We start from the raw sequence: 544,564 nt of genomic DNA on the forward strand, positions 1-544,564 counted from the left end.
AACAGAGATTAACCTGTTCATGCTCACAGCTTAGAAGTAGAATAAATCCCACAAAAGTTCAGACACAAAAGCAAGCCCATGAGTCACCCCTACTACTCAAAGTCAAAAGCTGGTAGAGGGATTTCTTGATATTCCAAATGAATATGACTCAAGATCTTTATGAGTTCCCAGAACCTTGAACACAGAAATATTTAAAAGTTTCCTTGCTTCCTTCTCTTCACCTATCCCACCCCATGCAGAAGATTAAGAATTAGACTTCCTCTCTTCTTCCAGTGTCCACTTGTTTTATTTAAGTGCACTGGTAGGAAGCTGGAAGTAATTTCTTCTTACTTTTGTGCTGAGGCTAAGGTAGATTCCCTCATATTGTCTTGTTTTTTTATTAATTGGTCCTTTTTAGTTATGTGTGACATTAGAATCCATCTTGATATAATTATACAAGCATGGACTATATCTTATTCGAGTTAGGACCCCATTCTTGTGAGTGTCCATGATGGTGGGATTCACCGTAATGTTTTTATATATGTCCTTAGGAAAATTATGTCAGGTTGATTCCACTTTTTTTCCTTTTTCTATTCCCCATCCCTTCCCTCAATTCTGCTGAACTTCTCTTTCCCACCCCCTTATTGTGGTTAGCTTCCACATATCAGGGAAAACATTTGACATTTTGCTTTGATTACCACCGAATCCAACTATCTTTTCTTTTTTTTTTTTAAGGAAAAACTTTTATTTTTTGAATCTTTTTTAAAATTTTGATTTGTTATATATGATAACAGAATGCATTACAATTCTTATTACACATATAGAGCACAATTTTTTTATATCTCTGGTTGTACACAAAGTAGAGTCACATCCTTTGTGTCTTTTTACATGTACTTAGGGTAAGGATGACCATCACATTCTACCATCTTTTCTACCCTCATGCCCCCTCTCTTCCTCTCCCTCCCCTTTTCCCTTTACCCTATCTAGAGTTCACTTAATCCCCCCACCCACAGCACTTTTCAGAAGAGGATATACAATCAATCAACAAATATATGAAAAAAAAATGTTCAATATCTCTAGCCATTAGAGAAATGCAAATCAAAACTACTGTAAGATTTCATCTCACTCTAGTCAGAAACAATAAGTGTTGGTGAGGATGTGGGGGAAAGTAACACTCATACATTGCTGGTGTGACTGCACATTGATGTAGCCAATATAGAAAGCAGTATGGAGAATTCTTGGAAAACTGGGAACAGAACCACCATTGACTCTGCTATCCCTCTCCTCGGTCTATACCCAAAAGACTTAAAAACAGCATACTACAGGGACACAGTGACATCAATGTTTATAGCAGCACAATTCACAATAGCTAAACTGTGGAACCAACCTAGATGAATGGTTAAAGAAAATGTGGTATATATACACAATGGAATATTACTCAGCAATAAAAGCAAATAACATTGTGGCATTTGCAGGTATATGGATGAAGCTGGAGAACATAATGCTAAGTGAAATTAGCCAATTCCAAAAAATCAAATGCCGAATGATTTTCTCTGAATCCAACTTTCTATTGTTAGTTCATCCCAAACTTCAGTTTTTTGTTTTGTTTTGTTTTTTTAACAACCATCACCTTTCCCCTGCTTCATTTCTTTTATTGGCACTTTTTTTTTAGGACCACCAGATCTTTTCTTTCTTCCTTTTCTTATCAACTCATGAAACTGAGAAACAGAGGAGGGCCAACTCTCAGTGGACTGTTGGTTGTGGGACAGCTGGGGAAACCTGTTCACTGAGCTCCTATCTCTGCTCTTCCAGCTTCAATGTGTACCAGGCCAGGGGGTGTGTTTTGCCAGCCATTTGCAGAGACTGAGTAGAGTCACAGGGTCAAACTAAGGAACCCAAAGCCATAGTCTGGACTCTGTTCCTCTAGAAATAATAAGTCCTCCCAGAATTGAGGGGGCACCCTGGCCCATGACTTTCCTAATACAACTTCCCCAAACACAACATTTCCACTTCTGATACACCTCTCAGTATAAGTAGAACATCCCTAATACAATATTCCAAAATCCAACATGCTCCAAAACCAGGAATATTTTGAGTGCCAATATGACACCAGAAGTGGAAAGTTCTATACCTGATTTCATGTGATGGGCCACAGGTACATTAAAATAGTGTATACAATTACTTTCAAACCATAAAAATATTATATATGAATAATAAATGATTTTCATGTTTAGGCAGAATCCATTCCCAAGATATCTCAACATATATATATATATATATATATATATATATATATATATATATATATATTCATATTACAAACACAAATTCTCCTGGTTTTAAGCATTTCAAATAAGGGAAACTCAACCTGTACAGTGTCAAAAGTATTGAAAATTGTTTTCAAGTGTATGAACTATGTCCAGAGCTTTGAAAGATTCTTCCTACCTTTTCCTTTCACCATAAAACACACAGAAAAGGAACTGTTTTTAGCACACAAAGGGATATCTTCAGACCATTGAGTGAGAGAGTGAGGAAGAGCTCCTTGGAGGACCAGAAACAGGTTAGACCTGGATGATCTTATGTCCCTTTGTTATGACCTTCCTTTGGGGGCAGCCCAGTGTGTTCTAGAAGTGCAGTTCCAAGTGTAGACCGGTTCTTCCTCCTCTAACCAGGTCTTCCTCCTATCTGAAGGCAGACCCTACCTTTCATCTACACATTGATTCAGAGAGACTCAGACACTCGTCCTCCTGCTGCCTCCTTAATTTCAAAGTATGTACCCCACGGAAGGACAGCAGTCACTCCTTAAAATGATGTTCAAAAAAAAAAAAAAACCTGCACCAGTAAAATGTCTACCCATCATGAAGCTCTTGAAGTCACTTACAATTAAAAGACGTTGTAATAATCTAAATCTTGAAATGGTAAAGTTTCTAAGCTGCAAAGCCTGAGTTAAAATGTAAAGGACCAGGCATTGTAAACCTGCTTCTAAACTGCAAAGCCTGGGTTAATTTCCTGAGGCAGTTAAGACAATGCCCTACTGGCCATTTGGTTGTTTAATAACTTAGGACTCTGTGTAGCCCAGCACGTAGGCATCCAGGCCCCAAAACCAATCAGTTTGAATGTGTACCCCACTTAGAAGTGACCAATCACCCCTGCCCAGCCTGTTCCCGCCAATGAATGTACTAATCATGTCTAAGAGTTGTTGTTTGATTTTCCCACGCCTCATGATGATTTGTCCCGATGTATGCAAAGCTTCCGCCCTCCCCAAAAAGTGTACTTAAGCACTGCTCAACTCCTGCCTGGGGCTCTGGGCTGCTCTCCTTTCTTGAGTGGGCACGGAGCCCCAGCATTCTGGTTCAATAAATCCCAATTGCATGAGTGGTCTCTTGGTGGTCTCTTTCTCCGACGCTTCGTCGGACCCTTACAATCTAACCTACCCATGTAGCAGAGTCAATCCTCATTATTGATGGATTCCACATTTATGAATTTGCCTACTCACTAAAATTTATTTGTCACCTCCAAAATCAATATTTGTGGTACTGTCATGATCATTTGCAGATGCTTGTAGGGTGGTAAAAAATCTGAGTTGTCTGGTACACACATTCCCAGCTGAGGTGGAGCGAAATGGCTCTGCCTTCTTGTTGGTCTAGCTTTACTGTAAGGTGTGGTTCTTTTCATGGCCTGTTTAGTGCCACATTTTTTTGCATTTTTGTGCTTTTCCTTGGTGATTTGCTGTTTAAAAGTCCTTTGAGCGTGATGCTGAAGTGCTCTGTAGTGTTCCTAAGCACAAGACTCTGATATGCCTTAGGGGAAAAAAGTCCATGTGTCAGAGAAGCGTTGCTTAGGTGTGAGTTATAGAGTTGTTGGCCATGAGTTCAAAGTTATGAATTGACAATATATATTAAATGAGGTGTCTTTCAACAGAAACACATATAAAACAAGGTTCTGTATTGATCTGTTGATGACAATGTTGTGACAAGAGTCTGGCAGGAGACTGATTCTGTATTTCCCCCTGGAGAATTGTCAGTGGCGACTTCATAGACCATAAGTACCATGAACAACAAGAATTGACTGCATTTTACAATAGTAATGCATTTTAATGGTGCTTAGCAATGAACGCTCTATAAATACCAGATAATCTCATAAAATAAGCTCTGAGCTCCTGCCTTGAGCCCAAAGAATGAATTCTTAATGACTAACTTTTAGCTTACACAGCCATGGTTGTGTGAGGAGGGCTGGTTCTTGGGCCTCCTGTACTTGATTCACTTGCTCTGCCTGGACTTAGTAAGGATTTGGTCATACATCCAGAGAAATAAAAAGTTGTGCTCCATTTGTGTAAAAAAATAAATAAATAAGTAGATAAATAAATAAATAAATATTTTAAAAATGAGAGTCTCTGCACTGACATAGCCATGAGCACTCACAGGATATGCCAGTTCGTGGTGCATTGAGTCCTCTCTGCACCCAGAGGGGGTGCTCTCAAAAGTGCAGAAGACTTAGAAACTTAAATTCTTCCCCCAAGGCCCCTCTAATCCTACTAGTAAGGAATTTACAGCCAAGGGCAAAACTGGCTCATCCTGAAGGGACTTTTTGTTTTGTCCTGGGTTGACTCAAAGCAAATCCTTTACAAATTCTTTATGGTAACATTGACATTATTCATTGGTGATACAATTGGCTTGTTTTTTATTTCTTTAGGGGTCATATTGGTTTCCAAGGGATACTGTAACAAATTACCACAAGCTTGGTAGCTTAGACAACAGAAGTTTCTTCTTTCACAGTTCTGGAGGCCAGCACCTTGAATTAAGAGTCAAGATGGTCATGTTGCTTTCTTCTGTTTTTCTCGCCAACTTCTGAGAGTTCTTCATGTTTCTTGGCTCCCTTGGCTACATCTCTGCCTCCATGTGCCTCTTCCTCTTCTATTGTATTGTCTATTATGAGAACACTTGCTTTTGACTCTAGAGCCACCTTATTGATCCAGGATGCTCTTATCTCAAGATCCTTAATTATATTGTAAGGGTCCGGCGGAGGAAGAGACCACACAAGAGACTGACTTCATGCACTTGGCATAGGGGATTTATTAATTCAGCATGCTGAGGTTCCAGGCTCACTCAGGAAGATAGAGCAGCCCAGAGCCCCGAGCAGAGGTCAAACAGAGCTTAAGTACACTTTTTGGAGAGGGCAGGGGGCTTTGCATACATCAGAACAAATCATCATGAGGCGCGGGAAAATTGAACAACAACTCTGAGACGTGATTAGTACATTCATTGGCGGGAACAGTCTGGGCAGGGGTGATTGGTCACTCCTAAGCGGGGTACACATTCAAACTGATGATTGGTTTTGGGGCCTGGATACCTACGTGCCGAGCTACTTAGAGCCCTTAGCTATTAAACAACCAGGGAATCAGTGGAAATATTTACTGGGCAGTTCCAGTATTGTCCTAACAGCTACAGAGATTACAGGTTCTGGGGGTAGCAGAGGAATTTTAACAATACCTAGTCTTTTATTTTTAGCCCAGGCCTTGCAATTTAGAAACTTTACAATGTCCGGTCTTTTACACTTTAACTCAGACTTTGCAGCTTAGAATCAGCTTAGAAATTTTACCTTTACAATATCTGCAAACACCTTTTTTTCCATATAAGGTCACAATCACAGGTTTAGAGAATATATCAGTCTGTTTTTTGGAGCTGGGCATGGAGACCTGTAATCCCAGTGGTTCAGGAGGCTGGGGAAGAAGGATCACAAGTTCAAAGCCAGCCTTGGCAACTTGAGATCCTGTCTCTAAATAAAATACAAAAAGGAGGGGGGGCTGGGGATGTGGTTCAATGGTTAAGTTCCCCTGAGTAGTTTAATCCCCAATACCCCCCAAAATAAAATTTTGTATATATAATTAGTCTGGTTTTTTTATTGCTATAATAAGAGGTTTATTCAGCTAATATTTATGGAGATTCAAAGTCCAAGATCAGGTGGCCCCATTGATTTGGCCTCTGGTGGAGGCCTAACTGCAGAAGACATCACAATGCCAAAAGCATACGTGGGAGGAAGAGATCACTTCTCCATCCTGGAAGCCAGAGAGAATGGCTTCCACAATCCCTTCCAAGGCCATACCCTCTATGGGAACTTCGGACCTCCCACTGGGCTCTATCCCAAGTCGCGCCCCCACCCCGCACATTTCTACACTGCCAAACTAGGGTCAAGCTCCCGATACAGGAATTCTTGTAGAAAGCCCACATTCAGACCACAGCAGGGGCTCAGGATGTGTATGTATGTTCTGCAGTGGTCCAAGGGAGCCCATGCCTCCCTGGTGCCCACATCTTGGGAGAAGGATATGCTCTCATGGTATCATTTCAAAGCTTAGGCCCAACCCTCATATAAACAACTTGTTGATCCATACCCTTCCTGGTCCTGGCAAGAGTGAGAGATGACAGTTTGAGAGAGGGGACTTAGGGAGGACATAGGGGAGGGGATAGTAATGTGACTTGAGTTACTAGAGGAACTTCATGGAGAAAGGAAGAATGTGTGTGCAAGAGAGACAGACAGACAGACAGACAGATATAGAGTCAGAGAGACAGAAAAAGCAAACCAATGACCACAGTCTATACCACTGGTCTTTAAGTCAAGTTTTTGGAAGACCTAACATGCAACATTTTAGGGGAATGAATTTCCAGATCCTCTGCACACAGGTTTTTTTTTTTTTCCTAAAATGGATCTTCTTTAAAACACTATAATGAAGATGCTGATTTCCTTTACTCATTGCTCACTTCATTAAGGAAAGGCATGACTCTCACTCATCCTGAATTACCCTCTTTCTTATCTCCAGGGAGGTTTAAAACTATCCAGGACACCATATTGATGCAGGTGTACAAAATGTAAGGGACTACGATGGTTCCACGAGTCAGATGATCCCAATTCTTTGTTTATGATAAAATTGATGGAGTCCTAATTGAGTTATCAACTGAAAGATTATCAAAAATAACTTGATGACAGATTTCTATGCCACTTTCAGGAACTCCCAACAATCAGAGGGGCTATGGATCAAGCAAGAGACCCTGAGGCTTAATCTTCCTTTCTTTCATGGATAATCCTCATTTGTGGTCATTAATAAATAAATATGAAATCAAGAGTTTTTATAGATAGAGATGGTCACAGAGTTTTTTAAAGTTGCATTTAAATGTATTTACATTTTATTTGCAGCACTTATGATAAGGTTAATATAAAAGATTTTGAATCATAAAATGTATTTCAACTGGGATAAAAATTCTATGGAGAAAATACCATGGAAATAAAATTTGAAGGTAAGTAAAATATGTATAATTTCTGACAGGAAAAGAGCTTAATCATGTATGTTTTAATGAATGGTGAATACCAAATAACCAAATTACTTAAAATCACTGGCTTCATTTAAAATGGGATATAATGTTTACTTTTAAATAACAGTGTACTGGAAATGATACTCATGTGAATATTAAACTCAAAATTTTTAGATGTCAATTTTAAAACATACCAGTAATCTGTGAATTTACAAAATTCCTTCTCAGTACACAAGAAAACAATAAAAAGGTAAAGAATGGAATAACATTGCCTTAGAAAAGCAGAACAGAGAGATGCATGACACCTATATAATGTTCTGGAGATCTTGAACTCAAACTGTTTCATCCAACCTGTTCTTCCCAGTGGATCCCAGAACACAAGAGATGACTTCAGACAGTTCTGCTGAAGCTTTGGCATGGGATTCTCACCTGGATAACTTAGACTGGGAAAAAGGAACCTCTGGGGGGAAAAGGAATGAGTCACTGAGGGTGAGGTCAGATTGCCTGAGAAGGGTACATAAAGATGGATAGCCAAGGTTAGGTCAAACATGGTCTGGTCTTGCAGAGGAGAAGGGACCCGTAACCAGTGAAGTAAAGAGCAGACCTGGGGACATTCTGAGACATGTTGTCCTTAGTTCCCAAGAAAAATCTCATTTGGCATACAGGTTAGCCTTTCCTTTCATCACCCCATCTCAGTGGTCTGGGCTGCAGTGTGCCGTGGTACTGAAACACATGGAAGAGGAGTGTGGCAGCCTTGCAGCTTTGCCTCCTCTGGCCTCAGAGGGAGGCTGGGTTTTATCTGGAAAACCGTACCCAGGGTTGCTGGTCATTACTGGTGAGAAGTGAAGGGGAGCTCCCCAGGGTTGGGAGTGCAAGGAAGAACAAGCCCAGTGAAGGAATGTGCTATGGGCTTAGAAGACACAGATATGAACTCCAACCCCAAGCCCACTCCTAACTGCCTGGGCAACCCAGGCAATTGCTTAAATGTTTTAAATTTATGAACCTTTTTAATAGTTAACCCTCAAAAGCCCATAAGCATAGAGTGAAAACTAAATGGCACTGTATACAACAAGCATTCAACATACAGTGGCTATCAGTAATATTATTATTCCCTGAAGAAAAAAATGGAAAAACAAAAAGAGACAAGCTTAAATCAACCATACTCCTTCATTTGAAGACAATCACTGAAATTACTTTAGAACAGCTATTTCTATGTCTATTAGCTAGTTAATTTTGCATTGAGTTGGCTTTTTAATTGAAAGAAAAATACTGGGAATGCATACGTGTATGAGATATATATATAGGACCCAACTCAGTTTCCCTTGATAAAAAAGGAAAAAAAAAAAAAACGTTGCTAGTTACCAAGGCATGTGGGTTTCAGGTTTTACTTAGTTTTGTTTTTGTTGTTCTGTTATTTATTTATGGCTTGTGATTTATATTGTACTCATGCCCAGAGGCACACTGGCATGTTTTGTAAATCTACCAAATAAATAAACAGCAGCTATATTTCCAGATCTGTTTGTATGGAGATGAAAGCAAGCGTAAAAAAACAGAATGAGGAAATCAGGCTGGAAAATTGAGAAGAAGAATGGAGGTTGGGAGGGACATTTTGGAAAACAAATGTGATGATTACAATCTTGCCAATCCACGTGCAAATCCAGAGTGAGACCCCATGTGATAGATAAAGACATCATGTCCTTGATTATCAGCCAAGAGTCCTTCCCAGAGAGGTGATGTGTTTGTAAGAGATCTATGCATGATTTCTCACAAGGCTTTTTTCTTAATCTCCAAGCAGGAATTATAAGACAGACAAGGCAAATTTGTGATCTGCCTCTTATTCTCTCAGCAACTGATCATAAACTAAAATATCTTTGATTATTTGATTTATTAGAGAACATAGGAGAAAAAGAAAATGGATACAAAAAATGCATCAGCATATACTTCACTACATTATCCATATCCTTTTCAATTTCTTCATACAGAAAAGGAAGTTGCTATATCAATTCATCTTAATGTTTCCTTCTAGTGCAAATATTCTATGTATGTAGAATAATAGCTAATATTTATTCATTGCTCTGCATGCATCATCTCATTTTTAAGTATCATATAATTGCAGATTTACCTTTAGGCCAGCATTAACACTAATCCAATGCTGGTTAAAATTTATCATGTTTAAGAATCACCAGGAGAGATTTTTTAAATGCAGATGGCTGGGCCCTGCCCCCAGCAATTCTGATTTAGCAGGCCTGGTACATTGTTCAAGAACTTTTCTTTCTAATTCTATTCCTTACAGGATCTCAGCTGCTGCTGGGGCTGCTGTTCTGATGCCTGTGCACCACAGTGAAAGCAACTCTGTTCTAAACTTGGAAGTAAAGGCATCAAAGCCAGACTGCACTTGAAGCCTTGAAGCAGACAGTTGGAAACTGAAGAACTGCATATGGATCATGGAGCATTAACTGCTATGGTTTGAATGTTTGTGATTCCCCCCACCCTACCCCCAGATGATGGAATTAGAAGGTGATTCTTTAGGAGATGATCAGGTCACCAAGCCCTTATGAGTGAGATTAGCACCCTATAATAGAGGCCTCAAAGAGTTAGTTTTCCTGCCCCTTCCCACAAGTGGGGGTGCAGCAAGAAGGTTCAGTTTCTGTGAATTATGAAACAGGCTCTCATCAGGCGTTGAATCCACTAGCAACTTAATCTGGAACTTCCAGTCTCCAGAACTGTGAGAAAGAAATATCTATTGTTTATAACCCACTGAACTTTTGGCATTTTATTATATCCGCCCAAACAGACTAAGACAAATGTCACTCAAACACAAATGTGTAATATTTATGAGCATAATAACTGCTTTATTTGCTTATCTTTTTAGGGGAAGGTTAACACAAGTATAATAGGGGCAAGTGAAAACTAGGGTTATCTTAAAAAGCCCTAACTCCATGCTTATTAACCAACCATTTGGTACTTCCCTTTCACTTATAGTTAATTGTTACCTGAACATCCAAGGTGTAGTACAAAAAGCACCTCCGCAGCACCTGTGTCAAAGACTTGCCATGAAGGTCAAGTGAACAAGGCATCCAACAGCAGCAACATTGCCCAGGGAAATCATCCCTGAGCTGCCCCATCCTGCTGATCCTCATGCTCCCAGGGCCCCTCATTCTTTTCCTTCAGAGCACTCATCATAGAGTGTAACTGTATATTTGTGGAGGCACTGATGATTTAATTAATATTTCTCTCCTCCACATTATTGTGAACACTCTGACTATTTTGGTCACTGTTGAATCCATAACACTTAACCCAGTTCCTGGTTTACAACAATCAAAAATATTTATGAGTAAATGACAATATTTGTCTCATGGTAGAAACTCAGCAAATGTCCACTTAAAAATGAATATATATATGGGCTAGGAATGTGGCTCAAGCAGTAGTGCGCTCGCCTGGTGTGCTTGGGACGCTGGGTTCGATCCTCAGCACCACATAAAAATAAAATAAAGATGTTGTGTTCACTGAAAACTTAAAAAATAAATATTAAAAAATTCTCTCTTTCTAAATTCTCTCTCTCTCTCTCAAAAATTAATGAATATATAACCAGGTGCAGTGGTGCACACCTATAATACTAGCAACTCGGGAGGCTGAGGCAGGAGAATTATAAGTTTGAGAGCAGCCACAGCAACTTAGTGAGGCCCTAAGTAACTTAGGGAGACCCTGTGTCAAAATAAAAAGTAAAAAGGGCTGGGGATGTGGCTCAGTGGGTTAAACAGCCCTGGGTTTAATTCCAACTACCAAAAAACAAACAAACAAACAAACACACACACACAATAATAATAAGTGAAATTAAAATGGAAAATTAACAACAGGAAGATATTCTTAATCATTAAGAACCAGGATACAGGGTACTACACGAGAACTGGCTGCAAAACCAATAGAGCATTGGTGAAGACCTTCTATGGTTTCTAGCTTTATGCAGCTGTAAAGCAAAAACTGGCAACTGTTGTGTTTCTAAATTGGATCATTACCTGTAAGAAAAAATAGACTGAGCCACAGACCTCTTTAGTCATTCTTTTTTTTTTCCCTTTTTTTCCTTTTTTTTTTTTTTGGTTAAGAATCTATTTTGTCTCTGATTTTTCCCAAATGTATTGCCTGTATTTTTTTTCCCTTGGGTTCCCCTGCTTGCTAGAAAATTTTAATCAGCAATCAACAGAATGTTAGATGTCATAAGCACAATGCAAATTTACAGTGCAATGACTTCTATAGATCTTCCAAATTTATCAAATTTATGAAGATGGTCTAAAGGAAAAATGCTCAATTAGATTGCCAAGAACACTGTCACACACTGTGCACATAAATTTTTACCTTCCAACACACAAAATTAATTTTTGGTATGAGGACATTATTAAGATAACAGTTTTACTGCCCCAGTTAAAAATAGGACTCATATAATGGGCATTGAGCTCTTAGTCCAGGCACATGAAATGTGTGTTTTCTTGGAAGAAGGAGAAATAAATAGCTCAGTTCCCGAGGCAGAAGTTGCACAAGGAGATGACATACATATACAAGCTAATTGCAGACAATAAAAATAAATCTTAAAGCAAATTTTCTATACACCTAAATGCAAAACTGTCCATTTTAGACAGTTTTCCTGAGCTTTGCAACCAGAACTGAACCTGTTGTGTTTTGTGCTGTTTGTCAAATACAGCATCCATTTGGCAAGCTTTAAAAATAAAAACTATATCTTCTGTAGTTTTGCACTAAGGGTTGAGTCTATGCTCCTTCTTTTGCCACTGATTTTTATTCTTGGGAAACATCACCCATCTGCAAAAAAGATTCCTGGTACATGCTGAAAAGATAATTTTAAAAATATTTACATACATAATTTTCCATTATTACAGTACAAAGAGACAGGATTCCAAGTCAGTAAAATGTGTTGCCGTCTTACTTCATAAGCTGATACTAACCCCTCTGGGCTTCAAGTGTCCCCACTTTATAAAAGTGGAGTGACAATAAAGCTAACCTCACATGATAATGGTCAAGGATTGTCGTCTTCCTTTTTGTCTACCTGTGCTAATTGAAAGTTAGTCGGCAGTCCCCAAACCAGGGTAGTTCTATTACCTAAATGAAGAGAACAGTAATAATTTTTTTAAAAAGCAACCATGATACCATGAACTACACAAAGAATTTTATTAATGTTATTTTATGTACTTTCCCAAATACGGAAGGAATAGAACAGCGCCCGGCCTTTGGTAGAAACAGCCCCAAATGGTCACTTGAGAGCTCAACCTCCTGCAGGTTTCCTGAGCCCAGGACTTATCAAGTCTTTCAGAATGGTCAATGCTCAGTGCTTCGCATCGACCTTCAGTGGTACCTGCCAATTATCTTCCCCAGGTACCTGCTAAGAGGGGCTGTACTCTAGAACAGCTGCAATCTCTGCTTTTTTAAAATAGAAAACCACTTTAACTTACGTAGTCTTAACACAAGTGGGGGCAGAGAGCACCTCAACCTTTATACTATCAAAGGTTTTCTTTTTTCTATCTTAAAACAGGCTAGAGTTTTTCTTCAAATAAGAACAAACTGCTTTTCTGAAAACTTTAAATGAATCGGTCAAATAGTTCATTTATTGGTAAACCAATTATAATAAAAAATGGATTACTGCAATTTTTTCCAGTTTCTTCATGTATTTTACTACAATTGAGAGGAATAATCATTCTTGAAGATGATTTTTAAAAATCATTTAGTCTATAACCAATTCACACAAAAAAGAAAGACAAATTTATACATGTAGACACACATAAGTCAGATATTCAAGCCTATTTGACTGGGAAAATGAAACAAAATCTAAAGAAAATCTTTTTTCATTTTGTAGAATTATCAAAGATTTTTAAAGTTGTATTAGTTAAGGGGCAGATGAGTATCATACTCACTGATTATGAACAAGTAAACTGGTCAATGTATCTGGAGGATAATAGCTATCAAATTCCAAAATGCTCATGTCTTTTTACCCAGCAATTTCACTTCTAAAAGTGGACTACGCAGGGAGTAGAGGAAAGCACAATATACCTTAGAGAGTAATGATGTAATCCACGTGTAAGAAATATATAAATGTGTGGAAACAAATGTGCAGAATTTAACAGTATTCCTAGTGTCAGAGAATGATGACTGTTGCACAATAACAGATGAGAAGACCAAGGTGAATTTATTGAATGTTGTAGTAAAGGGAGGTTATGAGGCTGAGGTACCTTCTCTTTCAGAGAACAGACTGCTGACCTTAAATGCGGTTTTTGAAGTATGCAGTTCAAGATTGGCTGATTTTCAGAGGCACTGACATCATCTGGGAAGTCTGGTAACTGGACTGAGACTATGGGCTGGTTGGGACCCAGAGGGGTTATTGGAATGATCCTCGTCTCTGATTGGCTGACCTTCAGGAAGGTGGGGTTGGCATCAGTTGGTTTGTTTGTAAAATCATGCTTTGTTTTTGATTCACCAGCTTATAAGTTTCCTTATAAACTGTTATTAGTTTATAATGTTCCTTATAAATTAATAGTTCTGGTGTCTCCTCATCTTCATGGCTATAGAACAAACTATCTTTTCCTAAATTTGTGTCAATATTTTTTTTCTCATTAGTTGAGCTCACCCGAATGTCTTTTGATGCAACTCCTTAAACACACATGCGAAGGTAATGTACAGACAAAGAAATTCACTGTCTAGAGAGAACTGCAAACAATTTAAACAAGAGGATTAAATAGATCTGATCCATGCACACTTTGGAATACACTGTAATTTATAAACAAGCAAGACTAGATGTGCTGACAAGGAAAGATCTCTATGGTGTGGTGGTAAGAAAAGCAGAGTGTAGAACCAAGCTCTTATCTACACATAGACCTCTCTGGGAGGATAACAAGAAATTGCTAAGTATTTATCTTTAAAGAGAGGAACTGAGAGTCTGGACCAGGAGATGGGAGGAGCCCTAATTTTTCTTTTATTAACTGAAAAAAAAACTTAAAAATTGTGTATATTTGTATTTACAGAGTGTCATGTGATGTCTTGTATAATGTTTAAATCATGTTTAGTAATTTTTCCAATATTGACCATGTCTTTATGGTAAAAATCTTTCAAGATGTTTTCTTCTAGCTTGGCAGACTACGTACTACATTATATTACAGGTCACCTTGCAAGTGCAAAAGCACACCAGAACTTCTTGCTCCCATCTAACCATAGGTTAGTACCCGTTACTTTTCACCATAGACTTGTTTTCTCATTTCTAGGCCAAGTGCCCTATTATCATTTTACCACACCAGCAGGTTTTGATCCTGGCTGCAAGTTGGAATCACCTGAAAAAATTAAACCCATGCTTAGTCCACACCGTAGGTGGGCCCCAAGGAATGCATTCTCTACAGCTGTCAGGAACTATGTGTGAGCAGAGCATTTAGCCCAAATGGAAGCAGGCGCAGCCAACTGCATGGAGCTAGGCGAGGCTGGTAGAGGGCCTTGTCGCTTCTCCCTCAGCACCTCCCTTTAAACAATCTGCACGTCCTGGGAATCAAAATAGTGTTCCTTAAAATCCAAAGGTCCTGGGCATGCATATGCATTATCTAATTTGATTTTCACAATTATTCAGAGGAGCTGTTTCCCTGTCTTTCAAAAGAGGGGAAACTAAGGCTCATAGGAGAATACTAGCAAGCCAGAAGTCAACAGAAAGTCATTGTTCACAAACCAGACATCTTGGACACCAAATTCCCTTTTCTTTACACACTACCTACTAAACTCCTGAGTTCTATGTGAATTTTTTTTCCGGTAAATTTCTACACTGCTTTGCTAAACAGCACCCCAAAAAGGTCTTTTTTTCCAAACTCAACATCACATCATCAACCTAAATCCCCCTCAACTTATTTAATATCCCCCATGAGTTTTGCTGAGCGTTTTCTCAAGGATTGGCAATTCTGAGTAAACCTCCTCTTAATTCTTAGGCAGAATTTTCCTACCCAGAAATCTCTGCACCATGCTTTCCACCCCATCCCCCACTCTGTACCTCCCAAGGGGTTTCACTTACCCTTTGGAATGCTCCTGGTGTTTATATTCTTCATAAACCGGAAGCCTGTTTTCCCCACATTCCCTGTTTAGTCAGTGCAGAGTTGACATATTCACGAGCTTGTCTTTCAACCGCCTCCTAAATCAGTGCCTCCAGGGCCCCTGAAGTACTTTCAGCAATCTTCTCTCAAATCTGTCCAGACTCTTGCATGCAATTGAGAGGCTCTGAACTAAACACAGCCAGCCAGGTGTGGTCTCCAGAGAGCTCTGTAGTAATTATTAGAACAGTGAGAAGAGAACTCATTAATTCAAAATAAAGTGGAGCAAGAACAAAATCTTGTCAGAATGATTGAAATTTCTGGGGCTGCTTGAGTCAAGACTTGGTGAGGGGTGGTTGGGAGAGTGAGAAGAGGATACAAGAGTCAGCAGAACTCAATACTGAGGTGACACGGGACCCGTGCTCAGACTGCTAAAGGTGCTGCTGCAGGAACAAAATATTCACACAGATTGCATGACTTTTCTCTTGGGTGAGGGAGAGGAATGGATTAAGCAGGTGGATTTGGTCATTTTTGTTTAGCTTTGAACAATTGCTGAAGAACTCCAGAGGCACTGTGAAAAAGTAGAAGCTACATAATAAAATAAAACAAAGCAAATAAATGTCAGAATTCATGCACCTAAGTACAGTTGTTGTCACCATTTTTCATGCCTATCATCCACATTTTTTTCTTCCTATCTATACTATTTAAAAATATTTTAAATCCTCTTTCAACTTTGATACTATGTAATGAACACCAAATATGTCTTCATAACTTTGTACTTAATAATAGTGAGGTACAACTCTGTCATTGTATGGGTTTCACCTCATGTTGGGCAACTGCTTCACACCACAGTAATTAGCAACCCCTTAGTTTCCTTCTTACCCTCCTTTCCTGTGGGTGCCTGGATTTGGGGGATTTTGTTGGTCTTGTTTTTCCTGGAAGGAGGAGTCCACCATTTGAAAAAGTTGCTAGCAAGTCTGTGCTCCTGAAAGTGGTTTGTGATTACTTTTGGAAGAGAGACCTTTTGTTTTGTTTTGTAAATATTATCAAGATTGGCAATTTCAAACAAGAAGTCATTAATGTTTTTGTACTGAAATCAGAAGTTGCCTTCAGTTCTGAGTGTAGATGCTGTGGACTTCAGAACTGGAATCTGGTTAGGCATTGTTCATTTCATGGTAGCTTTAGCTGAGCTGTTCTAGTGAGGCAAAATGTTTCCTACTAAATATGACTTTAGCCTGAATGGTAGGTGTATTATAACAAAATGTCCATAGACTAAATGGTTAGGCAACAACAAAAATTATTTTCTTGAAGTTCTGGAGACTAGAAGTACAAGGTCAATGTTCCAGTCAAACTCCTTCATGCTAATGTTTAATTTTTAAATCATTTTGAAAAAAATAATTTTGTGAGAGAATCTGAAAGGACAGGAGAAAAGTAGTCAAGCTGTAATATTAAATGAAAAAGGCAGGTGAAAAAGTCTTTATTATATGTTCCCATTACAATAAATGTAGCAAAGATGTATAATAATAGAATAAGCAACAGTACTAAGAATTCATTATGTACACATTCTTAATGTGTGCATGTTGTGCGTATGTGTATTGTATGCACATAATGTATAAATGCACATAATATTTTTTAATGGTGCTCTCTCAATAGTAGCAATCTGAATGGTGTTTTGCTCTCTTTTTGGATTGTCCCATATTTTTCAGATTTCTGGAAAATGAACATACATCATTTTGTATGTTTGCAATTTCAAAGTGATTTAAAACATTACATTTCTGCACTAAAGGAAATTCAGAAGGATTTAATTCAGGTGGAAGGACAATGAGACAAAAGACATGGGTGTTGTGTTGGTGAGTTGAAAACAGACCTTGGCTGTACAAACAATAACATCAAATGCATGTGCATAGAAACACACTAGAACTAAAATACTGGGCCACAGCTGCATTTAACTTGGAGGAGTTATCAGAGTTGTCACATAACATTGATGGTACTGTTCTCAAAGTAGAGGGAGTCCCCAGACATGAAAAGAGAAACATTCAAGTTTGCTTTAAGTTCTTCTTTTACACCATGAAAATTAAGATCAGCTTCAGACTACATTAAGATCACAAAACAGAATTTGTATTTTAAGAGGGTAAGATAGACAGTACATCTTTGAGAATGGACTTATTTCTTAGGATCTTATCAGGAAAACAAAAAATGTTTTGTTTTCCTGATAAGATCCTAAGATGTTTAGCATCAGGCTATTCCATTTTAACAAATCTAGCTAACTAATCTCTGTAGTTCACAAGGTATTCACTAATTCTCCAAACAAAAGGAACTTATTGTATAGAACATGAGCAAAAAGAAAGTTCTGTGAAATTGTTTCATACTGTCCCTATAATTTACTATGATCTGTTTCTTATGGGGAACTTGTATTTCTAATTTCATATTGTTTTCTCTTTCCATGCTAGATATGAATCTATACATCTTGGTTCCATTCTCCATCACTTCCTAGTACCTAAATTAGGGTGAATGAAGCTAACAAAAATTTCCAGTTTTGTTTATTTGTTCACATGCTAAATATCCAGGGACATGGAAGGAAAAGGAGCATGCACTTGGATAAGACAAACCTGTGGGTTCCATAGATTTAAAAAGCACCCTCAGAAGTCTTTTATATTTTATGTTTATTGGGGGAATAAACATTATTATTGAGCAAGTAAATGTATATGCAAATGATTATGCAAATGATGAAGCAAACTACCAGATCACACTCCTTTGGGTTTTGCCTCTCCTTTGTCAGCGGTCCCGAGCACCTACAAAGGTATTCCATGCAGGACTGATTTCCAAGTTGGCCTCAGAAGTTAGGGGAACACCAGCCTAGGTTTTGTCCAGTACCCAGCCCACCTGCTATTCCCTAAGAGCAAGTGCTACTGGCTAATGGCACCTGGAATCCCAGCAACGGGCTGCCCTATGACAAGACCTGGGCTCCCATTCAGTCACAGACCTGTGCAGCTGACCTATGGCCTTATTTCTCAGAAGCCAAGTGACAATTCCTGATAGTTTCCACCTGACTGTCTAAATCAGTGCAGCTGGTCACCCCTGCATCTGGTAGTAGAGAAGTTTGTCAAAAGGTGAAATGCAAGACAGAGGAGAAAAGCGGGGAGGCCATATTTTCAAAAAGAGGTTAAAAAAATGGTTTTCAAGAAAAAAGGGAGAGAATGCCCCTCTCACTGCTTTAGGTTTAGGTTAGAGTTCTAGTTTTCATGATCTACAGTGGGAAAGAGCAATTCTGGTTTTCATGACTTGCTTTGGGCCAGATTGAGGGGACAGAGACAGGAAGGCAGGAGAAAATCAGGGTAGCTTCTGAGCCTTTCAGTCTCCTCAGTTCAAAGTACACAGCATGTCAAAACCCTGGGCTTTGGGGAGTCATGTTCTGTGTCCCACCATCAAAAACCTTCAATTATGACACACTAAAATGTCTCTGGATGTTGCCAAACATCTCCTAGGGGGTAAACACATCCCTAGTTGGAAACCCTTGCACAGAAACCCATTGAATTTACCAGCACAGTCCTTGGAACCTATTGCCTAGGGCCAGAGTCTGGTTTTATTACTCAGCATCTTAAGTCAGCTAGTTTTCATATCCACAAATTAAGAATTAATAATAGAAACTATCTCATAGGGTTGTTGGGATAATTAAGTTAATATGTAAGTCTTTGTTCCTATATCTGGCAAGTATTCTAAAATCAAAAATTATTAGCTAATCAGTCAAAAAGGAGCAACTGGGACCCCAGAAAATTATCATTGCCCCTTAACATAACCATGGCAATGAGCAATCAAGTCCTCACCTCTGACATTACCAGGACATGGGTGAGGGCTGCAATCCTCCTACAAGTGGCCTTAGGCTCCCTTACAGTTCATTGGGTCATTATGGGAGGAATAGATGAATTCTACATAGGGAAGAGGGTGGGAGGGAAAGAGAGGGGGCAGGGGATTACCAAGGATGGTGGAATGTGATAGGCATCATTATCCAAAGTACATGTATGAAGACATGAATTGATGTGAACATACTTTATATATAAACAGAGATATGAAAAATTGTTCTATATGTGTAATAAGAATTGTGATGCATTCCACTGTCATGTATTTAAAAAATAAAACCAAATTTAAAAAGGCTAATATTGCAGGAGGCTGAGGCAGGAGGATGGTGAGTTCAAAGCCAGCCTCAACAAAAGTGAGGCACTAAGCAACTCAGTGAGATCCTATCTCTAAATAAAACACAAAATAGGGTGGGGTTGTGGCTCTTTAGTCTGCTACCCCTGAGTTCAATCCCTGGTACCCTCCAAAAAAAGTTCATAGGAGAGATCCTTGTTAGAAACCTAGGATTTTAGGGAAATAGCTTTCAATTTATTACTGTTGTTTTAAATTTGCTATAAACATTATGGATTCTAATTTTCAAATTTACATGTTATTTTCTAATACCTTAATGATAGTTTTGAATCAAGAATAGATATTAAATTTTATCAAATATGAGATGTTTATATTTTCCTCTTATGTAGTCTTTGAAAATTACATTGATTCCACAGTTAAAATTATCATTGCCCCTTAACATAACCTTGATATCTGGATAAAAATCAACATGGAGTGATCATCATTTTTTAAATATGTGGATGGATTCAACTTGATAATATTTCATTTAGAATTTTATGTTTTAAAAAAGTTGATTCATCTAGAATTTTTCTTTCTTGTAATTCTTGCATCATATTTTGGTATAGAAATTATGCTGGTCTAATAAAACAAGTTGATAAATGCTCCCTTATCTTCAGAAAAATAAATAAATAAATCCTCAAACTATCCTTTTATTGTGGTACTGTTATTATCCCAATTTTACAGATGATGAAACTGAATTTCATGGCTACATAGTTAGCAGGTAGCATAGGAATGGAGGACAGACTTTGGACTAGAAAAGTCAGACCCTTTACTTGTTCTCCATAATTATATCATTGGTGGTACCACTGAGTCTCCCTGAGAGATCAGTCAGAAAGGCTTGATTTCCACAATATTCTCTTTCCTTGGCACAGATAAACCACTAAAGGCTATTTCAAAGAAGCATATGGAGCCAGGACTTGATCTTTGGGTAGCAATTTCCAGAATGAAGTCCATGCCACCATGCCACCTCAGGCAGTAAGCAGTTACCCACATCAGGGGCTTAAAATAGCATTTGACAGATACTATGTCCCTCCAAAATAGGGATTACTAATAGAAACCATCCCATAGAGTTGCTGGATAATTAAATGAGTTAATATATGCCTTTTATATCACCCACCAGGAAGCAAGAAGTCAGAAGGCACCCTCACAGAACACATTTACTCTTCCATCATGGCCAACCAAGCCCTAGTTCTTCTTCTTTTTTTTTTCAGTTCAGATCTTTTTGTTTTTAATGACAAGAATTGCACAGTTTATCATTTTGAGACAATTGTTGCAGACATAAATATTTAAAATTTTCTAAGCAAGGTGCTTTAATAATAATAAAAAATTTAAGTTGGAAAGAGCCAATAACTTGGATTAAAGCTCACACAGAATTCCCAATTAACCTGGACTCCATTATCTCCCTATACTTTGCAAACAATGCTTAACAACACTTTTTATAACACTAAAGGAGACAGCAAGCTCAAACTTTTTTCAAAGCACACAAGAAATGGTGTCATCACATTACTTAAAGAAGGTGCTAAAGGGGCAGGAAAGGAAGTGAAGAATCCTTTTACTATTTCCCGCTACAGAATAGCCACTAACAGACTTAAAATTTAAAAAAAAAGAAAAAAAGAAAATCACTTCCCCAGTTTATAAAATAGTTCCAGTTTGACAAGATCTATAACTTTTAACAGAGAGCACCAGTTGGGCAATAGAATGAGCATTTCATACTGCATAAAAATTAGTGAGGTGGTTAAGAACCATCAACTAACTCAGGCATTACTACATGGTTTTTCCAAAAATTTTTTAATATACATGCAAGGCACATTGATATAAAAATAGATCTCTTAAAAACACCTACAAATGTTTATTTTTCCAGTTCAGTTTTAACTTTCACTGTATATCTTAAGTTGTAGTCTATATAGACCAACAAATTAACTTGAGGTAAATTACATAGCTTTCTATATACCCTTTTTTTCCCTCAGGTGCTAACAAACAAAGGCTCCAAAAATGGATACTGCTTTAGTAACATCTGCTTTATTAAAATGCATTATTTCTTTTACTAGATCTAGTGTAAAGATTTGGTGTTAACAAAAAAGTTTTAATATGTAAATATGAATGATTGCCTTTAGTTTGCCCTAGTTCTTCTTGTGAATGTTTCATCAGCTCAACTCTAATTGCATTTCATTCAGTTGAACAAATACAAACAGGAAGAATACCCAGATATCATGACTTTTGTGGTGTTTTTAGAGAAGAAATATCAAAGAAGGAGTGTTAGTGATTGAACAAGTCAATTCAGTACCAAGCACACAACTTACTTGGCTTCCTCGTAAATTAACATCCCTTTTAGAATAACTTTCCCCTGTATACACATAACACTTGCTCCTCTACAGCTGTACTAGGGTTACTACTTCAATGTTTCAGAATTTTGTTATATGAATCAGTCCAAAGGGTATTACACTGAGTCTAAGGAATCATGGGTCATACACATTTCCTATTATTTTTACCTTTGCTTGGTAGAATGTTGGGGGAGTAGTGTTAAAATAGATCTTGGTCTACTAGAACATTTGTATTGAAATCCATTTTTAGGTTGAATGAAAAAAAAATCCATAGAGTCAAATTTAAAAAGCAAGCTTGGCTACCACTAAGCAGTTGCTCCCAATAAAGCAGACAGAAGCCCCTTTTCAGGCAATTGAGATGACAGGAATCTGGTGGCCATTTTCCCACCTATGCTTCCTATTGGTCATTCTTTCAATCTCAGCAAGGAGACCACAGGGCCAGCACCCCAGCTCCTGCTTGTCTTGATGCCATAAACAAAATTATTTAATTTGTTCAGGCATCCTCATAAATCTAACATCCAAATGGTGAGTAAACGGGAACTTGTGAAATGTGCTGAATTTCAAAGAGAAAGGTCTGACTTTTACAGGACTATTGGGTCATTGCTTCAACCCCAAAATTTTAGTGTAGTGGATACAAGTTTCACAGCCCATAAACTGAACTCAGTTATAAAAGCAACTTCAAAGAATGATTTTTCTCTTTTCTTCTTAAGTCAAGAACTTTTACTTTCTCCCTGAAAGATACTTTACAGCAACTCTTTGACATATTCAAATTTCCAGCATCACTACTCTCAGGCTTTGGGCCCATTATTAAATAAAATAAGGGTTACTTGAACACCAGCACAGAGACACCACAACAGTGGTTCTGATTACTGAGACAGCTGTCAAGTGATGAAAAGGAGAGTAGAATTTGCAGCGAGGACATGCTGCACAAGGGATAATCCATATCTTGGACAGGGGAGAAGGACAGCTCAAGATTCCATCATGATGCTCATAATGGATCACAGTTAAACACTTCTGGAAGGTTTATTTCTGGATTTACCATTCAATAATTTCAGACTGAAGTTGACCTTGAGAACTTTTCAGACTGAAGTTGACCTTGAGAACTAAAACCTAGGAAATGAGAATTGCAGACAATGGAAGCCTACTGGATTAGAGTCTTAGGATGGCTACAATGAATTTCTATAAACTATTACCTTAGAATAACAGAAATTTACTGTCCTACAGTTCTGGAGCCAAGAGATGCATAATCCAAGTGTCAGCAGGGTCACGCTCCTCTAAAGCTGTGCAGAACTCTCTGGATCTGTTCCTGACCTCTGATGATGGCTGAGGATGCTTGGTCCCCCTTGGCTGGCAGCTGCACTGCAGCCCCTACTGTCATCCCATTGTATTTTCCTCGTGTCTGTGGGTGTGTGTACACACTTGTGTGCTAAACAGCCTTCTTCTTAAAAGAACACCCTTTTATACTGGATAAGGGATCCCTGTAATTAACTCATCTTCACTTGATTATACTTACTTGCAAACATCCTATTTCCATGTTAGGTCACATTTGCAGGTACCAGGGGTTAGAACCTCAACATATTTTGGAGGGAACACAATTTAGCTCCTAATATATATATATATATATATATATATATATATATATATATATATTATTTTTACCTATCAAATTGAGAAAACCTCTAAAATTTTGGCAAAGTGTGGGAAATATGTATTATATAATAAAAATAAGAAAATAAAATGATAAAGTAATGGATCAAAAGTAAAACTTATATACCATATTACATAGAAATCTCACGGTGAGCTCTTTCTCCTCCTGTGCAGCAGGTATAAGATGTTTTTACATTTTTTTTTCAGTTGTTAGACTTCTAGTGAGTTGAAAGAATTATAAGTTGGTTCAAGCTTTCATAGTAGAGTTAGCAATAAGTTCCAAAGTCTTGAAATTATGCAATGAATTGGCCCCAAAATTTAACTTCTATAATCTTACGTGGAGAATAGATGTGTATGAAAGAAATAATATAAATACACAGATAAATGTTCAAGAAGAGTTACTAAAATTATTTGTAGTAGCAGAAACAAACTTACATTGTACAAATGCTAGGTATAATCATAAGAGAATTGATGCCTTAATCCATTCAACAAATATTTATTGATTAAATTCATATTAAACATTGTGTTACACATTGGGAATTCTATAGTGTTTAAGATAAAGAGGTCCCTGGGATTATGAAGTTTGGAATTACAAAGGGATAGAGATCAGATAAATATCACTCAAATATCTATTTAATGTTAAAAGTTGTTAAGTGCTAAGCACATAAACTTCAACAACAAACAACTTAAGTTTTGAGAGCTTTTTCTCTCTTTTGAATAAAAGTTCTTTATCAGATATATTACAGTTGTGTACTGCTTAATGATGGAACATGTTCTGAGAAACACATCCTCAGGCAATTTTGACCCTGGGAGAATATTATTGAGTGGGTGTACTTGCAAAAAGAGAGAGGCTGCAACATCACTAGGCAATATAATTTTGTCTTTTAAGATATAAAATATATTTTTATTACAGTATCATAATTACAGTAATTAGGTTCATTTTGACAAAAATCATACATGCAAAGAATTTGATTTCAATTCCCACTCCCCCCTTTTCTTCCCCCCCTCCCCCTATTCTACTTCCTCTACTTTCTTAAACTTCCTTCCTTCTACATATATATGAAAGTGAAATTTTCTTTGGTCTCTTTATATGTACTATAAAGTGATTTTGTTAAATTCATTCCATGTATCTTCCCCTTTCCCTTTCTTCCTCCCTCTCATTTTCCTTCTGCTCCACAGATCTTCTCCATATCTTCATGATATCCAATGCCCTCCCCTTCTGCCTTCTTTGCCTTACTTTGCTGTAGCTTCCATATAGGAGAGAAAACATTCCACCTTTGATTTTCTCAGTCTGGCTTATTTCATTTAGCATCGTATTCTTCATTTCCACCCATTTACTGGCAAAGGCCATTATTTCGTTCTTATTGATGGCTGAGTAATAATCCATTGTGTATATATACCATATTTTCCTAATACATTCATCTATTGATGGGCATCTAGGTCGATTTGATAATTTAGCTGTTGTGCATTGTGCTGCTATAAACATTGATGTGGCTGTGTCACTATTGTATGCTGCTATTGGATCTTTTAGATGAATAACAAGAAGTGGGATAACTGGGTCATAAGGTGCTTCCATTCTTAGTTTTTTTTTGGGGGGGGAGGGGGTGGCGGGGGAACCTCCACACTGCTTTCCAGAGTGGTGCTACTAACTTGAGGGCACACCAACAATGTAAGAGTATGCATTTTTCTCCACACCCTCACCAGAATTTATTATTATTTGTATTCTTGATAATGGCCATTCTGACTAGAGTGAGATGAAATCTTAGTGTAGTACTGATTAGCATTTTTCCAAGTGCTAGAGATGTTGACTATGTCAAGATCATTGTATTGTCATGAGCAACTAATAAAAAAATAAATAAAATATATTTCTTGCTAATTTGTATTTCTGCTTTTGAGAAGTTTTAGTTTAGTTCCTTGCCCATTTATTGATTGGGTTATTTGAGGGATTTTTGACACTGAGTTTTATGGTGTCTTTATATATTTTTGGATATTAATCCCCTATCAGAGGATTAGCTGGCAAAGATTTTATCCCCTAGGCCCAGTCATGAATGAGGTCCTTTCCAATCTCAGGGCTAGCAATTAGCAGATAAAAAAATAGGCCTCATCAGCACAGGGAAACTACTGTGTTGGAAGTCCTTCAGTCTAAATCCTCTTACCCTCATAGGTGAGCAACCAATGCCATTGGGTAATGAAGATAAATCTCATGAATTATATGTTGCAGGCTGGGGATGTGGCTCAAGCGGTAGCGCACTTGCCTGGCATGCGTGCACCCTGGGTTCGATCCTCAGCACCACATACCAACAAAGATGTTGTGTCCGCAGAGAACTAAAGAAAAAACTAAATATTAAAAATTCTCTCTCTCTCTCTCTCTCTCTCTCTAAAAAAAATTATATGTTGCACAGTGAACAATTCAACAGCCAAATACAGTAGTTTACAGAACAGTCTTGGGTCAGTACCTGGTACATGACACCCAATATTGGACTTTCTCTTCAGGGATGATGTTCCATAAAATTCAAACACAGTTCAGTTTTTAACTCCTGGGGAGAATCAGGGACCAACTGTTAAACCACGCAGGCCAGGAATAGCAGCATCACAACGAACAGGTGATAGGATAAATACAATTCTTTCTTCTGCCTTGAGCTTTCCAGATTTCTAAGAAATTTTCTTTTCTGAAAGTTCTTCATGGCAGTCTCCTGTTCATTATCCTAGTGCCTTGAATATTTTTTCCTGAACTTTGTCAACTTTGTTATGCAGCATCCCGTTCCACTAGACAAGACATAAGATTTTTGAAAATGGCAATCCTATTTGTAAGAAATTAAGCATGCTAATTTGACACCTCCTTTACATCTTTTCCACAAAACAGAAGGACAATGTCTCAGTGGGTTCTGTCTGAAATATTTTTTACCAGATGTCTTTAGGCTTTGTGTGAAAAGACTCAATTAAAAAAATCCAACAATAATCATGAGATAGTAGTCCTTGCTTAGAGATCTTTGTTTCCATGTGTAAACTCTTGCTATAGTCTTGTCTTATCCTCTATCTTTTATAATACTAATATGATATCTTATTAAAGATACACCCTGCTTTTTAGGGATTGGCTAGCTTCACTTAGCATAATCTTCTCTAATGCCATCCATTTCCCTCCAAATTCTATGATTTTGTCATTTTTTAATGCAGAGTAATACTCCATTGTGTATAAATGCCACATTTTTTTTTTATCCATTCGTCTATTGAAGGGCATTTAGGTTGCTTCCATAGTCTTGCTATTGTGAATTGTGCTGCTATGAACATCAATGTAGCAGTGTCCCTGTAGCATGCTCTTTTTAGGTTTTTAGGGAATAGACCGAGAAGGGGAAGAGCTGGGTCAAATGGTGGTTCCATTCCCAGCTTTCCAAGAAATCTCCATACTGCTTTCCAAATTGGCTGCACCAATTTGCAGTCCCACCAACAATGTACAAGAATACCCTTTTCCCCACATCCTCGCCAGCACTTGTTGTTGTTTGACTTCATAATGGCTGCCAATCTTACTGGAGTGAGATGGTATCTTAGGGTGGTTTTGATTTGCATTTCTCTGACTGCTAGAGATGGTGAGCATTTTTTCATGTACTTGTTGATTGATTGTATGTCCTCCTCTGAGAAGTGTCTGTTCAGGTCCTTGGCTCATTTGTTGATTGGGTTATTTGTTTTCTTATTGTCTAATTTTTTGAGTTCTTTGTATACTCTGGATATTAGGGCTCTATCTGAAGTGTGAGGAGTAAAGATTTGTTCCCATGATGTAGGCTCCCTATTTACCTCTCTTATTGTTTCTTTTGCTGAAAAAAAACCTTTTTATGTCTTCTTTTATATAAGGAGAGTAACTAAGAACAGAGTAGGGAAGAAGAGCATGAGAAGAAGATTAACATTAAACAGGGATGAGAGGTGGGAGGGAAAGAGAGAGAGAAGGGAAATTGCATGGAAATGGAAGGAGACCCTCAGGGTTATACAAAATTACATACAAGAGGAAGTGAGGGGAAAGGGAAAAATAATACAAGGGGGAGTAATGAATTACAGTAGAGGGGGTAGAGAGAGAAGAGGGGAGGGGATGGGAGGGGAGGGGAGGGGAGGGGGGATAGTAGAGGATAGGAAAGGCAGCAGAATACAACAGACACGAGTATGGCAATATGTAAATCAATGGAAGTGTAACTGATGTGATTCTGCAATCTGTATACGGGGTAAAAATGGGAGTTCATAGCCCACTTGAATCAAAGTGTGAAATATGATATATCAAGAACTATGTAATGTTTTGAACAACCAACAATAAAAAAAAAGATACACCCTGCTTTCTTGTTTTAAGGAAGCATCAATAAGGCATTACGTAGGTGCCAAGAGGTAGATTGGTATTCTCCCTTTCCTCATATCACATAAGTAACTAAAGAAACAAAAGTTGTAGATTGATTGCCAGATTTACATATATATAAATTTATATGCAATATTTATGTGCATATATATATAAATGTATATATGTGTGTATATAAAACTATAGCAAAGTCAAATTACCAGCAAACATTTGTCAATCACCACACTGCAGCAGTAATGGGCTCTGTGGAATAGGAAGAATGTAAAGAGATGAGAAGTAAGGTCTAATTTGTTCCAGACAAATTCCCCGAAGGCTGTTGTCCCTCTGCAGAACAGAGTTTACTAGGATATTGGGAAAGCCATACCTACAAACTCTTCCATTCCTGCCTTAAGGTAGTCCATCCTGGGAAGTGAAGAAAATAAGGCTCAAGGGCATTGATTTTATATGTCGCTAACTGAAGCTTAGAACTCAGATCCAGGGAGAGGATGGTGCTCTCCTGACCAACAAAAGTTGAAGTGGCAAAATAAGACCACTTTTTCAACAGCTCATACTGCAGCTGGATGCAAGCACCTGAGTGCTCTAGGGAGGGGCTGGTGCTTCCTCTAATTTTGCAGCTTAAAGTTCACAACTCAGAGGCTGGGGTTCTTCTCTTCCCATGATGCCAGTATGGCAGATGCCATCTGTTACCTGAGAAGGTGATAGGCACCAGAGAACACACTCTGGCTTCCATTCCCATCTCTGTGCTGCAGGTGAGAACTACTCCTCAGTCCTTGTTCCCTAGATGGATAACAAATTATATCAAAAGTCCCTATGTCAAAAGAATGTCAACTATGAGTTAAAGCTCAAACACCTACAGACTGAGACAAGTAAGAGAGGGGTTCAAAGTAGCAATTAGATTCAACGAGGTGTGGAGGGGCGAACCCATGCTTTCAAACCTGTCCTCTCTGGTTCCAGAATACTGCCACGAGGGCATGTATGTTCAGTGTTGCCAGATCCCTTGGTTTTTCAAAAAAGAAAAATGAAAAAAAATCAGAAAACCAGATTTTTTTTAAAACACATTCACTGTGAGACCTTCCAGTACAGTTATTTATTTTTTTTTTAAATGACAGCAAATTAAAAAAGAAAAAACACAAACACCAAAAAATTCAAAAGTTCTTCATGGTATAACACTACATAAGCTAACCAGGACTCTTCTGGTCCAATGTACAACCTCTAACACAGACAATACATGCTGTAAGATTCAGGAAAGCTGACTGTAAAGGCTAAGCAAGTTTAAAAGACAGCTGAGCTGACTATAAAAATAGTTTACAGAGAGAAGCAAAGACAGTCTATCCCCAAACTGTTGTCGGGGTGTCTGGAATATTTAGAAGAAACTCTGGGAGACTTGGTGGTTATTTTTTGAATGCAGAAAAGAAAGGCTCAGAAGCATCTGTGTATCGAGAGGAAATATTTTTACCTTCTGGGAAGCCCAAAATGGTCAAATGAGAAAGTAAAATTCTTCTTTGTTGAGTTCATCTGAAGATAACTTGTTTTTCTTTTTTTCTTTTTCTTATCAATGATACACTTCGATGGCACAGATTAGTCACAGGTAAATAGTACCCTCCTTAAGTGAACCAGGCTCTACACTAGTGCAATTTCTGCCTAGAATTGGCAAGAAGAGCCCATCTGATAGGATATTAATTGGGGGGTGACAAGGAAGCTCCCACTCTTTTGTTTGGTGAGTAATAGAAGCAGTTTACCCACAATAGTGAGCACTACCGAGAGTTTACCTAATGTGAAGCACCTCCTGAGTAACTAGGAGATACTGTAGAGCCTTATCAGTGTGTACCACTCAACTTAGCCAGGGAGATCACAAAGCTAGTTACTGGTGCAAACCTAGATTTAACTTTTCTAAAACTATGTCTTAATCAACTTTGATATACTGTCTCTTACAGCCACTTCTTAGAAAACATACCTCATTTTCCACTCAGCCATCATTGTATTTGCCTCCAAGCCAGGAAAATGTTAATTACTTTAAGACCCTTTAAATTGCCCCATGAAGCTGGAAACTCAAATAGAAATGCCTTATTCCTCTTTCACTGTTCTTTGGCTTAGCAATTCAAGCTGGGCTCAACTGGAGTTATTTATGTGGCAAATGCTGCCTTCCAGCCCCACTTGGGTGTGGCCTGGGAGGTGAAGAAAACTCCTTTGAGTGAAGTCCTCAGAACTTCATGATTTCCCTCTTTTAGTTCTCCTTACAGAGGAGTGGTGATGACCGATGTGCAGATTAAAATTTATTCACAATAGTGTGGCTAGTGACTGGTCAGGAATTTGAAGGAAACATGACTGTAAGATTGTGACAAGGGGATGTGATGGGCTGTGTGGTCAGATCTCTCAGAAGGGACCCCCAAATGTAGATATTTGTATCCCATGTCAGTGCTCACCAGAAAGTATCCACCGCAGAAAAGACTCATAACCAGACACAGGGGGCCTGGGGATGATGGTCAGCATCTTTCCTCATCCACTTTCAGGACCCACTTAAAGTGCCCACATACAAAGTGGCCGCGGCAGGAACTCCACAGCAGACTTCCCCTCACCAAGGCTGAGAGGGCAACTGCTATTGCTGAGAGGCTGAGTGTCAGCTTGCCCACACCAGAAACTAATGCTAGGCCTCCCAATGTGACCATTTCCTAGCGGGGGCGCTTTTTATGTTTATGACATAGGATCTTTTTCCACCATAGAAGAGGAAGCACCTCCCTTACTGAAATAACTATTCCAGGTATGGATTTTCCTTCTCCATGATTCCTGTGGGTATGTGTATTTATTCATAAACATGATGCATACAACATTACTTCTGATTAGAGGACAAATTAGATAGTAAAGGGATGTGGGTGGTCACCACAGAACTTAAGGGTCTTGGGGGCCTCATCACACAGAAGCAGGTTACTCTAGAGAATGTGGGCAAACTGCTGAGAGTAGTTGGGAGACTGTAGACATCAGTCAATAGTTGGTGCTGTTTCTCTCACAGCTAGAATTCCTGGGTCCTCAAGGTATAGAGATGGGAATAGCCCTCTATTACACCAAATAAACCACTTAAGAGATTTTTGGTTTTTTTCAGGCCTCAAAAATGGAGCTTAGTGCCTTTGAAAATTTCAGGGTGTAAGGTAAAATGTTTCCATTTGGAAACTAAGTCACAACTTCATTAAATCAGAAGGTTAATCTTATAAAAATTGCTTGGCTATAATGGGCTCCTCATGAGCTTGATCCAACAGGTAGAGAAGGAAGTCACTCCCATGACTGGATGGTTGACTTAGGTTATGAGAAAGAAATTATTACTTTATAAATGGGGCAAGGAGGACTAAGTCTGCTATATGTCCTCTCAAGTTGTCTCAGTTGCACTTCAATGGAAAATCACACTAATCTAATAAAGACAAGATTCTAAGGAATGGAGGGTTGAGTCACCTTATCATGTAAAGAACCTATCAAGGACACCCTGGAAGAGAGGAAGAACATGTAATGGGTAGAGGAACTAGTAAGATGTAGTTACTAATTTAAAGGTGGTGATCAACTTGGGAACTGGGGTCTATAGCAGTTATGTAAGACTGGTAAGACTACTTACCCAGCTTTTCTCTATATTTTATATGAACAGAGCCAGTATTGAATACATATTATCACTGAAGAAAAAAATAATTCCTTTAACCCTCTACACATTCTGATGAATAGCCCATTAAGCTTTCCTCAATTCTTGTAGGAGTGTGCCATCTATTTCTTGTCATGAGTGGATACTGTCCTAAGTGAAGAAATTTGAAATCAATTAAATCTTCAGAAGCTACAACTGCATTTTGCCATCTTGACTTTGATTGGCATTCTTACTAATACATTTCAACCTGAATATCAAAATTGAGAGCAAATGGTTTTAGAATTTTTCAAAGGCCCTACAACAGCTTTTTTTTTAATTCAATAAAGTATAATTTTTTAAGATAAAAATGCTTTGGGTTTATTATTATTATTATTCACTATTGTCAATAAAGAATCAACGTGCTATTAATAATTATTAATATGCTATTTCTAGACTTCCTACTTTATAAACCTAAGTTTAAATTTTAAGAGTAACATTTTAGAACATTCTAGAAAATTTTAGCTTTGGGTTGCACATACATTCAAATATGTGATGAAACATGAAATTCCTTTGCAGAAACAGGGGCATACACATAAATTGCAGTAATGGGTTTAATGATTCCAATTTGAATCCATCTGACAAGCTCCTCCACATTCATCTAAATGTTTACCTTCTTTAAGGTTGTGATTACGATGATGGCACCCATGTGTACAATCATGGTCTTAATAAATACCTTCAACTTGTATTTTCAGAGAAAAAAATCTACATTACTTTTAGACCAAAATGAAGGGAAAATATTTGGTAGATTCAATAGGATCAATTAATAAAAATGTTACATTTCTCTGGTAGCAGGCTATTTTTAAGTATTGCCCTGTGGCAGGAAGAGTATAGTAACCCAGAAGTAAATGCACCAGTTACAAGATACTTGAAAGACTTTACATTTCCCAGAGACACCAAGTTCAAAAATAAAGTGAGAAAGTAGAAACTATTTTTTTGTGTAAAATTTCCAAATATCTCACAAGTGGTCATGGCTACAACATAAAAATGCTCTAATAGAACACCTTCATTTCCTTTCCAGTCTAGTCTTGTCTCTACTAGTCACTATAATTCCATCCATCTTTATTCACTAAGTGCATTATTTGGGTACATTTATAAATTAACTGGGGTTAAATATCCAAATACGCTGGAATAAATTTGGACATTCACAGCTAAGATGTCCATGTTTTAGTTTTACAGATAATTTTAAAATATAATGTCAAAGTACCATGTTGGAAGACCCCCAAAGGGTATTTTTCTGCCTTGTATTTCTTTCTTCTACAGAAACTCCCTGAATTTGCTAGTCTATATTCTCTACGTTATTATCTGAAAAAAGTTATATATATATGCACATTAAAAAGTTAATTTTAAATTTGATTGTGGTGATGGTTATAATATTCACAGGAATGTACACCAAAGAGTGAATTTTCCTGTATATATTTTAAAAAGAAAGGAAAAAAAATGGGCAGGTTATCTTAAGTGTATTAAAGCAAATTTGAATAAGTTATTTCAACTTAAGCAAGGAATTTGGGTGCCAAATATCAATGTGAAATGACATAAAACAAACATGAACATCCAAAAATATGGAACTACAATGGAGATGCTGACAGCTTCTGAAATTAAACAGCACTCAATCACTAATCTTCTTTGAGGGTAAGATTTATACCCTGCTGGGCTTATAATTTTGTTTTTACTTTTTGTGCTGTTCATGTGTAAATATTGCCAATTTCATTTGACACAAAAAAGGAAAACAACTTAATTTTGTTTCAAGCTAATGAATGACATAGATCCTACCCTTCAGATGAGATAGTGTAGCAGAAGCTTCCTGGCAATTGATTGAGGGGGAAAAAGAATCAAGCCATTTCAAGTGGGTTTGTAACAAGGAAACAAATTTATTGATTTTAAAAGACAAGACACCATTTCGTTTTGAAAAACACAAGAAAGCTAGCCTGAGTTCAAGTCTGAAATATTCAGAAAAATCCTACTAATATCTTTAGTATGTTCCAGTCATTTGTTTAAACAACACACTAAAAGTTAATATATATTTTTATAATTATAAAAGTTCCCCAGTTATTGTACAGTACACAATACAAATCGCCCACAAACTATTATTTAGCTCCTGCCAATTTTGAGAGGACATGATATACTAAAAGATTTAGCATTTCTCACAAAAATCACATCAGGAAATACGTATTTACAAAATCAAATACATTATACAAAAAACCATCACATGTTATTCGGTAAAGATGTTTTTAAATAATTAAAAAGTTTATTCAACTGTAGTCCAAAAACTGGAAAAGAACATTACATTATCTCACACATACAATCTCTACAAAAGTTGCTTACCTCATTTACATAATATATTCAGTCGATTGTAAAATAAATGTTCAAATATATCCTAGTGTTACTATGTTTCTGTGCTTGTGGGACTGAATAATGGAATCTGCCACTTACTAAGTGAAATTTAAATGATGGCACTTAAAAAAAAATACAGTATCTTAAAAAAACACAATGAAAGAAGTTTTACCTAGAAGGTACGAAAGCCCTGAGTGATAGTAGAATTACTGATTGGTAAGCACTACAATTAACCTAATTAAAAGTTTACCACCTCAGGCACAAATTTCCAAGTTTTCTCAAGGCACTCACTTAAAGTTTCTGTAACCAACGCATTGGTCACCACCATAGGTCCAAATTGATGATGGAGATGAATAGAGAAAAAAATTTGCTTTGGTACAAAAGATGCTTTTTAAACGAATAAAATTCAATACCTCCTTTATTGGGTCATTTAAAATTGTGTTTAGCAAGTTTAAACAAGGCAATCATTTGTTCAGAACTACTAATCAATTGAAGGAAAAATTTACTTGGTTATCAGCAGTCAATGAGAGATTTTTTATTTTTTCTTTCCTCTTAGAATCAAAATTCTTCTAACAAAGATTTGTTGCCCTCATTATTGAGCTACATAGACAATTCTTACCAAATATTTCATTACTCAGGGCTTCCAATCCCAACAGTATAATTTATTTTAAAAACAAAGGAAAGAGGGAAAAAAGAGTTAAATATCAGAACCAAATAAAAGAGACAAATCACATTAAAAAAAAAGACATCATTACCAATTACTTTAAACAAAAGGAAAAACATATCCTAGGCAGTCACTTTGTAAGTGGCTTTTACTATTTAATTAAGTAAAATTGGTAAACTAAACTCAGGTCTACTGGCACATAAAATCACTAGCAGCAATGATCAAGGCATGCAAACTGAGAAGCATTTACAGTAAATCATCATGAAGAATTCAAAAGAAGAGAGTTAAATTAAAACCCTTTGAGTATTGCATGTTAACACACGAGTAATTTGCATGGTGTAACTTCCTAAACTGCCTAAAAAGCAACGTTTACGGCATACTTGCACTATGCTATGGATGTCTGTTCACCAGACATCAGAATAGGTTACACTCTTACTTGCGCCCAGCTAGGGCTGCGCAAGCACATCTGCAGACAACACTGCTCTCCTGTTTGATCACACTGGGGACAAAGGGGAGCAAGTGCGTAAAGAGATTCCCTTGAACCAATCAGTAATGATGTAAGCAGACTGATACTTAGATATCAGAAGCAGTAGTCATAGAGTCTTTTGACAGATGAGCTTAAAATTAAGTGCTTTGCTCTCCATTCTATCTCTACATGTTTTTTTTTTTCCTGACAAAGTATTAAAGTTTTGGAGCATGGATAAAATTATGCCCTGTATAAATTCCCAAACAATATTTTATGAGTGATGCAAATCCAAATAGCCTGACTGCCCCCAGAGAGTTCAGAGTTTGTATATTCACTTGAACTCATTTCTTCCTAAGGCTTCACTTACACTTGTATTTTCTAAAGCTAAATAAATGAGATCTTTTGTTTTGGGAAAAAAGAAGAAATGTAACCCTTTCTTTATCATACCTTTTAAAGGCAATCTAGGTACCTTCAATGTGCAGAAATCAGTTATGACATAGGTCTACACAGGCCCATGTATTTGCCCTCCTTTTCTAGAGCGTCATGATGTGATGCTAGAAAAGTTGATTTCTTTTTCTGTAAACAGTACACTTACTTAGATGGCAGTGAATATTTGGGAATAAATATATCAAGCCCTCTTGAAGGAAAATTAGGAGTTGTATATAAAATGCAAGTGTTTCGGCATGGAAACACTTTCTCTTCCTACCCCCCCTTTAAAAAAACAGCATAATTAGACATTTGGATATAGAGTATATTTTACCGGTCTAAGTCTAAATAAATGATCTGAAAGGCTTTTGTCCCCCATTGTATATCTTACAATGCTCAAAGGGTTAATACAAGGCATTACATCAAAGGGGTTTTCTAATACTAGAACTAAGCACTGAATTAATGCTTCTATTCCAGTTTTTAAAAATCACCAAACTTGCAGAAATACTAGGATTCCATTAAATTGATTTGTTCTAACCATACACATGGAGGCTGCTCTGATCTAGTGACAAGCCCCATTTTCAAGAGCACTGCATGCTGATCCTCCTCCCCCATGTTCTGGTACATTCATACAGATCACAAAAGCTTTGACTTCAACTTTTAGATAGTTGTTATTTCTCCAAAGAATTTGGGGAGGGGGAGAGGTTATAACAAAGTCAATTTATCATATATAACCACTGCCTCATATTGAACACAAAGGTGACTTGCCAAGTTTTTAACTTTCTACTTGTGTCCACACAGGGAGGACCAACATCACAGTGACAAACTTTTTTTTTTTTCTCTTACACTAATGTTTCAAGCACAGCATTATTTTAGACATTTCAAATATATTATCTGAATGATTTTTTTTTTAAATTTGAAAATGCATTTAGTATTTCTAGACAGGGTATTCATGTAAAAAGGTCCATGATTACGGCACTGAAACCATATTCATTCCTGAATGACTTATAGCATTCTACAAGAATGTGTTCCTTTTCACTTGTCTACTACAAATCAAAGGCAGTCAATGTTGCACACTACTAATTTTAGGTATGCAGTGATAAAACCATTTTTGAAATTTTACTTTTGTTTTTAAAGTACACCATCTAAAGAGAGGTGCATGAACCGTGCTATACAGTACAAGAAAAAGCACAAAAAGGAAAGCAGGTTTCTGAAAAGGCAGTAAGACTTAAACAGTCAGTCCAAACATAGTTTGGATGAAAATCCTGAAAAGTGATCAGCAAACTCGAAGAAAAAACTGAGAATTGGGCCCTATGTTCCAGTGGTTCACCCATTCCATCCTATTGTTCACTGGTTTTATAAATGTAAATCCTTTGGTGTAATCCTCAAAGTGTATGTCAAGATCACACTATAGCCATGATACTCAATCCTGTCAAATGGAAATATCTTTTCCAAAACTAACATACCTTCCTTATAGTCTTCCTCTTTGAAAGTATAGCACATGGCTTATATATAAGTCATATATCTCATAACTTATGTATGATTACAATGCCAAGAAATACCAATAAGTCCTTAGAATGTGTACTTGTGTCACTTGTTAATAAATTTATTATGAGGGTATTAGTGGCTTATATTATTTAGGAAAGTCACAGTTCCAATGAATGAAAATAACAATTTCAATAATTACAACAAATGTGATTGCTCCAATTGGCTCTAATATATAAATTATAGTTTTAATTTTCTAAAACATTTTAAATTCAACATTAATGAAAATGTGTGAGCATGTGCACATGTTGTACTGTGGACTACAAATAACTGGAAGTAGAGTGAACCATAGGTAGGTGTCTTTTGTGTATTGATCACAACAATCTACACTGGCCACGAAGGATTAATATTTCTAAGTTTTCCTAAAGAGATCAGAACATTTTTATTGAGTCAATTTCAAATACAGTGATATTTATCAATTTCTAATCTGCTCTAATTTAGAACAAACCATGAACAATTGGAAGAAATGTTGAATCCTGGAGGGTCCCCAATCCCCCAAGTCTCATGAATCTAAATTTGTCCATTATTATCAGAATCCTCTAGTGATACAAATATATCCGACATTAAATTAAAAGAACAATGATAATAAATACATTTAAAGTCATTCAATAAACAAGATGAAACCAGTAAATACATTTGGTCCAATACAAATGTAATACCACTCAGGGGATAGTGGGTAGGGACAGGAAACTGAAAAAACTCAGAAAGGAGAGCCAAAATGAAGAGTGTTTTTTCCTTTTTTGATTTTAATTTTATGTGAAAATATCCTAATGCAACAATAAAAGAGATATATAGTTTTTAGAAGCTTATGACTTCTTTTTTCTACTACGCGTATGTGTATGTGTGTGTGTGTGTGTGTGTGTGTTTGTTCAAGTGTGTGTGTGAGATGCATATTCATTGCCTTTTGGGGAGGAAAAAGGGGATGATCATTTGAATGATGTTTAGATGAAGGTGATACTAGGGTGCTAGTGAAGACTTTCAAATATATAATTATCTTGTAAAATACAAAATTTGAATCAATTTAAAAAATTGTATTTAAAACATTGAAAATTTGCTTAAGAAACACAGTTGAACTTAAAATAGTCTGAGGCAATCAAGCAACAACAGCTCAAATACACTGTATGTTACCTGAGAAGCCATTTGGTATGTTTAACTTTATAGACTGGCTCACCCTCTTCTTCCCAACCCCCCCTCTCCCCAATACAATATAGTTTTCATTAGTAATCTTTAAATCATTTTGTGCTTTCCTTTTTCTTTTGGCTTTATTTAATTAGTTATTTATCAGTGTTTGCTGATTAGTATTTTGTAACTATTTAAAATCAAAGGATGTGCCTTTTCTGTTGCTGGTAATAATTTGAGTGCTTAAAAGAACCTTGGCTTTTCATGAAAATTAAAATGGGGATGGGTGCATGCTCTCTAGGAACTCACCTTCTGACTTTGTAGCAGACTCCTGCCCCATGGGCACTCGTGTGCATGTGAACACACAGACACCTAGACACACGGACAAACATTTAGACTGAAAAGATGCACTTCAATAAGTACCTGCTTATTTTGTAACTTTCTAGAATTGTAACTAAATAAGAATGGTCTAAAACATATGATTTTATGTAACAAGTTGGTATTAAAACTAGCCTGCTATTCCATACCCTTAAGCAATCTGATTTGTAATCAAGTAATAGTCAACTCTAAGAATAAAAAATAGGTTCATGGTCACTCAGAGGGAAACTGATTTTTGTCTTTTTGTTTTGCTTCATTTTCTCTAAATTTCCTTTGAAGAACATGTAACCTGTCCTTACTTCAGGAATCTGAAAATGACAGGCACACTTTGTCAAATGGATTGAAGAGTTATTCACATGAACAAAATAAACCTTACTAAACCTTAGCTTCAGTTCTGTTTTAAGGCACCATGTAATAGCCGAGGTACGATGATCCCTGATGTACATTCTTCAATGGCAATGATCCATCCAGCCACCTATCCAAATCCTACAGAATTGGGGATAAGTAACGGTGAGGTGTGCCAGTTACACTGCCTTCAGGTTCTGTTTAAAATTTAAATCCACATACTTTAGAAACCAGGAAGTATTTTTGAAGGAAATAACGATATGCAGGTTGCTACATTCCTTGCATTCTATAAATTTTCTTTTATAATAGCAGCATATTGAACTACTATTAGAAAAAAGACCTGGAATAAAAGAAAGTCATCCAAATGGAATGGTTTCCTGTATGTCCAGCTCAGCATAAGTAGCATGTACACTTAAAAAAAAAAAAAAGTCAAGTCATTTTATCAGCGTCAGTATCTAACTATCACAGCCCCACTTAACAGCAGAACACACTTATGTAGTGGCCCCAAATACAGAATCAGTAGTCTTTAAACAGAGGGACTGGGGTGCAAATAATGGTTAAAATTCAATGTCTCATGGAAACTTGCATTGTTAACATGGTCTAATAATTATGTACATAAATTATGTACATATTAGCATAATCTCTTGCAATTCTGTCATTTACTCTGAACTGATAAATGCACAGCTCAATTTTTCTTCAGAGAAAAATAGATGACCTTCCCAACCCTCTAGCACTATAATAAAAATGCTCTGTATTCTCTTTCTGTACTCCAAAATGTTATCAAAATAGTGTCTTATGGTTCTGTCCAATAAAAAGCACCTTTCAAAAGCAAATTTGATGCATCTGCTGCCAAATGGGCATGCCTCCAGTGTAAATCAAAGAAATTCATTTCTTTTGATATTTCACAGAAGTGCATCTAATTAAAAAACTTACACATGAAATCATACACCAAGACTAACAATCAACAATAAAATATTTAAGCTACAAAAAATGTAAATTACTGTTTAATTATAAGAAAACAAAAACATTGACATTAAGTGTTGTAAAAATCCTTCTTGACACCTGAAACTAAGAGAAAAAAAACCTCTTATTATTAAGAGACAAATAATTTGGTTAAAAAAAAAAAAAGACCTGGCAAAATACATACACCCATTCCATTTCACAACTCCAAAAAGGTAATGTTCAGCACAGAGAGAATTTGACAACAGTCGACCTTCAGGCTTATTAAATTTTCAACTTAAGCCCAATATCAACAGGGTTAATGTAAGCTGGAAAAATACACTTTAATATTCTTTAGACTGCAGTGTAGGTGTTTCCCGTGGCGCTGCACTGCCTGATAGTCTGAGTACTTGTGACGATGTGCTCGCTGTGAATTGGATTCAGGAGGCTTGGTTGCACACTGCTCTCAAGAACAGGCTGCATGCAGCCCACTGGGAACGCCTGGCTCAGCTCTGTTTTCTCTCTTTTGGCTTGAGGCTCTGAAGAGTCATCCAGTTCTTCATCCATTTCACTTTCCACTTCACTGCCTTCATCTGCACAAACAAATAATACCGAGACTACTACCAGAAGACAAATTGGAAAACTGCGATCAACCTGTGCTTTAGAAACACTTGAATATAGTACACCAAGGCAGCAACTTCTTAGCCTTTCTCAGAGGACAAAGCTTGTAGGTTTTCCTTTCATGGGATTTTACTTGTATCAATGCTGTATTAAGGCATCTATAATTCTTTCAAACACAGCACAGATAATTAGTTTTTGGCAATGTGTGAGCAAAACTTTAATAGCTTCTTTAAGAAGAACTTTGGATTTTCATAAAGCTTCTATATTTCAAATAAGGGCATATGATTCATATCATCATTAGGTATACCCTGCTGGCTTTGGGGAAATGTACTGAGTTGAAAATACTAACTAAAAAAAAAAAGATTAAAATTTTTCAGTTTCCTCTAAAAATTCACACTAAATATAAATTTCATGTGTGCAGGCATTAATGTAGGTGAGATTCACAATGTAACTATTGCATGTGTAAGCAGGGGCTGCTGTGTAGACTTTCTGATACACCCTGAAGCCATAGATCTCAGTATTAAATAAATCTTCAATTTTTATTATGAAAAAAGATGAAGAGTGGAACAGAAATGCCAGATTAAAAGAATGCACAATGAGTTCCCATTCCTGGCAACACTGATACTGTTAATAGTTGGTATTCATTTCTGGAAATTAAATGTTAAATAGTCACTGTTACTCCCATATCTTAATACATTTTATGTTAACTAAAGAATCGTTAAAATGGAATATCATTTAATTTTTCCAGCAGGCACTGTTAAAATTCAAAAGTACAGTAGAGAGAAATGATGCTCACATAGTTTTATGACTGTGGAAGTTTCTCCTAAGGAGACTGTAGAGAATATGTCTTCATCAGATCATTGTTAAATAGTAAGAAATATATCCCTGCCTTACAAATATACTTTATTCACCCAACATGTTTTATTGTTTACAGAAAAAAAGGACAAGGATACATATAATCACATTAATACCTCACTTTTAACTAAAACATAATAGGTGTTTGCTTATAGCGGTTTGCATGATCAGAGTCAGTTCTCTGTTCTATCCTATACTATGGTGTACTGCATTCACTGAGTACCTTTTTATCAGGCTAAGTTGAACTCTTTCTAAGCAATGTTGATTCACATTTGGGGGGACACCACAATAAAAATCTCTGCTAACTCAACCAAGATGTATTCTTGGCCTATCTTCTTTAAACATTTTTCCTCTGGAAATAAACTTGATTACATTAAAGTGTGTCAGCATAAGCACATTCAAAGGATTGGGCAACTGCAGGGAGAGAGAGATCTTTGACAGACGTTTGTTTCATGGAGCGGGCATAACAGAAACATTTGTAAGATACTGTTTATTTTGTTGTTTATTCGGTTGATAACATGAACCAAAGATGCTTGGAAGGACCCTCACACAAACTTTTAGTGGTGGTAGTCTCTCAAGGTTGTGACTGTTAAATTTTATTTTCTCTAGTTTCTTTCTTTCTTTTTTTATATTAACATCTATTAGTTGCACATATTAGGGAGATTCAATGGGACCCTCCCATGCATGATCAGTTTGTACTGATCAAATCTAACTTTCTGCACATTTTGAAATTTTTACACAGGGTCAATATTACTTTTATGATAACATCAGGGGGAAAATCCTTATTTTGTAGAAAAGCCCACAAAAACCCTTAAGATTTCATGTTCTCCTTAGCCTTTGAATATGCCAACTTGGCTGTAGTTCAGGAAGCCTCAAGTTTAGAGGTGAATGGGACCAGTCTCACCATGCCAAGAAGCTGAGGATGTATCACACTAATTTTAAGCTTCCTCTCCACAAATAAATAATTGTCAAAATGAAAAAAGAGGCAACACTTAAAAGAAAAAAATATAATTTACAAACAAGTAGGAAAAGTCCTGACATCTACCTTGCTGAGGGTGGAAGTGACAGTGAGATAAGAGGCTGAACAAATTTAAGTGTTCCAAATCAGTTTGACTTAGGTCCATTACTAGATAAAATGGCCCTCTGAACAGGCTATGAAGAATCTGCAAAAGCAAGCCCCTTTTCCAGTTCCTAAGGATAAATCAATGCAATTCTATAGACATCTTATTCTCATATAAATACCCAAAGGCATTTCCTGAGAACCCACTTGAGGTTATGAAAGTTTGGTACACAAAAACAAAAATCAAGTGTACTAGGGTTTACTGAAGACATTGATTCAGCACTGTATTAGAAGGCCACCTGCGATTTGTCATTAATTTATTTCTCTGAGGATTACTTTGTTATTCACAAAGGATTTGTAGCAAAAATGTTTTGGCTATACTTTTCTGAAATTTTTCTGCTCTGCTATTTTGTATTTTACCAAAATGGAATTAAAGTATACACAATTGGTAAACAAACAATTGAAAGGAAAGACTTTCACATGACAATAATGTTGATTCATATGTGACATTCTTCAGCCATATTAATATTTTCCACCCCCAAGAAACAGAAGCTCAACATTGAGTACCTTAGCACAACATGATCTAGAGATCAGGTTGCAGTTCTTTGCAAACTCCTTGAATCCTCTTCCCTCAGTTTCCCCTCTGGCTCTGGCCTGAAAGTTCTAATTGTATCATTGTCCCCAGTCTTTGTGCATTTTGTTCTTGTCTTCAGAAGTCAATAACCATAACAATTCCCTACACTTAAGATATCCACTCACTTTTAAAGAAAGAGCTATATTTTACTGTAGTATTTGCTTATAAGAAAATGTATGTTTTAAAAAATGGTACTGTACTGTTTTTTATCAGAATTATTCTTGTTTGTGTTTGGCTTATAAAGTTGGGTAGGATTTTTGTGTTCTATCTTAACCTAAAATCCCTCTAAGCTTTCCCTGTTCTTTCATGAGTGGTTTTGTTGATTATGAGATTATTCAGGAATCTATGACATTATACACACACACACACACACACACACACACACACACACACACACCAGAGTATACCCTGGAGTAGCAATGTTGCTATAAAATAGCTCCAAGATATTAAAATATACTCTGATATATAGTCTAATGTATACATGTGAGTATGTTACCTTCTTCATCTGTACCACAATGAACTTGTTTTCACATTGCTACCAGAGTCTTTTTTTTTTCCCCACTGAAAAGTTGAACTAATAAGGTAAGTAGGCCAAGGGAATATTTCTTCTTGCTTGATGGGCCTTGAATAAAAATGCCTGGCCAAAATTTATCATTTTTATCTAGGATCCTGGCCATGGTCAGAAATAATTTCCTATTACTTGTTATTAATATAAGTCAAAGAATGTTTAAAAAGAAGTTTGAAACTGCATTTAAATTCCATTTTATGTATATATTATACCTCACATAAGGAAGACATAGGCTGGAGTGAAATGGTGAAATAATGAAGGATTCCAAAAGACATGACTTGTCATGTTCATCTGGGACTTGTATGCTATTTCTACAATTTCAGAGGGCAGTAGACATATATGCTTTCTTCTTTGTGGGTTTTTTACTAGAAAAACAATTACTTAAAAATGTACATTGTTTTCAATTCTTACCTTTATCCAGATTTCCAGGAGATACAGCATTCAAATCACCAAACTGCAAAACAATAGTCATTTGGGCAATAGTTACTATTAGGTAGAATAAAATAATATTCTATCAATCTGTGGTAAAAACACCACTTTATGACTTTTTTATAGCTATAAACTGGTGACCATTTTGATCCCTAACAACTTAGGTCACATAATTTTCCAATCAAACTTGTCAAATTTGAAGTTTAAATTATGTCACAATTTAGCTGTCTTTTATATGCCTCTTTGCAGAAGGATAACAATTTTTTCTGCCTTCCTTGCTCCATCTTATGTTTTATTATTTCAATTCAGTGATGAATAAATGGGGGTTCTGGATGACCTGGATGAAAACGGAATGTGGTGGAATAAAGTTGGAAAAGCCCCAATCAAGCAGGAGATATCAGCTCCACCTCTGATGCATGGCCAATGAGTCTACCTGGAATCTCTACATTAGATCAACGTGTTTGAACTGTATTTTTTAAAGTTTTTATGAGAGAAAATAAAAAAATAATAGGGGCCCCCAAAGTTGATACTATTAAGTTTCATAAAAATTTTAATTTGATACTTCTGTCTTAATTGATGTTCTTATTTACTATGATAACAGGTTCCACTTTGAAAAAAAAGAAAGGCATCTGATCATTACTAATGGAAACTGAAGACTTCACAGCAGTATGGAACAATTAATATCCTTCAGCATATATCTTATTTTCTACTTTGGCTCAATAGCTTGATGATAATTTTACAGTGAGAAAGAACATTGAGAGTCTCAGGGTGAACAGATAGGGATACACTAGATAAAACATTGATAGCAGAGGTAACAAAGCTAATCTGAAAAAGGCGAAGAGCAACTGCAAAGCATCCACTTTCAAAAATGGTAAACATTACTTTTTTAAAAAAAATAGTAAGTCATTATTAGAAATTTAGCTTTATTAATAGGCTTAGAAAGGATGAGACAGAAATTCTACTTACATTCAGAAGTTTGCTTATAAAGAGTTCCATGATAGGAGTATTTTTTTCATCTACAAGGTATGTCTATAAAGTAATAAAACTGATCTTATTTTGCAAACATACACACGTTGATTTTATTTTTCCTACCTAATAAGTATTATTCTTCATAGTAGCTACCTTGGGAGCTTGCACATTGATTTCAAGGTCCAGGGCTCTGTACCTCCTCTGTCTGACAATCCATTTCAACAGTTAGTTCACTTGTTATTCAAGAAAGCCCATCTCATTTTATATCCAACTCTGATTCTAAATTGCATTCATGGCATTTTGTCCTAAGATGACTTCTCACTAAAATCAAATTCATCTTAGCTACCACTCAGGATATTTAAAATAATATGTTATGCTGCTCTTTATGATTTCTCAGCCTTTCCAAGGCAGTTTCACAGACAGGCATGCCATACCACTGATAGGCCACGGTGTCTTTGCTGGAACAAGGTGCAGCTTTCCTAGGTGACTTCTCTGTAGTACTGGGTAGTAACTCTCAGTATGTTTGTTTGAAAGGCTTTGCCATTACTTTATAGTAATATCCTACTGGGCAAAAAATATAAAATCATAAGTTCTGAACTATTTTGGATTGTCTAAATAAAATTCACAGTGTAAATTATGTAGGACTTCTTGAATTACAAAATATAATCTAATAACAGAACCCCAAAGGATTATTTATCCAATTTTTGGTATTATTTAAATATTTTAGAACTGTAAACAGAGACTGTCCATAGATAAAAGATAAAGTTACTTCTAATTGAATACAATATAAGATTTTTATTTATTTAAAATGAAATAGTTGGTAACACATCCAATTCTTGAAAGAAGTTGGCAATGATGATTCTAAACATACCTTTATATTTATTAAACAGTGAATACAGGTTGAGCATCCTTATCTGAAATGCTTAGGACCAGAAGTGTTTCAGATTTCAGATTTTTGAATGCTGAATTAGTTACATCTTGCAGATGGGACCCAAGTGTTAAACAGAAAATCCATTTATGTTTTATACATACCTTATACACATATCCTAGAAAGGTCATCTTATACAATATTTTTAGTGCCCCTGAGTTGACTGTGACCCATCACATGAGCTTGCATTGGGTGGCATTTTCTGTTTGTATTGGTGCTCAAAATATTTCAGATTTTGGAGTATTCTGAATTTTGAAAAAAAATACAGGATATTCAACCTGTATTTCATTTTTTGTTGAAAGAGCTCTAAAAGTTGCTTGTGACTAAATTATTGTTGTCATTAATGACTGAAAGGATCACACAAAGTGGCCAGACTTATATGTACATTTTTTCAAAAGAAATGTTGTTTTAGTTGCTCCTTAACTCTGAAAACACAAGAAGTTCCTTAATACAAATATTTTCCTTAGATATCTGCTATTTAATCTAAATAATATGTTTGATTATTTATGATCCTGAAAATAAAAACCAAAATAACTAGATTCTCAGTGACTGCTACTGTCATTAGTAAAATAATATCCATATTCTAAATACTGGGTGATTATCACTATGCTCTGGACAAGGTACAAAGAACTCAGAAATGCTATCAATGCCTGTAGTTGTCTCTGGGATTAATGACAAAGTTCTACACTTATAGCATATGGAGAGAACAGATTTAGAAATTTAAAAATCTGTGGAAAAAATATTTTAATAACTTAATATGAAAAAAGGTGTTTATAGGCATTAAACATGTGAGAAATAAATTATATATTTCATATATATAATATGTAATAATATAATATATAACAAATTAACTAGGCATGTAGTGCATGTCTATAATTCCAGTGGCTCTGGAGGCTGAGGCAGGAGGATTATGAGTTCAAAGCCATTCTTAGCAACTTACTGAGCACTTAGCAACTCAGTAAGACCCTGTCTTAAAATAAAATATGAAAAAGGGCTAGGGATATGGCTCCATGGTAGTGTACCCCTGGGTTCAATACTTAGTAAAAACAAACACAAACACAAATGCACACATATATAATTATAGGGGGAAAACTATAATCCTATAGATAGACTGGGTAATATTCAGAGAATTAATTCATTTGCTCATTTCTTCTATAAATATTTATTGAGAGCACTATATGCTGGGTACTGTGCCAGAAAATACCATTCAGATTACTTTGGAAATATTCATTCCTCATGGAGGTGACTATCAGAAGATTCTTCTATTATGAAGGATAGATAGGTAAGCAGAAACTAAGGCAGTCTAGGAAACTTCAGGGAAGACTTTGAAGCATGAGTCAAGGCCTTGGAAGTGGAAATCAACTGTGTAGCTATACGATTTAAGAGCATGTCACAACAGCAGAAGCAGGGAAGACTTGAGTAGGCATAACGAAGAGGACCGCTGAGAACAGACAGACAGATGACAATACCTACATTAGGCCAGCACACATGAGAAACAGGAGAGAGGAAATAGTCAGAGATGTGGATGACAAAATGGAAGCTCACAAGAAAGTACAGGGATTATTGTGAAGTTACAGCTCCAGAAATGAAAGGAACTTATTGCATTGTAATTTCCCCTGTTGCATAAGGATTGGAGGGAGCTACTATTCTTTGATGTGACATCTTACCACATAAAATGTATATTCATGGTTCAGTGTATTGTAGGCTTTCTTTCAAATATTATGACCTCAAGTGTCATTTTCTTAATATCACTTTCTTGAAGAAGCTTTCCTAAATTGCCTTCTCTGTTGTTCTCAATCATTGCATCATGCTCACTTCCTTCAAAAAATACATTGAAGGACTTGCAAGAATTCACAACACATACTTTGTTTGCTCATCTACTATTTGTTTTCCCAGCATGTCAGTGCATGGGGGAGGGGGAAACCCTGTTTGTTCTCTTTGTGAATTATTCCAAAACTTAGTATAGTGCTTAATACATATTAGAGACGAAATAATTACCAAATAAACACATTGACTTCCTCATTTTAGCCTCATCAAAAGCAAGATTTTATCTTATAAGCAATGAAAATGATGAGCTGATTTATCTAACATCAGATAGTGAATATGGTGGTGCTACATTTTAGATTAGATAGTCTGACTCCCAGTTAGTGGGGGCGGAGTGCTGTAGGGGTAGGAAAAAGGGAAGAAAATAGGAAAGAAGGTGCAGTGGATGAGGCAGAAGAGAGATACATACTGGATACATACATAGAGGAAAGAACATAAATTAAGGGACTTTAAAAAGTGCTTTGGAGATAGAAAACATGGCATTCAATATATGTAGGAATTAAAATTCTTTCAGCAGGACAGGTAGGCAATATTCTAAAGTAAAAGCTAGAATGGATCATAAATGAAGTATGTCTATTGTTTCCTATCTTAGGAACCATTTACTTGGGTCCTAAATGGGATCATAATAGTGAACACCCTCCTGACAAAGAAAATGCACGGCCAAGGCAGTCACTGGGAGTCTGTCAAACCACAAATTCATGATGAGACTAATGATGGCCATGAAGTGTAAGATGGCAACTAGACAGCAGAGTCATGGCAACTATGGGCAGATCCCTGAGAGTCTCCAAGTGTGACCCTGGCTGTGGCTAGGCAGCTGAGAAGCAATTCATCACAGGACTTTGAAGCCTAATACTTGCCCCTGAGCACAGGCACCAGACAGGAATCTGGCTTACAAGGGTGACAGAGGATACAGGTGCACTCTAGAGACCACTGTACATTAGACTCAGGTTTAGCTGACTTGACACAAAGCAAGGTGAGCCTGGTACTATAGCACTTGGGTAATGAAACAACACAAAGGAAGCCACGAAGCTAGGGAGCTCAGACAGCAAGGAAGGAAGGATCCTTGGGGGACAGAGGAGGGGGTGGAAGTAAAGAGTTCAGGGATCAGATTGAAGACCTCATCCTTAAGAACACCTTCCTTGCTGGAAGAGCTTACCCTACTCAAGGAAGAACAGTCTTTGAGTAATCATAACCCATGCTTATGTTACACAGAATTCTTTGTAAGCATAACCATTGCTTTCTAATTACTTAAACAAATCTGAAACAAGTTCTCTCATTGTTTTTTTTCCCCCAAAAGCCCTCAAAACAAAACAACAAAAACAAGTTTGAAACTTCACATAATACTAGTGGTCACTTAGTAAAGTATCTCTGTTATTACAATAATTATCATCATCTATCAACACCTGTAGACCAGATGTGCAGGGATCAATCTGACCCCACTGACCTGGTACCCTGAAAGGACATCAAAAGAACTGCATCTTACTTAACTTTCCTTTTAAGGACAAGTCATTTTGGGCAACCAGGTGAACATCTCATATACAAGCTACATCTTATAGACAATATCCCTGTTAGTACATTTAGATTATAGATTTAAAAGTAGACAGATAATAATCATTATCTCCATTGCACACATACAAACTCTCCCTCCCTTTCTATTAAGATATTAGCTGTCCAAATGTAAAACCACTATATTAATTAAGCTACCACAAAACCAAACAAAAGCAAAAAAACCAAAAACAAACAAACAAACAAACAAACAAAAAAAAAAAAACAAAAAAACTCCAAACTAGTGGCAAAAACAGGCTGCCAAACATTTTTGTTAAGGGACCAGACAGTAAATGTTTTAGGTTTATGATCCAAAAGAACTACTACTATCAGTCAGTCTGCCACACTATTGCAAAAACCATAGACAATGGGTAAATGAATGAGCATGACTTACTTCTAATAAAATTTTAGTTATAAAAAACAGATGATGGGCTGGATTTGGGCTGTGAGCCTTTGCTGACTCCTGGCCTAAAGAGGAGCTGCTTCAGCAGCTCTGACTAAAAGACCAGCTCCAGCTCCTGAGCCACGAGGGGAAAAGCTTTTACCTTTAAGAGAGGTATAAGGGCTTTTGCCACAATAAAGATATGGAACCAGAGGCTTTAAAAGCAAGAACATCTCGTGCACAGGGGCACTGACTGATGAAGGCCATGGGGTAAGAATCAGAGTCATCTTTTAAAAATGCAAGTCATTTTTATAATAATCTTTCTTCATTCTCTGAATATTGCACATATAGACAGGGTCTTACTACATTGCTCAGCTGGCCTTGAGCTTCTGATCCTCCTGCCTCAGCCTGCTGAGTACCAGTGAGGTTGGTGTTTATTTGTGCAAATTAGTGGAAGAGGGAAAAAGTATATGATGCAAAATTGCAGGGAAGGGTGAAAGATTCAAGAGATGGGTAAAAGACTGTGTGTTAGTAATTCACACAGGGAATGTTTCTTTCCTGTCAGATAGGAAAGCTTTTTCTAATTTGGATGGTAGGTGAAGATGTAAGGATATAATTTCACATAAATATGATTTTCAGGATTGGATCATCAATACACAAGTGATAATGAGATGTATGGCAAGGAGAAGAAGAAGTAAGAAAAAATACTGCACTGGAAGAAATTAGAAGGTAATAACTGAGCAGTATTTATTCAAATCAATGTCACTTTCATACTGTAAGAGCTTCCTGTTGCTGCTGCAACAAACTTACCAATTAGTGGATAAAAGTAAACCAAACTTCATTATCTTATAATTTTAGAGATTAGAACTAAAAAATGAGCCTTCACTAGGCTAAAACAATAATGATGGCAGGGTCTGAGGGCTCTAGAGAAGAATTTTCTTTTTTCCTTTTCCAGTTTCTAGAGGTTGCCCACATTTCCTTGGTTTGCACCCCTTCCCATCTCCAAGACAGCAATATCAAGTCTTTCACATACTGTATCACTCTACACATATTCTTCTGCCATCTCTTTTACTTTTAAGGACCCTATTCATTGGGCCCATTCAGCTAATCCAGGGCAATCTATTTTCAGACCAGTCAATTAGCAACCTCAGTTCCATCTGCAATATAACATATTTACATGTTCCAGAGACTAAGATGTAGACATCTTTGGAGGCCCATTTTACTGCTTACCACATACACCCAAGTTATTTTTAAAAGATTCTCACATTTGCTTGAGTGAAACCATATGACATTGATTTTTTCCCTAGTACTGATAGAAACACACCCAACCAGATTAAGCTATTTAGAACATAGTAATTTTTTCTTAATTCTTTTTGTTCTGTCTTCTTCACTAGGGGTGGAGTAGGGTATGGTAGTATTTAGCAACCAATCAATTTTTTTATGATATATATTTGTCAATTTTTTCATTTACAGACTTTAGATTTTATATACAACATACTATTAATCTGTAAAGTTTTTATAGCATTAGTTTCTATGTGTAGGATTTTTGAAATAATATACACATTTAAGAAGTTTATCAGGATCACAGAGCTGAAAGTTGCAAATGTTACACAAGGAAGCCAATCTGGAGAATGAATTTGAAGTTAAACTGAGGAAACTAAAAGCTATGGGGTAAAAAGACCAGGACACCCTAAAACCCACACCCAAATGAAGTTTAATGAGCAACTCTAACATTAGAGTTATCCATGAGAATAGGATATATCTTGGTCCTGTCAAGAGTTCATGAGGATCAGCTTGTATCATCAGCTGTTCCATGAGGAGCTACAAAGACCTGGGGAAGCTCTCTTGTGCCAGCACTCCCTGATGATTCTGTGAGGATCCATGCTAGGCAAAGGCTGGTAGACAGATGCCAACCTGTTGTCATGTGATTGGACAAAGGAAGGGACCAAAGGCCACATAAGCAGCAGAATCCAAAAGTACACTTTTCCCCTCTACCCTAAGCATTCCTGCTGACCTGGAAATCATCATTAGTACCTGATAGGCCAAATAATTGACAAGAAAAACTTTATCCAAAAAATACTACTCATTTGAGTATATAAGTCACATTAGGAGCAGTCTACACAGATTCAGATTAAAGTGATACTCTGGCCTCAGACTGCAGACCAGAGTTGGCAGCAATAGTAACTCCAAATTCACTTATGTAGAAAGAAAATATGTATACATGTGTATATGGATACATTATGCCAGTTTCTGTCAATGAATCATTTGCTCTAGGAATGAAGATCTTTAAGTTGTCATAGGCACGGAACAGATGAGTATAAAATTCTTTGAAGTGATTTCTATCTTCTAGTTGAAATAACATGTATCTTTGGGACTTAATTTACCTATTAACTTATATAGGTAAACACAATCTCTGTTTTATAAGTACTTATGAAACTTTTCACTCATTCCTACTAGTTAAGATTTGAGTCTAGCGATGATTGCCTAGTTAGACCTAATTATGTTTATGCTTCTTCCTAATGTTGCCATTTTCTTTTCTAATTGACTTATTTCCCCATTCTATTTTGTTGGTTGTGTTTTTCAAAGCATTGAATTAGTTTGCCTCTGATTATCACTTTGGCTATATACCAAAGAATGCTATTGGATTCTTTGTAATTCCATGAATCATTTGACTCAACATTCAGAAACTGTTTCCAGGCTATTTTTCTGTTACAATAAAGTATTATTACAGCCTGCATGTGCTTTATGCTATCTGTTCTATTTATTTTACCTTCTAAGTTCATCTTACAAAGACATGGGCCCAAACACTAATGGTCTAATTGCACATATTATTACTTGAATTTTCAGTGCAGAATCAATTTTTAAAAATCTAATCCAGAATGGAAAGCAATGGAATATAGTCCTGAGTGATACATATATACAAGTACATGTGTAATTTCAATATTTATGTATTTATGGAAAGCAAAAGAAAATGGAACTAATATAAAATATCTATTGTAGGCCCATTGTCTTCCTATCTACCCACCTTCCTAACTAAGGTAATTCTCACAATATCCCTGTGAAGAAATGGTTCTATGATTAGACTGTTTATGGGAAAACTAATACTCAAGCAAAGGTAAGTATGACTTCCATAGGTTGCAAAGACATTAAATGGGAAACATGGAATTTCAATTCATGCGTGGAGTATTGCATGGGAAGAACAACAGAAGATGTGGACCAGCCTAACCCAGGTTTGGGTTACAACTCTACCACTATCAGTGATGTGAGTGATGTGACTCCTGACAAGTTAAACTTTTTGAGCCTTAGATTTCCTTATAAATAAAACAGGGTTAATTTGAGGATTAAATATGCTCATGTTTGCAAAAGATCCTAAAAGAGTGGGTCTACTAAGTCATATTGCCTTCAAAACCTAACTTTCAATACGATTGCTATAAAGCCCTAGAATTCCATTCAATAGTCATAATATGATGATTTCAAAATGAAATACCTCTAATTGAGTGGGGTAAAAGGAAGCACAAAAAGAAAATGAAGAATGGAACTGTATCTTACTCTTGGACTTAAGGTAGTTGACAACATAAATTCAATCTGAACCTGGAGTTGAAAGTCAGTTTATGTACTGATCAAGGCATTTATGATGCAAGCAAATACCATGGGAAGAATCAGCTTGGCATGGATAGGGTGTGTGTGTATATGTGTTGTGTATTCGCTGGCATGATGGAGATCACACAACTGAAAATCACTGATGAATCTGTATGAATATCAATATATAAATGTTAGCCTAATCAACTATTACTCTCTCTGCTCTTCTATAAAATTAATGAAAGAATGAGGCCCTTTAAAGCCTTCCTTACAGAAGGACAAAGACTGTTCATATTCACATTTGGAATTTCCTGTTCCATTACTCTGTTGTTTTGGGGGGTACTGGGGATTGAACTCAGGGGCATTCAACCACTGAGCCATATCCCCAGTCCTATTTTGTATTTTATTTAGAGACAGAGTCTCACTGAGTTGGTTAGCGCCTGGCTTTTGCTGAGGCTGGCTTTGAACTCGTGATCCTGCTGCCTTAGTTTCCTGAGCTGCTGGGATTACAGGCATGTGCCACCATGCCCAGCCCCAGTGTAATACTCTATACTGAATTTGGACTTTGTAACATTCTGAACTTTATAATAATCAGATATAACTGAGCAATAGTCTATAATTTTTGTTATATTAACCTTAGTTAATAGAACTCATCGGAAGGGGGTTAGGTAGTAATAACTATTTTGGATGGTGAAAAGAAATGTTTTGAAATTTAAGTTGTAAGAGGTTCCATAGCATTATTTTCTTTAAATGTCTTTTAAATGAGAACCAAAGTCATAAAAGCATTTTACATTTAGCATTGGCATAGGGTTTCATAACTGAGGATAAAAACTGCTTACTTTCCAATTTTATAATATTTGCAAGGAATACCAGTGTTTCATTTGGCAAAATCTTGGGTACTTATATATATATAATTTCAAATAGTTTCTTAAAAAACTTAAGTCTGCTAAAAAGACCAAGATTTCTGTCACTTGGGTCCATACAAAGGATATTCCACCCTATCATTGCTGTTAGTCCTGCTCATTGGGCTGGGCCAGGTGTCCTGGTGATATGTGCTGGGATCACTCTGCACACAGGGCAACATAACTACATTACAGCTTTAACCATTCCGGCTTTTGTGGCCCATGGGAACCCAGCAATACACGTACTTTTTCTATAATATTGTTTCAAAATCTCCAGGGAACAGTCATGGGAGGATATGCAGGTAGTGAAGTATTTAACTATGCAAAGTACTACTCTGTGTTTCTCAGGGCTGTTCCCCTCAGAGCCAAGTGGATATACCTACTGGAGCCTGTTTTACTTCTACACTGATACCTCTGCCCCTGCGCCTCCACACACACACCATACTCCTGTTTTCTAAGATCCCAGAATCCCCTGCCCCATGGTCCTAAATTCCTTCCTAGGCCTGTGTAGGTCTCTTTTGCAAGTTTACCCTTCTGAGGAAAGAAGGGACAGCCAAGACAACTGTTTGCAAGAGGCAGAGAAAACACTGGGCTGAGAGTCCACAAAAGGGGAGCTGAGAACTACCCATAGTATAAGATGGGGGAATGGTGCATGAGAAGAGAGATGTTTGGGGGCCAGAGGCTGGCTGTGTCTATGTCATCATTCTCTGGCTTGGAATCTGGAGGAGATATAGGATTTTACATTTAAACTCAGCCTTTCCAGTAAAGAAGATATCTCTGTCAAGGTGGGTGGACAGAGAAGATTTTATTTAAGTTTGGCTTACAATTTTAAAAATATTTAGACATATAGTACTTTAGGCCCTATAAATGTTAGGGCTGGGCATTCTAGCATATTCTTTATTCAAATAAAACTATGAACAGAACAGAAAGAGCCCTGTTGCTAACTCAAGACTGGCTTCCCTTGAGGTTATCTGCATTATCTAATAGGAAATGGCATTAGAAAAGTAGGATTGAATTTTGATTATATTACCTCTCCTTTTGAAAATCATTAACCCAGAGACAATATAGTGGGGTGGGGTGGGGTTAGAAATATGTTCTCTTTGTATCAAGGAAACCTTTATAACCAATATTTGAAATGTTGAATTGAATTTGAAGTGTTAGTATTATCATCACACAAGGCCCATTTTCTTTTAGAGAATCTCATTTTTATATTTTAAAACAGTATATTTCACTACAATGATAGTATAAAGAAAATCAGAAAATAATTTCTTTAAATTTAAGATCTTTCCAATATCAAACAAGGGCTATTTATTTATTAGGAATATCACCAATAACCATCTTCACCTGTGACTGAGAATAAAACTTACCAAAAAGTCAATGTCTCCACCAGAACCACTTAGACTAGGCATGGGTAACAACATGTGGCAGAGGCCAGCAGATGGAGCTGTCATGCTTAATCTATGCCAGAGAATCTTTGACACCTATCTTGTTCTTTGGTTCAGGCTGCCCAAGGAGCATCCAGACTCTTTTCTAGACAACCTAGTGGTAGACTTTGCTGAAGGGAACTATTCTGAGAGCTTTCTCCTGATGTCTACAGTGACCATTTTAGTCATTGTAATGTTTTAAGAAATCTTGAACTTCTATTTTTTCTCCTTTTCCCACTTCCAGCTGTCAAGTTGTAAGCATATATAAAAACCTAAAAGCTGCAATTCTTGGTCTAGGAGCTTTATTTTTCTGGTAAAGAAATCCAGTGTATCAATAATGAAACTCAATGAGAATCCTGTAAACTGGTAGTCTGTTCTTAACACTATTCTTTTATACTTCCATGCTTGAATGAATATTTATTTTGTTTTAGTACTTATTGTGGGATTGTGTTTAAGCCAGATCAAAATTCTCTTCATTCCCTGAAGAGGACTACAGAAGAGCAGCTCAGAGCCAGCAGGGAAGGAAAGCAAGGACAGGGAGCTAATGAGTAGGGATCCCACAGGTTGTAGCCCTGGGCTGCTGAGTCAATAGATTCTTTCTTCAAATGCAAGGAGAGAAATGAACAGGATGACAAATCAGGAGAAAAGGGAGGAATGGGACAAAGTTTCTGCAAATCAATTCTCAGGGAATCAGAGGATGAAAATATATAAGAAGGAGCTGTTCCATTTCTCCAGAAGGGGGTCACTTTATAATTGATTTTCAAGTTGTCAGAAATTATGCTAATGTGTAGGAACAGATTTACAGATAAAACCAAACTACAAATTCTAAAAAAAATAATTTCAGTTTAGGTCTGGTCTGTGGGTGGGTATGAAGGAGATGAAGGGTGCAATTTGTTGTTGTTTTCTGGCAGATTTGGCCTTCTAATTGCAATTTGCTTAAACTGATATTCCCTTTAGTTTGCATATTCTAAACATCTACTAACAAAAAGTAAGAGGGGAAGAGTGGCAGAACTATCAAGAGACAAAGTTAAGAAGCCCTGGAACAAAATAATAAAAGCTTATATGCTAAGTACCTGGCTTATCATTGTGGAAGAAAATGAGTCTATGAACATGTATGTGTGTTTGGGGAGTACAGTACAGATAAAAATAACTTAATGAAACAAATAGTCCCTATTCTGAAGGAAATTTATATGGTAAAAATTTTAAATGTGAATTAAGCCCATCTGACTATTTGGAGACATGAAATATGAGACAGTCCTACTTTCTAAAGTTTTTTTTTTTTTTTTTTTTGGTGGTAGTGGGGATAGAACTCAGGGTTGCTTTTCCCACTGACTTACAACCCCAGCCCTTTTTATTTTATTTTATTTTATTTTGAGACAAGGTTTTACTAAGTTGCTGACAGTCTTGCTAAGTTTCTGAGGCTGGTCTTGAACTTGTGATCTTTCTGCCTCAGCCTCCCAAGTCACTGGAATTACACGCATGTGCCTCTGTGTCAGCATGACTTGTTAGTTTTGATTTGGGACAATTTTCAACCTCTGTTTTCATCACAGGTTAAAAGAATACTAACTCATCTTTTGCAAGGTTTTCATAAGTATTAAGTAAAGATGTAAAACAGCATAGTGACTGCCACATGGTCTGACCTCAATTAAAAAAAATAATGATATTAATAATAATATAACACCTTTTCAACATATTTTCTTTCTTTCAGTGCTGGGGATCGAACTCAGGGCCTTGTGCGTGCAAGGCAAGCACTCTACCAACTGAGCTATATCCCTCTACACATTTTTAAGCTGCAACTGTTCAAGACTTTTTTTCTACAAAATATCTCAACTTATAATAGGGTTCATTCCTTTTAAAATACTCTTTATAACAAATCTATTGTTCTATAAGCAATTTTCAGTGTATACCCTAGTTGCACTAGAATAATGCTCATTAAAATTTGTTTTTCTTGGGTTTTATTTTACTTTATGCATTCATGCTTATTTACTGTGGTTGTACTTCTACCAAAACTACTTGTTCACTGAACTTTAATCCCAAAGTTCTGTAAATTATTATTGCTCTTTGCCAATTTAGGTTTTGAAGACTTTATCCCCTTCTACTTTGAGTACATTAACTTGGATGAGTCCATTTATCTTTAGATGGTAAATCTATACGGGTTCTTAATTTTTTTTCCCTAAAAATTTTACTGAAATATTCTTTCAATGTTGATATTTACAGTTGAATAATTGAAGCACCTTTTTGTTTTTCTTCCTATTTCAAAAGATTGGCATAGAGCAAGATGTGGTGGTGCACGCCTATAATCCCAGAAGCTCGGGAGGCTGAGACAGGAGGACTGCATGTTCAAAGCCAGCTTCAGCAAGTTAGCAAGCCTCTAAGCAACTCAGTGAGAACCCGTCTCTTAAATAAAATTTAAAAAAAGGCAAGGGATGTGGCTCAGTGGTTAAGCACCCCTCAGTTCAATACCTAGTACTAAAAAAAGAAAAAAAGATTGGCTATAGAGGTGGTTTAGATATAATATTTAATAAATATAATTATGATAAAAGGAACTTAAATATATTAAATCTATTAAATATTAATTAAAATGCTTACCACAGAAAACTATCTTATGAAGCAATCAAAAGTTTATAGATTCAGTGACTATATTAGTGACCTATGTGCATTTTAAAGAAATTGAGCGTATTTGCCATAAACTTCCAAATAGAAAGTTCTAAACATCCATAAATTTTAAATGAGAGGATTTTTTTGCTCAACTTTTCTTATTGTAGTTATACACAGAATGTCTATGATTTTAAATGTTTTTTTTCATTTAACAGGTATGTAAACAGATATCACTTGCTTATTTTATTTCTACTCTTAAAATTATACCATTGCCAGAAAACCTACTGATATACTTTAAATGTTTAAATAAAAATTTGAACAACTCATAATTCTAGCAGTAAATAAATTGTTTCCTATCATTTAGGCAAAGAAGGAAGGAAGGGAAGGAGGGATGGGTTCTGGAATTGCGTATGCCATAAACAACTCATTAAGAAGAATTAATAAAGTAGTAGATCCACATACAAAAATTTATGAGATGTGATCCCGTTGCAAGTTTGGGGGTCACTTGTTGAAATGAAGTGATAGTGTTACAGTGAATGTAAAAATAATATATTTTTTTAAATCTATTTTTTATTGGTTGTTCAAAACATTACAAAGCTCTTGACATATCATATTTCATACATTAGATTCAAGTGGGTTATGAACTCCCATTTTTACCCCAAATACTTTTATGCTTCCATATTTTGTTTAACATGGTTGCTCTCTTGTTCTTGCTCAAATAGCATAATGTTAGATTTAAAATTCATTTATTAAGTTCATATTAAAAGAGAAGATACTTTAATTGTTCTTAAATTACTTTAAAAGGAAAACCTTTTTTTTCTTTCGGTGAGCATATGTAGCTCTCTGACACCTCTCAGAGCATCAATAAAGACAAAACAAAAGCCCAGCTAAGTCTGTGACTATTTTATAGGTTTGCCCTTTTGACTTCTGAACTGTTTTTGTTCCAATTCTATCCAAGCCTGGAGCATGTAATAAACATGGTAAATTAACAGCAAATACTCTGGTGCCAGACTACGTTTCAGGACCTGATTTTACAGGTTCTGTGTTCTTTCTGGTCTCAGATATGACTTATGTGTGCTTCCCTGTGTCTTCGTGGTCTCAACCCCTTATGTGACTTTGTGTCAGTTATAAAATGACTCTGTGTCTCATTTCATTATAGTAAAATAAGTATAACAGTATCTATTCAACAGGGTTTTTTTTGGGGGGGGGTGCAGTATTAATACCAGGGTTTGAACTCAGGGGCACTTTACCACTGAGCCACATCCCCAGCCCTATTTTGTATTTTACTTAGAGATAAGACATTTAAGTTAGTATTTAGCAATTATTTAAAAGATTCCCCCCAACACACAATGTTAGTGGTTAGAAACATGGGCTTGAAAATTAGATTAAGTGTTTGAAAAAACTGAGTTGCGTAGCACCTCGCGGTTGCTAAGGCTGGCTTTGAACTCTTGATTCTCCTGTCTTAGCTCCCTGAGCAGCTGGGATTATAGGCATGTGCCACTGAGCCTGGCTCAACAGGGTTTTAAGTTATTAAATTAATGTATATATTTGGAATGGTGCTTGGTACACTATGATTACATGGGAGATATCCTAATCCAATTCTTCCTCTTCACTTTTGATTTTCCATGATAATTTCCCATTATAGCTGTGTTCCCTCCCATCTCAGATATGACTTATGTGTACTTCCCTGTGCCTTTGTGGTCTTAACTCTTGCTTCCAGATTCTCTCTAGCTTCACTAGTTATTTCTTTTTGGCCTTTATCATTTCAAACATCATTCCTTGGGAAGGCTTTCCCAAGGAAGACCTTCCCTGGTCCTTCCAAGCTAGAATAATTGTCCCTTTCTTTAATATAGGACCATCTAATATAATTTTGGGGAATTAGGCCTCTCTGAGAAACTGTTATTTAGACATAAAGTAGGAGTTATATTGGCCATGGAGGTGAACAAAGGGTTCTAGGTAGGAGGAACCATTCACATAGTGGTCCACGACAAAATGAGCTTGGTGAATGAGAACAGGGAAGATGCTACTGTGATTGCAAGAGAATGAGTAGGAGTAGGAGGTTGAGGTTAATCAGAGAGGCAGAGCCAGATCACACAAGACCTAGTGTATCAAGGGAAGAATTTTCTTCATTAACAAAAGGAAAACTCACTAAGGAGTTTTAAGTGGGGGATAACATGATCAGTTTTGCATTTTTGACAGATGATAATGATTGCACTGCAAAAGATTTGAGAATGAGAAGACCTAGTAATTGGTTGTAGACATAGGTCCAGATAGAAGGACATGCAAAAGATGCTGTTTAGGAATCTAGCATGTCATCATGTAAATCATGTGCCATTTACGGAGAAAGAACAATTAGAAAACGTTTAATCTAACTAAGTGCATGTGTATAATAAGCTCCATAGTGACAATTATTACTATTGTTATGCTGGTTGTGATTACTAACTATTAAAAATCTTTTGCTGCAATTCAGGATAATGGTAAATTGTATGGATTTCAAAAGATTTGGGCCTGACCTATTGTTCCCACAGGGTATACAAGCACTTCTGGATTTGATGTTTGAAAAAAAAAAAAAGTCATCCTAATGGGAAAATGTAGGATAGACTTGGTGTAACATGTAAAGGGAACATGAGAAAACAGGTTCTTCTTTCTTGAAGTTCTTTCTCCTTTATCCCCCCAAACAAGAAATTTTTGATATAATAATATGACCATAGCCAACAGGTCCATGAAGTATCAGTGTTATATGGAAGAACAAACCTAGAAAATTAGCCTTAATTTGACTGCTGGGCTGAATAATTGATGAACACAGACAGATCAAATATGTTTCTACAAACTGGGTATAGACACAGTAAACAAATAATTCAGGAGATGTATCTAAACCTTTGATATTACAAAGGTACTGTATGTCTTATTTTTTTTTCATTTAGATTTATTCATATATTTTTGCCTTATGTGACAATCTGTCATATTCATTTATATTGTTTACATGTTGCAAAATAAGATGCCTATTAAATAATTAGTTATTAGATTGATCATGCAATCCCTTTGAATTATGGTGCAGTACTTCCTGTACAAGCATATAGGAGTTTGCAAAGCTGTCACTGCCTTTTTACCTAGAGATGCAAGGAAAGCAGAGACCACGAAGTAGGATTATATGGATACATGGCGCTGAAGAGAATTCCTGTTATCACATCCTGCTCATTCTGTTAAAGAAGCCCTGGAGCATATGAAGTGGATGGCCAATGTGTTGAATATACTGAAATGTGGGTCCACTTCAGAAATCTTGAACCTTGAGTCAAGAAATCTTATAGTACTTAATCTACATGCTTATAGGGCATTTGACAACAAGACATCTACACAAAGACTAAAGAAAGAAGCAAGAAGGGAGAGACAAATCTAAGAAAAGTTCAGACTTTTCTTAGATTTCAGACATGAAGTTCTGTCTAATATTTAAAGCTGTAGTGATTCTTGCTTAAATTCACACATATCCATTTGGCATCATGTAAGCACAATCACCACTGGAGAACATCATATAAAGATTTATACATGAGTACACTATGAGGAATTATAGAGAAAAGGAAATGATGAGTATTTTAACTGAGATTATGAACATGTTTGGCATGTATTTTATTCATACTAGAATGCTTATGACGTCCTTGAAGTACTTTGATAATTTTATTTATGCTTTCATTTTATTAAATTAAGAAAAACATCTAATAATATTTACCTTCAACATTTCTTACTTAAATAAACACATTTAAATAGCTTAAAATGAAAATGATTTCATTACTGTTTTGAGTAATTTCTGTCTGGCCTGGTATAATTCATCACAATATAAAGAACCTTTTTCAATGTGATAAAATGAGCCAGCACTGAATCACTTGAGCATTTGCACATATCCCTCATTATACTCTTAAAGTTATATTAGCTTCAGAATTTTACTTTTTGATATTTGTCAAAGATAAGACATTTCAGTTACTATTTAGCAATTATTTAAAAGATTCCCCCCAACACACAATGTTAGTGGTTAGAAACGTGGGCTTGAAAATTAGATTATGTGTTTGAAAAAAACGTCTCTACCATATTTTAGCTATTTTACCATTTAATCTCTTTCTTTGAGCTTTCTGCATAAACTTCAGAAGCTGATCTGAAGAACAGGATAAAGAAGAACCTATCTCAAAAAATTGTTGTAATTGTTAATGTTTTATTACGTGTGAAGAACTTAGAACTATGCCTGGTACATAGTGTCTAAAAAAATGCTAGCTATTATAAGTGTCACCATAATCATCATCACCACCATCATCCTTCCAAAATAGAATTATTCATTTTCTTCTTGAAGAATAGGTAAAATAAAGAGTCTATAAAATATTTAATCTTTCCTTTATATTCCCAGCCCTAGCTTTATCAGAAGCATTAATCTTTCTTATTTCCACTCAATAGATTTTTTTTTTAAGTCCAGTGGGTCTCAAGCTTTCTTTTGCATTGACTCTTACATAAAGTAGCAAAACATTCTATGACCTTTAACATGATTTAATCTACAATTTTAGAATCCTTGGATTAAAAACAAACATGAACAGGGAGATTTAAGGATACTTTGCAATAATTACATAGCCCCTCTAGGGTCTGAGACTCACTTGGTTATGAAACCTTGCTTTAATCAATAATTATCACACTTAGATTTAAATGTAATTCAGATTGTTAAAAAAAAAAAAACACAACAACCCAGTGGGTCATAGTTCTTTTTTCCTCCTTACCTCGCCCATGACTGCTATGGGTGTCTCTCCTGTTGCCTGAGCAACACGATGCTCTACTAAGTAGAACATGTACTCATCGTAGAGTAGACGGATCAGGTGGAAGGAGCCAAAGCTAGCAGCACTGCGCAAAGTTAAATCCCGAATAACCATTGAGCTGTGCCAAGAGAAAAGACATATATGCAGCCAATGTTAGTGATGAGGGTTAGAGTTCAACTTTTTTTTTTTCCTCTTAACAGAAGTTAAGTTGGGAGCCTATGTAGTTGGTATAGCAAGAAACTTGCCAGGAAATAAATTCATTATTGAAAGCATTTGGCTCAACTCATTTAAAATAGAATGGCAAACAATTAACTCTCCCTAAGGTCTGATCCTTATTAGAGTAGACAGATTTTCAGTGGGGAAAACCATTTTACCATTATAGGTCTGTCTACCTGTTTCTTTAAACTCAAGAATGGATCAGAATTGAACAAAAACTTTTTTGAAAAGCTGTTAACTCATCATCAACATAAGAAAAAGCAACTCAAAGTAAAAACCTTATTGATTATGTATTAAGCATTCTGTTATCTCTAAATGATAATGATCTTCAGGATATAATTTTAGAAAAATAAGTATTTGTGCCAGACAAAGGGTACAAAAACACTAAGCAAAGTTCCCAGGTGTAACCATACAAAATGTAGCTAAGTATGTATAGGGTTTCCAGCAAGTGTTGTTAAGAAGGCAAAATCATTTAATGATTCCAGTTTCTTACTGATTTTCATTTAAGGTATTTTTCTAGTAGAATTGGGAGTTACAAAATACTTAACTTTGAAAAATGTGAACATTTAATTTGTATTAATACCCAAGTATGAACAGTATTAATAAAATACTACTAATAAGCTATTCAAAATAGAAATGAGCCCAAAACAAAATCCTGGCCTCCTGAATGATGTACTAATCATTATGATTGTTCATGTACTTTAAACTTCTTTAATATTTGTAACTTAGACCCAGAATGATGTATATATATTTATGCAGGTATAGTTTTCATCACTTTAAGTGGTCTTTAAGATTTTTGACCTATAAATACTAAAAGAGCCATCATAGCCTCAGTAGGAAGAGACAGAATCTCACAAATGTAAGCCTGATATTTCAGGCCTTGTTTTCCAACGAAGAATCATAAAATGCAGGAAAAATGAAAATCATAAGACTATAGTTCAGTTTTCTGCTTCATTTTTAACCTCTTTAAAACAGAGGCTATTAATACCTCAAATTCTAGAGATTTAATTTGACAAATGACAGATCATTATTGTACATCTAAAACTCAAAAGCCCTGAATTCTGATTCTTGCTTTTCATTGACTGCTGACCTCCAGTATATAATTTCCCTGACACTGTCTTTTCCTCTTGGGAGAAAAATGAAAGAAATGCTTTTAGTCTTGTTTAACTCATATGGTTATTTCAAGACAAAATGACCTAAAGAATGTGAAATCAACTTATGAATGAATAGAACATGACTCAAATGTTTAAGTGATTGTAGTTATAATATATAGAATAGGAGGAGCTGAGCTTATTCTCATTTGTTTATGGCAGTAAGAATGGGGATTGCTATATGCCGATGACAGGGGACCTCTCATTTCTGTGGATCTATGTACAAAATAAAATAGAAACCACTCATTTAGAGTTAGATTCAGGTTGCTACTATGTGATCTTGGTTGTGATTACGTAAACTTTTTTTAAGACTCAAAAGTTAGACTGAGAGCAAATTGAGATAAAGTAAAATAGTTATCTTTTATCTGTAGTTTTGATCTCCTTAGCTTCATTACATGTGGTCAACTATAGTCTGAAAATATTAAATGAAAATTCCAGAAATTGTGGATGCTTCTGAGTTGTGTGATGAAATCTCCTGACATCCTGCTCCTTGTTGCCCGGGATGTGACTCATCCTGTTCAGTATATCCACACTGTGTATGCTTCAGCCTGTTAGTTACTTAGTACTTGTCTTATTTATCAGATCTATGACAGTATTACAACACTTGCATGCAAGTAACACTTATCTTTCTTAAGAATGGTCCCAATGAGCTGGTCATTTAGATATGTGAAAGAAGAACGGTAAAGTGATTTATTTAAGTGAAAAGATGAAGATTTTTGACTTAAGGAAGCAAAAATTATATACTAAGACAGCTAATCTATAGTAAGAAGAAATCATCTGTGAAATTGAAAATAAAGAAGAAATTTGGGCTAGATTTGTTGTCATATCTCAAACTGCAAAGGTTAGAGACAGAACCTGGTAAGTAGACAAGGCATTACATTTTATGGTTCGGTACTATATGTGCTTTCAAGCAGCCAGTGGGGATATTGGAATGCATCCCTCATGAATAAGGTAGGAATACTGTACATGGTTACTACATTGTTATATAGATTAGAGTTAATAATATATTCATTATCATAAATAGTAGTTCCAGTACTTGATTCCTTACAGTCAAATACTTAAACAGATTCCTTATGTTTAGAACTCTACTTTAAAGGTAGATAACTTTAAAAAGAATATCTTCATTTATGTACCAAAGAAATATGACAAAATTCTGTTTATAATTCTATTCTTGTCTTTCCTAAAATTCAGTAGTATATCACAAATATGTAAAAATAGTTTACATGAACATAATGACTATTTTAAATGAAAGATCTTTCCCTTTGGAAAAAAAATTAAAGAATCCTCTACATAAAAAACACAGGAAAAAAATAACACAAGAGTAACAATGCATTACATTTTGTCCCTTAACACCAACTTAAAGACAATAATTTTGAAAATGATGCAAGACCAAAACACTCACACTTAACTGCATCTATCCTGCTGAAGAAAAGTAAATTATTAAAATACAGCCCAGAGAAGACAAATGGCTAACAAACATACAAAAATAAGACTAATTTTATTTGAAATTATAGAAAATGAAAATTAAAGCAAGACACTACCCATTACCTATCATACTGAAGGAGATTACAAGACCCAGTGTTACAGAGAGTTTGAGAAAAGAACTCTACTATCTCCACAAGTATAAATCCACAATCTTTTGTAGAGAGGAATTTGTCAAAATTTAAGATGTTAAATCCTTTTATTTAGTGATTCTAATTCTAGATATTTATGCAAATGAGTAAGGTTAGTTTTAATTAAAGCATTAATTGTATTAGTGAGAAAAATTAAATATTCACTAGTAGGATACTGATTAAATAAATTATGGCTCCTTATATCCAGAATTACATACAATAGTTAAAAAAAATAAGAAAGACATAGTTGCTAACATGGGAACATCTATTATATGATATTAGGTTAAAGAATCAACATGTAAAAGCTGACTTACACAAAACACCTTTATATCATTTACAAAATCCTAACCCTAAGTAAATGAGAATATCTAATTATCTTAATACTTTATTAATAGTAAAATTGCACACTTCACTGAATAGCATTAGTCATTTTAAAACATTTATCTTCAGATATATGTATAACTGTATACAAATATAATCAGTAATTTTAAAAAATTCTATCAAAACACTAAAAACCATCAAAATGTTCAAGAAGAAGAAAATAAAGGAATGTTTAAATCATGTATGACACATATATTATGTGGCCATTAAAAATGAAGTGGCCCCTTCTTGCCTATAGTTTTACTTTTCTATGGTTACCCATAGTCAACCTCAATCTTAAAATGCGAAAAGGCAAACTTAGGAAATAAATTAATCATAAGTTTAAATTTTGTGACATTCTGCATATTACAATGAAATCTTATGCTGTCCTACCCAAGATGTGAGTGTTTAATGTATCCACACCACATATGTAACCCACCTGTTACTCACTCATAGCTGTATCATTCATTAGATCAAACTGTTGCAACATCACAGTGTTTGTGCTCAAGTAACCCTTATGATGAAGTAGCCTAACACCATGGTATGTCACAATAGTCCTGTTATTCCTCTCATTTTATCTCTTCATATAGGCTTTGTATCATCTCTCTTCATCATAAGAAGGGTAAATATAATAAGATTATGAGGGAGAGAATCCACACCCACCATACTCGCAAAATTTTCCTTACAGAATAGTGATTCTATTTTTATTAGTGTCATTAAACTCTAATTGTGTCTAATTGCAAGTCAAACTTTATCTTATGTATGTATAAATGTGTAGGAAAAAGCAAAGTGTGTGTGTGTGTGTGTGTGTGTGTAGGGTTTGGTATTGCCCTTGGTTTTAGGCATACACTAAAGGTCTTGGAAAATATCTCCTATAGGAGTATAGTATGTTTCTGGAGGTAATGACAAGAAATTCTCAATGCATAATGTTAAATGACAGATATTCAAGGAAAAATACAGGTAATAATCTTTGGTAAGCAACTGGATCTCAATTTTATTTAATATCAAAGAAAATATTTTACCAGTGTTTTTTATTAGGGGGTGGGCATAGTGAAATTATGGGTAATTTAATTTAATCTTTGTATATACAGTTTTTTTAAAATTTTCCAGATTATCTAATATGAAACATATTAATTTCATAATAAAAATATTTGTTTTACAGCTTACTACAGGGGCACAGCAACATCAATGTTTATAGCAGCACAATTCACAATAGCTAAATTGTAGAACCAAACCAGATGCCCTTTAGTCGATGAATGGATAGGGAAAATGTGGTATATATACACAATGGAATATTACGCAGCATTAAAAGAGAACAAAATCATGGCATTTGCAGGTAAATGGATGGAAATGGAGAATATTATGCTAAGTGAAATAAGCTAAAAAAGGACTATCCCCCAAAAACCAAATGCTGAATGTTTTCTCTAATATGAGGATGCTGACTCACAGTGGGGATGCGGGGTCAGCATGGGGGGATGGAGGACCTTTAGATAGGGCAAAAGGGAGGAAGGGGAAGGGAGGGAGTTTGAGAGTAGGAAATACGGTGGAATGAGATGGACATCATTACCCTAAATACACGTATGAGACACGAATGTTGTAACTCTACTATGTGTACAACATGAAAAATCATGTTGTATATGTGTAATATGAATTGAAAGGCATTTTGCTGTCATATATAACAACTTAAAATAAATAATCTAAAAAATTTTTGTTTTAAAATATAACTTTCATTATATTATAGAAAAATAATTATGACTCAATTGAAGTCCAGAAATTTTGGGAGGGATAAATATCACAAACATAAAATGAATTCTTTGTTTAAATATTTCTAAATTCAAATTTTAGGCCTTTATATTTTTCTTAAAATATAATAATCTTGAAATCAGGTAAATGATTTAAGAAGAATATTAGCAATAATTCTCCAATATCTTTACAGACTTGTAAAGTCAATTAATTTTTTCCAAGAGAATTTACATTTATTCATGCACTAAATATTATGTTCCCACTCTATGTCAGAGTCTTATTTTAAAACAAATGATAAAAATAATTTTAGTTTCAACAATTTACTTTATAGTAGGAGTAAAATTCAATAAAAATACAAGTAGATAAAAAATTTTTTCTGAGGAGATGGGTATCTGAGTGGAAATTGGTCTGAAGTGTCGGAATGAACCACAGGAACACATAGGTGAAGAGTTTCCGTGGCAGAAAGTTTCCCTGACCTCGAGGTAGAACTATGTTTGTTGTGTTTAAAGAAATGCCAGAAGGCACATATGATTGGAGAACAGCAAGCAAAGAAAATAACACATAATTGGGTCTGGAGGTTACCAGTAGCTGGACTGTGTGGATCTTGTGACAAGGCCTTTGGATTTTATTCTAAGTATTTTGGATTTTTTTTTTATTGGTTGTTCACAACATTACAAAGCTCTTGACATATCATATTTCATACATTAGAATCAAGTGGGTTATGAACTCCCATTTTTACCCCAAACACAGATTGTAGAATCGCATCGGTTACACAACCACATTTTTACATACTGCCGTATTAGTGACTGTTGTATTCTGCTACCTTTCCTTTCCTCTACTATTCCCCCTCCCCTCCCCTCCCATCTTCTCTCTCTACCCCATCTATTGTAATTCATTTCCCTCCTTGTGTATTATCCCATTCCCCTCACAACCTCTTTATTTTCTTTTTTTAATTGTTGGTTGTTCAAAACATTACATAGTTCTTGATATATCATATTTCACACTTTGATTCAATGAACTCCCATTTTTACCCTGTATACAGATTGCAGAATCACATCAGTTACACTTCCATTGATTTACATTTGTCATACTCATGTCTATTGTATTCTGCTGCCTTTCCTATCCTCTACTATCCCCCATCCCCTCCCCTCCCCTCCCCTCTTCTCTCTCTACCTCCTCTACTGTAATTCACTTCTCCCCCTTGTATTATTTTTCCCTTACCCCTCACTTCCTCTTGTATGTAATTTTGTATAACCATGAGTGTCTCCTTCCATTTCCATGCAATTTCCCTTTCTCTCCCTTTCCCTCCAACCTCTCATCCCTGTTTAATATTAGTCTTCTTCTCATGCTCTTCTTCCCTACTCTGTTCTTAGTTACTCTCCTTATATCAAAGAAGACATTTGGCATTTGTTTCTTAGGGATTGGCTAGCTTCACTTAGCATAATCTGCTCTAATGCCATCCATTTCCCTGCAAATTCTATGATTTTGTCATTTTTTAATGCAGAGTAATACTCCATTGTGTATAAATGCCATATTTTTTTTTATCCATTCATCTATTGAAGGGCATCTAGGTTGCTTCCACAGTCTTGCTATTGTGAATTGTGCTGCTATGAACATCAATGTAGCAGTGTCCCTGTAGCATGCTCTTTTTAGGTCTTTAGGGAATAGACCGAGAAGGGGAAGAGCTGGGTCAAATGGTGGTTTCATTCCCAGCTTTCCAAGAAATCTCCATACTGCTTTCCAAATTGGCTGCACCAATTTGCAGTCCCACCAACAATGTACAAGTGTACCCTTTTCCCCATATGCTTGCCAGCACTTGTTGTTGTTTGACTTCATAATGGCTGCCAATCTTACTGGAGTGAGATGGTATCTTAGGGTGGTTTTGATTTGCATTTCTCTGACTGCTAGAGATGGTGAGCATTTTTTCATGTACTTGTTGATTGATTGTATGTCCTCCTCTGAGAAGTGTCTGTTCAGGTCCTTGGCTCATTTGTTGATTGGGTTATTTGTTATCTTATTGTCTTAATTTTTTGAGTTCTTTGTATACTTTGGAGATTAGGGCTCTATCTGAAGTGACCCTCACAACTTCTTATATGTAATTTTGTATAACAATGAGGGTCTCCCTCCATAAAAAAAGAACCCCACCAAAAAAAAAAAAAAGATTTTGGAAATTTTTGATCTGTTAAACGGTCACTTTATTTCAACAAAAAATGTACGTCTAATACTCAATTCTGTTGGAAAAATTTTTAAAACTTTGCTGATTTTCAATTATAATACCCGGGGTTTTTTAATATTTATTTTTTAGTTGTATACAATACATTTATTTTGTTTATTTTTATGTGGTGCAGAGGATCGAGCCTAGGGCCTCACATGTGCTAGGCGAGCGCTCTACTGCTGAGCCCCAACCCCAGCCCCCAAGAATTAAAAAAAAAAATCACTAAAGGGCATGTCATGAAATTATTGTCATATGTTTAAAAAAGAATCAGTTGGATTGCATCATCAGATCATCAGTGCTAGGTGTACTTCATTCTCGCTGTGTTGGGCTTCTGCCCTAGTGCCAAATATTAAATGACAGAATTAATAGTTTAATTGGAAAGGTATTATCCAATTCAGGTGTGTTGCAAAATTAACTCCATTAAGTGTCATGCTGCTAGGTTACCATGAATTCAACTCCTTTAAAAAAGCGGAGTTGTAAACATTAATTATTTTATAATAATTGAGAAATACCTTTGTGTATTTATCCTTATAAGTCAATGGTGTAGGAATTGAAACATATACCCTACTATATGATACAATCCCATTTCTGCATATTTGAGGATGCATCACATCCTTTCTAAGGAAAAAGGATATAATAACCTGACTCAATGTGAACTCTAAATTATAAAGTAAAATCAAAAAAGTATTTTTTGGAAGATTTTTATATTGTCCATTTGTAAAGCAAACTAGGTTCCCTGTGTCCTTTTCCAAGACACGGCATGAAAGCTGCACTTCTTTTTTTTTTTTTTTTTTCTGCAGTGCTAGGTTTGGACTCAGGGCCTTGCACACACCAGGCCAATGCCATAGTATTTTTATTCCTTTAAAAATTGGAATATTTGGATGATCTTCAAAGTAACCCTGAGGAATGCTTTCTTCTATCACCCAAAAGACACACAAGCTGAGTAATGGCCCATATAACGTCTCCATTTCTGCCCAAGAAAGGCAGTGGCTCTTTTCCTATCTTCCAGAAAGTCAACATTAGCCATTCAAAGCCAGGTAAGGCAAGGAGAGATTGCATTTGGAGCAGATTGTATTTGCAGCAATAGATCAACTGCTGCTAGCATGATTCACTGCCAGTTCATTTCTATATTTTTGTGCATGTAAATATATATACAGAATTTTAGAAATTAGGAGGTTAAGTATCTGATTTCAGAACATAAAGGGTCTATGAATGTGACTGCCAAATTTACAATGGCATTTACAAATGTACAAATTCTTGGCATTTACAATGCCAAAAACATTTTTATAAATACTCTCATCCTGCTTCCCTGATAGTTTGTGAATGCAGTTTTCATTACTCAATATGTTCTTATGCCTCAGTAAACTACAGTTCAGTTATTAAAGAGTCTTAAGTTTTTAAGCTATTGACTTTGCCTACCAGCAGGAGGTATACATCTGTCTGAATGTGCCTTTCCTCTGTGGCCCTGAACTATATGCCTTCAAGTCCTTTTGAAATGAAAATAATAACCATAATAGTGTCTAATAATAACAAGCCAATTATACCCAACTCAGGGAGGACACAAGGCTAGCAAGTAATGATCTACTGGGTTTGCATATCTACAGAGAACAAGAAATATTTTTTTTCCTCCTTTCAAGATACCTGCAACAGATCTCTGTGGAAACCAAGGCTCCAGGGGTGTGTTTCTAAAATAATATCAGCTAAATACAGGGGGAGAAACCCATAGGAATGAGTAACAGCAAGCCTGACAGTAACAGCATAGAAAGCTAGGAGGAGGAGGAAGAGAATGGGGGGAGGAGGAGGAAGAAGAAGAAGGAGGGAAAAACAACAAAAAAACCACCTCCTTGCTTTTTCTAATGCAGAGGATGGTCTCTGCTTTGATCATTTACATTTTGGAAGAGCCAATCAGTGTTGCTGTTGTTGCATCAATCATTCATGGAACACATATACCATTTATACTATTTTCTGGGAAAAAGACCTGAATAAAATATTGACCCTTGAGCAAATGGGGAAAAATACCTGAAATATTCTCAAGAAGTGTTCCCAAATATGAATACTGAATTCTACCATGACCTCTACTCTTGCTGCATTTACTTTGAGCACACAATGACGATGCTTTCCAAGACTTTCCTGTATACTGAGGAAAAACTAACATTTCTTGTTAACCTAGAAGTGCCTTCACTAAAGCACACCAGTGGGTCATGGATTCAGGCAACATCTTGACATTGTACTCTCAAACTATGTGAGCTAAAGAGATGAAGCAGAACTATGGAATTATATACATTATATATTCCATTGCAGAAACAAAAAACCAAACAATAGCAAAACACTTCCAGACTTTCCTTCACTGCATTTTACCCTAGGCTACACACTAGAAGATAATTTTTAGGAATTAAGGATAAGCAAACTAGATATCCAGTGAATCTGTACCTCTACTTCAGTTTAAGAAGTAAGAATAAAGTTAGTTGAGAAAGAAAAGTCACTTAATGTAAAAAAGCAAGTAACAAAAATTAAAAGACCTCTGAGTTCCATTTTTATAAAGGTGGGTAAAACAAGGTACAAGTTCTAAAAAAGAGTCTGGATTTACTGGTTCACAACTGGTGTTAGTTACTAAATTGTTATTACTTATTTGTATGCTTTCCTTCCTTATCTCTAGCTTTGGACTCACCAATGATGCACAGACAATGACCACAATATACCCACAGTCATAAACATGAGTATGTCCTATGGTTACTATTTTCTGATATGTTCATAGTTGCACAAGATCTAAACTAGAGATAAACCATATCTCTAAGTAGGTATAGCTTTCAGGCTTAAGTCAGTGGGGGCTGTCTTTATTTAAAGAAGTAAAAACACAAGAAAAAATGCCAGGATTAATAATATAAGTTATCTAACTTGTAAAATATAACTTTATCTGTCAATTCCATCCCACATATATTTAGTATAAATGTTAACCAATACAGGTCAAAGATGATGTTTTTAACTCTTTGGTAGAGCTTTTGTCAGCTGCTCATCTCAATTTGATTTGCTATCACACATCCTATAATCAGTAAATCCTTTCTCTTTTGGGGGTACTTCTATTTGTACAGAAACATTAATTTCTATCTGCATTATTTTAGTCAAAAAGTGATTCATCCTATCAGTAAGCTATGTTACTATCTTCCAGATTACTGGCTGTGCATCAGAACAACCAAGATAGCATTCTGGAGGGAAAAAAGAAAAAGGCCCAATCCTGACTATCCCTACTCCTAATCACTACTTCCTGACCACCAAGACTTTGATTTAGTAGGTCTCAGGAGGCACCTATATTTTTTAAAAATTTTATTTTATTGATTCTTTTTAGTTATACATGACAGTACAATCCATTCTGATAAAATTATAGAAGCCTAGGATATATCTTACTCTAAGGGAATTCCTTCTTAGTTATACATGACAGTACAACCCATGCTGATAAAATTATACAAGTCTAGGATATATCTTACTCTAATTAAAACCCCATTTTTGGGGTGGGCATGCTGGTGGGGTTCATTTAAGTAATTTCATATGTATACATAGAACATTATACCAGATTAACTCTACTGTCTTTCCTATTTCTATTCTCTCCCTTCTTTGGTTCCCCTCTGTTTTTTTTTTTAATATTAATTCTGATTTCTGATATGTAGCCAGGTTTGAAAACAGTTATAATTGATTGATTAATTGATTGGTCTGGAGCATGCATCAGAATTATTTGGAAGGTTTCAAAACATGGTTTGTTAGGCCTTACCTCCAAAGATTCTGATTTAGCTAGGCTTGGAGAAGAGACCAAAGATTTGCATTTTTAAATGTTTCCAAGTGATATTGATGCTACAGGCATAGGGATCACAGTTTGAGGATCATTGAACATGAGAGCAAAACAATAATAGTGTTAATGCTCAAGATTAATACATGTTGCATTAAGGGCTGTATATTTTTCTGACTATTGCTGAACCTATCCCAGAATAGAATCTCAGATTATCCCTTCTGAGGTCTTCTAGGGCTTTGAGTCCTAGGATTTCCTCTCCTAGAACACCAAAGTAACTTCCTTAAATCTCCTGCTTCAGTATCATGATGTTGTAATACATGGATTGGGCTGAAGATACTTACAACAGAAAGTTTCCATAAAGTCTACACTCATTTCTTTTGTCTGAAAAGTGAGTGCACACACACACACACACATACACATACACATACACTATGAAGAAAACTTAGGGAAAATTAAGATGATACCTGTAGAAAGACCATTTCAGTAGAAACTGCCTGGCGGCTTTAGGAAAGCTGGGTCTTCCTTCATAGGGTTTCAGGGCTTGCATCATTACATTGTCAAGCCATGCAGCCCACTGCTCCAGTGTGCTCTGCTGCTGAAGAGTCATCTTGAAGTCTGTTTCTAGTCTCTGAACCATGTTGTCATCACACTGGCACACCCAGGAAGCCTGCTCCTGGGACAGTTCACAGAGAGCAAAGGAAAATTTCAACTCAGCATCTTTTCATTGACTGTCAGTACACACAGCAGACACAAGTGGGAAACTACAATAATAGCTTCAAAGAGTTAAACAGATGAAGGAAATTAACTTGTAGATTAAAAAAAAACTTTTATCAGCATGAATGGATTAATACTGTTCTTGCTCATTATGGTATATGAAAAAGTTATGTGACTTAAAAGTTTTATTTGAAAAAAAATAAAAGTACAACTTGGTATTTCCACATTAGTTGTGTGTAAGAGATTAGAATACATGACTACTTAAGAAAAGTAGAATTATGAACCTATGGTATCTAAGTTGTTTTTCATCCTATGCTTTTAATACTGCCTTCAAAATTTCTCATTCCCCATCAGATAAAACTTTAAAAATGATTCATATAAGAGGATTTAAAATAAATCAGATGGATACATAGATTCAATAGTCCAAAAGTGGTCCCTTATGATTAAAATAAAAGTGAACACTGAATGGTACTAGGTAGAAGCATATGCTGTGGGAATTTGGAGATTGGGAACAAAAATCTCAAGGGTTATCAAAGCAAAACTATGAATGCAAATTAGTTCACAGAACTGAAAACAACAACTCCTCTTTTGTGAAAATGTTGACACGCTACCTGCCAAAATAATTTGGATATTGCAATTTTCCTTCTTATTCTGGTCAGGAAGTCTCATGTTTGGCCATAGTAAGGAAAATAAGAACTTTTACAATTACTTTTCAGTACTTGCCTTAAGTTCTATGATGTTTCTAGTGCTGTGTTTTATTTAAAAATTTTTAAAAAGAACTATTCTCTCAAGGCTAAAATATAATTATTTGGTAAAATAATATTTATTTAACTGGTTGAAAAAAACAGATTTTAATATCTCAGTTCTGAATCAACCAAACTGACCTCAAGCAATTAATTTAAATCTTTGTGGGCTTGTTTTTCTAAACATAAAATTAGAAAAACAAATTTAACAAGTATTTTGAAAGTGGGTTTATTATGCCCAGATAACTTTTCCAAGATGAGTTTCTTGAACAGGTGTCTGAAGGTCCTAATTCTAAACATAAGACACTACAAATATGTAATATTTTAAAATTAATTAATTTATTTAATGTAACAATATATGACAGCAGAATGCATTTCAATTCACATTACACATACAGAACACAATTTTTCATTTCTCTGGTTATACACAAAGTAGAGTCACACCATTCATTTCTTCATACATGTAATTAGAATAATGATGTCCATCTCATTCCACCATCTTTCCTACCCCCAAGTTCCCTCCTTCCTCCTCCCTCTCCTTTGCCCTATCCAAACTTCATCCATTTCTCCCATGCTCCTCCTGCCTCCCCTTTATGGATCAGCACTTCACATCAGAGAAAACATTCAGAATTTGTTTTTTGGGATTGGCTTACTTCACTTAGCATAATATTCTCCAACTCCATCCACTTATTTGCAAATGCCATGATTTTATTCTCTTTTAATGCTGAGTAATATTCCATTAAATATGTATTTTTCTAAAAACAGTGTCGATAGCTTTTATTCTATGTTCTTGGAGAATAAATTCATTCAATTTGACAATTTCAACAGAATAAAATTCTAATTTCATTCTTTTAGTTCTAGCATCTCATCTGATCTTATAGACTTTACTTATTCAAGGGTCATTTCAACCTAGAGACATTTCAAATGCAGATTTCCCCAAATTCAATTCATTTTATTTTTCCACAGAAACCTACTACAGAGTTTTCCATGTCTTGACTGATAATATAATGTCCTATCTATCATTCTTTCTTTTCTCTAATTAATTATCAGTTCTTCTGAATATTACCTCCTAAATATTACTTTTAAATATTGTGAATACACTATAATACTATTATAGAAAAATTGAAAATATAAATAAGGAAAAAGGAGCAAAATATTAAGAATACATAAAAAGAAAAGATAGCTATATGTTGATGTATAAACATTTCAAGCTTTAATTGCATATAAATATGTGTCTATGAATATTTCATAATATGTACATATGCTATATTATGTACACATGTATTTATATTTTATTATATTTGTAATATACTTATTCTAAATACTTACACATATTTATGTATATTTTATATTATTTATGCATATGCATATGTATATGCAAATAACTAAAATAAAAGAGGATTATAAGATATCCTACTTAATGATATGTAACTGTCATTCCATGTAGGCAAATATACAGCTATACTTACTGTTGAGTGAATGAATTTTTATATAACCAATCCTATATACTTAGACATTTGTTCGCCCCAAAATTTTACTATTAAATATAAATCTGGAATTAGCAATCTTGTAACTATATTTTTACTTACTTTTTCACTTATTTCTATGACAAATCTACATAATAGGTTGATATATTAATATGCAGTACAAAATGACTTCCAGAAATTTTAATCAATTTAAGAGTCCATAAGATTACCAATGAAAGAATTAAATGCATTGAGAAAAGTTATAGGGAAAGGTTATGTATGGCTTTTCATGAATGTCTAAGCATTTTTTCATTGTGATAAAAACACATAACATTTACCATCTTAATCATTTCTCAGTGTACAGCTTAACAGTATTAATATATGTACTTTGTTGTGCAAGACATCTCTAGAACATTTACATCTTGCAAACTGAAATGCTTACCCTGTAGGGGAGGTTGTTTTTTGACTTGTGTATTGATAAAGGAGAGTAAAGAACTTACTGGTACCATGGAAAAATATCATTTCAGACTCACTATATATGTGGAAATTCGTTTTTGCCAAGAGACGATGATAATCTAATACCTAATTTAGAGAATAAAACCACAGTACAATCATCTGGCTTTTCAAACTATTTTTCTACTATGCTTCATTTTACTACTCCCTAGATTGAATACATGCTAACAATGGATGACACTGTAAATATTTCTTTGTGAAAGAAATTTAGACATTTCCATTTTATAGTTGAAAAAGCTAAGGATGAACACTTAAAGATATTCTTAACTTACATAAAAATTATATCCCAAAAGATAAGTAGTCAGGAACTTCAAAATCAGAATGCTTTTTAAATATAGAAATGCAAGTATATTCAATAGTTAGGTTATCAGTCCACAACATCCAATTCATTTAACACATAATATAGATGAAAAAACTAACAATTTATGCTCAAAAAACCAGAGAACTATACCCCTGTAATACTATCAATTAAGGCAGAAAGAAAACCAATTATACTGCAATAGAAAAATTATCTTGAATGCATGAGGAAAGATGATTTAATTAGAGGAGAATGAAGTAGAGAAAGAGATTTATGGGAATCCAATCCTGAAAGAAACTTTCAAGCTCTTAGTATGTTATAATATTGACTCCTACATTTCAAATTAAAGTCTCCTTATTCCTAGAGCATTACCCTTACATTTGTCAATCTTACTAAGGTTAATCTTAGAATATACAGGAACATATCTCAAATGAATAGGGGATAGTGATAATGATGGAATGGGAAGCAGGGACCCTGGGGAAATCTGGAAAAGCTCAGAACAGAAAAGGAAAAAAGCAGGAGAGTTAAAGACAAAATATGCTTCCTGGAGCAAGAGACCACTCATTAAAATGAAGAGAGCTGAGACAAGTAAAATGTAGGGTGAAATGAAGAGCTCACCATTATATTCACAGTCCTCTGAAGAAAAGAAAATGTTTTGGAGATCAGGTGCTTAATAGATAGGTTTCAGTATGGATGACTGACATAGTGGACTCAAATAAACTTGATAATTTACATCAGAGGAAGAAAAAGGTTAGGGTAGCCTCCAAGTTGCTGGGTGGATGATAAGTAGTAGAGCAGACATATCATTGAGCATTTATATGCAAAGGTGTTCTCAAGATTGGTGTATATAACCAGGAAAGAACTCCTTTGTATCAATACTTTATAAGACTGTAGACATGTACAATTACATATGTGAAAATGATGCTAATAAAACATTTAGCAACATTTTCAGATATTATTAGAAATTATTATTAGAAATATTTTTCTGTTATAGAGCTTAAATTACTTTCTGAAATTAGAAATTGTCTTGCTACTTTAACTTTTCTTAAGGTACTTTTAAACATATTTGAAATAAACATCAGAATACAGATTTTAAGGCGATTTCTGGTAGTCATTCTCAGTAAATCAATTAGTGTAAATCCACTGAAATATGTAAATAATAGATTTGTAAACCCAAGATAGTTTGTTCTTTTAATGTTTATGTGTTTGCATGTGTATATGGATATGTGTATATTTGCATATAGAGATCAATCGACAGATTGAAAAAAAGTTACATACACCAAAAATTTGAACCCAATCCATGAAAGTCACAATGAACATAACTAATTTATTGTACCCTAAAAATGGACCAAGCCCAAACAGTACTTTTAATATATTTTAGGTGATAAAACTAGGCCGAATGTAGAGATGTAGTCATTAATATTTTTTTTTTTGTTAAACACAGTATTTTCAACAGCTTTGTTGAGAAATAATTCACATAACATACAATTCACCCATTTAAATAATACAGTTATAAGTCTTTTTTTAGTATATTCATAGTTTTGCATCCCACTCCACTATCAATTTTAAAACTTTCTCATTTCACCCAGAGGAAATCCCACTTCCCTTGTATCTGTTGCCTCCCAATCTCCTTAAACCCCCAGCCCTAAACAATTACCAATCTACTTTCTGTCTCTATAATATACCTATTCAGAGACTTTTATAGAAATGGAATCAAGCACGTAGTCCTTTGTACTCAGCTTCTTTTACTTCTGTTTTTCAGGTTAATTTATATTGTGGCAGAAAACAGCTTCTTTTCTTTTTATGCCCCAATAATATTCCATTATGTAGACATACAACATTTGCTTATCTTTTTATCAGTTGATGGACGTATGAACTATATGGCTCATATGAATAATGATGTTATGAACACCTAAGTACAGGCTGACTATTTCTAATTTGAAAGTCCAAAATCTGAAATGTTCTAAAATCTGAAAAGTATTCTGTATTCCATGCTTAGAAAGTTTCAGATTCTTTGGGCATTTCAGATTTCAGATTATTGGATTAGGAACACTCAAGTGGTAAAGTCTATTCAAATATTTCAAAATCTGAAAAACTCTCAAATCTGAAATAGTTCTTGTTCCAAGCATTTTGGATAAGGCATACTCAATTTGTATAATTTTTCATATGGATATGTTTTCATTTCTCTTGGTATATACCAAGTAGTAGAATTGCTAAGTCACACAATTACTCTGTTTATCTTTCTGAGGAAATGCCCAAAATTCCAAAGTGGATGCAGCTTTTTGCATTTCTATCAGCAATGTATGAGGTCCCACTAATTTCTCCACATCCTTACCAAAATTGATTAAGGATTTTTTGTTTCTTTTTTTTTCCTATATTTATTCTAGTGTGTGTGAAGTGGTATATCCTTATGTTTTTTGACTTGCATTTCCCTGGTGGCTAATGATGTAAAGCATCTTTTCCTAGGAGGACATTTATATATTTTCTTTAAAGAAATGTCTACTTGAATTTTTGCCATTTTTTAATCAGGTTGAATTTCTATTATTGGGTTGTAATAGTTCTTCAATATTCTACACAAATCCTGTATCAATTCTTTATTTTGTATATGCTACACAAATCCTATATGATTTGCAAAATTTATCTGACATTCTGTGGGTTGTCATTATACTTTCTTGGTGGTATTTTTTGAACTATTTAAATTGATTATATTCAGTTATGAAATTTTTTCCTTTGTTGCTTATGCTTTAGATCAATAATGGTATTATTTTTTATTGGTATATTTTAGTTGTACATCTTCATGGGATTTGTTGTTACATATTTGTATATGCATACAATATAACAATATAATTTGGTCAATGTCAACGATGGTATTATCTTTATGTGGTAACAATTAGCTTTATTATTTTGTATCAGAAATAAAATATCTGTTAGAACTCTATAATAGTATTCTAAACTATCGGTTTTTAAGGTTTGATCATAAGGTTAAAATATTTTTCATTTAAACTATCAAAGAAGCCCTATTTATTGTATGTTATTCTTTTCAAGTGAAGAATACTTCCTAGGCATCTTTAGTAAAGTTTGAAATAGAATTGTTTTTAGTTCTTTCAAGGTGCATTACTGTAATAACAAATATCCTTGTGCTTGACATGGTGCAAATTACTAAATAGGTAAAAAACAATCTAACGTAAATGTTAAGGTGGGAAAACAAAGCCCTGAGTAGTTAAATAACATTCCCAATATCCCAGAGATAATAAATGGAAGATGTTAATTTCTTGTCTAATTTCAGTGACCATGACCTTCATTATCCTTTAACTATTCAGCAAACCCTGGTGATACATTATGCTGCCTTCTAGGACTATTTATCTTAGCAGACTACACCCACAAAACACAGGTGCAATAAAATCAAATAAGGGCAAAACTCCCCTCTTTCAGGACACTATGAATGTAGCTGCTCCTTGTGTATACTTGAGGCTTTAAAGAAAAAATGATGTTCCTAATTTAGAAGAACAAATTGGATATCTTTCTTTTAAACACATGTCATGTAAGAAAATGGAGTACCTGGACATTGGCAAAGTCGACTCGGTTGAGGTCATTGAGCATCTGGTTGATTTGAGAAGTGTTCTGAAGTACTGCACGAGCTGCCTGGGCCAGGTGATTGAGTGACGTGTATCTTCGCAGAGTCTGGGCAAAGGCACTTACAGCGGCAACCTGTAAAGAAACCCCAGTCAGTTGAGAATATTTTTTTCCTTCAGTAAAAGAAGAAACCACTGCAATCTTCAAATCTTTTTTCCCTTGCCAAAATTAAATGTTTCCCTTTGACACTTAGTTCCCATTCATTTGTTGAGAGAGTTTACTTGTAAATTATAGCATTTAAATCTCTTAAACCAAGAATTATTTTGCTTTTGAGAATGTTGAGGTCAAGACTAAAACAAACTCCCACACTCTTCCATAGCATTAATTAAACCAATCTTGCAAGTAACTACTCATCCACAGCAAGAAATGATTTTGTCTATGGAAGAAGAAAAAAAGTTGGTTTTCATTTCTTTTTTCACATTTTTTTGGACAGCCAATTAAAAATAGGCAGGTAAAAACATATATATATATATATATATATATATATTTTAATTTGGAAAACTCAACCAGAGAGTGCAATTTTTAAAATTGGATTAAAAAATACTTTTCAGAATTCTAACAATCAGAATCACTCTTATGGCCTTTATTATAACAACTTGGATGGTTTTAAGGCAAAATGAGGGAACTCATAATTTTTTATTAGTTAAGAAATTCATCAAAGACAAGCAAAAACAACTCTTTCAGAATTTGAATTTCTTTAAAAGGGTTATCCAGGAAATTTCCATTTGCCCCTCAAAATTTGCTTTCCATTCCTCTCCATCCTGCTCTGTGCCCAGAGAAGCAGACATAAATGGACTAAATTAACCTTGTCCTTTGCCCTCTAGCTTCCAGTTGGAAGCACTGTTAGGAGACTGGATGATTGAAGAGTGGTCAGAGTATTTATTCCCACAATCTTTGCTTTCTTCCTGCTTGGACAAAACCTGCTTTCCTTTTCTAAGGCTACTATGGTCCTGTGGGAAGGAGGGGATTTTCTAATGCCATGGCTCTCGCTTCTTACCCTCTTCAGACCTTAGTAATACTTTCCACTTCTGCTATCCTGGAATGCTTAACCATTCCTCCTTTGTTTTCTCATCTCTCATACCTTTGAAAATAAACTCCTAAATTCTCAATAATTCCCCACTTTAGATAAATATACCATTGTTCTTGATGAAACTTGAATTAATCAGTTTATTTTGAAAGACATCAAAGATAATACAGAAGAAAAAAAAAGAACGAAAAAGCAGTCTGGTTAACTAATTCTCATGATTTCATGGAGATTTGTTGCACATACAGTAGATCTAATGATTACCTTTTAAAATATGTTAAAAACTAACATATACAGGAAGATATGGTATTTTATTGTTTATGGACATATAAGGAAGAAGCTATAAAGTCAATTGGCTGAGTGACACGATGGTCACAGGACAAAGAATGCTCTATCTTGATTGTGAGATGTTTTAGGACTGTATGAAACTTACAGTGGTACCCAAATATACTCAAAGAAGAGTCTTCTTCCTTTTTTTTTGGTTTTGTATTTTATATTGAGTACATTTTATGTGTCAGGCACTGGGTTAAAGTGACTCATATACATCACCTTGTTCAACTGTTATAACTATCTTATTAGACACACATTATGATTTAAAGAAGATAAGTAGCTCACTCAAGTTTGCACAGAAATTCCATAAACTCCAATAAACCCAGGCATTTTGATCCCCACAGACAGAGTCATTGGAAAGCTGCTTCTTCAGGGTAAATTATCTTCATTGATAGAACAGCTAAAAAAAGACTGCCTATCAGTGACAGTGGAAGGACAGAGGGTACCCTCCACCATGGAAAATCATCTAAATCAACCTTGGAGGTTAATGAGATGGACAGTGTTGCAGCCAGATTGCTACTACATTCACTCTGATGACACTGGGGGATGAAGTACTTTCACCTTTTGAGGTACTGTTATATATATGACTGATTATGCAAGTTGGAAAGAATTCTTCTGTCATAATCAAATAGCACCTTTCATTTGCGTGTGGCTTGAAGAGAATTTTCTGCCATGATGGAAATGCTCCAGATATGGTAGCCACTAGCTACATGGGGTTATTGAGCACCTGAAATGTAGTTAGTGTGACTATCAAACTTAGTTTTTAATTTCACTTAACTTTAATTTAAAATTCAAATGTAAACATATAAATGTAACTAACTCTACTGTATGATCAGCATAGCTGTAGAGCAATAAATGAAATGTTAGTGGACACCTAAATAAAATGTTGCCTTCTAGATGGAAACTTTTTTATTTTTTATTTTTGACAATGGATATTGAATTCAGGGGTGTTTTCCCACTGAGTCACATCTCCAGCCTTTTGTAAATGTATTTTCTCTAGAGATAGGTCTCCATAAGTTGCTCAGGGCCTCGCTAAATCATTAAGGCTGGCTTTGAAATTGTAATCCTCCTGCCTCAGCCTCCCAAGCTGCTGGGATTATAGGTGTGTGCTACCAGGCCTGAGAGAGATAGAAAGCTTTATTGAAAACCTTAAACCAAAGTAGAAAGAACTAGAAACTACTTCTGTTCCCCAAAAGACTTGTCTGTTATATGAACTTCAGCCTATCAACTTTGTCTCTAAACTGAAAGACTAGATATATTCATTATCAGACTTCAATAATATAATAATGGACTAAAAGCTGCAAATGGGATTTATGGTATCTAAAATAAAGTACAGAATCAGTCCAATCTTCATATGGTGATATATTTACAGGTTAACCTAAACTAATAGAACCAGTAGAAGATTACCTGGAGATGAAAATTCATAATGCAAGCAATGTGAAATATCTCTAGTAAAATATCTTTAGACTAGAATATTCATATCTTAAGCTATGTTTAATATTATACATTCCTGATACATACCAAATCAATTATAACTCTTCACTTAAAGAGAATTTCTCTAAAGACAAAAGAAAAAGCAGATACAAAGTGTACCTTGGTTTGTATCATTCTCTGTGGAATATTGTTCATGGCATTGGAAAGCCAACCTTCAAGGCTTTTTGCAAAATTTCGAATGGCTTGGGTCAAGGCACCTAAATGAAAATAAAGGCAAAATGAAAAAGATACCAAAGACTGTTAGTCTTTATGCTGGAATAAGGGAAAACACAAGTATATAATATCTAATATAGCATAAAATAGAATTTATATTGTCCTTATTGATGAAATTTTAACCTTATTGTGAAATTCTCAAAGTATCCAAGAATTATATTTTGGGCTATTTAATTTCTTTTAAGCTATTTTGTTCCCAATATTAAGATACTTTTTTGGGAAATGAAAACATTCAAACATTTTTGCTTACAGCAACATATACCAGTTGTGAATATATTTATGGTATTTTCTCTCTTAGATAAAACACTTTTTTCATTACTAGTTTTGTACTCAAAGGCTATTTTCTTTATAAATTCCTCATTTTAATTATTTTTGAGTTCTTAATCTATTTTCATTTCTTTATTTAAAAAGAAACAAAGTGCACACCTTTTTCTTTTTCACTGTTTTTCTATACATCTATTTACACTAGAATCTATGAATAATAGTATTTATCTTTCACTTGTTGAAAAGTAAGGTAAAAATTAAAATTGACTCAAAATTTTTGGATAACTATTTTCTACTTCATTTGGTAGGTAGACATCATTGTGATAAAACTGTCACCTAAACCAATAAAAGTTCATTCAATATTTTTCAAATAAAATTTGTTAAAACCTGAAGTTGGGATAGGTCTAAGTGACAGAAACTTTTATGGTGGTAATAAAATGATCAGAAGCTTCTTCATTCATCACTGACAACTGACTATTTTACAAAAAGGAATGTGCTTACTGAAATTCCTCAACAAGTCATTCAGCCAGTAGTACTTTTACCTCCTCTGTGCCCTTAGCTCCACACTATGGGGAGCAGTTTTAGATATTTAATGAATAAATGCTTCAAGAACTCAGAACATAAAATTAATTTCTGCATGTTTCCTACTATATGGTAGATATCAAAATATTATAGTCTACTATCAGAAATTAAGAAGTTACATTTTTGGCCAACTGCTCCCAAGAATATAACATCAATGATAGGATTAAATTATTTGATTTTTCTTTCTGTGCTCTAGTGAGTCTGACATACCTCTCTATTAGCTTTGTAAAAATAGATTTTAAAAATATTTTAACTCACTTAAATTATTTGCAAAGGATATAAAGTTTTCTATTCCAATAAAAAAACAACTAAGTATTTTAAAAAGATCTATTTAATGGTCAAATGACAGAAGAGACTGAAATGACCTAAATTTTGATTAGGAAAACACTTAAGAAGTGTGGACTTTTAACCATGAGAATTGGAAACTCTGAATCAGAAATTTCTTGAGAACTGATCTTTTGGAATCTCAAAAGTTTCCCACATTAGCCAAAAAAGAAAAAAGAAAGAAAAATATCTTTCTTTTGTGTTATGTACTAGAACCATGGAGTGCAGGCATGAATGGAAATGAAAGAGAGTGAAAAAACCTTAACAACCTTTTGAAACTCAGTAAAATTTTGTTCATGATTCAATTTGGCAATTTGCATTTTCCATGTTTCCTACTATTAATATTTAATATTTATTTAATCTAAAAATATGAGAATCTATATATATTATTTTAAAAAATTTATATGGGCCTTGTTTTATCTATACAAACTTTAGGTGAAGAAGATAATAAAATAAAAAGATGTACTCTGTATTTTAAATAAGTTTTTAAATTTTATTTTTTAGTTGTAGGTGAACACAATACCTTTATTTTATTTTTATGTGATGCTGAGGATCGAACCCAGTGCATCATGCATGCCAGGTGAGCTCTCTACCTCTGAGACACAACCCCAGCCCATGTATTTTAAATAATTTTAAGGTTTTACTGTTTTTGTACTAAATGACATTCTAGATCGCCTTTAATTATATTCATAACATTTAAGTGTGGCCAGTTGAGTTCTTATACAATATTTTAGACTTATTTTTTTCATTTTCAGATAAATGTATTTTAGAATACAGTAGCTTCAAGCTGACTTTAAATTAGTGTGATGTGCAGACTTTTTTTTTTTTGGTTAAAAAAAGAAATCCCATCTGGACAGAAAATGGTAGAGTGAAGTACTAGTAGCCAGGAAAATACAATTTTTTAAATATAAAATTAAGTTTGCTTGCTGTATAGGGATTCACGTAAGATCAAAATTGTATAGACTGATTACAACAACTTTTAAAGACTTACAAATGAATATATGGCTTGAAATTTAAAATTTATTCCAAAACTGACTTGTCTCAACCTACTCAAGGTTAGTATTCAAATTCATAATTAGAAGACAGATATTTAAATTGTGTTCAAAGTTTAATTTTGTTAAGCCTCATTGCAGAATGGGAATTAAATTTGGTAGGATGGTACATGAAATACATTTCATAATTTCAGAGAAGTTATTCAGTTTTCTGCTAAGTGTAGAGACCAACTACAGAATAAACTGTTTATCAAATCAAAATTTGCAAGACAAAGGACAATTGTATTGTGTACTTAAAATTCTAAGACTTAAAGTCAACTAAAATTGATACATGACTTAAATTAGAGCACTGTTAAGGTCACAAAGTCTTATGATGCTAGTACAGAAACAAAATATTTCAAAACAATTTAATGAATATTGATGTTGATTTGCCTCAAAAAAGAAAGCACTCACTACCATGCCTTCTTGTATTTCGTGAGGAAAAGTGAATATTAGCAGTAAGATATTATAGGCTAATGCACTACCCTATGCAGCTTCTCTTAAACATCTCTAGAGATAATCACCCAGAGCACAGGGAGCAAGAGAAACAAGGGAATCAGATTCTGGAGCATAAACCAGTAAAGAATTTACATAGTGAAATTTTTTCATGACAATATCACTTTTCATCACTCTTTAGTCAGGAAGCTTGGTGCAGATAATAAGAAACACATTGGCAATTTATAAAAATTGGGGACGATGTCAGTGGATTTCTTTTATTTTCACTTATTACTTCATAAATTTTATGAGGGTGTTCATTGATATTATATGTAAACATATCTAAGCATCTACTTTAAGGTGGTGGGGAATTCATACCTCTTTTTGTTGTCTGTCATATTTGGGGGGAGAAGTATAAACATATAACATCTTTCCCTTTTCTTCTACTACATTTATATGCTTTCTTAAAAAAATTAACAAAAATCATCTGTGAACAGTGTACTTGAAGTGCATACTTAATCGCCAATTTCACAAGCCAAAAGAATGCTTTTACTTTATTAATGTCAGGGAATAGTGGAAACTGTACCATTTCTTTAAAAGTAAAGGATCATCATTATATGCTTATACTGATGCAGGCAAAAAATAGTTTCATGTGCTTCTATCAGTATCTGTAATAGCATTTTTTACTAATCATTGGAGAAAACAGCTTTGTTTGTAACAAGGCAGTTTAAAAAGCACCATCACTTAAAAAGGTAATCTAAGCTATCTATGTAATTCCTACTTGCTTTATAGTGGAAATACAATGCTTGTGTAGTTACATAGATTTTTCTCTTAAAATACCAGTTAACCATTATTGTTAATAGGAACCAAGTCTATAGTTCTTAACATGATGTAGGTGACAAAGAAAATGCTTTTTTAAAGAAATTAAACTTCACAGAAGACCAAGATAAATTCATTTCACATCAACGGTAACTATGTAAGGGACTGATCTGCAATTACAGATTTTAGCAATTTTTTGCTATATGAAGGGGAACTTGTCCTTGAGTAAAATAATTTTTCATGGTTGCCTAAAATGGGAGTGTTCTTACAATTAGTTTATAGGGCTGGCACATCTCTAGGTTGGCTTTTTTAATCAAAAAGAAAGTGAAAGATTGGAAAACAGATAATTTTCCCCCTTTTATTACAGTTTTGCTCTAGGCTACTTTCATGCAATATTCTCTTTTGCATGTTTCCTATTTGACAAATTTAAATAAAATTAGGATCATTCCAGATTGCAATGTCACTTCCCCAAACTTCCTGGGTGGAATGTATCAGAACAAAAGCATCCGTAGTTGTCTGCATTTAACTTACTAGGAATAGGTCTAAGGACGTCGGGGATGAGAATCTCCACCAAAGCCTGGTACATCCCATGGTCACAGTTACACATCCATTTCAGAATAGACTCATGTTTGCACAGAGTTATCAGCTTTGCTTTCGGTAGTCGACTTTCTATTTCACTCAGATTGCTGGTGTGAATAAATGTAGCAAATGAATAGATGGCAAATGAGGATAAAAAAGAAAATGGACTTTAAAAATAGTTTATCAAATATTACTGAGGTTAGAACTATACCACCACTGTACTGGTGCCATATGGCTGGATTTATATTTATATTTATATATATATATATATATAAAATATTCCCCCAGAGTTGCCTATACACATTAAATTTTTCTGATGGTCTGAAAGGCAGATATGATAGCAATTTCATGAGGATGAAATAGCTCTACTGTTGTCCCCCATATCAATAAAAATGGGAGCTATATGTGTGTGTGTATAAATATATATATACACACACACTGAAACCTCAAGAGAGCAGTTTGCGGTTTATTTCTAGGATGGCCAAAGCATTAATCTATTCACTTTATTTTATCAGTAAGGTTCACAACTGGTATACATATCTCTAATTCATTAGCTGTAACACCTACTCAGTCATGAAAATGAACTGGAAAAGCATATTGATTCTGACCTTGATTCGGTAATAGTAGTGCCATCAGTTGGAGTAGAGGGAGAATAGCGCCAGAATGTTTGCCACAATTTTTCTATCAAGCTAAATTGAAGATTCACAACAACATCCAATATTGCCTATAAAACAAAATGGTATCAGTATTACCTCACAATATTACTTACAGGGTGGGTGAAAGAGTCTAATGAGACTTTATATGGTAAATATCTCATTGGGTTCATAAGTTAACAAATAGTGAAAGTGAACTAAATTTTACCAATGGAAGTAAAGGAAACAAAGTGATTAACTAGAAAATAAAAGGAAAAAAACTCTTGTAAAATTAAGCAGGATAACTTGTATTCCTTCTATAATGGCATCATATCCTAGCCTCTCTTTCACCTTTCTTTTCTTCTCCATTTTTATGCTTGTTTTTCTTTTCTCCATTTTCTTCCTTATTTTTCTTGTGTTCCTTTACCTGCTGCTTCCTTCTGCCTCTATCTATTCTCAGACCAGGAACAGTATAGCAAGTGATCAATTCACATTAGTCCTCTTGGGGCTAAGTGACCACTGGTCATCAAATGGGGCACAAGAGTGTAGAGGTGCTTCTCTATGGAAAATGGAGTTAGGGTTGAATTAACTCTTCTAAGGCCACTGACCAGGATGTTCCTAGCCAGAGAGAGGCTTTAACAAAGTATACAGTCATCAGGCCTTCAGAGGATGGCACTTATCTGGGTAGTAAAGGATACAAGAAGCACCCTCCTTTGGTCACACAATGCCTTCCCTTTAACATCAAAGAATCTAACCCATTTCTGCACACTCCCTGTAGAGAGCAGCTTTAAGACTAACCCTTTTTATCCCCAGGGTCCTCACCTTCATTTTCTCCTTAATTTTAGTTTCTACAACCATTTTCCAGATGCATCAAGGAATTTTCCGTTTCTTTATTTTCTTCGTGCTTTTTATTAAATGATGCTAAAATATATTACTTTTCCTATTAACTTTGATGATGACCAGATTTAATCTCAGTCTACCATTACAATTAATTTATAAATTAGCTGTTAGATATGAAGCCAAAAGGACACTTATTTATGAAAAGACACACGATTCTGTGAGTATTTTGAGCCTTTAAAGACAGAAGTAACTTATATGCATGTATAATGTGGAGTCATCAAAAATTGAGAACCAGAATAGGTAAAAGAGCCCCATCAAGATCTTCAAAATTCACGGAAGCAGAGAGAATGGGCCAAGTAGAGTCTGTCTAAATATTTTGGGCAAAAAGAACAATAATTTATACTCTATAATTTAATAATTATAGAATTGTGCTATTTATGTAGAGATAGCCCTATACATGATACACAGAATAGCTGACTTAAAAACCTAAGACTAACTCAAATATTAAAAAAAAATCTGTTTAGAGTTACTCTTTTGGGAATGAGTAGGGAATGTTGCAAGCAGTTTGTTGGACAGTGAAAATGAAGTCAATACATTCCTCAGCAACATTCAAAAATACAAAACTGAGCTTTGAGCAGGGAGTGGCAGCATTTGTCTGTATTCCCAATTACTAAGCAGGCTGAGAAAGGAGAATTGCAAGTTCAAGACCACTCTAGGAAATAGTTCAAGACCACATCTCAAAAAAAAAGTCAGTAAAAATTAAAACAATCCCTAAAAATAAAGGACATACAGATGTCCCTTAGCCCAAACAAAAATAAAAACTTTCTCCAAAAGCAAATTATTACAGTTGGTTTCCAAAAATGCAGTTTAGGCATATCAAGAGATATCTCTAAGTGTGAAACAGCTATTAATATTTTACATACCTCTACTATGAGACTGTTGTAAGAACACTATATGTATATGTTAAAAGAAAAACATATAGCTGGAGCAAATTGTGTAGAAAATTGTACTTGCTCCTTATATAACAAAACTAGTGACATTTATGAAATCTTTGATAAACAAATTATGAGAATTCCAAATAATAAGCAAAGTAGGAATATTAGTCTTTCTTTAAAAATATAAACTGTAGGAAATGTGAAATAAAGTAAGGCAAATAAAGGGGTTCAATGAATGCATCTTATATTCAATATATCCTTGAATTAAATAATCTCAAATAACTCTTTTGAAAAGGACATCAACATCAACCTCATTTGAGGCAGTTTTACAAATGAATGAAACATTTTATTATTTGTCCACCCACTTTAAGATATAAATTAAAATAATATAAGGCATATTCCACTGCCTTAGGGCAAAGGATTATTTACAGGATTGGACATGAGATTTAGGGAGCTGTATTTCAAAAATGTAAAAGTCTGAGAGGAAAAAATAATTAGAGTATTTCTTTTCTATGTACACCACCCACCCCATGAAAAGTGGCACAGACACTTGTGACTTTGAAATGAATAGGGATTATTTTATGGGCCATCATTTTCCACACAGATTAATTATTATACATGTCCTATCTCTTCATGCAGAGTATATTTATTCCTGACAATTGGTATGTTCATGAAAATTTTATAATCCAAAGCATATTTTCATCTTATTGGAGGAGTCTCTTACTTAGAATAATCATACTGCAATTCTTTAGGAAGTAAATAATCTTACTGTATATTTATGCTCAAACTTACATTCTGAATAAATATGAGAAACTTTTTTTAAAAAATTCAAACTATATTTTTACAGGCTGGTTGCTTAAAGCAGGGTTCATCTGAGCACAGAGAAACAAAAACTTGTTTAGAAAAAATCTGTACACAAACTTTCATTGAATTTGATGACAGCTGTAGAAAGAATTTTTCCCCATGTATATAAGGATAATCCAGAAATTTTCTCATCTTGGCGAAAGCACAACAGTCAAAAGTAAATGACACTAAGAAATGTTGGGAACTGGTAGGGAACACTGAAGAACATTTCTGGCACATACTCTGCTAATAAGGAGAGAATTCACCCTGGTTGTCAATAACTTAGCATCCTTGACCAATACTTCGATTCACCCAAGCAATTCTTATTTCTGGAGTGGGAAAAAAAATCTGTGAGTGTTATAAGCTGAAACTTCTTACTGCACATTGCATTGTCAGCAGTCAGGAGGACTATCCCAGATATTCAACAGATAATCTTCAACTTTTAAGCAAATAACAAATACCCTTGGAATATAGCTATTTAAATTCTAAATAGAATCCTCTTTCAAAAGAAGAAGCACTTAAGAAAACTCTGTAATCCATGATGCCTTCCCTACCAGGTGAGCTGCAGATTTATTAATATGCTGGCATGCAGAGAGCTCACCTTCTAAACTACATCATGTGGGAAGGACAATAGGAACAGGGATCAAAAACACCAAGAGAAACTTAATTGACCACAAAAAATGAAACAAAATTAGAGCCTCATGCTCCCTGGAAGGAAAACCTGAAGTGCTTTATTGAACATTTCTAGAAATCATTTTTAATAGAAATATACCATGGTGTAAAATTCAAAAGGATAAAGGACACACTAAAAAAATCAGTCTTCTGATTCCCAGTCACTTGGTTTCCTTTATAAAGACAATCACTATTAACATTCTCCTGTTCTTTCTGGAGAGATGTATATATATGTTCTCTTTCACTTAAAAGAAAATATGCTACATATAGTTTTACACTATAATTTTTCTTTTAACATTAAATCCTGGCACTTGTTCCATTTTAGTATATTTAGGGTTGTCTGTTCTCTGGCTGTACAGTACCAGATTTTTATCTAGTTCCCTATTAGATATAGCCAACCTTTTAAATTAAAAAGAATAATGCAACAAATTCCCTGTACACTTGTCTTGTCACCCATATGTAAGTATTTTTGTAGGATAAATACCTAGAAGTGGAATTGCTGCATCAAAGGATTCAGATTAGGATAGGCTTAAGAAATGGAGAATAAAATGTACTCTCACTTTCCTGCATTCCTCACCTCTCCACTCTGAGACAAGAAAGAAGAAAAATGAATTTATTAGTGCTCAAAGAAATGCTCAAAAGAATTAGTACTAACTTCATGTGTACTCTAGGAATAAGCTTGATTATTTTGCTTTAACAAATTTTCTGGCAAAACTTAGTGCATGTTCATACCACATTTGAAAAGACTTACCTCACAGTGCTCTCGATAAAGACTCTGCAGTGACTTGATATCCTCAAAGGTAGTACCATCTGGCAGAGAAGAGATTTCAACTTCTCCAAACTCTGGAAGTGCTCGAGATGCATCTGTTACCATGACAACATAACAGAAAAAAGCTACTGTGGATGGTGTCAATTACAGATTAATGAGGAAAAATTTCAGAAGACTAAAAAGAAAAAAAAATTTAGAGGTCAGAGGGCCAAAGAACAAGGACTTTTCAAATTAATATTTTGCAAGCAAAACTTAACAACATGATCAGCACAAAATATAAGAATAGAGGGTACACACTGAGGAATTTTTAGAAATCAAATTTTCACTCCAGTTATATCAGAAATCCTACAGCCCAGGCCTCTATTAAAAGAAAATATCTCAAGCTTGCTGGTACCAAATTTAGTTATTTTCATTATCATGCTACTTAACTGCACAAAAAATAAATGTAGCCTTAAATTTATTATGTTCAGATAATATAATCAGAAGCCAAGAGAATTATGAAATACAAAGAAAACCACAAAAATAAAGTTAAATTTAACAACATTAATTTGATGTAATGGATGATACTATTGTCCTATAACTAGATTATCTCTTGTAACATGAACATGGGATCGGCTGTTGTAGTACAGGATTTTTTGCATTTGATAGGCCTATTCTAACATATATTACATGATTGGTACTTTGCCCATTATTCTTCTGCATTCAAATGACTGTGAAACTTGCCTCTACACAGAGAGTAGGGACATGATTTAGCCTTCCCTTGAGAGGAAGGCATAATTTACATAGTCTCTTTCTGTTCTTTTTTTTTTTTTCATTAGCTCTGGACAATTATCGTAAATACACTTTGGTGCTTGCTTTATCATAAACTCAAATATAAATGTGGCAAGTAAAACTGCAGAACTGTATTTAGCTTTAGCTTTTAGGCAAAATTCAGGACATGATTTCATTATTTTTTGACATTATTTGAAATTAATTGAAAGCTCAAGGGTCCACAAGACTATATCTGAGGACTTTAATTTGGGAAATACTGCCACATTTTCAACTTCAGTAATCATTCCAATTTGAGAGTCTCTTCCAGTTGTCTTTGTTGGAAAGTGCACATGGATACATATATACGCATACATAAGCACATACACACACACTCTCTGACTGCATCTATGCAAGTTGATATGTTGTATGAACACTATGCATGCTCATTTCCAGAAGAATTCTGCATTAAATTTAACTGCTACTTTTGTTCTTAGGCTATCGCAGTAATATGTAAAATGTTGTAGTTCTACTTCCTAATTCTTTCAATAACAAGAAACATAGATACTATCTAAAAATTACAAAAATAGAAAGCACTAGGATCAATGTAAAAGAATAAATTACTTTTTGAAAGTTTAATACAATTTTCTTCTAATCTGATACTGTCTGCAAATACAACTTTGTATACAGAAAAATAGAATTCTTTTTGGTCCTTGAAATAACTACTGCAAGTAAACAAAGCATAATTTTAATAACATAAGCCAATTAATATAAATTCTGGAAAATACTTTTATACCCTTTAATGGATTATGCATTTCAAAGTCCTACTTTGCTCAAGACTTTTAAAAATAAAGTTCAAGTGGGAAAGTAGAGATGAACTAAAACTATATGATGTACATAGTTTCAAAACAATCTTTCTATGTAATTAACATTTGTAATGGACATTGTACTGGGAGAAAAGACTTATTGTTCTCTTCAAAATCCCAAGAGCAACTAATAGGCAGTACACCTTAACATACCTAAAAACTGTTGATGATGTTGACTTTGGGCAATTACAGTTTGCTCAACAGATGTGCCTGTCTGCTGACCACTTCCTGTGAAACCATCTGCAACCCCATCCACTTTCTGCATAGGCTTGTACCTAAAAATATTAGATGGAAAAAAAAATTATTCCTTACTTTTTTGTACTATCCCGAACTCCAAGGCATTCAGTTGTAATCTGTCTTCTTTAATGTCTCATGATAGTTGTAGGAATTTTTTTCCCTTAACAATTTCATAAAGTTAGGATGTAGGCAATTTTTTCTCCAATAGTGAAAAGAACAAAGGGGGCAGAATAACAGGAAAAGGAACCATGTTTGAAAATCCAGAAATTTACATAAGAATGAAAGAATTATAAGGTATTTCTATGGATGGCAGCAGCAGATGTCCAAGCTTCTAGTATTAGTATATATTTTGAAAAGTTTTGGAGGCCAATGGATCAAGTTAGAAACATTTTTAAGACACTGAAACTTGAATTTGAACTAAGATCTAGGAGCCTACTGGGACCTAAAAAATGTTGATGAGTGGCTTTCAACTTATTAGTATTTATAAATATAATCAGTCTACAAATCTCATCATACTGTTTTCGTATTTCCTAAAATCTCATATGTATCTCAACACATTCATTTCTCTAGACTCTTATCCACATTTGCAAATACAAAGACTATATGCATCCTTTTGCAGCAAAATACATGCAATAATACATCTACAAACCTAGTTTACCAAAATAAAAGAAGAAAAAAGTCAGCTACAGCAGTGTATTTATCTTTAGATCTTATTTATATGACCTTATGTACTTTTCATATTGCTAAAATAGAAAAAATGTACATCAGCAGCAAGCAGAAAAAGAAAAAAACTTTTTAGAAGAGAAAAATCATATATAAAACATCTCAGGCAAGTCTTCTAGGACAAGTGTACATAAAATAAGTAAGCGGCAGCTCTAATTTCTTCTTTTCTCAGATTGTAAGTATTTTTCTTCATTTTAGAAATGAGAGAAAAGAATTTTTAAATAATCTACAATAAACTTATCACCTAGAAATAGCTTCATTCCCATTATCATGTTAGTCCTTCCTTTATTGCTATTTTTAACTGTGTTTATAAACATAAGAACTAGATATTCTCACCACCTACTTAACCCTTATTTAAACCAAAATTCAACTACATCAATAGTGTGAAGTTATTGTAAATATCAATGCCCTAACTTGTGATTACTATATACTTAGAGATGTCTGTACTCTGACAACAGGTATGAAATGAATGGATCTGGTGAAACATCACCCAAATAATGCTCAGGGTACTTAAGAAATGATTCAGACTTGCATGTTATCAATTATAACTTAGAAAAATAAAACTTTCATGAAAATTTCAAAGTTTCTCATAGTGATATTGACATTTATTTTTTATGTTACAGTATCTTACAAACAACTATGGAAAGCAAAGATAAGTCAAAGGATGAGCTGGGTGAAAATGGTACAACTCATCTCATTCTATGGTTATAACTTTAGTGATGACCTCCTCAACAACAAAATATTAGTTGGTACTTTCTAATATAAATATATAAAAATATACTCTTTTATTTATTGGTTCTTTTAGTTATACATGACAGTAAAATCCATTTTGACATAATTCCACAAATATGGAATTTATCTTGTTCTAACTTAGGAATGCAGTACTTCTCCTTCCCTTTCTCTCTCCCCACCATTTGCTCCCTTTCCTCTATTGATATTTCTGTCAGTTTACCCATAGTTATTTCTTTTAAGTCATTTCTTGTGGATATACATAATGGAGAGATTCACTGTGGTATTTTTTTATATTTACATAAAGAAGTTATGCCAGGCATTTAAACCTACTCTTTCATTGAATAGAAAAATCTTCTGGAAAGCTTCCCCCCCCCCATTCAGGACCATACCAAAAGACAATGGAAGATGTGTTAGAAGTGTAATTTATGAAAAATCTAATGTTTTTTCTGCATTTTTTTTCTTAACACTAACCCTAACCCTAACCCTTTGTGAGGCAAGTACTTTGTGTACTTATATAGGGGAGCAGTTGCTTAATCATTCTGTTCTAGCAGACTTGAATGACTACATCCTTATTTCATTTAGGGAAGTTTCTTATTCTCATTTATTTTTTAATTTGATTTTAGCTCTTTTTTTCAACTATGAAATTTTATATCACTAACAATATATCTGAAAACTGTTTATGTTTCTTAATTTAAGTTAGTGAAGTTTGGAATTCACAGAGTTTAACCAAAGTAGTTAAAGGAATCTGAATCGTTTATCCCGGAGAAGAGGAAATATATTCCCTATAGACTTTAACTTACTAAGTTTAGATGTGAGTTTATAAAGTAATTATGATACTCTGCCCAGCTGTGCTTTATAATGTTCCTTTGCCATATATAGCACCTAGTATTAAAGACATGAAACCAAGGACTAGTGGGGAAAAAAATGTCATATACTCCTCTTAGAATAAGTTTTCAGAGGACAGATGCTATGCCACAATCTACCTGCACACAGTGCTTAGCAAGCCTATAATCTACAAGCAAAATTACCTTCTTCTTTAAGAAGACAGCATTATCATTGTATCATACACAGTGAAAGTGTCTATGAGTAGGAAATATTGTATTTTTAATATGCAGTCAAAAACACAATGAATCACAATTGATGTATGATGATGTTTAATAAGATTGAGTGGGAAGCACTAATTAGAGGTCTACTACATTAAGTGGGAGATGGCAAATACATCAAGGCCAGTTTACAAGGAAAGAAGGAGATAAATTGACAAATCCAGGAGAAAATGTACAGGTCGGTACTTTAGAAAAGCTCTTACATAGTGGGGATGAAGGGAAACACAGAGAAAATACAGTCAGAGCTGGGAAATGAGTGCTTTTATTATAACCATAAGAATAAGGGTAGAAAGATGAATAGTAGATTGAAAGATAGGCACAGATAATACAGTATGGGCATTTCCTTGGTGGAAGTGTTGTATATTGTGACTTATATTGTGACTCATGCTAGACTCCAGGGACAGAATTCAAAGAGCTCTAGGAAGAATGGCACCAGCAAGGGCAGGGGGTTGCATTAGTGTGAGCCTGAAAGTATGGAAGAGCTTCTAGGTAATGTTAACTTTTGCTTTTCCTCTTTGTTAAGTAATGAATCATATACAGTGGCACATTCAAAGTTTACTGCTTGACACTAGATTAGTGCTTGCAAGAAATCCCCAGAAACCAGAAACATTGGGCAGCAAGGGGCTGGATATTCATCTACCTGATTCCATATTTAAGAAAAACATTCTATCTCCTACCAACATCTCAGAGGTTTGGGTCTTCCCAGAAGAGAAGGGAGTTTAACAAGGAGTCAAAAACAACCACATTAAAAATAGGCTAAATAAATACCTATACCTATAAATTAACTTTATAAAATACCTAAAAAATTCAAATACAAAAATTCAAATATCGAGGCTCACTCAAGACCTACCTAATAAAATCTTTGAGAATGGGGCTTAGCAACTGGTATTACATGCTTCTGAGATGTTTTCTAGGCAACATGCACAGTCCTAGTCCATAGGAGCCTCTTGACCAGGTAAGGAGTCCTTCAGACCAATGTTGTAGAAATATACCCATTAACATTAGAGAAGAGCCAATTTTCAAAAAAAAAAAAATTTTATCAGTTTTCTATTTCCCCCATGAACTAAATTTGAAATACATGATAAATATCTTTAAATGGAGAATGAATGAATGATCAAGATAACTTTTCATTTTATCATGCCATCAGTTAATCTTAACATACTTTTAATGAATTTAACAAATATTTATTGAGCATTTACTATACATAGGGCACTATAAGTTCAGGGTTTTGAAAAGGTTCAGTATAAATGATTTTTTTCTAAGTTTTTAAATATTCTATTAACATGATAATTCTACATTATTTAATTCTGGTTGAATTTCAACTAAATTTTTAGCAATGAAACAGAACATATATTTTCCTGCCTCTTTGCACTCTTTACAAATCACCATAAATATTAAATTATAAAAACATTCTTTCTATTGAAAATAAACAAACCCCTCTGTGTTGAATTCTTTAAAACCTGAACTTTCAGTATTTAAAAGTATTACCCTTCCTTTACCCCCATTTATTTTACAAATGTATGCTCTTGAGTTATGGTGTGTTCTTGATAATGACCTGCACTGCATCAAAGGAAGAAACAGTTTTGGATTTCAAAATTAGTAAGAGGCAAACGATCATTTTAACAGCTTGCAACTCCATGGGCAATCAGAACTAAAGTTGTTAATGATTAGGAAAAGAAAGAAACTCTAATGTTTTAATAGCCGAGTATATGCATGAAACCTGCCACTAACACAGAAAACTTAGAAAATTATTAGGAATCTTCCCCCATGGGGTTACCTATAGCTATTATTTAGGACTTGGACATTTGCAACTCTACTGTAATCATAATATTCTGTCAGAATCTCACAACCAAGGATACTGAAACATTTCACTGAAAGACAAAGAGTAGTGTATGTTTACCATCACATTCAATCAACTGTACCAAGTAGAAGAGTTTTCAATAAACTAAATGAAAAAAAAACTAAATTTGGAAAGTCCTTTCAAAGTAGATGAAATATACACATGCAAAATATTAACTCTACAGGCAGAGTAATTATTATGTTCATAATATATGAAAGTACATGATCACTGATTTGCATAAATAAGTAAAAATAATGACCTGACAATCAGGGCAAGAGGCTACAATTTTCTATGACTAGAAGTTTCTTTTAAACCTCTTTTGAAAAATTGCCCCAGAAAGTCTTTAGATTACCTGATGTATAAAATGAACCAAGTGATATAAACATAAATGGATAAGAAAAAAGTACACTGTGTGAAGAGATTCATTCTTTCAAAACAGTAACTGACTCTTTGATGCCACACTAAAATATACATTTATATTTATCTAAATGACTTCTAATATCAACCTTGCTGATTAATGATAGAATTCTCTCTCTTTAATTCTTGTTGGTAACTTTCAGAGTATGTATCTCTCTTCATTAGTTCTAGGTTTATAATTGAGCAAAGAGAAGAGAAATAATTAAATTTAAATGTATTTTCCTAAAAATACTTTTAGTTGTAGATAGACACAATACCTTTATTTTGTTTATTTAGTTTTTTTATGTGGTGCTGGGGATAGAACCCAGTGCCTCATGCTAGGCAAGTGCTCTCTAAGCCACAACCCAAGGCCTTAAATGTATTAACTGCAGAAGGGAAAGGAGATTGAGGCCCAAGGCTAAAATGAAAATGAATGATCCAGAGGAATGGATTATTCATTAAGTCAGTGTATATTTATAGAGCACTGAAATGCAATGTTGGATGAGGCAGACATGATTCCCTGATCTCATGAACTTCTTTATTGTGTCCTTTTATTTAGTACAGGTAATTTACAGTTAAATATCTAGAAGAATATATTCTTACTACAAATATATATGCATGCCACATTTTTTACCTACAGTTGGTTTGTTATGGTTTAGAAGTGTGCCCCCAAATATTCATGTATTAGACAATGCAAAAATGTCAGAAGTGATTATGAGAGTTTACAACTTCATCAGTAGATTTATCCACATGATAGATTAATGATTTGAATAGACTACTAGGTGTCAACTATAGCCTGGTGGGGCATGGCTGGAGAAACTAGCTCACTGGGGGTGTATTCTTGGTGAATTATATCTTGTCCCTGGCTCCTCATGCTTATGTGTTTCCTCTTTCCTCTCCCTCAAACTTTCCCCTCTCCTTTATATTCTCTCTCTCTCTCTCTCTCTCTCTCTCTCTCTCTCTCTCTCTCTCTCTTTCTCTCTCTCTCCCCCCTTCCTCCCCTCCCTACCTCCCTTCTTCATAGTTGCCATGAGGCGAGCAGTTTTCCTATGCCATGTCCTTCCACCATGATGTTCCATCTCATCTCAGTCCAGTATCCTGTGACCTTGGACAGAATCTCTGAAACTGTGAGATCAAAATAAACCTTTAATTCTCTAAGTTGTTTCTGTCAAGTATTTTGGTCATAGCCATGAGAAGCTGAATAACACATGGCTCTTTCTGTTAAACGGATTCCAGAGTGATACCCCTCCCCAACTTCTTTATTTGGAGAATGACAATCTGGCTCTACCTGATGCCAGGATATAGAAATAAATTTAAAAAAAAGAAAAAGGTATCTGAATCTTTATCTAGGAAAAAAATAAATTAGTGAGCTTTTTGCGTGCAGCCCAAATTAAGTGGACCTAGTTTCTTTCTCAGTAAATAGCAATATAATTGCCAAATGAGATCTTACAGATAAAGTGCTTTACTTTGTATGAACTTAAAGAACATTTTAAGTGTTCAATAAATACTTATCAGGAGAATAGGTTAGTGGTGACTGTTACTATTATTAAACTTTACATGAATTACTATAATTTGAAATTACTGAGTTGTGATTATTTACAATTTTCCTGACTTTAATGGAAAATATGGTCATTTCATCATGGAGTACCACAGTGCACACTGAACATTTTTAAATGCCAAGATTTCTTATTTGTCTCCAAAGCCAAATGCACAGGCACCAGATCATCTCACTAAAGATGCCTGCCACCCTCATTGCCTCAGACCAATTTACTTCCGCTAGATGCTTAGCTCTGTGATGATCCCAGGGAACTCAAGGTCTAGAAAATAATTATAAACTATTAACATTAATCAACGTTGAAAACCACAAGCATAGAGGTATAAAGAAACAGAAGCCAAACTTGTCTAATTGCCAGGCTGCATTTTCCTCCAAAGCACCAGAATATTTCTAAAGATTTTTTCTCTAGTACTTATAATAATGATGATGATAATAATAATACTTCCTTTCTCCTTATATATATACAAATATTCATAGACAAAGCAAAAACAGTTTTGCTATAACATCTTTTCACAGGACCTCTCTTGGCTTCCCCTTCAGAGCCACAAAAGTTCTTTCTTTCACAGAATTCAATTCCTGTGAAGAGACCATGCAAATAGGTAGGAGGTAGCACATTTCATAACTTAACTGAAATACACTCATTAAAATGTGTTTTCTCCTTCCATTTTATGAAAAAAATATTATATGTTTCTGAATAGATTATATTACCTCTTTGACAAGAGAATTGGGTTCTTATCTAGGTTGTTATATGATTTCAGATGTTATTTTCCTTTATGGACTTCCATTTTCTTATCAAGAGGATAGATTGAGGATTGAGAATTTTAGCTCAGTGGTTAAGGGCTTGCCTACCATGCAGGAGACTCTGAGTTTGATCCCTGGCACCACAAAAAAAAAAAAAAAAAAAAGAGAGAGAGAGAGAGAGAGTGGGTTGGACTAGGCCATCTCTTCTTTCAGGGTTCTGGCATTTAGAATCCTGTGCCATCTCTTTTAGATGTGATGCACATATTCTAATGCAACTGACAATTGATATATATATATATATATATATATTTGTTGAAGAAATGATAAATGCAGTTTAATATTTTGAGAATGGCTACTGGAATCAAACACAGACAAGCACATTGTCAAAAACACTTGGCTTCATTCCACTACTTTTGCTACTAGGGTTTGGAAGAATAACTAAAATATAGTGCCAACATTCTTTATGTACTTCTTTTAAATATTAAAAAGAAACTGGAGCAAACATTTTTACTTAGTTTGTAGAGCTGAAAATTACTGATCTCATTTTTGTTCTTTGATAATCTGAATTAATGTTGTCTAAATTAGGGAAAGCAAATTTGTCCATTAGTGAATCTCTTTAAGAACTTAAGATTACCTCCTTTAAATGCAAATATTATTTTTATAAGAGATGTTTTCAACAGAAGCTATTAAAATTATACATTCTTTCTCTTCTTGATTACCCATAATGCCATCAATCTGCAAAGCAGTTTTTACATTGTGTCAGACTAGATTGTAGTCTCTAGAATCTTACTCTAAGGGCTTACCGGAGTGCCTGGGTCCATTTGTTCGCCACTGATTATCAACAAACTACTGTAATGAATAACTCAAAAGTAAGCAGAAGACCCTGTCCACTTATACTTCCTTTGCCAGCTGTCATATTCCATGGTTGCCTATGAATCAAGTGGGCCTTAATCTGCACCTTTATTTTAAGTAAATGGTTTGAGGATGGATATTTCTTTTCAAGTACATGAAACTACAGACTCTGTGTGACATCTGCTTTTCAGTCAGAAGCACTTTCCATTTATTTCCAGACTCATGGCTATGTTCCATGATTTGCGGATAAGTGGAAATTTCCTCTATGATCCTATTAATCTTCAAATAAGATTCTGCATATAAAGGAGCTAAAGATAGTATACAACCATATAAAATAATAATAATTACATCTCTAAAAGTACTTTAATACCAAATCCACTAGAAAAATTTACAAATTAAACACCTGAATTTAATTAACAAAATAATAACTGAATATACTTGAATTTTTTCATTATAAGAACACATGAAACGTGATGGAAGACGTGCCCACATGGATATATTCAATAATCATGAAGTCATTTAAACAATTTGAATATTCTGCCATATTAAATACCAGTACCTGCTATGAAATATTTTAAACCTTTCACATATCACTTGCATTTTAATATAATGTGTAAGTTTCTTCTTATACAAATTTTAATACATTCAATAGAATCATTTCACTTTCAGAATCATCAATTTTTAATTGTTTAAGGCATAAAACAAATGATACAATAAGTTCTTTTTCCATCATTTTAAACAAATATGCTTAACTTCACCCTTACATCCAGATGCAAGGAGAGAAACTCTCTTCTATCCAAGTACTTCTACACAATGAAGTAACTGGGTTCAGTTGAGGCCTACGCAGGTTGTCAGTGAAGAGTCTCCTTCAATGAGACAACTGAAGCTTCCTGCTCGTCTCAATAAAGAAATCTGTGCAATTGACAACGCTAATGCAATCATTCATCAAGACAGAATTTCAAGAGCAACCATCTATAATACAAAACTTGCATCATCAAAAACACAAATGAATCAAAAGAGGGTTCAGTACCTAACACTCTTATTTCACAAAAAAAGCATATGATATAAGAAATTCAAGTTGGTAGAATTTATTAATGTTATTGAGAATTTTATATCACTTCCTAAATACATACATATTGCATCTGTTTCTAAAAGCAGTTATGGAGGTGCAGAGGTTTTCATAGCTCCTTAATTTTGATAGCTCTGGAATCTGTTTCATAGGAAACCTTAGAAACTGTAGCTCCTACTTGAGTATTTTAGGCTTTTTATAAAAAATGTTCTATGAAAACCTACATTTTCTTGAAAGCTTGGTAGATTACCTTGTAGTTAAATCATATGAAGAAGTAGGTTTTAACTCTCTTAGGTATAATTTAACAAGGTTTTGCTCATAATTATTTTGAGTATGTTACTTTTGAATCAAGCTTTTTTCTTTTTTTTTTATTTCACTATAGCCACAATGTGTAATGTTGCTATGCATGAGGGTAGAGATCACATCAGCAAGTAAGAGCTGTAGCTGCTGCTACTAGTAAATAAGAGAAAAATTATAATCCAAGACAATAAGTAACAGTTTATTATAACTCATTCAAACCCTGTCTTCAACTATATAAGGTACTACTCTATGATTCATTCTGTTAATTGTTTGGACTCCTTCTTAATATATTTCATTTGCTATATTTCAAAAAATAAGAATCCACAATTAAAAACAAAATTGAGAATTTATGAATTAAAAATCTAAAACTCTTGAGATACTTCTTTATAAAGCAAATCTTGAACTGAGTCTGCAGGCTGGAATACATACACTGCAAATTATCACTGTGTTTAAAACCACTTAACAAGTATCCTTACCTCCAGTCTCTTCCCATTAAATATGTCTTGCCCCAAATCAAAAAGTCATCACTCTAGAAAAAATCAAAGTTCAATTGTTTCGCTTCAAAGCCTTAAAAAGCTTCAAAGCTATGTTCTGTACAAAGAACAAACTTATTAGCTTCATATACAACTATATCCCTTAATATATGATCCAAACTGCTTTCTAAACTGCATCTCCCAGTAAGCTATTCTGTCATCTCTTCAATGTTCCTTTTGCAATACCAAACTCACTAAATCATGGGCCATTTACTAAAGACATCATAGATATTATCCCTAGGTGATTTTGTTTACTTGTTCCTTCTGCCTGAATATTCCTTTTTTTTTTTCTGACTTTTCTTGGTCTCTCTCTACTGAAGAGCACTTCTCTATGAAATTTCCCAATCCTCACTCTCCAGAGTTTCCTGAAAATTACTTTGTAATTTATAGTTTCTTGACCAAAGTTGTATTTTAACATGTCTCAGACTGCTTTTGCCCTCCCGATTTTCCCATACATCTCTACTTTTAATGTTTTAACCTAAGGTAGAAACTGTGTCTTATCCTCTGCATGCAGTGCCTAGCACACAAAAGAGATTCAATGTTTGCTGATTAAATAGATGAAGGACTACTGTGTGATACATTCATTCTTTTTCTACCAGTGTCTTAGAGTTAGTGCTTCTTACTAAACTAGTATGGATGCGGAGAACTAGCCAAGTCAACTAGATTAATGGATTAGGATTTAAGCAGAGACCTCCTTTTTTTCTACTGAATACTATATGTTAGATTGAAATAAAAAATAATAATTACAGGTATGGCTGAGTGATGCTGGTAAAAGGAGGAAGGTTTCTTTTTTCTTTGTTTTTCTAAATTTTGATATTAGGCACATGGGACTGACTAGAAAGTCCTTGGCTAAGAAACAGAATTATAGGCTTGTGCAAATAAATCATTTCTGGGATTCATCTGTAAAGCAGGGTTGCCAATGCTTTGATTGTCAAAAGGTTATGGGACCAGACTAGACTGAGGTATTTTTCACTCCTAAGATATATTATCCTATTATCCATCCAGTCATCCATTCATGAATGCTTCATATCTCTTATGACTCCAATATCTGCAATCCTATATTAATAAAAGTTGGACTCAAAGAAAGTGTTAAAGTCCCAAACATTCTGCAAGACTTCATACTTAGTCAAAAGGAATGATATGCAGAACAGCAAATCAGAAGCTCATGATAATGAAACAAATTCTCCTGCTACTATTTGCTTAGGTGTGCTTCTGTGTTTTAGGTTTCACTTCCCTGTCTGAATAGTTTCGGAGGATTGGATGTTACACTTAACTTAAAAAGGGCCAAAAGGATGAAAGAATAAATATTTTCTTTAAATGTGAAAAACAGGAACATTAAAATTCTAGAACATTTAAAAGTTATCTATAGTGAAAGTTTGTCAACAGCAGTCACATTCATATGCACTTAGGTATTTGTTCTGTTCAGAAAAAAGTGACCTAAGCAACTTAGAAATATATAGCTTTGACATATCAGTGATAACTCCAGAGTCTACCTTTGCTTCTGTTGCATGGGTTGTTGTCTCATAGCCATATACTGCATATCTTCTTGCAGACGATTTAGAGGAGAATCTGGCTTGACACGAATTCCATAGTAATGGTACTTGGAGTTTCCTCTTTATAAAAGAACAACATTGGAAACACAAAGTCAAACCAGTATCAACCACAGAGAATGTCCATTTAATTTCACATTTTGAAAAATCAGGTAAAAGCAGCATACTAATCTTATATATTTTTTATTTATCTTTTCCTGATACCTATTATGTTTTTATAGTAAGAACATCTGAAGAATCAAAATAAGATTCTGAGTCAATCAGTTCAAGACCCTAAGATAAGTATTTTGTTTTCAAATTAATATTTTAAATGTAATTTAATGTGGGAAAACAATTTTGGCCAACAAAAATTCATTAACAGGATAAAGGACTTACATTAAATATGAATTTGTAAGTGGAAAATTGAGAACAAAGAAAAATTCTACAGACTTGGACAAGTTCAACATTTTTCTCTTTATCATAGGAATGATGAAATAAGATAAATTTATTATAGGATGTTGTAGTGAAACATATTAGTATTTTGAAACTTAAAACAAGATGATATTTTTTATTTTGAAACACATTTTATTAGTCTCTGTTTTTATGAATTTATATCAGTTTTGTAGGTTGAATAAGATATATCACAACAGACATGGGAAAATTTTTCTGTGAAAATGGCAAATTCCCACCTGGAATAAAAATGTCACAATTTTCCCATGTTCATGAGAAAGACCATGTTTGCTATTAGAAATGACAAGTTTTGCTCTGAATGGAATTTGCAAATTCTTGCAAAAATAACATTTTAAATATGTAAATTCTTGCAAAGAGAAAATAGTTTTTCACAAGTCTATATATAGCAAGACATCAGTGCTCTTTCCAATTTTTTCTTTCATTTAGAAAAAGAAATGCAAGAGGAATGTGGATTAAATAGTTTTTATAAAAATAGAGTAGAATTTTACTTCCAAGATTAACATATATTATATGAACACTATACATTTGAAGACATTAAAATCATATTACATAAATAATACTGTTAATTTTTTAAAAAGTCATTTGAATATATGTACTCTTTCAGCAAAATAAAAATGAAAATTTAATGCCTACAAAGTCTAATCACTTGCAGAGATTAGATCTTGCTCTCCAAAGTCCAAAGACAGAGCTAAAAATACAAACAAGAAATATCACAAACACAATTTGTAGTGTTTTTCATACAAACTGAAGGATAGCAGATAGTATAGGTAAGGATATAGTATAGGTATGGGTAGAAAGCAAGTAGCATAGGCAGGGGTAAAAGGCATTAATCATGGGGAAAAACTAAAAAGTAAAATGATGTTTCTCTTGAAGTATCTAGTTCTTTTTCAGTTTTCTACATATCATCATTTTGCTTGGGTTGGGAGGGAGTGGAAGTTCTTTTTATTCACTGGAAAGGGTTTGGAGAGTAAAGTATATCCATAGTCAGTTTTGCTCAAATTTGATTTGGAGAAGGGATCTAAAAAACAGTACCTTTTATTCACCTTTATTTAAAAATACAGTGATTTCATTTATTTGTTGTTTACTTAGACCCCCAAACTTAAGAAAAGATGTAGTCTGGTTCTAATAATTTCAACAGATAATACTACTGATACATAACATTCCTGGCATAAAGTTCACTTTTTTTCTTTTTAAAAATATCTGATTTTGGAGCTGGGGTTGTGGCTCAGCGGTAGAACACTTGCCTCTCACATGTGAGACCCTGGGTTCGATCCTCAAGACCACATAAAAATAAATAAACAAAATAAAGATATTGTGCCCATGTATAACTAAAAAAATTTAAAAAAAATATCTGATTTAGTTTGCCTCATGATTTATATTGATTTACTTCTTGGATTAGGAGTAGAAAGTAAATATCATAGTAGAATGAATCTCTGGGACTTTACCTACCACTAATACTGTCAATTTTCCTACATTATAGTTCTCTCTCTTTATAACACCTCATTTGTTTAAGCATAGTATTTATTTTCTCATTCTTCTAGGCTTTGCATTCTAACTCAATTGCAAACACAGAATACAATTTTAAAAGGAACAGGAGACATAATTGTTGGGGATTGGGGGAACATTAGAAGTAAAAGCTGAAATATTGTAAAATGTACTTAGAGAATATGGATTCTACTCATTCACAAACCCAAACAACCCCAATTTTATCCCTTTCTATTATTAAAGATGTTTCAAGGTTTGAATGGAGCCTCAAAATAGGGCCCATTGAAATCCTTTTCAGTAACAAAAGTAGCACAACAATACAGCTATTAGAATGTTGAATAAAGCCCAGAGTTTCAAAATATTGGCACAGTATATGTAACTACTGAGCTATCAGTTCAGAAATAGAGGGTTAGGTCCCCAAATAATGATTTTCCTCATTTTGGTTTAAAAAAAAATACTAAAGAAACAAAAAGCTTTTTTCAAGGGAATGAAAACTGGTTCCTTTAGTCTGAAGAGATAATCATGTTCTGTAGTTTAAAATATACTACTATTTTGAAGTATAGATAGAAGAAAATATATTTATGCGAGAACTGAACCTCCAGCAATCTAAAAGCCATACTATTACTTAAAAGTTGTGTACAATGAATCAAAGAGCTTTCTGCTGTCATGCATAACTGATTAGAACTAATAAAAAATAAATTAAAAAAAACGACATCATGGAATAATTCAGAATTCAAATGCATACAGACCTATAAATATTATAAAACTGACAAAGTGCCAGGGTTCAGGACATACTATCCCAAAATATGTACTTTGGCAGGAGAAAACAGCAGAAACAGGCCATAGAAAGTAGAACGAATTCTCCGTGAAGTGGAACATAAAAACTAGATGACCTTCCCATAGGTCATAAGACCCGCTTTGGTACTAATATATAATGAAGTTAATTACTAAGGTACTTTTTATTTTACTAAACTCTTTATTTTGGTAAATTCTTTACCAAAAAAAAACCTCTGAGGTTATTATTTATAAGTAATTAAAGGTACATCACCTAAAGTTATACAGTGTAGCATCTCTATGTTGAATATTTTTATATAATTTCTATAAGTTTAAAAAGTCAAAAACACCCAAATCCTTCTGCCTAAATATTTGTTTCCATTATGTAGAAATTATGGAAAGACAAAAACAAACTCCACAGTTCTAAGTATTCTTTTCATCATCTTTTATTAGTAAAAATAGTCATTAATTTTCAAATGAAGGAAAACAGAAACTGAAAAGTGCTTCTTTCATTATTGGCTTCTATACAATTGAACTATACCATGTTCTAACTTCTACACATGATAATTTCATGATTAAGAGCAGAGAAAACAAATAAATAAAAGGAAAATAAAAGGTAAAATAGGATCTATGTCATCACAGAGGACTTCAAATGCCTATATTTTGCAAATTTACCAAATGACTTTTAATTGCTCCTAGCTTCATGAAATGAAGTAAAAACCCAGCTTTAATTTTTTCTCTACTCAAATAAGGTTATTATAAAGATAATTAAATATAATTTTGTAAAAATCAGGAGATAGTCTCCTATTTACAATGTCAAACACTAAACCTTCAGTGTTTTTTAAAAAAGTGACACATATTGATTTTTAAAATATCATGTGCAAGTCTTGCATTAACAGTTAATGTTTTTCTTTTTTTCTTTTGGTACCAGGAATGGAACCCAGGGGCACTTAATCACTGAGCTACATTCTCAGCTCATTTAATTTTTTATTTTGAGATAGGGTCTTGCTAAGTTGCTTAGGGCCTCTCTAAATTGCTGAGGCTGGCTTTGTACTTGGTGATCCTCCTACCTCACCCTCCTGAGTCAGTTAATTTCTATGTAGGCTGAAAATCAAATATTCTCAAAGCTTTGCTCACTCAGTGTTTAGGACAGCATATCATTCTGGCTTGGTAGTATTCAGTGACTTTCCTTTTCTTATTCTATATTTTTCCCTTATGTATTCCTGTAATCAAGTACTTTTGCTCAAACAATTCACAAAACTGCTGTAATTTGAAAAGGGGAAGTACTTTATTTTTCAGTACTAACCTAGTGCCCAATCTCCTGGTTCGCAGCCCCATAAAAATTGACCTTATTAGTTTTCCAAAAGAGGCAGCATTAACAGGGTCCAGTTTGTGTTCTTGACAGTGTCGAAGGTAGTGGTTATACAGAGTGCTTCTGGGAAGGCTCACTCCTTCTGCTGTCTCATAATTGTCCAACAGCCACTGGAGCTAGTAGAAATAAGACACAGCAAACAGAGAAGTCATACAGTTTGTAAAATTTCTCCAGTCCACTGCAAACACAATATGCAAAAATACTTGAAAGTTCTTCATTAAATCTAAGAGTAAACTGCTAAAATTCAGAGACTGAAGAGATCCGGCTTTAAAAACCTCCAGAAACAGTGTAAATAGCTGAACATCATTTTTCATCTTAGACAATATCCTTTTCTTCACAGAGTCAAGCACATATAGAGACATAAGTTTTTCCTGTATTACTTGTAATTCTGAAGACAAATATTTCTTCAGAAAATTCAAACAATCTAGTTAATCAGTCATAAATAAAATTTCTAATTGTTATAGAAAAAAACACATTACTAAGTCTGCTAGCATGGTACCTAATGTGTCTTTCATGTAGGTTTCTTATAATACATGAACAGCAAACTGCTTTGTATGAGGTTTTATATTAAGAGTCTATTCACTTTTAGAGAATTATAATTTACTTATCTCAAGGTACCACTGGATAATAAAATAATAACATTGTATAATGGGATGAATTCTGAAAACAGAAAGGACAAAATTCACTCATTCTTTCCCAAAAGGGAAAGAAACTCATGAGACATTGGCAAAGAACTTATATAAAATGAAAGAAAAATTGGTTTTATAATTATGAGTATTTCTATCTCGATGTGTTTTTTCATAATTTTAGAAGGCACATGGCAATGACATGTAGTAAAGCAATATTTTCAACCTATAGTTAACATTTTAAAGTTGCATTATCCTGTATTTTTTGAAAATAACTTTAAAGTATAGAATTTAGAATTAGAATTTTTAGAAAATTTTATCCAGTAACATATTATTGCATTCAACTTCAGCAAAATTAAATTTTTCATTTGTTTATTTACTTTCTTACAAAAGGAGAAGTAAAATAGACTTAAAGAATTTTTCTTAAAGTCATACATTTTCTTGATGCTTGAGCACGGTTTCAAACTCAAGTTTCCTAAATACACTAGAACAACAGTTCCACAAAAGCAGCAAATATTTCATATTACTTGTCTCAAAAAAATTTCCATGACATATATAAGAGGTAAAATAAACAATTAATATTTAGAATGAAATATCATTTAAATTAAAATTATGGAAACAAAATAATTCATTTATTTAGCACCAATGACAACCCAAACAATGTGGTAGGCATCCACTGATAAAAAGATGAATTTAATCTCACTTCTTCTGTAGAAATTAGAGTCAAATGTTATAAATGATGAAATGGACATTTAAATAAGTTAAAGCATTTCTCCATTTTGCTTACATATTTTAAGATCTGTGGTTAAAACGAGAACTTGAACTTTCAGATTTTTAAGAAAAAATTATTTTAAATATTTTCAGTATTGCTTTTAACCATGACAATTAATTGAATTTTTCAGAATCATGTTAATTGCAAATATTGCGCTTATGTAATTAAATGTCATTAAACCCATATTAACTGTTGGCTTAGAAAATGTAGCCACTGAGCTTACAGAGCAGATCACTTTAAAAAATAAAATTTGTATTCTATTCAGAAAGACTTCCAGTTCTTTATGGAACACATATGCATATGAATATGTACACTTAAACATATGTATTAGTTCTGTAATGTATACAACCCTCCAATGTAAAACTCTGAAAAGATTATACAAGATAAATTTTCATGTTTCTATTGACAGAAAAATATTCCAAGTTAAAAAGAATTCTTTTCATATGAATCATCTATAACCATAACATCAACAAATCTTCCAGGGTCATTTAAACATGATTTTTGAGTATTCTAAACAACATATAAAATAGGTTCACTATACGTATTCATTTAGTGTAAAAGATAGGAGGTAATCTGATTAGAAGATTAAAGTTATTAAGGCTTGAACAAAAATTCTGTCTATAAGAGTGGGCTAGCATGCCTCTTGGTTTTTTGTTTGTTTGTTTTTGTTGTTGTTGTTTTGTTTTTTGTTTTTAAGAGTTTGTTAATTATGAACCCAACTGAGGGAGACTACAAAAATGAAGTAATACAAACCTAACTCATATATTTCATCCACATGCTTCATTAAAATGATTAGGACTTGAAAGCATGTTGGTGCTAGAGCAGCCCTACTGAACAATATTGCCTAAAAGTGCTCTAATTTTGTATCCATATACTCCATAGAGCAAGGTGACTGTTTTCTGTTAGTACTCTTAACATATTAAAACATGCAAATATTTTTTGAAAAATAGCAATATTTTTTGAATAAACTAACCAAGTTCCCACATCCAAAAGCATGTAATATACAATCTATGTAAGTTAAAAATGTGAAAATACCTTTTTATGTAATAATGTTGTCAAAGACGCAACAGTACGATTAGGAAAGAGTTAAGAAATCAGAATTCTTTTCCTTGCTAATGAATAGATAGTTGACAAATATGTAACCAATCTTAGTTTGAGAGTTTTTTTCAGAAATAGTTAATTTTACAATATGAATATACTTTTTATAACCAAGTTGTAAAATAACTTAGATTTATAAAAATAGATCTAATGTAAATAATTTTAATTTGATATAAAGTAACAAATTATTTTCTTAAATACAAATAAAAATGTTTCAAACTGCCTTAATTGTATACTAGTCTTCTTGTAACATTTAATTACTTAAAAACAAAGACAAATATCTGAATCAGATCTTATTAATTTCTCATAATTATCATAATTATTTTGCAGATAAAAATTTTTATGAAATTGAAAACAAAATGAATAATAAATTATTTGAAGAGTACTTCCATAAACTGCTTTTTTCCTTTTTTTTTTCCTTTTAGTTGTAGATGGACACAATACCTTTATTTTATTTGTTTTTATTTTTATGTGGTGCCGGGAATCGAACCCAGTGCCTCACGCATGCTAGGCAAGCTCTCTACTACTGAGCCACAACACCAGCCCCATAAATTGCTTTCTATAAAAGAAGAAACTAGTGCAAACATTAAAGTTCAATATAGAAAATTTTGAGTTCAATGTTTGGTTTCTGTGTGTGTGTGTGTGTGTGTGTGTGTGTGTGTGTGTGTGTGTGAGAATATCTGAGTTAATCAGACCAATATTAATCAAATAAAAACTTCTCACAGAGATAGTGAGATAATTATAGCAAAAGTTGGCATAAACTACTTAGAAGCCTAAATTATATTACTCATATCTCAAATGAATGACTCAGAGAAAATGAAGCATTCATTGGATTGGCTATGCAGCATTCTGAAATGTTGAAGCAAGTCAAAATATCTGGGGTATTCTGTAAACTGATTGTTCTTACATACCTTATATTCTTAAAAGTTCTTTTCCTAAACCAGTTTTTAAAATCTGAGTTTGATTTATCTAAGATAATCTAGACTAGCTGGTATGAAAAGTTTCATGTGAATAGGTATTTTGATGACTATAACTCTAATAGTGGCAAAACTACATTTTTTTTCCTAATCCATTTTTTCAAATGGAAGAATTACATTCCTTGCCAGAAACCTAGAGAGCACTTTGAAGAAGCAGAAAGATAAACACTCTGCAAGGATAGAGGTGGTTCTTCTGCAGCCCTGTGGGTTCCAGCTAGAAATCCTGCCAACCACTCTACCAGCTGCTGGGAGAGGAGTAATCTCTTAGAAACTCATTGTGTACACAGAAACTGATTTGGAATTTAACAGATAAGACTTTGATATATAGTTGGGGATTATAATCTGAATTCTATATACCAGTAATTAACTTTCAGGTTTTGAAAGAGTGATGAAATTAAATAACAAACCTTGAGTATAAAATATAGTATTAGAAAGCATCCCAATAATTTTATATATATAATAATTATCCCAATAATTCTTATTATTGGAGAAACTTAGCAGTCAAGTTTTTGTGTAAATTTAAATTTAACCTGAAGGCATGTGCTCCACATGCTACTCATGGGAAGTTAATGCCTTTTATATGATACATTGTTCCTGTAGTTTTCTCTTTAACAAAATGCATTTGGACCTTAGAATTCTGTGCTCTTAAACATTTAGTAATTTAGAACTAAATGGTTACCATTTCTTTTACTCTTTTGTAAAATGTCTTGCAAATGCTTACATTTATGATGTTAAAAGCCCATAAAATATGGAAAATTTTAAACTTTATCTTTAAAATCTGATTATTCTACTAATGAACTAAAATATACTTGTTCTAGGGTAGAAACCAAGAAAGTGGGATCTTTCAGCCCTTGCATTAATTTATTTTGATCAGGGCATCCTAAAGAAGATGAACAGTTCCTATTTATCCTAAAGGGAAATACTGTTTGACAAATAAAAATAAATAAATATTGCATTACCCATTTAACATCTAAATGTAACATTTGGCATTTTATCCCAGATGGATTTTTTATCCCAGATTATCCATTAGGATTTACTTTAGGTTCAATTCAATGATGAAATTCATCGGAAATGACTTATTTCCATAATAATTTATATTTATAATATAGCAAAGTCAAGAGATAATAAGTAAAAAACAATGTTTTGCTTTGAATTGAATGTTTTGGTAGCTAAACCCATCAAACTTGTGAAATAATTATTTGATAGAAAGTGAAAAAATATAAAATAAATGCAGCTTTTAATATGCTTTAAATGAAATTTTTTAAATATATATTTCAGAACATAATGTGAAAGTTAGAAACAATGAATATTTGTGACTTCAAGTTTATAATCTATCCTAAATTGGATGCAATATTTCTATTAAATACTAATTTATATTTATTATAAGTTGGAGTATAAAATAAACTTTAGTCTGCAATTTAAAGAGTTAGATATTCTATTTTTATTTAGTCAAATTATATATCCTTTATTGGTAGCACTTTCACATACAAAAAATTAGAAATTAATTAGAAATAAAAATATTTAAATAAATATTGTACAAAGAGAATTCTATAAAGCCAAATAAAAAGAACCATTCTAAAATATAAGGAGACAAATAATGTCACTATTAACTGCAACATTTTAAAGGTTGGATTATTTAAAGAAAAAAAAGTTGTCTACACTTAAAGACTTCGCATAGAAAAATGATAGAGTGACCACATATTTTTTTTTAGTATATCAGAAGAGGCCACCCTCTATCAACAATGCTCACACATATGCTTACTGAAGAACGCTTAGAAAACAATGCATATGAGTCTCCAAATAAACATAGGACTATCAGTCATTCTAGAACACTAAAGGTAAGATAAGGTCTGTTCCCCTCTATTATTTCTAGTATTCATTCGTTTGGCAAGTATTTAATGAGCATTCATGATGTCTAGTACTGGTCTAGGTGCACAGTCTGTCTTGGTAGACAAAATATACAAAATCCTTAGTCCCTTAGAACTTTCTCTTGCCAACAAACATTTACTGACATTCTATAAAACACCAGTACTGAAATAACTGCCATCATGTTAATATTGTTAGTAGAATAAGTCACTGCACATAGTACAACTGTACTCATCACATTAGTATACAAAATGAATAGGTTATATGTGCGTTTCATCAATGTGATAATAGTATAATATTAAAAACAGATCAGCAGTATAAACACTCAAGAATACGCTAAAAATGGGATATAAAATTTCATGTCCCACCCATCTCCTAATGTGTGGAAAGAAAGGTGAAAAGCAAAGCAAACTATCAGGATTCACTGAATTTGCTCCTACTAAGACTCTTCTAATTACTGTGAATAATCAAATGTATAAAGAAAAAATAGGAAATCCTTTGTACTCCATATCCCGAAATAGAATGAGAAGACTTCTCAGTTCAAGAGTCATGATTCGCACTTTTCTTTAGATACTAGTAAATATGGGATATATATTAGTGATAATTTCCTACAAATTTTTTCTTAATTAATACTTTTTAGAAACTGAGAAATTGAAGACTTCATCATGGTTAAGTTGAACTCATGTCCACCTTAAAGAATCACGCAAACCTCAAATAATTCTATATTATATCCTATTAGTGAAGAATAAAGAACATCATTGGACATTTAATATATTAACAATATTTTAAAATAATTTTCCAATGAAAAAAATTTCTATACAACAGAAAAATCACCAAAAAGTTCACAGAATCTAAAACATTCTTTCCAAGATTAACTAGCATGCAGATTACTTCAGCTGTTTGGATAAATCTAATAAAAATCAGGAGCATGTTAACTTTCCAAGGACAAAAAGACAACAGGATCTTTTTCTATGTTCAGGGAGAAACTAACTGCATTGGTTAACAAAAGCACTGATCCTGTTTCTACTGTTAACAAACCATCTGTAGAATCCATTTGTATCTCTAAAGACTTAATGATAAATATGGTTTTGAATGAACTTCACTATACTTCAGGTGTGATACAAATGAATCAGGCTAGCTAGGCAAAGATTATCATTACATTAGTGACACTTGTGCTGGCTCCTATCTAAATACAGAAATGCCTTGGGCAGTTAAAGTATGGAAGATTTGCCATACTATATAATAAAAAAATATGATGCCATCGATTAATAAATAGTTGTCCACTGTTTATATGGCTTAATTCACACTTATTAACACAAACTATTAGTTCACAGATTCAACAAGATAAAAATAATTTTTGAAAACTACAATATATTTTAAAAGTCCCAAACAAATTAAAAAATAAATAAAAACATCTTTATACCTATATTATTGTTCATTAAAATACTAATTGTGTTAGGTAATTAAAGTTTAGAGTTAAAATTAAGCACATCATATATTTTAATATACTATGTTTCTAATAAAAGCGAAACATTAATTGAATATTAAATAAGCACAACACAACTAGATGTCTAAAAGTTGAAAAAGGAACAACTGGAAACTTCAGGGTTTTTGTTATTTTTTCTAATGTTCTTGGAACATTTCTGACTCAAAGAAACAGTTTCATTTCACTTGCCATTTTCTAAAGACAAATACCAGTTGGTCATCACCCCTCCCCTCATATGCACAGCCTAAAAGAATATAGTTAATTAGCCTTTAACACAACTACACACTCATGATACTATAGCAGGGATATATTTATAAAATACATAAAAGAGCACAAATTTAGAGAAAGGGGAAAATAATACTTTTTAAACTATTTCAGAAACACCAAAATATATGCTATAATTTCCATCAATATTACAGGCATCTTCCAAGTTGGCTAACTTGTTTTTGTTTGCCAGGAAACTTTCCCTTGAAGAAGAAACAAGACAAAATACCCCATCTAAAAACAAATGTGTTAGAATATAAGGAGGTAGTGTTATTTTGGGAATTTAAAATTTACATGTTTCAAAGTTCAAATATTTAAAAAGCATAACGAAAATATTTTCTGTGAACTAAAGGTTTTAGGCTTATTGAAAAAAATATTACTTCATGTAGGTGATCCAGATTTTAAACTTTTCAATCACAGCAACAGAAGGATTAAGAAATCATAATAATTTCATCCCTAAATTTAAGAACACATCATCAATTAGGAAGACAAACTGTAATTCTTATTAAAATGTCACTAATATTAATTTAACAGATTTATTGAAAATAGATTTAAATCACAGTTCTATTCACTTTTTTGATGTATTCAGAAATCACCTTTAACAAAGTAATTTTTTTCATCAGCAATTTCAAATGGTTTCCCAGCTTCAACAACTGATGAAAATTTTTATCATTTCACAAAATTCTCAACATTCTTCTTAACACTTACCAGTATCATAATGATGCTGAATCTGATAATGGTGAAGATTTTTCAAGAATAGCAATGGTAATTCTGTTTCATTATTATTAGCAACTTATGTTTATTATTGTCTTTATTATTATTAGCAACTTTATGGCCCTACTTTTTCTTTTGGCCCATTTTCACTTTTCTTTAATTTTTAGGACCTGAGTCTATCTATGCAGTTGTATTCTATCCACCATAGTTAGTCTTACTGGTAAATGAATCATTTTCAAGATTACCACTGGATTTGTCATTAATAATTTTTTATTCACTGAAGACTTTATTAGTCACACAAGTAGACTTGGCTGTTTCTATATCTCTGACAGAGAACTAGATTGCAAGTATTTGCTTCATACTAAATAAATATCAAACTAGAAAACTTTAAACATTTAAAAATAACTATTAATTGCTTTTCACAAATAAATGACAGCTTGTTGTGAACTTGAAAGTACTGTATCTGCATCCAAACAGTAGAAAAATCTAGTAAAGCTGTCCGCCATGGGCTCTACTTTTTTTGAGCTATTCCACTGTACAAAATAGCCATTTAATAGTTCAAGGATCATAAAGGGCTGAGAAAGGAAGGTTAAGAAGCAAAATAAGTAAATAAACAAAACAAGCATTTAGAAGCAAGCAACACATGCAGAACAAGCAAGAGATTAGTTTACATGAAGAAGAGGCAACTTACATGGCTGTTGAGAAGAGAGCTTCTGTGAGTGGACAGACCGTCAGACTTTTGCAGCGTCTCAATCGCCATTTCAATCTGATAATAGATGTCATTAAAAAAAGGGCTCAAGACAAGATAGTAATAAAAGGCTGACCAGAGATTTTTGATAGATTCTTTTAAAGTTTAATTCCTTCTTCAATGGTGGCTAATGAATAGCTCTCACTAAATGTGTTTTCCCCTTTTCTTCCCCCCACCCCCAGAGAATAAAATAAAAATAGGCACATTAATAATAAGCCCTATCACAAAAGTAAACCTTTTTGAACACTGTGTAATTATAATCAGTATGGAGACCTGAGGAGCAGGAACCCCGGTGGATTTTTCTAGCTATGAGAAAACATTCTTGACTCAAAGTTCAAGATGTGTGATAGTAACCACTCTCTAAATAGTCTCCCGCCTAAAGAGTATTTAATATTTATTCTATTCTGTCATGAAAGAAAAATCATGCAATAGATTCTGAACTTAATATACATTAGCATTTCAATGCAAATGTACAAAAAAATCCTTACTTGATGTTTGAAAGCTATGAAATCCATATATCCCTCTTTTAGTCTTGTTATTAAAATTTGAAAGTGAAGGGTCATACATATGAATGAATATTCATATGTAACTGTGGCCCCTATGCTATATTTTAGGATGTGGTAGTAAGGCAGAAATATTAGAAATGACAGCAGAAATGGAATGTAGAAGAGAAAATAATTCAGAGCCAACAAAGAAAAGGGGCAACTACAGAAAATTTTATTCCATGTAATCTTAGCATATTATGAACAACAACAAAATCTTACTCAATTCGTAATTTTACTTAAGTAGCAGCGCCAATGATAAATGTCACATTCTCATGATAACCTCATATTTAATGGTAGCTTATCTTTCAGCTCCTAGTATTATTATTGCACATTCTGTTAATAAACAGCTTTGAAATGCTCTGTGGTTTTGGGGTTATACTAACAATATTAGCATTGCATTTATGTTTTAAAATTGCATTATGCAATTTAAGAGAAAATATATATTATTACTTTTGAAAATCTGATCACATCATCAATTTAGTAAAAGCAGTTATAGAAATATTTAATGCTTTAATATATAGTTAAATTTCTGACACTTTACTTTGGCTATGGAAATTAATAATGTCTTAAAATTTTAACATACTGCCACTCCCAAAGAAAAAGGATAGAAGATAACTGTTATCTTTTTTAATTTTTTACCAAGTTTCCATTTTCTTTATCATACAACACATTATAGATAGAACATTCAGTATCAATTATATCAACATGAAATCTAATTTTCTTATAAACAACTTGGAAATTAATAGCTTTAATTTTATTTTATATTACTTTCCCAAGTTGTGAGTTCTTCCCTATAATAAAATGTAATATGGAGCAGATTATTATAAGAATTTATAGAAAATATTCTTAAAATGAATATTAAATTAATTCATAAAACTATATAATACATTTTATTCTATTGTTAACTTTTCTTTTTTAGATCACAAAACTATATAGACTGGTGTTAAAACATTCTCTCTTCCAGATAAGAAAATAATAAAGTTTATCATTATACTTGAAAAATAAACAGAAGAAAGTGATATTGCATAAGTGAAAAAAGATGCACTTTAGAGCAATGCAAATGAAATGAGTTAATAAACACTTTGCCAAAATCTTAAACTGAAAAACTAAAGAACTTTGACATGACATTTCTTAGTAGCAATCAATAAGTGCTCTTGCTTTAAAAACATCTGAAAAGATTCATGTGACTAGAAATCACTTCTAAGAAGAACTGAATCAAACTGCAATTTGCTAAAATGCCTACATTTTCTTTAAAGTTTGAGTGTGGAAATTTTGAGATAAGATTTCAGTCTAATAAATAAAAATACAATGATCTGTAGCCTGTGACTTATAGGTTTAAATGAAAGGTAAAAATTATCGGAACTATAATAGCTGAACAACACTCAGAAAGATGTTCATGCTCTGGGTTTGTAAAATAGCAAGTTTAAGTTGGATAAACCATTACTTTCTTATCTTAGAAGATCTGATCACATCTTTTTCTTAGAGGTCTGCTTGTATTTATCATCTACTGTGATGGTCCCAGATTTCTATTTGATTCCCTGGAAGGTGAGGTTGTTAGGAAATAATCCTCTCATTTCTGGCCAGTTTTCATTTTTGTCTTATATGTATTTACTCACTTATGTACTTGGGATTAAACCCAGGGCCTTCCACTGGACTATATCCTCAGCACTTCTAAACAGTTTTTAAAGAGTTTTGAGGTAGGCTGTTAAGGAGTAACTAGAGACATGGGTCAAACTGGATTCCCCAGCAGTGGACTGACTTTCTAGAATGCCTTGGACCTTCAGACTTTTGGTTCTTTTTTGTCCCTTTGAACAATCAGAATATTTTTTCACCTCTACCTGGTAAGAATTTATGAGAAAGGCGCGCGCGCGCACACACACACACACACACACAAAACGTATTTATCATATTCATTTTTTTAAAGTTGAAGAGAAATTTAATCTCATGAAAGAATCATATAGCCTTGACTACATTTTTTAAAGGATGAGATCTATTTATAAGTGATTATGTACCTAACATATATAAAATAGTGTACAGGGGACCAGGATAAAAAAAAAAGTCTCATAATATATAGGATATTACGATGTAGTGAGAGAGATAGGTTAGGTAGTCATATATATGAATAATGCACAACTATGAAAAAACAAAGCTATATATAACAAAAATAAAAGTGTAATTTATAAAGGTAAATGAAAATGAAAACAACATTCTCTAAGTTTTAGTGGGGAAGGGGGCTTTTGGCCTCCTTCTGAGAAAGTGTTAAAAAATATGTAACTTCTCCTTGAAAAAAATGTATTTAAGAACACCTACAAAATTTACTGTCATTTTCTCAATGATTATAGACTCTACAAAGTGAGTACTCATACATAAAAAGATGGAGGTGTTCTAGTTGAAAAGAGTGGGGCAAAGGGTTTTCTAGGGAGAAGAATAGGCTTAGTAAAGTCAAGAGGCAAGAAAGCCCAGGGCATGTATTTGAGAAATGTCAAGGAACCTAGTTTTTAAGGTATGTCTCCCTCTCACACAGAGTAATGGTGTAAGTGAGACTGAAGAAAGAGTTTGGAATTAGCTATTGATATGTAGCAGTCAGAGAAAAAGCAATGTCATTAAGGTTTTGAGGGAAGTATGTGAATATTTGAGAAATGTTGGTTTTCAGATAAAGCCATAAAATAGGTTTTGCTAGGTAAAATGGATTGTGCTGCTAGTAAGAGTGGAAGTGTGTCCTATTTGTGTTTATGGACTAAAAAGAAGTTTTAAGGGACAAAAACATGAGAAGAGATTATTCCCCCATAGGAATACATTATGACAGTAGAGGGAAAGTAAGGGTGAGAGGTTAGAGAAATAATGTAAAAACAGCGAAGAAAAGTAATATTGAGGCAACATTTTTATATTGTTAGCATATGGGGAATTAAATAGCTTTCTTACCACAAATGGATTATGGATGTTATTCCTACCAATTACCCCATAATTTTTTTTGTCATAGATTCATTGGGTAAGATCTATGTATATGGGTGGGAGTTAGAGGAAAAGAGGGATGGAGTACAAATTAACTAAATAAGCTATATTAGTGGATTAGAATAGGTGTCTACCAGACTCATTAAGAATAAAGTTAATTCGTTTATATTTTATTATTGTGGATTAGATATTTGAGCAAATATTTATTCAACTCTTGGGAGTTGACCAATATAAAAAAATAGAGCACACTTCAGTATCTGACACTTAAAATACTGAGTTCAAAGTGAACTGGTGAAGATTATGTACTTTCAATTCTCACTATTCTCATATATTATCTGAGAAAATGTTTCTAATCTTAATGAAAATACTGTATAACTGCTGCTTCATGAAATGAAAATTATTAAATAGCTAGGTTACCAGGTGGCTAGAATTTAAAAGTGTTTCAAATTCAAGGAATTTGTAGGGTTTTTTAAAGTAAAAGAATAAAATTAAATACCAATCCCTCCAGTATAAAACAACTACAGTCCTTGCTACTGATGGTGGGAACTTCATTAAATTATTAAGGTGTCATGTGATTTCATTTCAAGAATCATAAAACCTCACTGCACACAAGGAGCAATGCTAGTATGGTAGCTCTGTGTATGAGTGGTTATATATATATAGAGAGAGGAGAAGAGTGGGAAGAAAGGGGAAAGAGAGGGAGAGATGAATTGAAAGATGCAGATGAGGAGGAAAAGGGCAGGAGGTGTGTGTGTGTGTGTGTGTGTGTGTGTGTGTGTGTGTGTGTGTGTGTGTGTGTAAGGACGGAGTAAAAGACATAGTAGCAAAAATTTTCAAAAAATGCCCTGTTAACTCGAAGCTCAAAATACATCCTGGCTTGAGTAAAAACTGATAGAAGTAACACAATGTGTCAATATACAAGGGACTGCTAATATGTATATACAATAAGCAATCAAAAGCAATCAAAATGAATTAAATAATTATTGCTAGAATATAGAGGAAGACAGGAAAGGAAGGAAGGAAGGAAGGAAGGAAGGAAGGAAGGAAGGAAGGAAGGAAGGAAGGAAGGAAGGAAGGAAGGAAGGAAGGACCACATCTTGTTGGTATAGTTAGTTTTACAGAGAAGGGATAAAGTGGTGGTTGAGTAGAAAGTTGAGAAATAATGCCTGACATTCTGATAGGGGCAGGTTGGTGAAAATTTTAGGTATAGAAAACAAGATCAGATGATACAATGTATGCTTGAGGAAGAGTAAAACAAGATAAGATGATACAATGTATGCTTGAGGAAGAGTAAGACTGACTGGAAGATAACTTCCCATTAGGGATGGATATATTAGGTTAGAGAGACTGCACTGTTTTGACTGGGATCTTGGGTTAAAAAGGATGTGGGCCATGGTTGAAAAGTATTGAGAAAGGGAAGTAATCTGATAAAGAGAGTACTTCATATCATTAATCTAGTATAGGATACCAGAGAATCAGGACAGGAAAACCAATTTGGAAGTATGATAATGTACCAGGAATGATGTGAGAGTGAAGAGGATGAATATAAATATACATTAGAATTAGAGATCTAAAGCTGCACAGTCTGAGGCAAAAAGGATGGTAGTGTCTTATTATTACTTGAAATGAACACAATGGTGTTTATTTCATCAGTGTGTAATTAGAATATTTTAAATATACATATCAAATCCATTGACATGAACAGATTCTAAAATGTTTTCCAGTTAATTTCTCTACCAGATTATCTTCATTCTAAAAATACTGATCATTTGGTTATTGAAATTTCAACTCTAGTACATACAGATTAACAAATATCTTTATGACAATCTGAAAGTCAAGAATAACTCTAGGCCTCAGTGATCTCTCTTCTTGGGCATTACTCTTTTTATCTCTCTGTCTTTTCCTTTCTCTTGGATTCTCATTCAATATTTTTTAAAAAATCTTTGCTTTTTTCAACTTATGGTACACAGCCAAATAATATTTTTATGACTAAAGGATTCTCCCTACTCTCCTTTTTTCAACTAAAAAAACAGACATGGTAAACACTGTTCAATTTTGCCTTAAACTTTAGATTATGAGGATATTTTGCTTTTTTGAAAAAAAAATAATTCTCTGAGCTAAGTTAACAGGGTCCAGTTGCAATGTAATTACATAATCATCTGGGACTGAGTCACCAGTCCTGTTTACATTCTTCCTATGATTGTCTTAGAATACATGGTGTTTAGGAGTTAGGACCCAATTCATGGTGGTGCTGGATTTTGTCTCATAATCAGGTAAATACCTATGGCAATTCCTCTGAGAGCAAATGATAGGTCACTCAATTTGGGATGAGACACTCAGTCTGGAAAGATAAGCTTACAGAGCATTAAGATGAGATGAGGGTGAGACTTCGAAACTCCTCTGTAGACCAGCAGCTAACAAACTGATATTCACTTCAGCCTTATGGACACATAATTATTTGGGGTAATTTAAATTCTTTTCTAGAAAATAAAGAAAGACCTTTGGCAATATACTTCAGTTTCACCATTTAAAACAGGATTTGTAAGAGAATAGAAATCTAATGCTGGTTATTAGCCTAGTCTGGGACCCCTTCAGCCAGTGCTGCTGGAAGCCATAAAACTTCTCAGTAAATGGAGAGGAGGTATTATGGTTTAGATGTGAAGTGTTCACCAAAAGCTCCTGTGTGAAATAATGCAAGAGGGTTTCCAGGTGAAATGATTAGGAACAAAATCAGTGCATTAATCTGCAAATAGGGATTAACTGGGTGGTAAACTAGGCAAGTAGGGTGTGGCTGGAGAAGATGGGTCACTGTGGGCATGTCTTTGGGATTTATATTGTATCTTTGTTGAGCAGAGTTCTCTCTCTCTCTCTCTCTCTCTCTCTCTCTCTCTCTCTCTATCTATCTATCTCTATCTCTCTCTCCTCACCACTACCACTTTCTCTTCCTCTTTCTCCTCTCCTCTCCTGTCTTCTCCTCTCTCTTTCCCTCCATCCCCTTCCTAGTGTCATGTCCTGAGGTGCTTTCCCCAACTCACTCTTATACTATAATGTTCTACCTCTCCTCATGCCCTAAGGAATGGAGTCATCCATATATAGACTTGAGATCTCTGAAATTATGAGCCCCCAAGGAAACTTTTCCTCCCCTAATTGCTCTTATCAGGTCTTTTGGTCAAAGTGGCAAAAAACAAAAAACAAAAAACAAAAAAACAGATTGAAACATGAGGATTTGTGGTGTGTTTTGATAGAACATGGAAATGTTAGAGGGCAGGCCCCTGAGGCAGATAAATGATCAAGATTGATGAAAGATTGCCTGGCCTTAGGAATGGTATGCCATCTCAAAGTCTCAAATGCTGCCCTGAAAGAATGCCTGGCAAAGTAGGAAAAGCTAAAGCTCAGGTACAACTACCTACATTCATAGGCCAGATTTCTGACCACACATTAGCAGGAAACCAAAGACTTCATGACATCATGTCACAAAACAATATGCTACAAAGCATAATTAGAAAAATCAAAACTGGTTAGATCAACTAGCTATGAGTGCAATTTACAATGAAGATAATCCAGAGAAACTAAGACTTCTTTAGAGAGTAGAGGAACTTCCCTGTGCTCGGTCCAATGGGCTTTGCTGTAACTTAATTTGGCTGAAAAGAGAGGAAAGTAACACCAAGGATATAAGAAAATAATTTTAGAACTGAGGCACCAGGTAGGAATGGAAGAATTAAAATAAATACAGATGTGATTCCGCTGTTTCAACTGAACACTGGATTCTCAAAAGACATGATCCCAGGGAATGGTATAACTGGTTTAACCTCAATGGGGCAAAAGGGTCTCCATACCAATTAATTTGCTTCTGTTATAGAAAGTGGCATGGTTACGAATGTGGTAAAACATGAATACACAAATAGACTTTAGTATTTTGGGGGCAAATTCAAGAAAAAAATACTTTGTAAGGCAAAGTATACAATTTGATTACACCAAATATACATATTTTGTGGCAAAGGAAGAGCAAAGGGAGTCTTCCATGATTTCTCAGAAATTAAGGTGACATATTCAGAAGAGGCAAGAGAGATGTAATATTTCACATTCAGAAGAAAAAATAATTAGAATATTGCCTTTACAAAGATAAAGCAACTCCTTTTAGGAAGGACTTGAACAAGACAGTATACTATTACTTGATGAAAGATACTAAGTGTGATAAACATGACTCAAACCATAGGCTGAAAACCCTTTGTGTCATGAAAATACTAATGCTGCCTTGTTAGAATCAAGGGTAGGTAGAAGCTTTCAAATACCCAAGGCCACACTGAGGTCTATGCTATATCCAACCCTGAATTAGTATAGCAAGAGGAACCTTAGAGGGCTAGAGTTGTGGCTCAGTGGTAGAGCACTCGTCTCGTAAGTGCAGGACCCTGAGTTCAATCCTCAGCACTACATAAAAATAAATAAGTGAAATAAAGGTATCGTTTCCAACTACAACTAAAAACTAAAAATTTTTATAAAAAAGGAACCTTAGAAAAATCCCACCTAAACCCTAAAGAAAAGAGGTAGACAGTATGGAGAAAAAGGGTCAAATGAGGTCTAAAGACTCATTAATATTGTGTCTGTATTCTCTTTTCCCAATCTCAAAGAAGAGATTAATAATATTGTCTTATTCCTATAACAGTGCATATTTTTAAAGAGAAAAACTGTAAAAGAAAGTTTCCTTGTTGTCATTACCCAGTGCTACTTATACTTGCCCACTGCCTTCTATCAAAAGAGAATCTTTCTAATATGGATAGGCTCGTGGTTTTTGGAGTTGCTTCTGAATGGTGAGAGATCTACAGGAGACTAAACTGATCTTAGAGCTTAGCTTTGAGAAGATTGATGATGAATGCTCATTGGACAGACTGGAGAGAAGAATGTGAGGTAGTTTTGTGTGACTAAGCTTTGGACAATGTGGTACTAAGCCTTCAGTTCTTTGTCTTACAAAATTTTTAGTAAAATCTATGCTATTCCCAGGTACTTCTGATATAAGTAAGATAGGTTGGAGTACAGAGCTCATTTAGGAACAGTTGATAATGACAAAAAGCTAAATTTCAGTTTGAAATACAAGAAAATGTGAAAAACTGGTGTTTTGTATGACTTACATGGGGAAAAAAAAAAGGCCTCCCTGCACATGTGGTTTATATAGACACGTATGTACATCAATGCAAATAAAATACCATATACACAATTAGGACTCTTTCTTAATGTAAATATTAACCTGTTATTCAACAACATTACTAATAAGACAGAAGGAAAATTGTATCATTCTACTTGTAGTTTTTATAGGTCAAGGCATATTCTCTTGACTTTTAAATGTCTTTTTAAAGTTTTTTAAAGGCCAAAGGTCAAGATTTATATATCCAACTATAATTATATATAAATTAAAATAAAAATGTAATTAAAATTTAGTGTCACACTATATATTTTTTCCATTTTACAACTATTAAAGTGATTTTAAAATAGAATACTAGAATATTTTATGATTTGTAAACCTTTTTACATTAAATCTCATTTGATTTTCAAAACAACCTATAAAAAGTATGGGGAAGGAACATTATCTTCTCTTCCAAGATTAAAAAATTGAGGCTCTCTGGAATTGAAGGATTTTCATGAGATTACAAAGATATTAACTATGAGATCAGAATCTAAGATTTATCACTCTAAATTCAATATCATTTTCATTTTATAACAAATATAAATGAATCTAAATTGAGTGAAAATATCTCATATTATTTTAATGAAAATATCCTATGAGGAGTGGATTATAATATCCTATGAGGAGCAATTATAACTTACTAAGTAATTTATTATTAATAAGATTTACTTTCCAATAGGAAAGGGTTTAAATGTGATTGCTAAGTATTATGAAAATGATTTAAATGTGTTCAACTTCCAAATCAACAAAAAGTTTAACTGCATAGTTAATTTTAATATTAAAAACAATTATCCTAATATATAATACGTATATTTTCTTATTAATACAACTTACTCTGTTAACCACTCAGTGAACACTTTCTCAGAGAAATAACATTTCTGTTTTCCTGTGAAGGAATAGTAAATTCTTTATAGAGAAATTCAGTCATGAGAATACACTTAAGACCAGAAACTTTTTTCTAGGTAATTTATCTTCTGAACTTTAGGGTTTTAAATTTTGTTTGCATCTCAGATAAGGGAAAACCTAAATATTTCTACTTGACGACTTTTGTTTGGAAAATTATCTGTGATAGCTGGCAGGGACATGTAGCCACAACAGTTAACATGAGTTTGAAAAGACAATCTCAAGTTGAGAGTGTGTGTGTGTGTGTGTGTGTGTGTGTGTGTGTGTGTGTGTGAGAGTAGGCTCTAAAAGGAGACTTGAATAAAAAAAGAACATTTGAACTTTATGTCTAGTCTACAAATCACTAAAAACAGAAGTTTTTCAAAATATGGTGTTGAGTTAGTAGTATCAGAATCAACTGGGCACTTGTTAAAGATGCCAGGTAAAAAATATATAAATAAACAAACAACAACAATAAAATTCAATAACAAAAACACCCAAGGTGGGTTCAGTAGTGCAATCTTGTAATATCAGCAACTATGGAAGCTAAGGCAGGAGGATGGCAAGTTTAAGGTCAGCCTTGGCAATTTAGCAACACCTTGTCTTAAAAATAAAAAGGATTTGGAGTGTAGTTCAGTGGTAGACAGTTCTTGGGTTCAATTTCCAGTATTAAAAAAACTCCACAGCCAATGGAGAGTTTACAATCAGGTCTTACACAGGTACTGATAATGTTTTGACATTCTCCACAATTTGCCCAAAGCAGAGTTGCAATGTTTTTTGTTGTTGTTTTCTTTGTTTGTTTGGTTTGGGTACTGGGAATTGAACCCAGGTTTGTTTAACCTCTGAGCACATCCTCAGACCATTTTTATTTTTTTACTTTTTATTTTGTGATAGGGCCACGCTAAGTTGCTGAAGCTGGCCTCAAAATTGCCATCCTCTTGCCTCAGCCTCCTGAGCCACTGGAATTACAAACATGCACCACTGCACCTGGCAAAAGCAATGTTTTCTAGAATGTAAAATGCAAATCATCAGTGGGTTATAAAATCAATTATGTCATGATGATTCTTAAAAAAAAATAAGGAAATTACATAAAGTAGAAAATAAGCAGAGCCACTGTATGCCATATGGATGTTTCATTTCATGGAACTTTGATTTTAGTCATATGTACATGTATACATATATAAAGCAGACATGTGTATAGAGATGTGCTTTCATGAACATAGATATGAGTCTGTGAGTATGAGGATACAGTGTAAAGGTATTTCTCATAGATACCATAAAACTTTGAATGCCTTGCACTAGCAGTTAAATCATTCTAAACTCCTTTTTAATCAAGGGACATCCTCTAAGGATCTACAGGGTATGTTTTGGGCACAGGTGGCCCGGCAAATGCACAGAGAAACACACCTATTCAAGCTAAGGCTCTGGCTATGACACTGCTCTTTAAATTTTAAGTTCAAGTGAACTATTAAGTCATTATGTAAATGCATTAACTCCACAGTGCTGTTGAAAAAAATTTAACTGTGAGAGATTCAGGACATGCTATTCTTTTTTAAAAATTTCAGAATGTCCCCCAAAACACATCTAGCCAGCTTTGCTTTTCATGTCTTCTTGAATTAGAAAGTAGCAAAGGATGAAATCTTGGTCTTAACACACTAAACATTTGCAACAGACAAGTTTGAGATCTTAGTAATGTTCAACTATGTAAAAATCTTCTCCTTTCTGTTCACTGATAATTTTATGATATCTAGAGAAAAATTCTAAAATATTACACTTTCAATCTGAAATTTTGGTAATTTTCTAATGCCTTAATCTATTCTGAAATTTCTTAAGGCAAAAAAACCCAACTTAGCTAAACATGTATAAACTAAATGTGTTCTGAAAACCTTTGGGATGGTAGGTTGAAACCAAGATTGTTTGTCTTCTGGGGTTTTCTCTAATTACTTTGTCCAGCCCACATTCCTCCACTTCACAGGGACCCCATAAGGCTGCTATTATCAGTTTGTGATGATAAAACTAGTTTCTGAAACAGCAACTACAGAAGCATCTGGAGGTTAGAATTACCCTTTAGGAATCTGCTGCATTAGCATTAAGTTTTAGGATTTCAGATCAAAGTTACATTTTCAAATGATCCTTGCCTTTTGCAATTTAATCTAAGTATTAGAACTTAGAACATTTTCACTTTGTGTATGGTCTATATGATCACTAAAACTGAGGTTTTTATTGAAGTGTGGTCCTCCACCAGAATTACTAGAATCATCTGGGCACTTGTTAGAAATGCAAATTAATTCTGGGGCCCTTGCTCACATGACTGGATCAAAAGCCCTGGGAGTGAGATACAGTTATATATTTTAACCAAAGCTCCAAATACACATTCAAATTAGAGGACTACTGCACTAAAACATAATCAAATTTTTTTCTTTGCTAGACAGTAACTACTTAGGTAGGTAGTATAAACAGTCAGACAATTTAATTAAAGGGTGATTTTGCAGTCAGAGGATTTAGTTTTGTGCTTCTCTTTTAACTTTCTTACAACCCAAACCTATAGAAACTTAGGGAATGCTTGAACTAATATTTGTAAAATTATCAGAAGAAAGGGACAATATAGCTTATTAACATTTATACCTTTTTAAATAATATGGTGAGAAACATCAAAATTAATCACTTAACAAAAGTTTGAGGACTATTTGTGGATTTCCATTTTTGCCTTGGAGAAGATTAGGTGGCTTTCAGTGCCATAACTAGCTCCATTAGTCCGTTGTATGAACCCTCCCTTTTGTGGAAGTGCTTAGTGAACAGTGATTACTCATAAATGTTTGAGAGAAAGAGTAACTAAAGAAAGTAATCCAAGGGTTTGGGGTATAGCACAATGGTACAACACCTGCTTAGCATGTGTGAGGCCCTAGGTTCAATTCCCAGCTCTGGGGGGTGAGGGTGGAGGGGAGTGGTTAGGTTTAAATGTTATGAAATGTAAGCACTATGAAATAAGAAAATAATTTGGTCTAAATACATAAATACAAATACACAAATACAAAACATTCATTTTCATTCCAAAATAATGAATAAGAATGGCTACAAAAAAAAAACAACTAAATTTAGTGCAAGTTTCATTGTCTAAACTTTCAACAGTCTAAAAAAGGACTATATATAATGCATTAATTAAAGTAGAAATAAACAGAAGGAAGACTGATAGGGTAGAGAAGGGGAATCAGGGAGGGAGGAGGAGAAGAGAGGGGTAGTATTGGGGACTGAAATGGAGAAAACGATGTTACACATTTTTTTTAATATGTCAAAATAAATATACCACTATCATGTATAACTATAATGAAATAAAATTAACATTTAAGAAGGAGGACTTTGGATCAAGGTTTAATTTCAATTTTGACACCTTATAGACAAGCTTAATACTGGCACCTGACGAAAAGATATTTCAACTACATGCATTTGGAGAATAAGATCAATTAGATAAACTTTACAATCATTACTACATTGCTTGAGATTTAAAACAAATTACTTCTTAAGATATTATATTCATACACCTCCCACTTCTTTTTAGTTACATGTATCTATTATATGTCTAAAGATGTCTTTGTGCCTATATAAGCATGTACAAATACATGGTTTTATTTACACACACACACATACATTACTCCTTGATTTTTTAATTGCTTTTGGCTTTTTGTTTTGGATATCTTTCCACATTAAAGTATATATGCAATGTTTCACTTTGTTTAAAACTACACTAAGGAACTGTAATTCAATGATAAACCACTTTTCTAGCATGCAAAAGGCCCTAGGTTCCATCCTCAGTGACACACGCGTGCGCGCGCGCACACACACACACACACACTATATATATATATATTTTTTTGAAAAATCCACAGAAAGGATAAATATTAGGATTTTCCACTATTTTAATTTAACAAGTAACTACAAGAAATATAGTTGTTTATGCAGTATTTGTGTGTGTGTGTGTGTGTGTGTGTGTGTGTGTGTGTGTGTATCTGTAGGATAAATTCTAGAGGTACACTCACTGGTTCAAAGGATATGTGTATTTTCAACTTAATAAACATTTCCACATTCCAATCTTGTACCGGTTTAGACTCCCATCAACAGTGATTGAGAATGCCTAATTTCTTATACACTTGTCAAGGCTTACTTCTTCAGCTTTGCTCAGGTACAAGAAGAAAAATTATATCTAATCATACTATATTTTTCATTTCCTTTGCAGTGGTCAAACTATTCATATACTGTCTCCATTTTTAATTTTTTTTCTATGGATTTGTAAAAGTAGTCTACATGTTAACATCCATTATAGTCTACATCCTTTGACTATAATGTTTCAACATGTTAAGCCATTTTATTGTTTCTCCACTGCCTTTGTTTATTGGGCTTTTTGTTATACAGAATGTTTTCATTTTTATGCAATTGAGTTTATCAATACATTCTTTATAGCATCTGGATTTTACATCATGCTTTCTACTTGAAGAGAATAATAAATACATTTTCCATCCAAGTGAAATTTAATTTTGGTATAAGGAATAATGTATGGAACTAATTTAATTTTCTTTTCTAAACTGTTTATCCTACCATTCAAAACATCATTTATTTAATGATAATTTATTACTTCTCCACTGACAGGCAATGTCACCTTTATTCTCTACTATATTCCTGTATGCATTTGTCCTATTTCAGTTTTCTAGTCTATTCCATTTGCTGGTCTATTACTGTGCCTAGACAATTCTGCTTTAATTATAATTTTATACCTGTTTTCATAAGCAGTTGTCTGTTTCCTCCCTGCTCTTTCCCTATTCTTTTTCTTTTTACAAAAGTTTCTCTATTATTCTTATATATTTATTTATAGAAAGAAAAAATATATTGGTATTTTGATTGAGATTATGTTAAAATATCTTCTTATGTAAATTTAGGGAGAGTCAACATTTGATACTGATATTTCTTATCTAAGAATATGGTATGTATTCTAATTACTCAAGTTTCCTTTTGTGTCCCTCAGGAATTTTATTCAGCAGTTAGATTTATACACACATTAATGGTTTATTATCATATACTTTTGTTTTTTATTGTAAATAAGACCTCTGCTTCTATCAAATTTTTTAAAATTACTGTTTTTTGCATCTTGAAAAGCTGTTGATTTTATCATATACTAATTTTTAACTCAGTCACCTCTCACATTACAGTTTCGTCTGATTCTCTATGATTTTTATTAGGTACACAATTATATCATCTATAAACTGTAACCTCTTTATTTCCTATTTTTATACTTTATTTCCTTCTCTTGCCTTACTGCATTTGTTCTGTACTTTGGAAAGCACAATTAAATATCACACTGTCCATTCTTATGAGACAGATGGGAAAGTCACTAAAACTTACACCAAGCAAATTTAAAATAAATGTTTAAAATTATTTCTAACAGTCTGTAGCTACATTATAAAACTCTTAACCCATGAAATTTACTGCCATCCACGGTTTAAATTAAACACTGTAGCTAGATTTTAAGATGAACCAGATAATTTCCATAGCCAATAAACAGAACTGGAATTATACATACTGAAAGAGTGGTAATCAAATCATACAGTTTGCAGGATGAACAAATAATGGGTCATGAAGAAATTCCCTCACATTAGAAAAGTGATAACTGGTCGTAAGCCTTGTGTTGTATTGTACCCCATTAAATTAGAAGAAACAGTACTGAAACTTTCTGGGTCTAACTTAGAAGCAATTCACAAGCAACAGTCTATTTCATTTCGCCACTAATACATTTCATGTTTTATCTGATTTACCTGATTTTTTTCCTAGATATTTCTGGAAATGTTATAATACACCTCTGTTCTGAAATGCCATGTAAGTTAAAATAGATGAAAAATAAAATTACTTATTACTACATTTGCATTAAAATTTCAGGGGAATTCATTGGTTGTACTCAAGAGAGACTGAAGGCCATGTCATTCTGTTTGTCTTACTCTTCTAGTTTATCAAGATTTCTAGGAGAAAAATGTTTTACAGCCTTAACTGTAAAATTACTGTCTCTAGGTCTCATCAGCTTCAAAGCTGGAGCAATGTGAAACTGACTGACAGCTGAATGGAATATAGATGAAATGATGGAGACCACAAATCACTCAAAGTCCCATTTTATTAAGTGCTTTGAAAATCATGTCCTAGAACCTTCAGTCAATTTATGATTTAGTACAAGAAGCAGATTTGTACTGTGTCTAAGGAGTTTCATTTGATGGCTCAGATTGCCCTAGAGGAAAAGGGACATAGGAAAAAGGAAATGCTAAGATCATAATAGAGATACATGCTTCTGCGTGAATAAGTGAAGAAGTGTTTTATTCCCTTAATCATTGAGATTGACTAGAACATAAAATTGTTTTTTAAAATAAAAACTATAAATTATGCACAATTTGCATACTAACTTAAAAATTATTTTCTTTCAGTAATGCCTATATATATGATAATTAAACAGACACTTTTCATCTCATGTAATTACATTGTTTTTTTAACCTCAATATAGCCCAAACCAATAATCCATCATTATTTTAACACAGTGTTTCTTTTAGTAAGATAGATGAACAACTCAGCTACTTTTCTTTTGGCAAAGGGTGGTATTGGGGATTGAATTCATGGCACAGTACCACTGAGTTACATCCCTAGTCCTTGTACTTTTTATTTTCAGACAGGGTCTGTCTAATTTGTAAATGCCGGCCTCAAACCTGCCATCCTCCTGCCTCAATCTCCGAAGTTGCTAGGATTACAGTTAATTACAGTCATGCACTACTGCACCCAGCTCAGCTACTTTTAATATAATCACTTTTTATAAATATAAGGAGTCCTTCAATGTACTGATATGAAAAAACAAACTCTAAATCATGCTGTAAGGTAGGGGGAAAGCAAAATTAAGTATTTTTGCTATAATATATCTGAAAAAATTAAAGGAATTCTGCTTGTATATTCAAAGAATGTTTCTCGAATGATGCTTAAAGAACATGATAACATTGCTTGGTTCTAAGAAATGAAATTAACAAAAAATTTCAAAGAAAGCAAATGGCCACTGGCACCATATCAGCAAAAAAAAATAAGAAGGTAAAATGATTTTTCAGGGAACTAAAAACATTCATCCTAGAAAAAGCATTTCCCTATTCCAAATTCATAAGCATATAAACCCAAGGATTAAAAAAATAAAAGTACCTAGAAGTCTGATACAAATTCTTAGCTTTCTATAAATAAGTTAAGCTAAACTTTTACAGCAGATAGACATTCATATTTTCTTCCAAAAACTAAATTATAATATTTTATATTAATGAAAGAAATATGAATATCAATTTCAAACATTTTCCTTATGCTTCTTATTGAAATCTAATCTTAGCAAAAGCCATTTAACATACATAATTACTAAAAGTAAATAAATAAAGGTGTTAAGATTAGCTTTCATAGCCCAGTCTGAAATGCTTAAAGTAATCTTATTTTATTATTAAAACCCCCAAAACTCCACAAATCAAACTCCATTTGATTATAGGAATAGAAACACTACAGGAGGCGCAAATAAAGCTTTTTAAAGCATATTACTAATTATTGTATAGTTTAAGATAAATTATGCTATGATGAGCATAAAACAACCAGCTTTCTTCATCCGTATACCTTGAGAAACTGTTTATACATTAAGGTAAACTTTTCTTTGTGGTAGGATATCATTCCTAATAATTCTAAATGAATGTATGTCTGTATAGAAATAGTTTGAATGTAAAAGGGAGTCAACACAATTTTTCTGAGAACCATTGCAAGAAAATTTGTTAGCCAGGAATTGAATAAGAGTGGGCAGTTGCTATTCCCAAGTATCCAAATTTAACTAGTTCCACATCAACTGAATGTATTGACTCTACATTCCACTTACTTCTAAGCTTGTAAATAATAGTCCAGTTGACTAAAAAATTCCTTGGTATTCACAGGCTACTGGTTCTAGGAACCTCCTCAGACACCAAAAGCTGTAGATTCTCAAGTCCCTTATGTAAAATGGTATAGCAGTTGTATAAAACCTATGAGCACCCCCTCCTGTATATTTTAAATCATTTCTAGATTATTTATTATTTACAATACCCACTTAAATGTAAATGCTATATAAATAGTTATTACATTATATCATTTAGGGAATAGTGACAAAAAATCTGTACATGTTCAGTACATATACAAGTTTCTTTTTTTTGGATATTTTCTACCTGAGGTTGGTTAAATCCATGGATGTGAAACCTGTAGGTATAAAGAGCTGACTGCATAATTTCCAGTCAGGAATTTTGTCCACAATATAAGATACTACTATGTAGTCAGTTGAATCATTCATGCTATAGATTATTGGTTGAGCAAGAAGAATAACCAGAAAAACTGAACTAAGTATAGTACAGTTTGGCCCAATATTTGGAAAGAAATAGATTGAATCTTGACCAAGTAGTTGCCAAAGATTGTGCTCAAATACACCATTTTGTGTGGTTCTATGGTAAACAAAAAAGATGAATTCAAGCAAATTCCTTTCAATGAACTGGTAAATTAGCACCTACTTAAAAAAAAAGTCTTGATTTCTACAAGTTGAAACAAACAAAAATTGACCAATTTTCTAATATTTGGTAAGAAGAGGCTGGTAGAAAATCTTAATTAGGTCCATAGTCCTTATTAAACACTGCTAACTTTACCACTGTAATGTGAAGTGCATACTGGGAATCATTTTCTCACTCTGAATCAAACTCATGAAAATCTTCAGATTGAGAGGGAGATCTAAATAAAATACATCCTTTGGTAATAAATGCAAGGTAATACTATAAACACTAGTTGATAAGTATGTACCACTACATGGGATTTGATGAAAGTACACTGTGTTTTATTTTCATATGAAAGATATCTTCAATTTTTATACTTTTTGTTAAAAAATAAAAAATATTCTTATTAAAAAGGAAAACAACCCCAAAATCATTTCAGACAGAATTTTCATCATTAAAAAATCAATCTCAAATATGAATATTTTAAAATTTAAATTAATATGTATAATAGATATTATAAATTGATGATTCTTAGAAGAATTTTCAAATATTGCCAATTATATTTAGTAATTTTATGTGTCTAATTTATTGATGAATGTAGTAAAAATCACATATCATATTTGTGTATTGGGTAACTGAAGGGGTAATGTTACTTTTCCTGTGCTATAGAGAAGACCTTCATCAAAAAATTCTATCCATCTAACTAAATATATATACATGTATATATATATATATATAAAAATACAAATATATAAACATATATATATGTAGATACATATATATATGTTTATATATTTGTATTTATATATATATTGTCTCTGTTAATGTTTGCAAATATATTTACATGACTTGGAATATACATCTTAGCTAATTTAGTGATAGAACTAGTCAGTTTAATAAACCTAAATATGGTTGCTGGGGATGTTTAACAAGTACCTAAAATAAGTGTGAAAGCAAGCGGGAATGGCAAGAGAAGGTAAGGTAGGAAAGGATGGGATACCAACATGAGAGAGGGTAGATGAAAAGAAAAGTGTGAAAGTACACATTTGCCTTGCTTTTCAGTTTTCCTAGGGCCTCAATAAGTGGCAAGTACTTTGATTTGCATGGAAAATAACTTTCTAGGTGGCCTTCATTAGGAGTGCTATCAAGTACTGGTACCTTTTTTCTCCTTTTCCTTTTGTGGTTATGTTCACATAGTATTTTATAATTTAAAAAAAAAATACTGTGACTCTTAAAAGCCAGAAGGAAATTAGGAAACAATTTACTTTAAACAACCCCTTATTTTATTGATAGGGGAACTGAGGTCCAGAGAGTCTATGAATTATTATTGGCAATTCTCTTTACTTTCTAATCTATATAAACATACTGGTGTGACCAAAAGGTTTAGAAATACTGTATTTAATATCAGTAACAGCACAAGACAAATACACAAAATGCTTCAAAAGCACAAATTACAGAAAGGAACTCTCCATTTAGAACAGCTAGTTATCTATTCTGATGTTAATAACAAATCCTGAATTAAAAACAAAAGGCTTTAAAAATGGATTAGGGGAAAAAAATCACTAAATAATGAAAGTGTGAACATATGTAATCACCACAAATACACAAAGTATATTCAAAGTACTTACCACATACATATAACATCTTGAAGAAAGTCCACTAAATAATAAATATAAATCTCTCTTAGTATTTCTCCCAACTTTATTTCTACCTTATTTCATTTCAAGAACAAACTCTATGGTAAGATGGTAGGAAAAGGATACATCTACTTAGTTCAAATTCCTACTACCCTTTTATATGAAATATCTATAAAATCAATTTCACTGCTACTTCAATTTAAATGATAATTCTCTCTTATATGCTTGGTTGATATAAAAATAGGAAATTCAGGTTATTAAGTTTGATATTTAATCTTATACTACTTACTTTCTATGATTATTTCTGTGACATCATTTGAACACATTCAAGCATATTGTGTCAAAGTATTTAATTTTAAAAACTTGAAATCCCAGATACAAATATGTCAGGCAAGTTCGCTGCTGCTGAGCCACAACCCCTGCCCCAACATAAATATTTTTCATCTGAATCAACTGTATATGTGCTTCACAAATCTCTGGTAGAATAGAACGTGACTTTACAAATGGCACTTGGGCAGCCTTTTTAAATTTTACTAGTTAAGTACTGATTTCAATATGAATTAGGGGACAAAACTACACATGACTTTTTATTTTAAAAGTGAATCAGGCTTAAAATGTATTAATAATATTACAGGCAGGAGGTGAATATGATAAAACTTAAATATCTAAGGTACAGGAAAACTGTCCTACATAACTAACACTTCTGGGAATGAGCTGGAATAAACGCAAGTGAAAAAACTGAGGAAAATTCCACATTAAACTATATTTTATTTTCTATTTTACTAATTTTATTTTCTATTTTACTATTTTCTATTTTACTAATTACCTTATAAAGTAAGTAGCATAATAAAAAGTTATTTCAATAGAAATTGCAAGTATTTAATAATATCACTGAAGAAAGCCTATTAAAATCAGCAGTTTTAGAAGTACAACTCAACTCTAACTTCCTATTACTGATAAAAAGTTCCTAATTCATTTAATTGGGGGCACACAGATCAGTAATATTCTATGTAATAATATATATACTACATGCTATACACTATCATAGTACTATAATTGCTTAACACATTCTTGCCCCAGTCCAGTCTTTGTGGTTCTCTTCCCCTACAGAGGAAATAATGTACAACAGAAGTCATCAAGAAGCTAAACTGACCAAATGAATACTTACTGTTGCTGGGGAGGCCCGAGTAGTGTGTGTCACTGAGTGACCAGAATTCTCCATTGAATTGCCAATCAGATAGGTTCCTCCAGAGCTGCTGATGAGTTGACCTCCTGTGACACCCATCTGGATCCCACCAGTACCCACCATACTGTGGGAGGAGACCACGGTAGTCACCTGTGCAGAACTCCCTTGAGTATCAAAGTAATTTCCTCCAGTGTTTTGGCTGTACATCTGTGTTTCTGTGTAAGGATAAGTTGTTGTTCGGCTTTAGAAGAAGAAGAAGAAAGGAGAAATTTACTAGCTGATTTATATGATCTGTTTAATTTATCTTCTAATATGGGTCTATTTAAAATAGACAATTTAGTCTTTGGAATATGACAAGTTTTTCATTTTTGTAAGAAACTTAATTCCTGGAAATAGTTGGGTGTATTTTCCAAATTAAAGGTACATTTCTTTAAAAGGTATCTCAGCACCTTTCTATACTTTAGGGGGTTGGCTTTCTTCAGCTGCCTATCATGGGCATATAAATAAGCTCTGTTGTTAACTTCACTCAAAGGAATCTTGCTGATGGATTTTTTCACTTCCTTATAAAACCATCTGCCAGGCAGGCACAGAGATGCACACCTGTAACTCCAGTGGTTAGGGAGGCTGAGGCAGGATGATCACAAGTTCGAAATCAGCCTCAGCAACTTAGCAAGATCCTTAGTAACTTAGTAAAACGCTCAACATAAAAAAATTTTAAAAATGACTCAGAGGTAAAACACCATCCCACACACCTGGGTTCAATTCCCAGTTCCAAAAAACAACAACAACAACAAAACCAATCCAAACAAAAAACCCTTGCAAACCCAGTTTTAGAAAAACAGCTGTGTCATGAATGGAGGCTGACAAGTAAACTTTCTACATCTCTTCACTTTCCTGAATGACTCCTAATACCCCTCCATGAATAAGGTAGCTTGCATGAATCTCCTTCTTACTACCATAAGGACCTTGAGCAAAAACAATTTTCCCATCTTGGACCCAAAATCCCTATCTAACATCTCTTTCTTCATTCCCAAGCCTCTCCATTATGAGATAACTATGCACCCCAACCCCCTTCTTGTTCTCACTTTCTGCTTTCTAACAACTGTGGTCAAGCTTCTGACCCTAGTCTTTTATTTAAATTGCTTTTAATAAGGTCATTTGTGACCAACTCTAAATATCAAGCTCCTGTCAGCCCTCATCTTTTTTTAACCAATCTGTAGTATGACATTGTTGATCACTCCATATTGCCCTTTTTCTCTTTTTTTTTTGTTCTGATTTAACTTATTTTTCATTTTCAATTGACTCTAACTTACATTTTAAGATGAATTTCCTTTTAATTTTATAATACTTAAATGTTCACAGAAGTTACAAAAATATACAGAAATACAAAAATGTACAGTCACAAAAATATAACATATTATGTTTTAAAAATTCAAATACAAAATTAAATTCCCCAGTTCGTGCTATTCTCTTTAATTTCACATCCCAGAGCTAGTCACACGTGACAGTATGGCATGCACGTTTTCAAACAGTTCCTATACTTCTGTTAAGGCTTTTCTATCTTAACCACTCCTGTCCCTTAGTTTCAAAGGCATTTTGTTTCTACTTTTATTTTTTATCTCCATTTTCCTGGCACTTTATTTTCTGAGGTTCAGATTTTTATGCTTATTTTAAGTTATACCATTGCCTTATCACCTACTACATAGCAGATGCTGTTCATAGTAAGTAATCATCAGAGCTGATATCTCTGCCTCCTTTATTTTCTAGTTATATATTAAGAATTTTAAATTTGAGTTTCTAACAGCCAATCAAAAGTTATTTTTATTAGGAAACCCCACAATATATGGGCAGCTTCATATGTAAAATCTAAAGTATGATGAGATTACTTCTCTGTTTTGCTCTTCTATAGTTATCCTCTCAGTAAGCAGCACCACCATCTTCAGTTTAAGAAAATAATGCTGATTCTTCCCTCACTTAGAAAGACATGAATCACAAAGTGCTATCAATTTTACCTTCTAAATAAAATTCAAAATTTCCAATTCTCTTTTTTCTTCTCATATTCACTGCCTTAATTCATAATGTTCTCTATTATAACTGCTTATACTTGGTTTCCATTCCACGAATTGGGCTCTCTTCCAATCTACTTCCAACTTTGCTGCTCCAGTTTTGTTTCTACAGGAATTTTGTAAAATGCAACTGTGGAAACAAAATTTTACTTGAAAATCTTTCCATGATTCCCTCTTGCCTTCAAAATTCTCTCTTTCCTTCAGAAAATGTTCAAAAACTTTGACAGATTTATAAAAAGCCTGAGAGTCTGATGCCTGCATATTAGGACACAGTTCTAGCCACATTCTTGAAGGCTTTTTTCACTAGTATTATAATGACCATTTTGCTCATGCTCCCAAAGCGTGATTTTTCTCTTGCTTCTGTTTTACTACATATGGTTTCCTCTGCCCAGAAGGTCTTCATATTTCTCTTCATCATAATCATCCTTAAACTCTCATCTTAAGCTACTTATTTTGAATTATTTTCTGCATGCTTTGTTTTCCATTATCACTCCTCAGAGTGATGTTATATTTTGTTTTCTGTATTTTTCTAACACTGTGTATTCCGGAAATACAACTCTCAATATGCTTATTCTCATAACTTTGTATTCCCATGAAATTTTTACTTCTTCCCATCTGTAATCTCAATACTTAATATGTTGCTGGTGTACAATGAGTACATCACATGGTCAAAAAATTAAAATATGATTCTATTTAAAGTATACTGGAAATAATAACCAGTTCATACATTTCAATAATACAAATTCTTTTATGTTTGTTAAAACATGAGAAAGCATGCCTAAATTTTAAAGATTTCTGTATTTTTAAGCCATTGTAATGGCTATAATTTACAGTTTGAATATTAGTAAGATTATAATGGTGTTCAGAAAGTACTTCATATTGGATAATATTAATCCTTTCCAGAAAGCACCATAACAGCTTCAGGTACTTATTTTAGTTTGCGGTGATAATAGAAACAAAACTCTAGAGAACATTCTTTTAACAGATAAAAAAAAAGTCATTTAAATATGTATGTATGTGTGTATACATTTGTTTCACCATTGCTCTATTTTCTGGAAACCTCATTTATTAAGTAAAATAACCATGTTGATTTCAAATTTACATAACAAGGAAATGAGGCCATTTTAATTTATGCCCACATAATACAACAGTGGCCTCATTTAACTGTGCTTAAAGTAACACAACCTGATGTTGGTATTTAAGTATAGTCAAATAAGTTGTACAGATAGATATAGGACAATAAATACTTTGAAAGATATAGCACACTGTGATGACTTTCTTTTCAATATTCCAAACAGAAAGAATAAGTATACCTTTTAACAGAAGGTAGATTTTGCAAATAAAAAATACAATAATAACTAATGGTAGCTCATATTTATTGACCATTTACTATGCAACTGACTATTCTATGTGCTTTTCACAAACTGACTCATTTAATCTTTATGACTACTCTTTGAAGTAGGTATAGTTATGATTCTTGTTTCATATACAAGCTGAATAACTGCAGTTTGGGTAGGTTAAGAAGCTTTGTACAGAGCACACAGCTGATGAACCATGGATTTGGAATCTGAACTGAGCCCACACTCTCAATTATTTCATAACATAAAAAAAACTTTAACATTTTATGCATGTCAATGATTCATGAGAACAAATACTAAGGAACAGCCATAACAGGTGGTATATAGGGCATATGAATTTTCTGTTGCTATTTGGTACTTCCTGACCCCTTAACTCACTGTTTACTAGCACCTAACTATTCCCTCTTCTCACCCAGAATTCTCACCCATGCTGATGATGCCCTTGTGGTGAAAAAGAATAGTTGGATAAGGCAGAGCCAACTGAAAAGATATTTACCACCACACAACTGAATATTAGAAGTTCTATAATCATGGAATTTCCACACCATTATAGGAGAAATATCCCAAGGGATTTAAATCACTCTATCTTTCCGGCCTGCCCTTTTTATGTAATTATTTCTTGGTGAACAAAGTAATACAAATGCATCACAGAGATATGTATAAACTCTATGTAACCCACTACTCAGTATAAAAATGTAACAGTAAAAAACAAACTACTTAATTTTCATACTTCCTTCTAGCTGGATGTGATTCATGAGCTAGAAAAATAACCAAAGAACAGCAGAAGAAAGTAAGTTGCTAAAGAGCATGTCCAATCTATAAACTATCACCATTACTCCAATATTCAATCATGGAGGATAGGACTATGAAGAAAGTTTGGCTACTGCATAAACACAATTCAGGCTAAAGACTGGCAATTTCTAAAGAATAAAAAAATTATGTCAAGCAATGAAGTGTCATGAATTGTCTGAACTTCGCTTGGACAAAAATACACTTGGAGATTTAAAACACTGGGTTGAATAATAGAGGCAGACATGATTTCTTTAGTCACTGTTCTTTAAAGTTAAGAAAGCCAGCTTTAATCCATTTATTGGAATCATTTGAGTCTGAGCTGTAGTCATGCACAAGCATCTCCTAAAAGACTTTTCCATATCTAAAAGTGCTTTCAGCTCCTGAACAAAAACTGAAGAATTTATTTTTAAAAAGAAGTACCAACAGCAAAAGCAAGTAGTTCCTACTTAGGTAGTAGAAATAAGATTCTTTAATTCTGACACATCAGATCAGCTTGTTTTTCACATTGTATATATTTAATACTCCTTCATATGAGTTATTGCTTGCACACTATTTCCCCTAGAAATCTCTAAAACATATGTTCAAGAAAATTACTCAATTTTTGGCATATCAAATTGAAAGCAGCTAACTATTTATGGACTATATATTCCTGAAATAGCTAAATCCTAAGCAATTTTGTGCACATTTAAAAGATGCTGCTGTGTTCATTTTGTTTTATTGATTTCCACAGACTGTCATGAAAATAATGTGTCATATTGTTTCTATAGTAGAAGAGAAATCGTTCCATTGTTTCTCAAATGTATCCAGTAATGAATGTGAACACACAGATATGTGATACTTGCTGACAGAAGCTTCTTCAAATCTAACTCTATTATAAGGTTTTATGTAAATTTCAGAACTCTGATCCATTTACTTCAGTAAATTAGTGCTGCCTTCATCCAATCATGCTTTAGCATATACCTAGTCTAAGCATGACCCTGAATATTCTCTGCTTACTTATTTATTATAGCCAATCTTTCTGCTTTCTTGAGTTTCTACTGTCTTATCCACAAGTCCAGATACACAGTCTCTCTAAATCATGTGTTTTATGTTTTACCAAGGTTTTATATATCCTCCCAATAGGCTTGTCACTATAAAAATCAAGCAATGATATGAAAGTAATACATTAAGAAAATAAAACGGCTTGCAAATTTCATGCCATAAATTATATTACAAGGATAGAATATAGTAATGGTGATCATTATAATATTTTACATTAGTTGTGAATAATGTAATGTAATTTTCAGACTACACTGTATGCATTATTTTAACAAATATTTACTAACCATTTGCTCTGGCACTTAGAATATAACGGTACCAAACAAACATGATCTCTATTATCATAAGGGCTATATAATATAAGGACTATGTGGGCAAAAATAAGAAAATAAGATAAGTATAAATGTTCTTAGGTAATATAAAAAGAAAAATAAAATATTAAAACAAATGGGAGGAGACACACTATATAGTTAAAGAATGTTATCTCTGAAGGATAGATATTTAGGTTGAGACTAAAAGATGAAAAGGAGTCAGCCCTATAGAAAATAGGAGTAAAAAATATATCAGGAAGAGAGTACAAAAATTCTGCAACACAGGAAAAAGCCAAAACACAGAAAAGATGCTGATATTTAGGAAGAAATTATATAAGTCTATAACATTCTAGATTTTTTAAAAAGGCTATTATAAAGAAAGGAAGTTAAATAAGAAGGTAAAAATTAAACATGCAGGCAGAGTAAACAAACACTTTTTTTTTAAACTGTGATTCATGATCCAGTAGAGGGTCATTAAATAAATTTCAAAACGTCACAATAGCATTTTTTTTAAAAACAACAAAATAGAACAGACAAACTAGATTAAAAGACACCAGAGCATATTAAACTTAGTGAGAATAAGAACTAACTTTAGGAAATTTAGTTTCTGTCAGAAATTAAAACCTCTGCCTTCAACAGTATACATGTTCATATGCACATACATGTACCTGAGTATAAAATGTATGTGTGATTTCTTCACTGGTAGATTCAAAAGCTTAAACACAGTTGTTTTAGATAATCACAAGAAGTTTGGATTTAGTTGGGACAGGGTAGAGGAGCATTTGGATAGGTGAATTCAGAAGAATCTTCTAACCAAAAAGAAACAACCTGAACAAAGACCTAAGGCCAAAAAATGAAGGGTTACACCAAGGGGAAAAAAAGGTCAGATAGGTAGAAGGGGAAGGGAGGAGGCATGGGGTTATTAATGATGGTGGAATGTGATGAACATTATTATCCAAAGTATGTATATATATATATATATATATATATATATATATATATATATATATAGACACAAATTGATGTTAATATACTTTATATACAACTAGAGATATAAAATATTGTGTTCTATATGTGTAATAAGAATTGTAATGCATTCCACTGTCATATATAAATTTTTTAAATTAATTAAAGAAAAAGGGAAAAAAAAGGATTAGCCACTGTCTGAGGTCAAGATTCTAATAAACAAAGAGAAGGTCAGCTACTCTTTTCTTTATTTGATAACTTGCTAAATTACTTTCAGTGTTCAGTATGGTGCATAAACTCTTGTCTAATTAAAGTTAAATATTGACCTCAAAATATCAAATAAATAAGAGTGAAACATGTTCCAGTTGAAGGGGACCCAGAAGACAGAGCAGAGTCTGTTTTCTCCTCTTCGCATGATATACAGCCAAACCTAAGCCGTTCCTTTCATCCCAGGACTCCATAGCACACAGTCAGACAACCAATGGTTAAGTGATGTGGATGTGTGTGTGTGTGTGTGTGTGTGTGTGTGTGTGTGTGTTTGTGTGTGTGCTGTGTGCTGTGGGGAGAGAGAAAGAAGAGATTTCTCCAATAAAATAAAGCTGACATTGTCACTACCCACATAGGAAAATTCATTAATTCCAGGGAACTGCTAATACCTTAAATACTATTGAACAATTTAAAATTTTATAATTTATGGTCAGAATGATCTATATCCTACATTGTTGCGTAGAATTCTAGTCCCTTTTTTTTAATCACTGTGCATTCACTGATTCATTATAACAGATACTTCTGTAAATTTTTATTACACCTCACTCCCTATGAACTCACTCCCTATGCTTCTATAATTCCTTACTTTGTGAATGTCGATGGGGAGACAAATCCCACATATAACTATAACAGCCCAGATTATCAGATTCCAGCCTTCCCAATCTTCTTTGCAAGTAGACCAGAGGAAATCAGCTTAAAGTTCAAATAATCAGATGAACTTGCCTTAAATCAGAGGCTAATACCAGCACAAAGCAACAGGAATGATGGTATGATGTAAGAGTCACACCCAATTTCCAATGGCAGTTAAGAAAAAAAAGACCAGTAACAGGGGTGGCAATGGCCAGCGTGTTTGGGATAACAGCAGTGGCATGTTATCCATGCCATGGTGTCCTCTGTGGTGGGGTTTAGCCTGTGGTCTAGTTGCTGCCTAATATCACTTGTGCCTGCCTTTTTTCTAGCCTGATTCTCTAGACTTCCTGGAAAACCTGAAAGCCACAGATATCTTCCAATAAATTATTTTTTTTCCAAATAAATCAGAGATGGTTTCTGTTGCTTGGCACCAAAACCTCTGCCTTAAACAATTTCCCATTATGAACTTTTTACATGGGCCATCAAAGCCATGTATAGAAGTAACTACATCATATTGCATTCATGAGGTAGTTTCAAAGGGGATCTTAAATTGACTGCTCCAAGTCAACTGAAGGCAAAAGACACACCAGAAAAGTGACATGTCCATTTTTAAAAAAATAGAAAAAGGAAAACAATGCTTTCAGAATTCAAGTGACTAACATTTAACTTCTTACTACCAAATAATTAAAAAATAGATTAAATATAAAGTAGTAATTACTAGTAATATCATTAATAAATCACTTGCTTTCATTTAAATTCAGACATATTTATTTCTGCTAACTTTACCTTCTCTAACATTAAGTAAAAAAATAAAAGCATTAATTATACTGTTGCCATGCCTACTGGAGAGCAATTCAAGAATGAATGCTAAAACTCATTAAAACTTCATGTACTTACTAATTAAGTTTTATTCTTCATATGTAATATTTTCAATACTGTATATGTTGAAAACTTAGACTATTAGAATTATAGCTTCAAACTCATATCATCCTATGATATTTATGCAAATACATCTGCACATTTACACTTTGCATTAAATTCTTTATTCCTATATGGTAGAGAGGGGTTTCTCATCAGAATCATCTGCTGGGCTTGTTTAAACACCGATAGCTGGGTTTCACTCCTGAAGCTCCTCATTCAGTAGAAGCAGACTGGGCCCCGAAAGTTTGTATTTCTAACAATTTCTTAGGTAGTGTCAGTGTTGTTTATCTGTGGAAACACTTTGAGAATCTCTGTACTAAAGGCTACTAAAAATGTAAAGCCCAAATTTCACAAAAGTTACAGAAAAGAAACGTTCTTCATAACTATTAACTCTTTTAGCCCATTTAAATTTTTTTAAAGTCAAACTATTGTTATAAAGGATGTTTTATAGTCTGTGGCAGCTGCCTACAATATTACAAAATTTCAATTGCTATAATGGCTTTTGAAGCATATTACATGCATAGTTGTAATAAGTACATATATAGGTCACTTGCCCTGAGAACAGAGATCAGAGAAGTGAATGAGTGGCAATCAACTTTGGCAAAAGTGACCTTGTAAAAGATTTAATCCACAGTCTTGATATAAATTTGTAAGAAAAAATGAGCAACTATATACATTTATTTATATGTGTGTGTGTGTTTAAGTTCAAAGCATTCCACCTGAAAAAAAGAATGAAATAAACAGAAGGTGAAAATTCCACACACAAAAAAATGAATAAATAAAGCTTTGTGAATATCAATTCAGATTAATTAATTGTACCTTTTGTACTTAAAACTACCAATTAGCCTGCTCCTCTCAGGCCTGTCACTACATGCTATTTTTTTCAATTATTTCAACAAATATAAATTGAGTACCTCTGATGTTCACTGTTCCATGTTTTAGAGAATGGGAAGCAAACAAACATGTTCCTTGTACACATGACACATTCTGGTGAGGGAAAGATAAATGATGGATAAATTAAAATAGTTGAGAGAATGACAAGTTGTGATCAGTTAAGAAAAATTTTAAAAGGTGGTCTTGGTTAGAGAATTATAGGGAAACATCCATACCAATATGATTCTGGACCTTAGCCAAGAAATAAAAGATATTTGAACTGAGAGGGAGTCAATAAGGTAGGAAACAAACAAAAGAATGTAAGAGTCAGAGAAGCCAAAAATGAAATAAACAATAAACCATTAATTCAAGCACAGTGTGGTTGATTGACTGGTTGACTGTTAGAGATCAAATACAGTTAGTATAGAACATCTTTTAGATTTAACAACTGAAAGCCATCCACGACCTTGATAAGACCAGTTTCTGTGCAATCCAGAGAAGAAAATCAATTTGGAAGCAGCTAAAGAATATTCAATCAATCACGAAAGACTTTAAGATGGAAGCAGCTAAGGCATGCCTGTATGTTGTTGAAGCCAAGAAGGGTACTGAGTCCAGGCCACCAGATGGCATGCCCACACCCAAATCAGGTACATAATAACACTGAAAGCATCTAGGACCTTCTATCAGAGTCAAAATTATTTAGGCTGGGTGCTAGAAAGCTAATCCTTGTGACAGCCTTAGATTTTATAAAGTGGGGGAATTTAGTCTCTTTTTAAGGATTACAACATAAAACTGTGATTCCCAACCTTTTGATATTCATACTTCCAACAAAAATCTTTTAATCTTGCTTCAAATATTGTTCCAGCAGAGATTTTTATCAAGCCTTAGGTTCATGTGGAGTTTCATAAAAATAAGTGTATCAAAAATGAATACTTTTATAAACAATAAAAATTACCTCACTTCCCACCCCCTCATTACTTCTTCCCTTTCCTAAACCTGGCCTGGTTATAAAATAATGCTATTAACTATCACTCCCAATTTTACAGGTTAAGAAATCTGGGGAAAAATATGTTATTTGCCTGAGGTTACACTAGTAGTCATGAGAGAAATGATACTTTAATACAAGTTTCTGAAGTCCATTTTAAGAAAATAAATATCACACTTCGATTCTAAACATAAAAGAATCATATCAGGATCTCTTTAATCTGCTCCTTTCTCAATAAAAAGAAGAGAAAGTAGGTGAAAATTTAAGTATCTAAATTCTTTCATGTTTTATCATGCAGAACTATTCTGGGTGTCAATCAACTGAATGTGAAAATTCACAGTGCAAATTTCCCTTAGAAATTTGAACAACATTTGGTTCTATTAGTGAATAATAATAAAAAGGCACACAGATAGGGCAGTCAAATAATTATTCCCTTGAAAAGCTATTTAATTAAAACATCTGATGTTGGAAAATTATTAAATATGGACTTTTCTACACATTTTAAGACTATCCAAAGAACAATTTATTTTATTTATTTACTTTGTGGTTTTAGAGATGGAACCCAGAATCTTGTGCAGGCTAAGCAAGTGATCTACCACTTAGCTACATCCCTAACCCAAAGAATACTTTATTTTAACAAAATTAATTTAGCTATAAAAATATACATATACAATGGGATTTTTAAAGAAACATGAAAAGAGATTGATAACAACAGATCCTTTAGTCTTTATAATTAGCCACTTAAAAATTCAGAAGTTTAATTATTATTTATCCACATCAGATAAAATAATATTATATTACATATAATATTTACTAAAAGTATTTTTAGCTGACCAATCCTTGTACCACTAAGTCCAAAGTAACTAAGAATCAAAAGACCAGTATTTGCAATCGATGGAAAGGATCATGTTTTGAAGGTCAGAAAAGACAAATTCTTATATTTCACCTCTCTGGGGTTCAGCTTACTCATCTGTAGAGTGGAAGAACTAGAATAAATGATTTCCACAACTATGTCAATTCTAAGATATTTGAATGTCTTCCATCTTTGGAGTGATGGGAATATTTATGTGATCATTAAAATAGGTCTTTCCCTAAATACATGCTCTTCTCTACTGAAGGACAGTGCTGTCTCCAAGAGGGCTTCCTTTGTAACCAGCCATATGCCTACTGGATTCTAAATGGCAGTGGATTCACAATCCACTTCTCTTACACCTATCAGAATGTATATTAGTAGAAGCACAAGTGAAGAAAGCATCCTCTCTATCTCAACTGCAGAAATTCCATACAACCACTTCTTCTAAACAGAGAGCATTTGAAATATTATAAAATAGTGCAACTTCTTCTGCAAATACTGAAACTTACTATTTTACTTAAAGAGGGTAAAAAGAGCTTGAAGAGGCAGGATATCTTCTGAAAATGTGCTAACTACATGATTTTCAAAAGATGACTCTATAAAATTAGAGTCCAGTTCACAATACTTACAGATTCTGAATAAGCTACCAATGTCAATAATTAGTGTACCATCTCCCATGGCATGAGGGATATTATAGATACTATTCAGATAAAAAGTTCATATTTTCGAATACTGGGTTTCTTTTCTATAGGACTTCTCAGAGCTTTTTAAAGTCTAACAGGAATTGAGGGTCCTCAAGAGGAAGGTAGCCTCAGTGTGGCACTGCTTCTCTAACCACAGACTCTTTTATGGGACTAAAATTCTGTGATCATGGTTTGGGAAATTTTGTACTAGAATTGATGACAAATCTATAATCTCAAGGGAAGACTGTGAGAAGGCTGGCCAATCCTTATTACAACAGATACTTTACATTGTAAATGTAAAGTATCTGTTGTAATAAGTTTTATAATTTACATTGATCATCTCTAAATAGTAGACAAGCTTCAGAGAGTGGCTAATACAGAAAAATTCTTATGAAATAAAGATTTCTTAATTTGGCCACGATACTGCATGATATCATTATTTTCACTTTGACTAGCACAATGTAGGAATGAGTAGGGGAAGTATGAGTCAATAAATGGCATGGGGGAAAGAAGAAAAATTATTTTATTTAAAACTGATTTCTTAACTACACTATGAGATTTTAATTGAAATAGACTCTATGTGTGTGATATTCCTTGGCAGGTTTAACCATAACATTCTTTGTACGCAATAAGAGATTATAGATGATAATTATTTGTAGAAATGCAGATGATCATAATTTAGACTTTGGAAAAAATCTCCTGGGAAAAACTATTGCACGGAAATAAACAAAGGATAAAATAAACAGGAGCAAAAGGGAATTAAGTAACCTTCTTCCTTGAGTAAAAAGCTATGCAACTCTAACACCTAGCACTGTGAAGCAGTCTGAATTGTTCAATTGAAATATATGCTCACTTGAACTCATACTGTTAAGCCTGTTACACTGGAAGCAATTGTCAATATTCACTGTGAGAACCAGGTAAACACTGTAGTATCATCAAATTATAATGACTACATATTCTCACAAGCAATGACACATATCCATGAGGGCTGTCATCACCTCTTGAGAGAGACCCCATGCATTATGGCTACACAATGTGAGAATGCTGGTGACAAGAGCATCAGTGAACCAGTACTGACTAAGCATGAACAGGTTGTATACTGGATGCTTGAAAGTTCATGATAAAGATCAGAGTCTCTATCTTATGGGAGTATCATTAGCAAACAGTGTTTATTATCACATAGAAATGGGACTCTGTGATCCCAGTCAGGGTTTAAATACTAGCTGTCTATAAATTCAATGGTATAGAATAGAAGAACATGGCACTATTCTTTACTAATATACATAGAAGTGCATCAAATAAAAAAAGGATTACAAAGAGTCTAAAACGAGCATTAGAGATAAAAATTTTGTAGTCAAATGGCAGCACTACGAAATTACAGAAAATTGGAACAGTTTAATCTGAAAAAAAGAAGAAATTGTTATGGCAATATGTAAATCAGTGGATGTGTAACCGATGTGATTCTGCAATCTGTATACGGGGTAAAAATGGGAGTTCATAACCCACTTGAATCAAAGTGTGAAATATGATATGTCAAGAACTATGTAATGTTTTGAACAACCAACAATACAAATTTAAAAAAAAAAAGAAATGGAAAAAAAAAGAAGAAATTGTGTTTGGTCATGTTTTTTGAGAAAAAAATATTCATAGTCTTCTAGTCACTAAAATTTTGAATATAACTAATGCCAGCACAATGATATTTCCTTATTAAGTATAAAGTAATTCTACTGCACCTCTATTCAAAATTTATAATTCATAGTACTAAAAGATTGAAAAAGATGCATCTTCTCCTTCTTGAGTAAGAGTACAGATTTGTGACATAATTGCTGCAGCTGAGTTTGCAATGTGGGCCCACAAAGACCAGATCAAAGCTAATTGGACTTTGGGACAAATGAACTCATGACCTAGACCCTCATTAGTCATGATCTAACCAACCAAACTAGTGGACCATAGAAAATACATGCTGGCACTAGATATTTACTTTGAATCATTTCTGTGCTTAAATGGTTCCTATAATTTTAAAGTACCAAGTTTAGAGATGCTGTTTTTCTAATGTTTTGTGAATGAATAAATTCATTCAACTCACATTTACCTATCATATGGAGAATTCTAAGGTCAGTGGTAGGGTAGGTTTAAAAAGCACAAGACAATATTCAGAATTTATAATCACAAGGAGAACAGAAAATGTAAACAAATAACTAAAATACAAAACTGAACAGCAGTAATTAATGTCTATTGAGTGCTTACTATTTCTCAGATGGTACATAAAACACTTTTCAAAAGCTAATTATCTCCATTTTGCATATAAAAAGGGAAAGCACAAAGTCATGCTTTCATGAGTGGTAGAGTTAATCTTTCCACCCTGCTTTGGACTAGTACAAAACGAAGAAAGACTGTGACAGATAGTGCCCTTTTCCCTTGCCACCTTCTACCATACAGAAGTGAAATCTATAAACTTCTATTCTCAGATTTCCCTATAATCATTACTATATGTCATAAACAAGGAAAAATGGCAATTGACAAAGGAGTGGCCTCTAGTAGTGTTCAGAAAGCCATTTATTTCCTCTGATAAAATTACAATTGGCAGGCATTTCTTTTATTTGGTATGAACATTAACAGTAGTTTGGGGTTATAATAGACATTCTAAACCCATACTCCAAAAGGCCCTAGACCTACATCACCTATAGGTAAGAATATTCAGTGTGTCTAATATATGCCAAGAGTTACTGATTTCACCAGAGATACAGAAATTTATCAACTTTTTCTTAAGCTTCAACTACCTAAGTAAATGTAAATTGAATAACAAAATAAAAAGTTCCAATTCAGAGAGAGTTCTTCCTGGTACATGAAACATAAAAAAACAATCATCACAGTGTAATGCTGGAGGTCAAATCACCATACAGTATTGTCCTTTATAATGGAATGATAAGCTTATTGCAGAGGAGAGTGAAGGTCCATGCCACAAAAGTGGGAGAAGTGGGAGTCTCTAAAAATCACACCTCAGGGGTAAGAGGGGCTGGAAAGAACGAAGAATGAATAGAATACTATTTCATCAGAAGAAAAAAAATCTCCAAAAACAAGGACAAATGAAAGCAGAGTATTGGGGAAAATGCACAAAGTTGACTATATTAGGGACAGGTAGACGGTGAAGACAGGAGTAGTGGCTTTCTGAACACTACTACTCAGTTACCAAAAGTAGTAAGAAACAAAAGAGAGGTCAAAGAAATGCTTTGTTTCTGTTATATACCATTTATTTTGTACCCAGGCTCTGTGTTAAGCACATTAAATATATTTCTTCAAATTCTCAAAATAACTCAATAAGAGAAAACTATCTTCCCACTTCCATGAAATGAATAATAGAAAGGTTAGAACATTTAAGTACATTGTCCACAATAATAAAACTAATACTAGCTATATGAAGATTCTATGTTTTTAGTTATAATAATATGCAACCACAATTGACCTCTTCATGTCAGGCATAGAGCTTACAGGTTAACATCATGGAGATCAATGAAATCACTCAAGGAAAGAGTAGATCAGTAAGAATAAAGAAAGCAGAGTTATCACCCTGGCATATACCAAGTCTGAAGGGAAGGGAGCAGAAAAGTCAGTGAAAGATTAAATTCATTTTCAGGTAAATCCAGAAAGCCAAAAGTTGTAATCAAAACTCAAGTTGAAGACCATCATGATGACTTTTAATAACTTTTAGCCCCTTTATTTATAGAAACATTCTGACTCTTAATCCAAAGTAGTGGAAAATCTAATGAATTTGCAAATTTGCATTATTGTAAATGCAAAGGAGATAAGTTAGTGGGCAGACACAGACAGGAAAACAAAATTTACTCAGTAACAGGCACCTTTATATAGAATATCTAACTTAGTAAATGTACAAAGATTCACAAAACTTCTAATAGTTTCATACTAATTTACAGGTAAATACATACCCACAGAAACTCAACTTATATATAAAACAAAAATCATAGATTTCATAAAGTATTATTAAAATATATAAATTATTAACAAGAGGTATAAGTATTTCTCAACCTAGGGAAAACCATTAAAGGGCATAAAAAATTCAATAATTTCTAAAAATTCAATAATTAAATATTCTACTAGGGTTAAGTGAGAAGAAAATTAACACAGATACTTAATAGACAGATGAAAGCTCTAAACATCAGTTTAAGTTCAATAACTTTGTTCTAGTAAAAAAAAATAACTGTGAAAACAAGGAAACAATTTGGAAAGAGTGGGATGTGTTAGAAAGTAAACTATTTCTCTCTGAGTGAGGAAATTACAAAGACGCCCACATACAAACTTACATTGCCCCATTGGTATAGACAGTGTCACTTCCTTCCACATACTGCACCTGAGCTGGATAGACATGTTGTACCTGCTGCACAGTCTGTACCTGCTGTACCTGCAAAACAAATATTGGGATGTGGTGAGAAGCAGACATGATAGAAAGAACACACAGCAGGGCCAGGGATGTAGCTCAGTGGTAGAGCACTTGTACAGCATGCTCAAAGCCCTGGGTTTGATCCCTAGTACTCAGGTAGCGGGTAGGGGGAACACCAAAAAACAAGAGAGAATATATAGCTTTAGATTTACCTCAATAGTTTCTCTAGAGTATAGATCAACCTGTGAATGCTAACTTCAAGATAAGCCTGTGTTGGGTCAAGATCAAATAGAGCATCAATGCTAAATAAATTTTCTTGCAGGTATATATGGAATACACACTTTCACAGGCTTTCAGGTTTAAAATTCTGAAAGTTCCTATGTTGATGATTTATTCATGAAATGCCTTCCATTTTAGTTTTGAAAATAAAAGTAACTTAGTTTTTAATTAAAAACAAGTAATCACAGAAATTTTAAGCACTTAAACATTTGAAAAATACTTCAGTAAATCCAATATACTCATATTCTAAGGTAAATACCCACCACCATCAACAGTCTTCTCCTTTTAAACCCTCAGAGGATTATTTAAAAGCAATGCCAAATAATACATGATTTCACTGGTAAATATTCAAACTTGTTAGTCCATAACATCACATATTAAAAATTAACACTTAATATTATCGAAAATTTAGTCATTTTTCAAATTTCCCTAATTATTTCAATGACTCTGCAGTGTTGATTTCTTCAATTCAGAATCCAAACTAGGTATACATATTGCATTTGGTTGATATTTTGTTTCTATTTTTGGATCTAACAATTTTTCATTCTTTTTATTTCCTGCCTATTACCACTTATAGAAAATGTATCATCTACCTAAGTTTATGGCATTCCAGATTTAGCTAATAGCAGTCCTAAAGTGCCATTTCGTATGTTCCTTGCATTTCCTATATATCATATAAACTGGCAGTTAAAGTCTATAGTGTTGAACAGTTCCATTTTTAAAAAAAGTACACTTCCTATTGTATCATATCAGTTGGCATATAACTGGATGTCTTTCTGTCCTTAAGTTTGATTGATGGGGTTGTGTTTTGTTAGCTGGATTGGTGTATAATAAGGCTCCCTATCATGTTTTACCTGAAGACATTAATCCCCAAGGTATTACAATTAATAAAAATTTTAAACTTGTGGTAGTCCAATTCAGCTATTCTTTTTTCATTTACTACAGACTTTTTCAAACAAGAAATTTCTCTCATTAGTTACTTATTTTGAAATAAGGCTCTTGCAGGAATAAGACAAAGCAATATCCTACTATTTTTATTTTATAACAATGATGAAATCTTCCAGCCCTTCAAAGGTGACTAATGCAGTATTTTGTTTATATTGTTTTGTTTTTGCCCTTATGATTTGCAGCTTTTGACCATATTTTATGTTTTCATCCCTAACAAGTCTGTTTTTCTTGTTAAAATTCTCCCATCTCTGGTCAATGATAGCCTCTTCAAACTGGTCCCTAAGAAATGACCACAATATCTTTCTTAACACTGCTGCTTTCTGTTATGAAATGATATCCCAGCCTTCTGTTTTATATATTTTACCCCAGAACTAGAGTCATATATTTCTTCAAAAAGACTGGCATATCTTAGTGGAAAACTGTATTTAAAGACTGGACCTATGAATGGTGACCACAAGGATGCTTTGCATATTTCTACCTCTTTTCACTGGACTGAACTAGGAGATGCAAATATTTTTAGAAAAGAAAAAATATATATCACATTCTACTGATTTTTTTCAGTTTAATTACATGTATATATAAATTTAACAGACTGTGACATAATATGTGCACATATTTGCTTTATGCTAAAAATTTTGCTTCATGGAGATTTTAACATGACCACTTATTTACTTTACTATGAAATCTGACATAGCTTTAAAATAAAAATACAAATATTACTAAAATACCAAATACTGTAACTTTGTTCTCTTTTTCCCCCTTAACGTGTGATTCAAGGGTTATATAATAATGTTATGGCTTCTATCTGAAAAGTCCACTAAAGTTTCATGTATTGAAGGATTGATCCCTAGTGCAGCAAAGTTCAGAAGTGGAACTCCTAAGAAATAATTCTATCATGAGGGATCTGACCTCATCAGTTGATTAATCCATTGAGGTATTCATAATCTGATGGCATTACTGGGAGGTAGTGGAAACTGTAAGAGGTAGGATCTAGTTGAGGAAGTGGGTCACTGGGGGCATTTCCTAGAAGAACATATTTTGTTCTGGCCCCTTCTTCCCTACATCTGTCTGTCTCCCTCCACCCCTTTTCTCTCTCCTTCCTTCCCTCCCTCCCAACTTCCTACCTTCCCAGCTGCCATGAGATGAACAGTTTTACTCCACTAAATGTTTTTGCCTAGAAGCCAGCCAGTAATAACCTGAAACTTCTGAAACCATGAACCAAAATAAGTCTTTCTTTCTTTAATTTGTTTTTCTCAGGTATTTTGTCTCAGTAATGAAAAGGTGAGACATGGTATATCCCTAAGCTTTAGAATGTTTGGAACTAAGTCAACAACTTGCTATACAGTTAAATTTATTTGTTTAGCTTTCTTTTTATTTTTAGGATTTCCTGTATTTAGTTTTAATCCTATTTATCATTATGGGAAGTAGTTACATGTTTTCAAAATAAAAATTATAAAACAGGATCATATTTGGGTAAACAATCTTACTTCCAATCCTAAGTCTATCATACTTACTCCTTCTCCCTACAGGTAACCATTTTAATTAATTTGTGGTTTATCCTTTTCATTGCTTTTCTTTTCCTTTATGTCCTTTTGGAAAATAAGCAAATATGTATGAGTTTATGCATAAGTACCTATTTATGGATACATCTACACACATGTACACATGCTCACATACACACATACATATGTATGCATACACCTTATCGTATCACAAAAAGTAGCATACTATACACATGATTGTGAACCTTGCTTTTTCCTTAATTACAAGAATAAACCTGGAGATCATTACATGATAGTATATTGTGCCATAAAACAATATATTAATGCATTTCTTTTACCCACCTAGTTGTTAATTTGCCTGGCTACAAAATTCATAAGTAATAAAAAATATATTCATGAAAAATTTTAAAATTGTTTGTATGAAGACATATATATATATGTGTATATATTATATATATGCATTTATATACACACTAAGCAAAACTAAAAACAAATGTACATGTGGAATTTCACAAGAAAATTACTAATAGTTCCTGTTTCTATATTCTGCATATGAGAAAAAAAACTGACCCTTGATTTTCTAAGTCTGGCTTATTTCAGTCAGCATATTGTTCTCTAGTTCCATCCATTCAGCAGCAAATGACATAATTTCATTCTTTTTTATGGTTGAGTAAAGCTCCACTGTGTCTATACACCACATTTTCTTTATCCATTCATCTGTTGACAAGCACTTAGACTGGCTCCATAACTTGGCTATTGTGAATTGCACAATATGAACATTAGTATTCTTATATCACTGTAGCACGCTGATTTAAGTTCTTTTAGATAAATGACAGAGTAGGATAGCTGGGTCACATAGCAGTTCCATTCCTAGTCTTTTGAGGAATCTCCATACTGCTTCCAAAGTATAATTTGCAGTACCACCAACACTCATGAGTGTACGTTTTATCCCACATCCTTGCAGTTATTGTTATTTTCATTCTTGATGATTTCCCATTCTAATTGTACTGAGATAAAATTTCAGTGTAGTTTTGATGCACATTCCCCTGATTGCTAAGGAAGTTGAACATTTTTCATATATTTCTTGGTCAATTGTATTTCTTCTTTTAAGAAATGTATTTTTAGTATATTTGCCCATTTATTGATTGGGTAATTAGAAGGAAGAACAGTGGACTAGAAAAAGGAGATCAAAGGGGAAGGAGGAGAGATGGGAAATGGGAGAAAATGTGGAATGCAATTGATTAAACAATGCTATATGCATATACGAATATATCATAAGGAACTCTACTATGTATAACTCTAATTCACCAATTAAAAAACAATAAAAAAACAGAAGGAAAACCAATAGAATAAATGAAGAATATAAGGAGAGGAAGGTGGAAGGGGAGGGAAAGGGAAGTACTGAGGATTGAAATGAACAAATTTTGCTACATACATTTATGAATATACAAAAATGAACCCCACTAGCATGCATAACTGCAATGTCCTAATAAAAACATTTTTTAAGAAAAATATTAATAGTTATATAAAAGTGTTTATAGAAAATCTATATGGCATTGAGTTGGGTGATATTTCAGATATAATACCAAAGGAGTGACCCATAAAACAAAGAATTGATAAACTGAATTTCATTAAATTTCAAAACTTCTGCTATGTGAAAGATACTACGAAGAGAACAAAGAGGTAAGCCACAGAACAGAATAAAATATTTGCAAAAAATATACCTGATTAGGACTGGCATCCAAAATATATTAAGAATTCTTAAAACTCAACAATAAGAAAATAAACAACTTTGTTATCAAAAGCACCAAAATAAGAAAAAACACCAAAGAAAATGTACAGATGCCAAACAAACATGTGAAAACATGCTCTATATCATATGTGATCAGAAAAACAAAACAACAGTGAGATATCAAAATCCAGAATATCAAATTAGAATAGCCAAAATACATCAGGACAATGGCAGATGCTGATAAGGATATGGAAAAACAACAATTTTCATTGCTGGTGGGAATGTAAAATAATACACACTTTGGAAAGTATATTGAAAGTTTCTAACAAAACCAAACTTACTAATATAATCCTGTAATCATGCTCCCTTATATTTACAAAAGGAGTTGAAAACTTATGTCCACACACACACACATACACACACACACACACACACAAAAGGCACATGTTATAGTAGCTTTATTTATAATCACCAAAACAGGCTAGCTACTAAGTTTATCTTCAGTAGTTGAATGGATAAATAAACTGTAGAGCATTCAGAAAGTGGAATATCATTCAGCACTAAAAAGAAATGAGTTTCCAAGTCATGAAATGACATGGGTGCATATAATAAATGACAGGGGCCAATCTGCAAAGGCTACAAACAATATGATTCCAACTACATAATATTCTGAAAAAGGCAAAAAAATAAAATCAGCGACACAAAAGATCAGTGGTTTCCAGGAGTTAAGAGAAGGTAGGAATTAATAGGAGAACACACAGGATTTTTAGGGCAATGAAACTACCGTGGATGTTTCTATTATGGTAGACATGTTTCATTATTCATTTGTTCAAAATCATAGAATATGCAATACCAAGACTGAACTCTAATGTAAATTATGGATTGTGGGTGATAATGATATGGCAAAGTAGGTTCACCAATTTTAACAAATGTACCATACTGGTGAGAGATATTGATGGGAGAGGCTGTGTGCGTGTGGGAGTAAGGGGTATATGGAAAATCTCTGTATTCTCTCAATTTTGCTTTAATACTAAAACTGCTCTAGACAAATCTGTGTTTTATGAACTAAAAATATTTTTTAAATGTGTATATACACGTACATGTAAATATTCTATTTGAAAGAACAAGTATAAAAATGGATAGCATTTAAAAAACTGTGTAAATACTTATCATCTTAAGAGAAATCTTCCAAAAAATAGTTGAGGGCCAGCCATATTTGAAATAACAAAAAAAGAAAAACATTTGTGGGGTAAATAGCAACATAAACAGAGTTTAAAATCTTGAAGCACACCTGAATAAATACACTATATTTAATATCATATCCTGTATATAAATAGTCTTATAAATCAATAAGAAAAGAACTAAAACAGTAGAAAATGGAGTATATTATTAAACAGGTCACAAAATTTAAATTACAGATGAACAATAAATGTAGATTTTAGAAAGGCTCAGATCTTCAAATTAAAAGAAATATGTGCATGTATGAGTATGTCACAATAAACTCCACTATTATGTATAATTATAAAGAACTAATAAAACTATAATTTAAAAAGGAAAGTTACCTTTTACTCTAGAACCATAAAAATTACCAAAGGGATTATATCAACAATGGACAATTTCTTATGAAAACAGGCTTATGTATAGTACAGAATAATTATAAATATGGTCAATTTTGAAAGAAAATTTATGAAATAGCATGATATTTGATATATGAGTGAATTTCTTCTACAGGAAAATTTACCATCTGAAGAGTTGCTGTACAATATTATTTTTAAAAATATAGTTTATAAGAATAAAATGTCAAAAGAAAAATCTTAATGACCAGGAAAAGTAGAATCATTTAATAAATTACTATAAAACCATTCTGGAGAATACATGGTTGATGTTTTTTAAAAGACTGTATTTTAATAGCAAAATCTTTAAGATATATTCCCAAGTAAAAAAGTATGCTGCAGAACAATACTTTTAATGATTGAATTTGTGGTTATATATAAAAGTAAATATATTTACACACACAAGTGTAAGTCAAGTGTGTTTACATGTGTTTTTATCTACACACGTGTATGTATACACAAAGTTACTCAAAGGAGATTAGGATACACCCCAAACTTCTCAAAGTGGTTACTCTTAGTGACAAGAAAAGAAGGTAATGACTCTTATTCTCCATGTTTATATTGTTTTTAGATTATGTTTTAAAAATGAATTTATTAATTATATACCTAAGTTTAAAAAAAAAAACAGTATAGAGGGGCTGGGGTTATGGCTCAGCAGTAGAGTGCTCACCTCGCATGTGCAAATCCCTGGGTTCGATCCTCAGCATCACATAAAAATAAATAAAAATTATTGTGTACAACAACAAAAAAATAAATATTAAAAAAATTTAAAAACAATACACAGGACTTCCACTTCTGGCCACAGTGAGTAAATACTACTGGAAATGCCCTATGCACATAAGACAAACTGTAAAATGATGTTTTCAGTCATTCAACAAAAGGTGTCATAAGATTGTAATACCCATGAAAATGAAAACAAAGTACATCCTGCAATGATCCTGGCTTCTCACCTAGAAGCATTTTTCACACTGAGGTGAGGAGACAGAGAGCCTATAACTGGGGACGTCTAAGGCAGTTCCAATTTGAGGCAGTGTGAGAAATAGATACATAAATATACATAGAGATCCCCCTGAGTCTATTGTTAAATACTAAGTTACACATATGTAGATGCAGACAGTTCAAGGTCTAACCAGCCATAGTGAAGACTTTAGTGAACACATAGGGCATTCTATACACATGCTAGAAGAATCAAGTCTTAGTAATAGGACTAAACTAGCCCTGGAGTAAAAACTACCTTAGGCCTATCCTAACAAAGCCAAGAAACAAGCCTTGAAAAGATCAAGCTAAATTACAAGGAATTGAATGAACACTGTACAAAAAGTAGTTAGACACTTAATAATCACAATACCAGACATATAAAGAAGCAAGAAAAATGTGATATATCACTAGAAGAAAAAGAAATCAAGATTATGATACATATCAGCAACAAACCTAGAAATGACAAAAAGTAGTAGGCAGCCTCAAGAATAGCTAATGATAAGTAGATATAAACATAAAAATGATGAGAAAATAAAGAAAGAAGCTATGAAATAAAAAAAACAAGTACTATTTATTCAGCTGGAAAATATAACATCCGAAATGAATAATTCACTGGAAGTGAGCAGATTTTTATAATGAAGAAAAGACCAGTTGTCTGGAAAGCCCAACAATAAACATTATCTGTCATGAAGAACAAAGACAAAAAAGAAAAAACAGGGAATCAATGAATAATATCAAATAGTCTAACTTGTCATATAGGAGGAGTCCCAGACAGAGAAGTAATAGAAAACATATTTGAGGAAAAAATGGTAGAATTTCTTCCAAATTCAATTAAAACTATAATTGCAAAGATCTAAGAAGTTTAATGTACACTAATGTATAGACAAAAGAAATTAGCCTTATAAATAAATCGCTGAAAATCAGTAATAAAGAGGAAAAAATTAAAGCAGACAGAAAAAAAAGATCCCTAATTGACAGGACAAGAAATATTAGAATGACTGAACACTTCTCAGTCAAAAACAACATAAGCCTAAGACAACTAAATATATATTTTTTTTCTTTAAAGTAGTGAGAGAAAAAAAGGCAACCTAGATTTCTATAACGAATGAAATAACTTTAAAAATGAAGGGAAATCATTTTCTCTAGACCTAGAAATGCTTTTCCAACAAATATCTAACAAAGATAACGATAAAGTTATTTAGGATGAAGAAAAATAATATCAGATGGAAACTGGGCCTATTCACAAAAATGAAGGCCATCAGACATGCTTAATTTGTAGACAATTATAAAGGGACTTAAATTTTTTGTATAAAAGGTAACTGACTAAGTAAATCAAAAATAATATTATATAATGAGGTTTAGGACACATGTAGACGTGAAATGTATGTATGACAAAAACAACACACAAAAAAAAACAGAAAAAGAAATTGGAAAAATACATTTTGCAATATTCTGATATATTAACTGGTATAATATTAGTTAAACACAGACTGTGATAAATTAAATGTACATACTTAATCCTTGAATGAAGACAAAAAAAAATAGAGCCAATATTTGAGAAATTATATGAAGGAAGAAAGAAAGGAAATGAAAGGAGAATGGACAGGTTAAATAGAAAACAATAAGATGCTAAGATCCAATGCAAAATTCTATGAATAATTATATTTAATGTACAAAACTTAAATCCTGATTGTTGGAATGGGCAAGATGTGAGCTCCCACTATAATTCTACCTATCAAAACATTTAAAATTCACAGAAATAGGTTAATAATAAAAGGATATAAAGATATGAATCTTTCAAACACCAATCATAAGAAAAATTCAGCATTCTATTCTTACAATTGATAGGTATCAAAAGACAAAGAAAAGATGTAGAAATTATTAACCAACTCAACTTGAACAACTTTCACATGATGCTCCATGCAACAGATTAAACATTCTTCCTAGAACACACGAACATACATCATGAAAGCTCAAATGCTGAAAATAAATCCCAATTAATTTAAAAGGATTAAGACAATATAGCACATGCTCTCAGAAACCCCCAAAAATTGAAATCAAAGAAAATAAGATTTCAGAAAAATATAAGATGTATTTTTTAAATTAATATTTAATATAATCTATGATTCATAAAAGGAAAAGGGAAATTAGAAAAGCTTTTAAATTGAATGATTCTCAAAATATATGAAAATTTTCAGAGTATAGCTAGTTTTAAGAATCTAGAAAGTGAATAACAAATTGAATCTAAAATAAGTAGGAAGAAAGAAATAATAAAAAAACTCAGTGAAAGAGAAATCTAAAAAAAAAACAGAAAATGTAAATGAAATGATAAACACCAGGTACACTCATCAAAGAGAAAAAGATGACACATATTACAAATTCTATGGATGAAAGGGGGAAGCATCATTATTCATTTTAAGAGACATAAAGTAGACAACAAATGTCAATTAATTAAATAAATCATTTACACAAAATGGATAGAGTACTTAAAAGAAACAAATTATCAACATTTGCAAAAAAAAAAAAATCCCAACCCTAAATCACAAATATATAAAAACAAAGTTATTCCCAGAGATGAAACTCTAGGCTCAAATGGTTTCACTGATGAGTTTCTGCAAACATTTCAGATAGAGAAAAAAAATGCCAATCTAACACAATTTTTCAAAAATAGAGAATAAGGAAACATCTCCCAACTACTTTTATGAGGCAAGCCTAATCCTGAGACCCAAACTAGAAAGATAACATAAGAAAAGAAGACTGCAGATTAATTGCCTTCATAAAGTAAAAAATCTTTAACAAAATATATCTAATATAATAATACAGTTAAAAGTGGGGTTTAGCCCAAGAATATTAGAAACACCATGGATATAATTCACAATATTTGCAATAAAAAATTTAAAAAAACCTTTTCAATAAATGATGGGAAAGCACTTGACAAAATTCAACATTTATTCATGATTATCAATAAAAAACAAAACACACACAAATGCACTCTCAGTAAGTTAAACATAGAAGGAAACTCCCTCAATCTCTCAGGGCATCTATGAGAAAAAGTACAAATATCCTATTTAATAGAAGAATACAAATCTTTAGAATTTAAGAATACCTACTCTCTCTGCATAAATGCAACTCTTCTGTTTAAATTAGTGTTTCCTTATTGTACTTTAGATAAAAATAAAAAAAGTAATCAGACTAGGATACAAAAATCTTCTCATTAATAATGACTAAAACTTGATAGTTATTTTCCAACAGTCTCCCAATTCTATATAATCACCCATTAAACTTTTGCATATTAATTTTATCTTTTCGTGTTATGCTCATGTTGTTTTCTCCACATAAATTCTCTCACTAACCAATCCACTATTTCCTTCCAGGCCTGATCAAAATTTTATCTTCTTGGAGTGAGGGATGTGCTCAACAGTAGAGTGCTTATTTGACATGCATGTGGCACTAGATTCAATTCCCAGCATCATATTAAAGAAATTATCATTTTTCTACAAATTTTTTCTATAACTTCTTTTATCCTGTGAGAGAATATTCCTTTGTTTTTGCTCTTAGGACTCATTAAAACAAGTGGTAGCACATGGTTTAGTACTAATTTAGGTTCTCATATGGTTTCCTTTGTGGAGGCCAGTAGATCAAGGTAGAAAGACGTGTTAATTTGAAAGTAGGATAACTAGTTTTAAGTCCTTGTGAGATACTAGATGTGTGTATATTGGGACAATGAATTTATTTCTTTAAATCACACTTACTTTGTATAAAATAAAGATATCAAATCTATCCTAAAGGCTTTCTGTGAGGATTCAAAGCAATTAAGTAAAAAGCATACACAGTATAGGCCTATATGATAATTATAAAAAAAATCTTTAATAATTAGTACTATTGTCAAATACTTCAAAAACAATTTTATCTTTATGTCTGTGAAATTTCATCTTTGTATCCCACTTGGCTTCAGTCATACATATATACAATAAATGTTTATCAAGGATCTTAAGATGATGAGATTCTGTAATTAAAATAGAAATGAAACAGAAAATATCAAAAATCTTGGGAAAAAATGGATCAATACAGGCTAATTCGTCAAGGACAGCAACATATAAAGATGTAACTTGATTCTGTGGAGACTTTACAGTAGGATGTTAAAACAGGGCATAATTCTTCACATTATCTACAAGTTAAGGAAATGACAAAGTAAATGGAAAACCAAATTAAATAATAAAAATAATAAATTACAGCATATTTTGAAGATAATACACTTTTTACTATCTCCCAAGTATGCACAATTTTTCTATCAACCATTAAGAAAGTGGATAAAAGTTCCTTGAAACAATACAATTACAGTGAGAAATGGAATTAGACATAACTACTTGTAGTTTGTGCAGGTATTTCTTTTAAGAACATAATGATAGTGGAAGAAGTAAGAAATAAAAAAGGGGGCAAAAAGGAACAGAAAAAGATAGGAGGAAGAAAAAATGTATATATTCAAATTCTTCTAATAGTATAGATATATGTGTCGATATATATATATATATACATACACATACACACACACACACACACACACACACACACACACACACACACACGTCTAGTTTCACCAATTAGAAGATCCCTGAAAAATCTTATTTTTCTGTTTAGGGCTTATCATCTAATTTTGTTGATTTGTTTGTTTGGCAGTGGAGTTCTGCCTTTCTCAGTAAAGGTAGAATGGAAAGTCCTAGAAATTCTCCCTTCTATCCCAAATTAAAATCATTGAGGTCCAGGAAAAAGCTGTGTCCCCAGGGTCAGTCCATCCGGACTTACAGATCCGGTCATAGGATGGAAAAATAAAATGGCAGAATCCCAACCCATCACTATTCCACACAAACAACAACTACATTTTTTATATGTTAGCATACTGTGAAAAAAAATTATAAGTATATAATGATTACTTAATAATTAAATAATGCCCTGTACTTAACAAAGGAAATGCCCAATGAATATATGTAAAATTTGTAATATCCTATAAATGTGAACAAATACATATTTTTTTAAAAAATAATGAAATTAACAAGAAATTCTTATATTCCAAAGTAACCTGATGTGATCAAGTTTAATGTAACATTAAAAACTGCAGGTAAAATTATAAAATTGCATGCTATTTTCTCTTTCTAAAATAAGTGTGATTAAAATTGCTCAAATATTATTTGATATTCTTTTTATGTTAAACATTAATTTCTGTTCAAATATTTGCTAAATTGTTATGTATTACAACCTTATTTCCTATTGTAATTACAATTACCTTAGTGCAAAGAACTACTCAGGGTAAGCATCTCTAAAAGAGAAGGGAAACTAACATCCAGAAATCATTTCATTACCAGTTTCAATAACTTTATTTCCCATCCTCTTTGTGAAATCATAAACTGACATTTGCTGCTTGCACTATCCAGGCCATTACAGAAGAAGAACATGATGAAATAAATTCTATATAAAATTAATTATCTCTTAATTTCATTTCCTTTTCTAAAATGAAAAGCAAATAAACAAATATTTTTAGTATTTTTAATTTTAATAAATAGTGAAGTATACAAAATTTGAACTGCATAAAGATAGATAAAGGTGTAATTAGCAGAAATAATGAACAATCTCTGTTATTAACTATTCAATGAATGAAAGTGCACTGAACATATCAAGTTAAAAATGACCTTGGGCTAGTTTTTAAAAGGTTACCTGGTACATCAGAATGTTGGCAATAATGAGATCTAATTGTAATAACATTCTCTACCAGAAAGTTATCTATTTTGTCGACTGAAGGAAAAAAATATCCCCCCAATATAAATACATACAATAATATAATTATATTCATAATTTATATTCTTTATATTCATAAAGATTAGATAAGACACTTACCACTCTTGTAGTATTTAAATAAATGAAAGCATCTAGTTATTATTCAAATGTAGTATTACAAATGTATTTCCTTATTTTGTGTATATTTTTCATAATTTATATTATTTATAAAGGAAGTGAATACCAAAACAAATTACATACCACAGGAAAATGTGCTAGCTCACAGAATCAATTAGTACATTTTAAGGACAAATTTATACAATATGTTATTTTGGATGTGCTTCAAGAAAAATAATGAATCATACTTCAAAACAGAAATCCTTTTTACTAGTAAATGAAATAATTTATAATTGTTAAGCTCATTAGTCAGCTAAGACCCATTCTAGTATCATTGTAAAAAATTATTATGTCAAGCTCTTCATTATCCTTCCTTACACAAGAGCATTCCTCACACATTTAGTTGGCACCAAACATCTCAAACCTAAGTTCTCAGAAATCAAATGCTGCATTAAGATCACTTTACTAGATCTACAAAAGATATGAGAAAACTCTTAGCAGATTTAAAACATGGGATATTAGGAGTTATATTGGAGGCTGCTATGTAATTGACCAAATATGAATGAAGCAGGAAAAAATAAGGAGTCACATAACAGGTAATAATAAAAGGAAAGCAGCAAGAAAAGTAATCCATAGCAGCAGGAGAGTTAATTAGAAAAGCTGCCTTGTGAGAAAAGAGATTGAATAGAACTCGCTATTTCCGAATCAGTAAAACTGTAGGAACTGAAGGGATGTAGGAACAACAAATCAAGAAGTCAAGAAAGTACAATGTGGGTATGCTAGAAGAGAAGATATAAGAAAAGAAAAAGCACAGGGAAAACTGATTTGCCCATGAAGCAGGGGGTTATAAAAACATAAATCAAAAACTGAAAAACATTTTTTTCAGTTTTGGTAAAAATTAAAATTTTATACATCACAGATTATTTAATAAATCTTGACAAGAAAGAACCTACAAGTATTATGAATGTTCAAAAAAGTTGTAGGTAAAAGATGTTTATGTTTTATGACCACAGGATCACAGTGAATAACAACAACAAAAAGTTAAGTGACAGGATAGGCTGAAAGAAAAAAGTTACTTAAATTTTCACTGTATTTACTGAGGAAAAAGAAGTTTCCCTGGATCTTTAATATTAATTTATAGAATTCTTCCTAAGATATTTGCTATTAACTACAAAATCACTGTTAATCTTATAGAAATAGTAGCTCTTTTGTACCAAAAAATGTGATAAATATAAAAGATTGAAAATTAGTGTATTGGGGATGGGGATGTAGCTCAGTGATAGTGTGTTTCCTTACCATGTGCAAGGCTCAGGGTTCAATAACTAGCACTGCTAAAAATAAATAAATATATATATATATAATCTCAGTAACAAAATAGCATATTACTGTTAATTTAAATGACAGAATTCATCATATGTAGAAAATGGAATTGGTTTAATTACATTAAAAATTCATTCACTGGCCTTGTTTAAGATGACCTTATTACTTACAAACTATACAGCTTCTTCTGTTTTTCAGAAAACCTCAAATCTTTGGATAGAGTTTTCATGTAGCATACTTTAAATAAATGATGTGTCTAGCAGATTCAAATCCAACAAACATCACAAAGTTCCTCAATAGGGCTATGCTTAAACATGAATCTTAAGTTTTATAGAAATTATTTACTAAAATTCTGATTGCTTATAGGTAACTTGAAGATGTTAATAAGTGTAGTATTATTGTTACACTTGGACTTCAAGTAGAATCATGTGAAATCTAACATTTAATGGTAAGGTCCTGACTGGCTCCCTTGCACTTCTGTTCACCTAGGAAAGAGGGAAATCATATGGTAGTGAATTAGCTCAATAAATCACTCTTAACTGAATACCATCTATCTCCCCCCAAATTGACTCTCATCAAAGAGCAGAAGTCACTTGAAAGAGGTAAAGCAGGTTTTTAAAAGCAAGAGAGGAAATGTTTTGGGGAGCAGGAATGTAACTCAGGAAAATATTAATTTACAATGATTTCAATGACAAAACACAATGAATATTACACAAAATATTCAAACTTGTTTTTCTGAGTAAAAATGAACACAATAACAATTACTTCTTGTAAAGTGAATAACATTTCATCATGATTAAACAATGTCTTAATGTTATTTCCCTGGGGGCCAAGCCAAGCTGACCAATACCAAGAATCTAATACACTAAGTAATCATTTCTGGGGGAAATATACTATGAAATTCTCTGGTGACCAGAGAGAGCAAAGGAGCTAAATACATCATCAGCCTTACTGCAATATTAGGAAAGGCCTTCGGAACACAAGGCTTCTCTAGTCTTTCTAGTAATGAATAAAACTACAAACACATAAAATACCAATCAATGTAAACAGTATGTCAGAAGGTCTAACTCTTTGTAAAAGTTTTTAAAATCTAAACAATTAGAATACTCACTTTAAATGTAATTCTTGATGAGAGTACACAGACACAAATTCTATACTTGCTCCCAGTATCTACTGAAATGATGGCTATTTACAGAAGAGAGATATGGGTTCTTTTCTGGATAGAGTATTTGGGAATTAAGAGAATGAATTATTAAAAGTATGTTTTGGAAGCCAAAGCACTATATAGCAGACATAAATAGCAGATCTTCTTAGTCACATATTATTAAATTAATACTAATACTACTATCAATAGTGATATGTAAGGTTTTTTCACTTGATCTTTCCAAAAATCCTAAAGTGAAGTTAAGCTGGTAGGCATTTTTATCCCCATTATATAAATGATGATATAAGTACAAACAAGATAACCCAAAGATATGGTATGGTAAGTAACATATGACAAGAGACTTCAAATCTCTTAACTCCAATCCTAGATTTCTTACCACAATTATCAGTGTTTCCCAAAATATGAGATTAGTACAAAGGCAAGGCATTAAATAACAATGAGTCATACTAAGAACTTAATCCATTTTTAATTCTTTGTGAAATCATTCTTATATGTCAATAAAAAGTCTCAGTCTTTACCACCTCTAACATTTAATAATCTCCTATTTAAGGGCAAGTAAGTCTTTGTGTCAGGTCTTATTAAGTAAAAGCAGCTAGCCAAATCATATAAATATTATTTTTATGTTTATGCTATATCCATAATCAGAGATTCTCGTTTTTCATTTTAGGTAGAATTTTTTCATTTTAAATTATTCATTTAAGTAATTTTATAGAAAACTCAAGTATCAAAATTACCTTACAGTACACTTCTTAGATAAAGCAATACTTCAAGGCAGTTTGGAAAAGAGTAAACATTAAATACTATACTTATTTCATTGTATCAACAAGAAATTCATCTAAATCCCTGGGGAAAAAGTAAGTAGAAGCTATAATACTGCCATAATAAAGGTAATTTTAAAGTGAACCATTGGTATTTCACCCACTTTTTAAAAAGCAGCATCTTATGTTATTAATTCCAATATTTTTATAACAAGACATACATAAATATAGTTTCCTAAAAGATTCAGTGAAAAAAAATGTGATTATGTCTTTATTTATGCCCACTTGTTTCCTGCTACTCCAGTTTACAGAGATAATAATGAACCATAGGATCATATGCATTCCTCCAATCCCACACCAATAAATTCAACATCATGTGCATGTATGTTTCTGTACTACCCAGAAGGTTAACAGTAACTGCCAAATCAGACAAACCCATGTGTGTGATGCCTAAATTACACAAGAAGGAAGAGAAACAGGCCCTGATCCAGATGGTCACTTGGAGACCCTGGTAAGAGGCTCTATCAACTCATGGTTGTATCATTTTTATTTTATTTTATTTTATTTTATTTAGGGAAGAATTAAAATTTCTTCATTTTTTTCTTTTTTGTAAGGACAACATGATCTATGTAGAAAATGTGTCAAAAAATATACACATACATACATACACACACACACACACAAGTACTAATGGTTTAGCAAAGTCACAGAATCGAGGTCACTATGAAGAATCAATTCCATTTCTTTATATGAATAAAGAACATTTAGAACTGGAAATAATTAAGAATAACATCACAAAATAGGAAATACTGGGTAGTAAATAAAATACGTGCAAAATTTATACTTTAAAACAAAATATTATCAAGAGAAATTAGAAAAGATTTAAAATGAGAGCAATTTGTGGTTCAGTAACTTGATATGGTTAAAATGTATAAGTCTCTCAAATTAAATCTATAGTAGATCTTCTCCACCAGGCTTCTCAATTAGAATTAAGTCCTAATCTCTATAGCATTCATTACAGATGACTTAACATTTCTTCTGTGAATACAGAATAATACTAGCTATATACCAACCTTGAGGGAAATGACAAAATAGTTATTCTAATTATTTTCTGTAAGACATTCTGAAAAATGCTCAATTCCTCTTTCATAGAAACTAAGCTAAGAAATACTGATAGATCACCATGACAACACCTGATGACTTCTTTGTAGACATAAATTATAAGTAGATTTGTTTTAAATATTTATTTTTCAGTTGTTGTTGGACACGATATCTTTATTTTATTTATTTATTTTTATGTGGTGCTGGATCGAACTGAGGGCCTCAAATGTCCTAGGTGAGCACTCTATCATTGAGCCATAATCCCAGCCCTATAAGTGGATTTTTAAGATTTATATAGAAGTTCAAAGGCCTAAAGTAACTAAGACTTATCAAGAAATAGAAGAATACTTTCAGAGGGCTTTGTGCCACCCAGTTTGTATACTCACAATAAAACTTTAACAATCAAGATAGAGAAGTATTGGCATTAGGTTAGTTAAAATGATCAATGAAACAGAATAGAGCTAATCTCAAACAGTCCCATAAACATGTGGCAACTTTTCAACAAAGGTGCCATTATATTTCATTGGGAAATTATTTGAATTGTAAAGAAAATTAATCTTGACATTTCCACTATACTCTTGATGTAGCCTTGTAGGAGCTGAGAATTCACAGAGGCATACTGAGATCATAAATGACTCAGTTCAAAAATAATACACTTTTTCTCACAATCTACTCTACAGTGTATGCTACAGGGTCCAACCTAAGTATAAAAGGAAAAAAACACAGATAAGAATTTTGTGTCTTTGATTCTGTTACTTTTTTCTAGGAGAGCTACGTATGAACCACGTAAGATATAATGTGTTTCTTTCTATTACTTGCTTTTCTTCCCTTAACAATATATCTTAGAGCTCTTTTCAGGTTATAACCATGTGTAACTGCAGGTATATATATCCACAACTACTTTTCTCTAACTTCAGAGTACTCTAGAGTATAAAACATATTTAGCCAATTAAATATTAATGAACATTTAGGTTCCTTTATTCTCTATTATAAAAATTGCCATAAAGAAATAATACAGCTGTTTTTATTAAATACTCTTAAGGTAATGCTTCTTTCAATGTGTTTACTGGTGATTTTTTTCATGTTTTATTGATGAACAAACAATATGAAGAACTAATATTCATATGGTTTAATGATTAATCTATTGCATTGGTTAGTCTTTACTGATCTGTAGACTCTTATTAAACATAATTGATTTTTCTTCTCATAAGCTTCATGTCTTTTTATCATTGGGATTATTTATGATGTTTATTAACTATTTTATTTTGATTTTTAATACACTTATTTATTTGTTTTGAGACTATGGTTCCCTGGCTGCCCTCAAATTTGCCAACCTCGGGCCTCAGCCTCCCAGTAGCTGGGATAGCCATGCATTACCACAACTGGCTTCCACAACTGGATTATTAACCTTTATTTGGCAAAATATATCAAACTTTTTCCTTTAAGCCTGTGGTGTATTATGTTCTACATAAGTTGATCTCCTCTTCCTAAGATTAGGAAATAAGATTCTCTTGTTTTTGTTTCTACTAGAGGTTTATAGTTTTGTTTGTTTGTTTGTTTGGTACTGGGGATTGAACTCAGAGGGCACTCGACCACTGAACCACATCCCCAGCCCTATTTTTTTGCTGTATTTAAAGACATGGTCTCACTGAGTTGCTTAGCACCTCACCATTGCTGAGGCTGGCTTTGAACTCTCTCTCGATCCTCCTGCCTCAGCCTCCTAGGTCAATGGGATTACAGGCATCAGCCACCTCACCTGGCTTGAGGTTTATAGTTTTAACACTAATTAGCTCTATAGTCTATTGAGGATCTTAAGACAAAAGTGGAACTTCAGTTCCTTCTAAAAAGACACTTTCCCTAAGACCATTTATTCTACTATCCATTTTTTATTTGAAATGATACATTTATCATGAAAGAAATTATCTTTTAAAGAGGGATCTGCTTATTTATTCCTGATCTAATACCACTAAGTTTTTATTACTATGCATTTTTAGCATGTTTTGAGATTAGGCAGAATAAGTTTTCTTCTATCACCATTCTATTTTAGGAAATTTCATTGGCTATTTTTATGTATATTCTTTTCCAGAAACTTTGGAATCACCATTTCAATATTAAAGGAAACTCATCTAAGATTTTCAGTTTGATTATACTGAAATTACTCATTCATTTTAGAGGGAAATTCTCATTCCTTATAATACTCAGTCTTCCATCAAGAAATACAGTAGTCTCTCCATACATCCTTTGCAGCAAAATTAATTCTCATGTTAGACTTTAGGATTTCTTAATTGCCCTTCTTATGTGAGTTGTATGCTTCACCCCCGGGTCAGTGATCATGAGTGAGCTAATATGAAGATTGTTGGCAGATTTCAAAGTGATATGGTAGGGATAATTTTAAAAATGCTCCCCCCAAAGATTAAAAACTCTAATTCCTATATGAATAGGAATAGGAATATGATCTAAATATGATCAGAAATTCCTCCTATGATTGTGTTTTATGTCACAGAAAATCTTTTTAAAAATGAGTCCTGATCTAGCCCTATAAGCCCTTAAAAATGGAGGGTTTCTCTGGCTAATGGCAGAAAGGGAAATAGGAGAGCCAAAGCATGAGAAGTCTTCATTATTGCTTTGAAGATGGAGCAGCATTACTGTTGCTTTGAGCATGGAGGGACCACAGAAAAGATGAGAGTAGCCTCCAGAAGCAGAGAATAGATCAGAGCATACAGCAAGAAAACAAATCACAATCCTGTAATTGAAAGGAAGGAAATAAATTCTGCCAACAAACTGAATGAGTTTAGAGTAAATCCTTCTCAGGACTTCTAGGGCCTAGAGGAATAGACACATTAATTTGACTCTTGTGAGATATGGAACAGAGAACTCAGTCAAGACCATCCAGACTTATGAACTACAGAAACTATGAGATAATATCTGTGTTGTTTTCAGCTAAGATTTGCTGCAATTTGTTAGAAAGGAAGGGAAAACTAATCCAGAGAGGCTCCAAAGCAACTGTTACCAAACTGTATACCTCATGTGTTTTCCAGATTCCCCAGGGAAAAGAAAATACACTCCCAACCACTTTCCCCTTCTTCAATTTCACTGTTACTGAAATTCCCTCATCAAGACTAACAGACACAACAACCTGAATACTAAATTTCCTACTGTATTTTAAGGATTCAGTAAAGTGAAAAATACTTTTTCCTCATAAAGTTTGAACAGTAAAGGTAAAGATTTAAAACAAAAAATATATCAACAAAATATATCAAAGAACAAAAAGGCATCTGAATATCACTGAGTAAAATACCTAATAAAAATTTAGAACAATAACTATTATCAAACCCTCAAATCCAAAACTAATTTCACCATATATATGAGATAGAGTTAGTTCAGTATTTTATCCACATACTTGTAGTGACTATAATGTTTTAAGGTAATTCAAGCAATCTCAATTCTACTAGTATAAATTGCTTACTGCTGACCTTCTACCTCTAAGTGAAAAAAGTTAATTTACTATATAATACATTAAATTTTTTGAGATTTTTTCATATTCTAAGAAATACTTAATTATTCACATTCTGAAATCAGTTTGAAGAAATCTGTACTGACTTATAGCTGAATTATATAAATTTTAAAAAGACATAAATTGAAAAAGATATAAATTTAAAAAGATATTTTAAAGAAAATTTATAATTGTACAAGGTTTACAAGACTGGAAATGTTTCACCATTTTTTTTGTCTATATGCTTCTAAACTATTTGAAACCTTTTTAATAAAATTATTGCTTTTACCACTTGTATGTTTTTTTAAAGGAATAAGTAAGCTAAAGAAAGAAAAAAGTAGTAAATATGAAAGATAATGATTTCAGTTCCAAAAGGATTGAGAGAACAAAATTCCAAAATCGATGGTGGGAGATAGGAGGAGACAGAGGAAAGTACAAATATGAAAAAAGAATTGAAATAATTTAAAGATTAAAAAAATATATAAAACAGAATGATTACCTTCAATTATGGTTTGGATCTTAAATGTCCCCCCAAAGGCCCATCTATTGAAGGCTTGGTCACCCAGCCTGTGGCATACTGGGAGGTGGTGAAGCCTTTAGGAAGTGGGGCCTACTAGAAGGAAGTTAGGTCACTAGGGCATTCCCTTGAAGGGATTATTGGGACCCTGCATCCTTCCTCTCTCTTTCCTTCCCAGCCACCATGAGGTAGAAAGGTATCCTCCACCAAGTGCTTCCAACATGAAGTAATGCCTTACCACAGGCACAAAAGCAACAGAGCCAAATAACCACAATCTGAAACCTCTGATACCATGAGTCAAAAAAATCTTTCCTCCTTTAATGCTGATTATTTTCAGATATTTTGTCATAGCAATAGAAATCTAACACCTACTTATTCAAACACTGACATGAGAGTTGATGAAAAAGACACATTCACTCATTTCATTGACTAAAATAAATTTCAGAAGTTAATTCTCTTAAAATTGATTTTTGGAATTACTGACCAATACCATTCTTCTCAAAATTCTAATTTTGATAAAATTTTTAAAAATCATAGTGATAGATTTAGAAATCAGTGTCTTTCCTGAAGTTTTGATAGTTGGCATGTTAGTAAGAGATTTCATTTTTTAAAATTGATATTCTTTAATTTCTCCATGGTTTTTGACTCAGTAAAAAAATAGTTAAAAAAAAAAATATATATATATAAATATATATATATATATATATATATTTATATATATATATATATCTCCCCCAAGGTATCCCTCACATTGCTGGGGCCAGTTTCAGTTAAATGACAATTATCAAAACCGCCTGGCCACTAATTTCCACCTATCTGGCCAAATGTCTGGAACCTCACAAAAGAGAAAGATTCTTCTGAGTTAATGTTTTGCCCATTCCTGAACAAAGTGCTTTATAAAGTGAATTGGAAAGGGAGTTAACTTCCTTATTATGTCATCCATTTATAGCTTATTATAACTAGGTTCCCTCCAAAACAATGCCAGTTCTGATATGGATAAGAGAAAGATAAGCTGGATCCCTGAAGGCAGGGATGTATCTGACTCTTTTACTACTTATCACAATTCCTGGTGCAGAGTAAATCCTTAGTAAAGATTTGTCAAAGGAAAGAAGGCAGATTCAAACTGATTACAACAAACAGCTTTGTGCTATAAAGAAAAAAAAATCACACAGGCAGCAGATAGCACATCAAGGAAAAAGGATATAAAGAGAATTAAATTTTAGTGGCAGGAGCAAGAAAATTTCAGTTCTCATGCTATTCCCGTCTTGATCCATTTGGGCTGCTGTAACAAAGTATCATAAATTGTGTAGCTTATAAACAATAAAAATTTATTTTTCATAGTTCTGGGGGCTGGGAAGCCCAAGATTAAGGCAGATGTGAAATATGATGAGGGCCAGCTTTCTGGTTCATAAACCACAACTTCTTATTTTGTCCTTACATTGTGGAAAGGGAAAGGGGTCTCCCTTGGGCTTCTTTGATAAGGGTACTAATCCTACTCATGAGGGTTCCACACCTCATGGCCTAATCATATCCCAAATATCCTACCTCGTGGAGGTAAGGATTTCAACATATGAATTTTTCCCACAAATACAAACATTCAGATAGCAAAGTAGTTTTGTTTTTCCCGACTTCATGATGTTATTTAATAGCTCCACAGACAACTCTTTTATTTCAAATTCTTTTATAAGGTATGTGATTTTTTAAAAGAAAAATCCTATTAATATATAATCTGTGAATTAGAACAGTGCTTGCTCCTGAGACTGGGAGATGGAGAGGGTAGAAGCTGATTAAGAAGAGGCAGAGCAAACTTTTTTAATGTAATAAAACTGTTAACATCTTGATAGGAATGAGGGTAATACAGATACAGTCACTTCTCAAAACATATTGAACTCTATCAATTATATCCATGTTTCACTGTAAATAAAGCTCACAGTCAATTAAAAGCAAATAAATATGTATATAAAATATTTTTTTTTCTTTTCTTTGCTACATATAAAACATTTAAAACCTAATGTTCAGGACTGGGGCTGTAGCTCAGTGGCAGACCACTTGCCTAGCATTCAAGAGGCACTGGGTTCAATCTTCAGGACCACATAAAAATGAACAAATAAAATAAAGGCATTCTGTCCATCTACAACCACAAAAAAAATTAAAAAAAAAAACTAATGCTCAAATCATGACATGTGGCCACCATAGTAGGATAAGTATCCGCTGGGTAATGACCAAGAAAATAATTAAAAAAGAAGAGTCTTTAAATTATCATTTCAACATAAAATAAATCCTTTTTTTAAGAAAGCAAATTACTGAATCATTTTATTCTGCTTAAAGGAAAAACTGATTAGACACAGCATTTAATTTACTTGATATTGTATATGTATCACTGAAATGGGACTTAATAAATGCTATCAAGGGTGAGTTCTATAAACATAACAGTTGTCTGTTTATATTTGTAGTAGCTTTTATTTTTCAAAATGAAGAGGTTTCTATTTATAGTGCTAGCAATTTTTTTTGCCAATGGAGTTAATAAGATAAAGAAAATGACTTTAGATACTTGCCAAATAATGTAACCAACTCATTTTTTTAGCAGCACAGTTAATTCCTATGTTTAATTTTAATATTTTATTTATATTAGAGCAAAGTGCTTAGGATTAAATCAGTGTTTCCACTTACACAGTTCTAAAATATATTATCATTAACAATCAAATAATGGATACAGATATGCTATAACTTTGAAGATAATTTCAGTGATTTGTATAATTAAAATCATTTAAATTTCCATTCAATGAAGTAATAAATTATTAATCAACTATGAAGTTTTACATGTGCCCAGAAATTTAAATTACATAAGACATCTATTTAATAAATGCATCATCTTGAAAAGGCAGCTATCGAAAATAAACTCATCAACTTAAGTAAGATGAACAGAAGCTGGAGAAAGTCCAAATCACTAAATGATTGGAAAATGGTTTAACAAAGGAAGCCTAAAATAATGTGGGTTATTAAAGAACAGAAAGCTGGGGTAAAATTTAGTAATATTTTTTATTCAATAGTTGAACTAATAGGATGAGCACAGAGACCTTCTGTAATCTCTGTCCATTGAGAAACAGTCTAAAAAGATAAAGTCAAGTAGTGCCCTGAAATGACTGTTTAGGTACCTAGAAAAATTCCCTTTCCAATTTAAAGACTTTAGAGACAAATACCAAAATAGCTATAAAATTCTTATCTCTGAAAATATTTAGCCACAGTAGAAATTACTTCTTAATACATATGTAGTGAATATTATGTGCTGTATGCCATGTCTACACATATATCCTTCACCACTCCAATGAACAAAGTGCAGCTTCTCACTACAGGGGAAATTTATCAGAACTTAAGGACCCTCTTGCCTACCTGAACAACAATCAGCAATGCCAAGAAAGTACCGATCCCATGGCCCTCTGCCAACGACTGGCAACAGTCAGTATATAAATACCTTGAGCTTCCTCACAACTCAAGCAGAATAATTTTGAGATGTGCTGTGACAATGGCTCTCAGATTTCTCCACTGTGATTCATCATCAGTTATCCACAACTGTAACTTGTGTAATAATAAAATTCATATTGAATAAAGCCCCTCACTGTCTCATTTTTCCAATATCCTACTGGTATTTTTAAGGATTACCTCTCAACTAAACTACTGGTACTCAAATTCTTGTTAAGAGTTTGCTTCTTTAGTACTCAAACTAAAGTAACATATATGTCATTTCTATGTAATATCTCTTATACTTGTATTTCATAATCATTTTAATGGCCCCCCCATTTTATTTAATTAAAAAACTTTATAAAACAATAAGAGAGCTGGGTAAAGAATTTCAGTTTTCCAAGATGAAAGAGTTCTTGGAATTAATTTTACAACAATGAGCACTTATTGTAATATCTATTTCCTAACAATAAAATTTACCATCTTATCTACTTAATAATAGTTTAATATGGTAAATTTTACCACAATTTTTTAAAACTACAGGCTTAAAAATAATCAAAATACTGGACTAAATGATTGATACTGAAGATCTCTTCCATTGCATAGTCTTTGAATTAGTATTAACAAGAATTACACAATTTATCACTATCCTAATACAAAGTCCATAAACAAAATTAGAACAGAAAATTATTTATTTCATAAATATTATCCATAATATTGTAACCATTAATCTCTATGATCCAATGAATGAGCTTCTACAGCACACCTCATAGCATTCTCACAGTTAAACCTGGGTCAAGACAAGTCATGCCCATTTCTGCCACCTCAACCTGATTCTGAATCCCATTGAATAAGATCTTAGCATGCAAGACTGTCCTGTCTTGCCCAGCTTATGGCAAATTGCAGCCACTGAGTTTATTAAATTGACTGAAATGAGCAAATCATCTGCCCATAAATTTCCTAAGTTTCTCAATACAAGCTGATAAGATTTCTAAAGTAAATAAATTTTATTGTTTTATTGTAACATTTATTTCCTAACAAAATATGTTTATTATTAATTTATCATTATTAAATTATCTATATTCTTACTCTGGATTAAATTTAAAATTTTAAAAGATTATTTATACCTATTTAAGTGTATTGTGGAAATATATTTAATAAACACATATTAACTATTCAATAGTGGAAATAGAAGAAACTATTAGTGATCAAAGTAGTAAATATTTAGCTCACCAATAAACACATAAAACTCAATATCATTATTTATCAGAGAAACACAAAAATACAGTTCAGCCACAATAAAACCAACCCACATGGATAATATTCAAAATATTGCCAAAATCAAGAATGAATTATTGGAGGATATACTTCAAAAATATATGGATTTTGATTTTGTAATGTTTATACAGGTAACTATTATTTGTCAAAACACATCAAGCTGTATACTTTAGGTGAATTTTATTATTGGTAATTTATACCTTTTTCTATAAAATAACAGTATGGTAAACAATATTTTAGTTCAATAGTTTTAAAAACATTTTTGATCATTTCCCCTCTTAATGAAAAAAAATACTTATAATTTACACAGGCACTCTATTGTTTAATGAAAAAATATAGTATATAGTATAGTGCATTTAGAAATAGGGATTATGAAAGAAAAGGATAAAGATCAAATATTTAAATAAACTATTAATTCATTAGTGAATTTCATGGCATAATATATTATTAGGTAACAGGTTCATCATGGAAAATAGTGGACATAAATGCATACATCAAAAATTATGTGAATATTCAGAACTTTTAGAGGTAGCTACAGTATAGACAGTGTCTTTAATTTGTTATGTGACTGTCAAAAAATGAAAGGAACCCAACCTGTCATCTTCATTGATTCTACTTGCCATGTTAGTGCTATCTTTCAACCTATAGGCTATTTGTAGGAATTTTTTGAAGCCACTTATCCATACTATGAAATTAGTTTAATTAAAATTAGATCATGCATTCCATTATTCCATCTTCCTGAAAACAAAAAATGCAACAAACATGTAAAGAGCTAATAATAACTCCTCTTGCCTCAGGATGGCTCATTTACACATGTGATGTATGTGCTTGTATCTTAACCGTATTTTTTAGGTAAAAGAAGAAATAAATTCTAATATTTCCTTCCTATATTCTAAAAGTCTTCTTGTACAAATATGGACTAAAGATGCTATACTTTGGATTTCTTTCTTTTAGTCTAATTGCTGTGGCTAGGATTTCCTGGACTATATTGAATAGGAGTAAATAGTTGAGCCACAATAAAATCTACCCATAGGTAAAAAGAGGGCATCACTATTTTGTTTCAATTTTTAGAAGAATGCTTTCAATTTCTCTCCATTTAGAATGATGTTAGCCTTGGATTTAGCACATATAATTTATATAATGTTGAGGTATGTTCCTACTATCCCTAGTTTTTCTAGTGTTTAATCACAAATGTATGCTGAATTTTGTCAAATGTTTTTATGCATATTTTGATATAATCATCTGATCTTTGTCCTTAAGACTATTGACGTGATTAATTATATATATCAATTTCCATATGTTGAACCAGGCTTGAATCCCTGGAATGAACCCCACTTGATCATGGTGTACTATCTTTTTAATATCATTTTGTATGTCATTTACTAGTATTTTATTAAGAATTTCGGCATCTATATTCATCAGGGATATTGAAACTATCCTTATTTGCTGATGACATGGTTTTATATTTAGAAGACCCAAAAAAACTCCACCAGAAAGATTCCAGAACTCATAAATGAATTCATCAAAGTAAGAGTATACAAAATTAACATCCATAAATCAATTGCATTCCAATACACCAATGATGAATCAGCTGAAAGAGAAATCAGGAAAACTGTCCCATTCAAAATAGCCTGATTAAAAAAATACAATATCTGGGAATCAATCTAACAAAAGAGGTAAAAGACCTCTACTATAAAAACTACAGTACACTAAAGAAAGAAATTAGAAGAACTTAGAAGGTGGAAAGATCTCCCATGTTCTTGGGTAGGCAGAACTAATACTGTTGAAATGGCCATACTACAAAAGCACTACACAGATTTAATGCAATTCCTATTAAAATTCCAAGATTTTCTTCATAGAAGTAGAAAAGGCAGTCATAAAATTCATTTGGAAAAATAAGAGACCCAGAATAATCAAAGCAATCCTCAGCAAGAAAAGTAAAGCAGAAGCATCACAATACTAGACCTTAAACTATATTACAGAGCTATAGTAACAAAACAGCAATGTTATCGGCACAAAAACAGACATGAAGACCAATAGAACAAATTAGAAGATACAGAATCATACCAACAAAAATACAGTTATCTCATAGTAGACAAAGAAGCCATACCCATACGCTGAAGAAAAGACAGCCTCTTCAACAAATGGTGCTGGGAAAACTGGAAATCCATATGTAGAAAAATGAAATTAAACCCCAGGGTGGGAGGAAAAGGGAAGTAGTAGGAGAGTAACAAGGATGTGATGGTCATCATTATACAAAGTACATGTATGAAGACTTGAATTGGATGTCAACGTACTTTATATACAAACAGAAATACAAAAAGTGTGGTATTTATGTGTATTAAGAATTGTAATGCAAAAAAGATATAACATTACCTTAGATTAGGTAGAGGGAATTGAAAGGAGGGAAAAGGAGGGGATGTGGGGAAAAGAAAAGTAGTAGAATGAAACAGACATTATTACTGTATGTATGTATGTGACTGTATAACCAATGTGATTCTATAATATGTATACTCAGAAAAATGAGAAATTATATCCCATCTATGTATGATACATCAAAGTATATAAGTGCATTCTACTGTCATGTATAACTAATTAAAACAAATTTTAAAAATATTTTAAAAATTAATAAACCCCTATCTATCACCCTGCACAAAGTTCAACTCAAAAGTGGATCAAGGGCCTTAGGCATTAGACCAGAGATTCTGAGCCTACTAGTAGAAAAAGTACATCTAACTCTATACCATAATGGCTTAGGAACGGACTGCCTCCATAAGAACTCCTCTTGCCTCAGGATGGCTCATTTACACATGTAGGGAAAAGAAAAGTAGTAGAATGAAAGAGTAAAGGGCAAAGAGTAAAATGAAGAAATCAATAAATGAGATGGTATCAAGTTAAAAAGCTTCTTCACAGTAAAGGAAACAATCAAGAATGTTAACAAACAGTTTACAGAATGGGAGAAAATCTTTACCACATGCACCTCAGATAGAGCACTAATCTCCAGGAAACACAAAAAGCTCAAAAAATTTATGCAATCTAATATAATTCCTATTATGCTCAAAAAATTTAACACCAAAAACAAAACAAAAACCTAATCAATAAACAGGCTAGGGAACTGAACAGACACTTCACAGAAGAAGAAATATGAATGGTCAACATATATATGGAAAAATGTTCAATATCACTAGCAATTAGAGAAAAGCAAATCCAAACTACACTATTCAGAAGGGCAATTATCAAGAATATAAGCAACAATAAATGCTAGCGAGGATGTGGGGAAGAAGGTTCACTTATACATTGCTGGTGGGACTGCAAACTGGTAAGGAAAGCAGTATAGAGATGCCTTAGAAAACTTGGAATGGAACCACCAAGTTGACCTAGTTATCCCACTCCTTGGCATATACCCAATAGATTAAAAGCAACATATTACAGTGATGCAGTCACATCAATGTTTAACACACTTCAATTCACAATAATAAAGTTATAGAACCAACATAGGTGCCCTTCAACAGATGAATGGATAAAGAAATGTGGTATATATAGAAATTACTCAGCCACAATACCATAAAGATATTGTGATTCCTCTTGCTTTACTTTTCTTGCTGAGGACTGCTTTGGCTATTCTCGGTCCCTTATTTTTCCAAATAAATTTTATGACTGCTTTTTCTACAGAAGAATGAAATTAAGAAGTTTGCCAGTAAGTGGATGACAACTATCATGCTAAGTGAAATCAACCAGTACCAAAAACTAAAGGCAGACATAATGTTCTCTCTGATATGTGGATAGTAATCCACAGCAAGGAAGGGGAAGATTAGAAGTTCATTGGACTAGATAAAGGGAATGAAGGGAAGTGGCGGGGAGGGGGGGGGGAGACAGAATGAATTGGACTAGAGACTATAATGAAAGCAGAAGGAGAAATGATCCTATAGTCATCAATTTACAATATAGTTTTGGAGAAAGAAAGTACTTACATAAATCAACTGAAATTATAATAATGAAAGAGTCTGAGAAAGAAAGGTATATGGGGTCAGAGTGAACAACTAAGAAACTATCTAGATTGGGAGATCTGACACACTTTCCTGGGACTGTTACTACTGACCTCTACTGTTCTCCAAAATAATACTAAAACATGCACAAACGTAAACTGAAATATAAGCAATGACAGTGATGGAGCCAACTAGTACAATGAAGTTTCTCTTGTATTAAAGCTGCCTGTGATATCATTTAGCCTTGATCATTTTCATATTAAGGCTGGTTCTATTCTTCCTCATTATCCCAAAACAATTCAAACATTTCAAACTAGCACCAAAGAGACCATAAACACATGAAAATGCATCAAAATTGAGTGGCAGTCTCAGTTACAATGCAGTGATTCAGATAACGTGGAGTCTATTCATAACTGCATTATAAAGACTATCTAAATATAATGCTAAGTAAAGTTAGCCAATCCCAAGAAACAAAATGCCAAATGTTTTCTCTAATATAAGAAGGCTGATTCGTAGTGGGGTAGGGAGGGGGAGCATGGGGAGGAATAGATGAACTCTAGTTAGGGCAGAGGGGTGAGAGGGGATGGGAGGGGGCATGGGGTTAGAAATGATGGTGGAATATGATGGTCATCATTATCCAAAGTACATGAATGAAGACATGAATTGGTGTGAATATACTTTGTATACAAGAGAAATGAAAAATTGTGTTCTATATGTATAATATGAATTGTAATGGATTCTGCTGTCATATATAAGTAAAAAATTAATAAAAATTTTTTTAAAAGGAAAAAAGAGAAATATCTAAACACACATACATCCACATACAACAAAAATACACTCACATTTAAGATACATGAGAATATATCCAAACACTTTGAGAAATACCACTCTGCAAAACTATTTTCTTATCTTCCATTCCTTACAGAGTACCTCAAATAAAAATCAATTATTTGTACTCATATCTGTAAAATGCTTTGCAGCTTACAAAGCACTACACAGATTTTCTATTTTGCTCCTTATTACAGTCCAGGGTAAATTATTTCTATTTCAGAAAAAAAGAACACTAAGACTAGGCAGCACTTCTTCAAGATACAACCCCAGTATAAAATTTCCCACAGTTGTCCCCTCCTATCAACTGACTCCCCTTCTAGTATTATTATCCGTTTCTCCTCTTTGCTCCCACATACAGAAAACATCAAACATTGCCAACACTGCCACTCTTTATGTCATCTTCTGTTTAGCTGTAAGGCACACAGTTCATGACATATAACAGATACTCAACTAATGTTTATCAAATGAGCTCCTTGGTTAAATTACAGAAAGTGAAGCTCAGGGAGATTTAAGTGATTTGCTCAATGAAACAGATGATCAGTAGCAGACCTAGCATTCTGACTTACATTTGAGATCAAATTGGAGTCACTGTCCCTTTGGCCCATATCTCTAGTCCTTTGGATCAATACTATTGCTTCACAGGAAGCAGCAAAAAAAAAAATCACTTTCTTTTAAGAGCATCATAAAGTATTATAAACCAAAACAAAGGTAGAAACATAATGTAAGCTCAAACATTAAAAACATTATCTACAAATCATTTTATGATTTCAATCTACAGATATTATAGATCGATTTTTGAAAAAAATTAATACTAGTCTGACTTATCATTTTTTCTCTTAATCAAGAGATAACAAAGTTAACCTGAGAATCACAAATGGAACAGTGCCTCTTTGAACCTGAGTATATTAAAAAGCATTTTTATTTAAGAATCACCTTCCCTTTTCATGTCCAAAGTACTTTCTTATGTGTAATATTTTCTTATTTAATCTTTCTTCTTTAATTCTAAATTTTTTAAAAAAAGGAAAAATTGTTAAAAACATGAAAACACAGATATAATAATATCCAAAACTATCAGTACTTAATAAGCCAGAAGCAAAAATAACAAAGGGAGACAGACAAAAAAGTCATTAAAAAAATCATGCCTTTAGTTAGCTATGTAGATTTACAAAAAGGAGCTTGAACAACTTGAGAACTACAAATATCATTATTATAATTATTTTATAATTATTTTGTCTATTTTCCTTGACAATAATTTAGCTTTCATTTTCTAGCAATAAGATCTTTAAAGTCGTACTTAGTTGTACTACCAGTTCTTTACATACTTCTGTTTTTGAGGTACACTTTTTAAATTACCATTTAAAGTCATGTCTTTCAGACATAAATAATAATCTTTAAGGCAATGTTTAAAAATTAAGGCTATACAAATGTCTTCTTTGATATAAGGAGAGTAACTAAGAACAGAGTAAGGACAAAGAGCATGAGAAGAAGATTTAACATTAAACAGGGATGAGAGGTGAGAGGGAAAGGGAGAGAGAAGGGAAATTGCATGGAAATGGAAGGAGACCCTCAGGGTTATACAAAATTACATACAAGAGGAAGTGAGGGAAAGGGAAAAATAATACAAGGGGGAGAAATGAATTATAGTAGAGGGGGTGGAGAGAGAAGAGAGGAGGGGAGGGGAGGGGGGATAGTAGAGGATAGGAAAGGCAGCAGAATACAACAGACACTAGTATGGCAATATGTAAATCAATGGAAGTGTAACTGATGTGATTCTGCAATCTGTATACGGGGTAAAAGGGGGAGTTCATAACCCACTTGAATCAAAGTGTGAAATATGATATATCAAGAACTATGTAATGTTTTGAACAATCAACAATAAAAAATAATAAAAAAATTAAGGCTATAAAACAGTGAAATGTTATATCTTTGTATTTAATTGAAAAATTTGCATTCTTAACTGTCCATCACTCAACAATTAATATGTTGCTGAAAAAAGGAATATAGGTAAGTTAAACTGTTTTATGGTTTAGTAAACTGATCTGATGAACATGGTTTTTCCTGGGGTAGAAATTATTGCCTGGACTTTGTATGACCAGGATGTATATTATTACTAATTAAAAAAACAACTGAAGTAACAAATTAGCTAATTATTTTTTATTATTTTTACTACTAGGAATTAAACTCAGAGGAACTTTAGCACTGAGCTCCATTCCCAGCCCTGTTATTATTTTTTATTTTTGAGACAGGTTCTCACTCAGTTGCTTAGGGCCTCACTAAATTGCTTAAGCTGGCCTTGAACTTGTGATCCTCCTGCCTCAGCCTCCTGAGTCTCTGGGATTACAGATGTGCACCACCATGTCCAGCTTAATTATTATTTTTGAGTTTGGGTCTGATTTCCAATTTTCAATACTTTTGTCTATTTTCCTTGAAAATAATTTAGCTTTCATTTTCTAGCAATAAGATCTTTAAAGTCTTACTTAGTTGTACTACCAGTTCTTTACACACTTCTGTTTTTAAGATAATCCTTAAATTCTGTAATGATCATTTTCTATATATGCTATTCTTTTCTTTTTTTAAATATTTTTTTTAGATGTAGTTGGACACAATACCTTTATTTACTTATTTTTCTGAGGTACTGAGGTTTGAACCCAGGGCCTCACACATGTTAGGCAAACACTCTACCACTGAGCCACAGCCCCAGCCTTGTTTATTTTCTTAATGGTAATATCAAGGCAGAAAAGTTGACGGGGAATATAGAGAAAATCTTTCCTTTTTATAGAAATGATTCACCGAGGTGATATAAAAGTAACTTAAATTTGAAATTTTTTTTTTTAGAAAACTCTTTTCACTTAGAATAAGGCAAACTTTCTGATTTATGTATATATAAAGATAAAGCAATCAAGCAGTCAAAGCCAAATACTATTATCCAAATAAAGTTATTTCAATTCCTTGAGCCCCAGATGCCTTACTGGTAAAATTGAGATAATACCACCTACCTTGAGGGTTGTTTTAGGCTTTAGAAACAATAAACCAAACATTAAGTACAGAATGGCACAAAATAGGTGCATAGAAGATGGCAGCCACTGTAACTGTAATTCTTTGTTTCATCTGGACTTCTTACAAAAGTAGACGGGGTAAAGTTCAAAATGATAGCTATTGAAGAAAACTTAGATTTCATAATGCAGGCTAAAACATGATTCATAAGTTCAAGATACAAGATTCCTAAAATAACTTCCCACCATATCTCTCACCATCACTCTTTCCTCCATCCATGTCCTGTTTCAGCTCCAAAAACCCACAAGGTTGTCTTTTGCACCAAGTTTTCCAACACTCACTTCCCTCAAAAAAACACCTGCTTTTATTCTTTACCTCTATACCTCAAATTTAGCTTAAAAGTCACTCCCTCTGGGAAATCTTCCTTGGATAGCCACATACTATAAATAACTATTTTTATTTGGACCTTAAGTTTCTCTTTGAGACACACATAGCAAACAAACTCAGCTCTATGTTGAGCTCTATTAGACAGACAGTACATTTCAATATAGATAAAGAATTTCTATTATTTGCTTTGGAAAAAGGATAGATACTATGGCTTGAGGGGGTCCCTACCAATATACATGATGAGGCTTGGTTCCCATAATAATAGTGTTGAGAGGTGTCGGAGCTTTATGAGGAAATAATGCTTTTTTTCTTCAGGAGTATGCAAAGTTGGATTGGTAACTGAATTGGTAGCTATGAGAACGGATTGTTAAAAAACACAACTGACCATCCTCTTGCTGCCTCTCACATGAGCTCTTCTGCATGCACCTGCTCACCACTCTTACACACACTCCATGCCATCTGCCCTGAGATACTCACCAGAAGCTGAACCGACATCCATGCGTAGCACTTCGACTTGCAGAACTTTGACCTAAATCAACCTCTTTATATAGTACTCAGTCTCAGGTATTTTGTTATAGCAAGACAAACCTGACTACAACAAGTTTTAAGTGTTCTGTTTAAACATGTTCTAAATTATTCAAATTATATTTAAACAGAGTGTCAGTTATCCAGAAGGTTTCTACTATTTACTCATGTAAAAAGATGTTTAGGATATATTGAACTTTTCAAGAAAAAAAATGAAAAGAGTAACAATGTTGAAACTGATATATTAATAGGCAAATTAGATATTAACAGGAAACCAATTATATCACTCTAAGAATAAACTATAAAGGCAATTAAAATAAGTCTATACAAAATCTTACAATGTAATTGATTTGTTGAAGAAGAAATTAAACTCTAGGAGGTTCTTTGGCATAGTTCAAGCCTCTTCTAACTAGAAACTCATTAGTCTGGCTATTAATATTTTATTTTCACCTGAAGTCTTATATCCTACTAGAAAACCACATTTGATTCAAAATTATTATATTTCATGAGCTGAATAAAATATTGGAGGTATTCCTGATTGCTTGATTTGAATGTGTCCCCTAAAGTTTATGTGTTGGAAACTTAATTCCCAAAGCCACAGTGTTGAGACCTTCAAGAGGTGATTAGATCATGAGGACTCTGACTGCATGAATGGATTAATGACTTTGTCATGGAAGTGGATTCATTATCTCAAGACCATATCTTTTCTCTCGTGAGCGGCCTCAAGGACTTGAACATCCATAGATTTTATCCTTAGAGGGTCCTCTACAGATACTGAGGGATGATTGTAATAGTAAATATATATTGATTAATATGTATCATATCCAGGTACTATCCTAAATTATTTTATAAATTATAATATTTACTATTTAAGTTAATAAGAAACAGATATTATTATCACTATTGAATAGTTATGGAAAGTATGTCTCAAAATGGTTAGAATTTGTCCAGAGTTATAACTAGAAAGGGTTAGAGTAACGATTTGAATTCATACCTTTCAACCAAACCACAAAGCCTACTCTCTTTAACTCCACCAAATCTATTCTCCTCAATGAAGTGCCCTCAAATACAGGAGAAGTTCAAAAGCTAGAAAGAGCATGGGGCTGGTGGCAGGTGGGGGGGACAATCAAAAGTATCAAGTTACAAAGATTCTAAAGAATATTGGGTTTAGCTTGCCTAAAGTATGCAATATCAACAGTTACATGAGTAGCATCCAAATTTCATAGGATTAAGAACCGGCCAAACAAAAGAGAAATATAGCAGAGCAGTACAGATGACAATAAGGAAATACCTAAAGAAATCAGTCAACTGGACAGGGAAGAGAATTACAATTCTAATGAGAGGACACATATGAAGATACCAGAAACAGGTTATCTGACTCCACCTTCCAGAAGAGATTCTTGTGCAACATTATTCAACACCCCTCAATTCCTTGGTCTCCTCCCTCCATCGAGCGTAGTTTGCCTTATTTCCTTTGAACTATTCCATGTTTTTCTCTGCCAGATATGGATTGCTCCAGTTTGTTTTTCTTGCAAACTACAACTTTTCGTCAGCACATAACTTAAGGGTCATAACTTTGATGAAGACCTCACTCTCAAGGACAGTCTCCATCTTATTCCTGAGGCATGTTATATACAATTCCACAACCACAGGAAAAAGCTAATTTCCTATGACAAGGAACCATGTCAAATTACCTTTGAAATCTCATCATTTAATGTAGTGCCTGGCTCATTCCTCTTAAAATATGGTGCTAGGAACTAATCACAATAAACTATCTACACATAAGAAATGTATATTTTCTTAACAGAAAATCAAAGAATACTATTACTCAACTGTTTAAATAATTGAGCTCTTATTTTTACAAATATTCAGTAGAAATGTTCAACTAAAGGGCCTTCATATTGGATTGGACTAGCAAGATTTACTTCAATTTTAAACTGATTCCATCCTTTGAAATATCTTAATGTTTTATGGGATACTAAAAATTATCAGTTTTGGTTCAAAAATAAATATTCTCTTGAATGGCTGAAATCACTGTAATTTTTTAAAATGACATTCAACTGAAATTCATTTCAAATATAATTCCACCTTTAGAATGTCTGCTACAATCTTAATTATGAGAATATTGACCTCTCAGGGAATGAAGCCAATGAAAATCCAATCCCAAAGTAAAAAAAAAAAAAAAAGAAGAAGAAGAAAACGAAGAAGAGAAAAATATCTTTGCTTCAGTTGATTATCTGGAACAATGGTGTCAAATGAAGAGAATTCTATTCATGCCCACCAAAGCTAGGACTGGAAGAAAGCAAACCCCTTGACCCTGAGCAGAAAGGAAAGACAAAGACAAGAATGATGGGGTGCAGAACCTCAGGCTTAGCTACCTAAACTAGAAGGGGGGCGCGTTTAATACAGCATTGATCAAAACTGATCTAAAAGAAAACTCTTGTTATGGAAAATTAACATATCATAGCAATCATATTTTTCATTTAAATCATTGTTGATTGCTTTGACCGAATAAATTTCTCATTGATATATTGCTAATTATCATGGTTTATTTTTGATTAAATACTACTAGAAATATGCCAAACAAAAGAGAATGAAATTCACTTGGGATTGAAACTGTGGTCTAAGGAATGTGAGGATCTGAAAAGGATTCAATTTTTTTATGTATATATGACAGAAGAATGCATTATAATTCTTACTACACATATAGAGTACCTTTTTTCATATCTCTGATTGTATACAAAGTATATTCATACCAATTTGTGTCTTCATACATGTACTTTGGATAATAATGATCATTACGTTCCACCATCATTTCTATCCCCATGTCCCCTCCCTTCCTATGGAGATTTCTTGGAAAATTGGAAATAGAATCATCATTTGACCCAGCTTTCCCTCTCCTCAGTCTATATACCAAAGGACTTAAAAATAGCTTACTACAGGGACATAGCCACATCATTATCAATATTTATAGCAGGTCAGTTCACAATAGCTAAACTGTGTAGCCAACCTAGGTGCCCTTCAATAGATGAATAGATAAAAAATGTGGCATATATACACAATGGAATATTACTCAGCAATAAAAGAGAATAAAATCATGGCATTTGCAGGTAAATGGATGGAGTTAGAGAAGATAATGCTAAGTTAGCCAATCCCCAAAAACCAAATGCTGAATGTTTTCTTTGATATAAGGAGGTTGATTCATAGTGGGATTGGGATAGGGAAAGGGAGCATGGGAGTGCAGAAAGTTTCATTTTAAACCTGAATTTCTTGAATATATTTCTTGAAGGTTAGGAGATAATTTTACAGATAATCATAATAAATAATTGTTTTGGAGTTTCACTAACATTTTCTCTTCTTCTATAATCTGACAACTCTGGTTGAATCTCTTCCTCAAGGAAAATGTTATTATCTTTTGACTACAGGCATAATACACTGACTCCTCAGGATATACCATAACTTATATGGCAATGCTAAATAGTTGGCTGATAGTAACTCAAAAGAAACAATATAGCTACATTGCTGTCTGTTCATTCTGATAACTCAAATTATAAACAAAGATTCCCAGTCAACATAGCTTTTTTAAATAAAAATGGTCTTTCCTGAATATAATCACATATAATATAATCACATAATAATGTAATTTTAATCACATATAATGTTTGAATGTCCCAGTTATATAATAAAAACTCATAAGATACAATCTCTCTGAGTCCCTGCCTTAAAAAGGTAAATTAGAGTGTCTCATAATAAAAGAACTTTAGTAAAGTTGAAAGTATCTTTGAAAAAAAAAATTCTTTGAACTCAATAGAGGTCCCTTAATCCCCAGACACCATTGTACCTGGGATGTTATGTTTAAAAGTTATAGAGACAACACACTTTCTCATTTGGGAGTAAAAGATTTGTGCCCTCCTCCAAGGAAAATGTAATACAGTGAGAGTAGAGTGAACTATAGCTGCAAAGACAGTTAAAGCTGGGAAACAAAGGGAGAAAAAAATTCAGGAGCTATATAGTTCAAGATGGTTTAGGAAATGTCCTCAGTGTCCACAGTATTCCTGGAGTATTCTGGAACCCAAGATTAAAACAAGAAATGAAATTCTAATTTCTATCAAGGTTCTACCTTGAAAAGAACCTAATTTGGCTGGCTATGGAATAGTAAGAAGACATTTCCTTTTCCCTTCTCCTGGATTTTTAATTTAGTTATAGAGCAAACAGGATCTCCCAGATTTAGGCATAAAATAACCCTAAAGAATAATCCACATGAAACTCTTAAACAAGTCAATCAAGACAGATGGAAAGGGAGGGGTAGCAGTCCATTTTTAGTTATATCTTACAGAAACACCTTAGTCCAAAAAAGTATTTTTAAAAAAAATTTTAAAAAAGATAATAGGAATACATTTTGGTTTCTAATCAAGATATTGAACTTGAACATTTTTATGGATTTTATTGGATTGGAGAACAATGCCTATATTTAGGAGCTAAGATTATAATATTTCCTAAACAATGAAAATTTACATAAGAAATTGTTGTAATTTTATATAAAAAGACCATATCATTCTTTCCTCAGAATTCTCTATACCTGAACAATGTTTTACAAAGAAAGATAACAAATTCACATGTGAGGTCACATAAATGAAATTTCATATAAATAATTTGAGAATCAAACTTTATTTGAACACACAGTGAAATTAGAGCCTTTAGAACTTTGAAGAAACAGAAGTATATAATATTAGAATTTTGAAATTGCCTGTTTTCCCAAAATTCCAAAATATATATAATTATGTGTGCATGAGTCACACACACGCGTGTGCATGAGTCACACACACGCATGTGCGAGTGCGCGTATGTGCATGCATGCACATGCGCACCCACACACACACACACACACACACACACACACACACACACACACCACCAACCACACACATTAGGTGTAGGCTTTCTCTTTAATGGTCAAAGCAAGGCTACTGAAAAGTTGAATCAACAGAATTAACTACTCTTGACATTAACACCATGATTTCAGTATCTATCATGAGTCACTAACAAAAAGCTAGAAGCTTTAAAAGGCATTTCTAATATAATTTTCAAATTCCAGATAACATGAACACATTAACAATTCAAACATTATAGACATGTTAAAAGCAATAAAAAATTACTATAGTACCATTATAATCAGTTATAGACTTATATCCACAGGGACACTGCTAGAATGCATCAGGGAACTTCAAACATGACACATTCTTATTGGAAAGAAAAAAAAATTACAAAGGAGAAAAAAATCCTTCCAATCACCCTACAAGGAGGACATAACAAGCATCTCCAGGCAAATGTAACACTAACTGACTATGTGAAATAAAACACTATGTTGACAAAAAGAAAATGAGAATTCTCACCTTCTTCACTTGGTGTAAGGTAATGTAACGTATCACCTGCCATAGATATCCCAGAGGAAATAGCTAACTTGAGGAACTAAAAAATATGCCTGCTGGCAGGGAGCCATATGGCATAGTACAGTGTTTTTCAAAGAATGGTCCAGGTAACACTGAATTTCTACTTCTGTCAGCAATCTACTTTTGTTTTTTATTTTTCACATATTTAATATAAAAAGTAATTCTATTTAAGAAACAATCAAATCATCCCCACCAATCCTATATAGTAAGGTGACTGGCCTTCCCAAAACTTGGGGAAATGTTTGGAGGTCTACTTTGATTTATCTCTGCACTGAGAAAGACCAAACACCAGTGACACCATATGAAAACAGAAGGAGTAAATTAATCAGTGCAATAAATAACAAACTCTCTTTCCTCACTCAGATCCCAGATGCCAAGTTTTCACCCACCCAGCAGGAAGTTGAACAAGTCTTTTTTAAAAATAGGGCCAGCCAAAGAAGAAAAACAAAGACATGAACATCAGAGATCTCCTAACTAGAAAGCCCAGTCATATGGCCCCATTTTGAAGTCAACCAAACCCATTCATGCATTGAAATCAGTTTATTATATGAACATTCTAAAATATGGATAAGCACTAAAGGTTATCAGACATCTAAGAAAAGCTTTAAACATGAAAAACAGAGACAAAATAAAAGAGAACAAAATACCTTGAAAGAAACAGACTACATAAGAAGAGTTCAAAAATTTTTTAAAAAATCAATATATTTGGAGAGAAAAAAAAAACAGGAAATAAAACGTGATGTTATAAGTAGGAATATAAGGGTAATATTTTTTAAATACTTGAAAATAAAAGTATTTTATTATACACTCCTACTTCAGGGCATGACATCATGAAATTTCAAAAATTGTTATTTAAATATTGTGTAAACTTGGAAAAAAATCACCTGAGCCCCATACAAAGATCAGAAATCAGAATGGTGTTTTGTTTTTGCATAGCAATCTTGCAAATAGAAGAAATGTAATCACTAAATCCAGGGAAAGTAAATGAGTTGGGCAAGAAGAAAAGGCCATTACTGCTAACTTTATGCTAGATTTGAACTGTACTTAAATATCACAGTATTAAAAGTAATAAATACTGATCTACCAAAATTAAAATGTAACTATTAACTTGAGACACATGAAATTCTTGTTTTGGGGGCTGGGGTTGTAGCTCAGTGGTAGGGTGCTTGCCTAGCACATGTGTGTGAGGTACTGAGTTCAGCACAACATAAAAATACATGAATAAAATAAAGGAACTGCGCCCATCCGCAACTGAAAATATATTTAAAAGAAAAAAAAAGAAATTCTTGTTTTTGTATATTAGGGAATGGAAGAGTGTGTGTGTGTGTGTGTGTGTGTGTGTGTGTGTGTGTGTGTGTGTCAAAAAAGAAGTGCATGGGGGTTTGGGATTGTGGCTCAGTGGTAGAGCACTTGCCTAGCATGTGTGAGGCACTGAGTTCAATCCTCAGCACCACATAAAAAATAAATAAAATAAACGTATTGGGTCCATCTACAAATAAAAAAATTTTTTAAATAAAGAAAAGAGCATGCTAAGAAAATACTTAAAACTAAAAATTCAAGAAACAGCCAGGGACATAGCTCACTGAGAGCTTTTGCCTAGCATGTGTTAGGCCTTGGGTTCAATTCACAGTACAACAATCAATATTTTTTTTAAAAAATCAGGAAACAGTAAAATAAGTATTGTTACTTTTAAATACATGGAAATAAATATCAATATACTAGGCTAAAGATGTAAATAAAAAGGAATGGTTTATGGGAAAAGGAAACATTCTGTTTTTTCTAAAAAAAGATAGTAAATCTGCTCAATTATTTTACTTTTTTATACTACTATATATATTATGTAAGACCTATAGTAAACACTAGATGATATATACATTAAATTAGAAAAGAAGAAGAAGAGGAAGAAGAATGGAGGAGAAGAAAAGACAAGGTTCAGGGCAGAGAGTCAGATATATACCACAGGTATTTTAATGTTTCAGGAGGGTACTTTCTGGATATAAGAAAACTTTCTCTGTCATATTCTTGTAACCAGAGTGAGTTTCATTGTTCAACATTTTCTCTTTTAAGTTAGATATGAAGAATAAGACCTCAGTTCTCTTAACTTGTTCTTTGGTTAACATAATATAAATACCCTTTTCTGAATAATGTTTACTTTTTCAAATTGGTAACAACATTAATAATTCCAGAGGCTTTTAAAACTTTATTTTATAGAGACTCATTTTTAATGATTAAAAATTTTTAAAGAAGCTAAGAAATATAAGATACGAAAAATGTTTCTGTAAAACAAAACTACATATAGTCTAACCTAAGAAACTTGGAACAGGAAGGATAGGAAGGATGCATGTGTATATATGGTAGCAATAAGAAAAGAATGTACTAAGATTAAAACTACACAGTTCTAAAAATTGGTTATTTCAGATATTTCACCCTAAAACTCAAAGACTTGTTTTTGGTAGTGCTGGGGATTGAACCCAGACTTCTCTAGCCTTAGCCCTCCCTACCCCACACCAAATCCAACTCTGTATCTTGAAAAGAATATAACCTTGAATCCTTCTGCATATCATTTATGAAATGATACCACTATCCCTATATTTATTTATAATTGTAGGAATAATATTTATTAAAGATTCTCCTACACACTAAGAATTTACAGGCAAATCTCAAGTATCAAGATAATGACATATGACATACAATCTTTCTTATGTTCTCATCAGTCTTTGGAAGAAATGATAGGCCAACATTTTATAATACAAATGCAGAACTATTAATTGACATGAACAGCATTTATTTTGTCAGTATCTTTCCAAAACAAGCCAAATGCCTTGAGCATGAATAAAAACTGTAGTAAAAATCTGACAATGAATTCTTTTCCAACTTTTTAAAAGGGATGAGTCACTCCAGACCTTTAATATAATTTTATTTTCATTAAACAGTATTTAACAGCCATCTAATGCCAAGACTTTCTAAACCACTACAAAGGCAAAATCCCTGACTATAAGGTATATGCATGCTTTCCTTTATTAAGTGCTACTGTGAACCAATTAAGTATTATTCCTGACCTTGCAGTATGAAAGAAATAAGAAGATGTAATAAACAATGGGGAAAGGAGAGGAGAAAACCCTTCTTAGTGGGATTAAGTCAGAAGAAAACAACACTCTAGGAAATAAGAGAGGCTCTTTCAGAAGAGGGATTATAATCTGAGTAGTCTTTGTAGCTCTCTCTACATCCTAGCAAAGAAACTAGCAATACCTAGACTATGCCTAAAGACTGAACTATGCCAATCTTAGCACCCAAAGAAGCAACAAAGTCCAAATAATCTTTGGATTTAGCTATGCTGGATGTTGCACACAATAAAGGTCACAACCTCCCCTCTGAGGACAGCAGCTCCTCACCTGTTGTTGTACTGGTACCTGCTGTACCACTTGCGTAGGCACTGCTGCTTGACTAGCCACAGATGTCTGTAAAGTCACTGTCGAACCTGTGTCCGACCCAGTCTCTGATGTCTGCATGATGGTCTCTGAAATACATGAAAATAGAAGTAAAGTTTAAAATGTTCACCTTGCATGCTGAGCTTCATTTCATTTGTTCTTAATATCCTATTGGGGGCTGGGGATGTGGCTCAAGCGGTAGTGCGCTCGCCTGGCATGTGTGCGGCCCGGGTTCGATCCTCAGCACCACATACCAACAAAGATGTTGTGTCCGCCGAGAACTAAAAAATAATAATTAAAAATTCTCTCTCTCTCCTCTCTCACTCTCTTTAAAAATATATATATATATATATATCCTATTGGGAGATTTACAACTCTCAAAATACCTCCCAACCCAATATACTGCCATGACAACTCATGCATGTTTATAGTCTTTCTGACCACTTTTTAAACAAATGCAGAAAATTACTAATCCACATTTTCATTGAAAAAAATCCTCATTACCTCTTAACCTGAGATAATAAACACTGAACATCATTGAAAGCTACCATGCTAGATTTTGTTATAAATTATTTCAATCTCTTTTTTTATTTATATATGACAGCAGAATGCATTACAATTCTTATTACACATATAGAGCACAATTTTTCATATTTCTGGTTGTATACAAAGTATATTCACATCATACATCATGTGGTTTGTATAATAATTCCCATCACATTCTACCATCATTTCTAAACCCATGCCCTCTCCCTTCCCCTCCAACCCCTTTGCCCTATCTAGAATTCATCTATCCCTCCCATGTTCCCTCTCCCTATCCCACTATGTATCAACCTCCTTATATCAAAGAAAACATTCGGCATTTGGTTTTTTGGGGATTGGCTAACTTCATTTAGCATTATCTTCTCTACAGTTACCTACAAATGCCATGATTTTATTCTCTTTTATTGCTGAGTAATAATTTTACAGAATATTACTCAGCAATAAAAGAGAATATATATATATATATATATATATATATATATATATATATATGCCACATTTTTAATCCATTCATCTATTGAAGGGCATCTAGGTTGGTTCCACAGATTCAAAATTATTTCAAAATTCTCTTAACCCTCAGAACACAAGACCTAACTGGTTATAAAATGTCACAAACTATACTTTCTAGATACTTTCCTAGGTTATGTATGTAGAATAAGTAATTTCCAAGGTCCTTTCCAACTTAAAAACTTACAATTTGGTAATCTAAAAAAAGTTTACATCCAAAATCAACTGATACACACAAAACTAGCCAAAGGATCAAGTTCACTAATTTTCTCAGGCTTCCTAGCCTTGACATGTCACCCTTTTCACTACTTACACATTCAATAAAATAAACACAAATTTCCTTACTACTAAGCAGGGACCAAAATTCTAATTTTCTTTCCTGTGGTGGGAGGGACAGTATTTAATTGGTAGCCTAAGAATATTGTATCATAACTTAAATCTATAAAAAGTAGAGTGAGCATTAATTTTCCCTAAAAAAATTGTTTTTAAAAAATCTGAGTATTTAGTTCTCTCAAGGAGAAAATTAACCCCTCTCAGCATCTTTTGTCATAGCATGACCTCTTCCACTTCTTTTTCCCCAAACCTTCTATCATCTCATTCAATTTTATAAATAAACCTCTGAGGACATCAAATCTACTTTGCTTATTTTATAAAAGAAGAAACTAACACAGAGAGAAATTAAGAGATTCAGTGGTGACAGAAGATGACTTGTGACTGGGCTTTCACACTTTGAATTTGTAATTATTTTCTTTCTAGACTTTGATACTAGCATCTCTGTAGGTGATCTGAATTTTTCTTATTTTGTTAGTCAAAATCTTAAGGCAACACAATAAACCTTAGTACATTCCAAAAGTATAGCAATAATAGTATCACTGTTTAACAAGTGCTAAGGACCCTTCTAAATGCTTTACATATTAACTCATAAACAAAATCTCATATAACACAGTATAGTTAATATGAGTATAATTTCCATTTACAATCTAGAAACCTCAGGTATATAGAATACAGGAGAACAGAGGTTACAAAATTGAACAATAGTGATGAAAACTGTAGCTAATACTCCATGTATATGATTTAGCTCACTTTAACCTCCAGGATATGGTTGTTTTGTGGGAAGGCAAATCTGTAGATAATAGATCTATTTTTCCAAAAGAAGCTAAAAAATCCATATTTTTAATATGAAATCTTACAAATTGTGGCTGTTTAAAAATGTGGTAAACACACATAAACACATACACACAAACATACATACACACACACACACACTCCTTTGGACTAGTATTAAGGATATGTCAAAAAATCCATAAGAATGGCAGTATTCACTATACAAAACCCGTACCTAATTATAATTACTAGAGGGCCAATGACTCCCAAAACTTCCAGAGAGAATACACAAATTAGGAAGCCTATCTATGCCTGCTTCTTCTTCTTTCTTCCATGATAGACTAATAGGAATAGGGGATCATCCCCCCCCCAAAAAAAGTCAAAACCAGTGTTGATTCATTATATACTTGTAGACTACTGATAGCATTTGTGCTACAACAGAGAATCAATTAGGGAGATGAAGGCAATATTTTCTTTAAGGACTGAATCATGTATTAGATACCATCTTCTAAGAAGTTTTTGCCAGTCTCTCTTGCCAACTCCAAGATGGATGGTGGTCTTTGGCAGTTTAGTATACAGAGAAAAAAGACAGATTGACCAAAGTTATTATAATTTGCTCACGCAATTGTAGGTGAGTTTCTTACATATTCTCTCATGTTTCTTCCAGAATCTGCTGGGAAATTTGCTATGACTAGCTCTTGGGCTCATCCACTGTATTGCAGACTGGTCTACATATCATTTTTTGGTACATGACCCATATTTTGACAGCTACTATTTTAAATCAAACACATGTAAAAATGTAAAAAAGTTGTTTAAAAATTAAATGTACCCTTAAACCAATTCATACCTACTCCAAATAAACTGCCCCAGAGATTATATCAGGAAATAAAAGGCATAGACTGGATATTGACCTCCTATGGACCATATTAGACTCTACACACAGATTTTCTTTGAATGGAGTGATTACAAATCAAAATCCTTAATCCCTAATATTTAAAAATCAGAAATTTTGCATTAAAATAAAGAGTTCCAGACTTTCTTGAAAAGTGTCAAAACTTGAAAGGTGAGCTCATACTCTGTGTTTTATAGTCATGTTTTTTAAATGGCAATACTCATTCACTTGGCCCTTATACGTATTTGAGTATTATTTCTATAAATTGCAAGTAGAAAATTGCTTTTTTGGTTCAAAACAATACTGATAATATTTATACTGATTCATCTATTTATAAAGAAGAGTTAATATCCCAGCTTTTATAAAGCCATGATTTCCCTCATTTGATAGGTGAGTCAATTGAAGCTCAGAGATGTTAAGTCACTTACCCAAGGCTGCAGGGGTGCTTGACTTCTGGATGCAATTAAGAACCAATCCCCTCAGTTTTGTCTGCATTTTTTTTTTGTTATTCACAAACATAATTTCATTCTCCTGTGATTTCATTATCCTCTTTGGCTTTGAGGAAGAGCATTTCTCTGCCAAGCCTCATCCTTGAGAGGGTCTCAATCACACCCCTTCCAAAGTTTAGCTCTGAAGTTCATAAACATAATTCTTATTTAGTAAGTCTTTCCTGGTGCTTTTCTAAGGCTATCTGCTTTAAAAACATGGTCTCATTTAATCCTCAGGCGATCCCCATGATGGATCGCCCTACTTTGCAATGAGGAAACTAAGTCACAAGTAGATTTCAAAACTGAACAAAAGCTACATAACTAGAAAGAGTAAGAACCTGGATCCACCTATATCCGTCCATGATGTCAATCACTACTTACATTACTGGGTAATACCATAATCACTGGGCTTCCAAATGAAATGCTAGAGACTGTTGGTCTGAGGAGCAGTCATTTAGGTTCTAGGTCCATAGTATTTTATCTATACTTCAACAAGAGACATAGAGCCCATCTTTCTGACATCAAAGTTAAGGAAATATTTCCTCCTTTCCTACTGAGGTCATAAAAAAAAGCCAACCAATAAGCAATTTTCCATACAAATTTTAAGTGATTAATTCTTAAAACTAATAACAAAAGAGCAATAAAATGTTAAAGCGTCTTGAAGAGTACAATCTTCTCCTTAAATTTTTCTTAATGTGATTAAACTCACTGACACCTTTAAGAGTATTGGGTAGCTTTCCAACAGTTATGCAAAGTAAGGATCATCATAAGAGGGCAGTGCTAAGGAATGCTCCATTTGTGGGTTTCATTTTACTCCCAGCAGAACAGTTTATAAGTACATTCAAGGTGTTCTCTTTCATCCAGCAGTGGTTTCTGGTGCTTTGTTTATGTTTGGGAGTAATTTCATTAATTTAGTTCCTTCACAGCCTCCTTTCAAGTGATATTTGTTTATCAGCCACAAACACAGTTACATTAATCCATTTTGATAAGCTAAATAAACCCCTGCAGTTCATAGATGATACAGCCCATATGTAAATGAATTGTATATTCTTGCAGGAGACACAAGCACAATTTCAGTCTAGTCATCCTTGCCTAATGTGCCTGTCAGGTGTGTCATGAGCAACAGATGCTTGTTTGACAAAGGACCTTTTTATTCTAGCTAATTAAGCAGTTGGACACACCCGCCTGTTAATGGGTCTGCTTTGTACAGCCAGCTCTGGCTGAATCATTTGAATCTACAGCTAAATAGGCCACATTTTGAAAGAAGGCTAATTAACCCCTAGGAGAAAGAAAAGAATATTGCAAAAACCCAGCTGCTGAATGCAACAAGATTAAGCAGTTCTTCAACCTGATGGGCAAACCTAGACAAATCAATGTGTTTGGAACAAACATGCATTATTGCAAGGTTTAAGGCATTCAAATATTCTTTGAGGAACTTCCTGAAGATTATTTAATACACTCAAATTCTCAGTTGGATTTCTTTTATCATGCATAATATACATGCCAGATTAAATAGTTTAATAGTCTGACCTAATCAATTACTTATCAAACAAGACTATATAACTAGGCTAGGTTTAAAGTAGGTAGTATCCATCTCATTTTTATTGGGGTTTTTCATCCTGAAATAATTTGATCTTTTGAAAAGCAAAGTCTGTAAAGCATGATTCCACTACACTTAACAGTATTGTTTTTTAACACTTAAGAATGTAACAGGTTTTACTTAGCATAGAAAATAAAGACCTGTAATTTAATTTTCAAGTGCAACAGAGGATTTCCTTCCTTTCTCCTTAGCAATAAAAGACAAAGATGCTAGTTCCAATTCCTATCAAATTAACCAAAATCAGACTCACTTACTAATAAAAATAAATGACACCTAAAATGTGTCCATATTCAAGAAAAAATTATTTATATGAGCATTAAAAACCTGGCTCAACATAAGATTACAGGAATGTTATTTCACAATTAAAAATAACTGTTTTAAAAATACAGATCAAGGAGTTTAACATTAGTGTGCTTTTACACAAAGTTAGATCCAAAACAACTAAAAATAAAAATCCTGCAACATAAAATAATTTTTAAAATACTGAGTCAGCATCAGGATTCTTCAATAAATGTTAGAAAACAATAATAGCATACATATTGATCATTGCAATTAATGTCTTCATTAATTAAAATTAGACAACTAAAATGAGCAGTGTTTTTTGGGGAAATAATATTGTTGACATTTACTTTTCTGGACATAAAATTAGTATCAATGTATACATTTCTGAATATTCTGGGGTAAATCATCAAAAAAAATTTAAGATTATTCCAACTCTTAAAAACTGATGGATATTAAACAACTTTCAAAGAACATAAAATGTAAAATAATGGAACATTTGAAAATATATATATGTGTGTATACAGATTTAGATATGAATAGATATAGATCTGGATATACTAAGCAGTTAAATAACCACATTATAAATTTAACCTTCTGAAATTTTGACAAAACTTTATTGAGATGATTATTTTACCTGTACATACAAAACACAATGACTTGGCTTCCCTTCCCACCACACACTACCAGTAAGATGAAACTGGGGAAGCTATAAACTGTATTCAAATACCAAGCCTACATTATTTAAAACACTCTGTGAAACGTTTATTAACTGTTAAAACACAAGCCTTTGTCAAATCAATAAACTAAGTAAATGAGGGATGTAAAAAGAAAATTCATGATTTTCTATATTAAAAAAGTCCTGCCTCTTTATTTAAGCTTGATGTCATAATCCTCATGACTGTGTACAATAAATCTTTTGTACCAAATTCATCTACAGAAAAATGATGGAATGATAATAGTGCAGAGTGTTCTGTAGTCATCTTTCTGTGATAACTGATGACAGTGATTAATGTTAAAGATGATCAAGCAGCACACTGGAAACATATACAGGTTGCCTGGGTAACTTTTTTCACTTTCAAACAAACGTTTTCTCTTACCTAATTCTTCCCCTGACTCAGAATAGATTATGAAAAACTAAGAAAAATCAAATTAAATTACTGTACCAGTTTTTATCTTAAAGAGTTAATTGCTTAAACATTAAAGTAATCCATTAACACTGACGCCAAATGGTTAAAATGATGTAAAAATTATTTGTTTTCATTTCTAATTATCAAGAGCAGTTGTCATCAGGATCAGGTGCCATTCCAACTTTTCCTCTCACATTCACAAATAGGCAAATCAGTCTTAACCTAGATAACACATGCTAAAAAATGTCAATGTCCAAAAAAGAAAAAGAAATCCAAACAATCAAAAGAACCCTTCAAGTATCCTAATTCTACATTCTTACCTCCTTGAACAAGAGTCTGAGAACTGGCATAAATATATAAAAATATTCTTACCAAAATTATGACACAAGTCATGTTTTTGCCTATTGGTCAACCCAGTCCTGAGAATAAATATAACCTATGAATTGAGGCACCTAATAACACTTAGAATCCAAAGATAATAAGCATTTAGCATTTTATCAAAATTTTATTATCTTCATTATTACAGATATTTAGAATTGCTGCCATATATTGATCACTTATTATGTGATAGATCCTTCTCAAATATTAAACTCTAAATTTGCCAGGAAGTAGATATTCCCATTTTATAGAGAAGGAAGTAAAGTTTAGGCAACTAAAATCAGTAGTGCTTCTGTCAGGGGGAGGAGCAGGGGTGTATATTATTAATATTTATTTCCCTGAACATAAAATTATGATGAATGTACACATTTCTAACTACTCTGGAGTAGATAATCAAGTTACCAAGATTACTCCAGTTATTTAAAAATAGCAAAGATATTTAACCACTTTCAAAAATATATAATGTGAAATAATAGGGTATATTTTAAATTATATATTTTATATGTGTGCACATGTTATAAATGTACTATATATTTAGCTTTCTGAAACTTTGGAAAAAATATAATTAAGTACTTTAAATAATTTTTTGACAGTCACAGAGCTATTCGTAAAGCTAGAATTCAAGCCCAGGTCTGTCTCACTCTAATAATGTTGCCTAATCATACCTGTACCAGTTGTCTGCATGAACAGCATCAATAAACACTGAAGCTATGTTAACAAGATCTACTTTAAAGACATAAAGTAGTTCATGACACTTTGGGTACTGAAGAAAGAATTCTAAATTTGAACAAATATCACATGAACTGAAACATGTATTATGCATAGTGGATCTATACTTTATTTTTGTAAAAGGCCACCAATGCTATAGTTTTTATTATATGAAAAAAAGCATATTATAAGTGAAAATGACCTACTATATTAACCTGTGTTTATCAAATATTTTATGGGTGAAAGAATATATAATTCAAAGAAACTCATTTGCTTTCAAGATTTGGATATATCTCATAAAAAGACAAATAAGGGTCCAATTACATATGTGTCCATATAAACTGGTAAAGACAAATACACAGATGTCTAACTAAGTTACGTAAGGCCAAAAATGAACACTCAAAATTGGGCAAAACTCTTCAATATCCCTACACTAGAATACAATATAGATGTATAATAAAAGCAAACAGGTAAAGATAGCTATAATAGTATAAGTATAAACAGCAGGTTGATAAGCAGTAGACCATGGAACAATTTTATTCACAGATTATATGTTTAGGAAAAATTCTTGAAGCCTATACTATAAACTGGGTCATGGGAGGGGACAATCATTTCATTAGAATGCCTAAAGGATTTCCCAGAGCAATAAGTTTACCCTGGACTTGTTAGCCAAAAACAACATGGGCTTCAGGGACCCACTTAAGCCCGGAACCATCCCAAAAACGCAGTATTAAATTCTATAATCTAAAATAGGCCTTATCATCCTAGAGATACTTTTTAGGAATAAGTTTTGATCTTTTTGGTGACTTGAGTAAGAGTTCTGCCTTCCTTCTTGCAGCTAAGTGCTTCCAAACTTTACCAAGAAGTTCTAAAAAAGCCACCTTTCAAATGTCTCTAACAGAATAAGCTATTTTTATATAATTTGCCCAATAGTATAAGCTATTTAAAATATCTCTGAAATTTGTCTCAATAGATCTACTCATTGTCACTTGTATGAACACAGCCATTTTATGCTGAAGGAAGGAAATCTACAGTATTACACATTCCCAAATGTCAAAAATGATCCTTGTTGATGACGCTTTCCAATATATATTGTCCAATCCAAAAATCGAGACTTGAATTTAAATCTACTCCCTTTGTATACAAATTGAAAACAGCAATGGTGTCCCTTCTAAAAATCTCAACTGAGGAGAGGATAAAGGTGCGTAATTTAGGAGTCTAACCAAGTAAACTAGTATCTCCTTTCTAAACTAGCCCTAATGTCACATATACATTCTTCCTACAAACCCTGAACACAAAAAACTTTTATCCTTTTTTTCCCCCCTATACTTACCAGCCTGATTTTAACCACATACATAGAAATACTCATTCTACTTAATTTGGGGGTTGATAAAGAATATGTTTGCTGCTGGGCACAGTGGCCACACCTTTAATCCCAGTGGATCACAAAGTTGAGGCAGGAGGATCACAAGTTCAAGATCAACATTAGCAATTTAGAGGCAATAAGCAATTTAGTGAGAACCCACTTCAAAATAAAAAAGGTCTGGGGATATGACTCAGTGATTAAATGCCCCTAGGTTCAATGGGGGTGGGGGGATGCTTCCCAAGTAAGGCATCCAAGTAGTCTCAGTTTAGATGGGATGGAAACAAAAGCAAAGTTTAGCATAAATGTCAACACAACCTAAATAGCCACAAAAGATTCCTTTGGATTTTATAAGAGGAAAAGCAAAACTAAAAAATCTTAATTATCTACACACTAGAAAAGATTCCAATGACAACTTTCCTCTTAGATTCTCTCACCTACACAAAATTTTTTTTCTCCAATCTTTTTTTCTTTCTATAAAAGTGGATAATAGAATCTTTTGCAGTTCCTCACTAGTCTAATGACAGGCTCAAAGAGATCAACATGTCTAAAAGGGGGAAATAATACTGTATAATAACATTGCTAATAATGGAAATAATATACTCCATTTTAAACGTACAGTACGTTTAAAAACTAAATTCTCATTAATGCCATGCTGTGTCAAATATGGTGAACAAAGCTGAGGCACACATAAAACTCTGGAAACATTTGCTATAAAACAATGCTATTAATCAAATGAAATGTTTACATTATCTTCCATTATAGAAATGCATGTGTTAACATACTGAAGAATCTAGCCAAGTCATGAAATTAACATACTTACCAAACTATTTCTCTATTTTAAAAAATCAGTAAAATATGAAATAATTGCAGTTATTTAATAACACTGTTCCTTTGGAGCTTATTTTATTGGAATCAATGATGTGCTATATATGGCTATATTTCCAACTTAATCTTAAGCATTTTCTTGGCTGGTATCAATAATAGCTTTAAAAACTCTATACTAAATAGTTCTATCTTCTAAAGTGAATTATTTTATATTATCTCCTACACCCTTAATAAATGTGCCTAACTGGGATGATTTAAATGTTCAAAATTAATTCTTTATGATTAAAAGAAGTTTTGTTTATATAATATTTTAGATAAGTGTGAAATTTCATATAAGGAGTTTCATTTCCTTTCTGCCTCCTCCTCTTATTATACTTTGATGGTCTTCTGTGGGCAATAAAAGGAGAAAGAACTTTTCCTTTATCCTTGATAATACATTAATAGTAGCTACTCTTATTCCAGTCATTCATCATCAAATTTTCAAAAAGAGTTCTCTATACTTACTATCTCCACCTTTGCAAATTATACTCAACTCCCTATTTCTTGATATCCATTTTCTACCATATCACTCTAAACGTCCTGTGGTTTCCAAAGATAGAAAGAAATAATCTCTTTATAAACTTCTATATCCTTTTCTTGGCTTTCAAACTCACTGTACTATCAAATTACACTTGAAGTTAATGACAATCTATTATTTCTTGAAAAAGTCTTCCTCTTTGCTTTCTAACACATGGCATTTTTCTGATCTTCCTGTCTTGGCCAATCCTCTGTTTTCTTCAAAGATTTATCCTTCCCTTAGAACACACACACATACACCACATGCACACAAAGACACACACACACAATTGGGGTGTCTCTTTTGCCCTTTCACTATTCTGTTTTGAAGAATTAGTCACTAACATTACCTACATGTGAATAACTCCCTGATCTGTAAGTTGAGTCAATACTCTTCTTTCTACTGAGCTGTAGTTCTGGATTTTTGACTACCTGTTGAATCTTTTTATAATAGCCTTTCATCAGTATAAGTCTAACTGTTTAAATGTAATTATCAAAGTCCATCTTAAATTTTCATCATGCTTAAATTAATGCTGCCAGTAACTGCTCTTACATGATATAGGAAGATATGTAGTCTCTACCCATCAAGGAGTTCAAAGTCTACCTATGGCATTAGACAAAGAGAAACAATCTGAGGACCAGTACTTTGGCAACCTTTCTTCTCAAAGGTCTAAAAATAATCAGACTTCTTTTTTCTCTCATCCACCAAATCTAATCAATTAACAAGTCTAATGATTCTGCTTCCTAATTATCTCTCAAAGAATCTATTCACTTATCTTCATCTGATCACATAGATCCCTAGAGTTCAGGATATTCCCTACAATAGGTCCCCAGTACTCTCAGGACAAACTCCAAACTTCATAACAAGGCTTATGAGGCTCTTTAGAATATAACTGGGCCCATCTTTCCCAAAAGTATATACAGTCTAGCCCTATGGAGCTACCCTCAGTTCCCCAACCCTGGAACAGGCAGTTTCTTATGCTTGAAGCAATTTTTCTTTCCTACCTCTGTCATTTTCATGTCGTATGTCTCAGGATTAATTCTACTTATCCCAGCTTCCCAAACAACAACTCTGTACCCTTCCTTTTAACACATCTGTATTTAGTGTTCTCCTAGGTGTTCCTATAGCACTCTATCATTTTTCAATCTATCAATTATCATATTGTAGTATAACTGTCTTGCCAACCAGAGCTTAAACACCATGAACACACTGACTATGCTTATCTTTCTTATTTTCAAATGGGCCTAATACACATGGACTCTTCAATTTGTTGAAAGAACAAATGAATCTCCAAAGAGGAGTTGAACTTTATCAAAGGCGTTCAATGCAATAAAACATTGAATAATTGTTTATAATAACCACTTCTAATCAAAATATTCATTTTAAATTTTTTTGTTAATTTTCTAAGATTCACTTTCAATTTCTATTGAATCAGAATTTTCTAACCAACACATATATTCTAAGAATTTTAAGTCTCAAAAGGTTTTTAAATAAAGAAATAATAATGAAATAAAATCAAATGAGCAAATCAGGTATTCAGTTATTGCTCTGTACCTTTTGACACATCAGTCACTTTGTCAGAGTACAGGATTTGCTGAATTATGGATTTAGAACCAATGCTTTAATCATGTCATCTTAGGTGATGTGGTAGGCTACTTTGTTGACAGAAATCCTCAGAGATCTTTAGTTTACAGACCTTTAATTTTCACAGCTGACATGGTAAGAATAAGTAATTATCGTAATAGTAATTATTCTGACTTCATCATTAATTAGACACTTGAAATTTTTTGAGCTTGGCAATATTCAACTGACATTCTTCTATGTCCTCTTAATAATCATTGAAACTCTCCAAAAAAATATTCCAGGAAGTCTGTAGTTACTAATTAGTTAATGTATTTATGTAAGGAATTTATATAACATTATTTCATCTGCCTAGAAATCCTGTAAGGTACGTACTCTTAATATTCTTTTTATCATAGATGAGAAAACTGAGGCATTGAACTTTAATTGTATCAGCACCAAGGTCACACAACTAGAAAGGGGCAGAGCAAGGATTTGAATATCTTATATGACCTATTAGGTTCAGGAGCAAGTTTTGGTTTTCTTTTTCTTTTCTTAATTCAGCCATGTGCAGTACTAGACTTAAAATGTGACAATTAAATGCTTAACAGACTATAAAATGCTTAACAGTCCTTTCTAGAATAGGAGTCTTTTCTATATTTTCAATCTTCTATATCATAGAAATTAGACATGCTATGATTTTTAACCCAGTTAATAATCTTCAATGACACATCAATCCTCTAAAAAGTCTTAATTTTTATTCCAGTGACACAAAATACCTGACAAGATGGTTGTCTATTCTATTATGTAGACTTACGCTAAGAATAATATATCAGGTGGATACTGTATTACCTCTGCTGAAGCATCAACACAGATACACTTGTTGGAATTTGAATCAGGGGTCAGAAAATGTTAATAAACATGTGCCACAGTGCAATACATTATCTTTCTGATATCTCAGAATGGAATTCTCAAGGTTTTCACCCTAAATTCTACTTCTAGAGGAATAGGAATAACTGAATGCAGCTTTCCACTTGACAAAAGAAGGAAACATTTCAACTAGTTCATTTGCCAAAAATCTGGTTACCAGTGAGTCTTTGACACAGGTGCCCAGGGTTATTATGCCCTGACCTATACACATAAAGACAATTTGCATTTAGCAACTGCCAGAAAAATATATTCAAGTCCACAACCTGATGGTGTCAGAAATAAGGCCAATAACAGCAGCAATTAGCTTTAAGGAAGGTTCTAAGTCAAAGAGTGTTTATGACAAATGATCCCTATGGCAATGCCACGATGTACTCCTCTAGTCCAACTATTATCTCTATTCCTACTCTAACACAGGCCATCCTTCCTTGACATAATGAAGAAATTATCATATGCCTTGATCAATTAATTTTGTTGAATCAGTCAAATGCTCATATGGGACATATTTTACTGTAGTGATCAGACAAAAGTAAATTAAGTAACTTTTCAATTTTCATCCAGGTCATTTTTTGTACTTCTTCAGGACTTCAAAAGATCTGTATGGTAGCAAAAATGTCACACCCACGGAGGCAGAACTTCCAAATGGTTCCAATTCATGCTAAAGGATGTAGCTGAGGAAAAAGGACTCTAATTCCAAAAGACAGTAATATGCTTCCATTGTAGCCTTATTTTCCCCTATCTCTGTCAGAGATGGTGATGCGGTATGAAGAAAACAAGGTCTCCTCTGCCAAGTCTACTCATTTTTCTCAGGGGTCAATTTAACACATTCACTCAAAACTTGTTTATTTAAACCATTTACAATATTGACTGGTATATGTATTGAATAAATATATTCTAAACATTTGAAGATAAATTGCTTGAAGAGTAATTTGATTTTTAAGTTAGTGAGATCAAGGCTTTAATGTACCTAAAATTTTGTTGTAATCTAGCACTGTAACCTACCCATACTATTATGGAAACTTACTATTATCTGGACTCATAACTTTTGGAAATTAAAATCTGTTTATTTTAAATCAAAGGGCTATGGATGTCTTAAATGCTACAGAGCTTATAAATGATAGTATAAAAGGTTTATTTCTTTCAACACATTTTCTATATACTTCAATGCATTTTGTACTTGCCTTAATTCACACATTTGTTAACCATTTCAACTAGATGAGTACGTTGTTCCTCTTTTAAATGACTGAAAATCATTGTCACTACATTCAGGAAATAAATATCAATGATAAATCTGGCATTCAACTGAGTTGAACTGATAAATGATTCTTATCATAAAATATCAGGGGTGAAATTGCTTTGTACAAAAAGACATAATACTCCTCACCAAAAGTTACAAAGACTTTTGCAACTATTCTATCTAGCATGATTAGTGATAAACATATATATAATTAAATACAAACTTAAGCAATTAATAATTTGGAAAACAAGTCATGAGACAAATGGATAAATCAAAGTATTTGGTAAATTTACCAAAACGACTATTTAATGAATTTATGTCAGCAAACTGAATTTAAAATTATCCATTTGGTGAACTGATCACTCAGAAAATTGTTTTTAGCCTTTTATTTTTTTAATGTGGTGCTCAGGATTAAACCCAATGTCCCCCTATACTAGGCAAGTGTTCTACCATTGAGCTACACCCCAAGCCCTAATAAATTTTCTTTTGACGGGGAAGGATAATTCGTTTTCATATAATTTGCCTGCTTCTGAATATCACAGCATTTCATAGTTAAAAATATTCCAGAGATCATCTAGTTCATGCTTCCATTTCATACAGTCTAAGACCAATATCAATACTCCAAATGGACCCGTTAGTTAGTATTAGAGTTGGCATTAGAACTCAATACTTCTAATTCCCAGTCAAAAGCTCTTTCTAACAGACTATGGTTTATAAGAAAACAAAGAAGGAAGGCACTCAAAAAGAAGCAGGAAGGCCTGCCAGAAGCTCAAAGTGCTTATTACACAATAAAAGAAATGCTCATATAACACGGAGAATGTAATCCTAAAATAAGAGGGTCTCTTATACGTTTCCAAGTTTCTTTCTCACATAAATGAATAGGGTACTGTTTCACAGTGTTTAACAAGTTTAAAGTGAGGCAAACTCTGTGTGTGTGTGTGTGTGTGTGTGTGTGTGTGTGTGTGTGTATCAACAAAAGTGGTTCACTGTATTTTATATTCTACAGGGATTCTGAACAATCTTGCAAAGCTTTTCCTTTTCTTCTTCATCATCGTCTTCTCTTCTTCCTCAGATACTTAGATAATCTTGGTATTCCAGGTATAATATTTTATTACTCTTTATAGTATCTGAGCCTGTGGCTCATAATTTTATTATTATATCATCTCTTGAGGTAACTTATAATACAAAAACTGACTATGTTTCACTGAAATAAAGAAACCAAAAAGACTAATAACTAGTTTACCAGGAAGGGGGAAAAGGCAAAATTCATACAACAATAATCACAACCAAAATAAACAGGGAACAAATTTTGAATTTTCTCTTGCAGAAAATAAGTGTAATTTTAGAGTGTGAGACAGAAACCTTTTAAATGTAATAGTTTGTGTAGCAGCTTTTACAAGGTGCATTTTTCACTGTCAAACAACATGAAATGCTCATAAGTATAATCAGTTTTAGATGGGAAGTTTACAAGCTTTCCATAACTTGTTCTATTTATCCATGTTAAAATTTTTTGCAATTACTTTTTTACATATTACGTTCATATTCTTTGAGATTTGCAAATTGCTTGGTATATATGTAACTTCAAAACCAACCATGCTGCTTGCATCTTTAATCATCTGATACACTCTGTTGAGTTTTACTAGCCTAAAAGTTGTCCAGATCTAATTTATACAAAAGTAGTAATACTGCAATAGGCAACATATGAAGCAAACTTTAAGAAAACCTCCTATTAAAACCAATCAAAAATTGTTTTCAATGTAGTCCTTACTATGAAAGTAATATAAATGATTTTCTTGTTGTATCATAACAATAATCTAACATTGCATTCAAAAACCACATGTAAATATGGACTGATTACTTTTCATGGTTCCATGGAGTCATTTTTCTCACCAGATTTACAAGAATTATGCTTTCTAAATGCAACTGAAAGATTATTTACATGTGAAAAATCCAAACCGTTTCCTTATGAAATTTACTCAACACTGAATAATAAATTATTTGATCATTAAGACAGCAACAGAATTTTTTTTCAATGTGGGCTAATGAACTATTCTTTCTGTCCCTCCATGCTTTTGCCCATAATTTCTCTGCTACCTCTCCCAAATAAAAGGACTTCCCATAAGTAAATACTAGCTAGACAACAACCCCTTCAAATTGTTCTGTATACATAAGCCAGGACAGTCACAAAGCTTAATTATGTCAATTACTTTTTGCTTTGAAAAAATTTTTGAACATCCTGACAACTGATTTTGACACTATACATAGGCTCTCACAGTAACACCATTCTCATCCTGTAAAGAAACAAACAAAAAAACTAAATTAGTGTTCTGTGTGTGTAAAAGTGAAATGGCCCAAATATTTGCTGTCCTAATACAATGCTTATTGTGAAAACAGAACAACAGTATATATTTATCCTGGCATGTACTTTTAAAATGAGAAAGCCTCTTTACAATAAGACCATGAAAGGTCAACAATAAGTTCTATTACATTACTTAACGCAGCTCTTTTATGGAAAAGTAGATTCACAGAAGCTAAGATTAGATCCTTCAAGGTTTATGACCTTGAGTCATGGTTTTCACCATAATCTCTATCAATATCCATAATGAAGTGCTACCATATCACTTGACTAGAATTATTATGAATTTCAGAATTTGGCTCTTTAAGGTAACTCTTTTTAAGTGTAGGAATAATAATTAGCAGTAGACAAAAGAAATGCCTAAAATAACATAGTAAAGACAATTTTATTAAATTATTAATTCATTTGTTCTTTTTCTTCTTCAGAGTGTTCTAAACAAAAAATATAATTTTCCTAATGTAAATAAATTGAGTAAAAGTTAATATAAGATGCAAAAGGTGAAGCTGGCATTTTTTTTTCTTAGTTGCATGGCTTTTTACTGTGTGGATACATCATAATTTGGTTTTTATATACATTTTTATTGGTACATTATAGTTGTACATAGTGATGGGATTTGTTGTTACATATTTGGACATACATACAATGTAACAACATAATTTGACCAATATCACTCCCAGTATTTTCCCCTCCATGTTAACCTTCTACACCCTGGTACCTTTTTACGAGTGATCTCCCTTTCTCATGAGGTCCTTCCCCCACCCCCACAGACCTTTCTTTCCTTTTTCCTCTCTAGCTTCCACATATGAGACAAAGTATATGACCCCTGACCTTCTGAGCATGGCTTATTTCACTTAACATAATGGTTTCAAGTTCCATTAATTTTCCTATAAATGACATAAATTAAACTCCATCGTGTATTTACATGTCTTTTTTTTAATATTCATTTTTTAGTTCTAGGTGGACACAATATCTTTTTATTTTACATTTACATGGTGCTGAGGATCGAACCCAGTGCCTCATGCATGGTAGGTGAGCACTCTACTACTGAGTAACAACCCCAGCCTCCACATTTTCTTTATTCACTTATGCATTGATGGGCAAATACGCTGGTTCCATACATTGGCTAATGTGAATTGTGCCGCTATAAGTTGGGTTTGCATGTATCACTGTATGCAGACTTTAATTCTTTTGTGTGTGTGTGTGTGTGTGTGTGCTGGGGATCGAACCCAGAGCCTTGTGCATGCAAGGCAAGCACTCTACCAACTGAGCTATATCCCCAGCTACTGTTAAGATAGAGTGTTATAGCTGGGTAATATGATGTTTCCATACCTAGTCTTTGAGGAATATCCATACTTATTTCCATAGCAGTTGTATTAATTTCAATCCCACCAATAATACTAAAGTGTCCCTTTTTATCCATATCCTCTTCAACCTTTATTATTGTTTGTATTCTTGATGACTGCCATTCTGACAGGCATGAGATAAAATCTCAGTTTTGATTTGCATTTCATTAACTATTAATGATAGTGAACATTTTCATATAATTAAGGGACATTTGTATTTTCTTTTTTGAGATGTCTGTTTAATACATTTGCCTATTTAACTAATTAGGTTATTGGGGGATTATTTTGGTGTTTTTAGTTCTTTGTATATTCTAGATATTAATCCTCTGTCAGAAGAGTAGCTAGCAAAGACTTTCTCCCATTCCATATGTTCTCTCTTGACATTCTTGTTTCCTTTTCTGTGCAGAAGTTCTGTTTTGTTTTTAATTTTATGCCATCTCATTTATTAACTTCTTGGTATTATTTCCTGAGTTTCAGGGCTTCTATTGAGAAAACTCACTGCCTGAGCCTCTATGCTGAAGCATGTCCCTATATTTTCTTCCAGGAGTTGTATAGTTTCTGGTCTAATTCCTAGGTCTTTAATCTACTTTGAGTTGATTTGGGAGCAAGGTAAGAGATAACTATATAGTTTCATTCTACACACGGATAACCTTTTTTCCCAGCACCATTTGTTAAAGCAGCTGTCTTTTCTCCAGTGTCCACTTTTGGCAACTTACTCAAGGATCAGATAATTGTAGATATATTGGTTTGTCTGTCTTCTATTCTGTACCATCAGTCTGTGTGTCATTTTTATGTCATACCATGCAGTTTTTGTTACTACAGCTCATTAATATAATTTGAAGGCAGGTATTGTGATGCCTCCAGCATTACTTTTTTGGCTTAGCATTGCTTTGGATGTTCTCAGTTTTTTCTTCTTCCAAGTGAATTTTAGGGCTGTTTTTTTCTAGTTCTGTGCAGAATGTCATTATTATTTTGATGGGAATTGCATTGAAGCTGTGTATTGTCTCTGGTAGTATGGCCATTTTACCATTATTGATTCTGCCTGTACATGAACTTGGGAGGTTTTTCCATCTTCTGAAATCCTCTTCAATTTATTTCTTCAGCGTTCTGTAGTTTCATTGTAGAGGACTTATAATTATTCCTAGGTTTGTTTGTTTGTTTAGGGTATGTATATGGAATTCTTTTCTGATTTCTTTCTCAGTAGATTCACTGTTGGTAGATAGGAAAATTTTTTAATTTTTATATGTTGATTTTGTAACCTGCTACTTTGCCAAATTTATTAGCTCTGGCAGTCTTTGAGTTTTTTTGGACCTTTAAGTATAGGATCAAATCACTAACAGTGATAATTTGACTTCTTTCTTTTCTATTTTTATCCCTCTTATTTTCTTCTTTTTCCTAATTGCTCTGGTAAAATTTCTGGCACTACATTAAATAGGAGTGGTAAGAGTGAATATCCTTGTCTTGTTTCAAATTTTCAAGGAAATGTTTTCAGTTTTCCCCATTTAATATGATGTCGGATTTGGGTTTTCCATTTATAGCCTTTATACTATTGACGTAAGTTTATTCTATCCTTAGTTTCTTCAATATTTTAATCATAAATAGATGATGTATTTTGTTGAAGGCCTTCTCTATCTATTGAGATGACTAAATAATTTTTGTTCTTAATTCTCTTTATGTGTTGAATTACATTTATTGATTTGCATATATTTAACCATCCTTGCATCTCTAGGATAAAACCAACTCAATCATGATTATAATCTTCTTACTCTGCTATTGAACATGTTTGTTAATATTTTAAGGATTTTACATCTAAGTTCATCAGGGATATTGGTCATTAGTTTTCTTTCTCTAATGTGTCCTTATCTGGTTTTGGTATGAGTGTGATACTGGCATTATAGAATGAATTTGGAAGTGTTCCATCCCTTCTATTTCATGGAATAATTTGAGGAATATTGGCATTAATTCTTCTTTATTGGTGGTAGAATTCAGCTGAGAATCCATGTGGTCCTGGGCTTTCCTTGTTGAAAAAATATTTATTACTGCTTTTATTTCATTACAAGTTGTTGGTCTATTTAGTTTTTTATTTCCTTTTAATTCAATTTTGAAAGGTTGTATTCTCTAGAAATGAATCCATTTTCCCTAGATTTTCCAATTTACTGGAGTATAAGTTTTTAAAATAGTCCTTAGTGGTCTGCAGAATTTCTGTGCTATCTGTGGTGATTTCTCCTTTTTCATATCTAATTATATTAATTTGAGTATTCTTTTTCTTTCAGTTAATTTGGCTAATAGTTTATCAATCTTGTTTATCTTTTCAAAGAAGCAACTCTTTATTTCATTGATTCTTTGTATTATTGTTTTTAAATTCTCAATTTCATTAATTTCACTGCTGATCTTAATTATTTTCTTGCTTATGTTGGTTTTGGAATTGGTTTTGTCATTTTCAAAGGCCTTGAGATATACCATTAAGTTGTTTATTTGGGACTTACTGATTTTTTAAAAATATAGGCAGTCAAAGCTATAAACTTTCCTCTTAGAACTTCCTTCATAGGATCCCAGCTGTTATGTTGTATCACTATTCTCATTTAAGTCAAAGAGTTTTTAAATTTCTCTTCTGATTTCTTCCATCACACATTTATCACTCCAAAGTGTATTGTTCAATCTCCATGTCTCATACAGTTTAGGATTTCTTGGTATTTATTTTTAATTTAATTCCATTATGATTTGATAAGATGCAAGAAATTGGGGCTGGGCTTGTGGCTCAGTGGTAGAGAGCTCACCTAGCATGTATGAGGAACTGGGTTCAATTCACCACATAAAAATAAATAAAGATATTGTATCCATCTACAACTAAAAAAATGACTAAAAATGCAAGAAATTATATCAATTTTTTTTTGTATTTGCTAAGAGTTGCCTTATGGCCTAAAATATGGTCTATTTTGGAGAAGGTTCCATGAGCTGTGGAGAAGGAAGTATATGCAGCTCTTGTTGGACAAAATATTCTATAAACATCTGTTAGATTCATTTGCTTTATAATATTTTTTTCACATGGTATAGCAATTTCAATACTAGCACTTTCAGGTCCAAAGAGTCTTCACTAAGTTTATTTCTGAATGACCTATCTGATGGTGAGAAAGGTATGTTGAAATCACTCACTCAATACTATTGAACTGGGGTCTATCTAAAGCTTCAATTTAAGTAGTATCTCTTTTACATAATTAAGTTGCACCCAATTTTGTAGTATAAATATTTTAAATTCTTGTTGGATTGTTCCCTTTACCAGTATGAAGTGACCCTCTTTGTCTTTTCTGATTAATTTTTCTTTAAAGTCTGCTTTGTCAGAAATCTGGGTATCCATTCCTGTTTGTTTTCAGGCTCCATTCATATGGTACATAAATTTCAATCCTAGCACTTCCAGCCTGTGTTGGTCTTAGTGCCTGTAAGTTTCATCTCTTGCATACCACATATAATGGGGAATTGTTTTTTAATTCATTCTACCAACTTATGTAAAAGCAGGCATTTCTAAAATTGTTGCTCTAAATCCACATAAGTCAGTGAAACCCACAAATCCCTGAGGTAGCTTCAAGAGATGCAATGTGTCTACAGCAAAAGCCTAACCATCTAATTAAAAAAAAATGAAGCAGTACACTTTTTAACCATACCAGCCTTATTACAAATTATCTTTGGAAAGAAAGGATCTTTATGATTATCTGAATATTCAGGAAAAAAATGAAGACCTCTTAACTTTTTAAATCCATTAAAGCTAGAAGAATTGCTGAAAAAAAATCATTCTTCCAAAATGATTAGTATTTACTACAAATGTTGAAAAGTCTGTGCTTATCTTTTGATAGTAGTTAAATAAAAACAAATAACTATAAAGAATGGGGTAAATTTTAAAAAACAAGATTTTAATTTATATTGATGAATCTAAAAATTACAGTACTTTAGGCACAGGCTTTAAATATATTAAATTTTTCTCAATTTAACAAGAAAAAAAAGAATCTTTTCCTTATAAAATATATAGAAAATTCAACAAAAACTTATCATTTTATAACAACATTTTAACTTTTTTCAATTACATTTTCTTATTTAATCCAAATTATCTAAGAACAGCTTCATTTTCCACCAAAATGTTATTAAAACATTTTTAAAACATAATGTACACCAAGTAGAAATATTTAAATATATTCAATAAATTGTTTTGTGAAATATTACCAATAAGACTCAATAGTAATTCATAATTTGTAATTGAGGTGATTCATGTTTCTTCCCAAAAATAAATAATGAAATTAATTTTTATGGAAGTTTAACATTTTAAGGATATGTCCATCATGATTCATGATTTGTCTGAGGTACTCAAAAGTGAACACTCTCATTTTATTTTTAAATGGCATGACTTCAGTATTCAGATTATACTCTTTTTTATGTCAGTTTCACTTAAGAAGATAAAAGAATTTCCATAGAGAAAAATACTTAAAACTACTACAGATCCTAGACACAATTTCTTTGAAGAATTCATCCTTGTTCCCTTTCTTCTTGCTTTGAAGACAAGGAACAAATGCTTGCTGAATGAGGAATTTAACCTAACAGTTCACTGCTTTAACACCTTCACAGAATCAAGACAGTTGGAACAAATGTAAGCTAAGTTCTGTAGAGTAGCAGTTCTCTTGGCAACTGTGAATAACGCTGCAAGTGAAAACCCTTTTATGCTTTTTTGCATGATATATCTAATATATCTCAGTGTGGGAGGATGAATACTATGTAATAGATCAGGAAAAGAAAAACATGACACGCTCTCCCTAGATAACCTGAAAAATTATAAGATAGTTCTTGTCACCTACAAGATTGACCCAGTAATTTAGGGTTGTCTTCTTTGTACTCCTTTAGTTATATCAAATCAACCACAACAACATAAAAAGCCTAGTGTGGTGGCCCACAACTGTAATTCCAGGGATTCAGGAGGTGAAGGCAGGATGATCACAAGTTCAAGACCATTCTAGCAACTTAGCAAAAACCCTGTTTCAAAACAAAATGAAAAGGGCTGGGGATGGAGCTCAGTGGTAAAGTGTTTGCCTAGTGTGCATAAAACAAACCTAACATTTATTGATCACCTACCACATAACCAACACTAAACTTAATTGTTACACCAATATTAAAAATCTTGTGCTGTTTTCTACTTTATTGAAATGGACACTGAGCTCCAGAAAGAATTTCTGGAAATTCTAGAAAGAAGAATTTCCCGCAAAGTATCACAGCTGGTAAAAGACTGCACCAGGACACAAAGGGAATTACATCTAACTATAAAATGTCTATTCTTGGACATAACAAAAATATACATACATTAACAAAGACTGAATATCATATTTGAAATTTTTGACATTTATGAGAATTGCACTCATGAATAAAATCATGGAGCTTGGGTTGAGGCTTTGTGGTAGAGCGCCTGCCTGGCATGAGTGAGACACTGGGTTCCATCCTCAGTACCTCATAAAAATAAATAAAATAAAGGTATTGCGTCCATCTACAACTAAAAAAAAATTAGAGTAAAATCATAGTCTAAGTAAGAACTCAAAATCACCACATATTTCCCTTTAGTTTTCATTATCCATGCCAGTTTAAAAACAAAGAATTACTTGCTGTATCTATCAAAAAAGAACTTTGCATTAGATACCACTAGCATTTTTAATGGTTCCATTAACAGTTTCATATACTAAAATCTATAATCATTATAAATAAATATCCATTCACTGAATTCAGGACATTGCCATTAGAGGCTGGGAATGCTCCCAAGATGAGAAAAGCATTAACTTCTTTGGCTATCTCCTCTTCCCCAAAGCAAGGACTATTTCTCCATAAGATTCATCCTTTTCTTTCTGTGTTCTTCTCTTCACACACTATCCCGGGACTAATATTTTGAAGTTTCAACTTTCACTTGTATATTTTGATGACTTTCTGATTTATTGTTCCAGCTTTCTCATTTACCTGAATTCTAATCTGTTAATATGAACTGCCTCTTTGTAAATATAACTCAGTGAGATACAAGATGTTCTTCTCATACCATGTCAACATTAATACACTCATACCCTATAATTCATAAAATGAAGGGGGTAATGTTCCTGAATGTTTCATCCACTAGCCTTCTGGGGCTTGCTTCACTGGCCATATGTCCCCCAAATTTTGAACATATTTGGATTAATTATTGCACTAACTCATAGTAACCTCATCTGTGTTGACAATTGTATTCCTAACATGCATACAAAATTATTCAAGGTGTAAAGGGCGGACTAAAGTTCAAAAGGTAATTTATTAGGAAATTAAAATAAGAGCACTTACTTGGGAGTCAGTCAATAACTTCCATAAGCTCTACATGATACACATTTTTGAAGCCCTAAATCTACCAAGTGATTTAACTAGGTATTTCAATACTATCCCCTTTGATTTTGACAATTAAGATAGAAATCAATGCTATATAAGCACACGGAACAACAACCCTGTGTAAGGTGATTATTCTCTCCATTTCAGACATGAAAATTCAAGTAGTTAAATAACTTGTCCAAGGTCACATACAGGAAGTGACTGTGCTAGAATTGAATACAAGTCCACTGACTTTAAGATACTTATTTATTATATTATGCTATGTTGGGCCTGTTTTCCTGTCATTTTCTAAAGTCACTTTAATCTGAACTCAATTTTCTCATTAAAAAACAAAAGAAAGAAAGGGTGTTACAAGTGTTCCTCTGAGAGGAACAGAAGTCATTAGAAAGAATGTGCTGTGAGGCATTTTTCTAAGTTCCTGTACATATACCCAACATGATTCCAGTATGGTCCTACATTCCATTGTCCCAACCCCTATTGAGAATACCTGGCTTTTCTCATGTTATACATGAAGTAGTAAATTATTTGAAGGTATTCTGTAAAGAAATATATTGCAAACCATATAGTAAGCACTTTAACAATAAAAGAAGTAGAGAAATAATCCAATAAAGGATATAAGATGAAATCATAAAAATTACTCAGCTAATCCAGAAGAAAATAAGAGGAAAAGGAACAAAATAATAAACAAGACAACCAAAAAGCAAGTGCTAATACAGTGGAATTCAATCAAACCATATTAATGACATAAAATATAAACACACAAATGAAAAGGCAGATCGTCAAATCACATAATAAAAGTCCAAATTAAATTTTGCTTACAAAAAATCCCCTTTAAATGACACAGATAGGTTAAAGTGATAGAAAATACAAACCATGCTATATTGACATCAGACAAAACAGATTTTAAAGCAAAAAATATTATCAAAAATAAAGAGGGTGGGCTGGGGATGTGGCTCAAGTGGTAGTGCGCTCGCCTGGCATGTGTGCAGCCCGGGTTCGATCCTCAGCACCACATACAAACAAAGATGTTGAGTCCGCCAAAAACTAAAAAATAAATATTAAAAAAATTCTCTCTCTCTCTCTCTTTAAAAAAAAAAACAAAGAGGGTCATTATAATATGATAAAGGAATCACTTCAACAAGAGAATGCAGCACTCTCAAATTCAATCTTAAATGCACCTATTATGAGAACTCCAAAATACATAAAGCAAAACCTGATTAATTTGAAAGAGGAAAGGTACTCAAATAAAGTTACATAGAGGGAGATTTTAATACCTCTTTTAAATTGATATATCAAATAGACATCAGTAAAGATAGAAAAACAAAAAGTTGAACAAACTATCAATCAATTTGATCTAACATTTTTAGGACACTCCACCAAACAATAGCAGAAATATTCACCCTTGTCTTCTATACAGATAACATTTACCAAGACAGACCAAACTCTTATTGTCTTAACAATAGCCTAACTAATCTTTATAAATTTCAAAGAACTTAAATCTTATAAATTAAGTTGTCTGATCAAAACAGAATTAAATTAGAAATCAATAACAAGACTGTAGATGTAATTCAGTGATAGAACATTTATTTGCCAGGAAAGGCCCTAGGTTTGATTGATCCCCAGCACCACAATGGAAAAGTTAAAATAAAATAAGGAGAAGAAGAAAGAACTCGGTAACAGAGAATCGCAAAATATTTGGAAACTGAATGATACAATTCTAACTTATTGGTCAAAGAAGAAATAAAACAAAAACAGGAAAATGATAAAAATGGAGATCATCAAGTCAAGCAAAATAAGCTAAATTGTAAAAAAAAAAAAACTGTCACATGTTTTCTCTCACATGCAGAATCTAGAAAAAATAAAAAGACAGCATAAGAGGAGGAGGACTATTAGGGAAGGGAAAGGGAAACCTCAGGGAAGGGGTTGTTAAAAGGGATAAGACATAGTAATAGGGAGGTTGGGTATGTTCAAAGTAATTATATGCATATATAAAAACTTCACAAAGGAAAACATTATTTTGTACAATGAATATATATTATGAAATGTAATAAAATTGTTTTTAAAAAGAGAAAAAGAAAAATTAAACTTTATTTGAGTGGAATGAAAATGACAATATTTGGGGTGGGGTGGGTACCAGGAATTGAACTCACAGGAACTTAACCACTGAGCCACATCCCAAACCCTTTTTTATACTTTATTTTGAGACAAGGTCTTGCTAAGTTGCTTAGGGCCTCACTAAATTGCTGAGACTGACTTTGAACTTTCAATTCTCCTGCCTCAGCCTCTTGAGCCTTTGGGATTACAAGCCTGCACTACTGCACTCAGCTAAATACTATAATTTGTAAGAAGCAGAACCCTCTCCATAAACATGAGTTCAGAAAAAAGGATTAAATTATTTGATCTATTTTATGTCATTAAAATCAGGAATTAAGATTAAAAGAGAATTATAAATTCATAAAATATTAGAACTAGAATGCTAGAAATATTTCTAAAATCTGTAAACACATGAAATTTAGAGAAGAAATAATTTCAGGAAGAACATATGACTTGCTTAATAGGAATCAATAGTGAATTTTATTTAAATGAGCAGTCTCTATTAATAGCTATATAATATAAATATCTGAGTTCTTTAAATGCATATTTTCACCTAATAAAAGCATATAACGTGTTTTACAAAACAGATATACAAATTTCTTCATCTTCTATCTGGTTAATCTGGGCATTCTGTGCTTTGAAACTAAGTTTTCCATGGTTACACACAACAGCATAATGGTTAAAAGTGCTAAATTCTTCATCTATATTGCCTGATTTATGCCCTGACTTTACCACAACTAGTAGCCATGATACTAGACAAGTATTTGGATTCCTTAGTTTTCTCAAGTGCAAAATAAAAATAACTGTAAAATGAGAATAAATAGTCCCCACCTGCTAGAGTGATTAGGATTATATGAGCTACTGCCTTTTGTAGGCTTACAACTATACCTGATGCATCAAAAAGCTTAAAAATTAACAACTATTACACAGCATCAATTTATAATTGCTTGAAGTTTAGTAGACAAGACATCAACCTGAATTTTTTAACTAGATGACATAAATTAAAATGGGATACCATCACAGAAGAAGGAGTTGCTTCCAACTCACAAGTGTTATAAAAAGTTTACAAGTTATTTAAGTTATTTCCAAGTCAATGTCAAAACAAAGCTAAGGCAATTTCTTTTCAAAGCAAGAAATAATGATCTCATGGAAAATTACATAAAGTGTTTTGGGATCAACCAACAAAATTAATAATACCATATTTCAGATGATATGGAAGTTACATGTTAGTGTTGTTCTGTTGCCTTCAATTATTCCTCATTATGAGCTCCATTCAACCAGAATTATGAATTTAAATATTGTGTCTTAAAAAAAATAACATTTATTTCTACTTTTGTTTTTAAATGACTAAAAGGCAACATCCAGCAATATAGCACTAGAATAATTTCCATTTGGTATAAGAAAACAACAGAATAAATGTAGAACACATTTCACATATTTTTTAGTTTATGCAACTTCAATGCTTTCAACACTGCATACATTACTAAAAGCACAAAAATAGATGCTGTACTATCAAATTGTAAAGAATACCAAATTGATATAATTATACTTTAAAATTTCTTCCAAGTATCAAAAGTACAATTTTCTTGTTTTTTCTTTAATTAAAAGTCTTATAAGTCTCTTGTATGTTTGAAAGAATAAGAAAAACAAGTACAGTTTTACAAAGTATCTCAAAATTTCACATTTTAATGAAAACTACTATTTGTAATCCATGTTCTTTTTGACACTGAGGCTAGAAGCCTCCTTAGCCGTTCTAAATGAGGATGTGCCTTAATCAATACGACAAAATAGAATAAGCCTGTCTTACTTTAAGCTACTGTGTAAGAACTAAGTAGGTGATTAGATTTACTACACCTTTAATACTATAACTGAAATTTCATCCATAATTTCTCTATTTGTAAAACAACCTTTCTCTTCTCTTCATATAATACTAAAAATTATGAGGAGGTCTGTGATTGTGGCACATGAAAGCAATGAAAGAGATTAGTTAGACAAAGACAGAAAGCATGAAAGAACCCCTAGCACCACTTGTTCCTCTGTGCTGCCTCTCAGCCACCATGCATCCTCCAATGAACCAGCAGAAAATCAAACTTCTCATTGTGTATGCTGTCTTCTTCTAGGATTTTGCAATAAACTAGACCAACCAGCAGCTTTTACCATCTGAAGGGATCAAGCCCAGAAAAATACTTAAACTTGGTTTGAGTACTAATGGGTCATTAACTGAGTCTACATGCCTACCGAAAGCACTACAGAAACATGAAAACATAAGCCCAGAACAAAATTCATAGGTGGCTTTGAAGAGTGAGGTTGGGAATATTGTCATCACCATCTATTTAGCTAGAGACTTACCATTTACAAAGTATCTTCACATAAAATTATTTCAATATTGATAGCAACAGTATTTTTATTCTTACTCTGTTGCAGGCAGAGATTGAAAAAGGTTGGGAGACTTGACAGAGGTCACTTTAACAACTAGTTGAGCAGTAACTTAACTTCTATCTTCCTCAAAACTAACAGCAGAAACTAAATTTAGCCCTTCAGCTACACTGTTATATCCCATATAAAAGAGGAAGCAGTTTTCATATCAAAGTCAGTAATTACTTCTATAAACTATATACTCTTCTATAACTGCCTTTACTAATCCCATTCCTTCTTTTACTTCTTTACCTCCTTTAATTACTGGTTCTTATCTTCAGATGACCTGAGAAGTCAAAAAACATTTTGTCCTTTTAAATCATTCAGATCCTATTCTGCATAACCAAAGAATATCCCTGGATCAAAACTGAATCCCACAAATATAAAGTCTTTTTATCTATATGAATTCACTATCATCCCTTTAACCCTATGATACAAGTAGTCCTGTTTTCCAGACTTCCAGCACACAGCATTAGTCCATCAATAGGATGTATAGTCCTGTTGATAGAAAACCCTCATAGTAAAGTCAAAGAGTGTGCTTCTGTAAATATTTTTCTGAAAGCCTTCAGTGTGAAAGAAACTTTCGGGGGAGGCAGGGAAGGGGGGCAGAGATCAGGAAGCATTTTTTAAAAGGAGACCTGATTTGTTCTGTAGAGTAGAAAAAGTACCTAAGGAGCGAAAAGAGCTGCTATGGAAATGAGAAGACAGGAGGTTGGGAACAAAACTTAATCCACAAAATCTAACCCAAATGAAAAATGTGTAGTAAAACAATCACAGCACATGTAAAAATCAACCTTGGCTTTTCCCTGTGTTGCCAAACTGATACTGAAATCTACTTGGGCTGTGTGTTTTTGTTGTTGTCAGTGATAATGAAGTACATGCACGTGTATACCTTAAAAGAGGAGACCTAAAGTCAATAGCAGAAATGCTAAGGCAATTCTATCCTGGCATGGTGTGGAGCTTCCTAATCATACAGAATTTTGAGTTTAAAATAGAAAGGTTTTTAATTGCTAGACAGTGATGGAAAAACACTCTGCCTTATCAGAAGCTACCTTTCTCTAATCTTCAGTCTATAGGAAATAAAAATTGATTCTCAAATGATTTATAGATCAAATTCAACAACTTGCATCATTATGTTAGTTAAGAATTCTCTATATTGTCAGACTAATTATTTCGCAGTTCTGACCAGTTTTGTTATTTGCTTAGAAGGTAAGTAATGCATTTTGTACAGTGAAGATATATTATTCAAAAAAAGAGACAATAACTAAAAAATATCTGCTCTGCTATGTGTAAAGTACCTGCTATAAATAAGAAATGTTGATGGGTCAATAGTGTTTTTTTATAAAAATGGTTGTAAAAGGAGAAATGTCTTTCAGAAATGTGACTTCAGTATGTGATTCCTGTATGCCTCAATGGACAATTACGATTGAGCTATATTTAAATACACACAAAAAAAAATAAAATAGAAAACTGTCAACCCTGGGAAGATAAAAGATGAAAAGAGGCATTATGTCCTTATTGAAGGACTATATTATTGTCTAGTCAGACTAAATGGAGTTTCTGAATGAATACAGACTATTTTTCTAACATCCATGTAACACAATGAATAAAAATGCTAATAATTCAATTGAGCGGCTATGAAAGAACTGAAGCTCTCCATACACTGATGCAAGAATGGAAAATGGTATAACCACTTCAGAAAGCCACTTTTGAAGTTAATTCTGAAGTTACTTCTGAAGGTAAACATATTGTAAGCATACAACCCAGCATTTTCACTCCTACATGTTTGTTTATCCAAGAATAAATGAAAACATTGTCTGAACAAAGACTTGGAAACAAACCTTCATAGCACTTTGTTCATAAAAGGTAAAAACTGGATAAAAGAAAACACTGGTGAGAGGGAATTCTAATCAGCAATTTAAAAAATAACTATTCATACATACACAATATGGATAAATTTTGACGACATTATGATGAGCAAAAAAAAAAAAGACCAAAAGAGCATATCTCATTTTATTCTGCCATGATGTATCATGCTTCACAGATAAAGTGCTTTTTACATATTAAAGGTTTGTGGCAACACTTTATAGAAGAAGTTGTTTGTCTAACAGTTCTGATGATTGTTAGAATTTTTTAACCATATAGTATTTTTAAATTAAGGTATGTAAATTTTTTAGATGTAATACTACAACATGCTTAAAAGACTATAATGTAAACACAACTTTCATGTGCATTGGGAAACCAAATGGTTCATATAACTCACTTTATTACAGTATTTGCTTTAATGTGGTGGACTGGAATCAAACCCATAGTATCTCCAAGGTATGTCTGATTCCACTTATATAAATTATAGAAAACAAAAATCTCATCTAAAGAGACAGAAAGCAGATGAGTGTTTGCCGGGGACTGAAGATCAGAAGTGGATATGATGATGTTAAGTAGAGGCACAAGTTAGCTTCAGTGAGTATAAAAATGTTCTGTCTTTATTGTGGTTGTAATTACATAAATAGAAATTTTAAAAACTGAACTGGACACCTTAAAAAGGGTGTATCTTATGTACAGCATATTTTATAGCATGTATACTTTAACTAAAATTATTTTTAAAAAACATTTGAAAGTAATACGTTTAGAACAAAGAAAACAGTATATACACTATATTTCCTGCAGCGCTTATATCATGTTAAGGGTATGGTGTTTACCTCTATGAACATTATAAAGGAATATAAAGGAATCCTATTCATCAAATTCCAAATTGGTTGCTAGTAAAGGGCTAAGGGAGTAGCTCAGGGAGTAGAGCACTTGCCTAGCATGTGTAAGGCCCTGGAAAAATTAAAGAAAATTAGAAGGGTAAGTTGAACAGTTATTTGATTGTAATTGGCAATAAAATCATATAGGAGAAATGCTTATATATTTGGACTGATGACAAGAAGGTAAAATAGACATCATTGCTTTCACGTGCCTGAAAAGCTCCCCCTCCGAGGGAAAGAAACATACTTCTACTGGGTGAAAGTTACATACACACAGAATTTATCCTCAACATATAAACGACAAAGCTATTCTATTTAGAGTTCAAATTATACTTGTTGAATATTTACCATTTCCCATGTAAATGGAGTAAATGGAATGTGAGCTTTCTAATAAAGTAGTTATAGAGCTGTTGCTGTTGAACTCCTTTTGTTAGCCTTACTAGAGAAGGTATTAGAATAATTAAATGGTCTCTAAAATCTCTTTTACAGTAAATCTGCTCCTGTTATATAACTTGAAGTAAAATTTCATTTTCTCAAAGTATTGAACTTTATGGTGGCTATTAGTACTATGCACTTCATATTTCAGTATTTAAAAAATGTTTTTGATTAAATTGTGCTTCATTTTTAAAAACATGTAACTGTTCATCATTAATACATCTGAGGCAGAGTTCTTGTTTATTATAAATCAGCTAATAGTAAAATTATTCCGTACTGGAAAAAAAATACACTTTAGAATGATTTACTTTCTGATAAAATTTCAAGTATTGCCTAAAAGAAAACTGTTGACAAAGAAAATGTGGCAAGCAAGTTTCTAATAAAGGTAAATGAATGGCCTGGAAAATAGTGGTTTTTCTAACTGTTTGGGGTGGGGAGAGTCCCTAATATGTAGCAAGAATGACAAAAATAAAGTTAAGACTTCATCAGGTAGATACTAATGATAAAGTATGGAACAGATGAAAGTAAAGAATGAAGGTTATGTAATGCATATTAATCATCTGCCTTCACATTTATTCTCCACTTTCCTTTTCCAAGAAGACAATTACTCATTTGGGGATCCAAAAGTTCCAAAGAAGTTACCTTCATCATTGTCTCCTGGAATGAAACTATACAAACCAGATACGACACTACTGAGATGGCAATATGATCTCCACTGGTCAAATCAGAATAAATATTGGGACATTTATTAAATATACAGAGGCAAATACTCTTTTTCTAAGTGAAATTAAACATGGAAATAATAATAGTTAAGAGCTAGAAAAAGCCTTATCAGGAGCACCAGAATGAAAGCAACACCAGAGAGCCAAAACAAAAAACAGAAGTCACTGAATTGCTGTATAATTTCCAAAGTAGTTCTTTGAAGTTACATGAGCTAATATATTCGTTAGTAGCTTAAGTTATGAGTCAGTTTTTTAATTTTTTATTATTTGCAATAAAAATTACAGAAAGGAAAATGGACTAAAATATATAAGATGTCAATAATACTCAAAACCGGTTTTGAAATTTATAGCTAAAGCTACAAATTAAAGTAATTCCAGTGTTAATGACATAATAATCTTAAGTCCCCATTCATTGAGCATCTTTCATTTCTCTATGTGGATTTTTCTTCCTTCTTTCCTCCCTTCTTACCTGTTTCCCTTCTCTCTCTCTCTCTCCCCACCCCCTTGCTCTCTCGCTCTTTTTTTCTTTTCTCCCCCAACCCCAGAGTTGGGGATAAAATACTCAGGGCCTTGTTCATGCTCAATAAGCTCTCAATTACCATGCTATAGCTCCAGCATGGCTAATTCTTATAAGCATTTAAAATTTTTAAATGTTTTTAGATTCATTTCAACCACCTAATCAATATCCATGCCAGATTTAATGGGTTCAGCAAACAATTCTTGAATTGGTGAGGTGAAAACAGTTAAATGCCACCTCTATTCTCAGTCTACCACAATCAACCAGGTGCTGGTCAAAGAGCCATCAACTCCAGGATTCAGAGTGGTCAGCTCCACAAACATGACACAAGTATAGAGAACATGATGGCAGCCTCAAAGATTCCCACTATTCTTGGACCTCATTCCAGGTCCCAAATAAATAAAAACCCTGAGGATATAAATACAGAACTTCTAGCAACCAAACTAAAGTTATCGATGGCAAAACAACTAAAAGAAGGCTGTCATTAAAAGTCAAGAAACCACGAATTAATGTGGCTTGTCATATGAAATATTTCAGTTAAGAACTACAGAGAAAAAAATTAAATACTGGTAAGAAAAGACTTAATTGGTCTCACTTACCACTTTGAGATTTTGAGAACCATTGCAGATGCCAGTCTACATTCCTCTGATAAAAATCTCTGAATAAAAAGAAATAGGAAGCTGTCTTTGGTGGACTTCAGGTACAAAATTACTTCAATTTCATTTTTCTAAATACTATTTAAGTGAGAAAAAAATCTCAAATATCCACAAGGTCTATGGAATTTTTTTTTTAGTAGGGCAATACCATCTCAAACTTGGGGAGAAAGAATGATAAGTACAATACATGATTGAGGGTCTTATTAATTAAAAACGAAATTATATATCCAAGTTTCTTAATAAGGAAATAAAAATAAGCAATTTTTATGTTCTTCAATTCTATGAATGAGTTCTCATCTATAATTGGTCTATCTTTAAAATAAATGTATATGCACATACATATTTTATTTAAGGTGAATTTATGGTAAGCTTTAGTCACAAAGCAACAATATCAGTCCCAACTTAAAGATAAAAAATTTAGGTAGAATCAGAGTATAAGGCTTATTTTAGAAAGTACAGAAGTTAGTGAGACAGTTTTGTGTTCTTTTAGAAGATTCCATACTGCTTATCAAAAGTAATCAAACAAAAAAATAGAAACATGGCAGGATAAAAGGGCCAAAGCAATTTTATTTTAGATTTATATGACTATGAATATCTTCAATGAACCTGTATTGCTTTTATATTCTGAAACATAAAATTATTTTTAAATGGGCCCACACAGGCAGAAAGGCCTTATGATCCAATATTTTTAAATATAAGAGGCCTACCTTTCCTATGTGAGACAAAGTTAATGCCTTCTTAAATAATGGGTTACTTAAGTACCTTGACAATTTCATTACCACCAGAATGACTTTTAGATATTTTAACAGTTTAACTTGCCACATTATAGTCTATTTAAAATGCCTAGAGTTTGCTGAGCTTCTTGGAGGGTATAAACTGATATTTTCTTAATCAAAAAATTTCAACCATTTTTGCTTAAATATTGTTCTCCATTCTCATGATATTCTCCTGCTGTAACTCCAATTATACATATGCTAGGTCAGTAGTTCTCTGGATTTTTGCTCATTTTTCTTCAACCTTTTTTCTCTAGGTTCTTCAGACTGAGTAAATTTTATTGATGTATATATCACATTCATTGCTTCTTTAAAACATTTTATTAGAGATGCTAAAACCAATAAAATTTTAATTATAATTATTGTTCTCCCCAGGTATAAATTTCCATTTAGCTTTCTTTATAATAGTTTCCATTTCTCAGCCAAAATACTCAACCTGTTCACTGATGAAGATCACAGATTCTTCTCTCTGCTTGCTTGGCTTATTTTTGTGTTTCGGTCCTTGTATAATACATAAGCCTCTGAAGATCAACATCCAGGTTATCTCAAAATCTGTTTCTGTTGACTTCATTTCCTCTCAATTACAGGTTCCATTTTTTATTGGTTCTTTTACAGGTCTAGTAATTTTTTATTATATATGGAACATTATAATTTTAAAAAATGAAGAAATCTTGGTTCTGTGCTATGATCCTATAAGACTGGTAAGTGACTCTTATTCTCAAGCAGTACAATTGGCTGTACACATTTGAGTTACGGATGTTTTGAAAGGCCCAAGGTATTTCTTACAAACTCCTCCAGTTTGGCAGTATTAAATTTCTGCCTCCTGTTTATTGTAGAGATCTATCCAGTTTTAATCTTATTAAGCATTACTCTGGGATGCTGCTATGATTTGCATGGGTCCACTCCAAAATTTAGTATTAATATCATTGATGATATTAAGAGGTGAGGATTTTAAAACTAGGTCATGAGGAATCTCCTCATGGTTGAGATTAAGAACTACACAAAATTCAGCTCTCTAGCACTTCCAATGTTTGAAAACTTTTGCTGTAAGGGACACAACATCCTCCCTCTGGAGGCCAAAGAATTGAAGGTGCCATCTTGGAAGTAGCAGCCCTCACCAGGAAACTAAACCTCTGGTGACTTGGTCTTCAACTTCTTAGTTTACAGAGTGTGGGAAAATAAAATCCCATTTCTTAAGAATTTTATTCAGTCCCAAGTATTCTGTAACAGCATTAATATTTACTAAGGCAGAGGTCCTTACTCGTAAACTAGGGATTCTCAACTGGACAGCTAGCAGGATCATAACATCTCTCTACTTTGTTTGGGACAGAGTTCCAATGTCTACTGGAAACCTTTAACACAGAAATGATCAAATCACTAGTAGACACTCTCTGGCAAGCTCACACAGTCTCATTTGGAACATATCTACACAATCCTTCGTTAAAGGACTCAAGGGGAACCCAACTTTAGAATTCTTTTTTTTATTATTATTATTGGTTGTTCAAAACATTACATAGCTCTTGACATATCATATTTCATACTTTAGATTCAAGTGGGTTATGAACTCCCATTTTTACCCCGTATACAGATTGCAGAATCACATCAGTTACATATCCACATTTTTACATAATGCCATATTAGTAACTGCTTATTGTTATACAAAATTACATATAAGAGGTTGTGAGGGGAAAGGAAAAAAAGGGAGAGAATTACAGCAGATGGGATAGAGAGAGAAGATGGAAGGGGAGGGGAGGTGGGATAGTAGAGGATAGGAAAGGTAGCAGAATCCAACTTTAGAATTCTGAACCCCCACCCTCTCTTTTCTCATGCCTTATTCCAGATATCAGATGCCTCAATAACCCCAAACTCTGATCTTTGCCTTCTCAGTCAAAAGGTGTCATTATTTCTGCTTATACTTCAGGTCCTTGTCACAATACAGGAAACTGCCCTTAGTCACAGTCGGAGCACAAGCAGGGTTCTTCTTATAAATGGCTTCTTGCACTGCCTATTGTCCAATTCCTAAAGACAGTTGCCTCAAATATTTTGTCAATTTTATTACTTGTTTGTGGCAGGAGAATTAAACCATTACCAGTTATTCCACCAAGGTCAGTAACAGAAATTCTTCCCCATATTAATTTAAACTTTTCTTGTTTTCTCTCATTTCTCAATTTATATTTCATTTGTCTCTTCATGCCCAATGTGTACATTTTATGAGCCTGAGATTCAATTTGTACATAGTGCTAAATAATCTTGATAACATATCTTAGATCTTATAATGATAATGGAAAACATTATCATGAGTTTTGTAGTTTCTGAAGTATAGCAAAATTATTTTAAATGGATTTTTAAAGTATCCTCCCATACTTATTTGCCTTTTTCATAAACAAAACAGCATAAGAAACACATCATCAATAAATGGATGCCTTATTACCTTTAACATTATTTTCTTCTTAGAGTATGTTTGCCTATTTTTACTCAAGTTAAAATAAGAATAGAAAAATCAGAAAACCTCAAGTTATCAGAATTCTTCTTACTTTCCAATTTTTGAAATTAATTTGATCTCACTGCCATAAGTGTAAATGACTATATTTAGGTGCATAGAAACAACTACTAGATAATCCATGAGCAATTTGAATGACAAATTGATGTAAATATATATAAGTTTTAATTTAAAATATTTTCACAAAATGGAAGGTTCCACAAATGAAGTATATGCTATTTGAATATGGACTTTTCAATTGACTTAAGATACTAAAGATGTTCATTCAAACAAATGACTAGAAATAGTCAGCGCCAACTTATCCATTAGATATTAGGGACCATAATTCTTTCAAGAACCCAAAAACATGTTTGAATTTATTTAATTCACTTTAAAATAAGTAGATTCTACAGTGTGAGGCCCTAGGTATCTTTCTACTAGACTGAATGAGGTATTATTCCCTCCAGGTTCTCAGAGGTACTCATCTATCCCTAACCTTTTCCCTAGTCTTTTTGGTGTAGATGAACTGCACCATTTGCAATTATTTGGCAAACCAAGAACTAGAAGATACTGGACAAATGGTACACTGACTACACAACTATTTTATATTTATTTTCTACACTAGAAGGGAACTTGATGTCTCTTCCCATTTCAAAATATGTACATTTCAAAGATATATATATATATCTTTGAAGCAGCCTACCATCACAAGTTCCTGTTTGAGCAGTGGCTTCCAACCCACAGCCCACTTGCAGAGCCAAGATGAGAATCACACTGAGAACCCACAGTGTCTCAATAATCCTCAGATGACTTAGGCTACTAGTTTCACTGACTTTTCCAGGTCCTCTGAATTACTTATTCATAGTTGTTCAAGCAAGTGCTTCCTATATTCAAATCATCACAGCTTCATGGCATATGTATTAATAGTGACCAAAGTTACAAACAAAATCTTCATTGAGAAAAGTGATTTAAGAGAATTATTTTTCTATTGATATTCAAAAGAAATTTTACTTATAAATATAATACTTGGAATATATAAAAGCAGAGCAATCTGGATCAAAGCTTGGAATAAAAGAGAATAGCATGGCTAAATCTAACCATGAACCTCCTGAAATCCATTTGTTTAATGGAAATTTAGTGAGTTTAATCAGAAAGCCAAGGTCTTCATTTTAGTAATAAAAAAACTTTTTATTACTAAATCTTAGTAATAAAAAAACTTTTTCCTTAAGTTTAGTCTCAATTTCTTCATAAATAATATAGACATATAAACATAAGCCCTGGCAATCTCCAAAGTACTATTACCATGAAATGAACAATTTGCTTCAAAAACATTTGGTAAAAAAATTATTTTAGGGATTTTTTAGTGGCAGAGCACTTCCCTACCATGTGTGAGGCACTGGGTTTGATCTTTAGCACCACATAAATATAAAGGCATTCTGTCTGTCTATAGCTACAAAAAAAAAAAAGACAACTTTTAAACCCAGTAAGTAAGCCAGGCATGGTGGAACACACACTTGTAGACCCGGCCTCTCAGATGGCTGAGGCAGGAGGGTGTTGAGTCCACAAGTTCAAGCTAATTTGTCTGGACATCATAGAAAGACCCATTTCAAGGGAAAAAGAAGCAAATAAAAATAAATAAATAAATGTATATTATTCTTATTCTTTTATTTCATCACAATGACACTAAAAAAGTCTTAAATCTCCTAGGTCCGCATTCCATTGTCTATACTGTATCAGTCACAAAGTCGAATTCATTCTTTTGAACTTTTTAATATGTTTTATATGTCAGTCTCCAAAGTATTCCATTTGAATTACAGATTGTAGGCCACAAAGGTATAAAACCACTACTTTTCAAAATAGTTCAAACACTGCCTAGTTTATAAAATATCTCATTATCAACAAGTAAAAAAATAATCTGTCATAAATTCAAGCTGAAATTACTTGAAACTTTAGAAGAACGGTACACATTTACTTTGCAAAGGGCTAAACCATAAATACTGCAGGCTTTAAATATATATGCCCCAAACAATAGAGCATCTATGTTCATCAAACAAACTCTTCTCAATTTAAAGAGTCAAAGAGACCACAACCCAATAATACTAGGTGACTTTAAAACATCTCTTTCACCACTAGATAGCTCTTCCAAATGCTAAACAAAGAAACTATAGAACTCAATACAATCAATAACTTAGACTTAACAGATACATATAGATTATTCCATCCATCAATGAGTGAGTACACTTCTCAGCAGCACATGAATTCTTCTCTAAAACAGACCGTATATTATCTCACAAAGCAACTCTTAGCAAACACAAAAAAAGTAGAGATACTACCTTGCATTCTATCAGTGGAATGAAATTAAAAATCAATGATAAATTGAAAATTAGAAGCTACTCCAACATGGGTAGACTAAATATTATGCTACTGAATGAATAATAAATTGCAGAAAACATTAAAAAGGAGATTTTAAAAATCTTATAGGTAAATGAAAACACTGATACAACATATCAAAATCTCTGGGACAATACTAAAAGGAAAGTTCATTACACGGAATTCATTCCTCAAAAGAAGAAAAAACAACAACAAATACATGACCTAACATTACATCTCAAAGTCCTAGAAAAAGAAGAACAAATCAACACCAAAAGCAAAAGAAGACAGGAAATGATTAAAATAAATTAAATAGAAACAAAATGATTGAAATCAATGAAATGGAAACAAAAGTAACAACTAAAAACACTGACAAAACAAAAAGTTGGTTCTTCAAAAAAATAAATAAAACTGATAAACCCTTATCCATGCTAATGAAGAGAAGGAGAAAACTCAAGTTACTAAAATCCATAATGAAAAAGGAAATATCATAACAGACACTACAGAAATACAGAAGATAATTAGAAATTATTTTGAAAATTTGTACTCCAACAAAATTGAAAATATTGAAGACATGGACAAATTTCTAGAGTCATATGATTCACCCAGACAGAATCAGGATGATATACACAATTTAAACAGATCAATTTCAAGATGCCATCAGAAGCCTACCAACCAAGAAAAGTCCAGGACCAGATGGATAAACAGCTGAGTTCTATAAGATCTTCAAAGAAGAACTAATACTAGTACTCCTCAAATTATTTCATGAAATATAAAAAGAGGGGACACTTCCAAACTTATTCTATGAGGTCAACATCACCCTGATTCCAAAACTAGGCAAAGACACATCAAAGAAAGAAAACTTCAGACCCATATCTCTAATGAACATAGATACAAAACTTCTCAATAAAATTCTGGCAAATCACATACAAAAACATATTAAAAAGATAGTGCACCCTAAACAAGGGGGGTTCATCCCAGGGATGCAAGGTTGGTTCAACATGCAGAAATCAATAAATGTAATGCATCACATCAATAAACTTAAAAGATAAGAATCATATGATCATCTCAATACAATACAGCACCCCTTCATGTTCAAAACACTAGAAAAGATAGGGGTAATAGGAACATATCTAAACATTCTGAAAACTATCTATGCTAAGCCCAAGGCCAACATCTTTCTAAATGGAGAAAAATTGAAAGCATTCGCTCTAAAAACTAGAATAAAATAGGGATTCTCTCTTTCACCACTTCTTTTAACATAGCCCTTGAAATCTAGCCAGGGCAATTAGACAGAGGAAAAAAATTAAAGGGAGGGGTCTTTGGTTGATGAGGAGGGTCCCACAGTGCAGCAAGGTGGTACTCCTGGAGTGCAAGTAGTTCCTGATAGAGATGACCAGGCTCTTCCCGAAGTGTTGGTTGTCAGGCAGCCAGTATATCACCTTGAAGAAGTATGATGGCTTAATTAAACCTGCACAGAGAAAGGGTTCTGTGGAGGGCATTGATCCCTCAGACAATATGGAAAAAGAAGATCAGCACAGTGGTGAGCTCCAAAAGAAGTGAATAAGTTTCAGATGGCTTATTCAAACCTATTGAGAGCTAACATGGATGGGCTGAAGGAGACAGACAAAAAGAGCAAGAGTAAGAAGAACAAAGCAGCACAGTGAAGGGCACTGAATTCCCTGCTTTTATCAAACCACTGAATTACTATTTTTCCTTTTGTTTATAGTTTTGTTTAAAAATCTAGGTTTCTGGTTCCCCCACTAACTGTTTTCATGCGATATCAGGGTCATTTTGGAGAGAAGAAAGGTTGCAGTGTGTTTACAAGGTAGTTGTGGTAAGAAGCTAGTTTATTTCAGATCTGTGATACCTACGTGGTTATATTCCTATATTAGTTTTTAAAAGTCTCTAGTCAGCAAAGAAAAAAAGTTGTTGAAGGGATACAGATAGGAAAAGAGGAAAAGAAGAACTCAACTATCATTATTTGCCAATGACAGGATTCTATACTTACAGGGTCTGAAAAACTCCACCAAAAAACTTCTAGAACTAATAAATGAATTCAGCAAAGTAGCAGGATATAAAATCAATACCTAGATATCAAATGCATTTCCACTACTTCTATACAAATCTGCCATTGTACAGTGAAGGCAACAATAAATAAACAAATAGGCATAGCTGATAAATAACTGGGTACAGACATATGGTTATCCTGACTTAAACATTATACAATGTACACATGTATTGAAATATTACATGGTTTACCAGCAATATGTAAATTTTTTTCTGTTTTTATGCATCAGTTAAAATATACAATTTTTTTTAAAATAGGCCACCTGCTGAATTTATCCTGAAGGCCAGTTTGTCAACTGCTACTTCAGAATAAGAGTTCTCAATCTTCATATAATCACATGGGAATCTTAATGCAGATTCTGATTCAGTAGGTCTGGGCTGGGCCTGAGAATCTGCAGTTATAGAAATCTCCCAGTTGATTAATGCTGAAGTTGTTCAGAAGATGACATTTTTGAGTAGTAAAGACCTAATTAGCTCCATGACAAGAAGGGTCCTATCTAATTATTTACTCTAAAGTCTCAGTAACAAAAACAGTGCCTATCACATGATCAATAAATGTTTGTATGAGGAACCAATAAACAAAGAATAAGCTTCTAATAGAATATCATTCTCTTTCTTATATCATTATTAAATGGGTTATTTTGGGGTGGTTATCCTTCTTTATGTTCAGCCTAGCTTTTAAGCTTACCAAATCTAGCAATCTCTAAAATAATGGCAGGTTTTCCACTAAATGTTACTGAGTTAAATCAGTCTAGGTCCATATAGACAGTAAAAAAGCTCATGGTTATTGAAAAATTAGTCCCTAAGCTTGTTTTCTACATTCATCCATAATGATCATATTTTATTTGTTTAAGCATTCCATGTTTCATATACATCAAGGCCTTTATACATGTCACTTTCCCTGATAGGAAAAATTCCCCCCCATTCCTTCAAATCTAAACATAATTTTACCTCTTCATAAGGCAGCAGAGAAAATAAATATCCTGATCCTCTCTCACCAGACCCTTTCCCATTACTAATATGGTTTTCTATCTCAACACTATAGTTCTTCTTCAAAGCGCTTATCATACTTTATAATTATTTTACCTTTTTATATGTTGACTTTTCAAAATTCCATTTACCCTACTGGAATGTAAGCTCCTTAAGGTTGAAAATTATATTTACCTCATTCACCACTGAATTCCTGACACAGTTCCTGAGATATTTAGACACAAATTTATATATTGGCTAAACAGACATCTTTAAGTCTATAGAGAAATTTTTCTCTTATCCTATATTTACAATGTGAATACTCTTAATGTATCTATCTAGTTTACAAGCACTGCCTTTTATCTGCAAGGACCTAGTACCCAATTTTGCACTCTATGATGCTGCCTTCTAGAATATGGCTATTAGAACAAGGGTAGACATTCTCTCTTCCATTTTTAGAATTGAGACTGGACTCCAGCCTCTCTGCCCATATGCTTCTCACTCTGACTAATGAATAATGATAGATTGCAATTGGGATTCTGTGTTTGTGAAAGAAATGAAAATTAAGTTTATAAATTGTGAAGAAGAAGAAACATGTAGACAGAAGAAAGCATATACGATGGGGAGGATTACCTTGGTTTTTAATGGCTTTCCTCATGGAAAATTCCAAATCCTCATGAAACCAAGCTGTTCTCTGATTTTTCAGGAGCTATCCCAATATCCTTCCATATTTGTGTTTTTGGATGCTTGGAAATGGATTTCTAATATTTACAATTGAAAGAATACTTAAAAATATTTTCTAACTAAGCACATCCAGATCATACAGAGGAAAAAGTATAACCAGAAAATGTGTCGAAATATGAGAAGAAAATATTGAACCAAGAAATCATTCAATAACTCTAGTTTAGTAAAATTTTGAAAATTATAAAACATTTTTCATGAAAGGAAAGACACTATCCACAAATAAGAATATTTATATGGAAACTAACATATCCTAAAATGAATAAATTCTTTTATAACTCTTCCAGGAAAATTTTTGCATCAATGAAATGCTAGTTCCAAAATTATTCAAAATACCCAATGCTGGGTGGCTGGCCCTAAGCACATTTTTTAAAGAGTTAACAATTCTTCAAATGATTTGAGCTAAAAAAAAAAAAAAATTCTTTAACCTCAAAGAAACAAGAGAAGAAAATGAAATGCTCTCCAACATGAGTAAAAAAGAACTTGAGAAGAAAGGAAGTATAAGAAACTATCACCATCAATAGAATCTTATGATATAAAGGGAAGTAGATGTACAAAGCAATAGGTCTGAGCCAATAAATCCCTAAGAATCTCCGGCAAGTCAATCGATTCAAGATGTGAATCAGCTCTAGTCACTCCTGTAGCCAACTATCCTACTTTTTTTAAATTGATAATTGAGTAATCTACTTTTTGTTAGAAAGTTAAAATGTAAATGACAAAATCCTAACAGCTTTCTTTTATAGCCTAATTCAAAATATCCATTATTTTCCAAGCAGCAAATGAATATGTCAAAAACAGTCTTGCTGTAGATATTTAGTTGTTTTCTGCCAAATTAATGAAGGAAAATATTGCACTTTGAATTGGTTAATTACCACGAATCCTTCTGCAAAGGGCTCCTGCTTGTAGAATTAAACCAGCTTTAGTTGGCACACTGCCCTAATATTCATAGAGACTAGAATATAGGCTCCACTGTACTCAAGAGACATTTAGTTTTTGGCATCATTCATAAGCTTACAAATCATCAGTGCTAACCACTATAGACATTCAACTGTCTGAAGTAAACAAGGCAGAAAGCACCTGCATTCAAATAAAGATGTACCATACTCTGAATCTTTGAAATTATAGGAGCTAGAATTACAATGTACAATGAACAAGAATACCCTTACTTACATATCTTCTGGAAAGGAGCTACTTAAACAAAAATCCTTAGTGACAATTCTATTTCAAGGAAATCCTCTAGGAACAAGGCAACTTCAAAGAAGGGGCAACTCAGAGAAGTTCTTTTTCCTCAGTTCTAGGCCAGAGTTAATAAAGCTATTTCAGGTATAGGTCTCCAGGGAGCCCAGGCACAGATCTCATACCTCCTCATATTATAATATTTGAGATTAAAAGGTGCTGACTTGCCCATTTCAAATCTGGTAAAATAACCATGAATTATTCAAACATAACCCCATTATTCCTTTCTCCCTTCTTCATGTGATTGCCCCGCCCCTTCCCTACAGAAATTTCAAGACCTGGAATGACCTCCCTTCCTTGAATGATATATTAGATATACTTTTTTAAAACAGGATAGGAAAGGATTCTCAACTTTTTGAAAGATATATTCCATCATCCCTGCTATTTGGGAAAGAATGAGTAGAGATAGAGATACCAAAAATTTTTCTTTTTCTTTTCCTCTCTCCCCTGACCTTTAAAAATAAATGAAGAAAAGATTAGAAATCAAGGCAGATAAATACTTTTTACTCAGGAATTCCAGTTGACTTCTCCCAGATGTTCTCCCTATATTCCAAAGCAATCAGCCCAGGTTCCAGTGTGTCACTGCCATGAGAGAATGGGAAGAGCACAAAACCAATACTAAATCCTGGAAAGGTCACTCAACACTAACTACAAAACCCGGATATTCTATCACCTAAGTATTAAAGTAAATACAAAATTAGCAAGCAATTTTTTTATGACTGGCAAAATCCTAGTCAAAAGTAGTTAGAAGACATTAATTAAAAATTCAAGCTTTGAGAATATAACATCGAAGCTAGTCCAAGGAAGTTTAAATAGTCTGGAAAGCTGTGAAGAAGGAAAAAAAAAAACAGTATTAAAACAAACTAAAGAAGTAGAGAAAAAGAAATGGGAAACAAAGAACAGATGAAACAAAGAGAGAATAAATATCAAAATGACAGGTTTAAAACATGTCAATAATCACATTAATAAATGTAACTGATCTAAGAACTCCAATTAAAAAGCAGAGATTGGGCTCAGGATAGCTCAATGGAAGAGCACTTGTCTAGCCTGCACAATGCCCTGAGATCAATTTCCAGCACTAGTGGGAAAAAAAATTCCAACACAGAGATTAACAGACTCCTAAAAAGCAAGGCACAACATGCCACTTTGGAAAAGTGTAAATTAAACATAGACAGGTTAAAAGCAAAATGATATGAAAAGATATACTATACCAATACTGGTCAAAAAACCTGGAGTGGCTACATCAATATCAGAAAAGGTTTATTTCAGAACAAAACTATTACCACAGATTCACAGAATAATGCCATAATGATAAAGTGGTCAATTCATGAAGAGGACAAACTAATGCCAAATCTTTATGCACCTAATAACAGCTTCAAGATACAGGCTGTAAAAACCAATAGAAATCAAGGTATACACTATTCTGACCACAAAACAAGTCTCAAATGTAAAACCATTCAAATCATATAAAGTATGTTATCTGCTCGCAATTAACTTAATTAGAAAACAGTAACAGAAAGATCTCTGAAAACCCCAAATATTTGGGAACTAAATAAGACATTTCTAAATTATCAAAGGATCAAAGAAGAAATCAAAAGAAAAATTAGAAGTTATTTTAAATTGAAGGAAACTTAAAATACACCACATTAACATTTGTAGAATATTGCTGAAATTGTACTTGGGAGGAAAATTATAACACTAAGTATCTGTGTTAGAAAAGAAGAAAGGTTTGAGTGGCTTTAGCTTCTACTCTAAGAAATTAGAGACCCTCATTGTTATAGAAAATGCATGTATGAAGATGTGAGAAAGAAAAAAAAGAATAGCATTACCCTAGATTAAGTAAAGAGAAGTAGAGGCAGGGAGGGGAGGGATTGGGGAGATAGGAAGGATAGTAGAATGAAACAGACATTATTATTACTATGTGTATATATGTAACTGCATGACCAATGTGATTCTGCAACCTGTATACTCAGAAAAATGAGAAATTATATCCCATCTGATTCAAATGTATGACATATCAAGATCACTGTACTGTCATGTGTAACTAAGTAAAACAAATAAAAAAATTAGAAAAGCATCAGATCAAACCTAAATTAAACAGACAAAAGGAAATATGAATTGTAGCAGAATTCAATGAAAAAGAAGAAATACCAATGGAAAAAAACTTCACTCTCTTAAATGGTCAAAAAATTGAGAAATCTCTAGACACATTTCTCAACAACTAAAGGATATAAATTAACAACTTCAGGACTGAGCTGGCATAACTACAGTATCTACAGATAATATGGCAATATTATAAAAAAAGAAATGATTGATTTCTTAAAGAATTCAAATGACATAAGCTCACTTAAAAATACAAATACAATTTACCCAAACATTGCAGAAAATACTTTCCACTTACAAAGCCAGCATTATTCTGATACCAGAACCAAATACAGATACAAGAAAAGGAAACTACATATCAAGATTCCTCATGTATGTAGTAAATATTAAGAATCCTAAAATTTGAGTACTGCAGTATCCATAAGGCATGATATGTCAAGCCTACCACATAAGGTCAACCTTGGAATTTTTAAGTTTTAATTTTAGCTTAAGGTTTCAATTTTGTTGCATATGGATTTCCAGTTTGCCCAGTACCATTTGTTTTTATTACTATTGCTCTGTAGTATAGTTTAAGGTCTGGAATAGTGATGCCACCTGCTTCACTCATCCTTCTAAGGATTGCTTTAGCAATTCTAGGTCTCTTATTTTTCCAGATGAATTTCATAATTGCTTTTTCTATTTCTATGAGGAATGCCATTGGGATTTTGATCGGAATTGCATTTTTCTTGGTCTTCTCGGTCTATACTCAAAGGAATTAAATCTATATAGTGCTTTTGGTAGTACTGTCATTTTGATAATATCAAATCTGACTATCCAAGAGCAAGGTAGATCTTTCCATCTTCTTAGTATTTCTTTGATTTCTTTCCTTAAGGGTCTGTAGTTTTTACTGTATAGATCTTTCAACTCTTTTGTTAAGTTGATTCCCCCAAAAAATTTTTTTTTGAGGCTATTTTAAATGGGGTAGTTTTCCTCATTTCCCTCTCACAGGATCTGCCACTGATATACAGGCATACCTTTGATTTACAGGTATTGATTTTATATCCTGCTACTTGGCCAAATTCATTTACTAGTTCTAGAAGATTTCTGGTGAAGCTTTTTGGGTCTTCTAGGTATAGAATCATATTGTCAGCAAATAGTGCTATTTTAAGTTCTTCTTTTCCTATACGTAGTCCTTTAATTACTTTTGTCTGTCTAATTTTCTGGCAGTTGTTTCAAGAACTATGTTAAATGGAAGTGCTGAAAGAGGGAATCCCTATCTTGTACCAGTTTTTAGAGGGAATGCCTTCAATTTTTCTCCATTTAGAATGATGTTGGCCTGGGGCTTAGCGTAGACAGCTTTTACCCCTATCTCTAACCATGCACAAAACTCAACTTAAAGTGGATGGAGGACCTAGGAATTAAAACAAAGACTCTGGGTCTAATAAAAGAAAAAGTAGGCCCTAATCTCATCATGTGGGATTAGGCCCCAACTTCCTTAATAAGACTCCTATAGCACAAGAATTAAAACCAAGAATCAATAAATGGGATGGATTCATACTAAAAAGTTTCTTCTCAGAAAAAAAAATGATCTGTGAGGTGAATAGAGAGCCTTGGAAACAAATTTTTACTCCTCACACATCATATATAGGACTAATCTCTAGGATATATAAAAAACTCAGAAAACTAAGCACTAAAAAACAAATAACCAATAAATGGGTCAATGACCTGAACAGACACTTCTCAAAAGTGATATACAATCAATCAACAAATATATGAAAAAATGTTCATCATTTCTAGCAATTATAGAAATGCAAATCAAAACTACTCTTATCATCTCACTCCAGTCAGAGTGGCAGCTATTATGAAGACAAACAATAGTAAGTGTTGGCAAGGAAGTGGGGAAAAAGGTACACTCATACATTGCTGATGGGACTGCAAATTGATGCAGCCAATATGGAAAGCAGTATAGAGATTCCTTGGAAAATTGGGAATGGAACCACCATTTGACCCAACTATCCCTCTTCTCGGTCTACACTCAAAGGAATTAACAACAGCATACTTCAGGGACACAGCAACATCAATGTTTATAGCACCACAATTCACAACAGCTAAACTGTGGAACCAACCTAGATGCCCTTTAATAGATAAATGGATTTTAAAAAATGTGGCATATATACACAGTGGAATATTACTCAGCAATAAAAGAGAATAAAATCATGGCATTTGCAGGTAAATGGATGAGTTACAGAAGATAATGCTAGGTAAAATTAACCAATCCCAAAAAACCAAATGCCGAATGTTTTCTCTGATATAAGGAGGCTGATTCATAGTGGGGTAGAAAGGGGGAACATGGGAGGAATAGATGAACTCTAGATAGGGCAGAGAGGTGGGAGGGGAAAGGAAGGGGCAGGGGGTTAGCAAGGATGGTGGAATGTGATAGACATCATTATCTAAAGTACATGTATAAATTCATGAATTGGTGTGAACATACTTTATATACAATCAGAGATATGAAAAATTTTGTTGAATATGTATAATAAGAATTATAATGCATTCTGCTGTCATTTATTCTTAAAAAAATCAATTAAAAAATGAAAAAAGGTTTCAAGGTTGGTTTATATGTAACTTATCATATTAAGAAATTTTAAAAGGAAAACATAATGATCACCTAAATATAAGCTCAAAGGAAAAAAGGGGAAAGAAAGAACTTAGAGGCAGAAAGAAATCTGGGGCTTATCATTTCTGTGAACTATCCAAATGAGGATGCACATTAAATCCAGGAATTCAAGAGGAAGATATTGTTAAGGTCTTTACAGATTTAAATTCTTTATCTAAAACAAGGACAGGAATGTTCATTTTGAGAATGGCTTTGAAAATCAAAGATAATGTCATAAAAATACTTATCACAGTGCCAGACTTATAATAGTCATTTGAAAATAAATAAATGAGAACCTAAGAAGTATTTGACAAAATCCAGCATGAAATTTCTGATAAAAACTCTCCACAAAGTAGTAATAAAAGACAATTTCTTCAGCCTAAGTAAAGAGGCATCTGAAAAACTTGCAGCTAACATCCTATTTGAAGGTGAATGCGTCTCCTCTATGATCAGGAATCAGATGTCTGCTCTTATCATTTCTCTTTAACAGTGTGCTGTACAATCTAGCTAGCCAATCAGCCAAAGAAAATAAATTAAAAGTATTTGGAATTTAAAGAAAGAAGTAAAACTTTTCCTAGACAACATGATCTTCTATGTAGAAAATCAGGATCTATAAAAGAGCTATAAGAACTGGTGAGTTTAACAAGATTATAGGACCCAATATCAATATTGAAAAAATCAATTGTATGTTTATTTACTAGCAACCAATTTGGAATTTCAAATATAAAACACTTAGGAATAAATCTGACAAAAGATGTAAAACAGATCTGTATGCTGAAAACTATAGAAATACTTCTCATAGAAACTAAAGATCTAAATAAATAGAGAGATATATATAACTTGCTCATGGGTTACTTGACTCAATATTGTTAAAATGTCATTTCTTCCAAAAGTGATCTAAACATTTAAGGCACATAAAAGTAAGCTTTTAAAACAGAAATTTAAGCTAGTTCTAAATTTCATAGGCAAATGCAGGATAGCCAAAACAACTTTGAAGAAAACAGGAGGACTAACACTACCTGATTTGAAGACCTACTTTAGGTTAACAGTAATCCAGACAATCTGTTATAAGATAAAGATAGACAAACACACCAAAGGAAAAAAAATGGAGAATTCCAAAACTGACCCCCACATAAATTGACAAGCAATTTTAACAAAGACATAAATAGAAAATAGCCTTTTGAATAAATATTTGTTGAAACAATTGTATATATACATATGTATACACACATATATACACACATAAATATAGTTTTTTAGGAATTAACTTTGATTCATACCACATGCCACATATATAAATTAACTAAAAATGGATTTCAGGGTGCAGGCTAATATCCTGAAACTGCTTTACATGTATACTGGGGTTAAAACAATGAAAAATAGATGGCAGAAGCCATTTTCTGTTTGAAAAAAAATACTTAGATATACACAATAAAACACGATAAAGTGAATCACATGAAACTGGATTAGAATCAGAGACATCAATCAGTATGAACTCACATTTAGCTTAACATAAATACAAGTGGAAAGATACAGAAATAATGATAGACAGCATACATCCATGGATTAGCAAATATACATATATTTCCTGGCCCTGTCAGGAAGTGAACCTAGACATATGACACCCCAGTAACAGCAACCAATATACCTAGTACACAGATATTGGTTTTAACAACATACTTAAAAAACAGGAATCAGGGATTCTTTGAGAAATGAATTATTCTAAGGTTAAGACATAGAAAACATAAAAGAAGCCATACATATCTTGCAGTGTCAAGAAACAAAGATTTGCTCCAAAAAAGAGGTAAGTGTTTAAAGGGATCCTGGACCCAACCTAAAAGAGCTCCCCATATCTTAAAATAAACCAATTTGAGCAATAAAATAAATAACAGTACTTGAATATACAAAATAAATATATGAGTACATATTAATGTAAAGAAATAAATGAAGGAGAAACAAATATTTCTTACAGAATAATTTCAAATAATTTATGTAGAAACTCAGCTCCAGGATACTGGGCAAAAATGCCCTCCTCTGATTCCTTTCCCACTTTTTCCTTAAATATGAGCTATACTTAGTGACTTGCTTCAAAAGAACAGACTATAAAAATGATTTTTAAAAAAGACTAATTTTACGGTGAAGAAAACTGGCTAACAATACCTTGGTCAAGTAATCAAGGATAAGTAACTGCTGTCAGTTAAGGCATGCTGATAGTTCGTCACCATGATTACAATGTGACAGGAAAGGAACTCTCCCCCAAAAGTCATAGCCTCCATCTAATCAAGACAAAAATATCAGATAAATGCAAATTGTGATAAATTCTATAAACATTACCAGCCTTGTTCAAAATGTAAAGTTCATGAAAAACAAGGATGGAGGAACTATCAGAGATCAGAGCAGACTAAGAGGACATGAGGACACAATGTGCAATCTGAGAGTGAATTCTAAAACAGAAATCAGGTGTTAGAGGTAAAGTTGGTAATATCCAAAAAAAGTCTAAAGTATAATTAATAGTAATGTACTAATTATGGGTGTTTAGTTTTGACAAATCTTCCATGTTTATATAAGATGTTAATAATAAAAGAAAGTGGATGAGGGGTATACAGCCACTCTCTGTACTACTTTTTGCTACTTTTCTGAAAATCTAAAATTCTTCCAAACTAAAAAAAGTCATTATAAAAAAGTATTATCGACTTTAATGTAAAAAAGTAAAGCCATAAATATACCTAGAACATAAGACAGTATTTTTTACCTTGAGCTAGGCAAAATTTATTACATATGATGGCAACAACACAATCTTTAAAAAGATATGACTGCAAAATTACATTCCATCAAAATTTAAAACTTTCACATTTTTAGGGCACTGTGAAGATGAAAAAACAGACTAAGATTTGTAAAGTACATATCTAATAAAAACTTATTAAAGCAAATAACTTGATTTAAAATTGGCACAAAACTTGAACACACACCAGAGAAGATATACAGATTGCAAGTAAGCACATAAAAAGATGCTCAACATTATCAGTCATCAGAAAGATGCACATTAACCACAAAGAGAAGCCACTACATACCCATTAGAATGGTCAAAATTTAAGACTTACCATATCAAATGTTGGCAAGGATGTAGAAGAACTGGAATTCTCATACAATGCTGGTGGGAATGTAAAATGGTGCAACCAGTTTGAAAAATGTTTCAGGAATTTCTTACAAATTTAAACACATACCTACCACATAACCCAACCATACTACTCCTATTTGCCCAAATGCAAAAGGAGTATTTGTCCAAGGTCATGTACATCAATGGTCATAGCAGCTTTAATCATAAAAATTGGAGATCTTTTAAACCCAAGTTTCCATCAACAGGTAAATGACTAAACCAATTGTGATATAGTCATGATGGAATACTACTATACTACTTTTCAATAAAAAGGAATACAAACTGTATGTATTCATTATCTAAAGTTCTAGTAAATGTAAACAATTCTATAGTGACAAGAGAGATAAGTGACTGCAGTTATGAGGATGGGAATAGATCAGGAGGGGCAGGGAGAGACAGAAAAAAGAGAATACAAAAGGACAGAAAGAAGCTTTGGGAATGATAGTATCTTCACTATCTTGATAATAATGATGATTTCATAGATACATCATCAAAACTCATCAAATGGTACACTTCAACTAGATGCAGTTCATTGTATATCAAATACGCCTCAACAAAACTGTTTTAAAAAATCAACAATCACAAACTTGGAAAATCTGGAAATATACTGAACTTGGAAATGAGAAGCCTCAGAAAAGGAATGATTTTCACAAATGGCTGATGGCATGGCAAATGAAATAGTGATTAGATTTGGTCTATGCAGCTTCATGAGAGAACTAGTACCAAAAGAATAGAAATTAAAAGTTATATCAGCTCCATTAATGGAATACAATGACAATCATAGTTGTCTATACATGGAATGAATGTAAAGTAAGGTCTATGTCAGAAAAGAGTTTAAGCAGAAACTAAACTGATCACCTTTTACATGAGGAATTAGGAGAAATTCCCATCTGGGATAGAAGATGGTACTTCTTGATCCTTATTCAATGGTTAGAAAAACAGAACAACTAGTTTGCACTTGGACAGAAAGTTACTGAATCCTATTCATCAAATTTTCAAGCCATAACACCAAACATTTTGAGTTATTTAAAGTATTTGAGAGTATATGAACAAAGTTAATTATGTACTATACCTTTAAAAACATAACTGGTTTTTTTTTTATTTTAAGACAGCTTTAAAGATAAGCATATAAAAACACATTTTATAATGTGTTTTTCTCTTTTGGGGTTTATCATGAATTTCTTGGAGAACTGAGCATTTATAATGTTTATTATGCAATGCTAAGCACCTCAAGTTTGACAATAACAGCTACCATTTATTCTACTGAATATTATAGGCCTAAAAATTTCAGTAGGACATCTTTGGCAATTCAAGTTTACAATATTTCAACATAGCCATTATCCCCATTTTACAGATGAAAAATCTTACACTGAGGAAATTAAAAATCTTCAGATTGAAGATCTGCAGTAAGTTTTCCATAACCTGATGATACAGGAATGTCTCCTGGTTTACTGGAAGGTCCAGCTGATAAACACTGTGTATAGTCTTTTCTCCCTTTCCAAATATTTCCTATAGTACCACACATTTTTTTAAATACAAATTTTCTCATGTTACTCATTCACCTTCAGTTCCTGCTGATGAAGTCAAAATTTGTCAAAGTGGTGAACAAGAGCCTTCCCACCTAATTTTCCAGAATCATCTGCAAGTATATCTATATAGTCCAGACAGACTGAAATATTTTAAAAGTCCTTTAAAAATGCAGTGCATTTGTACTTGCTCTTCCCACTTTCTACATGTACATTTTTCTTATTTTGGGCTCAGCAAATGGACTCTTGTCCTTCCAGAATCAGTTTTAAATATAATTCCCTCTTTTGAAATCATTTCTGATATTCCAGCCACAATTACATGTATACCATTCTATGTTCATACCGATTTATCTGTGAGTTTGTTTCTGTCATAAATCTCTCCTCAAAAACAGGTAAACTCATCACAGTATCTCTGCCACCCAAGCCTAATGCCTGAGGTATAAGAAATGTTCAAAAAGTGTTTACTGTCTGAATAAATGAATGATAGATGAATGAATAAACAGATATATTAAGCAGTATCTGAAATTAAGGGCTTTTTTGCAGGGATATATAAAAGAAGTAATACTATGTATAATAGAGATACACAAGTCGCCACAACTACAACACATACTACATCTTAAAAATTCCATAAGATTTCATCTTCAATTATATCTTAATTGTAACATCTATTATGATCTAGTCTGCTGGATTGTATAGTCTATTAAAACAGTTTTTAATCAAAAGTAAAAGTAATATATAATTTGATGCCGAAACTTAATTCTCAAGACTCTAAAATGATTGGAGACCAGGAAATCTTTGAACTCCTCTCTGATTACTTGTCAAGAAGAAGTCAGAGGAATAACCTTTTTTGTGACCTCCTCCCACAAATAAAAGTATTCAGATTTTACCATTTCAAGATGTAACCTTGTTTAGTGCTCTCCTCCTGCAGATAATGAGACATTTTTTTAAAAGAAGGAAATAAAACAACGTCTACCATTTAAAATTTCAGGCTCCTTTCATCTTTATTTCTTATGATTTAAATTAAAATATCTTTTATGCCTGGTCAAATATGTTTGATTAGATTTTTTCAAATCAGTCCAAACATAACTATAGGAATTTACAATACATTTTGGTTTGAGAAGCTTCTTCTATCATTGTATTCTCTTGCTCAGACCTGATATGGAAATAACTTGGGTTCTTGGTGGACACTGTTGTTTTATGTTAAAATCAAGATAGAGCTAAATATTTTTAAAAATGCAAACTAAGATAAAGCTAAAACAAATCAAGACACTTTGAGAACCATTCTCAGCTAATGGAAAAATCATTTAAATTTCATGAAAAATATTCTAAAGCAATTTTCTAGGTGAAAACAAAGCATTACTTATTTATTGAGGAAAATGCCTTCCCTAAAGAAGTATCCCCATGTCAGAAGCCATTAGTCTTTAAAATTAATGCCTTATACATGTAGGTTTTAAAAAAATTTCACACCTTAGTAATTTTCTTTTAAAATACTGCCTCATTATAGCACTATCATTTTGATTTATTCTAGAAAGGGTTCCATTCTGAAGAACTAAAACGTCTTTTTAAAAACATACACAGGAAAAAAAACTGACATGCTCAAGAAAGTACTCAGTCTATAGCAGTGGACTTTGCTTCAAACAGACAAAAGAAGGAGCAATTTTAAACCACATTAAGTATATCCATTTCTTTCCATGAAATATGATAATAAAATAAAATAATAATGAATTATTTCAAAGCCCAGCAATACAAAGTTTGAGAACTGCAAAATAAAAAGATAAAATTAAAAACTTTGGGCTAAGACATCCATTAAACAAAAGGAGACTATTTCCCAAAAACTGGTATAATTTTTTCAGATTAGCCTGAGAACACAGGATATGCAATTTGCTTTAATTTTTCCCATTGTCATCTTCAACTTTACTCTGGCATTCAATAAGGAAGTAACTGAATGATGGTGAAATGAGTTAGACATCATTACCCTAAGTACATGTATGAAGACATGGATGGTGTGAAAATACTTTGTGTACAATCATGACTTGAGAAATTGTGCTTTATGTGTGTAATATGAAATAAATTGCATTCTGCTATCGTGTATAACAAATTAGAATAAATAATTTAATTTAAAAAGTAAAAATAGAACATAACTAAATTCAACTATTATGTAAGTTATTTCATCTTTTAAGATTAAACAATAGCAATATTACTATACAGGCATCAAATGATAAGATTAATATCTGTTAGATGTTAACCATTATGTAGTTATTTTATATATGACTTAAATAATATCTAAACCCATATAAAACCAACTTAAAATGGAGATCAACTATAACTTTAAAGTAGATAGGGTAATAATTCTGATCTGTGGACTTTAAGTGAATGACTTTCCTAAGAAAAGGATAACTTCAAACTCTCCTAAAAAGCACTGAAATGTCAAAGTGCCTGTCACTATATTTAAAATGTTTTATTCTGAATTCTATGAGGTGTTTAGCCTAAAACACATTTATATTAAAAATAAGTCTATTAGGAAATTGGAAGGATCAAATGACAATTAGGAAATTTTCCCTTGAAAGCTTTCCAGTTTATCTGTGATTATCTTGCTGTGTACAATTAATTTCAATAGAATAGTACTGCAAAGGAAGTTCAAGAAGGCCACAAGAAGCAGAATAAAGGATAGGCTTAGGGTTACTGAGGTGGATTCTAACCATCTAAACCTGGTACCATTTTAAACTCTGGTTTGAGCTTTCCACTCCACTGGTTTTCTTTTTTTATTTTCCCCATTTTTTTAATTTGTTTTAATTAGTTACACATGACAGTACAATGATCTTGACATATCATACATTTAAATCAGATGGGATATAATTTCTCATTTTTCTGAGTGTACAGGTTGCAGAATTACATTGGTCATGCAGTCACATATATATCCACAGCAATAATAATGTCTATTTTATTCTGCTATCCTTCCATTCACTGGTTTTCTTTTACTTAATATCTACTTGTACATTTAGTAAATTATAAAACATCAACAGTAGACTGTCTTATCAGTCTGTGTCAAAATTTAGATTTAACTGAAAGTAATGTTTATATAGAAAAATGAATTTAAAAACCCTTAAAAGTTAAAGTAAGCAACCAAGAACTTGTCTACTATGGTTAAATTTTGCAAAACACCATCAGAGTGGTTGGATAATATTCAAGGACATTAGGAGAATATGAAATTAATATTATTCTGATCTGGTGATTGATAATACGCTAGTGTTGATAATTCATTCCTTGCTCTCTAATTTACCCAATATTATTCCTTCTAAAACACCTACTTTACCACTGTAAAAATTGGTGCTTCCAAGAAGAGATTTGTTCTTATGTTGCTGGCTAATCAGATTAAAATGTCATTTTTCTGTTCAAAAAAAAAATGAGGTAACTGATAATATTTTTTAACTTGTTACATTGTGATCTTTCAAGGGAAACATTTTGATTCATTCAAGTTCTAGGCTCTTCTAAACAGTTCTTTTGTTTCTTACATGCAAAGATAATACCCCATAAAAGGAAAGACACCATGTATGAATTAAGAAAGAAGGGTTCATGAAAGAAATGGAATATAATTACATAAACACACATCTCTACAGGTGGATATAAATTTTGAAAATCTCTGATTTCTCATCTTTAAAGGGCAGCAGTGCTTTTTTAATTATGCTAAAAGTCCCTTGTCTGCTTGATCTCTCGTGAACAATTTTAATCAGGCAAGCCTAATACACTCCGTCTCACAGACAACTTAACAGAGCTCTCAACTATGAGCTAATGGGAAAACAAGGAACCACAAGCATTTTTATTAAAAGGAAAAAATGGCTAGCCTAGAGATTTGGCAAGCAATAAAGCAAGATTAAATCATGCTTTTCCCTCACTTAGCCTACTTAACTTCAAGAACTATAGTCATATAATTAATTTGCTCTTGAGATTTACTCTGTAAATACAAACACACCATTTTAAAAAACTACCTTCTTAAAATTCACAGTGGTTTTAGTTATTCTCCTTTTCCATTCAAAAATGGACTAATGCAATATCAACCAGCTTGCCAGAGTCATAAAACAATCCTTAAATATTATCCTCCTCAAGAAGAGCCAAAATTACTCCCTGTATAAATCCTGTCAAAGGATTTTGTTCAAAGTAAGTGTTGAATGGTAATTAAAATGACCAAATAATCCCATGCCCAAGCCTATTTTCTGTATCATCCATCACCATTAATCCACTGTCCATTCTGAGACCTTCCCAAGATACAGATCATGATCAGTACCCAAATTTTTAACTGCTTAGACAACTAAGAACTATCTAAACCTGGTACCATTTTAAATTCCTTTCTCTTAACCAATTAAACACCAAAACTCCAAAAAGTACGGCTGGTTGCTCCAAGCCCTAAGAGTTTGCACCTATGCTATAACTAGTTGGTTTTCAACTTGATCCCTACACAATTTTGAAGTTAAAAATAATATCTTGGTCTGATTTTACCTCCATCCAGTTGGCTATGTCAGTTACCCTAGGTTCTCAATTCCCTCAGTGCCTCATTTAGTCATGTAAGACATAACTAATAATATCCTCTTCTCAAAGAGTTGATGTGAGAATTAAATGACATAATACATGGAAGGGCAGTACCTAACATACTGTGGACACAATAAAAATATCTCCCTCTGTCAGGTCCCAGATCACCGTTTCCAGGTTCTTCAAGCACTGGTTTCAACATTTCCACTGAACCTCCAATAAGATGCTTGGGATCTCACATTTTTCCTGTCAACCTTGCCAGCCTCAGCAATCACCAGCAGTCCTCACCCCTCACCAGCAATCCTTACCCAAAATCTCACTTTTATTGTTTTCCCATCTCTACACTCACTCCACTCCTCTTGAGGCTTTCCAGCTATTTTCATTCTAGAGCTCCCAGGGCATTTCTGCCTCATGATTTTCCCATGTGCTGTCATGGTTTACTAATTCATTAAAGATAGCTTCATTTACCTTTGCTTTATTTTTTACCTGCTGGTTATTTTCCTGATAAGTTCTGTTTATTACTAATTGCAATTGTACACAGTCAGGCTTTTTAAAATACTTTTCTATTTATATTGACTTAAAAAGACTATTCCTTATAGTTTAACAAAGAGATAGAAAATTAATATATAGCGTATATATAGAAAATTAATATATAGCGTATATATAGAAAATTAATATATAATTAATATATATAATATATATTAGGACATCAGATTAATATAATAGATTATTTATAACAGATTAGTTATTATTGTCTTTAATCATTTTTTAATTTTTTGTTTTGCTTTTCCCTTTTCTTAAAAAACCATTTCCCCAATTCTCTGCTGGACACACAAAATAAATGCTTAGTCATTAAAAAAAAGTATTACTCTTTAGATAAATATAAACTACATGTGTTTCATAGACTCCATGCCTGTTAATTATCCTAATGGAGTATAAAACCCTTTCAATATCCCAGAGTTAATCTCAACCTGTTTCAAATTACCATGCTCTAAGTTTTGCTCCAGGTATTCTGGTCAAGTGCACCAAAATATATACACACACATATATTATATATTTTTAATAAAATGTATATTATTCATAATTATATAGCACACATTTCTATATAATATTTATTATATAATATACATATCATAAAATGTTTTATATAAAATATTCATTATATATGTACATATATATATATATACACACACACACACACATACATATATCAAGTAAATTAACATCAAGGACGGGTTTTTTTCTTAAGTAACAAAAAAAAGTAATAAAATTTCCTAGATTTGTCCATTAAAAATTCTTAGTATCAATCTACTCAAATAACTGAGGCAAATCTTACATTTCAGCAAAATTAAGTAAATTCTTATTAAGATCTAATTTAATGTTTCCTAGGACAATAAGTAAAACTTTCTTTTCCACTCAATATTTGGTTTTTAAAAAGAATTGCAATTACATATCTGGCACTTAGATCTTAGTTTCTAATATTATCTTTCAGTAAAAGAAATAAGGCCAACTTGGAGAAACTGCAGTTTCTAGAAGAAGAGTAGGAAATATATAAGTTGAATCTTAAGTATATTGAATATTCAGAAAGTAAAGAAGTGCTCAATAAAATATAATCACCATGAGAAAGGTACATCACAGAGACCTAGAAGCCAACTTTAAAAAGTCCTCAGTTATACTGGATTATAACCTAATAATCATACTATGAATCCATACTTAAATGACGGAACATAGATGGGTGAGAAGAGAGAAATCCCTTGTTCAGAAGTATGCCCGAAAATTTACTTAGATATTCCAGGCTCAAGGAGGAATATAACTTCCCACTCCTTAAATGTATGTTGTAGAATTACTTCCTTTGAAAGAGTACAATATGGTGATAAGGAATAAGGAATAACTTTATAGTGGTGAAACCTGTTAATAGGAAAAACTAGGGCAGGGTATACAAAAACCATGTACTATTGTTACAAACTTTCCAGGAATCTAAATCTATTCTAAAATTAAAACAGCATTTTAAAAGAAAACAAGCCAAAAAAAAAAAAAAAGCACTATTTTGGGCTTCCTAAAATGTTTGTTTCCGAGATTCTTATTTCAATTGTATAGTTCTTTTTCCCCCTTTTCTTTTAATTAATTAATTTATTTATTTATGACAGCAGAATGTATTACAATTCTTATTACACATATAGAGCACAATTTTTCATATCTCTGATTGTATACAAAGTATATTCACACCAATTTGTGCCTTCACATATGTACTTTGGATAATAATGTTTCACATTCCACCATCATTTCTATCCCCATACCCTTTCCCTTCCCTCCCACCCCTCTGCCCTATCTAGAGTTCATCTATTTGTCCCACGATACCCCTCCCTACCCCGTTATAAATCAGCCTCCTTATATCAGAGAAAACATTTGGCATTTGTTTTTTTTTATGATTGGCTAACTTTACCTAGCATTATCTTCTCTAACTCATCCATTTACCTGCAAATGCCATGATTTTATTCTCTTTTATTGCTGAGTAATATTCCACTGTATATTTATGCCATATTTTTTATCTATTCATCTATTAAAGGGCATCTAGGTTGGTTCCACAGTCTAGCTATTATGAATTGTGCTGATATAAATATTTATGTGGCTGTGTCCCTGAGGTATGCTGTTTTTCCAGTTATATAATTCTTCACAACACTCTGAAATCCAGAGGTCACTTCACTGTAGTAGGATAGAAAGAGGCATAACCCTACAGCTGAGTTCTGCATTAACTATACATGTGACTTAAATAATGACTTTGTTTATCTATAAAACACACAGGAATGTTGCAAGGACTTTCTACCACCCCTATGGGATAGGGGGATAAATGCAGATGGTCCAGGTGCATTTTCAACCCTAGTGTCTTAGGCATCCAGCCTTCCCTGACTTGGCTAACCCAAGTGACAACCCAGCTTTTTAAAGTTTGTGTCTTTGATCCGTAGATGCCATTTTTTTAAAAAATCAACTCATGTTAACATTATATATAGAATAATAACCAAAAATTAGATAAAGTAGTTGCCTCTGCATAAGGGAACAGGAGGCTAGAGTGAGAGGGAGACATACTTTGCACTAAATAAACTATTGAACTATCTGAATTATTTTTCGTTATGTGCATGCATTAATTATTTAAAAACTCATTATAATGGGCAACAACAAAAAATTCATTATTACTCTGAGATCCATATAGGTTTCTGACATCAACTTTTGTGTCTGCTATGTGTGTATTATCTCTTTTTAATATAGCACCACAGCAAGAAGTAAAAATACATGTAAAATCTTTAGCCTCATGGCTAACCTATCTATTACTGTCATTATCAGCAGTCTGTGTGAAGACTGGACTTATCACTCAGTCATGTCTTCTACTTATCTATGGATTCAGAAGCAAATGTGAACACTGCCAAAGTATAACTGGTTTTTAGAAATTATTATTCCTGGTTCCATATTGAACTAAATATTTATCACTAAATACTAAAATTATCATTATTTACTCCTCTGCACAGAAATATTCCAAAGTAAAAGACACAAAGTCACAAATATTTAGAAGTAAATAATTCTCACAGACCATAAAAATCGAGAAAATTCTCAAGTACTGTAACATCAAACATTCTAAAACTTTTAAAGAGCTACAATGGCATGGTCTTTGGGATTCTCACAGAAAATAGTGCACGTTTAAAATTTTAGATTTTATTTGCATCCTGACTTTTGTCTTAGTGAACTGCAAAAGGGTATTTCACATTTTACTTGGGTACACCTTTGAGGCCAGAGGTAACATACATAAAAACTTTGATAAAAATGCAGTTTAGAGTAATGCAAATAAACATGTATGTTTGAGTGAATTCTGTCATAATAGCAAAAAATGTTACTACATATATGCCCTCCTAATTTGTTCTTTTTCTATCTCTCACAAAAAAAGCAGCAAAAAAAACCCAAAACATTATTTTACCCTGATTTTCACTGTATCATGCTTTTAAAATTAGCATTTTAAAACCAAAAAGTACAGGGGCTGGGGTTGTGGCTCAGTGGTAGAGCACTCACCTAGCATGTGCAAGGTGCTGGGTTTGATCCTCAGTACCACGCTAAAAAAAAATAATAAAATACAGGTATTAAAAGAAAAACTAAAGGTATATTTCACAGGACCTTTGCATGATTTCCAATACATACACACATAACAATCCAGAGAAGAAATACATGTGTATCTCTATGTACTTGGAAATAACTGAAAATATCAAACTTCCACCTAACTAAATGATATGAGAATTTTTTATACTTTCTAATTCTTTGCTTTAAGGTTTTGCCATAGATTTCTTAAAATTGCTTTTTACTTCTGAGATCACACATAAGGAAAACAATTGATGTAAAACTGAATTAAAACACATCAAACTACTCAATTACTTCTAGAAACCCAAAGAACATAGACCCACTATAAAATATTACTCTATTGCTGATAGTGAATGCTTCAAACCAATTGGGAAGAGATTCAAAAATCTGAAACTATAATAATAAAAAATTTTTCTAAAAGAACTACCTATTCAAACTAGTTAAACTAGGACTAAAAAAAAAAGTCCCAATCCATTACTGACAACCCTGTCTAATACTTTTTTCCCTGAAATCTTCTATTTCACATAGAACACTTTACAATATTTTAAGCCATTCATTCACACATATAACAAATCATCTAATCCTGAAAAAAAACTGTAAGAATAACAAGACACTTAAACTAGAGATAAAAAATAATAATAATGCTATTTTCCCAAGGCCATCAACTAGTTGGTAACAAAACTGGGATTCATACTCAAATCTTCTGCCGCAAAATTTTTATGTTCACTCTATTGCACCTGAGAGTCTGAACTCAATTCTACTTTCTCCAATAAGACAGCATTTGTGTGTTTATTTATGGAGCATAACCACGCATGTTGTGTTCATTTGTGACTTCCAGGATTTTTTCTTTTTGGAGCATATATTTTTGTTGGAGCATAACGACGCCTGTTCATCACCTAGAATCCTTCCTTAAGTGGTTTAATCACACCTTCTCTGACTTCAATCAGTCCCCTACACAGTAGCCAGAGATATCTTCCCAAATTTAAATCATATATGTTTAGGTAAGATTACCAAACACTTTTATTGTTCCTAGATAAGGAGTAAACTTCTTACTATAGTCTTCAAAGGCTGAATATGGCTTGATCCCTTCCTTTAGAGAAAATACTCTGTGTGCCAGGCAGACTTTCTGATTTTTGTATTCACCATACTTGCTCACCCTACATCCCTCTTTGTCCACTTTTACCTGACTAATGCCCTCTTGAGTCTTCCCTTCCATTATCACACTAACCAAATAAAATTTCATTACAAAATATGTGGTCTCTCACAGTACCATGTACCTCTACTTCACTGAAGTTGGCATAGTTGCAATTTACATTCACTCATGTAATTACTTGGTTAATTTCTACCTTTTCCAACAGATTGTCCATGCTATAAGCAGTAAGGAAGTATTTCTGTTTTTAATCATTAATATAATCCCAATACTTGGTACTATTTTCAGCACCATTTTAGATATTTAACTTTTTCTTTGAAAACCTAAACAAAGCAATCATGAAATTCATTTGGAAAAATAAGAGACCCAGAATAACCAAAGCAATTCTTAGCAAGAAGAGTGAAGCAGGATGCATCATCACAATACCAGAACCTAAACTATATTACAGAACAACAGTAACAAAAAATGGCATTATATTGTACCTCTCACCCTGCTCAAAATCAACTCAAAGTAGATCAAAGACTTAGACACTAGAACAGAGACCCTACAGAAGAAAAAGTAGGCCCAAATCTTCATCATGTCAGCTTAGGACCTGACTTCTTTAACAAGACTCCTAGAGCACAAGAACTAAAATCAAGAATCAATTAACATGGATTCAAACTAAAAAAGCTTTCTCTCATCAATAAAGTGATGAGAGAGCCTACCGAGTGGGAAAAATCTTTACCATATACACCTCAGATACAGCATTAATCTCCAGGATATATAAAGAATTGAAAAAACTTTACACCAAAAAAACAAATAACCCAATTAATTAATGGGCCAAGGAACTGAACAGACACTTCACAGAAGAAGAAATACAATTGATCAATAAACATGAAAAAATGTTAAACATCTCTAGCAATTAGAGAAATGCAAATCAAAACTACTCTGAGATTTTATCTCATTCTAGTAAGAGTGGCAATTATCAAGAATTCAAGCAATGATAAGTGTTGGCAAGAATATGAGTAGGAAGTTACACTCATACATTGCTGGTAGGACTGCAAATTAGTGCAACCACTATAGAAAGCTATATGAAGATTCCTCAGAGAACTTGGAATGGAACCACCATTTGACCCAACCATCCCACTCCTCAGTTTATACCAAAGGACTTAAAATCAGCATACTACAGTAACAGCTACAACAATGTTTATAGCAGCTCAATTCACAATAGCTAAACTATGGAACCAACCTAGATATCCTTCAACAGATGAATGGATAAAGAAACTGTAGTACATATACATAATGGAATATTACTTAGCCTTAAAGAAGAATGAAATTATGGCATTTTCAGGTAAATGGATGGAAGTAGAGAATATCATGCTAAGTGAAATAAGCCAATCCCAAAAAACCAAAGGCCGTATATTTTCTCTGATAAAGGGATACTGATCCATAGTTGGGGTTGGGATAGGGAAGAATGAAGGAACTTTGGATTATGAGGGAAGTGAGGGGAGGCGTGGGGCAGTGAGGATGGGAAGGGCAGTAGAGTGAGACAGATGTTATTACCCTATATACACGTATGATTATACTACTGGTGTGATTTAGCACCATGTAAAGCCAGAGGAATAAGAAGTTATGCTCCATTTATGTCAAAACAAATTCTACTGCACTCTATAACTAATTAGAATTTTTTAAAAAGTCAGTAGGAGGGAATTAAGATAGCAGCAGAAATCAAATTAGAAAGCCAGTAAAATTGGCAATAACAAAAAAATTATAAAAGGATTAGTTTTTTTAAAAAAAAAGCACAGTCACATATTAATATTATAAAAGAAAAAATAAAATCAACAATGTAAAAAAAAAGAAAAAGAAAACCTGAAAAATATAGAAATAGGCTAATTCCTCTTTTAATCTTTAAATATTTGAAAAAAATAGCTGTTATTCCAATGACTTTTCTCTTTACACACACACACACACACACACACACACACACACATAGAGAGAGAGACAATTTAATTTTAATAAAGAAACCACCCTGATTCTTTGAAATATCCCTTTTATGAGAAAGTTCCCAGATAGCATCTTAAAACCTGGAACTGGGCAGGGGTGTAGTTCAGTGGTAGAGCACCTGCCTAGCATATGTAAGGTCCTAAGTTTGATTTCCAGCACCACACATTTAAAAAAATGAAGAAAAAACAAAAAAACAAAAAGTCATAAATGAACACAATGATATCTTCTCTTCAGTCCACAGAGACTATACTTCTATTAAAAGAATCTATACAGTATCCTAGTCTGCTTGTACTGCCATAACAGAAAAATCAGAGACTAGATACTTTATAAATCAAATAAATTTATTTCTCAAGTTCTGGAGGCTGTAAATTCCAAGATAAAGTCACTGGCAAGTTCAGTTGACTGGTGAGCGCTGCATTCTCCAGAGGGAAGGAAGTTTGTGTCTTTGCATAGCAGAGGTATGGAAGAGCAATCTACATATAGAATGGTGTGTGAATCCTCCTTTGTAAAGTATCAATCTAATCAAAGAAAAAAGGTCCCTCATAACCTAAACAACCCTAAAGGCCCACATATTAATGCCAACATGCTGGCCATTAAGTTTCAACACCTAAATTTTGGAGGGACAGTAACAGGGAACATGGCAGTGACAGTAATATTACAAATCACCAAGTCTCTGCATATAATTCTCTTAAAAACATGTCTTCTATAGTCTTGATGAGTGTGAATAATTTGACAAACCAATGTGCAGAATTTTACATTAGTCACTATTATATGCCAACTTAGTTCTAGCCAATTATTTCAGATGGCTAAGCTTCTTTTCAATCCTGATTCCTTCATCCACACTATTGGCTTTTGCCTCTTTCATCCAATTCAGTGATAAAAATGATTAATAGGAAGAGAGGAAAAAGAGCCACGTCATGTCATAGAAATCCTCTATCCAAGTTTGTATCAATCCTAATAATCTACCCTAATTTGACTACCTACATCATGACTATACCATGAAACACTTAATCTAAAACCTTGCTCAAATAGACTTATTCCACCCACACTGGAAAAAAATACACAATATTTAATGTGATACTTCCTTTAATGTGGTCTCCAGAGAACCGATTCATTTCCTGGTTAAATCCTCACAAACCACCTAGCTAATGAAAAGAAAATTGTCACAAGGACTGATATAAAATCTACTAATCTTTATAATTGTGAAATTCTTGAGTATCTACATAATGTTTAGCCATTTGGCACCCTGGTACTGACCATAATTGCCAGAGGATCACCAAATCATGCATATCTGCTAGTCATTTAATAGTAGGACATTAACTAGTTGAAAGCATCAGAATGTGGTCTCATCATTGCTTCACCTTCCTTGATTTTAATTCCCTCAGTATCACTGTTAGTCTCCTTTATTGAATTTTTATATTGTTGTCTTATGATGGATCAGTTGAAACCAATCCAGGAGTTCCATAACTCTGCTTAACACGTAACATTATACCATCAGTCTCAAACAATTATTTGCTTCATTTTCATAATTGGAACACAGTATGTTGTGGTGCTTAGTATCTCTCAATTCATTTTAGGATTCAGTCTCCAATATGTCATTCCCTGAGTTTCATATATTATTTTTGTATTTTTGTCTCAATTTGTGAGACTCATGTGCTTATACTGTCAGTATATCACTTTTAAAAAACTTCCACACCCTTCATTCATTCAATAAATGACTGCCTCCTATATGCACCTGAACAAACTAAAACAAAGGACAAAATGATGCCTATGATCTGGTTCCTGACTTTAAGTTATCCAGAGGGAAATACAGACCAATAGGCAGAAATATATACTTCTAAATTACCAAGATAAAAATAAGTGCTGTGTGAGCAGAGTACAGAGAAACTAGCTCAAGCATAAAACAGCTACTGAAGACTTCATCAAGAAACAACATTCAAGTTGAGTCATGAAGAAGCAGTCATCAGAAAACTGGAAGTATCTTAGGGACAGCATGTGCAAAAGCCATGGCAATATGAAAAAGTACATTGTTTTCACACAAAAGTGATTAACTTCATGTGTCTGGGATTGAAGTTCCACAGATTATAAGCTGCAAGAAACAGCCTGAAAACATGCAGCCAGTTATAAAAAGCTTTTATAATCTAGGTGCCTAATATATAGGATATATAATATATAGGATATAGGATAAATAAAAGCAAATATTCTCCACAGAATACTAAGCAGCAATTAGGAGTAGCAATCAAGATGGAATAGTGTTCAAGGCAAAATAAACAATGCCTACAGCATAATGCCAGCAATACAAATTTAAAATATGAACACACCCATTGTGTGCACACAAAATAAATCTACATGTTTTACAAGAACACAAACAAAAAGATTCAGGTTAAAACATTAGAGTACTTACTTATGGAGTGGGAAAAATAGGGGGTGGGGGTGGGAAACAAGAACTAGGGATTTTTTTCAGCAATTATGCACCTGTTTGATGTCCAAGAAAGTCTATATATTTTCCTACAAGTAGCAGAGGTTTCAAGATCTGAGAATGGCAAAATCTAATGTAGTTTTTAAAAAGAAGAAGGCTACAGCTCTTTAGTTATGTTTTCTTCTGGAGTGAAAAGAGTGGGTTTCTTGCCCCTTTTCTACATATGCTGAGTAGATAATTCTGTAGGAAAAGGAGAGGTTTCAAACAAAAGTACCAATAAGTAAGATGAATGTAACATTTCAGAAATTGATGGAAGCAAATATGAGGTCTGAAGGGGAGTAAATAGTTTCAAATAAAAACAGCATCTTAAAGCCCAGATCTGATCATCTGCCAAGAATATTACAGAAAATAATCCTACTCTATGGTAGATGCTGGACTAAAATACAGAGGGTTTCACCAAACTGAAGGTCTTTTCCATTTTCTTATAATTGTGCCAAAGGGAACACAATCAGAAATTCAAACAAAGGTCCACTAAGTATGTCTCAGTAGCTCAGAGCATGGATCTCTGTATACACCAGTCCTATCACTTGAGAGATGAGTCTTGCATTACACTAAGAACTGCTGCATCTGGTACAAGCAGACTTTCTATAGAACTGCAACTGAACACTACAGGCAATGAGCCAACATTTTTAAATTTCATCAAGTTCTAGTGCCAGGTGACAACTGTTTGCTGTGACATGATTTATGCAACACATTTCATCTAGTTATCTTAGAATCAAAGGAATTTTACCAGAGTTCTCATTCAGATAAACAGGAATGATCTCTACCCCAATTGCATCTGTAAAAAGTAGAATACATACTTGTTAAGTTTTAGGACAGGATACTATTAATTAAATTCTCATAATAAAAGTAGTGCTTACTGGTCACTTCTTCAGTTGTGAAGACATTATTTTTCATTGGGAGGGACACAGCTAACTAAAATGCAACTGGAGTCAAAATTAATTTCAAAAGTAATAAAGGATAAGTTGCAAAGAATATACAACATGGTTAACAATACTTATTTATGTATAATACTTGCATTTCCACAGATACACTGATGAGGTCAGATGTTTGGGGTATTTTTCCCTTTTTGGTCAGCACATCAGTGAGTTAATGAGGACTCTTTCCTTTCCAGACTTCTTGGGAGTCTTCACCTTAGCCCCTAGTTACACACTCATTCTGCTATGTTTGTACTCATTCTATGCAGAGTAACTTATATTTTGAGAAGGCAGAATTTGAAAAAATCTTATAGTAGTTACACTCAAATAATTTTACGTGTATTATTATCTATAAAAGGTAATCCAATTATTATGAATGCTGATATTATGGGTAATAGTTCCTTTCTTCTTAATGATCTATGTGCTATTTTATTGTCAAGAAAAAAGATATTAAGTAACTATATAGTGACATGATATAAAAAAAATATATTATATAATGAGTTTTCCATGATAAAAGATGGTGACACATATCAAAGGACTCTCATCTGGGATCTTCCTCTTGTCCTCTACCATTATCCTGGCTAACAACCCAACCTAAATATGAACACACAAATTTACCAGCGCTGTCACAGTGTCTGTGACAAACTAGACAATGGAAGGCATAGGCTGAAAAAACCTAAGTTACTTGTCAAACACTATGAAGATACTAAATCTATTTTAGGTTTTAAGTATTATATTAAACCAAAATACCAGAGTGTCTTACAAAAAGATTCAAATTATATCAGCATCAAGTATGTTAAGAACTACACAGCTTAACATAAAACACATACATTGCTGCACCTCCATATATGCATGAATGAAACTAAATTTAATGTAATATTAACAACATCACATAACAGATGTAACTTTATTAGAAAAAAAATTTGTTCAATAAAGCAATGATCACCCTGACACTCTCCCCATTTTCCTATACATTATGTACTCATCAAATAAATCAGATAAACCAATATTTTTTAAAATCTAAAAATATAACTTTCAATGTTCAATCTTATTTTCTAAACATTAAACCTGAAATTGACAAACTAAAGTTGTTATAAAGCCTCATTGTATCACCTGTTCAATTCATTCTGGAACACCTCATCTAAGGCAGGATTTTCACAGAATCTCAAGAGTTTTTCTTTAACCTCCCTTCCCCCCACCCCAGGTTTAGGAGGGAATAAAATCCTCAAACTTGATACTTTGCATCACTAATTACACTAAGATGCAGCAGGTAATTATAAGCTACACATGCCCACTATAAAAAAAACACTGCTCCCTATTTTCCTTGTCAGTTCCAAGTATACATACTTCTATCTCTACAGTAAGAAAAGATGGCACTTCCTTAGATGATCTCTCAATTTCTTAATCAACAATATATATTTTATTATATGTGCAACAGAGAGCTACAAATGTCTTCTAACACTTCTTACTTTGATATATTTAATGTTTTCACAATTTTACTTGTAAGATGGTAGGTTACCACAATTTATAAAATACGACACTTCTGAGAGAGTTAGAACATCCATCCCTGAGATTTACTACTTCTTTCTTACTTTGTCTTCATTAATATTCATTTAAAATAGGCATTATACTAGTTTTACTGCTGCTTTTAGTAACATAAAACTTGGCTTTTTATGTAATGCCTTAGAGTAAACAAAATAGAAGTGCAGTTCATGGAGCGAGATACTTCATAAAATATAATCATGCAAAGTATCAACAATGCATTTAATGATTTCGTTATAGCTATTGACTCACAGATTATATCATTATGTAGGTGGCATTTACTGCAAAGTAAGCACTTAGCAAATTTACACAGGAGAGAAAGTTAAGGTTCATGATTGTTGCAAGAACAAAAAATGAAAAAAGAATCTATTTAAGCACCTTATTAAATCTCATTTTATATTATTCAAACTTTCTAGGCAGTTTTAAGTTTTCATTATCCTAACAAATCCTATATAACATTTATCAACGCAAGAACATACTAGACGATCTACAGAGCATACAGTTTCTCCCCAGGGAGTATATATATTTTATATATTTTATATATTTTATATTTTATATATATATTTATATTTATATATATATATTTATATATATATTTATATATATAAATATATATATAAATTTATATATTTATATATTTTATATATTTTAAACTAGATACAGACAAAAATAACATAGCAAACTAGATACAGACAAAAATAACATACAGACAAAATAACATACAGACAAAATAACATACAGACAAAATAACATACAGACAAAAATAACATACAGACAAAAATAACATAGCAAATGTTTACAAACTAGATACAGACAAAAATAACATAGCAAATGTTTACAAAGCTCTTGGTAAAGTTTTAATTCAAATATTCTTGAAAATACCTAAGTAAGCAACAAATTATTTTCATCTCATCAAAACATAAATTTGATTTCTTTACTGACAAATTAGCTTACTATTAATTCATTTAATCTAATTTCCCAACCTCCAAAACAATTTTTAAAAACAGTATAATCAATTTAACAAATACTATTATTAATCAGATCCTGAAGTTCATAGAATGTGCTTTGGATGTTTCAACTCCAACATGCAAAAAGCCATGCAATAATATCAAGTCAAATTGATGACTAAGCAACTGCAATAGATCTACCAGTTTTCTCATATATAAAGATACAATTTAAGATCTATTGCACTTTTAAGAAATAGTTTCTTACTAGGAAGAAATGTAAGTAGAACAATATTCTGCTAAATCAAGATTTATTTTAATTCACTGCAGTATAACAATTACCACTAAAAAATTTGTTAAGAAGTTGAAGCACTGGGCTAGGGTTGTGGCTCAGTGGGTTCAATCCTCAGCACCACATAAAAATAAATAAATAAAGGTATTGTGTCCATTTACAATTTAAAAAGTTTAAAAAAAAGAAATTGAAGCATAAACAATGCATGACTTAATAAGAATAAGAAACTGCATGAAGTGTTTAAATGAATAAAAATTAATGCAAGTATAAATTAAATGAATAAAAATTAATGTAAGTATACATTTCTGTGAATATACTTTCATATATTCAAAATGTGTTGTGATTAAATTTACACTCAAAGATATAAAACATTTAATGTGCATATCAATGTTTATAAATACCTACTATAAGCCTATTTGTAATTCAAGTTTCTGTTTTGTTGTTGCTAGTTTGGTTTTAGTTACAAATAACTATTTGGAGAATGTTTGAAAGGTAGAACATACCCTTTACCAAATACTAAAATGTTTATTTTAGTCATAAGAAATAAGTTCTTAACGATGGTACAAGTGAACTTACGTATGAATTCACAAATAAGTTAGTGTTTACTCTTCCTAATAATAAAAGGGAAAACATCCCCCAATTCATTTTATGAGGCCAGCATTACAATGGTTTAAGTAAGAATAAATGACAAACACAAGTAAATATAACTGCAGACCAATATCCCTCCAGAAAAAAGACACAAAAATATTTGATAAAAAAAATCCTAACAAATCAAATCCTGGGGTGGGGGGAGGAAAAAATGTATGTGTATATATATAAACACATACATATATATAAATAAATATAAAAACACACACATACATATCTCATTATATTTATACAATGATAAAATGGGTTTATTTTAGAATTCAAGGTGGCTTTATTAAAAGAATATCAATCAGGATAATTTACTAAATTAAAAGACTAAAACAATGCATAAGAGGTCATTAACAATTCAAATAATTAAACTCCAGCAAATCAGGAATAGAAGGGAATGTTCTTGACCTGCTATAGGGCAACTAGAAAAATTTATAAATAGCAGCATACTCAATGATGAAAGAAACACTGAATACTTTTCTTCTAACATCAGAAAGAGGGCAAGGATACCCTCAACCCTCACCATTTCTGCTTAACACTGGAGATCCTAACCAGTGTAATAAGGTGAGAAAAAATAACAAAAAGAAGAAAAATGAAAAGGAAGAAGTAAAACTATCTTTATTTGCAGACATAACTTTCTATGCAGAAAAATCTAAAAAATTTAATGAAAAAAAATAACAGAAACTGTTAGAAAGCACATTTAGTAACATTAAAGTCAAAATATAAAATCATATATATTTCAATACCAGACATGTTGTATTAGTAATGACAATGTTGAAATTTACACTAGTACATAATACCATTTACTGTATTATTAAACATATAACAGGGATAAGAACTATAAAACAGCTGTGAGAAAAATTAAAGAAGAGCCAAATACATCAAGAGATATATCCTGTTCATGGATCATTACACTCAATATTGTTTAAGATGAAATAGACCTAGAGGCAATACAATTCTAATCTGATCCCAATAGGTTTTTAAACATTTATATGAAAAGGCAAAGGACTTTAAGTAAAAAAAAACTTTAAAACATAAGACAAATTTGAAGGACATATAGACTATCTAATTTTAAGACTGTAAAGATACAGGAATGAAAAAAAATAGGGTAATGACATAAAAACAGTAAAAACATGGAACAGAGCTAAACATGGTAGCACACACCAGTAATACCAGCAACTCAGCAGACTTTAAGTAGGATGTCAAGTTTGATATCAGCCTTAGCAACTTAGCAAGGCTCTAAGCAACTTGGCGAGATATGTCTCAAAATAAAAAATAAAAAGGACTATGATGTAGTTCAGTGATACAGTGCCCCTGGGTCAATCTCCAATACCAAAAATAAATAAATAAATAAAATGAAAAGGAAACAAAATAAATTACACATATATGATCAGTTGATTTTCAATGAAAAATCTCAAGTAATTAATTGAATGTAGAAATATTATTTTTCAACAAATGGTTCTAGTTCATTTGGATGCCCACATGAAAAGATATGACACCTAACATCATACACAATAATTAAGTTGTATCATAGGTCCAAAGAGGAGATTATAAACTCTTAGGCAATCTAGGTGGAATTTGATTAGGGGAAAATCTAATACTCCACAAAAATCCCAAAGGGAAAAAAAAGTCAATAAATTTGATTTCATCAAAATTAAAGAATCACATCCTTTGAAAAGACACACTTAAGAAAAATGAAAGCATAGATCCAACAGACATGTGAGAAAAAAGTTTACAAACATATTTCTGAAAAAGGACATGTATTCAGAATATATAAAAATATATTAAAAACTCAATAAGAAGCAAAAAATGTGTTTTTTTAAAGAGGCAAATGATTAGGATATTTTACAAAAGAAGATATGTAAATAGCAAGTGAGCAAATAAAAGCTGCTCAAAAGATTAGCCACTTTAAAGGAAGTACAAATTAATACTGAAATGAGTTTCCAGTCATTCATTAGGATGATAACTGAAATTTAAAATATTGTTAATACCAAGTGTTGGCAAAAATGTAGAACAATTGAAACTGATACATCGCCTATAAGAAGCCACTGTGCAAAGCAGTCTGCCACTTAATTTAAAAGATAAAATACTCTTATATTATTTAGAAATCATATTGTATGAATTTATCTAAGTGAAATAAAAATATATCAGTGCCAACATTTGTACTGAATCTGCCTCACAGCTTTAGGCACAATAGCTACAAACTGGAAATAATCCAAATCCCATCAACTAGTAAACAAACTGGCATAGCCATATAGTTAACTACCACCCATCAATCAATAAAAAGAATCAAACCACTGATACATCTACAAGTAAAATATAAAAGAAGCCAGGTACACAAACTACATACTGCATAATTCCTTTTATATAAAACTTTAAAAAGGGAAAAAAATCTAGTGTTATAAAACAGATCTGTGGTTGGCAGGGGCAAAGAGAATTGATTATAAAAGGGGCTGGAGTTGTGGCTCAGTGGTAGTGTGCTCGCCTTGCATACATAAGGCACTGGGTTCCATCCTCAACACCACATAGGAATAAAATATATTGTGTCCATCTAAAACTAAAAAATATTTTTTAAAAAAGGGCAAGAATAAACTTTTTGGATTAATAGAATGATTTCTTTCTTTTCTTTCTTTTTTTGTTTTTAAAGACAGGTGTCACTATGTTGCCCATTGCAGCCTGAAATTCCTGGGCTCTAGTCTTCTTCCTGCCTCAATCTCCTAAGTACCTGGAATAATAGGCATGTGCCATCATACTGGATCCTCTGTCTTGTGATGATGGTATACAACTATATACATTTATCCAAACTCATTATATGGTACAGTTAAAATTGGTGATTTATACTATAACTTAAACCCAAATAAAACCAATTTTAAAAATAAAAACAATCAAAGGTATGTTCAAGACATATATTGGTGGGAATTTCTGAAAATGTAAATTTCTGAAAATTGGTGGGATTCATTTATTCAAGGAGCACTGAGTATTTACAATATGCCAGACACAATACAGAAAGGAATTTGTTTGGAAAAAAGTATTCTAGATTTAGGAATTTGGGTTTTTTTACTGTGTAGCCAAAAAACAATGATAATAATAATAGACTTCTACAAAGGACATGGCTGTGTATGTAAAGTTCTTAGAATCCAGACAAAACCCACATCGTCCTAGCCCTGGCACAGTACTCCTTCTCTTGTTCCATTAGCTATACTATATAGCCCTTTACATTTTCTCGAGCAAACAATAAATTATTTTTTAGTGTAATGTGTTAATAGCAATGCTTCAATGAAATACATGGCCAGTCTCCATGAGTTGAATTCAAAGACAATGAACATGGAAGGAAAGAAGATTAATGTTCTACTATAATAACCTAGGAATGGGTGGTAGCAGTAGGAAGGAAAGCCATTGGTTATGAGACCTTGTATAAAAAGATTCATCCAGAATTTAACTAAGAGATTAGTAGAACCATAGATAAAACAATAGATAAAATAAAACAAAGATAAAACAAGAAATGCATCTGTTTTGTTGGAGAAATCATCTACTATGGTCAAATTATTACCCAAAGACAAAGCTACTAAATAAAAAATTATGTCTCTACCCTTAAAATCATAATAACGCAGTTTATCACCATTCTTGGATATTTTATTTACAGTAATTTAGAACTGTCTATCTACACTTAAAGTCTAGACAGCAGTCTCCCTTCAGTCCTCAGAGATATCCATATTCATAAAGCCCCAAAAAAGTTTATACCTGCTTTCTAGAAACCTCTAAATTAATTGGCATACCTAAATTTAGAGAATTAAATATGTTTAATTAAATCTATCATTAAGCCAAAACTTTCTTTCAAGGAATCAAGGTTATCTGTCAACCATAAATAAATGCCTAATTTCTGCAACACATAATCCCAGCAACTCAGGAGGCTGAGGCAGGAGGGTCACAAGTTTGAAGCCAGTCTCAGCAACTTAGTGAGATTCTGTCTCAAAATAAAAATAAAAAAAGGTTAGGGCTATAGCTCAGTAGTAGAGCACCCCTGGTTTCAAATTCCAAGACTGGAGGTGGGGGGCCTAATTATTGGATCTCACATAAAGACTTGCAACAGAAAGTATTCTAAAATTTACAAAAAAGATAAATCTTTTTTATCTTTTAGATAGAAATTATTTCTCAAGACAGGATTATATTACATTCTTCTTCCAAGGTTATAAAGAATTCACACATTGATAATATTTATTAATAAAAACATTGGACTAGTAGCCCTTTAATAACTATAACTCAAGATATTCAACAGATGAACCAGTTTTCCAAAGGCAACAACAAAGAGAGTTAAGACCAAAGAACAGAGAGCGGAGCCCAAGTAAACTGGAATGTAAAGAGGTCACTGCTGCTCTCCCCAGTGGCCAGTAGAGGCTGCCAGTGTACAAGAACACATAGGGCTGCTGCCCCCAATCCCCAAACATACACAGAACTACCACAAACATAAAAAGCATTTCCACTATACAATTAGAAGCCCAGCATTCTAGGCTTATCACAGAGCATTATTCAGCAGCAATCACCAACTGTCTTTTCAACTGCAGCTTCTGGGCATGTGTCACAGGAACAAAAAAGAGGCAGAATATTTTGAATACTTTTGAAAGATTGTCACTTAGCCACTGTGACCAAAAGAAAGCACCAAGCGTATGTGCTTGCCTTTCCAGAAATGATACTTCAACATTCACAGACTTGTGAAAACGAGAATAGCTCAATTTATGGTCTTAAAATTCTTGTTTGAATAGATGTATTATTTATCTTCTTTAAATACAGAGACTTAGTTACACCTGAAGGAAATTTTCAGTTACTGAATACAAAGTCATGATTTGATCTAATATTTGGAAGTATCAATCTAAAATTACAAATACTAATATGCTTAAAAGGAATTTCTCTCACATACTTCAGTCAGGTAAGAAGACTCTTGTTCATCTGTGGCCCTCACTTAGAGCCAAGATTTATCAAATGGCAATCCCTTTCCAAAATCCATTTCATGAATCTGCTCAACAATTTTAAGAATTATGTATCTGACCCTTTTTGAGCTCCAGAACACTGTTTTTTCTACTGGAGAGAAACTTTGCTGTCAATCACTGCTCCCTTTTGCCACTCAAATATGTACTGCAGCTTTCACTTGTCACTCCTATTACATGTAATGTAGGCAGCTTAGCACTAAATCAATTTAAGAAACTGCAGAAGTTAAATACATACATTATTATTATGATGACAGAAAAGGCAATGAATGTCTTGCAGCTCCATTTGCTTTCTTTGTTAAAGAAGAAAAGGCTAATTATCTGCAGCTGCCAACCATGAAGACCTAGACCTATTTAAGTCAACATTAGCCTTGGACAACTAAAAACATTTCTCATATTTTTGCATGATTGTTTTCTTCCTGCAAAAATATATAACCTCATTACAAAATACTAAACATTCTGAGAACAATGTGAAAAGCAAGTTGAAAATATAAAACTATACACTTTTATCTCTTTTCATTCCTTTCACAACCACTTCATTTAATATTTTTTAAAACTGCCTACCAATTTTTATAATATACGTTGTTAAATTAGTATAGCTGAAATTTAGATAGATGCAAAACTCTCTGTGTAAATTCATACAAAAAAACATTCAAGTGAAAGGCCAGAATATTGGTTACAATAAAAATGTTAGATGATCAAGAGAGAAATTGTGTTCATTTGTTTAATAAAAAGAAAGAAAAAGGAAATGCTGCTGAAAAGTGTCACTAAATCATGGGCTTCGTCTTCATATATTATTCTCTTTATCTACCAATGTTCCATTTCTCAGTCTAGTGCCATTACAATCAAACTGAATAATTAATTGGCTTTGAGTTTTCTTTTTTTTTCAAATTTATATGTATTTCCAAAATAATAAGGATGAAAAAAATATTTTAAGAAATTTTAAGACATTAATATATAAACTATGGAATCTCCCAACATTGTGTTTTTAAAAGTACAGAAAGAGCAATATTTTTAATATAAATATAAATATTCTTTGCATTTACATGAATTTTCAGTGATCAAACACTATTTTCCTGTTATTAAGAAGAGCCCTTTTCTCAGGGGAATACACTTAGTATTATTTTACAAATTCACATAAAAAGTGTCCCTTTCACTTTCTAATAAATTTTTAAACACATGTAATCCTTTCTGCAAGGAAATTAACATAATTTCAACCTTAAAAAATTCACAACGTGAGAAAAAAACTGACATGTGACAGAATTATAGTTCTGAAAATTATAGTGCCATGCTTAAGTCCATAAACCAGGTTTAAAGTGAAATCATTACAAACTAAAGCTGCCCCAAAACACCAAGATTCTGACTTGTTACAAGCCACTATTTGATCTTAAGGAGTCACTATTATATTTTCCCAGTCTCAAATTCATTAGAAACAAAAGGCAAAAAGTCAAGAATCATTTGTATAAATAACACAAAAAGCCATATATATATCAGATCCAAAGAATCACATATAAAAATGGAGCACCAATCCTGACAGGTAGAGACAGAGACACAGATTTTATGCTAGGTAAAGAAATCATATAGTTCAGTGGCCACAGTGCATTGGTTAGTAAATTTCTCACTGCCACAAGCAAGTAATTGACAAGATCAAGATTCCATCTCAGCTTTTAACAAGAAAGCCCAGGTTCTTTCCACAGCCTGAAACTACCTCCAGAAGTTCTAACATTGCTTTACATTTTCAGAAAACCATGTCTATCAAGATTAAGAGACCACTGCCATGGATAACTTGGATACTGGTGACAATATTACTCTCTGTGCATATTAGCACAGTGTAAGTGACAAAAATATGATTAGGAGAAAAATCTTTGTCTTAAAATGAGGGGGAGAAGATAAATGATCCTAAAGAGTTCAGAATTCTAATGCTAAGATTCTAGGTTATTTATCTGGGAACAGAAGAAAGTCTCTAGCTATTTCTTTTCTAACTTTCTAAAATCTATTCAAGATAATGCTATAATTTCTACTCCAGTGCTACTTTATAGAAACTTTTTTTTAGACAGACAGAGAATTTTAATATTTATTTTTTAGTTTTCGGCGGACACAACATCTTTGTATGTGGTGCTGAGGATCGAACCCAGATGGCACGCATGCAAGGCGAGCGCGCTACCGCTTGAGCCACATCTCCAGCCCTTTATAGAAACTTAAAAACAGCATTCAACTAATGTAATTATTACAACTCTGTTAATTATTTTTATACAGATGAGTATACTGAGACTAGAAAAGACTGTGGTAACTTGACCTGAATCATCAAAATACTAGGAAAGCAGAGCAATTAAAGATGAAGGCCTGCTGTGAACATCGATGTGGCAGTATCCCTGTAGTACACTCTTTTAAGGTCTTCAGGGAATAGTCCGAGAAGGGCAATAGCTGGGTCAAATGGTGGTTCCATTCCCAGCTTTCCCAGGAATCTCCATACTGCTTTCCAAATTGGCCGAACCAATTTGCAGTCCCACCAGCAATGTACAAGAGTACCTTTTCCCCACATCCTCTCCAGCACTTGTTGTTTGACTTCATAATGGCTGCCAATATAACTGGAGTGAGATGGTATCTTAGGGTGGTTTTGATTTGCATTTCTCTGACTGCTAGAGATGGTGAACATTGTTTCATGTACTTGTTGATTGTATGTCCTCCTCTGAGAAGTGTCTGTTCAGGTCCTTGGCCCATTTGTTGATTGGGTTATTTGCTATCTTATTGTCTAATTTTTTGAGTTCTTTGTATACTCTGGATATTAGGGCTCTATCTGAAGTTCGAGGAGTAAAAATTTTTTCCCAGGATGTAGGCTCCCTATTTACCTCTCTTATTGTTTCTCTTGCTGTGAAAAAACTTTTTAGTTTAAGTTAAGTCCCATTTGTTGATTCTTGCTATTAACTCTTGTGCTATGGGTGTCCTATTAAGGAATTTGGAGCCCAACCCCACAATATGTAGATCGGAGCCAACTTTTTCTTCTATCATATGCAAAGTCTCTGATTTGATATCAAGGTCCTTGATCCATTTTGAGTTAACTTTTGTGCATGGTGAGAGGAGGGGATTCAGTTTCATTTTGTTGCATATGGATTTCCAGTTTTCCCAACACCATTTGTTGAAGATGCTATCCTTCCTCCATTGCATGCTTTTAGCCCCTTTATCAAATATAAGATAGTTGTAACTTTGTGGATTAGTCTCTGTATCCTCTAATCTGTACCATTAGTCCATCCGCCTGTTTTGGTACCAGTACCATGCTGTTTTTGTTACTATTGCTCTGTAATATAGTTTGTGGAACCAACCCAGATGCCCTTCAATGGATGAATGGATTAAAAAATGTGGCATCTATACACCATGGAGTATTACGCAGCACTAAAAGTTGACAAAATCATGGAATTCGCAGGGAAATGGATGGCACTAGAACAGACTATGCTTAGTGAAGCTAGCCAATCCCTAAAAAACAAATACCAAATGGCTTCTTTGATATAATGAGAGCAACTAAGAATGGAGCAGGGAGAAAAAGCAGGAAGAAAAGATTAACATTAAACAGAGACACAAGGTGGGAAGGAAAGGGAGAGAAAAGGGGAATTGCATGGAAATGGAAAGAGACCCTCATTGTTATAAAAAACTACATATAAGAGGTTGTGAGGGGAATTGGAAAATAAACAAGGAGAGAAATGAATTACAGTAGATGGGATAGAAAGAGAAGATGGGAGGGGGGAGGGGGGATAGTAGAGGATAGGAAAGGTAGCAGAATACAACAGTTACTAGTATGGCATTATGTAAAAATGTTGATGTGTAACCAATGTGATTCTGCAATCTGTATTTGGGGTAAAAATGGGAGTTCATAACTCACTTGAAACTAATGTTTGAAATATGATATGTCAAGAGCTTTGTAAGGTTTTGAACAACCAATAAAAAAATATGAAGGCCTGTTCTACTGGGGACACTCCACATTATATGTTAGATGCTGCCATATAATATCAGCATCCATTGGCATATCACTAAAACTTTGCCACATGTCCCCTTATTTGGTCCCCAGAATAATCGTGCAGTGAAACAAAGCCATTATTATTCTGGTGTCATTTTCTTTTCCTTTTTTTTTTCTTTTGGTGTGTGTGTGTGTCTAATGTTTGGGATTAAAACCAGGGCTTTGTGCATGTGAGGCAAGCACTCTATCAGCTGAGCTATATCCCCAGCCCTTTGGTGTCATTTTCAAAAGGCAAAACTGAGACTTTGAGAGTTTATATCACTTATTCAGGCATCCTTACAGAATGATGACAAAAGTCAAGACTTAAACATAGATCTCCCACCTCCAACTCCTGTGCTTCTTTTGATAATGTAATCTTCTGTCAATTCAACACCTGTGAAATAGTTCTATGACTACCCTATGTAACCTGGTCTCTAAGTCTCCAAGAAGAACTGAGCTCAAAGAAGCAATGTTTATGATTATGTGTGGCAAAATAACTTATTATTTCTAATATAAAATTATTTTCTAGATATCTTTGTGCAATACTATGAAGAAAATTCCCACCCAGATTTTGAATAATCAAAAATAAGTTGGCTAATTATTTTTAAAAAATCCTCTTCAAATCACAGCAGAAAAAAGTCTAATTTTCAAGTTTATTAAATTATAAATCAGACAACTCCTTGCTTACATAAGACAGCAGTAGTACTGCCTTTCCAATTCCTTAGAGTTTTTCCACCAAATTCACTGCCATTACCAAATGCCAGAATGATTACATTTAGTAAACCAGTTTCTTGCTCTTTCACTAGACCCTAATCTAAATTATAGTATAAAGACATAAGGCTCTGTATTCATGACTGGCTTATGATAAAGAGCACTGGCTGATCATGTGTCCTTATGAGGTTCTGTGACACAGAAGTATTTTTCCCCCCTGTACTTTATCAGTCTCAGAGCCAGGCAATTTATTTTGAGTCAGAAAAATAAAATATAATCTTAGGCCATCTGGTTCTGTAAAACTCTATATATTTGTTTAAAAAGGTCACTGTTGTCAAGTTACTGAATGTTATCTCTGGAATTGACAGGAAGAGAGAAGCTTTTGAAAGCAGGCCAGGAATATTAAAGCACCGGATATTAAGGTGTAAAGTATTATTTAAAAGCTGGTAAGTGGTAAACAGTTCAAATCTCAGCTCCACCACCTACTACTTTTAAATGAACTTGGGCATGTCACCAACTTTCTTAACTCAAATTTTCCCATCTAAAAAATCCATACAATATTCTTGTGGGCTACTATAATAGATATATAGCACCAGCCCATAGGTACCATTCAAAATTTATTCAACACTTTCAGTATAATTTTTGTTCTATTTTCTCTTTAGTTTTGTGTAACATTAAAATTTTCATTGTTTTTATGAATACTTCTCCAGGCAACAAAGTGGAATTTAAATATATAACCTCAATTTACATTATATGTACCAAATATGTGGATTTAGTCTATCCCTAACAAGAAATTCAATCTAACTCAAGAATGTAAGCAACATTCACCTCTTTTTTAAATCAGATTATTAGCAGTTATTATTTTACCAATGAAATGAATGCTGTGCCACCAAAGAATGAATACTAGGCAATATCAAACTCAGTTCTGAAGAACTTCAGAGGGTCTACAATTACTGCTTTACTGGATAACTGTTAAGTATCCAGTTAAGTATCCTCATTTTATACACTATTATCTTCCCATTATGTAGTTTGCTATTAATGTTGTCCAGTAGTACTATAACCAAACTATTGCAGTAACAGGATGATTCAGAGATGATTTAGACAGGCTATTGAGGCTCTTTCCCTTTTGGAGTTTAATGATGTGGTAAAGAATATACAATTAAAACATACATTAAAAAGAAGCCCAATCAAAATCCACCCAGCATGTTTCCAAAGAGCAATGCTCTCTACCAGGCAGACCAGAGTCCAGAACAACTTATACAACCCCTTAAGGATTTCTACAGTAGGCAAATACTTCCTCTGACCTTTAGTTGGAATTATCCCCACATATAACTGGTTTTTCCAAAATCAAAAGTCAAAGGTTAAATATTTTCTCTGATATGCAGAAGCTAATCCGAAATAAAGGGGTGGGGAATAGGGGAGAGAGAGAGAGAGGGAAAGGGAAAGGGAATTTCATCAAAATAGAGGCCAGATCAGCAGGAAGGAAGGATGGGAAAAGGGAAAAAAAGTGGAATGAATCTCATCAAACTTTCAAATGTATACATGAATATGGCACAGTGAATCCCAACATTTAATATATCCACAAAACAATAATTTAAAAAAATTATGAACACATTGCAAAACTATCAGTAGAAGGATAAGAGCAGGGGGAAGGAGAAAAGGGGAGGGATGAAATTCTGGGAACTGATTAGAGCACATTATATTTCATGCTTTTATAATTATGTCAAAATGTATTCTATATATAACTATATATAGTTAAATATAACTAAAAAGAATTAAAAATTAAAAAATAGGCTCTATGCTGATAAAAGCTACAAATTCTCTTGAGCTAGGAATAAAGATTTCCATAGTTTTCTGCTTCAAGTTGTTAGCTGCTACAAAGTCTCGTTTGATATCATAACAATTTTCCATATGAATTGCTGAGTTCTCTAATTTCTCCATAATACTGACCTGAGAAATCTGATATTAAAAACAAATTTCAAGCTTCAGGCTCTAGCCAAGAAAACTACATCTGAAACACGGTTCTTTAACTAAAGGTTATAAAGATAAATGGATCAGAGAAATTTATAAGCCTATATAGAAAAAGACACAGAGAAAGCTCTGTTGATCAACCTTCACTTACCCAACCTACCATGAGCCCACATTCACCATTTCCTCTCCAACTACACTAACAGATGCTCACAAAATGCTGAAAACGCAAGGCTTGTAGTCTCTTCTTCAGTAGAGCACATTATATTTCATGCTTTTATAATTACGTCAAAATGTATTCTAATGTTATATATAACTAAAAAGAATTTAAAATAAAAAAACAGGCTCTATGCTGATAGAGCACTCACACTTCTAATCCCAAATGCTGATTTGTTTGTTCATCCATAACAGTAATATTTCTCCCAAACCTCAGTGGGGGGTTTAACAATAAAACTCAACTCATAGTTTTATTACATTATCAGGAAAGCAAAAGTAAAAATTTCTCTGATTCTTTAAAAATTGTGTCAAATGCTTTGAAAAGACTTAATGAAAGTAATTCCATTATAAAACACTGGTGTTGCAACAGGCATAGGTAAGTAATATACTTAAAAACTGGTAAAAATCATAATGGACTAAAAGTTCTCAAAGGTTAGCATGGATGCCTTTCGAAATCTCAGAATGCTGAGCCCCACCCTCCATAGTTTCTGGTTCAGTAGATGTGATGAAACCAAAAAATTTCTATGTTAAGAAATTCCCATTTGATATACTGGTCTGGAATCCACAGTGTAAGCCACTACTTGGAAGTTTTCTAAAATTATCATCTATATTAAATAAATGAAGCATAGACTAGGTAAGATTTGTTATGAATATAGATTTATGTTAAGACCTAGAGTTCCAGTCAGCAATCCTATACCTTATGCTACAAAGAAAGGCCCCTTGGTCCTAATCAAAAGGTAGTATTTATGTATGTATTTTGTTTGTTTTCAGTACCAAGGATTAAACCCAGGAACTGTTAACCACTAAAAACCATGTTCCCAAACCTGGTTTTGTTTTGTTGTTTTTTGTTTTTGTGTTTAAAGCGAGGGTCTCGCTAAGTGGCTTAGGGCCTTGCAAAATTGCAGAAGCTGGCTCTGAACTTGTGATCCTCCTGCCTCAGCCTCCTGAGTTGCTGGGATTACAGGTGTGCACCATGGTGCCATGGTACCCAATTGCATTTTTTTTTTTAAGTTAAAATGTGAAGTGGAATGTAAGCATCATTTCTATGCTGTTTTAACAGACATTTTCAATGACGAGCCAAATTAGAAACAACCTCATCAGGACAGGTCCCCTGTCAAATACAGACCATATAAGTACCACTGAGTTTCAATGCCCCTTCCCCTTTACCATTTGCAAGAAGGAAACTGACTGCCTCCTTGGTTATGACTTTCCCCAGAAGCCTGGGTGTAGCTCAGTGGTAGAATATCTACTCATGATTGAGGCCCTTGGTTTAATCCCCAAAACAATACTTATCTCAAACATAAATTCACAATATCAATGAAGCCTTTAAATAAAAATTAAAAAGTTAATCACTATTTCCAATTTTCCAGTGGGCTTTTGAACTCAAAGAGGATAGGAAACATAACTAAAGGTAAGTTAATCAACATGTGGCACTCACAACCTGAATACAGATCTTTTAACCTCTTCCCTTCCTAATTTTATTGTCATAAAAATTACATCTTCATGTAAGCACTTCCACATCATTTTATAGTTTTAGTCAATTGTTTTAAAAAATTGGGGGACAAAAGTAATAAACAAAGATACATATTATGTATTTTTACCCATTTTTCATAAAACCTATGTACTCACCTTTACCATGGTTCTTCATTTTTTAGAGTTTACCATATAGGGTCCTTTCAACCTAAAGGACTCCCTTTAGTATTTCTTTTTTTTTTTAATTTTTCTTTAACATTTATTTTTTAGTTATTGGCGGACACATCTTTGTTTGTATGTGGTGCTGAGGATCGAACCTGGCCGCACGCATGCCAGGTGAGCGCGCTACCGCTTGAGCCACATTCCCAGCCCCCTTTAGTATTTCTTAAAGAGCAAGTCTTAGTAACAAATTCTTTCAGGTTTCCTTATAGGTAAATGTCTTAATTTCTCCTTCATTCTATATCTGCTTGAAATAGAATTCCTGTTTGATGGCTTTTTCTTTCAACACTAAAAATGTCTTCTGTTCTCCAGGATTTCTGGTAAGAAGTCAGCTATTAATTTTATTAAGAAGCCTTGTGACAGGTCATTTTTCTCCTGCTGCTTCCAAGATTTTTCTCTGTCACTCAGTTTCATAAATTCAAATATGATATATCTAAATGACTTGGTTTATGCTGAGCTTCTTGAATGTTTAAATTATTTTTCAGCAACTATGGAACATTTTCTGCCATTTTTACTTTAAATATTTTTGCTTCTCTTTTCCTTTTGGAGTACTCATCATACCTATGTTGTCACATCTGATGTAGTCCCATAGGTCTCCTGAAGTTTTGTTAATTTTTCTTTATGTTCTTCTTACTGGATAATCTTTATGCAACCATCTTTAAATTGACTGATTCTTCCATCTGTCAACTCATAGTTGCTGTTGAGCACATCCAGTAAATTCTTCAGTTCATTTATACTTTCAAACTCCAGAATTTCCATGTGGTTCTTTTTATGGTTTCTATCTTTATTGACATTCTTTATTGATACCAAATACTTCCCTTTGATATTTGTAGATGTGCTTCATTTAGCCCCTTGAATATATTTATAATGTCTGGCTTTATAAGTCTGTCTATTAAATTAAAAATCTGAACTTCCAAAGGACAATTTTCTGTTAGCTGGTATTATTTTGGTTTGGGGGTTTTGGAGTGTTGTGGCATTTCCTTTTTTTTTTTTTTTTGTATATCTCAAATTTTTTGAAAACTGAAATGTTTTAGATAACAATTGTAACAACTCTGATATCCAATTCCTTTACAACATCCTCCCAAATTTTACTCACTGATTTGTTGTTATTTTCTAAACTGTTTATTTGTTTATAGATTCTATATTTCCGGTGTCTGGCTCCTGGGTTTCCTGCTGCATTTTTTTTTTAAAGTCTTGGTCTTTATTTTGAAGCCAACTTTCTTATTAGTCAAACCTGAGTCAGTGTAATGTAGTGGTCAATCAATGATTGTTCAAAAGATTTCCTTAAATGCCTTGCCTATATATATTTTAACTTTTGTCAAAGGAATCTTGGTGAGAACTCACACCTTCCAACTTCAAGAACCTTACAAAACAGCCCTAGCTTTCACATCCTACTTACACAGAGCCTTAAAATATGCCACAGCTGACATTCTCCTTTCCTTGTCCTTCCTGGCAATGTACACAGCCTTGCATATTGTGTAGGCTTTTAGATATCCAAGAATATGTAGTAAATTTATAATGTTCCCTATGGTTGGCTAATTTTCCAGGATTTCCTTTTCAATTCCTGGCCAGGCTCTTCTTTGTTCCAGCTGAAATTATAGCCTTAGGCAGTGGAGATCTTGCCAACAGTTTGCTATTGTTTCAGTAGAGCCCTGGGGGGTAAGCTTTTTCTTTCCCCAACTGAGCTGAGCTCAGAGTCAAACCAAATAGTCAACTACTCTCAGAGAATAGAAGTTTTCCCAGGGAGCTGCAAGTTCCAACAAAATACTATGCTCTAGGGATGGTGCCTTTAATGGATCTCCAAAAAATGGTCAGATCTTTCTATTATCTTCAATGCTGCCAGATTTTGCATATACCACTAAGCTGAGGAAAGAAGGAGGATGAGAACAGCCTCAAGTTAAAATGTTACAGACCCTGCTGCCTTCCCATACATAGTTCAGTATTTTTCTTCAAGACAAAAGGGATTTTAGATTCATTCCCTAGCCTGTTAACTGCCAAAATTCTAAAACAACTGATTTTCATTATTTTACCCTAATTTTTGTTTAATTTTACTGAGGCCCACATGCCACTGTTCTGGCATGTGGGCCTCAGTAAAATTATTATAGAACTTGATTGGCCCACATGCCAATCAAGTTCTATAATATTTTAAATCTCCTTTGTAGTTTTTGTGACAAAAACCTTTTAACAGCACAAAGCAATTTGTAAAATTATGCTTATAGAATTTTAGATAACTGATTCTTATCCCTAGTAGAAATTTACAGGGGAAAAAAATCTATATTGCAACATTTAAATAGGAAAAAATGATCATTCAGAGAAGAAAAAAAACTGCATGAGCAATGCCTTATTACATTTTTTCTGTTAACAAATGTGTGAATGACCAAAAATAAAGGCAATTCCTGCTCTTAAACCCACTTTCACCCCAAACATCCTCCTAAATATTTATTGTACAATAGAAAAACATTCTATGAGGAAGAAAATTAGTCCATCTTGTGTTACTTGACTGTCTTAGGCCAAATCCAAATCAATTCTGTTAAATAATAACCAGCAAAAAGCCACAGATATCTGGAAGTAGGAGGTCAACAGAAGAGGAATCAGAGACTTACATACATGAAACAACCATATCTCCTGAGATCTCTTAAGAGATAAAGATGGGTTTACCTCAGATTCAACCAAGTATAGGCCAAACCTGTGTTGTTAAGGAAGATTAAAAAGAAAAATTATTACTGTATTTCTCTTTTTTGTTAGCTGATATTAGTATGCAAGGGAAAGTTCAAAATTGTCACAGGAAACCAAGAAAAGCAACCACTGCTTATCAAAGCTTTTATTTTAAAAAACATTGTAATGCTTCTTTTGTTTTTCTGTTGTCTAACAAACCACCTAAGACTAACTGGCACAAAACAATAACCATGTTATTTGCCACATCTGGGCAGGCTCAGCTAGACAGTTCTTATGCTCATCTTGCTGGAGGTACAATGCTCTCAGCTGGCAAGTGGAAAATAGGCTCAGCTAGAAAAACTTGATGGCCGAGCTTCTCTTTCCATGTATCTCAGGGCCTCATCCTCTCCATGTAGCCCTCTTTTCCACAAGGTCTTTCAAGGAAGGTAATAAGATTTCTTACATGAGGATTCAACCTCCCAAAAACACAACTGCAAAAACTGCCAGGCCTTCTGTAGGTTTACATCAAGTCCTGTCACAGCTTTAACTTTGTTGTGTTTTGTTTGCTAAAAGCAAGCTACTGGCTCAGAACAAAATAAAAGAGACTTCACAGGGTATAAATAACATCAATATAAAAGATTATTAAAACAAAAGCCAAGGTTTGGGTGAGTGGAATAGAGGTAACCAAAAGAAACTATAAAATGGATGAAGCTACATGATGACCAGACAATTATAGCCAAAACTCTATTTTCTGTTTGTTCACACAGTGAGAGTCAATTTACATTCAGTGAGAATCTTAATTATAGGTGGAACCTGATTAATCACTTACAAGCCAAATGACCTTGGACAACTCAATCTCTCCCAACTTCAGCTTTCAAATTATCAAACAGGGAAAATCAAATGTGTCCTGTCTATCTTATAGAAATGCTGTGTAAACAAGCCAAGAAAGAGCTTGGAAAACTGTTATACAAATGTAAGCATGTCTTATCTACCTGACAAAATGTTAAGTACATATAGTCAACTAGTTAGGCTCCATTCTATTAACAAATTATGATGATCATCACTAATTACCCCATATGCCAAATTACTACCATGGCACTGATATTACATAAAATAAAATTAAAATTATATTTTGATAAGAAAAATAGTAACACTAATACTAGCTACAACTTAATGTTTCTAGTTGCATATCAAATGCTGCCAAATACTTGGGATGAATAACACAATAATACAAGGTAGATATTATTCCTCTTGTATAAATAATCTGAAACTTGGTTACTTTAAGTAACTTAGCCACACTATTAAGCAGAAAAATCATTATTAGTTTTTAAAAAATAGGCACTTGATAAATATTTGTGATCGAAATTACAGAACAAATAAAGCTAGAACTATCTGGCTTTAATGCAAGAAGTATTTCAACTACATCTTAACTATACTGTATTGCTGTCTCACAATTCTCATTTTTATACGCAGCCACTAAAACTGTAATCTCAGCAAATACATCTAATTAACATGAGCAATTCATCACCATCTTCATCTACAAAAAGGCTTTCCATCTGAAAAGTACCTTCTTTTGTTTTTTTAAACATCTAATCTTTAACTCATCTAATAAGTTATCAATCGATTTTAAAATGGTCATGAGAACACAAACTTAGAATAAAAGCAAAAAGGAGATACATCCACACATTTAAAAATCCCTAATAAAACAACAACAAAAAAGATCACAGCAAATTAATTTATTTATTTATTTATTTATTTATTTATATATATATATCTTGTGCTGGAGGCTGAACCCAGGTCCTTGCACATTCTAAGCATACAATCTACCACTGAGCTATACTCCAGTCACAAATATTTTAAGTGGTGAAAATCCATGAAATGAATGACAAAATTTTATATCTTTATTTTATAGAGATCTTAAAATTTAAGAGAAGAAACTGCCCAATAAAAAAAGGACTAAAAATATATATGGAAAAATAAAGAAATATTATCTTAGATCATTTTGTGTTTCCATAACACCATAAACTAAGCAATTTATAAAGAAATTTATTTCTTATACTTTGGAGACCAGGAAGTCCAAGATTGAGAAGTGCATATCTGTCCATTTTCCTTTATCATCCCATGATAGAAGGCAGAAAAATAAACCAAACTCGCTTTTATAACAATCTCACTTATAAAAAACATAAACTCACTTCTGGGTAAGATTAATTTTAGACCTAATGTTAGTCATCTCTTATTAGGTCCCACCTCCCAACCCTGTTGAACTGAGATCAAATTTTCAACATGTGAACTTCAGGGGACATACACAAACCATAGAATGGCTAATAAATACATGTGATAAATTTTTTTGAGTATTGGAGGATTTGGTCATTTCATTATCAAAAACATGAAAATTCAAGTAACATTTTTTTCAACTGATGGCAAAAAAAAATTTTAATAAAAAAGATGGATGCTATCCACTGTCATAAAGCAAAGAAACAAAACATTGAAACACTATTGCTGGGAATATAAAATGGGTTACTTTTCAAGAGAGTAATCTAGTAATTGATAAAACCATTTCAAATGTACCCAGCCTTTTATTTAGTAATTCCATTCCTGAGAATTCATAAAAAAGGAAAGAATTGGACAGTTGCATAAAAATGTACATAGAATTAATACTTACTACCAAAATATAGGATACCATCCTAAGTGTCTAGGTAGGGAATTGCTTAAATAAACTGATATATGCTTAAAAAATGCATAGAATTTTATTGTCATGAAAAAATACTCCAGATAATGTTAAAGTTAGAAAAGAAATCATACGACTTAATTTTCATAAGAATGTGCACATATTTTTGTCAGAAGGAAGAGAGAACATGGACACATGAGCAGAAGCACAGATGAGTTTGTTAGAGTGAGCACATACGCATTTGGAATTAGGGAAATCTCAAGATGTGACAATAATCCTGTACACAGATATGTATTAATCACTGAGCAGGAGAAGGGTTTTTGTTTTTCTTATTTTCTCCCTTTCCCTTTCTATATTTGTTGAATGCTTTAAGCACAATTTTATAATCATAATAAAACTAATGTCAACTGTGAGAAGAGGATCTATGTATTTTGATATGGATCCTGAGTGAAAATTTCTTATTCCTCTTTCAAATGACAAATTCAAAATCATAAAAAACTCTATAGTTTTCTATTCTCATGGATTAGAATTTGCAATTTCTTTTAAAATATCACTTGAAAGTGAAGCAGGGCTGGGGCTGGGGCTCACCAGTAGCACACTTGCCTGGCATGTGTGAGGAACTAGGTTCAATAAGTCTATCAACAACTAAAAAATAAAATTTTTTTAAATGAAAGTGAAGCAGAAATGCTTAAGTGCTTCATGATACACATGGCATTAAGTATCCTACATTATATATCTTTAAGGAAGGAACAACTAGTGATAGGATCACATAAGATCCTAGTGACTTTGATTTTACAGCTGGCAAAATCCAACACCACTTGGTATATTAACATGGGAGCTTATTAACTTATGTTGTTATTTACACAGTATAAAGGAGATTCTCAATTAGCCTTGAGTAGATTATCCCCAACCAGTCTTGTTTTTGAGTTTAACCATTGCAGCCAGAATGTAAGCAGTTTAGTTATTTGCTTTGTAAATCTCTCTGCTGTTTACTTTGCATAAAACTAGGATTCTAGAAAAAGAAACAAAATCAATTTTCAACTTGGATAGTGGATGAACAAGCATTGAGTCTGAATTATCATCCACTCCCACCAAGGAACGTTGAAAAATGTTTAAGGCCAGTTTGGTTATCACAATAATGGGAGAAGGTGAGTGGTTCTAATGTCATTTTGCAGATGTTAAACACGCTGCAACATGGGATACCCTACCAAGAACTATAACAACTGTATTTTTTTTTTTTGAGACAGGGACCATGTTTTCCGGTTCATTGTTGGATTTCTTGTCTACTACATCAGAGGCATTAAGTAATTATAGCTTGAATAAAATGAAAATAAGCAATTTATGGCACTGACTGATAGAAAGGAGTAGGAATAACAACAGAGAAACTAGACTGCTTACTACTCTTGCTTGAGTCAGACCATTACTTCAGGGAATTCTATGATCAGACACATCCTTACAGAAAGTAGACAGAAAGCATACTACTCCACATCCAAAGAGAAATTATCTTCTGCTATAGATATACCCGGCCTTCCTGGCAACTGTATCAATTCAGGAAACACACATAAGTATTCAGTCTTTCCTTGGCAAATGGAGTACAAAACAACCTATGGTTTTAAAGAGTGTAGGCTCTACAGTAAGACTGATGGGTTTGCATTTTACTTTATTATGCAATACTCAAGTAAGTAATATGCTATTTATAAGTCTGGCCATTTACCTAACATGTTCTGTCAACAGTCTTCTCATTTAGAAAATGAAGTAATGCAACAGGTTCATAACCCCCTAGTCTAAACTTCTAGCCTGATGCCACATGACTCAAAATATGTTTTGAGAAAATAGTACCATATATATGTAACATCTCAGGTGAATCTAAGGCAGCAACCTATAAGTATACACACTAACATTTCTTTAGCAAAGTGAATGAATGTTCCAATTATGGTACAAGTAAAGACCCTTAAATAGTTCCATTTCATTTACTTCAAGTTTTATAGCCAAATTGGTTTTAAAATTAAGGAAACTGGTGGTGACTGTCAAGAGCATTTTGAATTTCATAAATTAATGCTATAAAGGATCATTAATCCAAAGTAGTAATTTTTCTGGAGAGTTAATGGGAAGATTAACCGAGTTGTTATAAGATACTTACCCCAGTGCCTGGCACTTACTCAGCACATGATAAATACTGTTCTTATGAAATGTTAGCTAGTTACTATATGAGACACAAGACTATGCAAAATAGTTAAGTTTAAACTTCTTTTATCTTGAAATTGTTTCACTTTTAAACCTTATTAAATTTCATGCCAGTGTTGGTGAGCTCTTGATGGGATTTTTTCTATATTTGTAAACAAATAAGAGCTATAGGCAGGAGGAGGTAGGAGTAGGAATTAGGAGTGGTCAAAAGAAAACCTAAGACAATTATATTACTCAAATAAAACAAAATAAGAGTTGACTGAGCAGAAACTAATTATCAGAAAATAATGTATGTTCCACACTGAACTCTAAATATAATTTACTTCATTTTGATAAAAAGGAGTTTCTTCAGGGGTTAATATCTGAAGACAATTTAATATTTTCTGTGTCTTATATGATGTCCTTATAATTCTATATGGTTTTCTTCACAAAAATGAATCAAGCTTTAAACTTTTTGATCAAAATAGTCCCAAATTGGTTTCTCCCTAATATAACAGCGCAATCTAGCTTTTATTGACCAGAGCGAGCTACACCAAAATTTGGGTAGTTAAGTGGTAAATACAAAAAAACATTGAACACTATCTCCACTTGAAAACCACTGCAGTTAATTAAATGCATTCCTATATCCCCCTACCCACATCCTATTGGTTCTCCTAATCCAACCTTCTGAGAAACTTATATGACAAATGAAGCAAAATATGACTTCTTAAACACTATTCCATGCCAGGTACCATGTTAAGTATTATATCCCTTTATTAACCTTCACAAGTTTATAAGGCAACAGTTATTCTCTTCAAATTATATATAGATATACAATTCAAGAGTGGGAGAACCAGGATTCAAAATTAGGTTTGACTGACACATAAACCCATGAGCTGCTTTACTAAACCACCTTACCTAAAGATATTGCTTCCTTCTCACATTCTTAACTAAGGTTTTGGCTTATCATGCATTTTTTTATCAAGTATTTTGAGCCTAGTACAACTTTAGGAGTACACATATTATCTTTCGGCTAGATAACTAACCATTCTGGTTTTGAAGATTTTTGCAGGGTATAACTTATCAAATATTTGTCTACAGCCTACTCTGGCATTGAATGATAGTTTAAGGAGGGTCTATATGGCCAATCAAAATCATCCTTTTCTATAATTTAAACTCATTCCATTTAGATCTGGCTCTCAAGGCAATAATTTAAGTCTCTCTTTAATATATGTCAAGCTACTTTATTGATTTTACATGAGAGTTTATACAAAAAAAAGAGAAACAGATAAATTTGAAAACAGATTTTTAATCTCCCCTTTCCTCCTTTTTCCCTAAAGTAGCATCCATGATTTGCATCTTTGCTCATTCCTGACAATACGTATTTTTGCTGCCTTTTTCAGTGACTCCCCAATTGTTCCACATCCAAAATAAACTGTGGAGAAAATAACTGAATGTTTAGAGTGTTTTGTTTAGCACTCTAAGAGCTCAATAACCAAATTTAAGAAAAATAGTCATTGTCAGCTTTGGATATTAAACTTCAGAGTCATGCGCATTTTTTAAAGCATAAAGTTAATGAAACATTCGATTTGTAGAATGCTATGAATTGAGTCTAAATAATTTTCTCTAGAATTTATATGCTTAACATTTAAATCTTATTAAATTTCATAATGGTTTACGTGAATCACTGATAGAATTTTTTCTCTATTTGCAGACAGAAAATTTCATAGACTGTTACAATTTAATAAAGATTAATTAAATGCAAATTTGGATAAAATGAAAACATTTTGGAATTCATTACAGCAAAGACTTTAGAATTCTATGATACAAGGAAGAAACCATTCCTACACAATATTACCACTAACACTTAGAAATGCTATTATAACCTAAAAATTTCAAAGTTTTTTTTTTATAGAAAAAGACATTAGCTTATGGAAGTTATTTTCAAAAACTAATGTACTAGGTCCAGGGTTGTGGCTTAGTGGTAGAATGCTTGCCTAGCATGCGTGAGGCACTGGGTTTGATCCCTGGCACCACATAAAAATAAACAAATGAAATAGAGGTATTGTGAACATCTACAACTAAAAAATTTTATTAAAAAAACCAAAGTACTTATCTATCAGAGTTGGTGTTATTAAATCAAAGCAAATATTTTAAGTTGCATAAAGAATGATGAGGTTTATCAATGTCACACTATGCGCAACACGTTTCACATGAAGAGTTCACATTTCGGTTTTATAATTTTTATAATGATATTTTTAAAAACTATAGTACTCTTTTGAAACCAACTGTCTAGTAAATTGTGTATCCTGTGTAGTGTGTTAAGTCAGGAAATATTAGTTGAAAAGAAGCAAAAGTAAACAAAATACCAAAAGTCTTATCTTTTGTTTCTAGATCCACAATGCAAGTAAGAAAAGAAGCTTATAATCTTAATCATCACTAATAGCAAAATGGACAAACAAAAAGTACAGTTTGCTATCCTTCAAGTCCTCATACAAAGGAAAGCTATGTACAGAGGAGGCTTTGAAACCCTATATCCCAGTCAAATATTACTCAGAGTCCCAATTTAAAAAGGAAAATGAACCTGCTCTCCAGACCATCAACTCTATTTTCCAGTCATCTTCCGAAAGCAGCTACTGAATAATCTCTTTGATTTAAAAGTCAATTGAAAATTAATAATATAATAAATAAGGATACTAGACTGAGAGTCAGATCAGGGTTCACAGGTTGGATCTTCCATGTACTACTTGCTTTACCCAAAGGCATTTCTTAACCTGTCTTCATATCCCCATTCATGACAAGGAGATAATCCCTTCCTACCCTATATAACTGACCAGTTGGGAAAAATTAAATAAGATGCTGCATACAAATAGAACTTTGTAAGGCATGACCTACTGTGTAAATTATGAGGTATAATAAATTATTCTAATATATTCTATGCAATATTTAAAAACAAACGTTTCCTTCCTTCCACTCCCCTTCCCAAAAAACTTCCATATATCAGATACAACAAAGAAAATTAATACAATCAGTAAAAGAAGGTTACAATATCAGATTAAAAGGAAAAAAGTTGGAAGGAGACACACATGTAAAATTGTTCCCTATTGCTTCTTTCAGGATAAGTTAAGGTAATCTAATCTTCTACTTTCCCATGAGAAGGATTCTACCCACACATCTATTAGTTTATTTTCTCTAAACTATTCTTAACATACTTATTTGTAAACACTTTCAACAAAAGCATACCATAGAAACTTTTTGCTTCACCCATATGAGCTTTTACAATTATTCAGTATGAAAATTATGTCGCTAGTCAGATGCCCTCAATCATAACTGAGTATTAATGAAAATGAATGTCAGGCAACTCAAATGGTTTGAGAAATAGGTAAGATTTCCTAGAAAAAGTATTTGAAAGAACTGGTATTTCAAATTACTATGATAAAATTATTATAATTCTTAAATTTTAACTCCTACATATAAATGCCTCATTATCTGTTAGAAATTCTCATCTTTCTTGCAACTTTATGTCCATAATAAAATTGGGGGAAATTCATAAGGGAATTTTTGTGCACCCTGGAGAACTTTTATAGAACCACAGTTTTGAAATAGAGGATATCATTTCAAACTTATTTTTTCTTAAGTCCTGTCACTTAACTAGCAAATTGTGTGTTTATCTTCCAAAGTGAAGATTTTCCTCAATGATAAGGGCTACATAAGTCCATATGACAAACTGAAATAAGTGACTATATACTTCCTGTGAAGGCTGATAGATTCTACTTCATCATGACATCTTTGGCTGGAACTACATAAAAATAGTTTCCAAAATAAAGACATAAACTTGAAAGTGTAGTTTCTGAAGATAAATTATTTGGGCTGGGGACATAGCTCAGTGTAAGAGGGCTTATCTCACATGTATGAGGCCCTGGGTTTGATCTTAAAAGTTAATTTTAAAAGTTAATTTTTGATTTTAAAAGTTAATTTAATTTAAAATATTAACTATTAACACATTTTAAAATTAGTAGATCACAAACTCTTAGAAAAAAGTAAACCACATGATTATCTTAAAATAATAGTACTTTTAATCATATAGGCTTTATTTTAAAAGAAAATAAGAAATGGCAAAATAACAAGGTTTTATCATCTTGAACATACTGGCAATTGCATTTCAACTACTTGCAAAAGAAAGTAATCTGAGTAAACATCGTCTCAAAGACCAATGATGATGAATAGCTTATATGTACCCATAGACACTATGCCTATCCCTCTGATGCGCCTCCCATCACATACCCCACATTCACCCCTGCTCTTTTCACCTTTCTGAATGCCAGTGGAAGGCCTCTCTTTAAAGTATTGTTTGCAGTGGAAGCAGAAATTCACACAACCAAACTGCTGCATCTTCCTATAACCAACCCATTATTGAGTAGAATTATGACATCAGCAATATGTTAGCCAATTACTCTACCAAGTAGTTAATAATACCCATTGGTCTGCATGCTTTCATGCCATTGGCAAAATTTGATAAAGCTAACTGCTGTTGTTTTTCTACTTTTAAGTGGAACTTACTCTGATTTATGCTTGATGTTTGGTAATAATGCATGGAGCATAAATATTTATTTGACTATCATTTTAGAATGCCAAATCTAAACATTATGCAGGGTGACATATGGGTAACAAAGGGATAGCAAAAGGCTAATTTAAGAGTCTCATATTTTTACTCTCATTAAACCTTTCAAAGCCTGCAAAGTGCTTGAAAATGTCACATTACACTTTCACACTGTTTCTCTGTAAATTCTTTGATAGCTATATTATTATGAAATGAAGCAGGCCTTTAATCCTACCTCAAACATGTAGTAGAGAGGGCATGTGGGAGGTGGGATGGAGAAGTTCTCTTACAGTTTTCTATAGTACTACAGAAAGCCGGGTTATCTGAAGCATTTAAAAATAAGAACTATACATCAAGAAAGATGTAATGTTTTGAACGACCAACAATAAAAAAAAAAAACTATAACATACAACAGTGTAATAAACAATCTAAGTCTGTTTTCTCAAAAACATATATAGTAGTGAAATAATTAAAATTAAGTTCCTTACCATATTAACTAATACTAACCATCAAGAAAGGAAAATCTATCTCAAAATCGTAAATATATACTATTAAAAATATTCAGTCATGAGATTTCATGTGAGATTAAAATATCCAAGGCTTTGTGCATATTTAGTTCATAATTTATACAAAACAAGCAATCAAATTACCTCATATTCTTTCCATAAGCCAAACTCAATGTTAGCTACCATAAAAATCCCAGAATGACCAAGAAGCCTAAAATATTAAAAGCAAGAACTACTAGGTTAACATTAAAAATAAAAAATAAATTCTTAGCCATTTACAAGTTCTGTGATTATTTTAACCTACAGAGTTTATGGATATATACTGACCTGAGAATTTTTTTAAATATATTTCTTTGCATAACTCAATTTTTAAGATGTTGATTTAGCAAAAATATGGTTTTGATTTTATTGGAGAGGAAAGAGAATATTTAGTCTATAAAGAACTGGAATTCAAAGAATAAACATAATATTTTAATAATCAGGAAAAATATAAGTAAAGAAAAATAGGAGGGAAGAATTCTTTGAAAGAAACTGTATCTTTTAATTGTGAAGATAAAAGAGCAAACAATTCTGGAAATAAATATGTTAAACTTCCTGTACTTAAAGACATAAAAGTGAGAGTGAATTCACAGCTGACACACATTTGCTCATTCCTTAAATTTAATTAAACAATGTTTATTTCTTTAAAAATAAACCAAAAAAAATGCATGTAAGGTCACAAAGCTTACAAATTAATAAGATGCACATGATTATTCAGTTTTATAGAAAATTTTTAAAAGAGAAATCTTTAGTTCAAAGTAACAGAAAAATATGAAAGTTTACTTTTTAACTAATGATCTTTATTGGCTAATAAAGTAAATTTAAGGTGGCAATGATATAGAAACATATTTATGTACAATTATTTACATCTGTTCATACATTTTTTTGCTCTAAGTTTTACCTATGATAGAGATCATTTCAGTACAGAATAAAGCTGATAACATAAACAGCAAACATAGCTGCTTAGTATTAGTTTTATTTTCTTTTATCCTTAAAGCTAGAGGTGACATTAAGTGTCAGTTGCCATCAATTTTTATATTGGTCCACTAAACATAGAAATATAACAAAAGCAAACAGGCACAGCTGAGTATATATGAACAGGCAACAGTCTAAATGTGCATATTTGGGGTTACCTAAACAAGACAAGACAAGGATCACCATAACAATCACAGGTGTTTGCTGTGTGTTTAGGTGATTACAAGTCAGATGCAGCAAAAATGAGACAATCTATACTAATTAACAAACCCAAGTTCTCAAAAAGTACTTGGTAATTTTTACCCTATGATCAAATTTTTCCGGTGACTTCACTATCACTATGAATACAGAACATTTTGGGGTATGAAGTATTACTGTACACATTTGTTATTATAGACTATGGGATTGAACAGTATTTCATAACAATTTTGAGCAACACTACTATGAGTTATACATACTTACAATTAAATGTTTGTAAATAATTCTATCTCCTCCTTTAATTCTAATCCTTTCCTCCAACTACTCTTCCCTATACCTACCTTGTGAATACCAATTTTGAAAATGCAGGCTAACAAACAGTTGTGTCCTTTACTCCTCTCTAAAGAAGTTCAAAAACAAACAAAAAGAAACGAACTCTAAATTTAAACACATCTTTCACTATTCTTCACCTCATTGTGATACTACCAGTTGCTCAAGATCTCTTAATTTCTTAAGTTAATCCAAGTTCCTTCGCTACTATACCAATTCAGAGTTGCAAATTTGTCTTTGCCACTCATTATAAACTTAAAATACAATTCATTTCCTAAAATTTCACTCGTATAATATTCAATTATTCATTTCAAAAGATCAGTTGTACTGGGTATCACATATACAAAAGGTTAAATATGACATGCTCCTCACACACAATGTATCATGCCAATCATGGCAAGACACTCTTTCCCTAATATCCAAAGTTGTACATTGACTGCAATAATTTATTTTCCTTGTTTCTCTCTATATTCTACAATAACTCCTTTTTTATTTCTGGAAGAAACTATTCAAAATATCCTTCTTTTGTACTTAAACATTTATTGATGTCACTACAATAACCTTGGCAGTGTGCTATGAGGTGTCTAGATGATGGGAGTATCAAATGCAATGGTGAGTAAAATATGGTTATTTCCCTCTCTACCTCCTACTAAATGCTGTCCTAATTTCTACATTCTCCTGGAATTCAATGATTTTTCATCTTTTTAGTCCTCATTGTATCGTATGCCACAATAAAAATTCCTGCTGATTTGTCACCATGTCAAATGGTCACTTCCAGTATCAAGCAAGAGAGGCCAAAGCCCTGGGCTGGCCCTCTGACCAAGTACCTTATCAAGAAAAGAAGTCTGCCTAACATAGGGCCATACTGACTCATCTAAACTCTACCTCAGCATAGTCCAGGAGAATAGTCCCACAGATTACATAGCCATGAGCTATCCTCCCCAGGTCAAAGGTAGATATAGATACACACCCACCTCTTAACTCATGGGGTGGTCAAGAGAGAGGTTGCAAGGGGTGAGACAATGCTGCTTGAGGGATGGACATGTGGGCATGCTATGGAAAGGCACCTAGGAAATGGGGAAAAGGAAGCAGAGGTTAAGACAGAAGCAAGGGAACAGAGTGCCAGTTCTCCCTTAGCCACTATGTTCTAGAAAGAACTGAAAAATTTGGGAATGCTAAGTGGCCATCCATCTCATTGCAAAGCTGTGTTATTGTCAAATTAGGAGACTGAAGTGTTATTTCATTCAGCATTTTCTTAGGTAATTTGCAACATGCAATTATATATTAATAAAATGAGTGATCTTCAATTTGGTTTTTTCCACTTTTAAAAAAAATTGTGTTTTTTATTGGTTCTTTTTAGTTACACATGACAGTAGAATCTATTTTGATATATTTATACAGGCATGGAATATATCTTATTCTAATTAGGACCTCAGGCTTCTAGATGTACACAATGATGAGATTCACTCTGGTGTATTCATAAATGTACATAGGAAAGTTATGTCAGATTCATCTCAGTGACCCTTCTACTCCTACTTCTCCCCACCCCAGCCCCTTCCCTTCACCATTTGTATTCTTACTCTTATTGGTGTTAGGGGTAGGCTTGGTTCCCTTATCCTATTTTTCAACTGATGGTTCCCCAGCCCTAGTCTTCATTATAACCCAATAAATTTAGATTATAATAACAACATCAGAAGTAGTAACAGTAGTAAAAATCACATAGACAATGCCTTCACTGAAACTCCTAACAGGAAAACAGTAGTAAAAATCACATAGACAATGCCTTCACTGAAACTCCTAACATGAAAACAGGCATCTATCTAGTCTATGCTGTGGCTCTTTCATACCCTTCATAAACCAATTCCTCTGCCTAGTTGTTACCCATATCTTATCCATAAATTCAAAGAGTAACTGGATTCCAAACAAGGTCTTTCTGAATTAATAGCCCAAATATTTCACCCTATACTTACTTTCAGATGATTAAGAAGGCATACCTGACTTCAGACCCACTCCTTGTCAATCTGCCCTACACAGATCTGCCAGATTAGTATTCCTGAAGGGCCACTTTCCTCTTCAATTGATGCACTTTAAACATACACACTATGTTCTAACCAGTTAAGTTCCAAATCCTAAACTTTTTTCCTTTCTACTCCAACTGCTTCACTATTTCCCAACAAATTCTTCAGACTCTATACCAAAATCACATATGCCTCTACCCTACCATATGCATAACCTCTTCCTCACAATCAACACATCTACAACAAAAAAAACATTTACGTTTCATCCCATGGTATACCTCTTTCCTAAAAATTTCCCTAACTACTCAAACTTAGAATTTTTTTATCAATTTCTCTATGCCCCCGTAATATTGATAGTCATGAACCAATTAACAAGTAATTAAGTGATATACTCAGCATGGTGAGAATCACAAAGGATACTGCTTATATTTTTATTTCAAATCAGTTTACAGAGTTAATCTTGTCATAAAGAATTATAGCTAAGACTAGTAAAACAACTCTAGAGTCACAGTACTTGACAGAAAATCCTGCCTTGATCAAATATTTCCATAAACTTTGGGGTAAAGTTTGCATAGTACAATAATAAGGAGCAGTTATTTTATAAAGAGTTTTGGTTATAGAACCTATTTATACATTAAATTTTTGAGAATTCTACAGAACTTCTGTTCACATGTTATATCTGGTCAAATACTGTTAAATTTTCAACAACCAGCTTTCACCCTTTTCCCTCTCCACCATCCAAAAGCAAATTTGCAGTTTCTGCTCACTTCCATGGTGTGAGCAAGTAAAGTACCAAGCTGATAATGTGACATCCAGAATTAAGGATGAGATAAGCAACAATGGCTCTCCAGGTAGTAAGAATAGGCTTCGAAATATCATTACTTGTATCTATATATATTCATCATATTAGAAAAGAAAATGGAAAAATGTAATAACTGCTAATTTTAAAACAATAGTATTCCATTTTACATGAAAGACTTTGGTGTACAAAGCCCTTAACAGTGAGAGTTCTGACTAGTTTGGTAGTTCAATTAGTTTTTCTCACCTAGCAATATTTCAAAATGAAGAATTTTAACTTCAGACTTCACTGAAAAGTCTGTACTATCTCATATTTGTGTACACTTTATATGTTTATAAATACATATGTATGCATATAATATTTCCCCCAATTCAACCACTCAAAGTGCTAAGAATATCAAAGAAAGAAAGCTAATTACAAAGTAAGAACTTCTCCACTTTTAGGAAAGAAAATTCTATGCAGTGAAAAACTTTATGAAGCTAAGACATGAATCTTCACTGAGCTGGACAAAATACTCAATTAAGCATAAAAAACACAATTATGTTCTACATTTTTGTAGACAATTGCATCATATATACAAGATAAGTCAGAGTTACATATTCACTGATATCAAAAATGGCTGCTATCAAAATGCAATTATGTTTAACTTTGAAATTTGAAACTTAAAAACAATATTTTAGCAATGCTGAATTCTTTAAAATTTTATTACATAATTTAATAGTATAAGCAGGTAAGTTGTACAAGAATAAAATCATTAAAATTTACGAAACCAAAATAAATAGTGATTTTATCTAAGACAGTATCTGTGTAACAGTAAGTACTGTTTTCCCTGGCTCTGAAGGTATTGCTTCAGCATGACACTCTTTCACTTTTAAACTATCATTGTTAAGCAAGTTCTGTACCTTTTCCTTTCCTTAAGCTTAGGCTAGAATTACTTTTCTCAAAGAAATGAAATAGGATAGCCATTGCATAAACCAGTCTAATCTCCCTTGCTACATTAAACTATTATTTCAAACTACTTGTATTCTTTTCCACATATTATCTTCTTATTGAATTGAGTCCCTATCATGATCACTTTGGCAACAATAAAATATATTAATTTAAACTATATTATTATAAATCTATGATAAGCAAAAAATTGAATATTTTTTAAGCGAAAGGCCCCAAAGTATCAAAGGTAATCAGATTTTTATGTGACTCTACTGTTGCTTTACTTCTAAACAGAAACCATGATCATTTTCAGTTCTCTGATATTATCAACAGAAAGTGCTAACACAAACCTGGGCAGTTCAGTCACTTCTTGCTCTAATTTTTTAAATAAAAAAGATTTTAGGAAAGAGGCTAAGTCTCAATATGCTTAATAAAATAACTAAGCTTATTCTATTCTTCAAATTCTACCCTGGTCAGGGTGGTATTTCACCTGTTAGTGTATATTTTCCTGACCTTATACTCTGAAAAGGTTCTGGCCCACAATCTGAATCTGTGAATAAGAGAAGGGTCACTTTACACATTTATGCTAAAGAATTCCTAACCCTGATCAATACTGAAATGATTTAATAAAGAGCATAACATCTCTTTGAAAACAATTCTGATTATTTTTTATTAAGTATAGTTCCATGTTATTATTTTCAGTTGCTACCCTCTCCTCTAAAACCCTTCTCAAATCCTATACAAGGAATGAGCCTGAAAGATAAAAATGACAATGCTAGCTACCAGTTTTTTAATTCCAGATTGCCACACTAAGCTACCTTCATCTATCTTATTTTACATTTTACGTTCTTTCATTGTATCACCCTATTGAGGTAATATTTAAAATCTGAAATAAAAGTAGTTAAGGAACTTATTTAGCATAATTAGCTAGCAAATAACAAAACAGGATTTGAATTCAGTTCTTATTCAACAGACTAGAACTCACTTTTGTTCCCAGCAATTCTGTAAGCCAGTTTATATCTTTCAACATGCAACCAATATGTTAAGCTAAAAATATGGATGACAATGTCTGTAAATAGAATTGGCATGTTATGTCTTCTATAGCATAGTTTGGGTCTCCGTAAAATTTTTACAGTTCCATTAAAGTACTACAATAGCTTTCTATTAATATTCTTAGTCCTACAAAAATCCATATTTAAGATCAGTTGAGGGAGATAATTTTCCACAAATTTGCTTCATACTGAACCTGTTTGTATCTCTAAGAGTAATCTATTGATTTAATACTCAATAAACTGACCTGTAGTACACATGCCATATTTCATGATGTAGAAGATAGGGATAAAGTCATGAATCATTAGAATGTGTATCAAGTCAAGCTCCTTAACTGCTAAACTATAATACAGAATTAGTAAGCAGGTCAGTTCCATAGAGTGCTATATACTAACTATGTAACACACTATGTAACAAAGTAAGCAGAAATATCATTGAAGATAACAAAAGCCAGATTAACAAATTTTTTTCCAGAAAAGTAGACAATTCACTTTCATAAGAGTAATACTAAATTTCAAGCATTAAACTCTTGAGGTTCTACTGGATTACTGAGAGAGAAAAGAACATTAAAATATTTCAGAAATTAATAATCCAGAGGTAAAACTTTGAAATGTTTTGAGTTATGCCTACTAAAGATGGTATTTACATTGAATTAGAGCACTCATCACTTAGCAGAGGGGGAAAAAAGGCTTCTTTGGTGAAGTCATGGTGATCTCTGGATCTATGATGCCTCATAATAGATCCTCATGATAGATGATAGTAGTGTAATATTAGGTGGATGTATTAAAATATCTCAATGAGAAAATGCCAATGTGGGGTAAGCTATTATCACAGGAGTATAAAGGCACATTTCACTTAATCACTGATAAACATTCCTACCTAAAGCAAATTTATTGTTTTAAAATGAGCTTATACTACCATTTACTTGTTCCATGCCATGAACTTGCTTAAGAGGTTGATTTTACCTTTAGCTGAAGCTGTGTATTTTTTAATCTGTTTAGGGCAGCTGTCAAGTAATCAGAGTAAGCAGTACCATTTTAATAAGGAAGTCTTTTAATGAAATATAATAGGTTACAAATACCTAATTTCTGCTCTTTACTGTAATTGCCAGCCTTTACTATAACTGCCACTTTAACAATCTTTTCCAAATGCTGACACAAAAGATGAACAAATCAAGAGTATTAGCATGTGTGTATATTTACAGCTTATTGCTGTCAAAGGCTGTAGTTCTACTCCCTATTCCAGTGGTTCTACAGGATGTTTCTTTTGGTGGAAGCATCCTGTTTCAGGATATGAATGTATCTGAATTAATCTCCTTTTCTGGGCTACATTAACACACATATACTAAAGGCTCCAAAGGGGAAATGCTAACAAAATTATAGCACAATTTTATACCTTTCGAAATGTAATAATACTTTTACTGCCATTGTGAAAGACTGTACATCTTAACACTTTAGTATCTTCATTAATAAATTCTCTGCTCCCTTAGTCATTAGTATATAATTTTAAAATATATATACAGTTCACATAGACAGTTTTCTTAGATAAATTTTAAAAGGTTTTATAATCATTCATTTTATGTAAACATCAACTTAAATCACATGTATAAAACTACAGGGAGTTGCAGAAAATAAAAATAGAGGATCTTAGAGAAGCATAATATAATGCTTTTTATTTTTAAAAAGTACATTATGATTATTTTAATCATGGTGCAATTTTCAGCTTATGATAAACTGTTGAAAATAATAACCCTTTTAACTTTTTGTTGTCTTGTTTTTAATTTTGAACATAATATTTACCAATGGCTCTTTAAATTTGGTCCTATTATTTCTATTTTAATATCAGAAGTTCTATGAACAAACATAGTTTTAAAAGAAGTTTGTCCATTTTTTAAAAGCTAAATGTCCCCAAATCAAACTAGCTTACTGTGAAAAGAAAACCATGACAACTGTTTGTACCTCTTGCTTTATTATTACATCCGGCCTGGTCACTCTTAGAAATTCAATCTATTATGGTTGCTAGGAATCTGTTGCTGTGCAACCTAAAAGGGTATGCTGTGCTTTCAAGCTAAGGAGTGCTAATAAACCTGTAGGTTTCCTTCTATGGGGCTGACCAGTATGTTTAACGGGCTTAATACTTTTCAAGAGTGATCGGCCCACAATTCTAGACACATCCTATTAAAACCAAGTCACACTGAGAGATTTCTAACAAAGGAACAAAATGCTAAACATAAACAAATATTCAAAATGTACCCTCAGAATCCCTAATTTGGTAAAACAAACAAAGAATAGATTATGATCTACATTTCAATTATACCACCTACCATCCCCAAGTTTTTTATTTCTAAACAGTCCCCTAAAAGGTTATAATTGACATAAATAACTGATATAAATGAATGAGGCAAGTTTCAGGAGTGGGGGAACTTGTAGGACAAAATACTTCTAACTTACAAAAAAACTACTGTATTTCTATAAACAAATAGAAAAGAAACTTAGGAATCTAGAAGTTACAAAATTAGTATAAATGAGACTATTGAAAAAGTGAAGAAATTCTAAATTTCATTTTATTAAAAAAATGACAATTTGAGCTTTTTAAAAATCCCATTTAATCAGTAGTGATTTCATATTAGATCTAAGCCTAGTCTATCCTATGCACAGTTGATAATTTTAAACATTTAAAAAGTTACATCAATTTATTAATAGTAGACAGCATTACCAAAATATAAATGAGAAGAATAGTGTCTATCAATAAAATACTTCTAACCAAATTGTGTAAAACAGACTTTGGACAGTAGCAGAGATTAAAGGAGGCAGCTAACTCCTCTCTAAAATAAGAAACTGCATTGACTTACTTGCTTATAATTGACTGGCCTTTTTCACAAAGTAGTTTAAGAAAAAGATGAAGCTGTCATACCATAAAATGACACTGATCACATAGAAAAACAAAAATAAGTTATTTAGTAATAGGTATCCTACAAAAATATATCCAGAACTTTCCAAGGATATGGTTATATTACTATGCTCGCAAATTTGAAAGTTAAAAATAAATTTAAAAATAAGAAAAAAAAAGATATTTTCCCCATATTTCTAGCAACCCTGAGCACCTCTACCTATTTACTCTGAGCTAGAAACACTTTTTAATCTGCCAAGTGCACTACCTTATTCTTTTTTAAAGAGCCATGTTAATCCGTCCTTCAATGGTTGCTTTTATTTCTTCTCTTTATACACCATAGAAGTAAAGAAAATTATTTCTCTAAAACTACCCAGAAGCAACAAAAAAAGGAATGTGGAACAACTATCCAAAATGAAAGACAAAGAATTCTATAATAAAGGAGAGCTGAAGCAGGTTGAGAGGCGCAAAGACAACATCTGACCTAAGAGCTCAGGCTGTAACATGAAGAGAATGGGTTGGCTAATAAAGTTTAGAACTAAAACAGTCTATAAGTAAAGAGATGCAGACAGAGTAATGGGAAGGAAAAAAATGATAGCGATAAGAACACATTAGAAAGAAAACTGAAAGAGGAATTGCAGAAACACGAGGATTTATTTTACAGGTGTGAAGGAAAAGGAGAACTATATGAAAATTTGTATTCAATCATTATATATTTGCCAAGCCAGTTTTACTTCCAAAGAAAGCATCCAACAACTCAGAAAATTCGTTTTTAAAAGACTCAGTGATATATAGAGCTGGGGATACAGCATACTCAAGGCCCTAAATTCAATACCCAGTTTAAAAAAAAAAAAAAAAAGATTCAGTGAAGTCAGTACACAAATTAGGATGTAAAAAAGCAACTGAACATTTAGAGTACACTTAACTTTACGAAGTAATTTGAATACTTTGTAATAATTATAATTTTAATTTCCCCCTCCCCAAACAAGACCAAAACATTAAAACATCACACACACAGAGGTAAAAAGAATTATTAAAGTCAAATTTGACTTATATATTATTCCCAGAACACTGTCAGGCAAATGTGTTAACTTCCAAAGTAGTTATTTAATGCTTGGGCAATTACTAGTCAAAGACATTACAAATAATTCTGGTCTGACCTAAAACTATCAAAGTTCTAAACACTTAGGATCCTTGCTGGCGTGGAAATAAAAGCAACAGATATAGATATCCAATACCAGAAGTGTTGTTGGAAAGTGACCTCTGATATCCATCAAGTCCTTGCTTCCTCAAAGCTACAAAACTGCAATGTAATTATAAAGCATGCCATAATTAAGGGAAACTACACAATATTCAGTGACAGAGAATAATACATTCAACTTAGCAATTATGCCTCTTTTCAAATTCTAGTTTTCTTGGATTTATAACATCCCATTTGATTCATCACCATGTATAGTACCCTTAATTTAAAAAACAAAAAAGCAAAAACCCTCAATGAAGCCTGCTAAAAAAGAAGTGAATTCTGATTTTTTAAATTTCATGAACCTAAGAATTATAAGTTCTTTGGTATATCACATAATTAGGGTTGCTAACCAATGACACAGGTTAGAACTCCTTATGACTATACTTAATCCTATCTTTTTATCATATTAAAATGATTGTCATTAATATTTTTTTCCTTTCTTCTGACACAATATTTCCTTGTTATTTCATATTATTTTTCGTAATTTGTCCACTAAAGGTCTTTAAAATTTTATAAGAGGACAGTCAGGCATACTGAGATATGCCTGTGGTTCCAGCGATGCAGAAGGATGAGGCAGAAGGATTGCAAGTTGGAGGGCAGCCTCAGCAACTTACTGAGGCCCTCAGCAATTTAGTGAAACCCTGCCTCAAGATAAAAAGTAAGAAAGGGCTGGGGATGTGGCTCAGTGGTAAGTGTCCCCAAGTTAAATCCATAGTACAAATAAAAAAGAAATTTATAAGAAGGATGATATGAAGTATAATTGTCAAATAAAAACAGAGAATTTTTTAAATAAAAACACTTTCACTTTTCAACTACTATTATTCATTTTTACATTAAAACTTTTTAAAATGGTATTGGAGCAATAGATTTTTTTTTTAAATAACTGAAGAAACTAAAATGACATCCTGAAGCGCATCATACAAATCCAAGAGATCATTTCATTGTGCATCACATTTCAAGTGACAAAAAAGACAACCTCAGGGGCTGGGGATGTGGCTCAAGCAGTAGCGTGCTCGCCTGGCATGCGTACGGCCCGGGTTCGATCCTCAGCACCACATACAAAGATGTTGTGTCTTCCGAAAACTAAAATATTAAAAAATTCTCTCTCTCTCTAAAAAAAAAAAAAAAAAAGACAACCTCAGATATCTCACAGTTTTCTTGGAAGAAAAACATATAGGAAATGTTTAGAAAGCATTTTAAAAAACACATTAATAAAAAAGTAAATGTAACTTTATAAACATTAGCAAATGGTCTTTGTGGAATCTATATTAAATTTGAAATATTCTATTTAATTCCAACTAAAAATCTAGGACCAGAAATACCAAAGTTCACAATTCAAAATTTTAAATGATACTTGGTTAAAAAACCAATAAAGAGGGGATGGGGCTGTGGCTCAGTGGTAGAGTGCTTGCCTAGCAGGTGTGAGGCACTGGGTTCAATTCTCGGTACCATATCTGAATAAAGTAAAGGTCCATTGACAACTAAAAGAAAAAACATTTTAAAAAAAACAATAAACATTTATTATTTTCATGATTTCTTTTCATCCACCCTCTATCCACCACGGAGGTGGCACAACATGTAAGGCAGGGCAATAGACTTGACAATCTAACCCTGACTCACTGTGCTGAAGCTCCTTTCCAAAGGTAAAAAGTGAGGGGAAAAATACTCAGATAAGTGGGAAGTAAAGGAATCTGAAAAAAGATAACCATGAGCTATTAACTATGAAAGCAGAGTGACTGATAAATGGGAATTCACATTTCATAATTTCATTGTACTGCTCTATTACTGTATTATGTTTAAATTTTTCCTTAACAAAAAATTTGGAGGTAGCTGGGCCTGAGGATATAGCTCAGTGATAATGCTGTGTTTGCCTAGCTATTCATGGAGCCCAGAGTTCAATACCCAGCACTGCAAAAAGAATTTATTTGTGAATATGAATTTGTGTATGTGTGTGTGTATATACATACATATACACACACATTTATATATGGGAGAAAAACATAAGAGTAGACTCAATCTTATACCATATGTATTTTTTCATAAATATGGTAGTGGTACAAGTGGTAATACTAAATTTGGCTTCTTTAATTAATTACTTATTTCTTTAGTGTCAGTAATAATCAGGTACTCATGTTCAATAGAGTCTGGCCCAGAGGTTGCTAAAATATGTGCACAGCTGACTCACCTGGGCATATTTGCAATTATAATCACTGATATAGCCTTTAACAATGGAAACCATGATTAAATATATACATACGTATATACATACATATATATACACTTATACACACACACACACACACGCACATACACACATGTAAATATATGAAATTACATACAAATAGAAAAAGGTCGTTTTTTGTTTTAGGATTCCAGAGAATTTTCTACTTCTTTAAGCACGTTAAAACAAATATTAATTATATTTGTACTATTTTTCAAGTTTTCCATAGAGTACAATAACTTCAAATGTGAAACTATGCAGTTCACAATAGATGACAGGCAAATAATACTGAATATTTGATGCTGAACTGAAATAGAAAATGTTTTTGACATTAGCACAATGACAATCCCAAAATATCACCATAACAATCTATTTGTCAAAATAACAACTCAAGACAATTTGTCTTCATTAGTTTTTATTTATCTAAATAAATAACCCCTCATTTGTCTTTTAGCATATGCAAAATTTTATAAATTTAATTCATTTTCATTAAATTTATTTGTAAAATTACAAAATTTATTTATAACCATTAAATTGGGGGTAAAGATACTAGATAATGATACCTATTATCTATATAAACAATTCTACTTTCACATTTTATAAGACATGAAAGAGAATCATTATCATAGAAACTATCATCTGCAAAATTGCTGTTCCAGTTAAGATTAGCCAATCTGGGGATTAACTAATCAAACTGCATTCCAACAAATTCTAATTTCTATATATCCATTATCATTTTTACATTTAATACTTCATGTATAAATTCTGTTCAAATTTTTAAGGTATATTTATAATTTTGTAACTGGCACAACTGGTTTATTGTACATTTGGGTTGTTTCTACCTCTTGGTTATTTATAAATACTGTTGCTAAGAATGTGTTATGTAAGTATCTGAGCTTCTGATTCAATGATTTGGGGTATATAAATCCATGGATGAGGTTGTTGAGTCATATAGTAATTCTGTTTTACTTATTGAAAAACTCTTTTCTACAGTAGCTGCATCCTTTATTATTCTCATTAGCAATGTAGAAGGGACTCAGTTTCTCCACATTTTCACCAACACTTGTTTTGTTCCTACTTTGTGAATTATAGCCATATTAGGATATATTTTAGTAACACTTGTGTTTCAGAAGAACCTCCCACTTTGAAGAAGGCAAAGTGGTCTTAATTAAATTTTGAAATGATCTCAATCTGCTTATTCCTTACAGCAAATCACAATACTATTCATTGCATCACATAGGTATAGATGTTGATACTTTTATATGCACACAAAAATGCATGCATATATAAGAAAGCATATATAAAAATGATAAAAGGTGGTAACAAGAAAGGCAGAAAGTACTTAAGGATAGATGTTTTTAAATCACGTCTAATATAGCAGGAAGGCATCAATCAAAAGCATTAATATAATAAATATTTGAAGAAATTACCAAAAACTTACCTTCGTCATTTCTTTGTTCAAATGTTACCTTCTCTGTAAGGTCTTCTTAATCACCCTACTTAATACTGCAATTTCTCTACCCCATCATCTATCTTCTCTATCCTTCTTATTTCTCTCCTTAGCATTTATAACCATCTATATATACTATATGTCTATTCATTTTGTTTCTCATCCCCAAAATGTTCAAATGTTAGCTTCTCAGGTGAGAGGCCTGATCACAAATCTTCCATGGCAGCTCACTTATTAGCCCATATTGTAATGTACCAGTATTTGCCTAAATTAATATAAAAAGTGAAATAAGCAGATAACTTAAATTTCTGTTACAGAAATTGAAAGGCGCCCCCCCTAATTAAAATGACATAGTAACTGATAATAAACTCGGTATCTTATGAGATGGAACATGATAAAAATACACTGATTAAAGAGGGTTGGATGGGTATAGAATTATATTTCATTTGGTTGCCTGTTTACTATTACACATGTTCCCATGTTCTATTATTAGTGTTATAGTAGCTACTGAATGTATATTTCTTTTAAAACTTGATTAATCCTTCACTTTTATTTTGATATAGTGTGGCATTTTTCTTATTTATTTGTAACATCTTTTATATGTCAAGAATGTTTTTCCTTTGGCTTTAGGACAAGTGTTTTTTAGTCTAGATTTTTCTTTTCATAGAATTTGGCATTTTGTATGTGGTCAAATTGATTTCTTTATCTATAACTTCTGCTATTTGCAGCATGCTGTGCCTATCCTAGGTTGCTATAAATATTAATTCCTTCTAAAAATTTTACAATAAAATTTTAAAAGGGCTATATGGATTTATGAATGAGTCTTATATAAAAATATTTACCAAAATAAATTCTCTAGTAGACATCAAAGCAGATAACCCTATATTTCCATTGTTCAACCTTAATTGAAATATCTCAAATGCAACAACACATCTGATTATTGCAGACTTTTTTTCCTACAGAAATTTTTTCAGTTTCCTAAATTATTATTATTATTTAAATCAACTGCCTTGGTACAACCCTGGAACTCAAGTTGTGATGTTGCACTTTTAACATCCCAGTGGGCATAGTGAAATTAAGCAGCAAAGGAGAAACATGAAAGGTCTGAGGTAATTCAACATAGTCCACTAAAAAGCAAAGTTCTCTTTGGATTGGGCAAAGGGGTGGGGGGGTGGTAGGGAAGGGACATGGGGGTAGGAAAGGTGGTGGAATGAGAACATCATTACACTAGGTACATGTATAATTTCACAACTGAGGCAACTCTACACTATGTACAAGCAGAGAAATGAAAAGTTGTGCTCCATTTGTGTAAATGAAATAAAATGCATTCTGCTGTCATGTAGAACTAATTAGAAAAAAATTTAAAGTTATTATTAAACAAAATGAAAAAAGAAAAAAAGAAAAATTCCAATAACACTCCTGTGTTTTTCCTATTGTAAGCAGCATTAGGAAATTCTATCACAACTAAAATTGAAGGTACTTGATTTAATAAACTATCCCCCAACTTATGAAACAAAGAAATTAGTTTTCTTAAACACTAAATAAAGCCCAAGCAAATATAAAATTTCAGATAGATAGGTGAAATGCATATATAGAGAGTGAGTTACAAAATATCACTTGAAAAGGTCATAAGAGACCTAAAGTCAGCCAAAAGCTACTGCTCACTAGAAGACCCTGTATTTGAGAAAATATCCAAAATTCATTAATTCACACCACTTAATATGTTTTGAACAAAAGAAAGCAAATAAATCCAATGGAAGTAATAAAACTGCCTTGCAATAATGATCACTATTTTTTTAAAAATGGCAAATTTATAGTTAAATGGGTTTTGCTTAATCGACAAATATCCATTGTGGATTTCCTTCTATCAGAAAAGAACCTTGAGGTTCTGACTGAATTTAAAACTCTATTATATAATCTTCTGCCTTTAAGAAGCTTATAAACAATTTGAAAAGATTAAATATTTGCAAATAAACAAAAATCTAATCAAATTCCCAAGGCCCCTATCAGGTATGCTAAGAAGTTAAGAAACTCATTTTAAGTGACCCATCAAGTTAAGGATCACTTTAACTCTCCACTGCTTTCACAGAGAAGATTGCAGGGCCTCAGGCACGTTAAGCCACAGCTCTTCCACCCAGCCCTAAATCTAACTTTAGAAGAAAGGAGTTTAAGTAGGGTAGAAAACATGTTCTCAGTAGAATAAAAGGATGAGAACCTCAGGCAGGGTGGTATACCACTATAATCCTAGCTATCAGAGACTGAAGCAGGAGGATCTCAAATTCAAGGTCAGCCTGGACAACTTAGGAGACCCTCTCTGAAAGCAAAAAATAAAAAGGAATAGGGAAGTAGCTCAGTAGTAGAAAGCTTGTCTAGCATGCAGGACCCCCAAATCAATTACCACCACAACAAAAAGGTAAGAACCAAATTTTAGACAAAATAAATGACAAGGCATAATTCAGGAAACCATACAAGCTATGAAGAGCAATGATCATTTATTGAGCACACATGTGTCAGGCAGTGTTTTTTTGCCTACAGTATATAATGTGATCTTCAAAACAATTAAGTTTTATTTTATTAATCTTACTTCATGGAGTTTAAGTAATCTGCTCAAGGTTAAACTACTAGGAAGTAGCAGAGCTGAAATTCAAATTCAGGTGTTGTTCATTTCAGAGTTTAGCCTCTTAACTAATACACAATACCATAAACCATGCTTGTCAGGAAAGGGAAGTTACTGAGTAGAATGATAAAGTTTGAAAATGGACATTAGACCATAACTAACTTTCCAAACAGCAAAGTCAAGTCGTTTTATGGCACATCATGGCACTGAATATTTCTTAAACAATTCTGACAAATAGGCCATGAAGAATTCTGACAGTCTGATCCAGTGAAACAAGACTTTTGACCTATTTGTAAAAATCCAAAGAACCTCTTTTATGAAGGATTCTATTAAGCCATATTTTTTAAAGTTTAAGCAAAAATTACTCAAATTTATAAATTCATACAGTAAGAACACATTCCCTATTTGAGATTTTTCCTCTTTATGTCCAAAATAAATAACAATTTAGTATTTATTCTAACAATTTAATCTCTAAATCCAAACCTCAATTTAAGACTTTAAAGTATTTTAACACTTTCTGGTCATGTGAATTATGCTTTCAATACATGCATTTTCTGATCTATTTTATGGGCCAGCACACTTATCAGCAAATCAGAAATACAGTTATATCAAAAAGTAAGTTACTTAGATCCCTTCCCCCTTAAAAAAAAAAAAAGTTTTTCTTCATAAACCAAAAGCAAAAGCAATGTAATAGAGTATATACTGTCTACTAATGTGTATCAAATAACATTACATTTTTCTAAAACTATAAATAAGAAAGTTTTAGGCAAAAATGCAAGAACTAACTAATATTTCATCATATCTTTGTTTATCATATCTCCTTTTTTTATTGAAGTGAGGATAAATCCAATGGGAACAGTTTTACAAGAAGGCTTGTCTGTGGGGATTTGCCTTGTTAAGAGCAAATGACAAATGGTTTCCCCCATAGGAAACCTACTCTTGTTTTATATAAATGTATCCTTTCAGATTTGGTACCACAAATGAGACTGCAAAAAAAAACATCAGATTCTGTTTGAAAGTTCCATTGTCATTGTTTTGGTGTCTCTTAGATGGTTTGTTTCAAATAATTAACAATGTCAGCACTCAAATTGTTCATCTTTATCACAGAAAGGATATCAAAACTAAGTTAAAGTCTAAGCTCACTGATTTACTTTAAATTCTAAAATAGAGAAGAGTAAAACTATATCTTGGTTCTTACTTATTCTTATCACAGTCTCATACTATTATCAGTGAACAAGATATCTTTAAAAAAATTCAGATTAAGAAAATAAAGTCATATAATAGCATGGCTGCTGGTATTGCTTCTAATTGCTGTGGAATGAAGGGCAGCCCATTCACATATTCATTCTGCTGGAGCACTCATGAGTGCAGCAACACCTTTAAAGCCCAACAGGGCAAGCCTCAGCTTGTCCTACCTCTATGAGCTGCCAGTACTTTGCTTTTATTCCACAAGTGAATGACCTACAGGAACAAATGTTTCCATATTTAAAATTAATAAATGGATTGTTATAACAATCTTCAGAATGTTTAGAATCACCTTTATCTTTATCAAAGAAGTGAAAAGAGAGGCTGGGAAAGTAACTCAGTGGTAGAGCCGATGCTTACCATGGGTAAGGCCCTAGGTTCAACCCCCACCACAAAAGGAAGGAAGGAGGGAAAGGAAGGAAGGAGGAAAGAGGGGCAGAAAGAGTAAAGAGGTACATGTCAACCTGATAATTACTTATACTAATACATTAGTTATGTATACATCATTAATATCCAGTAAGGGAAAATACAAATAACAAGAATTTTTTTAAAATCTTTAATTTTCTTTTCCTAGAAAAATTATGAAAAAAGTTATGGATAAAATAACAAATATTCTGAGTACTAAATGCTAAGCAGAGTTTACACTAACTAAAAGACAAGGATATTTGTCAGAGTGAGGAATGAGGAGTCTGGGGTTCAACAGCCTCAGCTCTGATAATGTATATGTAACATTTATCAGAATCACTTAACCTCAAGTCACTTAACCTCAGTTTTCTTATGTAAATAAGTAGAAGGTAGGCAGGAGTAACTAAACAATCTCCAGAGTCCATCCTGACTTAAAAACTCTGATGTTAAATAAAACCCTAATTATGTCTCTACTGAAATCCTATATATTTGTGCCATTTAAAAGCATGTGTAACTCTACTAAGGGACCATTTCACTTGTCTAATCTCTACTATAGCCCTCTGGCTGCTTCTTTTGGTCTGCTATGCTGGGCCAGACATAGTAGAGGGACAAAGGAAAATGGCAATAGAATAGTTTAGCAGAGACAGGAAGAAAGGCTGAAATTGAGTCCTTGAGGAATGAAGACAGTCAATAAAGGGGGTTTGAGGTTCCAGCTCCAAAAGCTTGGCTACTATGCAAACAGAGTCAAGTTCTAAAACATAGGTCAATGCTTGGATAAAGCTCTTTTACATATAGAGATGGTCTTCTTCCTAACAAGACTATTAAACTTTGTTTGCTGTTAGGAAATTGCTATTATAGAATAAGTAGATCAATATTCTCACGTTGGAAATGTGAGAATTGTTATCACATAACATAAATTATTACATTTATCTTAATGACATCACAAATTTAAATACACTGGCAGTTATATTTTAAAAGAAAATGATCTTTAAATGCTAGAATAAAAATTGCCTGTGGTTTGTTCTTCTTTGTTTATTCTTGGCATTATTGGTACTGGAGATTAAACCCACAGGAGCTTAGCCACAGAGCCATATTCTCATTCCTTTTCATTTTTTGAGACATGGACTCGATAAGTTAATGAGGCCACTTCTGAACTTGTATACTCCTTCCTCAGTCTCTCATGTCACTGGAACTACAGGCGGTGCCACTGAGCCTGGTACCTGTGCTTTTATTGATACTACATGAAACATAAAATAATAAAATGCCAAATAAAATTATACTTTGAATTTAAGTATGAGATATCTAAAAGCACAGAAAATACTACATAAAATATAAAACAATAAAAAACCAAATAAGCATGGGCTGGCTTGTGGCTCAGTAGTGAAGTGCTCACCTAGCACGTGTGAGGCATTGGGTTCAATCCTCAGCACCACATAAAATAAATAAATAATTAAAGTTATGTCCATCTACAACTAGAAAACTATATCTTTTAAAAAGCCAAATAAACAAGTTGCAGTGGCACATGCCTATAATCCTAGCAACTGAGGAAGCTGAGGCCGGAGAATCACAAATTCAAGGCCAGCCTCAGCAAGCTAGCAAGACCCTGTCTCAAAATAAAAAACAAGAATTGGAGATGTAGCTCAGTGGTAAAGCACCCCTAGGTTCCATCCCTGCTACAAAAAAAAAAGGAAAGAAAGAAAAATAACAATTTGATTTTGATTTTAAGTATAAGGAATCTGAAAGCATAGAAAATTGTTATAATGTTGAAATTGATATTGCATTACATTCATAACAAAATGTACTACAAATATTACTGAAATTAGCATATATATTTAATGATTTTTTTTTGCAGGGTTACATTTATGTTTGGTTCAATTCTGACTCATTAAACATTGTACTGGTGCTTTCTTCTTATACTACGTCTTCCATCTACTTCTGAAAAGCATGAAAATCTAATATCCAGGATCACTTAGCATAGGTATTTCCTAATGGCAAAAAGAATTAAATATAGCCCTTTGAGAAAAGAAAAGGTAGTTAGTTATGGGATAAAATCATTTAATTAGAGCATAGTTTTAGTTATTGCACATCACTTTATTATTCAGTCTGGATAGTTATCCTGGAATAGAAATATTTAAAAGACTGCTACAAAATCTTCTAATGTCACATACATTTCTAATGCACACTGGATCACACAGAAATTTAGTAATTAGAGTTATACACAAATTAAAAATAGAGACCTTATTTAATGTATTTATTTTTTTCATGCTATCATTTAGTTTCTAACAATATAATATTTTTAATCAAGAGATTTAGATCTACATTGTGTTGTATATTCAAATGCCATTAATTATTATTTTATTATACACATTAGTTCATATCATAATAGTTTTCAACATAAACAATGTTTAAGGTGTTTTTTTGTTTTTGTTGTTGTTTGCTATAGACTTTAAAATTAGAAATGTGCTTCCTTCTATCTGGCCTCAGTAGGATAAAAAAAATTAGAGAATCTCCTCATTACTGAAGATAATAAATAAGAAAATATTAAACAGCTTTCAATGCTATTACAAATTATTAGTACACTAGCTTTTGTTTGTCTCTTCCTTTATAGTCTACTATAAACAACTTAAAACATGTCCTACTAACTGAGCAGCTAACTTTGAAAAAAACATACCAGAAGACAGTAGGCTCTTTTCCTTTATCAACTTACAAAATGATTTTAACTATTTACCCAAACCTACCCAAAGAAGTAAAAACAATGACAAACAAAAGATTAATTCCATTTTACATCTGAGAAGTATATCTCAAGTCAGTTTTCTTTCTGCATCCTGCAAACAAGAGCTTCTGTCCTTGTACTTGCTACTTTTTTATCACATTTCAAAACCAGGAGGCTGAAATTACTAAACAAAAGACTTAACCAGTAACTGAAAACAACCTTCCTAATTTAATGCTGAAACAATATGAAGATAATCACTTTTAAATATTTTGCCCTCAACATAAGCATTAATTTAAGTCTACATTGAATCTGTTCTTAACATAAGATTTAAAAATTTTCAAAGCAACACAGAATTCAAGAAGGGTTCAAGTTTATTTCAATAAACAAATATTTCAAATTTTATACCTTTAAGAACAGTAAAAAATAATAATTTTTATATCTATGTGATGAGTGCATGGCAGTTCATGATACTATTCTACTTTAATATGAGTTTTAAATATTTCAAAATGCAGAAAGTTTTAAGAATATGTACTTTATGGTATACAGTGTTTCAATATATATTGGTTTCCCAAACATAAACTGTTTTAGATATCAGATAAGCAGATATCCCAAATGAAAATATTTTGTTATTTTTTTTCATAGTAATTACAAGAACACCTGATACAACATATCAATTTAATGCTTTTCTATATATATCATCTAGAAAGTCAAACTTCATACCATAAATGACAAAGGTTCCAGAACCTTCCAGGTGTGTAATGGCACATGCCTGTAATCCCAGCAGTTTGGGAGGCTAAGGCAGGAGGTCTGTGAGTTCAAAGCCAGACTCAGCAACTTAGTAAGGTCCTAAAAAACTCCTTGAGACCCTCTCTCTAAATAAAATATTTTAAAAGGGTTGGGGATGTGGTTCGGTGTTGGATTTAATTCATGGTACCAAAAAAAAGGGCAGAGAACCTTATTGTAAATATTCACAACTAATTAAAAAGAAGAAAAAGTGTGGTACCATGCCCTTCAATAGATGAATGGATGGATAAAAAAAAAAAAAGTGGCATATATACCATGTAAACACAATGGAATATTACTCAGCAATAAAAGAGTATAAAATCATGGCATTTGCAGGTAAATGGATGGAGTCCGGGAAGATAATGTTAAGTGAAGTTAGCCAATCCCAAAAAACAACCAAATGATGAATGTTTTCTCTGATATAAGGAGGCTGATTCATAGTGGGGTAGAGAGGGGGAGCACTGGAGGAATAGATGCACTCTAGATAGGGCAGAGGGGTGGAAAGGGAATGGTAGAAACATGGGGTTAGAAATGATAGTGGAATGTGATGAACAATATTATCTAAAATACATGTATGAAGACATGAATTGGTGTGAATATACTTTGTATACAACCAGAGATATGAAAACCTGTGCTTTATGTGTAATAAGAATTGTAATGCATTACGCTGTCATATAAATTTTTAAAAATTAATTTAAAAAAGAAGAAAATGCTAAAAAAAACCAAGCATAATCTTTTCCTCCACTTCCACTATTTAAAATCGTAATACGGTTAAAAACTGATGGTTCTTCTGATGTGGTGGAGCACACCTGTAATCCCAGCTATTCAGGAAGCTAAGGTAGGAGGATCACAGGTTTGAAACCAGCCCCAGAACTTAGTGAGACCCTGAAACAAAATGAAAAGGTTGGGAATATAGCCCAGTGGTAAATGCCCCTGGGTTAAAGCCCCAGTACCAAAAAAAAAAAAAAAAACACCACCAACAAAAACAATTGCTAATTCAAATTATTTCCCCATTTAGAATGGTTTACCATCTAATCACCTTGTTTTTAATTTCCAAATTCTCTATTAATTTCAACCAACTCCATTTTCTTTTTTATTCTTGCAGATTCCCAAGGATACCATCTATCATTTCTGAAGTCTTCCACAATTTGAAATCTTAAAAAATATGTCCACATACCTGAGAATATGCAATTTTGCATCTAATACCCCATTGTCTATCTTTTCTTTCAAAATCCTCCTTTAGAACCAATGGGTATCTAAGCCATTTCAGTATTTCTAAATGTTGATAATATTAATGTAAAAAAGAATTGGTACTAAAAACACATTGATGTAAATCATTTAATTAATCAAATTTAAAGCTGTATTAAAACTAATATTAAACAAAAAAACTTATATAGTGATATATCCAGCTATTTCTTAGACCTTTGCTATAATATTTTTGAAACAAATTCTATAAATATTGTCAGTAATAGCTACATTATTATTAGATATGTTGAATATAGCAAACCAGGATTCACATGTGGGCCCTGATATGATCCTTCTTTTTCTTTACATTGTACTAGCAACTGTTCACATTCTAATGTTTTGAATTTCACAATCCCGCTCCCATTTACCTTCATTTTTACCTCAGTCTTTCAGATTAAGCTGGTGTTCTAGGTAATGTGCCATCTATTGGCATTATTTCTAAGGTTTGTAACCCAAAAGGTAAGCTGGAATTTCCAAAGATCACATAAAATACATATTTGGGAAATTCCACACAGCAATTGAAATAAACAAAAACATAATTTTATAGGCTTATGTCATGCAACAAAAATAATTACTTCTAATTTTATCCAGGGCAGCAGGCTGGAGGTGAGTAGAATATCAGGGTCGCTAATATGACCTTCTCTCACAAATTACTCTGATCTTTATCTCCAGTCCATGGTCACTTGCATTCCTCTCAAACTCAAATGTGCTCAGGCAATCCTAACCCAGTTAAAATATTAAAATACATCTCTTTCCAAGTTCAAAGATTTTTAAAAATCTCTCCTCACTTCAAAGCCTTATGGTTCTTATACCTTTGCTGAAATATAAATCCACATCTATTATATAGCTTTACCCATTCAATATTATTTAAAGGTTTTAAATTTCAAAACTCAGCAGACTTCTAAAAAATAAAGGAAGAGATCAAATGTTGATCCAGCAGCACAATATTTTATCCTACTATAATTTAAATTAATTACATTTTTTTGTCTTTAACTATAATTTAATTCAATTCAACATTCATGGCCTTTATGAACTAAAAATACCTCTAAAACTCATCAGGTAATGTGAGGCACTATTAAAAACTATTTCTAACATCACACAAAAGTAATTCAAAGAACTTAAACCATTCCCCTGATTTTCTTTGTCTCCAGAAAATAGCACTGAGGTAAATGTTAAATGTCCCAAATACTATTCCAAGATATATAATTCAAAAACCAGTAAGCAAAAAACAAAAAGGTACCGGTAAGTTCTACAGCACTAAGCCATATATCATTAAAATTACTTTCTAAAAGTGTACACACATAAACACTCATATATACAAACAGTTTTAAGCTAAATTCCATGTTATAAGTATACCATAAAAATGTAAAGCATTTTTAAACACCCTTTTTAGAAGCATTCAGTATAATCAAGTTGTAAAACAAAGAATCTAAGTTTATCTAGTCTCTGTGTATAAATTTTTCATGTTGGGTTCTCACGAGGCACAGTCAAATACATGTTACACATTTAAAGCTTTAGAAGTGATTTCCAGATTATTAGTTACTTATGTTTTTTTATTAATGACCCTTAAGCTGACACTTCATCAAAACTCCTCTCTTAGATCGTTATCAGATATAATCAGATGCCAATCAGTAAAAGCCTGTTGTTACAGATATACTCTTGGGTTATTTAAAATGTCAACACCAGTACCAGAAGAAAAACCTAGGTTTTATTTCAAAAATTATACCACAAAATCACCTATCTACAGCAAAATTTTAAGAGAAAGATTTAAGGAATCATTTAATGCATGAACTAGTTTTTCTCATTATTTCGTTATTTTATTCCTACCTATCTGAATCTGTGCATGACTAAATCACAATACAGCCTCCTTAAAAGAGAAAGATATTGTTTTATATACACTAATATCCTAATGAACAGACATTTACAGATATATTCAATGTGTAGAAGAAAAGGAACCACTAAGTAGAAATACACTCAAACTTTAGAAGTAATAATTTAATAATGTAATAAGTATTTTATTAAAGTAATAAAATGCCTACTCTCACAAAAAATATATGTTCTCAGTACAATAGTCTAGCAGAAAAGAGAAGAAATTTGGAAAAGATTGTGGATTTTCTGAATTACTTCACAATGCCTATCTGGAGTCCTAACCCCACCAAAACGTCACAATCCAGGAAAATGAACTGGGAAGAATATATAAGGCACTGGTATCAATAAGAAAAATAGGATATGATTTTTAAATATTATCTGCTTCTTCCCACTCTACTATAGCAACATCTCCCATTATTCCATAACTAAAGTATGGAAGAAAGAAACTTAACTCCCAAGTCAAGTAATATGCAACTCTAAGATGGTTTTGCAAATTAAGGTACACTAAATGACTGAAAATTAAGAGAACCAGATGCATTCTAAGGATGATGGTTATATTGAAATAAACATATGCTATTAAGCATACAAATCTGAATGTAGTTCAGAAACTTGAATGTTTTTACATTAACCAATTAAAAATAGCACTCAAAAATAATTTTTAAAAATTATAATAATGGGGCTGGGGTTGTAGCTCAGGGGTAGAGCACTTGCCTAGCACTAGTGAGGCACTGGGTTCAATTCTTAGCACCACATATAAATAAATAGATAGATAGATAAGATAGATAGATAAAATAAAGGTTCATTAACAACTAAAAAAATTTAACTTAATAATAATAGTAATTAGAGTTTCTTAATCTTTCATTCACTTCCCTATTAGGCTGGCAAAAGAATTGAGGTATAGTAGAATATGTGACTTTTCCTGAATTAAGCAAAAATGCTTCTGTTCTTAGCTAGTCCTGCTCTAAAAATCCTGACATCTATTTACCACATTAAAATTTTATGAAAATGCAGATGACTTAACCAAAAGACATAACAGTTTTTCTGATACCAAATCTGAATTAAAAGAATGGTTATCATGCTCACTTCCACAGCACATACACTAAAATTGGAATGGTACAGAGATTATCATGGCCCCAACACAAGAATAACATGCAAATTTGTGAAGCATTCCATTTATAAAAAAAAAAATTATCTAAGTACAAGCCATATTCAAAATAAAAGTAATAATTATTACTAGTGTAGAAATATAAGAGAAGACTAGTGGGGATGATGGCAATGCTTCCAGACCAGGGCTTCAAAGTAGTCCAAAGAGTATCTGAACTTGCCCAGACCTTGACAGGATTTGAGCTCATTTCAAACACCAGTTGAATAGTATTGGGGGGAGGGGAGGGGGGATGAAAAAGTCAAGGATTTTATAAATAGAGAAATGTAAAAAATGAAATCAACAGAAACCTAAATTACTTTCTAGTGCTTCTGGTCTGTCCGTAACTCTCTCTCATCTATCCACATTCTTGTGAAATTATGTCCAGTTTTAAATAACTCAGTGGTGAGCAACAGGCAGGAGCCCCAACTGTCAGACACTTGTCTGGCACACATACATAGTGAAGCTGGCTCCAGCAGGAACTCAAGCTGTGAGGCTCAGATAATTCCTACGTGGGTGAGCAAATCAGGGCACTTGGCCATCCTCTCTACTAGAACCAATGAAATGGTAGAACCTTCTGACACTTTGCCATAGGTATGGTCATTATCCTAGTGTCAGGTTTAGAGTTTTATTTCTTTGTTGTTGTTATTAGAAGCAGCAAGGGCAAGCAACATGCTAGCCTTTCAGAACATAGGTAAAGCAATCACCAATTCCTGGCTCTATGATATTGGCATGCTTCCTTTTCCCAGTGCCAATTTTGGCATGGAATCAGAAACTATTAGTGTTGGAAATAGCTTTGGAGATTACAAAGTCCTACTGTTTCATTTTACAGATGGAAAGGCTGAGACCTACAGAATTTCAGTGACTAGGCTAAGGTTTCACAATTAGGGGCAAACTGAGTACTTTTGTTGTCTCCTCTTTATACTTATTTTGCTGGTACTTTTGAAGTCCTTAATTTCTCACCTAGTCACTGTCTCTCATTTAATTTATCTGTCTCCTCTCACCAACTAATATACTTAATTTTTCTTACTCTCTTATCACTGATTCAGTTCCTATTATCCCATACCTATTTTTTCCTAAACAGGAAACATGAAGAACCTCTGGGACTCCTTGTCCAAGCAATATAAAATAAAGACAAGTTGTACTGACTGGGTATTTCTAAATGAGAAAGAATCCAGGAGTTAAAAAAGTCAGCAACAGACAGGCATATGTGACTGTGCAAATTAGAGACTGAACTAGAGATTAACCCTAAAATACTTAGCTAGAGGTAAGAACAAACTCATGATGAGGGAGAATTCTGAATCAAAACTACACTTAGGGGGCTGGGGTTGTGGCTCAAGCGGTAGCTCGCCTGGAATGCGTGCGGCCCGGGTTTGATCCTCAGCACCACATGCCAACAAAGATGTTGTGTCCGCCGAGAACTAAAAAATAAATATTAAAAAATTCTCTCTCTCTCTCTCTCTCTCTCTCTCCCCCCCTCTCTCACTCTTAAAAAAAAAACTACACTTAGGTACATCATTAGTGAAATAAGGTTATATATTTGTTAAAGAGAGTAGTCAGATGAATATTGTAAGAAAATAATAGATGACTGAAAATAATCTTCCCATGTAAAGCCCTATTTCCTAGACTTTTTTGAAAAGTTTCTTTAAAATGTGTCAAATTCACAAGCAGAGGAGATGGCTGAGTTGAGAGTAAGTCTCATTTATGTGATGGGGCTAATTATAAAAATAACATAAAGGGGGGTCATATAATTAATTAAACACAAGATGGGGGAAGAGAGGAGCAGGTAAAATGAAAGGCAAACAAAAAGTTGGTACAATATACAATACTTTGGGGGAAAAAATGACTATCAGACAAATTTTTCAGATGGAATGTGTTAATCATAATTTTTCTACTTTGACAAAGATTAAAACCATTTAAATCACTCTAAAATAAGAAAAACATTTCATTCTTAATCAAATTGCTCAAAAGAATAAAAATGTATCATATTACCAAACAGCAACTTTATATTTAGCTTCCAACTTCAAAACGTTAAACATTTCTAACATCCAAAGAAAGGAAGCCAGAGAAGACATTTCCCCTCTGTAATTTCATATATTATTCTGGATAATGTTCAAAGATTACTTTACAATCTAAGATAGGAGTTAGCAAATTAATTCCAAAATTCCTTATTGTTATAGGAAGACCAGAGCTGACTTCATACATTTCATACCCTCAGTAAATAACAATAATAAGCAATATGTTATAGACCTGCAGAATAATTCCTTGAACAACTCATCTTTATAAAATTGACCAGAATATCCTATTATATAGTAATGACTAGATTTAATATGAAGTTTATAAATAAGGCTCAAAATGAACTCAAACAAATTCACGTGAAACGTGAAGAGGAAAATCTAAATAGGATAATGAAATGGACAATGGGAAGTGTAAGACACAATGAAATGTTACATCATTAGTTCTTAATCTGAAATCCCTAGACCAGTAGAATTATGTAAATGTAGTAGAAGGAGCCCCACTATAATATGGCTGCAGAGTAAAACTAAAACATAATTTTGGACTAACATTCTTTTAATTCAATGTGGTAACAAGACTGATTACCAAATGGCAATCCAAACCTGTGACTGAAAGATATCTTCATGGTCTTGTTTTATTTTTAAAAGGAGAGAAAAAAGAATAATTACTTAATAACTTGGACTTGGACTAGTGGACAAAGTCTTTCAGAACTTCAGCCACATTAGAAAATAAATGGTCACCAAGGATCATGTTCAAATGATAACTAAGTAGCAAAAAGGTTACAATAGGTATCTAAACATTTCCTAATAAAAATAACCAACAGGTATTTCACAACAAAGACTAACTAACCTACATTACATAAATTATCTTTTAATTTTCACAAAAACCCTAAGATTTACCCTATCTTTCAAATGAGAAAACTGAGGCTAAGTGAAGGCAAATAACTTGTCCCAGGTCATACAGCTAATAAGATTATCTGAAATCTGACTCCAAGCCTGTGTTCTTAGCCTTTAATATACTCAAACCAATGCATTTTTGTATTGATACTCTAAATACAACGCAGTTTTATAACTGATCATTTTAATGATGTACATGCTGTACTTTGATATGAAACCCAAAACTTCAAATATAAAGATTTCTAAACAATACAATTTGTCATATACTTTTAAAAATCACGGTGTCATTGACTAACTAGTAAACTGTGGGACTATATTTTTTTTACAGAAAAAATGCCTAACCTTCTTTAGTTAAGACCAGTATTTAAAAATATTGTTACTCTCTAGTGACTTTTTATATTCTTTGACACATTCCACCACATAAATTGTTATACTTTATAAAGTTACTTTTTAAAATTATCACCATTAGCTGATTATAGTTTAATGTGGAATACATCCATGATCAAGAATTAAAAGTTCCTTTAATGAATCTTTACCTTTCAAAGTTTACTTGGGGAAGACACCACTGTGTCAGTATTCACCTTTCAGAGTATATTGTTGTGAAAAGAACTGATGTGCAAGAAGCAGCCCAAAATACCAGATTCAACAGCTCTAAAAAAAATCTCTCCAGATACAGAAAATTGTTCCTACTTTAGAAGTATAAGACACAGAATAGGCAGAGAATCTAAAACTTTGCTGATAATAAGCAGAATTAAAAAACCAAGCCAGATCTATATGTGTAATAAGAATTGTAATGCATCCCGCCGTCATGTATTTAAAAAATAAAATCAATACTTACAAAAAAAAAAAACCAAGCCAGACTACTCCAACAGCATAAAGCAGGAACTGATTTATATAGATATTTTTTTATATTATTATTGTTGATTATTAAGCATGATAACCACCATATTTGCCTTTACTTAGCCACCATAAACATTCATACTTTTCAGGTATATTTCTGAACAATATGCCATGAAAGCCTATCACTAATTATGCTATATAAAAGTGTTATAAGAACATGTAATATACTGATATGTGGCAGCAATATCAAATTCTAGAAAACCAAAACACCAGGTTATGTTTTTCTCAAGTTAAAATAAATTTTTGATATTCAAAAATCTGCATATATTTTAATTTATAAGGACTACTGATGACATTGACTACATCAAAGATTTCAACTTTAGTATGCTATATGTTGCAATAATACACACACTTCAATATAAAAGTGCCAATGAGACAGTACATTAAATTTTAAACTCCACAGAAATAAGACTATGTATTTGAATACACAGGTAATTAAAATTTTTTCTTTAAATAAAAGGGCTAATCATTTCACATTTTTAGTTATAATAATCTAATATTGATAACAGCACAGCACCCTCTGGTGCATCTGTTATAAGATGTGCAAAATTCCTACAAAAAAAAAGCGATGGAATCACAGAGTAAAAATAAACCTTAGAAATCAATAGGTTGATACTCTTTTATTTACTCCAGCATATATTTTTAAACTCTAATGCTTAAAACAATTTTCATTTTAAAAGAACTCTACAAATTTTATAGCAGCAACTAAAATAGGTCAGGAAAATTTTTGTTTTAAAATATGAAACTAACAAAAAAAATCTGTTTCTAAAACATATCGCTCAAATTAAAATAACATCATCCAAAAAAATTATTCTAAGTATGAAATGGTTAAAATTGACTTATCATGTTAACCAAATTTCACTTTAGTCAAATCCTTTTGCTTCAGATAAATTTGACCTTTGAATGTGTAAGGAGCTTCCACATTCTTTTTCTGGATTCAAAGAGAATTTGTCATTATTTGTAAAAATTGATAAATAGTTTATAAAAGCATCTACAAGTTCTACAGCTTGAAAATACAGGGATACTTAGACATGAGCTATGACCAATCTTCAGTAGTTCAAAGAGGACAGTACAAAAATTTTACTTAAAAAAAAAAAAAAACCTCTTCCTAGGAAAATAATTAACTCTAAAATATCTAAGCAAAGACAAAAGCAAAGGATGCCACCTGCTTTAGACAGCCCTTTTGTGAACCCCTGTGGAAGTCCCAACACAATGCAGTAAAAAAATGAAAGTGACACCTGTTTAAAGCAGCCATCTGTCTCTTAACACACTAGATTTAGTCAAATCTACTTATCTTGGATTTCCAAAATATGGGAACGCTATGCACCTGTGAACAACAAGGAATTTATAAGCCATTTTGTGGTAGCTACTAGAATATCCAAAGAGTTAAAGGCAAATGATTTACTTAAGCAAACTATTTTTATAAAGTAACTGAGAACAAAGGATATTTAGTCAGATGCTCAACATAAAAGAATAAACAACCAGCATATTCATCATTTAAAAAGTCTACTTATTTAGTATTTTCATTTCTTATATTCTCAGTGTAGGTATTAACAACAAAGTAACAATCCTATTAGACTGCTCAGATCAGGGGGGAAAAAATTAACTCTTACTACACACCTGACACCCATCCTTTAAAAATATACACAAACATACACATAATTTAAAATCTGAAAAGCAAAATTATGTACCACCTACAGTTTGAAAATACAGTGATACTTATTATTCCTGAGTTGGAAGTTTAGAGAAATGCATACATAATACCAACTTTCTCCAGAATAATGAAAAACATCACCCAAAAGTAACCTTATCATTCAAATAGTGCATGGCAACTATCTTAGGATTCATTCGGTTTTTTGTTATTTTTTAATGGTTAAAAAAATTACCATAAATTTGTTAAAGGTTAAAAAAATTATTTAAGGTTAAAGAATTTCAAGCTTTTAAACTATAAACCTTTTAATTGAGTACCTAAGTAGAGTACAAGACTATTTGAATACTGAAGAATAATACAGTATTTCAGAAATCAGGCACAACTACCTCTATATAATGAAAACGTTGTAAAACGATACAAACTTCTAGGAATACATTATTAGTTTACTACATACATGTAAATTTACTATGCCTATGTCCTATATGTTTTAATATAATTCATAGGAAAAACAATACAAAAAGACTGAAAAGCATTATAATATAAAATAAACGGTATTTAGCTACTCAAAGTTACTAGTGAATATAGTTTGAAAGCATGATTACTTTCACAGATTTCTGATAGTCTAAAAACTGAAAGCAATACCAACACATAACATACACTCTTCTAGGAAAAATATTACAGAAAGAATGAACTAAATGCTGAATATTTACCTCTGTATTTAATTTTAAATGTCATTTGTTTTGTTACTATTTATGATTATTATTTAACCAATCCATATGAATAATTTTCATTTACTTGAGCCCTAAGTATCTCTAACAGCAACTTTTATATCACATGCATGCTTTAAAATTGGTTAAGAAGTCAAATTCAATTTAAACTCTGCTTTCAAATCAGTTTGTGAACCTAAATTTAAATTTTAGAAAATCTAAAACACACAAGTAAAATGCCTCAAAATGTTTTTAGACACTGCAAATAAAAATACTAAATATAACATTGTAGAATATATATAATCTACTTGACTGAAACTTATGTAAATGGCATAAGATCTAAAACTATCCCAAGACAGCAAAACTCCTATTAACTTCAGAGACAGTTTATAGGACCCAGGAGCTTCACCATCCAAAAGTGTTCAGGCATTTGACACTCATCTGAACAGAAAAAAAAAATACAAGTTAGTCAGAGAAATTTTCATGGAATTTAGGTTGGGGAGGGGATGATTAGAAAGAGATGTGAGTGCTGAAGAAAACTTCCTTTCCAATAAAATATCATCTGCATTTAAAATAGGAATCACAAGAAAACGAAAAAGGAAGTTTTATTAAACCCCTAACTCCTATTTTAAAATATTAGCCTAAATAGCATTATAATTACCCAACCTGCTCATTGACAATCTCAATAATTAATGCTGTCATATTATTCACAGGCTGCTGTCAGTTAATCAATATATGTTTGCTGTTACAAAGAATACTGTTTAAATAAGTATTTTAAAATCTAAATTGAAATTACAATATGTGCAACTATAATAGTACATTATATCTGTTTTAGTATACATTTATTTACAATACTTTTGACTGATAATCAATTAAAAATTAGACTGAAAAATGAACAAAATTAAGAGATCTGTAAAACCAGGTTAGCTTTAATCAAGAACCCTACTACTTGAGGACTGAGAAGTACTCAAATCTGCAGAGAAAAACATTTTCTTGGGGAAAAAAAAAGAAGTTCCCTCTTCCTAGCAGGTTTAAGTTCACTGTCCAAAGAAAATTAAAAAGTAAATAAAAAATATATGTTAAGTACACACATGCCTAGATCTTAACAACCACAAAGAAAGTGAAATATACACACGTTTCAAGTTGAGAAGCTTCATGCATTCTTTATGAACAACTTGACTTCAATTTCAACTCTCAAAGGGAAATGATGAAAAAAAAAAAAAAAACCTCTTAAAGTACCATAACTGTCACAAATAACATTGTGAAGTGAGTTCTCAAAGCTTCCTTGTGTCCTTTCCCTGTTCATCACACACGAAGTCTCATAACCACAATGAAAATTGTTAACACTCCACTGTGGGGAGGGGAGGTTCATCAAAGTGAAATGGAACCTCACTACTACTCCCTCCCATCTCTACAAGAAGGATAAAGCACTGTCAATAACTACTAACCCAAGTACAACAGATACCCTGCATCCGGTTTAAATCACAAGCAAGCGCGCGGCACACACACAAACACACACACTCACACACACACACACACACACACCAAAAGAGACAGAGACAGACTTTAAAAAAAAAAAAAAAAAATCTCTTTCCCTGTGCAACAGAGAGCCCAGCGAAGAGGCCCCGGGTTTCAATGTATGTGCAAGGGGTTGGGGCGGGAGGGGGGGGGAGGGAAGAGTGCTGAATGGATATTAAGACTGTTTGCAGCACAAAGAAAATACAATTTTAAAAGAAAAAAGAAAACCATGAAGCTGATGATGGTCAAAGAAGAGCAGCTAATCATTTAGCACCAAGCAAAGAGGGGCAAAAATGAAGGGAATAGGCGGTGGGAAAAGTTCACGGATGTATGAGGATAAAAATAACAAAACCCATAACAAGGCCCCACAAGTGAACAACAACAACAACAAAACACCCCCTCTTGGGTCCCCCCACCCGGCCGCACATTGTTATCTATTTCGGTTTTCAAAGAAAAAGGAAACAAGCAGCTTTGAAAAAGAACGGGGGCAAAAAAAATCCCTTATCTCTTCACCTGACCCTCCTCCTCTCACCAGACCTAAGGGAAAGATCCAGCATCGGCATCGGAAAACTGTGGCTCCCTCTCCCGCTCGGCTCTCAGCCCCCCGCGCTCCCGCTCCATCCCTGAAGTGCGGCCGCCGAGGGCCGGGGAGGGCCAGCGGGCGGCGCGGCGCCCACACCCCCGACCCCGCCGCGGCGCGCAGGGTCCATTGTAAACAAGCCGGGGACAGAGCCCCTCGGCTGCCGCGCCGCAGCAGCAGCCGGGTGTCAGGAGTGAGACCCCGCACAGCCACGCTCCGCTCGCACACACGAACACACACACGCACGGACACACGCGTTCACACGCATCCACACGCTCCCACACACATGTAGAGACCGAAGAATATTCACCTTGGCTGTGGATTATTGTGGTGTTGTTGGTGGGTGATGGAGATGGTGGTGGTGGGGAGGAGGAGGAGGAAGAGGAGGAGGAGGAGGAGAGGAGTAGTTGTTGTTGATGGGTAACAGTCGCCAGGACTACGGTGACTATGGCGCTTGATTCACAAGGCAACGGTTGCTATAACTCACAAAAGAGAGAGAGAGGGAGAGAGAGAGGGAGCGAGAGGGAGAGGGAGACACTCGCTAGGGGAGGGGTGGGGGAGGGAAGAGGGGAGGAGGCGGGCCGGCGGAGTCGCCGGAAGGGGCGGGCTCACCACCCTGACTGACAAGGCTCCGAACCCGGGCGGGCGGAGGGATGGCCCAGAGCACGGGATTCTGATTTAGGGACTCCGAAGAAGTGCGCTTAGGCTTGGCCAGGCCTGCCGTCACTAAAAGTCCTCTCGGACGAACGCTACTACACGATTTGGTCAAGCCGAGGAGACTTTAGAGTTAGAATGCGAGGAATACTTTCTGTAAAGAAAGAATTGTCGGTCACCGCAGCCAGCTTTGTGCAGAGAAGCCCCAGAGCCATGAGAGGGTAATGGCTAAACCAGGGATGAGAATAGTAAGAGCGATCCCAGGCACTTTGTGAGGAGACGAGCTATGGCGGGGGAAGCATCCACTTTGAAGAACGGCCTTCGACCCCCCCCCACACACACAAACATCATTTCCGGGGCGGGCTCGGCGGAGGGCCCGGATGTGGCACTGCTTCGTACGTGAATCGCCAGCGGTGTTACTGGTAGTGTTTGCCTCCTGGCTTATCCCTTTACTAGATTCTTTGGGTCCCTCGTTGGACTGGAGGGTCCGAGCTGCCCTTTCCTTTCTGTTGTCTGCGCCCTATTCTACTCCCGCCTCCTGAGGCCACGACTCCGGGAAGCGCGGGCGGCGGGGTGTGAGCGAGCTGCCTTCGCCGCCATCTTAGAGAAGGCGAGCCTGGGGCGCGTGTGGGCAGCGGGCGGGCCTCCCGCGGACCCGCAGCGGTTTGGCGCGGAGAGGTAGTGAGGTCGGAGCGCGTCCGGCCCTCACTCCGGAGCGAAGAGGCGAAGTCGTCACTCCCAAGTGCTAATAAAGAACAAGAATTTGCCCTTCCCGGAGGATGAGAAAACCCCTGGCGAGCTCCCTCGACGAAAGGCGTGGAGGGGTGGGGTAACTTACACTTGCCTGAACTACTGTCCCGTTAATTTTTGTTTCTCTGTTATTTTCACCCCCCCCCCCAAGCAAAGTGTTCATCCCTCTTCAGAGTTGACCAAACTTGGAATTGAGCTCAATCTGTATTGTATTTCTTGCCTCGCCCTTAGCCTCTTTACTTGACAGCCTAAGGTAGTAGAGGTTCATGCCATTCCAGGCTGTATTGAAACAGACGAATGGCTTCCTTCTATGTTAAACGTTGTCAGCCCACAACCTGCTATTTGGAACATCCATTGATAATGCATGGTTCAAACATATTCGTCCAATTCTTGACACACTGGAATCCAGCAGGCACGTGTCCCCGGGCCCTGGCAATACCCAAAATCTCCAATGTTTGCAGCTAAGCAGCTTATCGAAGACAATAAATTAGAAGTAGAGCCTTAGGAAGTCAGTTCTCTTGGGGCTTAATTTTTGCACCTGCAAATAAGGGATTTGGGCCGGCATGAGTTCACCAGTGCTAAAATAATACCGAGCTCTTTTTTTTTTTTGGTGTCCTAGACCTTGCGTTAAGGTTTTGCATACATTATCTCATTTAATCCGGGCAACACTACTATTAAGTAGAAAAGATTCTCATTGTAGGAAAAATAAGCAGAGTTCTAGAAATAGTTTTACCTCTCTGGGTCATAAAATACAAGGATTTAGAAACCAACTATTGGGACAATAGATTTAAGAAAGTAATATTGTTAACCTTCCATAGTTTCATAAAAGTTGTATTTTTATGAGTTACCATGTAATAATAACTCATTGGACAGCATTGAGCTAAAGGTAAAAGATTTCATGACCCACTGTTACTTCATTGACGTGACCAGTAGCAGTTCAGCTCTTCAAATTTAGAATACTCATTTTATTACATTTACAGATAAAGTCCTCTAGTCCTACAATGGTGTTAGGGCTGCTTGCTCACACTACATGGCTCTGAATAGCTTTGCTTTTTTAGTTCTATTGTCTGTTACAGTTTTCTTGTCTCCTCACTGTCAGCTGTTGCTTCTTCCGGCTGTCAGTGAACATAGTTCTATTATCCTTCCCACCCTTTTAATTTACTGCTTTTAATCTTCAGGCAAGAAAATCACATAATGAAGCTTGTGCAAAACTGTCTCAAGAGTATAATTAGGTACTTTAAGGGACTGCCTTTTTAGCAAAATTGTGACCCTTGTTCTAGGACATTGTAATGTCAGTTTTAAGCTGCTTAAAGACTCCCAGTGCCCCCCCCCTGCCCCCAACTTGGTGGTTTAGTCTTTTTTTGAGTTAGGAATAGGTAACTTCCTTTAAGTGAATTCTTTAAAGTTAGAATTTAGGATATGTAGAATAGTACCCATTTTAAGATCATTAGTGGTGACTTCTAACCATAGTGAGGTTAATGTGAAATTTTCGATTTTACCACCTCATTGAATAAATTACCAAACTACCAATTCGAGCTATGGAATTGAAAGCCACACATTATGAATGTGTTTCCGATGTTGACTGGTGACGAGTCCTTGCTTCCCCAATGTTGAAGAATAACACCAGAGAAGCACGCTGAGGCAAGGTCAGAGTGGAAAATTAGAAGTTTATTAAAGGACAGCAGAAAAGACTTAGGGCGGAGAAAGAAGGGAACCCAAGAGGTAGAATCCCTTGAAGGGTGAATGTGTTCCCTTATTTATAGTTTTTGGTGATGGAATGTAGGTGGGAAGGTCCAAAGGGTTGGGACACAGGTGGGCCAAAGAAGTAATCTGGGCACTTTCCGTCAAGTTTGCTGTTAACATTTCTTTGGGATGGGCTATCTTCAAATCTGTTGGGGGCTGTTTCCTGGGCTTCATTAACATTCCAAGAGTTGCTCAACTTTTCTGGAAATTCATTCTCAACATGGCCTCCATTTTAGATTTCACTCGATATTAGACCCGATTTACCTAACTACACTGACTACCTAACTTTAAATCTGGCTTCATATGCATTCATTGTTATAATTAGTTATAAAAGAACCAAGAAATCCTTTTGCCAGTAGTCAGTTCCAGTAAGAGATTCTTTAGGGTTATTTTGAAAGCTGCATAGTTATTGTACATGAACTTCAAAAATACATTATTTGTTAAGTATCCCTCAGTGTTAGACCATTGTAACCGTTATTGCCTCCTGCAATGTAAAACATAGGGCTCAAGTAAAAATATACCTAACCAAAAGCATTTTATACTCCTTGACAAATTCAGTAAATTATCAGTGCAATAATTATTTGCTGAGTAACTAAAATGGAGCAGTTTGTAAAGTGTTCAAAGTTAATAAAACTCAGTTAATAGAAAACTGAACTTAAAATTAGCCTTTTGAATTTAGACTGAGATTGGAATGACTGGCAGAGACATAGATGAACACATTTTTAGCTGAAAATCCACTTGAAAGATGTGAAGCCCTGATTCTTTGTGTATGAATCATATACTTTATAAATTACTATAACATTCTTAAAGATAAATTTCCTTTTCATTATTACCTAGTAGGATGTTTCCTCCTATTGTTAATCTACTATATATTCAGGAATCAGTAAGTTATTTCAGTATTAATGCTTGAAACGGGAATGTATATATGAAAAAAAAATACTGATATCCCTTAGCTGTGCTTCCAAAATATGTATGAGGATTCAGAAAATTAATGTATTCTATGGCAATTTGTCATTGAATTTGTAGTGAATCCTTTAATAAAGCAGAGCTAACACCTGTTTTAAAATTTTTCATTTGATTATAATATTCTGTTTTCCTCAATTGAGTAAAACAGAGCTTTAGTTCTCATGAAATTAATGGTTTCTTTTCTAATCAGTATTAAGTGTTTATACAGACCACAAGGGAAATAGACTACTAGATTACTGATAGCCTTCATTGGATTTGAAACTCTGTGGATATTTGATAATTATCAATAACAGTGAGAGGGTAATAGAGACCAAAGTAATTCAAAACTACATAGAGACTGGGATTCAATCCCCAACAACAACAATAAAATATATATGATCTGTCACTTTATCTTTTGAGGACCCCCTACCACACTCATCCTCACCTAAAAAGTCTATTTTGTTCTTGAAAACAGTACAATTGTTTTTTGGTAAATTTATCTTTGTTATTGTCTTTTCTTCAAGTTATACAAACCAGGTGATAGCAGTTCTGAAGTACTTCTGTCTATTCTTACATATACTTTGGAATTAAGTTTTCATCCTAGTACAAAAATATAATAATAGAATCATACATTGACTACCTTTTAAAGACTAAAGTCTTTTAAATTATCTTTTGATATACACATACAGCTTTCTCCCTTTGATTAATTCAAAACATCAAATAAAACATGGCAGCACTAAGACCAGAAACAACCCAAATGTAAGATGATGGGGAAAACAATATTATAGTACATTTATACAATTTAGTACTATTGAACAATTAAAAAGAAAGGACTACTAATATAGACAAAAGATTCTCAGCAGAAGAAACCAGGCACAGAGGCATAATGCAGGTATCCATAAAGTCCAACACTGGAAAAACTAAATTATGTTTAGTGTTTCCCTATGATGGCAGGGGAATGGAGGTGGAAACTTATAGAGTGATGGAAATCTATGTATTCTCCAAGTTGGAAGCCAGTATCCACATGTTGCTCTTAAAAGCTTAGTGTAAATTAAAATGTACAGTTGGCAACAATGGCATATGCCTGTAATCCCAGCAATTTGGGAGACTGAGACAGGAGGATTGTGAGTTCAAAGCCAGGCTCAGCAATTTAGTGAGGCTCTGAGCAATGAAGCAAAACCCTGCCTCAGAGTAAAACATAAATGGGGCTGAGGATGTGGCTCAGTGGTTAAGTACCCCTGGATTCAATTTCTGGTACCAAAAAAATGAATTAATTAAAATGTACAACTGGAAGCATACTAACTAGGTTTTAAATGCTCAATAATAATGTGACTGTGGCTACTAAATAGAACAATGCAAATACAGAATATCATTTCTAAAGTTCTATCAGAAAGTACTGTTCAGGATCTTGTTTTTTGTAGTATTTATATAGGTACCTATATTTGTCAAAATTATAGTTAATGCACATTACATGTATGTTTATAATATCAATAATAGCTGTCCCTAAACCACAGAAATAGAATTAGTATTACTATGTTACCAACTTGATTAGGACCATTTTTTTCTTCAATGTTTTTGTTCACTGAGGAAAAGGATAAGTAGTAAAATCATCCTTGGCAATTTTTTAAAATATGTTAAGTGTGCCATATACTAGATAGTGTTGATTTTCTGCCCAAAGGTATTAGTTCTGGTACTTAATAATACTAAACACATATGGAAACAAGGAATTGCTTTTGAAGGTTTAAAGTGAAATCTAGATGGTTAGTGACAAATTTTTTCTATTTCTCTATTAGAATCTCAATTTAGTAGTGTTTAGAAGATTGTGTTGCTCTGACCAGAATGAGAAAGTTAAGATCTCTAAGTAACACATAAAACTCAAAGGGTTTTGGTGGTTAAAAAAAAAAAAAAGAAGAAGAAGAAGAAAATTTATAAATCAAGAATCTCAGTGATTTCAATTCCAAAATCCTAATTTACATGGATTTTAAGAGATGAATAACAAATGAATTAATTTAAAATACTAAACATGTTTTTGCAATACTTTTGTAAAAGTAGGAAATTTTTTTGTGGATTACTTAGTATAAAGTTAATAAACCAGGTACAGTGTTGCACACCTTTAATCTCAGTGGCTTTTGAGGCTGAGACAGGAGGATCATCTCCTCAAAACCAGTCTCAGCAATTTAGCGAGGCCTTAAGCAACTCAGTAAGACCTTGTCTCTAAATAAAACATAAGAAAGGTCTGAGGACATGCCCCACTGGTTAAGTGCCCCTGGGTTCAATTCCTTGTGCAAAAAAAAAAAGCATTTCTTAAGAACTTTGTAAACCTCAAATACAGATTATTTACAAGATCATGATATAACTCAGCAATTAACATCAATAATACATGCTGAAAATATTTTTTCCTCAATTGTTAATTATTTATTGACAGTGATTTTATTTGATCCAAAATAATAATTGCCAAATTATTCTTAAATTCATTCAGTCATTCTCTCCCCCCCCTCTCTTCTCTCTATTCACGTGCCCCAATGTAATATAGAGTCTGCAAAAAACATCTCCCAAGCTCGTCTTGGACATTATTACTATTTTAAGTATATTAATACTATATAAAGTCTTTAAATTGTTTTTGAATGGTTATGTCAATTGCTATATGACTGAATTATTTTTTATCCTTGGATTTTTTTACGATTGTAATATAGCCACTAATAAAATAAAAATATCCCTGATTCAAATAGCATGTATTTTTTTATGCCATTTATACTTTCAAAGACTGGGTTTAATACACGTTTTTTCCAAAAATTTATTTAGCTTACTAATATTTTTGATGTGAGGAAACACAAAACCACACCTTTTACAGTGGAATGTGTAAAACACTTGCCTCTGAACACTGTTTGAAATTTTTATCTACTACTTCCTTCCATAAAAATAATTAGGGCCATTTGTTAAGACCTCCACAGACAGGCTTAATACGAAAATGCACTTGTCTAGAACTTAGTTTTGGAGAACTTCAGCCCATGAAATATCAAACATGTTAAAATGTACTCAAGTACTGATTGAGGGATAAATAGCCCTGAAAGAACAGTGAGAAAACTGAATTTAATAGAATTTACTTTGTTTTTCCCTTTTTATTGAGGAGGGGATTAATTAACTAGAAAATATGGAGATCCACTGATAAAAATTTATGGTGAACTTTGGGTACAGTTTCACAAAGATCAAAAAAATAAATAAAAATGTATTTTATAAGATGATTACTTATGTACTCTTGAACTCAATACCCTTATTTGGCATTACAACCTTTACTTCATTATAAAATTGCACATTATGAAAAAATAAGTTACAGACAGTTTGGATTTGCTTTATAGGATTACCCTATTTGTAGCTTCAAATGTGTGACACAATAATTACAGACTTCTTGTTAAATGTGATATCATTCTTCACCCAGAAGAAATAACCCTGAATGAACACTAATTTATGTTGAAGATTGGTGAAAGACAAGAAATTTTGATGTGTATAATAAGAAAAAGATATATGAAACTGTACAACGAAGAATTTTTTCATAGGGTTAAACATACCTATTTTGAAAGTGAATATTTTCTAAATTCTTCCTGAAATCAAATTAAAAAGATTAAAAGAAAATTGCATTAAATACCCATGTCATTTTCTTATAAATCAGCACTGATTCAGTGACCCAAAAATGAAATTCAAAGCACTGTGTTTCCAGAAAAGCCAGAAACTGTAACAGCTTCTAAAGAACTAGCTACAGAGGTGACAAAACTGAATGATGCATAAATAAGTGGATCAAAACGGAGCTTAATCTAAGTGGGAGTTTTCACTGCTGAAAACAAACTAAGGAAGCATCCAATAAAAGAATCATTTTTATAAAATATTTTTAACTTAACTTAGACCTACAGTCAAAACACAACAACTTGTTAACATCTCTTAAAAACACCATACCTCTATGTCTGGCAATCATTAGAAAAGAAATGAAATTCTGAAAGTTTATTGTAGACTTCAAAAGATAATACTTACCTGTCAGAAACAGGTAAGGTAGATTAGAAGTTCTAACACTTTTGGAAAGGTAGTTGACAAGAACCTTGCTTAAATATCCACAATTAATGTGATGTCAACTCTAATGAAGCAATATAAAGAAAGGTGAGAAAAAGAGAAACTAATCAGAAAATCTCATCAACTAATATAGTAAATTTGGTCTTTTTTTAAAGGTGTTATGTTTTCATGGGTTGATTTGCTTTGCTTGTTTTTTTGTCTTTCATTTGTAGAGAATGTACCAAAAAAATTATGAGGGAAGCAGTAGCTCTAGAGGCAAGATAAGTTAAAGACTTGAGTTAAAGTTATTACCAGGAATAGGGAGAAGACATATTCTAAAAAATAGAATGAAGGAAATACTGGCAGTACTTGAAAATTATTGAGCATTAAAAATAATTATCTAACACTGAGTACCTACTATATATGGTATTCTAGTTAATATGGGCACATGGGATAGGAACAAGGAAGAGAGGAAGATACAAAGAACTAAAACTCACAAAGTTCCTCCCTCCTGTGCCAGCTTATATACTATTTGTTTCACCAAATTCATTCACTTCACTCTCCTTTCTAGAAGGCTGAGCTCCATTGACCACATCATTGCTCTCTGGCTGCCAGTTAGTTTTCATCAGTAAACAGCCCTGGCAGGAGACTGACTGAGAGTACAGTGAGGTCAGGGTATTTATTACCCTGCCTCTTACTTGGGATAGTTGCTTTGAGATAGCAATATCCCTTGACTAAAAATTCTGCTAACAATTTTTTACCCTTTCCCTCCTCGGATTTAAGGGTGGTGACAGTTCCACTGCTCTCTAGGTCACTGTACTATTCTTTCAGTTCCCCTTATAGTTAACCTTGGTACAGATCCTTTGTACTTACACTCTCTTTGACTTGCCCTCTTTCTAAGAGTATTATCTATTTCTTTTGGAGATTTGATGACATCAAACAGGCTCACAGATGATGTGTTAGTTCGCTAGGATTGGCATAACACAGCATCACAGACTGGCTGGCTCAAAAATTTTTAAAATTTTTTAAATAGCACACACAAATATTTTTAAATGATAGAAGACTAATATTTATTAAATTAAGTATTATAAATTAACAATATTATTAATATAAATTAAATATTTTTCTCAGTTTCTGGAGGTTAAAAGTCTGAGATCAAAGTGTCACAGAGTTGGCTTCTTCTAAGGCGTCTCTCCTAGGCTTGTAGATGTCAATCTTAGACCTATGACTTCATATGGTCTTTCTTTGGTGTGTGTGTTCTAGTCTCAAATTCTTTTAAGAACACCAGTAATGCTGGATTAGGGCTCACCCTAAAAACCTTATTTTAACTGAATTACTTCTTTACAGATCCTATCTTCTACCTACAGTCACATTTTGAAGCACTGAGAGTTAGGACTTCAGCATATAATTTTGGGAGAAGGGACATAACTCTGTAACAAGTTGATAAAGAAAGGCTTAAAAAAATTAAAAAGCAATCTCAAAATTATGAATATAAGTATGACTATAAGAAAAGGAAGGCATTATACTTACTCTGAACAGAACACTAAAGAGAACGAGAGGAAATTTTTTAATGAGTGTAGTTTTATAATTATACAAATTTCAGTGGCAGATCCAAGTGGAAAGACATACAAAAGAAACACATGAGGGAAAAAGAACTGTCAGGTCTGGAGACTGGTCAAGTATCATCTAGGAAACAACAATAACTACAAATTAATGGAGCATTCTGACAAAGATTTTTAGTTATCTGCTCCCCCTCAATGTGAATAGAATTATTCCTGTTGGGGCTGGCCCTACAGACTTCCTTTGATTTTAAAGTTAGATGGAATCTCATGACTAAGCTCTGGTCAATGGTATATATTCAGATGTGTTCATGGGATAACTTCCAAGAAATCTTCCTTAAGAAGTAACTTGTGTCCTTTGTCCCCTCATCTTTTCATTTTTATTCTCTCTCCAATCTGCTACTCAGAATAAGAATGCCACCAAGTCTAGTATATGGAGTAACATGATAGAAGACTAAGTTCCTAAAGATTGTGAGGCCACTGTACTGTCCTGCATTATATGAGAAACATCAATTTGTGTTCTGTCTCACAGTTGAGCCTAATCCCAATTAATACAAGCATTTTCTACGTGCTAGGTAGTGTTCTCAATTTTTATGTGTACTATTTAGCATAATCTTGTAAAAATTCTAAATGTAGATTATTATTATTATCCTTCATAAAAAAACAAGCAGAGATTAAAATTTCCCTAAACAACATACCTTGTATGTGCAGAAATTAGGGTTTGAAATCCATTCTGCTTTCTTAACCACTGACAAAATGCCATCCTTCATTTGGACAACAGATTATTTTTGAAACTACAGCCTGAACAAGAGAATCTTATGCAGATCTGGAATAGTGCTATAAAGTCTATCAAAGGAAGGAAAGCAAACTTAATGAAAAACACTGGCAAAGATATCTACATATCTATAATCTTATTTTTCATTCTTATTTTAGTCTAAAATGTGCCAGTGTCCTTTGAAAAAACTGATAATTTGTCTCTCAAGATAATTTAAGAAAACACTTTACTTCTGAGAGCCTCTGGTGAAGCTGTATAAATCTAAAACAAATATGCTGCCTAGTTATCCGGCTGTGATCAGCCCCTATAGCAAGGTGTTTTAGATCTGTGCCACAAAGGGGCTTACCCTTGACCAGATTCTGCCCAAGACCTTCTCAGAACCCCAACTGGGATAATCTTTGATGCAATCCAGGGAAAACTTCTGCCCATAATTGTCAGATTTCTCTTGAGAAAGACTCAGCTCTCAGTCAGGAGTTAGTCTTTATGGTTGCCTTCTCTGTAGCACTCCTGTTAGCAGCAGGAGAGCTTCTAGAGTGTTGCTGGGCTTTGTTAACCCTTACAGAAACTGGTGGGAAAAAGGGGGATTTGAAGGACGTCTTGATTTTTTTTTTTCAATGTTTAGGAAGAGGAAAAAACTGGACCAGCGGAAATTATTCTATTCCTTCCCCATCTGGTTACATGAAAGATTTCAGAAAAGCCATTGGATATACTCAAAGCATGTTAATATGTCAATATTCTATAAAGAAATAAAGCAATAAATAAGGGATCTATTTATCCTCTTGCAGTAAAAAGTTTGAAGGCAGAACACAGAAGGCGAAGGACCTATGATGTCTCTCACACAATTTGCTTTCAGGCTATGAATAGTATTGATTGCCAAGAACAGCTTTATTAGGTTGGAGTTTTAAAATGATTCTATCCCTGTACCTACTGTGGTTTTTAATTTCTACTCCTTCTAACCAATTTTCCCAGCTAACAAGGACATTTGAAAAATACAGTTACAATCAGGATTATCATACCATCTGGGGGTATAAGTTATTATTCCCTTCTAAAAACAGCTTTATTAAGAAGAAATAAAACAGCTTTTTTCACATATAGTAAAATTCACCCACATTATAAGTGTGCAGTTAGATTAGTGTTCAAATGTACTGCAATCATCATACCATCATCACAATCAAAATATTGGACATTTCCAACACCATCAAAAACCCTTTTGGGGCTGGGGATATGACTCAAGTGGTAGCACATTTGCCTGGCATGCATGTGGCCCGGGTTGGATCCTCAGCACCACATACAAACAAGATGTTGTGTCTGCCGAAAAACTAAAAAATAAATATTAAAAAATTCTCTCTCTCTCTCTCTCTCTCTCTCTCTCTCTCTCTCTCTCTCTCTCTCTCTCTCTCTCTCTCTTTAAAACAAATAAACAAACAAAAAAAAAAAACCAAAACTCCCTTCTATCCCTTTTCAGCCAATTCTTTTTACCCCTTACTTTAAAGCTCTAGGAAAACTTTGATCTGCTGTCATTTTATTTTTCCCTTCACTAGAATGAAATAGAAACATACAATGTTTAATGGGTTTATTTTGTTTTGTGCTGTTTTGGTCTGGCTTTTATTTTGCAGAATACTTTTGAGGTATACCCATGTTACTGTGTATATCAGTAATTATTTTAATGCTCAGTACTACTCCATTATATGGATATACCACAACTTGTTTTCAGACTTTTGTTATAAATAAGGTTGCTAAGAACATTCATGTATTAATGTTCTTGTAGACAGTTGTTTTCATTTTACTTTGGTGGACGAGTAGTGAAAATTGTTGAGTCATAGTAAGTTGTATAGTTAACTTTATAAGACATGGCCAAAAACCTTTCCTAAGTGTCTTTATCATTTTGCATTCTCACTAGAAATGTATGAGAGTTCCAGCTGAACATCCTTGCCAACCTTCATTATAGTTTTAATTTGTATTTTCTTAATGACTAATAGTTTAAGCATTATTTCATGTGTTTATTAGCCATTCCTATATGTTCCTTTATATATCTCTGATTCAAATCCTTCATCAAATGTATTTCACAAATACTTCTCCCAATGTTTGGCTTGCTTTTTTCATTTTCTTAAAGGTCTTTTAAAGAGCAAATGATTTTAATCTTGATAAAGTCTTATCGGCCAATATCATATTTCATGGTTTTATCTTTTTTGTTTTATCTAAAAAGTCTTTGCTTAATCTAAGATTTGTTATTTTTCCTTCTCTTTTTTCTTAACAAAGTTTTATTATTTGGTTCTTTAGGTTAGTTCTCTAAGACATTTTGAATTAAACTTTGTGTAAGATTTGAGTTAAGGGTTAATGTTAACATCTTCTACAGAGATATCCAATTGTTCCAGCACCATTTATTTAAAAAACTACCCTGCCCAACTGCCTTCCCACTTTTGTCAAAAATCATTTTTCCATACATATAGGGTATATTTTGGGATTCTATGTTCTGTGACTTTAATATCATTGTCTCTCTTTGTCTTACTACCACACTATCTTAATTACTCTACCTTTATAATGAATTTCAAAATCAGGCAGTACTAAGTATTCATTTTTGTTCTTGTTTTTAAAAGTTGTTTTGAATATTACAGTTCATTGCATTCCTATATGTATTTTAGTATATACTTATCTATTTCTACAAAAAAAAAGCTTGCTAGGATTTGAATTGGTAGAGTGTTGAATCTAAAAGTCAGTTTACTAAGAATTTGTATCTTAAAAATATTAAGTCTTCTGATCCATGTAAAAGATATTCTCTCCTTTCATTTAGTCCTTTAATTTCTTTCAGTTGTATTTTGTTGGGCTTCAGCACATAAGTCTTTCAAATCTTTAGTCAGGTTTGTCCCTAAGTACATCATAATTTTGACACTGTTTTAGATTCCTTTGTTCATTGCTAATACACAGAAATGTAATTGACCTTTTATATTGATCTTATGTCTTGATACTTTGTTAAAGTCACTTATTGGTTGTAGTAGCTTATTGAATCTATCAGATTTTCTACCTAGAATGATGAGGTCAGCTGTGAATAGAGACTTTTCAAAGAGTAAAAGAATTCCTCTCCCCAAATCTTCTATGCCATTTGAATTCAAAGATCAACACTAGGGGCTGGGGATGTGGCTCAAGAGGTAGCACGCTCGCCTGGCATGCGTGCGGCCCGGGTTCGATCCTCAGCACCACATACCAACAAAGATGTTGTGTCCGCCGAGAACTAAAAAATAAATATTAAAAAAAAATCTCTCTCTCTCCTCTCTCACTCTCTCTTTAAAAAAAAAATTATCTTGGTTTTTAGTTCCTCTGGCGATCAGAGTATTATTTTTAAATGGTATCTGTGGATTTCTATTTCAAATTTATATAGTATATAATGACACTGTACAATAAAAGATGAAAAAAATTATACTGTATTTTTTTCCTTCACCCTGTCTTTCTCTCTCTGACTCCCATTTTTCAAATTACAATATACTTTAACATTGTCTAGATTTATAGCAATCATTTCCATTTATGAACATATAGTGGGTTAGGTAAACCGAATAAACCTTCTTTAGCAAATATCTAAAAATGCTAGATAAGGTGTTTGAAAACAGCTTATTAAATACATTGCTGAGTTGGCAAGAAAGTAAGGGAAATTCTTAAAGTCCTAAAAAGAAGCAAAAACCAAAATCAAGAAACCAAACCAGTGCTAACATGGAAAACCTACCATTACGTAGTAAGCTAGGTTTTCACTTTTAATTGCCTCTTGGAGACTGGAGACAAAGTCTTGGATCTCACAAGGTAAAAAGGTATGTGAAATTTTAAAGTAGTATGAATTTTCAGCAGAAAAGTAGTAAATGAATAGTCATATGTAAGAGAGAAGACAAAGAAGAAAATATGGAGGGATGGAGGTCTTAGGGAAAAAAAAAAAAAAAAGAGTCCTTTTCTTTTTTTGTTTTTAATACAGGGTCATACTATTTGCCCATGCTGGTCTCAAACTCACAACACAACACTTCGGATTAGAGGCATATGTCACAGAGACTGGCTATTTATCATCATTTTTGGTGATTATTGAGGAATAGAATTTCATTTTAACATTTTCTGTATTTTGCCATTCATTTTAATCTCTAAATACTTTTTCCCTCTCTGGTCATATGATAATAGTGTATTTGTGAACAGAAGAACAATGAGCTTTCCTCACCCCTAACCCTAATCTTTAGCCTAATCCACAGTCACATAGAATAAATATTATTGGTATTCTCAGTGTAAGATAGCTGCAAATGAATTTTAACTTACCTTTTAAATGCTTTCATGCTTGCTAAAAAAATTAGAATGACATTGCTTGATTTTTTTTTGCTAGATTAAAGTCTGAGATTATAAAAGAGAAATGTTAGAAAAAAAACCCTGAGTTGCCTTCTAAGGTTTTTAAAGTCTTAATTATATACTTCTCTCCATGTGCAAAATAAATAAAAAATAAAAGACAAAAAATATATTAGCAATATTGAGTAAATATCAAGAGACAGGAAGGTAGGGGTAAATAAAATATAAAACAATCTTAAACTAATTTTAAAAACTATGTCATTCAACTTAGTCTTCTGTGCCTTTGAAATGTGTGCTTCCTTAATGTTTGTTATTTGAAATTTTTTTTGTTTTTTTAACATCTTTTTAAAATTTGTTTTAATTAGTTACACATGACAGTACAATGATCTTAACATATCATACATTTGAATCAGATGGGGTATAATTTCTCATTTTTCTGAGTGTACAGGTTGCAGAATCACATTGATTTGAAACTTTTTTAATGTCATAATTTTCCACAATTTTATTTATTATATTGTGATTTTTTTCTCTACAGAAAATCTGAATAAGTACTTGTTGTATTATAGTTTTTCTCCATCATCTATGTATGTATTTTGTGAATTTTAAGTGAGTTTTTAAGTTAGAGGCTATATAGTTAAGCATTTTTCTTTTCCAGTTCCGAAGTATGTAAAGGGGGGCTTTTGAAGGAAGAGAGATTATCATTTTTCCCAGAATATACCTTTATTTTCATATTAATATGATACTAGTGTTAGAACATCCTAACTTTAACTTTTCACTAATGACCTTTAAAACGATTTGAAGTTTTTTGTACTGCTTATTAAGAAAACTGCATATTATCTATGCAGAAAATTGCATGTTTTCTATGCAAGTTGACATATTATCTATGCAATTTTCTCCTGGTGATCTATTACAATTGTTTGCCTAACTTACTTTGGATTTTTAGAAACAGCTTTATTAATGTGTTATTTTGAGGAAATCACTTCACCTCACTGGGCTTCAATGTTTGGAGTGTAAAAGGATTAGCACTTTTGAAAGTTTAAGGAACGGTCCACTTTGATGTCGATCACTTTAAGAAATGGGAATAATGCAGCTGTAATAAAACACCATGGGTTTAGATCTAAAATAGGTTATTTGGTTATTGGGGAAATAACCTGAAAATGTGTTTAAGTTCCCTAATAGATACACATTATTTCAGTGCAGTTTAGTGTTTGAGATTTTACAACTTTAATAGATACTTAAAATTCTATTTTGTGTGTGTGTGTGTGTGTGTGTGTGTGTGTGTGCGCGCGCTTGCGTGGATGCGCGCATGAACTTTCTATTAGTAAAGTGAATACAGGAAGATGGTACTCTTGACATGAGCTAGAACTTTAATTTTTGTAAACTCTAAACCTAACAATAATTCTAACAGAGCAAATCTTTGATAAAATAATCATTCATTAAAGCTGATTATTTTCTATATGAATAGGCTTTTAAAATCTAAGTAATGCTATTGTGCTTCACCATGACAAGTTGTGTTTTCAAGGCCCGTTTTCTTTCTGTGAAGTTAAGCATAACAAGCTATCTTTTGAAGACTGTTAGGAAGATTTTTTGAAATATCATTGAAGTTTTTCAAATGTTCCAGGGGGGAAAAATGTAGACTTCAAAAGTATCTTGGACTCTTTAAAGAATGTGCTATGTAAATCCAAGGTATTATTTAGATATTCTTAACACATGTTCATTTTAATCACACTTGTAGCTATATTTCTCTTGTGTTTCTGTCTCTTAATATTCATACTGTCATAAATGTGACATACTAGATCTATGTGACATACTAGATCTATACTAGATTTTTAAAAATTATTTTAAAAAATCAATGCAATATATAACTTTGCAATAACTTATGCTTTCATTTACAGTGGGTATGATTTTACCTTAGATGAAACTAAAATTCTTCAGTAAGTATGATGCTTTATAAGTTTTGCTGTTTTTTTCCTTGAATAATAATGATAGCAACATTTATTGATGATTTTCTTTGTGCCTATAATTATTTCATAAATTATTTCAATCCTCACAACCACTCTATAAAACAGGAATTATAATAATTCCTAGTTTTTATATATTGAGAAAAGAAAGACCTGAGAATTTGAACAAATTTTCAAAATAGCTAATAGAGTCAGGATACACACCCAATCAAGGGCATACATTTACAATTCTAAGTCTCCAGGGTGCTGATGGTTGTATTGGTTGACAAAAAGCAAGTCCCTTTCAATGTAAACAGTAAACTAGCCTGAAGTAGTAGTAAACCAGATTTTTAAAAATTCTTTAAATTATGACTATTTTTATGTGAAAGGTAAAATAAATGAAAGCTGTACTTTTTAGAATGATTCAGTTAGTTAATTCAATAACAATCAGGTCCTCTTGGAATCTAGCATCCTGAAAAATCACTAGTGAGTTCTAGAACAGAAGTACTCATTTTTTAAGAGAATATGTCTACATAGTTTGAAAACAAGAATACCATCTTCTGATTATGAAATCTTAGTGTTCAAGAATTCCAGGCTCCTCTGTCAATAGCTATCTCCATTTAGATGTCCTATAGTGCACTTCAATATAAAATATTCAAAACATGCCCTAATTACTTTTATCCTAAAATTTAATTCTTTATATCCTATTTTCCTTTCTCCATGAATACATCACCAATTCTCTAGGTGCCTGAACTTGAAATCTGGTAGATTTCCTAGACTTCTCCTGTTACTCAACTCTGCAGGCCATTCACTCACCAAGTACAGGATTCTTTTTCCTTGATGTTTCTCATGCTTGTCCTTCTTCTCTTCCACCACTGTGTTACAACAATTCTGTTTCACTGGGATTACCTCCGGAATTGTTCTCAATGGCTTTTCCTGTCTCTGCTCTGTAAACTGCCACTAGACTGACATTCAGAAAAACAGAAATCTGATTGTGTCTTTCCTCTATTTAAACTTCTCTAACAGTTCTTCATAGCTTTTAGGAAAATGTTCTGATTCCTAAATCAAACACAAAGCTCATTATAATTTGTCATTGGCCTACCTCTCTAGAAAATGGTCTTATTATTCTCTATGCCTGGTGGAGTTGGACCCATGCCAGGACATGATAGGGAGTATCCAGAAGGGTGACTGGGGTTCCATGGAGAGGCGTGTTTCAGCTATGATTGTAGTTCATATCATTAGTAGGCAAATGCCAGGAGCTGTGTCCTCTGGAAGTACCTAGTCTGGTCTGTAGTAAACAATACAAATTTGAAAATTAGAATAAGTGCAGAAACCAAGGTAGGAAGTCCAACTGAGCTGAAAAACTAGGTGAACCAATGAGGAGTGTTGGGAGGAAGTTTTATCTGAAGCAATTCCTAAGATGGTTTACAAATATTGTAGCAAACATTTTATGTTATTTGTATGCAAACTGTGAAGACATACTTGGTTTAATGGAACTAAATTAGACTACAATAGATATAAACCACTTGCTGTGACCCAGAGGTCACCAAATGTTTTAGGTCTCTGCCTGTCACGTGTCATTGCTTCTCCCTGAAACACTCTCTTGCACTTCCTTATTCTCTAACGCCTACTCATTCCATAAATTCTATTCAAGAATCATCACTTCTGTAAATAGTAATAGGCAACATAAATTGAGCATTTACAGTCTCCAGGCACTATGCCAAATACATAATCTCATTTAAACTTCATTAGAAAAGGTGCCTCTATTTTCTTCATGTTATAGATGACAAAAATTGATGCTTAATGAGATTAATCAATTTGCACAAGGTCACACAACCATTAGGGAGTGGAGAATGGTACTCAAAGAGCCTGACTCCAGAATATGAACTTGTTACCACCATTGGCCTTCACCAATTCCCCAAGCTGACTTGAGATGCCTTTCCTTGGGCATCTGTTCAGCCCATCCCTTGCCAATATAATCTTTTCTCATCTATCTCTTTCAGTGGTTGAAAAGCTTCTAAAAGTTAAGAGTCAAATATCAACTACAAAAGTAGAATTTCAATAAATGTTTAATTTATTAATTATTATTGTCCATCAAATTGCTTAGAGACCAGTAATTACATCATTGAGAATTGCACCAAAGAAATTTATGTCAATTAAATATAACCAGCTGTGTTATTCTAATATTTTTCTAGGAGATGACTTTTGTAAAACCTGGGGTCAGTCAACTAAAATCAGAATAGTCTTCTCTCAACTAGAGAGGAGACTGTATCAGTTGGATACAGAAAAAATGTTTTTCTTTTGCTTTATGCTTTATGTAACAACCTCTTTGCTTCATCATGCTACAGTTAGTTCTCAAGGTAATTACTCATTTTCATGTGTTTTTCCTAATTCATTTTTTTGGCATTTATATTTGACATTCAATAAGTATTATGTCTTATCCTCTTTCTAATTTTTGTATTTCAGGATTTCAGTGGAATCTAAGAGAACAGTTTGTCCCTTTGACTTTTTTTTTTAAATCTTTGTAGTTGTAGATGGACACAATACCTTTGTTTTATTTTTATATGGTGCTGAGGATTGAACCCAGTGCCTCAAGGCCAACACTCTACCACTGAGCTACAACCCCAGCCCTGTTCCTTTGACTTTAATGCTTAGTGACTACCTTAGACTCAGAATAACTATGGCTTGATCAAAGAAGTTTTCAACAGATTATTTCAAATTAGTAAGGGTTAGGGCTTTACTTCAGCCCACAATAAGTACCCTCTCAAACTCTAGAGGAAAGAAAATCGGACGGAAAAAAAGCTGATATGCACTACTGGCTAAAATGAACTTCTTTCTATTAGAATAAGGGAGTGAAGAATAGTAGAAAATGTTTAGGAAGATCACTGATTTCATGAGGAGAGCTTGCTAAGTTTTCATGTGGGTTGAAAATGTATTTTGAAGTTGCCTAATGTGGGGTGGGGTAGATCCCACTTCCAATTATGGGCTTAGTTTACCTTCAGAGCCTCTGCCTCTATCTCTAGTGCTGTGTAACAAAGCCATTGCTACACAGCCCAACATAGGTCCCCCAGTCTCCAACACACAGGGTCCAGTTTCCAGGTTTCCTCTTCATCTGACATGATGTAGCTGAACACTAAGATCTTGGAAGGTAGGTACAAGATGGCTGAGATACAAGTAAAAGAGCCAGGTGATAGCCAGAAATCCTCATCTAAAATAAATGTTATATATATATATATATATATATATTTAATATTTATTTTAGATGAGTATATATATGTGTATATATATATTATATATATATATATATTGAAGTTGATTGTTTCCTTCAGCTTTCATATCTATTAAGATGACATGTTTCTACTAAAATCTTCCCAGATATGCCTTTAAGCCTATCTTAAAATATAAATGTCTATATTATTACATTAAAGTTGTGCATCCCTTAAAGTCAGGGACATAATTTGAGAAATGCATCATTTGATGATTTTGTCATCATGTGAACATTGTAGAACATATTACACAAACTAAGATGGCTATGACATCACTAGTCAATAAAATATATTGGGACCACGATTGTATATGTGGTCTATCATTGACACACATCATCATGCAGTGTATGCTAGTAATTTTACAGTGGCAGAAAATGTGGTTTTCTTATGTAGATTACATTTTCACTAAAATAATATTTACAGTTTTATGGAAATAATTCCAAGATAAAATCCAGTGCAGACTTTGATCAAATCTTGATGCACTAAGCTAATGAGATTTAAGTTAATCTTGCTGCTATCAGTATGACCAATTGCTATCAAATGCATCAATATAAACTCAACAAGGTAGACAAATAAATTTAATAAATTATTGAATCCTTTTACCATATATAATATAAAAATCAGTTGGAAAATATTTGAAATATGTAAACATATTTAATTTTCATATTCAAAATTATTATGGAAGTATAAAGAAATCCAGGGGGGTGGGAAATGCCTCCAAATTAACATTCATTGTGCTTTTTTACAAAACAAAGAAACAAGTGATAGACTACAAGAAAAGAAAATCTGTCATAAGATGATGACATTTCAAATATTGGAGTGATCCCATAATGGAGTAACAGCAAAACCACATGTTCATTGAAGGAGAAGCATGTAGAAAATGGCAGAATCCTGGAAAAGTTACTTTCTGAGAGATCAAAACAGGAGATCAATTTTTGTTTAAGAATTGTAAGTTTCTGACTTTACAAGTAATATTTTTTTGTCTTTGGTATTGAAAGCTTTCAAAAGTAGTCAACATGATCTAAAATATTTCAGGAAAATGATGTAAATGCTTCTTCATGTTATCTGAGAAAAGCAATCTTGTAACACTACAAGGGAAAAATCATTTTTTAAAAAACCTGATATTTTCTGGCCAGGCAGTGGTGGCACACATCTATAATCCCAGCAGCTCAGGAGGCTGAGGCAGGAGGATTGCAAGTTCAAAGCAAGCCTCAGCAAAAGTGAGGTGCTAAGCAACTCAGTGAGACCCTGTCTCTAAATAAAATATAAAATAGGGCCAGGTATGTGGTTTAGTGGTCAAGTGTCCCTGAGTTCAGTCCGTGGTACAAAAAAAAAAACAAAACCCAAAACAACAACAAAAACCCTGATATTTGGGGAAAAGGAAGAATATTATAATGGACTGTACACTGTACCCAAATGGAATTAGCTGAGAATTTTAAAGCTTAAACATATCCGTATGGCTTATTATTATTATTATTATTATTATTATTATTATTATTATTGCTAAGGATTGAACCCAGGGCCTTGTGCACTCTATCCATATGAATTTTTTAAAGACACCAGTAGCAGAAACAACTTAGAAAACAAGACACTCATATCTACACAGATTTCTAGTTAAACAGTAATTGTTCCTTTTTGTCTTTTATAAATGACTTAAAAGAATAATACTGTTAATTAATGGTGAATCATGCTCCAGCGATCTATTCATATTCTCTGGCATGTTGCTCTGGAGGTGGTTAAGCAGCAAAGTGTTGATAACTATATTGACTCAGCTTGGAAAGAGATTAAGAAGCTTAGTATGACAACAAATATGAATTTTCTTGTTATAGAGACATTTCACTCTTCTGTTCAAAGTTTACAGTGGCTTTCTCAGTCTTTTTATGTAATAAACAAACTCTTGTCCACTGTCAATTCATAGCTTATCCCCCTCAATTTACTTGCTCAGATTCAACTAACATTCTTTCCCTCCTCCTCCTCCTCCTCCTTCCTCCTTCCCCCCTCCCTCTCTTTTTTCACATATCCCTTTTGCAATTTAATGTTCTTCCAACTTCTCCTTTCCATTTCTACTCTATCCTTTAAATGTGATTCCAATAATCTACTGTAGTTATTGCATGGGAACAGGATGCCAGCCAGAGTGGCAGATTGACCTCTATGCTTTACCTGATAACCCTTAGTGATGTTTGTGGAAGATGATGCTAGTTGCCTACCCAAAACCATTCGCGATTCATTCTTAACATCAGGGTTTTAATTGTGTTAGCGTATCAGTGTGTTTTTCTAAAAATATTTCTCCAGGCTCCCTGCAGCTAGGGTGACCATGTGTCACAATTATGGACAAAGAAGCATAAGTTAAGGGCTTTATGGAAAAGCTGTGGTTTTTCTCACAAGATGCCCCTTCTTATATTCTCTTCCCTTCCTCTCTCCATCTGGAATACTAATGTAATACCTGGAGATGTAATGGCTTTTGTCACCTTGACAGGGAAATAATGAGGACAGAGACCTATACATGAAAGACGAAAGAGTGGAAGAATGGAAAATGTATCCTATTGTTATCTTTGAGTGGCCAGGATGGCCCTGTTCTACCTACCTCCCTACCCATCTCTGCCTCCAGTATTACTATGTAAACCAAATAAATTTCTGTCCTCATGGAATACAACAAAAATCATGAAAGATAAGGCAGATGTTCCTGCTATTGTATACAAACTTATTCCTAACTAATGCAAATTTTAGAATTTTTAAACTATAAGAATATTAGTTCTCTAAAATAATAATTAAATGTGTTTTTAAAAATCTTTAATTCAGGACTAAATTGGAATTCAGATTTTCCCACACATACTAATAATTGTCTGACTTTTGGCAACTTAAGTTATCTGAGTCTTAATTTCCTCATATGCCAAATGGGAAAAGCAATAATTAAGATGATGATGATGTCTAATATGCAATAAAGGGCTGTCATGAGGCACATAGTGGATCATCAAAAATGTTTAGTTATTAGTATTGCTACCAATTATCCTAACACACACACACTCACACACACACACACACACACACACACACACACACACACACACACACACCATTCTGCTGAGTTTCCAAAGCAGTCATGGAGAAATCATTACATACATCAAGAAATTCTGGAGATTGGGGTGTAGCTCATTGGTAGAGTACTTACTAAGTATGTTTGAGGCCCTGGGTCCAATTCCTATTACTGCAAAAAGAAGAGAGGATGGAAAAAGAGAAAGAGGAAGAAGGGGAAGGGAAAGAGGAGGAGGTAGAAGAAAGAAAGAGACTCTGTAGGCCAGAATAATTGGTTTCTGATTCTCCAGTTTCTGTGACTTTAAGATTTTGTTTCTCTTGACTTTAAAGTCCTCATCTGAACCATTTGTGGAAAAAGATTCTCAAAGGATCATTTCTAGGGGCTGGGGTTGTGGCTCAGTGGTAGAGCGCTTGCCTATCATGTGTGAGGCACTGGGTTCAATTCTCAGCACTGCACATAAATAAATAAAATAAAGGTACATTTATAACTAAAAAATATTTTTAAAATAGGGGCTGGGGATATACCTCAGTTGGTAGAGTGCTTGCTTTGTATGCACAAGATCCTGGGTTCAGTCTCCAGACCCCCGCACACACAAAAATAAAAATAAAAATAAAATATGTAAGAGGATGTGTGTAGATTATTAAAAAAAAGATCATTTCTAGCTTTTAAATTCCATATTTTTTTTAAAAAAAAACAAGGACAAAAGATAATTTTTAGCTTTAAAATCCCATATTTTTTTAAAAATCAAGGACATCTCATACATTGCTGGTGGGACTGCAAATTGGTGTAACCACTCTAGAAAGCAATATAAAGATTTCTCAGAAAATTTGGAATGGAACCACCATTTGATCCAGTTATCCCACTTCTCAGCATTTACCCAAAGGACTTAAAATTAGCATACTACAGTGACATAGCAACATCAATGTTTATTGCAGCAATTCACAATATGGAACCAACGTAGGTGCCTTTCAACAGATGAATGGATAAAGAAAATGTGGTATATATGTGCGATGTAATATTACTCAGCCATAAAGTAGAATGAAATTACGGCACTTGCCAGTAAATGGATGGAACTGGAGACTCTCATCCTAAGTGAAATAAGTGAATCCCAAAAAAAACAGAGATATGTGGATGCTTACACACAATAAGGAGATCAGGGAAGAATAGAAGTCCATTGGATTATCCAAAGGGGAACGAAGAGAAGGGAGGGAGGGATAGGAATAGGAAAGACAGTAGAATAAATTGGACATAACTTCCTTATGTTCATATATGAATATACAATCAGTGTAACTCCACATTATATACAGCCACAAAAATGGAGAGCTATATTTCATGTATATAATACATCAAAATATACTCTACTGTCATGTATATGTAAAGAGAACAAATTAAAAAAAAATAGAAAACCCAAGGACATGATTGTCCAAAATTCAGAATAGTGTTTTACTTTTCCTCTCAGAGATAGGAAGAGTTATGGTCTGAGAGAGGTACATGGTAGGAAGGGTAGAGATTTTCAATGGAATAAATGTTCTTCTTAGTTACTTGGTTGGTGGTTACACTGTTATTCATTTTGTAATTATTGATGAAGGTTTACTTAAATATTTTGTACACTTATATGTATATTCTATTTCAAAATTTTAGAAAAAAAAGAGTTGATGATTCTAATTATAGGCATACTAATTTGTTTCTGCCCTATGTTATGTTATAAACACTCTTTCTATTTGGGTAATTTAGAAATAGGATTGGTGGTACAATCCCCTGTGTTTCCCTTTACTGATAAGATGGCTTCCTTCTCTGTGCCTTATCCTTTATCTCTTAGTGGGAAGGGTTAGGGGAGCAAATATTTCTTCAGGAAGATGCAAGATGTGACACAGGGTAACAAAAAGCTACTAAGAAAATGTAAAAGGGTAGGACATCAAAGCTTATCCACTTCAAGCCTCGAGCCACGGAAAGAGATTGTTTGGGAAGAAAAATGCACTCAGTAGGATCCCAGTGAAAGTTTGTTCTAGGATTAAAAAGTTAAGACTTTTTTTGAGCAGTTTGCTTCAAGAAAAATGAGTACAAAGTACAGATAGCTCACATATACCTCTTTAATCCTCTCTCCATTTTCTCTTATTATTAACATCTTGAATTATTATGCTACTTTCTTACAATCAATGAGCCAATACTAATACATAACTATTAACCAATGTTTACAAGATACACTGTTTCACTTTGGTTTGTATATTCTAAGGATTTTGGTACATGTTTTATGACATGTACCCACAAATAAATGATCATCCAGGATAGAGCCACTGGCCTAAAAATCCTATGTTCCCTTTTCCATCCCTCTTTCATCTCTATTGGCAACCACTGATTCTTTTCACTATCTCCATAGTTTTTGCCTTTTCCAGAATGTCATGTTTTGGAATCATACAGTATGTATCTTTTTCAGCTTGGCTTCCTTCAGTTAGTAATATGCTTCATTCCCTTAGTAATAAGTTTCCCCCATATCATTTCATGGCCTAATAACTCATTTCTTTTTATTGCTGAATAATATTTTATTGTATGAATGTATATAGTTTGCTTAACCATTTACCTATTAAAGGACATCTTGGTCGCTGCCAAGTTTAGAAATAAAGCCACTAAAACACTGTGTTCAGGATTTTGTGTGAATATAAGCTTTCAATTCACTGGGGTAAATATGTTCCTTGCATTTTGGGGGAAATATAGCATCTGGCATGAAGCCCTCCCAGTGTTCCAACAGTTAGAAATCATAGAGTAGCACAGAAAGTTTGCTTCAAGTTTGCACTGGTGCCAATATTGGCTCAGCAGGGATTTCTAAATGTCCAGTTTTCTTAAGAAGATCACACAAATAGCAGATCCAATGACCAGCTCTAGTGCCTATCTTTGACTTCCATCTATCTTCATTCAAGAAGTTTCCAGTAGGGAAATGGGACCTTGTGCAAAAAGGTTTAGAGAGAGTTACCCATCAGGTATAAGAGAATGGAAGAATAGACCTCTAAAGGCCCCTGATGTCAGAAGGCTGGGGTAGTGTGTGCCTAGCAGGCTTGCGATGACCATAAAATATGAGCATAATCCCTCCAGTGGATGAACACCAACTGACAGGAATCAGAGTTGGTGAAGACAAGAGCAGATCGAGTCAATGCAAACAGATCATGGATTTTAACAGTTTACACTATTATGGTACATTGTTGTCAAGGCAGGCAAAAGTCCTCATGGAAACCAACTAAAAACAATGAAAGAGAAAGCAAGCAAAAGATCCACATGAACTCCCTCATTACCTCCAACATACAACTGCCCTCTCGAATGTAGACTTCATCTCTGCAAATAGGAAAGAAGAAGGGCAGGAAATCTGATAAGGCTTTGGACTTTGATTTAAATGAATACTCCCCTGAAATGGACTAACAGCATGGACTAAGCAGCAATGCTCAGCTACCCTCTCTCCAGCTCTTCCTACCCACCATAATTGGAAAAGAGGGCTCAAACCCAGAAGGAAGTGTGTATCATTGAGGAAGAAGGAGGGGGAGAGACAGGGGTAGAAGGAAGCTTATATCAAATGAGGAAAAGGAGAAGGAGGAGGAGGAAGACAAGGAATATTTTTGCCAATCCAAATTTTATATATTTCTTTTCCACAACATGTTTATATTACACACCATATTTTATATAGAATGTAGTGTATATAGTAAGATGGGAAGCTAACTTGAAGGACAGAAGTTAAGGACTTCTTTTCTTGAAGACAACATAATTCTACAGTTAAGGATTTGAACAAGTTGGCATGTGTTTCAATCCCAGCAACTTCACATATTTTGAAAAAATTTATTAACCCAACTAAACATTGAATTACTTACCTATAAAATAAAGAAACAACTACTATCTACTCAATAGGAGAATCTAATGTTCAATAAGAGATGCACATTAATTTTCAAGCAAAGTGTTTGGCACTAAGTATGGTTAAATTGTAAACTTTATGCCTACTGACTTTGAATACGTTATGTAGACTTTTTGACCCTAAATGCTGTCATTGTGTTTGTGGGAATGACTGCCTTTTTCACAGGGTAGTTTTAAGGATTAAATGAGATAAAAAAAGAATGTGTGAGCACATAATATATGCTCAGAACATGGTAGCTTCTTCCCCTCTCTTAATAACTAATACCTAATTAGTATAATTTTATGATATATACTTATAACTCTTAAAGATATATTGAGAAATCACTTTGTTTCCATTTCTGAAGTTTCTAGTCTCTTTAGTGAATTATATCCTTAGTACAACACTGTGTGTGTGTGTGTGTGTGTGTGTGTGTACCCAGGAACCCATGCATGCTAGGCATTACTCCACCACTGAGTTATATCACCAGCCTTTCTCAAACTTTTTTTTTCTTTTTTTAAATTTATTTTTTTTTCTTTTTTGAAATTTCAAATCAGAATTTCACTAAGTTGCCTAGGCTGAACTTGAACTTGCAATCCTTCTGCCTCAGTCTCTCAAGTTGCTAAAACTACAAGCCCCAGATTCTGGTACTTTGTGACGCCAGGATCAACTCTATCAGCTTTATGAAAAACAAATGTACATTTCATGTGCTCTTCTCTCCCTCAACACATTTTTTCCATCCTTTCTTGTTCATCCCTCCCTTTACTCCCAGGATTCCCCATTTTAGTCCTGACCAGACTCGCTTTCTGACGAACTCTTTCACTATCAAATCTTGTGCTTGGAGGACTTTCCTTTCTGCAGGCCAATGGAGAGTTAGTGGACTGAATAATGGTCCCCTCTTGGGTTCCTAACTGCCGATAACAGGTTAATTAGTATGTCATTATTTCTTCAAGGTATTCCATTTTACCAGGATGCTGTGGTAATCTGTGTTTTCACCCAAAGGAATACTTTCTTTTATAGTCCTGTCATCACTCTTATATGCTAACATTGAAATATTTCAATGTTAGATACTCTTTGGGGGCCCCTCATATACTCAGAGTTGTCTACTCAGCCAACACATAAACCTGATCAGGATAATATAAACACGTATCCTAGAAGCCCAGGAATGTTGATTTGTCTCCATTACCTAGTGCCCAGGGAGGACTGTGTGGCATTGTAAGCATAAAATCAAATAAAGGAAATTTATTAAATGGAAATAATTTTTCCAGCCCTAGAGGCAAAATCTGCCCTCAAACACTGACTAGAGTTCTACCTTTTACACTGGAAAACTAAGAACACTATAAAGTTCCATTTGAAAGACATTTCACAAAAGAGTATAGACAACGATGTGCTCATTCATTTGAAACATACTGTATTTTGTTGTAAAAGTCAGTTTTGCCCAGGGTTGTAGAATTGAGAACATTAAAAACTAATCTCAAATTAGTGTAGATTAAAAAAGAAGATACTCCCTGTTCCCTTTGCTTCTGATCCAGAAAGTCAAGTTTCCTTTCCTGTCAGGCCACAAATATTGAGTCCTGCTATCTCCTTCTGATAAGTTACTAACACTAATTATTGGGAGAAAACTCCAAATTTAATCCTTTAACTGATTAAGAACATCTAAAATATCTGAAATTCCCTTAATTATGAGTTCATTTACTTAACAGTGTTTGTTGAGCCTACTTATAAGGCACTATGCTAGAAATTGTGATGAATGCAAAACAATCATTCCTTTTCCTGAATAGTTCTTAATAATCTTTTGGAAAGGCGAGGAACACACTATGTATATTGGCAAGCTATAGCCCATGATCTGTTTTTTTTTTAATTAAAAAACTTTTTTTTTGTAGTTGTAAATGGACACAATGCCTTTATTTTATTTGTTTACTTTTATGTGGTGCTGAGGATTGAACCCAGTCCCTCAGTGCCTCACACATGCTGGGCAAGTGCTCTGCCATTGAGCTACAGCCCCAGGCCCATGACCTGTTTTTATATGTTCCACAAGCTAAAGGATAAGGAAGATTTCTTTTTTTGGGGGGCGGGGTACCACGAATTGAAGCCAAGGCGCTTAGCCACTGAGCCACATCCTCAGCCCATTTTTTACTTTTTAATTCTGAGAGAGGTTCTCACTAAGTTGGTTGGTACCTTGCTAAGGCTGGCTTTGAATTTGCAATTCTTCTGACTCAGCCTCCCAAACCACAGGGATTACAGGTGTGTGCTACACTTACCTGGCTCAATTTTTATATTTTTAAAGAGTTGTATATAAAAAAAAAACAAGTATATGTAACAGAGATCCAGTTGCCCACCCAAACTAAAATATTTACCATTTGACTCTATCCAAAAAAGGGAAAAGAAAAAGAAAAAAGTTGCCTACTCTTTCTCTACTCTTGTTCTGGATATAACTAATAGGACATAGTCCATCTCCTAGAGCAAACACAGGTTAATAGTGTCATGGTCCATATACGTATACACACACACACACACACACACACACACGCACACTTCCTAGTCTTCTTCCTGACATATTTCCAAGGGTCAAATGTATTTTTCCATATTGGAAGAGAGAAGCTGAGTCTGCTTGAGCTTTCCCAGGGCTAAGTTGTACAGGGGACAACTACAGCAGAACAGTAACAACACTCTAGACTAGTGATGTAGGAAGCAGGGAACCTGGATGAATTCATGCTCTTCAATGTTTGGGAAAGGAGAAATCTCTTAGCATGATCCCTCCACATCTTTCCCAGCAGGATCCCAAAGGACTGGGGGTCTTAGCTATCAGTTCCCATTTGCCAGAACAGCTATCTTGTAGGCATAGGTTTCTGCACTTATTCCATCATAGACTCAGAGTTTCTGGGGACTTCCCCACCGGTGTGACTCTTAGCCTGAAAATGAGAAGGTTTCCATTCACACCTGAGGTCCTATAATGGCATCCTTTTATCTAAATCTAGTTGTCTAAAGAAAGTTGATTTTTAATATGTTCTAAATATAAATTCATTACTCAATCTTTTAAAAGCAGATTTCATGTAATAAAATTAAGATCTTCCAGAGCCCTAAATGATTGGAGGTGAGCAGAAACTGCCCTATTGGGCAATCATGGGCTCTTTAATTGGCCATCGTATCTGTTCCTTCCCATTATTCCTAAGACCTTAGTGTCCTCATCACGAGAAGGATGCTTCTCTTGTCTTAGTTCTTTGGATTCTATGATTATTTGAGTTTATAATTCCTCTTTTAAATCCTCAACAAGCAAAAGATCTACTTCATATCCATTAGGATGGCTATTTCCAAATCCTGATACACACACACACACACACACACACACACACACACACACACACATGGAGAAGAAGGTGGGAAAATGAATAAAAAGTATTGTCAAGGATATGGAAAAACTAGAATGCTTGTGCTCTACTGGTGGGAATAAAGTGCATCCACTATGGAAAGAATATGGCACTTCCTCAAAAAGAAAAAAAAAAGAAAGAAAGAAAGAAAAAAGAAAAGAAAAGAAAAGAAAAGAAAAAAGTAAGAAAATACAATTACTACATGATGCAGCAAATTCATTTTTGGTTATACATCCAAAAGAACCAAAGGCAGGGACAAGAGCAGGTATTTGTGCAGGCATGATCAAAACAGCCTTATTCACAATAGGCAAAAGAAAGGAGTGACCTAAGTGTCCATCCATTAATGAATGGATAATAAAATGTGAAAAATACACAGTGGAATATTACTCAACATTAGGAAGGAAATTCTGATACATGCTATAACATGGATGAAGGATGAACCTTGAGGATATTATGCCAAATGAAGTAAGCCAAACACAAAAGAGAAATACTGCATGAAGAAAACAAAACAATCCTATTCCAAAAATATTTTTGAAAAATATCATAAATGTATTTAGAGTCTTTTTATACATATGACTTTTTGAAAAAAAATTACTATTGAACTATTCTATTTGGCAACTATTTTATATTTTTGTGACCTTACTATTATCACAAAATAATACATAAAATTTATTTTCCCATATCAATTATTCATTAGCCATGTGATCTTGAGTAAGTCACCCCCACCATTCTATTTTCTTACTCTAAAATGGGCATGTTAATACTGAACTCACTGGACTGTTGTAAGTTTGCTGCAGCATATTACAATCACCTGGAAAATATTTTTTATTGGTGATAATTTTATTTTCGAAAGTGATCCATTCCTTTATCCTTAATAGAAATGTGAACTTCTATACCATAATTATTAGCCAAGATGACAAAAAAGTACTAAAGTAAAACTTGGAAAAAAGAAAGAAAGAAAGACATACACTTTAGTTCATCAGTTTCACTCTTTAGAGTCCAAAATATTTCAATAAAAAACACAAGTTTTTAAATAGAAATAAAGTGAATATCAGTCAGCGAAGGAAAGGTATACACTATATTGTAGCCTCTTTGTAGTATGAAAACAATGATAAAAGAGTAAGTTCATAAGGAGATTTCGAGAAATTTCTCTGCTGTATTAATATACAAGGAAATTACTTTTCAGTGCAATATTTCCAAATTATATGGCATTTCTACAACTGTGACCAATAAAACATACCTACAATTATATAAATAAGGAACAAGCTATTGATAGTTACCTAATGTAGAATATAAAGAAAAATAATATATTTTTGTTTTGAAACTTAATAATTAAAATATAGACAGATATTAAGTTATTTGGTAACTAGAATGTGCCAGAGGTAGATGAATGATCCATACCTAGAGAATTTTGAAGTTCCAAAGTGTAGGTCACATCTCAGATCTTGGGGTAGGAGGTAGATATTCGTAATTCTTGTTTCTTAAGGTGATTCCAATTTACATCAAAGTCAAGGAAACAAATTTGTAAGGTCTAAATGAGATATCAGATGCAAAGCACCAAGCATGAAGTATAATAATAACTAATAATAATAATAATAATAATAATAATAATAATAATAATAAGCCTATAATAACCTCTCTCATTTACTGTGTACTCCAATCCTCAGTGCCCGACCATTCTGTATTTGTTCTTTCATTTAATTTTTACCACATCTCTATGAGGTTTTATTATTCTAATATTACAAAGAAGGAAATTGAATCTTAGATTGATTAAGAAATTTGCTTAGTGTAACACTGCTCATAATTAAGAAATCATGATCAAACTCAGGCCTTCAAAACTAGAGTTTATGTCATTTTATCCTACTTTATTAAACTAGAGAAATATTACAATTTCCTTTATCTTCCTGGCTTCTCCAATTCTGTCCACACCGTTTTATCATACTATTTTTCTTACTGATTAAATCACATATTAAGAAAAATTAGATCCATATTTTTCAGTATTTCTGTCCATATCTTATGGAACTTTACTAATTCACATATTTTGCCAAAGAAAATAAGATTAGTTTGTATAGCACAAGAAAAATGTTAATGTCTATTTAATACATTATGTTAACTGTCCTTAATATATGGGATATACCCCTTTACCTATAGGCCAGTTAATGATGAACTGATAAGAAGTTATATCTCTGGATTACACCTGAAGATCCCCAAAATTCAGCAATCCTTGAAATATGCAACATCTACAATAAGAGAAACTGTGTTGGCTTAAAGCAAGTTAATCACCACCACCATAAAAACAACCACATATATATATTCATTTTATATACAATATAATTGTTTTGAAACAGAAACAATTTCGGGCTGCACCATGGTTTATAATAGGCCTCTAATCATGACTCTGCTCTACTGAGCTGTTAGTGTAGCATCTGTGAGTGCTTAGGAATCCTGTCAATTTTTATCCTGTAGTAAGACACAGTCAGATTATTTCCATAATTTTGGAAGTTACCCATTCCACATGTTCTTTATTATTTATTTTTTTGGCATTTGAGGCTATTTTATTGCTCTGACCAAATGTCTATGTCTTGATAGCAAAAACATTTGCTTTTATCTTATTTTACTTGATATTTTTGGAAGGAAAACTCTTATGAATGATTCTGAGTTAGCAGGGCAGCATCTGCTGCAGAATAGCTCTTCCTCTTTTGAAGTTCCCTGAGATGCGAATTTCATCCTTTTAAAAGAAAAAGAATTGCCCAGTCTGACTTGTCAATAAAAGATATCTTGTTTTAAAGCTTGATCATTTACATCCAGAAAATCTAAAATCTCTGGTGTCTAGTTAGAGGTTGTTAACAAATGTTCTCCATACCAATAATGCATGTTCATGAACATTATCCCTGAATCAGTCTTTACCTTGTTTTCACTTACTTAATTGAGTCTTGATATTTGTCTTTGACAATTTGATGTCCAAATGAGTTCTATTTTCAAAAATATTGAATAGTGAGTAGAATCATGCATTCACTACATTTGATAATACTTTCATGTTAAAATTGGTAAATGAAATATTTTTCACAGGAATTATCATTACTTAGTAATGATGCATAGGTTTATTTCTTCATTGTTCATTCTGTGAATTTTCCTCATCCAATTTTAATTTTTAGCATTCCTGTAGTGGTTCATTTTTGCTACATGTGTACTTTATTGACTGATTTTTTAAGACTATATCTATCATTAAAGATCTTTGGGAATATGTTCAAAAATGTTAAAATGCTGGGCTTAGTAAAATTACAACAGGCAACATAAGCCAGACTGAGAAATATCTTGCCAAATACTATTTCTCAGCAAGCCACTTGGAAAGACTAATTTTTTTTTTAAAAAAGTAGTTGATACTTTGATAAAAAATATAAATTCTTCTTTTTTTTCTTTTCTCAACATTAGTGTTCTTATATATGTATTAATTTCTATATGACTACAATTTTAAAATATTCTTGGATACAATTGCATGTAAATGTCTTCAGAGAATCAATAGGAAATTGAGACGTTCTCAGTGGCATAAATTATCTTTAGGAAATTAATTTAGAATTACATTATAACCTCTGGGCTGTGAAACCATGTGCTTTTTTTTCAAAGACAAACTAAGGGGAGTAGATCATTTTCTTAGGGACCAAAACAATATCCTTCTGAGTTTTCCATTGAGAAGAAAATACATTCATGTGCTTCTGACCACTGCACTTAGTTATTGTGACTACCAGAAAAAAGAAGGTCTTTGCTATTTTGGGTAACAGTGGGTATTGGGTTTGGGTTGGGGAAACCTATTTATAAAGGATAGTTAGGTAATACCTTGTAGGTGGCAGATTTTAAAAATCTGAGTTATTATAAATAAGGAAAGGCCAATGGGGAAAGATGAGGAAATAGATGCCTGTATGTTAGCAATGGGCAATTCATGTGTCTGAAATGAAATGATAAAGCAAGGAGTAGGTTGAAATGGCCAAGACATATCATTAGGCCCTTGTAAGCATAGTAAAGAGGTTAAATTTTATGGTACCTTTTTAATTGAGTTTTAAGAGGAGCAATGACATGATTTAACTTCAGTTTTAAAAACATTACTCTGAGCATTAGATTTTATACTAGAACAGGCAAGACCGATCAAAAGACTATTCAAAAACAGAAATTACTGAAACCAGCTTCAGAAGGTAACTAAAGAACAAATTGAAAAGGTGAAAGAAAATACCAGGAAACACCATCCATCTATGGATTTAGAGATGAGTTCTTTTTACCATTAATAAATATGTACTTGGGGCTGGGGATGTGGCTCAAGCAGTAGCGTGATCGCCTGGCATGTGTGGGGCCACTGGGTTTGATCCTCAGCACCACATAAAAAATAAAATAAAATAAAGATGTTGTGTCCACCGAAAACTAAAAAATAAATATTAAAAAATTCTCTCTCTCTCTCTCATAAAAAAATAAATAAATAAATATGTGCTTGATTTTAGTCCACCAATTTTAGTCTGGAGGTAAACACCAGCATCTGAATAAAGTTAAAGTATAGTAACAACAACAACAACAACAAAGTTTGGGAATGGGGTATAGCTCAGTGGTAGAGCACTTGCCTAGTATATGTGAGGCCCTGGGTATTACAATCCCAAGCACTTCCAAAAAAAAAAAAAAAGTTTATACTTTTTTTTTAAAGGAGGGTATCTACCAAGATAATTCAACATATCAAACATAATAGATAAAAACCACATGATTTTTTTTATCAATGATTGCCATAGAAGCATTTGATAAGTTCATTAGCTATTTATTCTTTAAGTATATTAAGAATAAAAGAAAATTCCTTAGTGGGTCTCAGAAGCCAGGAGAGCTTGTAGTGTAGGGTAGTTTGCTTGCTGCTACAAAAGGACTGATTTTTCCCACCTGCCTGGTTTTTTCAGCCTGGGGTACCAACCCTACCATTGCCTTTAACTTCAAGAGCCAGCAAAGCTGTTTGTTGGTCCTGCTCACCAAGGCCTCATGCTCAGAGGGCCAACACTTTTACTATCCCAACTGGGCCAGGCGCTAGAACATTTTACAGGTAGCTTCAGAGATTCTTTCTGTTTTTCCTGCCATTAGAAGATTTTGGGATCTTGGCTAGGCAGAATTTCTCAACTTCGATGCTATTGATATCTGTAGTCAAATAATTTGTTGTGAGGAACCATTCATCCATTGTAGGATATTGAACAATATTCCTGGCCTCCACCACTAGATGTTGGCAGTTGCACCTCCTCCCTTTTGTTGTCTACCCTCCCAATCCAATTGTGACAACTAAAAAGTCTCTAGACATTGCTAAGTGTCCTCTAAGGGACAAAAATCAACCAGCTAAGAACCACTGGGCTAGGTAACAATATCATGATTGTCATGATTTATGGTTTTATATGATTGCATTTACTGGTAAATTCTAAGGTGGAGAGACAATCTTTATTAGTTAGTTCAAACTTCTGTAAAAATATACCATAGATTGAGTAGCTTAACCAACAGAAATTTATTTTGTCACAGTGCTGAAAGCTAGAAGCCTGACATCAAATTGCTATGTTGTCAGATTCTGGTGAGGAACCTTTTCCTGTCTTGCACATGGCCACCTTCTTGCTGTGTCTTCATGTGGAGAAGAGGAAGAGTGTTAATGTCCCTTCCTCTCAAAAGGGTACAGTTTCTATTAAATAGGAATCCACCCTTATGAACTCTTTTCACCTAGGTCATCTTCTCAAAGGCCTTATCTCCACATGACAGTCATGTGGTAGTTAGGACTGTAACATATGAAGTTTGGGAGGGCATAGTTCAGTCCCTAGCACTGCCTAAACAAGATTTAAAGGAATTCTCTACCTAAACCCCCAAATTACACTATAATCAGCAGGTATTTGTATTACAATAGTAAGAGTACAAGGATTCTGGTCATTATCACTATTCTTCAATGCATTTTAGAGATTGGTGAGAAAATAAAAGCAGTGGTTTAAATATGAAAGATTAAAAGATTATACTATCTTTACTTGCAGTCAATATGATTATATACTTAGAAAACAAGATATTCTGCTAAACATCTATTAAAGTTAATAAGAGAGTTTATTCAGTAGATTGACTGGATAGAAAATTAATAGCTTTTCTTTTATTAATATTATGCAATTAGAAATTGAAATGGGAAAATATCCCATCATAAGTACAATAAAGAAGATGAATTACTCAAAATAAATCTAAGAAGACATGAATTGGATCTAAATGAAGGAGATGATAACATTTTATTGAAAGACATAAGACCTGAAAAATGAAGAGACAATCCTTCCTATATTAATACATAAATTTATTGCAGTCCAATCAGAATCCCAACAAGTAATTTTTCCCCCAAACCAAATAATTTTAAAATTCATAAGGAAAAAGAATTTGCAATATCTTTCTACTTAAAAAATAATATTGTGTGGCTTTGCTTTATCAGATGTTAAAATTACTATGAATTTGCTGTGATCAAAACACTATATAGCAGCATAGTAGACAAATAGATAATTGGTATAAAATAAAATGTAAAATGAATATAGTCTAATGTTCTCAATCTGTTTAATAGAAAAAAATACATTTTTTCCTAACATATTAGTGCTAATATGGTTAATTATCTGAAGAAATATGAAAGTGTACCAAAATGTATAAAGATATAAGTATATCCTAAGTATATAAAGATATAAGGATATCAAATTTGTAAAGATATAAGGATATAAAGATATAAGTATATAAAGATATAAGTATATTGAATAAAGATATAAAAATTATAAGACAAAATATTAGGGGAAAAATGAGGCTTTAAAAGAAATCCTTGGACTTTTCAAAGCAAGACAGTTAAAAAATCTTGAAAACATTGAAAAACAGAAAAAGCAGCAGATTTGTTTGCTCAAAATTAAGCATTTCTGTCCGAGAAAGAGCAATAGTGGTGGCTGGAAACAGTGGGGATGGAAAGAAGTAGATGGAGTTGAGATATATTTTAAGGTGATAATAACAGGATTTTCAGATAGATTGGATGTGGCTTTAAAAGTGGGAAGAAAGAAGAATGGGATCCAGGATTCATGAGATCATTTTTAAGAAAGAAATATAAAATTCCTCACACTAAATTAGATAAAAAGTATTTCTTTAGAATGAGAGACAAAAACCACAACAAATTACAAATTTTAAAAAGCTGCCAATACTATAAACATCACTGAATCCAAAAAAAATGACATACTATTTTTAATCAATCAAATGCTTAAAATGTTTTGGCAGTAAATTCTTTGATATTGCCTTTTATATGACAATGATTTTTGTAAGTTTCATTTCTAAATAAAGATAGAAAGATTATTCAGTCTTTCTTCTAGTATGGTCATTCAAAATTTATCTATTATGGAGAACTGGGATATATAAAACATGTGATATCACATATAAAAGTATTTGATAATTTTCAGTATAGCTTTAAAAGCCTGTGGTGTACATATAAAAATTCTGATAAAGTTTATGTCTTTTGACTTTCATCTAAAAATTTATGGATTATTTATAATTGTATATGTCACATTTTTTAGTGTATTTGTGCAAGAGAATTTCTATTTTGACATGGCAACATTATGTCTTGAAAGTTCTAATATCTAGTAAAATAAACGCTCTATTATTTAGCTAAGTAAGTGCTAAATTTTAAATTTCTGATGATCAGACAAATTTCTATGGATTAATTTCTGGATTCCTAAATTTCAAGTATGATTTCTCCTCTCTAGACAATAATGAGTGAGATCGGTCATCCTCGTATTAATAAACAACCAGAGGCATTGGACTTTTGTGTAAAAAATTAACTTTCCCAGGAGCTACCTCTTACATGAGTCACTAGCAACAACTAAACTTGACTGTGGATACAAGTTTATCCCACTAAATTCAAACTAAAATGATCCCCTAACACAACTTCCCTTTAGCCAGATTTTGAACTTATCTGGGGGCAATGATGTCAGGGAATATGATGGAAAGAAAGTCAAAAGAAAGAAGATACATAATCTTCACTAATTATAGTTAAAATACTCCACTATTGCAAATTTTCATAAAAACATGCAACCACATGTAGACATTTGGATTTCAGGGTTCTGCAAGTGATGACACAGAAATCTAAACTCATGGACTCTTGGTAAATTCACTTCTGATTGACAGTAGAAGCTACCATATATCATTCCTGAAGGTTTTGCTGTTGTTGCTTGTTTGTTTGTGCTACCAGGTATGGAACCCAGGGGCGCTTAACCACTGAGTCACATCCCTAGCCCCTTTCATATTTTATTTAGAGGCAGGGTCTTGCTAAGTTCTTAGGACCTCACTAAATAGCTGAGGTGGCTTTGAGCTTATGATCCTCTGTCTCAGCTCCTGGAGCCACTGGGATTACAGGCATGCACCATTGCTGGGTTTCTGGCTTGAGAAATTCAAGCCCAATTCTCTTGCGAAACACCTCATTTGAGGGTAATGCCATTTACCCAGGTGTTTGAGTGGAACCAGGAAAGGAAATCATGTGTCTAGCTGCCTGGCCCACTTAGCATTTTCTCTATGGGTCAAAGTCATGCTTCTCTAAATAGAGAAACCAGACCACCTAGCCTGGGGGCGCATTTTCTGTCCTTTCAGGCAATTCAATCACTGGTATGAGATAAAGCAAGTAGATGAAAATCACACCATGAAAGATTTGAATATTAAATTTTTATTGGAATCACAACCCACGAAAGTAGGCCAGGATCTGTACGCTAAACCTAAACAGGATTATTTCAAATCTTTAACATCTTCCTCCTCAACTAGCTCAAAGTTAATAAATTTTCTGAATATTTTCTAGAAAAACAGTTCCACTCCAATGGAACTACTTCATTATCCAACCAACTAGTCCTTATGTCTGTGGACACTTACTGGCTTCCCTGTCTTAGCCCAACCTTTCCATTTAACATTTTTTTTAAGGAATTTTTGCTTCCATGTTCTCTTTCTCTAAGCACATTATTAATTTCTTCTTCTTTAATGAATCACTTTCATTCACAAACATGGTTTATGATTACCCAGGAAAACAACCAAGAGAGCAAGAGAACAACTGTCCCTTGACTTCATGTTCCAGCTACCACCCATTTTTCTACTAGAAACTTTCTCCTAGAAAAAAATGTGACATTGTCTATACACACTGTCTCTACTTCAACTGCCATCATCCAAAATTGTTCTAATTGGGCATTTGTCGTGACATCTCTAATAAAATGAACCTTATTTCACTAATGACCTCATTTTGATAAAGCTATTCATCACTTCTCTGAGATCATCTTACCAGAGCTCTTATCACTTGACACTGTGCACCCCTCCTCCTTCTTAACATCTTTACTTGGTTCCCAGGACAATGTGCTTTCCTTGCTTTTCTCACGGCTCTTTGGTGTTTTACCTCAAACTCCCTCACCTCCTCAGGTGACCTCTAAGCGTTTCAGTGACTCAGGATGCCTTCCTTGCCTCTCTTATCTCCTTTGTGGTCTCATGTAGGTCATTTGAACTAGTCCCATACAAGGTTAGCAGTTAACTCAAATTTGTATCTGCAGCTTAGCCCTTTCTTTTGATTTCCTATATTCTACTTGACATTTCAATTTGGAAATCTAATTGAAAACCTGAACTTAAAAATAAGCATGGTCAAACAGAATTGGTAATACCTCTTTCCAATTTGCTGCTCCAAAGTCTTCTGCTTCTCACTAAACATCTACCTACCATCTACCTACCTGGTTTAAAAACTTACAGATTTTGGAATCTCTGATTTCTCTTTCTCTTTCAATGCTGTGTCCGATCCATCAGCAAATACTGTGTGATCTACTTTCAGGGTATTCTGAACCTGTTCCATTACTATCATATCCATAGCTATAACTTTAGTCCATATCACCTACTCACCTTGCATTCAGCAATTAATTTTCTTTTTTTGTGTGTGTGGAAAAACATATGAAATATACACATCAAGTATAATATGAAATATAGAGATATAGGTATGAGCAATATTTATTATTAGGAATAGGTGCATATGATTATGGAGACTGAGAAGTCCCAAGATTTATAGTCAGCAAACTGGAGACTGAGGAGATTTGATGTTTAGATAATTCCAGTCCAAGTCCAAAGGCCCGAGAACCTGGACAGCTGATGGTATATTCCAATTGAAGGGCAGGAGAAGATCAATGTAACAAATGATTTTCTGAATTTACTTAAAACTGAGACATGGCTACCAAGGTTTTAAAAAGTATCTTGGAGAAGTTTACAGTATTACAATTTCCAAATTTCTAAAAGCAACTCTCTGGATCTCAAAAGATAGCATTGGGAGAAATTACTTCAAATATCAGTTTAGATTGGAAGTGTCTGAGATCATGATACAAAAAGATGTCAAAGAGCAGAAATAATAGATAATGGTGAATTTAAAATATTTATTGAGCAATTAAGAATAATTTAAGGCATAAAATAGAGCTCCACTTTGTATAAAATAAGAAGAATAAAAGAGAGGGATTTTAAAAAGTTGTATTAATGAGCAATAAGCACAAACAGGAAGGGGTAGGCCCTCTGCTTGAGACAGATGGTGATAACAGACGACAGAAGCAAAGCAGGATGACTCCGTTCCTGAGCTGCCTGTCTCCTGCGTCAGACAATGAACTTCAGACTGCAGAGGGTAGAACAAACAAGTTCAAGAGGGAACTGATGTCAAAAATAGGTGGGAAGATAAAAAACATCAAGTGCCCAGGCTTAGATGAACAGGGTTGGAGAGAATTGGAAGAAGTGACTTCTGAACCAGCAACGTTACCTCCAAGAAATGGTGGCAAAAGGGAGAGGTGACACAGCTCTGGAGAGAAGCAAACACAGTGAACATTTTCAATAAAGGAAAAAGATAAATTCTGTAAGTATACAGCAGTGAGTCTGACATTAATCCCTGTGCAAAATTTCAGAATGGATTATTTCAATGGATTTTTTTTTCAAACACTATGTAATAAGAGCATGTAAGTTCTCACAAAGTAAAGTGGCCTTCACCAAGACCCTGCACAGGCTCTTTCAGGTTAAGCTGTAGCAGACTAACCTCATTTTCTTTCTGGGTAGGTTAACTTCTACTGTTAAGAAGAGCTTATATTTCTTAAGTACTTTAAATTTAGGTTCTAGGTTAAGTGTCTTAAATACATTTTCTCATTTGCGCTAAAGTATTAACCCCTACCCCCAACATGTAGCTCCCATTTTATATATGAGGTACTATTCAGATTAGTGAACTAGTTCAAGAGCACATAGCTAAAAATTGAGGGAAACATATTTAAGCATTAGTAGCTACATTTCAGAATCCCTGGTTTTAATCTCTGTGTTATAATGCCACAGAAGAACATAGGATGAAAACATACCAAGAATGTTACTGAAATCATGCACTTGATTATGTTCAAAGATAGAAAAAGGTTTATACATGATGATATATTTATAGTCATTCATAAATGATAAAAAGTCCAATTCTGAAGATATTGATTGATGAGTCTATTGAGAGAGATCTCTAGTGATCTTATCTCAGAACCTCATTCTTGACCTATTGTTGCTTAACATTTTCATGAATAATTTTGCAAAAAAAAATGGCATGATATCAAATTTGTGAGTGGCCTAAATCTGGTTGGCTAATATCTGATGAGAGAATAGAATTCCCAGAAGATCTTAGCACAAATGGAATAAGACAAGAAACAGCTGATAAGAAATTGATTGAAAAACAATCACTGAAGTTTTTCAAAATCTACTCAATATTACATGGAGGGGAAAAAAAAGAGAGAGCTAATAAGATTTCATTAATTAATAGCCCCTCTTCAGGTGGCCAAGCACACTCACTAGCATATAGCCCCACAGTGAGACATTTTTGCCCAAGTACAAATGTCAAATAAAGACACTTAATACTAGATCCTAGAACTGACTCTGTTGAAAGGCTTCAAGGTCACAGGTAGCAAAAACAGGACTCACAGTTAGGTCCAGAGAGTAAAGCTGGGCAAAATACCAGAGAACAAGCAGCAGGAATCTTAGTGCTAGTGAGAATTAAAAGTAGGAGGAAAAAAAAAATGGTTCAGCAAAATGGAACTCCTTCCTTCCTTCTTTTCTCACATATGTGCTATTCTTTTCTCTCCCCTCTTAATGTACATGGTAGAAGACCTCCAGTTACTGAGGACTTTTATTACTTTCCTTACCGTGCTATAAGCAGAACTTCAAGTGGCTTTGGGGCACATAATATTTCTTAACTTATTTTGCCATTTTAATTTTTTAATGAAATATGTTTAATTTTTTTTTACAAAAATTGTTTCTCATGTGTAGTATTTTTACAGAATTTTAGGCTTGAATACACATGGGTCCCTTGAGGTTAAGGAAAGCCCTCTTTCGATATCTGGTAGACATGGCTGCACCAAACCTTCCTTTTGTTTGGTTTCTGATAAGTGTTTTGCAAAACATATATTCAGTTCAGAGAAGCTTTGAATCACATGAAAAATACACTCCTAGAAATGTGAATAAAGAATACAATGTGTCTATAAACTAGGCCAAGGTGACTTGATACTACATTAGCAAAATTATAGTATACAGAAAGAAAGAACAATTCAGACTTTTCATATACACTGGAGCCTACACACGGACAAATGCTTAGTTCTGACATTTAAAATAAGTATTTTCAGAGGTGACCTAGATGATGAGGGAATTTGGTATCATGTAATGAGAAACTCCCAATGAAACGAGGGTGTTATTTCTTTCTTCCTGGAGATTTTGGTCTCTATCTATCAAATTGTTAAAGTGCTGAAGAAATATTAGCTCATAAGATCAAATGGACGATTCTGAATTTTACCATTGGAGACATAGCATAGTGGCTGAAATCACAGGTTTCAAGCTTGGACTGCAGGGTTTATAGCCCAGATCCATTATTTACTAGCTGTTTATCTTCATACGAGTTATTTAACTTCTCTGTGCCATGGTTTCTCCAACTACAAAGTGATCAAAATAATAGTATTTGCAATTAAAATTAAATAAATTAAGTTACATAAAACACAGAGAACATTGGTTGATAAATATTAAGCACCCAATATTTTTACTTACTAATAAAACACAATAGAAATATTTTGTCTTTTCAGATAACAGTAAACTAATGATTACACTTTTGATGGTGATCCAATTAGGAAAGAAAACTATGGGGAAGTAAGAAGTCTAATGGTTAGTGTTAAGAATTTGAATGTGTATTTCTCATGGAATAAATTTAACTGAAGAAAACTGCATTACAATTACCAATTCACTAAAGTTAGGATCTTTTTATTTGACAAAGGTAAGAGCTGGATAGAAGTTAACAGTTGTCTTCAAATAAATGAAGTGTATTGTATAGAAGATTAGATGGACTTTTAATAAGATTTTAACAGCCAAAGCAAGGACAACAATTTGAATGACAATGGATTTCAATTGTATACTGGATATTTAGGCTATTGTGTTTGCCTTCTCTGGGTCCCCAAATCTCCTAATCCATTTATTTCTTTAACAAAATTTTACTGAACATCTGTTAAGTGCTACCTTCTTCTCTAATCCCTGAAATAAGAGTAGCAAAAAGGCAGACATTATCCATGCTTTCATAAGCTTAAAAACTATAGAGAAGACACAATCAATAAACAAGAAAAACTCCAGAGTGTTTGGTATTATTAGAGAATTAAATAGGGTATAAATATCCCAAATGGTTAGAAGTCTACTTTGGATTCAATGAGCAGGGAGGCCTCCCTGAAGAGCTGACATCTCAATGGAGATATGAATGATAAAAAAGAGCCATAACTGAAAGGAGTGAAAGAAAAAAAAATCATCCCAAGGGTAAAAGAGCAGCTGGTATAAAGATCCGAAGGTGGGAGAGAAGGCAAGTTTGAAAAGATGAGGACAGGGTAGATAATGTTTATAGGAAGTTCACAGACATACAGCCAGATCATGTATGCCAATGTAAGATGAAGTAAGAAATTTAGACTTTAGCTTTGGTCAGAAGTCAGGCATGTAGTGGGTGTTAAGTAGAGCAGTGATGTGATCTAATTTAAATTTAAATATGAATACAATTTTGCTATTATATGGAAAAGAGGTTGTTCAGTTTAAATTTTTTTTTTAACCACTGTGAACAAAATCCAACAGGAACAATTTTAGAGGAGAAAAGTTCATATGGGGCTCACAGTTTTGGAGATGTGAGTCCACAGAGAGCCAGCTCCATTCTCAGGGCCTGAGGTGAGGCAGAACATCATGGTGGAAGAGTGTGACAGAGGAAAGCGGCTGGGAACATGGCACCAGGAAGCAGAGAGGAAATTTTGCTCACCAAGAACAAAATACATACGCTGAAAACATATCCCCCAATGACCCACTTCCTCCAGCCACACCCTACCTGCCTACAGTGACTATCCTATAATCCCTATTAGGGAAATAACGTACTGATTAGGTTAAGCCTCTCATAATCCAATCATGTGACTTCATTTCTCGCATTGTTTCGCACATGAGCTTTTGAGGGATATTCACATTTAAACTATACAGGGGTTGTGAGAAACAAGAGTGCAAGCAGGAAAATTTAATTGAAAAATTATAGCAACAGCCCAGGCAAGAAATGGAGATAGTGAAAATAAAGATATAAAGAAATTAGCAGTTTGAGGTAGCTTGGAATTAGAGGTGATGGAATTTGGGTGTAAAGTGGAAAGACAAGGAGCTAAATTATAGATGTCTTCTAAATTTTTGGCTTGAGCAATCTATTAGAATTGGTACTGTTTCCTAATATCTATGATCATGGGAAAGAAATGGGTGTGAATAGAGAAATGAAGAATTTTATTATGGACAAATTAAGTTGTAAATACTTATTTTTTCACCCAAGAATGCCTGTAAAGTATGAAATTGGATATTTGAATCTAAGTTTCAGAAGAGAAGTAACAAGTGGAAGACATTGATTTGAAAACCTGGATTAAAGGAAGACATGAGAAGGAATAGGTTTACTCCAGAGAATAAACCAAGTTACTGGACCCATGAATATGCCAACATTTAGAGATTGGTTAGAAGAAAAAAATGCCAGAATAGAAGACTGAGAAGGACCAGTCCATGAGTTAGGAGGAAAGGCAGGGGACAAGGTCAACCAGTAGGGCAAGAGAAGACATCATTCCAAGAAGAAGAAGGGATTGGTCAACTGTGTCAAATGTTGCTGAGAAAGAATGGAGGAGAGACTATTAGACTTGGCATCCTCAGTGGAATGGTGGGTACCACAGCTTAGGTATAATAAACTTAAGAAGGAATGTGGGGTGAGGGAAAAAAAGACAGCAACTATTGACAGGAGGAAGTGCCTGGACTATGTGATATTTATTAGCACCCTCTGAAACAGGACAGGCTTGCCCTCCACACTGGAGGACCTTAAGTAAACGTTTACAATAGCTATAATGAGGGGATCTGAGCATCTGTTTTTGAGTTGAACCAGGTGACCTTGGAAATAAGTATAATGTAATGATGTTCTAGGATTCTTTTATTCTTCAGTATTTATCTGAAATTGCTCTCTTGCTTACCTAAATTGTCAGTGTTGTGTCCCCCACCTAATCTCTTTGCAATCTTATCAAGGATAGGCAAATTATTTTCATTAGGCTTTATAAGATGCTGGAAATAGCTCTTGAATTTTTATTACTTTTTCAGTAGACTACAGAATGTGAAAAATTGATCTTATTCAGCTGTCTTGTAATGTAGATAAGACAACTAAACCTCCAAGAAATGAAGTGATTAGTCAAATATTAAATTCAAAGATAATAGCAAACTAGGACTAGAACTCAAGACTCCTACTTTCATTTCTCATCATCTTTTTACTTCTGTTTTTAGTTTATAGCTCTCTACTTTTTAGATTGCATGTTTATAATAATAACATCTTTCAAACTTACATTGTTTAAAATTGCAAAACAAAACACAAAAATAGACACACTTAAAACTCTCGGAACTAGACAATCGACAAAATTTTCTTTATAGAGATGAGTTGAGGCATTCATTCCTTTCACAGCTAGAATATTGACAGCCGATAGCTCTCAGCCTCAACCTTTTGGAATTAATAAGTCAGAGTCAGGTGGATTCAGCAGCAATCCATCATAAGATGGAAGTGGTAAATCTGGGATCAAGCATAAGCAGGGCTAGAGGACATAATTCACCTTCATTGGCACCTCTCCCTCAGCACAAAACTGAGCCACTTGAGGATCCTCGTATGATTAGCTTATCAACAAAGAAGAAGGGCTGATGTTTGTTCATAGATCATTCAAAAATGAGGTGCGAGCTAAAAATGGACTGCTATTGCACTGTGACCTAACTCAAGGACATCTCTGAAAGAAAGCTCTGAAAAGAAATCTTCACAATGGGCAAAGCTTCATGTGGTGTACTCACTCATGCTCCTTAAGTGGGGAGAATAGTGGACCAAAATAGCAATTGAAACCAATTAATGAACTGAGGAAAATTGTTTATCTTGTTGTTCAGGACCAGGGAAAACAAAAATTGGGGAACTGGTAACAAGAACATCTGGAGAAGATATATATGGATGGCTTATGGAAATGAGCCTAAAGGGAAGATCTTTGTGTTACATGTTAATGTTCACTGAAGCATATCCTTCAAAGGGTACAAATCAACAAAAACAGAATGATTTGGCCAGTTTGTTCATCCAGTTTTTGTTATCAGCCACTCCAAAGCTGTCTCAATGGTCACATAAACAAATTAGTCACGATGGAAGAAGGCATGCAAGCTACTCATGGGCCCAATAACATGACTCCCACTCATCAAGGTGAGTATAGCCAAATATTCAAATATCCTACCTCCCAGCAACATATACTAAAGTTAAAAAATTACATGGCATAATCCTCAAGGATACCAACCAACTACTTGGTGGCAAACTGTCTACACTGAATCTTTTCTATCCTGCAGCAATATTGGCTGGAAAAATACACATATTCCAAGTTTGTTTGTCTTTCCTATCTACAGACTCAGCCAGCACTGCTGTCCCAGGACTTATTGAGTGTTTGATCCACTGACATGACATCTTACACAATATTGCATCAGACTCAGAACCAACTGACCACAAAGGATATATGAGAATGAACACATGACCATGAGATCACATACTGCAGCATACAGAAGTTACCGGTCTTATGAGGTAATGGAATAATCTTTTGAGAGTGTAACTGAGGCACCAGTCTGGAGATGATACTCTGCAAGAAGAGCCATGTTCTAGGACCTAGTGTATACCCTAATCAATGACTACAGTATGATGCTTTTTCCCCAACAAGCAGAATGTATGGACCTGAGAGCTAAAAGAAGGAAGTAGAAGTATACTTGTTCCCATGCTTCCAAGTAATGGATTAGTAGAATTTGTGCTTCTTCACCCTACAACTCTACATAATGTGGATCCAGATGTTCTGCTTCCTAGAGGGTGAAATATTCCATCAGAGGACACAAGTGAGTCATTTAACTTTAAAACTACTATGGTCATTTTAGGGTCCTCAAGAAGGCAAAGAAAATAGTAATCAAGGAAAGAAGTTACCATTTTGGCAATTGTTTTGACTCTGATCATCAGGTGGAGTTAGGCGTGTTACTTCACAATGAAGACAGGGAGAATGTGTTCAGCATCCATGGAATCCACTGGCACATCTCTTGGTATATTACATTACCTGACTTTGACAATGACTAAATAAGAGCCATAGCCACAGTATTAGAGAGTGGTGGTAACTGATGCAGGTCTGGGTCATCTCATAATGTAAATCACCTAGATCAGTAGATGTTTTATCCAAGGGTGAATGGAATCAAGAACAACTAAAAATGGATGACTACCAGAAAACTCAATAACATGCAAGTTAAAGGCTGTGAATTCAAGAGGCACAGGAAATGGATTCCAGCAAATGATATTTTATGTCAGCCAGATCTTCCCCTTTTGGTCTGAGGAATTCATTACCTCATTGCTGGTAGCTTTGCTGCCTGATGGCTCCCAGGTGAATGATTACTTAGGAATTGCCCTCAGCTGAAAAGAGCCGCCCTGTAAAATACAGGCTTACTCCTTGGGCACAGTCCCTACTGAAGGACCTAGCCCCTTTTCCTCCAGGAGGGGGACAACTCTGAAGGGTCATTCTAGCTCCACAGTTGCTCTTCCATTTCCCTCACTCTCCCTGTCCATCCACCCAGGTTTGCATTTATTGGTCTACCTACTCAAGACCCACTATGTGAAAGGTGGACTTTTCTCATTATCTTCCTTCTTCCTTAGACCCTCTCAAAGAAGGGGTGAGTGCCTAATTGGCTCAATTGCTTTTCCTTGCACAGAGAACAAATTTTAACTAAAACCAGAAATTCTACAAACTGCTATCTGGTACAAGATTATTTGGCTTGTTTATTTTAAAAAATTCGTGCTATGTAAACTTTATAAAAGAGACATTTGTCTTCCTTTTATCTTAAGGCTAGATGACCCCAAAATTTATAAGGAAATTTGCCATAAATAGTGGTCAAATCATATTCAACCCCAAGGTTGTTGGCAGCAGTTTTCATCTGATAAGAGGAAGCATACATTTTTAAAAAATATTTTCTCTCACAAAGATTTTAATGAGAGATTTTGATTTATACAAGTGGCATTAAAGAGCCACTTGTATAAATCAATAATCACAATGTCTTTAACAGTCTCACAGAAAATGCAGAAGCATTCTTCAAGTGGGTATTCCTTGTCAACTCTAAATAAAACAAAATGAATAACACCAAAGTATATTTTCTGTGTAGATCTTTTTTGAGGAGGTTAATCAAATGCAGTTCAAGAGTAATGTGGTTGCATTTAATTTGATTTTGAACTCATTAATTTGAAGTGGTATGGTATAAAACATTTAAAAACTCTCAAGCTATATATTTTGAAATAATTTGTATCCTCTTCAATTACCAAAAAAATAATTAGGGATTGCATAATTCAAAGCTGACTGAATAAATTGTAAACTGTGTTTTTGCTATTTCCATAAAAATTAATAAATTAGCTGGCAAACAGACACTTCAGCCATTGTCAGGTCTGTTGAAATAGTCTTGAATAGTTTTTCAAGGAAGTTTTCAGGAAAATATCATTTGCACTAATTCAACCGCCATATATCTAGGTATCTGATGTTCTACTTTATAGAAGAAGAAATTGTGAATCTCTTAGAGATGTAGATATGCTACATATTACACATTTTCATATTATTGCAATAATATGTTCCCTATTAAATATTTCTTGGCCAGTAGTTTAAATGCTGGTTGAATATCAGAGTCACCTGAAGAGTTATTTAAAAGCCATAGTTTGTCATGAATATTATAGAAATAATATTTTCTTCAGCCATTTTGAATACATAATATCTTTATTTAGCTTACATTTCAAAAAGTGCACGATTTATACTGTGGAAAAAATCTCTCTCTCACTCCTGCTTGCCAACACTCAATTCTTCTCTCCAGAGACAAAACCATTATTATCAGTTATTTGTGTAATTTTCCAGAGGTATTTCATGCATACATAAGCAAATATGTAGGTTCATTCTTCTTTTTAGCAGCACTAGTAAAATGAGATACACACTTAATAAAGCATCTGGAAGATGGGCCCTATCCATATGTAAAGAAGGTCCTCATTCTTTTTTGCATATACATTGAGTATTAATATATGAATGTATTATAAATTGCTTACCTAGTGCACCTGGGATGTTTTTAAATATATATATTCCTGGGACCTCTCATAGAGCTACAGAATACCAATCTATGGGCCAGAGTCTGGGAATATATATCTTTAACAAGCTCCCAGGTGACTCTTACCCAGCTGGCCCAGCATCTTTCTGCAGATTGGTTTTGGGAAATCATCATGGCTTCTTTAAAGGTCCTAACCACGGAATTCAGTAACCATTGTAAGTTTTTGTTTTACTTTTGCAATATTTGAGTAGATGTAGAATAATACAAATTATCTAAGAAAACGTAAAAGTAGTTTAAAATATACATAGGGTCGTTTTGATTTGGGGTAAATTATCTGTGATTTCTTTTGCATAAACCATTCTTTCCATCCATCCCTCAGCAGAACTTTTTGTTCCTTAATATTGGCTGCCCTTCAGTTTTATCAGGCTCATTATCAGTGGGAAAGCAAAAGTAAGATGGTTCATCAGCTGAATTTGTCTGGAGGCCTTGCAAGGAGATTAAGAGCCCTGGTATAATTGATGTGTTCTTTTTATTTGAATGATTTGAAAAGATAAATCAATTGTCTAAACCAACTAAAATAAAACATGCAGGGGTCCTTATTGCATTGGATACTAATAGTGAGTGGATTCTCAGGATCTTAAAATCTCAAAGCCAACCTCAGTAAATGGGGAAAAAGTGAAAACCAATCAACTAATCAATGATAGTGACCTTTGATATGGATTTTATAGAAGCAGGTAGGAGAGGAGTGTCAATTAAATTCTGTATGGATTAAACTACTGTATAAGGCATAATATAAGTCCCCATTTTATAGATGGAGAAGTTAAGACTCAAAGAGACTGAATAACTTACCCTAACTGCACATCTGGTGAGTGGCATAGCCAGAGCTGAAAACTGCTCTAATTTCAGATACTATGCTCACTCTACTGAATCATTTTCACTATCTAGACAAATTACATAATGTAGAGACAATTTACAAAAGGAAATAGTTAACATATTTAGATAAAGACCTATTCAATATTTCACTGTAAATTCCCAACTGAGTAATTAAGGTGATTCAATTTCCCAGGCAAGTATTTCTGTGGCTGAATGGGTAATTATTGAACCAATTGTGCTATCAGATCATTTAGATCATATGCTGTTGAAGATAAGGACTATTCTAGATATAGTACTATACACATACTGAATTTAGTTTTAGGATAACTTTAACTGTAATTTAGCTTTTTGATGGAGTTTCCAAGTGAAAAAAGTAACCTGCACATTTGTTCTTGTTGTTAATGGGTAGTTAAGCATTTATAAATATATAGATTTAAATCTTGGTTTATAATATAGATCAATGACATATCTAGCTTTAATGTAAAAACATTATGCAAGAAGAAATTGGCCTCAAAAAGACGTCATTTTTTTTTTCAAGGAGGCTGCTTACCTATTTGGGACTTCTCTGAGTTCTTCAGTGTCCATGAAGGGATTATCATGATTAGTATCTATAACTATATAAATATATGACACAATAAACAGTGACATCACCCTCCAGCCCTTACTTAAGTAAGTGGTAGACATCTATGCTATGGTCTATGGTCTACTCTGAATTCTTCCACATTCTGCCTATCCTCTTCCTAGAATCTCACCTATTTACCCTAACTAGATGGGATGTCAGGGCTCTTATTCTCTTAACTATGTATGCATTTAAAAACAGTTCCCTCTGAGTGAAGTCTTTTTAGTTTTGGAATATTTTAACATACTTAAAATTATAGTCTAATATAAGGAACATTTGTGTGCCCAATTTATGGCTCCATCAAATTCAACATTTTCCTATCTTTCTCTATTAAATTACAGTTTTATAAGGCTATATGTGAAAAGCTAAAAGCCAACCTCAGTAAATAGGGAAAAAGTGAAAAACCATTTTCTCTAAAATTTGGGACAAGAGAAGGATGTACACCCCCATCACTTTTATTTAATGTAGAGCTAGAAATTCTACCCAGAGCAATTAGGCAAGAGAGAGAAATAAAAGGGATAAAAACAGGAAAGGAAGAAGTAAAATTATTACTGTTTGCAGATGATATGATTTTATACCTATAAGATCCAAAAAGCTCCACCAAAAGACTGCTTGAGATAATAAACAAATTTGGTTTCAAAATCTAGAAATAAATATAACTCAGGAGGTGAAAAGACTCTACAATGAAAACCAGAGAACACTTATTCAAAAAAAAATGAAGACCTCAGAAGATGAAAATACCTGCCATGTTCATAGATAGGCAAAATCAATACTGGTAAAATGGCCATATTACCTATAGCAATACAAAGATTCAGTGCAATTCCCATCAAAATACCAATGACATTCTGTACAGAACTAGAAAAAAGATAGTCCTAAAATTCATTTTGAAGAATAAAAAACCCAGAATAGCCAAAACAATGCTAAGCTAAAAAAGCAACACTGGAGGCATCATAATATCTGATTTCAAATTATACCAATAAGCTATAGTAACAAAAACTGCATGGTATTGGCATAAAAACAGACACATAGACCAATGGTACAGAATAGCAGAGACAAATCCACACATTTATAGTCATCTGAACCTTGAAAAATGTGCCAAAAACATTCATTGGAGAAAACACAGTCTCTTTAATAAATCGTGCTGGGAAAACTGATAATCCAAATGTAGAAGAATGAAACTAGATACTTATCTCTCACCCTGCACAAAAATCAATTCAAAATGGATCAGAGACCTAGGAATTAGACCAGAAACTATGCAACTCCTAGAAGAAAATGTAGGGACAACACTTCAGAATATAGCCCCAGGCAATGACTTTCTCAATAGAACCCCTGAAACTCAGGAAATAATGCCAAGAGTTAATAAATGGAATTACATCAATTTAAAAAGCTTTTGCACAGCAAAGAAACAATTAGAAATGTGAAGAGAGAATCTATAGAATTGGAGAAAATCTTTGCTATCTGCTCTCCTGACAAAGGATTAATATCTAGAATATATCAAGAACTCAAAACAAGTTTACACCCTTTACACCCCCCAAAATAAATAAACCAACTAATAGATTGGGAAGTGAATTAAACGTACACTTCTCAAAAGAAGAAATATAAATGACTAACAAATATATGAAAAAAAATTTCAACATCATTAGCAATTAGGGATATGCAAATCAAAACTACAATGAGATTTCAGCTTACACCAGCCCAAATGGCAGTCATTAAGAATATAAACAATAATAAATTCTGGAGAGGATGTGGAGAAAAAGGAACATTTTACAATGTTGGTGTGATTGTAAATTAGTACAACCACTATGGAAATCAGGATGGAGGTTCCTCAAAAGTCTAGGCATGAACTCACGATATGACCCTGCTACAAATGTATTTATCAGTATTTATTCTGAAAAGTTAAAGTCATACTACAATGATACATGGGATGTTTATAGCAGCACAATTCACAATAGCCAAAATATGAAACTAGCCTAGATGTCCATCAATGGATGAATAAGTGGACTAAGAAAATGTGGTCTATATACATACAGGAGTTTTATGCAACCATAAAGAAAAATGAAATTATGTAATTTTCAGGAAAATGGATGGAACGAGAGGCCAATATGTTAAGGGAAATAAGTCAAACTCAGAAAGTCAAGGGTCCTATTATTTCTCTCATATGAATGGAAGAGAAGAAAGAGAAGAAAGAGAGAAAGAAAGTTGTGGGGTGGGCAAGGATCTTGTGGAAATCAAAGGGAGATCAGTAGAAGAAAGGGACCAAAGGGTGGGAGGAATAGAGGAAGGGATGGAGGTGCTGAGGAGTAATATTGGCCAAATTACATTGTTACATTGTGTGCATGTATAAATATGTAACAACAAATCACATTATTATGTACAACTAAAATGTACTGATAAAAATGTGGAAAAACAAATTAAAACTTTACTGATATATTTGATGTTGAAGCTTCATTAGTCCCTCAACAAGCCCACTTCCCCTTCTCTCTCCTCATATGATAACCACACCCCGAATTTGGTTTCTGTCATCTTAAGCATGTTTAATTTTCCTTGTTTAAAATGTTTGTATTTCTAGACAATATATAAGGCTCCAGTTAAACCTGACAAACTGAACAAATACATTTATCTCCAACCTCTCTTGAAACCTAATTTAAGAGGCTGTACAGGCATAATCACACAAGAGAACAGGAAAGGTTGTACTTCCACTTTCCATTTGAAAGTGGAAGCACATGGAGGCGGGATTTTTATTCCATCAAGATAGGAAAAGGGAAGCTAAGATACCTGTCTGTTCTAACAGTCATGCAAAAACTTTCCCAGATGTGCCCAACTGAATGACTTGTGTGTCATGGGTGAAAACTAAGCCACACAACCATCACAAACTACAACCCTTCTAGGATAGCAAGTGCTTTGCCTTCCTGTCTTCCAAGAACATGCTAAAACATGTTTTTGGTGATCAGATGTTTACATCTTTCTGGTTATATACCTATGAAACGGATGTTGTGCATATATGTTGATTAAGCAAAAAATTGTATTTTCCATCATGTCCAAGAATACTATTTGGCTGGGAGGAGTAATTGGAAATATTTGGGTTCTAGGATTGTTACCTTTGGTAAGTTCTGTAAAATGTAATGTGCCCACTTTGCTTATTAACATTGTCTAGCTCAGATTTTCCCAATGTGTTCTTGGAGTAAGGATTCAATGAAATATTTTCCATGCATGTTTTCAGCATAATATGGTCAAATAAGCTTAGAAAATTGGAACTAATTACATTATTAAAATATATTTATATAATATTAAGTGATCTATAAATTCTATCTCAGAATTCTGGTTTCCACTGTACTTCTTGGCAGGAAGTTATGGCTCCATATTTTTTCCTTTTTTTTTCAGTTCATGAATGTTAAAATAAGTTGTATATAAAATTACAGCATCTCCAGCTTCTTAACTCTAATTTCTCTTTTTCCCAATTTCCTTTAGTTATATAGATATGAAAGATGATTTTATTATCATTTGATATTAAAATCATAGAATTTTTCATCTCCTTTCTTCCAACTTTTTAAATTTTTTGACACTTTAATATTATTTTTAATTTATCAATATAAGATATGTACATGGTTTATACAATCAAAGAGTCCTAAAATGTTTATATTAAAAACAGTGACTCTGTGGCTCACTCCATGTTTCTCCCCTGGGAGCACAGTTGTGATATTCATACATCTCTGTAATGATCAATGATAGTCATATATCGTCTTTTTCCCTTCTTTTCTTCATCTCTAATTTTTATATTTCAGAAAGTTTTAAGCCCTTACAATAATAATGGGAATCATAAAATTAAACCTCATTGTACCCATCACCCAAATTAAATAATTACCAACTCATGATCAATCTTGTTGCATTGAAATCCTCACACATTTTCTCTTCTCTAGGATAATGTATTCATATGTAGAATATATTTATGGAAACGTTCAAGTACTAAAGTGTCTTTCTCCTGAATTTTCACAGTGAACATTCCTACTAAACCAGTACCCAGAACCTTAGTGGCCTCACTCATGTTCCTTTACAACATACCCTTGGCCTCCCACCAAGGGTAAATATTCTGATGAGCAACAGCATAGATTAATTTCCTATGTTTGGTACATTATGCAAATAGTATCATACAGTATGTTCTTTTTTGATCTTTTTTTCACTCAATATTACATTTCTGATGTTCATTCCTAAGGTTGTCTGCTGTGAATTGTTCTTTCTCCTCTCACTTTAGCATTGCATTATGTATATATAACATGGTTTCTTTACACATACTACTATTGGGCATTTCACTGAGGTCCACATCTTAGCTGCTTCAAACATTGTGGCTAAAACATGTTTTTGATGATCATATGTTTACATTTTTGCTGGTTATATACCTATGAGTGAAAATGCTGGATCACAGAATTTGTAAGTTTCTAGTTACAGTACATATTTCCAAAAAGTTTTCCAAGTTGATTGTCTAACTGTATATACTCTCCAGCAGTATGTCAAGTCCCAGTGATTCCACATTTTTGCGAACACTTGGTATTTTCTGCCTTTTGTAATGTAATATGGTTTTAATTTGAACTTCATGGACCAACGATGTTGAACACACTCTTATATGTTTATTGGTCATTTGCCTATCTTCTTTTGCAAAGTGTGTGGTCAAGTCTTTTATCAAAAATTCTTATTGACTTATAGAACTTCTTAAAGTGTTTAACATATATTCCCTTTTTAGATATTTGTGTTACAAATATCTTTCCTAACTGTGTAGGTTGCCTTTTCATCCCATAATGATATCTTTTGAGAATCAGAAGTCTTAAATTTTAAAATAGTACCATTATTCATTTTTAAAAATTGGCTTTTTCTATGTTTAAGAAATCTTTCCCTACTTCAGTGTCATAAATGTACTCCCCTATGTTTTATTCTAAACTCTTTATTGTTTTATTTTCATACTTAGAACTTCAATGTATCCTAATTGAATATTGTTTACAGTATGGGTTAGGCAGGGGTAAAAATTCATATTTTTCATAAATTTATCAAAATTTTTATAGAGTGAAATACCATGACTCAATCACATATTTTAGTGAATTTTTACAAATTATTTCCATCACTCCCAAATGTTCCCTCATGCAACTCTGCAGTTTTTATTTTCCACACCTATGCTGCCGGAGGCAGTCTGCACTCTGAATTCTTTTACCATGATTTAGATTTGTATATCCTAGGTCTTTATAGCAATGGTATTAACAAATATGCATTCATCTGTGACTAACATGTCACTCAGCGTATTTTTTTTAGGTTCACTCATATTATTGTGTTCAAAGGTCACTCATTCTTTTTTATTGCTGGGTTGTACTTCACTGAGTAAATAAACCACCATTTTCTTTTTCCATTGTCCTGCTGACAGTTGGTTATTATGAATAAAGCTGTTATGAACATCCTGGTTTGTTATTTTGTGTACAGACGTTTTCATTACTTTTGAGTAAATATAAAAAAATTAGTGGACTTGGTTCAGAGTGTTACTATGTGCTTAGCTTTATGAGAAATTGCCAAAATAGTCTCAAAAATGGTTATGAAATTTATACTTATATCAACAGAGTATGAGAGGCTAGTTTATTCTATATCTTCACCAACAGTTGGAACAATAAGCTTGTTTAATTTTAGCCGTTCTGGTCATGATGGTTAATTTGATATGTTAATTTGATAGGGCCACAGAGCACCCAGATCTTTGGTTAAATATAATTTTGAGGTTTGTCTCTAAGTTTATTTATGGATGCCCTTCCCAATGTAGGCTCTTCCAAGTTTACTAAAGGTCTTATAAAATAAAAGACTGAGTAAGAAAGAGTGCTTTCTGCTTGCCAGTGTCTTGGAACTGGGATATCTGTCTTCTCCTGACTTTGCACTTAGATGGGATGTACATCTTCAGATTTTCTTCTTAGGCATTTGGAGTTGGGTTGGAAATATATTGGAACTATACCACTGACACATCTTTTTCTGGACTTCTCAGCCTTCATAATGGTGTCAGTCAATTCCTTTTAATAACACTCCCAACACACACACACTATTGGTTCTATTTCATGGAAAATCCTGACTAATATACTAGTAAATATATAGTAGTATATCATTATAGTTTTCATTTCCCTGATAACTAATAATATTTAGCATTTTCAACTCTTTATTAGATATTTTCAAATAAAAATTTGCCCATAAAATTCTCGAGTTCCTTATTACTAAGTTAGAGGAATAGTATATATTATTGATATTATAATATAGGTATTATGCATTTGGTTAGAAGATGTGGTTTGCTATTTAGTTTCTTCTTTTTCTTTTTTCATTCTTTTTGAGACAGGGTTTCTGTATGTTGCCTGGGCTAGCCTCAAGCTTCCTGACTGAATGAAGCCATCCTCGTAGCTCAGCCTCTCAAATGACTAGGACTATTGGTGTGTGCCATCACATCTAGCTGCTGTTTAATTTAGTATTTTTTTTGACTAAACAGAAGATTTTTATGTACCAGTTTTCATTTTACTGGATGGTTAGTTCTTTTTCTGTCTCCTTAAAAGGATCTTTGCCTTTCCTAAGGTTAAAATGATTTTTTTTCTTTTTTCTTCAAGGAGTTTTGTAGTTTATATTTTGGCTTATTATCCATTTTAAACTTTTTCCATATAATGTGATATATGTGTCAAGATTCATTTATTTTTATACAGATATTCAGTTGTTCATATTTTGCTGAAAGAACAAATGCTGTCTTTATTGAATTGCTTTGAAAGCTTTGAAGAAAATCAGGTGTCTGTTGAACTGTGGGTCTGTATCTGGGCTCTATTCTCTTATACATGAGACCCATGAGAACAATGGCTACAATTGTTCTGCAAGTTCCCAAGACTCTATTCATTATCCACCAATTGTTTACTATCTTTTTTTTTTTTTTTGGTTCCAGGGATTGAATCCAGGGCTCTTAACCACTGAGCCACATCCCCAGCCCTTTTTAATATTCTACTTAGAGACAGGGTCTTGCTGAGTTGCTTAGGTCCTCAACTAACTAGCTAAGGCTGGCTTTGAACTTGCAATCCTCCTGCCTCAGCCTCCTGAGCCACTGAGATTATAGGTGTTCACCTCAGCACCTGGCACCTTTCTGTCTTTTTAGTCTTCAGATAGGACATCTTTTATTAATCTTTCCTAAAGTTCTGTGATATGTTCTTCTTGGGTTTCCAATCTGCTTAATTCCATCCAGTGATTTTTTTTTAAGAATTTCAGACGTTTTTTAAGTTCTCAAACATTTATTCAATTATTCAAAAAAACTTCAAATATTGTTTGTTTAGTTTCCATTTGTCTATTGAGAGATTTCATATTGGATCTTTTCATTATATTTATGTTTTGTTTTGTATCCTTGAATTTATCTGTGTTAACATTCCACTCTGCTAATAGATTATTCCTATCATTTCTAAGTCTCTTTATTATTGATTTTCCTCTCAATTACAGGCCACCTTACCCTGCTTATTCATATGTCTAGCAATTTTTATTGGATCATAGACAATTTTATAGATTATTTAGAAGCTCTAATATGGTATATCTAGTCTGGGGCTAGAATGACCTGTCCATTCAGCTTTCTTGGTGGTCAAGTAAGTACCTGGGGTTTTACTGAGCCCTGTCATTCTAGCTAAGCAGAACCCCAACATCTCCCAGCCTTAAGTAAGAGGTGGAAATTCCATTTAATTCATAGCTTTTCTTAGTCTTTACAGAGTCTTATTGTGTTCTTATGCAGATTAGTCTTTGACCAAAGATTCGGGGACACTTAATTCAGATTTCTAGAGTTCCTTTTCTTTGCAGCTTTCTTCTCTCTGTGCTTCATATTACATCCTTCTCAGCAGCTGTTATTATCCTCTTTGTTTTCTTTTGTCTTATAATAAAATTTTATTAGATCAATAGTGATCCTTCTTTATTGCTTATTTTAAGTGAAAATAGTTACCATATACTTTCAGAATGTAGACTGAATCCCAACCTGGTGGTATAGCTAGCTCTAGGACTTCCTTTTCTATTTTTTCCAGAACTAATAAAGTCTGCTGGCTTTGGCTTCCTTCACACTTTGATATGTACTTTCTCTTTCCTTTCCCCCATTGTCCCTGTCATGCTTAACTATTCCAAGCACTATCTCCCAAGTGTGACCTTGTGCTAGTAGGGTATTTGGGTCTTTTAGTCATTAGAAGCTCTTGGGGCCATACAATTTTAATTAACATTTCAGAACTCACAGTGACTCTCTTTTCCTTTCCCTATGAATTGGACCCTGCAAAATTCTGTTTCTGATCCTGTTCTCAGATCATCTCCCGGCAACTTCCAGTGAATACCCATTGTTGTTTTAAGGTTCTTCTATTCTCAGGGATGCCCCACTGCCTTCCCCTGACTTTCTCCTGCACAGATGATGATGGACCTAATCGTGAGGGTTACTTGATGCCACTTGCTCATGTTAAGTTCTGGAGAATACCATATACTTTAGTTGTACGTGTTATGCTCAAACTTTTGTATCCTCTTTGCTCTTTTTGTTTTATTCATGATTTGGAGAAGATTCACTGTCAACACCACCCAGCCTAGAATCTAGAATCTTCCTTCTTTCTTTCCTTCCTTTTTTTTTTCTGGGTTTACATTTTATAATAGTTCACTTTCACCAGTTGTCATTGAATAATTGAATGATACATTGTTAATTACTGATTTTCAATGCACACTTCATGATACATGAAATATTTAGGTATACACCCAGGACATTTATCTATTTGGTTCTTTCCTACTGAGGTTTTTTTCAATTTCTGGGGCTATTACCACCTGTTTTAACTATTGTAGCTATGTTGGCCACATTATTTTGTTATACTGTATGCATGTACAAACAGGCAACAATGAATCCCATCATTATGTATAACCCCAATGCAACAAAAATATGAAAACAATAAATACAAAAAATAAAATATTGTAGCTAATTTGTGATTACAATTGTTGTTTCTGAAAAGTCACACTCTCTATCATTTCGAATGATTTTCGATAGTTTCCTAAGGTTTTCATAATGCCAAAAACCTCTAATTTTGCCATGATCATAAAAACTTTTGGGGGGAACTCCTTTATTTATTTTTTAATAAAAATACATATTCTTTGTTATTTAGGAGTGGAAAACATACTTCAGTTCATGCACTAAGCTTCAAAATATCCAATGTTACATGAGTAATTAAAAAATTAAATTAATTAAAAAGTCCTATACACAGGGATAGGAATTGTTTAGTGAGAGTTGTAAAATGTGCATTCTATAATGGGAATGGGAATTATGTAGAGAAGCTTACCTAAAAGCGGAGTCTGGCCTTTGCCCTTGGCTACTGGGAAGAGATCAACTCCTGGAGTGCCCTGCCTGATGTGCTTGTTCCCGTTTGCCTAAGGCTTTTACCACTGAACACTCTAAGAATGTTATTTGTGACAGAAGTTTTGAAATATGCCACATTGGTTCCAACTTCCAGAAGTACTAGAGATGAAAGGTATTTATTTGCCCAAATCTACAGCAGGGACTACAGTCTAAAGATCAACTGCAGGAACAGCATTGTAGGAGAGTCCTAGTAATAACTCAGGACACCAAAGTCTTGGATGAGAATCCCTGGTTAACCATAGTCTATGTATTGGATACATATGGATGTGTGGGGAAGTGGAAGCTTGAACCCTAAAAATGGTTCAAGCTTTGTATAAGGAACCCTCCCACATATTGCCCTAAGTGTTTCTTTGCTTGGTTCTGACAACATGCATCCTTTTGCTATAACAAGACTTAAAATAAATGTAGTGCTTTCCTATGTTCTGTGAATATTTCTAGTGAATATTGAAATGGAGTGTGTAGTGGAACTCCTGATTTTGTGACCAATTGGTTAAAAGTCAAGGTGGTTTGGTACTGCAGTTTGAATGTGTCTCCTCCAAAATTCAGTTGTTGTCAATGTATTAAGGAGTGGGGTCTTTAAGAGTTTATGAGGGCTCCTCCCTCATGAGTGAGTTGAAGACCCTTATAAAAGAGGCTTTATACAATGTTCAGCCTTCCTTGTTCTTCTGCCTTCAGTCATATAAGGACACAGTGCTCATCTTCTCTAGAGGATACAGTGACAAGGTACCATACTGAAAGCAGAGAGAAGCCCTTATTGGACAATTGAACCTGCCATTGCTTTAATATTGAACCTCCCATTTTGCAGAACTATAAGAACATAAGTTTCTTTCCTTTATAAATCACCCAGCTCAAGTATTTTGTTACAGAATCACAAAATGGACTAAGACATTTAGGAACCATCACTCTTGTGGCTGGTATCTGAAGTGAAGTCATTCTTGTAGGACTGTGCCCCTAACCCATGAAATTAGGAGATATCATAGCTTTTGATGAAATTGTTAGTTTCATTATAGAAATGAACAAAATTTATTATGGAGTAGTAAAACTAATTAAGAAAGTGCACAATAAACTGGAATATTATGATTGGAAATAGAAATAAGCAACAACAAGAGAATTTAAAACATAGGAATCGAGATAGGATTTCTTGATAGTTAAATGGTGTCATTGCTATAATTCTGGAATGCTCAAATTCTTCCCTGCCATTCATCTCCACAGGGTTCATTATATATTTCTAACAATAAGGAACAATAGGAAAATGGGAATTAAGTGATGACCAACTGCTACTCTAGTGCAGATCTGAGGCAGAGGAGAGGGTCATTGAGTTACTAACTCCATGGCTGCCTGGAAACAGGATGAGAGAGAAGAGGAAAATTGTGGGGCAGGTCTTGTTCATATCTGTTTATCATGTGGAAAAAACAAGGCAGGAAGTAACAAAAGTAAAGGGATATGACTAGACTTCAGAAAAGTCACATTCTCTATCATTTTGAATGATTTTCTGTTTCTATGGGATTTTCTATTCTGCTGAGGATCTTGTTGTTTTCTTAAAATATTAATATTTTACATTCCTTGTCGGAGGAAAGATTATTTTCCTTTTTCTCATTAAAATGAACAAAGTGAAAAAAATAATTCCCCGTTTTCTGCAGGCAGAATGTCTTACCAGTAGGAAGCAGCCCTCTTGTCATAGGGAGTAAGGTAAAGCCTAGAGAGAGAGAGCCTGAATCTTTAGTGACAGGGTTGAGCTCTGGAATCAGCCAGTCCTATAGCCCACTCTATCTCTGGCCTTGTTTTAATGTGAGTTACTAAGTGGCCTTATTGCTTGAGGTTTGGAGAAGAAGAGCATATGTATCTCTTGTGCCCATGCATTTTAAGTTTCAATCAGTTCACCCACTAGTCATGATAGCCAGTCTTGTCTTGGTCTATTGAGTTTTTGTTTTCTTCTAAATAGAGAGTTCCATTTTCTCTCTTTAGTGAGTATGGCAGGTCATGGTCAGACCTATTGCACTGAAAACTCAAGTAAGCGCAGTGACATAGTAAAAGCTCAAGCATGGCAGCTTGTGTTCCAGCACCACCCAGGGTTTTTTGTATGACATCATGCACTTCCTACTCAGTCCAAGGAGCATGAAAGACACCAACCGATGGGTCTATGTTCCCCTGCCTGAAAGATTTTATGTTTCATTTTGGGCCACATTAATCACTGAACCTCAAATGTTCCTCTATGAAAAATAGCAGAAAGTGCTACATCAGCATGTTTATGTACTTATATTTTTCATTTTATATAATTTTTCTGGTTTGGTAATTTATGAAGCGAAAGAAAGTCACTGTGGACCAAGCCCAAGTTGTCATTCTTATCAGTATTTGAACTTAGATAGAACATGTGTTCTGGTCCAGAACAATGTTGCTACGGATGAGCTTAGTGGCCATGGGGGTGGAGGGTGCTGCATGATTTTTCAAAGAAGCATTCCATTTGCTCAGATGACTTGTGGCTTATCTTTACACCATTTTCAAGACTGTTTAGTCTTGAGTTTAGGATTGGCTGTTTTGTGCAATCTAAAGGAATGGGTCTGTGTACAAGAATAGAAAGGAAGGAAAGGGAAGCAAGGAAGAGAAAAGAGAGTGGTATGCAGTCTTCATTAAAATCTTTTAATATTTTGTTAAATATGCAATATAGGGATTCAGTCTACCTGACTGGAGAATGTAAACTTTCCTTAGGCGGAGGGAAGGAGCTGAGGTCACAATTCGGTGGCTGCTCCTATAACCTTCTCTTCCCCGTTTCTCCTAGCAGCTATTTCCATTACTTCCAGAATGAAGATTATAAAGGTAATAATGGTTACACAACTTGCATCTCTTGGGATTTGGTAATATTATTGAGCTTTACTAATATTTTGTTGACTTATAAATATGGTTTCTGGAGTGCTAATATAAGTTCAGGCACTGTTTCTAAGGGATTTTCCATTCTGCTGAGGATCTTGTTGTTTTCTGAAAATATTAATATTTTAATTGAGAAGGGTGGATTTGAGAATTAATACCCATGATAGGCTCAGCCCTGATATTTCCAGAGATAAATATTTCCTTACTAGGTTGTAAGGAAGACCTTTCTGTTAATGTGTGTCTTCAGGTACAAGGAACTTATTCTCTGCCTTGAGTTAATATTTGCCTTTCTAAAACTCTCCTCCAACACAGTGTGTAATAGTTCTACTTTCCTTTCCAGAGGGCCAGATTTAAATATGTAAAGACAGCTATGTAGTCTTCTGTCCAGGCATTATAAGCATATTCTATAATTCACATGCATACTTCATCTAGACAATTTTGAAATCACAAAAGAAAGTAATGAGGTTCAGGCCAGTTGATGAAGGAAAGCTGTAGTTTAAATGCCAACTAATAAATGTAGAAGAAATGACAGAACCAGGACGACAGCATATCACAAACTGAAGTCAACTTTGGTTCAGACAAAGTTTGCTAAAGTCCTTAGGTAAATGGTAGGTAGGAAAGTGGACACTTGGTACCAAACTGGTAACACAGAGAATAATTTCTAATCATAAGAGGTCAAATAGAATTGTACAATAACAGGTTCACATTGCCATGACTCCAGAGAAACTCAATTTTAACAATTTAATGGATAATGAACTAACAGTTCTGTCTTCGGATGTGATATAACATGAAGTGTACAATATCATCTATGACATTTACCCACCATGTTCTGTTTGAATCCATCAGGCCTTTCCAATTACATCTACACAAAATAAAAAAGGTTCAACAAGAGAAATTTTAAAAGATAGAATATCCTGGAGGTAGTCTTTAATAGCCATTAAAGAGACAGAGAGGAATTGCTCTAGATTAAACAACACACACACACACATACACACACTATTTAAAAGATATGTCTTAGGTGTTAACTAAGGCAATTTCTGGAAAGTGGTATGTAACCTCTTATTCCTTATTTATATTTTTTATTTTTCTACAATTCACATGTATTGTTTTATTAAACCTCATTAAAAATTGATGGTCTACCTGAATAAATGCTCACTTTATATGAGATGCTTTCCAGATTCCTGCCACACTTATCTTGTTCCTTTGGTTTAACTCCCTATTGTCCTTGAATCATGAAATCCATTAGTTGGCACTATACCTCTACTAGCTTTGGAGGTAACTCAAACGTTGTTGATCATTTAGAATACGTCTGTTGTCTATTTAGAGTAAAGATTAAGAACATGGGCTCTGAAGATCTTTGGAAAATTACTGAATCCTCACTAAGCCCCAATGGGAAGAAAATACAAAAACTTATTCCAGAGGGTTATGATAAGAGTTAAATAAGATGACATAGTAAAGAAGTTGAGTATAGTTTTGGTTCACAGTATATGAAAAATAAATTTGAGCTATTACTGTCTCTATTGTTGTGGTCATATAAAAGCTCAGAATGAACATGGCATTATTTAGACTTCTTCTAATACTTTAAAATTACTTCAACCAAAGGTGGTGTATTTTGACAGCTTTCTGGTGAAAATCTCTCTCAATAAAAAACATGGCCAAATAGATCATTTTCTTTACTCCTCAAGTCTACTACTATATTTCTGTTTTTATATACTATGAATTCCTTGGCTGACTGGACTTATGGGAGCTTATGGACTTATGGGAGCCCAGAAAGAATTTCAGTAGAATAAACCCAAGATTTCCGGGTCAAGTTTAGGGGACTTTCACAGTGCGCTGACATTCCATGAGAATGTACACTTGTTGAGATACTTGGATAATTGAAGTTTCTGAGACTTGAGTCAGGCAAACAATTTTCTCTGTGTAGAGTTTATACACTTACCACTAGCCAGTGGAATGATGGTCATCCTAAAGATGAAGGAGGCAGAGATCTCAAAATTTTATGAGAACCTCCATTAAAATGAAGAAATAAATAGATGATCATCTCTGTTAGAGGTAAATTGATAGTCTCAAGTTTTAAAATAACCAATGCCCTTCCAAACCTCAGTGAGCTCAAGAATGCAGGGACCACAGGAGGGGGCAGAAGCTAAAATTACTTCAAAGTAAAAAATTTCTTGGAGTATTACATTAAACATATTAGTGATTTAAATTAAATCACTAATTTTGTTGCATTTGCTAGCATTCTTTCTGTTGAAAGTTACAGAATACCAAGCAGTTTAAATAATAACTTAGTATTTTATCTCATGTAACTGAAAGTCTAGAAATAGAGTGGACGGGAGAGTCCACTGGTTCAATCTGGCAGTGCCAATTTTTCTTCCCAAAGATGGTTCTTTAATTCTGCCCTTCTTCATCTGTTGACTTAAAAAAAAAAAAAAATGGAAGTCCTAGCTTCATCTGTGAATAACCTCTTCCCACAGGTCTCACATAAAGGAAAAAAAAGTACACACTTTTCAGAAGCTCCCAACATGTTATCTTTGATCTCAGTCTCATGCCCCAGGGATGAGAAGCACATGGATTCAGGTAAGGATACTGAGGGTATGACTGAAAACTGGAGCGCTCTGGGAAAAGGGAAACATCCACAAGGAGTCATCAAAATTTTTTCCTGGAGGTTAGATGGAACAAGGATTTTTTTCCCCAGAAAATTAGTTTTCATACAATATTTGGTTTTTAAACAATTATGAAGGAAGGGAACCCAAGTATTTTCCCTACTGATTTTCCCTTTTGCTGAAGTGACAGTAATAATTTTGAGTGGGAGTAACAATATTATTATGTATACTGTCTGCAGCCAGGTTTTAGAATTCTCAAATGGCTCTGAAAACTTTCAGATTGTTTAGAATTTGAAAACTCTTTGAGTTTTTTTTAATCAAATTTACAATGATTTTCCTATTATTTGGGACTCCTAAACTAGCATTTGTAGGGGAAAACTAATGTCCTAAACTCAGGAGAGCTGGTGCAAGTCTCAAGCTAGTTACAATGTCTTAGGAAAGCTATTTAGTTTCTCCAAATCATAGTTTTCTCCTTAGGTTTTTGTGCTCCTCAAATCATTCATTTGTTCAATGAATGTTTATTGGCTACCTCTTGAGATTTGGGGAATTAGAAAAAATGATAAGATGGTCCTTGCTTTCCAGGAGTTCACACTAAAGTGACAGCTGAAACTTAGCCCAAGGGACTTGGTTATAATGTGTTATGTATGGTAGTGGAGATGTGAATGGGGTACTTGGGAACTACCTAGAAGGGATACTTAAGTCTCCTTAAGGTTGGAGATGGGTAAAAGGAGGGTTTCCTTGGAGATGATGATCCATGAGCTGAATATAGAAGGATGAGTAGGCATTAACCAGGCAAAGGCAGGTTAAGGAGGAGTTGAGGACATTTGGAAGGAGGACAAAATACGATCAAAGGCATGAGGCAAAGACATTCCTGGTGAAGGGGAAAGTACCGGCAATTCATATTGCTAAGAGCCATAGCCAAATAATATGCTGCATGTCATTTTTGGTTGAAAGGTGACTCCAGCAAGCCATTGAGATGATAGGATTATGTTAAGATCTGCATTCATATGGATGACTCCTGCTCTCCACCTCAGCCTGCTATGGGACTCCTGGAGAGTTCCCATTGGTTAGGGAAGTGCAGTAGGCGGGAATTCCGGAGGAGGGACTTCCTGTCAGTTGGCAGTTCTTCCCCCACCCCCCCACCCCCCCATCGAACGGGGCATTGGCGGCAGTTTAAAAAATAAAGTTTGTTCCTGCTTGAGTGGCTCATGATTTTGTGCCCAGCCAGACTGCGGCACATATTATAGGAGAAAAAAATTGTGAAGCACAGAGTGGAAAAAGAGAACATTGGAGAGATGTGCAGGAATCAGGAGGCTTTGAGTAGCTTTTTTGCTTATTGCTCTATTAAACGATGTTATTGAAGGGTCAAACTAAAGTACATGTGAGTTTTTCTTTTTCTTTTTTAAAAATATTTTTATTTTTTAGTTGTAGTTGGACACAATACCTTTGTTTTATTTATTTATTTTTATGTGGTGCTGAGGATTGAACCCAGGGACTTGCACGTGCTAGAGGAGTGCTCTACCCCTGAACCACAACCCCAGCCCACATGTGAGTTTTTCTAACAGGTCATTCTCATCTTTAATTCTATTTTTTTTTTTGTTTAACATTTAAAATAATCCAAAGGAAGTGTGCCATAGAGTTTATCCTATAATATTCTATCTTCCTCATAACACTACCACAAAATCATGTATGGTGCTACAATATATACGGAATTCACATTTCCTTCCCTTATTTAACTGAAATTAAAGAGTTTTGAAATTGTATTTTGTTCCAAGGGAACACAATTGTTGTGAATTAGTAAAGTATTTGTCGAAGTTGTTAAGCAAAGCCCCCACTATTACCCTGGAGCATGCAACTCTCAGCTCAATTTTCTCTTTTCAATAAGGTTAACTGTTCCCTCGCATAACACAAACTTAAGTACTAGCAGAGTAATTTGTTGCTGTTGCATCCTCTATCTAATACATATAAAATTCTGAGTAATAAAAATGACTCTTTTCCACCTCCTCTACCTCCTCCACAGCCTCCTCCTCCTCCTCCTTCTTCTTTTACTTAGAAAAATCTCCTATTAAGATGCAAATTCTAGAAGTGGGATTCATTAAGCTATTATGAGATAATGGTAGCATGAATTATTTGACAATTAGATGCCCAGTGAAAAGAGAAATATACTTGTAGTCCAGGGTCAAACTACCAAAGGTGGAAAAGGGCCTGGGATAGGGAAAGACTGAACATAAACTCTGTCTCTTCACTGGATAGAGCCATTTTTAGCCTTTTTTTTTTTCTGTTAAAGTAACCCCAGGGTCACAAAGTGCATAATACTTCTTAACAAAATAATAGGAGGGTATGTTATTCAAAAAGGACAAAGTCTAAAGCTGCTAGCCAGGAGAACATTTCCTCAAGACCACTGCAGACAATATGGTCTTAGAAAATAATGGAATGCTTGCCTTGCAGATGTGCTCACCTTTGCTGGGTGATCTGATAGGAAAAGTATTTTGCAATTCCCTATAAAGGGGACACTGATCTGAAATTGGAGAACCCACAGTCTCCTTCATCCTCACTTACAGGGTGAGTGTCCATCTTCCAATTCTCCCACTTTTATCTGAATGAACACATAAGAGATTCCATATGCTCTGGCAAAGAGTGGAATACAAGCCTTTCAGAATTCCCTAGAAGAGGTAGAGGAGTCACTAAGGTACAAAAAGAGAAGGGTGAGAGGACTGTTTATAGGTAGGAAGGAAGAAAACATACCTGAGCAGCATCTCCCTCATGAGGCTTCAGTCTGGAAGGGCCTTCCTGCAGGATGCACACAGAGAAATTTATAACCTCTGTTTCTCCTCATTGCCTCACAAAGCCAGCCTCCTGGATATGCAATGCTTGCAGTTGCCCTGTGCTTGGTCTAATTCTCTACTCTTACTGTCTTCAAATTCTTAATTATTTCTTTGTGCCTGTGTTTTGTAAGTGAAGTGCGATGGGACAGTATATGACAACATGCATGTTACTACCATTCTTTGTCATTCCATTCACATATAAGCGTTCCGGATACCCCATGATCACAGAGTTCCTCCAGACCCAGTGTGATCAGGAATTCAGAAAGACTCAAAGCAAATACTAGGTAAGCTTGTTACATCTACATCTGAGTAAGCAGAGGCTCTGCAGGAGGCCAGGCTTTCTGGTTGAACAAGAATATGCTTTGAATGCAGAAAGAAGTCTGTGTTGAAGGAACAACCCAAAAGGGGGAAGAAATCATTTGCAAACCATACATCCAACAAGAGATTAATATCCATTTCTATAAGGCTCTCAGATATGTTTTAAGAGAATTAATGGTATTCTTTACCTGTGTTTTGAATAAGCAACCCCACAATTTCATTTTGCATTGGAACCCACAAATTCAAAAAAAATATTTTTTTATAGTTATGTCTTTTTTTCTTATTAAACTTTTTGTTTTAATAGGTCTCAAAATTCTGTGACAGATTTTTGGTCAAGTTGTTTCCATTAAAAAGTACTGATTTTAAAAACTATTAACTTAAAACTGCCACACCCAAAAATGGTCCACAAAATATTTTCCTTTCCTTATGCAGGTTTTATGATGAATTGTTATCATTAACCAGTCTTTTACTATTAAACTTAAATGGCCAATTGAGACAAACAGTTCTGAGACTGTTCTTCCACCATTGATTAAGACTTGGGGGAGGGCAGGTATTAGGGGTAATATTCATTTAGCCTTCTGAGCTTTCTGGGCAGACTTGGTGATCTTGCCAGCTCCAGCAGCCTTCTTGTCCACTGCTTTGAGGACACCCACAGCAACTGTCTGCCTCATATCACAAACAGTGTGCTTTTCACAACACCTGTGTTCTGATGGCAAACCCCGTTTCGAAAAAGGTATAGTTATGTCTTAACAGAACATATTTGGTCTAGTGGAATCTTTCTTTTCAGCATGCCCCATTTTGCCCATTCTGACCATTAAAAATAGAGTAGGGAGAATATTGCAGCCCATTTCAGCCATAAGCATTATTAAGCTGAGCTGCTTCTAACGTTAATTCAACTACAGGACGACCCACTTGGGTTGAGAGACAATGGATTGAATTCCTTGGCCTCCATAAGTAAGGAAGTTACAAACAGGAAAAAGACAAAGAGCAGGCCTAACCCACTCTTAACATATGTGATTAGCTACCACACAAAAACTGGTCTGCAACAAAATTTATACTCCCAGCATCTTGCCTCCAAATTTAATAGCATTTCAATTAATTAAGCTTTGGTTCAACAGCAAGTGACAGTAAGCCCTTCCTATTCAATCCTAAACAATAGCTTCAAAATGTTAAATGTTCTATTTTCTTTGATTTATAGTCTGGAAGTAAGTGAATGGGGACTAGTTCCACTGTGTGATGATCCAGGCCCCTTCTGTTCTGTTGCTCTGCAATGCACAATCTCTTTCCCCAAGGCTGCCTTGCAATTCAAGATACCTTCAACCATCAAGTATCTACATGAAAGAAGGAAAAAGGAAAGGGGAAAAAAGCATGTCCTCTTCCTTTTAGAATTTTCAGAAACTGTCCACAACACTACTCTTGCATGCTGTCAATCAGACTTTAGAAACATACAAAAGACTGGCAAATGTAATTCTATGATCTCAGCTAAAAATATAGAGTTACCAAATAAAATCAGGAGATTAGAAGTTATGAAAAACTGTTCCTGTGCATGTCATATTTTCAAGTTATCCATAATCGCATATTTCTGCAAAGATTTATGTCAGTAAATCCCACTAGCACAGTCCCCAATATATAATATTATAGGTAATCAATGAATGTTATTCAATTGGTTGATGAATTAAGATGATTTGCATTTTTGTATGAGAAACACTATCACAGAACATATCAGACTGGGTTGTCCTTTCCTGAAGCTAGCCTCCAAGAGAGCCCAGCACAGGACCAGATCTTTACAGGATGGTTGCAAAGTCCAGCATATCATCCTCCTTCGTGCACCTTCTATAATTATTGCTAATCTTAAACCTTTATTTTTGGACTTTCCTCTCTTACTTCTTCCTATCTCCATGTTATTCCTTATCCTTTCCCACACAACAGAATCTGAAGTTCTCAATCACTGTACAAGAAAAGAGGCCTGAGGAACGTTGTTAGTCTACTTGGGAAAGTGCTAGAATGGTGATCCAAGAGCAAAAATGAAATGGATGCTATTTGCCATAATATTTATTCATTAGAACGTTGGATTGGTAAATACTAATTTCTTTATCAAGTATTTTATAATATATCTCATAAAGATAGATCCTAAACTAATAATTGTTTAATATTTCATTTCAGATAGAGTATACGAAGAAAAAAATTAGTTTTGATAATGATTTATCCCATAAGTCAATGTCTCCCAAAGATTGCCATGCATCACAAATTACACAAGGTAATTTTAAGTAGCATCTCTGCAAATTTTAAATTTGAATAGTTTCATATTTATTTTTGTTCTGATCTTGCATTTATAGAAAGCAGCTCTGAATTTCTGTTAGTGGTAATCATGTGAAGTTTTCTTTTGTTACTTTTCTTTTGGTGTGTATGTGGTGTTGGGGATTGAACTCAGGGTCTTGGGCATGCAAGGCAAGCCCTGTACCAACTGAGCTATATCCCCGGCCCTGGAATGATTTTTTAAAGGGAAATTATGAGTTAATTTAAAGAAAGATGTTAAACAAGCAGTGTTTAAGCAAAACTAGAATGAAAGTCTGGGTCTAAAAGTTAGTAGTTGGGTGACTTTAAATATATCACTTAACCTCTATAATTCTATTTCTTTGCATATAAAATGAGTATAATAATCAACTCAGAGGATTTTTGCATTAATGAAATGATCCATGCATACATAAAATTATTCTACATCAAGTTATTATTATTATTAACAATCTTATCAGTCTGGATCAGATTTTCACAAGCATTTCATGGTATTTAATGAGAAATCAACCTGGACCCTGAAAGATTACCTGCGTTTACAAAGAAAAATTGGCTTCTCAAAGGATGTCCTCAGAACAACATTGAGGTATTAAATATTCACTCCTGAGATATTTGTAAAGTAAATTAACATACATTCATTTAGTGGAATACTATGCAGTCATTAAAAGAAATCAGAGTAGACTGAAATGCAGGTGTGGAAAGAGAGGTGGGAAATGATAAGTTTTGGGTGGGGTCAGAGGCCGCAGGGTTAGAAAAAAACTTTATGGAGGAATTGATGGTTGAGTACATCTTTGAAAGATGAGGGCAATAATCTCACCAGATGAGGAGCAAGTAGCCAAGGAAGGCAGAAGAAGCAACTGGCATTCAGATATAAATCCAAGAAAAAGTCTGAGTGTGTGAGCCCAACTCCTTTGTGGAAATAAAGGAGTCTATATGGCTGGAGTACAATGTGTACTGGATGGGTTGGTGGCAAATATGGAAGCTGCGATGTTGTGCTTAGAGGCGGATAATGGAGTGTTACTAGCCAGCTTCCAAGTAGGGAAGTGAGATGACCAGAACTGTGATCATTTTTTTTTTAGATGTTGATGGATCTTTATTTTATTTATTGATTTATATGTGGTGCTGAGAATTCAACCCAGTGCCTCACACATGCTAGGCAAGTGGTCTACCACTGAGCCACAACCCTAACCCAGAATTGTGATCTTGAGAGAGCACTTGAATGACAGTGTGGGGATGGTAAGTTGTGTGAGACAAGAGGCCATTACTACAGTCTAAACTAGAAATGGGAACATGCTGGGGAAAGGCAATGGTAGTGGGGATGGAGAGGAACTGAAAATAGGAGGCAGACGTGGCTATTGAGAAGCAGGACTGTCTTCTAAGTCTCTTAAATGTTAGAGAATAGGAAAGAAGAAAAGGAACACATCTTGGTGGCAGCTGCAGAGATGGTGAACACAGTGTGTAAGTTATTCCTTTTGAGATGCTGATGGGACATCTAAGTGACCACTAGCTCTGTGGGTCCATGGGTCTAGTGGTCAAAGGAGAGGCAATGGATGACCTCAGATCAGTATGTTCTAGCAAAAACCTGTCCAGCAAAGTGCCTTTAAGAACAAAGCAATTGTGGAAATGACTTTTTATTTTGGTCTTGTGATTTATTTCCAAATAATTTGCCTTATGCTGCATCTTCACAAAAAGGATTTGGTTTAACTACTCAGAGGCTTGCTTATTCGAACAGGTCTCATTCTGGGTCCCTCTGTTTGGCATTGATTGGTAGTCCCACCTCTTCCATCTGACCAAGAGCTCATCACCTACTCCAAATTGCATGTCAGGGAGGGCTCTTGAAGTAAATTCCCATTCTGACAATGAGATGGACCTGCTAGGATGGGATCCTAAAATGTAAGAAATTCCAAAATGCACAGCATATTGGTTTTTCTTGTACCTTGAGTCATTGAATTTCCTGAAATTTGATTTTGAATTTCTTAGTAGAATATTTCTAATGCAACAGCAAAATCTAGAAGTCCCTGTAAAAAGAGGCCAGGCATATTAGAGCAGGAAAAAGTGTGCCGTTCCTGTGAAGCTTACAATTATACTTGGCTTTGCCTGGTGTTGAAAGTGACCAAAACTAATCAGGTCCAGAAGAGCATTCAGCAAAGCTGCTTTTCTGACTCTCTGCCTCTGCCCTTCCTGCTTCTGCTGCTGAGCAGATTGCAAGAGACTGTGCCAACTCTACATTGCTTAATAATAATTCTCATTAGCATGCTGCCTTGGATGTGTATTGCAGAGCAAAATTTAGCTTCTCCTTGGTGTGAATCAAGAGAAGAGCATGAAATTCTCAGAGCATACAAAGGGTTTGAAGACCTTAGACCAGGGGCCAACTTTGATGTGCAGAGTAGTGCTCCTTTGTCTCCCCAACAAGGGTGGGCTAGACAAAGAGGAATTTTAATACCTGACCGGGAACTCTCTGTTCTTTCTGCTTCTCCACTTGCAGCCCCTGAGATTTCAGTTGTTTGTGGCTTCCTATTGAACAGCCTGATACATTCTAAATGTCTAGGGCCTGTCCAAGCCTAGTGCCCCTGTGGAGTGAATGCTATTAGCTTTGGTCCGTGCATTTGACCACACAGCAACAGGCCCAGTGTACATGCAGCTCCATGACTTTCCTGAGGTCGTTCGCATTAGCTTTCGTTATAAAAGTGAGCGAGATGCTGTTTACTCTTCTGCAGATGCCAGGGTGACTGAATGGCACTCTGAGGAGACACGTACAACCTTGCACATTCACAGCCTATTTAACGGGGGCCATATTTCCCGCAACGGCTTTCACATGCCATCTGCTGTCACATGATACCACGTGCCAGGTCCTTATAAGAAATGTATTTGATCACCCAGTTTCTCACTCCTCCTTTAGAAATGGCAAATTGAACAAGACATTAAGTAGGTTTCACACTAAAGGAATTATGTGCATATCAAATGGATTGAATTAAAAGGGAATTTTTATTGTCATTGCAGGCTGCAAAATGGCAATCATATACTCTTATGACAAATTGAAAGAAGTTATCAGACTTAGCAGTTAGTGGAAAAGATGCCACAAAAAAGTAATTTCTTTTTTCATAAATTCACTTGGCAACAGAATAACAACTATGAAAATAATTGGAAGGAGAGTCCAAGGGGTTTTCTGTTTCCATACTTTTCTTTTTTGTGATGTTAGGGATTGAACCCAGGGCTCCACGCATGCTAAGCACGTGCTCCACCAGCTACACGCCAGCCCCTCCGTACTTTTTCATTCTCCTGTTGGCACACCATTTCTCTTATCTTATCCAATGCTGAACTCAGTGGTAGTGAAGTGCCACATTGTGAAAGGGTGAGGGAACCGGTACAAAGCATACCAAGGGACAAATGAATTAGTACATCCTGTCATGTCTCACTCTTGAGTGATGGCACCTTCTTTGTTAATTGAAAAGAAATGTAAAATAGAAGAAATCGTTAAAAAAAAAAGTAAAAAAAAAGATTTCTGGCTCTTCTTTCTTTCTTCTCCTTCATGACCTATGACAGCTACTGTAATGTCTCACAGTCTTACATTTTCATGTATTATTCTGATACTGTCTGTAGGGAGCCTAGAACGGGTTGCCAGAGAGACAGTCTGTAATTGAAAGTTCTTTCAAGAGAAGGACTTCTATCAGGTCTGCAGAGGGAATAGGAGCTGCACCTGCTGACTTTTTTATGTTTGCCGACTCTGAAAGAATGCAAAGCATAAAGAAATTGAATGGTGTTATTTCTTTTATAATTTCTCAGTGGAAATATAGTTTTCAAAATTATTGATAAGATGTACTAGTCTAACCAAGGCTTTCAAGATGAAATTGCAATCTATAGCTTGTTTTAAGAGCGGGGATTATGTTTGGCTTCCCTGAGCCAGTCTAAATAATTACTTTAATCTGTAGCAACATATAAATTCATAAGTCGTTGCCACCACGGCTCTTAGGGAGTACTCAACTTTTCAAACACTGCATGTCTTAGCTGTAAATTTATACTGCACTACTGGTCCATTTGTGTGTTGTCTTAAGAAGCTGTAGTCTTATTTTACAGATAGTTTACAGAAAGTCTTATGTTACAGTTAGGTGTTTCTGATGTAAGAAGTAAATGTTAGACATTAGTATTTTAAATAGCATAGACATTATTTGAGTATAGCTGTCTGCATTTCAGGGGAGAACTTATGCAGCTCTATACGAGCAGCTCATTTGTCTTTTCCTTGATGACAATGGCCATGAGGATGTGTGTAATGTGTTGCAAACACACTTGGCTGCCTAATACCCTGGACGAGGAGCTCCTTGTGGGCAAACACATCTCTTAGTTCCTTATAATCTCCATATGAAATTGTGGATTTCATTTCTCATCAAGACTGTTTTGCACAGACAAATAATAAGCTATAATACTTGTTGGATTCAACTATAAAAAAATCCCCTTATTTATGGCTTGGGTTTTGTGCTTAAAATGACATCTTTATATTATTTTTATGTGTCAGTATTGTAAGTCCTTTTCTGTACTTATATGAACCACTGCAAGTGGCAAAAGCTGTCACACATATAAGTGTCCTCTCAGACCCTGTAACAGAGTTCACCCTACTCAGATAATTCCTGTGGAAGTCTTAAGTTAGCTTTTAGGTCTTCCTAACAATCTTCCCCACAACCTTCCTTCTGGTAACATGCTATCTACTTCCATAGCTGCCAGGAGTGGTCACCTGACCCAGACCTGGCCCAATCAGAGTGCTACCCTGGAATTCATACACACTATGTCTTTCCTCAAAGCTGCTAACCCAGAGCTGCCCAGGGCCAGGTGATAACAAGCTGGCTAGAAGAGCTACAACAAGCCAGGCTTCAGGCAACGTCAAAGACCAACAGAGATGAGAACCACAGCAGGAGAAAGCAAGCCACAGCAGTGTGGGCCCTGCTCCAGTGCCCAAGGCCCAGCTTCCAATGGCCCCTCCTTCATCTCGATGGGCTCCTCTCATCATCTCCCCATGGGTCCTATTGCTGGATTACAGGAGTTTGTGATGAGTTTCTGTTATTCACATCCCAAAGAGTCCTGGCTACCCTCAACTCGCACAACAGAGAGGAGAGTGATGCGGCTGACAGTTAAACACTTACAGGGAGGTGAAGAGGTCTCATTTTCTCCATGGAGACTAGAATTACAAAGGATGAGGAAAGAGAAACAGAAACAGTTCTCAAGAGTATTAGGTAACAACAAAAAGTAGCGTTTGTGTAGTGCTCTACAGTTTTCAAAGTTCTTTCATAATCATCTTCTCATTTGACCCTCATGATAATTCTATGAAATGGATAGTACAGTGTGTGATTATCCATGTTACAAACCACAATAGAATGGCAAGTGGAAGTCTCTCCTGTGGTTCTGGAATTATGTTAAAGGCCCATAGCTGAGGACAAAAGACCCTGAAGTATTTTACATGCCAAGTCCAGGGAGTCCCCAGTTTTTTGGGCCAGCCCCTTGTATTGAGTTTTATCTGGAAGGGTCAGTTCAAAGAATCTAGACAGTAAATCCTAAAGCCAAGAGGAGTTAGGAGAATCCCTTGCGAATATTGGGGCATCTATAAGAAGTGAAGGCTGGCAATTTATTCCCCAGTTGTATGTCAGTGTCACCAGCAGACCTGCCTTCTTGCCTAAGCTGTCAGAATGGAGGAAAGTAAAATGGAAGGGAGAGAGTAGAGTAGGAAAGAAGTATTCCCAGGTTTCTTTTGTTATGGTTGAAGGAAACCCAGTAAAAACAGATTGCTATATCATATCCCCAGAGTCTAAATTCGGTAAGTCTGGCAAGGGGTCCAAGACTGAATTTCTAACAAGTTTCTAGGTAATGCTGATACACCTGGTCTGGGGACTCATTGGAAGAGAGAGCTCCTAATAGAGAGCATGTCCCTTTAAAATCTGGACTTCTTGTGCAAGGCGCCACATTATCCTTTCAACAGTGCACCAGGCAACATTCATGCCCTGTCCTATTGCAATACTGTCACCTTACCAACAATTTGAAATGTGAGTCTCCGAGAAGGAATATTTCATATCAGATACTCGTTTTTAGTATACTGCTACAATTTTGCACTATGCATCTGAAATCTAACAAGTGCTGTTCTGGACATGAGCTACAAATATTGATGCTGGAAGTCAATATTCTAAATCCTGACATCCATGTTACCTTTAAGTGTTTTTAATTAAGAGGAGTATGGTTTAGGAGCAGGGCTAAACAGTAGCAGTATATTTGGGAAGTGGTAACTTTGCTTTTGCACATAAAATGTACATCAGGGGAGAAAATAAACAAGATGAACTCAAAATACTGTAGCAAATGTTGGGCTGAAATACTGCCAGGTGTGGAGGTGTAGAAAAATGAACACACATTTTGGTGGCAAGGCATAAAACTGTTTAAATCCTTTTACAGAAGTTCTGAAAACTGCAATTTTGGCATGGATCTAGGAGCAGAGTTACTGGGTTTATCATGTAGGCAAACCAACAATATCTATAAGAACTGCCTTGTCCAGCCATGGATGTTACATAACTCCTTTAAAACATCACCTCCACATATGCCAAAGAATGGAACACTGAGCAATAAATTCAGAATTTTTCTCTATACAATAAAAATATAACAGAAGGTGTGAATTCTCAATAAATGCTAGCTAGCTTGAGCTCTCTTCACAAAGCAATATTCCCACAAAGAACTCAGAGATATTTGGATATATGGGAAAATGTACCTGTATTTTTTTCTTTAAAACATTTTCTTCAGTTTAGTCTACTATCATGTCTAACACTGATATTATGTTAATGATGGAGAAAAGTTTGAGATGGGAAAAGCCAGGTTATACATGTATGGTGGTAACCAGCATATTTTAAAAAATGGTATCTGAAATCTTAAATTTATTACCTAGAAAATGATTGATAAAGGGCAGGTTCCGAGGCAGGTGCCCCTGGACACATTGGTCCTGCAAAGAAATGAATGAAATGTTGTAGTCACAACCTTCATTACTTCAGGGTAGTAGTAACTGTTGCCTTGGGCAGTGTTCATATCAAACTTGAGCTTCCTAATATAGGACTCAAGGACAATTGGGATGAGGGGAAGGAAGACTGGGGACTGACTATGCTCTGCCCCTTACTACCTCTCTGACCATGGACCAAGACCTAATCTCACGCCGAGGTGAAGAGGGAAGATCCCTGACTCAGTGACTGATCTTTTGCCTCTGGCCCTCTATGTGCAGGACTTGGAAACATTGAGCCACTTTTGGGGAAAAAAACAGAAAAACAAGTGTAAAATTCTGAGAAAAAAATGAGAAGGAAAAAAAGCACGAGAAAGTTGTGTATTAGGGAGTTTAAGAAACACCCAAGAACATACACACACACATACACACACACACAGACCATGTGTCAGACACTTACCAACTTGTAAACATCACTATATCTCTCAGAGAGAGCTGTGATCATAATCTGATAGATGAGCAAACCTCAGGGAGGGGTTTGCACACAATTAATGAACGAGTGACCTGGTATTCAAAACCTGCTCTGACTCCAGAGTACCTGATATGTATACCTACCAATATGCTTCCATGTATCTGGGCATTTTAATGGGATCTTGGAAGTGAAAATAATTCTTGGTGGTCAAAATCTTGTGATGGATTCAGTGATAGTTAATGGAGACAGGATATGCACAAATCTGGGCTTAGAGGAAAAAATAATTTAGGAATGACTATAGAGATAGTCCTTTGGGGAAGAAAGAACTGGTACAATTTTATCAGCTGTTTTACTGGTCTGGGATTATTCCTGGCTATGCTATCTAGGGCATGTAGCAATTAGTTAGTTTAGCACATATTTACCTAGTGTTTGTTACATTAAGCACTATACTTGGGTCACTGGACATAGTTCCCTCTTTTATGATGTTCATGCAATGATTCTTAAACAATCACACTTAGACTATTCCAAGAGTTTCTTAAAGTTCTGATGTCAGAAACCCAACTCTAAACAATTTGGATTCACTTGCTTTAGGGCAAAATCTGGTTACCATTATTTTTTTGAAAATACCCCAGGTGAGGTAATTCAAATGTAGTCAGAAATGAGAACCTGTATAATGGGTGAGGTAAGTTACCAATGATAGAGTGGAAATGAGTTTTATAGGTACACTGAAATAATGTGCCCCTTAAAACTTGTAGTCAATATAAATACAATCTTTTGCTATGCCCACTGCAATATGTGAAAGATTGCAAAGCACTGATTAAAAAAAATACCATTTTGGTAACTTGATATGTCATACATTACAGCTTTATGGGTGGATATGTGTGTGTGTCCATGTGTGTGCACATGTGAGCTCATTTACACACATGCTTATGTCTCTATAAAGAGGTGAGAAATCTGACCCAAAATCTAAGGCAAGTGTTGCGAGTAGTTTTTTCATAATCTCCCTCAGAAGGGAAAAAATAATAAATAAAATCATAAAACCAGATGGAGTAGGAAGTCATCTTCTAGTCCAATCCATTTTGATTCTGAGATAAGGAAACTACTTCAAATTACACATTAGTTAGGATTGCAGTTTGGCTATCTACCCCATTGTTTCAAACCCTCTCCAAATAGCTTGAAGGTAAATCATATCCCTGAACAGGATGCACTATTTAATTGCATAGAATGGAAAATTAAACACTTCTCCCAAGTCATGTTAATAATGAGACATCACCCTATGAAGGACTTCTTTTCTGCCTTTGTTCCATGTACTGCATACTAAATAAAATGACAGTCCATAAGATAGACACTCAAGGCAAAGGATCTCCAGAGAGGCTGATTATTTTCTTACAATCCACACACACTCACAAAAGGAAAAAAAATGACATAAAGTTTTCCCCAGGTAGATAAAATGCCAAGTTCCTGCCAACCCTTCTTTCCTCTCTCTGGGTTGCCTCTCTAGTCCCTCTGCCTGCTGCTGTTTTCATTGCTATCATTATTTCTTTCTCTCTGAGGACTGAGAATGCTGCCAACCTGCTTCTGTCCTCCTCAGATGCTCTCATCTCACTGTTCTCTAAAGTCCCTTCCATCCAGCCTGAAGCCCATTTCCTTCTCCAGCTTTTACATTATTCCTCATTCTCCCTGAGGTCTTAACTATCACATCACTCACTTTCTGCCACTGCGCTGTTATTGCTGCTGCTGCTCTCAGCTGGCTTTGTGACTTTAAGCACCATCATTTCCACTGGAAATCCTAGCTGCCCTGGTTGTGAGATTCTGGACATCATCTCTGACTATATTCGTCGGATCTCTGCTAAAATGGGGTCAGGACACACACTGAGCGGAAGTACTCTCACCCTTTGCCATGGGTACACTTGCTACCACCAGATCAGGGGTTACATTTCCAGGATGATACCCTGGCATTTTGCCCCTTCCCTTCTCTGACACCCTTCTGCACAGTGTCTTCTCTATATATGATATTTCCAGCTTTTTAGAGCCTCCAAAACCATTTGTTGCTACCGTGTTGCATGATTATTGATAATAAAGATTTTGGTATCACAAAGTATGATGACAAGGTGTGTCACATATTAGATGTTTGAACTTGGGCAAATCACTGACCCTTCTTGGGTCTTTGTAAATGAAGATAATAATGGTACCTAAATCATAGTGTTTTGAACAGTAAATGCTTCATCACTGAAGTATGTAGCACAGTATTTGACATGTAATTGCTCAATAATATTAGTTGTTTTTAATAGACTGTACCTATAAATTACCCATCTATAGGAGGCTACTACCTAGTTGGCCATGTGTTTCTAAGGCACTGGAAATGTAGCCTTTATTTGTGTGGCTCTCAGTTACCAAAAGGAATAGAGAAGACTAGACATCTGGGATCTGTACAACATGATTAAAAGGTCAATTAGAACAGAAGGGTGTGTTTTAAAAAAATATTCATCTGAACTACCCTTCATAACTCTCAATATTACTCCAATATTGAGAATCCAATTCTTTTGCAAGTTCCTGCCAACCCAAAATTTAGCTATTTTGATGATTACCTGCTTATCTCCAAATAATATCTTTTAAAATTTATTTTTAAATTTATTTTAATTAGGTATTTATGACAGCAGAATGCATTTTGATTCATGATACACTCCAAATAATATCTTATAGAGTCTAAATAGTCTATCTAAAGAGTATGTCTCTACATAATACTTTATTGATTTCTACTTTCTATATGGTTAACAAGGTAATTTGAACCAACTCTATTGGTAAACACAAAGCTGAATGAAGTACAAAAAGGATTTTCTTCAAATTATCAGACTTGCAAGATAGTGAGGATATGAGGGGTCAAGATCTAGAAAAAGGTAAGAAAAAAAAAAGAAGAAGGAAGGAAGGAAGGAAGGAAGGAAGGAAGGAAGGAAGGAAGGAAGGAAGGAAGGAAGGAAGGGCCCAAACCTGAAAATTGATTGTTTTCTAAGGGATTTTACCAAGTGTGGGAAAGCAGTTGTAAAGCTAAATCACTCTTTCAGTGATGTCCATGGGGCCAGACAAATAAAATTTGAAAGAACTTAAAACTTTCCAGGAGTAGGAATTTGATAAACAAAGCCCACCCCCAGACTGAGAACCTGAAAAACTATATTTTTGATATGAGGAATAATTTCAAGTATTCCAGCCCTTATAGGAATTTGGTGTTAAGTTTTGTTTTCCTTAATGGTACAACCAAATTCCAATGTTGACATTCTATTTTAAAATGCCTGGAATAATAAAACACATTGCTATTTGTAGAAACAAATGAATATTTTCTCAAAAGGAAGACAGCAACATACCAGGCCTCAAATTTTCTTCCAAATAATTATTCAATTGTAATATCCAGCATTCACTGAAAAATTACCAGGCTTACAAGGCAATAGGATGAAATGAACGAGCAACAGAAGAAAAAGAAACACCAGAAAGCAGACTCCAAAACACAAGTAATTGAATTTATTAGATATGGTTTGCAAAACAGCCATACTTACTACATTTATGAAATAAATTTCAGAAGTGGAAACCCTAAAACTCAATGTGACATATTAAAAAAATTCCAAACTTGAAAAACATAAAACTCAAAATTAAGGTAGGTTTAAAGGTAAATTAAATGTATCTAAATTTAAAACTTATAAAATGGAATAAAGAAGAAGAAACTTTCCAGAATGCAGCATACAGAGATAAAAGGAAGAAAGAAAATATGAGTAGATAAAAGATATATAAGAAACATCAGTGAGCTGTTGTAGTCCAGAAAGTGTGACAGGAGAAAATAAGGCAGAGATAAAATTTGAAGAAATAATAGCTGTGAATTTTTCAAAACCAAGAAAGATATCCAATGTATCCTAAGCAGAATAAATTATAAGAAATCCTTACCCAGACATTTTAACAAAACTGCAGACAGCCATGAACAAGGAAAAAAATCTTAAAAGTACATGAGAAGAAAGCAAAGTTTCTTCCCCCAAAATAACAGTTACATAAAGAACTTACTTCTCATTGATGAAGTAGAAAGCAATGGAATGATATTTTCAATTAAAGGTTGATATGCTAAGAGAATATGTTGTTATTTGTATTTAAGTTACTCTTAAAAATAAAAATCATTATAAGTTGGAGACTAGTAGAGACAAAATTAGGAATGTTAAAGAAAACCCAAATAGAACGGTTGGGATAAATAACACCAAATAACAGAATAGCTTTAACTCAAATATATCAATAATTACATTGACTATAAAAAGGATAAAAAACCAGTCTGAAATAGAAATGTACAAATTGGGTTAAAATAAGATAACACCCTATGATATTCTGCTTATTAAGACTAATATAAAATATAAGGATATGGGAAGTTTGAGAGTAAAAAGGAAAAGAAAGAGAAATCACTGAAACACTAACCTGAAGAAATCAGCTATAACTATACTAACATACTCAATATAGACTTTATACAGAAATGTCATTTTGCATAATGATAAACTGTCCTATTTACAATAAAGAAATCACAATCTAAAATTGCACATGCCTAATAATGTGGTCTAAAAATATATGAAGCAAATGTTGACATAACTAAAATGAAAAAAGACAAATTCACAATTGTAGTGAGAATTTTTTTATCTAATAGAATAATAAAACATAAAAGGAAGGAATATACAAGACTTAAACAATATGATCAACAAAACTGACCTAATAGAAACCAATGTGTGCACATTCTTTTCTAACATGCATCCTATAAAATTCTCAATAGACTGTTTCATAATCCTGTGAAATTATACTAGATATTAATTAAAAAGTATGATATTTCCATAAGTTCAGAAATTAAGAAATACACTGCTAATTAACTAATGAGTAAATGATGAAATCACAATGTATATTAAAAATTCGAACTCAATGATAATAAAAACACTGTAATTTGGGCAAAACTTGGGGGCAGCTGCTAACATAGTATTTATGAACCTGTTAGAAATGTAGAAAGACTAAAAAAATCAATGATATAATCATCCTTTTAAAGAAACTATTAAAAATAGCAAATTAAACTCAGAGAAATGAGAAAGAAAAATAATGATTAAAGCAGAAGTTAATCAAATAATATGTACACTAGAGATGATCAACAAAGCTGAAAGATAGTCCTTTGAACAAGTTGATAAGAGATAGAGTCCTGGCAAAAATTGATCTATAAAAGAAGAAAGAAGGAACATTAACTAATATTAGGCATGGGAAAAGGGATGATTCTACAGGTATTAAGAAGTTAGAGAATGTATAAGCCACTTCATATATTTTCATTTGAAAAATGTAGATGATGTGGAGAAGTTTCAGGATAAATTTAATTTATCACTCAAGAAACAGAGACTATGAATGAATAGGCCCATTAAATGGACTCAGAAATTAAAATCCTTCCCCAAATAAAACTCTAAGTGCACTCAGATAGTTTCAATGATGAGTTTACCAAATGTTTATGGAGTAAATAAATCATTACAGGCTTAAAAACTCTTTCAGAAAATAAAAAATAAGATGCAGTGCCAAAATTACCTTGTAAGACTAGAATAACCTAGATAACAAAACCCGACAAGAGCAATAAGAGAAGGGAAAGCTACTAGCCATTCTCACTCATGAATATAAATGAAAAAGTTCTAAATAAAATATAAACAAGCATTGTGAGCAAGATATATTTTCCCAGAATATAAGATACAGTATCATTAAATTCAATATCCATTTATCATTGAAACTTATAAAAAAAGATAAAGAGGAAACATTCGTAGGGTGATAAAGGAGATCTGCAGAGAAAAAGAAATTATTATAATATTCTTAGAGTAAAAAATTGGAAGTCTTTCCTCTAACATAATTAACAAAGCAAATATATTATCTTTTCAACATTATGCTTTTTAACATTAGTTGCTATTGTAGCAAGGCAAGAAAAAGAAAGTGTTGAAAAAGTGGAAGAAAATTTGTTATTATTTACAGAATATATGGTTGTATATTTAAAGCACCCAAAAGAATATAAACATAAATTATCTTAATTCATATTTGAGTAGACAAGTTTGCTGGCTGAAATTCAATTTGCAAAAAAGTCAATATTTTCTATGTCATCAATAACAGAAAATAAAATATTTTAAAGGCTCCATTTTTAAATAACATCAAAATACTATGTTCCCCAGGAATACATCCAAATGAAAGATGTCTAAGGCTTTTTCAGATAAAACTGTAAAAATTTATCAAGAGACACTTAGGAAGATCTCAGAAATGGAAAGGTAGTTTATAAATATATGTTAAAAACTGAAATTATAATTATAAAAATTATCCAGGTCAAAAATTATCCTAACTTTAGAAATTTGAAAAGCTCCAAAATCCAAAAAATTTGAATATTGATGATGCCACAAGTAGAAATTTTTACACCATGAAACTTTGTTTTCTGCATAAAATTATTTAAAGTGTGGGATAAAATTACTATGTTTATAACATAGATGAAACATAAATGAATTTTGTGTTTAGATTTAGGTCTCACCACCAAAGATATATCATCATATATAGGCAAATATTCAAAAATTCAAAACACTTTTGGTCTGAAGGATTTCAAATAAGGGATACTCAACCTGTGATTCCTCCAACACTGATATACAGATTCAATGTAATCTCAATCAGAATCCCAACAGATTGGTAAATGGAATTGGATAAGCTGATCCTAAAATTTTATTTTTAAATACAAAAAGCTTAAAATAATCTAGACCATTATTTAAGGAATATGTTAAAGATACCTATTAAGAACATCGTCAGAAGACTTGCTCTACCTATTATCAAATGAGTGTGACAGTGGCGTAAAACCATACCAATGCTTGAACAGACAGAATAAAGAAACAGATATACAGCTATTTGGACACTCAAATTCTGTAGTGAAGAATGCTAAGGCCCTTTCTTAGAACAAGCCAAGAGAAAAATATCAGTTATTGAAAAAGAACCTAGACATTTATCTTTGATACTTTTTTTTTTTTTTTTGGTACCTGGCATTGAACTCGGGGGCATTCAACTACTGAGCCACATCTCCAGTCCTATTTTGTATTTTATTTAGAGACAGTACTTCATTGAGTTGCTTAGTACCTGATTTTGCTGAGGCCGACTCTGAACTCATGATCCTTCTGGCTCAGCCTCCTGAGCTACTGGGATTACAGGCGTGTGCCACCGCCTAGCTGAGCAGAAGATTTTATTTTTTTTTAAACCATCCAAAATAACAAATATAATTTATATTACTACCCAATACACATATATGCATTGTGTATCTGAAATAAAATTTTCATGGAATAAAGCTTACCCTTACTATTTTAATACACTTTGAAATGTTCCACTTTTTTGAAATACTATTTGAGAACATTATATTAGTCTTATGTTCCACGCTTCAAGAACCACTGCTTTAAGTTTTTACTTATTTTGCTTTTCTGAGTAACAAGCTCCTCAAGTTGGTTTTAAAGGCATTTAATTTTGTCCTCTTCTTTTTTCTGGGATCTGTCTCTCCAAAGATAAATATGAAGAGGATATTAGTTAAGATGAAAGAATTGGTAAAAATCAGTTTATGATCAGCTTGGTTAATTTACCTAATGCACAAGTTAAAGCACTGGGGAAACACTCATCATCTTTTAATTCCCTGCCCATTTAAATTCTTTCATTCTTCTCTACTTCATTCTTTTCTTATTTCCCCCAAAGACTGATTTTCAAGTTGTTATTCAGCATAACAGGTTTCTTCAGATGGGGAAAAAAAACTAATATTTAATGGGCAGTGATTATATATAAAATACTTCAGTGCATTATTTCCTCCCAATAAGCACTTACAGTATTTTTTAAAAAGTTCATCCTATTTTACTTATGAGGAAGCTGGGATTTAGGGAGGTAAAGTAACTTGCTGAACATCTAAAAGCTCAAAGAGTTAGTTTGTCGTAAAACTGAGCCACAAACCCAGGTCTGGCGAATGCTGAAATAACTGTGAAGCATTTCCTTGATATCCATATGAAGTTAAAACCGTGAAAAAAAATAGACCTTATGCTTTTAATCTGCTCACTCTAAAAAAGCATGTTTGTATGCTTCTCTTTGAAATTTTTTTGTTCTTTTTGTTAAACTCTTATATTTACCAATCATTATATAGAACATATGTTGAACTTTCCAACATGTATATGTGTGTACATTCTCCCTGGCACACCACTTATTCATTTTAGAGTACTCCAGGGCTCATAGCTGGCTTATGCAACTTTCCCCACAAGGATTCCATGCTTTTTGTTGCCTTCACAAAGAAATTCAGGATTCTAATTTATCTTTGCATCACAACATTTGCTTTTATTAACTTCTTCAATATTGAAGAGAAATCAAAATAAAATGCTTTCCTTCATAACCCTTAGTTCTAAGCAGAGCTCATTAGGGACCTGAAAATAATCACTTTTAAAGCTAATTCTTGCATTGGAAACACTCTGTGTGATGTTAAATAAATTTTGCCTGTTTGAGGAATCAGACTGGATTAAAAAATGGTGCCTATCTCTTTGCTATAGGAGCAGGAATAAAGAGTGGACTGTGTCCATCCCTCTACTCCCATGAAGCTGTAGAAACTGGACTGAGGTTCCAGGACACCTCTCAACCTCTAGGAGACACCAGATCAAAAGCTGAAGCAGGTACCCAGTGCCTTTTTCAAATTAACAGCTCTGGTTTACATACTATATGAATCCTAGTACAGTTTCCACCTACAACAAAAATTTCAACTCTGAAATGTAAAACAAAAGGAATAATTATAAAATTCATGCTTTCACCAGTTTACAATCAACCAATGTCCCTTATAATTTTTTTCTCCCTCTCTCCTCTTCCCCCACTAGTATGTGCTCTTTAAATCTTATACTGACCCCTCCTTCCTGGTCTTTTCACACACAGACTCTCAAGAGTTTCTTTCTGATTATGCTTTATTCCAAGGCAGGGGCAGCCATAGGGTCACATCATTAAACTGGAAAGCCCAGTCATCCCTGGGCAGAACTGTCAGTACATCTGACACCTTTACTCCAAAGAAGAGCAGTGGTGAGGAGAGTGGAATTCGAGGTTAAATTTCACATTGCTATTAATGATTAGCACGTTTCCCTAGCAGGATACGAAGGGCGGCGAGGATGGAGGTGTCCCCAAGTCCTGTGAGATTCCTGGTGTACCTGTGATGCAATGCCAAAGTGAGGACCCTGGAGTCACCTTCTAAATAATGTCCTCTGTGATGGTGAGGTCTTTCTTAGGTCTTGATACTCCTTATACTAACTCTTTGACTCATCCAAGATTGTTAGAGAAATAGACATTGCTTTAGTATCCAAAAGATCCTATGGGAAAAAAAAATTGACCTTTGCTTCCTCACATGAACTGGAAGTCCCCATCATTCTCAGGCTTACAGAGGGACATTCCATATAATAGGATGCCTGCTAGAACTGAACTAATGTGTGCTTTTTATTCCTCTGTGAGAGAACCTGCTTTGGAGCTCACAGGTAGTCAGAGGAAATGGAGTGTGGTGGTACACACTTGTAATCCCAGAGACTCAGGAGGCTGAGACAGGAGGATCACAAGTTCAAGACCAGCCTCAGAAACTTCATGAGACCCTGACTCAAAATTTTAAAAATATAAATGAATAAATAAAGGAAGGAAGGAAGAGGGGAGAAGAAAAAGATTTGGCATCTCGGAAGTCAGCTACACTACAAGAGCAGGTGCAGGGCAAGTGACCCTGCAGAAATGGTAAGATGAGGCACTGTATACCCATCAGTTATGAAGGAGAAGTTAGAAACTGAATCTCAGAATAGGTAGACTTTTGTCCCCCAAAAGAAGTACCATCAGCAGACCCTCTTTTCAGGTTAAGAAAGTGAAGGTTATCCAGACTCTCAGAGCATAGATTAGCTGAGTATTAATGAGGAACTAAGGAAGAACAACTGTAGAAAACTTATGTCTGAGATCAAGATGGAGAGTTGAGCTGCCTCTCTTAAAGAACCACAGAGGTCTGGACTTGGGGTAGCTTCTGTAGACATGAATCTTCCCTGGTACTGTCAAGGGCAAGTTCATAATAGTGACATGAAGGAGAGGAGAACACTTAGATATTTAAGTTTTACAGACTTGTGGACTACATATGGCCCAGGAATTTTGGGATAATTTTATGATGATTTATGTATTAGTTTCTTATTGCTGCTATAACCAATTATGATAACTCAATTATAACAAAATTTGTGATTTAGCGGCTTAAAGTGATACAAATGAATTATCTTACAGTTCTGTCATTTGAAGTCTGAAGTGGGTACTATTGGGATCATCAAGCTGTGGTCAGGGCTGCATTCCTTCCAGATGCTATAAGGGAAAATTCATTTCTTTGCCTTTTCCAGCAATTAGACACTGCCCATGTGTTGGCTGATGACATTTCTTCCTCTCATCATGGCAGGTTGTTTTTCTTACACTGCTCTCTCTCCCTCTGGTTGTTTCTCCTGTATCTTCTTGTACTCATAAGGATCTTTGTGATTATATTGGGATCACAATGGTAGGAACCTTAATTCCACCTACAACCGTAAATGTCTTTTGCCATGTAACCTAATAATTCACAGGGATTAGGGATTAGGCTCCAGGGATTAGGACACAGACATCTAGGGAGAGGGACATTTTTCTGTACACCACACAGAGTAACCCCAATAGGGAGATAACTGAATTTCCAGGTAATAGGTAATTAACACAAGCTAGCTAAAGGACAGATACAGTTCTGGTTCTCAGTGCCAGCTGCATATGTAATCATGTGAAATCTTCGAAAAAACACTAATATCCAGGTTATACTCTGATAGTCAAATTTAATAGTATGTCATGGGTGCCAGATGTAGTAATGTTGGGAAACAGATCTAGATGGCCCAGGCAATTTTTACCTGTAGGCAGGTTTGACAACCACAAGTAGTGGATATGGGAATTCATCTCTTAACTCTAGGGGATGAAGACAGAAATCCAGACCAAGTATGTCTTAGAATCCTATTTCTTTTTTAATTTTCTTTTATTTTTTAAATACATGACAGCGGAATGCATCACAATTCTTATTACACATATAGAACACAATTTTTCATATCTCTGTATATAAAGTATGTTCACACCAATTCATGTCTTCATACATGTACTTTAGATAATGATGTTCATCACATTCCACCATCATTGCTAACCCCCTGCCCCTCCCTTTCTCCACCCACCCCTCTGCCCTATCTATTTCTCTCATGCTCCCTCTCCCTACCCCATTATGAGCCTGTCACCTTATATCAGAGAAAACATTCACCATTTGTTTTTTGGGGATTGGCTAACTTCACTTAGCATTATCTTCTACGACTGCATCCATTTACCTGCAAATGCCATGATTTTATTCTCTTTTTGTTCTTTTCTAATTCCTATCAGTTACTTTTCTTATCTATCTTATCCCACTTCTTTAATTTACCTCGAGCTATCAAATTTAATATATGAGCTTAAAATACTTTTAGAAGTAAAGCAATCTTCTCCTAGGAAAATATTATTTTAAATTGCACTTTATACATTTTAATTTACTCTTCCAATCTGTCTAAACTTGTTTCCCAAAAACTGTTTTAACTAAAAAATTACATCATTAAGAGTTCATCAATAGTAATTTATTTCATGATACATACCTAGCTCATTTGTAGTGAAGAGTTAAGCTATATTTCATTTACCTTAATAAAATCTATTTTTATGAGGCTTAACTCTACAGTGTTTACTTCATAAACACTTCATGGTATCTGAATCAGTTTATGCATTTTCCATTTTGTTACTTTTCTTATTTTATTTTATTTCATTCTTGCATATAAAATTGTTGGTAGTTGCCATGGCAATTCTAATTGATTTCTTTCTGCTGTTTTTGCAGGCTTTTAAAAAGATTTGCACAATACATCCTTCATATTGTTATTTTTATCTTTGTAAGTTTGTAATGGGCTCTCAAAAAAAAAACTGGGTAACAAGAGAATCAGATGCTACTTTGCTCAGTGTCAGAGGCTGTGAAGAACAGAAGAAAACTAGGAAGAAAAGCCAAGCTGAAAAGGGCAATGAAGAAGAGGGTTAGAGTTCAAAAGTAAAAGTGTGTGTGACATAAAAGAAAGAGTTCAGGTGTGTGAGTCAGAGCCATGCAAGGGCTGAAGATGTGCTTTTAGAGAGAATTGAACTTGACAATGTGACTCAGCTCTGGAAGAACCATTAATGATGGAGGGAGAGGAAGAAGGGAAATGTGAAATGTCACCATATTATTTATATCCTTGTGGATGTCAAAACCTCCTGCTACACACACACACACACACACACACACACACATGTAGGGGGAGACTAGCACACATTATGGAGTGCAACAGTGTATCTTGCATCAGGATCAGCTCACATTCTCATTTCAGTAAACCAGAGATGCATACTCTGAGCAGAAACTGTGCTGTTGATTATCTGCCTTCTTCTAGAAGGTGTGTTACCATTTGTAGTCCTAGAGATCCTCAGGAAGAGAAGAAAGATCCTTGGGGATATGGAATGAATTGTGTTTGGTTTCAGTTTCACTGTAGAACTTCAGAATATTTACAGATTTTTTTTTCAAATGCTAATTGCTATGGACTTTGAAAAAATACAATAAAGTAATACTAACTCTTGTAGAGAATAGTTAGATTTAGCATATAAATATGTATACTATGAGGATTATGCAATGGTTAAGACCAGTTGTGACTTTTCCTTTTGAGCTTCCTGCTGCCCAAAGCAAAGAAGCAATCATGATCAGATGCAAGAGTACAAATGTCCATGAAAGAGAAACATCTGTCAGGTAGATTGGGGGAAAAATGTATTTCCAAGAATTGAGACAGGTGAGAAATTTCCCTAAGGAGTTGATATTTGTGAACAAAGACCTTAACAATATTCCTGCAGTATGAGATAGCAAATTTCAAATATTTCCATCAACTGAGGTAAAAGACACAATGCTGGAACACAACTCAGAAGAGGCTATTTAATAAGGGCTAAGAATCCTCAAGGTCAGGTATCCTGTTCTTGGATGGTCTTGGTGATCAAAAGTTACTCTAGGTAGAGAGGACTACATATCTATTTTAGGAACATGTTTGCTCATTCCTTTTCATGCTAAAAAAATCAAGAGATTTAGTGAAGCCATAGCCTATAAGCCATTTCAGATTCTCACTTTTCAACAAAGAAACATCACTTCATCCTTGTGTACTCAGATGAAAAAAGATCTCGGTGATAGTAAACGTGATTTATCTAAGGAACTCATTGTAAAACTTACATTACACAGGCTTATGTGAAATATGCAAAAGCTTTGGGAAATAAATGCCTAGAATAACCCACCATAAAACTTTTAGATAAATTATTATGACCTTGTTCTTCTGGAACAAACATAAATGTGTTTCCGATAAATGCATTTTATTATGTTTTGCTTTGTAAGACCACCCTATTATAAATTCAGGATGGTTAAAAGAAAAATTTAAGATCCTCTTTTCTTTTGGCAGTCAGAGCAAGGTTTTTAAACCAAAAACATATGTTTAAATTTAGCTCCACATGTGCCAGCTAGCTATTGACTGAATACTGACATGTGTTTGAGCTCTAGGGATCTCAAACCTCTCTCTGCTTCTCTCCTCAGTTCCCCAGCACCACACCTCACAACCACACATCACACACACACTCACACTCACACCCCACATAGTGGGAATTCAGATAGTTAGCAGGTAACAGGGAGCTAGCACTCAGAGAAAACACTTTCTTTGATGGAAGAACAGCATGGAACACTGGGTGTAGTACCTTACCTGAGAGGCACAAATAAATGATTCTTGGTAAATTCTGAATACCCCTTGAACTTGTTCATTAGCAAATTGTTTTCCTCTGTTTCTCAGTGGTGTATACAACATACTAAAAACAGTGAATTTCTTAATCAGATCTTTCCAAGGTAAAATGAAAGCATTCCACTGGAAGGGTAATCATAGCAGTGAGAATATAGCTTTGGAAACAATCTGGTTTTGTTCCCCTTGGCTGCTGATTCCTGGGTCTGGTGGCCATGGTAATCGCCTCATAAACCCCAACTATGGGGAACTGTTTGACCAGCTGGGGCGGTCCAAAATTCGTCCCGTATCAGTGATTGGTGCCCAGGCTGTGTTTCCCACGCTGCTGTCAGCCAATGGCCAAGCCGGGTAGGAATACCCTGGAAGGCCAGTTCCTGGGATTTGTGGGACTCCCAGACAGTCACTGCCTAGGATGTTTCTCTTTGACCTCTGCTTTTTCTTTCCTTCACTCAGTTCCTGACTTGTACTCCATCTGAAGACTCTAATCTTCTTTTTTTCCAAGTTTCTTCCCCATTTGCTCTTATAGAGGGCAGTTTCCTAATAAAACTTTGCCTTTTAATCATTAGACCTTTATATTTATACATAGTCACTGAGTTCATGCCATCAAACTCTTACACACATTGAAATATATTTCAGTTCATTATCCACCTTGACCCCTTTCCCTCCTGTCCTCCTGCCCCTCTCCTGTTCTCCTTCCCCTGCTCTATAGATTCCTTTTCTCGTCTTATGAATTTATATTTGATTTTTTTTAATGTTAACCTAGGTATCTATCTTAGAGGACCAGGATTAAATAACCATACTCTGTTTTTAAAAGTGAGTGGTGTTACCTACACTTAAAGAAAATCATCATCACACAAGTAAGACTAAATTAGTCTTCTGCTGGAAAAGGGTATTACATTTTCAGCATACTCTCACCTGTAAGTTTGGACCCTAGTTTGAACCAGATTGAAGAACCTTATAAGATGACTTCCCAAAACAAATTCATAATTTGTTCTCTTGTCCAAGAAGCCACAATGTACCCATCTAATTCTAAAGTCATCAACAATCAATCCATTCTTCCTAATAGTCCTGGGATTTTGTTTTCTAGAAAACTGCTTTCACATAGAAACACACCTGTAAATTGTATCAATAAGAATTTGTGTGAATTATGGGTTGGAGATGTGACTCAAGTGGTAGTGCGCTCACCTGGCATGCATTAGGCACTGGGTTCGATCCTCAGCACCACATAAAAATAAAATAAAGATATTGTGTCCACCTAAAAAACTAAAAAGTATATATATATATAAAGAATTTTTGTGAATTAGAATATGTTCTGTGGCTCAAGCCCCAACTTCTATTTGATTAGAAGTATTGGCAATATTTAGGCTTATATTGTTTTTATATTACAGGACCATCCTGAAATATGGGAAGGTCTGTATTAATTTACAGCCCTCAAGGAAATGCAGCCTTTTAGAGTTCTGTGAGGTTAGTAGGAATCAAACCCTTCTCTCTATAAATCTGGAACCTCCTAAAAAATAGACAAATTAGTCAAAGACCAAAACATCAACTTTGCATCTAGACCATGGATGACATTTGCCCATCTAATCTTAGCACAAAAATAAAACCATAGAACTCCTAGCTCTAGGCCTGAGGATGGCAATGGAAAGAATGCTACCTGAATCCAGGGTGCAGATTCCAGAGAAATATCAAGTGCTATCAGAGAACAGGTCAGCTCAAAGATAAAATAGCAGGAAAAGGACCAGTCTGTTCTCTGCCTCACAACTAAGTTACTCTTCCTTCCGTGGAGTGTAGTGACAGAGGGCCAGAAAGAAAATTCCTAATTCCTCTAAAATGACAATTTTATTTTGTGGGCCATGTCAAAAACACAGAGAGAGGGAAAAGTTTATTCTATAAAGCCCCAAACTTTTATCTACCTATGGAGCGGTCAGTGGCATCAGCTTTGCATGCAAAGGTCAGAACATCATTGGCCGTCAGTTATGGGCCACCAGAAGGGATGTTAAGCAGAAAAAGCAAGCAAGCTTTGCTTTCCTTCATTTCATTACTATTCACATGTTTCAGAACAATTCATTCAAGATTCACATAAAGTTAGCTATGGGCTTTTCTAAATAGAGCTCTTACATCTTAAAAATAAATCCAAGGCTTTTAAAGCTCTGTAATTATCTTGTCTATTATCTCATCTGCTGCTTCATCTTTCATTCCCTCCCTTGATCTTTTATCTGTATGGGGGGTTGCCATTTTTGCATAGCTTTTAAAGCAAATTCTGGATATTTTCAGAGATGGGGGAGGGGGTAGGAGAATAGATATGTCACAACTCATGTTACTTACTCATTTTTCTGGAAGTTAACTCCTCAAGCACTTGATGAGTTATAGGCACCTGGGCATTTGGGTTGGGATTAAGAATTTTAATTGTGTCGTTTCGTCAAGGTAATCGCATGTAAGGATAAAAATGCTTATGATTTGGGGCACTGTGGCAGTTACACTTTCATTTAAATCACCTTTTTAAACTGTACAGTATTAGGGACTTAATGACTTATGTAACTTAGTGATTTCTTTTTTCTGGTGGGGAAAATGTGTAGAAAATGTGGTATGCCTCAGTACAAAAATCATATTCAACTAAACTACTACATAAATAGACATAATTATGTATAATTTTGTTTTAAAAAGTATTAAATACTCATGCAAAATTTAGAGATTACAAAATATATAAGATAGAAAAAAAGACTATAAAGCAGGATAAAAATCATGTTTTTAATTATCAATTGATGCAACAATTATTAGCATTTTGGTGTCTGTATTTCTGTGATTTTTTATAACACACCATACACAATGCCTATACATTTTGGATCATACTAAGTAAAGCTTTATATTCATGTTTTTCATTTACCATTATGTTGTAAGCATTTAACCATATTGTTATATAGTTATAAAAGTATGTTTTCAATGACAGAATGTATAAGAATTTATCTAGTATTTTACACACCACTCTTAGGCATACAATATTTGTTATTCTGAAATTTTCCTTATTGCAAATGATGTTGTCATAAACATTTTCATATGATGTTATGTTTTAAACCATATTGCTGATTATTTCCATAGGATATAAAGTTACTCGTTTAAAAGAATTAATATTTAAAAAGCAATGATCAAATGACCAATTATTAACTTAGTTTGGGGGTGGTTGCATGAAAACCCTTCCTTTCTGGTTTCAGAATAAGTAGGAGGCCAAGTTAGCAGTTGGAATGTTCATTCAGGAGTGTATAATCAGGGCCAGGGTGGCAGTCTTGAAAGATATTTTGTCTCAGTCATAGTGAGGTCTGATAGCTATGACTTATTTAGTTAAAATGATGTCTTCATGCTAAAACATTTTGCCATTACCATCCTTATTTTTACTGCAAACTAGATAGTTCTTGGCTTGTGATGCTTACCACATTATGAAGCACTTCAAAACTCTGCATGTGCCCTGGTTTCTCTGCACAATCAACAAAGGGCTTTATTTTTCCCAGTTGAAATGCCAGCTACAGGGCCACTGCTGGGCTTGGGCTTTTGGAAAGAGAACACACTCATGTAAACTACTAAAAGAGATGGTCTAGGTCAAGGCACACTGGAGAATTAAATATTCACTAGGCAGAACAAAGCATCTGGCCTTGACAGTGACAGACTCACATGACAAGAACTAAAGATGAGGAGATATCGATTGCTCAGATATAGTTATGATAGCTCTTCCTATTGGTGAATGAGGGATATGTCTATTTTTTCACATCTGACATGCATATCTGATTTAATATGCACTCTTGACTATTCTATTTTTCTCCTAATGTTTTTGATATGTTTGCATTTCTCCAGGGAGTTGTAGAAGTATATATCTATCTCTCACTCTTTCTTCCAGTCTAACCCTTACCCAAATGTAGTTTTATTGTTGGATATGAAACCAAATTCAGACTTCTGCAGAGATTGAATAACAAACTAGTGAGGAAGAGTCCAGGCCACTCAGGCCTGGGAAGCTCACTGTTGTCTTTATAGTTCACATAGATATGCCTGCATCTTTTTTAAAAAATTTTTATTGTTGGTTGTTCAAAACATTACATAGTTCTTGACATATCATATTTCACACTTTGATTCAAGTGGGTTATGAACTCCCATTTTTACCCCGTATACAGATTGCAGAATCACATCGGTTACACATCCATTGATAAAGGGAGAGAAAAGGGAAATTGCATGGAAATGGAAGGAGACCCTCAGTGGTATACAAAATTACATACAAGAGGAAGTGAGGGGAAAGGGGAAAAAATACAAGGGGGAGAAATGAATTACAGTAGAGGGGGTAGAGAGAGAAGAGGGGAGGGCAGGGGAGGAGAGGGGGGTTAGTAGAGGATAGGAAAGGCAGCAGAATACAACAGACACTAGTATGCCTGCCTCTTTTAAAAGAGACATGAGAAAGTCAGGCACCCTGATGTGCAGCTCTTTGGAGACTAAATTAGATTAATTAGTTCCTTCGATTATTATCTCTTGGGAGTTTATAGGCTATGGGAGTATCATTCAACTAGACAGATTTTTTTTAATGCTGATAATGGAATCAATATTCTACAAATACAGAGGGAACAAATACTTGCTGGAATGAAGAGTGTTCAGAATTCTGAATTCAACCAATCGAAAGCTGTGATTCATTCATTCTCTCAGCAAATATTTATTGAGTATCCAATATGGTGATACTAGACAGTGTGAATACAAAGATAAGCATATAGACAGGATCCTTGTTAAATTTTTTTTAAACTCACATCATGATGAAAGGTATAGAAAATAAGCATACTCTTATAGTTTGGATATGAAGTATCCCATAAAACCTTCTTGTGTTAATACAGGAATATTCAGAGGTAAAATTATTAGATAATAAGAACTATAACCTAATCAGGCCATCCTAGTTTGAATGGATGAAGTGGGTGGTAACTGAAGGCAGGTGAAACATGGCTACAGGAGGTGGGTCACTGGTGGGTCACTGGGTGTTCACCCTCCCTGGACCCCCTCTTCCTTTTCTCTCTCTACTTCCCACCTTCCATGAGGTGAGTAGTTCTCCTCCACTCTACCCTTCTACCTTGGTCTCAGAGCAATGAACTCAGCTGACCATGGACTAAACCTCTAACACCATGAGCCAAAATAAAACCTTTCCTCCTCTTGTCAGGTATTTTAGTCATAGTGATGCAAAGCTGACTAACACACATACTCAAAATAGTACAATATGGAGCTGATAAGTACCAGAGGGGGAAATGAAGCCACATAAGGGGATGGGGAGTGATTAGGGTGCTATGTTAGCTCAGGTATCAGACCTGAATGAAAAAAGGGAGCAAAGCCATTAGAAGGCTCAGAAGAAGAGTTTCCTGGGTGCAGGGAAACAAAAGTTAAAATCTTGAGGACAGAATAAAGTTTGCATGTTTGAGCTTCAGCACAAAGTCTACTGTGGATGAACAGAGTGAGAGAGGCAAGGGAAAGAATGATTAAAATTGAGTTCAAAGAAATGAAGGAAACCAAAGGTCTCAATTTTATTCTCAATGCTTTGGGTGTTTGATTTAAAGAGTAACCTAAACCAATATACACCTGGGAAGTAGTGTTCCAGCTGCTCTGTGGAGGAACAGGAATAGAACAGGAAGACCATGAGTAGTCTGGCAAGGGTAGACGGTGACAGGGACTATGGAGATGGAGAGAGTAGTCAGGTTGATGATAGATTTGAGATAGCAAATGAAACTTTCCAGAGATTGGATGTGGGTTGTAAAGAAGAAAGAGTACTAAGAGGGTGCAGCAGTGTTTGACTACAGAAACAGAGGTAATGGTGTTGCCTCTGGCTGAAAGTGAGAGTGATAGAAAAGGGTAGGAGAAAAATGCAGGGGAATTATAAGTTCTAATTTGGATTCATTAAAGTTGCTCTGCCTATTAGATATACAAGTGGCTGTGCATCAGGTAGTCAGGAAAGGTGAGGTTAGAGTTCAGGAAGAAGTCACAGGTTGAAGTATATGTTTATGAGTTATCAGAATATAGATGGTATTCAAATCATGGGACTGGATGATATAACTAAGGGGCAGTGTGTGGATGAAGAGGAGAGTAAGAATTCAGTTGAAAACGTGGCAATGTGCCAACATTAACAGGTCATTAAGAAGTACTTCAGGGAAATTGAGAAAGATCAGTATGGAGAAGTGGCAAAATTTGCAAGATGGAGGTCATTGGTTGGCTGATTTATTGTCCATGTAATTTATAGTCCAATCCACAGTTGTTTAATAGTGAGAGGGAAATTATTAATAATTTTGCCAAGACATTGTGCAAACTGGGACTTTCTTGGGTAAGCAAGACCATATGGTTAGTGAAACCATTGTTGACCTTGATACAACAGGTTGCAGTGGAGCTGTGGTAGTAGCAATCTGATTTACATGGCTGAGGGTAGAATAAAAGGTGAAGAAAATGAGACAGTTCTTTTGAGAAATTTCACAATAAAGAAGGGAGCAGAAAAATGGGACATGGCTAGAGGGCATACGAAATCAAGGACAACTTTGTTTTTAAATAGGAGATATTAACCATCTATGTATGCTAGTGTGAAGGATAGAGGGGGCGATTAGCTGAAGAAGCAGAGTCTGTGAGCAGGAAACAAAAATGGGATTCTGTGCTCAAGCGGAGTAGCTGACATTAGATGTGAATGGATTCAGTTCACCCCTTTCAATGAAGGAGGCATATATATATACATACATATATATATATATATGGATATAGGTGTGCATATTTGCTAGATGAAGCAGTAAGAAGGTGAATTAGCTCCTTAGCCAAAGCAAGAGATTCTACTTTTTCTGGAAATCCTCTTTTCCCTCCCAGGAGAAGTCACAGCTTGCCATTTGGGGGCAATTTTCTTTACAGGCGTTAAGAAGAGATATGTGAGCTATTTCTTCTCTCAGGAAAATGCCCCAATATGGAGCTCTTAATAGTTTAGCAGCAAATGTAGAGATTCTCCCAGGTCTAATTTAGATCGGGCAAAGAAGATGAATATTACTAGTCAGTCAGCAACTGCCTATAACAGATGTTTTTGTTGAATGTGAACATTAACAGTTCTATTTGGCCTTTTCAGAACTGGAATTAAGAAATACAAGAAATAGCCAAGGGTACATTGAGACCAGGATGAAAAAAAAAACAAAACAGTCTTTGGACCAGAGCTACAAAATATAACATCTAGTGAAAGCTTTAGCACCCAAGAACTGTGCGACGCTGGGGAAATCACTGTGCCTTCATTGTTTTATCTGTAATAGGGATAAAAAAGAAAGTAAATGTTCAACTGAAGACAGAGGCAGGTGGACATGTGGAGTTTTATAAAAAAAAAATTGTAAGAATTTTAGGAAAATTAATACTTCTTGTGAGGGCAGCATAAATTTACAAAGCAAATATGAATTTCAAATGATTTAAATCTAGAATTAACGTGGTTCAGCTGATTCAGTAAAGAAAACCAGAATTAAATGGTTTATATTCCAAATGACATTCTTTCCAGAATCAAACTTTTTGAGTCTGTTCCAAGACAGGAATAATGGCAAATCCCATTACCCACCCCCACTTCTGAACTAAACTTCCAATTTCTCCAGTCAGCCAGGTACAGTTGCTTAACAAGAATTTATTCATCTGGCACATGGTGCCTGAGCAAGCAGTCATTTCCAGATGTGCATTTAGCTAACACAGACATTGGCTTACTGCAATGAACTCATGGTGTGGGTCACCTTTAGTGTTCTCTAGCTAGCAGTTACACCTGCTAAGGTACGGCAGGTAGGACCCAGGCCTTCATCAATAAGACATTGCCACATGCTCCTTACTATCCTACCACCTATGTGTGCCACTGCCACGATGAGAAATGAACTATAGACTCTACTAGAATAAGATCAGTGTTCTGTAAATTGGTTCTTGACATTGTTAAATATTATGTCCCTAAGAACAGGCTTTTAAAATGGCATAAAAGTAGCAATTTATAGATGATAAACTGCAAGATACTTTAAAGAACTGGCTAGTATTCTTAGTTTTTGATCATATGGACCATGCATACAGTGAATGACTAAATTCAACATTGTCACAACTTGCTATCCATTGTATCCAAAACCTGCTCCCTCATTCTTGATGGGTTAAAAGCAAAGGGTGTATTACATAGTACCTATAGGTAAAAGCTCATTATCTTGAACTGATAACTCCAATAATGACAAACATTTACTCTGTGATTATTTACCATAAATAAGCATTGGTTTTAAAATTGAAACATGTTCTTTAAACTTTCCATTTTCTATTAACACAATATAAACTTTGAAAAATTAGAATAACTAAGGAACATAGTATTTTATGTTAAATTTTCAGTTAGGGTTCAGGCTCAGATGCTTAAAAACCAATGCATTTGGAGCCATTTCTATGGGCATTGACCTACCACTCTGAATTTTCCTGTAAGGTAAAGAGATAATAATCACCCTGATGTGAATTATGATGGTGCATGTAGACAGTTGTTCTGATAGTTCATCAACCTTATGAACTCTAACTTTTGGAAACCTCTCTTTTTTTATACATAGTAAAATATATTTCAAATTAAATGTAATATATATTTGAGTTACATATATAGGTCACCTCATCTATGTGACCTTATGTCACAGTTTAGATACATGGAATTAAATACTTGTTAATTTCAAGGGTGCTACCTTCCTTACATATTGTGGAGCTAATAAAAAGCTTTTTTATGTTTCAAACATTTCAGTACAAGTTGAGTTAAATACTTCCAAATTTTAATATTGCAATTTTCGTTTTTTTTAGATGGACACAGTACCTTTATTTTATTTATTCATTTTACGTGGTTCTGAGGACTGAACCCAGTGCCTCACATATGAGGGGCAAGTATTCTACCACTGAGCCACAACCCCAGTCCATGCAATTTTCTTTTTTATGTTTTTAGAGTCAATTTTTATTTTTTGGTACTAGCTCAAACATTTTATAGGCCCTTGAAAAACTTACGGGCCTGAAGCATGGTACTTTAGGCATAAATAAAATAACCCAGGCTGTAGACAAGATCCTTGACCTTGAACAATGGGTGAAACTTCAGGTCTGTAAGATTTTAGAGAAATTGCAGTGGAATGTAAATATTTCCTACAGTGTCTCACCTTTTAGTTATCAAATAAAAGAGAATACTTTTTTCATAACTTCTCTATTTAGACTCTGATTTTCTTCTGCCAAGTCAGGCAAAAACTATTACAACCAAGAGCCAACAGATTAGGCTTACTGAAAAGTTAGTCAATCAGACAAATATATTAATATAATTAATTGGTTAATTTAGTTAACCAAATAATTAATCAATTAAATTGAATACCTTGACTATTTTGTAATCAATTGCTATGAATTATTTCTATTTAAATATAAATGTTCAGCTTTATGGAAAATATCTCTTAACTTCCCAACAAAGATTTTCTAGTTACTTTTTTTGGGGGGGGTGGGTACTGAGGATTGAACTCAGGGGCACTGGACCACCGAGCCACATCCCAGCCCTAATGTATTTATTATTTAGAGACAGAGTCTCACTGAGTTGCTTAATGCTTCTTTTGCTGAGGCTGGCTTGGAACTCACAATCCTCCTGTCTCAGTCCACTGAGCCACTGGGATTACAGGTGTGTGCCACCAGGCCCAGCTCTACTTACTTTTCTTTGACTATGCTTAACACTTTTCACCATTGTTTGTCCTTCAATTCAGTCATTAAACAAATATTATCAAGTACCTACTAAGGTTCAGACATTGTATTAGTCAGTGAGGACTTGACAATGAATAAGAATAATAATACCAACCTTTAATGTATTCCTATTCTAGTGAAGACAAATAATAAAATACTTAGACCAACCAAAATGACACCAGTTTTTTGACATGTACAGGCTTCCATGCAAAACACAAAGTTAGAGTGGTCAATTCGTTTGATTTGGTGGGAAGGGTGCAGGGAAGAAGGTTCAGGAAAAGCTAATTTCTGGAAAATGTATAGCCATTTACCTGACGTACAATTGGGAAAAATTATCCCAAAGAGATGTAGTAGTATGAGCAAGAGCATTAAGCAAGAAATAGGTTTAGGAGACATTATTGAATGCATGAAGTTTATCTTCATTAGGCCAAGACAGTAAAATGATAATAAATTATATTTTTTAGTGTAAGTAATCTATTTAAACTCAAATACTGTTGTGAGTTTCCATACACCTACTTTTTTCAACTTTCCAATTTTTTTTAGTTATTTTAATGTTGTAGAAAACAACCATTTAAGAAAACATATAAAAGCATGTATCTGAGCCAGGTGTGTAGTACCCACCTATAGTCCCAGCAACTCTGGAGGCTGAGGCAGGAGGATCACCTGAATCTAGGAGTCCAGGGCCAACTTGGGCAACACAGCAAAACCCCATATCTTAAAAAAACATAACACACACAAATACACACAACACATGTCTAAGAGCATATATTTTCTATTGTTTTGGGCTCCAATGTGACTTAGCACAGCACTATCAGACCCTGTTTTTATTTAAAATTCTGTTTTACTTGAAGTTCATCATGGATTTTTTGCATTAATTTTTAAAACATATTTCATTAGAATGTGAGTTATCTTGATGACTGAATTTTCCAACAATTCCTTATATATTGTATCCAAGGTGAATGCTTTCTACCTTCTCACTATTTCTAGCCCTAGGAAAAGCCATTAGATCTCTTATTTTAAAGATCACTTTTTGACCATTTTGAGCATGGATTGCTGAAGACTTTGGTGGTTATAAATGGAGAAGTAGAATAATATTTTAGGTAGAAACTGATGGAAACCTGAACCAATGTGAAGAGGGGGACAGAAAGAAAAAAAGGTGTTAAGGAGAAATAGAGAGAACTTACTAAAAACTGCATGTATGGAAATATTCTCTATCCTAGGATTCACTCTCTGAATTATTATATTCATGCCCAATACCTTCTCCTTCCTCCAGCAATCCTTTTTAGGCCATTTCACACCATGGCAAATTTTCTTCCTTCTCCATGTTTTCTCTCTTCAGTTGGATTAACAATCTCTTTGTTGTCAAAAACCAAATCTTATATTTCTTTGTTTCTCTTATTTTAATTACAAAGTAGATGTTCAATAAATAAATACCTGTTGAAAGGACTAGAATTATCAGCACTTTTGAACATTGCCCCAAGAAAGAGCACATAATAATTAAGCCAACAAAAGAAGTTTGAATTGTCTTCCTTGGATATATTTTTAAGGTTAGGGCACTCATTTGTCTATCCAAGATGGCACAAATGACTTCTTAGGGCCCTTTCCAATGACATGATTAACAGCTCTTTTCTGAAAAGAGTTTTATGTATGTTACTGCTAATAGCAAGAGAACTTCTCCTGGGGCCATTTCCCCTTTTATGTGATTACACTGATATTTTAGAGAAAATGAAATTACTACATCCCAGCTGAGAAGTTCTTTTGAATTTATAAAATGCAGAGATTTTTTTATAAGCACTGTAAAGTTGAGGCAGGCCTCTTATCCAATCATCAATAGATAATTTTGGTTATTATAACCCTTCTTAAAAAAAAAGTTCTTCTGTGGTTACCAAAGTCCAAAATTCGATATTAGTGTTGCCCTTGACAACTGAATCTAGAGGGTTTCTCTGGGAATTATTCCAGTTATAGTAAAAAGATAATTACAATTGTAGAAAAATCTTGACTTAATATATCTGAGTGTGATTTTATTAGCTTTCCGTTTGTGATAATATCTTGATCCATTTTACCAGAATCTATTATTATTATTATTATTATTATTATTATTATTATTGACAAGGGGCTTTCAGTAAAGCTCCTTAAAAAGGGATTAGATCAATTCTGTACATATTTTTCATGTCCTACCTTTTTCTCTAGATGGTGGATATAATTCTGAAGGTGGACAGGACACCTGGTACAGAAATGGAGCTCCCTTACTAGCCCTGTATTCCCTGCATCTAGGCTTCTCAAAGGAAATCATTACTATGTTTAAGCTACTGTTTTTTCAAGGTACTATGAATCAGAGCTCCACATACTATGAAACCAATAACAGAATTTGGTGTCTCAAAGAGAAATGCTTTATGCAAACCTAAAATATAGAATTGACTTTGTGGAAGAAACAGGGCAATGAGGACTTGGAGTCTTTAAGCTGGGAAGCTGGTCATTGTTGTTATGCTGTGGCAGAGAGAAATTCCCTTGATGGAATTTTTGCCTGCTTTCATGGAATGCGGGCAATGAGCTAAGGCTGTCCGATTAGGAAAAGTGGTATCAAAGATTTTATATCTTGGCATGTGCTAGTTCAACCACTTTCAGCAAAACTGATTGAAGTGATGATTCCAGACTAGAGCTACTCAGGCTGCGGGTAGAGAAGGAAGGAAACATCTCCCCCCTGCCACCCCCAGGGAATCTTTTCCTGCCAATGGTCTCCATAAGTCAAGGTGAAAAAAGTCATAAAGGTGGCCACTTCTGTTTTCATTCTTGAAGCAATTATAAACAGTGGTTGACAAACCTCAGCCTAAGTACTGGTACTCCATTGGAAAGAGGCCCAGAGCTTGCTGATTATGATGAGATCAAGAATGTTGCCTTTCTTCTGGAGCCTGCTATCTCTGTTTGCCTCAAGATAGCAGTCATTGAGGTCAGAGCAAGGCAAAAGGGCAGAGCATAAAGACCTGCAGGTAAAGAGGAAATTACTCAGGCTTGCATCCTACATCTGGATAAGACATTTGGCTGATTTCTTAAACTTGGACTTAACCAGAAACAGCAAAACTGAACTAAGGTAAAAGGAAACTGTATTTCCAAAAGGAAACTGTATGTCCCTCTCTCCAAAACTGGCCTGAAATAGTATATGTCTGGGAAACTCTTAGAACAGTCCCTGATCCCTGAAACTACATCAATAGAAAGTTTTCTTTGAGAATTTGTAGCCCTGGGAAGGGCAACTTTACCAATCCACATCAAAAGGAAGAACCAGAAGATGAGGGGCAGAGATCCTAGTAGATCCTTCCAGAGAGGCCAAGTTGAGCCAGATTAGCCAACCACATTGTTTCATAGCAAGACAAGGAGTCGTTGCTATTCTGCCATGTGAAATTGCTTAACTGGCATGGATAACTGATGGTTCTCCTTTCCAAATGGGATCTTGCTACAGAAGTCCTGATCTTTCTTCGTACATTAAGGGCAGATTACTTATCCTTTGGTTTATAGGCCAGCAGGCCTGTAACATACCAAAGAGATCCATTTTTCCATCTGTATCTGATGAAAAGACTGCAGATCATGCAGGCAGCCTTTATTTTGAGCTGATGCAAGAGACTTTGAGGTTCTCTCACTCTGATATTCTTTGTCCAAAAAGAAACTGGTATGCTGATAGTTGAATGATTGGCATGTGTAGGATTGTATATATTTATGTGCAGACGTGAGTTTATTATAAATTTTATTATATAAAAGTAGAGTAACACTTACTTCAAATATAATAACATACACCCTACTCTTCATTGTAAATTCCTTACAGCCAATTGATTCTCACAGAATACTTTCTTTTTAAACAATTGAAAAATCAGTGTTGTTCCCACATGCATGTTCATTGATGTTTTCATGAGTAAGATGAAAGTGAAGCACTAAAGATGTGTTCGAAATTCCATCTGTTTATTGATGATGTGAGTGACTTTTTTCAGATCATCATTTTCAAATACTGGAAGATGATTTTCTCATTTTTAAAATGCTATTTACAATGAGTATACAATGTATAGACACAAACATGCTTTTAAGTTTAATTTGCATTAGTAACATTTTCTTCATCATTTTTAGGACTAAACAATCAACAAGACCATAAATCAAGCCCTGATTTCTTAAGTTAATGACAATGATTGTGACTTCCATAAAATCTCCTTACAGGTAGGCAGGGGAAATAGGCATTTACCCTTTGTCCTTTGCCTGGCCCATGTGTATTAGTTAGATTAGTATAGATTATGCTGCAATAACAATTTAATCCCAGCATATCAGAGGCTTAACATGATGAAAGTATGATTTGCATTTCATGTGCATTGTAGGTTGCTTGGGTAGCTCTGATCATGAATCACTTAGGGATCCAAGGTGTTGGGGCTCTACCACCCTTACAGATGTACTCTTTGGGCTTGTTAGTTTTCATGACTGGTCTTTTGTGCTTCAGCCTAGAAATGAAATACTTGATTTCTTCATATGGTCCATTGGTCAGAATTATTCATAAGGCTTTATTTAACTACAGGGTGAACTAGGCCACCCTGCAGTTAGATAATTACGTGGGGAAAAAACACATTTAATTTATGTAAAACTATTATCATTATTATTATTATTGCCGAGGATTTAAACCAGAGGTGTTAACCACTGAGCCACACACATCCGCAACCCTTTTTTATATTTTATTTAGAGACAAGGTCTCCCTGAGTTGCTCTGGGCCTTGTTAAGTTGCTGAGGTTGACTTAGAACTCACAATCCTCCTGCCTCAGCCTCATGAGCTGCTAGAATTATAGGTATGTGCCACTGTGCCAGCTAAAACCATTATTTTGGAATTTCTGTTATAATCAAATGAATTCTGAAGTGATAGAATGGGTACTAAGTTTTATAAATGTACTATAGGTACAGTCAATGGCATATAGAATGTGTTATATTCTAATTCTGCTAGAAGTACATAAAAGACCAACAAATGAAATCAAGTTGAAGGCTGTTCAACTGCTACCTAGTATTCCTTTGTCCAGGAGAAAAACACACATTCTAACAGGATACCATGGTTCTTGTGTATAGTGGGTCCTTTGTATCTATGATTTTCATATTTGGGTATTCAACCAACTGCAGATCAAAAATACATGCTTTTTTCAATTGCATCTGTACTGAATATGTATGGAATTTTTTCCATTATTATTATTCCCTAAAAAGGCAGTATAAAAATTATTTATATAGTTTTTATATTATATTGGTATTATAAGTTAATCTAGAGATGATTGAAAGCACATAGGAGGACATGCCTAGGTTACATGCAAATACTCTGCCATTTTACAAAGGTGCCTTGAATACCTTGGCTTTTGGTATCCTCAGAAGTTCCTGGAACCAATCTCCCAGAAACACCAGGAATGACTATACTCCTGAAGCAGAAAGAGACATGCAGAGAGCAGTTTTTACATGAGAACTAATTTTAAATAGCTTTTTCTTTTGCATTCCTAAGTATAAGACGTTTACCATAATCTATCTCAGGTATCCATCTGAGAGGAGATTAGAAAAGAAAGCAGGGAGGTATGCAAACAGAAAGAGGAAATAATATTCAGCTCTTGATATTAGAAATCAGATTGTGAAACAAGAGAATGCCTTGCGAGCCATATTATTTTCTTCAGAAGAATTTTTCCAAGTTCCTGCATGACCCATTTAACATACCAAGGTCAAATGTGTCCTTAAGGCTGATCTGTAGTCACAAAGAACAAAGATATGACATTGAGTTAAGAGAAAACCCATCCATCTGATCCAAAAATTATTAGGAAAAGAGGAAGGACAAGAAACAGGGAAGAAGAGTTTGCAATTGGAAAGGAATGTACTGGTTTTCCCTCTTTGGGCTTAGGCTAAAAGGCAGAGGGAAACGCATTAAATCAGTGATACGTCATCTGAGGGTAAAGAAGAGTTATTTGTCCCCACTGCCCTGGGGTACAGCCACAGAAGTATAACAAACAGATTTACAGAGAGGAGCTCCTGCAGGTTCGCATACCTAAGCTGTTCTTAATTCTTGTATGGTACAGATAGATACTGAGTTGAAGCCAGTGGGCATTCCGTGGGGTCTACCGTGACTAGATGAGATATTGGGGTGAACTAAACAGGTGACACAGCTAGAGGGTTAGTGGACTGGAGAACTACAGAAACTGAATGAGGAAGCAAGGCAGAGAACTCTGCATGAGTACCAGTGGAGTTAAAAGAATGGATCTGAGGTTAAGCCATCCACAGACCCCAGTGTCCAAGGACGGTAGGGTGAGGATTGCACAAGAGGGCCATAGACAATATTTTCCAGAGCCTCAATAGGTTCTTATTAGCACGCCTCTGAGGTGCAGCATGCATTTCTTCCCTACCCAACATTAACCTCCACAAAGATACACTGGCTCCCTTGCCCCTAAACACACAGATGTCATTAAAAAAAAAAAAAAAAGATAGGATCTTAGAGAGCAGGAACATTTTTTTTTCCCCCAGAGAGACTAAACTTTACTTCAAGGGAATACTTAAATTTTTGGATTGAGCTAAATTTACTATAGATCAGATAATTTAATTTATATTCCTACAAACCAGTTAGTATATACTGACCTTCAGGAGGAGCCTGAGTAACTGTAGATATAAAGGAACTAGATGTTCTTGGTGCTCCTGTTAAATTTTGTGACCTCATCATAGAAATTCTGCTGTCAGCCTCTCTTCATATGATTAGCTTGCAGAGTGTGATGCTGGTGCTGTCCCGGGTACAAGATAATCAAATTTGCCTCAGTGGAGGGACTGGTGGCTCACTAGTCAAGATATTCAACTTTGCTTCCTGTGTGAGTAGCTTACAGATGTAGCACCAGGCTTCCATCCTTTCCCAAATTATCTGGTCAGTTATCTAGTGTTTACCAGCAAACAGCCATAGTGCTATTCCCAAGTAATCACTGTGTAGGGACCTCTCCTATTCCTAACATATACACACGATGGGCAGGGGAATGGGGGTATATGTGTGTGTCTATAGGAATGGCTACATAATTCACAGGGCCTACTGAGCAAAGAAAATTCAGGATTCCTTGTTCAAAAATTAACAATGTCAAAACAGCATCAGGTGATCATTAGACTAAGTGTGAGGGTCTTTTTAAATGCAGGTGTGTATGTCATGGAGGACTATGTTGTGTGATTCCTCTTGGAGATCTGCATAATGTATTATTTTTTATTCTTCTGCTGCAGTTTTTAGAGTTTAGATGGAGCTGCATGTGAGGGCCTGATCCTTTATTAACAGCTTTTGGCCTAGGATAATGGTGGAGAACGTGTGGACCCTGGTTCAAATTTAGAATACTAGTTGTGTGTTTGAAGGTATGTTACTTATTTTCTTTGTGCTTCACTTTCTCAAATGTGAAATAGGATATAAAAATATTCTGATGTACAGACTATTAAAGGAACTATGATAATTCAGTTAATAACTGCAAAGTTCTTAGAACAAATCTTGCCATATAGTAATCACTGTGTAAGTGCTAAAGTAAAAATTTTGGAGGCATTATTATGTGATGACTTAAAGTTAATTCCCCTCCCTTATTCAGGACTACAGAACCATTAACCTTCATCAGAAGCATGCCTGTAATCCCAATGGCTCAGGAGGTGAGACAGGAGGATCATGAGTTCAAAGCCAGTCGCAGCAACAGTGAGGCACTAAGCAACTCAGTGAGACCTTGTCTCTAAATAAAACTCAAAATAGGGATGGGGATGGGGCTCACTGGCCGAATGCCCCTGAGTTCAATCCCTGGTTACCCTCCCCCCACAAAAAGGGGAACCATTTATGACCAAAGGGCTATCTGGGTCAAGAAGGGATGGCAATTTGGGAGTCTCCTAAGATGTTAATGAATGTGAACAAAAGGTTTTCTATTTGGGAAGCCAAGGACACCTGGGGCTGATCACCCCATTCTTCACTGATGTTTCCTGCTTTCCTTACATATAAAGTAAATAAATCACAATAAACAAAGAGAAAACCAACAATAACAAAACATCAGTACATTCTTTTAGTTGCCATGGCTCTTTAAAGGCTTTTAGAGTATTGTAGAGAAACAAAACCAGTTGACTTATAAACTCTTTGGAGATTCAACTGGTATAATGGTGCAGGAGAAGAGCTAAGGAGTTATATTGCCTAGCTCAACAGCATGTGAACAGGCAAAGCTGTGTCTGGAAGTGTCTCTATGGGAACAGAGACAGTCTATGGAGATGGGGAAAGACAGGGAGAGAGTGGAAGGCAGAGGAGAAGGGGTTTGGTGGAGAGACAGAATGTGGGCATACTATTTGCTGATTACAGGCACACGTGGAGTCCAGATGATCGCCTTCATGTCTCTTTATTTGGACAATCAAGTAAGTATCCTTCCCTTCCACACAGTCTCCACATCTGGTGTCCTTGTTTCCTCCCTTTACCTTGCCTGGGGCTTCAAACTTCAAGTGGATTCACTTTGTTTTTCCTTAACCTTCTCTTCAGCAGTAAAAATGTTCATGAAATTGTGGTTTTGAGGACACTTTTTTTTCTCCTCTAAAAACTATATCAAAACTAATGTACAGTTACTATTTTTTAAAGTTGGTCCATGCATCTCCTAAAATATCTTGAACTACTGAGGTTCTGATCTACTGGGGTTAATTCCATTCCCTGGTCTTCTAAAACAAGAAGTATCCTGGAGGTGTGAAGGGGCCTTTGGACTAAGAATGAAGTGAGGCCATTCTCTAGGAAGGAGCATGGTGTGCGCAGGTCTCCTCTCTTTCTCCATGAAGAAAGCAGAGGGGCAGATGGGGAGGTGAGAGTTCACTGAGGGCCAAAATTGGAGGGAGCTGTACTGTGATAGCAATGAAATATTAACAACAAATAAGACTAGAGCAAACCATGTCTACTGTTGTGCTAAAACCTCAGCACCAACAACCTGATGACCTTAGGAAGTTGTTGAACTCTCAAAAAGACTTGACCCTCAAAGCCCTTGCCTGAGTAACAGTAGGATCAGTGGTAGATTAGGAGGGTCAGGGTTTCCAGAGTTTTGGAAATGCTGAGCTTGGAATCATGCTAGACAAGAAAACCTGGTCATCCAGAGGTGGGTCGAAGGATAGAGAGAAGCAGGAGGGCTTGTGTGTCTGTACGTGAGGACAGTGTTCAGTGAGACTGGACAAACAAGAGGATCAGTTGAATAAATTCATTCTCTCTCCTTCTCATGCATGTGGACACACACACATGCAAACACATTCTTTGCATCTAAGGTTTTTAAATGTCTATAGACTTTCAGTTTGATTTTAAATCCCCTTTTTTAAAAAAAAATAAAAGGGACATCCCTTCTTTTGACATAAGCTCTGAAATTCATGCCTTGTAAAAATTTATAGCATTTTTGAATGGATTTTTTTTTATATTTTCAATTACAGATTTACGGCAGAATTTTTCATAGGCCTGAACTGTCTGTTTAATATTAAAATGCTTCTCGTAGGGAGCCATCTGTTCTATGATCAGGCATGGAAATTCTTTACAGGGCTTTACATCAGCGCTGGCTCCAATGTTTGTCATGCTTCAAATATCCTCAGGCACTTGTGTTTCCATTTAGGGGAGTAAGGTGAAGGACTTAGAGGCAGGACACGATGTCTCCCTGATTATTCAGTGGCTGTTACCAAAAACACTGTGTTCAGCATATGGTTTGCTAAATTGTCTTTTTCCCTGAACTACCCTCAACATTCTCCTGTTTTCCTTTACAACAACAAAACAATACCCGAGAAAAAGGACATTTTGTTAATCTTTGAATCTCCTCTTGGAACATGCCTTGCTCAGTGCATTAATCAATTCATTTTTTTCTTCAAAACTGTTCTTTAAAAAAAAAATGAATATGCTTCAGCTCACTCCTCCCCACCCCTGAGTTCTATTTACCTGAGTACTATTTATTATATTTCAGCAAAACCTGTTTTAACCAAATAGGTTTCATCTCAAGTTCTCATTCTTGATTGGAGCTGGCTGGAAAAGCTTGGTAGGAAGGATTTTGAGGCTGTGTTCAAAATTGATTAACACAATTGATTACTTATGTCTGCAGTGGATATGGGAGTTGTGAGTGTGGGTCACATATGCCATGTATTTGCACTCTCTAGCCTATACTTTTTACTTGTCCCCCTTTTACTGGCTCATGAATAAACACTGTGAAATGGCTGGCCTTGAGGCAAGCATCCCAAGTAGGGTTAACTTCTCTAGTTTGAAAATGAACTTGAGCCTGACCTCACAATAATATTAACTACAACAATAATAGCAGCTGCATTTGTCCAACATTTGCTATGTCTCAAGCATCACTGCAGGTAATCTACAAACATTTAGTAGTTTCATTTACTCCTCAAAACATTTCATAATATAGACATTTTTTCTCCCAGTTTCAGAGAGAAGAAATGAAGGTTCACAGAAGTTGAATAACTTTACTGAGCTCATCTCTTTGCTTAAAGCATCTACATAAATTCTTATTGTTCTGGATCCTTTGAACCAGCACTGCCTTCCAGACCAACTAAATCACTTCTTTCCTTACATTCAAGTCTTAGATTGACCTTTCCCTCTACATGTATCTCCTATGCCCATGAACTCCCTTGATACAGTAGAGAGAAATGCCAGCCTAGTACACCTAGGATGGACACTCTCTGACTCATGATGAGATCTTCTCCATAGCTATGAAATATTATTCCATATGGCTCATCATTCAGCCAAACTGTCAATTCAATTTTTAAAAAAATATCTTTTAAATGGTTTTGCAAATTGTTTACATTTTCAACTTAATTAAAGTGTTTTATATCTCAGATAGGTTGTAAATTCAAAACATTTAAGTGGATCCAAACTGAGCTTTTCAATAGTTGATCAAAATAAATAATCAATGCCATCTACCTAGTAGTCCTTCCAGGAAAATTAGTTGTGATGATAAGGTGAAATGAACTTATGGTCATATTCCTCTGTAAAAATGAAGGAGACAGTCATTTTCAAAAGGTGGCTGTATTCCTTTCCTTGCTGGAGGGACAATAATGTTGATCACTGGCTTAAAGATTCTCAAGCGCAGGCATGAACCAATGATATGGACCCACTGAATTTGCCTGATGACACATAGACCTGACTATAACTTGCATTTACACCTTCTCAGGAACTCATAATAGTTCACTTCCTCTTAAAAAAATAAAAATAAATATCAAAAGGAAATGTCTGTATAGTTTAGAGACAAGATCTGATGAGTGGTACACTGTTGTTTATATGCAAATCCCAAACAGGAAAGAAAAATCAGTCTAAGTTAATACTTTACGTTCTGTTCATGTGTCTGTTTTCAAGGCTGTTTGTGCTATTTTGCCTAAGCAAAGCATTTGTTTGCCTTGTTAAGGTTTACTTTGCTTTAAGATGTTAGTACATGAAAGGGTTTGGCAAACTTATCTTGCTGAGGCAAAATTTGAAAAGTGAGAAATTCAAATACATGTAAAGTGTAAAGATATTTGCTTTTACTAAAGTCCATTTTTGGTCTATCTAGGTTCATTCTTTCACCTGACAATTGCTTAGACAGAAGAAGTGTGAACCTGCCCAATTTACAACCTGACTCATCCACTCCCCAGGACAGACATTATCTGATGTTTGAGCTGTAGCACTAGTTTACCATTCCCATCAAGGAGGCCAGTTCTCCTTCTTTGTGTGTGTGTGTGTGTGTGTGTGTGTGTGGTGTGGTGTGTGGTGTGTGTGTGTGTGTGTGTGTGTGTGTGTGTGTGTAAGGGAAGTAACATAAAAGGTTTGCATCAAACTTTCCTTTATTCATGTTTTTCCAAGGATACATTTTGTCTATCACCTTAGTGGTGAGTTCAAATTCTACTATCAGGACTTTGGATTTCTGTTCCCCAGCTCTTACTGAAAGGCTAGAATTTTAATTTCCTAATTTAACATAATGCTAAAGACTTTTCTCCTTCTCTTTCCAGTTCTAAGAACAGATCATTCTTTTTCTATTCTTGAAGATATGAAACATTTTGGTCTTAACCTGTTTTTTGCTTATATCACATATGTGGACCTTTAGGACATTGTAGTCTTACTTCTAGACTTAACTAATGTACACTTTTCCTTTCTCCTTTGCCCACAGACTCATTCTTCCACTTATCAATAAACATGTTCAAATCTTTCATCCTCTCTGTTGACATTACCCTTCTCTGCCCTGCACAAAATATGTTAAGATTTCTCATGTTTTCCTGTACTTGGGCTGGGCCATTGTTTTTTTGAAGATATTAGTTACATCCCCAACAGGTGACACATGAAAATCAAATCTTCAGCTTCAAAGTTCCCGACATTAACCCCTCCTCCCTCAATACAACCCAAGTCTCTCTGCCTGCCTTTGTTTTTTCTTTAAATTCCATAACCAGACTATTTCTCTGTGTGGGGGTGGGGATCATCGTTCCCTCCAAATATCCTTGACCTCTCCTTGCCTGCATTCTTGTTTATTTGCCAACTGGAATGATATGAAAAGGATTTAACATGAATGGGGGCTTATTCCTTCCATGTTCTTCAAAGTACTACTTCAAGTTAAATAGTTTTTGAATTAGTTTAGTGCCACTCACTACTCAAAGATAGACTTAAAAATCCTTTGCCCTATTTTTATCCCTAATTCTTTCCCATTAAAACCTTTGTGTAATGTGTTAGTACACTTAGTACATTTTCTTGACTTGGGAACTAATTATAAATGTTAGAAATCAATTCGGGCCGTGTTGCTAGGGCCTGGGTGCTGTGCTTCCATTTGATTTTCCCATCACATTAAAGAGGAATACAGGCATATCCCCTTCTCAAGATATAGGAGGAGCAGCAGGCCCTGCCATTCAAGGCTCAAGGAGTCCACAAATTGCTTGCCTCTGTGACATCATGTACCCGAAAGAAATGAAATTCATTCCTTCTCTCTCTAATTCCAGAAAGGGATGTACCTTGAGTAATTAGCTCACATTCATGGCTGTTAAATTAGAGAACAAAATTATTGGCTCCATCTCCACTTTTTGCCTCCTACTTGCTCCCCAAAACTGAAATCAGAATTATTTCATAGTTTATAATTCAGTTCACACCATATAATCAGCTTAATAGCTCTCCTTGCTAATGTTGATAAATGTCTATCTTAACCCATCTTTAATAATTCTTCCTGTCAAGGGTAGGGGCCAAGAGAAGTGATAAAACAAACCTTTGAATGCTATTTTTTTTTTAGCAGCTTTAGGTACAGGTTTGATGATCCCAATTCTACTCAAAAAATTATCTGTCTGTAAAGCATTTGCCTATTGGCAATTTTCAGCTAATCCCTTTAAGCATTGTAAGGACATTTATCTCTAGCTTTCTCTCTGTCTTTTTATTTTAATCTCTTGTTTATCTCTATTTTCAGAAACGTGTTAGATAGTAAAGTAAAATTTTGATTTCAAAATAAGTCACCTTCTGAATAAAAGAAGAGAGAGTCAAATAATGCTGTGGAAGAACGTTTCAAGGTCCACACTGCATTCAGTGAAAAGTGTTGTTAAAACAACACATAGGGACCATCTCATTTTCTTCATCTGTCTATCTTTCTCACATATACCCATATTTAGAGAAAGATTATAAGGTAATACTCCAAAACCTTAGTAGGAAATGAGATTATTGTGGCTGATCTTTTTATCTTTTTCAATTTTTTTTTTTTACAGCAAGGATGCCTGGCTTATATTAAAAGTATTTTTAAAATGAGTAGTATTTTTATTCTTTATCATATGCTTGGATTGTGTCTAGAAGATAGATATTAGAATATTTCTTTGTTTATAATTTTGAATCAGTGAGATTCTTTCTTTGCTGCTCTATCCTTTCCTTTTAAAATTTTAACTGATAAGTTACCAAAGTCAATAAGGAAAACAGGCTAACAGAAGGACAAGAGAGAGTCATTTCACTTGTCAGAAATCACTAAACAATTAGAGAACACAGAGCTCTCTGTCAGCTGCCTGCTCTAGCACGTGGTAGAGAGATGGTGTTCTGTTCCCAACGTGGAGGGAAGGTACATCAGGAGTGGAAAGGATTTAGAAGCCTCCTCCTCCCTTATTCTGGGAGTCCATGCCCTAGACATCTGATTAAAAGCTGACATTTATTGAGCTTATTTTGTGTCTGTAAGGTTCTAAAAACTTGATGTGTTAGGTGATTTAATCCTTCACAAAACCTATATGGTGGGAACAACTAATACCTCCATTTTGCATATTCAGAAACTAAGGCACAAAGACATAATAATTTGCTTAACATCTCAGTCAGTAAGCAGAAAATCTGGGGCTTGAGTCAGCCAATGAGGCTTTAGGCTTGTGCTCTTCAGGGCTGTTCCTTACTGCCTCTCTTGTGTCCCTGCTGAAATGAAGTCCAGTTGTCATTTAAACATCTCTGCTAATATGAAATGTCCCACCTCCAGTGATGGCTAGTTCCACCTTGAGACTCTCTATCCTATCTAGAGCTGTACCAAGATAGGTGGGTGCCCAGGCAACAGGATAAGTAAAGGGATGGCTGTGTTTGGATTCCTCTTTTTCCAAAGCAGATCTTAGTTGGAGGACTTGGCTAAAGAAACAGTGTCCCCCCACTATCTGCAGGTGATATATTCTGAGACCCCAATGGATGACTAAAACTGCAAATAGTAACAAGCTCTATATATACCATGTCGTTCATAACCATGATAATGCATAATTTAGAAATTAAGCACAGGAAGAAATTAAGAACAACAATAATATAATAAAACAATGACAACAATACATTGTAATAAAAGTTAACTTGAATGTGATCTTTCTTTGTTTCTGCCTCTCCATTCCTCCTTCCTTCCCCATCTCCTGCAAATATCTTACTTTACTGTATTCATCCCTCTTCTTAGTGTTAATTTTAGATAACTGAAACCACAGAAAGCAAAACCATAGATAAGGGGAGACTACTGTAGTTTATTTGGAAGTGATCCTGGAAGCAGAAGTGAGAGATCGGAGAAAATAAGACAAGGAAGGGGAAAAGCAATAATGGGAACCTTGTTTGTTATGGGCAACTGAAGTTTGATCTTCCCCGATATCTAAAGAATCACAAAGACCCACTCAGCACTGACCCACTCAGGACCAGAAAAGCTTGGATCTTTACATACCAACAGCTATTCTTTGTTAGTTGAGGGTTTCCATGGGAGTGGCAAATGGGCAGAACTTCTGGGATGCTCCAGAGGTTGAACAAGATGCCCTGGTGCTGCAGAAAGCCCTCAGCAGAAAAACAGCTTGGGCACTTGGGAAGGATGATGTCAGTGTGTATGGAAACTGCCCACCAGAACTACAGGAGAACTCAAGACCTAACATTTTGCCTCCTATGAAGGAGCTTCAAACCAATATTGCTAAAGATTTCTTCAATGTATTGTTAAAGGGAAAGCTGAAGAGTAGTCAAGGGATCTCAAGGGGTGGTTCCATATCAGTGGCATTAACATTGCTTGGGTCTTGATAGGAATGCATACTCTCAGGACCTCCCAAACCTTCTAAATCAGACACTCAGACAATGCTGCTCAGCAAACTCTGTGTTAAAAGCCCTCAAGGTGATACTGATGCAGTAAAATCCTATGAATCACAGAGTTTAAGATAGAGAGGACCCCATCCACAAGTCAATTTATCTTCTGGGGAAGACAGATCTACAACTTTTTCATTATCAATATCTAGAGCTCAGGTCTTCAAACCTTAGGTTTCCCAGGGGATTGATACAAATATTTACCCCCATAGGTTTGTGTATTAGTTAGGGAAAATGCTAAGCTGCTGTAATAAAAAGAATCCCAAAGACAGTGGTTTAAATAAGATAGAAATGAGTTTTTCTCTCACGTAACAGTTGAGTCAGTTTAAGTTGGTGGGGCAAATCTGTTGTACAGAATCTTTCAGAGACCCAGGCCCTTTCCATCTTGGGCCTCTTGCCATCTCCTTGGGTGATGCTGTGTGCTGGTTGGCCAATGCTAGGGAGCAGTCTTATTCAAATGCTGACCCCAGAGTGTGAGGGATGGAGAGGATGGAGATAAAGTCCAAAACCAGAAGCTCAATAATTTACAAGTAACATAGTATCTGAACATGTCATATCACCTAATATTCTGTTTTTTCATACTTGGTCATGTGACCACATGTGGCTGGCAGGGATGTTAGAAGCTTGGTATCTCTGTTCCCAGGATAAAGGACTCTAGAAGATGGTCAGCAGACAAGTCACCATATGTGCCACAGTTCAGACTGTCCTCCTGACCGAAGAGCTACTGCTGCTGCTCTGTTTTGTACTTACTTATAAGTACTTACCTCCTTGTTCTGGTAAGACATTGAGTCACCTTCAGGATAAGCATCAAAAGATCTTGGTCAGATGGCTTGGTAAGACAAACACATACTACCTTGAAAGGGGGAAATATAACATATTGATATCTTTCAAACAAATCCATGCTGAGGTATAACAGAACAGATAAATGTCACCCAGTAAAGAACGAATTACTGTGAGTGGATGTGGGAACAAAAGGGACAAGAAACGAATGAGTCAGAAAGAAGCAAATAGAACCAAAGCCATTCGAACCACAAAATTTTCTGGCTTGGCAGGGCCAAGGGAGAATATGTGTCTCTCATCTGTGGGTTCCAAATCAATCTAGCCAAGTCACTTGTCCAGCAAGTTAATTCCAAGGGTTGGCTCCCAACAGGCTGAAATTGGGTGATTTGTGGTCTGCAATCCCTGGCAAGATCAGGAAGAGCCTGAAGGGTGAGGTAAGGCTAAGTGCTATGGGACAACAAGGGTCCAGGTACAGACATATGAATGAACCACAAGTCCAGATGGCAGAAGTTCAGCTAAAAACATTAGGATGCAAAAACCAAGTGAGAGACTAGGTGGAAATGGAGCAGAATAGAACAAGTTGGAAAGTAAAAGGAGATGGGTAATGTCTGAAAATGGAACTGAGTGGTCACATTCCTTGGTTGATGGACACATTCTGTGGGTGACTTGAAATAGCAAAAGGAGTCGGGGGGATATGGGACAGGAAAGCACAGAAATAATGCTATTATGAACAGTGTAACTCTCAGAGCCAAAGGCAGAGAACCAGATCTCTATTAGTTCTTGAGTAATATGTCACCTCCACACAGTTTCTGGGCATGGATTTAAAATAACAATTTAGAATAAATCATAATTAGAAAGCTAATTAACTGAAGCAAGGCACAATAAGAGACACAGGCCTTGAATTGTGCCCCTGAAGCCAGCTGACTTGTGCTTTTGTATTTTTTTTCTTCTAAGAGGAGGGACTATAGATTATATCTAAATATATCACAGTAAACCTAACAACTAAGCATGAGCACAATTAAGACACTCTACATAAAGCAAAAAGCTTCTCCAGTGTCATCAAGCAGCAGTGTTCTTTTAAATTTAAAGCTTCTATGAAACTTAAAAGGAAATACCAATCAGCAACCCTTTATCCTTTTAATGAAGGCCAGCGCTCTCATATTTTTATCTCTTTGCTTTACAGTACGCAGAAATAGCCTCTGAGTATGTTGTTTTCCCTCTGCTCACTACAGAATTAGCAGAAAATCATACATCCAAAACTATTACTCTCTATTCCTTCATCCCTTCTTTTAATAGATGAGAAATCTTCAGCACTATTTAAATATGCTCACCTGCAAGTATAACATATTTAGCTTCAGATACACAAAAGAAATAGACTTGTGTAGATATTTTAAAGGCCCTGGCAAGCCTTAGGGTTCCATTAGTATGCACAGTTCTCTCCTTGGCAGAACAGCAACCTAGACAGGGCTCGTCTTTTGTACCCACTTCTTCCATGTCCTGTGCCTCCTCTTTCTATTTTCTGCTCAAGATCCAGATGTTTTCTGATGATGTGTGGTGTATGTGATCTAGAAGCTTGGAGTTTGGAACTATAGTGCCTGAGGTCACCCTGTAGTTTTGCTAGTAATGAATTGGGTTGAGTAATTTACTTAGGCTCTCTCAACTCCACTTTCCTCATCTGTAAAACAAGAACAACCTAACATAGAGGGTTGATATTGAGTATAAATAGTCAACATGTGAGATGTTTTCCACTATTGCCTCTGATTGGTCAATGCAATAGCACCAAACATGCTTGAGCTATGAGGATAGTTCTAATAACCTTTAGGATATCCTGCCTGCCTGTCTCAAGGCTCAACTTCCTTTAAGTCCTTTCTTCAACCAGCTGACAGAAAAAAAAACAAGTTGGACATGGATTGGGCAGCTCAGAGGCTTGAGAAAGGAGGACTGCAAGTTCAAAGCCAGCCTCAGCGAAAGCAAGGTGCTAAGCAATTCAGTGAGACTCTGTCTCTAAATAAAATACAAAACAGGGTTAGGGTTGTGGCTCAGTGGTCGAGTACCCTGAGTTCAATCCCTGGTCGAGTGCCCTGAGTTTAATCTCTGGTACCAAAAACAAAAACATGCATTTAAAACAGGCTCTTAAATGTGAATGTCAATGCAAATCATATGCGGAACTTGTTAATATGCAGGTTTATATTTAATAGGCCTTGAGTAGAGCCCTAAATTGTGCTACTCTGGCTGTCCTTGGATCACAGTTTGACTAGCTAGAGGAAGGGATCATCGGAATCTAGGTTCTAATCTACTGAAGAGCTCTTGGACTTTGGCAGCCAATTTTTCAACCTCTGTTGGTCTGTTTAAGCTATAAGGGTACCAAAGTGGATCAATGTACAGAGTAAATGAATGAATGGATATAAAATGTTCAGCAAAATGCTCAACATATAGCAATAAACTTCCAATAATTAGTAGCTACTAAGTCATTAGGAATAGGTTTTTAGACATTAATTCCCAAGGGAATTTACATTTTAAAAGAGGAGACCTAGGGCAGTTGAATTTAATTGCTTTAATTCATAGTTGTAATATAAAATGAAGAAACTACAAAGTAGATCTGATCACTAGTGCTACCACACCCAATTTTCAAGTCAAAGGCAAAAATGTACAAGGCAAGCTCTGTAATTCCTAAACAAAATTTCAGCTCTACTACCAATATAGCACAGAATCTGTTATCCTTGAATTCCCTGTCAGTCAGCAACGTCAAATTCTTCCACTTTAAAACTTCACCAGTGACTTCTGCTTCTGGCCAAAATGATCTAATACAGACAGTAATTTCTGAACCAGAAATATTCAAATATCCAAACAAAAATAAAAATATATAAAATGTATAATATATATTATATACACATATAGAATATAAAAATAAAATATATATTATATATAAAATAATAACATTGAGAAAGGACACTGGCATCAGGAAAAGATAGACAGTGATTTTGGAGAGAAGGGGACAAATTGGAGAGACCTGGGAATTCTCAGCTTGTTGATTGCTTTAAGAGCATTTCCAGGCCACAGTACAGAGAGGAAGAATCCAGGTAGAATCCTGGAGCGTCCCTCTTTCAGTTGAACATCTGAAGAAGGTTCAGCTGGAGAAGGCAGTGGAGTACTGAGAGGGTGTGGTGCTGAAGAACCTACTTGTGGGGAGCCATCCTGACTGGGCGACTCCCGGTTTGGGTCTGAGGCGCTCTGGCTGTGTCGGAGCTTTTCCGGCCCTCTCCTGATGAGAGAACCCGTCTGTGTGGGGGTGTGACTGACCACTGACCCCGGGGCCCAATCACTGACCTTGACCTTGGAGTGCGCCCCCCCCTCAAGCTTCATTGGATGAAATTCTCCCCTGAATTTCTTGTTCCCCAATAAAAGGCCGCTCCCTGGCATGCGCTCACACTCTCTCTCTCTCTCTCTCTCTCTCTCTCTCTCTCTCTCTCTCTGGTCATAGAAAAAAGTAACTGAGTCTCTGTGTTTTATTTCGATCTCTGCTAGCTAACTTTTATGCCAAGAACCTCATTAATGAAACCAGTGCGCTGGTCGCATGGTGGACCTACTGAGGCTGAAAATAGAACCATAGGGGAGGATTGAGGGCACAGGGCCAGTGCTCTCACTGTGTCAGGAGTAGCAACCATTCCCATAGACCAACCTGGAAAACCAAACAATCAGTGGAGCATTGGGTATAATACCTAAAAGTTCTTGCCTCAGTAATGGGTAACAGTTATCCCTAAACTAAATGCTACTTTTAAAAAGACCTAAGAGGATACAACTATTTCCAAAGTAATTCAACTGTATCACACAACAAATATCTCTTGCACTCAACAAGGGAGAAATCACAAAGTATGGTAGAAAATCAAAGAATATGAAGTATGCAAAAAGCTATGAAAATAGGACACATAAGAGAAAAATCGAACAATTCAGAAATGACAAATATTAGACTTAATGGAGAAAACAGATTTTATAACCTTATACTACTAAATGTTCAAAATTTTAACTAGACATTGAAGTGTAAAAAGACCCAAAATGAACTTGTAGGGATGAAAACTGTTAATGTGTCAGATGAAAAAAATATTGACTAGGATTAATAGCAAATTAGAAATTACAAAAGAAGAGATTAGAAAACTTATAGGTCTATCAATAAAACTCTCCATATTTAACACAAAGAGAAAAAGATTTTTTTTTTAAATGAACAGAGCATCAGTAAGCTATGGGATAGTTTCAAATGGTCAAATATAGGTATAGTTGGAGTTCAGTTCTATCCAAAGGAACAAAAAAATATCAGAAATGATAATTACCATGTAAATGATCTAAACTACAAATAAAAGGTAAAGATTATCAAATTGGGCAAGAAGCAGAACCCAACTATAAATAGAAGGGAAATTAGAAAGTGTTTTGAATTGAGTGAAAATGAAAACACACCTTGCAAAAAACATGAGTGCCACCAAGTAAGTCCTTAAGAGAAATTCTACAGCATTAAGTGCATATTTTACAAAAAAGAAGGGTCTCAAATCAATGATCTCATCTTCTTCCTTAAAGCTAGAAAAACAGGAGCAAATTAAGCCCAAATAAACTTGAAGAAAGGAAATAATAGAGAGTGGTAATCAACAAAATAGAAAACAGAAAGGCAATGGAGAAATATCCATGAAATTAAAAAAAATTAGTTCTTTGAAAAGATGAATAAAATCAATAAAAGTTTAGCCAGGCTGATGAGAAAGAGAGAGAAAATATGAAAGAAGGGATGTGTACAGGGTAGAGACACAAATTAATATTATCAGGAATAAAACAGGGCACATCACTACTTATCCCACATTAAAATGATTAAAAGACATTTTTAAAATGGGGTTGGGAGGGACAGCAAGGGAGGAAGATTACCTCTAGATAGGGAATAGGGGTGGAAGGGAAATGGAGGGAGAAGGGGAAAAGTATGGAAGGTGAAAGGAGACCCTCATCATTATACAAAATACATGTATGGAGATGTGAATTTGGTGTCAACATACCTTACATATAATCAGAGATATGATAAAATATTGTATAATGGTGTATTAAGACTTGTAATGCAAAATAAATTTTTAAAAAGGCAATAAAAAATAAAAATAAAATAAAATAAAATTAGAATATCATTCAGCCATAAAAAGGAATTCCTGTCTTTGCAACAACACAATTGAAAAAAAAAGACATTTTAAAAAACTGGAATATTATAAACAATATCATGCTACAAAACTTGGCAACTTTTAAAAAATGTACACATTCCTTAAAAGATACATTACCAAAATTAACTCAAGAAGAAATAACCAGAATTGCTCTATATCAATTATAAAAATTGAATTTATAGTTAAACACCACCCACAAAGAGAACTTCAGGACCAAATGGGTTCAATGATGAATTCTACCAGTTATTTATAGAAGGAATAATATCAATCTACACAAACACTCCAAAACTGAAACATAAGGGAATAACTTACAACTCATTCCATGAAGTCAGCAATACTTTGATATCAAAACGAAAGACATTATAAAAAAACTATACATCAATATTTATCATGAATACAGGTGGAAAAATTCAAACAGAAGTTCAGCAAACTGAATTCAACAATATATTAAAAGGAAAATACCTCATGATGAAGTAGAACTTATCCCAGGAATCCAAAGTTGGTTTAACATTTGAAAATCAATAAATGTAATTCAGCATATTAGCAAACTAATAAAGGAAAATGATATTATCGTCTCAATAAATACAGATCCACTTAAAAATTGAACATACACCTTTTGTTTAAAAAAAATAGCAAAATAGGAATAGAAGTGAGCTGTCTCAGTGGAAGAACATTAAAGGAAAACCCACAACTGGTATCATACTTGATGGGACACTTTCCTCTAGTATTTAGGATCATGATAGCAGTATCTGCTCTCATCTTCTCAAGAATGCACTGGCATTTCTAACCAATGCAATAGATAAATAAAAAGAAGGTAGAGGTCTTAGGCTTGTGGCTCAGTGGTAGAGCACTTGCCTAGCATGTGTGAGGCACTGAGTTTGATCCTCAGCACTGATATAAATAAATAAAATAAAGGTCCATTGACAACTAAAAAGTATTTAAAAAAAATAAGGTAGAGACATCTGACTGGCAAGTAAGAAGTAAAATTATTTATTCACAGAGAATATGACAGTCTAATAATGACAATTGCAGAATTCTACAAGAAACATACTAGAACTACCAATACAGCTTATTTAATGCAGCCTCAGTATACCTGGAAAATACAATCTACCATGTCTAAAGATTATCAACCAATGATCAGAAATGGAAATTTAAGAACAAAACAATTTACAGTAGAATCAAAAATATAAAATACATAGGGATAATTCTTAAAAAAAAATAAAACTGTGTAAGACCAGCACATTGAAACTACAAAACATTGCTATAAGATAGCAATAACTGAATAATTATCTAAAGAAAATTTAGATAATTATTCAGTTATTCATTGTTAAGATATTAGTTCTTTACAGATTGTTTTGTAGATTCAATGCAATATCTATCAAAATCCCAACAGGCATTTTTTCCCCCTTTTTCTTTTGGTAGGAATTGACAAGCTGATTTTGAAATCCATATGGAAATAAAAAGGACTGAGAATAGCCAACAAAAGAACTGTGAAAAAGAACAAGGTTGGAGGGATAACACCAGCTGATTTCAAGACTCAAAAGCTACAGTGATAAAAGATAATGTGGGTGTCAAGATGGATCAATAGAATCTATCAAATGGATCAATGGGACAGAATGGAGAATGCAGAAATAGACCTGCATGTTTATGGACAACTGATTTTTTTTTTTTTTTTTACAAAGGTGCAAAAGGAATTCAGTGGAAGACTGGGTCTTTTCAACAAATGGTGCTGGGTCAATCCATATCTGAAAGCAAAACACATAAACAAAAACACTTCAACTTGCTCCTTATGCTGCGTACAAAAACGAACTTAATAGGCCTAGGTAGAAAACCTTACAACTATAAAACTTCTAGAGAAAAAAAAAAAACAATAGGAGAAAACCTCTGTGATCTTGGTTTAGGCAAAGATTACTTTGATATGACACCAAAAGCAGAATCTATAAAGAAACGATTGATAGATTTGACTTAATAGAAATTTAAAACTTCTGTTCTTTAAGATTATGAAAAAGCAAGCCACAGGCTGGGATAAAATATTTGCAAAGCATGTGTCTATTAATGGACTTACATCCAGAGTATATGTAAAAAATAATAAACAAACTGTCAATGCTCAGCAATAAGGAAATCACAACCCAATTTGTAAAATTGGCAAAAGCTGCTGAGATCTATTTAGACCTTTCACTAAAGACGACACGTGGATGGCAAAAAGCATACACAAAGCTGCTCTACATCATTTGTCATTAAGGAAATATAGATTAAAACCAAAATGAAACATTATTGCAGACCTATTAGAATGACCATAATTTAATAGACTAATTAATTGAGCAAGAGTGAGGATATGAAGGTAATACAATGATCATGGAAATACAAAATGGTAAAGTCATTTTGGGAAACAATTTGCTGGTTTCTTAAGTTTTAATATATCATTCTGCTCCTAGGTATCTACTCAATATGAAAATATGCATATATTCACATAAAGACTTTCAAACAAATGTCCACAGCATTTTTAACAGTAATAGCCAACACCTGGGAACAAGCTACAGGTCCACAGATAGATGAATGGGTAACTTCATCATGGTGCATTCACACAATGGAACCCTGTTCAGCAATGACAAAGAAAGTACTATGGATGCCTGTTGCAACACAAATGAATCTCAGGAAAACACTGAGTGAAAGAAGCCAGACAAAAGAGAGCAATTGGTACAATTGAATGTATGAAATTTATAGAAAACCAGAAAATATAAGCTAATCTATGTTAATAAAAATCAGATCAATAGTTGTGTGGGGAAGGGCAGAGAGGGACCAGGAGGCTTTGGGGGATGGTGGGTGAGTTCATTGTTTTGATTTTGAAGCATGCATATGTCAAAACTTCTTAAAGTCTGTCCTTTATGTGCAGTTTATTTTATGCCGATTATGTCTCAATAAAACTTACAAACAACAAAAACCTCACCTGCCACCTCGCTGTCTCATTGTCATGGAGTTCCAGAAAGCTGCTGATATCATTCACAGATGAAAGCACCATGTCATTTAAACACAATTAACTCCTTCTTCTCTGTTCTCTAAGCTTTATTCAAAATCATGTCAAATTTGACATGAGAGTGATTTCAAAATCACAACCTCACTTTATACCTTTGCCATTAACCACAAGAAGTGTGTCCAGCATTTTTAAAGTGCCTATCATTCAGATGCAGCCCTGTGGAGCCCTGAGAGTCGGCCTGGCTCTGGTTAAAATAAAGAATCAGGCACCACAGACTGTCTAAATGGTTTTAGACAGAATTAGCATTGACACACAATATAACTGGGCCCTGGAAATTTCTTCTTGATTTGGGTCCTTGTTGTTGTATGTGTTCTACCCCTGTCCCCATCAGCCCTGAGGAGACTTCCTATTATCTTGTTCCATGAAATCTTCAGAAAGACATACACACACCAGATAATTCACTCCATAACAAATTGCAAGATAGTTTACATGTTGGATAAGGCTTATCTCTAGATGAAAAATATCTTGATATTTGACATTGAGAATTAGGCAGCTGAATATTTTTTTCTTCTCGCTTCTCTACACTGTAAGCATCTGATCCAATTATGTTTATTTTTATATTCCACTGCTTTTCACCTTGATCCAAGCCACCGTCTCCATTCACCTGATTACCGCAGTGGCTTCTGAACTAGCCTCCTGCTTCTACCTTAGCCCCCTTCAGTGTATTTGCAGCACAGCTGCCAGAGACATCCTTTAAAAATAGAAGCCAGGTCACATCACTTCTCTCTACTCGAAGTCTTCTTTAACTCTTATTTTACTTACGATAAAATCCTCATTCTTCCCTGTGTTCAAGGATCTTCGGGACCTGATATCTTTTCAGAACTCATGTCTATTTTCCTCAGTCTCATTCTTCTCAGTTCCCCTGGTCTTTGCTCCTAAGACTTGCCAGGCATGTTGCTACTATAGGGGCTTTGTACCTGCTATTGCTCCCATTAGTCCCACGGTCATTGGTACAGCTGGCTCCCTCATCATCTTCATGTCATTGCTCCAGTGCGTTATCTCAGTGAGCTCCATCCTGACCATCCCATTAAGCTGCAACCCATGGCTCATTTAACTTACTTATTTGTTGTTTATTATCCGTCCATAAGGGCAGGGATTTGGGTATGTTTTATTCTCTGACAGATCCCACGCTTCCCAAAAAGGGCCTAGTGCATAGTAGGAGCTTGGTAAATAGCTGTTGAATGAGTGACTAATTCTGTATTCCTTGATCGAGACGGGAATTAATACCCCTAATGACCTCAGCCTGCCTATGTGTAAACAGGCCAAGATAACCTTTCATCAGGAGGAGAGAATCTGAACTCTGATTCTAGGCAGGTTAGGAATAAGTCTAGGTCACCACAGATGACATTTTAACTATTTTATGCCAATTATCGCATAAAATTAGCTCTTAGCATTTTAACTATTCTCCTTTCATTGTTTTTAGAGTTTTGTTAGCATGGCTACATTGCTTGTTCTCCGAGAAGCCCATCTGTCTCCTATCTCTTCCCCACTCCATCTGTCTTCTCATTGCATGCTCTCTCTCCCACTTTCTCTCTCTTTGACCTTATTATTTGAATAAGTGCAAAATGTCTTTGGCACTACCCACAGTGAATTAAGAGCTGAAAGCTCTTTCTGTTGATACAACAGAGGGAAGCCAAGTGAATCAATTAGAAGAACGGGTGGAAGAAAGTGTGGTGTGAGATGTGTGCTTGCTTATTTGTTTATTTATTTATGTGTGTGTGTTTAAACTTCACTTCATTTAAAAAAAGAATTTAAGCTGAGCCAAGGACAGAGAGTTTTTTTTTCCTTCTTATTTTAGTCTAAGAAAGGGAACTAACATTTTCAAACATCTACAATTTGTGATAGGTACTCTGCAGACACATATATAAGTTAAACATATGTATCCGATCCAGATTATAAATTTAAAACACTATATTTTATTTTTCAACTTTTGATGTAATTTAAAAAAACGCTCAAATATACAGAAAAGTAGGAAAAAATAGTAAAATGAACCCTCATGTTCATAATGTTTAACAATTGACCATATTTGTTTCATCTGTTTTGCTTTTATCTTTTATCATATTTGTTTTATCTATTTAACCTTTTGTTGAGTTATTTAGAAATAGATATAATGACATATCACTAATAAATATTTTACCATCTATTTAAAAAAATTAAAGATATTCTTTTACATAACCACAATAACATTATAACACCTAAATATAATTTCTTTATATTCAATCTACATTTAAATTTCCCAAATGGACCACAAAATTTATCAAACAAAGATGTAATCCAGGACTATGCATTCATTTAGTGACATGTCTTATGTCTCTTATAAGAATATTTTTCCTCAGCTGGGCACAGTGGCGTACACCTGTAACCTTAGCAGCTCGGGAGACTGTGGCAGGAGGATCGTAAGTTCAAAGCCAGCCTCAGCAAGAGGCTAAGCAACTCAGTGAGACTCTGTCTCTAAATAAAATACAAAATAGGGCTGGGGAATGTGGCTCGGTGGTGAAGTGCCCCGAGTTCAATCCCCTGTACCCGCCCCCCACCAAAAAAAAAAGAATATTTTTTTCTCTATGACCTTAGCCTATTGAATAATTCAGGTCAGCTGACTGTAGAATCATTCCTTTGTCATGTTAAGCTTTCCCTGGCAACTCCTGTATTAGCTGTAAGCTAGAATTTTGGATCTTAAGGTTGATTAGATTTGGATGAAACATTTTAGCAAGATTTTCTCAGTTACTTTATGTATCACACTAGACAACACATTATAATGCCCAGTTGCCATACTTTCAGTGACATTATGTTTGATCAGGGGACTAAGGTGGTCACAGGTCAGATCCCTGCCTTGTAAAGATGCAGTTCTCCCTTTGCAATTAGCAGCAAATGCTGAATTTTCTATCAACCTTTGATGGAATAGTTTTAATACTTGCTGATAACTTTCTGGATGTCAATTATTTTGTCACAGTTGCAAGATTTTATTTTTCTAATGGTATCATTCACTACATGTATTAGCTAGCATTTTTTTTAATCTGTAAAGAAGAGATTACTCTCAGTGAGGTTAATTCTCTTCCCTTAGTTAATTCTCTTCCCAATTTCCAAAGTAAGAAGTTGTATAAGTCACCCCAACAATGTCAGGTGAAATTTTTCTGTTACTTTATTTTGTTGTTTGGGTTTTTTGTTTTTGCTTGTTTTTTTTTTTTTTTTGAAACAGGGATTGAATCCAGGGGCACTTAACCATTGATCCACATATCCAGCCCCCCCCCTTTTTAAAATTTTGAGACAGGGCCTCATTAGGTTACTTACAGTGTCTCACTAAATTGCTGAGGCTGGCTTTGAACCTGCAATCCTCCCGTCTCAGCATACCTAGCCAGTGGGATTACAGGAGTGCACCACCATACCTGGCTTTTTTTTAAAAATCTTTTTGAGTATTACGTATAGTCATAAATTTGACATACTTACTGTGCTTTAATTGGATACCGTTATACTCTTTGATGTTCAAATTGTCCCATCTGGGCTGTGGAGCTCCTTAAATCTAAATCTTTTTAACATTATTCAATTAATCTTTAAATACTTCTTAGCATTTTGGGACCCAAAGTGTTCCAATTTACTTGTGTAACCCCTGGCCCAGAATACAAATCATATATGTCTTAAAAGAGCTCTGATAGGAAATAATGTTTATAAACCCAAATCTTCAGGCCAGGGATGCTTATTCTTATTGTGAGTCATTGCTTCTAGGTCTGTCAGTATTCAAACCTAAGAAATATATTTTTTTAAATAGCAAGAAGTAATAATGATATTCTAAAAGTTCATTTCATGATCTGGAGTTTTTCCTTAATTGATCGTGTATTTATTTTATTTAGAATGTCTTGATTTCTTTCTTTCTTTTTTAAAGTACTGGAGATTGAACCCAGGGGCATGTAGCCCCTAAACCACATCCTTGGCCCTTTTTATTTTGAGACAGGTTCTCACTAAGTTGTTGAGGCTGGCTTGAAACCCATAATCCTCTTGCCTCAGCTTCCTGAGCTATTGGGATTATAGGTGTACACCACCACGCCTGGCTAGAATGTCTAGATTTCTAACAACTTTTTTTAGCCTATAATAGTCATAAAATGTTTTCAAAATAGAGATGCTAACGCTACTACCAATAAACTTACTGAAAAAAAGTTTAAGATATCTTAACAGTATATTTTTGTCCTTTGATATTTTTGCGCTTATTAAACCAAGAAGCTGCACATCTTGTTTCTTGTACTTTAATTAGTAAGTGGCAGAACTGAGACTCTGCAGATTTATTTCACTCCAACTTTTTCTTCCTTTCTGGACATTCTGCCAAATTATAGGTAGAGCTGGTGGTAATAGCCAGTTGAGGCAAATAGATGGACAATGAGGAGCAAAAGTTAACAAACAGCAAAAATTAACCAACCAAACAAATCCAGAAAGGAGATTGAAATATTGGTGAGCCTGGAGGCTGACCAAAAGTCTGGTGGAGGTGCATAATTTGAAAAAGCCCCACAGATTCCACATCCATCCCCCAGGCTTCTTCTTTCCCTGTACCTATTATTCCTGAAGCGTGGTCCCAGATTAGCTGCATTGGCACCTCCTGGGAGCTGTGAGAAATGCACATTTGCAGGCCCTGTGACTTACTGACACAGAATCTCACGGCACTGGGCCAATGATCCATGTTGTCACAACCTCTTACAGTTTCTGATTCATATTACACAATATTGTTCCATACATCTCACTCCATTTTTTTTCACTCAACATTATATCTGATATATATAAGAGAAGGTACTTTTTGTGGTGATCAAAGGGATTGGAGATACAGGATAAGAAATGAAGAAGAGAAAAACCAAAGAGGAAATTCATGGATCAACACTGACCATATGCCACAAATCAAGGGCTAAATGAAGAGCATTCTGAAGCACTTGGTAACATTTCAGGTTTTCAAATCTAGCTATGTAGAGGTTTCTTCTCAATGTCATGATCAGGTCACAATGTATCTCAGACTGAATTTTTAGAACTGTAAAATGGGAACAGTTATAGCCTACCTCACGAAGTTGCCAAGGGAAACTTGTGAGAGTTTTATGAATTGCAAAGAGCTGTGTAATTACAAAGTATTATGAGGTATTATCCACTTAAAAAATAATTGTTTTGTCATGAAAGCTGCAAGAAACATGGCTAAAAGGCAGTTTTCCTTATGTTATCAAAATGAACAGATAGGAAGAAATTAAGCTTGCTTCTACTACAAAAATATTCCCCTAATTTGAAGTATGTCAATGATCAGGTTAGAAACACACCAAGGGTCACCAAAGAAGGAGCAGCACACTTATTTTGTCCTTTAAAGCACCTGTTGTTTTTGTTGGGATAAGAACATCATTACTTGCATAAACAAGTATAAGCTAAGAACATCATTAGTGATAACTAATATATACTTGTTTATGCAACTTTGTGGTCCATTGTTCCCACACACAGCAGCCACAGACACAAACTTGGGTGACTGGTGGGTAAGGAAGATGCTCAAAGAGTCTCAGTATAATTAGACATAAAGCCAGTCCCCTATTAAAAATTTGCAGTCTCAAATTTTAGTTCTCAATATTCTTCTTTCTCTACACTTTTTTTGGAAGTGATCATTTAAATAATTTATATGGGACAAATAGCACTTTTAGGTTGATGAGACACAAATTTACAATTTTTGTCCACAGCTCTTTCTTAGACCACATCCCCACAGGTCTAATGGGTTTGTGAACATCTTTTAGTCTTGGAAAGCCATCAGACTTGATATATCCAACACACACCCATCATCTGCATTCCCAACCCCTACTACGCTAGTTTTATTATTTTTGGAACATCACTCTTTTCCCATATGGCAAGGATAGATGCTTCTGGGTCCTCTGGATCAATGACTAGTGATCAAGTTACTTCCATTCTACCTTTAAAATATCATTTGAATGCTATCTCTCCTTTTTTATGCTTTCAGTCCCTGTTTAGGACTATTTTTTAATGTAGACTTTTGCTACAGCCTAATTTTTTTTTTCACATGACTTTGATCTCCTACCATATTTCTTGTTCCAGAAAATATCTGACCATTCAGTCAACATTCACTGAGTATTTCCAATGTTCCAACCACCATTAGCACTTTCCATGATTATCTCATTTAATTCTCACACAGCACAGGTATTAATAGATGATTTCATACCTTTGTTAAACTTCCACCTGCTCCTCATCATTTCCCACAATAAAATCTAAAATAAAAAACAAAAGCTACTCCAATACCTGGAGACTAAATAATATGCTATTGAATGAACAATGGATTGCAAAAGACATCAAAGAGAAGATTAAACATTTCTTAGAGGTGAATGAGTACATACAACATATCAAAATCTCTGGGACACTATGAAGGCAGTACTAAGAGGAAAGTTCATTGCATGGAATTCATACTTTAAAAGAAGAAAAAGTCAACAACAACAAAAAAAATGGCCTACCATTACATCTCAAAGCCCTAGAAAAAGAAGAACAAATCAACACCAAAAGCAGTAGAAGACAGGAAATAATTAAAATCAGAGCTGAAATCAATGAAATTGAAACAAAAGGAACAATTGAAAAAATTGAAAAAACAAAAAGTTGGTTCTTTGAAAAAAATAAATAAAATTGATGCTAATGATGAGGAGATAGAAAACTCAAATTACTAACATCCATGATGAAAAATGAAATATCATGACAGACGCTAAAGAAATACAGAAGATATTTAGAAATTATTTTGAAAATTTTTACTCTAATAAAATTGAAAATATCGAAGGCATCGACAAATTTATAGAGTCATATGATTGGCCCAGACTGAATCAGGATGATATACACAATTTAAACAGATCAGTTTCAAGCAATGAATTAGAAATCGCCATCAGAAGCCTACCAACAAAGAAAAGCCCAGGACTGGATGGATATACAGCTGAGTGCTACAAGACCTTTAAAGAAGAACTAATACCATACTACTCAAATTATTTCATGAAATAGAAAATGAGATAATACTTCCAAACTCATTCTATGAGGCTAATATCACTCTGATTCCAAAACCAGACAAAGATATATCAGTAGAGATATTTCAGACAACTCACCTCCCATCTCTTCTCATATTCACTTGGTTCCAACCAAATGGGACTACTGTCATTTCCCCAGCACATCACATTTTCATGATTGCTTTTACCAACACTATTGCTCAGCCTTTCCAGTCTTTAACAATGGTTACCTTTTAAATTCCAGCTTAAATGCTACCTTTTTTTTTTAACCAAATGTTCACTGTTTAATGAAGAAAATAAATATTTAAGGAATAAATATTCTTTCAACCAAAATTTTATTGCTAAGCTCACATGTCCCCATATATATCTCCAGCACAATCCTTAGAAATCTTTGAGTAAAGGTAAGATTAACATGTCTATTTGCTCTTCATGATCATAATCTCTTTGAGGATAAAGGCCATGTCTTAATTTTTGTGGCACAATCTACCATCCTTTTGACTAGAATTCATGCATGATGTATTCATTCATTCAAAAGAATTGCTTAAAACTTATGTTCCAGGAACTAGGGATGGAAGACAAACAACACAGTCATTGCCTTTTGATGTTTCTAGTCTAGATGGCTATAAAATTTCGTTTACTATAATTAGAATACAATGTGATACATGCAGGAAAAATAGTAATTAAACATGTTTACTGAGGGCAAAGGTAGGTGACAAGAGATATTAGGTTGAGTCTGTAGGAATGAGTTGGAGTTCACTGGGGGAGGAAGGCCATCCAGAAAAAAGAAACAGGATGCCAAGGGCTGTGGGAATGGGACAGTATGATATGGTCAAGCAAATGTCAATAATTCCAAATCACTGGAACTCAAGAGGCCAGTAGAAGTCAAGCAGACAGATCACAGCCAGACTATGATAACTTAGGTACCAAGTCTTGCAGTATTTTTGGAGGAAACCGAATACATATTTGTTGAATCAAATAACACATTTCTAGGTAGCTGAAGCATATTTTCTCTGGATTTGTATGATCCTAGAATCTCAAGCCACATTATAAATCAATTCCTTTTATCTAATTGCATTTGTGGGTTACTCAAATTTTGCAATCTCTTGTTTGGCTCCACACTATTCTCTGAACTGCTCTCATCCATTAGCAAAAACTGTCATGAAGCGAAGCAGTCATTCTAAAAGCAGAAGGGACATGTGAGAGGCATGAAATTGGAAAAGGCAGCTTCCTCCCAAGCCAGGAGAGTCTGATGCAATCCTCTAAGGGAGACTGTATTATCGAGAATGATGTAAATTGCATCAACTAAGTTTAAGACTTTTTTTCTCTGTCTTTCTCTCTCTCTCCCTCTTTAATGAGGGAAGAGCTTGTTCTTTAAAATTGGTTGAATTGTCAGTAAAATTATTAATTTTCTTTGGCAGCACAATATGCAAGCAATCTAAGTTTCAAGCTAAACTGCTCATATCAGCATTATTTTTTCAAATTAATTATTTGAGCCTAAACCTGCCCTTTTTTAAGAAGGATATCTAAGATCAATCATGGGATCTAAATCCACTTCCTTCCCCTTAACACAAATCTATACACAAAATGTCCAAATACCTCAAAGATGTTTAGACAAAGGCGAAACTTGAAAATTCATTAGTCTACAGGTGCCAGGTCAGCCTGGACTAAACAGTGTGTGTGCTGGTTGTGCCCAGGCAGCAGATACATCTCCTATAGAGATGATGTGGCATTATAGCATAGTGGGCTCTATAATTAGGTCTAGTTCACAAACCTGAGCTACAGCTTCCCAAATTGCTATCCTATAACCAGGCCCAAAAGAGCTTCAGGGTGTAGCCATATAGTAGGATAGAATAAATCTTTCTTAGGCTCCATGTTGAGCTCATTCACCAAAAAAGACTAAATAATCTGGCTGGGGTTATACGGCTAAGAGGGAAGGGGTGCATGCAAAGTTGAGTCTTCAGAATCACAATGCTTTTCCCATTAAAACCAATAAGAAACGTGTTTTGACTCTAAGGATGGAAACTGGAAGGCAAACCTTGATTTGGTTGCTAAGACCTTGTATCATTTTCAGCTGTTCTTTGCAAAGGACAATTCCTTGAATCTGGGGTGAGGAGACTCAACTCATATTTGGTGGCTTAGAGCACATAACCTTTAGTTTTAAAGGCATTTTGGAAATATCCTCCAACACTCTGTGCAAAGCTACTTTTCTGCCTCAGTGACCTGCTGACATTATGCAGAGAAAAATTTTTAAATGCTAAATTTGTTCAGTCAAGATAGGTACTTCATATACAGATGATAATTAAGTGAAATTCAAGCACAATATAAAGATTTTATAATGCATCCCACCTGGGTGAAAAGTCTCAGAAAATACTTGTAGCAATTGAGATGTATAGTGTATAAATTCTTGGTAATTTCTTTGTCTTTCAGCCACAAAGTAGAATATACACTCAACAAATGATATCATGATAAACCCTTTAAATTATAATTTTTTCTAAATAATAACTTCATTGAAACAGGCAATGAAGTAGTAAACATTAGATTCTGTGATTAAAAGCCAAATTGCTTTTGCTAATTTGAAAAGGAAACTTTAACAATTATATAAATTTCCTCTAAATTGAGTTGTTCCTCAAATTCTTATCAATATTCCATCATATTCACTTCCACCTCACTTTTCACTTACTAATTTTTCTGATACTCTCAAGGATGATGTGGTCCTCTCTCCAAAGACAAACAGACTCAACATACCCCAAGGAAGGCAGAGTGATGCAAAGGATGGACAACTGGACTGGGAAGCAACAAATTCCCATGTTCAGCCTTACTCATTAGAGATAGCACCCAATTCTAGGTTTCAGGTATTATTTGCAAAATGAAGCAGGCAGTGGAGGAACTGAATTAGATAACTTCTAAGGTTGTCTTCACTTTTGAAATTATAGACCTCTAGAAAGTTGATTAAATTCTCAGAATGCCAGCATTCTCATCTTGAAGGTGAATACTACTTTATATGGCTGTGCTTATGAAAATGAGTGTTTGGGGCTGGGAATTTAGTTCAGTAGTAGAGCACTTGCCTAGTGGTATAGTACTTACTTGACTAGTAGAAGGTCCTGGGTTCCATCCCCAGCACTGTAAAAAAAAAAAAAAAAAAAAAAAAAGAAAAGAAAAGAATGAGTACTTATGTCTTCTTGAGCCCCTATAAATCCCAGTGGAAAGACCAAGATGGCTCTTTAGGAAGCTTAAGCATGCTTTTGGGACATATAATGTTACTCATTTTTAAAAATTTAGTTGGTATTTTCAGAGAGAAAAACATTCCATAATTGATGATGATTTAAAAGGAGGAGGGGACAGGGAATAAATTCAATAATTCAACACTCTGTGTACACAATCTGCAAGACATAAAAAAAAAATACCTCCAGTCCAAGTTACAAAGACTTAAAAGCCAATCCTTATGGTACATGAATGACTGATAAGGTAAACTGTATAAGGAGTTTAAACTGTTAGCATCCCATTCTATTATAACCCTACCAGATATGTTCCATTCTGGTGATTACAAATAGTCACCTGGCCTCACCACTCTCATGATTGGATGCCTGGGGTATACACTAAAATGCTCACATCCCTATCCTTCTCTTACAGTAATAATTTTCCTTCCTCCCCTGCAAGCTGACAAAACACAGCCTGCTTTTTGGCTCACAAGTACCACATGCTGGTCATACACAGCTGCTTACAAAAGCACAGACTTTTTCTGCAGGGAAGAGTATTTCAGTGGTACTTGGGAGTTACAGACAAGTGATTACCTCAAAAAACTGATTTTAAATTTGGGTTACACAAAAAGGTTGGTCAATTATTGGTAACTCTTCCCCAAAAAAGTATAAACACATACCTAAACTGAAAGAAAGTTACAGATCTTGCTTATGGAGGCCACTGCATTCTTTCATGTCCCATAAATAACAGCGTTCATGTCTAAGAAGTCACTGCACTGACATAAAACAGTGTATGCACACACATTTCTTAATCTCTGCCAACAGAGATCATCAAAGTGAGATTTGTTCAGAAGGATACAGATGCCGCGAGTCTGTAAGGTATGTCTGCAATACAAATGAAACAGGCACTCAGGAGAAAATATCCTTTGCTTCACTGGAGAGAGGAACCAGCCAGGGGGCCGCCTGCAAGGGAATCTGTGGCTCTCGCTGCATTTCAATGCAGTGCTTAGTTTATTCACCAGGGGTCATCAAAGGTCTGGATTTTCTTTGTCTACTTGTTGACTCCTATGTATACTTGCACTTAAGAACCATTGAATTCTTTAGAATAGTACAGGGGGACTGTGGCTTGCTATTCCTTCTTCCCACCTCCCAACCCACCCTACTACTTAACTTCAAATTATTACTCTCTATTGATTTTTACCAACACTACACAGTCAGCAAGTCCATTAGATGCATATGGAAATACCTTTTCTAACTAACCAACTTATTAAAGAAATGAGAATAAGGAAATACTGTATTTAATTAGTTTTTTTTAAATAACCATTTTTTTTCAAAGTTTAGAAAAGTAGAAAGCTTGTCAAACGGTTGTTTTCATGAACCAAATTACACATTTGGAGAGAAAGGAGTCACAACTCAATCTTGTTAATTTTACTCACCAACTGGAATCCTGAGACCAGAGCAGGTTATTGGAAGAATGGGTCAACATTACTTGGTGAAACTTTTTTGGCCCCATTGGAACAAGTAAATAGCAATGATTTTCCAGGACGATTTTGGCCGTGGCAATGAAGGAGAAGGATTTCATGGGTCTTGGGGAGCTTGGTCATGTTTAGATTGAACATGCCCTTTGAGCAGCTCAGAGTATTTAATCTTAGTTTTTCCTTGAAGCACCCTTAAATATCTTTATAATGGAGTTATTGTATGCAGTTTGATCACCTGTACTCACTGTAAAAACCAAACTGTATTTGTTGAAAGCTCAAAGGTAAGGCATGCTTCAGCCACCACAGGAGTGGCCTCAGCTCATAATCTTCCCAGGTCTGCACCCTCCTATTTAAGCATTAGCACTGATTCCCCAGACCCCTCTCCTTCCCCAAAGTAGACAAAAGAATAGCATTGTTATTCGAGTGGAGATATTCGATCTCTATTCTTTTTAGACTCTATTTTCAAGTACAATATTTTAGTGCCCAAAAGTCACCTGGCTCTAGAAAGTGAGAGTTGGAAGTGGCCTTGAAATCATAGTCAATCCTTTTATATTACATGTTTGGAAATTGAGCTCCAGAAAATGTAAGTACTGTTGTAAGTGAGCTGCTAACCAAAATGGATCTACTTGCTTCTGTTGTACTGTTTGCAAATAAAAATGCAGAAACCTTACAATACAAAATATACACAGTAAAACCGTAGAAAACAGGCAAGAAAGAGTGTGAGATGAAGAAGGAGTCAACTGTGACAAATGGCACAGTTGATGCATTTTGCTCTGAGAACTCTGGGGTGACCAAGGGCATGTGGGGGCCCTGAGGACTGCTGACTCCTAGGACTGCCAGTCATTTTCTTACAGGTTTGTCAGTGATGCTATAAAAATGCTATGGGACACCCGGGACCATGGCTGCATCAATAGAAAAAGAGGGTTTGCTAAGTCTTGCTATTATGAGAGGGATTGTAAAGACTGAAACAAGACAGGATTCTCCCTCTGAGAATCCTGAAGGCTTTGGAAATCTTCACTCCACACCAGTTCTGAAACAAACACTTCAGCAAAATGTACAACAGCACAGGACCTGGTTTTTAAGTTAGGAAACCACTACCTGTGACCCATTAACCTCATGGAATAACGTGGATTTTCCGATCTTGAAAGAAGTGGGAGGTAAGGCCAGGTCAGTTGCTTTCTATTTTCTCTTGGCATGAAGTATTTCTTAGAAGAGGAACTAGAAAAACCCTTAAGAAGCAGAACTTGCCCACTGACCTTACTCTGTTTAATGGGAAATCATATAACCCAACATCAACTCCTGCAAAAGAACTATTTTTTCAAGTATCCTCCAACTAAATAGCAGGGATAGTTATTTCAAAGTGACATTTACACTGTCAATGGGGAACTGAATAGCTGAAGGGTAAGATAGTGATCAAGAGAAGATTTAATCCCAGGACTAAAAGAAGGCAGGTATCTGTGAAAGAGATAAGAGAGCCTGAAGCTGCTCATAGCTTCTTATATTTAGACAGTTAGGAAACACTGCAAGCTGCACATGGCTTTACTGGTGTGTGTGTGTGTGTGTGTGTGTGTGTGTGTGTGTGAGAGAGAGAGAGAGAGAGAGAGAGAGAGAGAGAAGAGAGAGAGAGAGAGAGAGAGATGATGATCAATTTTCTCATCCTCAGATGTACTCATTTTTACTCCACTATGCCCATATCCAGGAAAATCTCAATCAATTAATAAATATTTTGAGTCCTACAGGTAATAGACAGTATAAGGACACAGATCTATTTTTAAAACCCTTGTTTTCTCTCATTTTTGTTTTTGGGATTTAAACACTTTGGAATCTATATCAAAATTTTGTCCTCTCTTCCAAGTTATTGTGTATTTTCTTGTTTGGTGTTGCTTGTGTTGTGGGTGGCGGTGAAGTTTCAACCTCCTATTTGATAGAGATTAAATGTTTTTTTTTTTTAAGGGGCATTGAGGAAAACTGGTAAGTTTCTGTTTTATGAAAAGAAGACTACAGAGAACACAGATCATAGCCACCAATCATCAAATGTGCAGATGACCGTCCTTTTGTTTCCTGCGAAACACAGCATAATGAGATGAATTTTTGCATGAAATCATTAATAGTCTAGAATACATCAATGAGCAACCCAGAGTTCTAAGAACTACCTGGAAAGAAGAGGAATTGAAAGAATTAAAAGTATTTAGCTTTAAACACAGAAGAAGTTAGGGGAATATGTTAGGTATCTTAAATAAAACAAAAGCTATGAAGGGGTTTTTTTGGCTTATAGAACTATAACTTAGCTGGTAGAAGTTTTGAATTGGAAGATTCAGAATCAACCCAACGAAGTCCTTCCCATTGACAGAATGGGCCTCCTTATACTTCAGTACTTTCTTAAAACCAAAATGTTTTAGCAGAGGCTCAATGACCACCTTACAGGATGTTCCACAGAAGATTCCTGAAATGGAAAGGTGTTGCATTAAATAATTGCAAAGTCCCTTCTTACTCAAATATTATAGACTCAATGTAACAAAAATAGATGAAAACAACCTATAAAAGCAACATATCAAGTACATTTAAGATCTAGATCAGACTAAATGATTGTCCTTGCTTTTGGTAATTCGACTTAATATCAAACAAACATAAGACTTTTTTCCTCACCCCACTCCTCCACATTGCTAATTCATTTTCCCTATCCTTATCAGGAATAGATTTTCAGCCAATTTTAAAGGTATATTTTAAAAAGGTAAGTTATATAAACCAGAAATCCCCAAGTAACACTAGTTTTTATGGGAAAATTATTTGTCTATCATATGACAAAATTCAAAATTAGGCATTTGGGACTGGTATGGGAGCTTAATGGTGATGTCAAGGACCCAGGCACCTCACTCTTTTTCACCCCCAATATGTGTTTTTTACCTCATGGTGCAAGATAGACTTTGGAGATCTTGCCCTCATCCCAGGGAGCAGGAAAGTGGAAGGGGAGGAAAACCACTTACATACATTTTTAAGTAGCTTTTCTAAAATTCTCCCAAGATGCTCTTACTATATTATCAGCTAGATATAGATTCTATATTTGGATAGTACTGGTCCAACTAAAACTCAGTTTCCTGTTACTATGGGAGAAAGAAAGAACTAATATTGACAAGCAACTGGTATTTTCTCCTGAAGAGAATTTAGGTATTATACAAAACAACATAATGTTTTGTATACTGAAAAGTAAATTCATTTAAAGCAGAGATCAAATGGTAGTGGTGATGGGGGAGGGGTTGAATGGAATTTTACCTTGAAGAATGATACAAAATTTGTGCAAATATATTTATATTGTTTGATACTTAATGAGATTTAGCCTAAAATATCAATTATTCATCACTTTTTTTTCCAGAATGAATTGTGATGATTATTTAATTTCGTGTCTCTCTAATAAGAAAATAATATGATCTAATAACAGGGCATTTGTTGTTTTCATTTTTATTTTGCTACATGATCACGGAGAGAATATTTGTGAGAAAATATGTTTCCTTTTTACCAAGAGCCTCTCTTGTGTCTTTGACAGCCAAATCATTCTCTTATTCAATCACTCAATTCCAGATGCTTTACTTCAAATTTTTTATTGGTTTTCTTCTGTGAGATGTTCATTTTTCAGGGACTTTGGGTATGATATGATGAATTTTTCAACATAAATTAATTTTGTGAAATCTTATATAATTTATTAGACTTGCAACCTCAATTTGCAATTGAGTCTTACTACCAGATGTTCACAATTTATTATATGGCAGAGATTCATCTAAAACATTATGACAGATGTGTAGAAATAGATATAACTCTTTAATGATGAAGCATGTTTAGTTGGGTACTGATATGAGAAGTGGACAATTCATTGGTAAATATTTTTGTGTCATGAAGGCACTTGACTCCACACACAATTTTAAGTGCACAATTTTAAAGTTTTGGATAAGGAGAAATTTCTGGACTTCTATTGTAATTGTTGCTTGTTTGTTTTTGTCCTGTACGTTGTACTTAATTTAGGAAGTAAAGACAAGAAATAGATGTGAGATTTATGTAATTATTACCATATATTAAGTGATATGCTACAAGCATTTTTCCTTGCTATTTTATATAGTCCTCACAACAAGCTTGAAGAGGAAGATCTTAATTTCCATTTATAAATTGGAAAACCTGGAGAATCTAAGTAATTTGTTATTATAGACAGTATTATAGAGTTCTCCTCTAAGTCGAGGACTGTCTGACTCCAAAGCCTGTACTCTTTACCCTAAAAAATATGTTATGCTTCAAGTTTTGATCAATGTGTTTTTATGGATTGTCATCATTAATGGAAAGGACAGGCAGGAAAGAATACTTGTTTCTGGTTAGCTCAACATAAATCAGACTTGAAAATTCTGAGAAGGCAGAGGCCTTCAGATCCTTATGTTTTCTCAGCACCATATAAATTAGGATGCTTTCAGCAGCAAGTAACCTGGACCAGCAACATCAGCATCACCTGGAATCTGGTTAGAAATACAGAACCTCTGCTTGTACCCTGAACACACCAAATCAGAAACTAAGGGTGCAGCCCAGCAGTCTATACTTTTACCAGCCCTTCTGTTAATTCTGTTGAATGTTAAAGTTTGAAAATGTTTCAGACAATAAGAAGATTCATTTTCTCACTAAGCAGGAAGTACAATGACAGTGTATCTCTAGTAAAGCAGGATCAGGGCCAAGTTCTACTTTTCCTTGACTCTTTCTTTTTTTCTTTTGGAAACAGCAGTTGAACACAGGGGTACTCAACCACTGAGCCACACCCCATATCTTTTTTTAATTATTATTATTATCATTTTTTTTATTATTTTGAGACAGGGTCTCACTAAGTTGCTGAGACTGGCTTTGAACTTTCAATCTTCCTGCCTCAAGTCTCCTGAGCCACTGAAATTACAGGCATGTACCATCTCACCGGCCTCCTTGACTCTCTTGTGTCTGTCTTTCCATATGTTGGATAGTCCTTCAGCTGATAACTTCATGACCTCAATGTACAGAGGCAGAAAAGGAACCATCTCTTCCTGGGTCTTTTTCAAAGATTAGAGATGCCAGAAGCCCTCCCAGTAGACTTGTCCACATGATGCAAAGAATCCTATTACCTGCCCATGTCTTCAACCAATTACCACAAATAGAATGGGACCCACAAAGTTGGCTGAAAACCTCAAGGCCCACCCTCTGTGATTTGGCTCTAACCGAAAAGGAAGCATAGTTGAAGAGATCCCCATTGGAAGAAAGCAGAGCAAAGAAGCAGTATGTGGAAGTGGATAGTACACGCGCTACCGAGACTGGCACCTACAGACAGGAACACAGTTGGTCTACACCACAGCAAATTCTTTTATTCCACCAGGACTTCAATTTAGAATCTGCACACTGGTTTCAAAAATCTGATCATTCTAACTTGTTAGCTTTTTAAAATTGCAGGTCAAAGATAGCAACCAAGAGATCACAACATTTTTACATTGTGGTGATTATGGTCTGACATTTAAAATCAGCTAGGCATAATAACATATTAAAAAGAGTCCTTTACTAGCATCATTTAGTGATCTGTTTCATCTATTTTAGCTAAATGTTCTATATTTTTATACCAGAGCTCTGAGATAATTATAATTAAAAGGACACAAAACTATGACTAAAATATATATTTTCCTTCTACAGTCTTTGAGCTTCTTCAAATGACAGGTGTTTCTTAAAAAAGGAAATTCTATTCATTGCTATCTCTGCTATCTTTCTATAGCAAAAAACAAATTTTAAATAATGACTTTTTAAAAGAGAGAAAATCTGAAACGATGAACAGATTGCTTTGATCAATGCTTTTCTGAACAACGCAGACAGTTGTTTGGAGACAGGTAGGAATACATCAAACATTTATTTTTTGCTTGATTCACACATGAAGCTATTAGCCAGGAAGATTAGTAATTACCAAATCCTCTACTCAATCAGACATGAATGCCGCATAGCTCTGCAATTGTTTAGCTGTAATATGGAATTGATCTCAGCAGATGTAGTAAACTGTAGTTCATATCCATAATAGTCTACAAAATATTCACGCAGCCTGCATTTCATTGTTGTTCTGCACTCAGGCCCTTCTCAGCCCTCCCATTTCATGAGTTTTTCAATTAAGTGCTTGCCTCATTTATATTCTACATCTGATCAAACACCAAAAAATGTGGATTAGTCACATTCCTACATAAATTTGAACATTATGTAACGAGCGTCCCCGCAGTTTGAGAACAAACCTCAATGTGGTATTTTGGAAAGAGCCCTGGGCTGGGATAGCAAAACTCTCTCTGGCTTCTAACCGCTACTCTGCCACCAATCTGCCCAATAATTTGGGGGTGATTCATTCCCTTTACACTCTTGGGCCTCAGATTTCAGGAACAGAATTAGGTTGGCACTCAATGTCTGTAAATTCCCTGTCAGTTCGACTGTCCGGATCAGACAAAGATCAGAGGAGAGGCACCTTGGCAGAGTGTGAAAAACTCTTAGGTTCACATTTCAGCTGAGCTACTTATTAACTGTGTGACCTTGGGCAAATTATTTAAAACCTCTGAGAGTGTTTTCTCATGGGTAGAATAGAGATAATATCAACCTCGCTCTCAGGTTATGAGACTGAGAAAAATACGCTGGAAGTAACAGGATTGGATGCTGCAATTGCTATTATAATTTAAATGGAGAAGAAGAATTCCACCTTATTTTCCCTCCTCTTCACTACTGAAATTCTTGGGGCAATAAAATAAAATAAGTTAAAAGGTAGTGTCAATATCTGCCTCCACTTTTTTGGTCACTTATTCATTAACCCTTTACTGTGAAGATATGGACAGCTGACCATGTTTTCCTCATCCACACTAGTTCTGTGGTTCTCAAACTTAAATGTGCATCAGAATCACCTGCAGGGCTTGTGAAAACACAGGTTGCTGGGCCCAAGTTTCAGCACTACCAGTGCAGCAGGTCTGAGAACCTGGATTTCTTACATGCATACAATTTATATTACTGCTGATCTGAGGACCACAGATGATCATCAGAATTTGAGAAGTTTACAAAAGAATACCAGTTTCTAGACCTACCACTGGAAGTTCTGATTTAGAGAGGCTAGTTGCATCCTGGGAATCTCTGTAACGCTCCAGAGGTGATTCTCATATTTAGCAGATTTAGGAACATCTACTCTAGCCAGTTCTAGTTCCTGTGGCAAGTAGCCTGGTGGATTTGTTGATGCAGCAATTTCCTCTTGCAATTCTTAATCCTGATGGGCCTCTCCTTCAATTTCATTGTCAAATATCATTATTTAGAGTCAACTCAACTTTTCTTGATTAATGAGAGTGGCTCCTTGTTTTGATCCCTGCTATTATTAGAAGCTAGAAGTCCTGATACCTTATAAATACTGTGTTTCTGCCTTTTAAGACATGTATTATTCTGCATCTTTTGCGTTGTTCATTTTTCTTCACTCTAGCTCTTTCCCCTGACATACCTAATAAGATTTTCAGGGCCCAGACTGTGTTCTATGCAAAGAATGTCCTAGTTATAAAGACTTGCTGAGAATAGGTGATCAAAACAAAGATATTGAACTTCTGGGCACAGTGGTGCATGCCTATAATCCTAGGGACTCAGGAGGCTGACGCAAGAGGATCACAAGTTCAAAGCCAGCCACAGCAACTTAGTAAAGTGCCTCTGGGTTCAATCCCCTGTACCAAAATGTGATCTTCAGGGAAAGCCAGTCCCCACTATGTCCATCACTATTGTCAAACCTGTATGTTACCCCTAAATGTGTCCATAGTGATAGCTAACATTAATTAAGCTAACTTAATGTACTTTTTGAGTGTGAGCCAAAAAAAATAGCACATATCATCTGGCTTAACTCATCTTGCCAACATCCTCATTGTTTCCCTCTTAAACTACCCCTTGCACTTAGAACAACCACAGCCATCTTTAGCAGATGGGCAAAAGTGAAGAGATCAGAAAAAAAGTCAATGAAGATAAGCTAGAGGTCATAGTAGCTGGAGGAGTTGTGTCTCTACTGAGTCAGCAAATCCTAAACCCTGCAGTGCTGGCTCAGCAGCCCTGAATCCAGCCCCTTCACACAGGCTGAACAGACAACCACTCAGGGAAGACAAATGCCCCCACCTTTCTTTTAAATAGATTTTGTTTTAAAGAGTAGTTTTAGGTTTATAGAAAAATTGAGAGGAAAGTACAGTGATTTCCCACATGCAAACCACAGTCTCAACTCATCAACCTCCCCGACCCGAGAGGTACATTTGTTGATAGATCTTTACCCCCCAGAGTCTGTAGTGTACGTTAGTGTTCACTCTTGGTGTTGTACACCTGGGCTTGTCTAGATAATGACATGCATCATCCCCCACCAGGGGTCCAATCAGAGCATTTACACTGCCCTAATCCTCCACGACCCACCTATTCACCTTGGCCTCCTCCAAACTTTGTTTCTGCATAGAGTGTGAGCGTGGGATCAAAAACGCTAAAGCAAGTACAAGAAATTAGAGGCCGACACCACTAATTACAGTATGTGTGTGTTATTAAGCCTCTATGAGTCTATTTCCTTACTGGCAAAAAATGAAAATAACAGTATCCATTATTATGAGATCCAGTGAGATAATATCACTTGAAAAATAGTCATTTTAGAAATTAACTGCATAACACTTGTGGAGTTCAACAGGTGCAGCCCCGTCGGGGGTGTTTTAAAAGTGTGGAGGGGATTGTTAATACACATGCTCTGAGGAGTATTCAGTTGATGGGGATCAAAGGTGCTCTGTGTCCTACAAGAGGCAGGTGGTCCTGTACGATGATGAATTTTCCTATTGTAAGTGAATTTTTAAGTTATAGACTTTTCAATTTGAGAAGCCAGATAGTCATGTAACAGAAAAACTTACATATGATAGTGCAAACGTAGATCCTTACTTGGTTTAATATGCAGACGTCAAAAAATTTTGCATAGTTGTAATATGCACTTAATTTTCTAATATGTTGTAATATGCACTGATTTCCATGGGGTATTCAGATATTTAGTTAATTTTAACTGTAACAATTCATAGTGATTTATATATATGTATATATATGTACATGCATGAATACTCATGTATACAAGTATGTATTTATATGCCTACACAAATATACACATATATGCATATGTAATTGTCACAGTGGTTTATATATTTGTATGTATATACTTACATATATATCCATATGTAATGTTCAGAGATTTATATAAATATATAAACAAATTAATTTATACTCATATATACATAGATATACACATATATTTGAGTATGAGGCCCGATTATATTGTTGAATATGTATTTTTTACTACAAATCTTTTTTCTTTGCCCTTTATGCTAGAGCTAAAACATTACACTGACGTTTTTGAGATTATGCTTGTAAATAAGCTTTTTTATCCATGAAGTTAATTTCAGAAGAGTGAAAGGGGCCACACAAAACACTCTCTACAGGGACAGCTGGGACAAGAAGGTTCAGAACTGCTGCACTAAAGAATGTGAATGCCTTGTTATTTGTCCTTGGTTTTGCATAGGAGACTGACAGCATTAGAATTAGCTAGGGAGAGCTGATTCTCTGCTCTTAATAGTGTCAAGGACATTCTATCTAGCATCGCTGTACTCAGTTCCTTTGTCCTAGAGTGTGTGCCCATTCGTTATGGAGCGCTACACTAATCTATGGACAGATCAGAAATAGCTTTCCCAAAGATAAGTCAGCTATAGGTGTAGGAGGTAATCCTAAAAAAAGAATGGCGGCTGGCACATTTGCACCCTTAATTTAATATCTCTGTGTGCATTTGTGCCTGGGGATTAGTGAAAATACCACAGTGTCTTTTGTCAGCAACTCTGCAAAATGTCAATTACAGCATTTATCCTAATATGGTTACATCCCACACTGCGTTTAAAATATTATTCTACTTTTAACCACCTATTGGAGATAACTTTTTCCTCAAATGTGTCAATAAGTGCACCAAAATGTGTCTGAACATTTGAGATGAAAGAGGTCTTAGGCCAAAAATCAAGACTGATACTCTTCACTTTACCCCATGCCTTAGGCATGTCTACCAAGAGTAACTTCTTTACTCTTAACGGTCACTTTCGGAACTGTGGATCATCACCTCCATTTACACAAGAGGAATAGAGACAAAGAATCAGGGGCACATTTAGAACTCTTAGATAAGTGGGAAAAACTAGGAATCAAACCCATATCATTTGATTCTAAAGCCAATGGTCCAAGATATTTCCCTACTTTCTGTCCCCAGGATGCATGAATTTTCTAGTTTATACAAAAAGTCTTTGAGCTCCTCTCCTGGAAAGGACACAGCAATGGGTGTGACCTTGGCTCTGCCTTTTAATAACTTCAAAGAATTATATGGTAGACCAACAAATATTAATATCCCACAGAGCCACAGAAGAAGTGGTAGTAAACTATCCACAAAGATGGTTCCATCAATTCCTTTTCCCTTACCTGGGCATGCCTCTTCTTGCATCAAGAGGTGAAATCCATCTCTCCTCTTCTTGAATCTAGACTGTCCTTGTGACTGGTTTTGGCCCAGAAGGTGCAGCAGAGGTCCCACAATATCAATTCACCATGTAGGTTTTAGGAGACTCAGAGAACTTCCTGCTTTGCCCTGTTGGAGTGCTGAGCTACTTTGAAAGGAAGTTCAACTACCCTTCTTGCCAATGAGTTTTAGCCATCCTCCAGCTGTCCCAGCCCCTCCAGCTCAGGCACCCTGAAGCTGAAGCCATCTGAATCCTCCAACTGCAGTGGAGCTGCCCCTAGCCAATATCACATGACACAGAGATGAACCACCCCTGCTGAGCCCTGTCTAAATTCCTGATCCTTAGAACTACATGAGCAAGAAAATGTCTTATGTTCTAAGGCATTAATTTGGGGAAGATTTATTAAATGACAATAAACATCAGAGATGGGACTATCTAGAGGAATGAGACTACTGGGGTTAATGTGAGAGGAATTAAGAGAAGTAGTAGAATTTGAGCAGAATTGCAAGTAGAATTTAGTCCAGCAATGCGAGTTGAAGGGAGGAGTGGACCATGAGGGTCAAGCTTCCGTAGTCCTCACCCTACCTCACTGCATAGTAAGAGGAGCATGTGTCTATTTTAGAAGGAAAACACAACAAATGACAATGCATTAACATAAGAAAAAGACTTGATGACAGGAATTTTTGCCTTTGCCAGGAGGAGAAATACCTATATTCTGCAGCAACCTGCAAGGGACCACAAATAGTGCAGGCCTTAGTCCTCCCCAACATATTTGTTTCTGCCTATTTCTCTTCAAAGGTACTTCTCATCCTTACCAAGTTCCTTTATTTGCAGCCATAAAATGCACACTAAGATTTTCCCCTTGTGTTTTAATTTTTATGACTTCCAAGGAAGCACTCTCTAGTGCCTTTTTCCTAGTAGATTCTCTTGAAACGGGTATGGAATTATATGGTACCCAGTGTGCAATTAATTTGTTAAAAAGAAAAAAAAAGATTTTTTTTTTTTTTTTTTTTTACAAAGGAAGCAATAAAAGCCAATGACTTTTGCTAACTTTCTTCTCACAATTTCTAATGAGTCAACATGTGTTGAGAAGAAGAAATTAGTCAGAGAAGAATGTATCCTATTATACAGCTCCACTTTTGCAAGCATGAGTCAGAGATTCCCGTGCTGTGGTGTTCTGGGCACCTGGCTACCATGAGTAGAGTTGGGGGTGAAAGAGGAACTTTTCTTGAAAACTTAAAAGGAAACTAGCAAAGAGTCTTTTGAGTCCAATTGAGAAAAAGAACAAACTATCACCAGACTTGGGTTCTATTACCATGGAAAATGTACGATATTGTTTTCTCCTATCTGGGAAATCATCTCAACTTGTGATTTGCCTGGGGGAAGCCACTGCCCCAATACACAAGGCAAACAGAAGCCAGATAAGCATTCTGCATGCAAGTCTCATAGCCGATCTGGCCAGATCAACAATTGTTTTTTACCAGTCTATTTCCCATGTGCCTTGTTTGTGAAATTCTTCTGCACAAAGCCCTGAGCTAGGAGAAAGGAGGGAGCCCAAGAAGAGCAAATCTCTGCTGCCTTCTCAGGGGTCAGCAGAGGAGACAAACATAGAGATAATACAATAGCAGGAATTAAGAGGGGAGGTGGTGTGAATTTGTAGAATGCACTATGAGGATGGAATTTGCCAGCATCAAAACACTTGCAAATTGGAATGAGATGTTTGTGGTTGGAGTTGCCCTCACCCCAACAGTGTAAATAGGATCAGAAAAAAGAATGCAAGCTATCTTCTTATATTTGGACAAACACATATACACTAAACATATTTCTGGAATCAAATAGGAACTGACAAGAAGACAAAATCTTTGAAGAATAAAACTAAGGGTTGAGGAGCCATTGCCCAGTGCAGCAGGGAAACACATTCATGTCAAAGCCAAGTTCAGGACCCTTGCCAATCCTTGTGCCGCCTCACACAGTTGAAAATGTTCTTGATACATTCCACCTCACCAGTGATTAATAATACCATGGCAAGAACAACAGCATGTCTGAAAGCTGCCTTTTGTAAAATTTCAAAATCTTGATTATTATTATTTTTTTTAAATTGAATTAGGAACTGGAAGGAGAAACATATGGGAGGGCACAGAAGTGGTAAGCAATTATTTTTAAGTTGGATATATTCAAGTCTCACTTCGGCAAGGACCCAACCAGTAAATATCACTGTGGGAATGCTAACATGGAAACTGGTTTCATCTTTGTTTATTTTGTATTTAATAAACATTTATGGGGAAGCTGTGTTCAGGGTATTGTGCCTCCTACAGACCTGCTCAGCCATCTGCCTGGTCAACCTTTCTGCAGAGAGAGATGGCCGGGACTGCAAGCTCAGCATGTCCAAAACGAAACCCATCTGGCCCCAAGCCTGTTCCTCCGCCTGCGTTCCTTCTCACAGTCCATGACGTCACCATCCTCCCAAATGTTCAGGCCCCATCCTTTAGATGATCTTCAGCCTTCCCCTTCCCCCTCACAGCCCCCCATGCCACATGGATGGCCAGATGTGATCACCTGGCCTCACCCTTCCATTTAATTCTTCCTGTCTTTCTAACTCCATCTGCATAACCCCTTCTAAATGATCATCCCATTGTGAAGGCCACAATTCATTTTTGCCTCTCCACTTCTGTTTGCAGTAGCAATGGGGAGGAGAGTTCTCTGTCCCAGTGATTTGAAGCTGAAATTGTGGAAGACCTAGAGCTGCATTCAGGGTCCCTCGTCCACACAGGGAGGGTTGTGTCCCAGGGCAGAGCCAGCCCAGAGAACACGCACATCATCCTCATCCCTTAGAAGGGGCTCAAATATAGACAGAGACTTACTTTTTTCCTTTTTCCTTCCAGCTTATTACTCTGACATGAAGATTTAGGACACTACACTGGTTGAAACTGTTTTTTGTTAATACCCTATCAGATAAAAAATAAATTGTTAACATTACATAGAATTCCTTTATAATCTGGCCATCTAATTTTCTGTCACTTTCTTGATTTTTAAACCCAAGTCTTCCAAATAGGCTCTTTGCTCTCATGGTTCAGTAACTTTTTCCTCAGACTTTTATTTCTATCTGTAATATCCTTTCTCCTGTATTTTGAACTCCTATTCAAACTGTGATACCCATCTCAACTGTTGTGCCAAAATAAAGGCTTTTTTCCCCACTTTCATCCTCTTGTTTCCCACCTTCATCCTCTGTGTACAAGAAACATTATAACATTTCCACGTTGAGTTTGTTGTTACTTGTTTGTAACAACCAAGTGTGTTGTTACAAAAAAATGTACACAATTTAACCTAAACTATGAGTCTTTTGAGGGGATGAGCCATGTCTCATCCTTTCCCAACCTATAGGCCTTCAAACAATTGGAGCATTAATAAATAATCCTATTTTCTTCCCAACAATCTGATCTTAGAGATTGTTTTGTTTATAACATAATTATAACGGTGAACATGTATATAGTACTCATTATGTGCTGGGAACTATTATAAATGCTTTGTTAATTCGGTCAATCTTCACAATAATTCTATGAGACTGGGAATCATTATTATACATATGATAAATGAAGCACAGAGAGGTTAGGAAACTCTCTCATGGTCTCACAGCTATGCAGTAAGCAAGTACTTGAATCCAAACACATTAAATCCAAAGTCAGGACTCTTACTTCTACACTACTCTACCACTCATAAGACTACAAGGAAAATATTCTGGCTCACTTTCATTTTGTGCAATACAGACAGTTAAAAATGTGCAAATCATTAGATAATGCCATTTTTAAAAAATCTGACAACCGAGTGTCAGTGAGGAATGCATAGTCCTGGGACTGCTCATTTGCTGCTGCTGGTGAAAATTGGAACAACCACTTTGGAAAGCTCTTTGCCATTATGTAGTAAGTCTACAGATACATAAAGCTTATGATCCATCCATTTCATTCTCAGCCACAGATACCCTAGATAAATCTGTGCCACATGCATCAAGATAAAATGTACAAGAATGTTCACACCGGCATTGATTTTAATAGTTCAAACATCCCACATAGCTGTCAGTGGTAGAATGGATGAACATATTGTTAGATTCTTATGATAGAATACTACAAAGCAATGAAAATTAATGAATTACAAATTCTCCCAACCACACAGATAAAAATTCATAGATAAAAGGCTGAAGGGAAGAAGTCAGATACAAGTGAATATACAGTATCTGATTTCATTTAAAGGATGGAAAGACGCAAAACTAAACTATACTGTTATGGATTCATATTTGGAAGAGAAGATTAAGAATGATCAAGAGAGTGATGACTACAGAAGTCTTGCTAATGGTGACCCTGGGGCAAGAGGGAACTGTGGTCTGGAAGGATTCGATCAAGAACTTCTGGGGAATGGAAAAGATTATTTTTTGACTGGGGTGCTAATCGGTTAAACTTTAAATATAGCTCTTCTCAGCATGTCAGTTAAATTTTACCCTGAATAATGAATTGTTATTTTTAAGTGATAAATGAGAGAGTACCTCGAGAGAAGGGGGCAGTAGATGGAAGGAAATGAATGGGGGACATTATATCTCTCTTGTTGTCCCTTTGTCTTTGGATCATACTCAAGATACAAAGTCCCAGGAGACAGTGCCTGGGTGTGGAAGACCATACCCTTTGCCTGTAATTGTGCCAGGGCAGAGCAAGCAGGCAAAGGCCCTAGTGTGGGGGCCCCCTAGAGGCACACCAGGGTATTAAAAGGAAGGGGGATTTGAATGCCAGAGGGGCCCAAACCAACAACATCTTGAACAAGTTCTAGAACCTTCAGAGTTGTTTTTACATATTAAATGGGAGGTCCTACATCATTGTCTCATCTCAGTGAGATAAAGATCTAAAATTTTTTTCTGAAAATCTGAAAGCTCTGCATAAAGCATTCAAGAACGTTATTTGGGATAGCAACCCAGAGAGGACAGCCAAAGATGTGGTGTGCTATATTTTATGGTAAGTCTTTGAGGGGGCCAAACCCCATTTCTAGAAACAAGGGCGGTTGTGGCCAAACTGGAAGAACACACTGACTGGAAAACAACTGTGAAAATAAGCAAGAGAATTAAATAAAAAAACAAAACAAAACAAAACAAAACCCATTTCATTCTTTCTGGCCTTCCTTTGCTCAGAACAATGAAGCCACAGACCGGTGAGTTTTGGCAACTTTGCCACAGACAAAACCACCACGGGGCACCCGTTGCCTTCTAACACACGATTATGGTGGTGGTTTGTTTTGAAAGTCAGAAAACCTGCTGCATCATTCATTTCAAAAGCTTTTAGGGCTTGTGCTTGTTTTGTTCTCCCTTTTCAACAAGAAAATCAGGGAACAACAAAATTCCACAAATTCTTTCATATAAATTATTGACCAGCTTTTAGGGTAACCTCTGTTATGCTGCCGTCATCTGGTACAAATGCACTTCCTGGAAGCAAAACAGAAAGGAATGGGATTCCTGTCATCCTCACTCCGTGTAGTCCTCAAGGTAGCGCAAGACTGGCAGCTCTCTCTCCATGGCGTCTATTAAAGGGGCAATGATAACATCAGTCCAACAGCCCTCCAATATGACTAAGACTTGGGACTTTAAAAAAAGTTTTCAAGTTTTTCCCCTTTATTTTCTTTTCACTGCTTTCACTCTCTGGTCTTGGGTACTCTTGGTGATCTGGCAGTATGACATTAACATCAAGACAAGGTCATTACCCCATTTAGAAGGAATTTGCAATGAGGGAAAATAGAAAGGGTTGGCAGTTTATGAGGCTTATGTTTTTCAGATTGTATCACAGCACAGATACAACGATTTCCCAACAAATAACATCCTTCACTGAGCACATAGGTGCAGTTTAAGCATGGAAAAGATGCTTTAAATGATGCATTTAAATGCTGACCAAAAAAAAAGTATTGTTGTGGAAAATTAAGATGTGTTTCAGCATCGTGGGCTAGTTAGCACTTAAAATTTTTTTTATTTGTTTGCTTGTATCATAAAAACTGTATGCACATTGAGGAATACGAAGAATACAGAAAAGGAGCAAATCATATATGAGAATAAGTCGCCATAACCCTGCTACACAGACAACCACTTGAGATTGTGCTATATTTACTGACTTTCACACCATATTAGGTCATTGTCCAAAGTATCTCACTGCAAGTTTCACAATATGCCTAAATAAAAGATTGAAAACGTCCGTGTTAGTACACATGGATGCATCCATTATAAAATTCACAGAGAGTTCGAGTGATGAAGTCTGCAATCTAGCTTACATCAATAATAAATCAGTCAAACTACAGTGTCCCTCTCCTCAATTTCTCATACTGTTCCATCTCAGCTGGTGGGTCCTCATTTCAGGTCTGGAAGGACCAGGGCTTGGTCATGCTGTGTCCTGGCTTATCTCTGTCTTCCACTGGAATGAGCAACCTTGGCTAATATCTTCTAGTTTTTAAGACCCCTGGATTTGTGCGGTCAGAAAATACAGTCAATCCCCAATCCTTCCAACAGTTTAACCAAAACAAATGCCCCCAGAACCAGCATCGCAGTTGTCAGTCTGGATGCTGTCAGTTACCTCATGCCATGAGGGGGGAAAGGGACATACGGCAGCTGCAGATATTTCCCCCATTATATTGTGTGCTTCTTTCATCTGGTTAATATATTTTTGGAAGCAGAGGGTTTTTTTGTTTGCTTCCTTTGAGGTATGTGTAATTAAATCTATAGATATTATCTCTGTGGCATATTCCATTGCTTAAGATTTTTTCTTATTTATTTTTTAAACAAGTTAGCAAATGTTCAAGTCAGGGGTGTTGCTCACTGTATCCCAGCCCAGATATTTTCAACCACTCACTTCAGTATCCTCATCACAACCAATGCAGGGACCAAAATTCCTCACCTCCGCAAAAGCAATTTTTGAGCTGAAAAATATCTTGTGATATTGTAGGGAGGGGATGTCCACACCACGCAGTGTGACAGGGATCAAGCCTCCTCTGGTGACACAGATGGGTGCAGTTAACTGATGAGGCCCACCAGGGCCAACTTCCAACCTGTACCTCTGGAGAATCCACTGGCATGGATTCCTACTCTGTGGGTCAGGGCATTGGCTGGTAGCACTAAGTTCTCGTAGACCTTTGGGCAGTGTCCCTTAAAGGGACTCTTCTCCAGGTTCATTTGTCCTCTTTTTTCCCCAGGATCAACTCCCAGGATCATGGGAACATGTCAGGTGAATTTCTTATCCCCCCTCCATCTCTCTTTCTCCATTTCCCCATTTCTACCTTACAACCTGAGTGAGGGAACTAATGATTTCAGTGCCCTTAAGTCTGGAAGCGGCAGCATCACTAGCACCAACAGGAAAGCTGTTTACCCTCTTCCTTGGGGCTTTGTCTTCATATTCCTCTGAGTATTTTTTGGCCGAGCTGCAGGCAGTGCTGCCCCTTCCTCTGACTTAAAATGTTTAAAATAAGGGAAGGCAAAAGGGAGGGAAAAAAGATCAGGGTTCATATTAAAATAAGACAAACAGAAATCAAAGAAAATTCATCTATACGATAAAGTTGCATTTATATAAGTTTTCTAAAGGTAGCATTAAAAATACTTTACATCATCCAGAGTTTATTTACATTAAGCACATTGAAGTTTGATATTCAGCTGGTAGGAAAAAGGAAGGGTTTAAAGAATAATCTATGTGCAGATGTCTAGTCATTCCAACTATTCTGCCTGTAAAATAACAATGAAATCCCTAGCAATAAATTGAGGAATGGGTAAGAAGTTTCTGCTTTCCTTCAGGGCCATTCCACTCTGTTATGATACTAAACCTATGATCTTAATCCATGTTAAGGACTAAACAAGATAGTGGAGTGCAGTTTACCATAAGTTAAATTACCAAATAAACAAGTAAATCATGTACTTATCTCTGATAGTTAGACAGATATACAGAGGACACTACTGTTATCCAACTAATGAGTTATGCTGCTGTTACTATATTGATAGTTTCCTTCCACGTTTTTAAATATGTATGCATATCTCTTTACCTGCATCTCTATATGAGCATACATACACATATATTGTTTCTATTCCAATGAACCACTCTTAGCGGCATACTTTCACACTCCCTAATTATTTTTCAGGTTCTTTGTCTTTAAAATATGTATATTCCCAGACTAGGATTGTGGCTCAGTGGTAGAATGCTTGCCTAGCATATGTGAGGCACTGGGTTTGATTCTCAGCACCACATATCAGTAAATAAAATAAAGGTCCATTGACAACTAAAAACAATTTTAAAAATATGTATATTCCCTTTTTGGACACATAAACTAAAAATATTTTGTAATCAACACAGACATTTAAAATTTTATGGCATTCCTCTTTGTGCAATGTTTTCAAAGAGTCTTTGAACTCCAAAATAAAATTAATGGCAACCTGTACTCTTCTATCAATAATAATGTGTTTTTTGAGTAGAAGCCTATGAAGGTTTTTGTGGTATAAGGTGTTGGGTGGGGAGTCAAACTTTTGCCCACAAAACAGCTGGGTTTATCATCACCATTTGTTCACTAATTTGTTTCTTTCCATTATTTGAAATGCCCATTATATTATAAATTAAATTCTTATTCTTTTCTTAGAGATTTATGGCATTCCAGTAATCTGATTGTTTATTTCTACACCAGTATCATATTGTTTTAATTATCAGAGTTTTACAGAACATTTTATGATTTAGAAACTCTCTTTGTTTTCCTGTATAAATGTTTTCCCCTAGGTTGTAAGCTTCTTAAAAACAAGGTCTATGTCATTTAAATACTGTATTTATTGAGTCTGTACATGGGCCCAACACAATATTATGCAATTAACATACCTTTTATAGACTGTGTATTTTGGTTCCAAAGCTTGCTTTATATACTCTTCTTATGATTTCTTCTCATCCTAATTTCCTCACAGGAAAAAACAAGTATATACAGGTTAGACTAAATGGTCAAAAGCTCCTCTATGTATCAAACACCAGCACACAGTAGGTCTTCAGAGAATCTCCATTGGTTAGTCCATATTGCCCCCTGCCTACTCAAGTAGAACAAGCTGAAAAATAATGAGAACCACTTACTTATAGCCAGCTTAGCATTTTGATGGAATAAAGCATGAAAAAAAGTTTTATCCTAAGCAAAAGAAGAATCTGAAAACTCCTGAGATTGCTAGATCTGCAACTGCAACTGCAACTGCCCTAACATGGCATAGAGCTCTGATGTCCATGAAGCAATAAATACATAGTGAGTGTATTAGCTTCCTATTGCTGCTGTAACAAATAACACCAACTTAAAACAATGTTCATATATTTTATTATAGTTCTGAAGATAAGAAGTCTGAAAACAGTTTCACTGGGCTCACACTGAGGACCATTTACCCTCCTGAGACTCTAAGGGAAATCCATTTTCTTTCCTCACTCTTTGCATTTCTTAGCACCTATCCACTTCCCCCATCTTCAAAGCTGCAATGGAGCATCTTGCTTCCATCATCATACTGGCTGCTTCTTCTGCAGTCAAATCTCCTCAGACCCTCTCTTCTGAGGACTCTTATGGTAATATTTAGAGCCACCCCAGATAATCTAGGATAATCTCTCTGTTTCCAAATCCTTGATTTATATCTGCCAAGTCCCTTTGCCATATAAAAGTTTAGAGCCTGGATTATCTCTGGGGTCATTATTAAGCCTACCACAATGAGTGATTCCAAGCCTTGGGTTTCAACTGCTCCCCCAGGGAAGAATCCTCATCCAGGGAGACTCTTGCTCCTTCAGTTGTAGAATCTGAGTCCTGCTCTTAGAATTTTCATTCTAGTTGACAAAGAAGATAACCCATGTACACCTTTAACCAAATAAACATATGTATACAATAATGTGTATTAATAAGAACTATTTCTTTAAAAGTAAGGTAATAGAAATGGAAAATTGCAGAGCAGAAGTGGTGGTACTATTTTATATAGGGTTGTCAGAGATGGCCTCTATAATCAAATTATTTTGTCAAAAAAGGAAAAGTAAAGAAGCAAGTCATATGGCAGGTAGGGAAAGAGGATTCCTGGCCAAAGAATTCACTCGTGAACAGACTCTGGTCCTTTAATATATTCCTACATTTAAGGAATAATAAATAATAAATAAGTCAATCAATGTAGCTTTATCTTCTCTAATATTCCACAACTGAAACCTCCTCCAGGATCTCTTTCTCTCCTCTCTTGTTCAATCAACTTAGAGCTTCACATGCAAAGGGGATGAGGCTATGTCATCCCCAAATATGCCATTTTGGCATATTGATTATTTTGAGCTAGGAACAACTGAGAATCAACACATAAAGGAAATACTTTCTGCCTAAGAGCAGGGCCTAAATTTCCCCTTATGAAGGTAGTATAAGTATCCCTACTCTTCTTATACCAGGTTGGAGACAGTGACTCTCATTATCAAAGCTAGAGAGCTGATGCCAAGCTGAGTCTGCATGAATAGAATTACTCACATCAATAAACATCATCTTCCTGTTTTCTGCCTTTTGTTAGTTTAATTCAGACTCCAGACACCTAAATAGATACAAAGGTAACTAAAACTTATTTCCTGTCTTATACATGGCATTATATTGTTTTTCTAAGGTAATTCCTATTGATTGCCTAATGTGTAATAAGTAATGTCCTAACTACCATCACAAAATTAATTTCCTTCAACAAATGGGCAAACTGAGATAGAAAGAGGTTACAGCAAGTTTGAGCTGCAATTTGAATCCAGGAAATTTTGTTCCAGAGCCTCATTACACCACACCATCTCCTCCATCCCCTACCATTTCCATAGACATTAGAGCTTTTGACTTTCCCAAGAATGCAAGAATGTTTTCCTCTACCTTAAGACTTTTTTTTTTTTGGCACTGGGGATATATGAATATAGGGGCACTAAACCACTGAGCCATAACCCTAATGCCCACCCCACCTTTTGTATTTCATGTAGATACAGGGTCTTGCTTAGTTGCTTAGGGCCTAAGTTGCTCATAATTTTCCTGTCTCAGCCTCCTGAGCCACTGGGATTACAGGCATGTGCCACCATGCCCAGCCCTAAGATTATTTTTAAGACTCATTTGTATTGCTTTTCAAAATTTTCCCTTGAGATTTCCCCACTAACTCCAATCTCCCACTTCTCTATAGCCTGATGGCATCAGCCCTGTCCATCTAGTTCAGGTGGCTATTGGTCCTTTACTTCCAGGCATGATCACTCTCCCAAAGGGAACTATATATTCCCTGACACAGGCCTACATCCCTTACTTCCATTGCAGCATCCAAAGGGACTGGTGCTTGGGAAATAATCCTAGAATAATGACTTTTCATCAGTTCAAACATGTACACTTTTGTTTCATTAAACATCTCTGAAATCAGTCTTCAGTGATAGTGTGTCAGAGTTAATGGCGATGTGTTTTTTTTTCCCCTCCTTTCTTCATGGCTTTGTAGATTTGATAAAATATACTAATTAAAAATCTTGACCTTGACCCTTCATTTGGTGATTTTGTATTATGAGAATATACTACACATGGTGGGCTGTAGAGAAAGTGGCCTTGCTCTTTTCTGACCACACCAGTGCTGTAGCAGAAAGCTCTTTGATACTATTCAACACTCAGTAAAATTACATTTATTAGGCTATTTATGTGACTTCTTAAATAAAGAAAAAAATTTTACATGTAGAAACTGGTAGTGAAAAACTCGAGACCTTTGTTAAACATTCAAGGCCTATGTTGTTGTTAAAAGAGGAGCCCACTGAGCAATGGAGAGTGTTTCTGAAGTACACAGATAATGTCATCTACAATTTATTTTCTCTGCTGAAAAAAGAAACTCATGCAGGAAACATTTTAAAACCAAGTAAATAAAACAGAGATGCCCGTAATTTCCTGCAAGACTGATTAAAAATAGGAACTCTGCAATCATGAAAGTTGCTCATCTGGCAGCTGCAAGGCCATACCTCGGGAAACTGAAATCGCTGGCAGCTGCAGAAAGCGGTATGAGGCAGGTGTTCACACATGCCCTTTGGGGGAAAAGGCTATATTTCAGAGGTTTATGTGAGCAAATATATAAGTTACTTAAAACAATTTTTTAGGTGCTGGGGATCAAACCCAGGGCTTTTTGCACATGCTAAGCTCATACTCTACCATTGAGCTATACCTTCAGGCTCCATAACTTCTTAAAATACAAGGTAGTTGTCAAAAGTTAGCTAATTTCTAATTTCCATGCCCACCCCAAACCCTGTACCTCTGCACAACCCAAGCTCTCCATAGTGAATTCTAATTCTGGTACCTGAGAGAGACTGAAGTTTTCTCCAAAAAGAGGGCTGCAAATAAACATGAGAGTTTTACTCTCCCTTCCTTTTCTACACCAAAAATATCACAAACCAACGCAGATGTTAGCTCTGTTACAAATATTTATGGCTGTCCTTTTTTTTTTTTTTTTATTTCCTCCTGAATTACAGGCACATGGATTGGATCTTCAAAGCAATGTACAGGGTTTAAGCTGAACGGTTCTCATCCAAGTCTATGGGAGGCACACAGCAAGAATCCTGTAATATCTCAGAGGATTTATTTCTTTTTAAGTTCTTTTATAAGAAGCCTTTGCAAAGGGATTTACAAGAACTAAAGATTATTTAGTGATAATAGATGAGAAATGGAAGTGTAAAAGGCAGCCACATTCCCACCAAAAGAATTCCGTATAAATAATGTCATTATGGCACAAAGAATACCAGATGAATTTAATCATTAGCTTCTAATTGAAGAGCTCTGCCAAATTTGCTTCTCCTTGCTACTTGAGCTATTTTCTGTTGGGGGGGGGGACTCTGTCAAATGTAAACAAAGAGTACATGAAGGAGCGTGATCAATCACAGAGCTGGTGAGACAAGGCTGGACTGAGGAGATGGTGGTGAGCTCTGGATACCCCGTCTTTTATTTCCCACTTGCCCCTGTGAACTCCCAGAGGGGCCTCCTAATCGATGAATTTTCACCAGTGGAAGTCAAACAGAGGCTTCCTGAGGGATGGAAGGACAGGATTCTCCCAAACAAAGCAAGGACCAAATAATGCTTCCAGATTAAAACAGTACTGTCTTAGAATGAGTGTTTTCACTGAAAGAAAAAAAAAATGTAACTAAAATACACACCCCATTTTTAAGGCAAGGACTTTACAACCAAATAAACATTTCTAGGCATTCTTAAAGAGGGCAAGCATATACCCAGATTTCTATAGGAATCCTCATAAAGTTTCAATTATTCAGAAAGTTCATGGCCCAAATCAACTGAATTGTGTAATTAACTAAACATTAACCCAAAATGTTCCCATTTAAACCTTGAACGCTGGAGTTTTTATAAATGCTCAACTTTCTTTCATGTCTTATCCAGTATAGTGGTAAAGTGACTACATTTGAATCATTTCTTCTGATCATTAGAAATCTTCTAGTTACTTAAGTTTTAACTTTGACTTTTATTTTATTTATATATTTATTTTTGTGGTGTTGAGAATGCAACCAGGTCTTTGAGTAGGCTCAGCAAGAGTTCTTCCACTGAGTCACACACCAGGGCCCCCTCCACATTCAATTTACTTTTTAAACATCAGATCCATTTCTACAGAAGTTGAGGTCTAGAAAGTAAATTGATACCAACAAATCCCTTGGAATTTATTTAAAGATCCTTAACACAAGTTTCCTCTTCTGAAAGAGGGAAATTCCAGTTAGCTGAAGGTTTTTGTTAAAACAGACACTAAATATTCCTTTTAAATAATGTCCTTATGGTACAAAGAAGGCCAAATTTATTTATTTATTTTTGTGATGCTGGGGATAGAACCTGGTTCTCCTGCACTGAATGCTTATAATTCTATGCTCTTCCACTCACCCAATTCTTGTTTGCATAGAACTCTGGTCAAACCTAAACCGAAAGAGAGTTCATTGGAAACAAGTCACTCAAGTCTATTCATATGACAACACAGCTCCTCTAGGTAGCTGGTATCATGTGAACCGGTACAATGCTCTCGTGTTTTCACAGGTGAGGCCAGTGTTGAATGAAGATGCTCACTGTTCCTGGAAAGAATGGGAATGCTGTGGGATGGAGAGGAGTCAGCTGACTCATGACAGTTCAGGGGAGAGAAGCAAGTGCCAAAGCCATGTTTGGTTACCTCGCCACCAGAAAAGGGGGCACTTTCTTGTGAGTAACATTCACTCCTTAATAAACCCCAAGGTGAATGCCTATCTCTTAAGGCCTTTGTGGGAGGTGGACAGCAGACCTACTATGTTCTTTGAGGATTAAAACTTGCTCAGGGACTGAGTGAATTCACTCAGCTTCTCAGAGAAAGAGCAATATCAGACATGCAGAGGAAGGTTTAAAGGTTCAGTGCTTCCAAAATCATTCTCTTCAAGTTTGAGGGTGTATGCAAAAAAAAAAAAAAAGTAAAAAAAGTAAAAGTATATATATATACTCTGTTCCAGAAATTTCTATCTAAGCCACTGCTCTGGGTTTTCTGCCACTCCTACATAGTTGATTTATTGAGTATGGCTGGGAGTCTGTAAAGGTGAGAGAGAGAGGGGGGGGGAGGGGGAGGGGAAGAGGAGGGGAGAGGAGGGGAGGGGAGGGGAGGGGAAGGAGGGGCCAAGTAGCCCTGTTGTTCCTGCTTCCCTTTTACTCAGAACCCAGGCTAGCTGAATGCAAGGTCCCTTTGTGTCCAAGTGTAAATACAATTCAGAGCTTTCCCACACTGTTTCACCCATACCACCTACCTCATTCATTTTTATCTATGTTTGTCTCTAGCTTCACTAGAGGCACAAAAGCCACATCTAACCTCCATTTCCTTGTTCTTGTGTGATAGTCTTTGGGATTCCAAAGAATTTGGAATTCAAATGGGATTGTTTTCAGAGAGAAAGGCAGAGAAAGGGATGTAAGTATGTAAGTAGAACTTTCTGTTTTCATTGCATATAACTTTGTTTGCTTGGGAGTCTAAAAAAAACTATGAATGGAAGGTGAATACCCATGAGGGTAAATTATGCTACTGATCAATTTATCATCACTCCTCTTCTGTGAAAATGGAGCTTGCCATTTTAAACATGTTTCCTTTGCTATTTAGTACAATATTTCTTTTTTATATGAGGTCTTATTTTCAGTTCTTTTATTGAGATAAACTTGACATCAAATTTGTTATATTAAGGTATACAGTTCTGTGATTTTTTTTTTAAAGTCAAACCACAAAGTTGTACAATTGCCACTAAAAAATTGTACCATTGCTACTAAATCTAAACCATGTAGATGATCCCCAAAAGAAACCTGTAACTGTTAGCAATCACTCCTAATTGCCCTTTCCTTCCCCGACTTCCTAGGAAAATTAATCTATTTTCTGTCTCTATAGATTTGCCTTTTTATAAAATATGTCACTTTTTGTTGTCTCTTGCTTTTTCACTTAATGAAACATTTTCAAGTTTTAGCCATGCTATAGCCTGTAATAGCACACCATTCCTTTTGTTTGGCTAAATAATATTCTGTTATATGAATATGTCACTTTTTGGTTATTTCATATTTTTATTCACATTTCTGTTCATTCAGTTGAGTTGTTTCCAGTTTGGTGCTATTATGAACACTGATGCTGTGAACATTCATGAACAAATTCTCCTGTAAACATTTGCATTCAGTTCTCTTGAGTTTATAACTAGGAGTGAAATTTTGGGGTCATATGATAATTCTATGTTTAACTTTTTGAAGAGCTGTTTTCCACAGCAGTTATACCATTTTACATTCCAACCAGGAATGTATGAGAGTTACTATTTAAGTCAGTTTGAGTTGCTATACAATTACCACTGACTAGATGGCTTCAAAACAAACCTTTTTTTCTCACATTTCTAGAGGCTGGGAGTCCAAGGTCAGGATGCCAGCATGGTGGGGTTCTGGTATGGGCCCTCTTTCAGGTTGCAAACCACTGACTTCCCACATCTTCACATGGCAGAAAGAATGAAGTACAGAGAGATGCCATATGTTTTTCAGTCACCTTCTGAACTTTCTGTTTTATTCCATTTGGCCTATAGTATCTCACTGCCCTGTAGTATTTATCTATTCATGTGCCAATACCACATTATTTTTATTATAGGAGATATATTTTATTCTTAATGACTAGTAATTCTAGTCCTTCCTTGTGTGTGCTATTTTTTAGTGTTTCCTAGTGATTCTTGTAAGTTTGTATTTTCACATGAATTTTAGTATCAACTTGGATATAAAAGTTGGGATACTTCATTGTTGTTTTGTTTGGAATTGTATTGAATTTATAAATTAGGGAAAACTGAATTTTTTTTTTTTAAAGCAGGGATTGAAACCAGGGGCACTTTATCACTGAGCCACATCCCTAGCCCCTGCCCTTTAAAAAATATTTTATTTAAAGACGGGGTCTTGCTGAGCTGCTTAGAGCCTTACTAAGTTGCTGAAGTTGGCTTTGAACTCTGTGATCCTTCTGCTTCAGCCTCCTGAGACACTGGGATTTCAGGCATGCAGCCCTGTGCCCAGTAACTGACATCTTTTTCATGTTAGCATTCTCAAGAACAGGAAATCGATTTCCAATTGTTGAAGTCTGTCTCACAGGAGTATTTCAGAATGGTCCTCATGTAGGTATTGCTCAATTCTGTTTAAACACATTCATAATTATTTAATCTTTGCTGCTGTTGAAGTGGGTATTCGTTACTATTTTGTATTTCATAGGGTACTACATATTATCTACAACTAGAAGTAGCTTTCCTGTTTATTTTCTCATCCTCTTTTAATTGATCTTTCTTATGTAACTGCATTTGCTAACACATTTACTGCAATATTTAATTCTTGCCTGGATGCTGATCTCAGTGAAAATACCTCTAGAATTTTCCCACTAACTAGAATACTAACTAGACTAAGGTATACATATTTTATCATGTTGAGAAAGTATCCCTCAATTTCTACTTCCCTGAATGTTTTTATTATAAGTGGATGATAAATTTAGCCAAAGGCTTTCTCGGATCTGTAGAGATAGACACAAGATTTTTTTTTCCTTAGATTTATTACTACAGCACATTGTGTAAATAAATTTCTTCATGTTGAACTAAGCTTGCATTCCTTGAATACACTCTCCTTATTGTATTATATTATTTATCCAATTTTGCTTGCTAATATTTTACTTGTTGCGTCCCTCAACTTTTGACATACCTCTAGAAAAACTCTATTCAACAAATTTTCTTCAAATTTCTAGCTCATCTGAAATTATTTATTTAGAATTTTTTCATGAATGTGTCATGGATGACAGTTTTCTGTCATTTATTTGTATAGTCTTAGTATATGTAAAAGTTTTATATTTGCTTCATGTCAGGGATTAGAAATTGTTTCTTCTTCATTAATGGTAAAGGATAATTTGTAGAATACTGGGACAATATGATCTTTGAAGATTTGGTGGAATTCATTTATGAAACCAATGGAGTATGATAACTTTTGTGGTGAGCGCTAGTTCCTTACTATTATTTCTTTTATAGAAATGGATCTTTTCAATCTTTGTACTATAATAACGTCAAATTCAGTAATCTAGATTCCCCTAAGAAATCATACATCTCACTTAGGGTTTCAAATTTATATTTGTTTAGAAATCTGCAAAGAATGTCTTATAATTGTTTTTAATTTATTCTGCTTCAATAGTTCTACCTCTCTTGTCATTTCTTAGTTGGCATGTTTTGCTTTACCTACTTTGCTAATTATTTTTTTCAGAAATTGCAATTTTGGTTTGTTAATTAGATCTGTAATTTCACTCTTACTTGGGTACTTTATCTTAGCTCGAGGGGGTATGGCTGCTCCTTATATTTGCTACCCCTCTAGTTTTTAGAGTTTTCCTCATTTCATTTTATCATTTATAAAAAGATAACCAAATTCCTGGTTATCTTTTTATAAATGATTCTTTACATTAAACATTTCCATTCATATCACTGTGTGGTTTCTACCTCCTGATTAGACCCTGACTGACATAATTGATGTCTCTTGGATTTGTTCCCTCCTTCTACCTGGTTGGCTACCAGGCTCCTCCAGCCTACATTGTATCACGCCTGGATTACTGCAATAGTCTTCCAACAACTTTTTGAATTCCACATCTCCGATTACAGCCCCCCACTAATCTTTCCTTCATAGTGTCCTCAGGTCACTCTATCTAGAATTCTATTAATCCATTATTCAATCAATTGAATGTTTTCTCCAATTTAAAAGCCACGAATGAGTGCAGTGCTCTAAATGTGAAGTCTAACTCCTCAGCCTGGAACATAAAGCTGCTTATGCTGAAGTCCCTTAGCTCTGCAACTGTGTCTTATTTTGTTCTCTTCCTCTATCCTTTTCATTTGCACTTTAGGCTCAAAAAATAATTTGAAGTTCCTTAACAATTGGGCTATCTCATTCTCCTCTTTCTCCATTGTTAAGCTGATCCTTCTACATGGAAATCTGTCTCTGTCTCCTATCTGGTAAGCATCTACTGCCTCCTCAAGATTTAAGGATATATCTTTATTTCTTTAGGTTTATCTCCTCCTAGAATGGAAAATTTCCTCAAAGACAGGAACCATATCTTGTCTTGAATTTCCAAAAGTGGCACTAAATAAATGTATGCTCAATGCTAGATGAATGGATGAATTTTTATAAATGCATTCATTCTTGGTACAATGCTATAAGGGTGAGAAAGTTTCAGCTATCTAAGAAACAACTAAGTCCACTAAGGGGTAAAAGGGCATTGTTTTTCTAAGACCTTTCCTGTGTCCATAAGATGACATGATGAAGGCAGAGTTTGATGTGTTGGGGCCAATCCCTGGATCCCCTTCATTATAAGTTGGATGTTCTTGTGCAAGACATTCTGAGCATGGCACTTCTTTAATTACAAAACAGATAAAATGTCAGAGTTGTCTGGAAGACTCAAAAGGTGTACTCAGCTTGGATTTTGAAGAAAAGTAATTACTGGAGTCCTTATACAGATATGGGAGAGATTAAGGAAACTAACAAGGAAGGTCGGGGAAAAGAAATTACCAACAAGAAGCCAATGCCACCTAGCTGTCAAGGAGAAAGTGGAAAAAACAGTATTCCTGAGCCTGCTGAGAACTGCAGCTGTAAAGAGAGGAATATTACTCAGCCATAAAATAGACAGATGTTGACCACTGATGTCGACTTTGACAGACATTTTTTTGCATAAAATGTATAACATATCACTTTCATTTGCATTTTCTCTCTATCACAAATAAAAAAAGATGTTTTGTTGTTTGCTCTTTACTTGCATTTATGACTTTTGCCAGTAAATGGATGGATGGATATGGAGACTTATGCTAAGGGGAATAAGCCAATCCCAAAAAACCAAAGGTCGGATGTTTTCTCTGATATTCGGATGCTAGCATACAACAAGGGGGAGGGAGGAGAAGAATAGAAGTTCAGTAAATTAGACAAAGTTGAATGAAGGAAAGGGATGGAGACAGGTTTAGGGAAGACAGTAGAATGAATATGATACAGCTTTCCTATGTATGTATATGAATACACCACAGTGAGTCTCTACATCATGTTCACCACAGACTGAGATCCTAATTAGAATAAGATGTACTCCATGTTTGTATAAATATGTCAAAATATACTCTTTCATGTATAACTAAAAAGAACAGAAAGAAAGAAAGAAAGAAAGAAAGAAAGAAAAGAAGGAAGGAAGGAAGGAAGGAAGCAAGGAAGGAAGCAAGGAAGGAAGGAAAGAAAAAAGAAGTTACTTCCAGAACAAAGCCCAGAGCAGCAAGGTAGAAGGGGCATAAACACCCCACCTCTCTCCCATCCTCTAGTCTTTTACTGGCATTTCCCTTTGGGTGAACACAATTAGAAGCCAGAGCTTAGGGAGCCTGGTGACAAACGACAGAGTGTCAGCTCCATCCTCCTCTGAGTTCAGAGCAAGGTGGAGAAGGGCAGGGGACAGCTGGGAAGATGCAAGTGAAGAACAAACAGCACAACACCTCTTTTTATTGTTGGTGGGAGAGAAAATGCAAATGAAAGTGATATGTTATGAATTTTATGCAAAGAAATATTGTTTGCCAAAGTCAACATCAGTAGAAAGCTCTAAATATTCAATTTTTTTTTCTAGAAGGGAAGCTTGGGACAAATATGAGATCTCTGATTGTTTGTCTCCTATTTGTGGTTGGATGGCTCTTTTGATTAGAGTCGGGTGCTGAAGAAGCCAAATTCAGAGTTCTAGAACATGTGCACAGTTCATATGGGCACTGATTGCAGCCTAGTTTTGGTCTGGTATCTGCCATTATTACAAGGAGGCTTGAGCACATCTGTTACCACTGCCTACTAAATAATTTGCAGCAGTGTGTTCCCTACCATAGGTATAGGTTATAAGTGAGATACTCAGGCATGAGAAATAATTTTTCTGCAATGTTTTTAAAAAGCTTATAAGGAATTCCCAGTAATTATCCAAAGATAACCCATCCCACAACTGCCATCCTTCCTAAAATAGACAGTGCTTCTAGGTGATGTTAGAGTGTAAATCCAGGGCATTATTTGAGGAATACCCCTAAGTCCACCTCCCAAAAGGGCTTGCCCAATCCATTGCCCCAAAATTCTCATGTAAAAACCCCTGGAATTCTCACACAAGTGATCTTCCTTTGGGTTATTTGCAATAGTGCCAGCAGTCCCACCCTAAAATACACACAACTAGTTAGGATTATTACACATTTGCATGCAGCTGTATTTATCAAGTCAACTCAGTCACTTGTTCGCTCAGTCAATACAGTCAGCCCTTCCCCCACAAGTTGCACATCCACAGATTCAGACATATATTGAAAATATTCAAAAAAACCTGCATCTGTACTGAACATGTACAGACCGTTTTCTGGTCGTTCACCTCTATATATAGCACAACAACTATTTATATAACATTTACACCAGAGTATTATAAGTAACCTAGTGATGATCTAAAGTATATGGAGTATGTTTATAAGTTATATACAAATACTATGTCATTTTATATAATGATCTTGATCATCCTCATATTTTGGTGTTCTGTAACCAATATGCCATGATACCAGGAGATGAATGTATTTACCAAGAGCGTACTCTGAACTAGGCACTATGCTGGGAGCATTTGCACAAACCTAGAACAGCACAATGGCATAGGCTATTCAGAGATGGCAGAAAGTTAAAGAGAACTGACAAAATGTCCAGAGCTACAGACCTAATCAGAGAGGATTCAATACTGTGTGTCTGGTTAGCCTAATTAGGGAGTGAAGAGACCTGTGGGATCGGGGCAGAGATAAACAATGTGAGCTCACTTTAGCTTGGCACAGAGATATGTCTGACAATAATGGCATAAATCATAATGATACTTGCAATTATTTGAACACTTATTATGTGCCCAATAAAATGCTAATATGTTAAAGATTTCTTTATTTCTGATTCTTTCCTTCCATGGAGGGTATTGGAATACTCATTCTTTTAATGTTAAAATTGAGGTTCAGAAGGGAAGTGATTCACCCACATCCACACAACTGATAAATAGCACAGTCAGGGTCCACGTCTGCCTTGGGTCTGTGCTCTCTCCACTCCACAACAGCGTCCTCCTGTGGGTTTGAACTAGTAAAGCATCTTCTTCACCTCAAGTCTAGCTATTACAAAATGCTGAGATGTTATGGCCTCTTGAAAAGAGAAAATACTAAAGGGGATTTCTCATGGTGTTGCCCTTTACTGTTTTGTTTTCTGAGAAAAAAAAAAAAAAACGAAAAAGACTCCCTAACAGATTACTCAACAAATGTTTGGTGAATGAATAGCTCTATAATTAAGCAGCTAGAAATCATGCAACATTTTAAAACACGTAAAACACAAGAAGATGTCTCAATTCCTCCCCAAGAGTCATTTCCCATTAAATCCCAATTTTCCACTTGATGAACTGCAGACCCTCCCAATATCAACAAAGATTAGGCAGCGTCTCCTTGCCAGGCGGAGGCTTTCCCTTGCTTGCTGTCAAGAAGCAAACTATAACAAATTTGGGTTGGACCAAAGCAAGGACCCATAAATGAGTAACTTTGCTCAATGACCTTCTGGCTTTCTTGGCTTGGCACATTCCATGGAGAAATAAAACAAGGCAGAGAAGATGACCCAAGAGTTTCAGGAAGTCCTACCCCCTTTCTTGGAATTTATCAACGGGGTTAGTTCCCATGGATGGCCTGGCTTTCTTTTAATTGCACATTGTCAGGCTTAGAGCCATGAATTTCCATGAGACAGATGGGCCCACGGCCAAACGTTTGTCTCTTCATCTGACTTAACAAAAATCACCCAAGACTGTGCCCACTCAGACCACAATGGGCAAGGAACAGAGACCTAGGTCAGCTGCTTCTGGAGATGCGGCTGCTCCCAACCCCACTGTTTCTAGGACGTGGCTGATGTAATGCAGTAGCAAATGTCTACACGGCCTGAAAGTGATAGAAAAAAAGGGGATACAGTTTTCCCCAACAAAAACTAGGAAGCCCAAAGCAGACTCCACCTCATGGAAACAAACCTTGCCGAGACTCCATTTCCACTGCATCTCTGTGAAAGACATCAAATAGAACTGGGGGAACATAACCCAACCCCTCCCCATGATTTCTACAAACTAGGTACATCTTGGTGAACATACTCTGGTTCTTGCTCCATCAGAGGTAGGAAAAATAAAGAAGTCAGGGTAATCCTACCCAAACCACTAGCCTCACCTGACTTCTGCCTGAATCTCCACCGTGGAGGGATGGCTGAGCATCCTTCTTGAGGCTGATTTCTGTCAGTCAGGCCCACTGTGGTTCAATTTCTATCCAATGGCCCTGGCTCCTGGGCTGCAGTATCACCACCTCCTCTTTTTGTCCTTCTGGCCCTACAAATGGCGAGTACTTAGGTGCTTCCTATTATTACTGATGTCTGGATTGCCTGTCTTATTTGGTTTCTTTGTTTCTCCATCATCTGTGAAACCAATTCTGTTAATAAATTCAATCTGTTGTCAATCGTTGACGTGATTCCTGTTTTCCCAATTAGACCTTGACTGATAACATATATATTCTTCCTCTTGTTGAAAGGGCCCCAGCCAGGAAGTCAAGACATCAAACAAAAACTCAATCTTCTAGCTCTCATGTCAATATGTTCTCCCTTCACCTGGCTCACAGCTAGTCTGTGGGTTCACATCAAGTATGTGAGAAATGAGAACTGCATTTAGAAGGCTCTCAGAGAATACCTGCTGGACAAATGAGTGTCCAGAATGTTATCATCTCTTTCCTGGTCAGATGATGGATGCAAGGACACACAGAATCCAAGATGTCACAACACACTGGAGTTTCTGGACAGGAAAGAGATGCTACTATGTTGGACTGATGAAGGGTGTCTCCACTGACTCTGTTACCAGGTGTAATGATGGAGCTTAGTATGACATAAAATATTTTATAAATAAAAGTTACCTTGGACACTTATGCTATAGTTTGCATTTGGTATGTCACTTCAGATTTATGCAGAAGTTTAATCTCCAAAATTATGTTAATGGTACCAAGAAAATGAAAACTTAATCCAACTCTAGTGTTTAGAGGTGGGATCTTTGGGAAGTGGTTAGACAAGACCATTAGCATGGAGTCCTGTGACTGGATCTTGCTGACTTTATCAGAGGAGGGAGAGAGGCACAAATATATACATGTATATTCCCTGTCTGCCATATGATTATTTGTGCCACCTGCAGACTCTGCCAGCAAAAAGTCATCACCAGATGAGCCCCCATAGATTGTGTAAGTCCAGAATACTGAGTCACAACACACCTTTTCTTCTCTATGTAGTCTGCCACAGGTATTTCATTATAGAAACAGAAATGGACTAATATGACATGTTAGACCACTATTGCAATGAATGACAGAAACCCAACCAAATTAATTTAACTACAAAAATAATTGATGTTTCACAAGATTGAAAAGTTAAGAGATAATCCAAACCTTAGACACAGCTGGGTCTGAAAGTTCAAACACTGCCTTCAGGAATCTGCTACTTCTCTCTCCAACTGACTTGCTTTCCTTGGTGTTGCATTTATTATCAAACTCTTCCTTATGACTGCAGAAAGGCCTCCTGTAGCTCCAGGTTACATGGGATTGTAATATCATTAGTCTCAGAAATACTGACATATTCTCTCTCTCTCTCTCTCTCTCTCTCTCTCTCTCTCTGACTAAATTTTTTTTAAAAGAAAAAACTCTACTGGCCTTGCTTAGATCTTGTAGCCATCTCTGAACAAATTAGTGTGTCATGGACTGCAGGCTCTGAGAGGTCATGCCAAATGAAGTATCCAAATCCTCAGCCACCCATAGAAGGAGAAAGGGAATCCCTCAACTGAAGAAAAGGGAAATGTGGGCCAGTGACAACTGTTGTGCAACACCACCACAAACAAAAAGAAAGTATCAGCTTTGAATTAGACAACTTGAAATTGAATTCTAATTCCATCATCAATTCGCTGTGGAAAGCCTAGGCAACGAATTTCATCTCTCTCAGCCTTGATTTCCTAACTTGTAAAATGTGTGTACCTGGACTTGGAACAGTACTGTGTAAGCCTTTTTAACTACAAAACTCTCTATGCAAGTAAATACTTATGCAAAACAGATAAAACCTTACCAAAGCTGGTTGGAGAGGTGACAGAGGGCTGGGAGCCCCCCTTGTTGAGATTTCTTGTGACTTTTATCCCCTGATGGGACTACTCAAAACTCCTGGGATCCTTAGAGCACTGTTTGAGAAACCTTGAAGTAGCTGATCTCCAGGGCCTCTTCCAGATGGAACTTTGGGGAATTCTGTGTAGATTGTCCAACCCTCTTTAATCTAATTTTTCTCACTTTCCCTCTATTTATTTTTGGGCCCAAATCATGGACTTTGGCTATGTGTGAGAGGCCACTTAGGAAAAATAATCATTTATTCAAATACCCTGCCAATTTACTTTGGCCTATTTGGAGCTTGTTTTTCCTGACGAGGAGGGAATAAATTTCCCAAACCCACTTTCAAGTTGGGACTAGAAAAGGTGAGTGTACAAGTGAGGAAAAGCAGGCAACGGAAGTTGCCAAAGCTGAGCTGAGCTGGAGGCTGTGAATTCAAACAACCTCCCATTTCCCCCTCTTGGCACCTAAGGCCAAGTGCACGCTCTGGAACGGATGGAAGAGGGGATGCTGTGGGTTTTGGCTTCTCAGCTTGTGAAAACTTGCTCTTGGGGAGACACCTTTAGCTCCAACATGAATGTCTTTGATTGCGATACAGCATTGGGCAGAGGAGGGAAGGAGGCAGGAGACTGGGCTTTCCTACAGCCAAAGGTAAGGTGAAGGAGGATTCTTTGATACAAGCTGCACCACGAGTGAGAAATTGGTTCCAAGGTGATTTTGAAGGAGACCAGGACCTTTGGTTTTCTTTTTCATATGATTGTTTATTCAGAAAATATTCAGGTAGAGGCTAAGAAGTGTCAGACACTCTTTGGTAAATAATAGTGGTCTCTGGCCTGTGAGACCTTAGAATCAAATTGTAGAGACAGGTGAGACCATGCATCAGGCATGTGGGAAGGCCAGCATTCACTGGTGCACCTAGGCTGGCTGGTGACTCATGGTTCTGATTGGCTGGTACTAGGTTGTAGTAACTGTTCAATGTTTTAATATCATCCCTGCTCTGCGATGTGAGAGAAGTACCACCAGATATATGTTCCACTCTACAGTAGCACTACAAAGAAGGAAAATGCCGGGGGGGAGCTAAACAAGGTTTGATGAGAGATGGCAGCATTGGGTCTGTGTCCTAAAAGAAAAGTAGAACATCACCAAAGAGTAGAAGAGGAGAAAAGAAGGGATATTGTAGAGGACAGAAGAGCATGACCATGTTTATAGCTTGGATATGCACACAGAGGTTGGGAAGAGAAATATATGGCTTGGTGCCCATGGATGAATCGGAAGTGGACTGTGATAGGCCTGTAAGTTCTGCTTAGAATCCTGGTCTTGGTCACGTGAGCAGTTGGGAGCCATTGAGAGATGAGTGAAATATATAAGCTGACATTTGAGCAGATTCCCTAAGCACAGGGATATGAGTGAAGCACAGGGAAAGACAACAGGAAGGCCAGCCTAACCCATCCGTGCCTATATACCAAACAATCGGTACAATTTCCTTTCTAATCAAATCCAACATTTATTGAATATTTACTCTGTGCCCAGCCTTTTCAAAATGCTCCCTGTCCTGAAATTCTCAGCACATTCCTAGCTCTACTCACTGACTCCAAGTTAAAGATGAGAAGACCAAGGCTTTAAGAAGTAGCAACATCATGATCCATTGGGAGACAGGGTGAGGAGGGAAAAGCAGAGGCTGGTTTGGAAGAAGGGACCTTTAGCAAATTTCCACTATGTGCCTGATCCATGGAATGAGCTTCACAGCTAATTTTCACAAAACAGTCTGCACCTTGTTTGATGGCAGTTGCACTTTTCCTGTTACTCAGGCCAAAATTTTTGGAGTCATTTCTCTCTCTCACACCTCACATTCAATCCATCAAGACATCATGTTAGCACTCAGTGTTCAAAATGTATCCAGAATGTAACCAAGTTTCTCCCTACCCTACTGCCAGCTTGGCTCATCTCATCTTCATTTCTTCCCTGGATTCCAGTCATAGTCTTGAAAGAGGTATCTTGCCGTCTCTCCTGCCCCCTATAGACTGTCCTCCACACAGCAACCTGTGCAATTCAGCTCTGTTACCTAAAATCATTCCTCAAAATCCTGTACTCCCCAAGTCAATAAAGTCAATGTTCTTGATTTGCCTCTCATGACCGAGTTAAGCCCACTTCTCCATTACCTCCCAATCTCTTCTCTTACTCCTTACCCCATTGTTCACTCCACTCTGGCCACACAGTCCTCCTGCCTCTTCCTCAAACTTACTAGCAGTGCTCCTACCTCAGGACCTTTGATCTAGCTCCTCCCTATACCTGGAACTTTCATTCTACCTCTATATATCTTCTCAGGTTAGCCTCTCGTTCTCAGATCTTTTCTCTTGAAGATAATGCTCACTATCCTACTTAATATTGAAACCTGGTCCCCCACAATTGTGAAGCAAATTACCACTTTCTAATATAGTATACATTTTCTTATGCATTATGGTTATTGTCTTTTCTTGCTAGAATGTAAGTTCAATGAGAGCAAATATCCTGTCTGATTCATTGACAAATTCAAAGTGGCCAGATCTGTGCTGGGTATTTAGTAGACACTCCATACATGCCTATTGAATGGCAGGAGATGGGCTTTAGTAGATTTTCCAAATAAGTGGTAGAACCAGCATTTGAACTTAGATGTGCCAACGACACATCCTAGCTTTTGCCATCACACATGAGTGAGAAAGGAAAACCAGATGAACTCTTGATGGATAATAGCACTGACAGTGGGATTTTACACCAATCATGCTAATACCAAACATTATGGCGGTGGCTGCAGTAAAGGAGAAAGTGAGCTTTCCTTACTCAATTTTGTTGCAGTGGGTTATTTTTAATTTTAAATAATAAGATTCATGACTGGAAAAGACATCCTTCGTGTGTGTGTGTGTGTGTGTGTGTGTGTGTGTGTGTGTGTGTGTGTTAGAGGCATTGGCCTTCATCCTAGAGCCTTACCTCATTTAGCAGGCATTTAACAGAAGCAGCATTGTTGAATACCAACTAATTATTTGGCAACAGAGGAAAAGACTGAGAAACGGATGGGTACAGAGTGCACCTGACAGGATGAAATGTTGGTCATTCACAAGCATCTTTCAGAAGGAGGAGTAGCCAACAAAGGCTGCACTAGGAGCTCCCTGTAGGAACTACTAATTTTCTATCAAGTTGTTGAATCTGGGAGGTGAGACTGAATTTGCAGGAAAGAGTCCCCAGAATTAACCAGGATTGCTTGGACTCCCCTGGATTTATGGCCTGGAGCCTGGGACCTGGGACGGGGTTAGCTGTTTATCTACACTCCAGGCTTTCCCTGATTAATACTGAGGATTGCCCCTGAGTGTCGAGAGCATGCAGTGGCCACAGGAACACTGTCTAGAAGAAAAGTTGGGTTGGGAGGGATCAGGGGTCAACTAGAAGAGTCAAGACCAGTCCTCATCCTGGCAATGTAGTTGGGATCTTTCCTTAACTTTATACTTGCTCTAAGTGTGCAGACCCAGATGTGGCTTGGTGAAGAGTGCTTTGCTAAGACACAAAGGCTCTCTCGCATGATTTCTTTGAACCCTACCTTCTAGTTGTAGTGATGTGTTAAATGAGTAGGACCACCAAGCACTCAGTGCTCAAAGGACTTTCCTCCTTCTTCCTACCAAATCGCTGTCATCATTATAAGATAGGATGCTATGGGTCGGCTCCCACTACAACAGAAACAAATTTATTTTGCACAGATGTCCAATGATTCCCCTTCCCCCAAACTTTCCAACTTACTAGACTGCCAACCACCGAAGATGATATCAAAATGTGATCATCTGTGGAATTAATTTTTTTTCTAAAATAGCTACTTTACAATGGTTTCTTCTACAAAAGAAACATCCTTGCACTTTTACCCCCAGTTCACTTGTGTTGGTGTGCAGAAAGCCACAGGTGTTCATTAAGTCCTAGTGCAGTTTTTGTTTCCACATTCGTCAGAGGCCATATTTGACTTACTGCATGCACCATTTAAAATTTGCATCCTGTGTCATAAAACAGTCCTTATGAGATACCTTCCTGGTCTTACTAGTGCCTTTTCAAATTTCTTAATTATAAATGCTAATCTTGTCTGTTCCACAGTTTATGTTGGCTGTGGACACCCTCCGTGCTGACAGTTCTCCAAACTGCAGTTGGCATCTGAAACCCCTGCAAAGCTGGTTCAAGAATAGATTGCTGGGTCCCACCTCAGAGTTTCTGGTTCAAGAGGTCTGGAACAGACCTCAAAATTTCCCTATGTTCATATATGAATACACCACCAGTGAAACTCCACCACATGTACAACCACAAGAATGAGCTCCTAATTAGAAAAAGTTATACTCCATTATACGTATAGTATGTCAGAACACGCTCTAGTGTCACGTAGATCTAAAAAGAACACACAATTTATTTATTTATTTATTTTTACAAAAGTTTGCACTTCTGATAAGATAATAGGTGTGCTGTTGGCTCTGGGGTCTTGCTTTGTGAATTTCTGTTCTATGCTCTCTACTTTGCTCCTTGAAGAAAAAAAAAAGTTCATTTAGAACTGAATTCAACTGGAGTTAGCAAATTCAATGGCCGTGAGGTCAAATGGCTATAGGAGGATAACTGGGAGGGAAGAGAGATCAGGGCTTAGAGATGCATGTGGATATAGTTCATGTTTCTCATGGTTCTATGTAAACTTCTTCATGGAGAAAGAACCCAAAGACTGAAGTGATGCATATCAGGAATCTTCCAGAATGTAACATTAAAAATCAAGCCAAATAGGCTTAAACCAATTGGCTCATCTTAACGAAAAGGGTACCGATGTTCTCACTTCAGGCATGGATTGGTCGAGATGCTGGCCTCTGCTTCTTCTCTGTTTGCTTCTTTTCAAAGAGATTCTTGATTCTGGTCACAAGATGAATAAAAACCACTGGCCAAATCCTTTAGCAAGCCTGCCATTAAAGCTGCTTCAGAAGCACAGGCTGTGGGGGTGGTGATCCAGAAAAGGAGAAGGGCAAGGAATAGATACACACATCATATCTTAACTATAATGGAAATTCCTACTTGAATACCAAAGAAAGTCTGTGGCAATCTAAAAATAGCCAGTACAATTTTAATTATCAAGGCTTCCTGTTACCAAAACCCACTCTCTATTCAGCTAAGAAAATGCCACTAAGACAATTTACCTTGGAACTCTCACATAACCTTTATCTCCTTTGCCACTGGAAAGTGTAAAGTTTATCTGGTGGCCTTCACGGTGGGACCTGTCATTTTAAAAGAAGAATTTACTGGAAAGGGTGACAGGCAAGGGGAAATCATAGCTATCATTTTCCTCAGATCCGCACAAGTACATTAAAAACAAAATCTTTTCTTCTGCTAAAAAACACCTGCCTAGCTACAGAGTCAAATAGGAGACTCTGAAAGGATATAATGCTATTTTAAGTGCCATTTTCAGTCCCGTAGAGTTTTCATTTCGTTCTTCATGTAATAGGCACATGCACAAAGGCAACTAAATAGAACAAAGCAGAAAATACCAGCAGGCAACTGACTGCCTTCAGCTACACTGCTCTCCACCCAGAACACTGTCAGTCACTGGTGGGGCCTGCAGAATTAAACCAGTTGAGAGGTTTCTGCTATAGTTGTTGCTGTTTATTGTTGGGTCGGTGTGCATGTATACATAAAGATATATAATATGTACACACACACACACACACACACACACACGCACATACACACACACATTCTTCTGAAGGCTGCTGGTTTCTCAGAATGCTGTGCTGGAAGCAAGGATTGAGTTGGATTTTAAAAGATCATCTAGAAACAAAGAATGATTGCAAAATTTGTGCTAGTTTTCTGAGTTGTAGTCTGGAAAAAAAACATTGTTGGGCCCTGGAAACTTGCCTCCTTGTATAAGACCCTGGACTGTGTATCTCACTATGCTAAGTTGTCACAGTAAACATTTCCCCACTATGATAGAGCTAAAGGATGGGTTGGGGGTGAATTTTAGATAAGCTTGATTGAAGTAACAGGAACTCACTTATGTATGAAGGGATATGTTAGAAAGACAATGGAAGTTACCAGAATGGAAGGGAGAGAAATCGCTGGACCTTGGGACTTGGTACTGCCAAGCCTCTTTACTTATACTCTTTGTCTCATCCTCCAACCCCACATCTCTCCATGCTGTTTGCCTCCGCCCGACTTCATTCTTTCCTGCTAAAAACAGACTTCCACAGATGGTGGAAGATGGACATTAGCAGCTCCTTGTTCCTGTCCTACAATTTCTATGACCCCAAAGGCAAGACACCTCATCCCTCTACATCTAAGGACAAACTCTGAAGAAAAAGGAGTCTAAAAGGAGGTGAGCAAGGAATGACCTCAGAGTGGGAGAGGACTCAACAGCGACTGATTGCCACAGAAATGCCAGCAGGATAGAGCTGCAAGGAGGAGGCAAAAGAATTAAACACCACAGAGGGACCAAGTAGAATGTGATAGAAGCATTCTTGATAAGGTTGAACAACCCCCTCCCCCATTAATGTTACATTTGTCTCTGTTCATAGTACCTGAATGTACAAAGAATCATATCGCAGTGGCTCCCTTGATTATTGTTGCAAACAAAGTGAAATACATACCAGAAGGGCCATGATGGGCCAAGCTCCAACTACAGGCTTCTCTTCCCCCTTGCCTTATCATGGTTGACCAGGTATGTCATGTCATGTTTGCTTCTAGAGGAAGATGCTCTAACTGACTGTCCTACCAGGATTATAATTGGAGTTGAGGAAAAGTTGTTTTCTAAAGAAGAGAAGGAACAAAAGTGGTGGGCAACCGATGAAAGTGGTTATAGGATACAGCCAAGTGTAAGCATGGCCCAGTCATCCAAGAACAACAATCATTCGTTATTCAAGCCAACATTTGTTTTGTACCTACTAGGTGTTCTACCTGTTTGGTGTGTTACATAGATATAAATGGGACAAGATCCCAAACTTTCAGCATTCAAGTTATTTCTGGATAGACATGTGAAAATAAATTGGGTGCTATGGGATCAGTGCTATACAGGTTGAACAACCCTTATCTAAAAGGCTTAAGACAAGAAGTATTTCAGATTTGGGGTACTTTTGAATTTTAGAATATTTGCATATATGTAATGAGGTCTCTTGGAGATGGAACCCAAGTCTACACATGATATTTTGTTTATGTTTGATATACATTGTATATACATAGCCTGAAGGTAATTTTATATGATATTTTTAGTGCACCTGCATTTTGACTGCAAGCCATCAGAAGAAGATGGGTATAAAATTTTTCACTTGTGGCATCGTGTTGGCAGTCAAAACCTCACAGATTTTGGAGCATTTTCAAATTTGTATTTTTGGATTTGGGATGCTCAGCCTGTATTAGAAGAACTTGAAAAGTAGCAAGGGAGTAGGAGAGAGAGGAATAGATTCTGCTGGAAGAGATATATTGGGCAGTTTCATGGGGAAGCAACATTTCCAGAGAGAGCTTAGAGGCCTGGGAGATTGGCAGGTGAACAAGGTGGGTTCTCAAAGAAGTCTCCCTAATTAACCACTGAGCTTAGAAATTAAGTGATTTCACCAAAGTAACTCAGCTCAAGAATGGCAGGGCTGGATCGGAACCCACATTTGACGACCCCAGGAGTGCATTGTCCTCTCTGACCACCCCAGGAGTGCATTGTCCTCTCTACCACATGAAATTCTGAGTATGGAAGGTCAAAAAGAAATGCTGAGCACTGTCCTGGCTTTCAGTAGATAATGTCTAGAGTTATTATGTAACCAGGGCATTACCAACTCATTAGCTTTGAAGAATGAACAGTAGCAAGTGCTCCAATAAATTGTAAATTTATGCAAAAATTGTTGGGACCAATCTGTTTCATAAAAACACCACTAGCCACCATAGACCCTTGAGTGCCCCCACATATTACATTAATGGACCTTGAAGTGCATTTTAATAAAATGATGAGGGTTGAATTTTAAGACATGCTATTTCCTCATTGAAGCTGTGATTCATGGTGAGGGCAGGACCCTTTGGTTCCCATTAGAAAACAAAAATGCTAAGTAGAGGAGCATTCTGTTTTACTTGTACAAACTGGAAGGGCAGACATGTAGACCTGATAGCTGAGAACTCAAAGGTCACTGGACTGAATCAGCTGTTATGAATTTAGCTTTTTCCAAGAGAAGGCTGAGCACAAGTCTCATCTGATTTCCTGAGCAGAGGTTTAGAAACCCTGTGAAAAGCCAGCCTAGAAAGAGCTGCCATGGGTGGGTCTCTTGGGCTGGATGGGCAGGAGGTTCAGTGGTAGTAATAGCTGGGAAAGACAGCAGTGGCACTAATCATGCCTGGTAGAGCTGGTGTGCAAGTTACCACCCCCTTTTAAACCACCAGCTTGGCACAGGCAACCCCGGCTCCACAAATATAATGCTTAGCCAGAAACTGACAGAGGGCATCAGGTAGACACTACTTTTGAACTGAGCAAAGGTATGGCTTCATCTGCGGCAATATGATCCAAGTAGAAGTATCAGGAATACCATAGACATCATCTTTCAAACTGAAGAGGCAATTACAGCAAACCAGATTAAGTATTATGCATTTGTGGATGGCTTGTGGGAGAGAACACATCCCCTCCAAAGTCTCAGTACACTCTCACTCACATCATTCCAGAGAAAAGAGGAACACTGACCATTGTCAAGGATGAAGGGAAAAACCAACAAAAACATAGTAAACCAGCCACACAATTTGTGAAATGAATTACCACTCTCTGCAATTGTATCAAAATTCCAAATTGTCATCACAATAAAAAATAAAAACAAAGCCTCTGAGTGCCATCTCATGGAGAGACCTAACCCACTCATGTCAAGGCTTTTGTCAACCTCTCTTGCTCCACCCTTTTAAGCTATGGTTATGTTATTGGTGTGCAACAGGTTGGGGAACTTGGAGCCATTTCCTGTCTATCTAGTAACGTTTGTTTGGTTATTTGTTTGTGGTTTTGTAGATAGACCTTCAAACATATGAATCCTGGATCTACCGTTTACTGGTTGTACAGTCTTGAGTAAGTTACGTAATCTCTGTGAAACACAACTCAGGAGTCTTGGAAAGAATGATTATATGAGACAATACCTACAAAGTGCTGAGCACAGCACTGGAACACAGCAGTTGCCCAACACGGGAGCTATTGGTATTGTTCTGGATTATTACATCATGGTCTCTGCCTTTTAACACCTTAGAATTCAATAGGAATATCTGACTGGCTCATGCAGGAACAACAGAACAGTCCCCCAAGTGGAAGTTGTGGGTATTTCTAAATTTAAGATTTTTCCTAGTCTGTTGCATCTGGAGGTTTCTGTCCAATAGACAGTGATGGCATTTGAAAAAATTCCAGAGAAATATCACAGACTCTCATAAGACTAAAAAAGTGTTCTGGATTCTAGAACGTATCAAGATGTTTATCTAACATGGAAAAGCAAAAAAGACCTAGTGACGCAAACATCTTTGGGCAGTGAGAATATCAACTTTGGCTGCACCCGGGAGATTTGAAAATTCCAATGTCATTCAACAAGATTCCAAAACAATTCAATGGGAAAAAAAAAGACATTTTTTTTTCAATAAATGATTCTGGAAAAATTGGATATTCATCTGCAACACCTCACAATATACACAAAAATAAACTCCAAATGGATAATAGCCCTATAATCCATTAAAAGCTAAAAGTTTGGCAGAAAACAAGGGAAACTTTCATGACCTTGAGTTGGCCAAAGAGTTCTTAGATATGACACAAAAGCAATTCACAAAATGAAAAATTGATACTTTGTACTTCATCAAAATTAAAATGTTTGTAACAAAAAAAAACTAATAAAAAAAATGAAAAGGTAAGTCATGGACTGGCAGAAATACTAACAAATCACATATCTGATAAAAGACTTATTTTAGAATATATAAAGAACTTTTATAGTTTAATATGAAGACACATAATCCAAGATGATTTCAATAGACATTGCAACATCTTCAAATGGTTAATACATACTTAAAAATATATTTAATATCATTAGTCCTTAGAGAAATAAAAACTAGCATAACAGTGATATATCACTACGCAAAAACTAGAGTGGCTAAAATTTTAAGACTGAAAATACCTAGTGTTGACAAGACATGAAGAAAATGAAAACTTAATTCATTGCTGGTGAGAATGAAAAATAGTACACACTGGAAAACAGTTATTTTGCTCTTAGAAACATAAACATATTTCCATACAAAGGCACATACACTAACATTTATAGCAGCATCATTCACAATAATAATGGAAAAACCCAAATGTGCATCAACTGAAGATTTAACAAAATGTGGTAGATCCATATATTGGAATACTGTTCAACAATAAAAAACATGCTATAACATCAATAAACCTCAACAATATTATGAGATGTGAAAGAAACCAAATCAAAAAACTATATATGGGGACTGGGGTTGTGACTCAGTGGGAGAGTGCTCACCTAGCACACGCAAGGCCCTAGGTTCGATCCTTAGCATCACATAAAAATAAATAATGAAGGTATTGTGTCCAACTACAACTAAAAAATAAATAAAAGTACCTTAAAAAAAAAAAAGACTAGGGCTGGGGCTGTGGCTCAACAGTAATGCACCTGCCTGGCATGGGTTTGATTCTCAGCATGTAAATAAATAAAATAAATATCTATCAACAACTAAAAAAAAATTAAAAAGACTAAATATGATATAATTCTATTTATATGAATGTACATAAAAGATAAACTGATAGAGATCTTAGAAAGCAAATAAGTGGTGATCTAAGGCCAGAGGTAAGAGTAAAGATTGGACTAAAAATTGGGAAAAAGGAATTCTTAGGGTGCAAAAATATTCTAAAACTAGATTTTAGTAATGTCTGTACAATTATTTAGTATATATTTTTAAATAGTCGAATTTATGATTATAAAGGGTGAATTTTATGCCATGTAAATTAAACCTCAAATAAAGCTGTTTCAAAATTTCTAGTGTCCAAACTTCCCTCCAGGTCTGTTACATTAGAATCTCTGGGGCAGGGACCTGGACATCAGCTTTTCTACAGTTTCCTCAGATAGTCCACTGGGCAGCCAATGAAACTCACTGAAGAAGAAGAAAAAGTGTAAATTTGAAATACATCTCCCAAACTCGCCAGCTGTGTGGCTTGGAGAATGTTATCTAATCTCTCCAAACATTATTTTTCTTGTTTATAAGATGAAGAAATAATACCTACATCACCAAGTGTATTAAGGCTAAAATGAGATGATGAATTTAAAATTATAAATAATGTCAACTATTATATCTTGTAGATTTCCTGGGACCAGTAGAGTCTAGAGGGAGATGACAGTTATGTGATATGAATTCATACAGATAGATGTCACTAGTAATTTGGAGTTGTTTTGCAGTGGAGATAAGGTCACATGGTTGAGGTGTTGAAATCTCAAAATCTTCTGCACAGCCTTTCTCAGCTGCTGTAAAGATATTCAGATGGTCTTGTACCAATTAGTGTGTGTTCAGCTGCAAGTAACAACACACCTAATTTTTAATATCTTAAATTGTGATCATTTTTTATTTTTAACAGATAATCCAGTGGGCATTCCAAGTTTGTTTTGGAAATTCAAAGACCAAGACTTAACATTTTTTTAATTTTGTCATTAATTCCCCAGTAGGCAGTTTCTTCCCACATGGTCAGAAAATGGCTGCTGGATCTCCAAAGAACTCATTCTCACATAGGACAGCACACCAAGCAAGGCAGCTACAAAAAAAAAAAAAAAAGAAGAAGGAGGAGGAGGAGGAGGAGGAGGAGGAGGAGGAGGAGGAGGAGGAGGAGGAGGAGGAGGAGAAGGAGAAGAAGAAGAAAAAAAGTTTCTCTTCAATTACCTCTTTCTTATTGGTAAGAAATGAAAATCCTTTCCATGAAGTCCCAAGAAACATTCCTTTTATATAATTTTGCTGCAATTGGGTCAAATTCCCACCCTGTTTGCAAGAAAGGAGGAGGAAGGGTCACTGGGGAGGAATCTAAGAGCATCTGCCATGTTACTATCTTCAGATGGTGTTTTACAGCTATGCATATGTAGCAGACAGTGTTCTTAATTACAAGCAACAGAAAATGTCCCTGACTAATTTAGCCAGAAAGTGACTTTATTCACAAGATTTTGAGTAATTCAGAGTCATCAAGATGTCTAAAGAACGAAAGCTTGAGGTTAAACTGCCAGAAACAACGTCCAAAACCATGTTTGAAATCTGTTCTAATGAAGAAACCCCTGCTTCTGTCAGTCATCCCACTCTGGAGCTACAGTTTGTACCATTGCTCTTTCTCTGATGAGAAACTGATCTTGTTTTTCCCATTAGGGCCACAACCATTGAAGATGGAGAGTGAGGAGAGAGTTCCCTGGCCTTTGGCTGTTGTGTTAGTAGCTCCCCAGTCGCAGTGTATTACCATGACTGCATCTGACAGAAGGAGCCTAGGTCATACAATTTTGCTGGCTACAAGGGAGTTCGGGAAGGTGAGTCGCTGGCATCTTTTCTACTTTTAATGTAAGGAAGTATTTGAATGAAGAATGTCCAACTTAGGTGGAGGTTTAGATACTAGGGAAGTAGAGGAAATGACTCACACATGTCACAGTGTTAATTATCTCATTTAATTCTCACAACCTTCTGGAAATGGGAACTGAAGTCCAGATGTACCATCCATGTCCAAAAATCTAAGCTCAATAAAAATACTCATAGAAGTAAGTAAAGAGATGTCCAAGGACATTCATTGTGCATTATTCTAGAAAATTAGTTGAGAACAAACCAAATTTCCATCATTAGGTATTTTTAGAATAAATTGTGATACTTTTATACAACGGAATGCTATAATCCTTTACAAAATGAAGCAGATTTATATGTGCCAATAGGAAAAGATTTTCTGGATGTATTAGTAAGTGAAGAAAAACTACAAATTCTAAAATGTCATATATAATATAACTCCAGGATCGTCGCAAGAAACTCCACTTTTATAAGTACATATAGCTATATAGATCCTACAAATATTAAACATACAGTTGGCTCTCCTCACCATTACTCATCATAGATTCAACCAATTACAGATTGAAAATATTCAGGAAAAATTTCCATCTGTACTGAACATGTAGATCTTTTTTTTTCTTATCATTATTCCTTAAGCAATACAGAATAACAACTACTTACATAGCATTTACACTGTAGTAGGTATTGTAAGTCATCTAGAGAAAATGGACATGAGATATATGCAAATGCTACATCTTTTGTATAAGTGACTTGATCATCCACAGATTTTGGTATCTGTGGGAGGTCCTGGAATCCAACCCTGTGAATACCAAGAGATGATTGTACACATTTTACACACACATACACACACACACACAAAAAAAAGAAAAACAGATCCATGTATCCAAACTCTTAGTAGCAATTGTCTCCTTGAGATATGAATAATAACCTAACTTTTTTCCATTACATATATTTGTAATTTTTGAAACTTTTTTTTGCAATAACTATGTGTATGTATTCAACAAATGCAATTTTAATTGAACCAAATTGATCATCCATTAAGACAAATTGTCCATAAAGGTAAAGGTTTCAGTCATTTAGTTGAGGGAAATGGGGATATGTATGTTTATCTTTGCCTGTTTAATCATCATTGCCTCTAGTTCTGAGATATTAAAATTAAGATTAATGAGTCACTCAAAAAATGTGATCAGTGGGAAAGAAAAGAGAAAAGGGGTTCATCTGTCCTAGAGTGACTGGGCCAGCATGACTAGAGTCAGAGGGCTCACTGTGGGCTGAATGTCAGGGAGGCCATGGGATGGATAATAAGAGGGTTCCAGGCAACAGGACACTCAGGAACAAATGTTTGGTCACAGATGAGGAAAGGATCTGGAGGCTGAACATGGTCAGGCAGATGGAGTAAGACCGGTGCATCTGAGTCAGAGGATGGACCCCACTTAGAGACTGAGCAGGAAACCAGTGCCAGGCCAAGAATAACATCAGGTTTTATTCTCAGGCATCACTTCATGGACAAGAGACTGCAGGAATGCCTCTTTTTTAATAGTAATTTTTTTCTACCACCATCTATCATTGATGAAAACTATTTCCAACTATAGGAATCTTATATTTTAGTATGACAAAGGTTACAACTGAAAATGAAAATACTGAAAGAAAGACAGTATAGCTCAGTAGAGAAGAGAGTGGACTTGGGCTTGGTGATTTGGGTGGTCTAGAGATGACCCTGAATGACTGTAGAAAAGAGTCTCTAAAGGAATGGTTTGATTTTTCATAAGTCCCTCTTGGAGAAATGACTTCATTATTTACAGGGAACATCCAACCTAGGCTTCTCTTTTTTGATTTGTGCATGCCCTGGGCTTCAGCTGTGGGAGTTGCAGTGGTGGGAATCCAACACATTCTAACTCTCAAAAGTCTCAAGCATTTGCTATAGAAGAACAAAGAAAGAATGGTTTCAATGAACCAGACTCCAGTTTGTGCTGTAAGTCCTACTGATGTGTCTGAATGAAGAACATCAAAGCTAGTGATGTGGCTTATTAGTAAGTCAGACTGCCTGACTCCCTGTGAAGATAGGAGGACAACTGAGGAAGGAGACCCTGGCTGAGGGGTTCACCACATTGTCATCTTTATTGTATTTTATATGATAAGGCTTGATGTTGGCAGTTCACAACACCTCCCTCCCACACACACACTACACTTATGGTATCTGTCAATGCAGGTATCCCAAGTAACTGGTGAAGAGCTGGGATTGCAGAGGCAAGGTTCTAAAAAGACAATTTGAGCCAGTAAGGAGTAGTGTACCCTGCTGGAGTGACACTTCAGTCAATATCCATGTAGATTTGTGGCTTGGTCTCCCTGGTCAGTTCCCATTCTGAAGACATGACTTAGGTGAGCGATTTGCAAGACAACCTACCACATATCACAAGTATTGTTTTTGTTTTTTTCTTTCCCACTTTGTTTTGCTTTGCTTTCCAATATCAAAGCAACTCTTACACACTAGACACTGCTTCTCCAAAGACTTCAGATGAACCATTTCCAGATGTGCTATTTGTAGCCTGTCCAAAATATTAGTTGTAAGGATGTTGTCAACCCCTGGAGGCATTATAGCATAACACTAGAGCACAAGCTTGGGAACCAGAATGCCTGGGACGGGATCTTGCCTGTGCTGCTTGGGCAAGTTTTTTTTTTTTTTTTAACTTCTTTGTGTCTCAGTTTTCTCATCTGTAGAATGGTGATAATCTCACACAGATATTGTGAGGATCAAAGAGTTAATTTTCTGTTTTTTTTTATATAAGAATATGTAGACTAGTACCAGGTATATAGTAAGCGCTTGATAAATAAATATTATAATTATTTAAGACTCCTGGGCTGAGGATGCAGCTCAGTGGCATGGTGCTTATCTAGCAGGTACCAAGCCCAGTACCAAAAAAAATAAATAAATAAAAGAAAGAAAGAATCCTTTCAGCCAATTGTGTAGAACCTAATAGGTTAGAGAAGGATAAAGTCATCACGACCCCAAGATCATGGTAGGATGGTCAACTTTGTAAATCTAGAAATGTCATCTCTTTGGTGTGAACAGTTTACAGGGCCCAAGGGTTCATCCCATTTAGACCAAACTCAAAAACTGACAAAAGATTTTGTTGCTCCTGTATCAATGTGCTTATTTAAAGGAAGCTTTAAAGGAGGCAAGAGGGCCACCAGATATGCATGTCACATGTCAGTGTAGCCTTTCTTCATATAAAAATCTACATGGGAAGTCAGGGCTTCGTTTGAAGGTGACTTGGTGAGCATGGAAGTAGAATGAGCCTGTAGCCTCATGCTGTGCAGATTAAATGCAGTCATCTCCACTGTGCATATATTGGGTAGGTCCCCACAAAAGGGAAAAAGTCTTCCAGTCCTTTAGTCAGGAAACCCTCTCTTATGAGCAAGGCTGACAATTCTGACTTATTTCCTTTTTCTCTGGTTCTACACAGAATGTCCCATTGTGATAAAATGCTTTCTTTGGGATTGTGGAGAATATAAAAGGGGCAGTGTCAAAAGCTTTAGATATGCTAATATAGCACTTCTGGAACTATATTCGAGTAAGACCCTCAGTATATCTGAAATGTTTTAGGCATTTAAGCTTCAGATGAGTTTCTTTCAACCTGACCTAAGGCAGAGTGGAGTTTCCAGTCCACTGAACAAGGAGGTGAAGCTTTCAATGTATAATAGGATGGAGAAATGTATGTTTACTTGAACTCTTCTAAATGACAGACCTTTATATATTTTATAGGCCACTTGGTGTCAGTATGTGTAGGGTGAAGGATTCCTCACGAGGACATATTTAGGCTGCAATAGATGGTCAGTGAACCACATTCTAAGGACTACAGTTCTATTACTACAGGGCTTTCATCTTTAAAAAGTTGGAAGCAGAATTCAGACAAGTGAGCATGGTGCTAGGTACAAGAGAGGCCCACATACAGGACACATAAATAGAAAAATGGACTTGTCAGATGCAATGTTTGAGTTTGTTTGCTGTGAGGGTGGGCACAGAGGAAAACCATTTTCATCTACTTCTAAAGTGAAAACTGCAAGGGAAGCCTAACCTCCATATCAGAAAATGTACCATGTGACTCTGAATAAGGGACAAAGGATGTGGCATCTTCCAAGATGTGCCTGAGCCTATGTAGATAAGAGGACTGCCATGGATCTGAATTTCCTGTGGAAGAACAGTATTAACAATCCTCTTCTCCTTGTGCACCTCCTTAGAAGTCCCTCTGCTTTTTGTTTTGATTTTCCTTTCTTTCCAACCCTCCTTTTCCCCTTTCCTCCCCTCTCCCCCATCCTTTCTCTTTTTTCCTACTTGGTTGGTACAACAGGGGGACTTGAGCCCACCTGTTGACTTGAATCCTTCAGCCAGAGCAGAAGTCTCTCTTTGTCCCTCTCTTGGAATAACTCGCTGAAAACAAAGTGGATTCTAAGAAAAAAAGAAATCACGGAGCAGATTGTTCTTGCTTGCTTCTGGCCTAAAATTTTAACCAGAAAGGCAGAAACATCCTTGAAGCTCCTATGTATTTCATTTTCTAAGGGAGAAAACTAGATAAGGGTGTGATTTAAAAAAAAAAAAAATTTTTTTTTGGCGACTCAGGAGTTTAGAATCTCAGCATTCTTCCCTTCATCATGATTAGCTGTGAGAACGCACACACCTCTGATGCTACAATTTCTCTATAAATGACTGTTTTCGGTGGGCAGTTACATATGACAGTTATGTATGACTTTAATTTCTAGATCATTTCTCTGCCAACCATTCTGCTTTGAAAGGAATAAGGACAATTTTATTTTTTTAAATTTTCTCAAATCCCAATCTCTCTCTCTCTCCTCCCTCCCTCCTTCTTTTTATCTTTTTCCATCTACAGTGGATATTTATTAGTTGGGGGTACATAAAATCTAAACACCCATTTTATTTCAGAGGAATCCCAGCAAACCCCTCCCCCAGTGGAAAGACCCTGGCATACAGGAGAGCTCTTTTCTCCCTGGGCCCTGAGCAGGGAGAGAATCATGCAAAGCCCTCACCAGGCAGGCCAAGCTACAGAGCCAGCCCCATCTTCCCTGACTCTTCCTGTGCATGGGTGTGCCTCAGAGCCAACTGCCCGACTTCTCTGGGATAGTGCCTACTTTTGAGTCTTGTTCTCCACCCTTCCTAATAATTTTGTGAGCTAAGCGAACAGCTTTCCCATAAATTCCTTTAAAATTAATTAATTTATCTGTGGTGAAGCTAATTAGAATTGGTTTCTGTTTACAGGCATAACTTTAAATGATACCTACTCATTCTCCCATTTAAAAAAAACTAAATCTATTCTCTCTCTCTCTCTCTCTCTCTCTCTCTCTCTCTCTCTCTTTCTCTCTCTCTCTCTCTCTCTGATTTGCACAAACACTCAACTGCAAAAAGGAGTAAGTAAGCAAATCATGACAAAGGGAAAATTATGGTAAGAAGCAAAGGACAGAATCAGAAATGAGGTCAGTACATATTTTTTTTTTAATAAATGGGTAACAAATCTGAACATAAGCTTCCTAGTAGCCAAAGTAATGATCAGAACACAATTTGTCACAATAGTCTGTTCTCATAAGAAGAAAAATAAACCAGTAGCCCCAGGAAAGCATAGCTGATGCTCATACCAAAGAACAATTTCTTCCATGAGTCCTTTTAACGAGGGCAGAGAATGAAAAACTGAACAATATCTGTGCAACAAATACAATAAAGTTTCGTAAAACCACAGATGAGTAGAGCTAAGCACGGCCTTTTTACGAAACACCATTTAATAAGATCACGTCTCTGGAAATGAAAGCAATACTTGCCAGTTACTGAGCTCCTTGGTGGTCTGGCCTAATTTTGGGCAGTATTTGAAAGAGTAACCCTTCAAGCAGCTCTCATTTAATAAGGTATGTTTCTCAACTAATCTTTTGAAGGATACTGAGGTAGCAGATTATCCTTTCAGACAAATGTGTGTACAGCTATCTACTGTTTTCATCTCTCTCTCTCTCTCCCTGTTAATTGCAAATTCATATGCTTCCATAGTTGATTATATTGACAGGTTTTTTTAAACATTTATTTTTTAGTTGTAGTTGGACACAATACTTGAGGATGGAACCCAGGACCTTGAATGTGCCAGGCAAGCATTCTACTGCTGAGCCACAACCCCAGCCCTATTGAAAGGTTTTCTTATGAGATATTAAGAACTTGAGGAGATGGTGTGCTTGAAGAGAAAACCAACCCAGCTCTTATCAGAGGTGGGTCAACAGAGTACCTATGAACTTGACCAAATCTTTTCTTAATAAGTAAATTAGATTGTACAGCTATGTTCATAGCAGCATTATGAAGCAACCAAAGTTTCCATCAAAAGAGAAATATATCAAGAAAATACATATAATGGAATACTACTCAGCCTCAAAAAGAAGGAAAGGAAATTCTGACACATGCTACAATGGTTGATGCTTCAGGACATTATGTGACATGAAATAAGCCATCAATAAAAAGGCAAATTTTGTTGGTTCCTCATAAATGAGATTCCTAGACAAATTTACAGAGACAAAGTAAAATGGTGGCTGCCAGGGGCAGAGGAAAGAAAGAATAGGGAAAAACTATTCATGGATATAGCATTTCCACTGGGAAAGACTAAAAGGTCCTGCAGGTGGATGAGGGTGATAATGGTACAACACTGTGAACGTACTTAATACTATTGAACTATGCTCTTAGAAATGGTTAAGGGGCTGAATGTGTGTTATGTATGTTTTATCTCAATAAAAAAAAGTATGAAAAATCAAATTAGGAACACTCCAAAAAGTGGATGAATGGCCCCAAAGTTGGACACTATAATGCCTAGCCACAATAATTTTAATTTGAAAACCTGTAAAAGTAGGCACTGCCAAACACCCACCTTAGCCATAAAAAAAAAATCCCAATAAATCTCCCAGGTTTAAAATGTCTAATTTTGAGCAATGAAGTTTCCTGGTGAGCACTCCAAGATAAACTGATTCCAAAACACACATTTTGAGTAAGTGAATTTATTGGCCTGCTGCCTCAGGTTGTTCATGATAGCCAGTTGGGAACTTTATCTTATTAACCTCTACAAATGCTCAGGATGAGTGAAGTCCATTTTCCAGATGAGCCAACCAAGAGTCCAAAAGATCAAGTAGCTTTTGTAACGTTACATAGCTAATAAGTAGTGAACTCTGGATTGGACTCAACCCTCTCCAATACAGATAGCACCCACAGAGCTCTACAAGGCCCTAGCTCCATTATCTTATATTACCCTTAATAGATCCTAAAGCAATGGAAATATCACCCTGGTTTAATGGGTTCTACAGGCTGCTTGGGACTAGTACAAAACAAATAGAAAGTCTTTGTTTTCATCTAAAGGTACCCTCCCCTGTTTTTGCCAAAACCCTCACAGCTTATGCAAAGGGTGGGGATGGACGGGAAATGTATGGATTTCCTTCACCATTTCATTCCATTTTACTTCCTCATTAGCAAACGTTATTGAAAGTCGACCATGAGTTGAACTGCTCTGGAAACTGGGAATTTAGAATAAGTCACAGAGAAAATATTTGGTAACTTGAGTAAGAAAATCCCCTTTGATTTTTCAATCTCTGTCCTCAAGCTTTTTGAGCCCAGAGCCTGAGGTGAATTCACTTTCCCAAAGCCTTAGCAGGCCACTCCCACAATTCTCTGGGGAAGTTATTACCCAATCAAGCCAGTTTTACATTCTCTCTTGCTCCCCTCTAACCCCTGTTAATTGCTCCTAATTATATACCTCAAGAATTCCTCTCTCTCTCTCTCTCTCTCTCTCTCTCTCTCTGGGGTGTATGTCCTGAAAACACATTGTGTTTTGTCTTCTCCTGGGTTAATTAGAATTTGCTCAAGGAAGCAGCAGAGCTTGGAGCCCTCTGATCTTCTAGAGAGGTCCTGCCCTCATTTGTGTTCCTTACTGAATTTCCTCTACTGTTTTTCTGTTTGGACACCTCAACTTCATAGGAATTCACGTGCAACCATCCTAGGATTGGATGAAAAGAGTCTCCTCTCTTTGTTCAGGTATCTTGAATGTTGGCAGGCTGAGGAGTGCTTGCTGGCTGTGCTAAAAGCTCCATTTAAGTCACTTTCTCTTTTTTGCATTGTTTCAATGCAAGCTCTGCTTTATGAAGTTTCGGTCTCCATAAATAATCTGAGAAACTGTGAATTTTTAGCATAATGTCTTCTGTTCCATCCGAGCACGCAATATGTATTGATCAACTACAAGTTTATATTTCACCAAGTTTTTTGATTGGTTTTCTCTTGGTGCCTATTAGAGGCATAGAAGATTCACTCCCCCTCCCCCGCCTCCCGCCCCAGCACACACTACCAATTATGTGCCCATGACTTTCCAGTTATGTCATTTCTCCTTGGCCTGTGCATCTCAGTTCTTTTAAGAGTTGCTGTGCTGGATCGCATTGAGATTCAGGAGTGTTCTGATGACCTTTAGAACAATAGTATGTTGTGCTCTGTAAAATAATAAGAAAGTCAGAAACTCAGGGTTCAAGCAATGATTCCATCAATATTCTTGGGAAGGTGACATTTTTTTTCTCTGTACTTCAGTTGTGCCATCTCTAAAATGAAAACCTGTTACTAAGATGACATGTGGTGACCCGTGTCTTCATTTGTCTCAACTATTTATTCATCTTGAGTTATGGAGATTTTCTTAATTTTAACATACAAATTGAAAAAAGCTAGAGTTGATTTTTATTTAGTTTTGCTCTCCCCCCAACAAGTGGTTGCTGGAACCATCAATTTCAACTCAGCCAACATTTTTTTTATTGACCATGAATGAAAAGTCTTTTGAGCTCCACCTGGATCTGTGACTTCCCCTCTCCACCCTCTGCCTCCTAGAGGCTCCTAGCTCTGGATCACTGCCCTTTCTCTTGTAAGTGGTATTCTTGCTTTTTATCCTGTGGAAATTTGCCTTATTCCTGCCTCAATTTTAATTTTATTCTGCTCAATAGCAAAAATTTGCCCATGTTTCTCTGAAAGAACTTTATAATTCACAGAGTAGATATAAAGATAAAACTTAAAGTAAACTCTTACGAGCATTCGATATTAATTTGATATTAATCACATGAATCCAGAAATAGACTCTCCTTTTTAATAGAAATAGAGAGGTACCTGCTCTAATTGCACCACTTGCCTTGGCTTGGAGGTTGCCATTTTGGACAGCAAAGTGAGTTTCCTTTCTTCTTTTTTCCTGCCTATGTGAACAAGGAAATGCCAGAGACCTTCCCACCCCCTCAGCCAACCCAGTACTCCCTGTTCAGGTGCTTCTGCCAACTAATTAACACCTCCTTTGCAAGTTGTAAATTGGAAGGCAGATGCGCATAAAGCAGAACCCAGTGGGGAGCCTCTTGCTTTCTACATACATATATTTCATGAAGGCAGGAAGTGAAATCAAGTAAGTTGATGGGAAATGCATTTTGCCAAAATGGCCACCCCCAGATCCTTAAATAAATTTATGGGCTTTTAACACAAAATAAATTTCTCATGTCTTTGGAGGGAAGGCCCATTTTTATTGTTTTTTCAAACAATCCAATGGATTCTCAAAGTTCTGGGAAAAGGACTGAACATCTCTGGGTAGCACCAGGATGGTCCTAGAGATGCAGGCACATTTGCATGCCTACCTAGGTCCATTAAATGTGAAGGCTCCAACCCTCCAAAGACCCGGTTTTGATCAATAAATCCCTTCTTTAGTCTCAATCAGCTCCAATCTATGCTCTACCTTGCCATCAGTGTTGGTCTATAAACCAAATAGGATTATGTCACTTACAGAGTTACAATTGTTTTAAGTTTCTCCAGAATCTCACAGGATACATTCTAAACAGTTTAGGGAGTGCCCACAGCCCCTGAGGATCTGTCTTTCCTGATCGCCATCCACCTCATACACACTTCAGAGATGGAGCTCTTTGTAATTGCCTGCACAGATGACCCTCCTTCACAATTCTACATGGTAGATCTGTCCCTGCCCATTTTTATCTGAGAGCTTAATGAAAGTTTCTAGCCAGAATTCCCACTTTCTCCAAAGAGCTTGGAAGTAATTTTTTCACTGGCCTGCAACTCAGCTCAGTCCAAGACAATTCAACAATGCATACTGGGGAATGTTTCTGAGTCAAGTACTGTGCTACGCTTGGGATTTACAGTAATGAAGAGGCATAAGGTCTCTCTGAGAAGTTCACAAGATAGTGGAGTGGTAGAGGGATGCCCAAAGGCCTGTGGCAGCATAGAATAACTTATTTTTCAGGAATGACTTCAGTTTGGGGAGGGCAAGTGTATTGGGGAAGGTTTCACAGAGGAGATGAACATTGGACTGGGGCTGTTGTAGCTTCCTCATGCTTCTTCCATCTCTGGTGGGCATATGTACATATATCAAAATCTACTGAAAATTACTAGTCTATCTTTTTAAATTTTTTTTTTTAACTACACGACAGCAGTGGAAAGCATTACAATTCTTATTACACATATAGGGCACCATTTTTCATCTCTCTGTATATAAAGTATGTGTAAGCAAACTATAAGGATTCACAAGCAATTACTGAAAAATTTAGCCAAGATTTCAGAAAAAAAAAATTGACTTCTACAAAACATGTGAATAATGCAATAGGCAGGTGGAAACAAAAATGAAAAACAGTATCTTTGTCTCCACTTTGTCCTTATTAAGAAGCAAGTGATGACATTAACCAGGTGTCCAAGGGGTAGCCTCTCTGCGAATGTGGTCCACATTTTTGCAGCTCATGTGGGTTGGCTTGATCTGTGATAGCCACTTCTTGATTCAGGTGCTGGTCTGTGTCTCTGCATTTGTTCTCAAAGCATGGGCCTAGACTGGCAGTACACCATCACCTGGGAACTTGTTAGAACTGTAGAATCTCCGATCATTCTGCACATCTACCAGTGGGAATGTGCATTTAAGATCCTCCTCACATAATTCAAATGCCCATTAAAGGTTGACACCTCATTCAAACTTCACAATATCCCTGTAAGGGGCCTCAATTCTTGACCCCTGACTTCAAGAACACAGACTAGGCCTGGCTAAATCCCTTACAGTTTGCATATTCGTGTGCAAAGCATAAATGCTAAAGGAGGTGCCCCAGATTGTATTTACTTACATTTCCACCCCCATCACATATGTGCATCACACACATTTTGAAAAGTAAATCAATAGAAAATGTTTTCTCCATTAAAACTTCTCCCCTGGCTCCCGACCACCGCCCCCCACCACCACACACACATACTTGTTGCCAACTTTTATATAGCAACTAAGCCAGGGGAAAGTGGCATTTGTCAACGAGGTCCATAATTTGAGTTGGAGAAATAAAGAAAAAGTTAAATTACTGTTCCCAAATTGTAGCAAGAAGGGAAGCCATTGGCCCTCATATTTCTTTTAGATGTTACCCACCAGTGGAATGTAACTACCAAATGACCTCTTATTCCACTTAGGAAAATAATAGCAATCAGGACAGGACAGCAGCAGCCTAATACTTTTTCCTTCAGTCCTAAATTGATACCTAAGTTTTCCTCTAAATACCTAAATTCTAACCTATTTAATAAGAGGTAATATGGAGAGTATTTGCTACTCAATCAGTAGCAAATTTTATTCCCTCCCTCTCTCAAAGTCTCTCCCTTCTTGTTCTTCTGAAAGAAGTTTTGTTCATTATTTTGAAGGACAGGACTATACAGTGAGGAACTCTTGGGAGAAGGGAGAGCAGAGCTAGGCTTAGATGAGTGCCTGGTACAAAGATGCTCAACTGATATTTGCTCAGATTTCAATGAAATGGCTAAATAATGATACCCTTGAAAGCTGCCTAAGCAGAGGACTGGCTCCACCCCAACCAGCAAAGTCCTCTCATTGTCTTTTCTTGGAGGAATGCTGGCCTCACAGAGAGATTACAACCACCATAGTAAGAATATGGTCCTGGTGTGTTCAGGATAGAAAGGCAGAATGTACAGGACCACGTGAACAAAGCCAGCATTTCTATAGCTAGTTGAGGGAACTAGAAACTTCCATTAAACTCTTAGATAAAGACAAAGTTCTTAAAAAATTTATTTTGAACAAATACAGAAACAACCAGCACCTGAATCAAGAAGTGGACCTTCGAGTACAGACCAGTTTTAAGAACTCCATAGGTATGGACCATATCTTCAGAGAAGCAATTTTCTTGGTTCTCCTGATTCAAATTACCACTTGCTTCAGAATTAGGAGAAAATGAAGACTTAAACATACTGTCCCCTTTTATATGTGTTGCCACCATTGAATATAAATATGTGACCAATTTCACAGAATTATTGCTATAGGTTGTAGGCTCACTCTTTCTTCAGAAGTCCATTTCTCCTTGGTCTTATAGTCCTGAGTTAAGAAACCCTCCCTGTCATGCATCTCATGGAGAAATGTGTCCTGTATAGACTACATGAGTCAATCTTCTAAGATCTACAACGTGGCAAACAGGTATCTAGCTTTTTCCTTTTTACAGATACATGTTCTGAAGCAGCTTATTTTTTGTTTGGCCATGTTACAAGTTACCCAGATACAGACAGTCTTTGAATTGAACTTCTCCAAGCTACAGGAATTTATTCTTGATGAAAATGAGCTGAGGGAAAAGATACTGAAATGAACAGAAAGAGTCTTGCAACATGGAAGTCTGAGAATAACCCATCCATGACTGCAGGGACAGCACACGTAGAAAATGGAAAGCAAAGGGCAGAGGCTAAAACACTAAGTGAATCCACGTGTGATGGTCCTGCAAGAAGGGCTGGGGCAGTGGAAGTGATGACCCTCCTTCAATTCTAGGGGCTGGAGAGTGGTCTAATGAGTATGACCAAAGGGAAAGGGGCTTCTCAGAAGACAGAGGAGCTACCCATCAGGGGCGCCCTGCAGGGCTCCACAGGGGAAGGACTGAGTGTGAGTGTTCCCTGGAAAATGAAATTCCATTTCAGAAAAAAAAGATGGAGAATCTCTTCTCTCTTTATCTTTGGTTTTCAGGATGACTAGGCACATGAGAGTGTAGCCAACTACAATTGAGGAGTCAGGTCTTTTCTGAGCCCAAATTCTAAAGAAATCTCTTAAACCATCCTAAACAGGAAATCTGGCTAGTCAGGATCCGTGATCTGCTCTTTTCTGTGGAAGAACCATTCTCTAAGGATGCTTCTACAAATTATTAACATTGCAACCCAACATAGGTCTTTTCCCCTTTGGATTTCTTCTTTTTACAACTGAATAAAATGTTTTAAGAAATATATTTATTAAACACACAACATTTTCTTATGCTACAACAGACGCCTTTGCCCATCATTCAACTTACAGAAAATAAAAGGTTCCCAGTATTTTTTTCAATCTTTCCTGTGTCCCTCTGAGCCCTTATATTCTTCCCAAGGTACCCACTAGCCTGGATTTTATTATTATCCCTTTGCTCTCTCTATAGTTTTACCACATTCTTATCCTTAAATGGGATTATAGTGTATGTTCTTTGTGACTTGCTTTTTTAAAAAATAAAGTATGATCCTGAGATTCATTCCTGTTGTGTATAGCCATAACACATTCCTTGCTGTTGTAGAAGATTCCTTTATAGGAATGTTCCACAAATAATACAACAATTCTGAACATGACCATCAACTGGCTTGCTTCGAATTTTGTTTATTATTATTATAAACAATGTTGCTCTGAATATTCTTGTCTCTTGTGACATGTGAAAGAGTTTCTCCAGGATATAAAATGAGAAGAATTGCTGGGTCTTTGTGTGTGTGCATATTTACTTTTATTTGGTACTGCTAATTATATTTATTTATACTCCCACCAGCAGAGTATAGGTGTCATATCCTCACCAACTTGATATTATTAGACTTAAATTTTTTGTCAATCCGGTGTGTTATCTCATTTGATTTAAATTTGCACTTCCCTGATTAATAATGGGTCTGAACATCTTTCTACAAGTTTATTCTGCATTTGAGTTTCCTCTCCTGCTAAGTGCCTATTCAAATCTTCTGCCTTTTTTTTCCCTTTATGGAGTTGTTTTCTTATTGATTTATACTTTCTTTATTCTAAATGCTATCATTTTGTTCATCTTATATCCTGCAAATCATTTTTTCCCATTTGTAGCTTGTTTTCTTTCTTCAGGTGTCTTGGAAAATGTATATTATTAAATTGAATGAAATCAGATATATCTTCTTTTATGGTTTGTGCTATTTGATTTTATTTAAGAAGTTCTTAAGTAGTTCAATGTCACAAAGATATTTTCCTATATTTAAAGCTTTTTCTTTCACATTTAAATCCTGCAGAGACTTATTTATATTTATTGTATGGTGTGAGATAAGGATCCAATTTTAATTTTCCACGTGGATAAGTAATTGTCCCAGCATCCATCATTGTTTCCTCCACTGATTTCATCAGTTACAAATTGTTTCCATACATAGGTAAGTCTGTTTTTTGATTTTTTATGCAGTTTCATTTCTTACTCTTCCTGTAATAATATCACATTATATTGTAATAATTTTGCTATTTGGAAAAGCAAGTAATCACTATTCTCAACAACTCCTTTCTCTATTCTTTCTGTTCGTCCTCTTCTTTCCTTCTCTTTTCCTCCTCATCTTCCTGATCAGCTGATGCTTTCTTTTCCTTCAAAAGACTCCACTATTTTTTCATTTTTTTCCAAGTTGAGCCCCATTTCCCATATGTACAAAGACTCATTGGGATCTTAACATCAAATTGTGAATATTATGGATCAATCTTGTGATAACAGGTGACTTTTATGACTTTTGAGCCTTTAAATCCATGAAATGTGGTGTTTCTTTTCACTTTATTTTTAATCACTTTTAAGAAAATTGTATTGCTATCTCCATGAACATTTTTATAGTTTGGTAGATTTATTTCTAGGTTCTCATTGTAGCTTAAAAATTATCATTGTGAATGATCTTTCATAAAGTGACATTTTCTAACCATTTTTGCTGATTCTTCAAAAGAAAACAGATTTATTTATATTGAGGTGTAATTCAGGAACATGATAAATGTATTAATTCTGATAATTTCTATGTTTATTATTTAGGTTTTTCAGGAAGATGATCATATCATCTGAAAATAATGAAATTCATTTATTATTTTCGCAGTTTCAACTCTGTACCTTAAAACAACACCAGCACCACCCAGCATCAGAGGGCGGAATCAATCACATTCTTCTGTTCATAGCATGCTGCTCTCATCGGCTTTCAAGGGCCCTTCTCTTCTTTATTGATTTATATGTTATCTTTATCCCCATACTTTACTGCTGTTTTCCTTTCCCATATAGACACCTATGCCAATGTGTTTGAAATGTGTACATTTGCACACATTGTACATTTATATAAATATATTGTGGCATGTTTTTACTTTATTTTCCTATTTTCTTTCATTCAGAACTAATTTTTAAAGATTTCTCTATTTTTCTGTGTGCATATTTTGGCCTTGTGGATTTTCTCTTTCATTCAATTGCTTCTGGTAGGCATTGCTGCTATTCCTGATATGGTTTTCTATCTCTTCTAGAACATAGGAAAATACAATTTCCCTGCATCTGAAAGTTGGGCATAACCCTGTTAAGTTCTCTATCCAATGATACAAGAATGGAACTCTGCCTGTCATTGCCAGATGAAAGCATGTAGAAGCCTGAGTGCAATGTCCACACTCTCTTCCCAGTCATGGAAGTTGTGAAAGGACTGGTTAATGTGAAGTCTTCAGAAGATTAAAGCAAACCTAAAATTCCAAGCCAATTTGACTTCCTAAGGTCTATTTTTATAAAATTCTTCTATATAAACCCCAAAGAATGTGAATTATATGCTTCTATTGCATATAACTCTGTACATATCAGCACAAGCCTATCTGTTGTGGCACATTTTTGAGAAATGTGCCTATTTTTCTGCCTGATTTACTCATTTCAATTCCTCAAATTAGTGTGTTAAAATCAGCGACTAACATTAATGGACATGTCTTTTTGGTTTTTTTCAATTGTTGCTTGCTAATTATTTAGTGTATATGGTTAGGTATAGATGTTTATGATCAATGTAAAACTTGTAATGGAACTACCATTTGAACCAGTTATCATACTTCTTGACATATACCCAAAGGACTTAAGTATCTGTTCAGTTCCTTATTCTTGTCATATAAGGTATTCTTTGTTTCTTAAATTATATTTTTCTTAAATGACAACTGTTAAAAATTAGGATTGCGTGCTATAAAGATTTAATGCAATTCCTATTAAACTTCCAATGATATTCTTCACAGAAATAGAAAAAGCAATCATGAAATTCATTTGGAAAAATAAGAGGCCCAGGATAGCCAAAGCAATCCTCAGTGAGAAAAGTGAAGCAGAAAGCATCACAATACCAGACCTTAAGTTATATTACAGAACTATAGTAACAAAAATGGCATGGTATTGGCACCAAAATAGACATGAAGACCAATGGTACAAAATAGAAGACACAGAGACAAACCTGCATAATACAGTTGTCTCATACTAGACAAAAGTGCCATAAACCTGAATCAGAGAAAAGATAGCCTCAACAAATGGTGCTGGAAAACTGGAAATCCATATATAACAAAATAAAATTAGGCCCTTATCTCTCACCTTGCACAAAACCCAACTCAAAGTGGATCAAGGACCTAGCCATTAGACAGAGATCCTGTGCCTACTAGAAGAAAATGTAGGCCCCAAATCTTCAACAAGACTCCTAAAGTGCAAGAAGCAAAATCAAGAATCAATAAATGAGATGCATCAAACTGAGAAACTTCTTCACAGCAAAGGAAACAATCAAGAATGTGAAGAGAGAGCCTATAGAATGGAAGAAAATCTTTGTCATCTGTACCTCATTTAGAGCATTAATCTCCAGGATATATAAAGAACTCAAAAAACTTTACACCAAAAAAAAAACAACCAAATAACCCAATCAATAAATGGACTAAGAAACTGAACAGACACTTAGCAAAATAAGAAATATGAATGGTCAACAAATACATGAAAAAATAGTCAATACCACTAGCAATGAGAGAAATGCAAATTAAAAACTAAAGTTTACATAAAATTATATTTTATATAATTCATATGACTCCAGTCATAATGACAATTATCAAGAATATAAGTAACAATAAATGTTGGCAAAAATGTGGAGGAAAAGGTACACTCATACATTTTTGGTAGGACTGCAAATTGGTGCAACCATTATGGAAAGCAATACAGAGAATCCTAAGAAAACTTGGACTCATACTATAGTGACAGAGCCACATCAATATTTATAGCAACTCAATTCACAATAGCTAAGCTATGGGATCAACCCAGGTGCCCTTCAACAGATGAATGGATAAAGATAATTGTGGTACATATACATAAGGGACTCAACCATAACCAAGAATGAAATTATGTCATTTGCTGGTAAATGGATGGAACTGGAGACTATTATGCTAAGTGAAATAGGCCAATCCTAAAAAACCAAAGGCCAGTTATTCTCTCGGATATGCAGATGCTGACTTATAATGGAGGGGAGTGGATGTTCACCAGATTGGACAGTGGGGAGTGGAGAGAAAAGAGGGTCTGGGAATGAAAAAGACACTAGAATAAATTGGACATAACTTTTCTATGTTCATATATGAATACATGACCAGTGTAACTCCACATCATGTACAACCACAAAAATGGGAAATTATACTCCATGTATGTTTGATAAGTCAAAATACATTCTATGGTCATGTATAACTAAAAAGAACAAATTTAAAAGATTAGGGAGATCCTGCTTTGACTGGTCTCCCTGACGCATCTGATTGTCCTCCAGTGAGGGAGGGCTGGGTGCCCGTGGTCAGTCGGCCCTCTCCTTTCTTGGCTTGTCCTGGTCAGGGCATGCTCTCCCCAACTCTCCGACAGGTCAGGAGGGAATGAGGGCTAAAAACCCCAACATCTGGTGCCCTAACAGGGACACGAAGAAGTCAGTTCACCAACGGCGAGCCAAGCCAAGTGAGTTCCAAGGAATGAAAAGACCATTCTGGACACTTTGCCTGGTTGTGACCGTACTCCTCATTGTCTCCCTTGTGGCATTCATCGTGGCCATGGGAATGGGAACTGGACTTGCTGGCCTTGGTACTTCTTTACAATAAGCTTTTTCAGCAGATGACAGATGATATGCACCGTGTTGCCAGCACTATCTTGGACCTGCAATCTCAACTTGATTCTTTGGCTGCAGTAGTCCTCCAAAACCGTCATGGCCTGGACATGCTTACTGTGCGAGAAGGGGGATTGTGCCTCTTTCTAGAGGAGTGGTGCTGCTTCTATGCCAATCTTTCTGGTATCGTCCAGAACAAGATCAGGAAATTACAAGAAGACCTTGAAAATCGACGAAATGAGCTGCAATCGAGCTTCTTATGGACTGGGTTGGATGGATGGCTTCCTACAATGGGTTGAAGGTAAGGCTTCCTTACCTTCTCCCCTTTGTAGGTCCCTTGGTTACTATAATTCTTGTATTTACATTTGGACCTTGTGTAATCAACAGGCTCCTCCAGTTTTTCAAGGATTGAGCCAGAGCTGTTCAACTGATGGTGGTCTGGCAGCAACATGCTGTCTTACAAGATACTGACTGGGAATCCTATGAGGTTGGCCACGGCCCCTACCAGGATGTGCAGGTGTAAGCTGGGAGCAGAAAGGTTTCCTTCGTAGGTGATAGCCATCTCCCTTCCTTGAGGCTTCCCATTGGGTCTGGCGACCCTGTAGATGAACTGCCTGAAGAGCCAGAGTGGTAGTCAAGGATTGGTAAGATCCCCAAAGGGGGCCAACCTAAGACAGGCACACTCTCCAGTAAGGCAAACACCTGCTAATAAAACAAAAAGGGGGAGATGTAGGGAATGATGTAACATGTGGGGCATGTTGCATCAAAAAGGAGGAAACCTAACTTGATGTAGAGCATGCAACATGTAGGGCATGCTGCATCAGAAAAGAGGAAACCTAACTTGCTGGCTGCTACCCACTTCCTGGTCCTGGGGCCACATGTGGCTAAGATAGCGCCTGGCGATCAGCCAGAAGGCATTGCCATGGGTTGTGATGAAAAATCGGACCACATCTAGGATAGGCTCAGAACCCTTCTGCCCTCGTGGACAGCTCATATCTCCCATTACTGCCTGTAGGATGGGTGTACACATAAACTCTCCCCACCCTGCTGACTTTTATCCTGATTAGCTCCTGTACATTATATTAGCTGTGTGTGTTTTCTCATTAAACGAGATCCTGCTTTGAAAAAAAAAAAAAATTAGGATTGCAACTTTAGTCTTACCTTGGATAATATTTTCCTATCTATTTATTTTAAGCTTTTTTGTTTGCAATAAGTTAATTTAGTCCCATATAGTTGAAACCTCTTTTTTTATTACTCCAATCTGAGAATCTATGTCTTTTAAATGAATTTAATTATCCATTATAATTACTTTCATATTAGAACATAATTTCCTTGTCTTGCTTTGGATTTTCCAGCTTTTGTGCTTCCTTTATGCTACTTCTCTCTGTTCTTCTTCTTTCCTCTATTTCCCTGAAAGTGCTATGTCTTCATGGCTTGCCTCTTGCAGTGGCATTACTATTGAAAATTGTGAGATTATGCTCACTCCTTTGTAGCTGAGCTGTTCTTTCTGTGTAGAATTACTGGTTATTTTTCTTTGCCTTTGGTGTCTGCATATTTTTCTGAATTTAGTTGTCAACTTTTCTTCATTTCTTGTGTTTGTCAGTACATAGGCTTATTTAATCCAAAGAGTTTCATTTTTATCCAGTTAAGAAAAAGCTATTTTTCAAATGTTTTTCTTCATTTTAATTTTCTTCGCCTTCTAGAGTTTCTAACTTCTGGGTGTTCATGTTTTTATTTATATGACCAATTTCTTTGGATTTTTCTTCACCTTTTCTTCCTTTTCTCTTTTAGTTTTAGCTTTTAGAAGGCCTTAATATGATATTCTACTTTATTAATTCTTTTCTTCCAGTTGTATCCATTCTTCTGTCTTTTCTTTCCAATCATTCCATCTTTCTTAGCTAATATTTCCCCTGATTATTTATAGATTTTTTTTGGTTCTTCTTCAATAATGGTAATAGTTTTCCTCATTTCCTTAAATATGCTCACAGGTTTACTTAAAATTTTGTTTTCTCTTTTTCTAATATTTGCTTCAAATGGCATTTGCTGCAGTTTGTGGCACGACACAGGAGTCTAGTTATTTTAGCCTGTGAGCTCAAGTCCCCCTGCAGGGATCACTGACTCATCTGGCAGTGCGTATTTTAAAAGGTCACTATCAGTGCTGGGAGGTTTAAGGGCAAAAGGGTGGGCAAAGCCCAAGGTACAGTGCTACAGAAAGAACCGCAGCACCACTGTTGGCCATTACATTTCTTTCATCAGACTCCATGGGGTTTTGAGTCCTTAGACCAAAGCAGTATGGGGGGGGGGCGACCTCCCTAGCTGTCCTCAGAATCCTTGGGGAAGTTGAGGTGGGAGTAGGATAGAGAGATTCATGAGTTCATGAGGCAGCTCCCTAGCAGTTTTCATCAATCTCCCCTCCTAGCAGGATTTTTCTATAACTCTCATACTCCCCAATATTAGTGGACTGAGATGTGACAACGGACTTCTAAGTGAGAAGGCAGGCAGAGTTGGTCCCAGAGAGATGTAAGGGAGAGGCAAAAGCCAAATCTGAAGTCTTCACTGTCATCTTTTCCTTCGGTCATCCTTTCTCAGGGCTTTAGCTACCTTCCTTCACACCGTCCCACCTTCCAACTCTCACTCTGAGTTGACACTGATTTCGACATCCCCAGGAGTTTCTCAGGGTTTTAGATTTTATTGCTCTTTCTGTGATCCACATTTCCTTCTTGCTTTTAATTTCTACAGATTTGACTTGATGGGAGGAACCAGCAGCCCACAGTAGTTAACCACTGTAGCAGGAATAGAAGCCTTTATTTCTGTTTTTCTGCCCTCACGGTGCTGAGCAGGATCTCCAATACAACACCAAATGGAAGTGTTGATAATGGATGTTATGTCACAGGGGATCCTAAGACAGTGCTCCAGTCCAAGATGGGAAAATTTTCTGATGCTTTCTTGAATCCCCAAAAAGGATGAATAATAATTAAAGAGATGGTTTTGTCTCTGATTCAATCTGAGAACTTGAGAACTTGTGGGACTCATAGGAGTACAATTCAGAATGACACCTTATCTTCCCAGAAATCCAACTGCAAAAGTTCAATGGAATGCTGTTGGATGTGACAGGTATGATGGATGAGATTTAAAAAACCCACTGAAGAGAGCATGTGAAATTCCTGAAATGTTAATAAGTTGTTCTTTTTTTTTTAAGGTGGTGTAAGCATGGTTATATGGTCAGAAATGTTTGGTAACAGGATTTTCATTCGAAGTTTTGAATAAAGGAAAGTGCACTCAAACAGCACATCTGTTGCTCATCCCCTTGATGCCCTCCCAAGTATTTTAAGCCCATCATCTCAATGCTCCCAAAGCTGATGGTTCTTCAGAAAGAATGCAGCTTCTAGACAGAACATGAGTCATGCAGAATGCACAGATTGGGGAGAGATAGTGAGTGATGGCACTGTGCGTGTACCTCTTGGGGAGACCCACAGATAAAAACCTTTCTCTCAACTATTGACTAGTCTGAATTCAGAATAAATGCTGCAGCAAAAACTCGTGATAATAAAAGAGGAGCAGATTTGCCTGATGACAGCTCAATCAAGTCAGGTTTAGATAAGTGTCTGCTGACTAAGGATCACTGTTCATTCATTATGTTGGTATGTGGTAATCCTGGAACTATTGGACTCTCCCTCGACTGTTAGAGTCATGATCCTGGCTCAGAGTGGCCCAATTCATTAGGCCACTGTGGATACCTTTTGGATCACATGCTTACACTCATAAAGACCCAAGTTCTTGCCCCCTCATTCATTGTGAGGTCCCTATTAACTAACATACCAAGTGCTGGGGATGATTGATTAGACTAAATCTGGGTACCTGAGCCAAATGGGTGCTCAGAATCCTTTCTTTGTGACTTGAAACCCAAATGGATAGGACAGACATTCGTATCTGTATCTATCTATATCTATAGGTACATCTTTCTAGTTATCTATGTAAATAGAGGGACTGACTGACTTACTGCCTTTTCCCTCTTTAGGTTGGTAAAGTACAAGCTTGCAAGTGTAGGAGAAAACACCATTTGCCAGTTTTGTAGATAAGAGAAGCAGAAGAGTCAGGTCTGCAGAGATGGTAGAACTAGACCAAAGTGAGAAGGGAGAAAAGACAGAAAGCAAGGGAGCTGAGCACTGGTTAGCTTTCCATTCCATTTCTGATAGCTCATTTTATTGACACCCTGTGTCTCTTCAGTAACTTTCCCTTCTCAATTTGAGCAAAGGAAGGTTGGTTTTTGTTACTTGCAAACAGAAGTGTTATTGCTTTCAGTCTGGTTATGTAGGATTTCTCTTTTACCCTCTGACAACTTGATTTTTACTCCCAGAACTGTGCTCTCTGCACCAGTCCCGAGGTTGAGCCCAGGAGTAGGGAAGAAGAAACCTGGACATTGTTCTGTGCAGCTGTAGCCTTTCTAGGTGGAGGATCTCCAGCTGATATGATCTCTGTGATTCCCGTGCTTCAGGAGGGCATGCCCTGTGACTTCAGATCTCACCTGAAACCTCTCTCAGGCATCACAGAAGGCAATCTTGCCACAGGTCACGTCCTGGATCCATCATATCAGTGAAACATTGATAGTTCTAAATGCCAGGTAGATTGGCCCTGGCTACAAAGTCCCTCATGGCCTGGGAAGGTGAGCAACAATAGTTTCATAGCAAACTTTTCAACCGAGGCAGCAGGCCTGGAAGGGAGGGGGACGACCTAATAGGAAAAAGAATCATGGATCCTGGAGAAAATACTGGGTCGGAAGCCAAGTGACAGCACAAATGCATGTCTGAGTGGTATAGAACATTTTGCTTCAACTCCTTGAATTTTATAGGAAGGGAAGGGAAATCAGTATTTTTAGGCAGCCATGAAGCCCCCAAGATTGCTGCAACTCAAGTATAATCCTCATTGAATACAGAATCTGGATTCAGAGTGGTAGTAGTATGTTTAAGTGATGGAGATGGAGTAAATTATGAGGCTATATCATCGTGACACTCAAACTCCAGGCAGAAGTGCTAGAGATTGGTCTCCAGATTGTTAGACCAAAGCTCTTCTCATGTGGTTCTGCTGAGAGCCATAGCTAAGTAGAATGACGCATGGCAATTTCCTTGTCAGCCTACCCCATGTTGCTTAGAGAGAGGACTCTCCATTGTGGAAATGGGCTTGCCTTGGACCCAGGTCATTTGCAGTGACATTGCATGAATGTTTGAGTAAGGTGACCCTGCTCAAGGACCAGGGAGGATCCGGGTTTAGGGAGGATCCTGCTGGATTAGGGTGGGTCCAGGTTTACAATGTATCCTGCTGGGAATAGGGAGTATCCTGCTCCTTGGGTATAGGGCCGTTCCAGGTTTAAGGTGGACCCTGCTGGGAATAGGGTGTATCCTGCTGCCTCAGGCGCCCGCCCCGTTCCTTGAGTTCCCGTAGAGTTCTCGCTGGATTCAGAGAGTATTTTGGGATGCAGAGCCCAGTGGAAGTGTGGATTTTCCCCAGAACGTGGGTGTAGAGTGCCGGTGACAGTTCGGGAATAAAGAATTGCTGTTTGAATCTACAAGGCTGTGAGTGGCTCGTGATTTTGTGCCCAGCCAGACTTCGGCATTGTTCCTGTTGTGGTGTTGTTTCTATAGCTGCAGCAGCACTGATCTTAGACCAACTGGTCAGAGCCCACCCAGGCAGCCTAAGATCTACTGCAAAAAGGAGAATGGACAAAAAGCATTTCCCAAAGCAGGTTTGCTTCTCCCACAGTTATGGACAAGTGTTCCCAATAATAGCTCAGCACAGTTGTTTTGATAAGGGGCAGGGGCAGAAGAAATGATCACAGAGAAAGAGGAAGAGCTAGGCATACTGTTTTGGTTGTTTTCATTCACTAGATGTTACCTTGGATAAGCTACTATCTTAGCATTTCAGTTATATTTCAGTATCAAAGGAGGCACCAGGACTAGATAGCTTTCAGTGACTAGCTCTAATTGCTCAGACAGGCATGCAGGTCTAGAACACCAGTGGTCCTCTTCTGCCATGGATCTTTGGCCTCAGACATAAACTCTTTCTGGGGAGAGGAATCTGGAAGTCTAAGGAGAAGTGAGCATAGGGTATATGCAGGGAGAAAAGAGGAGATGTTGGAGTTGATGATAAAAGAACCAGCTGTGCTGGGTGTGGTGGTGCATGCCTGTAATCCCACTGGCTCGGGAGGCTGAGGCAAGAGGATTACAAGTTCAAAGCCAGCCTTGGCAAAAGGGAGGTGCTAAGCAACTCAGTAAGACCCTGTCTCTAAATAAAATACAAAATAGGGCTGGGGATGTGGTTCAGTGGTTGAGTTCCCCTGAGTTTAATCCCCAGTACTCCTCAACACCCCGCCCCCCCCCAAAAAGACCCAGCTGTGTGGATGGACGACACAAATGTACTCAAAATACCCCAGAGAGGCTGTTAGCTTAACATGCCATGCACATTTGCAGGAAAGGGGGTATCCCAGAAAGCAGTTCTTCAGCATAGAGTATAATGATTCATGCTAGTTACATGGGCAACACAAAGAACTGAGCTGTACAGATGTTTGGTATACCCTGAATAGGGATGTGGTCTACAGATGTTCAGTTGGCTGTAGAGCACAGCCAACCCAGGAAGCACTTGGATTAGAAATGACAATGCTTTATTCTGTTTTATACAGTATTAGACTACAACAAATGTTTGCAGTGTGCACCATTTGCTGTCTGGCAACTGTCAAGGTATTTGTTGAGTCCTGCTGCTCTGACAACTCCTTAACGATTTTTCGTGGACTTTACAATCTGCACTGCACATCTTCTCTCATAGTATTTGGGGTTGTTGACTCTAAGGCTCTAAGAATTCTCGCAGGTCTGCCTCTAATATTTACAGGGCCTGGGGCAAGTTTGCAAATGGAGGCCTATGCACTCATAAATCTAAATATTTAAAAATTCCAAAGCAAGCTAACAAAACCTGTTAAATAAAAATATGTGATCTCCTTTTATCTTAACAATCATACTATCACAACATTCCGGAGGGCCAGGTGTCATTAGTCAGCTTTCCATAACTGTGAAAACCTGAGAATCAACTTAAAAGGAGGAAGGGCTTGTTTGGGCTCACAGTTTCAATGATCCTCAATTGTCTCCTCTGCTTTTGAGCCTGTGATGGGGCAGATCATGGAAGTCTGGAGGGCAGGGTGGACTAAG

The 544,564-nt window shown here is 34.6% G+C and overlaps 1 protein-coding gene, 1 long non-coding RNA gene, 1 other non-coding gene and 1 pseudogene across 14 annotated transcripts; 2 read left to right on the top strand and 2 right to left on the bottom strand.

Moving 5' to 3' along the window:
• Positions 1-33,331: 33,331 nt before the first annotated feature.
• Rfx3 (regulatory factor X3) lies at positions 33,332-333,341 on the bottom strand. Of its 12 annotated transcripts, none has more exons than XM_040285704.2 (19): positions 332,896-333,341; positions 233,307-233,365; positions 199,571-199,695; positions 155,900-155,997; positions 139,820-140,078; positions 118,857-118,931; positions 110,297-110,478; positions 106,225-106,344; positions 94,804-94,925; positions 93,020-93,132; positions 88,955-89,070; positions 88,299-88,453; positions 84,199-84,296; positions 81,177-81,326; positions 74,349-74,557; positions 62,770-62,923; positions 44,834-44,896; positions 43,850-43,892; positions 33,332-40,293 (listed from the first exon to the last, which is right to left on the bottom strand). In XM_040285704.2, the coding sequence occupies exons 3-19, from the start codon at positions 199,685-199,687 to the stop codon at positions 40,055-40,057; spliced, it is 2,313 nt and encodes a 770-aa protein (XP_040141638.1). In that variant the 5' UTR covers positions 199,688-199,695; positions 233,307-233,365; positions 332,896-333,341; the 3' UTR covers positions 33,332-40,054. The 12 variants fall into 12 exon arrangements, 10 of the variants coding, with proteins under 10 accessions (XP_040141638.1, XP_077903717.1, XP_077903716.1 ...); XM_078047591.1 differs by lacking the exon at positions 233,307-233,365 and adding an exon at positions 251,841-251,890; XM_078047590.1 differs by lacking the exon at positions 233,307-233,365 and adding an exon at positions 262,003-262,043.
• LOC101973145 (signal recognition particle 14 kDa protein pseudogene) lies at positions 240,315-240,674 on the top strand (annotated as a pseudogene).
• On the top strand, positions 324,252-324,355 carry LOC120890116 (U6 spliceosomal RNA). Its single transcript, XR_005734367.1, has one exon. It is a non-coding gene; the product is annotated as a U6 spliceosomal RNA (small nuclear RNA).
• A 39,902-nt stretch (positions 333,342-373,243) lies between the features above and the next one.
• LOC144376882 (uncharacterized) lies at positions 373,244-377,175 on the bottom strand. Its single transcript, XR_013437251.1, has 2 exons — positions 377,011-377,175; positions 373,244-373,667 (listed from the first exon to the last, which is right to left on the bottom strand). It is a non-coding gene; the product is annotated as an uncharacterized LOC144376882 (long non-coding RNA).
• Positions 377,176-544,564: the final 167,389 nt, after the last annotated feature.

This window comes from Ictidomys tridecemlineatus, chromosome 4, assembly GCF_052094955.1.
Source record: "Ictidomys tridecemlineatus isolate mIctTri1 chromosome 4, mIctTri1.hap1, whole genome shotgun sequence".
NCBI classification, from domain to species: Eukaryota; Metazoa; Chordata; class Mammalia; order Rodentia; family Sciuridae; genus Ictidomys; species Ictidomys tridecemlineatus.

Excerpts from the sequence above, each read along its gene's own strand:
- Rfx3 (XM_040285703.2), bottom strand. The coding sequence starts at position 331,644 with ATGAAGCTTCTCAACTTGAAAC. Across the intron at positions 110,479-118,856 it reads GCTCTCTTCTCAACAGCCAT|CTCCAGTGGCTGTTGGACAA; the intron begins GTAAGTTGCCTC and ends TATTTCTACTAG. Across the intron at positions 106,345-110,296 it reads ACCAGGAGATTGGGCACTAG|AGGAAACTCCAAGTACCATT; the intron begins GTTAGTACTGAA and ends TCTTTTATAAAG.